At 48.0% G+C, this 539,705-nt stretch overlaps 48 protein-coding genes, 3 long non-coding RNA genes, 7 other non-coding genes and 5 pseudogenes across 118 annotated transcripts; 30 read left to right on the top strand and 33 right to left on the bottom strand.

The window, feature by feature from the left end:
* Nucleotides 1-8,866: 8,866 nt before the first annotated feature.
* Nucleotides 8,867-15,081, bottom strand: LOC109690377 (patr class I histocompatibility antigen, A-126 alpha chain-like). Of its 4 annotated transcripts, none has more exons than XM_074082600.1 (8): nucleotides 14,954-15,081; nucleotides 14,401-14,772; nucleotides 13,872-14,147; nucleotides 13,043-13,306; nucleotides 12,803-12,916; nucleotides 12,360-12,392; nucleotides 12,173-12,243; nucleotides 8,867-12,012 (listed from the first exon to the last, which is right to left on the bottom strand). In XM_074082600.1, exons 1-8 carry the CDS (start codon nucleotides 15,015-15,017, stop codon nucleotides 11,980-11,982), a joined length of 1,227 nt encoding a protein of 408 aa, XP_073938701.1. In that variant the 5' UTR covers nucleotides 15,018-15,081; the 3' UTR covers nucleotides 8,867-11,979. The 4 variants fall into 4 exon arrangements, with proteins under 4 accessions (XP_073938701.1, XP_073938702.1, XP_020025265.2 ...); XM_074082601.1 differs by having other exon boundaries at nucleotides 13,872-14,111; XM_020169676.2 differs by having other exon boundaries at nucleotides 8,868-12,012; nucleotides 14,401-14,670.
* LOC109690375 (HLA class I histocompatibility antigen, alpha chain G-like) lies at nucleotides 14,954-23,154 on the bottom strand. Of its 2 annotated transcripts, none has more exons than XM_020169673.2 (7): nucleotides 22,997-23,154; nucleotides 22,406-22,675; nucleotides 21,878-22,153; nucleotides 21,126-21,401; nucleotides 20,912-21,022; nucleotides 15,326-15,444; nucleotides 14,954-15,082 (listed from the first exon to the last, which is right to left on the bottom strand). In XM_020169673.2, exons 1-7 carry the CDS (start codon nucleotides 23,058-23,060, stop codon nucleotides 15,020-15,022), a joined length of 1,179 nt encoding a protein of 392 aa, XP_020025262.2. In that variant the 5' UTR covers nucleotides 23,061-23,154; the 3' UTR covers nucleotides 14,954-15,019. The 2 variants fall into 2 exon arrangements, with proteins under 2 accessions (XP_020025262.2, XP_020025264.1); XM_020169675.2 differs by lacking the exons at nucleotides 14,954-15,082; nucleotides 15,326-15,444 and adding exons at nucleotides 17,162-19,897; nucleotides 20,063-20,104 and having other exon boundaries at nucleotides 22,997-23,151.
* Nucleotides 20,963-22,099, top strand: LOC141425658 (uncharacterized). The gene is made up of 2 exons (XR_012450693.1): nucleotides 20,963-21,040; nucleotides 21,811-22,099. It is a non-coding gene; the product is annotated as an uncharacterized lncRNA (long non-coding RNA).
* A 5,940-nt stretch (nucleotides 23,155-29,094) lies between the features above and the next one.
* On the bottom strand, nucleotides 29,095-35,399 carry LOC109690378 (class I histocompatibility antigen, Gogo-B*0101 alpha chain-like; annotated as a pseudogene).
* A 6,986-nt stretch (nucleotides 35,400-42,385) lies between these two features.
* Nucleotides 42,386-44,420, bottom strand: LOC109690389 (patr class I histocompatibility antigen, A-2 alpha chain-like; annotated as a pseudogene).
* A 4,019-nt stretch (nucleotides 44,421-48,439) lies between these two features.
* On the top strand, nucleotides 48,440-49,637 carry Mccd1 (mitochondrial coiled-coil domain 1). The gene is given in 2 exon segments (XM_020169678.2): nucleotides 48,440-48,654; nucleotides 49,187-49,637. Coding segments are annotated over 2 exon segments (351 nt in total). The 5' UTR covers nucleotides 48,440-48,483; the 3' UTR covers nucleotides 49,367-49,637.
* Nucleotides 49,637-60,694, bottom strand: Ddx39b (DExD-box helicase 39B). The gene is made up of 10 exons (XM_020169677.2): nucleotides 60,362-60,694; nucleotides 59,632-59,759; nucleotides 59,263-59,355; nucleotides 56,019-56,202; nucleotides 54,351-54,469; nucleotides 51,882-52,013; nucleotides 50,743-50,852; nucleotides 50,505-50,649; nucleotides 50,188-50,335; nucleotides 49,637-49,860 (listed from the first exon to the last, which is right to left on the bottom strand). The coding sequence occupies exons 1-10, from the start codon at nucleotides 60,570-60,572 to the stop codon at nucleotides 49,844-49,846; spliced, it is 1,287 nt and encodes a 428-aa protein (XP_020025266.1). The 5' UTR covers nucleotides 60,573-60,694; the 3' UTR covers nucleotides 49,637-49,843.
* LOC141410562 (small nucleolar RNA SNORD83) lies at nucleotides 55,890-55,966 on the bottom strand. Its single transcript, XR_012435408.1, has one exon. It is a non-coding gene; the product is annotated as a small nucleolar RNA SNORD83 (small nucleolar RNA).
* A 435-nt stretch (nucleotides 60,695-61,129) lies between the features above and the next one.
* Nucleotides 61,130-61,207, bottom strand: LOC141410561 (small nucleolar RNA SNORD83). Its single transcript, XR_012435406.1, has one exon. It is a non-coding gene; the product is annotated as a small nucleolar RNA SNORD83 (small nucleolar RNA).
* A 2,571-nt stretch (nucleotides 61,208-63,778) lies between these two features.
* On the bottom strand, nucleotides 63,779-66,127 carry Atp6v1g2 (ATPase H+ transporting V1 subunit G2). The gene is made up of 3 exons (XM_020169692.2): nucleotides 65,910-66,127; nucleotides 65,540-65,640; nucleotides 63,779-65,051 (listed from the first exon to the last, which is right to left on the bottom strand). Exons 1-3 carry the CDS (start codon nucleotides 65,989-65,991, stop codon nucleotides 64,878-64,880), a joined length of 357 nt encoding a protein of 118 aa, XP_020025281.1. The 5' UTR covers nucleotides 65,992-66,127; the 3' UTR covers nucleotides 63,779-64,877.
* On the top strand, nucleotides 66,091-80,370 carry Nfkbil1 (NFKB inhibitor like 1). Of its 3 annotated transcripts, none has more exons than XM_074082559.1 (4): nucleotides 66,091-66,210; nucleotides 67,716-67,992; nucleotides 76,319-76,540; nucleotides 76,678-80,370. In XM_074082559.1, exons 2-4 carry the CDS (start codon nucleotides 67,728-67,730, stop codon nucleotides 77,265-77,267), a joined length of 1,077 nt encoding a protein of 358 aa, XP_073938660.1. In that variant the 5' UTR covers nucleotides 66,091-66,210; nucleotides 67,716-67,727; the 3' UTR covers nucleotides 77,268-80,370. The 3 variants fall into 3 exon arrangements, with proteins under 3 accessions (XP_073938660.1, XP_020025269.1, XP_020025268.1); XM_020169680.2 differs by lacking the exon at nucleotides 66,091-66,210 and adding an exon at nucleotides 66,252-66,410; XM_020169679.2 differs by lacking the exon at nucleotides 66,091-66,210 and adding an exon at nucleotides 67,161-67,320.
* A 9,403-nt stretch (nucleotides 80,371-89,773) lies between these two features.
* Lta (lymphotoxin alpha) lies at nucleotides 89,774-91,598 on the top strand. Its single transcript, XM_020169699.2, has 3 exons — nucleotides 89,774-90,134; nucleotides 90,221-90,326; nucleotides 90,572-91,598. The coding sequence occupies exons 1-3, from the start codon at nucleotides 90,039-90,041 to the stop codon at nucleotides 90,982-90,984; spliced, it is 615 nt and encodes a 204-aa protein (XP_020025288.1). The 5' UTR covers nucleotides 89,774-90,038; the 3' UTR covers nucleotides 90,985-91,598.
* A 1,192-nt stretch (nucleotides 91,599-92,790) lies between these two features.
* Tnf (tumor necrosis factor) lies at nucleotides 92,791-95,397 on the top strand. 2 transcript variants are annotated; one of them, XM_020169695.2, is made up of 4 exons: nucleotides 92,791-93,119; nucleotides 93,687-93,738; nucleotides 93,902-93,949; nucleotides 94,226-95,397. In XM_020169695.2, exons 1-4 carry the CDS (start codon nucleotides 92,934-92,936, stop codon nucleotides 94,642-94,644), a joined length of 705 nt encoding a protein of 234 aa, XP_020025284.1. In that variant the 5' UTR covers nucleotides 92,791-92,933; the 3' UTR covers nucleotides 94,645-95,397. The 2 variants fall into 2 exon arrangements, with proteins under 2 accessions (XP_020025284.1, XP_020025285.1); XM_020169696.2 differs by having other exon boundaries at nucleotides 93,684-93,738.
* A 2,580-nt stretch (nucleotides 95,398-97,977) lies between these two features.
* Nucleotides 97,978-101,870, bottom strand: Ltb (lymphotoxin beta). 2 transcript variants are annotated; one of them, XM_020169681.2, is made up of 3 exons: nucleotides 99,750-100,055; nucleotides 99,033-99,330; nucleotides 97,978-98,598 (listed from the first exon to the last, which is right to left on the bottom strand). In XM_020169681.2, exons 1-3 carry the CDS (start codon nucleotides 99,909-99,911, stop codon nucleotides 98,144-98,146), a joined length of 915 nt encoding a protein of 304 aa, XP_020025270.2. In that variant the 5' UTR covers nucleotides 99,912-100,055; the 3' UTR covers nucleotides 97,978-98,143. The 2 variants fall into 2 exon arrangements, with proteins under 2 accessions (XP_020025270.2, XP_020025271.1); XM_020169682.2 differs by lacking the exon at nucleotides 97,978-98,598 and having other exon boundaries at nucleotides 99,033-99,103; nucleotides 99,746-101,870.
* A 965-nt stretch (nucleotides 101,871-102,835) lies between these two features.
* On the top strand, nucleotides 102,836-105,445 carry Lst1 (leukocyte specific transcript 1). Of its 3 annotated transcripts, none has more exons than XM_020169690.2 (4): nucleotides 102,836-102,996; nucleotides 104,363-104,464; nucleotides 104,754-104,776; nucleotides 105,218-105,445. In XM_020169690.2, exons 1-4 carry the CDS (start codon nucleotides 102,972-102,974, stop codon nucleotides 105,362-105,364), a joined length of 297 nt encoding a protein of 98 aa, XP_020025279.1. In that variant the 5' UTR covers nucleotides 102,836-102,971; the 3' UTR covers nucleotides 105,365-105,445. The 3 variants fall into 3 exon arrangements, with proteins under 3 accessions (XP_020025279.1, XP_020025278.1, XP_020025280.1); XM_020169689.2 differs by lacking the exon at nucleotides 102,836-102,996 and adding an exon at nucleotides 103,878-103,988; XM_020169691.2 differs by lacking the exon at nucleotides 102,836-102,996 and adding an exon at nucleotides 104,019-104,178.
* Nucleotides 105,446-105,887: 442 nt separating this feature from the next.
* On the bottom strand, nucleotides 105,888-109,184 carry Ncr3 (natural cytotoxicity triggering receptor 3). Of its 2 annotated transcripts, XM_074082557.1 has the most exons (5): nucleotides 108,858-109,184; nucleotides 106,545-106,696; nucleotides 106,352-106,469; nucleotides 106,143-106,250; nucleotides 105,888-106,007 (listed from the first exon to the last, which is right to left on the bottom strand). In XM_074082557.1, the coding sequence occupies exons 1-5, from the start codon at nucleotides 108,898-108,900 to the stop codon at nucleotides 105,961-105,963; spliced, it is 468 nt and encodes a 155-aa protein (XP_073938658.1). In that variant the 5' UTR covers nucleotides 108,901-109,184; the 3' UTR covers nucleotides 105,888-105,960. The 2 variants fall into 2 exon arrangements, with proteins under 2 accessions (XP_073938658.1, XP_020025276.1); XM_020169687.2 differs by having other exon boundaries at nucleotides 106,352-106,696; nucleotides 108,858-109,180.
* Nucleotides 109,185-113,136: 3,952 nt separating this feature from the next.
* Nucleotides 113,137-113,240, bottom strand: LOC141410665 (small nucleolar RNA U13). The gene has a single exon (XR_012435489.1). It is a non-coding gene; the product is annotated as a small nucleolar RNA U13 (small nucleolar RNA).
* Nucleotides 113,241-118,366: 5,126 nt separating this feature from the next.
* Nucleotides 118,367-118,594, top strand: LOC109690394 (large ribosomal subunit protein eL38 pseudogene; annotated as a pseudogene).
* A 7,080-nt stretch (nucleotides 118,595-125,674) lies between these two features.
* On the top strand, nucleotides 125,675-127,510 carry Aif1 (allograft inflammatory factor 1). The gene is made up of 6 exons (XM_020169698.2): nucleotides 125,675-125,832; nucleotides 126,001-126,062; nucleotides 126,140-126,206; nucleotides 126,574-126,615; nucleotides 126,832-126,994; nucleotides 127,295-127,510. Exons 1-6 carry the CDS (start codon nucleotides 125,808-125,810, stop codon nucleotides 127,377-127,379), a joined length of 444 nt encoding a protein of 147 aa, XP_020025287.1. The 5' UTR covers nucleotides 125,675-125,807; the 3' UTR covers nucleotides 127,380-127,510.
* A 6,222-nt stretch (nucleotides 127,511-133,732) lies between these two features.
* Nucleotides 133,733-148,935, top strand: Prrc2a (proline rich coiled-coil 2A). Of its 2 annotated transcripts, none has more exons than XM_074082547.1 (31): nucleotides 133,733-133,923; nucleotides 135,674-135,848; nucleotides 136,364-136,541; nucleotides 136,841-136,940; nucleotides 137,029-137,101; nucleotides 137,357-137,500; nucleotides 137,622-137,773; nucleotides 137,948-138,027; nucleotides 138,158-138,300; nucleotides 138,601-138,691; nucleotides 138,800-139,016; nucleotides 139,442-139,913; nucleotides 140,394-140,584; nucleotides 140,789-141,086; nucleotides 141,443-141,653; nucleotides 141,843-143,702; nucleotides 144,008-144,276; nucleotides 144,483-144,613; nucleotides 144,861-144,990; nucleotides 145,087-145,172; nucleotides 145,363-145,596; nucleotides 145,739-145,879; nucleotides 145,979-146,041; nucleotides 146,157-146,324; nucleotides 147,001-147,083; nucleotides 147,252-147,462; nucleotides 147,595-147,642; nucleotides 147,762-147,974; nucleotides 148,388-148,482; nucleotides 148,589-148,679; nucleotides 148,766-148,935. In XM_074082547.1, the coding sequence occupies exons 2-31, from the start codon at nucleotides 135,737-135,739 to the stop codon at nucleotides 148,904-148,906; spliced, it is 6,426 nt and encodes a 2,141-aa protein (XP_073938648.1). In that variant the 5' UTR covers nucleotides 133,733-133,923; nucleotides 135,674-135,736; the 3' UTR covers nucleotides 148,907-148,935. The 2 variants fall into 2 exon arrangements, with proteins under 2 accessions (XP_073938648.1, XP_073938647.1); XM_074082546.1 differs by having other exon boundaries at nucleotides 147,544-147,642.
* On the top strand, nucleotides 136,039-136,169 carry LOC141410605 (small nucleolar RNA SNORA38). Its single transcript, XR_012435441.1, has one exon. It is a non-coding gene; the product is annotated as a small nucleolar RNA SNORA38 (small nucleolar RNA).
* Nucleotides 148,936-149,860: 925 nt separating the features above from the next.
* Bag6 (BAG cochaperone 6) lies at nucleotides 149,861-161,868 on the bottom strand. Of its 10 annotated transcripts, none has more exons than XM_020184914.2 (26): nucleotides 161,622-161,868; nucleotides 160,872-160,992; nucleotides 159,548-159,665; nucleotides 159,243-159,439; nucleotides 158,947-159,000; nucleotides 158,717-158,791; nucleotides 157,746-157,984; nucleotides 157,158-157,287; nucleotides 156,550-156,747; nucleotides 156,086-156,338; nucleotides 155,689-155,766; nucleotides 155,471-155,578; nucleotides 155,237-155,349; nucleotides 155,059-155,146; nucleotides 154,569-154,852; nucleotides 153,229-153,520; nucleotides 152,806-152,975; nucleotides 152,569-152,622; nucleotides 152,326-152,428; nucleotides 152,114-152,238; nucleotides 151,811-151,957; nucleotides 151,403-151,462; nucleotides 151,148-151,291; nucleotides 150,962-151,069; nucleotides 150,324-150,470; nucleotides 149,861-150,039 (listed from the first exon to the last, which is right to left on the bottom strand). In XM_020184914.2, exons 2-26 carry the CDS (start codon nucleotides 160,977-160,979, stop codon nucleotides 149,944-149,946), a joined length of 3,489 nt encoding a protein of 1,162 aa, XP_020040503.1. In that variant the 5' UTR covers nucleotides 160,980-160,992; nucleotides 161,622-161,868; the 3' UTR covers nucleotides 149,861-149,943. The 10 variants fall into 10 exon arrangements, with proteins under 10 accessions (XP_020040503.1, XP_020040505.1, XP_020040504.1 ...); XM_020184916.2 differs by having other exon boundaries at nucleotides 155,059-155,143; XM_020184915.2 differs by lacking the exon at nucleotides 161,622-161,868 and adding an exon at nucleotides 161,458-161,607.
* A 3,131-nt stretch (nucleotides 161,869-164,999) lies between these two features.
* On the top strand, nucleotides 165,000-167,028 carry Apom (apolipoprotein M). The gene is made up of 6 exons (XM_020184926.2): nucleotides 165,000-165,135; nucleotides 165,510-165,664; nucleotides 165,930-166,003; nucleotides 166,092-166,190; nucleotides 166,378-166,476; nucleotides 166,887-167,028. The coding sequence occupies exons 1-6, from the start codon at nucleotides 165,022-165,024 to the stop codon at nucleotides 166,910-166,912; spliced, it is 567 nt and encodes a 188-aa protein (XP_020040515.1). The 5' UTR covers nucleotides 165,000-165,021; the 3' UTR covers nucleotides 166,913-167,028.
* C8H6orf47 (chromosome 8 C6orf47 homolog) lies at nucleotides 165,010-169,588 on the bottom strand. The gene has a single exon (XM_020184924.2). It carries the CDS (start codon nucleotides 168,768-168,770, stop codon nucleotides 167,889-167,891), a length of 882 nt encoding a protein of 293 aa, XP_020040513.1. The 5' UTR covers nucleotides 168,771-169,588; the 3' UTR covers nucleotides 165,010-167,888.
* A 1,038-nt stretch (nucleotides 169,589-170,626) lies between these two features.
* Gpank1 (G-patch domain and ankyrin repeats 1) lies at nucleotides 170,627-174,242 on the bottom strand. Of its 6 annotated transcripts, none has more exons than XM_074082554.1 (4): nucleotides 174,047-174,189; nucleotides 173,250-173,392; nucleotides 172,148-172,787; nucleotides 170,627-171,210 (listed from the first exon to the last, which is right to left on the bottom strand). In XM_074082554.1, exons 2-4 carry the CDS (start codon nucleotides 173,260-173,262, stop codon nucleotides 170,766-170,768), a joined length of 1,098 nt encoding a protein of 365 aa, XP_073938655.1. In that variant the 5' UTR covers nucleotides 173,263-173,392; nucleotides 174,047-174,189; the 3' UTR covers nucleotides 170,627-170,765. The 6 variants fall into 6 exon arrangements, 5 of the variants coding, with proteins under 5 accessions (XP_073938655.1, XP_073938653.1, XP_073938654.1 ...); XM_074082552.1 differs by having other exon boundaries at nucleotides 173,742-174,188; XM_074082553.1 differs by having other exon boundaries at nucleotides 173,984-174,188.
* Nucleotides 174,243-174,430: 188 nt separating this feature from the next.
* Nucleotides 174,431-178,636, top strand: Csnk2b (casein kinase 2 beta). 2 transcript variants are annotated; one of them, XM_020176601.2, is made up of 7 exons: nucleotides 174,431-174,586; nucleotides 175,159-175,241; nucleotides 175,932-176,034; nucleotides 176,609-176,724; nucleotides 177,168-177,243; nucleotides 177,386-177,575; nucleotides 178,405-178,636. In XM_020176601.2, exons 2-7 carry the CDS (start codon nucleotides 175,170-175,172, stop codon nucleotides 178,493-178,495), a joined length of 648 nt encoding a protein of 215 aa, XP_020032190.1. In that variant the 5' UTR covers nucleotides 174,431-174,586; nucleotides 175,159-175,169; the 3' UTR covers nucleotides 178,496-178,636. The 2 variants fall into 2 exon arrangements, with proteins under 2 accessions (XP_020032190.1, XP_073938657.1); XM_074082556.1 differs by lacking the exon at nucleotides 174,431-174,586 and adding an exon at nucleotides 174,783-175,001.
* Nucleotides 178,637-178,791: 155 nt separating this feature from the next.
* Nucleotides 178,792-181,187, top strand: Ly6g5b (lymphocyte antigen 6 family member G5B). Its single transcript, XM_020176602.2, has 3 exons — nucleotides 178,792-179,534; nucleotides 179,662-179,793; nucleotides 180,184-181,187. The coding sequence occupies exons 1-3, from the start codon at nucleotides 179,477-179,479 to the stop codon at nucleotides 180,576-180,578; spliced, it is 585 nt and encodes a 194-aa protein (XP_020032191.1). The 5' UTR covers nucleotides 178,792-179,476; the 3' UTR covers nucleotides 180,579-181,187.
* Nucleotides 181,188-183,574: 2,387 nt separating this feature from the next.
* Ly6g5c (lymphocyte antigen 6 family member G5C) lies at nucleotides 183,575-188,476 on the bottom strand. Its single transcript, XM_020176603.2, has 3 exons — nucleotides 188,201-188,476; nucleotides 186,502-186,669; nucleotides 183,575-183,834 (listed from the first exon to the last, which is right to left on the bottom strand). The coding sequence occupies exons 1-3, from the start codon at nucleotides 188,319-188,321 to the stop codon at nucleotides 183,680-183,682; spliced, it is 444 nt and encodes a 147-aa protein (XP_020032192.1). The 5' UTR covers nucleotides 188,322-188,476; the 3' UTR covers nucleotides 183,575-183,679.
* Nucleotides 188,477-190,232: 1,756 nt separating this feature from the next.
* Nucleotides 190,233-196,919, top strand: LOC109694575 (uncharacterized). Of its 2 annotated transcripts, none has more exons than XR_012450691.1 (5): nucleotides 190,233-190,767; nucleotides 193,464-194,062; nucleotides 194,622-195,467; nucleotides 196,271-196,407; nucleotides 196,535-196,919. It is a non-coding gene; the product is annotated as an uncharacterized lncRNA (long non-coding RNA). The 2 variants fall into 2 exon arrangements; XR_012450690.1 differs by lacking the exon at nucleotides 190,233-190,767 and adding an exon at nucleotides 192,854-192,980.
* Nucleotides 192,631-206,915, bottom strand: Abhd16a (abhydrolase domain containing 16A, phospholipase). Of its 2 annotated transcripts, XM_020176599.2 has the most exons (20): nucleotides 206,709-206,915; nucleotides 205,663-205,719; nucleotides 204,906-204,972; nucleotides 204,575-204,661; nucleotides 201,977-202,062; nucleotides 200,292-200,365; nucleotides 199,978-200,100; nucleotides 197,355-197,469; nucleotides 197,156-197,257; nucleotides 196,050-196,113; nucleotides 195,578-195,627; nucleotides 195,130-195,253; nucleotides 194,641-194,745; nucleotides 194,352-194,415; nucleotides 193,877-193,933; nucleotides 193,670-193,732; nucleotides 193,454-193,530; nucleotides 193,275-193,373; nucleotides 193,149-193,195; nucleotides 192,631-192,958 (listed from the first exon to the last, which is right to left on the bottom strand). In XM_020176599.2, the coding sequence occupies exons 1-20, from the start codon at nucleotides 206,838-206,840 to the stop codon at nucleotides 192,875-192,877; spliced, it is 1,677 nt and encodes a 558-aa protein (XP_020032188.2). In that variant the 5' UTR covers nucleotides 206,841-206,915; the 3' UTR covers nucleotides 192,631-192,874. The 2 variants fall into 2 exon arrangements, with proteins under 2 accessions (XP_020032188.2, XP_020032189.2); XM_020176600.2 differs by lacking the exon at nucleotides 194,641-194,745.
* Nucleotides 206,916-210,071: 3,156 nt separating this feature from the next.
* Nucleotides 210,072-214,493, top strand: Ly6g6f (lymphocyte antigen 6 family member G6F). Its single transcript, XM_074082544.1, has 6 exons — nucleotides 210,072-210,158; nucleotides 210,779-211,108; nucleotides 211,195-211,458; nucleotides 212,555-212,710; nucleotides 212,847-212,913; nucleotides 213,077-214,493. The coding sequence occupies exons 1-6, from the start codon at nucleotides 210,101-210,103 to the stop codon at nucleotides 213,099-213,101; spliced, it is 900 nt and encodes a 299-aa protein (XP_073938645.1). The 5' UTR covers nucleotides 210,072-210,100; the 3' UTR covers nucleotides 213,102-214,493.
* On the bottom strand, nucleotides 214,379-216,088 carry LOC141425654 (lymphocyte antigen 6G6e-like). The gene is made up of 3 exons (XM_074082545.1): nucleotides 215,906-216,088; nucleotides 215,266-215,391; nucleotides 214,379-215,164 (listed from the first exon to the last, which is right to left on the bottom strand). Exons 1-3 carry the CDS (start codon nucleotides 216,051-216,053, stop codon nucleotides 214,959-214,961), a joined length of 480 nt encoding a protein of 159 aa, XP_073938646.1. The 5' UTR covers nucleotides 216,054-216,088; the 3' UTR covers nucleotides 214,379-214,958.
* Nucleotides 216,089-217,551: 1,463 nt separating this feature from the next.
* On the top strand, nucleotides 217,552-220,730 carry Ly6g6d (lymphocyte antigen 6 family member G6D). The gene is made up of 3 exons (XM_020176595.2): nucleotides 217,552-217,637; nucleotides 217,738-217,884; nucleotides 219,420-220,730. Exons 1-3 carry the CDS (start codon nucleotides 217,583-217,585, stop codon nucleotides 219,641-219,643), a joined length of 426 nt encoding a protein of 141 aa, XP_020032184.1. The 5' UTR covers nucleotides 217,552-217,582; the 3' UTR covers nucleotides 219,644-220,730.
* Nucleotides 220,485-223,242, bottom strand: Ly6g6c (lymphocyte antigen 6 family member G6C). The gene is made up of 3 exons (XM_020176596.2): nucleotides 223,098-223,242; nucleotides 221,609-221,719; nucleotides 220,485-221,155 (listed from the first exon to the last, which is right to left on the bottom strand). The coding sequence occupies exons 1-3, from the start codon at nucleotides 223,147-223,149 to the stop codon at nucleotides 220,941-220,943; spliced, it is 378 nt and encodes a 125-aa protein (XP_020032185.2). The 5' UTR covers nucleotides 223,150-223,242; the 3' UTR covers nucleotides 220,485-220,940.
* A 1,739-nt stretch (nucleotides 223,243-224,981) lies between these two features.
* Msh5 (mutS homolog 5) lies at nucleotides 224,982-258,274 on the top strand. 7 transcript variants are annotated; one of them, XM_074082543.1, is made up of 25 exons: nucleotides 224,982-225,063; nucleotides 225,254-225,601; nucleotides 225,751-225,841; nucleotides 226,175-226,215; nucleotides 226,335-226,436; nucleotides 244,160-244,281; nucleotides 244,464-244,573; nucleotides 244,820-244,855; nucleotides 245,372-245,454; nucleotides 246,122-246,167; nucleotides 251,544-251,682; nucleotides 251,803-251,865; nucleotides 253,820-253,948; nucleotides 254,231-254,303; nucleotides 254,424-254,533; nucleotides 254,771-254,851; nucleotides 255,076-255,163; nucleotides 255,382-255,571; nucleotides 255,679-255,805; nucleotides 256,212-256,361; nucleotides 256,690-256,764; nucleotides 256,966-257,109; nucleotides 257,309-257,446; nucleotides 257,611-257,684; nucleotides 257,913-258,274. In XM_074082543.1, the coding sequence occupies exons 1-25, from the start codon at nucleotides 225,003-225,005 to the stop codon at nucleotides 258,022-258,024; spliced, it is 2,733 nt and encodes a 910-aa protein (XP_073938644.1). In that variant the 5' UTR covers nucleotides 224,982-225,002; the 3' UTR covers nucleotides 258,025-258,274. The 7 variants fall into 7 exon arrangements, with proteins under 7 accessions (XP_073938644.1, XP_020032174.2, XP_020032181.2 ...); XM_074082541.1 differs by lacking the exons at nucleotides 224,982-225,063; nucleotides 225,254-225,601; nucleotides 225,751-225,841; nucleotides 226,175-226,215; nucleotides 226,335-226,436 and adding exons at nucleotides 240,759-241,656; nucleotides 242,031-242,205; nucleotides 242,410-242,533; nucleotides 242,950-243,030; nucleotides 243,181-243,243 and having other exon boundaries at nucleotides 257,357-257,446; nucleotides 257,913-258,267; XM_074082540.1 differs by lacking the exons at nucleotides 224,982-225,063; nucleotides 225,254-225,601; nucleotides 225,751-225,841; nucleotides 226,175-226,215; nucleotides 226,335-226,436 and adding exons at nucleotides 240,761-241,656; nucleotides 242,028-242,205; nucleotides 242,410-242,533; nucleotides 242,950-243,030; nucleotides 243,181-243,243 and having other exon boundaries at nucleotides 257,913-258,265.
* Ddah2 (DDAH family member 2, ADMA-independent) lies at nucleotides 228,753-232,084 on the bottom strand. Its single transcript, XM_020176581.2, has 7 exons — nucleotides 231,847-232,084; nucleotides 230,642-231,004; nucleotides 230,422-230,521; nucleotides 230,218-230,291; nucleotides 229,943-230,062; nucleotides 229,249-229,398; nucleotides 228,753-229,075 (listed from the first exon to the last, which is right to left on the bottom strand). The coding sequence occupies exons 2-7, from the start codon at nucleotides 230,936-230,938 to the stop codon at nucleotides 228,959-228,961; spliced, it is 858 nt and encodes a 285-aa protein (XP_020032170.1). The 5' UTR covers nucleotides 230,939-231,004; nucleotides 231,847-232,084; the 3' UTR covers nucleotides 228,753-228,958.
* On the bottom strand, nucleotides 232,389-238,407 carry Clic1 (chloride intracellular channel 1). Its single transcript, XM_020176593.2, has 6 exons — nucleotides 238,133-238,407; nucleotides 236,018-236,127; nucleotides 235,693-235,818; nucleotides 235,424-235,530; nucleotides 234,404-234,585; nucleotides 232,389-232,781 (listed from the first exon to the last, which is right to left on the bottom strand). The coding sequence occupies exons 1-6, from the start codon at nucleotides 238,169-238,171 to the stop codon at nucleotides 232,620-232,622; spliced, it is 726 nt and encodes a 241-aa protein (XP_020032182.1). The 5' UTR covers nucleotides 238,172-238,407; the 3' UTR covers nucleotides 232,389-232,619.
* A 747-nt stretch (nucleotides 258,275-259,021) lies between the features above and the next one.
* Nucleotides 259,022-260,961, top strand: Sapcd1 (suppressor APC domain containing 1). Its single transcript, XM_074082538.1, has 5 exons — nucleotides 259,022-259,184; nucleotides 259,420-259,560; nucleotides 260,066-260,161; nucleotides 260,307-260,348; nucleotides 260,432-260,961. Exons 1-5 carry the CDS (start codon nucleotides 259,071-259,073, stop codon nucleotides 260,555-260,557), a joined length of 519 nt encoding a protein of 172 aa, XP_073938639.1. The 5' UTR covers nucleotides 259,022-259,070; the 3' UTR covers nucleotides 260,558-260,961.
* Nucleotides 260,962-261,084: 123 nt separating this feature from the next.
* Vwa7 (von Willebrand factor A domain containing 7) lies at nucleotides 261,085-270,807 on the bottom strand. Of its 2 annotated transcripts, XM_020168499.2 has the most exons (17): nucleotides 270,478-270,807; nucleotides 269,926-270,174; nucleotides 269,334-269,615; nucleotides 268,526-268,622; nucleotides 267,694-267,804; nucleotides 267,050-267,245; nucleotides 266,767-266,936; nucleotides 265,215-265,327; nucleotides 264,682-264,798; nucleotides 264,068-264,253; nucleotides 263,303-263,435; nucleotides 263,034-263,186; nucleotides 262,835-262,927; nucleotides 262,285-262,586; nucleotides 262,066-262,205; nucleotides 261,706-261,880; nucleotides 261,085-261,596 (listed from the first exon to the last, which is right to left on the bottom strand). In XM_020168499.2, the coding sequence occupies exons 2-17, from the start codon at nucleotides 270,157-270,159 to the stop codon at nucleotides 261,417-261,419; spliced, it is 2,682 nt and encodes an 893-aa protein (XP_020024088.2). In that variant the 5' UTR covers nucleotides 270,160-270,174; nucleotides 270,478-270,807; the 3' UTR covers nucleotides 261,085-261,416. The 2 variants fall into 2 exon arrangements, 1 of the variants encoding a protein (XP_020024088.2); XR_002212713.2 differs by lacking the exon at nucleotides 261,085-261,596 and having other exon boundaries at nucleotides 261,742-261,880; nucleotides 262,066-262,200; nucleotides 269,926-270,807.
* A 127-nt stretch (nucleotides 270,808-270,934) lies between these two features.
* Nucleotides 270,935-286,734, bottom strand: Vars1 (valyl-tRNA synthetase 1). 2 transcript variants are annotated; one of them, XM_020168507.2, is made up of 30 exons: nucleotides 286,451-286,734; nucleotides 285,765-286,184; nucleotides 284,466-284,600; nucleotides 284,237-284,375; nucleotides 283,909-284,033; nucleotides 283,748-283,835; nucleotides 283,441-283,541; nucleotides 283,191-283,318; nucleotides 277,859-278,023; nucleotides 277,553-277,634; nucleotides 277,020-277,139; nucleotides 276,819-276,927; nucleotides 276,632-276,726; nucleotides 276,288-276,378; nucleotides 275,922-276,046; nucleotides 275,732-275,835; nucleotides 275,484-275,642; nucleotides 275,287-275,377; nucleotides 275,041-275,146; nucleotides 274,880-274,950; nucleotides 274,672-274,797; nucleotides 274,217-274,321; nucleotides 274,067-274,135; nucleotides 273,901-273,979; nucleotides 273,458-273,585; nucleotides 273,007-273,162; nucleotides 272,626-272,832; nucleotides 272,443-272,554; nucleotides 271,984-272,309; nucleotides 270,935-271,081 (listed from the first exon to the last, which is right to left on the bottom strand). In XM_020168507.2, exons 2-30 carry the CDS (start codon nucleotides 286,149-286,151, stop codon nucleotides 271,013-271,015), a joined length of 3,798 nt encoding a protein of 1,265 aa, XP_020024096.1. In that variant the 5' UTR covers nucleotides 286,152-286,184; nucleotides 286,451-286,734; the 3' UTR covers nucleotides 270,935-271,012. The 2 variants fall into 2 exon arrangements, with proteins under 2 accessions (XP_020024096.1, XP_020024098.1); XM_020168509.2 differs by having other exon boundaries at nucleotides 283,748-283,832; nucleotides 286,451-286,733.
* An 845-nt stretch (nucleotides 286,735-287,579) lies between these two features.
* Lsm2 (LSM2 homolog, U6 small nuclear RNA and mRNA degradation associated) lies at nucleotides 287,580-294,890 on the bottom strand. The gene is made up of 5 exons (XM_020168510.2): nucleotides 294,615-294,890; nucleotides 293,901-293,968; nucleotides 288,337-288,367; nucleotides 288,179-288,238; nucleotides 287,580-288,084 (listed from the first exon to the last, which is right to left on the bottom strand). The coding sequence occupies exons 1-5, from the start codon at nucleotides 294,873-294,875 to the stop codon at nucleotides 287,959-287,961; spliced, it is 546 nt and encodes a 181-aa protein (XP_020024099.2). The 5' UTR covers nucleotides 294,876-294,890; the 3' UTR covers nucleotides 287,580-287,958.
* A 1,766-nt stretch (nucleotides 294,891-296,656) lies between these two features.
* Hspa1l (heat shock protein family A (Hsp70) member 1 like) lies at nucleotides 296,657-319,448 on the bottom strand. 6 transcript variants are annotated; one of them, XM_074082535.1, is made up of 2 exons: nucleotides 318,690-319,448; nucleotides 296,657-298,911 (listed from the first exon to the last, which is right to left on the bottom strand). In XM_074082535.1, exon 2 carries the CDS (start codon nucleotides 298,896-298,898, stop codon nucleotides 296,973-296,975), a length of 1,926 nt encoding a protein of 641 aa, XP_073938636.1. In that variant the 5' UTR covers nucleotides 298,899-298,911; nucleotides 318,690-319,448; the 3' UTR covers nucleotides 296,657-296,972. The 6 variants fall into 6 exon arrangements, with proteins under 6 accessions (XP_073938636.1, XP_073938634.1, XP_073938637.1 ...); XM_074082533.1 differs by lacking the exon at nucleotides 318,690-319,448 and adding an exon at nucleotides 301,223-301,516; XM_074082536.1 differs by lacking the exon at nucleotides 318,690-319,448 and adding an exon at nucleotides 301,360-301,516.
* LOC109689571 (heat shock 70 kDa protein 1) lies at nucleotides 301,616-304,413 on the top strand. The gene has a single exon (XM_020168480.2). The coding sequence runs from the start codon at nucleotides 301,794-301,796 to the stop codon at nucleotides 303,717-303,719; it is 1,926 nt and encodes a 641-aa protein (XP_020024069.1). The 5' UTR covers nucleotides 301,616-301,793; the 3' UTR covers nucleotides 303,720-304,413.
* Nucleotides 319,449-319,533: 85 nt separating the features above from the next.
* LOC109689572 (heat shock 70 kDa protein 1) lies at nucleotides 319,534-321,949 on the top strand. The gene has a single exon (XM_020168481.2). It carries the CDS (start codon nucleotides 319,710-319,712, stop codon nucleotides 321,633-321,635), a length of 1,926 nt encoding a protein of 641 aa, XP_020024070.2. The 5' UTR covers nucleotides 319,534-319,709; the 3' UTR covers nucleotides 321,636-321,949.
* A 4,714-nt stretch (nucleotides 321,950-326,663) lies between these two features.
* Nucleotides 326,664-328,511, top strand: LOC109689588 (uncharacterized). 4 transcript variants are annotated; one of them, XR_002212716.2, is made up of 5 exons: nucleotides 326,664-326,823; nucleotides 327,002-327,043; nucleotides 327,265-327,301; nucleotides 327,866-327,988; nucleotides 328,262-328,511. It is a non-coding gene; the product is annotated as an uncharacterized lncRNA (long non-coding RNA). The 4 variants fall into 4 exon arrangements; XR_012450688.1 differs by having other exon boundaries at nucleotides 327,866-328,018; XR_002212715.2 differs by having other exon boundaries at nucleotides 327,866-328,053.
* On the top strand, nucleotides 327,116-327,180 carry LOC141410574 (small nucleolar RNA SNORD48). The gene has a single exon (XR_012435420.1). It is a non-coding gene; the product is annotated as a small nucleolar RNA SNORD48 (small nucleolar RNA).
* Nucleotides 327,654-327,720, top strand: LOC141410573 (small nucleolar RNA SNORD52). The gene has a single exon (XR_012435419.1). It is a non-coding gene; the product is annotated as a small nucleolar RNA SNORD52 (small nucleolar RNA).
* Nucleotides 328,079-328,161, top strand: LOC141410675 (small nucleolar RNA ZL8). Its single transcript, XR_012435495.1, has one exon. It is a non-coding gene; the product is annotated as a small nucleolar RNA ZL8 (small nucleolar RNA).
* A 15,745-nt stretch (nucleotides 328,512-344,256) lies between the features above and the next one.
* Nucleotides 344,257-348,506, bottom strand: Neu1 (neuraminidase 1). The gene is made up of 6 exons (XM_020168511.2): nucleotides 348,258-348,506; nucleotides 347,731-347,923; nucleotides 346,549-346,811; nucleotides 345,481-345,663; nucleotides 345,104-345,326; nucleotides 344,257-345,008 (listed from the first exon to the last, which is right to left on the bottom strand). Exons 1-6 carry the CDS (start codon nucleotides 348,402-348,404, stop codon nucleotides 344,779-344,781), a joined length of 1,239 nt encoding a protein of 412 aa, XP_020024100.1. The 5' UTR covers nucleotides 348,405-348,506; the 3' UTR covers nucleotides 344,257-344,778.
* A 304-nt stretch (nucleotides 348,507-348,810) lies between these two features.
* On the bottom strand, nucleotides 348,811-361,981 carry Slc44a4 (solute carrier family 44 member 4). The gene is made up of 21 exons (XM_020168512.2): nucleotides 361,873-361,981; nucleotides 359,984-360,032; nucleotides 359,229-359,302; nucleotides 359,031-359,109; nucleotides 358,155-358,254; nucleotides 357,948-358,073; nucleotides 357,717-357,777; nucleotides 355,558-355,648; nucleotides 355,394-355,477; nucleotides 354,880-355,115; nucleotides 354,669-354,768; nucleotides 353,907-353,999; nucleotides 353,574-353,676; nucleotides 351,155-351,408; nucleotides 350,980-351,074; nucleotides 350,779-350,882; nucleotides 350,629-350,702; nucleotides 350,336-350,406; nucleotides 350,142-350,236; nucleotides 349,981-350,065; nucleotides 348,811-349,049 (listed from the first exon to the last, which is right to left on the bottom strand). Exons 1-21 carry the CDS (start codon nucleotides 361,904-361,906, stop codon nucleotides 348,928-348,930), a joined length of 2,130 nt encoding a protein of 709 aa, XP_020024101.2. The 5' UTR covers nucleotides 361,907-361,981; the 3' UTR covers nucleotides 348,811-348,927.
* Nucleotides 361,982-362,365: 384 nt separating this feature from the next.
* Nucleotides 362,366-378,137, bottom strand: Ehmt2 (euchromatic histone lysine methyltransferase 2). Of its 4 annotated transcripts, XM_020168488.2 has the most exons (28): nucleotides 378,055-378,137; nucleotides 377,342-377,408; nucleotides 377,038-377,244; nucleotides 376,687-376,940; nucleotides 374,245-374,329; nucleotides 374,127-374,167; nucleotides 373,834-373,989; nucleotides 372,041-372,178; nucleotides 371,842-371,956; nucleotides 371,585-371,686; nucleotides 371,226-371,374; nucleotides 370,989-371,132; nucleotides 370,671-370,906; nucleotides 370,409-370,591; nucleotides 370,213-370,295; nucleotides 369,676-369,782; nucleotides 369,455-369,577; nucleotides 369,262-369,363; nucleotides 367,728-367,832; nucleotides 367,457-367,611; nucleotides 367,201-367,368; nucleotides 366,411-366,555; nucleotides 365,958-366,035; nucleotides 365,444-365,559; nucleotides 365,273-365,359; nucleotides 363,906-363,984; nucleotides 363,467-363,642; nucleotides 362,366-362,861 (listed from the first exon to the last, which is right to left on the bottom strand). In XM_020168488.2, exons 1-28 carry the CDS (start codon nucleotides 378,094-378,096, stop codon nucleotides 362,681-362,683), a joined length of 3,624 nt encoding a protein of 1,207 aa, XP_020024077.2. In that variant the 5' UTR covers nucleotides 378,097-378,137; the 3' UTR covers nucleotides 362,366-362,680. The 4 variants fall into 4 exon arrangements, with proteins under 4 accessions (XP_020024077.2, XP_020024078.2, XP_020024073.2 ...); XM_020168489.2 differs by lacking the exon at nucleotides 371,585-371,686; XM_020168484.2 differs by lacking the exon at nucleotides 378,055-378,137 and having other exon boundaries at nucleotides 377,342-377,999.
* Nucleotides 378,138-378,239: 102 nt separating this feature from the next.
* Zbtb12 (zinc finger and BTB domain containing 12) lies at nucleotides 378,240-382,542 on the bottom strand. Its single transcript, XM_020168516.2, has 2 exons — nucleotides 382,146-382,542; nucleotides 378,240-381,637 (listed from the first exon to the last, which is right to left on the bottom strand). Exon 2 carries the CDS (start codon nucleotides 381,615-381,617, stop codon nucleotides 380,238-380,240), a length of 1,380 nt encoding a protein of 459 aa, XP_020024105.2. The 5' UTR covers nucleotides 381,618-381,637; nucleotides 382,146-382,542; the 3' UTR covers nucleotides 378,240-380,237.
* Nucleotides 382,543-396,531: 13,989 nt separating this feature from the next.
* Nucleotides 396,532-414,973, top strand: C2 (complement C2). 2 transcript variants are annotated; one of them, XM_020168515.2, is made up of 19 exons: nucleotides 396,532-396,660; nucleotides 401,983-402,060; nucleotides 402,219-402,440; nucleotides 402,927-403,112; nucleotides 404,885-405,058; nucleotides 405,144-405,242; nucleotides 405,429-405,562; nucleotides 407,189-407,327; nucleotides 407,921-408,061; nucleotides 409,966-410,055; nucleotides 412,689-412,829; nucleotides 412,948-413,042; nucleotides 413,138-413,249; nucleotides 413,373-413,538; nucleotides 413,616-413,692; nucleotides 413,807-413,898; nucleotides 414,092-414,218; nucleotides 414,339-414,388; nucleotides 414,520-414,973. In XM_020168515.2, exons 2-19 carry the CDS (start codon nucleotides 402,015-402,017, stop codon nucleotides 414,694-414,696), a joined length of 2,268 nt encoding a protein of 755 aa, XP_020024104.1. In that variant the 5' UTR covers nucleotides 396,532-396,660; nucleotides 401,983-402,014; the 3' UTR covers nucleotides 414,697-414,973. The 2 variants fall into 2 exon arrangements, with proteins under 2 accessions (XP_020024104.1, XP_073938611.1); XM_074082510.1 differs by lacking the exons at nucleotides 396,532-396,660; nucleotides 414,092-414,218 and having other exon boundaries at nucleotides 401,843-402,060; nucleotides 414,520-414,681.
* Nucleotides 408,949-409,042, bottom strand: LOC141410546 (U6 spliceosomal RNA; annotated as a pseudogene).
* A 248-nt stretch (nucleotides 414,974-415,221) lies between the features above and the next one.
* On the top strand, nucleotides 415,222-421,999 carry Cfb (complement factor B). Its single transcript, XM_020168492.2, has 18 exons — nucleotides 415,222-415,527; nucleotides 415,615-415,848; nucleotides 416,203-416,388; nucleotides 416,526-416,699; nucleotides 417,004-417,105; nucleotides 417,201-417,337; nucleotides 417,633-417,771; nucleotides 418,105-418,236; nucleotides 418,489-418,590; nucleotides 418,663-418,800; nucleotides 419,301-419,398; nucleotides 419,525-419,642; nucleotides 419,854-420,007; nucleotides 420,112-420,188; nucleotides 420,378-420,478; nucleotides 420,578-420,710; nucleotides 420,794-420,843; nucleotides 421,149-421,999. Exons 1-18 carry the CDS (start codon nucleotides 415,464-415,466, stop codon nucleotides 421,302-421,304), a joined length of 2,295 nt encoding a protein of 764 aa, XP_020024081.1. The 5' UTR covers nucleotides 415,222-415,463; the 3' UTR covers nucleotides 421,305-421,999.
* On the bottom strand, nucleotides 421,496-427,791 carry Nelfe (negative elongation factor complex member E). Its single transcript, XM_020168498.2, has 11 exons — nucleotides 427,639-427,791; nucleotides 427,111-427,193; nucleotides 425,445-425,514; nucleotides 425,204-425,349; nucleotides 424,432-424,506; nucleotides 424,288-424,325; nucleotides 423,742-424,103; nucleotides 423,487-423,631; nucleotides 423,291-423,345; nucleotides 422,952-423,054; nucleotides 421,496-421,667 (listed from the first exon to the last, which is right to left on the bottom strand). The coding sequence occupies exons 2-11, from the start codon at nucleotides 427,183-427,185 to the stop codon at nucleotides 421,570-421,572; spliced, it is 1,167 nt and encodes a 388-aa protein (XP_020024087.2). The 5' UTR covers nucleotides 427,186-427,193; nucleotides 427,639-427,791; the 3' UTR covers nucleotides 421,496-421,569.
* Nucleotides 427,792-427,802: 11 nt separating this feature from the next.
* Nucleotides 427,803-439,445, top strand: Skic2 (SKI2 subunit of superkiller complex). Its single transcript, XM_020168490.2, has 28 exons — nucleotides 427,803-427,957; nucleotides 428,036-428,139; nucleotides 428,759-428,868; nucleotides 428,960-429,077; nucleotides 429,168-429,282; nucleotides 429,399-429,473; nucleotides 429,761-429,814; nucleotides 429,903-430,093; nucleotides 430,249-430,377; nucleotides 430,754-430,899; nucleotides 431,254-431,400; nucleotides 431,522-431,606; nucleotides 431,762-431,868; nucleotides 432,155-432,301; nucleotides 432,373-432,469; nucleotides 432,655-432,867; nucleotides 432,946-433,056; nucleotides 435,852-436,082; nucleotides 436,467-436,604; nucleotides 436,754-436,891; nucleotides 437,031-437,135; nucleotides 437,486-437,633; nucleotides 437,727-437,853; nucleotides 438,050-438,260; nucleotides 438,398-438,508; nucleotides 438,589-438,807; nucleotides 438,971-439,111; nucleotides 439,198-439,445. The coding sequence occupies exons 1-28, from the start codon at nucleotides 427,936-427,938 to the stop codon at nucleotides 439,396-439,398; spliced, it is 3,741 nt and encodes a 1,246-aa protein (XP_020024079.1). The 5' UTR covers nucleotides 427,803-427,935; the 3' UTR covers nucleotides 439,399-439,445.
* Nucleotides 439,446-439,490: 45 nt separating this feature from the next.
* Dxo (decapping exoribonuclease) lies at nucleotides 439,491-441,963 on the bottom strand. Of its 3 annotated transcripts, none has more exons than XM_074082514.1 (7): nucleotides 441,656-441,963; nucleotides 441,291-441,338; nucleotides 440,568-440,803; nucleotides 440,262-440,481; nucleotides 440,026-440,161; nucleotides 439,785-439,879; nucleotides 439,491-439,700 (listed from the first exon to the last, which is right to left on the bottom strand). In XM_074082514.1, the coding sequence occupies exons 3-7, from the start codon at nucleotides 440,599-440,601 to the stop codon at nucleotides 439,550-439,552; spliced, it is 636 nt and encodes a 211-aa protein (XP_073938615.1). In that variant the 5' UTR covers nucleotides 440,602-440,803; nucleotides 441,291-441,338; nucleotides 441,656-441,963; the 3' UTR covers nucleotides 439,491-439,549. The 3 variants fall into 3 exon arrangements, with proteins under 3 accessions (XP_073938615.1, XP_020024083.1, XP_020024084.1); XM_020168494.2 differs by having other exon boundaries at nucleotides 440,977-441,338; nucleotides 441,656-441,961; XM_020168495.2 differs by lacking the exon at nucleotides 439,785-439,879 and having other exon boundaries at nucleotides 440,977-441,338; nucleotides 441,656-441,962.
* Nucleotides 441,964-442,027: 64 nt separating this feature from the next.
* Whr1 (winged helix repair factor 1) lies at nucleotides 442,028-451,945 on the top strand. 2 transcript variants are annotated; one of them, XM_074082530.1, is made up of 7 exons: nucleotides 442,028-442,246; nucleotides 442,359-442,495; nucleotides 449,464-449,565; nucleotides 449,828-449,967; nucleotides 451,011-451,108; nucleotides 451,205-451,352; nucleotides 451,568-451,945. In XM_074082530.1, exons 1-7 carry the CDS (start codon nucleotides 442,147-442,149, stop codon nucleotides 451,611-451,613), a joined length of 771 nt encoding a protein of 256 aa, XP_073938631.1. In that variant the 5' UTR covers nucleotides 442,028-442,146; the 3' UTR covers nucleotides 451,614-451,945. The 2 variants fall into 2 exon arrangements, with proteins under 2 accessions (XP_073938631.1, XP_020024106.2); XM_020168517.2 differs by having other exon boundaries at nucleotides 442,086-442,246; nucleotides 449,464-449,559.
* LOC109689566 (large ribosomal subunit protein eL42-like) lies at nucleotides 446,214-449,041 on the bottom strand (annotated as a pseudogene).
* A 579-nt stretch (nucleotides 451,946-452,524) lies between the features above and the next one.
* On the top strand, nucleotides 452,525-465,830 carry LOC109689567 (complement C4-A). 2 transcript variants are annotated; one of them, XM_020168475.2, is made up of 41 exons: nucleotides 452,525-452,676; nucleotides 452,806-453,004; nucleotides 453,181-453,382; nucleotides 453,593-453,663; nucleotides 453,745-453,833; nucleotides 454,048-454,130; nucleotides 454,289-454,385; nucleotides 454,518-454,623; nucleotides 454,705-454,837; nucleotides 455,634-455,749; nucleotides 455,854-456,030; nucleotides 456,176-456,361; nucleotides 456,489-456,674; nucleotides 456,832-456,990; nucleotides 457,284-457,410; nucleotides 457,571-457,645; nucleotides 457,894-458,091; nucleotides 458,181-458,292; nucleotides 458,383-458,453; nucleotides 458,732-458,871; nucleotides 458,981-459,190; nucleotides 459,424-459,475; nucleotides 459,580-459,669; nucleotides 459,781-459,990; nucleotides 460,157-460,232; nucleotides 460,366-460,522; nucleotides 460,617-460,733; nucleotides 460,821-460,992; nucleotides 461,216-461,448; nucleotides 461,525-461,692; nucleotides 462,038-462,097; nucleotides 462,652-462,745; nucleotides 462,833-463,019; nucleotides 463,156-463,246; nucleotides 463,385-463,459; nucleotides 464,203-464,305; nucleotides 464,474-464,563; nucleotides 464,643-464,741; nucleotides 464,901-464,984; nucleotides 465,256-465,388; nucleotides 465,564-465,830. In XM_020168475.2, the coding sequence occupies exons 1-41, from the start codon at nucleotides 452,612-452,614 to the stop codon at nucleotides 465,703-465,705; spliced, it is 5,235 nt and encodes a 1,744-aa protein (XP_020024064.2). In that variant the 5' UTR covers nucleotides 452,525-452,611; the 3' UTR covers nucleotides 465,706-465,830. The 2 variants fall into 2 exon arrangements, with proteins under 2 accessions (XP_020024064.2, XP_020024063.2); XM_020168474.2 differs by having other exon boundaries at nucleotides 452,530-452,688.
* A 145-nt stretch (nucleotides 465,831-465,975) lies between these two features.
* Nucleotides 465,976-471,527, top strand: Cyp21a2 (cytochrome P450 family 21 subfamily A member 2). Of its 2 annotated transcripts, XM_020168477.2 has the most exons (10): nucleotides 465,976-469,303; nucleotides 469,400-469,489; nucleotides 469,612-469,766; nucleotides 469,877-469,972; nucleotides 470,070-470,171; nucleotides 470,257-470,343; nucleotides 470,503-470,703; nucleotides 470,818-470,996; nucleotides 471,077-471,180; nucleotides 471,271-471,527. In XM_020168477.2, exons 1-10 carry the CDS (start codon nucleotides 469,102-469,104, stop codon nucleotides 471,525-471,527), a joined length of 1,473 nt encoding a protein of 490 aa, XP_020024066.1. In that variant the 5' UTR covers nucleotides 465,976-469,101. The 2 variants fall into 2 exon arrangements, with proteins under 2 accessions (XP_020024066.1, XP_073938614.1); XM_074082513.1 differs by having other exon boundaries at nucleotides 470,257-470,703.
* A 33-nt stretch (nucleotides 471,528-471,560) lies between these two features.
* Nucleotides 471,561-536,436, bottom strand: Tnxb (tenascin XB). Of its 7 annotated transcripts, XM_074082503.1 has the most exons (47): nucleotides 536,212-536,436; nucleotides 534,722-534,916; nucleotides 525,409-525,819; nucleotides 523,242-525,080; nucleotides 522,668-522,783; nucleotides 517,414-517,570; nucleotides 516,972-517,235; nucleotides 515,528-516,256; nucleotides 513,934-514,299; nucleotides 512,672-512,965; nucleotides 510,636-510,926; nucleotides 509,984-510,283; nucleotides 507,876-508,226; nucleotides 507,138-507,461; nucleotides 503,429-503,725; nucleotides 501,537-501,860; nucleotides 500,057-500,344; nucleotides 499,619-499,912; nucleotides 498,828-499,094; nucleotides 498,387-498,710; nucleotides 497,665-497,988; nucleotides 495,133-495,429; nucleotides 494,396-494,719; nucleotides 489,252-489,575; nucleotides 488,516-488,839; nucleotides 486,677-487,000; nucleotides 485,970-486,293; nucleotides 483,456-483,779; nucleotides 482,730-483,053; nucleotides 480,347-480,670; nucleotides 479,643-479,966; nucleotides 478,772-479,059; nucleotides 478,162-478,440; nucleotides 476,744-477,031; nucleotides 475,373-475,681; nucleotides 474,731-475,066; nucleotides 474,369-474,491; nucleotides 474,106-474,249; nucleotides 473,799-473,918; nucleotides 473,553-473,696; nucleotides 473,332-473,462; nucleotides 473,085-473,217; nucleotides 472,850-473,001; nucleotides 472,664-472,760; nucleotides 472,414-472,575; nucleotides 472,173-472,336; nucleotides 471,561-471,852 (listed from the first exon to the last, which is right to left on the bottom strand). In XM_074082503.1, exons 3-47 carry the CDS (start codon nucleotides 525,809-525,811, stop codon nucleotides 471,751-471,753), a joined length of 13,737 nt encoding a protein of 4,578 aa, XP_073938604.1. In that variant the 5' UTR covers nucleotides 525,812-525,819; nucleotides 534,722-534,916; nucleotides 536,212-536,436; the 3' UTR covers nucleotides 471,561-471,750. The 7 variants fall into 7 exon arrangements, with proteins under 7 accessions (XP_073938604.1, XP_073938606.1, XP_073938608.1 ...); XM_074082505.1 differs by lacking the exon at nucleotides 478,772-479,059; XM_074082507.1 differs by lacking the exon at nucleotides 480,347-480,670.
* Between the last annotated feature and the right edge of the window lie 3,269 nt (nucleotides 536,437-539,705).

The following is a 539,705-nucleotide window of genomic DNA, read 5'->3' as shown; positions in this document are numbered from 1 at the left end:
CCTTTACTTTCTGTAAATCCAAGAGTGTCCTAAAAATACAAAGTCTTTTTAAGCATCATGCTCAGAAAAGGAGTAGTTTATTGTAGAAAAAAATGCCTGCTCTTCTTTGATTGAACTGGGAAATTGTCAGCAAGAAAGTAGAGAGGTTGGAGGGAGAAGAGCTGGAGAAAAGGCAGGACTCCTGCCAGGAGCTCTCTTCTCCTCCCCTCTTCCCTCCTCCCCTCTTCCCTCCTCCCCTCTTCCCTCCTCCCCTCTTCCCTCCTCCCCTCTTCCCTCCTCCCCTCTTCCCTCCTCCCCTCTTCCCTCCTCCCCTCTTCCCTCCTCCCCTCTTCCCTCCTCCCCTCTTCCCTTCTCCCCTCCCCTCTGACTCCTGCATAGTAGTCCACGTCTGCTCAGAAAGCATTCTCATCCCCAAGGTAAGGCACTTTCTCTGGATCAGTCATCCCTGCCCCACTCATTCCACAGCCCCATCCTCTGCACAGCTGTTCAGTCAGGATCTGAGGGCAGCACACAGGTGCTCCCGTGTGGCCACAGCACTGAATACAGAAAACCAGAGCTCCCTTTTCCTGTCCTTAGCTGGGACAGCCCCTGGGTCTCCCTGGGCTCCCAGCAACTGTGCAGGATTCTGCACAAAACAGGAACCCCCATCCTATCATAGGTTCCATATTCCCTATTATTACCTAAAAGAAGATAAATAACTTTCTTCTGCCTAGGGGGCCATATGGGCTGGTCTTAGGGCCCGGGAAGAACCCACTAACAAGCTGGGGAACCTGGATGGGAACTTAGACAAGAGTGTCCCTGACACCTGTTCCTGCTGCTGCTCTAGAGGTACAAGAACCCCATCCCAGGAATCAACCTGGATTCTACAACCCTGGGATGGAGCACATGTGAGAAGAGCCCTTGGAGTGTAGACTTAGGAAAATAAGGAGCCTCCTGATAAAGCGAAAACAGGGAGAAAATCAGGACATCATAGGAATGGAGGGAAAGGAGTGTGACTGGAAAGGGACATGGCCAGGTCAGCATAGGGAACACCTGTGTGGGAGGGATCGGTTCTGCTTGGGGAGGAGCTCAGGGACTTCCAGGTGGGGAAGGACTCTGAAGGAGACCTTCAGCTGAAAGAGGTCTCTGGTTTTACCAGGGTGGTAATTACACAGGTGCTAGCTCTGTCATTCAGCAGGAGGTTATAGTCATTTTAGACAGTTTTCTGTACTCACAGGTACAGTGTGATTCACACATATGGAAGAAATGGGAAGAAGCAGATGAGAGAGGGGAAATGACTGATTGGATCCCCTCTTCCAGAGCCAGGGCCTCTAGTGCTGAGGTGGCAGGCAGAATCAAAGAGGGGAGGGGAGAGCGAGGCCTGCACCCCAGGGTGAAGTGCCCAGCCCTGGTCCTTGGTTCTGGAGTTCCCAGGGTCCCACTCATTGTGCTACAAGGTCATGGTCCTTTCCAAGCTCAGCCTGAGGAAGCTTGCACCAAAGCCTTGGGTACCTGACTATCTTAGGTCAGAGGGAGCTGCTGCAACCTCGTGGGGCTTGGATTGGGAGTTGGTTTCACTGCTGACAGCCATGGAGACTTCAGAGTAGACCTGGCAGGAGCTGAAGACAATACTGACCTACAACAAGATATGTGATAAGTGCAAATCCAGGTGTCTGTCCAATATCTCCCTTCTAATCAAGGATGGCTCCTCACCTCCCCAGTTTTCCAATACCTGGGTGTGCAACCTCCATCTCTCCTCGATGCTAAGGGTGGACCCTTCACCAGGACATCAGATCATCAGAGAGCCTGGTGGACCAGACCCCAGTGGCCCTGAGAGTCCAGGACACAGGTGCCCTGCCTCTTCTCTTCACTTTTGGGAGCAAAGCAAACTAGGTCTGCTTTCTGCTTTCCCAGGTCTGACCCTTTAGCCACCTCCATTTCTCAAAATCCATGGTCTTGTGGTGGCATGTTGTAACTCCAGTGTGAGACAAAGGCAAGGAGACAAACACAGTAACAATTCCACAATCCCACAAAGTCCCTCCAATTATATGGAGAATAAACTGGTATAGACAAAAGCTGGATCTCATAACACACTCTCAAGGCAATGAATGAATGGAAAGATGTCATGTATTAGTAACTTACTCAACAGCAAAATCCAAGTGCCTGCAAAGTACCGGCTAAAATAGCTATTCTCCAATAGCTATTCTCAATTATTTCTCCAGTAATTGAAATGTGTCATTTTTTTCCTTCTCTCAGCCCCAACCCCTGACTCTCTTCTTAAGTTAGGGCCCCACTTCACTCTTGCTTGGAGGATTTTACCTTCTGCATAAGGGACAACACTGCCTTTCCAAAACATCCTTCAAGTGGGCACCACATGACACATAGGTCGACCAGTCAGATAGCTCCATGCTGGACTCTTGCCAGGAAGTGGTGACACAGAGAGCCTGGGTGGTTCACATGCATTTGAAGTGGTGGCATGAGTACCAGCCATTATGCTCTGTTCCAGATGCAGCAGTGACAGCAGTCAGCAGTTCCAGCCACAGGGTCCAGTGTCCAGCATCAGGGCGTTAGTAGTATAGGCAGTGACATCTGTGCCCACAGCAGGGATGGTGGATCCTATGTGAGACCCAACCAAGGGTGGCACTATGGTTTCTCTTCCTGGCTTTGAAGCCTCAGCCTTGGGTTTCTAGCCTCCAGCAAACTAAAATTATTCCCCTCTAGTATCATATATAGTATTCTAGGTGCAAGTGACGAACATTGTTTGCTCTGAGAAGTGAGAAATGGGTCTAGGGTGAGGTTTCAGAGAGCAGCGTGCAGAGACATTCTCCATGCTGAGCTGTGAACCACTTCCTGCATCGTCCACCAGCTATACCCGTGGGGGAGAAAATAACACCGTCTCCCAGTATCACATCTCAAAATTTTTTTTTTCATTTTTCTTTTATTATTCATATGTGCATACAAGGCTTGGTTCATTTCTCCTCCCTGCCCCCATCCCCTCCCTTACCACCCACTCCACCCCCTCCTGCTCCCCCCCTCAATACCCAGCAGAAACTATTTTCCCTTATCTCTAATTTTGTTGTAGAGAGAGTATAAGCAATAATAGGAAGAAACAAGGGGTTTTGCTGGTTGAGATAAGGATAGCTATACAGGGCATTGACTCACATTGATTTCCTGTGCGTGGGTGTTACCTTCTAGGTTAATTCTTTTTGATCTAACCTTTTCTCTAGTTCCTGGTCCCCTTTTCCTATTGGCCTCAGTTGCTTTAAGGTTTCTGCTTTAGTTTCTCTGCATTAAGGGCAACAAATGCTAGCTAGTTTTTTAGGTGTCTTCCCTATCCTCACCCCTCCCTTGTGTGCTCTCGCTTTTATCATGTGCTCATAGTCCAATCCCCTTGTTGTGTTTGCCCTTGATCTAATGTCCACATATGAGGGAGAACATACGATTTTTGGTCTTTTGAGCCAGGCTAACCTCACTCAGAATGATGTTCTCCAATTCCATCCATTTACCAGCGAATGATAACATTTCATTCTTCTTCATGGCTGCATAAAATTCCATTGTGTATAGATACCACATTTTCTTAATCCATTCGTCAGTGCTGGGACATCTTGGCTGTTTCCATAACTTGGCTATTGTGAATAGTGCCGCAATAAACATGGATGTGCAGGTGCCTCTGGAGTAACAGTCTTTTGGGTATATCCCCAAGAGTGGTATTGCTGGATCAAATGGTAGATCGATGTCCAGCTTTTTAAGTAGCCTCCAAATTTTTTTCCAGAGTGGTTGTACTAGTCTACATTCCCACCAACAGTGTAAAAGGGTTCCTTTTTCCCCGCATCCTTGCCAACACCTGTTGTTGGTGGTGTTGCTGATGATGGCTATTCTAACAGGGGTGAGGTGGAATCTTAGTGTGGTTTTAATTTGCATTTCCTTTATTGCTAGAGATGGTGAGCATTTTTTCATGTGTTTTCTGGCCATTTGAATTTCTTCTTTTGAGAAAGTTCTGTTTAGTTCACATGCCCATTTCTTTATTGGTTCATTAGTTTTGGGAGAATTTAGTTTTTTAAGTTCCCTGTATATTCTGGTTATCAGTCCTTTGTCTGATGTATAATTGGCAAATATTTTCTCCCACTCTGTGGGTGTTCTCTTCAGTTTAGAGACCATTTCTTTTGATGAACAGAAGCTTTTTAGTTTTATGAGGTCCCATTTATCTATGCTATCTCTTAGTTGCTGTGCTGCTGGGGTTTCATTGAGAAAGTTCTTACCTATACCTACTAACTCCAGAGTATTTCCTACTCTTTCTTGTATCAACTTAAGAGTTTGGGGTCTGATATTAAGATCCTTGATCCATTTTGAGTTAATCTTGGTATAGGGTGATATACATGGATCTAGTTTCAGTTTTTTGCAGACTGCTAACCAGTTTTCCCAGCAGTTTTTGTTGAAGAGGCTGCTATTTCTCCATCGTATATTTTTAGCTCCTTTGTCAAAGATAAGTTGCTCATAGTTGTGTGGCTTCATATCTGGATCCTCTATTCTGTTCCACTGGTCTTCATGTCTGTTTTTGTGCCAGTACCATGCTGTTTTTATTGTTATTGCTTTGTAATATAGTTTGAAGTCAGGTATTGTGATACCTCCTGCATTGTTCTTTTGACTAAGTATTGCCTTGGCTATTCGTGGCCTCTTGTGTTTCCATATAAATTTCACAGTTGATTTTTCAATCTCTTTAATGAATGTCATTGGAATTTTGATGGGAATTGCATTAAACATGTAGATTACTTTGGGGAGTATCGACATTTTTACTATGTTGATTCTACCAATCCATGAGCATGGGAGATCTCTCCACTTTCCATAGTCTTCCTCAATCTCTTTCTTCAGAAGTGTATAGTTTTCCTTGTAGAGGTCTTTCACATCTTTTGTTAGGTTTACACCTAGGTATTTGATTTTGTTTGAGGCTATTGTAAATGGAATTGTTTTCATACATTCTTTTTCCGTTTGCTCATTGTTAGTGTATAGAAATGCTAATGATTTTTCTATGTTGATTTTATATCCTGCTACTTTGCTATAGCTATTGATGATGTCTAGAAGCTTCTGAGTAGAGTTTTTTGGGTCTTTAAGGTATAGGATCATGTCGTCTGCAAATAGGGATATTTTGACAGTTTCTTTACCTATTTGTATTCCTTTTATTCCTTCTTCTTGCCTAATTGCTCTGGCTAGGAATTCCAGTACTATGTTGAATAGGAGTGGAGATAGTGGGCATCCTTGTCTGGTTCCTGATTTTAGAGGGAATGGTTTTAATTTTTCTCCATTAAGTATAATGCTGGCTGTAGGTTTGTCATATATAGCTTTTATAATGTTGAGGAACTTTCCTTCTATTCCTAGTTTTCTTAGAGCTTTTATCATGAAATGATGTTGGATCTTATCAAAGGCTTTTTCTGCATCTATTGAGATGATCAAGTGGTTTTTGTCTTTGCTTCTGTTAATGTGGTTTATTACGTTTATTGATTTTCGTATGTTGAACCACCCCTGCATCCCTGGGATGAAGCCTACCTGGTCGTGGTGGATAATCTTTTTGATGTGTTGCTGAATTCGATTTGCCATTATTTTGTTGAGGATTTTTGCATCAATGTTCATTAAGGAGATTGGCGTATAGTTCTCCTTTTTGGAGGTGTCTTTGCCTGGTTTTGGGATAAGTGTAATACTGGCTTCATAAAATGTGTTTGGCAGTTTTCCTTCCCTTTCTATTTCATGGAACAGTTTAAGGCGGGTTGGTATCAGTTCTTCTTTAAAGGTCTGATAGAATTCAGCAGAGAATCCATCAGGTCCTGGACTTTTCTTTTTGGGGAGACTCTTGATTGCTGCTTCAATTTCATTTTGTGTTATAGGTCTATTCAGGTGATTAATTTCCTCTTGGTTCAGTTTTGGATGATCATATGTATCTAGAAATCTGTCCATTTCTTTTAGATTTTCAAATTTATTTGAATATAGGTTCTCAAAGTAGTCTCTGATGATTTCCTGGACTTCCATGGTGTTTGTTATCTCCCCTTTTGCATTCCTGATTCTACTAATTTGGGTTTTTTCTCTCCTCATTTTAGTCAGGTTTGCCAGGGGTCTATCGATCTTGTTTATTTTTTCAAAGAACCAACTTTTTGTTTCATTAATTCTTTGTATGGTTTTTTTGGTTTCTATTTCGTTGATTTCAGCTCTTATTTTTATTATTTCTCTCCTTCTATTTGTTTTGGGATTTGCTTGTTCTTGTTTTTCTAGGAGTTTGAGATGTATCATTAGGTCATTGATTTGGGATCTTTCAGTCTTTTTAATATATGCACTCATGGCTATAAACTTTCCTCTCAAGACTGCCTTAGCTGTGTCCCATAGGTTCCGGTAGGTTGTGTTTTCATTTTCATTGACTTCTAGGAACTTTTTAATTTCCTCTTTTATTGCATCGATGATCCATTCTTCATTAAGTAATGAGTTATTTAGTTTCCAGCTCTTTGCATGTTTTTTGTCTTTACTTTTGTTGTTGAGTTCTACTTTTACTGCATTGTGGTCAGATAGTATGCATGGTATTATTTCTATTTTCTTATATTTGCTGAGGCTTGCTTTGTGCCCTAGGATATGATCTATTTTGGAGAAGGTTCCATGGGCTGCTGAGAAGAATGTATATTGTGTAGAGGTTGGATGAAATGTTCTGTAGACATCTACTAGGTCCACTTGATCTATTGCATATTTTAGATCTTGGATTTCTTTATTGAGTTTTTGTTTGGATGACCTATCTATTGATGATAATGGAGTGTTAAAGTCTCCCACAACCACTGTGTTGGCGTTTATATATGCTTTTAGGTCTTTCAGGGTATGTTTGATGAAATTGGGTGCGTTGACATTGGGTGCATACAGATTGATGATTATTATTTCCTTTTGGTCTATTTCCCCTTTTATTAGTATGGAATGTCCTTCTTTATCTCGTTTGATCAATGTAGGTTTGAAGTCTACTTTGTCAGAGATAAGTATTGCTACTCCTGCTTGTTTTCGGGGGCCATTGGCTTGGTAAATCTTCTTCCAGCCTTTCATCCTAAGCATATGCTTATTTCTGTCGGTGAGATGAGTCTCCTGTAAGCAACAAATTGTTGGATCTTCTTTTTTAATCCATTTTGTCAAACGGTGTCTTTTGATGGGTGAATTAAGTCCATTAACATTAAGTGTTAGTACTGATAGGTATGTGGTGATTCCTGCCATTTAGTTATCTTAGTTGTTTGAAGGTTTGATTGTGTGTATCTAACTTGATGTTACTCTCTTCTGTCTTGCTTTTTCTTATCCTGTGGTTTGGTGCTGCCTGCCTTTTCATGGTTAAGTTGGGTGTCACTTTCTGTGTGCAGGATCCCTTGCAGAATCTTTTGTAATGGTGGCTTTGTGGTCACATATTGTTTTAGTTTCTGCTTATCATGGAAGACTTTTATTGCTTCATCTATTTTGAATGATAGCTTTGCTGGGTAGAGTATCCTGGGGTTGAAGTTATTTTCATTCAGTGCCCGGAAGATCTCACCCCACGCTCTTCTTGCTTTTAATGTTTCTGTTGAGAAGTCTGCTGTGATTTTGATGGGTTTACCTTTGTATGTTACTTGTTTTTTCTCTCTTGCAGCCTTCAATATTCTTTCCTTAGTTTCTGAACTTGTTGTTTTAATGATGATATGTCGTGGAGTAGTTCTATTTTGATCTGGTCTGTTTGGTGTCCTGGAGGCCTCTTGCATTTGTATGGGAATATCTTTCTCTAGATTTGGGAAATTTTTCGTTATTATTTTGTTGAATATATTACGCATTCCCTTCGCTTGCACCTCTTCTCCTTCTTCGATGCCCATGATTCTCAAGTTTGGTCTTTTGATGGAGTCGGTGAGTTCTTGCATTTTCTTTTCACAGGTCTTGAGTTGTTTAATTAATAGTTCTTCGGTTTTTCCTTTAATTACCATTTCATCTTCAAGTTCTGAGATTCTGTCTTCTGTTTGTTCTATTCTGCTGGATTGGCCTTCCGTTTTGTTTTGCAGTTCTGTTTCGTTCTTTTTTCTGAGGTTTTCCATATCCTGGCTGTTTTCTTCTTTATTGTTGTCTATTTTTGTCCTGAGTTCATTTATCCATTTATTCATTGTGTTCTCTCTTTCACTTTGGTGTTTATACAGTGCTTCTATGGTTTCCTTTATTTCTTCTTTTGCTTTTTCAGATTCTCTATTTTTATTGTCTTGGAATTTCTTGAGTGTCTCCTGTACATTTTGGTTGACCCTATCCAGTATCATCTCTATAAAATTCTCATTGAGTACTTGTAGTATGTCTTCTTTTAAATTATTCTTGTAGGCTTCATTGGGTCCTTTGGCATAGTTTATCTTCATTTTGTTGGAGTCTGGCTCTGAGTTTCTGTTCTCTTCATTCCCCTCTGGTTCCTGTACTAATTTTTTGCTGTGGGGAAACTGGTTTCCTTGTTTTTTCTGTCTTCCCGTCATTGTCCTTGGTGTTGTTACTGTCCCTGTACTGTGTGTAATTAAGTATTTTCTAGCTTGTAATAATAACAATGGTAATATTGAGAATGGAAGAGTGAGCTGAGATGGAAAGCAAGAAGTTAAAGAAAAGGGGAAAACAAATATACAGACAAGAGGGAGAAAGCAGAACAAGGTATCAGACAAGAGAGTTTCAAAGGTATAAACAGGGAGTGTTAGTGTACTAATCGACAGTAAGCTGAACAGACAATAGAGAGACAGAGAGAGGATTGAAAATCAAAGATAAAAAAAATAAAAAATAAGTATATGAAAGTAATATCTATTTATAAAAATGAATTAAAATAAAATGGAAAATAGAAAATTAAAAAAAAAAACCAAAAAAACTTCCAAATTTATATGCAATGCAATTTCAGTCTTAATAATTTGGATGTCCGTCTCAATCTCCAGTCCTGGAGTTGGTGCCTCAGATGTTGTTCTGTAGTTGTCTCATCAAAGGGGATGCATAAAATAGAACAAAACTACACTCACACACACACAGAAGAAAAAAAAAAAAAAAAGCCCCACCAAGTGTCCCCAGTTCAAATGCAATACAGTTTCAGTAAGTTTTTCGGCTTGCAGGTGTAATTCGGTTGTTCTCTCATCAAAGGTAGGGAGAAAAAGAAAAAAAAGCATCTGGAGACAGTTCTGAGAGTGGTATCTGCAACTGTGGTTTGCCTGCCTGCTGCTCTCAGCCTGTAGCTGGCGGCGTTATTTATGCAGATCTCTGGGGTGAACTTAGCACTCACCTGGTCCCACAGGCTTTGTTTGCTCAGAGGTCTCCTGTGCGGCGGCCTCTGCTACAGCCTTTCCCCTTTCCAAGCACTGGGAAAGGTGACACTGCCCCGCGTTGTCAGGCCTGCGTGTTTATTTACAGTTCACGTGGGAAGTGGGTCTTCCCTCCTCTCACAAGCATCCCCGCTCCTGGTTGCTGGGCGCGCCCCGCTCCCGCCAGAGCCTCTCCGGCCCGCCCGGCTTGTTTATTTACAGTCCCGGGAAGGATTCCCTTCCCCCAGTCTTCAGCGCTCAGAGCGCCCCACCCTCTTTCCAGCGTGTCTTAACTGTTCTTATTGCTTAGTACTCAGTTTCTCTTTTTTTCCCGGGTGGAGGTCAGTCTGTCCAGGGGGCTATGCTGCTCTGGCCCAGGCTTGTCTGTGGGGCTACCGCGGTACCGCGAAGCTTACCTGGTCCGCGTCTTCCCAAGCCGTGTGGGCGCCGGCCACTGGCGGCCCCAGGGGCCTCCTCAGTTCTCCGTTTAACGTGAAGTGGAGATTCTCTGCGCCGGCTGTACACTGCAGGTAACCATGTGCACATCAGGAGGAAAACGGGCTATGAACTTATTGCTGAAGCAGACACATCCATTTGTATGGTCCACATCTCAAAATTGACAGTGCATGTCCTGCCTTTTCTTTCTAAAGAAAACCATCTTTTAAATATGGCTTTAAGGGCTGAGCTGTGTCTCAAGTAGTAGAGCACCTGCCTAGCAAGTATGAGGCCAAGTTCAAACCCCAGTACCACCAAAAATATGTAATATGTGAGGAGTAGCGGGAGGAGAGAGGGTTTAAGACACATCCCAAGTCTGGAAAGGCTCTGATTACTGACATCAGTAGTTCCCAGTCTGGCTGAACAGAGGATGGCTGGTAGGCTGCACACAATGTGAGTGTCTTTCCACAGTGTGCCCATCTCAAAGCACTGGCCCAAGATCAGGAGTCTCACTGAACAAGAGTTTAAGGTGAGGCTGACCAACATCACCTTGTCATAAATATAGATTCTCATGCTCAACTCCAGACTGTGTGTTACGGTGACATCCAGGGGGAAGTCTGGGACTCCCTGGTCTAAGCGCCATCTAACCTGCACTGGGCATGTGGTCTAATCAGATCACTCACACTGGAGCTCCTGGCTCAGTTCATGCTCAGCTGTGCTTCTGTAGTCACCACTCCCTCAGTGCCCTCAGCATTTCTCAAGGATGTAAATATTCTAATTATGTCACCTCCCAAGTCTATTTCTCCAGCCCAGTCATTCCTCCTAAATATTTCCATGCTCCTCTACTCCCACTGTCACCTGGCCACCTCACCTGCATTTCTAGTGGACAGCTCAGCTCAACATCTCCTACCCTGAGTGCTGCCATGTGCCCTCCTCACATGTGCTCCTGCCAGGGTCTCTCCCCTCCATCCTTCACTTGTGCAGTCTGCAATCCTGGCTATATTACTTGACTCCTCTTTCTCACATCCCAGATTTAGTCCATTAGAAAGTTCTGTAAAGTCATCTCCAGAGTGGATCCAGGAACTTGTCACTGTCACCATTTCCACTGCTCACAACCAGATGAGGGCACCAGCATCTCCAGCAGGAACAGAGCACTGGTTTCCTCAGTTTCCCACTGTCTGGCTCTCACCTCATCTTGAGATTCTCTTCTCAGCATAGCAGCCAGAGTTCCTTCTACAACACAGATCCTAATACCCCAATCTGTTTTACAGATCTGTTGTACCGTGGCCCTCTTCTGCTCAACTGTATTCTAAATTCCTGTCACAGTCACAGAAGAGGTCCAACCCTTGGATGCCCCAGCTCTCACCGTGTGGCTGCACTCTTGTCCTCATCTCAGTAACTACTTCCTTGGTCTTCCTGAACACAGGACCCGCTCCTATCCCAGTGCATTTGCACTGCAGTATCTTCTGCCTGGAAAGAACTAACTAGGTCCAAACATTGTCACTGTCAGAGATGATCCTTCATGTTCATCAAATCTTTCCTCAAAAGTCACCATCTCAACAAGGCCCATGCTGAGCACCATAGTAAAATAGCCATGGTCCCTGTCCCCACACAGCCACACTCTGGACCACCTTCCCTGTAACACTTGCCATCTCCTAACATGAATACTGTCCTTATTTACTCTGCTTAAAGTGTATGCCCTCTGCCATTTTCCACTGCAACACATGGCCCCAGAGGTTGGCAGTTTTTTCCTTCTTCCCCAACCACTTTCCCAGATTCTAAAATTAGTATGTCACATATCTGGCATATAACAAATGTCGGTTGAATGAGTGATCATTGCAGAGACTCCTCCTTCAGGAGACACTATCTTTATTAATGGAGCCTTGGCTCAAAGGTTGCTATGTGACAGCTGCAGCACAAGGTCCTCTCACTCTAAGGTGAGGGTCACCTGGGCTTTTCTCCCAAGTGCAGCCCCCCTCCCTCCTTCCCACAGAACATGGTCAATTTCTCTCTCCAGAGAACAACAATCCTTGACTTATGGACCCTATTTTCTGAATAAATACGAATCAAATTAGACTCTGCCTCATAAATACTTAGGTTGACACGGAACCAGCTCTAGGATTGCTAGAGCTACTGGCAGGGAGACAGGCAGGTGAGCAGAGCAGAAAAAGAATTCCCCAGCACTATCACATGCTATTAATAGCATTATTCCTGTAAGATGATCTTTGCATAAAAAGAGTCCAGGGATTCTTGAAGTTATAAAGTGGGGACATACACAAATCCTGTATCACTCAGTTCCATACAGGGCAGCTGTCTCACACTACAGAAGAAAACAACAAAGAACAAATTCACATTAGTCACTTTAAATTGTGATACTCTCAGCAACCTACCACACACTCAAAATACCCCAAATTAAAAAGTCTCCATAACCTGACTCAGTTCCCCCAACACACACACACTTCAGATGCCCCGGACTTTACCTTCTTAAGCTGGGAGAGACAACTCAGAGCTCTGGGCACCATCCCTGGCTGGAGTACAAATACACAGGAGCCTGTCAGAGATCATAGCAAATGTGGATGAAGGAAGGATTGTGGAGTGGGTGAACTCCCCCATTAGTTCTCATCTACACTACCCCAAGGGTCTCAGGGATCCGCCTCCAATACTCACTGGCAGCTGGCATGTAGCTCCGTATTTTTCTATCTGTGGGAAGAAAATGTCTTGTGAGAAGCCAGAGAGGAAGCATGACCATGAAGGTCTAGAGGAATCCCCTATTCCTGGACCCCAGGGGCGTTTCCCTGACTTCAGTCCTGGGCAAGGAACAAGAGGTATGAAGAAAGATGTGCAAGAAAATGGCCTAGTGCCTTTCTGAAGGTCTGTCCTCAGCAGGGACCTTCACCTCTGACCTGCCACTGCTGGGAATCAAGTTTGCATCAAAATTATCAAGGTAATAAACTTGTCTTTTATCTTATGAAGAGCTCAATGAAGCATAGAGTGTCAGTACACAGCCCCTGCTAGGTAAACACCTGTGTACAAATGATGTCTCAACCAAGCAGGAAATTTGCAAACTCCTATCCATTTGACAAGAAAAATCAGACTAATCCCTTCCTTACCTGAGCAATTTGTCCACATCACCACAGACACCACAGCTCCAGCAACCACAGCTCCAAGGAGAACCAAGCCAGCAATAATTCCCATGATGGGGATGGTGGACTGAGGAGATGATTCTGGGAAGGAAAGTAAAGGAAAATGAGTGACATTGGCCTATAGTTCTCAACCTGCCCCTGCTCAGGGTTCCAGACCAGCTACTATTTTCCCTGACAAGAGGCTCTGTGCCCACGTTCCCTCCTTACCCCATCTCAGGGTGAGGGGCTCACGCAGCCCCTCATGCTGCACGTGGCACGTGTATCTCTGCTCCTCCCCCGAAGGCACCACCACAGCTGCCCACTTCTGGAAGGTTCCATCCCCTGCAGGCCTGGTCTCCACAAGCTCCATGTCCTCTTCATCTCTCTGCCAAGTCAGAATGATCTCCGCAGGGTAGAAGCCCAGGGTCCAGCACCTCAGGGTGACCTTCTGGTCAGAGATGGGGTGGTGGGTGATATGTGTCTTCGGTGGGTCTGATGGGAAGATTCAGGAAATTCAGACATTTTGCATTACCTCCCATGAGCCAATGACAAGGCATTCAAGTGACGCATCCTAAGACCAGACAGAACACTGGGGTAGGAGGAAGGTGAGACAGCCCTAGGTAGAAGGCTCCAGGCTTCTGAGAGGAAACAGGACTCTGGTCCTGATCAGGGACCAGAATTTTCAGAAAAGTTAGAGTCAAACACATTAGGTGTGAGGCTGACAACAAGGCATGAGAAGCAAGGTCCCAGTTATCAAAGTTGCTGCCAAGAGTCAAAGGGAACTGCTGTGGAGGATAGTTTTCCCCTCTCTCCCCAGACAGACAGGAGCCATCTTGTCCCTGAGAGAATAGTAGCCCTCTGGACAAGTGACTCTCTTTTGGCTGAGCTCCATATCTGAAAACTCAGGTGGACTTCTCCCTCTCCTACCCTCTGGTGGGGAGTATCCTGGCACAGGTACTATTATTCACTCCTCTTTGTGGGTCACCAGCTGGGAGCACAACCCCAGCCCAGAGGAGATCCAGAGAGATCCGAGAGTCTCCACTCCTGGCCCTCGTACCTGTGCGCTGCAATGTCTCCTTCCCATTCTCCCGGTGCCTGAGGAGCCATTCCACGCACGTTCCCTCCAGATAGGCCCTCTCTTGCTGGGCTTCCCCTGCCGCTTCCCACCTGCGCTTGGTGATGTGAGCCGCGGTGTCCGCCGCGGTCCAGGAGCGCAGGTCCTCGTTCAGGGAGATGTAATCACGGCCATCGTAGGCGTGCTGCCAGTACCCACGGAGGAAGCGCCGGTCCGGCCCCACTTCGCAGCCAAACATTCTTTGCAGAGTGTGGGAACCTAGTCCCGCCCACCCGGTAAGCCCCGCCCGATAGGCTCCGCCCATCTTTGGTCCCCGCCCCTCCAAGTCGACTTATGGTGATTGGTCAGAGCCCTTTTCCCCCTAAACTGAAAATGAAACCCCAGCAAATCCGCGGGTCTTGGGGGCCAGGTTAGTGTCCTGGTAATGTTCCAACCCAGAGACTCACAGACCCAGCTATACGTGGGTTATATAAGGACTTGTAACTTGCGACTTGGATCTCGGGTCACCTACCGGTCTCACTGTGATTGTAGTAGTCACGCAGGTTGTTCAAGCCCACTCGGTAAATCTGTATGGCGTGCTTGGCTATCCGCGTCTCCCGCTCCCAGTACTCCGGCCCCACCTGCTCCATCCACGGCGCCCGCGGCTCCATCCTCGGGCTCGCGGCGTCGCTGTCGAAGCGCACGAACTGCGTGTCGTCCACGTAGCCCACGGCGATGAAGCGGGGCTCCCCGCGGCCGGGCCGGGACACCGCAGTGTGGAAATATCTCATGGAATGGGAGCCTGGGTGCGGGGATAGGCTGAGACTCCACGACCCTCCTCCTTCAGTGGCACCCCGGGTCCCAGATTGATGAGGCCACAGGGGAGGAGGGGACACGGGGGTTCCTGAGACGGAAAAGGGGCGACTAGACGCCGAAAGGCCCGACTCAGGTGAGGAGAGGGGTCAGGCAAGCGGGGCCACGGTGGGGGGGACTGCGCCAGCAGTGGCAGAGATGCTGCTTCCCTGATCTGATGGTCCCCTCGCTTCTCCCCGCTGAGGCCTTTTCGCTTCGGACCCCGCACTCACCTGCCCATGTCTTGGTCAGGGCCAAGAACCCTGAGAGCAGCAGGAGGAGGTCTCGGGGCACCATAATCAGATTTGAAGAGAAGGGGTCACTGTGGTCTGGGCTGTGACGCTAATTAGCTTCTCTAAGAACTGAAAACGCAATGGGAGTGAGAACTGGCCACGTTGTGTCCAGGAATAAAGACCTAACACAGGTTGGGAGAGGAAAAAGTGAAACTCCGGCAGGCTTCTATACACCCTAGACACTGCTCTTGAAACAGAATGAAAGCCACGCCCAGGGACCTTTGTCCCGACCCCTCTCTGGCTGCTCTAAGTGGAGCGCTTCACTCTTCGTCCTGTTTCCCACTCACAGAACTGGGCTCCCTGACCTCTTACCTCTCCAGCTGGACTCTTTAGAAGACAACTTGCCAGAGTGAAACGTGATGCCAGAGAGTGAGCATGGAATGGAGCGGGCGGGGACAGAGATTTTCTCTTTAAGCCTGGAGAGATTGTGCCTGAAAGGACCACATAGTGATTCCCATAGAAACCAGTTTCCTTTTTTGTCTATTAACTACATTAAGTAACACAATCTTGGTAACCCCTAAATAATACGGAATTTAAACTGTGCAAATGATTCTAATGCTTTCCTGCAGATGTGTTTATAAATAGCATTGCAATCAGAATCACAAGTTTTGCTGTCCCAGACAGTATATCAGTAACTCGTTTTATTGTATTTTCAAATTATCTTCACCCCATAGCCCTGGGTTTGTTTGTTGAGCTGAAGTCATATCTTCAATACATGAAGCACAATTTTACTCTATATTTCAATAAGGAGCTGCAGAAACTTAATTACTTCAAAATGGCAAGTGTTCAATGCAGCAAAATGTCCCTCACCAGTGCTCATGCATTGCATGTCTTTATGAATCATTCATATCTAAGTGGTGTGCATAGTTTATCAGGAAACTCATTATTTTCTTTAAACTTATTGATAAAGGATGCAATTCATTTTCAAACACCATCGCTTAAAGTGTCAGTGTCAGTGCCCTGGGGAAGGATATTTAATGGGGAAGATACACCTTGTCAAAGGTAAGTCAACAGCACTGAAAGAGCAGTGATCCTCCCTTGCAGCAGAGGAAAGGGTTTACACTGATATTTTAGTGAGGACAGTCCATGAAAGTAAGCCCTGGTCATGACTTCCGCAGAAGGGCTCCAATATTGTCTTCATTCATTTGTGTGGGTTTTTTTTTTTTAATTTACATGAAAGGACAATATTTATTTAAACAGATAAACTGTATACAAAAATCACTTGTGTTTATGTAGATCAGAATTAACACTTAGAAAATGCAACTAAGAAAGAGATAGTATAAGCAGTAGGGTAATAGTTCATGATTTCTGTAATGAAGCCACCACAAGATACACAAGTTTGAGTAGCAATGTTTTATTGGTAGATTTTTAGAAGGGGAATATCCTATGTCCATAAATTCTAACTCCAAACCTGTTTAATAATATAATCTCTATTAGACATAGAAATAAAATTTTTATGGAACTTGTAAAAATGTGTCTCCAAATTAAAAACTCATCAATGTCATAAAGAAACTCTTGAAATCAAAACATACGGTTTATTGGGCTTATTTACCTAATAGAGAGACATATTACAAACCTATGGGGATCAGACCAAAGTTCTCAAACTGGTGAAAAAAGGAGACCAGTACACAACATAGGGAGGCCAGAAGTAACTCCACATAGATGTGGAACTTGCTGGCTGATGCAGTTAATGCTTTAGGAAAGGTAAGAAAGGACTGTTTTCAGTAAAGAGTGAATTGGTAACAAGCTCTCCACCAAGGAAAAAAAATTATTTGGACATCTTCTATACATGGTATATGTGCAAAACAAATCTATTACAATCTATAAAACTGTAGAAAATTATGTTCATGATTATGATTTAAAGGAAGATTTCTTCAGCCAAAAAAATTACAGAAGAAATAAATTTAATACATGTATCTTCCACCAGGGAAGGGTACGGGATGAAAAGGATTCCCAACAAGAGAAGGGGATCTCCCTTAGGAGGGTGCTGGTGGCTCATGCCTGTAATCCAAACTCTTGGAAAGGCTGAGATCAGGAGGATCTCGTTTGAGAAGAAACCCCATCTCCAACAATAACAAACAAAGAAACAAAAAAAAAAAAAATGAGGGAGAGACAGAGAAGGGAATCCTTGACTCCACTCCTGTTACCTTCTTTTTTCAGTTTTTTATATATTTATTGAGGTATAACTTACAATCAACAGATAAGTATACATACCATATATGTATAGGTCATCTGAATAAAGTTTTGCATATATACTTGTATAATACCACCCATAGAACATAAAGCACATTTAAGCATCCCAGAAAGCTCTCTTCAGTCAATACTTTTCCTCAAAGCTAATATTTTTTTTCTGAAATCTATCATAAACCACTCATGCCTGTTTTGGAACCTCATTTAAATTGAGAAATGTATGCTCTTTCATGTTTATCTTATTTCAGTTGAACTTAAATCTATGAGAGTCATTCATGTTCTTGTGTATAACTCCGATTCATTCTTTTTTATTTCTGTGTGATAGTCTACTGTTTGAACATACCATAATTTATTCATATCATTGTTTTTATTTGGGTTAGTCTTGGCTTCTGGCTTTTTCTAAATGTTTTTATTAGTATATAATAGTTGTATGGGGGTTTCATTGTGACCTTTCCACATATGCATATAGTGTACTCCAGTTTAGTATGCTCCCTTCATTATTCTTCTCTTTCTCCTCCCCCTATTTTTTTTTTTTTTTTGCAGTAATGGTGTTTGAACTCAGGACTTCATGCTTGCTAGACAGGTGCTGTACCACTTGAGCCACTTCTCCAGCCTCCTGCCCCTTCTTAAAGTGACTTTGACAGGTTTCAACATATGTAGAGAATAAGTGTGTTCATACATGTTCACACATGTGTAGAAAATAAATCACCATATTCACCTTCCTTTACCCTTTTCATTTGCCCTCCCCCTCCCACTAGTACTTGCACTTGCCACTTGCTTCCTCCTAACATTAGCACTTGCTAATGTACTTAGAACATGTCCTCTGGCTCCACCCATTAGACCACAGGCTCCTCAGCTTTGTCTATTTCTATTCCACTTATGTTTCCCAGGTTCAGAAATAGTGTCACACATCTGTCACACAACAAATATCTGCAGACCCCTCCCTCTTCTACAGACACTGTCTTTATTAATGGAGCTTCAGGTCAAAGGCAGCTTTATGGCTGCTGCAGCACAAGGTCCTCCCTCTCACACTGCAGTCAGGGCCACCGGGACTTTTCTCACAATGGCTGCCCTCCCTCATCAGCCCTCTTGTACTCCACAGCATACACTTTCATTGGCCTTTTTTGGAAAAAAACATCCTAGGTAGGTGATCCTATTACCTACCAAGTGTGAATATAAATTGACTCTTCTTTACAAATTGTGAGTTTAGACAAGAACCAGCACTAGGGTTATTAGAGCTAAGAGCAGGAAAAGAAGGTAGGTGAGAAAAGAATGAAAACAGAATAGCATCAATCTAAAGAGAGAAACAACAGGACCCCTGCTCTTTGCTGATTTCAGAATCTAGTTCATTAAAAAAAGGTTGAGGGAAGCTGGGTGCCTATGGCTCATGCCTATAATCCTAACTAGTTGGGAGTCAGAGATCAGAAGGATCATAGGTCGAGGCTGGCCCAGACAAATAGTTTGTGAGACCCTAACTCAAAAATACCCAACACAAAAAAGGGCTCATGGAGTGCCTCAAGTGGTAGAGTAACTGCTTACCCAGCATGAGACAATGAGTTCAAAACACTATACTGCCCAAAAAAGTAATAAATGGTGGGGGGCAGGGAATGGAAAGAATAGGAAATAGTCCTAGAAGAGGCAAGAACTGGGCAGGTTTGAAATTTTTTTTTTTTTTTGGCAGTACTGGGGTTTGAACTCAGGGCCTGGTGCTTGTTAGGGCAAATGCCTACCATTTGAGCCATGCACTCATTCCCTTTTCCTTTAGTTATTTTTTCATATAGGGTCTCATGCTTTTTGCCATAACTTGCCTCAGACCTCAATTCTCCCGATCTCAAAATTTGTCTCTTGATAGCACAGAGTATCCAGTGTATAGGGGCCACCGAAGACAGCTGCTGCTGTCAGAGACAGGAACACTCAGAGGAAAAAAAGACCAGAACTTATTCACAAGAACAACAGGCATAATTCTCTATAGAACAAAGAAACAAAAATGAGACATACAAGATGGGAGCTGAGACCTGGTTAATCCAGCCACACATAACTAACCCATAACCCTGGAGACAGGATCAAGCCCAGGCAATGTCTGAGTTCCTGTGGTCACAGGCCCTGGTAGATAAGGCTCTACCAACAAGATCAGCAAAGATTATGCAGATAAGGAGTGACCACATCAAAGCCACACAGGACTAAGTACTGTCTGGCCACAGCCTTATCCACATCCAGCTCCTCAGCCTTCTCCTGTCCCTATCTGCAACACCCTGGGCACAACACACACATGGATTCTTGAAGGTTCTCAGTACTTGTACCTATTTTATCTCAAGTTTTGGAATCTTAAGATCCTTTAATCAACTCATCAATCTCAACACATGGCAAGAACTTGAGGAAAATAAGTTCATACCCAGATTCTTATTTCAGTAGGGAGTAAAAAGATGCAGCTCAGTGCAACACGAAGTTAGCACAGGGATGGAGACATCCCAGCTTCCTCTCTGCTGGAACAGGAAAGTCAGGCAGGGAAGGGAATACAGGTCCTGTGGGGAGGGACATGGGTCCAGGTGGGCAGCAGCGGGCTGGTCTCCCACCTCTTCACATTTTGCCAAGCAACTGGCAAACACCTTTGCAGAAAGAGAATACAGGGCTTCTGAAGTCACAAAGTTGGAGTGAGAGCTAATCTGGTGTCACTCACAAGGCAGCCACGTCACACTACAGAAGAAAACAATCAAGAACAAGTTCAAGACAGTCACTAGAAGTGGCAATATCCTGAACACCCACTGTGTGCTCCAAAGGTCCAAGACTGGGACAGTCCCGGTGACCCAGCTGTGTCCCTTCTGCCCATTCCCTCCCTCTTCAGGCCCCCCAGGGTCTCACCTCGACAAGCCATGTGATATTGGTCATATTTATTGTGCCCACCTGGACAGAACAAAAACAAACACCTAGTCAGACACCACAGAACCTGTGGCTAAAGGAGGAATATGGGGTGGGTGAGCTCTCCCCTGGGCTCCTGTCCACCTAACCCCATACTCGTTTGTAGCCTAAGTATAGCTCCTTCCTTTTCCAACAGTGAGCAGAAAGTGACCTGTGAGAAGCCAGTGAGGAAGCAGGGTCATGAGGTCTTAGAGGAACCCCCTAGTCCTGGACCCCAAGGTAGTTTCTGGAACTGACAGTAGACCCAGGAAAAAATCAAGAGGGATGAGAAGCCAGGTGCCAGTGGGTCATGCCTATAAGCCTTGCTACTTGGGAGGCAGAGATCAGGAGGATCAGGGTTCAAAGCCAGACTAGGCAAATAGTTCCTGAGACACTATACCGAAAAGACCCAACACACAAAAGGGCTGGCACAGTGGTTCAAGTGGTGGAGTACCTGCTTAGCAAGTGTGAGGCTCCAGGTTCAAAACCCAGTACCATCAAAAAATAATAATAATTTTTAAAAAGAGGGATGAGAAAAGTACAGTGCAAGGAATTGATCCTTCCTGGAGGCTGGCCTTCTACTGTTGACGTGTGTTGCTGGGAACGAGGTCAACACCACTATAATCATCAGAGTAAACACTTTCCTCTTTTTCACACATGATTTTCAAGAGTGTAGATGTTAGTGCACAAGGTCCCAGACTGGGTGAGTAGGTAACAACAGTGCTTCACAGTAACAGCTAGAATTAGGAAAACTACTTGTAACTTGAAACCCACAAGTGGGACAAGAAAACTCAGAGTCTGATTCTTCCCTACCTGTTCTCTTTTTTCTCCACTTCTGAAAAATCACGACAGTTCCAATGACCACAGCTACAAGTAGGCCAACAACAATTACCATGATGGTGCTGGAGAACTGGGAAGACCTCTCTGAGAAAGAAAGAAAAGGTAAGGGGCCCTGACCCTGCTGAGGGTTCCAGACCAGCTCCTGCTTTCCCTGACAGAGGCTCTGTGCCCAGGTCCCCCTCCTTACCCCATCTCAGGGTGAGGGGCTCAGGCAGCCCTTCATGCTGCACATGGCACGTGTATCTCTGCTCCTGCCCAGAAGACACCACCACAGCTGCCCACTTCTGGAAGGTTCCATCCCCTGCAGGCCTGGTCTCCACAAGCTCCATGTCCTGGGTCTGGTCCTCCCCATCCTGCTGCCAGGTCAGGGTGATCTCCGCAGGGTAGAAACCCAGGGCCCAGCACCTCAGGGTGACCATATAGTCAGACATAGGATGGTGGGTTATGTGCATCTTTGGAGGGTCTGAGGGAGAGAATCGGGAAGTTCAAACATTTTGCATTACCTGCCATGGGCTCCCGAAGAAACCGCCCATGTGACCAACCTGAGAATGAACAAGACAATTGAGGTGGAGGAAGGAGCACAAAACCCAGCCAACTATCTGGATTCAGGCTTCTGAGATCATCGTATTCCTTGGAAAGTTCTAGAATTAGGTCGAAACAGCCCAGGATAAAAGGTTCCAGGTCTCTGAGAGGTACTTTGGGTTCTGACCTGGGTGAAGGAGGAGTCAGACCTCCAAAGGTGCGGGGCTCAGAACAACGCCGGCTGCTGTGCAATCTGTTAAAGCGTTATTTCAGTTCTGCCTCTCCATTCCCAGAAAGGCTAGGTCCCTTAATCGTTCTGAGAGCCCTTAGCTGGTACTCTCCATCCTCAGGACCCAAAGTAAGGAAACGTGGAGCGACACGTTCCGGTGGCAATCCCATTATCTTCGTGGCTCCTACCTGTGCGCAGCAGCGCCTCCCTCCCCTTCTCCAGGTATCTGCGGAGCCACTCCAAGCACTCCTCCTCCAGGTAGGCCCTGTAGTGCTCCGCATCTCCCGACGCTTCCCACTTGCGCCTCGTCATCTGAGCGGCCGTGTTCATCGCGGTCCAGGAGCGCAGGTCCTCGTTCAGCGAGATGTGATCGTCGCCGTCGTAGGCGAACTGCTCGTACCCGCGGAGAAGGCGCCCATCAGGCCCAAGGTCACAGCCAGAGGTCCACTGTAAGGAATGGGCGTCTGGCCCCACCCCCGCGATCAGACACGCCCCTTAAGCACGCCCCGCGCCCGAATCCGCCCGCTTAGCCCCGCCCCCCCGAGATTGACGGGCGGTGGCAGCTCAGGGTTCGTTTCCGCCTAAACTGAAAACAAAACCCGCGCTAACATCCGCCGGTTCTAACAGAGTGGAGAGGTGGGGGGTGGTGGGAGCTGGGGGAGAAGCTTAGATCCGGAGACTCGGGTCACCCCGGGCTCCAGAACAGGTTCACTCACCGTCCTCACTGTGGTTGTAGTAGCTGAGGGTGGCGCGCAGGTTGGAGCGCAGTTTCTGCGCGTGGGCCTCAGCGATCCGCGTCTGCTGCTCCCAGTACTCCGGCCCCGCCTGCTCGGCCCACGGCGCCCGCGGCTCCACCCGCGGGTTCGCGGCGTCGCTGTCGAAGCGCACGAACTGCGTGTCGTCCACGTAGCCGACCGACGTGTAGAAAGCCTCCCTGCTGCCGGGCCGGGACACCGCGGTGTGGAAATACCGCAGGGAGTGGAAACCTGGGGGACGGAAGGGACTGGAGCCCGATGCGATCCCCCTCCTGGGGCAGGACCCCGGGTCTCAGGTTGATGGGACCGGGAAGGGACGAGGGGGCCGGGGTCTCGTGACACCGGAAAGGCGCGGCGGGACAGGGAGGGCCGCGGCGAGTGGAGCAGGGGAAAGGTGAGAGTTTGGTCGAGGGAAGGGGCAGAACAGGGCGAGACCGGTGAGTTTAGGTCCCAAGTTGGGGAAAAGGCTTCCCCGGGTCCTGCACCCTCCTGGGCAAAGCAGTCCCCTCTCTCCTCCTCCGCAGAGGCTTTTTCCTCCCGACCCCGCCTCACCCGCCCAGGTCTTGGTCAGAGTCAGAGCACCCGAAAGCAGCAGGAACAGGGTTCGAAGTCCCATGATCCAGACCCCGAGGGACTGGCTATAATGTGAATTCTGTGCATGCAGTGTTCATCATCACCGGAACCGCGGCGACGCTGATTGGCTTAAACCTAACACGCAATGAGAATGGGAAATAGGGTTGTGTCATGGGTGTCCAGGCGGAAGGACCTGAATCAGGTTGGTAGAAGTGAAACTGTGATATGGAGAATTCCCAAAGCTCCGTTTCCCCCACTTCTGAGAGCCACCCCAGGATGTGGGGCTTTGCCCTGACCGCACTCCTCTTGCACAGAACGTTCTTTAGTCACATAGTCTCCCAGCGTCCTGCTGTGTGAGGAAACAGCCACAGGAGAACCCCAGGCTGGCAAAGCACCTCTTTTTTCACTTCCCTTCTGGATTCCCTCTCCCAGAACTGGACTCCCCGCCTCCCACTCCTTAGAGGGAATGTGATCAGAGAGTGAGCTCAATCTGGAGTGGAGGTGAGGGGACAGGACGTTTAAACGTGGAAAAGTCCCTGAAAGCACCAGATACAGATTCCCATGGAGACCTGCTTCCTTTCTTATTTATAAATAATTATAGTGGGTAGCACAGTCTGGAGAACCCCTGTATGGGAGTCTAAGCTGCAAAAAAAAAAACTGGTTAGCCGCTTCTTTCACTGTGTCTGCACAGAGTTGCAATTGGACGGACAAAAGCTTGGTGGGGGTGGCTCACACCTATAATCCTAGCTTCTCAGGAGACAGAGATCAGGAGGATCGAGGGTTCAAAGCCAGCCCAGGCAAATAGTTCAAGAGATCCTATCTTGATCTAAAAAAAAAAAAAAAATTACAAAAAAGGGCTGGAGGAGTGTCTCAAGGAATAGGCCCCGAGTTCAAACCCCAGTACAAAAAAAAAAATTAGACCCACAAAGCCCTGAAGGTTTTACCTTCCCAGATAGTATGTCTATGACTCTAGGTGGTTGCACTTTCATTCCATAGACCTTAGTTTGTCTGTGTGAGCCCAGGAGATCGCCTCAAAACAGTAAAATGCGGTTGTTCCCCTTACTCTTTGGAAATAGGTTCCAAGACCCCCACTACTGGGTACAGCCTTTTCCTGTATTTTTACATATGTACCAATGATAATGCTCTTAACTTATAAATTAGGCCCAGTAAAAGATTAACAACAATAACAAATAATAAAAATAGAGTGATTATGACCATAGACTCTAATAAAGTTTACGTGAATATGCTCTCTCTCACTCAGTATCTTATCATGCACTCACCCATCTTGTGATAATGTTAGATGCTACCAGACCTACTGTATGAGCGAGATGAGTTGTGTAGGCATTGTGTTACAGTCCGTCTGATCCCAGAGTTAGCTGTTAAGTGATTGAGTAGTATGTGGCCTATGCAGTTTAGATACACTAAACAAAGGCATGATATACATCCCAGGTGGGACAGACAAAAGATTCATTCTACTACTCAAAAAGATGCAAAGTGTGAATTTATGGTATATTTATTTCTGGAACTTTAGACATATTTTCAGACCTTAGGAAACTGGAAAGTAAAACCACAGATAAGTGGGGACTGATGTACAGACAACCACACAAAAGCATGATTTGGTTAGTATATTTCAACCAGAAGCAAGCACAAACCTCAGTCCTCTCAGAATTGCAAGTATGTAACACAGGCCAAGTGCCCTTCACTGGAGCTAATGGATTACCTGTGTCTATGAGTTAACATCTACGGGATGTGCATGCACATTTTATTGGGACACTCAGTATTGTTTTTTTTTAACCTGATTAACATAAATAAGGAAGCAATTGGTTTTTAGGCAGCCCCATAGAATGTGATAAATGCCACATGCAAAGAATATCCTATTGAGCCCTGTAGATACATCTATTCAAAATCTATAAAACAAATATGTTAAATTTGAAAATTCCACTACTTTAAGATTCTTTACCTCTGCCTCTTTTCCTCACCTCCTGCATCTCCACCCTTTCTGTCTGTCTTTCCTCTCTCAGCTATCATCTCACTTTTGTCCCTACCATTCCCACTCCTGAACTGTGGCACTAGCACAGTCCACCTGCCACCCATGATTAATTAACCTCACTATGGTCAGCCATCCTGCTAAAGTGAGTCAGGTTGTATCATTTCTATCTAAAATGTGCCAACAGCTCCATCTCACTCTCAGAAGACCTCTAGAACATAAGGCCCATGAGTACAGGGTCTCAGGGCTGTTGATCAATGTTGTGTCACCAGCTAATAAAGTCACACCTGTTAATACATTAATTTTTGTTGGATGAATGAATGAAATATGACTATTAAAATCACACCAAAATCATAAATGAAAAGCATAAAAAAGTTAGGAAAATCCAGGTGGCAGTGGCTTATCCTAGCTACTTGGGAGGCTGACATCAGAAGGATTATGGTTCAAGGCCAGCCCAGGCAAATGGTTCAAGAGACCCCATCTCCAAAATATCCAGAACTCAAATAGACTGGAGGTGTGCAAGCACAAAGTCCTGAGTTCAAACCCCAGTACCACCAAAAAAAGAAAAACAAAATAAATGAAATCCAGACATAGTGTGGACAGGTTCTCCATTTGGGATTTCAAGAAGCTATGTTCTCACCACAGCTTGGTATCCTCCAAACTCACACAAAGCTTACAAGCAGAATTCCATTTCCTGCAGGTTTAGAGCTGAGGTCTCCTGTCCTTGCTGGCTGTCAGGGTAAATAGGGAGGATTACTGCCATCTCAAAGCAGCCTCAGCATTCTTTGCACATGGCACCTCCATTTTGAAAGCCCACAGTGGAGTAAATCTCCCACACTGTATCCCTCTCACACCTGGGTTTCTTTACTCAGGAAGAACCTGGTCCTTTTAAGGACCCCCTTGATTAGGACAGCTCAACACAGGATAATCTCCTCTGTTAAGGTCAACTGATTTGGGTCCTTTAATTACATCTGCCAAAATTCTTCCCAGTAACATTTACCTTAGCATTTGTGATTGACTAGGGTAGTGGGATAAACAGGGGACAGTTAATGGGGAGGACTGCCCAGAGTCAGCCCAGCACAGCAGGGTTCTTCCTTTTGTGTGTACCTAGGTCACTATTGGAAATTGAAGCTCAAATGAATAGATTGTTGAGGATAGTAATAAAATACATCCTATTCAGTCATGAAAACTTTTTAAATCTTAAAACCAAATAGTTATTAATTTAGAGCAAATTTAAAAAGGAAGCTGTATTAGTTATCTACTGCTAGGGCTGCATCCTCTAACTGGCACTGGGGGAGGGGGAGTCTCATGAAACTTGGCTCCCTCATATGGTGGTTTGAAGAGGCCTCAGGACCTTTCTGGCTCAGGACCATGAGGCCTCCATTCCTAGCTATGTGGACTTATCCCCAGGTTGACACAGCAGTTGGATTCCTAAGAGTCAGTGATGAGAAAGAGGCAAGAAGGAAGCTACAGCTTGCTTATGTCCAACACCCAGATCACACTGAATCAGCCTCGCAGCATCAGGGAGAAAAAAGTGAGTCAGCAGGTCCAGGCCACTCTGCACAGGAAGAAATTAAACTGCACCTCAGCAAGGGAGGAGCAGCAAAGAGTTTGCATACACATTACAACCAAATCAAAGCTGGGCGCTGGTGGCTCAGGCCTGTAATCCTAGCTACTCAGGAGGCAGAGATCAGGAGGATCTCTGTTTGAAGCCAGCCTGGGCAAATAGTTCATGAGATCCTATCTCAGCAGCACCCATCACAAAAAAAAAGCGGGGGAGAGGGGCTGGTAGACTAGCTCAAGGTGTAGGTCCTGAATCAAACCCCAGTACCACCAAAAAAAAAAAAAAACATGAAAATCAAATATCGTTTCAGGATCCTGTAAATCATATCGGCCAGTACAGATCTGTGAACTCTGTGAGGCAGTCTGTGGTATAATAAAGGTGTCTGGTCATAGCCTTGCTGCCTGACGGAGAGCTCTTAAATCCCTTGGAATGTCCTGGTAATGAGACTGTTCTTAGAATGACTATGAGCGGAATTCATGCTTCAGGGCTCCTCCATAGCTTCAATGTGTCTGGTTGCCAGAAAGACCAAGCTGTGATTGAGGACATCTTTAACCTTCAGGGAAATGCAAATCAAAACTACATTGAGATTCCATCCTACACTAGTCAGAATGGCTATCATCAAAAAACAACAAATGTTGGTGAGGATGGGGGGCGGGGACTTTTGTACACTGTTGATGGGAATATAATTTAGTGCAGCTCTGGTGAAAGTCAGTATGGAGGGTCATCAAAAACTTTAAAATAGAACTATCAAATGATCCAGCTATACCACCCTTGTATACCTCTTACTGTAGAGGTTCCTGCAAAAGCATATTTATTGCAGCATTACTCACAAGACAGACCATTTGCCAAGCAGCAATGACTCTTATAACAAGGCCCTACCTGACCAATCCTGAAACAATGAACTACCAGACTGCCTGCAACTACCTCTGACCTCTGGAACACACCTGTGACTTCTTCCTCTATACTAAATTCTTCCTTCTATTTAAACCTAAAGCAAATGTCTGTTTTAGGAAGATGGGTTGAAATGCTTCCTTTCTTCTTCCCATGGCTATGCATGCTGTGTAATAAGCTTTCTTCACCACCCTTTGCCATTACATGTCTTATTTGGCATGTTGGAACAAGTGGTGGACCTGACCTATGAAACCCAGGAGTTTGGGCCTGAGGCCTAAAACCTCCTGTAACATCTTGACACTAGAGATTCCTATGTATAGAGGCTGCACTGGGCCTTGTGGGGACAGTGACTAAGCAGGTCCTGTTGCTGCCAGAGATGAGGACGCTGAGAGAATGAGATCAAAACTCACGTGAGGAGCCAGGCGCCAATGGTTCACACCTGTAATCCTAGCTACTCAGGAGGCAGAGATCAGGAGGATCATGGTTCAAAGCCAGCCCAGGCAAATAGTTCAAAAGACCCTATCTCAAAAAATACCCATCACAATAAAGGGCTGGTGGAGTGGCTCAAGTAGTAGAGTTGCATGCCTAGCAATTGTGAGACCCTGAGTTCAAGCTCTACTACTGCAAAAAAAAATGGACTGGAAATGTGGCACACCTGCTATGCAAGTGTGAAGCCCTGAGTTCAAACCCCAGTACTGCCACAAACAAAACTCACATGAAAGAACATTAACAGGCATAATCTATGAAAACAAAAAATTATATGAATAATAATAAAAAAAAAGAAAAATAAAAAAAAATTAACACAGAAAAGGCCAGAGACTGAGGGCCAGGACACAGGCCTGAGCATATGCTGACCCAGTCATAAGATGCCCTTGCTGCCCCTGGGCCTGGAGAGAGGATAAGAGCCAGGCTATGACTGAGTCCCTGTGATCACAGGTTCTGGTGGAACAATGTTCTTCTAAGGGACAAGGATAAAGGAAGGTGACCCAGCCAATGAGTGAACCCACAAAAGACTGAACACTTCAAAGCCCCATCCATATTCAACTCCTCACACCCTTTTGTCCCTGATTGTACCAGACTCAGTATATCAAACACATTGTGATGGTTAATCTTGATTGTCAACTTGACTGGATGAGAGATGCCTACAAGTTAATAAAGCACACCTCTGGGTGTGTCTGTGAGGGCATTTCCAGAGAGGATTGACACTTAGGAGAGCAACAGAGGGGAAAAGGCTTCCCCTGAATGTGGGTGGCACCATCCAATAAGGAGTGGTCCTTGGGTGGAATAAAAGTTGAAAAGAAGGCTTGCTGCAAGTGACTAATGCCTGAAATCCTAGCTACTCCAGAGGAGAGATCAGGAGGATTGTGGTTGGAATCCAGCCTGGGAAATAGTTTAAGAGACCCTATCTGGAAAATACCCAACACAAAACAGGGCTCAAGTGGTAGAATAGCTCTCTAGCAAGTGTGAGGTTCAAATCACAATTCAAACAACTTCTGATAAGTATGGAAAACATTACAATTTCAAAAATTTTAGGATTAAGAATTATTTTAGCTACAATAACAATGCATCTCTACCTTTTAAAAATGTTTGCTAAATTAAAGAGAACAATCTACATGTTCTACAAAAGACATGGGCTACATTTTAGTAAAAATATTTAATAGCAAGCTCCACTTTTCCTGAGCAAGTACATCTATGTATTGCTGTTGTCATTGCCCTTGGACATCATACTCAACTTCTTCAGCCTTTCAACACAAGCTCCCATCAGTGACTCTCCAGGGAGCTTCTGGGTTTTTAGCCTTGGACTAGGGCTGCACCATTGGTCCCTCTTGTTCTGAGGCTTCCAGCTCCTTGGCCTGGGCAGCTATTGGGTTCTGTGGTTCTCCAGGAAGCAGACAACCATTGTTGGGCTATCCAGACTCCAATCATATAATCCAATCTAATAAATCTCCTTTTATAATTAGATATATGTCCTATAATATTCTCTATATATGTACTGATTTGTATATTTCATATATATTTATATATTATATGTAATGATATATATAACAATATATATTTAAGTATATTATATTGTTTCTATTCCTCTAGAGAACCCTGACTGATACACACACTGATTCTGGGACGTTCTCAGGTTTTGTTTCCTCTCTCAAGTTTTATGAATCTTCTTCTCCTCAAATGAATGTATCAATCACACCTTATGCCAGAATTTGAAAAACAAATTGATATCCAGATCCTTATTTTCAACAGGGATCCTTATTTTCAGCAGAAGTTTCATGCAACCTAAAGTTAAGTCAGGGATAGAGACATTCCAACCTGGCTTCTGTTGGAGCAGCAGGTTGATCAGGAAAGAGAACCCAGGTTGGTGTGTGGAGTGGTCTTGGTGTTCAGGGCTGAGCTGGGTTCCTCATTTCCTCACTTCATGCTGTTAGGATCACAGACAGATATAGTCAGATGCGAACTGCAGGAAGGGAAGTTAGGTGGCTCGTGCCTATACTCCTAGCTACTTAGGAAGCTGTCATCGGGAGGATTATGGTTTGAGGCCAACCTGGGCAAATAGTTTGCAAGACCCCATCTCCAAAATAACCACAGCAAACAAAAGAAAGGACCGTAGATGTAACTCAAGCAATAGAGTTACATTCACTCTTGCCTGCTTTGCAAGAGTGAAGCCATGAGTTCAAACCCCAGTCCCACCAAAAAAAAAAAAAAAGAAAGAGAAGTCAGGGTAAAGTAGAGGGAGACACAAATCTTGTATTGCTCAATTCCATACAAGGCAGCATGTCTCATGCTGTAGAAGAAAATAATCATGAACAAATTCAGATCAGTCAATGTTAAATGTAATGCTCTGAACAACCCACTCATTACACTCTCAAAAAGTCCAAATTCAGAGGAACAGTTCCTGCAAATCAGTCTTATCCCCTCTGCTCCATCCTCTCTCCCACTTCAGGCCCTCCAAGCTCTCACCTGTTTTAAGCTGTGAGAGATACATCAGAGCTCTGGGCAACATCCCTGCCTGGGAAAGAACAAAACAGAATGTAGTCAGATCCACAGGAAATGTGGCAAAAGGAGGACTTATGAGGTGTCCAAATCCCCCATGCACTCCTGTCTACACTACCCCTGGGTCCTCAGGGATCACACCCCTGCCTTACTTACAGGCAGCCTGCACATGGCTCTCTCCTTTTCCACCTGCGGGAAGAAAACAACCTGTAAGAGAATGCTGAACCAAGAGGGCCTAAAGGGGCCCACAGATCCTATCTGGGAAGTTACCAGAACTGTGACTGCAGACCCAGGAAAAGATCAGGAAACATGAGAGGATATATGCAGGAAGAGGACCAGCTGCTCTCCTGGAGATCAGTCCTCAGCAGGGACTTTCCCCTCTGAAATCTGGCCTATGGGAATCAGGTTTCATCACCACAATTATCAGGTTGATGATTTTTGACATTTTCACATGTGCTTTACATTTGAGTAAGGTCTGCAAACAGGGCCCCAGACTGGTAAGCACCTGGGTAGGATGGTATTTCCCAGTCTGTGCTGGTCATCATTCTTAAAGTCTAATCCTGACAGCTATAAATTCAAATGCTAAAATCCTGAAAGATCAAAATCTCTAATGGCTAAAATCCCAAAAGGCACAATCCTGAAAGATGTTAATGTCATGAAAACTGAAACCCCAGCAACTGCAGTTACCATGGAGGTGCTACATAAGAAGAGCAGAAAGCTGAATTCTGAGGAAAGCACTGGCCATGCAATACAGCAACAATGAAAACCAGACATTTGCCTACATTGACATTCCTTCCAGCTAATGAAATTCCAGGAGTTTTTCATGAAATAAAGCTTCATTGGTCTGAAGAAGCCAATGAAGTTAAGAAAACAATTATATGCATGGTAGGATAAGAAGGCACTTAGGCAATGGTGTTACCGTTCAACCATTATTATTTCTGCCCAGTTTACTCAAAAAACATAGAAGTATAGCATAGCAGATGGGAAATTTAATAGGAAATACTCATGCCAGTGTATATTAAGTGGTATATATGTTTTGATTTTTTTTGTGGGACTGGGGTTTGAGCTCAGGGCTTTGTTCTGGCAAAGCAGGCACTCCACCACTTGAGCCATGTCTCCAGTCCATTTTGCTCTGTTTATTTTGGAGATGGGGTCTCATGAACTATTTGCCTGGGCTGACCTCAAACTATGATCCTCCTGATCTCAGCCTCCCAAGTAGCTCGGAATACAGGCATGAGCCACCAGCACCCGACCAAGCCATAGAATTTTAAAAACAGAAGCACCATGAATATGAACATATTCTCCAGGGAGAGCCATGCCCCAAAAGAAAAAAAACTGCCATTCACAATGATCCAAAACTTCAGAATATAATTAATGATCATGAAAGTCCACAAACTTTTTTTTCATTCATTTTATTAGGATATGAAGTAATGGGTTTCATTACAACACTTTCATATACATGTATAATATACTTTGGTCATATCTACTCCCTTTATTGCCCTCTTTACTCCTCCCTCCTCCTTTTTCCTTTCCTCATCAGTAAGTCTACCAGCTTTTATGGAGTACCTCTGTGGAATGCCCACTTTTTAATATGTCAAGCTTTTCTTTTTCTTTTCTTTTTTTTTTTTTTTTTGATGGTACTAGAGTTTGAACTCAAGGCCTCATACATACTAGGTAGATGCTCTTACTACTTGAGCCACTCCGCCAGCCCTCAAGTTTTCCTTCTTAGTTTTTTCCCCACTATCTAAAACTATCAGTATTTTTTTAATTTTGTTGTTTTATGTTTCATCTTCACATCATTCCTAATAATGGATGCACAAATTGTGTAAAGACTTTCAGAGAGCTCTAATTCATTTTATGAATTTGACTCCATGGAAGTGCATTATCAGTAGGCTGACTGTGTGTGAGCATTGTGCATGTGGGTAAAAACACCAATGCTTCCTCAATAAATGAAGAGATGTCCTTTTTCTACACCTGTACCTGTGAGAAGTAAAATTTCCTGAGATCTTAGCTCTTTAAGTGACTGCATATTTGGTGGTGACCCATTATGAATATTGATCCATCTTGTCAAAAGATTTAGATTGTCTGTCACAGTATTTCAGATGACTACAGGTATGAAGCTCAGTGCACACAATTACCAACCATTGTGATATGCTTTTATACATTTTTCTTATTGACAAATTTCTTTCTGAATATAGCTTATGTGCTCATAATTGTTATACCCATGTGGCTGATATTAGTACATCTACATATATATGTGTGTAAAATATATATACTATTGCTTATTTTATGGTATAAAGTGGCCTCTGAAATGTCTTTTTTTGTATTTGTTAAATAAAATCCCCTTTTGAAATGTAAATAAAAGCCTTTTTCTTCCTTCCTTCCTCTTTCTCTTTCTTTCTTTCTTCCCATGACCCCAGCAAATAAAGGTCTTTTAATGATCTTCTGTTTTTTCTTTTTTTGTTTGTTTTTTCTTAATGATCTTTTTAAATTATTTTTCCAGAATTATATTTTTTATATTTTGATCTTTTGAGATTTAAATATCCATATTATCATGTTTGCAACTGTGTCTTTTGAGACATTGGGCTAAACTGTTTCCTAGTAAGGAGGCCAGGAAAACTTCTACCTGGGCTTGGAATCACCTAGTGGGAAAGAAAACTAAGACCACACCGCTTTCCCATCTGAGCTCTTCTTCCACATTACAACAGCAGCAAGGACAGCAAAAAGGAGAACCAGGACAGCAACAATTACCATGATGGAGATGAAGGTCTGGGAAGACCTCTTTGAGAAAGGAAGAAAACATGAGGGGTCCTGATCCCCCAGCAGTCAGCCCTGACCCAAAACAGCTCCTGCTTTCCCTGACAAGAGGCTCTGTGCCCACGCCCCCTCCTTACCCCATCTCAGGGTAAGGGGCTCACGCAGCCCTTCATGCTGCACATGGCACGTGTATCTCTGCTCCTGCCCAGAAGGCACCACCACAGCTGCCCACTTCTGGAAGGTTCCATCCCCTGCAGTCCTGGTCTCCACAGGCTCCATGTCCTGGGTCTGGTCCTCCCCATCTTGCTGCCAGGTCAGGGTGATCTCGGCAGGGTAGAAGCCCAGAGCCCAAAACCTCAAAGTGACCTTCTGGTCAGAGATGGGGTGGAGGGTGACATGTGACTTCGGGGGATCTGAGGAAAGATTCAGGAAATTCGGACATTTTGCATTACTTTCCATGGGCCACTGAAGCAGCACTCATGTGACCATTCTGGGAGTGGACAGTACATTTGGGGTGGAGGAGAAAGCACAAAATCACCAGCCTGCAATCAAGGATCTGGTAAATTCTACAATCAGGGTAAGACATCCCAGGTTGGAAGCTACAGATTTCTGAGAAAGTCTGCAGTTTCTGACCTGGGTGCAGGCTGAGAGATGCAGGACGTCTGGACCTCCAAAGACACTGGTCGCGTTAGAGAAGAGCACATAGCCTCAAAGACACCCTGTGATGCCCGCGGCTGCTGCCATCAAAAAAGGAAACTGATCAATCATTTTAAGGATTGTCTTTCCCTCCCGCCCTGGAATGACTGATTCCTTAACAGTTCTTGAGAGAAGGAAAGGCCCTCAGAGTCACTCCGATACAGTATCTGGTCCCTCCCCGGACCCATGGGAGAGCGATATCTTAGATTCAGTGGCATTTTCCTCCCTTCCTCGTGGAAAGCTTGTGGGAGACCTACAGGAGATCTGGGAGTTGCCCGGCAGTCTCTCGTACCTGCACGTTGCAGAGTCTGCTTCCCATCCTCAAGGTGTTTGCGGAGCGTCTCCACAAGTGCTCTCAAGGAAGGCCCTGTTGCTGTCGGCCAAACCTTCCACCTCCCACCTGCGCTGGGTGATGCGAGCGGCCGTGACCATTGCGGTCCAGGAGCGCAGGTCCTCGTTCATGGCGATGTAATCACGGCCGTCGTAGGCGTCGTGCCAGTACCCACGGAGGAGTAGCCAATCTGGTCCCACATCGCAGCCACACACTCTTTGCAAGACGTCAGCGCCTGGACCCGCCTTGTGGTCAGCCCCGCCCACAGGAACCCCGCCCCCCGCACACACACACGCACACACACGCACACGCACACACCCCGCTTCGGACTGTAGGTGATTGGTCAGATCCTTTTCCACCGAAATTGAAAATGAAACCGGCACCCCCCACCCCCACCCCCTGCCTATCCCCTAGCTCTTCCCAGGTCTAGGAGATGAGCGGGCGCTGGGGTGTAGCTCAGTCTTAAAACGCTTGCCTAGCGTGCTTAAACCCCGAGTTCAGCCCCAGCATCACAAGGAGATAAGCAAGTCTCACAGCATCAGACTGAGTCTCTGACCTGGAGATTCGGGCGAGTGGATCACAATCCTGGGAATAAGGACAGGTTGTAATCTGCGACTTGCGTTCGGGGCAACTCACCATCCTTGCTCTGGTTGTAGTAGCCCAGCAGGATGTTTAGACCGTCTCGGTGAACCTGTTCAAGATCTCTGGCATACTGTCTCCCGGTCCCAGTACTTCGGCCCCTCCTGCTCCACCCACGGCGTCTGGGGCGCATCCTCCGACTTCCGGCGTCGATGTCAAACCGCAAGAACTGCGTGTTGTCCACCAAACCGACTTCAACGAAGCGGGGTTCCCGCCGCCCGGCTGGGACATGGCGGTGACGATGCAGCGCAGGGAGTGGAAGCCAGGGGGCGGGGAACGGGTGAGACACCGCGACCCGCCTCCCTGCGCAGGAACCCGGGGCTCAAGTCTGTGATGGGACTTGGAGGGTAAAATAGGGGGCGCGAGAGCTCGGTGACCGAAAGGGGCGGCAGGCAGCGCCCAGGTGAGCGGACCCGGGTGGGATCTAGGCTGAAGAGAGCAGAGACGCGCCTTCCCGGAGTCCAGCGCCGAGACTGAGCGGACCCTTGACCTCTTCTCCACAGAAACCATTTTCCTCCCGACCCCCCACTCACCCGCCCAGGTCTCGGTCAGGGCCAGGGCTCCCGAGATCAGCAGGAGAAAGGGTTCGGGAAGCCATGATCCTATCCTTCCAGATTTAGGAAGAATCAGCCCCGGCCGCGAGGATGCTGATTGGCCTCTCTAGAAACCGGACAGGCAATGGGAGTGAGAACTGGGGCTGCGCCATGAGTGCCCAGGCAGAAGGACCTGACACAGAGGGTTGGGCAAGGGAGAAGTGAAACTCTGGGAAGATGGGGAATTCCCATTGCTTGGCTTTCCTGACCCAGACGAATCCCTCTAGCTTAAGACCCTAAAAAGCCACTGCTAGGACTTGGGCCTTTTTCCAGATCCATCTCATGACAAGCGCTTTTTGTCACATCTCTTCGCTGAGTCCTGGTGTAGGGGGCTGAGTCCGCGTTTCGCAAACGTTTTCCTTTCAAGATCTCGGTATGCTCTTATGAATGAAGGAGAACCAAAAAGTAATTTTGCCTATGTAAGTTATAGCTATCAATATTTATCATGGTAGAAATTAGGCCAGATGCCTATAATCCTAGCTACTTGAGAGACTTGAGATCCCGACAATCTCAGGTTCGCAACTCAAGGCCAGCCCGCGCAAATACTTCTCAAGATCTATCTCCAAAATAACCACAGTCAAACGGGTTGGAGGTGTGGCTCAAACGGTAGACCACCTGCTTTGAGAGTGTGAGGCCCTGAGTTCAAACTCTGGTCTACCACTCTCCCACACAAAAAAAAAAAGAAGAAGAAAATAATCATAGTAGAAATTAACATTATTTTAAAATAATTCATTTTAGATTATTAATACCCTATTGGGTATTAAGAGAAACAATGTTTTATGAAAAATAACTATTTTCCAAAATAAACAGATTTTTTACACTACATTTTTGCAAGTCTTTTTCTTGTCTGTTTTATTAGAACACTGAATTTTCATATCTACTTCTACATTTAACCTGTTATTTTGGTTTTATTATTTAGTTTATTATATTTAAGTACATGAAAAACAAAAAAAAGCCTCACACGAATATGTAAATGTTAGTTTTAAGGTTTTCAGATAGTTGTCAATATTCTTCCTTGATACTACACCAAAACAAGTGTAACCTTCTTAAAGGTTTTTTGTGATGTACAACCTGAAACATTATCATTGACAAGTTCATATTCTGTTGCATTAAAATCTGTCTTGCACACCAAAAGAATCTTTTACTAATGCATTTTTTAAAAGGCATGCATTATTTGACCAAGTTATATAGATATTTCAGTATTTACATACTTCATGACTATTTTTAAATTACATTTTTTAGTATTACCACAGATTGTACCAGAAAAAAGTTGCTAAACATTGGGAAGATGTCAAGCTTATAGTAATGGATACAAAGATCTACAAAATTCTAATTTTCTCTTGAGAATTTACATTTTTATCACTGATAAAAATGCTATTGGTGGATTGTCTTGAAGGGACAGGCTCATATTCACTTTTGAAACGGTGTCAACATGTACAGGAAATCAATGTGAGTCAACTCCCTGTATAGCTATCCTTATCTCAACTAGCAAAAACCCTTGGTCCTTCCTATTATTGCTTATACTTTCTCTTCAACAAAATTAGAGATAAGGGTAGCGAAGGGGAAGGGGAGGTAAGGGGGGGCGGTTAAGGGAGGAGGTAGGGGGAAGGGGGAGAAATGACCCAAACATTGTATGCACATATGAATAAAATAAAATTAAAAAAAAAAGCAAGCAGAATTTGAAAAAAAAAAACAATACTGTGAAATATGTAGTACTTCCATATTACATTTGGAATATGATGTGGAATCAGTATGGGTTTTTTTTTTTTAATTTCACTGACCAGAAATCTAAACTCTTATTTTGATGATAGTGAAAACTCAATAAATACAATTAGGTAGTAAACTGGTGAAAAAAAGCTTGAAAAAAAAAAGAAAAAGAAAAGGTGTCAAATACACAAGCCTAAGTAATTATAATTTCTCTGTCACTCATTCTTTCAAGTAAAAGTAGTATTCCATAAAAAAGAGATTACTACATACAAACCTCCTAAATTGGGTGCAGAAGTGCTTTGTGTGTATTTCCCATTCAATCATATATAATATTTTAAAATGTGAACCTGGAATAGAATTTAATAAAGTTCATAATTTTTAGTATTTCAACCTGGACATCTTTATGTGAAAATAATTTTTTCCTTCCTCTGCAATTAAGCAGTAAATACTGGACCAGGCATGGGACTCAGGACTGTAATCCCAGCTATTCAGGAGACACCAATCAGGGGGATCATGGTTCAAAGCCAGCATAGGCAAAAAGTTTAGTGAGACCCCCCCATCTCACCAAAAATCTGGGCATGGTGGAGTGTGCCTTTGATCCCAATTACATAGGAGGCATAAGTAGAAAGGTCATGGTTCAGGCCTGCCAGGGCAAAAACACAAAATCCTACGTAAAAAATGACTAAAGAAAAAGGCCTAGTGGTGTGGCTCAAGTGACAGTATGCCTGCCTAGCAAATGTAAAGAACTGTGTTCAAACCCCAACATCATACACACACACAATTAAAAAAAAGCAGTTCTTTTATTCCATGAGGTTGCTATAACAAAAGTATCATAGACTGGGTGGCTTAAAACAGCAGAAATATATTTCTCACAGTTCTGAAGCTGGGAATCAAGGTACTAGACAACTCCTTGTCTCAAGAGGGCTGGCTTCCTCACAGGCAGCTGTCTTCTTATGTGTCTTACATGGGTAAAGGGGCAGGGCAGCTTTTATATAATGGAATTAGTAGCCCTATAAGAGCTTTTCTAGGAGCTCTGATCTTATAACCTAATCACCTCCCAAATGCCCCACTCTTTTTTTTTGCGGTACTGGGATTTGAATTCAGAGCCTACACCTCAAGCCACTCCATCAACCTTATTTTTATGATGAGTTTTTTCGAGATAGGGTCTTGTGAACCATTTGCCCAGGCTGGCTTCCAACCAAGATCCTCCTGATCTCTGCCTCCTGAGTAGTTAGGATTACAAGAATGAGCCACTGGCACCCCACTAATATAATTCTTGTTTTTTGGTTTTTTTTTTTTTTTTTGGCAGTACTTGGGTTTGAACTCAGGGCCACGCACTTGCTAGGCAGGCACTCTACCACTTGAGCCACTCCATCAGTCCAATGCCCCACTTTAAAAAGCTATCTCATTGTGAATTAGGTTTTAACATGTGAATTTGGGGGGTACATAGATTTTCAGTCTATGGCAGCAATGCTGTCCAAGGGAACATGGAGGGCTGGAGGAGTGACTCAAGTAGTAGAGCACCTGTCTAGGAAGTACAAGGCCCTAAGTTCAACCCCCAGTACTGAGAGAGAGAGAGAATAAAAGTGTACATATTAAGGAGGTGTGGCTCAAGCAGTAGAGTGGCTGCTTTGCAAGTGTGAAACCCTGAGTTCAAACCCCAGTTCCATCAAAAAGAATTTTTTTTTCCAGTACTGGGGTTTGAATTCAGGGCCAACACCTTGAGCCACTCCACCAACCCATTTTTGTGATTTTTTTTTTTTTTTTGAGATAGGGTCTCTCAAACTGTTTGCCCTGGCTAGCCTCAAACCACAATCCTCCTGATCTCTGCCTCTGAGTAGCTAAGATTACAGGCATGAGACATTTGTACCCAGCAAAAAAGGTTTTTTTTTTAAAACAAAAAAGTGTACATATTATTAAAACATGATTTATCATTTCACAGTGCTAAGTTTTCAACACTGCCCATCACCAGAGCTAATCTTCATCTACATCTCATGAGGACTCTTGACATTATCATTGTTTTCTTTAATCTGGTGCACTTAAGGAGGAACATAAGAGAAAATATTAGCCCAAGAAAAAGTACTTACTGAGACTAGCATATATAAAATATTCTGTAGGTCCCGTACACATATCTTTAAAATTATAAGAAAATAGTCCACCTTAGAACTCTTTAGCTCTTGCCTATCTCCCACCTCCACCTCCACCTCCAGCTTTCAAATCTATTTCAATTTCTCTTCATCCTTGGACCCCCTAATCTCATCATCTCTACCTAGAAGAAAACATAACTGCAGTTTTTACAATTGAGGAATTCAGAAGGATTTTCTAAGCATGATTCAAAGCTGAACAAAACACACAAAGCAAAGTAAAACATCTCTGTCGACCACAAATACAAATGATCATAATCAAACTCAAAGACACAAAAATTTTGAGCTGGGTGCTAGTGGCACTTGGGAGGCTTATTTTGGGGAGGATCACAGTTTGAGGCCAGCCTGGGCAAATAGTTTGTGAGACTCCCATCTCCAAAATAACCTGAACAAAAATGGACTGGAGGTGTGGCAAGCAGAAAGCCCTGAGTTCAAATATCAGGCCCAACAAAAAAATGACATACAAATTTTTATGGAAACAGGGGTAGTACACATCACTGTCCTTCAGTCAAAGCCCACCCAGAACATGGTTGAACAACTTGGCTTCACTACTCACTACAGCAAGAAAGAAGACAAACCTTGGCCATCTTAGTATAAAGGTGTTAGAAAGAATGTACGTCAGGATTGGGGTTTTGACTGGATGATATGGGGGGGAGCTAAGGAAGTAGGGGCTCACTCTAGATCAGGCATTGTTAAGAAGCTGGAACAATTCTGTGATCAAGTGTCTCAATAAATCTAATCCATAATGAGTACAGACCAGAACAAGGAGAAAGCTGCAATTGGTGAAGAAGTAGTCACCATCTATATTCAGCAGAACATGTGATTTGCACAGTACTTTATTTTTGCATGTGCTTAGACAAAGTTATGTACTAGTCTAGTAACCATTGTAGACAAACGCTGGACAGCTGGGCCTCATAACACACTCTAAAGGGCCCGTTCCTCCCTTATCTCATTCTCATTCCTGGCTGCCATGAGGTAAGCAGCTTTGTCCACCAGTGTTCTCCCCCACCCCACCCCATGATGCTCCACATCACCACAGGCCTAAAAGCAATAAAGTCAACCAACCATGAATTAAAACCTCAGAAACCATGAACCAAAATAAACCCTTTCCTATTGATTTTCACATGTCTCTCTTGTCACAGCAATGGAAAGGTAACACATCATGGTAGAGCCCCTCTCTGTTCTAGAGACACTACTGTCATTAATGGAGCTCAGATCAAGTGCTGCTCAGTGGTAGCTGCAACACAGGTCCTCTCACACTGAGGTCAGGGCAGCCTGGGCTTTTCTCACTGTGCTTCCCCCACTACTCCCTCCTTCTCCCCTTCCTCCCACACAGCCTCTACAGCACACAAGTACCTTTTCCTCTCCAAAAAAGGTGATTCTTAGCCAGGCACCAGGGCTCACACCTGTAATCCTAGCTACTTAGGAGGCAGAGATCAGGAATATTTCAGTTTGAAGCCAGCCCAGACAAAATTCACCAGACCATATCTCAAAAAAACCTACCACAAAAAAGGGCTAGGGGAGTGGCTTAAGGTGTAGGCCCTGAGTTCAAACCCCAGTACCACAAAAAAATTAATTAAAAAAATTTTAAAAGATGATTCTTGACTTAATGGATCCTATTTTCCACATAAATAAAATTTAGGCACTCCCCTATAAATCCTTAAGTTGACATTGGAGCCAGCGCTAGGATTACTAGAGCTAAAAGAAGGAGGAGACAGGAGAGTGGAATTGAAAACAGTTCCAACAGGAATTGATCTAAGATGAGATACTAGATATCTCTCCTCTCTGCTAATCCTAGAATGAGGAATAAGATTATTTATTTATTACTTATTTATTTTTATGCTGGTACAGGGGTTTGAATTCAGAGCCTTACACTTGCTAAGCAGACATTCTACCACTTGAACCAATCCAGCAGCCCAGAAATTAGATTTTTAAATACTGGAGAAAGAAGGACAGAATAATCCAGGCAACAGCCCTGGGAAAAGGGCAGAGCTCACAAGTCTGAAAATTTATCTCTCTTGTTTGTTTTTATGGTACTGGGGCTTGAACCCCAAGCCTCACTCATGCTAGGCAGTCACTCTACCACATGAGCCACTCCACCAGCCCTGAAACCCATCTCTTGATTTTACAGAGACTCCTGTGTGTTGGGCCCACTTGGGCCTTATAAGGGCAATGCCCAAAAACACCTCCTACTGATATCACAGTCAGGTGACAAACAAAGGAGAGTGAGACCAGAACTCACTCACAAGAAAAAGAATAGGCATAATCCTCTATAGCAACCAAGAAACAAGAAATAAACACAAAAGATGGAGGAGGAGGGCTACACTCTCCCAAGCCTAGGCAGACCTGGTCACAGGAAACCCTGCTGTCCATGGTCCTGGAATCACAACAAGACTCTGGTAAGGTCTGAGTCCCTGTGATCACAGGTCCTGGTGGGACAAGGTTCTACTGCAGATCAGGAACTAAGGAACAGGGAAGAGGCCCAGCTGAAGAGTGACCATATCAAAGCTCAGATGGACTGAGCAAATGGACACAGCCCTGTCTACACTCTGCTTCTCTCGTTCTTCTCCTGTCTCCATCTGCAGGACTCACCACAGCAAAAGATTCTGGAAGGTCCTCAGAACTCCCATTTATTTTCTTCCTCAAATTTTAGAAATCTTCTCCTTAACTGATCAACTCCTGTGTTAAGAATATGGGGGCCAAGTGCTGTTGGCTCATGCCTGTAACCCTAGGTACCCGGGAGGCAGAGATCAGGAGGATCGAGGTTTGAGGTCAGCCTGAGAGGAAAAAGCAACACCCTATCTCAAAAATACTCCTTCACATGGACTGCCAGAGTGGCTCAAGTGGTAGAGCACTTGACTAGCAAGTGTGAGGCCCTGAGTTTTAACAAGGGCCACCGAAAAACAAACAACTACAAAGAGCAAGTATGAGGCACTGAATTCAAACTCCAGTACTACAAAAAAAAAAAGTGGAAAACAAATTTACATTCAGATTTTTATTTTCAGGGGTGAAGTAAGAAATTACAACTCCAAATACCATGAATTTGAGATAGCAATGGAGTCATCCATGGTAGGCAAGTTTGGGCTTGGTCTCTCCACTTCATCATTATGCCAATAGGACTATCTTTAGGAAGAGAATTCAAGGGTTCATGAAGTCACAAAGGAGAGGCTTGAACAAATCTTGTGTCACTCAGTCCCACACAAAGCAGCTGCCTCATGTTGCAGAACAAGAGTCATGTACAAATTCAGGGCAGTTGCTGTGACAACTTTCTGTCAACCCATCACTCACAATTTCCAGTGGTGTGGGGGGAGGGACATAACTCAGTGGTAAAATGCTTGCCTAGCATGAACAAGACCCTGGGTTTGAACTCTAGCATCATGAAAAATGAGTGGAAGGAAAGAAGGAAATGGAGAAAGAAAAAACGGACAGAAAATGTCCAAATTTAGGTAATCCCCTGGATCTGTGACTGCAGATCCTCAAAGGAACAGGAGTTGTAACCCCTCACCCCTTCCTTGCCTGAACTTATCTTCATCACAATGGCAATCCCAGCTACAGTGACCACAGCTTCAAGGAAACTCAAGCTAATAATGACTCCCAGGACAAGACCGACTAACTTAAGAAGGAGGTTCTGAGAAGGGAAGAGAGGGGAGGGGTCCTGATAGGCTGCAGCAGTGACCTTGCTGAGGGTCTCCAGAATGGCTCCTGCTTTCCCTGACAAGAAGGTTTATGCCACATCCCCTCCTGAGCCCCTCACGCTGCCAATAGCAGGTGGGTCTCTCCTCCTCCCCAGAAGGCACCACCACAGCTGCCCACTTCTGGAAGGTTCCATCTCCTGCAGGGCTGGTCTCCACAAGCTCCATGACCGGGTTCAGATCCTCCCCATTCCATTGCCAGATCAGGGTGATTTCCAAAGTGTGATTTCCCAGCATCTCAGAGTGATGTCCTCTTCAGGTCTGGGGTGATGGGTCACATGTGCCTTTAAGGGATCTGAGGGGAAGTGTTGGAAAATAGAGGTACTTTTCATTCTATGCTGGAGGGACACTCCTGCAGCACTCATGTGACCATACTGAGAATGGATAGGACAATGCGGATGGAGGGCAAAACCCAGACACCAGCCCAGACACAGGCATCTGGGATAATCTCTTCCTTGGAAAATTCTGGAATCGGGGCGAGCCAGTGTAGGGGAGGAGGAAAGAAAGAAAAGGAACTTCTGGTAATCAGTGTGTGGAGGCTGCGAGACTCAGAACTGCAGTCAGACCTGTAAAGAGGGGCTACGGTTCATAATCTGCTGCCTGGGTCAAGGGAATTGCTGACAGACATTCCAGGGATCTTCTCTTTCCGTCCTGAGACAGACTCTTACTGTCAGTAGAGAAGAGTGAGCCCTCCCGTGTGAGTCGCTCTCTGGTATGGGATCTGAAATCTCAGTAACCTCTTAGGCTATTGATGCCAGAGAGCAGCAGTAGTCCAGGCAGGATCCCATCACGCCCAGCCTTGGGAGCCGCCAGGCCCAGCCTGTGCGCTGCAGTGTGACTCCTTCCTGTTCTCCAAGTTATCTGTGAAGTCCGTCCACGCACCAGCCTTTCAGGTAGGCCCAGCTGTGCTCCGCCTCCTGGGATGCGTCCCACTTGTGCTTAGCAATCTGAGTAGAGGAGCTCGCAGCGTAGGTCCTGGTTCAGGAAGATGTAGGCTCTGGTCCGATCCACAGCGTCCCTAGACACGTATGAGACTCTGAAGATCTCGGAGGTCAGCCCCGCCCAGCCGGCCCCGCCCTGTCCACAGGTTCCCTCGGTCATTCTGTGCATTGATCTTGGCGATCTGCGTCTCCCGCTCCCAGTACTCCGGCCCCTCCCGCTCCATCCATGGCGCCCGCGGCTCCATCCTCGGGTCCGCGGCATCGCCGTCCACGTAGCCGACGGAGATCAAGCTGGAGGATCTCCTCCCGCAGCCAAGAGAAGACCCGGCGGAGTGGAAATACCTCAAGTCTTGGGAGCCTGGGCGTAGCGGGGAGGGCGGCTGAGACCCGACAAGACCCTCCTCCTGCGCGGGCCGGGGGTCCCAGGTTGATTGGGCCAGGAGGGGAGGGGGGACACGGAGGCTCATGAGACCCAAAAATGACACAGGGGACGTGAGCGAGGGTAGGAGGCAGGGCTTAGTTGACCCTATGGGGCAGGGGAGCGGTCTGGGCTAATGGCGCTAATGTTCAGCGAAGCACAAGAAAGCACGATTTTTTCTGTATATTTCAACCAGAAGTAAGCACCAACCTCAGTCCTTTCCGAATTGGAAGTCTGCAGCACAGGCCAAGTGCCCTTCACTGGAGCTAATGGATTACCTGTGTCTATGAGTTAACATCTACGGGATGTGCATGCACATTGTATTGGGACACTCAGTATTGTTTTTTTTTTTAACCTGATTAACATAAATAAGGAAGCAATTGTTTTTCAGCCAACCCCACAGAATGTAGTAAATACCAAATGCAATACCAGAATATCCTATTAAGCCTTGTAGATGTATCTATTAAAAATCTGCAAAACAGGCAGTGGGGGAAGGGCGGGAGGCAGGTGGAGGGTTGGTGGTGTAAGATTGTAATCCCACACTCAGGAAGCTGAGGCAGGAGAATTACCAGTTCCAGGCCAGGCTGAAATACACAGTGAGACCCTGCCTCAAAAAAACCAAGAGCTAGAACTGGTGGAGTGGTTCAAGTGGTAGACCACTTGCCTAGCAAACATGAAGCCCTGAATTCAAACCCCAGTACTACCAAAAAAAAAAGTTTGGGACAGAGAAAAGAGATACACCACTGAGTCTTTCTTGCAAACGCCTTTAATAATAAAATTCTCCTCAATAAGTCACAAAGTTGAGAACATAAAGCAAACCAGATCAGTTTCAAGACTTCAATGCCATAATTCCTTTAAAATAACTTAGTATTTTTCCTAAGAAGTTTCAAATTTACTTTCTTAAGTATGCCAAAAATGCCACATAAAAAAATCCTGGAACCAAAAAGCAATATAACAAGGATGCAACACACAAGGTAATAAACAAAATTAAATAATTTTCCTATATACCAGCAATAAATGAGTGGAATTTGAAATTAAAAATACAATACCATTTACATGAGCATCTCCTACTTACATGCAAATCTAACAAACTATGTACAAGATTTATATTAGCAAAACTCTCATGAAAAACATGTAGAGATAGTCCATGTTTATGAATAAAATGCAATATTGTCAGTAAGTCATTTCTTCCCAAATGACCAATCCCAAACAAAATCAGCCAGTTATTTTGTGGATATCCACAAACTGATTCTAAAGCTCATATGGAGAGGCAGGAGACTCAGCCAGGATGATACAGAAGGAAGACAAAGTCAGAGGACTGCCTTTGCCTGACTTCAGTAATCAAGACAATGTAGCAATTAGTATCACCATTATGAGGAACAGTATGGAATTTCTTCAAAAAAATTTAAAATAGCAATCTCACTATTGGATATATGTCCAAAGGTCAAGAAATCATATGTCAAAGACCTATCTACACCATCATGTTCATTGCATTATTCATCATAGCCAAGACATAGAATTAACATGAGTCCCTTAACAGATAGATGAAGAAAATGTGGCATATATACAGTGGAATACTATTCCACTAGTCTTAAAAAAGAAGGAAATCCTGATATTTGTGACATGGATGAATCTGAAGGACAGAATGTTAAGTGAAATAAGGCAGGCACAGAAAGACTAACATAATCTCACATGTCAGGAGTATAAAAGTCAAACTCTATCAAGAGAGAATAAGGGCTGGTGGAGTGGCTCAAGTGGTAGAGCACCTGCCTAGCAAGCATGTGGCCCTGAGTTCAAACCCCAGTGCCAGCAGGGGAAAATTAAAAAAACAGATGCATTATGATCGGCCAGGTGTTGGTGGCTCATACCTGTAATCCTAGCTACTCAGGAGGCAGAGATCAGGAGGATCTCGGTTGGAAGCCACCCTGGGCAAATAGTTGGCAAGACCCTATCTCAAAAAAAAAACCCATCAAAAAATAGGGCTGATGGAGTGGCTCAAGGTGTAGGTCCTGCGTTCAAGCCCCAGAACCAAAAAAAGAGAATTAATTGACAGTTACCAGAGGCTGAGGCAGAAGGATGGAGAGATGTTAGTCAAAGGACACAAAATTTCAATTTGACAGGAAGAATAAGTTCAAAGGATCTATTGTACTTCATGGTGACTAAACTTGCTATGTTTGAAATTTGCCAAAAGTAGATTTTTAGTTGTTCTTACCACAAAATAAATATGCATATATGATAACACATATGCCAAGCAGTTTGAGTTAGCCATTCTACATGTAACATTTATCAAAATGGGCCATGTTAGGGCTGAGACTGTAGCTCAATGATAGAGTGCTTGCCTAGCACGTGCAAACACCTGTGTTCCATCCCCAGCACTGAAAAAAAGGTTGTACTTCATAAACATATACATTTTCATCAGCCAAAATAGATCAACAACAACAAAAAAAAACCAAAACTCTCAGGACACAAAACTAGGTGTCCTTCATTTTCATGATTACAAGATTAACAGCTCATCCAATAGGTTCCAACTGACCCCAACTCCAGGACTTCCTCTTGTTCTCACAGATGAACAATGCCAAAATTCACTTTATGGCTTAGAACTATCTACTATAAATTATTGGGGGTTAGGGGTTTTATCTGGGGCCTTACACATGCTAGGCCCTCTACCACTTGAGCCACACATCTAGCCCTTGGACTGGCTTGACTTCACTTTGAAGTTGACAACCTAAAGCATAAACTCAGTTAACTACTTTTAAAGATTGCTATTAATGTATCATTTAGATTGTCTTGCAGAAATCTCATGTTTTGTTTTTCCCTGAACAGCTGAACTTTTTAAAAAATGTTGTTAGCTTCAATGTCTCTTGTAGATTAACTTTATACCAAATAGTTTCACGTATCTGTAACAGTAGTTTGGATCTCTTTCTATCCCAATAATAGACTTTAAGGCATGTGTGCAATACACTGCAATTCAAATGTTATATGTAACCTTACCACTAAGAGACACAAGAGAAACCTCTTCTCCCCTAAAATTTTTACAGGGGTTCTTTTTTCTTCACAGGAAGTGGGAATGTTAGCTAATAAACAGGTGAGGCCTTTGGCCTCATCTAAAGGCACTTCATTCCCAAGTTTGAGAAGCATGGAGCTCTGGGACCATCCCTCTAAGCTCTTGGATCCTTTTATGGCAAAGGCCATTTTCCTTGTCAATAGAAAATGAGGTCCCAAAGATGAGCTGGTTAGCAGCTGCCCACTCTTCAGCAATCCTGCCTTCTGAGGCATGTTTTTCTAAGGACCTTCCTTTTTCCCAGGTGATCAAACTTGAGGCCATTCATCCATCCCTTCTGAGTCACCACAGGGATGTGACAGAACCTCTAGCCACAACAGGGCACTATTTCATAACACAGTGCAGGAAACCCAGCATTTGCACACAAGACTCATGCACACTGTGTGAACAGGGCTTTTGTACAGGTGTAGAGGGAGGGCTCAGTGGTTGAACAAAGCCTGATACCGTATGAGTGTCATACTGTCAGGAACCACAAATATAGGGGATACGACGGTGCCCAGGCCTATGAAGAGGAAACCCATTCACAGGCAATGCAAAACAGGACAAGAGAAAAAAAAAAGGTCATTCTGAGCCAGCAGAGGAAGGGGAAATAGAGGGGTACTCAGTACTTGAGCCAGGTCAGGATGAGATTTCAAGTTAGGTGGACCCGGACGTGACCCTTTCAGGCCCAACCCATCAGCTGCAGGGCTTTTTGGCTGAGACCAGGCCCCAACCGACATTTGCCCTGAGTGCTGAGTGAAACCATTTACACTAGTTTCCTTGTCTACAAACCAGCAATGTTAATTCCTGTGTCGAGGGAAAAGACACTGCTAATAGAAACAAACACAAGATGTGCTAAGTTACCTACCAGCATTCTAAATAAAGTTCTAAAACTGGCAGAAACATGTTTCAAACCAGTAACAGGAGTTCCTGGACTCTTTGTTTGGCTAGGCTGGAAGGAAGGTGGGGGCAGAACAGGGCAGGGGTAGGAACTGAAGTGAAGCCAAGGCCTGGAGGGAACCAGTTTCTGGTGGCTGTTGAGCAGCTCAGACAGCTCCCTACTTCACCTGCCATGGTGCTGCCTTTGCCCTGGCTTGATCAGTACTGCTGCCTTCACCTCCTTCTGCCCTCCTGTCCCCCAGCCCTCCAAGTATTCTGGAGGTGCTGCTCCCAGAATCCCAGGGCAAGCATGGAAAAAGAGACTATTTCTGTAAGCAGTGGGAAGATGGGCACACCTCCCAAGGTAAGTGGTACTCAAATGGGAGGGGGAGAAATCTGTACTAGAGCAGGACTTAAGGAATCACCTCAACCCAGGCTGTACCCTACACACTCTGTAGTTCCTTGCCTAGGTCCAACTCTCAATTCCCCAGCCCCTTCCTACCCCTGCCACACTCCAGTCCAGACTTCAAGACTCCCTCCCCCCATACCCTCCCTTTACCCAACTGCGTAGTCCACAAAGTCCTTGAACAGGAATTTCCCCCTAATTTAACAGTTAATTATTTCTTAGGGAGGAGGGACAACCAGCCCTCTCTTCCTCATTATCCCATAAACTTGCACAGGAGTTCCTGGGTCTTATCTGTCCGCCCTCACAGCGCCAACTCCCACCGCCCAAGATAGGCTACACTTTGGCTTCACAAGATGACCTTAAACTGAAGTCCAAAAAGGGAAAGGGAACATAATTCCTGACTTCCTGCCAAGCTCTGCAACACAGCTTTCAAGAGCTTCAGTCTTCTACCCTGGTTGATGTTGTGGCCCCAACCCCTCTTCCCATCCAGGGACCACCCCACCGCACAGCTGAGCTGGCCCAAGCTGAGGAGTTGCTGGAGCAACAGCTGGAGCTGTACCAGGCTCTGCTAGAAGGGCAGGAGGGGGCATGAGAAGCACAGGCCCTGATGCTCAAGATTCAGAAGCTGAAGGAGCAGATGAGACACCAAGAGAGCCCGGGAGATGCCTAAGCCCACCAGTGCCCTGTTCACCCTCAAACTGCCCCCACTTTCCCCAACCCTTCCAGAAACTGCCCAGCCTATGCCAGGCCATCAAGAAAATGGAAATTGAAAGCCAGAAATAGGAAGGTAGTTGGGATGCTATGGTCTCTGCATGTTTAGTCCCACTCCCCCATTTTGACCATGCCAACAGCAAGGTTCATAATCCTCACACAAATTTATGCTGGATCAAGCACTAAATAACCTCAGCATAAACACAATAAAAGACAGAGCACTTACAGATACTACAGACACATCTGTTTCATTTTTAGTTTTGTTAAAAAAAAATTCTGATAAATCAGGAACAGGTTTAGGAGTGATGGTGATGCAAAAGGAGAAAGCCTCGGGCCTAGGGGTTGTCAGGGACAGGTGGCAGTAGTGTCTTCATTCCCACACTTGTTGTCCTCTCCTGAAGAGACAGACTGTCACGTTCCAGAATGGGTGAGTCCTCTACCGTGTCTGTTCAACTAAGAGAGAACACTGACAGTTAGAATAAGGCATTAAAAGTGGACACAGGAACACAAAAGTGCACACATGCAGATGCTTGTGTACTGTGGGGATTCAAGGGATAGACTTGGGAGAAAGACAAATCATATGATGAGAAGAATCTATATACAGGTCAAAAAATATCCTAACACAGAATCAAAGACTAGGAATTGGGGGTAGGGGACAGAAAGCTAAGAAACCATTATACCTTAGATGCCCACTACCTACACAGGGGATTTAAGACAAACACACCATGGAATAAGAAGTATCTCAAGAAGTGGGGAGTCAAGCTCAGAAAGTCAACTCACTGTAGGAGGAGATGTCTATCTCATCAGGCAGCTCACTAATATTGACTTCAAAGCGGTCCTGAACATCATTGAGAATCTTGGCATCATTCTCATCTGACACAAACGTGATAGCCAAGCCTTTGGTGCCAAACCGGCCTGCTCTGGCCACCTGAAGACAACAAAAGGTAAGAATGAATCCCCAAAAGGAAAGAATGAATCCCCAAAAGGAAAGAATGAATCCCCAAAAGGAAGACACCTGGAGAAGAGGAAGATGTAAGGTACACAAAGATGTAAGAAAAAGGAGGTGGGATAGTGGGGTATCCCGGGTGAGGGCCTACCCGATGCAAATAGGTGTCAGAATCCTCAGGCATGTCATAATTGAAGGCAATGTTCACCCGCTCAATGTCCATGCCTCGACCAAACAGGTTGGTAGCCACAAGAATTCGTCGTTGAAAATCTTTGAACTGCTGATATCGAGAAAGCCTTTGTGAGAAAGGAAATTAGAAAAATGTTGAGATTCCCTTCTCTCCAATGGTCCCTTTTCCTCTCAAGGACACAAACCCCCTTCCAACTCACCTCTCTTCTTGGGGCATTCCACGGTGGATGGCAATGGCTGGGAAATTCTGCTCCACTAGGAGCTGGGCCAGGGCGATGCACCGTTGTACAGACTTCACAAAGATCACCACCTGTGTGTGGGGTGGTGTATAGGGGATGTGGGCCCAAGGTGTGTAAGAGCAAAGTAATGTATGAGAGAGTTTTCAGGAATTTCACTCTTCTAAAGGAATTCCTGAACTGGGGGCATGGCCCAAATGGTAGAGCACATGCATAGGGTTAGATTTCAGCAACCCCCAAAAAATAAAAAATAAAGCAATTCCTCTTATCCCTCATCACATATCTCCTTTTCTAATTTAAAAAAAATTTCTTTTTTGGCAGCATTGGGGTTTGAACTTAGGGCCTCAAATATGCTAGGCAGGCACTCTTACCGCTTGAGTCACTCTACCAGCCCCCTTTTGTGATGTTTTTCAATATAGGATCTTGTGAACTATTTGCCTGGCACTGGCTTTGAACCTTGATCCTCCTCATCTCTGCCTCCTGGGTAGCTTTCTTTCCTGCTCCCAAATACAACTTAGCCTTTCCCCCTTGGCTATAATTTCTGCTGAGGAGGCTGGCCTCTGAGGCAGTGTGAAGAATGATAATTCATGTTAATAGGAATATTAGGCAGAAAGGATAGGCTACCTCATGGAAACATGCTGAAAATTCCAACTAAGAACTAGAAAGACCATGATTAATATTCTTGCTCACAAAAAAAAAACACTAAACCTAATTCCAGGAAGTAGTTTTTAGTGCAAACCAGGTAAACTAAGATTAGTCTCAATAAAGAATACAAAAAAAGTACAGATTTAAGAACCCTAAATGCCAAAAATAAGCGTTTTTATAAACTTACTGAAACTCTTCAAGGATTTTACTTTTTGAGATTTATCTTACTTGAGGTCTTTATTATCTAACCATGCCAGTCATGGAACAGAAAAGCAGCTCCTACTTTGCTCACACTTAGCTCTCCAAAACATTTATATCTATATTCTCATTTTAAGAGAATTTCACCAGTCTTCCTATCATATATGCAGCTGCCTCGATAAAAGGCTAATACACAGGTTTTTACTATAGCTGGAAAGGTATCCAATGCCCATACCCTTAGTGGACCTTGAACAACTGACCTGGTTGAACTCAAGGACATCTAGAAGGTCAAAAAGCTTCCGGTTCTTCTCGTTGTCCTTCAGTTTCACGTAGTACTGCTGCAACCCATGCAGCGTCAACTTCGTCTCATCATCCACGAAGATCTCCATTGGCTGAGGGGGGAGGAAGGGAGTAGGGAACGGGAGGAGGGCAGAGTGGGGGGGTTAAACCTGGGGGGGGTGGAGGAAGTTGATCTCCAATACACCCCCATGGGGGGATAGGGAGAGGAATATTGAAAACCCCACCCTCCACACCAAAAATACCCATTTTGCTGTGGTCTCTTTCATACTAGATTTAATTTCCTTCCTATCAGTTGAGTTTTAAGACTGGCCCACAACTGAAAACTGTCAGGGGGAAAAACTTCGAAAAGTAACAGAGCAGTGAAACCACACAATGGCAAAATGCCATTGCCTCAAATGGAGGTGGGTAGAGGGAACAATGGGAGATAGTGCTCAAAGGGAGAACATGATCTGAACACCTGGGAAATGATGGAAAACAACGACTCAAGGTCAAAATAACTCCATCACAGCGGCTGTAAGAACATGGGGCAAGAGACAAGGATTTTTCCCTTTCAGTTTTAACTAGGAGAATCTTATGCACATTAGCCAAGTGGACACTTCCAAGATGAGAATGCTGTAATGGACATATCAAAATGCCATGTGACGTGTGCAGACCTGTAATCCCAGCACTCGGGAGGCTGAGGCAGGAGGATGGACAGTTTGAGGTCAGCCTGGCTATATAGTAAGACCCTTTCCTTTTTTTTTTTTTTTTGTCTTTTCTTTTTTGGTGCTGGGATCGAACCCAGGGCCTCACGCATGCTAGGCAAGCGCTGTACCACCGAGCTACATCCCAGCCCAGACCCTTTCTAAAAAAAAAAAAACATGCAAAAAATTACTCAATATGAATAAAACTTGCTCTTGGACCACTAAAGAATAGTTTTAGATGAGACTGGTCTCTGAACCAAGAGACAAACCATCTACAGAGTTTCAGGAAAGTCAATAAATGGACTTAAAACAAAGAGCAGATGGGCATTCATCTTTAAATTAAAAAAAAAAAAAAAAACACACATACACCCCCTTAAAGGGGAGAATAGTAGTATACAAAAAAAGACAGAAGTGGACATAAGGCAACTCCAAAGTCAGATTTTCCTAACACTCTCCATACTGTCTCCAGACAGTTAATAATCAACCAGGGAACATGATGTGTTTAACATGGGAGGAAGGGAAAAAAGCCCAAAAACCAGAAGCATAATCCCATAAGGCAGGCTAGCAGGGCAGGCTTTCCAAAGAGAAGTTCCATGGCTTCCTCCAAATCTAATTCAGAGATGGAGGTGTGGCTCAAGAGGTAGAGCATCTGCCTGGCAAGCACAAAGCCCTGAGTTCAAACCCCAGTACTATAAAAATAAAAACCAAATCTAATTCTAACCCAAGCACAGCTCAAGAGAAAATTATCCGAAGGAAAGGAGCATTGCAGGGAGGACAGGAACACACTCCACTGCTCAACGGGCTCTTCCAGCCCCAACCCTAACACCACTTGGTTACATACAAGTGGGAGCCCCCCTACCCCCCTGCTTTTACCTTTCCCACCCCTCTCTTGAGTATTAAAAAATAATCTCTTTAGAAAAAAAAAAAAAAAAAAAAGTCCACCACCCCATTTAGGATACCCCTCCCCCAACACATATGGGGGAAAATGGGGCACAGCACATGTTAGGTTCAGGAAAAAAACCGGGAACGGAAAAAGAGGCTGGTTTGGTCCTCAGCTTCCTGGTCAGGTTTCCCCGCGGCCTCCGCTGCCGCCATCCACTGCTTGGTGCCGTCTGCATTCCCTCGTCGTGCCATGGTGCTTCTCTGCTGCCGGCTCACATCAACCGAGGTTCCGATGGGTGCAAGGAAGTTCGGGTGGGAAGGAGTAGGGGATCGGGGATTGAGGTGCCAAAGGCCCCCACCCCTGGAGGTGGGGAGGGGGCAGATTGTGTGTTTGCTCTTCTTTTGGACGTGCCCTGCCATCTGACTGTCCCTCTCTTGCTCTCCTGCCACTGGGAGGTATGAGTTTTGGTGAACAGAAGACTCCAGCTGTATGTTTGATGCCACCTTGAGGGTGCGTGGCTGTATGGGATATGTAGAAGACGATGGATGGGTGGTAGGGCAGAAAATCCTGCCCTCCCCCAAAAGGGAGAAGAGGTTCAAAAAATGCTGGATTTTAGAAAAAAAATGAACACTACCCGCTCTCACGTTAACCCGACCAAGTCTTCCGGAGTTTCCCTGGCACCCGCGCAGACCCTAACACTAGCTGTCTCTGACTCTGTGTTTCTTCAAGGAGTCATCACTCCCAAATGGGCACAAGCCCCCTTCTTGGCGCTTGAAGGATAAGGGAGTCTGGAGGAAGAGGGCGAGGAAGGGAAGGAGGCATCAGGCGGGGAGTGGAGGGAGAGAAGGTAGAAGGGTATTTACATCTTGCATGAACTTGCGGCAGACTGGCCGGATCTCTTTGCTCAATGTAGCACTGAACATCATGACCTGCTTCTCATGGGGGGTCATGCGAAAAATTTCCTGGACATCCCGACGCATGTCTACAAAACGAAGAAAGAAAATACAGAAGAAAATGAACACCTATGATTTTAGCAAAGATCAGAAGAGGTGATGATTACTAGAAGTGAATATACAAGGAATTATTTCATGGAATGACCTTGGCTCTCTATTTTCTCCAACAGCTATAAAAATCAAACTGTAATAACACAACGGAAAGAGCAATGAATCTGAAAAAAGAAACATATGGGATAAGGTTTCAGTTATGTTTTAATTGGGCAAGAAATATGATGAAATCCTAAAGTCCAAGTCTACAAAATAAAGATAAAACTCTATCACAGAAGCTCCTAAGGACAATGTCTTTTAAAAATACTTTATAGGCCCTTCTCCCAACTTCTTTCCTCCAATCCCCCACCCTCCAGCAGTCTACAAATACTGAACTCTTAGTACATTCTAGAGATCAGTCCATTCCATGCCTCCTCTGAATCACACTTCCCTAAAAAGTTAGGCAAACATGACCTCTACCTAGAGCCCATCATATAACTCACCATCTTGAATAGCCTAACATCATTTTGAATGACTTCTCTCTGGAGCTGTATGTACTCCCACTCTCCCATTCACTAAAATTCAGTTCTTACAGAAAAATTTCTTTTTCTTTTTTGGTGGTACTGAGGCTTGAACTCAGGGCCTTGCAGGTGCTCCACTTCAGCTACTCCACCACCTGCTTTGTGTTATTTTTTATTTATTTATTTATTTTTCCAGTACTGGGGCTTGAACTCGGGGACTACAACTTTGAGCCACTCCATCAGCCCTTTCTGTGTTAGGGATTTAGGTTAAGGGTCTTGCAAACTTATTTGCCAGGGCTGGCTTCAAACCACGATCCTCCTGATCTCTACCTCCCTCCTCAGTAGCTAGGATTACAGACATGAGCCACCGGCACCTGGTGGGTATTTTCAATAGTCTTCCAAATTATGTGACCCGCCTGGCTTCAAACTTCAAGCCTCCTGATCTCTGCCTCCCAAGGAGCTAGGATTGTAGGTATGAGCCACAGGCAGCAGGCAAAAAAATTTTCTTTTACTAACCACACTTAGCACACTAGAATATCACATAAACTCCCACAATCACCAAATTAATTCTAGAACTTAAGTTTACAAACTTATTCAGCTATAAATTCTGATCATACGTGCTGTACTGACATGCCAGAGAATAGACTGTCTCCTCCTTCAGTTAACAACTCTACCGTGACAGACAATGTAAGAAACCTATAAAGAAAAAGGTAGTGGTGGGAATGACATACCTAAGATTATTAAAAGTCCCCTACTCTCAAAGGTAAAGAACATCTATCATAGAAAAGAAGAACTTTACAGAACTGGTTATGTAGCTTAGGGGTAGAGCATGTGTTCAGCATAGTCAAGGCTCTGGGTTCAATACCCAGCACCAGAAAAAAAAATGCATACAGTCCAGAGCCATCAGTCATGGGTGATAGATTAAGAGTCGTCTTTGCACTGAAGTGCTCCTTTTTCAAATAAACATCATTTGGCTCTAAAGGACAACTCCCCAGACCATTACTCCAGTCCTAGCACGGCCACTCACCGAGTTGTTCAAGCATCTTATCACATTCATCCAAGATAAAGTGTTTAATGTGTTTGAGGTTGAGGCTCTTGTTTCGAGCCAGGGCTAGGATGCGGCCAGGAGTCCCCACGACGATATGCGGGCAATTCTTCTTTAGCACCTCTTCATCTTTCTTGATAGACAGACCACCAAAAAACACAGCAACCTGCCAAATCATGGAAGAGAGTTTCACAAGGAAGATTCCAAACTCCCCAGAGCTCCCATTCTTTCAGTTTGATCTAAGCCAACTGTTAGGAGGTGGCAGAGTGGTTCAAGTGGTAGACCAAGCGTGGCCCTGAGTTCAAACCCCAGTATTGTTAGGAACACTCAGAACTAAAAGGAACTTTAGAGATCACCTCATCTAAAACTCTTATGTGCCTCCCCCTCAAAAAACACTGAAGAAATAAAACTGACTTGTTTAACATTACATGTCTAATGAAGGCAGTCACGACATGCATTTGGTTCTGCTGCCTCAATCTAACAACGCTTCTTCTCATGAAACTTCATTAAAAGAATAACAACAAGAAATCACTAGAGTGTACTGGAGGTTCCACCAAAAAAAAAAAAAAAAAAAATCAGAGGAGCATCAAGCACCACAAAAAAGCACATGAACACCAAGCTTTCTTAACTGAACCATCACACAAATCCTACACAAATTAGATTCAGGCTAACCATCAAGCAAATGGTTGTTAGGATTTGGGCCTTAATACAGTATCAAATAACATCACCAACTACCTTCTGTTTTAACAGGAAAAGAACAAGCAAGGAATCAGATTATCATGACCCTAATTTTTGGCCCATCTTTTCTGTTCCTATGGTAAATCTAAAAATCACAAGTGACAGGTAAGCCAAGTTTGTAGTGAAACAGGAAACACAATCACCTATGAATACTACTCCCCAAAATGTTTAACTTTCATCAGTTAAGCTTTCAAATATAAATTTCAGTTTACAAGAATTATTAGGGACAGCTGGACGTTATGACACAAGCCTGTAATTCCAGCTACTCAAGAGGCAGAGGCAGGATGATCTCAAGTTGGAGGCCAGCCCGGCCAAGTTAGCAAGACCCTATCTCAAAAACAAAAATGGGCTGGGGCATGTCTCAAACGGTACAGGGCTTGCCTAGCATAGGTGAAGACCTGAGTTCAACTTCTAGTACTATCAAGAACAACAAAAAAACCTCCAGATGGGATTCTGGGGGGAGGAGATTCCTAGAGTGGAGGAACAACCATGAGGGAGTAACCAGAATGGGACACTCTGTAGAAGTGGCCCAGTCTCTTCAACAAGTCATTTTAATGATTTTGAGCAGAAGGAAAGTGAAACAATTTCTATTTGATTTTTTTTGGACAAGTGGTCTGGCTATGTTGCCCAGGTTGACCTTCAACTCCTAGGGCCAAGCAATTCTGCCTTATCCTCCCAAGCAGCTGGGATTACAGGCACATGCCACTATGCCCGGTTTCATATTTGATCTTGACATCAACAACATTCTCTTTTGAGTGGCACAAGGGTGAAGTTGAACCTACAGAGAAGGAATGCAACTATGTTTCCACAGTTACAACAACGTATATGGTTTCCTCATTTTCAACTTTTAACCTCATCCAAGTAAGAGAGATTGATGAAAGTACAGAAAGTAAACCCACTGACAATTTAGCAGTGGAAGTATACAAGCACACATAGGTATATACATATACATGGTTGCAGATCAGATTTAAAGAATTAAATCCAGTTTCAAACTACCAGAAGAAAAAAATAGTATACACATATTAAATAATGCTACATAAAAAAATGTCCAAAGGGCCTATGTGACAAATTCAGAAACCAGTACCTAACAGGAAGGACCATTTTTCTTTTTTAGGAAACGTGATTACCTTCTGTAAAATAGGATCATAGATGGGAATAAACCTTTTCATTTTAAGACCTTTTGTATTAAACATTTTTTGTTGGACGGCACTGGGGTTTGAACTCAGGGCCTCAGGCTTCCTAGGCAGGTGTTCTTAGTGCTTGAGCCACTCCAGCAGACCTTTTTTTTGTGAAAGTTTTTCTTGAGATACGGTCTCCAGAACTATTTGCCCAGGGCTGGCTTTGAACCAAGATTTGCCTGATCACTGCCTCCTGAGCAGCTAGGATTACAGGTGTGAGCCACCTGCAACTTAAGCATTTTTTTTTTATCATACATACTTTGGTTTTTAAGAAACTACTCTCAGTTTACTGATGACTCAAAACATTCCTATTTCCATTAAAAACACAAAGTAATAAATGGCATCCTGGCCTGTAACCCCAGCACTCCAGAGGGGAAGGCAGGAGGATGGGGAGTTTAAGGCCTGGGCTACACAAGGAAAACATGTCTCAAGGGGGTAGGGGGGAGCCGGCCACTGGTGGCTCCCAGTTCAAGCCCCAGTACAGCCAAAAACAAAAAAACAAAACAACAAAAACAAAAGGTGTGTGTGGGAAGAGTAATAAATAGAAAGAAAATCTGAGCAAAAATACTGTTCTTGGGCTGGAGGTGTGGCTCAAGTGGTACAGTGCTTGCCTAGCAAATACAAGGTCCTGAGTTCAAACCCCAGAACCACCAATAAATAAATAAATAGGCACTGCTCTTCACCCCACCCTAACCAGGAAGGAAGCTACAAATACCAGTGTCTCCTAACCTCCAATCACATAGGCATCATGTTAGAATGCATTTTAATACTCAGTAGGTCTGGGATAGAATGCATATTATCTGTATTTCCATCAAGTTCCCAAATGATGCTGAAGCTACCATGAATATCAAGGTTTTATAATAGAAAACACCTCAAGCCAGACATCTCTCAATCTCTTAAAATGCACACACTACACTATAGCTGTTTTAGAGATTCCAACTTTTCTCTTGCCACACACCCCAAATTTCTCAAACTATCAGGCAAAGCACAGTAAAATGATTCAAAGTCAGTGAAGAAAAAAAAATAACAAAAGAGCAGTGTGTGGTCAGCGTCATCCAGAGCCCGATCATGAGTTCCCATGTTACAAGGTTTATTTACACTGGATTAAACTATAATGCAAATTGAAATGAACCCTACATTTTAGTAAAATCTCTGTTCACTCTAAATTCACAGAAACTTTCAGTAATATGTACACGAGGTTCTCCTATACGGGTTTAACATCTGAGAGAAACAGAAGATTGTTGATCTACAAGTTTCTGATGCTCTTAACACCCTGATCCTCCCTCTCAAGTTTCTTTACCTTGGCTTACCTTGACATTGGGCATGTATTTAGAGAAGCGCTCATATTCCTTGCTGATCTGAAAAGCCAGCTCCCGAGTGTGACACATCACCAGCACAGATACCTTAAAAAGGAAACACATAGAGATAAACATACAGTACATATATACCCCTTTTTTATTCCCACTGGGAAAGTGTCACAAAAGCACACCTGGCAGATCATAAATGATTTCATCCTGAGATTTACATCATTAAGCTTACGCTTACTACCCAACATCCCCCTGGTTATCAAGGATGACAGAGTTCAGAAGCTCTCAAAGCATTGGGTAGCTGGGCCAGGAACACATTTCCACTTCATTCCTAACCAAAAATACATCTCCCCGCAGCCTCCCCAAATATACCTGCCCAGTAACTGGCTCCAACTGTTGCAGTGTGGCCAATACAAACACTGCTGTCTTTCCCATGCCTGACTTGGCCTGGCACAGGACATCCATTCCCAGAATGGCCTGAGGGATGCACTCATGCTGGACTAGAAAATGAAAGGAAAGAGAAAAGACAAATTAGACTTCAGCCTCAGGTAACTCGATGACCCTTTTTACCATGCCAAACCCATTTCTTCCCAAACAATTTTCAAAATGTTTACCTGATCCCTGCCAACTTTTAAATCTTTCCTGTCTTTGACCCCTCAATCACACTTTTCTCCAAATCAGACTTCGTTCCTTCTAGCTCTTGCCTCCTTCAGGCCTCCCAACTAGTGCTAACAACCCTCTGGCATCTACCAAGAGCTCACCTTCAATGCTCCTTTCCTAAACTGTAACAATTCGTGACATTTGAATACTGGCCACATGCCATTTCTCCTACTTAAGTTAGGCAAAATGACAAAATTAAAGACAAATGAACAAGCAAGCCAGGCACAAAAACAAATAGCAGTCCTCTAAGTTGTCTTGGGATCGCTAGCACTTTTGTGCTACCATGAGAGACAAGACTACACGAGCCTCTTCTATTGTATCTTGGTTCTTATTTCCTGCTCTACCCTAAATAAAAATCTTTACCACCTGAGGAACCAGACATATCTTTTTCTTGTATCCTTAAATTGCCTAATTAGTACTCTATGCCCAGCAGAAAATTTACCTTCAGATGGATGCTCAAAGCCACAGTCAACAATGGCCCGGAGCAACTCTGGCTTGAGCAGGAAGTCACGAAAGCCAGAGCTGTGGATGGAGACGTAAGAACCTTTGACATCTTTCTTGGCAGGGGCCTCAGCCCCATCTCCCCCAGCAGCAGTCTCCACTTCATCATCTTCATAGTCCAAGAGCTCATTGTCCACATCATTCTCTGCCATAATTAGGCCGGCAGGGGGATAAGGGAAGAGATCTCTGGATAAGTTCTCCCAGAATAGGAAAAAAGGGGGAGAGGGAAGCTTGAGGAACAGCAAAGGAAAGATACTAGTTTCTGATAGAAGAGCTGGGGGAGGGGGAAGAAACAAGACAAAAAAAACCTTAATCAGACTTGAGAGCAGACCTTCACCAACTCTATTCCATCCCCACATTCTTCTTACTTTCCCTAAACTATAAGCACCCTTTACCTAGGGGGAAAAAAAAGTAACAAAGATACAAAACATAAAATGAACAGCAAATAGGGAAAAACGAGAAAAGTGGTCTTGAGGGACATAGTTTCTAAGGAGATTCAGGATCACACTAGCAGAAACCAGTTAAGAGTAACAGAAAACCAAGTTATAAATTCCTAATCTGTAATAACAATAGTGGAAAAAGAATAGATCATGAAAGGGTGAATACGACTGACTTGGAAAGGGGAAATCAGAAGGATGAGAAAAATCCTTTAAAATCTCAAAGACGACTGCTTTCTCTATAATCTCGAGGTATGGATTCCTAACAAGGCAGCCATCAGTCAAGGGTGATAGATTAAGGTCAGCACGGCGCAAAGCGCTCATTTCTCACAATGAAAACATCATGTGGCTGCCATTCACCTCCCACTTCTCAGTACCCTTCCACTGCTTAAGAAAACACCTGTGTGGCAGGCCTGACGGCTCAAGCCTGTCTGTAATCCAGCACTTGGAAGAAATAAAGGAAAGATAAACAGATGCAAGGAGAAAAGAAAACTCCTATGTAATTAGTGTAGGAAAAAAACAAAAGCAAAACGTTAAGGCTAGCTCAGTGATAGAACGCTTGCCTAGGAGGCGCAAGGCACTGGGTTCAGTTCCCAGCACTGCAAAAAATTGGTAAACTTTAGTAGTCATAAAAAATAATTGAGAGAAGTAGCCCCGCTACAGCTTAACAGAATATTTACCAAGTGGTCTTACATCACTCTTCCACTCCTCCAGATGACTTTCCAAAAAGCATACATGACAGCACTTGTAAATATTTAGAAAGCGCTTCAAATAACCGTGGGCAAGCAGGGATGAGAAAAGTGCAACTGGGCCCAAACGTGGGCTTCTCCTAATCCCACCACCGGTGGAGAAAAGCCCCGCCCTCCACAAATGCCCAGGACCAGGGGACAGCTGGCGCCGCCTCTCGTCGTCGCTAAGGCCTCGTATAAGCGAGGGACCCATTGAAAGAGTCGGGAGCAAAGGGAACACAATGGCGCCGGAGCCACCATCTTGGATTGGGCCCCCCTTGCCTCCTCGCCTCCCCCCAAAAGCTCTTTGCTCTGGAAAGGGATGAAAGCAATGGAAATAACTACCCAACTAGGCCCTAGCAACCAGACCGTCGCTTATGGAAGAGGTATTAAGAATCCACGTAACAGGATGACCAGGGAGAAGCGCAGATGGAGGCGGATAGTAACGAAGGCCAAAACTTACCTTAGCAGGGCGAGCGCGTATGGCGGCAGAAACACAGACGAAAGAAGGAACCTTCCTTCACTTCCGGTTTCAAGCTTCCCTCTACCCCGGCCTCCCGCCTTCTCGGCTGCCAGAGCGCAGGCGCAAGGTGCCAGAAGAAGGACCTTCACCAGGTCTATGGTCGCGCGCGCTCCGGAGTTGCCTTTGGCGAATGCCTGTCAGAAATTTTTTTTAAAGCCACTCTAACTCCTCCGCTGCTGCCAGAAACAAAAAAAGGAAACTAACCTCTCCTCCTACTGCTATTTTTCTTCGCTTCTCCTTTCTTTTCCCCCCCCATTTCCCGTGATCCTGTACGTTTTCTCCACACAGGTCTTCTCTCTGGGCACCTCTCTGTGAGCGCACGAGAAACGAGCGCGGCGGGAGGAAGCTGCGAGTTCCCACGGGGTCCTTGGTCCAGTGGTCAAGGTGACCTGCGGCCTGCTGGGCTTGTCTAAATGTGGTCTTGCTACAGCTGAAGACTCAGGAACTTGGCGTGAGATGTGCCCAGAAGTCCTGCTCCTACCCCTTCCCAGCCATGGGGAGGGTGAGCGGCAATTGTTCAAAATGAGGTTGGCAAGTGTGAGTCAGGAAAGTGTTCTGAGGTGGAGGGGAAGAAAGGGGTCTAGATTCCGACCCAACTGTTAAAAATAAATGGTAAGCCTCGAGAGTTACACAACTTTCCATAAATATTGTTAATTAGCCCCACCCCAACAGCTCCATTGTTCGGCCTAGATTCTCCCCTACCCCATGAGACTTTTGGCATCCCTCTCTTTGGAATGCTAGATTAGTCAGATGTAATGTCCTGCTGCTTAATAAAAATTCCAAGTGTTCGGTGCTTTCTCTGTTAGCACACTTAACCATTTTACACTAAGAAGTAGGTACCGTTATTCCTATTTTGTAAATAAATAAGTGAACTTGGAGAAGTAAAGCTGCATGTCCAAAGCAGTACAGATAAGGTGACAAGCAGAATCCAAACACCTGTAATTCTCTTACTATATTCTGCCTCCCCACTTCAAGAATCTGGTTACTAACACACTACAGAGCCAGGCGCAGGTGGCTCACACCTGTAATTCTAGCTAATCAGGAGGCAGTTATCAGGAGGATTGCAGTTTGAAGCCATCACCAGGCAAATAATTAGGGAGAACCTATTTCAAAACAAAAAAAAGCTGATGGAGTGGTTCAAGGTGTAGGCCCTGAATTCAAACCCCAGTACCACAAAATTAATAATAATAATAATAAATACACTGCAGGTTACCTCTTTGGTTCAAATCCTTGGTAAAGCACGCTTGTCTTCTGATCCAAGGATGAAGTCATAGAAGAGCAGTTTCCCCAACCCTGGTATCAATTTATTCTATGGCATTTATCAACTGCCTACTATGTGCTTTCCTAGGATCTAAGGATGCAACAGTGAACAGCCCTGTCTCTACAGAGTTTACATAACAGATGAAGCACATAACCATAATGTGAAGTTTCAAGTGTTACGAAACAAAACAAGGTCAGAAGCAAAGAGTGCTTGTTCCTACACACCAGCTTTTCTCTTAAAATTGAGTAATCACATTTCTCACTTGAGAGAAAGAGTACTATTTGCTTTTGTTTGTCCAACAAGTTTCAAAGACCATTCTTGTGAAGTGTTTGGAGATTATGTAAACATGAAACAAGAGAGTGACAAAAGTGAAAATTGATGGGGCAAAAGAAGGCTGTGACTCACCAACTGATTTATCCATAGTTATTTTATTGACACTTTTTTTATTGTTACAAAGGGAAAACAAGGTATTGATATAGAAAGGAAGGCCATGCATATGGGGGACACAGCATCACTTCTGATCTCAAGAAACAGTAAGCATCTGATAGGTCTTTGGGGACATAAAAAAAGGAAGGAAATTCAATTAAGAGAAAGGTTAGCTCAAGAGACACAAAAAGATGTTGTATCTACCTGGAACCATAGTAGAGGGGCTTAGTGAGGCCATCATTTCATCTTTTCAGGGATCATAAGGTCTCTGGGGTAAAGAGATGAGAAGAACAATTTCTTCAGAGAATTACTAGGGTCACAAAATGAATGAATGGAGGGCTGGCAGAGTGGCTCAAGTGGTAGAGTCCCTGCCTAGCAAGCATGAGGCCCTGAGTCCAAACCCCAGCACCACCAAAAAAAAAAAAAATTTTTTTTTTTTTAAACAAAATGAATGAGTGGAATTAGCCACAGACAAAAGTTAGGAAGCAGGAATATTTAGGTTTGGGCAGGTGAGCAGAGAGTGGTTATTATATCATGGGGTTGCCATTTATTGAATCACAACAACTACCTGCCATTCTTTACAGAATGACTCCTGACCTTTCTCACCAAGGAGGCTTTATTATTATTTCAGTTTCATCAGAGGAGGACACTGAGGTTTCAATGCAGCTTGTCCCACTTACACAGCCAGCAGAGGGCAGAGTTGGGAGAGGAACCCAAATCTGTCAAGACTCTGAAGTCAGGATGTTTTCCGAATCCCTATTTCCCCATGCTACAAGTTTCACAGAAGGGTTAGGTGAGAATGATTTGGGCATTTAGAAGGTCCCAGTGAGGGTTTGAGCAGAATATAAGTCACAGGAGATTATTAGACTTTGCCTCCTAGAATTTCCAGAGAATGGAAAGGAGAGGATGATTATGGTGGGAAGTGATTTTTGGTGGGGTCTTTTGGGGGTTTTGGTGCTAAAGATTGAACCCAGGGCCTTATGCATGCTAGGCAAGGGAAGTGATCTTGATTTAGGAGATTTCTTTGAGGAAAGGAACTGGCAGGAGAAGTCAAACCCTGTAGTGGGTCCTAGACGACAATCCTAAGCAGTGATCTGGTAGTTGGGATGGACCTGGGGCCTGACGTCGCAGACCATGCCAAGCAGCTGGGCCAGAACACGCTCCCGGTTTCTCTGCTGGGAGCTCTGCATACCCTGTACCTGGCGCCTTGTAGCCTGTTCCACTTCAGCCGACAGGTTCCCCTGGGAGCCCATGGCCTGAGGGGTGGAGAAAAGGGTGGAGGAGAGAAAGAAAAAAGCAGAAGTAGAGAAAGAAAGGCACAGGCATGTGGAGAGAAAGACCAAGAAGAAATGCCTTTTCAAAACTATCTCCATCCCACAGAAATAACCAGTTGCCAAAGAGATCAACACAATCTCCTATTCTCTAAGACCTGAAATGCAACCTCATCCTAAAACAGATTATAAAATCCCTACCATCTCACTGCCTACAAAACCCTTCCCTCCACCCTAAATGTTATCATATGCCACATAGGTGATTGATTCTTCCCACAAGTTGTATATGTCCTTCAAAACTCCCAGACTCTCTTACATATCATGTCAAAACTTTACCAATATTGTGGTCCTTGCCAGGGTCCCCTCAGCCTCCTGCTACCTTAGTTTCTTGTTGAGTCACCTGCACACACCTCACTAGATGTACTCACCAAGTTGCACCTGATGGATCCCATCTCAACTCCCCCTCTACTCACCGCCTGCTGCTTGCTCTGGAATTCCTGCTCCCTCTCTCTGCGGTATTGCTCTACCTCCATCTGTGCTTCCTCTTTAGCTTGCTTCAGTCGCCGAGCCTTCCCTAGAGACAGAAAAAGGGACAGTGGATGGGGATGAATCCCCTACAAAGTGTGATAGTAGGGGTCAGTCCCTTCCGGAAAGTTATGCAGCCTTCTCTCAGTCAGCCAAGAGCTAGAGTCTAACATCCACCCATTTCTTCCCTCCTAATCAGCCTCCAGCCCCCAGCTCTCTCTACCAGCCTTGGATTTTCTTACAGACTCAAATGTTTGCTAACCCACAGACCCTTAATTTTCTTTTTACACTCCCTAAAAGAGAAAAGAGGAGACTCACTCTTTCTGGCATCTGCCACCTTCTCAGCAGCCCGCTTCTCGGCTTGCAAGAGCTGCTGGATACCCTGGGACTGGCTGGCCATTTCAGTGGCTAGGGATAATGTTGTTTTGGAGGCGACCAAGGTACCAGATGGCTCCCATCCCCCCGCCCCCAGCGCCTACTTCTCCTCCAGCTCGTTTGCTGCAGTCTTCTACTATCCCTGGGTCTTAGTGCTCCCCTTTTCACTCAGCCTCCTTGCACCAGTGTCTCCCCCAATCTGATCCTCCACTGATGACTGGTCTTCCTCTCCATTCTCACTCAGGTAATACCCAAAAGGACCGCCTGGGAGCAGCAGAGACCTGGCCCTAAGCTGCCGGCCAATTTGGGGGCAGATGCAGACCCTTCCCAGTCACCAAGGTCTAGGGATAGGGTAGCAGAGGGGAGGAGTATTTGGGTGGGAGGAAGAGAGCTTGATTGGTGGTCTCAGAGGAGGCATAAAGGCGATGAGAATGGGGTGAGAAGGTAAGGCTGTATCGTGTGACACGCGCTGGAAAAAGAGGATGCTGGGCTTCTTATTTCCCCCAACTCTTTCCTCTTTTCCATCTCCCATCTCTTTCTACATGTTTCCCAAGTCCAAATTTCTTCATACATGTCACTTGCCCTATCCTGTGGTTTTTTTTCTTCATATCTTTTTCTTTTGGGGGGGAGGGCCGTTTGAACTCAGGGCTTCGCGCTTGCTAGGCCAAGTGCTCTACCACTTGAGCCACATCTGCAACCCTCTTAAATGCCATTTCGTGTCTCTATCTCTCTCTCTCTTTCTCTCTCTCTCTCTCAACATTTTTATTAGCATATATTAGTCGTACAGGGGTAATTCATTGTATATGGTTACAATGTGTCTATAACCTATTCTTTGCTTCATTGTGGTTTTGGTTTTTCATTTTCACTGTGATTTTTATTGTCTTTACCTTCCGTTTTCTCTCTTTATCTTTTCATCTTTCGATTAGTCACGGTACCATCCCCTCTCTACTACTACCTAAGACGGCTCGGATAAACCTCCAAATAGCCCGTCTTTCTCCCTGCCCTGGCCTCTCCTTTTCCTCGCCTCTCATCCAGTCTTCTGGTTTCAAGAGGACCCTTTACCATAAGTTCCTTAGTTCCCCCCGGAAGTCTGACGAAGAAACTACCCGGTCGGGGCGGAACTACATCCTGTAATGCGCCTCACAGTTCATTTCCGCCCAAAACTTGCGTCTATGTTTGCGCCATTTCCGCCAACCTGGAGTGTCTCCGCCCTTCCCGCCTCCCTTCTCCGAGCGTCTTAAACACAGGCCTTGGGCCTACAGCTCTGGGGGTACTTGGGAGGCGGGGGGCAGGTCTGATGAGTAACCCCTCCCCCCAGGTCTCAGAGGGAGAAGCCTCTACATCTGTCTGCCGGGTACATTAATTTCAATTTCTAGATTATTTGAAATTGTGACTTTTTTAAAATTCAAATTTGGCTGATAAAAATTTCCCCCATCAGACCCAATTCGGTTTTTTTTTTTCAAAAGTCTGTTATTAAAATTTACCCACGCTCTCGAGCCTTAAGTAATTATGTATCCTTTAATCCAAATTTACGTAAAAAAATTAAGTCTGTGATCTCAACCCCACTTCATTTTTCTTTCGAACCTATGATCTGATAAGGGATGAGGGTTAAGATAAGCCTCATCTTTTTCTAGAGATGTGGGGAAAAAACAAAAAGTAAAGGGAGAAACAAGAGGGAATGTCTGAAATGGAGAGGGCGGACCAGCCAAGACTGGTCGTGACTGCTGCCTTTTTTTCCTTCTTCCTCAGCCCAAGAATTCCATGGCCTCCACTTCCCGCCGCCAACGCCGAGAACGTCGCTTCCGTCGTTACTTGTCTGCAGGACGACTGGTCAGGGCCCAGGCCCTTCTCCAGCGACACCCAGGCCTTGATGTGGATGCTGGGCAGCCCCCACCACTCCACCGGGCCTGTGCCCGCCACGATGCCCCTGCCTTGTGCCTGCTGCTTCGTCTTGGGGCTGACCCTGCCCACCAGGACCGCCATGGGGACACAGCGCTGCACGCTGCTGCCCGCCAGGGCCCTGATGGTGAGTTGCCAGTGGGGAACAAGGTCATGAACAGTTGATCAGATCTCAAGTGAAAACCAATTATTAGTTGAGAAGTTAGCTAGTTATTTGATCTGTGGGACCTATCAAGTTGGCATGTGACCATCATTTGTGCCTTTACATTACTGAGATACCATTGTCTGAAGAGCCCAACATTCTCAGGACAGCAACTAGGGACTTGTTTGTTGAGACAGGGTCTTGCTATGTAGCCTAGGCCTGCCTCAATCTGTCAATCCTCCTGAGTACTGGGATTACATGTGTGTGCCACCACACCTGCCTCACAACTAACCTTTAAATTTCACATCTTTCTAGATTAGTAGCTACTTCGATTCTTGTCTTGTTTGCCTATAACACAAAAAGTAGCAGAGAACGTAGTCTCTGCAGTTGAATTGCCTGGGTTCAAATTCTAACTCCCCATGTAACAGCTGTGTATTAAGTTATTAAATGTCCTTAAGGCTTAGTTTGCTGGTGTGCAAATTAAAATAATAACACCCCTATTATGTGCCATACACTTCTTACCAAGTAACTCATTTAATCCTCACAACAACCCTTATGAGGTATCAACATTGTTCCCCATTTCCCAGATGAGCAAGCTGGACCCAGAGAAGTTAACTCATTTGATAGAGTTACAGCTATTCACTAGTAAACAAATTATAACCCAGGCAGCCTAACTAGCTAGAGTGCCCATACTCTTAACAACTACATTGTCCTATGTTATACATTATAGAATTATACAGTGTTGTATATGTATTCATAGTACCCATGCTGTGACTTAAATTTTCATAATCAATTGACATAGTGTACAATTAGAATATCTAGCATGAGATAAACATTTGGTAGATGCTGGGGATTGTTGTTATGACCCTTACACACAATCCTGAAACTTAAAAACAATTCTGGGATCCAGTTTTCAACAGTTTGCCACCAAAACTCATTTGGTATCAAAAACCTAACCTGAACTAAGGTGAGGCTATCTACAATTTGCTTAAAAAAAAAAACGTTTCTTGCTAAAAAAAAAAAAAAAAAGTGTGTATTTGGTTACTAGGGCCAACCATTCCCTCCTGAGCTACTTAATCTACACTGTATACTTTTAGATCAGTGTTATCAAATCTTCAAAATGTCTTGAGTTCTGGGGGAGAAAAATGGAACTTGTTGATATTGCAGTGGCAGTAGCAATACAGCTCTTCTTACCAAAATCAAAGATGAAGCCCCCTTTTCCACCTAGAACTTTCTTGCTAGAGTAAGAACATTAGAGGAAAACCTGTAGTTGGGTTGATTAGCTGTTTTTCCAGTTGCCACTACACCCCAAAATCTCCCCTATATGGTCAAAAATCCCATTTTCTTTAATTCTACTTATCATAAGTGAGATGGGTTAACATATTTTGGTTGGGTTTTTTTTTTGTTTTATTTATTTATTTATTTATAAATTTTTTGCGGAACTGGGGCTTGAACTCAGGGTCTTCACCTTGAGCCACTCCACCATCCTTTTTTTGTGAAAGGTTTTTCGAGGTATGGCCTCTCAAACTATTTGCCCAGGCTGGCTTCAAACCTCAATCCTCCTGATCTCTGCCTCCTGAGTAGCTGAGACTACAGTCATGAGCCACCGGTGCCCAGCATTGGTTTTTGTTGTTGTTGTTGTTGTTGTTTTGACTTAAAAACAAAGAGTCTTCCAAGTGCAGGTGTCTCTCTGGCTGATATAAGAAGCAGGACCTGGAAAGTAACAAAGTAGAGAACCTGAGGCAGAACTGCCTCTAGATCCCAGCTCGGCCACTGAGAAGTCAGATGACCTAACCTCTGTGAGCCTAATTTGTCTCCAAAATAGAGGTTGTGGCAAGTAAATTGAACCAAACATTTGCAACAGTTTTGTTACTCACTAAATGATAAGTGTATTATTTTTATTTTGCTCAATTAAGGCTTTCTAAATAGTAAAAATACCCCCAGTAGTGTGGTAGGCACTTCATTCATTGTGTTGAACTCTATCAGAAGCTTGTGGGATTGATTTTTATCCCATTTATAGATGAGGAAAGTGGAGCCCAGAAGGCTCAGGAACGTGTCTGACATCTCACAGCTGGGAGGTCATAGCCTTCCAAAGGGCCACCCTTGCTCCATGCTTTTGCTTCCAAACCCTAGTGTTCTCTCAGGCTTTATTTCCTCCTGGTCCCCTGCCAAGTCTGCCACCAGGTGGCCTTCTAACTCTTGGGTCATGAGGCCCAGCTCCTTCAGCTGCCAGCTGCTTTAAAGACCACCCTGCCTTACTAAAAGGAAAATATCTTCTTTGAATAGATCAAATGATCCATAACCCTGCCAGGAGCTTTCTCCCCTAGTTCCCATGTTAGGTCTGAGGAATGTAGCAGTACATGCTGGAGGGACTGGGCTGGGTTATCACACCCAAAAAGGTGCCAATGAAGTGCCCCCACCTTTTGGGCTTTTGGTGACTTCTTTTTAGTCCCCATCACCTCATGGGGAAGTAGTCTTAGCTGAATAAACACACAATAAGCGTTCTATACATATAGCAAGAATTAGTAGCATTGAGAAACAAGGTTATTTTCTCCCAGTCTTTGCAAAAAGAATAAAACCCCACACAGGCCTGGTTGGTTGGTTGGTTGGTTTGTGGCTTGTTTGAGACAGGGTCTCACTATATAGCCCAGGCTGGCCTGAAACTCTTGATCCTCCTGCCTCAGCCTCCCAAGTGCTGAGATTATGGTATGAATCACCATGCTCAACTCATTCACTGCACGTCTGCTCTGTGCCAACACAATAGCAGACACCTATTACCACTTTAATCTGCACAGCAAAAGGTGGCCTCGTTTTAAAATGACTGGGCATCCGGTTTATGTTCCACTTGCCTTTCCAGCCTCACCTCCTGCTGCACACCCACAGACCTGCTAGCTTGGTGGGTCTATCTTCAATGACACTAAGCACATGTTTCACAAGCGTGTTTGTCTCTTTTTTTTTTCCTCTTTTTTGGCAGTACTGGGGTTTGAACGCAGGGCTTCATGGTTGCAAAGCAGGCTCTCTACCTTTTGAGCCGTACCTCCAATCCTTTTTGCTCTGGTCGTTTTTGGAGATGGGGTCTCTGGAACTACCTGAGCTGGCCTTGAATCTTGATTTTCCCAGTCTCAGCCTCCCAAGTAGCTAGAATTACAGGTGTGCGCCACCGGTGCCCAGAGCATGCTTGTGTCTTGCTTGTTGCCTTCTCTTCTGCCTGATTTCCCCTCCCAGCCCACCTCCTCCTTAAAGCCTTCTTTGACTACCCAACCCACGTTGCCCATGCTGATGTTGAACTCCTGGGTTCAAGCAATCCTCCAAATTCAGCTTCCAAAGTAGCTGGATCTACAGGTGTGTACCACTGGGCCTAGCTATAATGTTGGCATTTGTAGAGGGGGAGGGGGGAGGTGGCACAAACAAGGTATACACATGTAAATAAATGTAAAAATGATAAGGTAAAAGGAGAAAAGAAAAAAAAATTGGCATTTTTAAAAAATGTGTTCATGCTGGGTGTGGTGGTGCATGCCCTAATCCCAACTATAAGGGAGGTATAAATTGAAGGATGCAAAAATGAGATACCCTATCCAAAAAAAATAACTAAAGCAAAAGGGCTGGGGGCATGGCTTGAAGCAGTAGTGCACATGCCTAGCAAGCACAAGGCCCTGAGTTCAAACCCCCATACTGCAAAAAAAAAAAAAGTGTGTTCATGTCTGAGTATGGTGGTACACATCTATAATCCCAGCACTTGGGAGACTGAGGCAGGAGAATTAGAACTAAGGCCAGCCTAGGAACAACAAGACCTATCTCAAAAACAAAAACAGCTGGGCACCAGTGGCTCACACTGATAATCGTAACTATTTGAGAGGCTGAGATCTGGAGGATTGCAGTTCAAGCCAAGCCCAGGCAAATAGTTCCAGAGATCCCCATCTCCAAGATAACCAGAGAAAAATGGATTGTAGGTATGGCTCAAGTGCCTGCTTTGCAAGCATGAAGCCCTGTTCCACCAAAAAGAAGAAAAAAGATGTATTCAGGTTAGGATTGTAGGTTAGTGGTAAAGAACTTGCCCAGATGCAAAAGGCCCTGTGTTCAATCCTCAATACCACAAAAAAGAAAAAAGTCACTTTTTGTTGTTAGTGGTGGGTTGTTGTTTGTTTTGAAGTTTTGGGGGTTTTTTTCATTGTTGGGGCTCAAACCCTGGGCCTTGGTACATGCTTGGCAAGCTGTACCACTGAGCTATGTCCCTAGCCCCCAAAAGTGTGTCCATATCTTTAAGGTAGGAATCATGTTGGGCAAGGAAAGAACAGTGCTTCTATTACTAAGACAAAGTAAATTTTTCTTCCAAATTTTTTTTTCTTACAGATTTTCCCAGTATGAAAATACAACGTATTAATTAACGGACATTGAAAAAAGTTGATTTATACTGCTAAATTGATGATAAAGATGATATTTCAATCCTGGCACTGGTGGCTCACACCTGTAATCCTAGCTACTCAGGAGGCCAAGATCAGGAGGATCTCTCTCAAAAAAACTCATCACAAAGAGAGGGCGGGTGGAGTGGCTCAAGGTGTAGGCCCTGAGTTCAAACTTTAGCATGGCAAAAAAAAAAAAAAAAGATAGTATTTCAAATATAAGAGGGAATGAAATATTTACTAAATGATACTGGGACATGTGACTCACCTAGAGAAAAATAGCCCCACCCCATACCTGACTCAAAAGTAAATTTCAAATCTGGGTACAGTGGCAGATGTCTGTTGTCTCAGCTATTCAGGAGGCTGAGGCAGGTTGATTGCTTGTGCCCAGTTGTTTAGGGCCATCCTGGGCAACACAGTAAGACCTATGTTGTTTTTAGGAAAAGCTGGGAATGGTGCACACCCGTAATCCCAGCACTCTGGAGGTAGAGGAATGTTTGGTTTACAAGTTCAAGGCCAGATTGGATTATATAACAAGATCCTGTTTTTTTGGGTTTTTTGGGTTTTTTTTGTAAAGTAAAAACTTTTTCATCCCTAAAATTTAGAAGGCATTATCAAAGAAAACTAGCCTTATCTATGATGGTTTTATTTCTTTAAAATAGAATTATGTAAAAATGGTAATATGTCAGCATACCCTATGGTAGGAAGAGGGGTATTTATGCTATACTTGAAATTTTTAAAAATTTTTTTAATCTCTAAAAATAAAAATATATTAAAATAGTATAAGAAAACACAGTAGAATATTTTATAATATTAAGAGTGGGGAAAGCCTTCCTAAGAATGAACTAAAATTAAAAGTGAAGAGGAAAATATACCTGGTATCATGGCTCATACCTCTAATCCTAGCTACTCCATAGAGATGAGGAGGCCTACCCAGGCAATAAAGTTTGTGAGACCCCCCATCTCAACTAATAAAAGCTGGGCACAGTGACATGTGCCTGCCATCCCAGCTAGGAGGGTATCATAAATAGGAGGCTCGTAGTCCAGGCCTGCCCAGGCATAAACTCGAGACCCTTGCTCAAAAATAACTAAAGCAAAAAGGGTTGGGGATGTGGCTTAAGTGATAGAGCACCTGCCTAGCAAATACAAGTTCAAACCCCAGTACTGCAAAAAAGAAAATATTGATGAGAGATTTAATGATATAAAAATTTTAAAGGACTCTCATAATTATCTACCTATATATCTATATATCTGTATAATATCCAAGAAAAAAGTAGATGAATATGAACAAATTATAAAAGACAACTTCATGAATAAAATCAATTTTTTTAATCTATCACGTTAGCAATATTAGGGGAGTTGATGGTTCACACTTATTTTAAAGGAAGACAGGTACACATACATTCTTGGCATAACAATTTGGCAGAGTTTCTCACTCTTTTTTCTCCTTGCACATGTCCTTTGACTCAGAAATTCCATTTCTGAAAATCTACCCCACGCAAATACTGTAACAAGTCCACAAAGATATATGTGTGAGGCTGAATGTTTTCGGAAACAAAATCTGTCAATTAGAAGTGGGGAGACTTGTTTGTTTTGTGCACACAGTGGAACACTAACTACACAGTCATCAAAAAGGATGAAACAGACCATATATTCCTGTGGAAAAATACAAATGAGATAATAAATGAAAAAAGTAAGTGGCCAAACAATGTGGTTATGTATCTCTGAGTAAATTTATTGTATGTGTGTGTTTATTTATACCAAAACAGGTCTAGTAGGGCCCAGAGCAAACTGTTAGTAGTTATCAATTATTCTTTCTTTTAAAAAGGAAAGAAAGGCTCAGCACCAGTGGTCACATCTATAATCCTAGCTACTTGGGAAGCAGAGATCAGGAGGATCACGGTTCAGTGCCACCCTATGCAAAAAGTTTGTGAGACCATAGCTCAACAGAAGAAGCTGGGCATGGTGGCAAATACCTGTCATCCTAGCTACTGTGTGGTCCAAGCCAGCTCCAGGCAAAAAGTGAGATCCTAACTCCAAAATAACCAGAGCAAGAAGGGAAGGAGGCATGGCTCAAGCAATAGAGCACCTGCCTAGTAAGCCCAAGAGGCCTTGAGTTCAAACCTCAGTACTACCCATCCCCCCAAAAAATAAGGAAAGTTAAAACTTAGTTATATCCCTTTCACATTAAAATATCAATTATAGCTTCACTACCCAGAACTTTTACTTCTTTCCTTCTAGTGTTTTTTTGTTGTTATTGTTTTTGTTTTTACAGTACTGGGGATCAAACCCAAGGCCTTGTGCATGCTAAGCAAACAAAGCACTGTACCCACTGAGCTACATCCCAAGCTCAGGTTGGGATGTTGCCCAGGCAGCCCTTGAACTCTTGGGCTCAACTTTCACTTCAGCTTCCCAAGTAACTGGTGCATGCCCAACTTGGTCTCTTTTTTTTCAAACACTTATGATCAGATCTTATAAACAGTTTTGTAGCCAGCTTTTTTCACACATACAAACATCATTTGTAAGTACTGTTTATTATTCTGTGCCATGTTTTATTTACCATATTCTTCTAGTTGGAGGTCTTACTCCTTAAAACCTATGAATTAAAAACCTGTGCAAGCCTGAGCACGCCCCCTACCCCAACACACACACACCTGCAATGAGTCCTGGTGGAAATAAGCAATGGGACAAGTTAGACGGGTCACAGCAGCAGTACTAAGGATAAAGTGCCCCCTTCCCTTACCCTGATATGGTTTGGGTGTGGGGTGGGGAGTAGGCTAGCCAAGACTGGGCTATTCTGTCTTTGTGCCTTCCTAGCAGTGATAGATCAACTCTTACCGTGTGCCATCCTTCTGCCAGGTAAATAGTACTTTCATCATCGAATAAAGATTTAAGGACTGCCAGCTCATTTCCTCCTATCGTAGGAAAGAAAATAGGTTCACAGGAAGGGAGGCTGCCTCACTTACCTTCCTTGCCCCCTGAGAGAAAGAAGTGGTGGTTAGTGACCACTACTTCAACTTGGCCAGGAGTAGGATGTCTAGAGTGTCGGTGAAGCAAGCAGCATGGCACTCAGCTCCCCCAGGAGCATATGCAATGAGAACAGGGTTTAGCAAAAGGGGTACCGGGAGAATGCCAGTCCTCTCCTGCTCCTGCCAGCTCCCAGGAGAGACCCTCTATCTCAGCCCCTTCCCTTGTCCTAGGTCAGCAGTCATTCAGAAAGAGCTCAATCTGCTGCTGGCCACATTTGTAGGTTTGGTTTTTGTTTTGTTTTGTTTTTTTGGCAGTGCTGGGGTTTGAACTCAGGGCCTCATACTTGCTAGGCAGGCACTCTACCACTTGAGCCGCTCTACCAGCCCTGCTGGTCACATTTGTATGGCTCAAACATGTTGCTGACCTTCCCTTTGCCTACTCCCATCATCCCTTGGGTAAGCTGGCTGGGAAGTTCCACTGGAAACATTTATTTTACTCAATTTATTGAAAAGTGACATTAATTTTTTTTTTTTTTGGCAGCACTGGGACTTGACTTCAGGGCCTCACTAGTGCTCTTATCACTTGAGCCACTCTGCCAGCCCTTTTTTTGATGGGTTGTTCAAGATAGGGTCTCACTGACTATTTTCCCGGGGCTGGCTTCGAACCATGATCATCCTGATCTCTGCCTCCTGAATAGGTAGGATTACAGATGTGATTCCCCAGCACCCACTAAATATAGTGGTACAGGTACAGTGTTCCTGTACTTTACCAGTCTGACACACAGTTTTGGGTGAGAAACATAATAAGGAATATATAGTGACAATATTTTCAAGCCCAAAATTGAAAATACAAAGGATTTTGACAGCAAGGTGAGTAGGGGCAAGACTAGAAAATATTATTTGACATAGTAGAACTTCTGCTCATTGCTCTCCCACCCACAGCTTACACAGACTTCTTCTTGCCACTACTGAGTCGCTGTCCCTCTGCAATGGGAATAAAGAATAAGGATGGGGAGACCCCTGGGCAGATTCTGGGCTGGGGACCCCCCTGGGATTCCGCTGAAGAGGAGGAAGAAGATGAGGCTTCCAAGGAGCGTGAATGGAGGCAGAAGCTGCAGGGGGAGCTGGAGGATGAGTGGCAGGAGGTCATTGGGAGATTTGAAGGTGAGGAATCCTTTACTATCCACAGGTGCCCTTCCTCCCGATAGCTGTTTTTCCTGGGCCCACACTGGGCTCTTCAGCCCCATCCTCTGTACTTCTCACAGCCTCTCTCCACCTACCTCATCCCACCTCCCAAACAGATGATGATTCCCGTGAGACCCAAGAACCAGAATCATTCTCAGCCTGGTCAGATCGCCTGGCTCGGGAGCATGCCCAGAAGCGCCAGCAGCAGCAGAGGGAAGCAGAGGGATCCTGCCGACCCCTGCGGGCTGAGGGCTCCAGTCACAGTTGGCGACAGCAGGAGGAGGAGCAGCGGCTCTTCCGAGAGCGAGCCCGGGCCAAGGAGGAAGAACTGCGTGAGAGCCAAGCCAGGAGGGCCCAGGAGGCTCGAGGGGACCGAGGGCCAGAGCCAGCCAGGGCTGGGCCCAGGGCAGAGCACCCCAGAGGGGCAGAAAGAGGCAGCCTCTGGCGCTTTGGTGATGTGCCCTGGCCCTGCCCTGGGGGAGGGGACCCAGAGGCCATGGCTGCAGCCCTAGTGGCCAGGGGCCCCCCCTTGGAGGAACAGGGGGCTCTGAGGAGGTACTTGAGGGTCCAGCAGGTCCGCTGGCACCCTGACCGTTTCCTGCAGCGATTCCGAAGCCAGATTGAGACCTGGGAGCTGGGTCGTGTGATGGGAGCTGTGACAGCCCTTTCTCAGGCCCTGAATCGCCATGCAGAGGCCCTCAAGTGACCTTAGGGAAAGAGCAAGAAACTGTGGGGATATAGCCTTGGGGCAGGCAGGAAGAAGGGCAAGGTCAGGGCTGGGGATCAACAAGGAAGGAGGCAGATGCTGCTGGAGAGGATATGGGGTGGGAGTGAAACTTGTAAGAAGTGGGGGTGGGGCACATGGGCCTCTCCTACTGCTCTTGACTCTGCCATTTCCTAATAAGACCTGGTTCCACATCTCACTTCCAGTGTCTCCTCTGCCTTTTTCCATTGCTATGGTTTTCATCACCCATGACATCTCCTTTCCCGCCCGCTTGCCGAAACCCACAGCTACTACAAACCTGCAACACACACACTCCAATGTGTGCCCTCGGCTGGAGACCAGAAGCTCCCTGCCTGCCCACCCTGAAAGTCAGCCCTCAGAAGACCCAGTTTGCCCTCCGGTCTCCCTCTGTTGCCTCTGCTGGTGTTCTGTCCACCCTACATTCTGCAGCTGGAGAAATAGATTTGAATGGAGGCAAAAAGGGAACAAAACCAGTTTCCCTCCCCCCAGGCTCCCCAAGCAGAACCACTTCCTCCTCCCCACTTAACACCCCCTCGTCCAACACAGGAGGGCTTTCCCTTTGCTGAGTCACTGAATGAGCCAAGTTGGGGGCAACTGAGGCTGGAGGACCATGATGAGGGAGGATGGAGGATAGAAGTAAAACGGATGGAGGAAGAGACTTGTGGGGGAGGGAATTTCAGTTGCTAAAATTAGAAGCAAATGAAGGAGGCGGAAAGAGCCCAATTATGTAACCTGGGTTGTCTGTTCTTGGGTAACCAGAGATCCACACCCGCAGGCATCCAAGCTATGGACTCCTGACTAGCTCTCCTAGCTTCTCAGTCCCATCTCCTCCAGGGCCTCAATTCTTGCCTCTTTTCATCCAACTTCCCTATCACTGGGAAGCCCAAGTTTGGCCTTTCACATAAACATCTCCTTTTGATGAGAATTGATAGTTGAGGGCCTGAAGGATGGAAGGCGATGGCCTGGGGCTCCCATGGAGGAGAGAGGGGGTTCCATCCTTCCCATTGTTCATACTCGGCTCCCACTCCAGCACCTTGGAAATGGATAAGAAGTTATAAGCCGTACCCTACTGCCATCACTCAGTACACAACTGAGATTTCAGGAAAAGAAAGAACAGGACTGGAAGGAAAGAGTAGAGTAGAGGCATGCACTGGTTTTGCACATGTGTACATTAGAATCTTGCCAACCAAGATAGAAGTTAGGAAGAAGCCGGAGGCCTCCATGGACCAGGCAGATGTTCAGGGGCCAGAGTTGGGGAGGGCTGGTGAGAAAGATCTTGTGAGAGGAAACTGCTGTGATTCAGAAAAGAGACTTAGAACTGTGAGCAACCCAGGCGTCCGGTTCCTCTCACAGGCCGGAGATTTCGGAAGTGGCATGCAAAGAGCCTAGGTTTGGAGTTGGGGGGAGTTAGGACCCCTGAGCTTGGGGCTGAAAGGTAAGCAACAGAAAACTGGTGTCCACATTTGCCCCTCCCAGATTTCTGTGTAGTTTTAAAGCACATCATTTCCCCTTCTGCAAGAGTTACATAAACCCAAAGATAAGCTGTGATACCTGGGCCCCCAGACCTCCCTCTTTTCGAAGTCTCTCCCTGATGTCTGGCCCCCAGCCCTGGTGGGGGTTCCCCTGAGATGAGGGCTGTTCACTTTCTCTGACCACACTGTTTCCGCTTCTGTGTGTCTTGTTTCCTAGGCTGATAAAAATACTGAGCCCTAGAGGCCCTGGCTTCCTCTGACCCTATGGTGCCAGGCAGCAGGCATCCTGTCCACCACAGTGGGGGCAGGGATGGGTCCTAGGGATCCCCAAGAGGTGACTCAGTGCCTATCATGAAGCACTGGAGAGATGGAAGTGTGCACATCTTTGCTCCCTCAAGCTGGAACTAGGAGTTGGGGCTCAGTGGAAGATACTTGGGCTTCAGTTTGAGAACCAGGATTGGGAAGAAAACTAGTGAGATTGAAAAGGGTCAGTCTGGGGGTTGAAATGGGGAAAGGTTTGGGTTAAATTAGGAAAAGGATCTTGGAAGGGTTCTATTTAGTGCAGGCAGATAAACTGAGCATCATGTAGCCCTGCATCAAGTTTGCAGTCCAGTAGGGGGACAAACCCATACCTAATTAACTGAAAGACACATTGGATACATACTAGTCATTTGAGTGTGCTCTGTAGGGGCAAGGATTTCAGCAGTGGAGCTGAATGGAAAGGCTTGATAGGTAAAAGAGCAGAGGCTGGAAAATCAGAAAACATGATATGTGCAGGACAAGCTGAGTGTCCTGAAGGAGAGAAGCACAGATGTGGGGAGCATGTGATGAAGAAAGGGCCACAGAATGCCAAGGTCAAGGACTTGGGCTTTATCCCACGGCAGTGACCCTGAGGACAGCTATGAAGATGGAGAACAGGAGAGGGCTGCGGGAGCCCAGATAAGAAGTGATAAGAGAATCATTGTCTGAATACCCACAATGTGTTAAGCAGCCCTTTCCTGACCACCAGTAATCCTGTTGTTAGGGGCTCAGGACACAATACCCCAAAGTGTGGCACTTACGTCTGCTGAGTACTTTGAACTGAAGGAACTAGAAGGGCCTCAGAAGCAAGTCCCTCTCTGCCCTTCTCTTGTCCTCCTGTCTCTCACCCTTCTTATTTCCTCCAAAGTGAGTCCTAAGATTGAGAACTCGTCTTCCCCTAGGCAGGTCATAGAAACTAGAAGCCATCTTCACAAAGCCAGCCATAAGACCTAGAAATATTCCATTCTGTGTAAGAACTGGCTATAAAGAAATTATCTGACCTCACTTGTCTGATACTAAGTCTCAGACCCTTATTCCAGAGGGAAGGTCCTGCCCCATACCGGGGAGGAAGGACTGTCACACAGGCCAAAAAGAAACTGAACAGGTAGATCTGAGTTTCCCACTCAGTTTCTCTGTTCATTAGGTCACACCCTTTCTGTCCGATCATATTTCTACATGGCTGTTCATTCTTCATCAAATCTAAGCCTAAAGTTGGACAATATTCCTTGGGTCTTTGGGTCTTCATTTCTGAAGGCTCTAGTGTTATATAAACTTGGATTAAATAAATTTATTATGCTTTTCTCTTGTTAACCTGTCTTTTGTTATAAGAGAGTGGGCTATGACCCTTACAAGGGGCAAGAAAAGGGATCACACCTTTCTGCCCCTACACTGCCAACACCTCCAAAAGGGAGGTGTGGATCTCTGTTACACAGATGAGAAACTGAGGCCCATAAGCATACTGTAACCTGCTTAAGGCCACACACTAAAAAGTAATGGAATGAATATTAAACTCATCTGACTCCTAAACTCATGCACTTTCTACTTAAGCCCCAGTAGCTCCAATAGCATTAAAGCATGGAACAGATTTTATAAACTTTGAGAAGACATTATACAAGTGATTAGTGGTAGGAGTAAGGAAGGAGAAATCTTAGATGACTCCAAGGTTGAGCCCAGAAGGTTGGAAAGATAATAGTGTAAAGAAAAGAGCATGGCTGAAGGAAAGGTAAGGAGTTTGAGTCAAACATTTGACCAACACGTTTTGGTTTTTTTTTTTTTTTTTTTTTGGTACTGGGGTTTGAACTCAGGGCCTATACCTTGAGTCACTCCACCAGCCCTTTTTTGTGAAGTTTCTTCGAGGTAGGGTCTCGTAAACTATTTGCCAAGGCTGCTGGATCGAGATCCTTCTGATCTCTGCCTCCTGAATTAATTTTTATTAAGCACTTGTTAGGAGCAGAGAATTGCTAGACAATGGGTGTAAATGAAGAAGACACTGTCATAGAACTTGCAGTCTGGTGAGACAAACAATATACAAGTAACAACTACACATTATAATGGAGGTGTTCTTGCCTAGAGTAATGAAGTGCTCCAAATAAGGCCTGCTGAGTTTGAGATATTAACATCATACTCAGATGGAAACTTCCAGCAAACAGGTATAGAGCTCAAAGAATTTGGGTTAGCAGGATAGATTTGAGTATCATTTCCTTCCCAATAGAGGTTGAGCATTTGAGTGGACACACTCTTCAGGACAGAGAGACAGAGAGAAGTGGCCAGATGAGCTCTGAGGGTGATCAAATGAAGAGGAACCCAAGGAGGAGGGGTGGGGAGCAGGCAGAAAAGTAGGGCAAGGGAGGGACGTGCAAGCAGAGCCTGGGCAACCATGGCAGGTCTCAAAGAAGTCTGGTAAGTGAGGGTTGAAAAGATCCTTTGGGTTCAGGAACTAGATGATTACAAATTTTGAGAGAACATTTTCCATTTAATAGAGGGGGAGAAATCACTTTATACAGGTTAAGGAATGTGTAGGAGGTGAGACAAAGGAGGCAGTGAGTACAAACTTATAGAATGGTGAAGAAAGAAGACAACTAAGAATCATGTCTTGGTTCTACCCACGAATTTGACAGATGAGGAAAATTTTACCAGTTCCTAAAAGAGTGGTTAGTCAACAGGTCTAGTATCTTAAGACATCACACAGAAAGGGAAGGTGAGAGATAGAACAGACATTCGAGGGAGAAAGAATCCAGGGAGGTGTTTTTTATTGTTTATTTTTGAGAAATAAAATTGAATGTATTTGTAAAATGAAGGGAAAAAGCATGAAGAGAAAGACACTGAAAATACAAGAAAGGTAGAGGAGAATATAGTAAAGAGAGAGGAAGTGGAATAAGAAATATAGATTAAAGGATCCACCTCGGAAAGGAGAAAGTGTGCTTCTCTGAGCCAAGAAGAAAGGAAAGAGGGCTGGAGGTGTGGTTTAAACAGTAGAGCATCTGCCTAGCAAGTGCTGAAGCTCTGAGTTCAAACCCCAATACCACTAAAAATAAAAAAGGGTGGGGGAAGAGAAAGCATAAATAACAAAGTAAAGGGGGAAAAAGGCTATTCACCTTGGATGGGCTTAAGCTCAGTAAAACAGATGACAGCAACACCAATGGAGAGGGAAGAGGTCAGGTGAAAGGCATAGGGGCATGGAGATCAAGAATATCGCCTACAGGAGAACATCAGGGTCCATAAAGAATGATGAAATTTTTTAAAGGCACACTGAGGACCCTCTGAGTTTACAAGGCCACTATTAGTATAAGACCTCTTATGGTGACCTGATTCTCTGGCAGTGTTTGGCAGTAAGGAGAAAGCCCCAAGACTATGATCTTTGGGTTTGCTCACATCAAGTTTTTCAAAGTCCCCCTGGTTGAACATCAGGGAGGCAAGAAATGCTAAACCTGGCTGGCAGAGTGGCTCAAATATCAGAGCACCTGCCAAACCCCAATACTGCCAAAAAAGGAAAACAAATCTAAACTGGTAGTGAGAATGTAGCTGAATTTGTTGACTATCATATATGTTAAACAAAACCAACAAGAAAGAAGAGAGGTGAGGGTCATGGCTCAAGCAGTATTATGCCTGCCTAGCAAGTTGGAGGCAAACCCAAGTACTGCCAAAAAAGAAAAAAAAAAGAAGTTGGAGGTCTGGGTTAAAATGAATAACTAATTCAATTGGAGGGGAGTAGGAGATAAGAAAAGAGGGTGATTGTTATGAGGGGGAAAATTCAAAACTCTGAGGTAGGAGGTCCAACCTTTCTCGGAGGTGGCTAAAGTGGAGCAGAGAAAAGGCTGTAAAACTGTTGAAGTGAGAAAAAAGAACTGAGAGTCTAGAAGGTAAGATTCATCAGATCTGTGTGGTTTTGAAGTCACTAAAGATGGTGATAGAGGATGAGAGATGGAGAAAAACTGGGCTAGATGTACAAGTTGTTAAGATCACAGTACAGATGTTGATGAAGAAGATTGTGTTGTGAAGACAGGAAGAGTGTGGCAAATGCAAAGGCATGGACTTCGAGAGAGGAGGAGGAAGGTAGATGTTAGCCACGGAGGCGGAGAAGGAGTAGTGACCTCTCTCGTCTGCCCCTTCTCCTGGTTCCCCAAAGAAAGCAGATGCATCATTAGGGGAAAACCAAGTTCATGGTACTCAAGGGGAGGTGCTCTCAAAAATGAAATAGAGGGGCCAGGCATGGTAGCACAGGCCTGTAACTCCAGTTATAGCAGGCAGCAGAGGGGAGGATTGCTATTCAAAACCAGCCTGGGAAAAAAAAAGTTAGTGAGACCTTATCTCGAAAAAAAGGTGGGTGCTCACTTCAGTAGCATTTATGTACAAAAGAAAGAAAGAAAGAGAGGGAGGGAGGGAAGAAGAGAGAAAGAAAGAAAGAAACAATCTGGGTGTGATGATCCACACCTGAAATCCCAGCCATATGGGAGATGAATGTAGGAGGATCATTCATGGTTCAAGACTGGTGCCCTGAACAGAAGCACAAGACCCTATCTGAAAAATAAGTAAAACAAGGCTTGGACACCATAGCTCACACCTGTAATCCTAGCTACTTGGGAGGCAAGGATCAAGAGGATTGTAACTCAAGGCCAGCCTGAGTAAAAAGTTATTGAGACTCCTCCCTCCCCAATCTTAACAAAAAAACTAGCCATGGAGGTACATGTCTAACTTCAGCTATTCGAGAAGCATAGGTAAGAGGATTGAGGTCTGAGGTCAGCCCAGGCAAAAAGGCTAGACCTTATCTGAAGAAATAACTCTAGTGTAAAGAACTGATGGTATGGCTCAACTTGTAAAGCACGTGCCTGGCAAGAACAAGACCCTGAGTTCAAACCTCAGTCCAGTCAAAAAAAAAAAAACAACGAAATAGAGGATTTTAATAGATGAGTTCAGTAGAACGTTGTAGAAGGATCCTTGTGGGATAGAGAATTGAATCCAAGGTCAAATCCCATCGAGCTTTTAGGCAAGGAAGGCAACCCAGACAGTTTTTCTCCTAGGAGCAAAAGATGGTGGCTTCTGGAACTCCTCATGGAAGATGCATTGTATTTAATGTTACGAAAACATGCAGGCTTTGACCAGATCTTAGGGGGATGTGTGAGTTGCTGTATCTCTTTCAGTTCCTTGGATGGCAACTCCCAACTTTCTCTTTCCAGCTCTGACCTTGCCCTGAAATCCAAACTCACATTTCAAGCTGCCAAGTGACAATCTCACTTGCAATGGTTTCCAACCAATTTAGACTTAACACGCCCAAAATAAAGCTTTTGGTTCTTCCCTTTCCCCAGAATTCTGCCTCTCTCCCAGTCTCATCTCTTCCTACCCATCCAATCTATCCTCTAGTCCTGTCGATCCCACCCCTGGCATAGATCCCAAGCTTGCCCACTTCTGTCCAACTCCATGGCTGCCACCACCTTCTCTTCAGCATTGCTTCCGCTCTTGTCTCTTAGAAGCAAATCTAAACCCAGGAGCTTCAGTGTTGTTACAAACATAAATCCAGAAGACAGGCATAGTGGGGCACACCTGTAATCTCAACACCTGGAATACTGAGACCCATGGATCATGAGTTTGAGGTCAGCCTGAGCTACATAATAAATTATCTCAAAAAAACAAAAACTGCCATAAATCCAATCACCTTTCTCTCTCTCTCTCTCTCTCTCTGTCTATACACACACACACACACACACACACACACACACACACACACACACACACACACACACCTTACACCCTCCAAAAGCTCCTCAGAGTTGAATAAAACTGAGATGCTTTACCCCTCCTCCCATGGCCTTTCGTGACCTGGCCCCTGCCCTCCTCTCTGACCTTGTCTCCCAGTCTCTCTTTCTCTGCTGCAGCCACACTGACCTTATTTCTGTTCTTCACCACTCCAGCTTGTTCCCTCCTCCCCTGCCTTTGCTGTAGCTTTTCCCTTTGCCTAGAACACTTTGCTCCCAAACTTTCATCTTGTCTTTCTGTCATTCGGGTCTCAGTTTCAATGCCATTCACTCACTCAGGGAGGATCTCATACCATATCTAAGCACAGTTCCTTGCTGCTTTGCCTACCATCCTGTGTCATTTTCTCAAAGCACTACTTACCAATTTCTTCTTCAGTTTTTTTTCTTTTCAGTATTGGAGTTTGAACTCAGGGCCTATACCTTGAGTCACTCCATCAGCCCTTTTATTGTGATTTTTTTTTTTCGATATAGATTTTCTCAAACTATTTTGCCCAGGCTGGTTTCAAACCTCGAGCCTCTTGATCTCTGCCTCCTGAGAAGCTAGGATTACAGGCATAAGCCACCATTACCTGGCTCAGTTTTTATTTTTACTTTTGGGCAGTGTTGGGGATGGAACCCAGGTTCTCCCGCCTGCTAAGTAAGTGCCCTATCTCTGAGCTACATCCCCAGCCCTTCTTTCAGTTTCTTTTCCATCTGGCCTTACTGGAACATAAGCTCTAAGGATGCCAGTTCCTTGTCTCACCTGTTTGCCACTATATCCCCACTGCCTAGAACAATGCACAGCACATAGTAGGCACTCCACACATACTTAGTAAGTGGAAGGATAGATGAATACTGACATAAAGCAGAACAAAGTTCAACTGTAGGTTTGTGGCTTGGATAGGAACTTCTACTTATTGTAGTCAGATTTAAGTTTAGGGTTAGAAATGGGCATAAGTAGGTTTCAAGATTAGCCTTAGACACAGGGTTGAGTCAGTTTAGAGGATAAATTTTACTTAAGGGTTTATTGATTGGAATGTGTTTACATTTGAGGTTAAGATTAACATTGGGGTTGAGTTTGAGTTGTGATTTGAGTTGAGGTTAAATTTGGATTGTGAGGCTAATGTCATTTTAGGAGGCCCCAGAGATATCGCTGGTCTCTTCACAGAGACCACTGTAGAAACTGTATTTCCCTGATTTTGGGCACAAGACTCCAGTCATCAGTCCTCCCACCCAGGGAAAGCCCCTAACCAACTACTGGCCTCCCCAAGAAAGAAACCAAATTTCACACAACCTCCGAAACTGAGATTGATACCAAGATTAGCCCATTTCAAGGAGCGTCCTTCAGCACACACAAACTCCTGTGACACTGAGCCTCAGCCGGCTTTCGCCCTTCCTCTCTACCTCATGTTTCTCCACACTCCTTCTTGCCTTCCTCTTTCTGTCCGTTGATATCCCACTCTCCTACCTGCTTCTCTCTCTCTCTCTCTCTCTCTTTCTCCCTCATAATACTGTTTTGTACTTAGCTTAGCAGGAGCCTTTTAGTCTATCCACTTGTACCATTAGAGAATCAGAAAGAAACAGCAGGAAGGAAAAAAAGACTCCCAGGGAAAGAGGAAACCAGAAAAGAGGAAAGGAACAGGGGTCAAGAAGGAAAACAACAATGACACAAGCGGTAACAAGATTAAAAGAATGGGGCTAGGGATGTAGCTCATGGGTAGAGCGCTTCCTAGCATGGGCAGGGCAACACACACACACACACCAAAAGATAATAATAATAATAATAATTTAAAGAACAACAAGGAGAGGAGATACAGACCAAGGAATTTGAAAGAAGCATTTTTGGCTTTTCCTCCTCTATTACATGTGGGCAGCCACCAAGACCTGTAGGTTTTCCCTAGAATCACTGTCCTTTCTGTTCTCCTGTAACTGCCTTTATACAAACACAAACCCTATGTCCTTGCTGGAGCATTGTAAAACCCTCCTCACTGGTCTACATCTGTGGTCTCCCCTCTAGCTTTCACCACCAATCTCCATACCCCAATCCATTCTTCATGTAACTTCTAGACTCTGTTTTCTAACATACCAATCTAAGTGGGCCCTGCTCTTGTTTAAAATTTTTACTGAATTTCATCATATTAGGAATGAAATCCAAACTTCTTTTCTTGGCTTTAAATGCTTCAGGATAGATGCTCAGCTTACCTCCCAAGTCTGCTCCTTCCATTTGTACCCAGCTGTACATCTCAACATGACATGCTCTCTTTCACCTCCAGCCTGTGCACATATTCTTCCCTCCATTGGGAATGCCCCTCCCCATCTTCCTTGCTTCCATAACGAATGCCAGGCCATGTTTGATGGCTCTACTGTGGTCTTCCTTGAGTCCACAGTCAGGCAACATATGATACTCTACTGTCCTTAAGCTCCCAGAGGCCAGGGAATCATCTTTTGTATCTGTCTCCCCAGTGCCTTGTACTCAATAAAAGCTTATGGGACTGGCAGAGTGGCTCCAACAGTAAGAATGCCTGCCTAGCAAGCATAAAGCCCTGAGTTCAAACCCCAGTCCCACCAAAAAAAAAGTTTATGGAGTGAAGAAAAAACTGAAGAACATTGGGGCTGACAAAATAGTAACTCAAAATATGGAGCCATCAATAAAAATAAAATAAAATAAGAGGAAAAAAATATGGAGCCTTGGCATACTGAGTACTTTGAAATTAGGGACAGTTTTCCCTGGGTCTTTGGGCCTTTGTCTCTAGTGTCATATAAATAAGTTTGCTGAGCTGGGCATGGTGGTACACATCTATAAACCCAGCACTCAGGAGGATCAAGAGATCAAGACCAGCTGGGCACTGGTGGCTCAGGCTTGTAATCCTAACTACTTGGGAGGCTGAGATCAAGAGGATTGTAGTTCAAGGCCAGCCTGGGAAAATAGTTCATGAGACCTCCTCATCTCCAAAATAACCAGAGCAAAATAGACTGGAGGCTTGGCTCAAGGGGTAGAGCACCCGCTTTGTAAGCACAAAGTCCTGAGTTCAAACTACAAATAAATCAAATGCTCATGAATGGAAGAATGCATTGTAGTGTATTTATATAATAGAAGAGTATAACACAATAAAACCTCACAAATATAAAGTTGACTGAGAAAAGCCAATCAAGGGTTGGTGGAGTGGCTCAAGTGGTAGAGCGTCTGCCTAGGAGTTCAAGCCCCAGTACTGCCAAAAAAGAGAGAGAAGACAAACACAAACAAGGACATTCCATGTGATTTCATTTCTATGAAACCAAAAAGCAGGAAGAACTAACACGTTGGTGATAGAGACCAGAGAGTGATTCATGACCTTTGGAGGGTATTGACTAGTCAGGGCCATGAGAGAACCTGCTGGGGACCTGAAAATGTATGACGCTGGATGGGCTACATGGCCATATACAGATGGAAACGCTCAGCTGCACACTTCAGAGGTGTGCACCTCAGTATACCTAAGTTGCACATCAATGAAGGAAAACACTAAGCAGGGGGTAGCTTAGTGTAGAGCAGATACTTAGCATTCATGAGGCCCTGGGGCTGGATGGAGATAGATGATAGATAGACAGACAGACAGACAGATAGATAGAAAACAATTCTAAATGATTTTTTTTTCTTTGTATTGCTGGGGATCAAATCCAGAGCTCAGCACTTGCTAGGAAAGTGCTCTACCACTGAGTTAGCTGCTCAGTCCCTCAAGGCAGTGTAATTGGCTCCACAAATACAGCCTCAAGACAAGTCCCTTTGCTGTCCCCACCTCACCCTAGGTCGCCATCCTTTAAGCCCCTCCTGTGTGGAACTTTTTTTTTTTTTTTTTTGAAACAGGGTCTTGTATAACCCAGGCTGGCCTGGAACTCACAATCCCAAGCACTGGGATTACAGACATGTGCAACCACACCAGGCTCCTATGTGGAATTCTGAAGCTCCCACTCTACAGAGTAGAAGCCTGGACTGTGTGCTTAGTTGGAGTATCAGAAAACTGAGCTCTAAGTGGACAGCATCCTTCAGGAGTGGAATGAGACCTCATTATATATGTGTGTATATATATATACATATATATATATATATATGTATATATATATATATATATATATGTGTATATATATATATATATATATATATATATATATACACCATCATCTCTGCTTAAGGGAACCAAAAACATAATCATCTCCGAAGGCTGAACACTCAAGAATGAAAGGGGGCTCCGTTCATATTTTCAACAAGCAGGCATGTATGTACCAGACAAGGGGGGTCTACACTGCAACTTCTTAACTTGAAACCTGGAGACCTAGAAAGTACATACACTGGGACAAGTGTAACCTATCTCATTTGGGACAAGGACAAAGTGGGGGGGTGCAAGAGAAGGAAATGGGTAGAGAGAGGCCTGTAATCAGCCAAGGGTGCAGAGGTGTTATAAATTATCACTCTTCAGGGAACCAGGCCTCCAGCCACAGCCCAGGTGCTCCCCCTCCTCCTCCCCGAATTGCCTGCCCCTTCTCTGGAACTCCTAGGCCTGACCCTGCTCCCTGGATGTCCCAGCCCCACAGTTCCCCTGACTCCACTCCCTTTCCCAGAACTCAGTTGCCTGAACCCCCAGCCTGCGGTTCTTTCCTAGGCCTCAGCCTTTCCTGCCTTCGACTGAAACAGCAGCATCTTCTAAGCCCTGGGGGCTTCCCCGCGCCCCAGCCCCGACCTAGAACCCGCCCGCTGCCTGCCACGCTGACACTGCCGCTTCCTCTATAAAGGGACCCAAGCGTCCGGGCCCAGGGGCCCCACACAGCAGGTAAGACTCTCCTGCCCCATCTCCTTGGGCTGCCCAGGCGCCAGGCTCCTGCCTTGTGTTGTTTTGCCCCTCCACCTGAGCCCCAGCCCCTCCTGCTCCTCCTGCCTGGACCTCCCTGGCCTGGGCCTTGGTGGGTTTGGTTTTGATTTGTTCCTAGTCTGTAACTCTCCATCTGTCAGTGTTTTTCTCTCTGCCCCTTGTCATGCATTCTCTGATTCTGTCGTGATCCTTCTCTGTTCCTTTCCGGTCTCTCTCTTTGTCTCCCTCTGCTCACCTTAGGGTTTCCCTGCCAGTGTCTTGTCCCCTTCTCTGTCTGTCGCCCTGTCGCTCAGGGTGGTTGTCTTTGCTGGGGGTAGGAGGTCTGTCTTCCGCTGTGCGCCCCGCCCCACTCACTGCCACACACTCTCTCTCTCCCTGCAGATTCTCCCCATGACACCACCTGGACGTCTCTACCTCCGGAGGGTGCTTGGCGCCCCCCTCCTCTTCCTCCTGGGGCTGCTGCTGGCCCTGCTGCTGGGGGCTCAGGTGAGACAGCAGGAAAATGGGGGCTGCTGGGGTGGCCCAGCCTGACCTAGAGCTCTAGAGCCTTCTCAACTCTGTTCTTCCCTTAGGGACTCCCTCGTGTTGGCCTCTCACCCTCAGCTGCCCGGACTGCCCATGAGCACCCTCAGAAGCATTTCTCCCATGGCACCCTCAAGCCTGCTGCTCACCTTGTTGGTAAATTTCCACCTGACCTCCCACTCATGTAGTCCCCTGTCATCCTCCTACCTTCCCCATCCAAGTATCCAAGTTATCTCCCCCCTATTTTCCCCCTAACTTCTCTTACCCTAAAGATGGAGAAAAACCTTCTCCACATCTTCCTCAACCATCCCCTAGGAACTCAGTGGTCCAATGCCTGCTTCCTCAGGGATGCAGAGCTCTGACCTAGCCCCTTGACCCCCATCCTCTATGGCTTTTCTTAGGAGACCCCAGCATGCAGAACTCACTGCGCTGGAGAGCAAATACGGATCGTGCCTTCCTCCGACATGGCTTCTCTTTGAACAACAACTCCCTCCTGGTTCCCACCAATGGCCTCTACTTTGTTTACTCCCAGGTGGTGTTCTCTGGGGAAAGCTGTTCCCCCAATGTCATCCCCACCCCTCTCTACCTAGCTCATGAGGTTCAGCTCTTCTCCTCCCAGTACCCCTTCCATGTGCCTCTTCTCAGTGCTCAGAAATCTGTGTGCCCAGGGCCACAGGGACCTTGGGTGCGCTCAGTGTACCAGGGGGCTGTGTTCTTGCTCACGAAGGGAGATCAGCTATCCACCCACACAGACGGCATCTCCCATCTACATTTCAGCCCCAGTAGTGTCTTCTTCGGAGCTTTTGCTCTGTAGAACTTGGAAAAATCCAGAAAAGAAAAATTATATTTCAAGCCCTTCTCTCCCATTTTGCCTCCATCCTGAGCATTTCAAGAGTCACAGCACCTCTCCTTTGCCCATTCCAACAGTCTCAAGTCTTCCCCACTCAAGTCACCTGGACCTTTCAAAGAAGGAATTCCAGCCACTCCAAGAGACACATCCCCAACCACCTAGGGTGCTCAGCTGAAGACTTCAAGCCTGCCTGGAAATTCCCAGAGCAGAGCTGTTTGTCTGTCCTGCTGGTCTAGGACAGATGAATGTGGACATGGAGAAGAAGGAGGAGACATAGGGGAGCTAGGGCAGATGACTGGAGGCAGGGAAGGGGGACTATTTATGAAGGAAAAATTAAGTTATTTATTTATGGGGGATGGAGAGGGGAACAATAGAAAGGCACCAGGAGAGAGAGAACTCAGAGATGAAGAGTAAGAAGACATCCTCACAGGGCTCAGAGAGAGAGAGAGAGAGAGAGAGAGAGAAGTAGGTCTTGAGGGACCAAAAAGGGATCTAGAAGGAAGCGAAAGGCTTGAAAAGCCAGCCATGACACCCGCAATGAGCCACCTGCACCCTCGATGAAGCCCAATAAATCTCTTTTCTATGAACTACTGTCTGCTGATGTCTGTTTGTCTGGGGTGGGGAGATAATTTCCCAGGTATCTCTAAGGAATGGAGGGAGGGACAGAGACCTCAGAGAGGTCAGGGGCTGTGGGCAGAACAAGATAAAGGTGCCCATGGAACTCGAGAGACACATGGCTGACTTGTGGGGGCCAGGCAGCCTGAGTGTTGCAGGAAGTTGCAGAGGTAAAGGAAAATGGGGGAGCTATGGCCACATGTGGAGGCTTTGAGGAATAAAGGTTCCAGGAGGTCTCTGGGGAAAAGTGGCCACACCAAAGGATAGGGGAATGTCAGGACCGTGAAGGTGGAATATGAGAATCCTGGGACCCTTAGGAATGGGAGAGCCTCCAGAATTAAGGGGTATGGAATACAGTGGACATTTGAGGAGACATGGCCACACACCAGGGTTCTGAGAGGTGGGGGTTGGGGGAGCTTCATGAAAAAGTCAGATGCTTCAAAGTCCATTGGAAGCCAAGACTGAAAGCAACAGTGTGAGTCTGAAGTCAGAATGAAAGGAGAAGGCCTGCCCTGTGGGGTCTGTGAATTCCCAGGGCTGATTTCATTCCCTCTGGGGCTGTCCCAGACTTGTCCCTGCTACGCCTACCCAGCCCTTCCAGAGGTCTCATGCACACCCAAGTCTCAAGCTGCCCTGCTCCCAGCTCCTTCCTCCCCCAGGGACCCAGACATGGCTTTCCTCCTCACTGAATTTTCTTCCCTTCAAGTACTCAGCTTTCTGAGGCCCATCTCATGTCAAGATCATGTGAGTCCTGACTGGATATCAGAGGGAAACAGACCACAGACATGGTCCCCCAAGGAAATAGAGACAATTAGCCCTGGAGAGCAGAGAGGAATGGAGGTCCAGGTCCCAGGGTCCTACACACACACTGGTAACTGGTTCAAGAAGCTTGCCTCAGAATCCTGGTGGGGAGGATGAGGAATATCCTTGATGCCTGGGTGTCCCCAACTTTCCAAACCCTCGCCCCCGCAATGGAGAAGAAACCGAGACAGAAGGTGTAGGACCCACTACCGCTTCCTCCAGATGAGCTCATGGGTTTCTCCACCAAGGAAGTTTTCCGCTGGTTGAATGAGAGCCTTTCCCCGCCCTCCTCTTGCCCCATGGGCTATAAAGGCAGCTGTCTGCACACCCAGCCAGCAGAAGCTTCCTCGGCGAGGACAGCAGGGCATCAGCCAAGAGGGAAAGAAGCAACTCCAGACCCCCTGAAATAACTTCTAGACAAGAAGCCAGGCAGGCTGATTCTGTCCCTCTCACACACACTGCCCTAGGGCTCCACATCTCCCTTTGGAAAGGACACCATGAGCACTGAAAGCATGATCCAGGACGTGGAACTGGCAGAGGAGGCACTCCCCAAGAAGGCGGGGGGCCCCCAGGGCTCCAGACGGTGCTTGTGCCTCAGCCTCTTCTCCTTCCTGCTTGTGGCAGGAGCCACCACGCTTTTCTGCCTGCTTCACTTCGGGGTGATCGGCCCCCAGAGGGAAGAGGTGAGTACCTTGCCAGCCTTCACGCTCACCCAGACAGAGATGGGGAAGAAGGAGAGTGAGATAAATGGAGTGAAGGAAAAAAGTGTCCTGATAAGGAGGAATAAGTAGAGAAAGATGGGGAAACAGAAAGAGATGTGGAGAGGATGGGGAAAAGAAAGACATAGAGATAGGATGTCTAATCCATGGGCATGCTTACTAAACATTTGTTTGGTGAATGAATGAATGAATGAACAAGCAGATATACATTATAAAGAGAGATGTGGAGAGAGATGTGGCAGAGGAATGGGGGAAGAAACAGGTGATAAAATGGTGAGACAGAAAGAGATAAGGGAGATATGAGACTTGAGAGAGTTGAGGGAAGAGAGATAAGGAGAGGTGAACCTAGGGTGTCTGACCCATGGAAGGCACTTAATGAAAGACTTATTGAGTTGCTGGATGAGTGCATGAATAAATGAATGAATGGAGAGAAAACCAGACACAGAGCAGTCAACACAAACTATAAAAGCATGGTTATCTATCTTTTGGGGGTGATTCCTCAGATGCTGACCTTCTCTTTCTCCCCAGCAGTTCGGGAATAGCCTTCCTTTCAACAGCCACCTGGCCCAGACCCTCACACTCAGTAAGTATCTCCAAAGCTTCTCTCCTAACACTGGGGCAGGGGGAGGTTAGTCCTGGGATGGAAGCAGTGGGGGAAATTTAGAACTTTGGCTTTGGGGGGAGGAGGAATGGATATTTTAGGAAGTTTAAGGGACTCAACTTTTTCTTTGTTCTTTCCTCCTCAGGATCATCATCGCAAAATGCAAGTGACAAGCCTGTAGCCCATGTTGTAGGTAAGAGCTGTGAGCAAGTGTCTTGGAGATGAAGCAACAGAAGGGATAGGGTTTAGTAGCATAGACAGACCTTGGAGGCAGTGTGTGAAAGACCCAAGGGGAGGCAGAGGAATAGTAAGGCCTCAAGGAGAATACTCAAGACCTCATCACTAAATGGGATGTGAGAAGACAGAAGGAACAGGAACCGGAAGTGGGGATGAGCAGAACTAGAGGGCCAGGATGTGGAGAGTGAACTGACAGGGCCACACTGACTCACCTCTCCCTCCTTCCCTCCAGCAAACCACCAAGTGGAGGAGCAGCTGCAGTGGCTGAGCCGGCGTGCCAATGCTCTCCTTGCAAATGGCATGGAGCTGATAGACAACCAGCTGGTTGTGCCAGCAGACGGACTGTACCTCATCTACTCCCAGGTCCTTTTCAAAGGCCAAGGCTGTCCCTCCTATGTACTTCTCACCCATACAGTGAGCCGCTTCGCCGTCTCCTATCGGGAAAACGTTAACCTCCTCTCTGCCATCAAGAGCCCCTGCCAGAAGGAGACCCCAGAGGGGGCTGAGCTCAAGCCCTGGTATGAGCCCATCTACCTGGGGGGGGTCTTCCAGCTGGAGAAGGGTGACCGACTCAGTGCGGAAGTCAATCTGCCCAGCTATCTAGACTTTGCTGAGTCTGGGCAGGTCTACTTTGGGGTCATTGCTCTGTGAGATGGATGGTCATCCATTCCCCTCAGAAACCCTCATCCTCTTCTGTCTTAGAAAGGGAATTTGGGGTTCAGAGTCAGAGCCCAAGATTAGAACTTTCTACAGCAACAGCACTCAGAAATTTAGGATGCAGGGATGTGTGACCTGGACAATGGTGCACTCACTAGCCTCCATCAAGAATTCAAACTGAGGCTTCCAGAACTCACTGGGGCCTCACATTTCAATCCCTGAATTCAACCTGGATCATCTGGAGTGTAGGGATCAGGCAATCTTGATTCAGAATACCCCTGGTAGAAGACCTCACCTAAAACTTGACATGAGTGTACTTCAGAACTTCCTCTCCTCAGATGTTTCCAGATTCTTCCCTGAGATGTGGAGTCCAGCCCACCTCACAGGGCCACCCTCCTCTATTTATGGTTGCACTTGTGATTATTTATTATTTATTTATTATTTATTTATTTACTGATGAATGTATTTATTTGGGAGGTCAGGGTGTCCTGGGGGACCCAATGTAGGAGCTGCCTTGGGTCAGGCATGTTTTCTGTGAAAATGGAACTGAATTATAGGCTGTTCCCACCTGGCCTCCTGGCCTCTGTGCCTCCTTTTGCTTCTGTTAAAACAAAATATTTATCTAATCCAGTTGTTTTAATAATGCTGATTTGGTGACCAGAGTGTGGTTGCTGCATGGCTGAATCTCTGCTCCCCAGGGGAGCTGTGTCTGTAATCGCCCTACTGATCAGTGGCGAGAAATAAAGATTGCTTAGAAAATAAACATACTTTTTTTTTTTAATTAATTGTGCAGCTACTCTGGGTGGTGGTGGATGGGTTGGAGATGGGGGAAGGCCACTCACTGACGTCCTCCCTCCAGGGGACTTAAAATTCCTGCACCCAGGTCTCAGTCCTTACACTCCTAGGGCCCAGGAGACCCTACAGAACAAAGCCCACCCAATATCCTTCCTCCCCCAAGAGACAGGAGCCTGAACCTAATTACCTCTCCCTCAAGGCATGGGAATTTCCCACTCTGGGAATTCCAAATCCCTGCTGGGAAAGTACTGCAGTTCGTTCAGGCTGTTGTGGCCTGACAGAGCTGGGAGGAGCCACATTCTCAGGTACCTGAATCACTGCCAAGGGACTTCCAGAGACTCAGGTGTCTGGGCTAGAAAATACTCAATTTCAGTCACTCCCCAACTTCAGCTGTGTCCTAACTATGCAACCTGAACCAGTCAACCTCAAACCAGTGAATCAGACATAAGAACACATAATGCATAGTGGGCACTTGACAAGGCCCCACCTCTATTGGCATCCAGCTCAGTACTTGACATGGTAGGCACTCAATGATTTCAGCCGTACTTCATTTAGCTGGCAACCAACTACCTATCCCTTTCCATTCTCTCAGTGGGTAAAATTGAAGACTGGAGAAAATAAAAAACAAGGAATAGGGGTGTGGCTTAGTGGGAGAGGGCAATAATTAACATGTGCAAGGCCCTGGGTTCAATGGACCCAGCATTGAAAAAAACCAAAAAACAAGAAGTAAGACAAACAACAAAGTAAGACAACTTTGGTCTCTTACTGATGTTTTCAGCAAATGATGAAGGGAGGAGTATGAGGTGGGTGATATACAAAGAGAAAAGCACCCCATTAAAAAAAAAGTTACTCAGGCTGGGGATGTACTCAGTGGTAGAGAGCATGTAGAACACGTGCAAAGGCCTGGGTTTGATTCCCAGCTCCACAAAACAAAAAATTATATTCAAGGCCCTGGGTTAGATCCCCAGCATATTATATATATATATAATATGTATATACATATATATACATATTCATGTATATGTATTATATATTTTTTTCAATGGATTCAATAGCACTGTTAAAAGCATACTAAGACTTAATTCAAACCATGATGACAGGTGCATGGACCATTGCACCTATCATAGGGTCTTGCAGTGGGGGAGACTGGGCTCAACTCTAAATACAGCATGGACAAGTGGGAATTGATAGCCAAGGAGCAGCGTGGGATTGAGTGGATGGAAAATTACTAAAAGGAAAATGAAATCGGGGTAGGGGGATTCTGGCTAAACAGGTCTGAAAATATACTTGCTCCGACAGGCCAGGGCAATCAGACATCCCCCCCAGGGGATGGTGGAGGATGAGGAATATGACCTGATACTCCTGAAAGTGATCAGATGTCAAGAGAGTAGGAGGTGAGAGGAAGGCGGGATCTTGCTAAGCTGACCTTAACAGGGCTTTTCACTAAAACTATTTAATAAGGAAGTATACAAATAGGCCTAGGAGAAGATTTGGAAGCCTGATGAAAATTTGGCCAAGCAAAGACTCTTTATCACCCTCCCACCCTACAGGAAGGCTCTTCTAGATGCGGAGTCAAAGACAAATATGGAACCGGAAGTGGAGCCCCAGAGAGTGGGCTCAGAAGTTGGACTTCTTCAGCTTGGGTTGTAGGGAGTGGAAAACCAAACATGTGGTATGCTGTGAGGATGGGTGACCTAGATAGGCCTGGTGCTGAAAGTCGGTCATGGCGTGGGGGGACTGCTGTTACTCATCCTATGGGTCTCCACATTTGCCCACTTTGGGGAAGAAAACATAGTGTGAACAAAAGGAGAGGACTTTCCATCCCACCCTAGAAAGGACTCCATGGCATCAGTTTCCTCCGCCCTCTCCTCCCTGGCCTCTCTCTGGTGTCATTGGGCAACACAGGGCCCCTGGTCTGATTCCATCTCCCCAACACCTTCCCCTCTTTTCTCTGCCAGCCTCCCCTCTTCAGACCCCATGAGCCTGGACAGTACTCCTTGGAGAAAAGTTGACTGTTGGTCAGGCAGCCAGCAGGGAAGAGCTGCTGAGCTCTGCAGTACTTCCTAACTCAGCCATACCAGGGTTTTCCTCTGCCACTGTGCCTTTCTGAGCAGTGCTTGCCTTCTATAGTGACCCCTCTCACGGTGGGGCGGGATCCAGGAGAAACAGCATAGTGGAGAGTACATGACCCTGAGAATCAGGATGTTTGGCTGTTTCAGGGTTTGAGAAGGTTCCTACTCCCCTTTTACTGGACTCATGCTGGAGCCTGGCAGTTAGAGGCAGGGGTGGGTGGGACAAGCAGATCACCATCCCTGGGAGCAAAGGCCATATGCAGTGCTATGTATGAATGGTTTTGTGTAACAAGAAAAATAAATGGTAGTTAACCCACCCCAGTGCACTGCCCGGAATTAAGACAGGTTAACAGGGCTGGGGGCATAGCTCAAAGTGGTAGAGTGTCTGCCGCTATGGCATACAGGAGACCCTGGGTTCAATCCCAGGATATTAGCATCTCAGTATCCTCACGGGCAGCCCTAAAGTTTTACATTCTTTATTTTCATCAGGCTCAAAATCAGTTTCCAAACAGTCTTCTACATTTTTCCCACTGCCACGGGATCCCAAGCGTCTGGATCCCCAATATCTGCACCTATTCACACATTCGCACCATACAGTCGTTTTTTTCCAGGGACGCAGGCAGCCTTCACCCCACCATCACCGCCCCAAAGAAGGTCTTTCCTCTCCTGTAGTCCACCATATCGGGATGACTGATGTTGACATACACCCTCTCGCTGCTCCGGAGCTGCACCAGGCCGCCGAACCCCACGCTGGTGTACCATAGGGGCGCGTACTCGGGCCTCCCGGCACCGTCCAGCACTGGGGTCACGGTCTCGGCGCCCTCGAGCAGCAGTTCCGGAGTGCCCGGCCCGTAGGCGCCTCCAGTCCGGTACAGAGAGCTGCGCAGCGTGACCGAGCGGCCCAGGGGGCCTCGGCCATCAGGGGGCGCCCGGCCCCGGTAGCCGACGTTACAGTAGAGATAATAGAGGCCATCCTGCGGCAGCGCCAGCCCCTCCGCGCCGGAGAACTGCGTCCCGCTCCTCAGAAACGCCTCTTCTTTCTTCGCCTCCCAGCTTAGCCCCTGCCCCTTCATCCAAGCGCCTGCGGAGAAATGGGCCAGTGGACTTTTGGAGAATCCGACCCTGAGAAGAGCCATCTGGCCCTGGACTTAAGCGAGAGTGGGCAGGAGTCGGAGGGGCGCGACTTTTAGCGCCCTGCGCGAACCTACAGGGGAGGAGCCCGAGGGATGATGCTACGCACAGAATGAGTGACTTAGGGGACACTTGCCTACCCAACAGGGAGACCCCGGCCGGCTTTTATCTGCCTGGGGATCCAAGAAGATAGAATGGGGACGCGCGGGGGGAGGGTAGAGGGGTACGCGAGCCCAAAGGTGGGCTCTTCAAGGGGCGAAAGGAGGTGATGAGAGGCTGGGAAACCCAGCCCTGGAATAGCAGAGCGGAGGGACTCACTGTGGGCTTGCAAAACTGTCATTCTTGGACTATTTGAACGCTGATTCAGGCCTAGGAGAGCCTTACCTATGAGGTGGGCAGCAGGGAGCTTGGGGCTGAGATGTGTTTCTGTCTCCTTTTCTGACAGTTCCTGAAATCTTGGAACTGGAGAAGAGTCCACGATCGGGGGCAGGGTGGCTACCCATGCATGCTCCCCCTGAGAGGACCGGGCGCCAGGACTCCGGGATAGGGAGCTCGGATTCCTGGAGGTAGAGGGTATCTGGGAACGCAGATGGGAGCTGGGAGTTGCTGACAGGCTGGAGGGCAGGAAAGGAGATGGTCTACTCTCATCCAGTCCTTGCTGCCGGGCAGCAATCTCCATTACCTGGTTGGGTGGGGTCAGAGTGCTGGAGTGTTCAGATTCAGCTGATGCCAACTCTGCCCCTCCCATCATGGACCCAAGCCCCAGGCCTGAGGTTTCCAGCACTACCCCCAGCACACACCTCTCTGGAAGGGAAAGCAAGTAAGGCATATGTTCTTGGGCAGAGCGAGGCAGTGGCCTGAGTGTGTCTTAGAAAGAGGAGAGGAGACAGACAACCAGAAAGGTGCTTGGAGATATCAGGACACAACAGCATCACAGGAACATGGAAAAAGAGTCAGCAAAGAGACAGACAAGACATTTCCTACAAGAACAGCCACCAACTGAACCAGGTGCCTACAAGACACCAAAAGATCCCAAGCATAGCCAGAGGTCAGTGAACATGAACAAGATGCAGCCCTCTAGGGCCTGTTGCAGCCACTCACCGGTCCTCCCTGCTCCTGGTGCACCAAGGCCAGCACAGCCAGGACAGTGATAGGCACTGCCAGCAGCAGGGTCACCAGCGAAGTGGCTCCTGCCACAGCCAGCAGGAGGCAGCTCCTCCCCTGGGGCCTCCCACCCCGACCCTGCAGCCCCGATGCCCCCATCCAGACTCTGAACCAGGGCCAGGTCAGGGGGCTTTCATACCTCAGGGGTGGGGCCACCCTCTCCCTATAGACCCACACACCTGGCTGGGACTTTCCGCACACCCCTGCTCCCCTCACCCAGCTTCCTGTTTACCCAGAGCTGGGGTGGGGCAGCTGGATGCCTGGGTTCTCTGAACTGGGGAAGAAGTTAAGAGAGTCAGGCTTTCAAGGTAGAGGAGATTTAGAGATTCTCCTGCTCAGCAGGGAGGGAGGCCCAGGCAGGGAAGGTAGCTTGCAGAAAGCCAAGCAGCCAGGTTGTAATAACAACACAGAACCCAAGGTCTCCAATGTGGTGTGAGTTCTGCACCCCGGACTGGGAGCTGGAGAGAGGGCTGCAAACCCCTTCCAGATATCAAGGGCTGGAGTAGGAGGACAAGAACTGGTGTCTTGAGGGATGGGTGTCTGTGTCCCTGAAAAGAACCTATCCCCACACTGGGCTGACCTCTTCCCATTCCTTTGCTCACCCCAGCACCCTGGTATCAGGTGAGAAAGGCAGAGTTAAGCCAGTGCGCATCAGTTCATAAAGGGGGCCTCAGAATCACCACTGATTGCTGACTCACTGAGGAGGAATGGAAACAGAGCATTATCTCCCTTGCTACAAAGAGTAAAGACAGAGCAATGAGGCACATCCCCTCCTCAGAAAGCTTCAGTCCAAGCCAGGTATGGTAGTACACACTGAGAATCTTGAGTTCAAGGTTAGCCCAGGCAAAGTTAAGGAGAACATACCTTAAAGACAAAATACAGGCCGGGCGTCGATGTCTCACGCATGTAATCCTAGCTACTCAAGAGGCAGAGATCAGGAGGACTGCAATTCAAAGCCAGCCCCGGAAAATAGTTCTGAGACCCTATCTTGAAAAACCCTTCACAAAAAAATAGAGCTGGTGGAGTGGCTCAAGATGGAGGCCCTGAGTTCAAGCCCCAATACCTCAAAAAAAAAAAAAAGAAGATAAAATACAAAAACAAAAAGGCTGAGGGGATGGTTCCAGAGGTAGAGCACTTGCTTGCCTAGCTTGCATATGGCCTCAGGATTCAATCCCCAGTACTGAAAAAAAAAGCTTCAGTCTAGATGGGAACCATCCATTCACAGAAGCTTACTAAATGTTTGTGAGTAAATGAAAGAAAGGAAAAATGAATGAGTAAGCCAAACAAAAGAGCAAGGACCAAATGAAAGGAAGAAATAGAGAACTTCAGGGGAAAAAGGCCAATTCCAAGAAAAAGCTGGAAGTGGTCCCAGGTTACCTTCCCTTCTTGCTGTTGGTTTTTTTTTTCCTTTTTTTTTTTTTTTTGTGGGGTTGGGGTTTGAACTCAGGGCCTCATGCTTGCTATGAAGGCATTCTTACCACTTGAGCCACTCTACCAGCCTTCTCACCTCCCTTTCTTGATGACATCTGTGTGTGTTTGGATAACAATAATAATAATAGAGAAAAAAGACAAATAGTACCGAGTATGTGCCAGTCACTGATCTACATACTTTATCCATAATAATTCCTTTAATCCTGACAAAAACCCTACAATAAAACCAAGGCACAGAGAGATTAAGAAACTAGTGGACCAGTTGGGGGAGTAGCTCAGTGGTACAGTGCTTGTCCAGCAAGTATGAGGCCCAGGTTCAATCCAAAAAAAGCCTCAAGTACTAACTTCAGATTTGTACATTTCACTATATGCAAATTTTGCCTTCTTCAGGCAAAAAAAAGAAATGGGGAAATAAATTCTGAACTCAATGATCAGCAGATTAAAGGGTTCAGAGGGGGCACAAACTATGTTTGCAACTCTGACAGATAGGAAAAGGAAGATAAGTATGTGATTAGAGAAGATACAAAAAATGTTATTTATAGAAACTAAGTGTTAGGGATATGTTTACTACACAAAAAAAATATTTTGGCAGTACTGGGGTTTGAACTCAGGGCCTTGTGCTTGGTAGTCAAGTACTCTACCACTTGAGCCATGCCTCCAGCCCTTATTGTGCAATTCTTTCATTTTTCCTTTGTTTGAACTTTTTAATAATAAAATGTAAAAAAACAAAACAAAACAAAACACTGAACATTGTCTTACTGTATTGCAGGAGGAATACTGAGGATGGGGTGAGAGGAGGAAGTAGCAGAAAGTTCCTGAATTTGGAAAACAAAACTCAAATGCAGGCGGGTGGTGGTGCACGCTTGTAATCTCAGTATTCAGGAGGTAGAGGCAGAAGGATCTTGAGTTCAAGGCCAGTCTGATTATATAGTGAGAACCTGTCTCAAAACAAAACACAGATGCATATAGACACAGATACCAGGTCTCCTCACCCCTTGCCTCCACCTGAGTTCCTAATTTTCACTCTCATAAAAGACTGAATTGCAGTCCTCCAGCACTCCTCTTCCTCTCCATCACATTGCCACTAGTCTCTGTCTAGAGGGCCTTGAGCCATTGCCCTTAGTTCTGTGCTCAATACCAAAATGGGGCTTCCTGCAGGAAGTCCTCCTAAATTATCCATACCTACTTTGTCACCACCAACTTTTTATCCATTTTCTGTCCTACATTTGTCAATAGTGTTCATATAGATCTAGTCTGGCAGCCAACCTCTCGCTCTCCTGCTTGTTAATTGGCCAGCTACAAGTACCCAACTGGATATAGCTGCAGGACACTAGGAGAGGTCACCCCAAACCCACCAGAGTTCTGTCCGAGGTAGGAGCTAGAGTATGTGTGTCCACTCACATACACTAAGATCATGAGCTGTCAGCAGATGCAAGGTGAGGGGTAATTGGGAACAAGATAATCAGGGAAGGCACCTGGAGGAGGTGAGCATTCACTGACTGCAGCAGAATAGATAGGATGGCTGGAGCTGGGGGTGGGGGGTGACTACCCTAGTTACATGCAGGAGCCTCAAAGAAAAGATGTTGTCACCCTGGACGTCAGAGCTGCACTTCCTCTCCTAGATGCTGGGGAGGCCTCCAAAGAGAGGAGAGAAGTTAAAGCCAGAAAAGGGCAGGAATGTCTGCGGCAACCATTCTTATTTCCACCCAGGCGGCTCTGACTGGTTGAATGTGTCCCCACTACAGGCCACAAGGTATGGATAAGCTGGGTGTGGGCAGGGATTTGGTGGGCAAAACCATGAGGGGGGCACACCCCAGAGTGAGGTGAGGCTAAAATGAAGGGAGGCAGAATATGGATTAGAGATTCCGTGAGCTCTAGAGGAATCCTCTGTCCTCTGAGACTTGTCCTCCTAGCCTCAAGACTCTCCAAAGAAGTTAAAAATAATCCACTTCTGTACCTACAGCCCTCTTGACCATCCTCAGGCTTTCTGCTCCACCTGGGCTACTGCTTGCCCACCTCCCAGCATTCCTCTTAAACCTAGAAGGATCCTGGTTTCAGGGTATATTCAGTGCATCTGGCTTTGTGGTGAAGTTAGCAACCCCCTTGTTTGCCCTCAAACAGGAACCAGTGGTTGAGGAGCAGGAAGAGCCTGAGGGGAAGTTATAGGCCTCAGACACTCCTCCTTGCCCCACTTCTCCACAGCAAACAAATAGGGTCTCCCTCACTGAGTGCCAACAACTGGGGGCACGGGACTCCCTCCTCTCTACTTTTCTATCAGTCCCCACACTCACCTTAACCATGACTCTCTCCCTCTATCAGCCTCTCTCCATCACCTACAACTATCCAGTGCTGGAGAGGCCCCTCCTGCAGACAGAAGGGGGAGGGAAGGAAGGCGACTCTGGAACTGGATAGATCTGATCTTGAACTCCAGTTGTTGCACTTCTAGGCTGGTCCTTATTCAAGTCTGGGCTTGAGTCTCAGGCTAGGAAAGGATTACTGTCATAACTTACGCTGTTATGAGGGTTAGCAGTGACAAGTCTAAGGTGTCCAGTGCAGGCATAGATGAGGCTCCTCCGCTAAGGGGAGGCTTGTAATAGAGGACCCCATGCTTCACAGATGAGGAACTTGAGGCACATGATTAGCCCAGGCCATTAAGCCTAGCAGAACAGCTACTAGGCTTCTTGACCTCCAGAGCCAGTTCTCATTCCCAGACCATGTCAGATTGCAACAGTCAATGGCAGTTGAGTAAGTAAGGGGCACCTCGCTTCTGTATAGGGAAGGTTGTGAGTTCTCAGAGAATAATGGGTAGAATGTGGTGTGTGCAGTTCATAAGCAGGTGATCAGGACCTCTTAGAATCAGTGAGTACAGATGGGAAGGAGCTTCCCAGAAGCCCCAGAAAGGACAGAGACTATATGGAGAAGCCACTGAGGGGAGGTAGGTCTCAGATAGGAGGCCGAGTAACTGATGAGGAAATATGCATCTTTGGTGGGAAGTGAGAAATTGAGGTCTGAAATGAAGAATCTCCCTGACAGTCTGCCTCTGAAACTGTTACCAACCAGGAGGGGGGGAAGCTGAAGAGAGTAATGGACCCTCTAATACTTATCTCTCTTCCCTACAGACATGGACCATCAACCACTCTTTTGGGGCTTGGGGCTGGGAGGGCTTCTGCTTCTCCTTGTGATCATTGTGTCCATCTGCTTGTGTCGGCTCCATCGGAGAGGTAAGCCCTACCCTCACATCTATCAGTCACCAGCCACTTGCCTGCCCACACACCCACACTCTTTCTACTGCTGGGACAAAAGTCCCATCAAACCTGACAGGCTCTGTGTGGAGGATGGTGGGAGCAGGGGGGGAGAGGTGAGAGAAATGTGTCCAGAAGGCCTGGGCTTTGGCCATGGTTTCCACCAGGGGAGTCAAAAATTGAGGAAATGCCCATTGAGAGTTGGGGAGCCAGTGAGGAGGGTGGGAGACCAGGAGAGGACTATACTGAACTGCTTCTTTTCTTCCAGTGAAGAGGCTGGAGAAGAGCCAGGTGAGTCTGGGGGCAAGGGGAGGGGAGGAGGATGGAGAGAGCCCATAACAGAGAGCACAAATAGGGATGGAAGACAGCAGGGGCTGGGAGCCAAGAGAAAAGAGAAGAGAAAGTAGGAGCATGAGGGAGTCAGAGAGATGGGGAAAATAAGAGAGAGGCAGAGAGAACTAAGAGAATAAGAAAAGAAATAGTGCAGAGAAAATAAAACTGAAAGGAGAAAGGGAGAGGAAGGAAGAAATGAGACAGACAAACAAATGCAAGAGAAAATAAGAAAGAAAACTGAGAGACAGAGAAAACTGAGAGAAAGAGAGAGAAGCTTCAGAGAGAAAAAGGGAGCCTGAATGACAGTGATGAAGAAAGGCGGAGCTGGAGGCAGAGCTCAGGGAAGGATGGAAGGGTGGCACTCCAGAACCCTCCCATCATGGCCTTCTGCCTGACCAGGCCCAGCTCCCAGAGCAGGAGCCCCACTATGCATCTCTTCAGAGATTGCCAGTGTCCAGCAGTGACCACGTCGATGGAGAAGGGGAAGGCATAAAGGAGGACCCCAGCACCGACTATGCCTGCATTGCCAAGAACAGATCCACCTGAGCACCCCAAATAACTCCCTCACCCCAGGAAGGTCGGCAAGGCCATCCTGTGGTTCTTCCAGTAAAGGTCTCATGACTTCTATGTCTCAGACTTCTCAGTCCATCTCAAGGTCACATTAGAAATGAGCACTGTCAAAACTTAAGTGGCTTGCCCTTCTACCCACTCCGGGGCCAAATACTTACTTATTGGGTAAAGAAGGGTATTTAAGGGCCTACACTCCCTTCATAACATAATCTGTAGGCCTGGCCAGAGGGGCAATTGATAAATGGGAATAATCAGCTCTGATAATCTCCATTTCTCAGAAGCCCCAGCCTCAGCCTCTGGACCTGGGAGAGGTGGGTATGCTGAGCTCCAGGGTGATGGCAGGAGGGACTCTAGGGACAATTGCCACAGAGTCTCTCCTTAGACCTTTCCAGGACAGATCTGGCGGAAGGGAAGGCTAAGAACCAGGAGAACCAGAGAGAGGCATATTAGGGCATTTGGAGAATGTTGAAGAAAACACATGAGACTCATAAGAAGGAGGTAGTGGTAGAGCATGGAAGGATTTATTGGGGTCCCTTAAAGAGAGTCAGGATCATTGGGGTCTAGAATCTCTTCTAGGAGGCTCTCCAAGGAGTACATTGTATTCCAGTATGACAGTAGCCTGGTGGGAGAGATGACAGGAGCCTCTCAGTACCGCAGTCCTGAAGCTATTGTCTTCTTGGTGTCTGTCCTTCCCTCCTTCAGCTCTCTTACTGCCCCTCCCATCTCTTCCATTGCCCCTGACTCTACTACTCACATTTGCCTTGGTAATAGAGGGTGCTACCCATGGCCACAGAGAGGAAGCTGAGGGCATAGAGTCCAGCTCGAAGGAAGAGCACCATGATGGTCTTTGTCTGAAGAGGTCCTGGAGAGGAAGGGGCTGGTAAATCAGGGCAACGGGAATTCCTGAATTACAGAGACAATCAGGGCCTTCAGTCAAGGAAGCACCACCTCCCAGTGCCTCACCTTTCTTCACAAGCAGCCGAGTCCCATTCCCTGTCCCGACACCCAGCCCCAGCACCTCCACTCTGCACACATAGACGCCGGCGTCATGGCATTGGGTGTCCCAGATGTGCAGGTCAGCCTGGTGGTCATAGAGGAATCGGGAAGAGGAAGTGGGGGCCAGGCGGCCCCTGAATTCTGGGGTCATATTGCTCACCTCCTTCCCTAAGGCCACTTTATCTCGGTACCATGTGACAGAGCCAATGGCTAGTGTCCCTTGGCTAGCATTGAAGGAGCAGGGCAGGAGAGTAGTGGTGCCCTCTTGGGTATGAATCTCAGGGAGCTGGCACACCCAGAGAGCACAGGATCCTGTGGGCAGAGAAAAGACCCAGAGAAATGTCACTCCAGTTACTCCAAAGGCAAAAGAGCTTAGAGTAGAAGTTCAGCTGCCCCTCCCCATAGAAGACACAGGATAACCACTTTGGGTATATCTTTTTTTATTTTTTTATTTTTGGCGGGACTTGGGTTTGAACTCAGGGCTTTGTGCTTGCAAAGCAGGAGCTCTACCGCTTGAGCTACACCTCCAGCCATTTTGCTCTGGTTATTTTGGAGATGGGGTTTTGTGAACTATTTCCCCAGGCTGGCCTCGAACCTGGATCTTCCCTATCTCAGCTTCCCACGTAGCTAAGATTACAGGTGTGAGTCACTGGCTCCCGGCCTCATTAAACCTTTTCCTCTTTACAAATTTAGTTCCTAAATATTGCATATTAAGTTACTTTTCAAATTATTTCCCATCATCCTCTCCCATCATTCTCCAGCTACCTTCACTAATAACTTGTCTTGCTGAAATTTATCCTACCACAGTGTAACTGAAGCTTATTAATGAACGTGCCCGCCTATTTAACCAATATGGGCATTATGTTATTCCAGGTATTATTTTAGTATTCATGACATTCTGTAGTAAACTACCCTTGCTCCTTTGTTTTTTGTTAGAGTATTACCTAATTAAATTTCCAGGCAAAGACACAGCTGTAGACTGGAAGTGAGGGTCAAATGGTACAACATCTGCCTAGCAAGTGCGAAGCCCTGAGTTGAAACCCCAGTACCAGCCAAAAAAAAGACACAGCTGTAGTTGGTTGAGATCCTTATTTATTGCCTATATCAATGGATTAAAATACAATTACTAAAATCTCTGCTTAAATTATCTAATTAGAGAAAAATTTACCAGTCATTCAGTCATTTTCTTTCTTTCTTTTTTTATTTTTTTTTCTTGGTACTGGGGTTTCAACTCAGGGCTTCGTGCTTGCAAAGATACAAAGCAGGCACTCTACTCCTTGAGTCATACCTCCAGTCCATCTTGCTCTGGTTATTTTGGAGATTGGATCTCAAGAACTGTTTACCTGGACTGTGATCCAAACTGCAGTCCACTCAGTCTCAGTCTCCGAAGTAGCGAGGATTACAGGCACGAACCACCATGCCCAGCTTACCAATCATTTTAATTCAGTGACTCTCAATTTTGAATGTACATGGAAATTATCTGAAGGACTTAAGTTTTTAGTTTTTTGTTTGTTTGTTTGTTTTTGAGCTAGCATCTGCTCAGGCTAGCCTTGAACCCCTGGGCTCAAGTGATCCTCTTGCCTCAGCCTCCTGAGTAGCTGGGACTACAGGTATCTGCCATGGAGTATTTGCTAAAAAGAGGCCTGGGCTGGGTGCCCATGGCTCATACCTGTAATCCTAGCTCCTCACGAGGCAGAGATCAGGAGGATTGAGGTTCAAAGCCAGCTTAGATAAATAGTTCAAGAGACCCTATCTCAAAAAACCCATCACAAAAAAAGGGCTGGTGGAGTGGCTCAAGGGGTAGGCCCTGAGTTCAAACCTTAGTACCAAAAAAAAAAAAAAAAAAAAAAAGTTCTGGGCAGTACCCTAGAGGTCTGGAGAGAGTCTTGGGACTTTACTCCAGGTTCCTAGGTGTGACTGAAACTGGGCCTGGAATCTACTTTGAGAAGCTTTGTGATTAGTTAATGAATATGCCTGATACTTACAGTCTCTCAATTAATTAAAATCAATTTCACTAAAAAATTTATCTTAGGCTTAATTAGGCTTCCAAACTTCTAATGATGTATCTAGACCCTAGCTAATAAGCCTAGTTTAATAGATTTTGATATACCAAATTAAAACCCTAAAAAAAATTACCTAAATTACTGGCCCTTTCCTTTTAGCTTGTCTTTCCTTATAGCCCTTTTTACTGGTCCTTTCAAGTTTATTTTACTAGGAAGCTGACTGAGAAGAAAAGGGCTCTGGGATGAAAGCTCAGAATGACCCTTGCAGGGAGGAGTGTGTGACCTAGAGGGACTATGAACCAGGAGAATCCATGGGCACTGGCTTTATGGCAGGAAAGCTGAGCACTTTCCTCAATGTACCTCTCAAGCCACAGTGTTCAGGCCCCACCAACCCTGCTCCCCTGCAGCATCTAAATCCAGCCTCCCGCTTCCCCCTCCTCCCAGTCCCACACCCCTTAGGGTCCTGTCACCTGCATAGACCATGATAAAGATGAGCGACAGCGTCCAGGCCATGTCGGAGGGTGTCCCAGTTGGTGAGGGGGACCTCAGCAGTGAGGTCTGGGTGGAGGAGGACTGACCAACTACTTGTGGCCTGGCCTTTGGTCCCCAGATGGGGATGGAGAGATTCCTAGGACAATCAGGGCTCACACATCGCTTGCCAAGGACCTCTACTGCCTGGGACTTAGGGCAGCAAATGCATGCCTCCCTGAGGACAGAGGATGCTGCAGATGGAAATGCTTGGGTCTCTCTGAGGGGACAGTTGTGGGCAAGGAGCCTGCATGCAAGGGGCAGGGAGGGGCTTCGGTGGCTGGTTACACAAGGAAGGGCGAGTGGGCGGGTGAGACCAGGATGTGGTTCCCCCACTTCCCCCACCTTCTGAAGTTCAAGAAGACCAGCTTTTTACCCAGAATAAGCCTCCAGGAGACCTCTTGGGCCCAGAAGCTAGCCTCCATCCCCTCCTCCTTGCTCAGTCATGCCTAGGCCCAAGGCTTTCTCTTTGTCTCTAGGCTGGCCCTTCCCCAGGGCTGCTCTAGGATTTCTTTACAAATTGAAGGGATTAGGAGAAGCAAACTGATTGGTTTTGGTGGTGTGTGTAGTTGGGTGGTAGGGTGGTTGCTGGGGACTTTGGAAGCTGCATTGCATTGGATGGCCCTGATAATGTTGACTGGGGTGGTTTGACAGGATTAAATGCTACTGATGGAGGAGCATGGACTCATGTATATTCAAATCTCTATTAAAGGTACCTTCTACAAGGGCTTACCACTGGGAAATTCACTCTTACTATTTTATTCACCACTTAACTGCATTTATTGGTAATCTACAGTACTGCTCATGACTTAAGATATATTTTACAGACACAAATGAAAGATATATCACATTGCACAAAGCTCCAAGGTTATACAAGGATTAGTACAAGTATATGCCACACACCTGGGAGATAACACAGGAAAGAGAAAAGAATCATTAGTGTAATATGCCAGATAGAACATGGACTCACCCCTTACCACCCACTTTCTTTCTGGCTCTTTTTAAATTAATACATTTTTTTTTCTTTGTGTTTGTTTCTAGCTTTGTTTCGTTGTTGTTGTTTGATTGTTCTTTGTTTTTGTTTTGGCTATACTGGGATTTGAACTCAGGGCCTCATTTTTGCTAGATGAGCACTCTGCCACTTAAGCCATACCCCCAGCCTCCAGCTCTGTTTTGAAATAATGTTTGTCAACTGTTCACTTCCCACCCATTGCCGCACTGACTGGCAAATTTCTTTTGGAGAAGTAGTAATCTCAAGGTTAAGATTATTGGCTTGGCCCAGGAACTGGTGGCTCACACCTGTAATCCTAGCTCAGGAGGATTGAAGTTCGAAGCCAGCCCAGGCAAATAGTTCAAAAGACCTTATCTTGAAAAACCCTATCACAAAAAATTGGGCTGGTGGAGTGCTTCAAGATGAAGGCCGTGAGTTCAAGCCCCAATATTGAAAGAAAACAAAAAGATTGTTGGCTTGGAGACAGGCTGGATTCAAATGCCAGCTCGTTCACAAACTAGTTACATGATCTTGAACATATTAAGTCCTCTCAGCCACCTAATCTGGGAAGGACCCACTCAGTCACTGTCCAGCAGAGCATCTAACTGAAGGGTGTGGGACTGAGGTACCATGACAAGGCAAGGGCTGCCCCCTGGTGGTCACAGAGCATGGGAGGCGCCCTTGGCTCTTCACTGGGCCTCAATTCCAGCTTCTGTCCTGTCCCTTACTTTACCTTCACAACCATCCCCAATCTAAAAAGTCAGTGTGGAGAAAATTGTCTCTTTTATTTCAACTGTGAGAAGCCTCCCTACTGTGGGTAACGAGAGGAGGTTAACCCTAGTAGGGATCTAAAATAGGCCACTGGCCTGAGGATAAAACTCTATATTTTAACAGTGCACACGCAGTCATATGATAGTACTCCATGACCAGAACAAGGTGACTTAGAAGTCAAGTCAGCCTAAGTGGAGTTCTGGTCCCACTACTTACACATCTATAAAATGGGAGTCACATCTGAAAACTTCCAGGCCTCACTACAACAGGTGCTCAGGGTATGCTGATTCTCTACTCCTCCCAAACCTGGGCTAAGGTGACCAGGGTAATTGCTAGGTCTTGACAACCTTGCTCAAGGTTATCCTGCTCTCCCTGCCTTTTTTCTCCACCCAAGGCCTGCAAACCTGTCATTGCTAAAAACGCTGTGGATTCTGATGACAGTATTTGGATTTTTTTTTTTTTACTCCATCTAAAATAAATGCTGGTATATGTATGGATTCAAGGACCCCTTTCATTATCTCTGAGGCCCTCTAGGGTACTTTAACCTGCAGGATGGGAATTGTTGGGCTAATCAGTTCAATGGCACAAGAGTGAAAGTTTTTCAAAAGAACACTTCCTAGATGACAAATAAGAAAGTTCTGAAGTAGGCATGTACTGGACTTGGACTTTTTTTTTTTTACTGGTGATACTAGGGTTTGAACTCAGGGCCTCATGCTTGCTCTACCACTTGAGCCATTCCACCAGCCCTTGGTCTAACTCTTTTAACAGCCAGCTATGGAGTGGCTGGAGTGTGGTTGGGATGAGATGTGGGTGATTTCTCTGCTGGCCAAGTTCTTATCAATATTCATCAGCTAATGAATGACTTCTAGGTAATGATACTTTCACCATGTGACAAGAACTTCTCCTCTGATGTTCACAGCATCTGACCCCACTACCTCCAGTCATGCCTTCTTGCCATTAGCATCCATCCTTACTCACATTCATTAAGAGATACACCTAAGTGGCTTAAGCAGTAGAGCGCCTGCTTTGGAAGTGTGAAGCCCTAAGTTCAAACCCAGTCCCACCAGAAAAAGAGAGAGAAAGACAGACGGACAGATGCACTTAAAGCTGGGCATATTGACTCATGCTTGTAATATCAGCTACACGGGAGGCTGGGATCGGAAGGATTGAGGTTCTAAGCAAAAAAGATCATGAGATTCTATCTCAGCCAATAATAAGCTGGGTGTGGTGGCATGCACCTGTCATCCCAGCTATGTGGGAAGAACAAATAGAAGCATGGTGATTGAGTGGCCTGACATAAAATGTGAGACTATTCAAAATACAACTAAGGCAAAAAGAGCTGGAGATGTGGCTCAAGCAGTAGAGTGCTTGCCTAGCAAACACTAAGTCCTGAGTTCAAACTCCAGTACCACTAAAAAAGAAAAAAAAAGGTGCATCTGACTCACCAGATTCCTTCATTTCAACCTCTGCCACCCCCTGGTGGCCTTGATGTCTACATTAATGCCATTTATAAGCAATGAGCTACAAGTATATGCAGGAAAATGCACAGGTCTTAAGTGTACAGTTTGATGACCTTCAGCAAATATACGACACTGCAATTCTCATCAACCCAGAAAATCCCCCATGCCCCTTTCTCTTTCCAGAAACAACTATTGCTTTATACCTCTGTAGATTAGTTTGATCTGTTCTTGAACTTAGATCAATGGGATGCTGTAGTATATCCTCTTATATGTGGCTTCCTTCATTCTGTGCTGTCTGAGATTTACCCATGTTGCCTCATGCATCTGTAGTTAGCTCCTGTTTATTGCTGATTGATACTCCATTATAAAAATCTGCTATATACATGTGTTAATCCACTCACCTGATGATGCACAATGGGGTTGTTTCTATTTTTATTATTATGAAATAAATCTACTAAGAACATTGCTTTACACGTCTTGCAGATGCCTTTCTGTTTCTTTTTCTTTTCTTTTTTTCTTTTTATATCATGGACCACAGTATGAAACACAAACAGAAAAGTCCTCATGCATGCTAGGTAAGTACTCTGCCACTGAGCTACACCCTCAACCCGAACAGATTTTCTGTCTCTTTTTTTTTTTTTTTTTTTTTTGTGGCACTGGAGTTTGAACTCAGGGCTTCATGTTTGCTAGGTAGGTGCTCTTACCACTTGAGCCACTCCACTAGCAAAAATGCCTTTCTAATACCCTAACCTCGAAGCTACTTCACTTTGTCCACGTCCGCCACCAACCTGACTCTACATAACCAACATCTTGGATCTTGTCACCATGAAGCCTTCCGGCCTGAGCCCCCTCACTCCTGCACTCTGGAGGACTTCTGGGTTGTTTCTCACACTTTCATTCTACAAATTTGGAACAAATGTCATGGGTTTATCTAGGCAGTCCTGTCACGGCCACAGTTTCTTTCTTTCTTTTTTTTCCTCCTTTTTTCTTCCTGTTTTTTAATAGACAACTAATGTACGGACACAGTAACAAGGTTTGAGGGCAGTATATCTCACACAATGACATGAAAACCCAGTCTCCACACTTATGAACCACAAAAGGGTCTATAGCCACAGGGTTGTTTTTTGGTTTTGTTGTTGTTGTTGTTGTTGTTTAATGTTTTTGGCTCTTTCAGTTTATTGCATGAAGTTATACTAGCCCAGGTTAAAAGTGAACCCCAAATGGTTACATCGTACAAGGTGTGAGGTTTTTGAACTTGTGACAAGGACAAAGGGAAATTCAACTCATTGCAAGGAAATTGTCACTTAAGCTTCAGTGTGCCACAAGCACTTAAAACCCATGAACCTTTGGTTGACCCCCTCCACTCACTAACAGGAGCTGGCATCTGCTCTTGTGCTGGTCACCATGTAGCTGAATTACTTCTCTGTGTTCTGGAAGCCATTGCTGGCAAATTTCTTCTCAAATGTCTTCACTAGTTTTTTTTTATCGTAATCATCATCACTGGCAGGGTCTTCCTGCCAGTTCTCTGTTCTGTTTTTTTTTTTTTTTTTTTTGTGGTAATACCAGCGTTTGAACTCAGGGCCTCACACTTACTAGACCACTTGAGCTCTACCACTTGAGCTACACCCTCAGCCTGGCACCCTCAGTGCCATTAAAAAGCAGGTCATCACCCTTACTTTCATCAGCACAGGGGCCAAAAGACTGGAGGTTCTGGGGAGCAGACACATGGTAAGATTCTTTTTCCTCCATGGAAATGCAACTGCAGGAGAAGTCGGATGGATGGAGCTGGGGACCTGCTGAATCCTCAGAGGTGGCTCAGTTGACTGGTGTCTCAGCCACAGTTTTAATTACTGTTTGTTTTCTGATGAGTTCCCAAACTATAGCTCCACCTCAAAGGTATTTCTTGAGGCTGAGTTCAGAATATCTAACTGCCCTCTAGATGTCCCTTCCTGAATATTCTGCAGGCATTTCAAAATCATCAGTGTTACCAGGTGCTGGTGGCTCACACCTGTAATCCTAGCTACTTGGAAGGCTAAGATCAGGATGATTGCAGGTTGAGGCCAGCCTGGGCAAATAGTTCCGGATTTCTAAAATAACCAGAGCAAAATGAACTGTAGGTATGGATCAAGTGGTAGAGCTCCTGCTTTGCAAGCATAAAGCCCTGAGTTCAAACTCAGTCCCACCAAAAAAAAAAAAAAAAATCAGTGTCCACCCAAACCCAGTCAGCCTCCTAGACCCTGTCTTTGTGAATGGAAACACAATCCACCCCATCACTTAAGACAAAACCTGGGATGTATCCTACTCTGCCTTCTCCCTCAATTCTTCCATTCAAACAATCTCCAAGTCCTGTCCATTCTGCCTCTGAAATATTGCGGGCTTCTTTCCCCACCTCTTTGCTCGCAATGCTAGTTAAGTCCATTGTCGCTTTGGAGGAAACCAGCACACTCATTTCTCAGATGCATAGTGTGTTTTCTGTTCAGTATCCATCCCACCACCCCTCCCCTGCTGAGCACCAAAGCTTATTAATCTCTTTGGTGATGCAATGCCTCCCTGCCTCCCTCCGTCCCTCCCTCCCTTCCTTTCTTCCTTCCTTCTTGGATCTCACAATGTTTTCCAGGTTGGCTTTGAACTCCTGAGTTCAAATGATTGGGAACTGCAGTTTGAACTCCACCAGTCCTTTCTTATGTTTTGTTTTGTTTTTCCTTTTTGAGATAGGGTCTCTCAACTATTTGCCAAGGCTGGCTTTGATCATAATCCTCCTGATCTATGCCTCCTGAGTAACTAAGATTACAGGCATGAGTCACAGCACCCGGCCCAGCTTAGCAATGCTTTTAATGAATGCCTACCTATCTTCATCTCTTCTTATCACTCTTTCCCTTGTCTCTCATCTTTTTTTTTATATGTGTGTGTGTGGTAGCACCTCACTTGATACCTCCTTTCACATTTCCCACATCTCTTGTCTCATCACCTTTAACACTTGTTTCTTCTTCATCCCTCTCTCTGTACTCCACTCCACATCTCTCTAGCTCTGCCTTTTCTCCTTCTCTCTCTCTCTCTCTCTCTCTCTGTCAGCTTAGTTCATTCAATCAACAAATACTTAGTGAGCACCTTTGAAGCACCAGGTACTGCCCCATCTTTCTCCACATCTTCTGCCTCACATCTTTCTCCACATTTTTCCTTGCCATTCTCCCCATCAGCATATTTTTTTCCCCATCCCATGTCTCTCACTCTTCTTCTCTCCCTTTACTCACTGAAGGCCAGTGGTGAGGCATTCAATTCTTTCTTCTGGGGCCCTCTGCCCTCCACTGAGCCTTCCCCAATGCCAGCTGGCTGCTGACAACCTCCCTCCACCATGTTCCTTTAGACTCTCTGTACCAGGATGCTTTTTAAAAAATTTAAACAGTATTGGAGACATACATCTCTCAGAAACTGATAAATTAGTGGGCAAATAATTACTAAAGACATAGGAGAGTGAAATCAGACAATTAACAAGCTTGATCTCATGGAAATATGTAGAAACTTAGAGTCTTAGAATCTAACCATCTTGGTCATACCACCCTAAATGCACCTGATCTCATCTGATCTCGGAAGCTAGGCAGGGTCGGACCTGGTTAGTACTTGGATGGGAGAATCTTAGAAACTAAGAAAACTTAGAAAATACACACTATTTTCAGGTACACATAGACGTTTAGAAAAAAAGAAATCAGAATCATACAAGTCACAATTGCTGACCCAAATCTATGACAGTATAAGAGTGATAACAAGGAGAATGATGGAGGGTGTGAATTCAACTATGATATATTGTAAGAACTTTTGTAAAGGTCACAATTTACCACAATAATATAATAATTAAAAAAGAGCAATAACAAGGGCTGGCAGAGTGGCTCAAGTGGTAGAGCACCTGCCTATCAAGCATGAAGCCTGAGTTCAAACCCCAGTATTGACAAAACAAAAAACAGAGCAATAGCAAAGAATATTTATTATATATTAGGAAAATTTTAAATATTATAATGGAATTTAAAATATTTGAAACTGAATGACAGGAAAAATACTGCCTATCAAAATTAGAATGTGGTTAAAATAATTCATAGAAGAACACAATGTGAATATTAGGAAAGAAAGTTTGAAAATCCATGAGTTGAACAAAAATGCCAAGAAATTAGAAAAAGAGCAGAGTAAGTCCCCCAAATCAAGGAAGGAAATAATAAAAATAATTTCAGAAATTCATAAATGGTGGGGGGGAGAGGGAGGGAGGAGGTGGCACAAACAATGTATACACATGTGAGTAAAAGTAAAAAAAAAAAAGAAATTCATAAATTAGAAAACAAGAAACAAGAAAGCAAATATATATATATTTTACAGAGACTAATATGAACAAACCTCTAACCAAATTGGTTAACTAGAAAAAGGAAAGTAAAAGTACACACACAAAACATGAGTGAATATAAGGGAATATAAACCTGGGCCTGGCCTTCCAAGCCTATAATCCCAGCACTTAGGAAGCTGAAGCAGAAAGATTAGGAGTTCCAAGCCAGTCTGGACTATATAGTGAGACCTTGTCTCTCTCTTTCTCTCTCTCTCTCTCTTTCTCTCTCTCTCTCTCTCACACACACACACACACAAGTACACACAAGGTAGAATTTCAGATATAGAAGATATTTAGATTATAAATTTTGATAAGATGAATAATTTCCTAGAGGCTGGGCACTGGTGGCTCAGTCCTGTAATCCTAGCTATTCAGGAGGCAGAGATCAGGAGGATCACAATTTGAAGACAGCCCGGGCAAATAGTTCATGAGACCCTATCTCAAAAAAACCCATCACAAAAAAGGGCTGGTGGAGTGACTCAAGGTGTAGGCCCTGAGTTCAAACCACAGTACTGGGAAAAAAAATCCTAGAAAAATAATATGACACAGTAGGAAAATTAGCTGGGAATGTGGCTCAAGTGGTAGAGCACCTGCTGAGTATGCGTGAGACTCTGGGCACAAACCCCAGTACCACCACCACCAAAAAAAAAAAAAAAAAGCATGATACACTATAAACACCAATTATTAAAAACCTCACCACAAAAAAAAGTCACTAGGCCCTGATTGTCATGAAACCTTCCTTGAAAACAGAGATAATTCCAATTATGTAGAAATCAGAAAATAGAGAAACTTCTTTAACATGTTTCTTGTAGCCTTGATACAAAAGCAAATATCATTTGGGAAAGCAAAATGATAAAGCAATTTCACTTACGAACGTAGATTCCAAAAAAGAAAAAATATTACCAAAACTAAACCAGAACTGACTGAATAATGCAAAACAACAAGTTTCTGGGGATTCTTTTGTTGTTTTTGACAGTACTGGAATTTGAACTCAGGGCCTCACACTTGCTACCCAGGTGCTCAACCACTGAAGCCACTCCTCCAGTTCTGCTTTGGGTTAGGTATTTTGCCAAGATAGGATCTCTTGAACCATTTGCCTGGGGCTGGCTTCAAACTGTGATCCTCCTGATCTCTGCCTCTCAAGTAGCAAGGATTATAGCTGTGAGCTAGCCCTTTTTTGTAGTGGGTACTTTTTTTTTTTCTTGTGGTACTAGGGCTTGAACTCAGGGCCTTCACCTTGAGCCACTCCATCAGCCCTATTTTTGTGAATGGTTTTTCAAGATAGGGTCTCTTGAAACTATTTTCCCGGGCTGGCTTTGAACCAAAATTCTCCTGATCTCTGCCTCCTGAGTAGCTAGGATTACAGGCATGAGCCACCAGTCACAACATACATTTGTGATTTAAAAAATTAGGAATGTGGTGGGTAGGGATGTAGCTCAGTGGTAGAATGCCTGCCTAGCAAACATGAGGCCTAGAATTCTATCCCCCGTTTCCCCTCCCCCTCAAAAAGAACACGTATCATATGTCTCTCTTCTAAGAAATTAAGTGCTCACTTTTGAAATGGCTTTGTATTTTTCTGCTGTATCTTTCCTCCATTCCTGTTCATCCCTTCCTGTTATCTCATCTTTCTGTAATGTCACCTTCCTTCATTGCAGAAATGTTAAGTTTTGGTTTTCAGATATGATGGAATTTTAGGCTACAATTTCCTTCTGCTTTGGCAGTATATTTCTGGTGTATCATCACCTATTGGTAAACTGTGTTGCTCTTTTTCACCTTTTTGTTCCTAATTAAAATTGTACAGATGCTCTTCAGTTCTCACTGCTTGCTGTGCCCCGCCCCCCGCCATCTGTGCGCTGTGTTGCCATGCCTTGGAAAATTGAAGAAATCAAGGATTTTCTGCTCACAGCCAGGTGAAAGGACGACAAATCTGTCAAGATCAAGAAAAACCAGGGTAAGGTGAAGTTTAAAGTTCCCTGCATAGATACCTTTATACCTTGGTCCTCACAGACAAGAAGAAGGCAGAGCAACTGAAGCAGTCCCTGCCCCTAAGTTTGGCAGTGAATTAACAAAAATGAACCAGACAGATCTGTATTAAAATCTTGACGAGAAAAAAAATTGTACAGAAACAATCATTTGATCATTTGTATTTCTCTATTTAAATAAGGTAGAACTTACTAAATTATTAGCAGGAAGATCTTGTGGAGAGTTAGGGAGCTTCCCAGGTTTAAAGTTCAAGGGTTCTTCCTCTTCTGCTATAATAATAGATTGTTTCTTTAAAGTCTGTCACCTCTGTATAGCAACTAGTTCCTTTGTCTCTGAACCTCTCCAGGTTTCTTGCTCCACAGGAAGTCCCACAGGTTACTGTCACCCAAGTATACAAAGAAGATGCATTTAACATTAGAAAGAGAATTTCCTGGCACTTTCCAAAATCCTCCTCCTCTAGGTACCTCTAGACATTTTAATCATTCTCTCTCCACCTTTTCCCAGTGCTTGCCTCTGGTTTGTCAGCCTTGCTCGTAGCTTTTCTTCTAGAAATGAATAGGTATTGCCATTTGTGTGCAGTCACAAGAAACCTTCTTCCCTCCTGGCCCTTCTTTGGGGCACTGTTGGGGATTGTCTGTTCAGCTTGGAATTTGATCACAAATACACATAATTTGGAGCCATCTGAGCTTTCCTGAAAATATAGAGTGTGTGTGTGTGTGTGTGTGTGTGTGTGTGTGTATGTGTGTGTTTCCATTCTCTCCATTGCTCTAAATGGTTTCTAGGAGACAAGGGAGAGATGAGAAATAAGCTGCTCTCACTTTCCACTCAAAGCCCCACAAGGAGCTTTTTCCACTCAAAGCCCCACAAGGAGCTTTTTTAGATAAGAAAAGGCTTCTTGTAGGCAGTGTTGGTGACTTGATTGAGGCTCTACAGGGCTGTGCCCTGCAGGCTCTGAACCTTGACTTATTTTCCAGCAATAGGGACAGCTGTCCAACCATGTAATCATGACCCAGAGGCTGCTGCAGACAGCAGGATTCCCCTTTGTTCATTTATAAGAAATGGTACGTCTGCAGCCACTTTTTCTCAAAGTCCTGCACTTCCTCCATGCCTTACATGTGCTGTACAAATCAGGGTCCCTACAGGAGATGACATCCACAAATTCAGAAAGTTTATTTACAGAAGTGTAGGGAAACTGCAGGGGCTATTACTACCCAGGCCAAAGTGACAAGGACAAAAGAAGGTTACAGCAGAGGTTCTTACTTATTTTGTGCCACACAACTCTTTGTCTTCTAGTAAAGCATAAAATATGAAATATATAACAAAATAAATCCATTGTAGAGGTTCATCTCCTGGGGCAAAGAGCAGAGAAAGAGAGGGAAAAACGGGGCAAACAGAAGACAGTCAGGGCAGAAACGCATGCACATGCATGCACATACATAGACTTGAGCTGGGTACTGCTTTCTCTTTCTGTAGGCACACTTTATGGGGCCAGACACTAATCAGCAGCAGTCCCCCTGGAGTAAAATCATAACAAGGCCCTTGGCAACACATAACACTTCCAAAAAGGGCTCTATCTAATCTCTATCTAATGCAGTTCTTGCAGGTCCATTCCTTTTCTTTTTTTTTTTAGGATTTGAACTCAGGGCCTACACCCTGAGCCACTCCACTAGCCCTTTTTTGTTACAGGTGGCTTTGAACCTGAATCCTCCTGATCTCTGCCTCCCAGGTAGCTAGGATTATAGGTGTAAGCCACTGGCAACGGCTACAGGTCCATTTCTTAAACCTGCTCAACATCTCTCCACTGTTGCTTGGTGGGACACTGACAAACCCTGGTCTTAGTAACTCACTCCTTTTTCCTGCTTCCTAGCCTGAAAAGCCCCAGCACCCACTGGCCTGTTCTCAAGCTATGTCAGCACCCTCAGATGTGGCCCAGTAAGCCTTGCAAGGTCGGAAGTCACTCTGTTTCTTCAGGGCAGTGGCTCTCAAAGTTGAGTGCATATCAGAAGCATTTGAGGCACTAACCAAAAATCTATTGTTAGGCCCCACCCTAAAGTTTCTGATTCAGTAGGTCTGGTCTGGGATCCACCCATGTGCATTTCTAAAAAGTTCCACGTGGTGCTGTTGGCAGGGCCACTCTGCTGCTTTGAAGAGATTCTGCATATCTCTGTTCAGAACTAGACTGCAGCACAACTGTCAGAGAGTAATATGTTTTCCTCATTTCCAAGTTCAAAGTGGATTCCTTGCTGCAGCCACCCCACAATGCATTCTTACAGGTCTTTGCCAAGAGGCCTAGAATGAGCTGCTGTGTTATCCTTTGAAAAAAGTTTTAACAGAGTCTTGCTATGTAGCCCAGGCTGGTCTCAAACTCTCAATCCTTCTGCTCCAGAGTTCTGGTATTACAGGCATGCACCACCATTCCTAACTAAATACCCTTTAATCTTCACTTTTATCCCAAATCAGAGGAGCCATCACTTTCTCTAGCCCAGAAAGTTTTTCTATCCCATCATGGAATTCTGCCACGTCATCCTTAATGGAAAGACCAGTCTGGGTGGCAACCCACTCCAAATAAAAGGCAGTCTTCACAATGACCTTTAAGGTCCCGCCCAACCTGACTTCATCTGTACTTGACTCCTGCTGCACAGGCCTCCCTGCTGCTCCTTGAATACTCCAGTTATCCAGATTGGTCTCACCTCAGGACCTTTGCATTTGCTGCTTCCTCAGCTTGAAGTATTCTTCCTTTATTGTGGTATTATGATTTTATAGATCTCCAGCTCCTGCCCACAGCTCCTAAAAACCCTTGTAATTTCCTAAGTGATAAAGATACTCAAAACCCTAAATTCAATCCCTCTTACAGAAAAAAAAAAAAAACCCTAAGTGATAAAGGTAAAAGAGCATCATTTGTCATTCACATTAAGACCCTTTATTTATTTAATTTTTTTTTTGATCTGGCCAAGAGATTCTTTATTGCCGGGTGGGAGAGGGAGAGAGCAGAGAGAGCCAAGAGAGAAGCAGGAGGGGCAAGGGCTTAAATACACCTCAATGGGACTCAGTATGATCTGATTGGTTAGGATCTTATGGTTCATGCTGATTGGAGGTTGGGGCAGAAGGAGGGTTCAAGCTAGACTTGAGGCAGGACCGTGACCCTGGAAGGTAGGACCGTGACCCTGGAAAACAGAAGCTTAAGGGTGCAGTAAGAACTGAAACCTATCAGCGCCATTATTGCCAACATTCCTCCCTTTTTTGTTTGTTAAGGAAGGGGGGGCGTTGTGTTCGCTCTGGCTTCTTCGAGCTGGCAAGGGGTGGTGTAGGGGAAGGGAGGGTCAGTTGGCAAACAGTGTTGGGGTGGTGAGCTTCATGATGGCGTACACCCAGGCTCTAAAAATGAAGATTTCCTCTTCCCTGAAGTTGATGAAGGTCCCTTGTAGCCACAGGTCCTAAAGAGTCTCGAGCCAATCCTCCGACCTCTGCATGGTGGGTATCAGCCAACTATCCTCATATTTTGGAGAGGTTGGTGTCCCTGGAGGTACAACAAGAAGATGTCCGGTGTTGGATGCGAGTGAGGGCGATTGGGAGGATGAGTCCTGGCCAGTCACGTCCTCAGGGTGGTCGTGGGGAGAGTTGGAATCGGGGTCCCACCAAGATTAGTGGGGAGCCCCGCCCCGAGTCATGGCACCAAATGTAAGGATACATAGGCTCCAAAACTGACCACGTGGAGAGGAGTGATCTGGCCAAGAGATTCTTTATTGCCAGGTGGGAGAGGGAGAGAGCAGAGAGCCAAACATTAAGACCTTTTAAACCACATGTGAATTTGTGTTAATAAGATGACTTCTGGAAAGGCCTTGTTACCAGGGGAATCAATCATGTGATTAAAGAGTGAGAACTTTCAGCTCCACCCACTGATGATTTAATGAATCATTCTTGCATGATGAAGGCTCCATAAACACCAGAAAGGATAGGGATCAGAGGGTTACCAGGATGGCAAACACATAGAGATGCTAGGAGGGTGGTACCCAGGGAGGTATGGAAGCTCCACTCCCATCGCCTCAATTCCTCGTCCTGTGCACTTTTCCATATGGCTGCTCCTGAGTTGTATCCTTTATAATAAATCTGTAAACATAAGTGAAGTGTTTCCCTGAGTTCTGTGAGCTATTCTAGCAAATTATTGAACCAGCCTTCCCTGATTTATAGCTGGTTGACCAGAAATACAAGAGGCTGGGACTCACAACTGGTATCTTAACTGGGAGTGAGTCCTTTAACTTGTGAGATCAATAGATGGTGTCAAAATTAAGTTATATTGTAGGACACTCAGTCAGCATCCACCAAGAACTGGAAAACTGGTTGGTGAGGGAGAAGCCCTCACATGAACTATTGTGAGTATAAAAAAACAAAACAAATCAGTGTGAGATGGGCACCAGTGGCTCACATCCTAGCTACTCAAGAGGCAGAGATCAGGAGGATCATGGTTCAAAGCCAACCTGGGCAAATAGTCTGCAAGATCCTATCTCGAAAAAAAAAAAAATCACAAAAAAAGGGTGGAATGACTCAAGGTCAGCCCCAGTACCACAAAAAAAAGAAAGAAAGAAAAGAAAAACACTGTGGCCAGGCACCAGTGGCTCATGCCTGTAATCCTAGCTACTCAGGAGGCAGAAATCAGGAGGATCAAAGTTTGAAGCTGGCCAGGGCAAATAGTTCTTGAGACCCTATCTCGAAAAAAATCCTTCACAAAAAAGGGCTGGTGGAGTGGCTCAAGGTATAGGCCCTGAGTTCAAACCCCAGTACTGAAAAAAAAAAAAAAAGAAGAAGAAGAAGAAAGAAAAAGAAAACTGTCTTTCCTGGGTTTTTTTTTTTTTTTTTTTTGGTTTGTTTTTTGGCAGCACTGGGATTTGAACTCAGGGCCCCACACTTGGAGGGCCGGTGCTCTTACTGTTTGAGCCACTCTACCAGCCCTTTTTTGTGACAGGTTTTTTCAAGGTAGCATCTTGAGAACTATTTGCTTGGGGCAGGCCTCAAACTATGATCCTCCTGATCTCTGCCTCCTGAGTAGCTAGGATTATAGGTGTGAGCCACTGGTGACTGGCTGTTTTTTCTTTTTATCCATATATCCACATGGCTTGTTCCCCCATCTCCTTGGAATCTGCCTCCCCAACCACCCTGTTCAAACATGCAGTACAAGGCTGGAAGAGAGGCTCAAGGTATAAGAGGGCCTGCCTCAAAAGTGTGAGGCCCTGAGTTCAAACCTCAATGTTGCCAAAAAAAAAAAGTTTCAAACCTGCAGTACACAAGCAGCACTCACATTTCTCCCTTCCCTACTTTTCCTCCATTGCCTTTTTTTTTTTTTTTTTTCTTTCAGTACTGGGGTTTGAATTCAGGGCTTTGTGCTTGCTAGGCAGGCTTTCTACCACCTGTCATGTCTCCAGCCCTTTTTGCTCTGGTTATTTTTGAGTTAGAGTCTCGTTTTTTGCCCAGGGCAGCCTGGACCATGATCTTGTTTTATGAGTCCAGCCATTGCTGAGATGACAGGCTCACACCACTATGCCCAGCTATTGGTTGAGATAAAGTCTTGTGTGAACTTTTTGCCTGAGCTGGCCTTGAACTGTGATCCTCCTGATCTCAGTCTCCTAAGTAGCTAGCATTACAGGAATGAGCCACCACATCCAGCTTGTACTTTTTATTTTTATTGTCTGCCTCCCTCAATTAGATTGACCATGAGGATAAAAGTTTTCATTTGATTCATCAGGCTTAGAAGCATACCTGGCAAATATAGCAAGCATTAAATAAACATTTGTTGAATGACTGTATGACTAGAAAAATGAATGATCCCCACCAGGCATAAGAGCCCTGGGAGGGCAGGGTTGCAGTTCTCTCTGCAGGGTGAGAGGGCCATGGCTCTAAAGGAAAGTCAAGAAGCCAGAGTCTAAAAAATATAGCATTTGATGTCTTCAATGCAAAGGAACTACTGCAGAAACTTTAAAGCAACAGAGGCCAATAGGAGAAGGGGACTAGGAACTAGAGAAAAGGATACTTTGAGAAGAATCAATTTAGAAAGTAACACATATGTACATGGAAGGAAAACTAGGAATCTCCCTATATAGCTATCCTTACCCCAACTAGCAAAAACTCCTGGTGCCCCTTATTTATGTTTATACTCTCTCTTTAACAAAATTAGAAGGGAGGAGAAATGACCCAAACATTGTATGCACATATGAATAAAAGAAAAAAACAAAACAAAAACAAAAACAAAATTAGAGATAAAGGCAAAATAGTATCTGCTTGGAAGCGAGGGGGTGGGGGCAAAAGGGAGGGGGTAGGGGGAAAGAAAGGGGGTGGAGGGAAGGGGGAAGTAATGACCCAATCATTGTATGCACATATGAATAAAGGAAAAATAAAAAAAAGAAAGAAGCCAGAGTCTACCTGTGCACCCAGCTGGATCAGGGAAAGGGCAGTGAAAATTGAAAACTCCCCTGGGAAGGGGAAAGACCAGGGGGAGGGCAAAAGGAAAGGGGTCTCCATCAGTGCTGGATTGGGACTCTGGACAAGGACCTCTTGGTGAGGGGGTGCACTGTCCTCATCAATGCTGGAAGCAAATAGCCAGATGAAGTGGCATAAGGGATAAAGGTTATGCATACGGAGGGCATTTACCAAAGGCAACTCACGAACTCTGCTGAACCCACAGTGCACAACACACACACACTCTCTCTCTCTCTCTCTCTCCCCCCCCCCCAACCCCCCATCTCGGTACCACTTTCAGTTCAGTTCCTCCAAAGAATCTACTTAAATTCTCAAATTCCTGAGCTCTGTAGCTTTTACTAAGACTTCAAAGGAGATAAGATGAGAGGGGTGACATTTGCACATCTTAAAGCAACATGCCAAATCCTTTGTTAGACATGTCCACATCTCCAACTGCCCTTCTGGAGCTGCCTGGTAAGAGTGAAGTTTTTCTCCATTTCCAGGCCCATTTCTCATTCAGAGGAAATGTGCACAGCCAGGCATTTGTTGACTCAGCTACTTGGGAGGCTGAGGCAGGAAGATCACTTGAGGCAGAAGTATCCCAATATAGTGAGACCCCAGCTCAGAAAAAAAAGAAAAATATTTATTTTCTAATCTCCATTTTATACCCAATCACTCTTCTTCCTGGGATGCTAGTGTCAGCAGAAGCTGATGAGGAAGTGAGGCCTGGGAGGTAGTAGAGGAGGGAATGAGGGGAAAGGGGAAGTGTGGGAGGGAGGGCCTCAGAGGAGACTGGCAGAGAGAAGAGGCAGAAGACAGAGACCCATCAGCCTGATCTGTCTCCCTACCTACGGCTACCAACATCTGCTGAACTATGAGCCAAACCAGAGACTTACAGGGTAAGAGAGGTGGAATAACAGCAACAAAACTGGAAGCAAGGACAGGCAGGCCTGGGCCAGGGAATCAGGGGAGCGGTTAGAGAGCCTTGAGGTAGAGCTGGGGTGACCCTGGGTTGGCCATGAGAGGAGGAGAGGAAGGGAGGTGATTAGCCTTGGTGCCCCCCACAGGAGGAAAAGCTTTTGGACTGCTGAAGGCACAACAGGAAGAGAGACTGGATGAGATCAACAAGGTAAAAGGAAGACCGGAGTGGGCAGAGCCTGGAGGATGGCCCTGGATGGACCTTTGCTCTTACCTTCCCCCCAACAGCAATTCCTGGATGATCCCAAGTACAGCACTGACGAGGATCTGCTCTCCAAACTGGAAGACTTCAAGAGTGAGGGGAAAACTGTGAGGCAGAGAGTGGGCTTAGGGTCAGGACTAGGATTTTCACAAGAACACAACAGGGACAACAAAAACCCAAAGTTCACTTTTGTATTGGGAAGAGGGGAACTTGCTTTTATTGTCCCCCTCCCATATTGCAGTTCCTTTCCTAGCTTACCCCCCTTAGTGTCCCCTAGTTCCCTCTACCTCAACAGGGCCCCTCAATCCCCCAACTCTACTTCCTCTGCCTGCCCCTCCTCCTCCTCCTTCCACATCATGCTTCTCCCCTTACCTAGCATTGGTCAGCCACCTCTCCCTCAGTATCCTGCCCATGACCCTACAGCCAACACTTGTCCTGTCTGTTCTCTCCCCTCACTCAGAGAAATACATGGAGTTTGATCTGAACGGAAATGGAGATATCGGTGAGAAAAGGGTGAATGGGGGAGTGTGTGGACCTAGGCAGATGGAGGTCTCTTTTCTATTTGCTCTATCCCTTGTGGATGGGAGGGGGCCCACCTATCAGAGGTGGATGTCAAATGGGAATGTGGAGGTTTAAGGAGAGAGAGAGAGAGAGAGAGAGAGAGAGAGAGAGAGAGAGACTACCCACTCTTCTTCCCACCCTGATCCTCTACCTTTAGATATCATGTCCTTGAAGCGAATGCTGGAGAAACTTGGAGTCCCCAAGACCCATCTAGAGCTAAAGAAGTTAATTAGAGAGGTGTCTGGTGGCTCTGGAGAGACGTTCAACTACCCTGACTTTCTCAGAATGATGTTGGGCAAGAGATCCGCCATCCTAAAAATGTGAGTGTCCAGTTCCAACCTCATCTATACTTACCTGTTTTCTTCTCCATCCCCAGTCCTAACCTTGTCCCCAAGGCTCAACTTCTATACATCACTCAGTACCAATTCTTTCATGTTTAGAGGTGCTTTTCTAAGGCCCTGTCACCATTCATGGCTCTGGTTCCCACAGTCCCCAGCACTGCTACCCTTTCCCTATTCTTCCTCCTCCCACCCTCACAACCCTAACCCCTACTTGACTGTCATAGCAGCCTAAGATTTACCCTTGAGAGAAGTGTTCCCTGATGCCTATGTCTATTCCAGGATCCTGATGTATGAAGAGAAAGCCAGAGAACAGGAAAAGCCAACTGGTCTCCCAGCCAAGAAAGCTATCTCTGAGTTGCCCTAATTGGTGTGGGGGTGTGTCTTTGCACCGTGTGAATTGAAGGGATTTCTAATGATCCCAACATGAAAAAAGAAGACAAATTGTGAGCCAAAGTTAACCTAAATTAAATGAATTGTCCTCCCTCTCCAGATAAAGTCATCTTGGTTTTTATTTGGGAGATTTTTTTTCCTCCTGGATTTGGGAGGAAGGGGGTGTCTTTGAGGAAAGAACAGCAAGGATTTGCTCAAGTAAGCAATCCATTGTCAATTTTGTAGTGTATCTACTACAGCAGGTGGCTCTGTGCACCAAGGAAGATTCCAGATGTACAAGACAAGCCTCAGCCTGAAGGAAATAAGGTTAAGTTTTTTTTTAGTTTTATTTATTTATTTTTAGGTCACTACTGGAACCAAGTACTTTATTTTAAAAAAGTGCCAATACAGTGTTTAAGCCCCACTAGATAAATATTTTAATTTATGTACCAAAAGTACTTGAAATGTGTGTTCTCCTTCTAGTAATGATTCTTTTTTTTTTCATTTTTCTTTTATTATTCATATGTGCATACAAGGCTTGGTTCATTTCTCCCCCCTGCCCCCAAGTTTTTTTTTTTAATCTGTACATTTAGTACAGGCCATGGACACTTCCACAAAAAGTGAGGATTATCTTGAGACAACATTATTTACCACTGTAAACACTATGACCTTGACAAACTGACAAATCATTCAGCCTTTCTGAGACTTTTTTTTTCTTTCTTTCTTTTTTTTGCAGCACTGGGGTTTGAACTCAGGGCCTTATGCTTGCTAGACAAGCACTCTTCCACCAGGCTTTTTCGTGATGGGTTTTTTTCAAGATAGGGTTTCAAGAACTATTTTCCTGGGGCTGGCTTCAAACTGTGGTTGAATGAATGGAGAAACCAGGGAGGCATTCTGGGTGGTGATTATATATATATATATATATATATAATAGATAGATAGATAGATACAGAAACTGTATAAAATTTCAGATGAGGAAGAAATCATGCTCAACAATCTGAATCTACTGATCTAAATTCTTGAATAAGTTAATAAGGTATATAGATATAATGAAATTAATAGCTAATCTTTATAGAGGACCAGCTATGAACTGGACACTAGTCTAAATGCTTTCCATGTATTAATTCATAAAATCCTTACAACAATCCTGATGACACCAAGAAGGGTAGAAAGGACCTGGGCTTAAATAATTCATTCAGTCAGGATAAATTGGGTTATATTCACACAATAGACTATCATTATCCAGCAACAAGAATTAGTAAACTGTAACTACACACAACAGATATACATCTCATAAATATAATGTTGAGCAAAAGAGGACACAAAAGGATCCTTACTTTTATGATTCATTTGTATAAAGTATAAGGAGTTGGGATACTAGTTAGACTTGGGGGGCAGTGAATAACAGAAGCCCAAAGCAGCTTCTGGGGTGCTAGTTAAGGTTCTGTTTTTGGTCACATGTTCTGCTCAGTTTGTGAAAAATTATCAAACTGTATGTTTTGTGTATGTGTGTGCTGTAATTCACAGTGACTTTTTTTGCAGTACTGGAGATTGAACCCAGGGCCTCATGCATGCTAGGCAAACACTTAGCCACTGAGCTACATCCCAGCCCCTAAAAGTTTTTTAAATCCTTTATTGGGCATCAACTATGTGCCAGTACGTATTCTAGGTGATTGAGATGTAAGAGTGAACAAAATGGTGATTACTAACTTCACAAAGTTTTCATTCTACTTTGGAAGCTGGTAGAGGATGAGAACTGTCAATGAACAATAAACAGAATTTAAAATTTGTTATGGGCACTGGGGATTTAGCTAAGGAATAGAACACTTGCTAAGCATGTATGAGAGCCTAGGTTTGATCTGTAGCAGAGAGAGAGAGAGGGAGAGAGAATAAATATAAATAATAGGACTGGGTATAGTGGTTCATGCCTGTAATCCCAGCACTGGAAAGACTGAGGCAGGGGGATCTTGAGTTCAAGGCCAACCTGGGCTACACAGCCTGTGTCCAAAATAAACAAAAATAGTAAGAGGAAATAGCTGGGCACTAGTGGCTTTCACCTATAATTCTAGCTACTCAGGAGGCAGAGATCAGGAGGAATACAGTTTAAAGCCAGCCTGGGTAAGTAGTTCATGAGACCCTATCTTGAAAAAGCCCATCACAAAAAAAAGGGCTGGTGGAGTGGCTCTTAGGCCCTTAGTTCAAACTCCAGTACCGCCAAAAAAGAAGAAGAAGAAATAAATAAAATGTGTATGAGAAGTTGTATGAAAACAGGAGAAAGTACAGCAGGTTAAAGGAGTACCTAGATTTGGGATAAAGGAGATTAAAATTTGAGATGGGACCAGGTGTGGTGGAACACGCCTGTAATCTTAGCACTTGGATGGCTGAGGCAAGCGGCAGCAAGTTTCAGGCAAGCCTGGGCAAGATAGCAAGACTTTCTCGAAAAAATGAAAGGGAAGGAAAGAAGGGAGGGAGGGAAGAAAGGAGGGAGGGAAGAAGGGAGGGAGGGAGGAAGGAAGGTTAGAATGGGTAATAAGGATAGGCCTCACTACTTAGGTGATGAACATTGAGCAAAAACTTCAAGGAAGGAGAAAGGGTGAGTCATTGGGTTTCTGGGGGAAGGGTCAAATGAACAGAGCAAAAGGTAGCAGAAAAGCTCCAGAGACATATTTGGTAGTACCTGGTTGCACGTAGAGAAAGCCATAAAATCAGAGACAGTAGAGGCCCAGCCCATCTAGGATCTTGTAGGCTACAGTAAGGATTCTGGCTTTTATTCTGAAAGAAACAGGGCTCTGTTGCAGGACTTTGAACAGGCTTTCTTCGAGAGAAGCTCATTCTGGTGGCTGTGTTGACTGGCCAAGTGGGGGCAGACTCCAGGAGGCCAGTTAGGAGGCTGTTATCTAACCCTGGTGAGAAATGATGATGCCTCAGATCAAGGTGGAGGTGACAGAAGTAAAGTGATTGGACCCTGGATATTTTCTCAAGATAGAATTTCCTGTCTGATGGAAAGTGAGGAGTGAAGTTTGGGAGCATGGTTTAAGGGTAGAGTGCCTGCCTAGCAAGCACTAGGCCCTGAATTCAAATGACCTCAGTCTTGCCCCCACCATCCCCCCCAAAAAAGAAAGGGGAGAATACTCAATTAATGTTCTGAGATTTTGATTTAATTGTATTTATTTATATATTTATTTTTCCCCCCTTATTTTATTTTATTTTTTTGGTGTGCTGGGATTTGAAATCAGAGCCTCACACTTGGCTGAGCAGGCACTCTACTAATTTATCATTTATTTATTTGGTACTGGCGTTTGAATGTAGGGCCTCAAACTTGCTAGGCAGGCACTCCACCACTTGAGCCATGCCCTCAGTCCCAGACTATTTATTTGTTTGGTTGGTTCTGGCTTTTTTTTGCTGGGGTTTGAACTCAGAACCTCTTGCTTCCTAGGCAGGCACTCTACCACTTGAACCATGCCCTCAGTCCCAGATTTTTTGTTTTGGCTTTTTTTTTGACGGTACTGAGGTTTGAACTGAGGGCTTCATGCTTGCTAGGCAGGTGCTCTACCACTTGAGACACTCCACCTACTATTTTATGTTGGGTGTTTTCGAGATAGGGTCTCATGAACTATTTGCCTGGGGCTGGCTTTGAGCGTGATACTACTGATCTTTGCTTCCTGAGTAGAATTACAGCCATGAGTCACAGGTACCCAGCTAGGTTTTGGCTTTTTTGAGACAGGGTCTTATTATGTAGCTCAGGCTCCCCTCGAATTTGCAATCCTCCTGCCTCTAGTCAGAGTGCTGGGATTACAGCTATGCACCACCAGGCCTGGATTTAAATGGGATTTTTTAAATTGCCATCGGATGACATGGAAGTTGTATATAAAAAGGTCTTGAAGTCCTGGAGATGAAATGTTCAGTTTTATTTGGCTACACTGAATTTGAAATGACCTATTAGATATCTAAAAGTAGGCGTCAAATACATTGCTTAAATACAAGTAGAGTTTGAGAGAGAGGTCTGTGATGAAGATGCACATTTGGGAGCCATCATTGCATAATTTTATTTTTTAAACCATGAGAGTGGATGTTCTTGCCAGGCCCATTTTTGGTAGAGGGTGGGGTAAAGGCTTCACTGGAGTGGGTTTAAGAGAGGTTACAGACTCATGCCTATAATTCCAACTACTCAAGAGAAGTTTCCAGGCCAGCCTGGGCACTTGCCCAGTGAGACCTTATCTCAACTGAGTTGGGTGTGGTGGCATGGCACCTGTCATTCCAGCTACACAGGAAACATAAATTAAAGGATCATGGTCCAGGGTAGCCCCAGCAAAAATGCAAAACCCTATCTCAAAATAACTAAAGCAAAAAAGGCTGGAGGCATGGCTCAAGTGATAGAGTGCCTGCCTAGCAAGTGTGAGGCTTTGAGTTCAATCCCCCAGAACCACCAAAAAGAACAAAAAAGCAAATACAAGGGAGGGAGACAGAGAGAGGAATTGGAGAAGTGGTAATGGATAGTGCCTCCAAGGAAGGAAGGAGGGAAGGAAGCAGGGAGGGAGGAAGGAAGGAAGGTTGATTACTGCAAAGGGGAGCAAAATGATGTAATAGCTGGCCTGGAAAAAGACAACAAAACCCCAATACTGCCAAAAAAAAAAAAAGTTCATGGAAAAGAGGACAGAGAATTTTGAAAGTTTGAAAACTGAAGTCATCTTAGGCTGGGGGTGTGGCTCAAGTGGTAACTTGCTTAGCATGTCAAAGGCCTTGGGTTCAACCCCCAGTATGAGAAATAAATAAATAAATAAAATGATGTATGAAAACTGAAGTCATCTTAAATTTTAATGAGCCTTAGGTTAAAATTGTATTTATTTGGTGCTGGGGATTGAACTCAGAGCCTTGTGTATATGCTAAACCATGCTTACCACTAACAAGTGCTTACCACTAATCAAGATTAAAATTCTTTTAAAATTTAGTGAATACTTTATTAGTTTCTGTAATTAAAACCACACAGATAAGACCTATATTTAATACGGTGTGTTATTCCTGTACAAATGGGAAAAAATAAGTTTAACGTTTCTAGACTGATTTGGCTATTAATTTTTACAAAACGCCAACGCGGTAAACTGGAATACTTGACAGCATAGCTAAAGCTTCAAAAAATTCAAGTTAAAGATATGTATATTTATATAAAACCAATAATAGCAATATGTTATGCACCAATACTAGTAACAGCTTTTCCAGGTTCTGCAGTCACCTGAACCTAATTAGAGACATTCACCAAGGCTAAAATTCTTAACTGTGTCCTGCTAACTTTTCTGTCTTCGTTGACCCTATTGGAGGACAGTCCCAATAGGATAATTTAGCTATGCCAGCTAGGCAAACCCATGCCACCACTTATTTGCTCACTGCACCTGAGATGTGCACCCTCTCCTCAAAATTGGCTAAGTTCTAGCTAGTTCTTCGTATCTCTTAATACGAGTTTTTCTAGAAGCACTTCTAAACCTCCCTAGGCTGAATGACTGGTAGTAGGGATGATGAGATCTACAGTCAAGTACTAACAGACAAAAGAGGGGAAATAGTGGGTTTAATTTTTCGAAGAGAATACAAATTGCCAATAATACAAAATAAGAATCTCTTCATGAAAATTATTGGTATAAAGTTAAATGTCTTAGCTATTAGTTGCCGATATTTTGATGAGTTGGTCGTTTCTAGCCTTTGTTCAAATTATTTGCATATATTATGCAAATAAATAGAACTACCCAAAGAATGACTACACTGAGAGAGTCGATGATACACTCCTCTGGACCCTTGGATTGGCCTATCCAGCCTATTTGCATGACGTGATTTAATAAATGGAAGGCCCCGCCTCTCTGATGCCTTCACCTCTCGCGAAAGGACGCGTGACTTGGGGCTCTTCTCTGGTCTACGTAAACTCCGCCTTCCGCTAGCTAATTCCTTCCGTTCCCCCACGTCTCCGTCTCATCTGCTCAAAGCACCAACGGTTTTGCCTCGTTTCCTTGCACTTTCAGCGTCCCTACGTCTCTCCGCTCCCATCTTGCCAAGGACGCACGACGCACGCTCCTCCCTTTTCTCCCACCATTTGTCGTGTAAATTCTGCGCCCCAACCGCCTGGCCGGCCGGCGCCGCATTCCCGCCCCCTGTACACGTCTCAACGGCCGACGTCGGGGGCCCACTTTCTCAGCCAACCGGAGTCCTAGCGTCTGTAAGTCCCTCCTCTTTATGCAAATAACGTCTGAAAGCTCAGCACCCTGTCTTTTTATTTGTGTTTTGCACAGCCTGGAAGTAAAGAGGGATAGGATAGAAAGGGCCCCGCCCTTTATGCAAATAAGGAGGCGTGTCCAGCAGCGGAGGGAGGTGGGGGGGGTGCTCCCGGGGGCGGCGGTTGCCCGGATGGGCCGTTAGTCGGAGCCCAGCGCGGAGTGAGCGAGGGAGACGGGAGGAGCCGAACCCGGCGCCATCCGCCGCCATCCGCCCCCGCCCCACCGCCATCCGCCCCGGGGAACCCCTAAGCTCCGGTCCCGGACCCCCGCGCACCCGGCCAGGTGAGTCTGAGCAAGCTGAGCGTTGACGCCCTTTTCCGGCGCGGGAGCGGCGACGGCGGCGACAGCGGCGGCGGTGGCGGGCCGGGGGGAGGAGAAGCTGCCATTAGCCGCCGCCATTTTGTCCTCCTGCTGCCGGCCCTGCCTGCCCCTCCCCCTCTGATACCTCTACCCGGGGACCCGCTCTTCTTTGGGTCTGCAACCTGCTCCTTCCCACCCATAGTGCTGCGCTCAGGGAGCGACCCGGCTCATGGGCCGGTAACTCCCCACTCCTCGCTCTGCTTTTGGCCCCTCACCCCATCTATTGGCCCCCTCGTCGTCCTGGGGTGGGCCGCGCCTGACTGACCTCTTCTTGAAGGGTCTTGTATATTATTAATCCCTTCCCATCACCCCACGTTATGGTACCCCTTTCTTGGGTCTTCTCTGCATCGAATCACTCCTCTTCTCGAACCCTGCTTTTATCCCACATTTTTGCCTTCTGTTTCCCAGTCCTCTGTTTTTTCCCATTTTTCCTATTCGCCCTTTTCCTTCTTTTCCCGCTACCCTTTTTTTTCCTGGGTCTCTTGACACTGCTACTTTACTTTCTTAGCATCTTTTGCCGTTACCGCTTCCATGTATTATTTTCCACCTGCTTTCATGTTAATTTTCTTTTATTTAGCCTTAGTTTATTCACTGTAGGGTTTTTCTGTTCCTTTTTCCGTCGTATATTTATTTTCCGATTGGCTTTCTTAAGTACCTACACAGCAACTCCCATCTCTCGCCTGTCATAAAGTTCTCTCTCTCCCCAATTTTGGCTTTCATCCTGGACCTGTCTGCTTTCTTCCATCTCCTGTTTCCTTTCACTGTTTCTACCCACCAGTGAATGCCTGATCACTCTAGAAGGGATTGAGAATGGAGAGTTTAGTTTGCTTGGGGGACAGGAGCCATCAAGGAAAGAAAAGACTGATGGACATTTTTAGTGAGTATAAGAAAATGAAGTTGGTCTGGATTGTGTATGGTCCCGGTTACAGGGGATCTCAAGGTGGCTCCATAATATTTTGTTTTTCTCAGTTGTACCTAAGGGAAGCTAAAAACCACTAGTATTTTTTTCTGGTGATAAGCTCCCAGTCCGGCAGAGCAAATGTATAAAAGCCTTAAACTCCTAGCATATCTTGCTTCAAACCTTCCCAGATGGGACTTAAGGCTCTTGGGAATGGAGCCTGGACACCAGGCCCTGGGGCATGATTAGGGAGCTAGTGTCTAATAAGTTGGACGTCTGAAGTGTTCTTGTGCAGTGGAGTTGTATGCCACTTTCTGCTTTTCTTTGGTGCTTGAATTTGCTTGTCCCGTTTTATTGTAGGTCTTCAAAATGATTTTGATGGAGAGAAAAGAGATGATTACATCGGGGGATAATGAAGAGGCTGTTACCATTTTTAGAATGGCACAAAGGGCAGGGGCGTTTACACTAGGAGGGTTCTAGATTTTTATTTGGTTTTCCTTGGGCAGTGAGAGCTGAGACTTTTTTTTTTTTTTTTTTTTGGTGGGACTGGGGTTTGAACTCAGGCCTTCACGTTTGCAGAGGTACTATACTGCTTGAGCCACACCTCTAGTCTTGTAGTTGCTTTGAAGGAACTGGGGAGTTTACAAAGGCTAGAGGGAAAAGACTAAAAGGCTGCAAATCTCATTCCCTAATGAGAATGAAATGGAGTTTCTGGGCTTTTGTTATCTTCTTCAAAGGGGGCAGAGACTAAGATACCAATTGTCTGGCCCACAGGCTCCGGCACGTTTTGGGGGAGGTGCCTGCAGGACCCAACATACTCAATGAGCTTCCAGCGCAATGTCCGATCGCTCGGGGCCGACTGCCAAGGGGAAGGATGGAAAGAAGTATTCCTCGCTCAACCTGTTTGATACGTATAAGGGCAAGTCCTTAGAGATCCAGAAACCCGCTGGTGAGGGTCCTACAAGATGATGTTTCTAATGGTCCGAGGCTAGGCATGTCTGGGACATAGGCTTTAGAACTCTTTGAAGGAGGAATAAGCCACTATAGTAAAGATAGCAAAAGACCAGAGGAACACTGGAGACCTCCAGTTTTACCTTGAGTCTTGAAGGGGGAGTTGGCCTCTAGGTGAACACTAGTTACCCTCCTACAAAGGCGTGTCTTTGGTTCCCTGTCTTTGGACACGTAAGAATTGGAGGCAAAGAAATGTGGATTTGGAGAAATCTGGGGCCAGCTTGCTCCCCGCAGGCTCACGATCAACCATACCACATAGATGCAATGATAACGTCTCAGCCTTCCCAGTAGGGATTTCAGAAGGAAATTATCAAGGAAAGGGCTGGCTACTAAGAGAAATATAAGAGTAAGTGGGTAATAGGATACTGAGAATGTCTAAATGGGACCTGGGGTAGGAGATTGTCAGGTCTCCCATGTGAGGCATTTTTGACTCTCTCTCCACCTTTTCTTCAGTTGCCCCTCGTCATGGCCTGCAGAGTCTCGGAAAAGTTGCTATTGCCCGGCGTATGCCACCCCCAGCCAACCTTCCAAGCCTGAAAGCCGAGAACAAAGGCAATGACCCCAATGTCTCACTAGTGCCGAAAGACGGAACAGGATGGGCAAGCAAACAGGAGCAGTCCGACCCCAAGAGGTAGATAGAGACTTGGGAGACTTATAGTGATAAGGATATTAACTTCAAACTTGAGGGTGAATTGAGCCCAGCCTATACCAGGTTTTCTGTTAGATGATTTCTGATCCCTTTAGGTTTCTGTCAGATGGCGAGAAAGCATGAAAAGACACAATATCTTATACAGGGCAACAAAATTATTTTGTCCTGTATTTGTAGATGGTAGTGATGGCCTTAGGTTTAGTCTCTCCTTGGCACCAGCTGGAGAACGAGGGTAGGCATATCAGGCTTTGAATAAGCTTCCCATTCTACCATCCACTCAGTTCCGATGCCTCAACCACTCAGCCGCCGGAATCGCAGCCACTGCCGGCTTCACAGACGCCTGCCTCCAACCAGCCGAAACGACCCCCAACAGCCCCCGAGGTACCTGCAGAACTGGAGGGGTTGGGGGGTGGGGAATGACATAGCTTTTCCACCTGCACCACTATATATTATCTCTCTATTACCCCAGAACACTCCTTCGGTTCCAAGCGGGGTAAAGTCCTGGGCACAAGCCAGTGTCACCCATGGAGCCCATGGAGATGGTGAGTGCAGGGCTGGTTGGGAAACTGTGTCTAGGCACTTTACCATCAGTAAAGTGTCTTTGAACTTTTGGCTAAATCTTGACCCCCATAATTCATTTTCGTTGGCACATGACCAAGTTTAAGTTGTAGTCTTAGGAGGTGGAGGGGTCCCAGAACTGCCCTTGAAGGCAAGAACTTGATGATTTGGTACCTTTTGTTTTTATGGTGCATCCTCAGTAAATGTACCAAGGGTCTCCTGTACCCTTGTTTGAACAGGTGGAAGGGCATCAAGCCTACTATCGCGATTCTCTCGAGAGGAATTTCCGACCCTGCAGGCAGCTGGCGACCAGGACAAAGCTGCCAAGGAAAGGGAGTCTGCCGAACAGTCGTCTGGGCCCGGACCAAGCCTCCGCCCCCAAAGTGAGTGGCTGTGTTGGCCTAACCACTTTCCTCCCCATCATTTTCACTTGTGTTCACTTGCCCCCCAGATATCATTAATTCTCTCTCCCTCCCTCCCCCAACTTTTTTTTCCAAAATATAGATTCTACAACTTGGAGGGATGGAGGTGGGCGTGGCCCTGATGAACTGGAGGGCCCGGACTCCAAACTTCATCATGGTCATGATCCCCGGGGGGGTCTACAGCCGTCAGGCCCACCCCAGTTCCCTCCCTATCGCGGAATGATGCCGCCCTTTGTGAGTTCGGATATCTTATTTTGGAGTGGTAGCCCTGGAAGCTAAAGTGTTAAATCTTTGAAGGGCACAATGAAAAAGTAGGCACTGAATAAACGGGTGGGAGGATGATAGCAGATTTAAAGAGTTGACAGGCTATTTGACCCTCTAAGCAGCTACTTTTGGGCCCTTTTACAGATGTATCCCCCATATCTCCCGTTCCCTCCGCCCTATGGACCCCAGGGGCCTTACCGATACCCCACTCCTGATGGGCCCAGGTGAGCCATCCAGGTCTGGGTTTGTGGTTGGAGGCAGGGTAAACCTATGGGGGAGGAGATGGTTTTCCAGCCAGGAGTCCTAGTCTTGCGTATGATTACACAACATGTCATCTTCACTTCCCATACTCAGCCGTTTCCCGCGTGTGACGGCCCCCCGGGGCTCAGGGCCACCGATGCGCCTTGTGGAGCCTGTGGGTCGGCCTTCTATTCTCAAAGAGGATAATCTCAAAGAGTTTGACCAGTTGGACCAGGAGAATGATGATGGTTGGGCAGGTGAGTGAATGTTAAGGTTCAAACATTTGGATCTGATTAGGAAAAGTAATGGGGTCATGTGAGAGAAAAGCAGACATTAAAGGGTATGGGAGATACATAGAGGAAAACCAAATCCTGGCAACGGACTGAGAGAAGTGAGAATGACAAGGCTTATAGTTGGTGGACCTAGATTTTAGGGGGAGGGGGTCGGCTTGGCATTGATAGTGTATGCCATGTACTTCCAGACCGCTTACTGTGTTGTGGGAAAACATCTGACATCAGAGAGAAGAATGCTTAGGTACTCTTCATTTTTCCCCTCAGGGGCTCATGAGGAGGTCGACTACACCGAAAAGCTCAAGTTCAGCGATGAGGAAGACGGGCGAGACTCTGATGAGGAGGGAGCTGAGGGCCAGTGAGTTAAAGCCAGCAGAGATGGGGGAGAGGGCTCAGTTTTTTTCATGATATAGTTAGAGGAGCTGGGTCACAGCTGAATTTAATTCCACTGTTGTTCTGCTCACAGCAAGGATTCCCATTCAGCTGATGGTGAGGAACGACCTCCTGAAGCAGATGGCAAAAAGGGCACCTCTCCTGGCAGCGAACCACCCCCTCCCAAGACAGCCTGGGCAGAGACCTCTCGGCCTTCAGAGACAGAGCAGGGGCCTCCTGCCCCAAAGCCTCCCCCACCCCCGCCTCACAGGGGTCCTACTGGGAACTGGGGCCCCCCTGGGGACTACCCAGTGAGTATTTTCAATGAGAGGTTGAGAGGGTCAGTTGTGGGAAGTGTCAGCTGAGAAACTGAAGCAATAGTACAGAAGCTGGGGACAGGGGAGTTGCTGAGAATGGGCTCTGTGAAGTGCAGGGCTGTTGGGCATCTCTGAAAAGCTTGGAAACATCTTTGCTATTAGGGGAGTCAGGGAGACAAATTGAGATGCTAGGAATGTTTTAAGTCTCTAAAGGACACAAGGAAGAAAGGAATAAAAAAGTGAGGATGAAATTTGTCTCAATTTAGAGAGGCCATCGGTCCTGAGGCCTGGTCTTAACATCTGTAGCTAGAGGCAGATGGAAGGTGCAATCTGTAACTAGAGGCAGTTGATTGAGCTGTGAAGATGGTAGAAAGCATAAGGACTGACACTCGTTGCCTGCCGGCTCTGCCCTCTGATAGGATCGTGGGGGTCCTCCCTGTAAGCCCCCAGCACCTGAAGATGAGGATGAGGCATGGCGGCAGCGACGGAAGCAGTCTTCGTCTGAGATCTCCCTGGCGGTGGAGCGGGCTCGGCGACGGCGAGAAGAGGAGGAGCGGCGCATGCAGGAGGAGCGCCGGGCAGCTTGTGCTGAGAAGCTCAAAAGGCTTGATGAAAAGTTTGGGGCACCTGACAAGCGACTCAAAGCAGAGCCTGCAGCCCCACCTGCTGCCTCTCCTGCAGCCCCACAATCTGCAGTCCCCAAAGAACTCCCCACACTTCCTGCTCCACCGCCAGCACCAGCCCCAACACCAGAAAAAGAACCTGAAGAGCCAGCACAGGCCACTCCTGTCCAGTCCACCCCCAGTCCAGGTGTGGCTCCTGCTCCCACTCTGGTGAGTGGTGGTGGCACTACCAGTAGCACCAGCAGTGGCAGCTTTGAAGCCAGTCCAGGTATGGAACAAGGGAATAGATACTGCTAGGTGTTAGATCTCTTGCTTGGCTTGAGGGTCCAGGGTGGTTGAGGTGGCCTGTCAGTGGAAAGGAAATAGTCCATCATTTGTTTTTTGGTGTTCTGTTTTGTTTGTTTATTTTGATGATAATGGGGTTTGAACTCATGGCCTAGTGCTTGCTAAGCAGCAATCCACACCCTCAGCCCCATAGTCCATTATTTGTATGGGTATCTGAAAGAGGGATCTAAAACCATTTTCTATAGACCTGGAGTGGAGCAGGATGGAAGAAAGCATTGTTTTGGGGGTTTCTCTGGAAGTTAATACTAGCACTGTTGACTCTTGAGGCCATAGAGTGGTTTTATAGGTCTTTAACAGGAAGGCCTTAAATACAGTGGGTATTCAGTCAACACTTCAGTGAGAGAATTCCTGGGGTGTTCTTGATGGACTGTCTTGATGGACTAGGTCACTGTTTTCAATGCAGTGGAACCCCAACTGCCTTCAAAAGAGGGTCCAGAACCACAAGAAGAGGTTCCTCCACCTTCCACACCCCCAATCCCAAAGGTGGAATCCAAGGGTGATGGGGTCGGTCCTGCCCGGCAGCCTCTGAGCCAGGGCTTGGGCTACCCTAAATATCAGAAGTCATTGCCTCCTCGTTTCCAGCGGCAGCAGCAGGTGAGATCCAAGTTTAACCTCTTCAGGGCTGCTTTTCCCTCTGACTTCACTATTTATCCTATCTATAAGTTATTTTCTGGGGGTGTTTGCCTACTTCTCTGTTGTGTCACTACTGTTTTCATCTAGCCCGGTTTTTTTTCTTTTTGTCACATTTGTGCTGGTTCCTTGTGTAAGGACTTTGATAATTTGTCTTTTGTTCTTTAGGAGCAGCTCTTGAAGCAGCAACAACAGCAGCAGTGGCAACAGCATCAGCAGGGCTCTGCCCCTCCTGCCCCAGTGCCCCCCTCACCACCACAGCCTGTGACCCTGGGAGCTGTGCCAGCTCCACAGGCTCCTCCACCACCCCCCAAGGCCCTGTATCCAGGTGCTCTGGGCCGGCCCCCGCCCATGCCCCCAATGAACTTTGATCCCCGCTGGATGATGATTCCTCCTTATGTGGACCCTCGGCTCCTCCAGGGCCGGCCCCCTTTGGACTTCTACCCTCCTGGTGTGCATCCCTCTGGTAAGGGACCATGTGAAGGTAGAGCACCTCAAATCCTAGGAGGTGGATGTCGGTGTCTCAGCGTGACTGGTATGACAGATTAGAAGTGAACAGAGTGGAGTGTGTGCTTAGTACAGCTGAGAGTCTAATGAAAATGGGCTTGAGGAGAAAATAAACCAACAGCCAGTGTTAGTCCTTCACTGGCCAGGGTTTATTTGGGTGGATTGATTGATAGGAAAGCTGAGGGCTGTTTTACAAGAGCAGCAAGGCCCAGACTTGGAGTGAGAGGTGGACGTGCTGTGACAGACGCTAGATTGGGGAGATGCTTTTAGGGCTGAAGGACCTGTGACACAAGGATTGTTTCTCTCATTTTTTAGGCCTAGTTCCCCGGGAGCGCTCAGACAGCGGGGGCTCAAGCTCAGAGCCATTTGAGCGTCATGCACCCCCCATGTTGCGGGAACGAGGCACCCCACCAGTGGATCCAAAGTTGGCTTGGGTAGGAGATGTCTTTACCACCACACCCACTGACCCTCGCCCACTAACCTCACCACTGCGCCAGGCTGCAGATGAGGAGGACAAGGGGATGAGGTGAGTCTTTGTAATGAGAAATGGATGAGCTACTATTAGTAAAAGAGCCTAGGCCTAGGAGAAGAGTACTGTGAATTATTGGTAAAGTAGTAGGGATGGACCAAAAGGAGTGTCTAGAATTACATGTTCCCCTCTCAGTTCCCATTTTCCTCATCCTGAGATACTTCCATTTTTTTCTGTCTCCTTCAGGAGTGAGACACCTCCAGTACCCCCACCACCACCCTATCTGGCCAGTTATCCAGGCTTTCCCGAGAATGGAGCCCCTGGTCCCCCAATTCCTCGCTTCCCTCTGGAGGAACCACCTCCCCCAGGGGGCCGTGCACTCCCCTGGCCCCCAGGCAATGATGAGGCTGCCAAGATACAAGCTCCACCACCCAAGAAGGAATCTCCCAAGGAGGAGACTCCGCAGCTAACAGGTCCAGAAGCAGGCCGAAAGCCTGCCCGTGGAGTTGGAGGTGGAGGCCAAGGCCCCCCGCCACCACGCAGAGAAAGCCGCACTGAGACCCGGTGGGGTCCTCGTCCAGGTAGCAGTCGTCGTGGAATCCCTCCAGAGGAGCCAGGGGCCCCTCCTCGCAGGGCTGGGCCTATAAAGAAACCACCGCCACCTGCAAAAGTAGAAGAGCTGCCTCCTAAGCCCTTGGAACAGGGGGATGAAACCCCAAAGGTCGCAAAGCCAGACCCACTTAAAACAGCGAAGGGCAAGATGGGTCCCAAGGAGGTCGCACCTGGTGGGAATCTTTCCCCTGCCCCCAGGCTTCGGAGGGACTATTCCTATGAAAGAGTGGGCCCTACCTCTTGCCGAGGTCGGGGCCGAGGCGAGTATTTTGCCAGAGGGAGGGGTTTTCGGGGAACCTACGGGGGCCGGGGTCGTGGAGCCCGGAGCCGGGAGTTCCGCAGTTACCGAGAGTTCCGGGGAGATGATGGACGAGGAGGTGGGGCAGGGGGACCAAGCCACACTCCTGCTTCCAGAGGCCGTACTGCCAGTGAGACACGAAGTGAGGGTTCAGAGTATGAAGAAATTCCGAAGCGGCGCCGGCAGCGTGGCTCAGAAACCGGCAGTGAGACCCATGAGAGTGATCTGGCCCCTTCAGACAAGGAGGCACCCCCACACAAGGAAGGAGTGCTCACCCAGGTCCCTCTTGCTCCCCCACCACCAGGGGCGCCGCCTTCACCAGCTCCAGCCCGCTTCTCCACTGCCCGGGGTGGCCGTGTCTTCACTCCAAGAGGGGTGCCATCACGCAGGGGCCGAGGGGGAGGGCGACCCCCTCCTTCTGTTTGCCCAGGCTGGAGCCCTCCAGCTAAGTCCCTGGTTCCAAAGAAACCTACAACCTGTTCTTTGCCCCCAAGTAAGGAGCCTCTGAAAGAGAAGCTAATCCCAGGGCCTCTGTCTCCAATGGCCCGGGGAGGCAGTGGAGGAGGTAACATAGGCATAGGTGTGGAAGATGGAGAGCGACCGCGACGGAGGCGGCATGGGAGGGCTCAGCAACAGGACAAACCCCCTCGTTTCCGGAGGCTGAAACAGGAGCGGGAAAATGCTGCTAGAGGGGCTGAGGGCAAGCCCTCTTCCCTAGCTCTTCCAGCCCCCATTCCTGGACCTGAAGAATCCCTGACAGCAGTCACAGTACCCCCTCCACCTCGGAGGGCAGCTGCCAAGTCTCCTGATCTGTCAAACCAGAACTCAGACCAAGCTAATGAGGAATGGGAGACTGCATCAGAGAGCAGCGACTTTGCTAGTGAGCGAAGGGGTGACAAGGAGGCTCCCCCACCAGCACTAATGACCCCTAAAGCTGTGGGAACTGGGGGTAGTACAGGGGGAGCTGGACTGGGCATTTCAGCCATGTCACGTGGAGATCTGAGCCAGAGAGCCAAGGATTTAAGTAAGCGGAGCTTCTCCAGTCAGCGGCCGGGCATGGATCGACAGAACCGGCGCCCAGGCCCTGGGGGCAAGGCTGGTGGTGGTGGCAGCAGTGGAGGTGGTAGCGGGGGTCCTGGGGGAAGGACTGGCCCAGGACGGGACAAAAGGAGCTGGCCATCTCCCAAGAACCGAAGGTGAGTAGGAATACAGGTAAAAATCAGGGGGCGGGGTGGGGGGGGGTGAAAGGCTGGGAAGTCAGTGACCTTAGGGCACATGGGCTTGTTGGAAAGGTTTTGGGATTCCCTCCCTCACTTTCCAGGCAGCTGGAAAGTAGTTGGTAAACATACCATACCCATGCATGTATTCCTTGTTCCTTGCTTTTCACTCTACAAATCTGTGCAAGTAGGAATCCTTAGAAGGAGTCAAAAACATGGATTTTAACAGGGAAGAGGGAGTAACAGTTCAGCGAACCCTGGAGCTGATGCTCTGCTTTCTTTAGCCGTCCTCCAGAGGAGCGTCCCCAGGGACTTCCCCTGCCTCCCCCGCCCCCCAGCAGTTCTGCTGTCTTCCGCCTGGACCAAGTTATCCACAGCAACCCTGCTGGCATCCAACAGGCTCTGGCCCAGCTTAGCAGCCGCCAAGGAAGTGTAACTGCACCAGGGGGGCACCCAAGGCCCAAGCCTGGGACTCCCCAAGCCCCACAGGGCTCCTCCCCCCGACCCCCAAACCGATATGACCCCCAGAGGGCCAACAACAGCATCAGTTCTGGTAAGCTGGAGGTGAGGGTGGGGCTAGGGTGGGAATGCCTTTATCCCCAAAGAAGGTCAAGTGGTGTAATGGGGGAGAGTCTGGGTGTCCTACTGGTGGTTTCTGCAGAGAGCAGGACTGGAAAGATTGGGAGGTGGAGTAGGAAGAAAAAGAACTAGGGTTGGTGAAAGTGAGGTAGATGGTGACAGTTTTCCCCTTTTCCCCAGACCCCCACTTCGAGGAGCCAGGGCCGATGGTGAGGGGGGTGGGCGGGACTCCCCGGGACTCTGCCGGGGTTAATCCCTTCCCCCCCAAACGGCGGGAGCGGCCTCCCCGAAAACCGGAGCTGCTGCAGGAGGTGAGGGATGGGGCTAGAGATTGGGCTTCATTGTGTCTTACTTTTGAAGGTTTTCCTTAGCTATGTTTTCTCCACTCTTTATTTTTCCCATCATTGTGTTCTCACCCATAGTTCTCACTAGTAATTACTGCTTGTCTCCCATATGTCTGTCTGACTTGTTGCAGCCACACCTCATTCTGTCCCGGCTTCTGTATTCCCAGTTGCCATATAATTTATGTTTTGCCCTTCTGGGTTTTCTCATCTTTAGGAATCTCTGCCACCTTCTCCTAGCTCTGGATTCTTGGGCTCTAAGCCTGAGGTCCCAGACCCTCAGGGAGAATCCAGAGATTCAGGCCCAGAAGCCCTAACCCCCCACATCTGGAATCGTTTACATACTGGTGAGTAAAGCTAAGTGGAGGGAAGAACTGGTGGAGGGTTAGAGTAAAATGGCTTTTAAAAATTTCTCATTGCCTCCATTCTGGTCAATGTTCTAGCCACTAACCGAAAGAGTTACCGGCCTGGTTCCATGGAGCCCTGGATGGAGCCTCTCAGTCCATTTGAGGATGTGGCTGGCACAGAGGTGAGTGAGGATGAGAGGGAGCAGCTAAATTGGAATTCTGTTGAACACTGGCCATATTTTCCCACTTGTTTTGGGTCAAGTCTGGGGCTGTTTTCACACGGTCGTCTCCTTTTGTCAGTATGTGTGCATCAGTCAGGTATTGGGATGCTTTCTACCCCAACTTAACTAGCTCCTTCTCCACTCCTCTCAGATGAGTCAGTCTGACAGTGGGGTGGACCTGAGTGGGGATTCTCAGGTGTCATCAGGTCCCTGCAGCCAGCGAAGTTCCCCTGATGGAGGACTCAAGGGGGCAGCAGAGGGACCCCCCAAGCGGCCTGGAGGCCCCTCACCCCTGAATGCTGTTCCTGGTGAGGGTCTACCTGGCTCTGAACCCTCTGAACCTCCTAGGAGACGGCCACCTGCCCCCCATGAAGGGGACAGAAAGGTAAAAGACCAAGAAAAGATGAGGGGAATGTTTTTATGAATCTTATTTTGGCCCTCCCTTTGTTTTCCCCTTCCTTCTGTGTTTTGGGGATACCCTGATTTGGCATCCTCCCAACTCCACTTTACTGTGTTCTTCAACCCAGGAGCTGCCCCGGGAGCAGCCTCTGCCCCCTGGCCCCATAGGCACAGAACGATCGCAGCGGACAGACCGAGGCACAGAGCCAGGCCCTCTCCGACCATCCCATCGTCCTGGCCCCCCAGTCCAATTTGGCACTAGTGACAAGGTCTGCATGGGTATCTTCAATTGGGTGGTGAGAAGGGAAGGCCTATTAGGTGGAACATACCTGAATCATGGGACAATCTCTCCCATATCACTGTCACAGGACTCGCGTCTAGTAGGAGACAGTTTAAAAGCAGAGAAGGAACTAACGGCATCAGTCACTGAGGTGTGTGGAGAGTGAGTTTGGTGGGAAGGTCGAGAATTTCTGGTGAAGATTGGTGGGAGTGACCTGGGCATCCAGGATGTCAGACGTTTGTCTTGACAAATCATCTTATGCCCAGGCCATTCCCATATCCCGAGACTGGGAGTTGCTCCCCAGTACCTCTGCCTCAGCTGAGCCACAATCCAAGAGCCTGGGTTCTGGGCACTGTGGCCCAGAGCCCAGCTCCTCCAGTCAGCGCTTGTACCCTGAGGTTTTTTATGGCAGCCCTGGGCCTCCCGGTTCACAGGTAAGCCTCTCTTCATCCCTTGAATGAATGAGTAATCATTCTTTAGTTTATTGTCTCTTGTAACGAATCCTAAGTTGTACAGATGTGAGATACTCTATTTTTTCTCATTCCATCTTTGTTCTTTGTACTGCAGTGAGTAGAATAAGTGAGTTACGTTTTTTTGTAGCAGTGTGTGTTAGACTTTTCACCACTATGACAAAATTCCCAGGGAAGCAACTTAAGAGAAGGAGTGTTTATTTTTCATGGTTTCAGTTCACCATAGTGGGAAGAACATGCTAGAACAAAGCAAATTCCCTTATGATGGCCAGGAGGCAGAGAGAATAATGCCTTTGCTAGCAGGCTTTCTTCCTTTTCCCCTTTTATTCCATGTGGGCTCCAACCTTATGGGATGGTGCCATTTGTGTTCAGGAAGTCAGTCTCTCCCCTCTTCCCGCAGCTAATACTCTCTGGAAATATCTTCATAGGCACACCCTGAGGTGTGCTTTCCTTGTTTAGATACTTCTCAATCCAGTCAAGTTAACAAGATCAACCATCCTTAGCATTGGTACTAGGGATTGGTGCTAGGGCTTCTGCATGCTAAGCATGTAATTTACCACTGAGTTTATATCTCTAGCCCCAAGGTGAGCTTTTCTTGATTAGAGGACACTAGAGCTATTTCAAACCTGCTTTTCTTCAGGTCTCTGGAGGAGCCATTGACTCTCAGTTACATCCAAACAATGGAGGCTTCCGCCCTGGGACACCCTCACTGCACCCTTACAGGTAAAACTAGATGCCTGTGGACTCAGGAGAAAGTGGAGATAGGTTTCAGGGGAAAAGAATGGGGAAGACAGTTTTAAGGTATCAAAGGCTAGTGGATTTAGGCATTGCTCATACTAGAGGAGTAACATTTGACTTCCTAACACCTCTCCTTTCCCAATTTCTTCTCAGGTCACAACCCTTATATCTACCCCCTGGCCCAGCACCTCCCTCAGCCCTGCTTTCTGGGGTAGCTCTCAAGGGCCAGTTTCTGGATTTCTCAGCACTGCAAGCCACAGAGCTGGGGAAGATGCCAGCTGGAGGAGTTCTCTACCCTCCACCTTCCTTCCTCTATTCTCCAGCTTTCTGCCCCAGCCCTTTGCCAGACCCACCCTTGCTTCAGGTAACTGGAAATGGGCAGCTGCTAGAGATGAGAAAGAATGCTTTGGGTCAAGTTGACTGTTCTCTCCTCAATCCCTAATAGGTTCGCCAGGATCTGCCATCCCCTTCTGATTTTTATTCTACTCCTCTGCAGCCTGGTGGACAAAGTGGCTTCCTTCCTTCAGGGGCCCCTGCCCAGCAGGTACCTTGTATTTTCTTATTTTTCCTTCATTTTCTGGGTTCTGTCTCTGGCTTTTATTTTCCCTACCCCCTTTTATTCCTCCCTGCCTCAGTGTGCACTCTTGGATTTTCTTGTTACAGATGCTTCTACCCATGGTAGAGTCACAACTGCCTGTGGTGAACTTTGGTTCCCTGCCACCAGCGCCACCTCCTGCCCCACCCCCCCTTTCTCTGTTACCTGTGGGCCCTGCTCTGCAGCCCCCCAGCCTGGCTGTGCGGCCCCCACCTGCTCCTGCTGCTCGGGTGTTGCCTTCACCTGCCAGGCCCTTCCCTCCTAACTTGGGACGAGCAGAGGTAAAGTACAGAGCTGAGGTGCTAGGGAACTCTTTTAAAAGTTAGGGTCAGGCCGGGTGCTGGTGGCTCACATCTGTAAACCTAGCTAGATAATCAGGAGGCAGAGATCAGGAGGATGATGGTTCAAAGCCAACCCAGGCAAATAGTTTCATGAGACCCTGTCTTGAAAACCCATCACAAAAAAAGGCTGGCAGAGCGGCTTAGGTATAAGCCCTAAATTCAAAACCCAGCACCAAAAAAAAAAAAAGAGGGCCAGGATTCTGTATCTCCAGGTGAATGGGTTGAGGGAGGGCGAGAGCCAAGGCCAGCTTAGGCTAGGTAGGGAGATCCTGTGGGGGTGTGGGGGAGGGGCAGTGGTGGGGGATGAATGGGTTGAGAGAGGAGGTTTGTGAATTTTTGTTGTTGTTACTCAGCTACACCCAGTGGAACTAAAGCCGTTCCAGGATTATCGAAAGTTAAGCGGCAACCTTGGGGGACCTGGGTCATCACGTACTCCCCCAGTTGGAAGGTAAACCGAAATTGGTATAGAGACACCCCAACCATGAGGGCTTTCTTACTTTGAGTCCAGGGGGTAGATCCTAGGCTTGCCTTAAGCAACCTCCTTCCTCCATTAGGCCCTTCTCTGGTCTCAATTCCCGTCTCAAGGCCCCACCTTCCACGTACAGCGGAGTATTCCGCACTCAGCGTATTGATCTCTACCAGCAGGTAAAGAAGAAATCTGTGTGGCCTTCAGTCTAAATTCAAGAGTTCTGACCTACCACTGACTTTTCCACATGTACCTTGTCCTTTAGGCCTCCCCACCAGATGCCCTGCGATGGATGCCGAAGCCTTGGGACCGGACAGGGCCACCTTCTCGAGAAGGGCCTTCCCGAAGGGCAGAAGAGCCTGGGTCCCGAGGGGACAAGGAGCCTGGATTGCCCCCACCCCGCTGAGGGAGTTCCCTTTGCCCCTCCCCCCCCCCCCCCCCCCCCGGGGCTTGTATATAGATTATAAATATATAAGGGGGAAAGGGGTGGGTGGGGAGGGGTTGTGGGGCTGAGACTTCACTTCCCCTCCTCCCCCTTCCCCTGGTCCCCTGTCCCTGGGGCCGTTTGTTAAAAAAGAATAATAAAAGGATTGAAAAAAAATTCCAAAGTGATTTTGGGGAATGGGTTGGTTAGCTATTGTATTTTACAGCATGGAGTTAAGGGATACAGCTATAGTGGTGTTTAAGTAAGAACAAGCTGCTTATTCCAGTGAGCTATTTTAACAGACTGCATCAAAACTTAACCATTTTACTGGATCTTTTAAAGTTTTGTAGGTTGGGGAATTTGAGTTGGGGCAGTCTGGTGCTTCTGCCAGTCAATGAGGTCAGCTGGGGTTCAGTGGAGGTTGCAAAGCTTATGACCCAGTGGTCTTAGAATGTTCTGCAACATTGTTCTAGCACTAAACTAGTTAAAAGCAGCAGAATCAACTGGATTCTCAGAGGGAGTAACAAATTTACAGCCATCACTGCTTCCATTAACAAACTAAGGAAGTCACTACAGCTGTCCTCCCGTCTGAGCACAATTGAGTTGGCTCTTTGACCTGTTTAGACCAGCTCTAGTGTGGTCAAACTTGAATTTCATAGGTGCCATTGTATGCTCCTTACGCTAAACCATGTGTTCTGCAGTTGCTGAAATTAAATGGTGTTTTCCATCCTAGCATGCACTTAAAATACAACTTATTTACACGCCAAATGCTTTTATAGAAAAAGGCATCAAATTAGGTTTGCACGTTGTACTGCCCGAGCATGATGGTGTAACATGCTCACTATGAGCTGTCTGGTACAGCTGGGCAGTAGGGAGTAACTTGAAAAAGACAAGTTCAAAGAAGACTAAAGGACTAAAGAAAATTTGGAGACAAGAGCCAGGAAAATCCGACTTTATTTCTTAAATACTGTGAAGAAGGGGCAAATGGTTCCCCTGGTGAAGGGCCACAGAGTAAAGAGCTAGGGATCCTCAGCAAAGGCCCGGTGGGCATTAGGGAAGCGCTGGGGGCTGTAGTTGGGGTCTTCCTGCAGTCGTTTTTGTATATCAGACCGGAGCTATAGAGAGTGCAAAGCAGGTTGGAGAAGGACTAGCCAAATCCCATGATTCCAACAAGCACAGGACCATCCCTCAGGAGCTGAAACTTCCCCCACCAGCCACACTTGTCAATAACCCAATTTGGCATCACTGAGCCTTCCCAGATGCCACAAAGGGGAAAACTTAAAAACACCTAGCCAGCCCCACACTACCAGTTCCATCTCTGAAAGGATTCAGGGAAAAAGGACCCTAGCCCAAACCCTCCCAACTAGACCATCCCTATTCTGCTTCAAGGTGGGGGCACCTGCTGCCTGTAGCTCTCCTGAACCTCTGGTGCCTCCAGGTCCCGGCTCAGGCTCTCAGGGCTTGTCAGGGGCCGAGCTCCGGCTGCCTTAGCTGCCCGGCTCACGGCCTCTGAGAGAAGCAGCTGGGGGCCCTCACCCTGCATCGTCTGGGAGACAGAATTGGAAAGAAAAGGTTCAACGTCAGATCCAATGCCACTGCCCAGCACTTCTCCATAAGTCAACCACTGAGTGTTCTATGCTAATGGAAAGAAGGGGAACAGTCCATATGTGGTTTCAACAGCAGAAATGCCTTTCTAATTGGCTCTGGCCAAAAACACAATGTGCTGAACTTGCTCTTCAGAACAAGAGAACACAAATGGGTCAAACCATCTGGGATTCAGAGTTAGCTAATCTACACTAGGACCCACCTTAAAAAATGGGCCCTAGTCACCTGGGGATAAGGCAGGTGAGACACTAAGGTAGGACTGCTAGCAAACAGACTAAAAGTCCAGTGTAGTTAGACACTAACCATGAGCAAGTGTGAGACCTGGAAAGGTTTTCTCATTAAAAATTCCTGAAGTGCCTTCCAACTCTTAAGTTTGATTTTAAATATGACAGGGGAACATGGATAAAGTCCTCAGGAAAGGGACAGACCAACCTTGCGTCTCTTGGCAGGCATACCACTGAGGTAGGCATCACTCAGGGGTGGCTGGGGTTTCACCTTCCGCTGACTCTGGATGTCCTGCTGGATAATGGGAACCCATTCCTGGCAAGGAAAAGTTCAGAAAGTAATTCCCACAACTTGTAGCTGCCTTAACCCAGTGGATCACCTCTTGTCACTTACTGGGGGGACTGCAGCTGCCCAAGGTTCCGTCTCTGTTGAAGCTCCATCCTGGTCTTCTCTGGAGCCCCCCTCAGGAGCAGGGGGTGGGCCTCGAGACATAGCCTCTTCTGCTGTTGTTCCAGGGGCTGGAGAAGCATTCTCCCGCTGGGAGTCAGACAGTAGGAAGATCCAGACTTCAGAATTCTTAGCCTCCAGCCCTTCTCCCCTCAGCCCTCCACCTCTACATTATCTAGTCCCTCAACCTCTCTCTGGTACCTGAGGCTCAGGGGAAGTTCTTTCTGCTCCCTGAACTTCCATTGGCTCCTCAGGAAGTGGCTGTGAAATTGGACAGAAAAAGAGAACAAGTAAAAAGAGCCTCTCAGTTGTGTGCCAGTACTCACATCTACAATCCTAGCTACTCAGAAGGCAAAGATAAGGAGGACTGCTGTTCAAAGCCAGCCCTGGCCAATCATTTGTGAGACCCCTTCTCAAAAATACCCAACACGAAAAGGGCTGGCAGAGTGGCTCAAGTGGTAAGAGTGCCTGCTTAGGAAGGGTGAAGTCCTGAGTTTGAATCCCAGTGCCACCAAAAAAAAAAAAAAAAAACCCAAAACAAAAAAAAAAATCTCAGATCTCTCCAGTTCTCTCAAGTCCCCTAACCCCACAGTTTATCAGGTCCCTTACCTGAGGGGGATCACCAACCCTTCGCACGTATCTGAGGATGGCATCAGGGCCCACGGGCATGTGCTCCAAGACCACCTGAAGCCTCAGTCCCATCATAGTGGTCAGCCAGCTCACCAAGGATGGATTCACACCACGAGACATACGACGCTGAGGGTCAGAAAGCAAACTTGGAATACAAAATCCTCAACCAACCTTTGCAACTTATCAAATCTGGGATAACAAGTAGTAGTTTGGAGAAGAAAAATGGAAACTGCAGGACACAGAAGGAAACAAGGTTGGAGACCTGGGTTAAGTGATGCTTACAATTCGGCCATTGATGACAGCAGCAAGCTCCATCTGCTGTCCCCCCAAGCAGTGTAGATTCAGGGCCAAGCATTCAAACAGGCCCTGGTTACACAACTCCAGCAACCGGGCTCCAAATCCACTGTCTGTGGGCCAGATATAAGGAGGAAACACTGATATCCATCAGCCCCACCCATATGTCCCCACTCACCCTAGCCTGACTGACCCCTGACCTGTGCAGTGTAGCACATGAGCAGCAATGCTATTAAACTGCTCTTGAAGAAATTCTAGGTTTGTTCGGATGATGTCCACACCTGGCTGAACCTGCACCAAAGACTGAGAGACAAGAAACACAAAGATTCCCAAATTAGAAATGAAATCAGGGACTGGGAGTAAAGAGGAAGAGGCAGTAGGGAACATCAACTGCCCTGCCCCAGACTCATGACAGGAGAGGAAAATAAAGAAAGGTTACTCACAAAACTCTCCCGCACATATTCTTCTAGCCCGGTGATCAATGTGTGGGTTGCCATCTATGGGGGAATATCACAGGTTTAGTCCCAAGTCTCAGTCCTCAAGAGACTTCCCCTTCTACCCCCAGAAAGTCTAGTGCTTCGGATGGGGCAGTTCTAGCTTTAGCTGACCGAGAAGCAGTCAGAAATGAGGAACTGAAGGTGGGAAGGACAAGAATTCTGGAACCTCAGGCCTTCATTTACCCGAATGTTACCAGGTGTGGGCTCTTGACCACCCAGGTAGTGCTGGTGGAAGAAGGATCGCAGCTGGGGCTGAAGCCGCTGTAGTGGCTGGAAATGCCCATGGAGAAGCATCACCACATCTACCATGGAGAAATTCTGGCACAGAAGAGAGAGCAGGGCCCCAAAGAATCCTAAGGGCAGAAATTAGCAACTGCATTATCTCCTGGCCTGCCTGCCTTTCACCGGTCTATCAGTCTCATCTTATCTTACAATAAAGAAAGGCCACCTTGGACAGGAGGTGTGGCTCAAGCAGTAAAGTGCTTGTTTTGCAAGCGTGAAGCCCCAGTTCAAACCCCAGCCTTATCAAAAAAAAAAAGCCATCTACCTTCCCCCTTCCCCTGGCTGCACCTTCCTGAAAAAAGCCAAAGCATCCCTTTTGCTTACCGAGGGCCCCATCAGCCCCAGGCTCAAAGATGTTGCTGGATCCACTGAGGCGCTGGATAAAGGCAGCAATACTTTCACTGCTGCCAGCCCGAGCCCCCAAGGAGCCCAGGAGGGAGCTCAGTACACCCTGCACCACTGAGGTAAAAAACTCCGGTGGCAGACTCTCAGGACCCAGGCCTCCAGGACTCCCTGCACCACTTGAAGGGGATCCTGGTGGGGGTATGGTCTGCTGCTCTGGGGCAGGAGGTGGAGGTGGAGGAGGTGGAGGGGGTGGAGGGGCTGTCTGTGCTGCCTGGCAAACAAAGAAGGCATAAAGAACAGAAAGTGAGTCGAGTGCCGGCGGCTCATGCCTGTAATCTTAGCTATTCGGGAAGCAGCGATCAGAAGGACTGCAGTTCAAAGCCAGCCCCGGCAAACAGCGAGACCCTATCTTGAAAACACCCAACATAAGCTGGACACCAGTTGCTCATGCCTATAATCATAGTTACCCAAGAGGCAGAGATCAGAAGGATCACAGTTTGAAGCCAAACCTGGGCAAATAATTCATGAGACCTTATCTTAAAAAACCCATCACAAAAAAGGGCTGGTACAGTAGCTCAAAGTGTAGGATCTGAGCTCAAGTCCCAGTAACTCAAAAAAAAAAAAAACCCAACAGGGCTGGCTGAATGGCTCAAGTGGTAGAGCATTCGCCTAGCAAGCGTGAGGCCCAGAGTTCAAACCCCAGTACAGCCATAAAATAAAGAACAGAAGATGAGAACAGGAATAAGGACATAAAATGGCATCAAGAGGGCATAAACAACAGGGGCCTGGAAAGAATGGGAGTGAGTTATATTCTGGTCTTTATGCTACAAAACAGAACACTAGCCAGATGCAGTGGCGAATGCCTGTAACATCAATTTGGAAAGCTGAGATGAGAAGACTGTGAGTTTGAGGCCAGCTTGGACTGAGTATCACTTGGATAGTGATATTCTATCTCAAAACAAACAAACAAAACCAAAATACTCATGAATAGGTATTCAACAAGAGTTGAGTCAGGGCCGGAGGTATGGCTCAAATAGTAGAGTCCCTTGCCTAGCAAGCACAAAGCCCTGAGTTCAAACCTCAGTACCACCAAAAAAAAAAAAGCCTAGTGGCACTAACTACTACACTACACTGACTTTCTCATCTTGCTTTTCTCATCTCTAAAACTGAGAGTTCAGAATCAGTGAACTCCCAGGTCCTTTCCCCTGATAAGTCACTAGGAGTTGTAATCCAGTTGCTAGTGAGCAACAAAGTACCATGGCCTTGCTGGGCTGGGGAACAGAAGGGTGAGGTGAAGTGAGAACAACTCAGCTGCTCACCTGCAAAAAATCAGTCATGCCCTGGAGAAAGGCAGGGACACCAGGCATTGCCACGGTGATTGTAGGAGAAGCCATGGCAGGCCCTCCAGCCCCTGGCCCTGCAGACCCCAGCAGGTTCCCCAGGAGCTGAGAGAACTGAAGGTCAGCTGTGGAGGGCTGAGGGGGTGGAGGCTGAGCAGGCCCTCCAGGAGCAGGGCCAGCTGTGGTAGCTGTATTGGTGGTGCCAGCACTGGCTGAAGCTGTGGCAGGGGCTGGAGATGGAGCCATTCCTGGGGTCCCCTGAGCTGTCAGAAATCAAAAGAGAAAAGGTGAATGTGAAGAAAAACTGAACACTATAGCAGTCCCATTCTAGTCTGTCCAGCAGAAAAGCAAGACTCAAGAAACTACACAAAGAACTAGGAAGTACCAGTAAGCAGGCTAGGAACAGAACTCCAAACTTGAGAGTCATGAAAATCTCTTAAGTTTGAGGTGGGGAAGAATGAGGACTCACCTACAAGGACAGGCTGCATAAGAAGCTGCCCCACAAGGCCACTGACCATCTGGGCCAAAGAGGCATTCGTACCAAGCCCAGCACCCTGCTGGGGAAGACAAGGGAAAGATTTTAGTCCTGCCCTTTCCATGTACCACCCAGAATTGTTTCCCACTGGAACTCCCTGACCCTTGCTCACCAGAGCCCCAGAGACTGGGGGCCCCCCAGGATGGGAAGGTCTAGCCTGTGGAGGGGTGGGCCGGGCGATCACCACCCGAGTTGGAGCTGTTGGGAAGCCTGGCACCTGCTGTCCTGTGGGTGGCAGAGAAAACAGACCGAAGAGGGCTGAGGGCTGGGCCCTTGCATACCAGATGACAATACCCACCACCATGGACTATGCCCCACCTCCCAGGCCTCCCATCCAGGTCATTACCTGCGGCCGCGGAGGCAACAGCTGCCACCATGGCCTGATGAGTGATCTGGTGGGCGACGGCGTGCATGAACTCAGGGGGCAGGGAGGGCAGCTGGATGAGGGTGGAGCCTGGGGGGCGGGTCTGATGTAACCTTGAACCTGGACCCCTTCAACCCACCCACTCAGCCCTACCCATTCTCTACCCAGAGCTTGTCCTGCTCTGATGCCCTCACTCTTACCCAGGGTCTGGCCATGACCAGGAGGTCCTAGGGGGCCAGTGGGAGCACTCGGGACACCACCAGGCTGTGTGCCAGAATCTGAGCAGGGAGACAGAGAGAGTGCCCTGAGACCAGCAGGGTCAAGGCCTAACCGTATCCTCCTGAGATCAGCCATCCTTCAGGCCCCCATTCCTCCAATCAAAAAGCCCGCCTTTCCCTCCATCTAGACAGGGAGCAGGTACTCTTTACATAAACAAACCTCCAAGGAAAAAGCAACCCCCTCCTGTCCCTCCCCACACAGGCCAACTACCAGCACTGGCCTACTACCCCTGAACTACCCTCACTCCCTCATACCTCAGAAGCAATCCCACCCCCTTAGTCTGCTACTCTTCTGTAACAGCCACTAACCCTAACTCACCTTGAATGTTCATATGCATCATAACCACAGGTTCCACACTCTGGTGAGAAATCCGGATGACCCTTGGGTGGCTGGTGGATGGGGGGGGAGCTGGCCCTGGTGGGGGAACCCCATCAGTGGAGGACTCAACGGTGGTAGAAGGTGGAGCCAGAGATGAGGCCTGGCCAGAACCTGGGGGAGGTGCCTCTGTATTGGGAGCTGGTGGGGGTCGAGTCCCATTGCCCGTCATGGTCACAGTGGTCCCCACATTGATCTGAAAGAGAGAGATGGGCAGGCAGAAGTAAAAAAAAAAAAAACACAAGCACCTAACCCAGAGCACCCTATGATCTATCTCTGAAGATTTCCCTCATTCTTCATCACATGTTTCAAGTCTCTTCCCTCTTTAACCCCTTCAAGCCTAGCAGACATTTGGTCATCCCACCATTTCCCCACTATTCTGTCTTGGGTAGGCTCCCTCAACCCACCTGGATGGGAATGGCTGCCTGCTGGAGCACCATTGGGGTGGTGTAGTGCGACATGGGCCGGACCACATGCAGGTGCCGTGGGGGTGCACAGGCCAGATTGCAGCGCAGGTCAGATAGTGCCACAAAGGTGTTGCCCAGCAGCCGCAGGCTCTCCCCCACCAAGTTGATCAACCTCTGGTCCTCCTCACGGCCCTCATGCTGTGCCCCCAGGTCAAACACAGAAAAGCATGAAATATTAAGCTGGAATCCACCTCACTAATAACAATAATGCCCTCTGAAACCATGTTATGCCCTGTAAGGTTTCAGTTATACCCTTGGAAGCCTCTGCATGGACCAAAGTTTTGCAAGTAAGTTCTATTTAACATACATAAAAAATTTCCTACATAAACAAACTCTGTAAGGAATAGATTAATCATCATGTACTAACTTCACTTACTTTGTACAAGAACAGTAGGTATGATAAAGATTATCACCTTCCCCGTTAAGACAGTAAAGATCTAGAGAGATTTTGTTACAATATTGCTTTGCGGGGAGGTGGTTTATCTGCATCTCAGCCTGATCTGTTTTGGGAGTACTAGGGGGGAGAAAAGGGCCATCAAAGAACTCACATTGTTGTTGTAGTCTGTGGTGGCTGCAGCACCCAGAACCTCATAGTAGCGCTGCAGGAAGGGCTGGAGGCGGCTCTCCAGCCGCTGCAGCTCCTGGAGCACCTCAACATACTCCGCAGGAGAAGGATGGCTGTGGACAACGCCAAGAGGTAGTGAGTCAAGGCTTTTCTCAGAGTCCCACCCACAGTCCACAGGACCTACATTTGCTCTCCCTAGATCCCTGGCCCAATCCCTTTCCGGACTAGCAGAGCTTCTGTTCTTTACTTCCACCCATGGGAAGATGGGGGGGGGGGGGCGGGGAAGAACTGCTCCCACTTTTATCACAACTATCCTGTACTGACAATGGCAAGAAACAGGAGAGAACTTTGATCAGGCTCAGGAGGCACCATTTGGATCTCCTTGCCCGGGGAGAGCAATACTTTTGCTCAGCTCCCTGTTCGAACCTATTGTGGGGCCCTACCTTGCCCCACAATACTAATCATACAAGGAATACCCCTGAGCAATGCTTCCCCTCCCATCATACCTTTCCTGGTCCTCATATTGCACTCAGAACTCCCCAAACCCCCAAAAATTCCCTCCACTTCTCACTTGGGTGCATTTGTCTCTGGGGCAGGTGTTGGGCCCACTGGAGCTGGGCCAGAAGGGGTGAGCTCCGGACTCTGGGCTGGGGCACGCTCCTCCATTTCTTCTGCCTCCATGGACTCCCGAGGAGGGGTTTCACTTTCGACTGGTTCTGATGCTTGTGAACTCAAAGCTACTGTCTCCGGGGCCATAGTTGGTGTCTGCGAAGGCAACTGACTAGCCTGTACTTGGGGCCCCCCTCGACCCTGAAAGTGGGGTAAGAGTCAAGACACCAAAGGCAAGATAAGACTGTTGCCGTGCATTATTCAGGCCAAAGGAGTCAGAGAGGAGATGATACTCTGAACTAAGCTCTGTGAAGGCAGGGCTTTGTATTTGTAACAGTACATGACTAGCGCAGATTAGATGCATAATAAACATCTATACTACTTGTAAATGAATTAGTAGCAAAGAATAAGGATTGTGACTTCCTAACCTTCACAAGGAGAGGGAAAGGCCACAGGATGCAAACACAACACAAACTAATAAAACTAGGACACCCCAAATATTGAACGTGACAGTTAAAAAATTAAAAATTGTGGGATATGTTGAATGTGGCAGTGTACATCTGTGATCCCAACACTTGGGAGGCTGAGACAGGAGAATTACAAGTTCTTGGCCAGCCTGGGCTACATAGTGAGATACTGGCTCAAATAAACAAACAAACAAACAACAACAACAAAAAAATCTGTGGTTGATTCTTTAATCAAAGAAATTCTATGAAATTATCTGACAAGTCTGAAACAAACTCCCCAAATGCCAGGCATCAAGAAGACTGGCAGGGACAAGATAGCCTCACAAAGATACTTTTTCTGCCTAAAAGAATGATTACAAAGAAGAGACCAGATTAGGAAAATAAAATGTAGCCAATCATGCCCCCACCCCCAGGCCATGAGAAAAGGGGGATGAGGGAGAAACCCTAGCCAGACTTGCCCACTTACCTCCATCCGGGATAGTAAGGTCTGTATATCCCTGATCATGTGCTGAGCCATCACCAGTCGTACCCGGGGCTCACTCTATAATAAGAGAGGAATGATCAGGGCAAGTTTGAGATGAAGTCATGAACTCCACCACCTACTAAAACAGGTCCCAGGTATCTCCTCAGTCAGGTTCTCCTGACAGCCTCCTTCTCCCAGATCCCCTTCCCTGACCCTCCCAGGCCCCTCAATACCTGAATCGGGGCCTGTTCCATGTTGATGTGAACATCCACAGCAGAGCCGTCACTCTGGGGAAAGGGTAAGGGAAGTTGCTCTGGGAGAAGCCAAATACTAAGGCCTCCACACTTCCAACTCATTCTCTGGAGTCTCACCCCTTTTCCTCAAAAGACTAAGGCCAGTATAGGACCAGAGGGCCCCCAAATCCAACGTAAACACTGAGACAAGACACCTATCTCATGAGGTCCCTGTTGCTACCACAGCCAAAACTACTTTTTCCCCCAAGACCCTTCCATGTGAAACCCAGGCTTACAGGAAGATTGAAGGTTCCAACCATGACATAGCTGTTGGCGTTCCGGTCATGAACAGAAGTCCCAGGCCCCCGAGTACCAGGCAGGGGTCCCCCACCATGGGTGGCTGAGGCAGGCCCTGTTCCAGAAGATGCTCCAGAAGGGAGCTGAGTCTGAGGAGGAGCCCGTTCCACCAGATGGATAACCTTTCCCCCAACATCTGCAGAAAAAGGCACACGTCAGAGTACTGTATGAGCAGAAAGTCTATGGCCTCAGCTCATTGCTCTGGACAGCAGCCTCAACTCTGAAATGCCTCCCCAACCCTTACTGTATTCCTGGAGCTTCTTGTCGTCTTGCAGAACTCGCCCCTGATAGATGAGCCGCTGTTTCTCAGAAGGGATGCTGACAGAGGAAGCGATATGCTCCTTAAACTCCTTTACATTCATCTACGAGGAGGAAGAGTTACACACAGGAATCGATCACAGAATGGAGGGACAACTAACTTGTGGAGGTAAGGCACAGAACCATTATAGAATCACTACCACTGTCCTGACGGTAAGATAGTATTGTGCAAAGCTGTGAACTGAATTAAGTCCTGCCAAAACACCGACAATAAATTTAATGAAACTCAAGGGAAAAGCCTAGGAAAAAAAATAACATGGATGAGAAACAAAAAAGCCAACTAACATTGCTTCTCTCCTCATTTGCATGGATCCCAAAGGCATGTGTGTCTAGAGATACCAATGACCCCCAATCCAAACACAAAATGATACCTGTTTATCCCGTATAATCGCAAAGATAAAAACAATGACAAGGAGGATGCAGCAGGGAACCAGATTAAGGAAAGAAGACCAACCAAGGGCTGGCAGAGTGGCTCAAAGTGGTAGACCACCTGGCTAGCAAGCATGAGCCCTGAGTTCAAACCCCAGTGCCAAAAAAAAGATTAACCAAGAAGGGAGCAAAGGGCTAGAGATAGAGAGTATAATACTTGTCTAACTTGGATGAAAGGGGGGAGGGGGGAGCAGGGAGCAAAAGAGAAAAACATCTTTCCTAACTAAATTAATTACTCTTGGAAAGTATCAGAGTATTTACATATATCTCATCATAAAAGTCTGTATGACTTTACACGTTTTGATTTTGCCTCTAAGGATTATAGGAGTAAAACCACAGACAACTGTGACCATTTGTGTTAAGTTCAAGAGATTCAAATTATGCCATAGATATTGGTAATTCTATTCAAGAGTCTATGCAGGCTCTACCTGAATTATGGCTTCTAGTTTGTAGTCTTTGTAAACACAGTATAGACCTGTGATCAACTTGTTTATAAGAAACACTTGTTTGAGTTCTCAGTTTTATGTTTTCCCTCCCAAAGGTGGAGCCATGTCCCTTTGGCAGGATTCCCCCCACAATGATGGCACACAGATTTGTCCTTCCTTTCTATTTCTCTCTACATTGAGTTCTATTAAGGTGAAAACAGAACAAAATCTGTCTCACTGAACATTAGCCCTAAACACATCAGATGTTCTATCTAGAATATGAGAAATAAATCAGTGAAAGGAAAAACTGAAGACAAGAGAATCAGGCTCTTCCCTCAGTGTAAGGGAGGAACAGGAAAAGCTAATGGGCTTCTTTCGGAAGTACTGGGGTCTCACCTGGGCCCCCACAATAAAGGTCCGGGTCTGAGAGTCCAGGGTCTTCACCAGCACTTCCAGGCTGTCAGGCTCCTCCATAACGGTACTGGTACTATCACTGGGCTCCATTGCCGACAGCTCTCTAAGGAAGACGGAGGGAGGGAGGTCCGCTATCGCCCGTAGCAGATTTTATATGCCCGGAAGCCTCTCTGAATCTCCGCCCCAACACCTAAAAAGTTCCTCCTGCACGAGCACACACACATCCGCCCGCATCCCGCTCCAGATTCCGGGGCACCGGGAGAGTAACACAAAGGGCAGGAGATCCACGGCATAGGGAGCTGAAGGACGGGAGGTGGGAGGGGCTCTACAATGCCAATCACAATAAGGGAGGGCCAGTTGGGCTAGGAATCAGGAAAGGAAGCACGAGACCACGGACCAGTGTCATCACCGGTCGCGATAGGTCAAGGGCCCGAGAGGTCGGCAAATCCTGGGACAACGCGAGAGCCGGGGTCGCGCTAGACTCGGCGAAGAAAGTAGCTTCGCGCACGCGCGCCACGCCCATCAAACCCGCCTAAATCACTACAGACCCAAGACCGCAGACACTCACGGGGGGCTGGACCGGGTAGCTAACTGCCCCCCCACTTCCGCCTTCCGTCGATGTTCCAGCAGAACAGCTTAACCAACACGCGGCCACACACACACAAACACACCCCACCGCCTTGCGGCTCCGCCCCCGACTTCCCCACGGCACCGTCACTTCCGGTCTCTAACCTGCCACCGAAGGCCACTTCCGTTTCCCCGTTGGTATTTGGGGTTCTCGAGGCAGTACTTCCGGCTTCCCCCAGGTCCTTAAGATTTACTTTTGTGGGGCACGATGAGAAAGTTCGTGGCCCCAAACAAGGAGTTCCTGGGGGCAAGACGGACCGGGGTCGGCCTAGATGGGAGGGAGCCGAGCACCCGGAGGAGCCGCCGCCGCTGCCGTCGCCCGGGGGACCGTACTGCGCCTGCGTGTATCTTAGTACGCATGCGTACACTTTAAGCACCGCCTCACCAGCACCCCCACCGCCCCCGTGTGCACTTCGCGTGTGCGCGCACTTGAGCGACAAGAGGGTGAGACGGCCACGTAAATGCCTGAAAAAAATTACCATTTGGGATTCTGCCTAGAGAGATGCTGTACATCGTCATATGGACCTTGCAATTTGGAGACTGGGAATTATGATGCCTCATTAACCTATGTTAAACTTTTGGCAGGCGGAGAATTTCGGGCGGCACAGTCCTAGCCACCTAAAACAATTTATTCTCTTACTCGGGCCCTCTCTGCGCTCTTCGTTCCGCGCGTCCGGAAGTCACCTTTTCCCGTAGGCGGTTGGGGGTGGCTCGCGGGCTGTTTTGCTTATTGTGCAGTCGTTGAACCTGAACTCCGTTCAGCCCCAGAGGAGGGGGGAGTTTTACAGTCTGTGGGCGTCACGTTGGTCGTTGGCGAAGCGCAGCCCAGGAGACATGCCGTATATTAGAAAAACTAAACATGCCACTGCCTTCCAGGACTTTGTCAGGAAAAGGGATGTGTGGGAATTGGGAGCAAATGAAGTTGGACTGGATTGAAACACAAGTCCCTGACATTGAGGAGTTGAAGGGCCTGCCAAGGTGATTCTGCAGGCCACGGGTATTACAGCTCCTCTGCCCTCTTCCCCTCCTTTCCCAGCGTTGTTTTTTTTTTTTTTTTTTTTTAAGGTACTGGCATTTTTGACTCCGCCTCCTGCTTCCTAGGCGGGCACTGTGCTACTTAGGCCATACCCAACAGCCCCCGCAGCCTTTCTACAATTCATCGTTTATATCCAGGTGCCAGTATTATTTCAAAGAATTCCAGTAAGCACCTGATAGGTGAGCATTTAGTTTGTGTCAACTAGTATACTAAGAGTTTTACATGTTGTCATATTTTAAAAAGCCTTTCAACATCTGAGATGGGAATTAACATTCACTTTGTGCGTGAGTTACCCCTAGGTGAACCTAAATCACAGAACTGAGAAATCCAGGCCTACTAGACTCCAGATTGAGCTCTTCTACTTTACTGCTCCAATAAGAAGTTGCTGTGGTGCGTTTTTGGGTTTTTTGTTTTGTTTTTTTGTGGTGCTGGGGTTTGAAATCGGCTTGCACCTTTAGCCACTCCACCAGCCTTTTTTTATGATGGGTTTTTTGAGATAGGGTCTCACGAGCTGTCTCACTGGGGTTGACTTCTAATAGCGAGTCTCCTGATCTCCGCCTCCTGAGTAGCTAGGATTACAGGTGCGAGCCACTGGCGCCTGGCAGTTGTAGTTGTTAAAAGAATTTTCAAGGACTGGGACTGGCAGAGGTGGCTCAAGGGCTAGAACGCCTGCCTAGCAAGTGTGAAGTCCTCCGTTCAAACCCCAGTACCACCAAAAAAAAAAGACTGAATATATAGCTCAGTGGCAGAGTGCATGTTTAGCATGCACAATCACCCGCGCCGCAAAAAAAAAAAAAAAAAGCCGAACATTACCTCAAAATAGAATAGTATAATTAACTCTCATATTCCTAGCATACAGACTTTTTTGGTTCTGTTGGGGTTATTTTGGGGGGAAGGTGGTGTTTGTTTTTGTTTTTTGAAACAGGGTCTCACTATACAGCCTAGGCTTACCTGGAACTCACTGTGTAGCCTAGGCTGACCTCAAACTCAAGATCCTCCTGCCTCCCAAGTGCTGGGACTACAGATATGAGCCATCATGCCTGGGCTTTGTTTTAACTCACATGCCTCTAGCAAGTCTCACATCTTAAGACAAATCATTTTGTAGCAGCCCATGAGTTATAAATAAGTTCTACTTCTCACTGCATTAACTGCTTCACCCACTTGGCACTGTCCAATGTCTGCCTCTTAACAAGTCTTACCACCATCATTTAAAAATTTATTACTCACCAGGAACTATAATAAGTGCTTTGCAAACTACTATTAATTATAATGAATATTTACTTTAGATTTACCATATGCAGGTCTTTGCTAAAGGCTTTACATGCATTATCTCATTTATACTCAGATTGATGATGTGCCCATTTTAAAAATGAAACAAGACACAGATTAATACAGTTGTCCTAGGGACTGAGGATGTGAATCAGTTGCAAAGTGTTTCCCTTGCATGCACAAGGCCCTGGGTTTGATTCCCATCACCGCAAAAGAAAAAATACCAGGTCTATTAAGTAGCAGAGCTTGAACTCACTCTGCCTGATACCAATATTAATCCTCTTTAATCACTAGATTTTTGGGGGGGGGGCGGTACTGGTGTTTGAACTCAGGGCCTCACACTTCCTAGGCAGGCTCTTACCACTTGTGCAACTACATCAGCCGTTTTTGTGATGGTATTTTTGAGATAGGGTCTCATGAACTATTTGCCCAGGGCTGGCTTCAAACTGCTATCCTCCTGATTTCTGTCTCCCAAGTAGCTAGGATTACAGGTGTGAGCCACTGGCACCTGGCTAATCACTAGATTGTATAGACTCTTTCTTGTAGTAATAAACATTGAGTGGATGAACTCACTTATGTGTCAGTTTTTTCCAGGGTGTGCATCTACTGGTCCCTCAATCATAAACTTCAGAGAGAAATCCACAGTGCTCCAGCAACTGGCTCATACCTGTTCTAAAGCACTTATCTGTTTGTATTGCATGATTTGTTTACACAGTCAATTTTCCCTATATTGACTTCTTCAAGGCCAGAGACTGTCTTGCTCATTTTTATGTTCCCAAGGATTAGCCAGTTCCTGGCAAACAGGTGGGAATTGAAACAGTTTGCTAACTGAATGAATGAAAGACCTAATCAAATCACCTCTCTTCAATGCTGCACAACACAGCAGAGCTCCAGCTCAGATATGGGTTGAAAGACCAAAGCCATGTACCTGTAGGGCTCAGCTCTCATAACTCTAGAGACCCTGGTCATACCAGGGTATATTGTTTAGTGGTTGCATTCAGAAGGGGGAGGAAGGCCCCAACCAGGTAAGTAATCCAGGCTTGGGTTGGAAAACACGGTTGAAGTTACTTATTAGCAGGTAAAAGGGTCAAGGGTCGAAGCACGAGGGCTGGAAGCATAGTCAACTGTGCAGCAGTGGAGAACACAGCAGTTAAGGCACCAGTTGCCCCACACAGAGCACCAGCTCCCTCCTGCCTGAAGATGTTCCACCAAATTTGGGCAGCTCTGCTCTACTTTTATGGCATTCTCCTTAACTCCATCTATCAGTGCCCTGAACATAGTCAACTGACAACTCTGGGAGTGGATGACAAAGAGGTAAGGACTGAGGAATGGGGGAAGCTTACAGTGGAAGCTGAAGGTCTTAAGTGGGTAGCCAGGATGATCAAAAACAATTTGGGGAAAGGAAAGGGGAAGAGGGTGAGTATTTTGATGAGAAAGCAATAAAAAAAAAAATCAGTGCTATGACAATGTGGAGACATAGCAGGATTTTGGGGGTAGAGTTACCCATAATGATTGGGAAAGGGCAAACAAAGTCACTTAACACATTGTCATGAATTCAGCTCTCAGTTGGTAAAAAGGCAGCCAACACCTATACCCCAAGTCTTGCTCTGCTGGACTGATGAAAGGTTGGATGGATCCTGTGGTAGACCCACTGATCCACACTCTTGTTCCTCTCATTGTTTCTCCAGTTCCCAGAGCCCCACCTAGGTCAGTGGTACTTTATCGCAGGAGCAGCTCCCACCAAAGAGGAGTTGATGACTTTTGACTCTGTGGACAACATTGTCTTCAATATGACTGCTGGCTCTGCCCCAGTGCAGCTCCAGCTTCGTGCTACCATCCGCATGTGAGTAGTGAAGCAGAGACACTCTCTGCCCAAAGTATGAGCACCCACTCATCAGGAGCTGGGCTCTTGCCCAGTATATCCTCTGTTCCTGGCCCACTGAATTCAACAGCTCTACCAGTTGCCCTCTGGAAAAAGAATGGGTCTCACCCTTACCTTAGTAGCATGAAACCCAACAGGAGTCCAGCTTTGGGAAGGAGTGAGAGGCTAGTGCTGTATGGCTGGGGTAACACTCAGTCTTTCATCTTTGCCTCTACCACCTCTGCAGGAAAGATGGGCGCTGTATCCCCCGGCAATGGATCTACTACTTGACTGAAGGGAGTACGGATCTCAGAACTGAAGGTTGGTTCCCACCAGCCCTCAACCTTCCTAGTCCCTGAGTTTGGTTTTGTGTCACTATCCTCACACTTTCCCCTAATCATCCTGACAGGCCGCCCTGACATGAAGACTGAGCTCTTTTCCAACTCATGCTCAGGTGGAATCATGCTGAAAGAGACAGGCCAGGGTTACCAGCGCTTTCTCCTTTACAGTGAGTGAGGATACAAAAAAAGGAAGTGTAAGAGGGAAACAGGAGGGCAGGAGGACCCCTTAAGTGGGTCTCTATAACATCCTCCCAGAATGGGATACGTGCTTCTATGAAGTTCTCCCTATTGGGGGCAGGGGCAGTGCTGAGAAACAGTGGCTTTGACTGGCCTGGCTGCACCTTGCCCTTCCAGATCGCTCGCCACATCCTCCTGAGAAGTGTGTGGAGGAATTCCAGTCCCTGACCTTCTGTTTGGATTTCAAAGCCTTCTTACTAACTCCCAGGAATCAAGGTGAGGGGTTAAAGTCTTCCATAAGAGGCCTGGGACTCACCATGTCTTCTGCAGGTACTAGATGAAAGAAGCTCATGCAGTGTAACCAGAGGGCATAGCCAAAGGCAGACATCATCAGAGTGGCTATGTTGACATTTCCACTTTTCATAGGCTAGGATGACACCAAAGGGATGTGGCTAAGAGCTGTGGTGTCACCTGAGGGAAACTGGAAGGAGCCTGGGCTACTCAAAAGATAGGTTTGCAAGTGTGCAGTAGATAAAGGGGGCAGAGGGTAAGCAATGGAGGGGAAAAGGCATCCAAGACCCCTTCTTTGACACCGGGAAATGAGGAACACATTCTCTTCCATCCTATTCCACCAACCCTGTTTCTCTTCCTTTCCATCCTCTATTTTTCCCCTCCTACCATCACAGAGAACTGCGAGCTATCCAGTAACTGACCTGTAACTTCACCTGTGCCCCCAGACCAATATGATAGGACCTGAGTTGCTGGAGGGAGGAGAAGCTGGAGTTTTTCAACTCCTTTCAAGGATAATAAAGATGATTTTTCAGTCTTCGTCTTGTTACAGGTTTTTTTCTCCAGGTATCGATGTCACTCTCCCCATTTCAACACTCCCCTTGAACCTTCTACTACCTAACACCCCAGATGGACAGCATCAGGAAAGACATGAGTAGCAGTAACCTCTCACATTGTAGTGGTATATTTAGGATTTAGTGTGACACATTTATTGCTGAGTGAGCAAACCCTAGCTTCTGAGTGGGGACAGTAAGCCCCAGTGCCCCCCCGGCCACCTGTCTGAACTGCCAGTCTTTCTAAGCTGGCCCTCCAGCCTATACTACCTGCATGATCTCCACTCCCACTGGTTTCCCTAAGTACCAGATCCTTGCTGCAGGCCCTCTCTCACATATGAATCCTTAATCTGCTCATCTAGCAGCCCCACTCTTCCTTAGATGGCTCAGGTTCCAAGATCCAAGGGACACCTTTGGTCTCCCAGTTACCCACTTAATGCAGAGATATCTGCCCTGCCTCTGGTCTCTTCCACCCTTGGAGTTTGGAAAGGTAGAAAAGACCCTTTAGTCTTTTTTCTCCACCATTACACTTCTTTTTTTTTTTTTAATTTTCCTTTTAAAAAGTGTAGGTAAAAAAAAAAAACTGAAGATGGAAATAAAAAATCATAGGTGAGAGAAATGTAAAAACAATAGCTGGTGAATCCAAGCTGGGACAGTTATGCCTCACTGTCCATAGACACCCTAAAAAGCTCTGAGTATGGACGGGGGCCCTACCCTCAAACTCTGGGGTTTCTTCCTATCCCTGAGGTCCCTGTGCTTACAATCTGGGTCTCCTCACTGTCCTCAAGGCCACACTATCCTCAAGGCCATGCTATCTTCACCCTTTGCCCCCACTCCATCCTATGGTCACAGCCCCTTTCCTGGGCCTCCCCTCTGCTCCTCAGCCTCCTTCCCCAAATCCTTGCCTCCCTCAGTGGCCTCCTCATCCCCACTGGGCTCCCTAAGGCTGACAGCCAGTACCAGGGCCTGCAGGAGGCCAAAGAGGCAGGCAAAGTGCAGGGGGTGGGCGGTAAGTAAGCTCAGCACAGCATGGAGCCCATGTAGAGCAGCCAGGAAGGACAGCAGCCCATGTAGCCAGAGGCCCAGTGGTCCTCGAAGGCCCAATGCATCCAAGGCTGCTCGAAGCGGCCGAGAACACAGTGCCAACAGGGCTGAGGCCAGCAGCTCCAGCAGGTGCAGGGTCAGGTTGGTGGAGATCTGCAGACACTCCTCTGGGCCTCCCAGGTACAGTGGGGCAGCCCCAGGATCCCCCCGCAACCAGCCCAGCAGCTTCTGCCGCCGGCCAGGTTTTTCCACTGGCACTTCTTGCTCAGAGGCGTCCAGTGCCCCTTCAGAGGACACCACCGGTCTCCTGGTGCTACCTGAATCCACAGGATCCCATCCCAGTTTTGGAATGGCGGCTCCCCCACTCTCCAGTCTACCAGACTCTTGGCTGCTAGAGACAGTCTTGTTCCACTTGAGGGAATCCAGTCTTTTGTTCCTCAGTTGCTCAACTGGGGACTCACTGCTTGGTTCTGGAGCAGCCCTGGAGCTCCTCAGTGTCCCTGAGTCCTTTGTCTTGGGAGGCCCCATATCATCCATGGTTTCTGGGGCACTGTCCCAGTCACTCCCTGAATTCTCAGGGGAGTTGTCCACCCATCTGGGATCTGGAGCAGGCGGGTCAGGCTTCGCTGGTTTCCGGCGGCCCCAAAGGCGAGGTAACCAGCCACCTAGCCTTTGCAGGAACATAGCTGTGGCGTATGAGCCCCAAATCTGGGGCTACTTCCTGGCACTGCTTAGGCTCTCAGGCTCACCTCAGAAGCCAGAATCTGGGTTCAGTACAGGTATCTGCTTAGTGATGTCCTCCTACTCTGAGTTCAAACGGAGCTCCCCACTTCGCTGAAGGCTCATGCAGCCTCAAGTGGCCTGTCTCCTTTTCAGTTTGGGGGTAAAGAAGAGAGGCACAGCCAAACCATATTCATCCCCCACCCCCTCACTCCCCACATAAGATTTTCAAGCGTCTCAGGGTCTGATGAGGCCTGAGTCACCACCAGTGTCCTGTTTCCGGATTTCCTTCCCAGCAGGCAGTACCCCAAGTTTCACTCACCAAGGCCACACCCCAAGGTGCCCCAGAAACGGGGGAGGCGGTGCTCCATCAAAGAAGGAAGGTGGCCTGGGGTCCTTCAGTCCTCCGAGTCTGAGGAGCCTTAAACGGCTGCCCCAAGAGAATTCAAGGAATGGGAAGTCTGCGTTGGGAGATGGGATGGAGTGTCCAGCAAACTCCAGCTAGTAGCGTCCGACCCTTGACTTAGGAGGCTCTAATTCCTACAAAGTGGCCAGTCAGTCCCGCGAGGGCGCAGCCCGCGCGGCCTCTGCCAGTTCAGGACCGAGATGTCCTCAGAGATCCCAGTCTCGAGGGTCTCGAGGGTAGTGAGAGTCTACCTAGGGACCCTGGCGTCCCGGCAGTGTGCGCAGTGGCCGCTCCTGGGCCCAGTTTAGGGGCCGCAGCCTCGCGGAGCCCGGAAGCAGCTGCACTGGGACGGGAGGGACCGACAGGGGCGGAGCCCACAGCTCGCGGGGCGGACCCTACGGATCCACCTCCCCCGTACTCCCGCGCTCTCCCCGCGCACTGCACAGCAGGCGGCAGAGCCAGATCAGCGAGGACCAGCATCTAAACGTAATCCCACATCTTTGTTTTCAACGCCCAGAGGACTTTCCAGGCCCCCTGTCCTTGGGTTCTTCCGCACATCCTCTATCACCCCTCCGTTTCTCGCCCACGACTTCTTAAAAGGCTGATCCAGAGAGAAACCATAAGGGGAGCCTTGCGACCTGAGCAGCCCTTCTTTCCAAGTAGGAATGTGTGAATTCTTCACAGGCCTAGCACCTTGTCTGAGCAGTGTAAGGGAGTGGGGGTGCCAGGCAGCAAAGTTGTGGGGAAATAAAAATGTACACACATAGGATATGCCTCCCGCCCCCAGAAGCTTTCAGCTAGTGAAATGGAAGAACTTTGGAGTGGTGTTGCTCAGAGGTAGAGTGGTTGTTTGCCCAGCATATCAAAGTGCCACCCCTTGCACCACCAAAAACAACAAAAAAAACTGTCTTAAAAATTTATATTTGGGAAGCCATAGTTCTGGTCCCAGCTCAGACAAAATAGAGGGTGGATAACTTTAGGCCTCCTATCTACTTCTCTGGCTGCTTATAGCCTCTGTCTGGGGGAGTGGTGGCGGGGAGGTGTGTCCTCCTTCACTTCCCCTCACCATGCATTGTATTTGATCATATAACTGCCTCCTCCTCCACCTGTGAACTCCTTGAGGGTTGGGAATGTCTTTTATTCTTAGCACATAGTACATGAACTTGTGTTTGTGACATCAGTGACTGAACTGGCTGGAGTGATCAGGAGACCCTTCTTGAGGGTGGTATGACTTTCATGAAGTTCAGGGGTTTCAACGAACAAGCGTGGCATCACCTTCAGGGGCTAGGACCTGGCAAGGAAGTGACCCTATCATGCCACCTAAAGAGGTTATCTCTTGGCTCAAGTGAGACTTGCATGTGGCTCTCGGATGTTATGCTTTCCCACGGTTTCCAGAAAAATGAAAGAACCACAATAAAAGGAGATTGATTTATTCCTCTACTCAGTCCCTCTTCCCCCAAAAACAGAGCCCAACGACCAAAACCTGAGGGTTTGCAGTTCCCAGAAATTAAAAGTCAAAGTGTCCAAGTCAGAGGTTCCAGATCAGACATCAGTCAGAATTCAAAGTTCATGTACATCCTTAGATTTCGCTCCCAGGCCCTGTCCTTCTCCTCTTGCCTTCTGTTCTCCCTCCGGCATAGTGTAGCCCCCCGAGGGGCTCTCTCTTTCCCAGACACAGCCCGAGTATCCCTAGCTGGGAAGTGTGTGACTCGAGGCTGGGGTGCTGATCTGTAGCCTAACCCTTCTTGGTCCCTCTTGAGGACAGTGGGGATAGGGTTGGCACGGCCTTCACCCCGGGGTCCCAGTCCCTTTCCTGGCTCCCAGCCCCCCCTCAGCAGCAGCTGGAAGCCAGGGCTAGAGGTAGGCACCCCAAGAGGAAGATTGGGGGGCCTGGGACCCCTGGACAATGACAGCAGGTGAGCAGTAGATGTGTGGTGGTTGGAGTCTTCAAAGTAGGCACTACAAGTCTCACAGTACTGGGGAGAGGGCAAAGGGGACCTGCAGAGAAAGAAGAAAAAGGGTTAAGGTTAAGGGTTGGGGAAGAGTTAAGGCCTCAGAGGGGGCTGGCAGGGTTGGGCAGAACACCTTCCTTCCTACTTAGCATCACCTTTTTGTCTTGCCTGAGGTGCTAGGGATCTAACCCAGGGCCTCATGAATGCTAGGCAAGTGCTCTACCATTGAGTTACACGTCCTGCCCCTTCCCACTTAGCCATAGGGGACTCAAAAGGAAATAGTTAGAAGAGTAGGTAGCCAGGCCTTACAAGCTCTTATTGTAGCTAATATTTATAAAATACATACTGTGTGGCAAGCACTGTTCCACCACTTTGCATGTTAACCCACTGCATCCTAACAACCCATGAGAAAGATGCTCTTACTTCACTCATTCATTTTTTGGCAATACTGGTGTTTAAATTTAGGGCCTTGTGATTGCCAAGCATGCTCTACCACTTAAGCCAAACCCCCAGCCTCTTTTGCTTTAGTTATTTCTTGAATACAGTTTACGTTTTAGGACTGTGATCCTCCTTTTTAAGCTTCCCACAAGGCTGGGATGACAGACGCACATCACCACACCCATCTTTTATTGGTTGAGATGGGATCTTGATAAGTTTTTGCCTGGGCTGGTCTTGTAATGCAATCCTTCCAATCTCCACCTCATGAGTAGCTAGCCTGGAATACAGACATGAGCCACGGTGCCCAGAAGAAAGGGTGTCTTACTAACCCCGTTTCTCACATGAGATAACTGAGACACAGACATTAGGTTAAAAGTAAGTGCAATCAGGACTTAAATCCAGGGAGCTCATGTCCATAGCCACTCTACTATACTGCTAAATCAACAGTATAGGAGACCACTTCAGCTGTTCTAGGGCCTCAGATGTGGGGTGGCAGGAAGGGCAGTACACAAAAAGACGGGTATTGGATAAGGCTACCCCCTCACCGGTTCTCTGGGCTCCTTGTCTCTCCATGGCTCTCCCTAACCATGCGGGCCACTTCAGGGAAGCCTGCTTCTTCAGCCAGCTGAGCAGCATCCTTGCCACCTAGCTCACAGACCCCCACCCAGGCAGCCCCTCGGCCCAGGAGATAGTGCACAGCAGCCCTCTGGCCTGCTCTGGCAGCGCACATCAAAGGAGTCCACCAGAAGGCATCCCGGGCATTGATATTCCCTCCAGCTCCCCCTGCCTCTCGTGGCTCCAACAGCCTTCGAAGTTCTGCCAGGTCCCCCTCCTGAGCTGCTTTCAGTATCCACTGGGTCATCTTGTCCTCAGCCCCAAGGAATCTCCCTTGTCCTGGTCTTCCTGATACTTCTGCTGCCACGCCTTCTGGTGTAGCCTGCCTCAGCATTCTTCTTTTTTTCCTCTTTCTCTCTTGGACAGACTCAGGTGAAGATCTCTGGGGCTCAGAGGCACTGCTTTCATCTGCAATCAGGGCCTCATAGAAAGCCCGGGCTGCGGCCCCATCCAAAGTGGGCTCTGGCTCCTCAGACTGTAACTGCTGCTGCCCGTCCTTCCAGAGGTCACTGGGGTCAGTGGCTGGGGTGAACGCGATAAGAGATGGCTTGGACATGGCTTTGGGGAGAACTGAGAAAAGGAAAACTTAACTAGGCAAAGAAATAATGAGACAAACAGCCCAATCCCTCCAGAGACCTTCTGGGATGAGGAAAAGCAGCCTTAGAATAAAAAATGCTGCTCTACCCCCGAAGCTGATTCCACAACGTAGACCCCCTGCAGGGCCCAAGGCCCATGCGGCACATATAAAGCACAGACTCCTCTAGATTAGCAAATCCTGCCCCTTAGTAAGTTTAAAAAAAAAACCAAAAACCAAAAAACAAAAAAAACCTCCATGGGGGTTGGGTGTGTGTGTGTGACTCAGTGGTAAAACATTCATGAGGCCCTGGGTTCTATCCCCTGCACCGTAAAAAACAAGCAAAAAAAAAAAAAAACCTTCACGAGTTATTCAGAGGTCCACCTCCATCTCCCCTCCCCCAACAATAAATAGTGCCACTATCTCTTGAAACCACTTTCCCATCCTGGAACACATACCATTAAGAAACATCAGCCCGGCCTTTTAAATCTTCCTCGATCGTATTTCGAGGTATCTTCTTCCCAAACAAAAACAGACATGACATTATCCAGGAAAACTGCGGTATTACTTTGTGGCTTCCGTACGGCAAAATGGCGCTTTGCTAAAGGGTAGGACAATTAGTCACAAGGCACGAAGACGCATGCGTGGCAAGACAACAACAAAAACACCCACAAGGTTCAGTTTCCCGCCTGGGAGTCTTTACAAGTATACGCGCAAAGCATCTCGTCCCCAGGTAGCGCGAGGACCCATGGGCATCTGTCGGTTGGGGTCCTCCTTTTACATAACGCCCCACAATGCCTTTCGCCGCCCTCGATGTGGCCCCCGGCTCCAAGCTCAATTTCTGGAGCTGGGAAGCCACTCTCCGGGTTGAGAGTCCCTGGAACAGGTAGAGGGAAACCTGTGGAATGCCGAGAAGCTGTGAAATGAAGTAACGTCACGGTGCCTCTCACCATCACTCTGACCAGGGTTCAGAACGCTCCATTCAAGCACTAAGCAGAAATGGAGAAGTGCAAAGGGACGAACAGCAGAATGGCTGGCGCCACCTCAGGTTAGCGCACCGGGCTGTCCCAGTTCTCACGTCGCTCAGTTCAGTTCAGCTCAGCTCAGCTCAGCTCAGCTCAGCCCAGCCCAGCCCAGTTCAGCTCAGCTCAAGCACACCCGACCCAAGACACAACACCGAGTCCAGCCGCACCTCCCGCCTCATGCCAGGGACCGGGAGAAGCATGGGCTCCGTCGTGGGCCTCCAGTGGCCGACCTGATTCGGAAGAAGTGCCTGACAGGAGAATAACGGTCCAGTAGGTTGGCCCGGGAGAGGCAGAGGGAACCACAGTGGAACCTCGTGGGGAGAGCGGCGGGGAGGGATCCTGCCGCTTGCTCCTGTCCCCGCCCCATCCAAGTCCCTCCATCCAGCGAACGTAATGCTGTTTCCCTGACCCCGAACGCCGTACTTGACTTCCGCTTCCGGTGGCTCCTGGTTGCGCCCCGCCCCCAGGCGGCTTCCTCAAAGGCCTCGCGACACCAGGGTCGTGCGCGAGTCCTACTGGGATTGGTAGTTCGCTTTCCTTCATTTTACCAGCTTCTCTCACAACTGGGGACTCCATCTCCCGGCGTCCACCGAGGCACCCGACCCTTGGCGTTTGCGCGTTACCCTTTTCTCCACCCTCCCCACTTTCCACCCCCCAACCCTACTTCGCTTACCGCGGTTGGGTCCGCGGCCTGCACTGTAGCGGTCGCCGCCGTTCCTTGGAAGCAGCAACTCCCCTCCCCCACCCCAGTCCCGGTCCCCGTCCAGCCGGTGAGTCCGAGGTCGTCGCCGTGCCGAGTCTCCTGTCCCTGGGCGGGGCACATGGGGTCTGTGAGCCTTGATGTGGGGGCAAGGAAGGAAGTGACCCAGTTAGGCAGCGAAGGAGGGTGGGTGATCTGAGGGGCGGAGGCAGGATGGGGGAACTCCCGTGAGAGGGACTTGACGGCCCCCCAACCCTGTGAGAAAAGGAGGGGTCCGGCTCTTAATTGGGAAGGATAAACTTCGGGACCCTTGGGAAAGGCGCCGGGAACATGCGGACGCCCGCGGTGGCTGGGAGCCCAAGCCGAGGGCCCTGGCCTTGAGCGCCAGGAATGTGAGTGGGGCGGTGGGTGTTCAGTGTCTGTTCGCTTCTCACAAGTTGTGGAACCTCGAAGAATTCCTCACCTCACAGAAAAGGGGCCCAGGGGTAAGTGAGAAAATCTGGAAGAGGTGCTCCAGAGTCTGGGATCCTTTAAGATAGGGTGGCCCCTGATTCTTCCGTGGTTAGAGGTAACGTGTGGGAGGAGAGAGGATGCCAGAGGCAGGAGGAGAGCTCGGACTTTACTTACACCCTTATTTTTCAGTTGACGTGAAGATGAGTAGCTCAGAGGAGGTGTCCTGGATTTCCTGGTTCTGTGGACTCCGTGGCAATGAGTTCTTCTGTGAAGTGAGTTTTCTTTAACCTCCCTACTGGCCAGCTCCACGTGGTCAGACATCCCCACAGATGCTCTGCACTCACCTTTCCTGCCTCTCGTCCTTCCTGCCAAAGAAGAATCTTATCAGTAATCTCACATTATCTGTGGCAAAGTGGCAAGACCAAGTCCCTAGTCCCAACTCTGCCACCCTGCTGCATTATAACATAGGACTGGGCCAACTGTACTTTTTTTATTGGTAGTACATTATATCTGGTGGCTGTTAGGAGAATTGAAAAGCTTCACGTTATAGTACTTCGTAATGTATAAAAATTGTGTGTTAACGTAAGGGAGTCTAACTGCCTTCGGAAACCACGCCTCCATTGTCCTCAGAGAGCCAGCTGTCCCTAAAAAGAGAACAAAATGGGTTCTTAGAGATAAAAGGCAGTATTAGAGACAGTGATCTTGAATAGAACGTCTCTATGAGATGGTTATATTTGCTTATCTTCAGAAGAGAAAAGCCAAAGGTTTGTTTGTGTGTGTGTGTGTGTGTTTTATGGGAGAGAGTACTTAAACTAGGAAGAGTCTCAAGTACTTCTGTAAGTTGGGAGTGGGAACCAAGGGGAACAGATGCAGTTTTTGAGGACCAGTCATCAGAGCATCTTGGCTAGATCAAGGCCAGGGATTCTGATATAGGCTCCCTCTTGACTTCCCTGTCCTCATAGGTGGATGAAGACTACATCCAGGACAAATTTAATCTTACTGGACTCAATGAGCAGGTGCCTCACTATCGACAAGCTCTAGACATGATCTTGGACCTGGAACCTGGTGAGGCACCCTCCAGGGTTGGGATGTGTATGTTGGTGTATGTGTGCACTTTTCTTTTCTCTTCCAATTCGTACCCACTTTATCCTTGAATTTTTTAAATTTCCTTTTGGTTCTCCAACTCCCCAGACTCAAAATACCCTGCCTTATTTTGATCCGCTACCTAACTCTTGTCTAATCATGTCACCAGCAGTGCTTATTCCCATGCTCTCTGAATCTTTTATTCAGTTCTGTTTCCTCAAGGATTTCATTTACTGCCTCTTTCTCCTGTCTTGCATCTTCCAACCTAACATGCTACATTCTGCACTGACATCTTTGCAATTATGTGTTGAGGAGGGAGTTGGGAGCAAGAGAAGAAAAGCACGGGCTGAGGAGGTGTGGAGAGAAGGCAAAACTGCCTTAGATTGCTGGTGGGGACAGAGGTCCAGGTTTCTGGGTTAAATGCCCAGGTGATGAATGGGGTGAGGTTCAAAGGTGGGTGCTGGACAAACTGAATAGGCTACTGCCCCGGGGATAGGTGTATAATCTAGGAAAGCTAAAAAAACAAATAGTTGAATTTGGCTGGCCCACATTTCAGATGAAGAGTTGGAAGACAACCCCAACCAGAGCGACCTGATTGAGCAGGCAGCCGAGATGCTTTATGGATTGATCCACGCCCGCTATATCCTCACCAACCGTGGCATCGCCCAGATGGTGAGCCCTTTCTGCTCCCACTTGACTCCTCTGAGGCATTAAGGGAAACAGAGGTTTGCACAGCAAGAAGTCAAGTTTCATTTCTATCAAGGAGTCTAGCTGAAAAAGAGGAAGAATCCCAGAGCCTGGACCTGGGAATTGACTCCTCATTGGGTGCCTGCTGAGAGGGTTGTTTTCTGGGAGGGAGACAAAACCTTGGATAGGGAGTTGTTATAGAATGCCTGTTCTTTAGGGAACAAATAGCAAATGATACTGATGTTCTGCAGCCTGCCTAACTAGAAGAAAGGCAGTAAATGAGTCTAAGGACCTGTTGGGGCCGGAGAAGGGGCCTCTGGTCAGAGGTGTCAAATATCAAGGACCAAGTGATTTGGGTTGGGCTGAGGAAGAGGTTGTCCCTCCTCTTCATACTTAACCAACAGTCCCCTCCATTTTATACATCTCAGTTGGAAAAGTACCAGCAGGGAGACTTTGGCTACTGTCCCCGTGTGTACTGTGAGAACCAGCCAATGCTTCCCATTGGTGAGTGTTGAAGAAGGGAGAGGAGGGCACCACATGGCAGTACTTTGAGAAGTTGGGGCTCAGCAGGTCAGTGTCTGAGTCCTGTGGGGAGGTTGGGCAGAATTGGGGGGTACCTGGCCTGCAGAGTCTGGCTGTCTCCCAGGCCTTTCGGACATCCCAGGTGAGGCCATGGTGAAGCTCTACTGCCCCAAGTGCATGGATGTGTACACACCCAAGTCATCGAGGCACCATCACACGGATGGCGCCTACTTCGGCACCGGTTTCCCTCACATGCTCTTCATGGTGCATCCCGAGTACCGGCCCAAGCGACCTGCCAACCAGTTTGTGCCCAGGTGGGAAGCAGGGACAGAATCATCAAGGGTCAGAGGAAAAGCCCAAAGATCCCCTGGAGAGAAGAGAGAACAATCCTGCTTGTCCCAAAGGCAGGACTTCTTCCTGCTAAGTGATTGGGGAAGTTACTTGTTTGCTTATCTCTCACTTTCCTTATCTATGTATTAGAAATGCTGATATTGCCTGACTGTGCCTTTAAATATGTGAATTGTTTAGGATGTGTGGTACTTGTAGTGACCTTTAAACAGTAACTGTTATTTCCACCATCCTGGGTGCTCACCTTTTGCCATGAGATCCTCAGATTGTGGTCAAGCATGGTTTATTGTTTTTATTATGAGTTAGGGAAGAAAGGTTCTATTTTATATTGAAACAAGTAGTGTTTATATATGTCCTGGGATCTCAGTATATATTTATACACACACACACGTGTGTGCTTGTGCTCTTAAAACTGAGGATTGAACCCAGGGCCTCATGCATATTAAGGCACATGCTCTGCATCTGAATTATACTCCCAGGCCCCTTTTTTTTTTTTTTTTTTTTTTTGGTCCTGGTGAGACAAGGACTCTTGCCCAGGCTGTCCTTGAACAACTGAACTCAAGAAATCTTCCTGCTTCAGCCTCCCCAAGATGTGGGGCTTCAGCACCTAGCCTGGAATTTGAGTTTTGTTGGAGATAAATTTCCAAATACTCAGAGCAAAGAAGTTTGGGAACCACTACCCTTAAGCATTGAGCAGGCCCATGGAGGAGGTGGGGTGGGGAGGTGGGAATGCAGGCCATTGCAGGGTCAGGATGGGGCTCAACCTGCTGCTTCTCTGACCTCTACCCGGCCCAGGCTCTATGGTTTCAAGATCCATCCGATGGCTTACCAACTGCAGCTCCAAGCCGCCAGCAACTTCAAGAGCCCAGTCAAGACGATTCGCTGATTCCCCACTCCACCAGTTCCTCATCTTTGACACCTCCGTTCCTTTGCTGCAACCTTTTCAGGAACCTTCTATGGTTTTTAGTTTAAATTAAAGGAGTCATTATTGTGGTGGGAATATGAAATAAAGTGGAAGAAAAGGCCATGAGCTAGTCTGCTGGTACTTGTGGTTGGGGAAGGGAAGGTGGTGGTGTGCTGGACCCCAGGAGCCCTCATGGCCAAGCCCACCCTCCCCAGGTGGAAAACCAGCACAAATTGGTGTCCTGTGGACTTGGGTGATGTTTTTAGTATAGAGTAGAGCACAATTCCTAGGTTGGTTGTGGAGAAGTACAAGGTAAAAAGAAAAGATCAGGCTTCAGAGACTAGGGAAATAGCCTGTTCTCTTTAGGCATCATAGTTATCCGTTTATACCATAAAAGGTTTAGTCAGCAATACTGTGTATGTAGTCTTAAAATAAGTAGAACTGGAGAAGAGGGAGGAGGTCCAGGATTGCTGCTTAGTTGTGTCCATGTGCCCCTTGCTGGGGGAGCTGAGACATGCTCATATCAGAAGGATAGGGACACTTGTACCTGGTCAGCCTGTCCCAGCACAGCAGGAACTGACCTGTTGTGTGGGAGGACAGTAAAAGGTGCCAGAGACAAACATTAACCCATGAACCCTTGAGGGGAGGGAGTAGATGTTTGGGACCCACATAGCATATAAAACTGGGAAAAGATCCAGACATTACCTTGTCTAGGCCACTGATCCCACACTCAGGAACCAGACCTTGTGGGTGAGGACATGCCAATCCTCCTGCTAAGTTCATAACCTCCTCCCCCGGCCAGAATCATGCCCTAGGCAGGAATATAGCACCTCACCTACAGAAGCTTCTGTTCAGACTGCCTGTCAAAAACCACTCTGCAGCTAAGGATCAAGGAGTGTGATCCCAGGAAGGTGGGGTTTCAAAGCATCTCACAGGAACTACCCCTGTCCCCTGAATTCCATAATGAAAGCCTGTATGCTTGTAGGTGTGCTGGTCATGGTGGGCTTCGCAGTGGGAAAGGGTAAGTGAGGCCCAGGGGCAGGAAGGAAGGGGGTGGAACTGGGGCCCTGGATGCTCAGGCTCTCTGCAGAGCAGGGGACTTCAGATTGAACCACTGCCCCCATCATTCCTTTCTTCTGCATCCCCAGTTCCTCCTGTTTCTGAAGTCCGGACCTGTCACTTCTGCCTCTTAGAAGACCCTTCTGTGGGATGCATTTCGGGCTTGGAGAAATGCACTATAAGCAGTTCATCCCCATGCATGGTGATTACCATCTATTATGGTGAGTAAAGTCCCAGGGAGGGGGCTGGAGACATGGCTCAAACTGTAGAGCACCTGCCTAGCAATTACGAAGCCCTGAGTTCAAACTCTACTACCACCAAAAAAAAAAAAAAAGTCCCATGGAGGGGCTGCTGGAAGGACAGCTATTGCTTGGTCTCCACACATGAGTGCTTCTTGGAGCCTAGGGTATACAAGGAATAGGGAAGGATCTTGGAAGGAGGGATTGGGAATTCTAGAGGCTAGGTCAGTGAATTTTTCTGACCTCTTCTGAAGATGCTTAGGATGGAAGTCAGGTCTGAGTGAGGAGTCTGGAGAGTCAGTGGCAGACAAGCCAGGTTTGGGGTAATACGGGGAGTCTACCATCAGGTTATAGTTGTCCCCTCTCCTCCAGACGTTAAAGTTCGTTTCAACATCCGAGGCTGTGGACAGCACAACTCCTACCGCTGCCAAGAAAAACGCAACACCTACTTCTCAGAGTACTGGTATCAGGCCCAGTGCTGCCAATATGATTACTGTAACTCCTGGACCAGTGCCCAGCGTCACAGCTTTCTGACTGAGCCACCCGAGAGGCCTCTTCCCCTGTCCAATTCCCAGGCCCATTGGTTCTATCAGGCACTGAACCTCTCATTGCCCCTACCTAGCTTCCATGCTGGGAAGGAGACTGAAGGCCTAGACCCCCTGGTCACCCTGCCCCTGGATCTGGGCTTGTCCATTGCTAACCTGCGCCACATATATTTGTTCCTGAACAGTTCTGGACTTCTGGTTCTTCCCCGGGGTGAACCCTGATACCTTCCCCTTCCCAAATTCTGCTCTGTTCCAGCATCTCTCCCTGTGAATACCTCTATCCTGAACTATCCTATGAGAACACTCATATTCTCTGGTCCCTATGATTTTTTGGCCTCTCTCCTTTGTACTTCCAGCATCTGTATGGCTTTGGTTTAATTTCCTACCCTGAACCCTAGTGCTGCTCTGTCTTCCTCCTAGAAAAGAATCTCAAGTATGGTTTCTGTTCAAACTGATCTGAGGAAGGCTCAGAGGTTCCCATCATCAGAGTGTTCACCATCTCCCCCTCTCTCAATTTGGTTATCTGCCACTCAAATCTGGTATTGCATCCACTGTCTAAAGCCTGTCTGTAAGACTCAATGCCAGGCTGCACTTGTAACAGGAAGAATGAGGGGTAGACTTCAGTACAGATTTCCTGATGTGGCAACCTGGTCTCTTTGCCACACTATCTTCACCAGCCCCTCTTCTATTCTGTTCTGCTACCTCTGGCCTCTCATCACAGACCCATTTTACTTAACACGCACATCAGTAGGTGCCCGGTGAGAGTACAGGGAGGGTCTCCTCTGCTCCATGTCCCCTGTTCCCTCCATAATAAACTGGGACTGGGCTGAATCTTGTGTCACATTATTTTTTGGGTCAGGCTCAGATGTGGGTAGGTGTAGAGGTTAAAGAGTTACTAAGTGTGGGATTCAAACAGGATTCCAGAGTCCTGCCCACTCTACTTAGCCTTTGTGGCTTCCTCTCAGCCTTCCCCAAAGGGCCATGTCCTTTCTTACTTACTGCTCAGCTAAAGATCAAAGCTCGAAGAATGTAACTCCACCCTTAAACATACCCTGGAAGATCTAGAACACTGAATCTAGGTGGTAACAGGGTTTATCACCTGAAAGGAGTAAGTTCTTTAATTTGTTTTTTGACAGCCCTGGGGTTTGAACTCAGGGTCTAAGCCACTCTTTAAATCAGGAAGAAAAAGGAGTCCATACCTTCCAGTCACCTGATGCTGAAGGACCTGGGCTCCTGTGACTCCTTAGTTCTTTTCAAGGATCCTGGCACCTGGGACTCTCTGTGAGGTTGGGGGATTTATAGAGTATACTGTCTGCAATAGTTGAATTTTTATTTTAATATTTTGTTTTTGAAAAATTGCATAGAGTAAGCAATAAGGATAGTTGCAAGTCAACTTGTTCTATGTATTCAATAAGCAGCGGGCACATGCTGCTCAGTCAGGCCCTATGTTAAAGCTCCAGGACTTCTAGGTAAGAACAGCCAGGTGTCTTCCCAGGCTTACAGCCCATTGCTGAGGTTATGAACTCTTTTTTGAATTCAGGGCCTTCACCTTGAACCACTCCGCCAGCCCTTTTTATGATGGATATTTTCTAAATAGGGTCTTTTGAACTATTTGCCGAGGATGGTTTCGAACCGAGATCCTCCTGATCTCTGCCTCCTGAATAGCTAGGATTACAGGCACGAGCCGCCAGCACCCAGCTATGAAACCTTTATCTTAAAAGCAGTACAGCTTTGTGGCTGGGAAGTCCAATTCCAGTTCCTCTGTTGCTTGGGTTAGTCTCTTGCAGCCTCAGTTTGGTCACCAGGCAAGAAGGTATAGTGCCTCATATGATTGAGGGACTGCATGTAAATATGCATACACACAAAAGTCTATATGCTTTAGGGACAAATGCACACACAATTTGGAGCCTGTTTTTTAAGCCTTTTTGGCAAAGCATAAAGGAGCATGTACATATAAGGGATTTTTGTCACCTACACACCTGTATAACCAGCCCTCTGGTCAGCATGAAGAATTTCGCCAGCACCCAAGGCTGCCTTCCTGCCCCTTCCCAGACACTCCTAAATTGGAGGATGCTTGATGGAAATGGCATTACACTGCAGACTTACCTGTATTTCCTACAGATTGACATCTACTTCAACGGTTTGTGTTAGGACAAAGAAAGCAAGGTTTAGGTTATTAGGCAGTTGGAGGTACAAAGAGGGGAACAAACCCGTTTGCTGGGCCTGTCTTTCCTATGATCTCTGACTTCAGTACAAAAAAACTGGATGTGGATGTACATGTCTATAACCCCAGCACTTGGGAAGCTAGGCAGGAAGATCTTGAGTTTGAGGCCAGTCTGGGCTACATAATGAGACCCTGTCTCAAAAAAAATGGAATGGAAGTGTGGGGAGAGACAAACCTGCTCTAGCAGGTGAAACTAGAAGAAAGCCTTAAGCCGAGGAACCGACGGCCCAAAATTGCCATTTAATGTGTGTGCATGTGTGTATGTTGGGATTTTTGTTTTTTTGAAGCATACGTATTTTGATTTTTTAAGTATATGTAACCTAGACTGGCCTCAAAGTGTCAGTTCTCCTGTCTCAAATGCTGGGATTACAGGCATGGGCCACTATGCACCCAGCTTTAGACTTAAGACTTAACCAAGAATAAGAAAAGCAGGAGGGGGCTGGTAGAGTGACTCAAGTGGTAGAGTACCTGCCTAGCAAGCATGAAACCCTGAATTCAAACCCCCTATCACCACAAGGAAAAGGGAGGGAGGGAGGGAGATAAACTTGAAAATCAACTTCTTGTCAGGGATTTTGAAGAGAGACACTTAAGTCCACTTCCTACCAATACAGCCCTCTGGATCTACCCATCCCCACACAGTTCTGGTCTGACAGCTCTTCTGAGGATGCCCACTAACAGCCTTCACTATAGGAGAGCTTCCAGTTTCTCTTCACCTTTTAGCCTAAAGCTGAATCAGAGATACTGAAGTGGGGCAGGAACAGAGCTAGAAACCCCTTTCTTGGCCCCATTATGGGCCAGACATGTAGACCCAGCTCCTGCAGCCTCCACATCCACCAGAAGAAAGACAAACACTTTGCACATCAATTTATTTTTGGAAGAATACCTGGGACAAGAGAGGGAACCTGGGAGGGAGAGTGGGAGTAGGGGGCGATGGAGGCATCAGCCAAGAGGAAGAGTCCAGGCTAGGGTCCAGTGACTTGAAGGAGGCAGGGAGGGCTGGTATAAGAGACTGGAAGTTGTCTTTCTTGAACCAAGATAGACATCCAAAGGATGTTGGAAACTGGTTGAGTTTTATTCCAAGGGTCTCTATATAGTCTTTCTAGTGCACTCTGTTTTGAGGGTTATTGCAGAAATTCCGGAAGCAGCATTGAGAGAATATCCAGAAGCCAAACACGGGAGAAGGGCGGGTATATGAACAGTCACTCATCTGCTCCTTGCTGCGGCAGTCACTCACCATGATGTCAGAACCGCTGCCTGGGGAGGAGTCAGGCACCAGTGATGAGGAAGTCCCCACACAGAACTCCACATCCTTTCATCTGTTGCTCCACATAGACTTACTACCTCCATACCCTGCCCTTGGCCAAAAGAAAATCTTAGGAGTGAACAGAAGCAGGGAGTGCTCAGTAAGCCACCAACCATGGAACTCTGAAGTTTTCCATGGAAGGTTAAAGGAAAGGAGCCATTTGAAAATGTAACAGTTGAAGAGGGGCACTGAGTTGGAATTTTTGGAGTGAAGTGGGGAGAACCAGTATCATGAGCCCTTGTAAGGAAAAGCTTGGGAAATGTACTGAAGGCTAGATTGCAGATGGGAGGTGGTTCTCATTTATCTTATAGATAATACTCATATCCTTTTTAGAGGATAAGAAGATGTCTCCACTATTTTATATATTAGAAGAGAAAAAATTCTTTGGGCCCATGTCATAAGTCATATACAGGATGTTCACTGCTGTCCTGCTTGAGAGAGTAAAATATTAGAAACAACTAAATGCCCATCAATAGTAGGATAGATAAATCCAATCCGCACTGATAAGCCTGATGCCATGAGTACCATGTAGCAAGTCAATAGAACAAGAAAGCTGTTTACAAACTGATATGGTAACATTAAGTTCCCATAACTTTCAAGTTTAAAAAGCAAGTGCACAACAGTGTTTACTGTGGTATGCAACCAGCTGTGTGAAAAAGATCAAGTGAGACGAGAAAACAGCAAATTTAAGTAGGGTGAAATGTGCATAGAAGATTGCAGAAAGGTTAAAGTAAATAGAGGGGGGCTCGGTAGAACACTTGCCTAGCATGTGCCAGGCCCTTAATAAAAAAGGAAGAAGAGTGGTTATGTTGTTTATGCGTGCATGGGAGACAGAAGGACTGGCCAGGCATGAAAAGAAGTTTTCTTTGATACTTAAACCATGTCTATACATCAGCTTTAAAAAGTATAATGAGAAAACAAAAAAAGAAGAAAGAGAGAAAAGGGGGGGATAAAAACAACAAAAGGAGGGAAAAAAGGAAACCAAACATAAATTTTTTAAAAAGTAATGTATTGGGTATGGTGGTGTATGCCTGTATACCTGTAATCCCAACACTTGGGAGGATGAGGCAGAAGGATTGCAAGTTTGAAGTCAGCCTATTATACATAGTGAGTTCCAGGTCAGCAGGGCTACAAAATAAAACCCCAAGGATTGGGGGAGGAGGAGGTGTAGCTCAGTGGTAGAGCACTTGCCCAGCATGCCCTGGGTTCCATCCCCAGCACTGGACAAAAGAAAGAAGGGGGTTAGGGACTGCAGGCATTGCTCAAATGGTAGAGCACCTGCCTAGCAAGTGCAGAACCCTGGTTCAAACCTCAATACCACCAAAAAAATAATAACAACAACAAAGGCAGTTTCATGCAGTGGGTGTTAAGAGCATCTCTAGCCAAGTGGGGGAGCACGCCTGTAATCTCAGCACTTTGGAGGCTGAGGCAGGGTGATTGCCAAGTTTGAGGCCAGTCTGGACAACACAGCAAGTCCCCATAGGGGAGCAGGATTATAGAAAGTAATAGAGAGGGAGTTAATCTGATTAAAGCACGATATATACATGTCTGAAATACCAAGGTAAATCCTCTTGAACAATCAATATACACTTTAAAAAATGAAGGACAGAAAGGTAAAACAGTTCCTGTCCAGGGGTGAATGCCAGAGGGAGGGTAAACCGAGAAGGTATTTTGCATTTGTATATGAAAATAGAACAATGAGATGATCTAAGAAAGGGGAGGAGGGGAATAAGGGAGAATGATGAAGGGGATGAATCTAAGATATATTGTAAGCACGTATGTAAATGTCACAGTGTATTCCCCCTGTACTATTATTACATGAAAATGTAAAATAAAATAAATTTTAAAAACAGCATCATTTCTGGAGCCACCACCAATTCTGGTGAGACTCAGGCAAGATTTTGCATCTTTCTGCACTCATTTCTTCTGTAAAATAGGTGATAGTAATGCCTGACTTGGAGGATAAATCAGCTCTGATATGCTTAACAGTGCCTGGCACATAGCATGTGTTGTGTTTTTGTTAATAAAGGTAGGGGATTGGATAGAAGAACAGACATGAGGAGGAAGAAGGGAATTTAGTTAACCTTCAGCAAGTTGAAGATGAGGCAGAGGTGTCCAGTGGGCAACTGGACATAAGAGCAGTTCAGCATAATATTCAGACCCAGGAGGAAGCTGGCTGCTATTAAAAGCCAAAGAAGCAGATAAAGTACTCTGGGGAGAGTATGCAGCGGGAAGACAGATAAGGACCAAACCTTATTGAACAGGAACCATTAAAGGTCAGGGAGAACAAGGCAAGATTGAGTGAAGAGCAGTGAAGTGTCAGAAGAGTGACACTAAAAGCAACCATGCTGACCGCTCTGGGGCAGATAGCTTGATCTCTAGTGCCTCTGGAGATCCTTAAAGTTCCCTTCAAGGATGAGTGCCAAAAGGGAGTAGGAGCCAGTGAGCTGTGGGTTGAGGAGGGAAGTGGGGTGGAAGTGGAGACAGAGAGTTATTCTGAATGCAAACTATAGAGCAATGGCTTAGGGCTGTAGGAACAAGATGTGGGGTGCAGCTTAGGAGGCTGAAAGAAGCTGTTTGGGAGAGGAGTAGACAAGTGGAAGAAGGCAGCAGCTTACTGTTCTTTATGTGCAGAGTGATGCAGCTGCTGCCAGCTGGAGTGAGACAGATGTCAGATCCCAGAAGGCACCCCAACTCCTTGGTCTCCAAAACACATCGATAGCAGTGCAGGTATTTGGGGAATTGAGGTGGTTTTGGGGGGCCTGCATTGGCAGGTACATGCTTACCTAGAACACAGAAAAGCAATGACCCCAAGTCCCACCTTCCTAATTCTAATCCCAGTGTTCCCTCCCCACTTCAGAAAACTGTAAAATCACTGGGGTTTTTTTGTTGTTGTTTTGTTTTTCAGTAGTGGGGTTTTTAATTCAGGGCCCTGAGCACTCTAGGCAGGCACTCTTACCATTTACACTACTCTGCCACCCCTTTTTTATGGTGGGTTTTTCCAGATAGGGTCTCATGAACTGTTTGCCCAGGCTGGCTTTGAACCTCAATCCTCCTGACCTCTGCCTCCTGAGTAGCTGTGATCACAGGTGTGAGCCACTGGCACCTAGCAAAAATCACTAATTCTTTAAAGTCATTTGGTTTAATGGATCAGAAGTTTTAACCCTCATTAAAAATCTCCATTCTCTGCTCTTATACCTCTAGAGATGAAGAACTCATTAATTCATTCACTCAGCATGCATTTGAAGGGCTAACCTGTGCCCAGTATGCCTTTGCATGCCTCTAAATTCACAAGTGAGGCTGGGGCAGCCCATTCAAGTTAGTCCTTCCTCTGTGACTTGGTTCTGTAGTCCTCAGTCCCCCCAGTCCCAGACTCTCTTTAGAACATCTTTGTTGTTTTGAGATAGGGTTTCACTGTGTAGCCCCCCTGACATCTAACTCTCCATCCTCCTGCCTCTGCCTCCTGAATGCTGAAATTACAAGCATGATCCACCACTGGACAAACTTCTAAATATATAATGTTCAGAGGCTCAAGTGGTAGAGCACCCACCTAGCAAACATGAGGCCTTGAGTCCTGAGTTCAAACCACCGTACCACAAAAAAGTGTACACACACATGCACATATATAGGTACATATATACATATATATGTAATACTCAGAAGTGGAAACAAGTACATCACAGGACAAGAAAAATGTTTCATTTATGCAGTAGACTTGAAGCAGCCCATGCCACATGCTTTGTCTTGGTGGTCACTTCACTGGACAGACCCCCTATTAAACTTTGTCTACCAAAAATCCCCATCCTCTGGCTCCCTCCCAAACTCCATGCATGTACATCACCTTCTTCCTCTGATCCTTGGCCCCAATAGTATGTAATGAGTATCCAGCAGGTAGAGCACTAGTTGTGAGACAGAGGCAAATGCTAAATAGACACTGCTGCAAATGGTGCTTTGCAATCAAGTGGGAAGGCTATCAAGATGAATTAAGCTTTCTTCTACCCCATGGATTCTGGTTCTATCATCTGTCCTGTCCACCAACTCTATTCTATGCTGTGCTCAGCTTTAGAGAGGATCCCTTCACTATCTCCATTCAGGTCACAACTGTTGAGTGTGACATCCATGGGGCAATCACTAGAACTCTCCCAACATCAGTCCATTTGCAATCCCCAGAAATTTTCCCATCACATCCACCCATGTCATCATTCCTGCTGTCTGGGTTGACCCAAGCAGGGTGGGCAGAAGTATCCAGACACTTGGTGTCTGAGTTATTCCATCCAGCAGGCCAGGAGATATTTCCTATCTCTTGGAACCACTTACCAAACACCAGGTTGATCATGACCAGCACTAATAAGAGGGCTGCGTACAGGAACCGATGGGTGCTGTAGAGACCCAGGGGCCCCAGACTTTGGTTCTCTGCAGGGCCTGCCATGAAATGCATGATGGCCCTCCAGCCTCCAGCCTGGGGTTTATATTGATGGAATGGAGGCTGGCCAAGAATAGCTAGAAGTTCAGAGTGTCCTCACCCACAGCCACTCAGCCCTCACATCCTGGCTTGGGGCAGGCACCCAGGAACAGAGGAGTGAGACAGGAAACTTTCTTTTATATTCACTCAAAGAGATTTATCTTATCACTACATCAGGTGTTGGGGATATAAGTATACAAAGCCCCTGCCCTCACAGGCACAGTGAGAGAGACAAAACAACAAGCAATGGAGGGGGAGAGAGAAGGGCCCCCTGGAGCACCTGGGCAGTGGAAACCAGTGACGAGGGATTTCAGCAGCGAAATAACGCAATAGTTCTTGTGAAATATTGCCACGGTTTTCACATTGGAGAATAAAAGGGTTAAAAGGCCAGGAAATAGGATGCTATTCCTGAATTCAGTCACAAGATGGCGGCCTAGGTTTGCGGAAGAGAGGTAGGACTACCCAGGAGTATGAATGAACCTACCCACAGTACACTTGAAAGGTAGACTGGACAGGCTCGGTGTCGGAATATGGAGTGAAGGAAGGGGAGGGCGGGTTTACACAGGTGGTGATTGCTGGTATCATTTTCCAAGAAGGAAAAGATGGGGCATTCTTAGATATCCGAAAGCAAAGACACGTGGATTCTTCAGCCTGGTGCCTTCTTGGGGTTCGGAGCCCAGCGCCTTCTCCGGGTTCGGAGCCCAGCGCCTTCTCCCACACTATGCCTTTTTTTCTCCTGCTCCGCCCAAGTTCAGCTTCAGGTCAATGGGCGTGATCTCCGGTGCCCACAGGTTCTGCGCTGCGCGTTCGCTCTCCATGCCTGACTGCTCCTTAGCTCCGGAGAGGATGCGGGGGAGGCCTGGCCCGAGCAGCACCTTTTTTTGCCTGGCGTCGGGCAGGCGGGGGCCAGCGAACGTACAGCGCGTGGTGCAACTTCCCCAGGAGGTGGCGCTGTAGCACCACCATCCCTTCTGGCTGATTCTGGAGACCACAGTTCCAAAACGCCCCGCCCACTTCCTTTGAGCGGATCTCCGACCTGGCCTGCTGCGTCCCCATCTCTCCAGGTCAGTTGCAGACTGTGAGAGCTTTTACTTTTAGGGACGTTGGACTACGGGAGGGTTCTCTCCCGGACTACCCAAGAATCATGCGATTTCGAGGTGTTGAGGCACAAGAAGGGAAGACACAAACGGGAAACCATTCTCAGAAAGATGGGCGAGAAGAAAGAAAACGAGAGGAAAATATATGCGCCCCCATCCCAAGCCTTGGGATGAATGAACTTTAAAAACTATTAAAATCAGGAAAACTGGGGGAGTGCCTGACACCTACGTAAATGTCTGTTGAATGAATGAGCGCTCAATGATAGACAGAACAAAGAACGGGGGCCCCTGTTGAAGGGAAGAGGCAAGCCCGAGGCAGAACAGCATCTCACAGCGCCCTCCAAACCTCTCTCGCGAATATAACCGCAACTGAAAGGCCAAGGACTAGTGACTAAGCGAGGCTGAGGTTGGGCTCACAGGAGTCACCCTGAAGGTTCGGGAGGGCTTGCTGTGAGGTTACGACGTCCGTGAGCCCTGAGACAAGCTGGAGAGAAGACCCCGCTAGGATTTTGGGAGAGGGCGGACCGAGACCCGGTGGAGCCTTTTTCGGAGGGGGTGTAGTTTCAGTCATTAATTCCCGCCCATGTTTCTTTTCGTTTCTCCCCTGTTCTCACAGCCAGTGTGCAGAAAGAGCCCTAAGAGTTCGTTTCCATAGTGACAGGTTCCGCGGGGATTTCCTAGGGTAAAGAAGTACAGAGTTGCAATCGTCGCCATGGTGACAGCAGCAGATGACAGCACTCAGGCTGAGTGCCCTCGCTGGAGACAAGGGACACCTGGGGTAAACAGCTGCATAACGAAACTAAGAAGGCGGGGCCTGAGGACTGAGCACCAGGGTTAGGGAAATAGGGTGAGGTAAACGAGGGGCGGGACCATAACCATGGGGCCCTATGAGAGCCAAGTTCTGCTGGGCGAGTGCCGTTAGAGAAAAACCGAAGTCTTTATCCTGAATGGAAATGAATGTCTGGGTTCCTGAAGGAACCTGGGTGGCTTATTGGATGGATGGGTGGATGGATGAATGGGAATGGGACCTAGCTATCCCCAACGCTAGACCCCACTCTCAGTGCACTTGTGACATCTGTAAAGAAAACACATGCCCCTCCTAGGGGCAGGGAGCAAAACAACCCAAACATGCAGCCCAGACCTCACACTGGAAGAAGGGCTGGGTAGGTCCTGGACCAGTGAGAATAGGGTAGGACACGGTGTTGTCCTGCCCAGGCACCCACTTCTTCCTAGGTTTAACTTCCTTTCTCCTTCCATCTTCTCCCCTAGCTCCGCACTCACCTGATGCCCAGAACAGCAGGGTCCAGAGCCCCAGCAGCTGTGGGGTAGGCATATAAACTGGTAGGACTGAAGGAACCCTACTATATAGGGTGAGGAGTGGACAAACAGCTGGTCCCAACCCCCAGTTGGGGTGGTTTCCAAAAATAAACATAGCTGTGCTCAGTCTTACTAGGTGAGGAGTAACTCTGAGTAAGGTGGTCTAATCCACATGTTGGGTTTCCCCTGTCCTCACGAATTCAGGGCCTCTCTTGATATTTACTGTTCTCTATCCTATGTGCAGGAAGATGGGAGGAGGAAAGTGGGTAGTAAGGGAAGTCTGCAGAGGCCCCACTGGCTATGGCTAAGAAGGGGGAGTTCTTATCTCCAGGGTATGGGAGATGGAACTGAGTACCCCCAATTTTTTTTGTGGGACTGGATTTTGAACTCAGGGTTTTGTGCTTGCAAAGCATGCACTCTACTGCTTGAGCCACACCTTTAGTCCATTTTGCTCTGGTTATTTTAGAGATGGGATCTTGTGAACTTTTTGCCCTAGCTAGCCTTAAACTGTGATCTTCCTAATCACAGCCTCCCCAGTAGCTAGAATTATAGGCATGAGCCACTGGCACCCAGCTGAGTGCCCCCATTTGAATTTAAGGAGGTTCCCTTAGCTGAAGAGACTTGGTCTTCAGGAGATAAACTGTTGGAATGGGAGGATGAGGTTCATATCCATGCAGTTGGTCTCACAGCTTCATGCTCTATACTTTTCACCCTGTCTGCCCCTTGGGATGGGACAGAGGAAATGGCCACCAGTATCAGCTCTCCACCTACTATTTGTTAAAGATGGGGTCTCCTGGAGCTGTGGTCACCTCTATTCTTCAAACCCTAAATTTCTGGCATCACATCACCTACTAAGTCTCAGATTTCCTCTTCCCTCAAGGAGCTGAGTTGATGAGGGCAGACACAGTCTCTGCCCCAGGATTACAGAGAAGGGTCAAGACCTGGGGTTGGAGAAGACATAGAAATTAGCCAGGGATTGTACCTAGGACATCAGAACATTGTTCAAAACAATGGATTCCCCCCCCACCCCAGAAAAAATAAAATGGGCCCTGTGCGGAACAGCAGGGGGTATTTCACTTGAAAAAGAGAAGTTTCGAAAGGAAGAAGGTGGCCAGGGACTCATTCTGTTCCACAAGGTCCAAGGCATAGAAATAGAAGTTATGGGGAACCACAATTTCCTTAGGTTCAGCCTAAGAATGTTCTAATAGAGCTGTTCAAAAAGTAAAGTATGGTTCTGGCAGGCCCTCTATTTGCTGAATTGCAAATAGGGCATAAGGAGACTTGAAGTGGTGAGGAGAGCTTCAGGGTTTGCTGCATGAGACTCAGAGAGCAGGCCATTGTTATCCTGTGGGGATAAGAGCTGAGCAAGGAAAATTGGGGGTACTGAGAGTGACACCTGGCAAGTTGAACCTAGAAATCATAGAGGAGCTGAGTAGATGAAACTGGATACTAGAGGGTTGGTGGAGTGGCTCAAGTGGTAGAGCATCTGCTTAGCAAGTGTGAGGTCCTGAGTTCAAACCACAGTACTGTCCCCCTAAAAAAGAAATTGTTTACTAGAAGGCACTTTTTAAACAAGCTATGAGCAAGAGTGGGCTCCTGAGGTAGCTGTATGTGGAAAGGAAGAAGGGAAGATCAGGGGAGATGCACAGCAGTGATATCACTAGGCATGGCATGCCAGAAGAGGGTGGGGCTTGGGGACCCACTGCATGAATACAGCTCAGATTGGGAACTGAAGCACAGAGATGAGGAGGGTTAAGATGACTGTCTGGAGTTGGGGTTCTCCAGAACACAGCCCCTTTTGGACCTCTGCTCTCCCCACAACCAGTTCCTAGCTTCCTAGACACTTGAAGAGTTACACAATTAGCCAGATAGTAGAAAAAATACCTTTTTTTAATTAATTATTAGGAATAATCCATTCATTTAATGCAGGTTGTGATGGGGAAGGTTAGGTGCTGCCACATGGATGAGGGGAAACATGCAAGAGGAACAGTAGGGGGGTGGACCCCCACTTTCCACAAACTATAAACAGCACCATGAACACAGAGTCACAAATAAAGGGGTCCTCCCTTATGTCTCCTCCCATCCTATCTTCCAGAATGAGTCCCAATGTGGTCCCTAGAGGTGCCAGGGCATCTGGAAGTTCTGGGCTGGAAGTGGGGTGCAGTGTGTGGCCTCGAAGTTGTGCAGATGCTTCCGAGCCTAAGGAGAGGAAATGGAGCAGGTGGGCACTGGGCACTGTAGTGAGTGGGAACCACTGGATACCTTTTCCACCCTCCACTTTCTGAACCAGTCACCCACTCTAGGAAAGCTTCCAGATTTCCTATCTCAAGCCCTATATAAGATCTCCTCCATTCGGACCCTCTCCCCTGCTTCCCACTCTTGAGCTCACCAGAAACAACGCCAGCTGCTGCCGTCCATCTGCACTCATGTCCTCTCCTGCAGAAAGGAGGCACTCAAACACCACCACGTCTGGGTATCCATCCCATTCCTGGTTCTTCCCATCCCCCCTCCTTACCCACACTCCAGGGGAAATCAGACCCATGTTCTGCTTGGTAGGATCGGAGGACAGACAGACACCAGTCCTCCTCTACTTCCCATCGGCTGTAAATTGAGGCTGGACAGGGAGAGTAATGAGGGCCTGTGAGCACTGGCTTGCCAGGCTTCTACCCACAAGCCTCACCAGATGCCTCTCACCTTCCTCTAGCTGGGAGGAGGCCTCCAGCCACTGCCTCACTACTCGAAGACCCTCTTCTGCCATCACACGAGGATATCTACAGAGGAGCACAGGGACAGGAGGTCAGGACTAAATTTGTTTCACTCCTCAACCCTGAGCCTCTCCCTCCTTGTGCTGGTGTATTTATGTGAGCCTACCCCTTCTACCTCCATCCCAATCCCCAACCCAGCTCTCACCGAAACTGCAAGAGCTTCAGCAGGAGGTCATTGCCTCGGTTAGACATGATGTCCTCAGGAATCCTGGGGGCAAGAAGAATTACCATGGAGAGGCTGGAGAATGGGGAGGAGGGGTCTGGAAACCTGGCTTTCTGGAGGGCAGAGGTGGGAGAGGTAATTTCCTAGCCTTTGTGGATGCAAGAAGGGCAGAGGCTCCCAGGCACTCACGTGGTGGTGATGATCTCATCCTTGGTTCTCCGGATCAGCAGCACAGGACCCTGGTACCTTCAGGACAGCAGCAAGGAGAGAAGAGCTCCACTAGAGACAGATGACAACTGCCTGCTCTCCCCTCTGCCCTGGTGGCATTTTTACCCCTTCTACAGGGGGATCCCTGAGCTAGCTCTTCACCCACAGGTGAGTCAAACTAAGAATGGGCATTGCTCATTCTGACCATGGGGGAGACTCCTGCCGTGCCAGGCCTTTACCCTTTGGTTGCCAGATCATCAGGAGGTCCAGGGCCTCAGAGGGCCTGGGAAGGATTTTAGGCCAGCTGGGGTGGTGGCAGAGTCACTAGGGGGATGTGAGGCAGTGGGCATTTACCAACTTTAATGTTTAGTATGAATTTCTCTGTACAATACCCACCAGAGCTGGGTGGGTAGGGTGGGTGGCAGGGGTGAGACACTAGACACTGGCTTGCCCTCACCTGCACAGCTGCTCTGAGTTGTTTAGGTTGAGATGCTGCCTCACAGTCCTGGTCACCAGACCCCCTAGAGTTGGATAAAGGTGAAGGGATGTCACAGACAAAGCCCTTGCCCAACATAAAGAGCCCCACTGCATGGAGAGAGAAAACAGGTAGTGGGCAAAGGAGCCCTCCTGTTTCTCAACAGTAGGGTAAGCTATAACCCTCAGAAATGGGAACCATCCCCAGTTAGAACAGCTCCCAACTCCAGCCCACCCCTTCCATGGAAGACAGGCTTGGGAGCTGCACTCACTCCAGCTGTCCGGCATAACCTTCAAGGCCAAGGGCACCAGGTCATCAAAGGAAGCATCCAGGATCACAGCACTAATGTCTGGGTAGGACATGGCTGCCCATGTGGCTGGTACCAGGACAAGGAAAAGAGAGGGGCTCATGCCTACGACATCCCTGACCCTATTCTCCCTATTATGTTTCTCCTTAACCATCCAGAGAGAATAGAGAACCTGGAAGTGCATGGAAAACAACAGACAAAAACATTCTATCTCCCTGATTTCCCCACCCCAGGACACTGGTCTACTTTTAATGATTGGGCACAAGGGTGGAAGGAGAGGTGAAGTATATGGAAATGGGTATGTTCTTCCGGGCCCACTTAGATTCCACTTCCTCACTCTTCTTCCCGGAGCCTTCTCTCCACCTGCCTCTTGAGCCAGCAGTACAGGTCCCCACCTCTCCTGGGCAGAGACATGAATCTGTCTACAGTGGGAAGTGGGAGGGAGACTGGTACCAGTGAATCCGCCAATGGACCAGGCGTAGATGATGATGTCCTGGGGCTGGAAGCCCAGGCGGTGGATGGCGAACTGGACCACCACATCCATAGCATTGGCCTCATTTTGTGGGAATGGCACTCCCTGCAGGAGGACGGGCAAAGGCAGGAGAGAGTAACACCAAAGGTTAGTTCACCTAGTACCTGTACCCTCGTACTGTGGTCTCTTCCTGCAGCTACTGTGCAACACATAAAGGTGTGGAAGAAAAGAGTGGTAGGAGGGGCTGTTGTCTCCAGAAAACAAATGTGTACAACAAGATCCACTGCTTCTCTCTGCCAGCCCTCAGCACCCAGGTCACGTAAGTAGGAGGCCCCACAGAAACAGGCATCCCATTTCCTCTTGCCAGAGGCTGACTAGAGAGAGACAGACAAAACTGTGAAAAAGGAAGGATTCCAGAGAGAGTCTTACCGTGCTTCCAGCAAAACCTGGATGATTCCATCCCAGGACTGAATATCCAGCTGTAACATGGGAAGAGGGACTGAAACCTTGTGGCCCACGCCACACCCCTCTCTATCTCTAGGGGAAGGAAAGCAGAAGGACCCTCCAACTCAGAGGGAAAAAAACTGCAGATCTTCCCAGAATAGAGAGACAATGCCAAAGGTTCTGCAGCAGCAGGAAGGAGATGTGTAACTATAGGGGGTGGGGGATGGAACAGGATGAGTTAGGGACACAGCCCATGGAAGGAATGTATAGCAAATGGGAAATGGACTAGCAAAGCAAATGGGAAGTGGACTTTCCCCCTAAGGTGAGAGACTCAGACCTTGCCTAAAGAAAATGGAAGTCAGCCTGGGGAGGTCATAGCAGTGTGAGATGTACAGGGAACCTCAGGACACATTCCGGTCCAAGGAGGAGAAATAAGAGGGCTGAGCCCCAGACCTACCTTCCAGGGGCGTAGAGACACAGCCCACCTCATAGAATCCTGCGTTCCCCTCACAGCAGATCACCTAGAAAAGAAGAAGGAAGGGCTGGGAAGGCTCCAAGTTGGGACTGAAAATGCCCATGTGGGCAGTTACGGAGGACAGCCTGAGAAGAGCTTTATAGGGAAGAAGAAAGGGCAGTTCCTAATCTCTCCAAGGGGATTACAAATTTCTCATTTCACAGGTCACAAGATAAGAGGCAAAGTGATTACAAATGCTCAGCAAACTGGGCCCTGAGAGGAAGACGACTCTAGCTGAACTGCTCAATCACCTAGCACTGTGTCCATTTTTCCTTGCAAGCTCACCAGATCGATCTCTCAGGTTGGGCTTACAGATGTTTGGGGGGTCTGGGGATGGAACTCCATCCTTTTGCATGTTGAGCACATGTTCTATCACCTGAGCCATTCCACTAGCCCTTGATTTTTTTTTTTTTTTCTTGTCTTCACAGTTTTGGATCTGTGACTGTTTCTGTTGTATGGTATGCTCATTGCTCTCCTTCTCCCTCACTTGGCTCCAGTCTTGTGGTCAGATAAATTAGTTCCATGGTGTCCTAAGCTGAAGCACAGAGATGGTTGGACCTGCAGGCTCCCAAAGCAGATAGCAGAGATGGCACTAGAACCAAGCCTCCTTGACTCCTCCTGGCTCAGTGCTCTTTCTAGGGTCACTTCATAGATGCAGGAAACTGAAGCCAGACTGCCTAGATCCAAATACCAGCACTACTACTAACTGATCTGAGAATGTTACTCTGTACCTTCTTTACTTCTGTAAAATGGACTAATATAAATAGTACCTTTCTCACAAGATTGTTGTGAGGATTAAATATATGTCTTGAAAGTAGCAGATGTTGTCTAAGTGGTGACATTTTTTGATCTTGAATGTCAATTCCTCTTTCTTCATCTGTTTCTCTCTCATGGGGTTTTCCTACATAAGAGGTCCTTAGAGGAGAGCTGAGGGATGGGTCTGTCCCCTACTGTGGCTCCATAGGAAAGGTGCTGCAGGACTGGGGTCCCCAGAACCTCCATGCCCTACCCCCACACACTCCACCTTTGGGCTCCCTAGTTCCTCTCACCAGCTTCTGTCCCTGGGGCTCAGCTGTCCCCCGCCGGTCCACAAACATGGTGTCAATCTCATTACCATCACACGCCAGCAGCTTTGCCCGGCGGCCATTACACTGAGCAAGGGAGACAAAACGGCCAGGTTGGGAGGGGCAAGAAGCCACATCTCTGGGGGAAACAGGGCCAGCAGAGGATGGGGGAAGGGGAGCCTACCTCTTCTACCAGCCGGGCCTGGCCCTGCAGCAGCACAGGCATGAGGGCCTTCTGGAGCAGGTACACGGAGCCTGGGTACAGCATTCGGCGTCCCAGGGTGTGTGCCACTAGGTAGCTGTGGGAAACATGGGTTACGAACCCCCAGTTCCAAAGGGGCTCATGGACAGTCTCAACTCTAGCACTCACAGACTCTTGGGTCTGCTTTACCCTTAACCTTCACAGCTTTGCTTTCTTCTTTCAGAACTTGATGAAATAATACATGTACTAGGCTGGCATTTTTCAAACTTTTTTTTCACTGCTAGGCTGGTGTTGTTCAAACTTCTTTTTACTGCAAACTTTGTAAGATACCCATTTCAGGGATGGGAATGTACCCGCTTGCCTAGTATATACAAGGTCCTGGGTTCAAGCCCCAGCACTGCAAAAATCCCCAAAATCAAACAAACATTTTATATTGTAGTCCAGTACACCCATATGTATACAGATGCTCCTCGACTTATGAAGGGTTTATGTCTTGATAAAACCATCATAAGGTGAAAATATTTGCCAGGTGCCAGGTGGCTCACTCCTATAATCCTAACTACTCAGGAGGCAGAGATCAGGAGGATCCTCAAAGCCAGCCCTGGGCAAATAGTTCACAAGATCCTATCTTGAAAAAACCCAGCACAAAAAAAAGACCGGTAGAGTAGCTCAAGCAGTAAGAACATCTGCCTAGCAAGCGTGAGTCCCTGAGTTTGAACCCCAGAGCTGCCTGCCCCCCCAAAATAATGTAAGTTGAAAACATTAGAAGTTAAAAATGCATTTAATACACCTAACCTATCACACACCATAACTTACTTGCAGAGTATGCTGTAGAATATTGTGTGCTGGTGACCCTGTGGCTGACTGGGAGCTGCTGCTACCTGCTGCTGCCCAGCAGCACAAAAGAATATTGTGCTGCACATCACTATCCCAGGGAAAGATCAAAGTCCAGCTTTTTTTTTTTTTGTGGTATGGGGGCTTGGATTCAAGGCCTTGTTCTACCATTTGAGTCATAACCCAGTCCCAAAATCTAAAATTTAAAGTACAGTTTCTACCATATACCTATTTCTTTTATACCATTTATCAAAAAATCAAAAGTTAGGCTGGGCATGATGGCTCAAACTTGTAATCGTAGCTACTTGAGAGGTAGAGATCAAGAGGATCATAGTTTGAGATCAGCCTGGGCAAAAAGTTCTCAAGACCTCCATCTCAACTCATAAAAAACTGGGTGTGGTGGTTTGCATCATCACAGCTACACAGGAAACAAAAATAGGAGGATCACAGTCCCACTAGGTCATAAAAGCAAGACCCTATCTCAAAATTAACCAAAGCAAAAAGAGCTAGAGGCATGACTCAAGTAATAGAGCACCTGCCTAGCAAGTACAAGGCCCTGAGTTCAAAGCCCAGAATCACCCCCCAAAAAAAATGTCAGGTTAAACTATGATAAATTGAGAACTGTCTGTATGTATTTCTGAAAGCTCTATGAGATAATCCTTTCTATGTCTAAGGAGTAAAAGCAAAGTTATTATGAAATGTGATTCTGTTAATGTATACAACTTATTAAAAGTCCCCAAATACAGCTAGGATGTGCAAAGCTGAGTTTGTTCCCTAACACTGCAAAAACTAAAATAAAAGTTCCTAAATAATAGAACAAATAAATAACATTCCCCAAATAACCAATACTTTAAAAAATGATGGTTGTAATTCACTAAAGTGATTTTATGATTCACTAATGGGATAAGGTACATAGTCTGAAAGACACCAAACTAGACCACAAATTCTTGTTGAGGCAGGACCTGGCTGTTTTATTCACTATGCTATGTTCAATACCTGCCACATAGGAGGTATCCAGAACATCATGTACAGTAGGGACTTAATAATTATTGAATGAATGAATTAATCTAGACGGATAAGATGTGGTAGGATGAATAACCACTTCTAGTTAATCCTGAAGTAGGCTTTGTCTATAGAGCAACATTGCACCACCCTGTCCAGCACACCATCAACAACCAACCACTGAGTATATTGTTTGGTATTCTAGAACCAGCAATAAAAATTTCCAAGCACCTGCTCCACTGTAGATATGAGTGGTCACTATCATGACTACCATAAGATTTAGTTGGCTTTACCATGTGCTTTCAGGCATCCAGGCAAGGTGGAAGCTCTTCAGAAATGTCACCTTACTTAATTTCCTCAACAATCCTATAAGACAGGCTATTCACAGATGTAGAAACAGAGGCACAGTGCACTCAAGGACCAAGGTGGAAGAACCAAGGAGTAGAGGGGCCAGGATGGCTACAACATGGTGTGTTAAGAGTCTGTTCCAGATACAGAGATGTTTTTCCTTTTCAGCCCAACCGCACTGCTCCCTCTCAGCCTGGCTGAGACCTTCTGTGTGAGACAGAACTGTGTTAATATATCAGTTCTTCGTTTGGACCTTTCTGAGCCTCTTTTCTTCACACATAAATGTTTCTTCACCACAAATGATACAAAGCTCACAACAGTAGGCCCAGTAACAGTATTTGACAATGGAGTACCAAATCCCAGGTGCATTGCCCCATGTCCTTTACCCCCTAGCTGGTTTCTCCACCCTGCTGTTTCGCACCTGGTGATCTGACAAGGCAGTTTCTTAGCTTGATTGAGGAGGGTGTCTGCTGTTCCCCTGTGTATTGGCTCTGGGCGAAGCAGAGCCACACCCCGGCGGGAAGGGCCTCCTCGGGACTCCTTCCTAAGGAAGGGAAAGAGGCAGGGGAGGAAGGGGTCAGGAGCAGTAGGCTAGTAGGAGTCTAAGAATGAGAAGGTGGCACAGGAAGGCAGGTACTGGGATATCAGAGGGGATGGAGGTCGGAGGACAGGGTGGTATAAGGATTATCTGAGATAGTTCCAGGGAAGGGATGGAGCAAAAACACTGAGCCTCACCGGCTGCTGGGTTCCTCCCAGTGGAAGTCAACTGGCCAGCTCCTGAAGTCAAAGTTGTAGTTGGCCAGCTGCTTCTGTGGTAAGCAGGGAAAAAAGGGAGGAAGAGGAATTAAGAACAGGGCAGGGAAGGGGGGAAAGAACTAAGGAGAAGCCCACTTATACATCATAGAGAGACCAGGCAGAGGTCAGCACCCTCCTGGGTCTCAGACAGAATAACACGACCAGAACAATCAGGCAAGGCACATGCCTCATGGGTATCAGGACTGCCCTATCTGCCCTATTCCAGACAAGAACCCTAACTCTGCTTTTCCAAAAATCTAAGGCTTACCCACCTCCAGGAGGGGTGGCTGATGGTTCTGAGTAAGGAGGTAAGACCCATTGACTGGTCACTATCTTTTCCCCATCAGGGTCCTGTGCAGGGTGCTATCTTAGAGACTCAGAAACCTCCCAGCAGATCAAACTGATGGTCTAATGGTTGAGTGAAAGTGAAGAAGTCATGCCCACAGTGGCTCCTATGCACCTGGGATATAGTTGTCCCAGTCTTATGGCCACCTTCCTCCCCTCAACTCCTGCTGCCAGGGGCCAGCATTGCCACACAGACCATCTGTTCCTCTGGTCACCCCAAGTTGATCCACATGCTTTCTGTGGATAGTGGGAACTGTGTCTTCACACTCTGCTGTGTTTCTCCCCCATCCCCAAAGTTCCCAGGTCTCTATTTTGAGGAATTTTGTAGTTTTTTTAAATTTCCTGCCAGAGAAATTTTCTGACATTTTCAAAAATAACTTGACTAAGAGAGAGCAACAGAAAAATTGTACAAAATATAAATGACAGAACAAAATGAAGAAAAGCAATTTTAGCCATAATTTTCTCAGACTTGCTCTTGAATCCAGACTCAATCACTTCCTTGCTCCGTGACTGCAGGGGTCACTTAGCTTCTTTGTGCTTCTGCTTCCTCAGATGTACAAATGAGGGTAATTATGCTATCTCACGCAGTTATTGTGAGGACTATAAAGAGCATATACAATATGCAAAATGCTTCACACAGTGGTGCAGTACAGAGCATCATTACACAGCTCCATAAATAGTGGTGTGGAGTAACCATTAATGCAGTGATTGTGCTCATAGCTGTTTGATCCCAGATACCCTTGCAACAGGAAGGAGCTTTATGGGGCCCCATCGCCCCTTCTCAGAGATAATCACACTCTAGTACCAGCAGGCCTGGCACAACTTAAAGGACATTGTGCCCTGGCTTTTCTCCCTGCTGGCGCCATGCTACACTCCTGGGCACAGGAGTAGACATACCTGTCCATCTTGTTCCATCTCCAAACAAAGCCTGCATGGAGTTCAATGGACACCACAAAAATAAACCTTTGTAAACCTGAGCTACTGTGATAGAGAGAAAACGCTCTCCTAAGAAAGACTGTGGATGATTCTATGCTTAGACAATTTGTGAGGATGGAAGGTGGAGTGGGAGAGGACTGTTTTAGAAGAATCAGAAGTAGCAGAAAGGACAGTTCACTTATGGAGGGGAAAAGAGACACAGCAAAGTGCAGGCAAAAACCCACAGTGGTAGGTATTAAAGTACACTTCCTTCTCCTGGCAGAAGCCCATGCCTGGTGCTCTGGGGGCAGTGGAGGAAGCTGCTAGAAGGAAGAATGTCTAGAACTTTTCATACAACCTCTCACCTTGTTTTCTGTGGACTGGTTTCGATGTGTGGCTTCCAAGATAGTGATGAACTGCCGGTACTGGGGGTTGGTCCAGCGGCCAATGCCTGGTCAAGAGAGGACAGGAAACAGTATTAGGAAAACTGGGAAGCTGGATGCCTAGGTTTTAGGAAACAAATTGGAGATGGGCAAGAAGGTTCTGGAAGAAGTGAGAGAAACAGGAACTGAGGGCCTGTGATGTGGGGAATAGACCTTCCTTCCTCCACATCCAGCAACTGACTACAGAATTCTTCTCCCTTTAGTTTCTTCAGTTTGTTTCTTTATAGACTAGCAAGCTTCCACAATGCAGAATATTCATTCTCCTCTATCTTAAAACATTGTTATACAACCTTACTATTCCCCCTTGGTAACACTCAGTTTCTTTTTTTCCTGCCAGGCTTCCTCATGCTTGTTTTCTATGTATTCTAAACCCTGTCATATGGCTTCAGTCTTTTACTCTTGCCCATAGTTACTTCCTCATTGAATCCTTCCTTCACCTTCATTCTCTTCAACTGCTCCATTCAGCATCCTTCCTGTCTCTCGAGATTCCTTCTTCCCTTGCTTTCTGGGCCTGTCTTTGCATCCTTCCAATTTCTGAACTGCTCCTCTCCTGGCCCTTTTTCCTTCCCTTTCTAAAAGACAGCAAATCTCAGTGCTGATTCTTTTCTTTCACTCACCCCCTGGGATCACACAAACTCTCCTTTCACTGCTAAAGAGGCTTAAATCCTAACTTCGCTTCTCATTGACCTGGCAGGTATCCTGTATCAGGCACTGTCCTCCCCATGGGGACAGGCAGGAAATAAGATACACACTTCCTTAGAGAGCTGGCATTGTGATAGAGGCTGAGGTTAAACTGGGAAAAGACAATAAACAAGAAAACACCAGACAGGGTAAGTGCTACAAGCAAAACTAGGACGAACTAGAACTCTGTATGGTCAAGGATAGTGCCCAAAACAATACAATAATAAGAAAATGAAGCAAGCTACGGAATTATTTGTATGGAGTGATGCCATTTATGTCAAAAATGTAAAATGCATAAAATAACACAAGTATTTTTTTAACATTTGAAAATTGTGAAATTAGTATGCATTTTATAATCAATGACAGTTTAGGTAAGTATATAACTTCATTGAAAAATGAGTTAATCTCCAGATACCAATTGCTCATGCCTGTAATCCTAGCTACTCAGGAGGCAAAGAACAAGATCATGGTTCAAAGCCAGACTGGGCAAATAATTTGTGAGATCCTATACCCAGCACAAAAAGAAGTGCTGGCAGAGTGGCCTGAGTGGTAGATCACCTGCCTAGCAAGTGTGAGGCCCTGAGTTCAAACCCCAGTATCACCACCATCAAAAAGCAAAATGAAACAAAACAAAAAAACAACGGACCAGAAAAATCACATCAAAGGACAATGGTTACTTCTGAGGAGAAGAAGAATGTGGGACTGGGAAGATTCCAATGGTAACTCCAACTTGACCACAGTGCTTTAGTATTGTATTGACAAAAAGCATCTGAAGCAAATATCACAAAACAGAACCCTCTAGTTCTTTTTGGTATTTTGTTCTCCAGACTTTTATGTATTTTTTAATAAATAAAATTAAAAATCAAGTCAAATTGAGTAGTGATAGCTATTTTGAGAAGGGTGGTCAGGGAAGTCCTCTCTGAGGAGGTAGCCCAGTCCAGCAGAGATCACAAGGGGCAAAACACCTCAGGCAGGAGGTACTCACCCAGCCAGACATACCGCAGCCCACCACCCCTCTCCAAGCACCACCTTCACCTGGTTGTCACCATACAATACCTACAGTACACGCAACTTGTTTTGTCCCTTTATTTTCTTAATTGAAAGACACAACACATATACATAAAACATACATTCAGCTTAAAAAATGCAAAGTAAACGTTCATGTGATTGTTATCCAGACCAAGAAAGAGAACAAAGCCATCTCCTGCCAGGGGTCTTTCCATTCTGTACTCTCCTACCCCAGCTAATCACTCATCTGGCTTTCAAGATAACCATGCCCTTGTTCTCTTTATGTTCTTACCTCATACATATGCATCCCTTCTGAAATTTACGTAAGTGAAGACATATTGTATACATCATTTGTGGTCAGTTTCTTCCACTTAGTATTACATTTGTGAGATTCATCTGCATTAAGTATAATTGTATTTATACTTTGCATTGCTGTGTAGTGTTCTGCTGTATGGCTACACCATATAATGAATTTATCCCTTTCTACAGTTCATGGCCTTTGGGGTTGTTTCCAGTTTAGGATTACTGCAAACAATGTTGTATGCTGTATTCTTGTACACATATACTATTTATATATGCGCAGGAATTTCTCTAGTGTATATATACATGTATATGCATGGAATTGTTGTGCAACACATTCATTGTTCATAGAAAATAGCAAACTTTTCTGTTAACTGTTTTTTCATATTTACATCCCTTAAGGAAAAGATCATGCCTTAGATCATTCTCAGTTATTCTCCCTCAGGGCCTAGCACCAAACTGGATTTGTAGAAACTTCATAATATTGACACAGCAATGAATAGATCCAAACTAGGCTTCCTTTCCACCTACCTCGGAGGCAGGCCACACCTGCCAGTAGTAGCAGCAATGTTCCAGCATAGTGAGAAAATGGCACCACCTTGGACAAACTCAAGTAACCTGGCAGGGGAGAGGGACAATATGAGAAACTCTCCACAGTGCCTCTCAGCTCTTCTTCCCAATTTGGCCCCAACCTGTAACCCAAACCCTCTCTTTTGGACAGCCCCACCCTTAGAGGAAGAAGACGCTTGGTGAAAGAGGGAAGTCAAGCCATTCTCACAGGTCCCTTTCCTCTTTAGGGTGATGGCTTGTTTGTCAACAATACACCCATTTCCTTCCCCATCACCTTTGAAAACACACTGACCTTTCCTGTACAAGTAGAAGAAGGCGAAGGGAGAGGAGTAGTAAGAGATGGACCAGAAGACTGAAGCCTGTAGCAGAAAGACAGGGACAAGCAATCAATACACACACATGCATGCATGCACACTGGTCTGCCACTTCAAGGCCTGTGCTCTGAGCAAGGTAGATAACCTGAGAAATACCATATCAAGTACCAACTATGTGCATGCCACCATGCACACAGTAGGTACTCAAAAATTTGCTTAACATTAGTGCATCAGAGTGTAATGGAGTCTGGAAAAACTAGATGCATGTTCTATTTTATTCCTCAAATCATCTCTGGACATAATTTCATCATATTGAAAGGTCAGTCTCTCTGTCTACCGGCCTGGTCCCCAAGAGATGAGCAAACGTCACCATAGGAACCCTGCCAGAGACAATAGCTGTCTCTCCTGCCAAAGAGGTTAGCTGCCAAGGAGGACAGGTCACTGAGGACTGCAGGACTTAATACCTGCAGATGGTTCCAGGAGTAAACATGTTTTCCTCAGGGCTCAGGCTGCCCCAGAGAAAGTCATGCTACAAACCAAAGACGTGTGTGTGTCTGTGTGTGTGTGTGTGTGTGTGTGTGTGTGTGTGTGTGTGTGATGGAAAAGTCTGCTGCAGAGCTCAGAGCATCACTCGCCCTCAGGGGTGTTGCCTTCCCCTAGGCTGAAAGGAGTAAGTTCAAGAAGCAGCTGGGTCTGAAAAGATGTAGTGAATTACAGATGCTGGGGCAGACTTACCAGTGCCAGGATGCTGTCAGCATGTTTCTCCAGGGCACGGGGCTGATAGTACGTATCCTGAAAAACAGATGGCCCATTAAGGACCTCCCAGTTGACTGGTCCTTCCTCTTTTCTGAAGCCCCAATAAGCGTCCTCTGGTTCTAGCTTCCTTGGCTATCTCTCTTGGGACATCCCTACCTTCTACAGAAATCTCTCTTCTCTACCCTAACCCTGAGCATGACTTCCCATCCAGGACCATGAGAACCAACACAGGGAGCTGGACTTGAAAAAAAAAAAAAAAAAAAAGTGAAAGCAGCATTGGGAGATTTTTGCTCCTTTTCCACAACCCAGTTGTAGTCGAGTGCACAGGGAGGGACGGGTTAGGGAAAAAAGGAAAGACTTCATGACAATTCTAAAAGGAAAAGAAGAGCAACAGAAATAAGAGTAGTGTTATTTTGTACGTGGCTAGGGGTGGGCCGTTTGTAGAGGTTATTAAGCATAATTTGAGACTCCCAATAAAAAGGAAGAGATTGTTTAGGGGCACAGTCTACCACCACCCACTTTTGTGAATGCATTGACCCTGGGGGTCTTCAGGCTAGGTTTGGGAGGTGAGAGGAAGACCAACGGACACATGAGATTCAAGATAGGTTAAAGGGAAAAGATAAACAGAGCCGGGGGAGAACCAAGAGGTACTGAGGAAGAAGAAATTGGGAGTATGACAGCAAAATCCACCGGTACCCCAATCCGTGCAGGGTCTCTTCCAGGATTTAAGACTCAATTGGGACCGGGATGAACCATAACAGACGGGGGGGGGGGTACGCGAAGAGAAAAATGCAAGTACTGGTAGTCGGAATGAGAAAGAGGTGATCAAACAGAGGTAAAGAGAGGAGGCGGCCAGTCTACGGGCATGACTGGAACCCAGGAAACACAAACAGCGCAGACTTTTCGGACAACCGACTTGACAAGCAGGCTCCCCTTATTTCCAATAATGGGCACTTCTGGGGAGCAAAGGCCGCAAAAGGTTTGGACCGTACCATGTTCTTAACTAGGGGGGGAACTCGACTCACCCAGGAGCTGGAACTGGGGTTAGTGACTGAAGTTGGAGTTTCGGGGACGCTGGACGGGGCCCTTTCTGAGTCCCTCTCCCGGTAGATTTTGTAGAGCCGGGGGCCTAGGACACAGCTCAGCAGCTTCGCCATGGCACCGGCTTGGGCCGCTGCTCTCCCAGCAGCAAGTCCCCCTGCCGGCCCCGCCCTCCCCTGCCTCTGTGGTGTTGCGTGACCGTGACGTCATCACGTAAGGCTCCGCCTCGTGCCCTGTAGAGACATTTTCAGCGCCACTTAGGAAGTTTCGCGCAGTTGGACCTACGGGTACAGCAATGGTCAGAAATTAGTCTGAGACGTTTGGAACGCAGAGTTAAAAGATTATTAGGCACAATTAAGTCATTTTTCCTCTATTTCTTAATATCAGCACACTCTCGATCGATAATAAAAATGCAAAGATTATGAGCATTTGACAAGAGCTGCAAAAGATAAAAGTGTCTAGAAATGTATCTAATACAAGAATGCAAAATTTTTGTAAAGAAGACTTATAAAAAGTTGGAAGAAGTAAAACAAGGCTTGAATAAATGGAGAGCTACACCATGGTCACAGATAGGAAAACAGTACATTATTATTGCCATGTGTGAAATACTGGTAAAAAGAAAATGAATTATCACTCTTAAGTATGGAAAAACCTCAAAACAAACCATATTGAATGGGAGAGGGGGACCCACGTAAGAATACATAGAACGTGAAATCATTGTATAAAATATAAAACTTAAAGCAAGTGGAGGAGGAAGCAAATTTAGAATGGTGGTTACCATTCATAAAGGACATTTGACTGAGATACTAATATTCTATTTCTTAACACATGCAGGTTTTTTTTTTTTTAAATACCTTACACCTACATAATATATAAACTCTAAGTTTAGTGTGGTGGCACAAGCTTATCATCCCAGCATTTGGCAGACAGAGGCTGGAGGATCCAGAGTTTAAGTCCTACTGTGGCTACACAGTGAGGCCCTGTCTTCAAAAACAAAAACAAAAAATCCTTTTGGCTCTTTTTTTTCTTTTTTTTTTTTGAAAACGGTCTGGTTATGTAGCTGTAGCTCAGGCTGGCCTTCAACTCTGGATCCTCCTGCCTCCACCTCCCAAGTGTTGGGATGAAGGTGTGCACCACCTCACCTAGTTAAACTGTAGCTTTTTGTTAAAGTAAACATATATACAAAAAGTGGGCCCATGAAATCTACACCCGAATCAAGAACAAATCACTATAGCATCCAGAAAACCCTCTGTGTTCCTGTTTGGCTTTTGTTTTGTTTTGTTTTTTTGAGATAGGATCTTACTGTATAGCCAGGCTGGCCTCAGACTCACAGTCCTAATCCTTCTGCCCCAGTCTCCCGAGTGTTAGGATTATAGCAGTCTTTTGGTGAGACTGAGGTTTAAACTCAGGGTTTTGTACTTGCAAAGCATGCACTTTAGTGCTTGAGTCACACCTCCAGTCTTATTTGCTCTGGTTATTTTGGGGATGGGGTCTTGAGAACTATTTCCCCAAAATGGCCTTGAACCTTGATCTCCCAATCTCAGCCTCCCAAGTAGTTAGGATTACAGGCATGAGCCACTAGCACTCAACTTGTGTGGGTGTGGGTGTGATTTTTTTTTTTTTTTTTGGTTATTTGAACTCATGCTTGCTAGTGTGTCTAACCTCTTTTACTCCGATTATGTTTGTGAAAATTCAGTCTTTTGGTAGGGCATTGTAGTTTGTTCGTTCTCTTTGCTGTCCGGTGTTCCATTGTCATGGTTTATTTATCCATTATGTAGTTGTACATCATATATAGTGTGTGTGGAATAGTTCACTGAAAATAGTTTAATGTCTGGGAATGTAGCTTTGTGGCACAGTGCTTGTCTAATGCGTGCAAGGTCACAAATAAGTCAACAATATTTTTTAAAAAGTAATTTAAGAGGTAGAGATGTAGCTGGGTGCTGGTGGCTCATGCCTGTAATCCTAGCTACTCAGGAGGTAGAGATAAGGAGAATGGAGGTGTGAAGCCAGCCCAGGCAAATAGTTCTCAAGACCCTATCTCACAAAAACCCATCACAAAAAGAAGGGTTGGTGTAGGCCCTGAGTTCAAGCCCCAATACCCGCCCCCCCCCAAAAAAAATAGAGGTAGGGATGTAGCTCAGTAGTAGAGTACTTGTTTAGCATTTAAAAAAAATAAGCAACACATTAAAAAATATTAGGACTAAAAGTAGGTCCGGGCACTGGTGGCTCACACCTGTAATCCTAGCTACTCAGGAGGCAGAGATCAGGAGGATAATGGTTTTAAGCCAGCCCAGACAAATAGTTCACAAGACCCTATCTCAAAAATATCTAACACAAAAAGAGCTGGTGGAGTGGCTCAAGGTGTAGGCCCTCAGTTCAAGCCCCAGTACTGCAAAAAAAGAAAAGAAAAAGAACTGAAGGCAAGCATAGTGGTACACCATCTGTAATCCCAGGAAGGAGGATTGTGAGGTTGAGGCCAGCCTGGCTACATGGTAAGACCCTGTCTCAAGCTGGGCGCTGGTGTCTCACACCTGTAATCCTAGCTACTCAGGAGGCAGAGATCAGAAGGAACATGGTTCCAAGCCACCCATGGCTAATAGTTCACGAGACCCTATCTTGAAAAAAACCATCACAAAAAAAGGGCTGGTGGAGTGGCCCTGAGTTCAAAAACTAAAAGGAAAAAAAAAAAAAAACAAAAAACCATTAGAACTGTACAAAGATCTGGCTTAAGAGTCCTGCCTGATGCAAAGTGCTGAATCCATGAATAATCTAGTTCCCTGCTATCCTTCTCTTTGAATAACAGCTTACTACATTCCTCAAGGGTTTGGGAGCAGTCTGTGGTATGCCAGACGGCCACACAGAAAGTCATTAAATCATTTAAGGATTTGAAGACCTGAATATACAGTTTTGTGCTGTATTCCATGGAGAGCAATATGCTCTCCTTGGTTCATAGCTGATGATACTTACAAGTGAAAGAGAGACCACAGAATGTACTTCTACTCTCTTTCTTTCTTTTTCCTTTTTTTGGTGATACTGGGGCTTGAACTCAGGGCCTCACACTTGGTGGGCAAGTGTTTTACCACTTGAGCCACTCCACCAGCCCCATAATGAACTTCTAGACTGATTGACTAAAGGTGAACAGCTGGAACCCCTTCTAACACAGGAATGACCTGGACCAGGTCCTTCCCCTAACTCCAGGACTGAAAGGTGGCTGTCACTTTTTACCCTGAACATGCAGGTTTTATCTTCTCTGCATTCTCATTCCCTGCAGAGGCCCATGTGGTTCCTGCCCAGGGAGTGTGGGCTTTTATCTATGTCCTGTTTCCTCCCTGGGAACATCAGGTCTTGGAACAAGAGAACTTGGCAGGCTTTCCTCATGGCAGTCTCATTCCTCCTTCTTCTGTTCCTATGTGGGCCCTCCCAGGCTGTTACAGGTAAGGGGCAGACAGGTAGGGGATTCTTTAAAGGTTGGGGAGGTACTGCTGCTCTTTCCCCTTAGAGGCCTGGAGGAGACATCTGACTCAAAAAGAAAAACTTACCTCATTTGACCTCTCCCTGACTCAAATATGAGGGAGATCCAGAGGCAATGAGGGTCAAGGTTATGTACAGTTTCCATTTATTTATTTATTTTGTTTGTTTGTTTAAGCCAGGTTCTCACTATGTAGCCCAGGCTGTCTTGAACTCCTGAGCTTATGTGATCCTCCTACCTCAGTCTCTGGAGTGCTGGGACTATAGGTGTACATCATCATCCTGGCTTACAGTTTCCCTTAGAAAATAAAAATGGAAGAGTAAATGTTTAAAGAGATACGGTTATTTGCCAACCATTCCATCCTCTTCTCTCTTGCCCTCAGATTCTCTCACTGGCTAGAGGAAAGGGAAGGAAAGCCTTTACTCTCTCTCCACTTCTCTTTGTAACTATCACTTGAGAAATAGGCTCACCAGCCAAGCTAGTGCTGGGGGACCCTAGAGGGGAAGGAAGTCAGGGTTTGGAGGTCAAGTGGGATCTTGTTGATGTGATGAAGATCTCTGGCCTCATACAACCATCTCTCCACAGACACTATCCAGGCCATCTATGTGGCCTTGGGGGAGGCAGTGGAGCTTCCATGTCCCTCACCACCCACCCAACATGAGGAGGAACTCCTGTCTTGGTTCCACAGTCCGGCAGCAGGCTCCTCCACCATCCTGGTGGCCCAAGTCCAAGTGGCCAAGTCAATTCCAGACCTTGAGAAACCTGGAAAGGATTCCAGGCTCAAACTCCTGGGAAACTATTCTTTATGGCTAAAGGGGTCCAAGGAAGAAGATGCTGGCCGGTATTGGTGCACTGTGGTAGATCAGTATCACAAGTACCAGAACTGGAGGGTATATGATGTCTCTGTGCTCAAAGGTGAGTGGGGGTATGAAGACCAGGGACCACTGGGAACTAGGGAAGCCCACACAAAGAACTGAAGAGTCTCTCTCCCCACCCCCCAGGATCCCAGTTCTCTGCGAAGGCTACAGATGGAGCCTCCTGCTCTGTTCTCCTGTGCTCTATGGTCCCTGCCAGACGTCTGGACACTGTGAACTGGTTGGAGGGGAAGGGTCCTGTGAGAGGACATGTTCAGTACTTTTGGGGTGATGGGGCTGCCCTGCTCTTGGTGTGCCCTATGGAGGGGCTTCTTGGGCACAGGGGCCGTAGACCAAGAATCATCCGCTGCCTCATTCCTCAGAAAAAAGAAGTCAGCTTTAGCCTGGCAGGTAAACTGAGGGAGGAGATAGAAAAAGTTGTTCCCTCTGTCACATCCCTCATAGTTAGGAGAGGCGGTAAGACAGGAGGTGAAGCAGGGCAGGTTAGGGGTAACCTCTTGTGGAACAGATCATTGCCTGTAGGAGAAGGCCTTTTCTCTCTCACTGATCAAATCCATAACAGGAAGAAAAGGGGTTGGTTAAACCAGCTTTCTGATGGATAGGCCAGCAGCCAAGACATATATTTTGATGGACTATTCTATTGTTTAGAAATAGGCTGTTCAATGATTTTTGTGGCCCTCCCATAGCAGAGAAGAAGAAAATAGGGACTATTACTGGAGGGAGTTGTTTTTTAAAGAAAAGATATATGAACTAGTGTTATAATGACTCAGTGATACTAAAGGCAGAAAGAAAAAAATATATAACTGTTCTACAATGGGAAGGCCATTGTAAAGCCAGGTATAGTGGTTCATGCCTGTCATCCCAGGACTCTGGATGGTGCTTGCAAGGCCAGTCTGGCTACCTAATGAGACCCTATCTCAAAAAACAAACAAACAAAAAGTGCCTGGTAGGTGGTGAGATTCAACGAGGATTAGAGAGTGAATGAATGAAAGAAGAACAAGTGGAGGGTACTTTTTTTTTTTCTTAAAAAGATGAATTACACTTGGCACCAGTGGCTCACTCCTATAATCCTAGCTACTTAGGAGGCAGAGATCAGGAGGATCACAGTACAAAGCTGGCCCCAGGCAAATAGTTCGTGAAACCTTATTTCAAAAATACCCCTCACAAAAAGGGCTGGTAGAGTGGCTCAACATAAAGGCCCTGAGCTCAAGCCTCAGTACTGCAAAAAAAAAAAAAAAGATGAATTACTATGATTATGTCTTGGACAAGTGGGCAGGACAGTACTGATATTCCCAATTTTGGCTCATGGGGCCAGGGTAGAAGCCGGGAAAGGAAAAAAGTGGAGTGATGGATATTGGGGGCAGGGAAGCTCATGAAGTCTGGTGGGAAGAACCCACCAGACTAGCAGGGGAAGCTTTTCTTTAGAGTACAAGGAGAAGGTCCCTCACTGATCCTCCCTCTGCCTCTTGTCTTACCCTTACTATAGCCTCCATGGATGCTTCTCCCACCCTCTGTGCCCCTTCCATGAGTTGGGATGTGCCCTGGATTCTGATGCTGTTGCTCGCAGTGGGCCAGGGATTCACCATCCTGACCCTTGGCATTGTGCTCTGGAGGCGGAGGGTCCAGGGGGCTCAGAACAGAGGTGAGTCCTCTTTCATAGAGAGAAGAGGTCACTTGAGTGACCTCCCATCTCATCTCTTCTTTATGGGAGGTGTGGAAAGGAACATAGCTCTGAGTTATCTAGTGACTTCTCTATACCTATGGCTGCTTCTGCCTAGAGGCTTCAATTTCTCACTTCAAACCTGAAATCCAGGTCTATGAGAACATCCACTTGGCCCGTCTCAGGTGAGGAACAATAGGGGGGTTGGGGGGAGGAGGCTTAAATCCCATAGGGTCTGTAGATGGGAAAGAAAGCATTGAGGTTGGATTGGGGATGGGGCCCTGGTTCCTGAGAAGGTGGAGAATAGAGCTATCCTTAATCTGACTCCTTGGTTTACAAACCCCACAGCCCACCAGTCCACAAGACCAAGTGATCTTGGTGACATCTGCTGCTGAAAGTGTGAACTGCTATCTCCCTGGCCATCTGGCACCTGAAGGATTCCCTGAAAACCTTGGCAAGGGGTAGAAATGCTGAAAGTGTGACTTTACAATTCAATTGGCCTCCAGCAGCCACAACCTGTGTGGGGTGTGGGAGTGGGGGCTGCTGAAGGAAGGGATTAGCATTATTCTGTTATGTACCCTAGAAAAGATGTGGTCTCCTGTCTTGAAGCAGTCAATGGAGGGATGGCCCTGAGCATAAAGTACTATGGAGTTGAGGGGAACCTGCGGTAGCTGTTGGGGGTTGGAGGGGTAAGGGTGGGTAGGCTGGAGACAGAAAAATCCACAGATTTGAGCAATGGTGGGAGTATCAGTCATAAGGGAACCTAAAGATAAAGAGTGGAACTGAGAAAGAAGGGAAGGGATTGGAGTTAGAATGAGAGAAAAGATATGGACAGAGAGCTAGAGAAAAATCGAAGAACAAAGTGGGAGAATTGAGGGACAGAGAAAATGGAAAGAAATTCAACATGGTTCCAAATTAAGCCAAACCTCTTCTCCCCCTAAGTGTCACCCTCATAAAGAACAGAAGTTGAGAAGGAACAAGCACTTTAATCAACCCCTAGACTTCCTCAGATGAAAGGGGAGGGAATCCATTCAGAATGGGGGTGTCTGTGCTTATCCCCCCCACACACACCCCTCCTTATCCTAGGCACACATGCTTCCCTGTGGCTCTCCATTGGTGTGAGCAGCTTATCTCCTGCCTCTGACTCCCTGGGAGCAATGTCTCCCTTGGCCCAGGGGTCACACCCTATCTTCCTGGGCAGAGGGAGTGTCACAGGGGCTGGCGGTTGAATTCCCTACCGGGGTGGTTAATGCTGTACTGTGTCAACTGTGGACAAGTCTGGGCTGGTGTAGTCAGGAGGGCATTGATGCTGCCAATATGTCCAGCCCCTAGTCTCAGGCAGAAATGAGCTGGACTCCAGGCCACACCCTCACAAGCAATTCCATCAGTGTCCTTTTGAGTCTTGGCTCAAGCTTGGGCCTCACTGGAGAAGCACTTTCTCAGAAGTCTTGTTTACAGCCTTCACACTGCAGCAGCTTAAACTCAGATATTGGCAGGAAGGAAGATGAAAATGACACAGATGAAAAATGAGGAACATGTGGTTCCGGTTCCAACACTCCAGCCCAACCCAACAAGCAGCTATAGTTCATTCTTAGAGTGCACACCTGCGCATGCCTGCATGACGCACACAAACACACAACACCTTGCACATAGTACATTATCAGGCTGCCAGATAGCCCTTTTATTAAATGCATTTTTTTTCCAGTACTGAGGATTGAACTCAGGGACTTGCACTTACTAGGCACGTGCTCTCCCACTTGAGCCATAACACCAGTCTTAAATATACTCTTTATAGTTTCTTAAGACCCCTCCTTCCTGAGTTCCTCACCTATCAAGTTACATCTTTCCCAACAAGACTTCCTCGCTATACCTGGTGCCCTTCATCCCCTTGCCTAGGACCCACAGAGCTCCTTCAAAATAGCTGCCTTGCAGGGTCCTTGGGGCTAAGCGAGGGCATCAGCACCAGGCATCTAGAAGAGATGAAAGACACAGAGGAGGTGTTCCTTAAGAGATTGGACTCTGGATGGGTGCCTGCTGGAGCTAGAATAATGCCTATAGGAATCAGCATTAGAAGGGGTCTGCTGGGCAGGAGTCTGAGGTCTCTGTATAAAGTCAGGTTCTTGGATATATCTCCAAAGTGTCTGTGCAGGTGTTCCAGGGTCCTGGTGATGATGGAGGAGTCCTGGGTTGAGGGCTCCAGATCCACATGAGGCTAGTGAAGGAGGTGGCCTCACCAGGCAAAGCTGGCCACAAGGAGGAGCAGGGCAGTGAGGAGGAGGCTGGGGAGCTGCTGCAGCAAGGTGGCCTCATTGCACAGGTCCTGCTCGCAGCAGTGGTGCCTCAGAGTGTAGGAGCGTAACCAGTAAGCGGTATGGCCCGGCAGAATGCACTGGGCCCTTGGGAGGCATCCTTTCCGCTCGATGATCTCATTCTGGTCTGTGGGACAAAGGACGAATGCTGAGGCAGAGACAGCAGGAAAGGCAGGAAGGAGGGTATAGGGAGCAACCTGGAGAAGAGCCTTTGGACCAGAGTCTTACCTGAGGTGCCAGTAGTGATGCCACAAACTTCATCATCCTGACACTCAGTGGAGATAGGATAGCAGGGTTTGGCGAAGCTACAGGTGTAACAGTGGAGCCGATTGTGGGCAGTTGAACTGGTGAGACCTGTTGAGTCAGCAGAGATCAGGGTAGGGAGGAGAAGGTAAAAAAGCAGAGCCCAGATCTGGCAGAGGGACACCCAGAGGTTGCACACAAAGGAGGGAGAAAGGAACCGTGAAATAGAGGTAGACAGAAGTAGAAAAGTAGATGAAGAAAGTAGGGAAAACCATGCAGGAAAAGAAACAGAGGCAAAGGCAAGAGGGATACAGGGACTTAGAGACACCCAGACATAAATAGAAGCCAAGAGAATTGGAGACAAACCTAAAGAGTGACACAAAAAGCCAGAGCATTGAGGAGGTGGGTGGGGGCAGTGAAAAAGTTAGGTAGATAGCACCGGAGAAAGATAAGAAAATAGGAACTGACATGATCAGACGAAGGAGCCCAGCATAGAAGCAAGAGGTGAGATAAAGAGGCAGGTGAAAGATGCAGCAAGGAATAATTTTGAAAAGAAACTTCTCTTCCACCTTACTAGACTGGGCTGAGGCCAGTCTCCCCAAAGTTGCCCCAGCTCTCTTCTTACCTTTGCCAGCTTGTTCTTCCTTCCAGCCCTCAGGTTCCTCTGCCAGTCCCTGACCCAGCCCATTGCTCCCTGAAGATTCCCCAGCCCACCCCTTAGTCAGTGCCCCACAGAGGAACAGGACACAGAGGAAAATGCTGGAGATGTCCATGGTAGGACAGAGGCTCAGGAGTGAGGGAGAATGTGATCTGCACCCTGAGATAGAGCATCTAAGCATGACAGGGAGGGACCAGTAAACAAACACACCTAGAGAGAGAATCTGGGGGTGGAACAGTAACAGAATTCATCAGCCTGATGCAGCAGGGCCCCAGCCCTTGGTTCTTGCGCCCAAGTCTCTCACCCCCTCCTTGCCCTTGCCTGGAGGGTCTTCTCTGTTCTCTCAGTGTTTGTCTGTAACTCAGCTCCGTCTGCCGCTCCTAAGTGTGTCTGTCGCCTTCCCTCCTGCTCCCCACCCTCCCTCTGGTCTCAAGCTGTTCTTAGTTCTCTCTCTCCTCTTTGTTTTCTCTGACTGTTCCTTCAGCATGTGTATGCCTCTCAAGGTCACACTCCCAAACAGCCCTGGCCTAGATGGATAGAGTGATGTTTGAGTGTAGAATCAACAATATGCACCCACCCACACACCCCAACCATAAAGCCTAGCTGTGAAGAGGTGCCCCACCCAGCTCGCATACCTTTGATCCCCCCCAAGCCTCAACATTCCTACCCCCTAATTATCCCTCCCTATTTTATTACCTTGGAGGAAAGAATTAATCATGAGTGGAACTGGAGAGCTAGATGCGTTCCACCACTGGGGAGGAATCAGAAAGACTAGAAAGGAAGACTTGGGTAGGATTTAGGAAGAGAGAAGTAGGGCCAGGACTGGGGTTATAGCTCAGTCATGGAGCACTTGCCTAGCATGCATGAAGCCCTGGGTTCCATCCCCAACACCAACAAAAGAAGCACCTTACCAAGAGGAGTAAGACTGGGGGTACAAGGAGGGGGAAATGCAGGTATCCACTGAGCAGCAATTTCCAAAAACTTTGATGTCAGGATCTCTTTATTTTCACCCTTAAAAATTACTGAAGACCCCAAAGAACTTTTCTTCACGTGGATTATATCAATATTTACTGTATTAAAAGTTAAAAACAAGACATTTTAAGTAGGTATTAACTGATTCACTTAAGTAAAAACAATAAAAATATTACATGTTAATGAAACAGTTTCATGAAAAATAATTATGAGTTCCCAGTTGCACAGGGAGAAAGTGCCATTGCTTTACATTTTTTGCAAATCTATTTAATTGCAGACTTAATAGACAATGGCTGGGTTTTTATACCCATTTCTACATTCCATCTGTAGGGATGTTGTTTTGGTTGAAGTGTATGAAGAAAATCCGACCCTCACACTGATATGGAATTGGAAAAGGAAGACCTTAAGGAACCCTTAAAAGAGTCTTAGGGACCCCTGGGAGTTCTCGGGTCTGAGTTTTAGAATTGCTGCTGAGGATGGGAGTTTGGGGCTTCAGAGGATGCTGAGAGCCCCTCCCTGTTCCTATTGGGCCCAGTGCCTGCTGGGGGAGACTCTTTCCTCTCTCTTTATAGCCCTATAAAGTTTGAGGCAAGGGGGATATAAGGCTGGCAGAGCAGGGCTTAGGAGGGGGGTGGGCGGGAGGGAGAGGCAGTACACACACAAGCAGACCTGATGAGCCCCTATTTTGTTGGGATCCTGTTCAGCGCCCTGCTGGGGGCTGCATTGGGTAAGGAAGAGGCCAATATGCCTCTCACACAGGCCTGTCTTTCCCCTTTGCCAGCGACTAGCCTGAAGGCCTGGGTCCAGCACCTCTTTTCTCCTGCCAGGAAACCGCATGCGGTGCTATGACTGTGGTGGAGGCCCCAGCAACTCCTGCAAAGAGACAGTGACCACCTGCAGCGAGGGTGAACATTGTGGCTTCCTGGAGCGCAAACCCCAACCAGGCCTGGGACAAGTCAAGCTTTCTGGGAACCGTAAGTCCTCAGTTTCTCCCTCTTCCCTCAGTCCTTCACTGCCTCCATAACCCACTTTAATCCTTCTGGCTTCCAGAACCTTCCAGGCTCAGTCTGGCTCTGGGCAGATGGTACTGCTGTTGGAGTCAGAGTAATCTGTACCCTTTCTGATTCTTGGCACTGAACCCCTGAGCAGACTGCAATCCTTGGGCTCCCACCTCCCTTCTCTTTCCTCTCCAGAAAGAACCTCATAGGCCCTTACAAAGGAAAAAGCTCTGCCTCTTAAGGCCAGAGTCAAAATATTAAACCAAACTTCAACTTTCAGGCACTGGCTAAGGACCAGAGAAGTATGTGTGTATATGAATGTATGTTTTCATTTTTATTGTGAAGTTATTTAGGGTTGACAGAAATGTTGCAAAGTAGTACGGAGAGTTCCTATATGTCCTCCATCCAGCTTCCCCTAATGCTAACATCTCACATAGTGCAATTATCAAAATCAGAAAATAGGGGGGCAGGTGTGGAGGCATATACCTGTACTCTCAGCTATTCAGGAAGCTGAGGATATGGGTAGGAGGATTGTGGTCTGAGTGTGAGACCAGCCCCGGGCAAAAAGCACCAGACACTATCTGAAAAATAACTAAAGCAAAAAGGGTCTGGGATCTTGGCTCAAATAATAGAGCACTTGCCTAGCAGGCATGAGGCCCTGAGTTCAAACTCCAGTACCATAAAAAAAAAAAAAAAAAAAAAAAAGAAAGAAAGAAAGAAAAGAAGAGGTAAAAAACAAAATAGGGCTTGGGGAGTTACTTAATTGGTAGAGCCACGAGACCTTGAGTTCAATTCTCAGCACTGCAAAAACAAGCAAACAAACAAAAGTTGGTACAACAGTGTTAATTAACCTAGACTTTATTCTGTTCACCTAGTTGTTCAACTCATATCCATTTTCTGGACTTGAGTGAGGATCCAAACCAGGATCCCATATAGCATTTTGTTTCCATGCCTTTTTTTTACTGGTGGTACTGGTGTTTGAACTCAGGGGCTCCTGCTTGCTAGGCAGGCACTCTACCACTTGAGCCACTCCTCCAGCCCACAGGTTCTCAGTTCTTGTCTTTCATGACCTTGACGCTTTTGGAGAGTCCTAGTAGATTATTTTATGTTTTTATTTTTATTTTTTGGCAGTACTGGGGTTTGAACTCAAGGCCTTGTACTTGTTAGACAGACGCTCTACAACTTGAGCCATGCTTCCACTCTAATATTTTTTTATTTTTATGATGGGTTATTTTATAGTCTGTCCTTGGCTTTGGATTTACCTGCTATTTTCACACAATGAGACTGAGGTCATGTGTTTTAGGCAAGAATGCCATTGAAATAATGTTGTGTTCTCAAGTGTATCAGAGCAGCTGTGCACAATGTCAATGTGCTATCACTTGGTTTCAGGGAGGTGTTTTTTGAGGAGGCAGAGAACCCGCCTGGACTCCATGAAAACACATCATCTCTGCCTTAGAAGGCAAGTCCTAAAGCTTGGACTCCAAACACCCCAGTCTTATTCTCTTTTTCAGCCTCAGTGACCTTGAGTCATCACCATCCCACCTGCGTGGCCATCCATCATTGCAATCAAGTGGAAACAGAGTCGGTGGGAGATGTGACTTACACAACCCACAAGAATTGCTGCCTCGGAGACCTGTGCAACAGTGCTGTGGCAAACACTGTGGCCCCTGCATGCATCTTGGCTGCAGCAGCCACCACCCTGGCCTGGCTCTTGCCAGAACTGTGGAGTGGGTAGTGGGAGGAAGGGTAGGGAAGGAAGGGAGGGAGTAAGGGAATGAGGGAGTTCTGAACATCTAAGGTGAGGAGACAAGTACTCCTCTGGGAGTCATTAAAATCTTTAGACTATTTTAGAGCTGACTGGAAAGTTTCATCTATCATTTGTTGATGGGAAGGCAGAAAGGGTAATATGGGGGCAGACAGCTTCTACTTTGTGGGTTCCCAGTTCATCAGTGGACTTAGTTACAAAGGTGCACTCCTTAACCAATGACACCCCCAAAGAGGGTGGAGAATCTGCCCCCAGTCACTCCTGGAAGCTGTTGCTAGGGAGAATCTTCCTTAACAATGAGGATCACTGGAGAGGATTAGGCCCTGACTTGAGTGGGGTTGACCAGGATTCCATAACCCTGTCTGGGTTTTTTCCCCTTTCCCCTATTTGCAAGTTGGCTCCTGATAAGGCTGTTTTGAGTCAAGAAAGGAAATGTAAGCTCTGTGATAAGAGGGTTGATTGGATACCCTATTAGACTTTCAGAGAACCAGGAAAGAGGGACCAGAGCCCCACCCCCATGCTCCTCTCCTACCCTTTCTGGGGAACCCTCAAACCAAACTGCACCTCCTTTTACACCTTTTACACCAGGGTGTGGTCTAAATTTAGGATAAGGGTTGTTTCTCCAAACACTGGGGCCTGTGTGCCACCCTCAGATACTGGGAGGATGGAGGCCTGAAAAACCTGTTCTACCATTTGCCCTAGCTCAACCTCCCAGAGGAAAATCCCTAAAGGATTCTTTGGCAAGGGGGAGAGTGTAATTTCTAAGGGGATGGAACACTAACACTTAGGTCTTCTGACAATAAATGCACAATTTATCAGATACAGACATTTATTACTCAAAATGCAAAGAGGTGAGTAGAGGTTTTACACAATCAGCCCCATGCAAGGGGGTCATCAGGTTCTTTCTGAGTGCTTTCTTTGGGGATGGGACAGACACCCCAGACCCAGACCCCAGTCCTTCCCTGAAGAGGGCACAGTAGAGTGCTGGAGACAAAGCGGGGAGCCCTTCAGTGACCAGTGGAGGATATAGAGTGGTTTAGAGGGAAATAGGAAGTGACTCACTCAGGAAAAACATAGTACAGGGTTCAGGGTGGAAGAGATGGATAGGGAGACCACTTTGGGTGCTGTCTCATTATAGAAATGGGAAGTGACTTGGGACATGCTCTTCAGAGGAAGGAGAGCCAGGGAGAGACCATTCTGGGAAGCAAGGGGTTCTGAGAGGCTCAGGCTTAAGCAGGTGGGAAGAGGCTCACTCAGGGAGTGAGCCTCAGTGCAGCATCCAGAGGCCAAGACCAGTCAAGGAAGTGAGGAAGACAAGAGCCAGAGTAGGAGTGGCCCGGGGGGCCAGGCTGTTGCAGTTGTCACTGCTGCAGCAGGTAGTGTTATAGTTCAGGCCTAGCTTGTGGTTGGTTTGGTTGTAGGCCTCCTGACAGGGCTCTTCTGGTGTGCCACAGCGCAGGTTGGAGAAAACCCACATCTTCCCTAAGGATAGGAGTGGGTAGGAAGTTAAGTGAGGATGGTCATTTGGCATGCCTGTGTCCACTCACCCCACACACCGTACTCCCACCCAGGCTTCCTTCCTTCCTAACTCTGCCTTGCCTTCTCTTCTTTATTTCTTCTTAGTCTCCTGTATTTCCATATCCTTACTCCCAATCCTGCTTCTAGTAACTGCTGACCATGAGGCCATGGGCCTGTTCTTGTCTGTTTTTGAATCTGTCTCCTCAGTATAATACTGGCATCTACATCATAGAGATATCATGAAACTCATTGAAATAGTGCATGTGCAGACAGGCCAGTGCCTGGCACACAGTCACCTTTGACCAAATGTTATCACTGCTATAAATTATCTGTTCTGTCTCAGTCTTAGCCCTAGATGGGCCTGTGTCCTAGAAACTATGTCCCGCCTGCTCCTCCCCCCAAAGATGGGGATATTACCAAGGTACACATTTGTCGTCAGGCATTTGTGTCCTGGGTCCAGGCGGCAGGACTGCCGATCCACACAGCCCAGCACAGGGACCTTGTAGCAGGAATGACAGCGGATGTCAGCTGGGGAGACACAAGTCAGGCTAAGGTGATGGAGATAAGATAAGTTGAGGGTGGGGTGAAGAGCCCATCAAGTAGGCACTCTGACCTGTTTGGTCCCTAGGAACAGAGCAGTGAGTGATGTGGTGAAAGTGGACAGTGGGCGGTAGGTGAGGGTGGAGTTGTTCTTTGTGTAAAGCCCACACCCTAAATATCTTCCTCCACCCCACTCCATTTGGGATGAGTCAAGAGGAGCATAGATACCAACAAAAACAAGGGACAAGAGATAGCTGGAATTTGAGAAAAGCATGGGGAAAAGATTGGGGAAAGGTTAGAGGAGAGGATGGAGACTTGAAATAGGAAGAAATACGAAAAATAAGAAGCATGAAGGTTACAGTGCTTTCAGAAATGACTTCAAATTGAGACTACAAGAAAGCCACCTGTGGCCAGGTTTAGCAATTTACTCTTCACCTTTCAGGGCTGCCAAGAGCATGGGAAGAGGAACCAGTCCTGAATGGACGCCTCTCTACTACTGCTGTTAGGCAGAAAGAATAATACCTGAGAGACAGATCATCAGACTCCATCTTAACGCCTTACCAAAAATGGAGAGGATGAGTGCATAAGGTGGTACCTGCAGGGTTCTTGCTTCAGCTAATTCAAGATTTGAGCATGCAAGGTTAGGTGAAGAAAGGGTCAGTCCAAGGGTGGAGGAGCCCAGTGGCTGATTCCTCTAGAAAATCCATCTCCTAGAAGTGAGTGGCTCTAGAATTTCCCTAGAAGGCTCAGGAAAAATTCCTGCTTCCTTTGGGAGGTTCTAAGAGGTCACTGGAACTATCCAGAAAGCTTTGCATCCCTGGTAGGGTGAGGATGTGCTACCCAGCAGGGGACAGTGGTACACTAGGAAGAGCTACGGCTGAGTACCTAAATATCCCTGATGAAGTAGGTGGAGAGAATGGGGACCAAAAGGAGTCTGGATCTGGATGCCTGGATCTCTGAGAGGACACTCTGCTGAGTGCAGGTTGAGAGAAGACAGGAGGTTAGCTGAATCCTGGAGAACTATGTACTGGAATGGGGCTGGTGGGAGAACTGGATATCAGAGTTTCCAGAAAGGGGGCACCTTTAAGTGAGAAATAAGAGACCTGGATCCCTGGCAGGTGAAAAAGTGGGTCATTCTTGGGAGTGAGGAGGAATGGGATATGGAAATCTGGGTCCTTAAGAAATGGGGCAAGGAGCTTATCACAGAGAGTCTTGGTCCTGGAGGCACCAGGAACTGAGCCAGGGGGTGGGGTGTGGGGTGTGGGTGCTTGAGATCCTGAGGAGTGGGTAGTGTGGGGCAGTGGATAAGGCAAAGGGTCAAGGTCCTAACTGATGAACCAAGTCCTTGGGGACCCCAGGTACTCACCTGAGACCCAGCAGAATAGAGCAGACAGGGTGAGAAGCAGAAGGCTTTTCATGGTGAAAGTCTTGAGAATGGTAGCAGCCCCAGCAGCTGATGGAGTAGATTTTCAGGGATCCAGCTCTGAGAGTTGGGTGGCTTTTGGGGAATATATAATCCCAAAGGCCCCTCCCTTCCCTCCCTCTGCTGGCACCTCCCTCCCCATTTACACACAGCTGACCAGAGGGAAAGACCAGAGGTGGGGAGAGGTTGTGCAGTCCTGGGTGGAGAGTGGGGTGGGAAGAGAGGGATAGGGGAAGGCAAGTGTCATTAGTGGCCACCTCCATTTTGGTTCTTGGTTTCAGGACCCTCAGTGCCCAGTCCTCTGAAGGAGCAAGAAAAAGGTGTCTGATTTAAATGGCCATAGTGGTAGCTTCTGTTGATTGCTAGGAAATAGAATGGGATGTGGCCCAAGTTGATTGCCAATGTTGGGTCCCTGAGGGGCATTGGTAGGGGCATGCAGTTAGAAACTGAGGATAGAAGAGGTCAAATTAATCTTGAGTCAGTTCCCACTTGGTCTTCCCAACTATGAGGAGAGGTTTGTGACATAAGGGGGGGTTTCTGTGATATCATAACAGCAGAGGGTGTGTATGGTGGGAGGGACTGGAATTGGGCATCCGGGACCACGCCCCAGCACAACTGTTAAGGAGGTGCTACCTTAGGTCTGCTGAGGGTTCCTGAGACTTCACTTGGGTGAGGCATCCCAGGAGGGGAGGTTCGGCGTGGGCATGGAGAGGCTAGGTAGAAGCTAAAATAAGAATGGGCTAGGCGCTGCTGGTGGCTCATACTTGTCATCCTAGCCACTTGGAAGACTGAGATTGGGAGGATTGGGGTTGGAGACTATCCAGGGGAAATAGTTCACAGGATCCTATCTCCAAAAATAACCAGAGCAAAATGGATTGGAGATGTGGTTCAAGTGGTAGAATGCCTTCCAGTCCCTCGGGGGGAGAAAAGGAAGGAAGGAAGGAAGGAAGGAAAGAAGGCAGGAAAAAGAATGGAAATAGTAATAAAAATAGCAATCACTTAAGTAGTATTCATGTCAGCCATTATTCTATGTGTATTTATTTAGTTCTCACAATGCCCTATGAAATAGGTACTTTAATCTCCATTTTACAGGTGAACCAACAGGCAGAGAGGTTTAGCGGCTTGTCAGCATAGCCCAATTAGTAGATGGCAAAATCAGGACTTGAATTCTGGCAGCTGAACTCCAGAATTTATGGTGCTCATGGCCACTGCTAAGCTGGAGGAATTAAGCAGACAAAAGTACTTGTATAAACGGCCCCAGCACAATTTTTTTTCAGTACTGGGATTTGAACTCAGGGCCTTCACTTGAGCCACTCCACCAGCACTTTGTGTGTGTGTGTGTGTGATGGTTTGTTTTTTGAGGTAGGGTCTCAGGAACTATTTGCCTGGGGTTGGCTTTGAACTGAGATCCTCCTGATCTCTGCCTCCTGAGTAGCTAAGATTACAGGCATGAGCCACCAAGTCCAGCTCCTAGTACAAATTTTTAAGTGAGCATCTTTGAAGCCTGGGCGTTTGCCTGTGAAGATTCTCAGGGGGATGGAGCTGCTGATGCAGCTGCTGATGCCTCTGCCTCCCGCCTTCTCCACTTCTTTCTTTTCTTTCTCTCTCTCTCTTTCTTTCTTTCTTTCCTTCCTTCCTTTTAATAGCACTGAGGCTTTGAACTCAGGGCCTCATGCTTGTTAGGCAGGCACTCTACCACTTGAGCCACTCCACCAGCCCCCTCCACCTCTCTTGTCATGGCCCCCCAGTACCACCCACTTCCTCCCCGCTGCCACCGCCACTGCCCTGGGCTTCCCTCCGGTCTCCCCCGCTGATTCACTCTCCACCTATCCCCACCACATCTCAGCCATGGTTCTGGTTCTGCAGCTGCTGCCTCTGCTGCTCTCGAAGGCCCATGGGGACCCAGGGGGTAAGCGATCCCAGACAAAGTTTTTGATGGGTGAAGAAAGGCTGAGGCAGGATAGGGGCTCCTGGAGAGTAGGATACGTGGAAGAAGGTCCAGAATGGCAGGAGGGCAGAGTAAAGAAATGAGGTGGTGATGGATCATCTCGCTTTGTCAACTATCCCTAACCACCGCCTGCCGCCTCCCCCCCCCCCAGCTTCTCTGGTCGGCAGCCCTGGGGACCGGGTGAATCTTTCCTGCATAGGGGTCTCACACCCCATCCGCTGGACTTGGGCGCCTAGCTTTCCCGCATGCAAGGGCCTGACCAAAGGACGCCGCCCGATTCTATGGGCCTCGTCGAGTGGCATCCCGACTGTGCCCCCCTTCCAGCGCTTCACCGGCCGCCTACGCTCCCTGGACCCTGGTATTCGGCGGCTGGAGCTGCTCTTGAGTGCTGGGGATTCGGGCACCTTTTTCTGCAAGGGTCGCTACGAGAATGAGAGCCGTACAGTGCTTCACGTGCTGGGAGACAAGGCCCAGTGTAGGGACCCAGGTTCTAAACACGGTAGGTAGAGGCATGTACAAACAGGGGAATGTAATTCGAACACACAACCCGGAAAGACAGCGGTGGGGGGGGGCTTGCTTAGGGGGAGAGCTAACTCTGTGGTCGTACCCTTGACCTTGGCATCCCTCCCCGCCGCGCCGTTCCCCCAGGGTCGAAGCATCCCCAGGTCCTTATCCCGCTGCTGGGCGCTGGGCTGGTGCTGGGACTGGGAGCGTTAGGCGCGGTCTGGTGGCTGCGCAGGTGAGTATGAGGGGCGGGGCTGGGTTTAAGGGGGCGTGACCAGAGGCGGGAGGGGCAGGACCTGAACTTTAGCCAAGAAAAGATCTGGAGAGGCTTGGTTGTGGCTTGGAGAATACAAGAGGTCAGCATTGGGAGCGAGGCAGTAGACTGGTGTGTAGAGCCCTGGCTAGGGGGATGAAGCTAGAAGTGCAGTAGGACTTTCTGAGGGGAGGAGCCTAAAGTTGTTTTGCGGATCCGAGTCTGCAAATTGCAGAGTTGCCGTTGGCGCCGCCTGCGGCAGAGAAGAACCAGCGCAACAAGATTGGTGACTCAAAGATTCATACTCCCTTACAGGCGCTCGCCCCCGCACCCGCTTCGACCACTCCCCACATTTGGTGAGACTAACTCCACCCCATTTTTCCTCTCCTACCCGCACATTCCCCCATCCCTCAATTCTCGAGTCTGAGCCCTTGCTGGAATCAGACAAGTTGGACGCCTTCTCTTCATCCTTCAGCTCTATCCCTCCCACATAGCTCCCTTCGTGAATGCCGAGTCCCAGAGGCACATAGAGGAGGAGGAGGAGCCCAAGATTCCAGGGAACCTGGACCAGGAGCCGGTAAGAGATTGGGAATTGTAAGAGGGCTGGCTAGACTCCCTGAGGAAAGTGTACCAAGAAAGCGGGAGCTGTGGTGCTTGCCTATGAGCCCAGAACTCAGTAGGTTAAGGCTGGAGGATCTAGAGTTAGAGGCCACCCCTGGATCCCAAGGCGTCAGACCAAGGAGATCATCCTGCCTTCTTCCCCTGCCTCCTTCAGAGCCTGCACTACGCGGACCTGGACCATGTGGCTCTCAGGAGGCCCTGGCGGCTGTCCGAAGTGGTCCCTGGTGATTCCTCCACCGTCTATGCAGTTGTAGTTTGAAGGGAAGTCCTAGCTCCAAAATTCCCAAACTGGGGTCTCCCAGCTCTCCATACCCCCCATCCCCTTCTTGGCCTCTCACCTAGAAGAGGAAGGCACTGTGGAATAGAAATGAGCACTGGTTTGGGAGTCTATAAAGACCTGGGTTCCAGGCTGTCTCTACCACCAATCTTTCTCCTTCAGTTACTCTCATCTTTCCTGTAACTTCCACGTCTCCTTCACCACTGATGTCCTCTCCAAGCCTGATCAAGCCCTGTCTCCCTATCCTAAGACATCAGTAACTCCCATATAGTTGCCCTCTTTCCCCCCTCCCTTTCCCTTCCTTTCAGAATCAAGTTCTTTGAACCAGTGACATACACCTGCCTCTTTCATTTTCTTCTCCTTCACTTTACTCTCACAGCTCATGGCTGGAATTGCTTATCTACTCCCCATAAGGTTGTCAGTGATGTCCTAGTAGAATTTTTTTTTTTTCAAGCATTCGTCTGGCTTGACCTTTAATTATTCCCTTGTTTTCTTTTTGTATTTTGAGTCAGGGTCTCCCTATATAGTTCACACTGGCCTCAAACTTGCCATGTAACCCAGGCTATCCTTGACTTCTCTATCCTTCTGCTTACTCAGTGCTGGGATTACAGGTGTGTACCACCATGCCTGGCTGACTACTCCTTTCATTGAACCATTTAATATTGTTGCTATTATCTTCCTTCTGAACTCCTCTTCCTTGTCTCTGTCCCCAAAGTGTCCCCCCCCATTCTAGGTTTGTCCCTTTCTCCCTCTTACTAGCCCTCCTTTGGAAAGCCCCTATGCACAACCAATCCTCAGCCCCTAAATGATCAGAGCTCTTTCCAGCCCAGATGTCAGATCTAGGACATCCTGTCTAGCTGGCCCCAGGCATTTTACATGTGACATGTCAAACCCTATTCATAGTCCTCGCCCAAGACACTCTCTGAATCCTCTGCATTCTCTCTTGACCAACTCAGTTGCCCAAGCCAGAAACTGGGAGTCATGCAGACCCCATTTATCTCTCACTCCCATACAATGAGTCTTGTCATTCTGTCTTAATGTCACTGTTAACTCTTCCATGTCCAGTACTGCCAACAGAATGTACTTTCCTCATTTCCTTCCTGGGTGACCCATAGCCCCACCTCATCCTCCTGCCCTTGAAGAGACCAGCAAGAGCCTCCCCAAGAACCTACTCTTGACAAGCACTTATTTCAGAACTACAATATTTTTTCTCCTTAGCCTTCAGCTCTGGGACCATAGGTGGTGTCTTTTGGTACAAGGTGCTACAACATTTTGTTCACTCTCCAGACTTATCTCTGTCATTCCACATGCTCACAATATGCCAGTCTTCGAGAAAGTCCTACAATATGTCTTTGCCTGGTGCATTTCTTTCTTCCTAGATTACCCTTTTCCTACTCACTACCTGCCTAATTTTTATTTATGCTCAAGATTTAGTTCAAATATAGACTTTTCTGGGAAGTTTTCATGACTCTGTTGCCCACCCCTGCATAAAACTTTTATGCTCTAGGGAGCCCACTTATTTTTTTCTCATAAAACCCCCTCCTGTAAATTCTTCCATCACAACCTGTTTTCAATTTGTAAGTAAGACATTTTTGTGTACTGTGAGTTTCCTGACATCAGGCAACTGACTCTTTTGCTATATTACTGCTAAGTTTCAGTAAATGAGTGAATGAAAATGAGATGTCCTTGGAAACATCATTTCTTCTCTGTCAAATAAAGGTAGACTTGTAATCTACCAGTCTCTGAGTCATCTGACATTTAGATGAATTCAGAATGATCTGACCGTAATTCCCATTACTGCCCTGGACATGTCACAATAGAAATTCTGTCTTGTCCCTCTTGTGTCCAACCTATGTCAGGGTTGGACGATGAGTCAGTAGGTGCCTAATGAAGGTTTTTTGAACAGTGCTTCTTTCCAGCACTGACCCCTTCCAACCTTAGGTTTCAGCCCCACCCATCCCTTTGCCCCAGTAAAACATCAGTCACAGTCCAATCTAAAAGGCCAATTCTATTTTATTGGTTTTGACAGTCTAGAGGACTCACCCAGTGGCCACTATCCTTTGTCCCCACTATGCCCTCCCTCTTCCTGGGGCCCTCTCCTCACTATTACCTACTCATCATCCTCTGTCTAACCCTCCTTTCCCTTCTACTCTCCTTGTGCTGCCTTACCCCTGGCTAGCCAAAACCCCAAGGCCAGGCCTTTAGCTGTGGGGGCGTGTGCTGAACACCAGGCAGAGGGAGCTGAGCCCAGCACCAGCCTTCTCCAGTTCTGAGCAGGACACAGGTACCAGGGTGACATCAGAGAGCTTCTGCAGTGCCTACAGGGAGGACACAGAGAGGGGAGTAAGACTTTGAGGCCAGAGCCACACACCCTTTCCAGCCAGCTCATAGTGGCCCCACGCTGGCTTCTAAAGACACTCCCACTCCTTCCTCACGTTGGGAAAGACTGAGACTTCTTTGTCTGGTTGGTGGAGCTCTTGCCCTTCCTCACCTCCTGGCTGTTGGGCAGGTCCCCACCTCCACGATGCAGGAGGAAAGGAGGCACACCAGGCATCCCAGGACGCAGAAAGAGACAGTCAGCAGCTGCGTCATCTGGGAGGGTCAGAGAGGCATATGGATGATCTGTCAGCACTGCCATTGCCTGAGGAAGAGGAAAGAGGAAGTGTTCAAGTTACGGAGTTCTCCATATTTGAGTTTGCCTGCCCTACCACTAAGGGTGCTATTAAGGACCTGGGACAGAGTTACATTTGTTGGATAATGACAGCAGGCACATAACGCTTACTGTGTCAGACAGTATCCTAAATGCTTTAGTTACTTTTGGTTGGAAGCGCTCTGCTTTTTCTAATTTCCACCTCGTACTCATAATGCAGTTCTTTTCATCCGCAACCCTCTTCTCCACTTCTCCCATGTGTCCCATCCATCTTATAAGTCACAATTTAGATGCCAACTTTGAGGAGTTTCATAAAACTCCAGAAGAATAAATGAATTGCTCCTGACCCCAAGACAGCTCCCCTGTCCCGCTCTCGTACCCTCTTATTTACTCTGTACCCTCTTGTTTCATACTAGATAGACAGCTTGGTGAGGACAAGGGTCTATTAGAGTCTCCCAGCGGGGCTTCCCCTGCCAGGAGCCACGCCTATTTTCGTTGGTCACGCCCTCTTCCTTCCCATCCCGCCCCTCCTCACCCTGACAGCTTTTTGGGCAGCTTCGCTGCTGCCAGCCACCACAGTACGGGGTCCCCCCATGCCGCAGAGGCCGCGCAGGTGGGAGGGGCCCGAGACCGGCACAGTGGAAACGGCGAAGTCCTAGGGAGAGCAAGGGGGAGGTATTAAGGGGCGCGGGAGGGGCAAGGGGATACCCTCAAACAGGCTGCTCTCAGCCTTTCTCCTCAGAGGGCCCCTAGGCCGCTCCTGCTAGCACCTGAGCCCCGCTCCCTCCCAAGGCTGTTCTGACTCCTCACCCGAAACGTGTCTGCCACGATCTCAGCTCCTCGATGATTGGTCCACTTGGAGAGACCTACGAAAAACTCCCGGCCTGACCCCAGGGAGGCCGTGGAGGTTTGAGAGCTGGAGTGAGTTTGGAAACAATGCCTGAGACCAACTGGTTTCCCAAACTCTTCTTCTCTGTGCCAAGACCCAGGGGTGCCGGCAACCCATAGTCTCACCGGTGAAGAGAACGTCAGTGCCATCCAGAGTCGCATTCTCATCCTCCATCTCCACAATTCGGAGCCCCAAATCCTGGAGGGCTTTGCGAACTCCATCAATCTTAGGGCAGTAGAAGACAGGGCAGGGCTGAGAGATTCCCACTACCAATTCTTCCTTCAAACTCCAAACATTCAGCTCTTTCCATCCTTCCTCCACCACACTCGCGCCCCTAGTGCTCACCTCAGGCCGACGAGCCGGGCTCCAGGGCCGCGTGATTAGGGCCGTGTCCCCTTGGATTACGGCCATGTCACCAAGCAGCGGTCCCAGCGGTAGTGATTCCTCTGGAGGCAGTTCTATCAGCTGCAGCCCCAGTCGCTGCCTCAGTTTACCCCCCAGAACCCCATGCTCCCTTTGAGCTTTAGCCAGATCCAGAGCCGGAAGACCAGCCCCGGCACCTTCCCCCGACGCCAGGCTCTCGGGGACACCCCGGATCAGGGCATGGGAGCAGCGACCCAGCCCCTCCCCCGGCGTCCCCATCCCATCCACACAGATGCCCCTTCCGGCCAAGCTGATTTCTCAGTTTTCTCTTTTTATTTCACCTGTCTGGGAGAAGAGACAGAAGACGGGGGTAGCAGAGAAAACAAACATGCAGAGAAGGACGTGGGGGAGGGAGGGGAGTTAAAAGCGCCTGGGTCTTCCTTCTGCCATCTCCAGGCGCTCCTCCTACTTCGCCCCACCCCTTCCAGATCTTCCTCTAGGGTAGACCCCGCTCCACACCGCACCACCGCGGATCTGCTTCTTTAAGAAGAACCCAAGGAACAAGACTAGGATTCCTAATCTCCAAAAACACCTGTTGCCCCGCTCTGGGGCTCAGTGAGGTCCCTGCCGGGCGCCCCTTTTGGCAGCCACTAGGATACGCTCACTCCCCAAAAATGCAGCGGCCCCGCCCCCTTAACCCTCTGCTGCTCGCTGCTGGAGGGACCCGAAGTCCGGCCAGGGACCCGCAGGGGTTATGGGACAGAAGGAGAAAGCTGGGGAGTCGTAGGGGCCTGAGGGATGGAAGTCACTGAATGCCCAAAAGAGAAAGGGAGGGAGGGGACAGGGAGGGAAGAATGAGAGCCTAAGGAGTTAAGCATCCTTTCTCCACCCTGGCTAGTCACGCTGCCCCTAGCGCGACCCAGTGTAAACCAGACTGAGTCCCGGAGGACTGGGAGAGGTCTAAAACGAAATCCAAGGGGCGTGGAAACGGGGGCGTGGTTCCGGGGCGCCAGCGCCACTCCTGGCTCCAGGACCGGGTATCCTTTGGTCCATCTTCCACCAAAGTCCACCTCGCCCAGCTCCGCACCCAAATGCCGGTTCCCCGCACGCTCTCCGGTGCAGGAACGGGTATAGCACCCCCAAATTACAGTCCCCATACGGGGGTCAAGCTCCCTCCCCAGACTCACCTCCAGTGGCACTCCCACTCCTGGTGCGCTGTGATCTCAGCTTGGACCCCACCCCCAAAGGACAGAGTTGGTGAAGGAGTCGTAGTTTCAAGCCAGAGAGACTGGGAGCTCGAGCTTTTGAGGGGGTCGCTGGGTAGGCGAGCTCACGTACTACGATGGGGCGGGGGCGAGACGGTCTGGCGGCTCCCGGGCATTGTCTAAGCGGGACGGGGCGGGGCCTCCCCAGACCACGCCTATTCCGCCCTGCTAGGCCATGCCCATTCCACCAGGACTGCGCCCCCTTCCCCCGAACTCGGCACCGCCTCGCCAGGAAAGCGCTGCCCGCGCCCACCCAGAGCTGGCTGGCCCTGACGGCGGGGCGGCGGGACTGCAAATGCGGCGTGGACTCAGGACAGCACCAGAGTGGACCGGCACTAAAAATGGCAACCCCCCACAAAAAGAACCCTTCTTAATTCCTGACTTCTGCCCTGAGCTCAAGATCACTGACTCATCTCTCATTCTGTGTCAACCACACTTCAAGTCCCCTTTGTGTAAAAACACTGTATTTTCATTCTGCATTTTATTACTGAAATACATTGTCCTACCCATCCCACCCCACAATAAAAATTTTACCCTTATCTTTTTTTCCCCAGACCCTGCCCCCAATCCCGCACAAGTGCCCCACGATTCTCTGCCCATTGGCCATTTTGGAGTGTGTCCATTGGAAGCAATGTGGAAACCACCCAGGGCCTCTGTGGAGAACATGGAGGGGGTTAGGAAACCCCAAGAGGGGCTTATTTGAGGGCCTTGGCCACTTGCTCATAGGCCAACTCAATTTCCTCATCATCTGGACAGGTGGAGGCGAATTCTTCTCGAGCATAGGCATTGTTCAAGTACCGATGCACTCCCCGAAAAGCCTCAGGGATGGTGAATCCCCTGTACTTCTTACATACCACCTGGGGTTGACAGGAGAAAGATCAGCATGTTAGTCTCAGGGAAGCCACCTTAGCTGCCATGCTTCCCCATGGCTGACATGATAAAATCAGCCTTCTTGTTCAGGCATGCAAGAACCTCTACCATCTGGTTTCTCTTACTATGGATTCTTCTGGTTTTTGAGACAGAGTCTCACTATACAGCCCAGGCTGGCCAAGAACTCATTATGTAGCCCAGACTGGCCCTGAACTTGAGATTCTCCTGCTTTAGCCTTCTGGGTGCTAGGATAACAAGTGTGCACCTCCACACCCTGTGTCTTTCCAGATTCTTATCTCCCATACAAAATCGTTTTCTCCAATTGGTTTTCTGAACTCCTCACTCTCGTAATGTCATCATCCTTCCTCTTCACTTAATGAAATCCCTGCCATTAATAACCAGCCCCAGCTGGGCAATAGTGGCTTATCCATGTCATCCTAACTACTTGGGGGACTGAGATTGGGAGGATCACTATTCCAGGCTAGCCTGGACTAGTTCAAGAGAACCCAGCTCTAAAATAACCAGAACAAAATGAAGCAGAGGTGTGGCCCAAGTGATAGAGCACCTGCTTTGCAAGACTGTGTTAAAACCAGTCTCACTAACCCCCCCTCCCCCAAAAACACAGTCCCTTTCCAGACCATCCATTTCCATGGTTCAATTTTTCTCCTCTTGATTATATATATATATATATATATTTTTTTTTTTTTTTTTTAAATAAGACATAGGCTGGTGGTATGGCTCAGTGCCATAGTGCATACCTAGGATGTTCAAGACCCTAGTACCATTCACAGCACCAAAACAAAAAAATAAAAACAAATAAAACAAAAAGAGGAAATTCATAGACCATAAAATTCTCCTCTTAATTTGCAGTGACTTTTGTCTCTACTTTTCATTTGACTTTTAATCATATATTATCATGGATTTTTTTGGGGGGGGGCAGTACTGGGGTTTGAACTCAGGGCCTCATGTTTGCTAGGCAGGCACTCTTATCACTTGAGCTATTCCACCAGTCCTACTCATGTATTATTAGTTAACTTAATTGTGAATGTTTATCTTCTGCTAGATTTCAGCCTTTGTAGCTAAGGACCAATCACAAAACATCTTTTGCCTTTCAGTGCCTAGTGTATAGATGTTCATTAATCCAGTTTACGGCAGACTGGCATTGGGCCTATGCTTCAAAAACTACACTATAGCTTTGTGAATATGACAAAAACATGGGAAGCAGCATTTTTCATCTTCGTCAATAGGAAGTGGAGACTAACTAAAGCTATAAAAAGAGCTACAGCTTTGACTCAGGAGAAGCCTGCTTTGTCTGATCTGGGGTTTGGGAAGGATACACAGACAGGAAGAGCCTTCTTGAAAGTCATACCGGAATGTGCTACTCGTCATCAGGCCCTGTGTTTGCAAGGTTTATATCATGAAATGGAATTCTCTCCTCAGGTAACAACTGCTGTGGATTGAGCTGGGGTTGTTGGGCTGGAGTGTGCCATTGGTAGCAATCTATGGAAACCACCCTAAGAAAGAAGCCACCTTTGAAGTGGCTGTCATGGAAGCCCACGGGGGAGGTCCATCCCAGCAGCTATCCTCTGCTCCAATACTGACCACCCACCTGCACTATGTGGAGCTTTGGCAACAGGTTGCAGTCAGCCAGAGTGAGCTCATTGCCATCCAGAAATTTCCTCTGAGAAATGCCCTCATCTTCAGCACTGGTTTCATCCACTTCTTCTGGGAGGGGAGATGTCAAGTAATTATCTAAGACCTTCAGGGCTTTCAGGAGCCCCTTCTCCAGATCTGTGCAAGAGAAGCAGCTAATTAGAACATCGAGAGAAGACAGAATCTGCTCAAGAAGACCAATGGAAAGCTGTTTGTGTGTGTTGGGGGGAGGGGGCATTAGCTTATGGCTAATGGCAAAATAATAGTAAACAGGGTTGGGGATGTAGCTCAGTGGTAGACTGATAACATGTGTGAGGACCTGGATTTAAACCCAAGCATCACAAAAAAAAAAAAAAAAAGAGTGCTTAGAATAATATTTGTTATCATTATTATTTATTTTTATTTTGAGGCAGTGCTGGGAATTAAACCTAGAGTCTTGCACATGCTAGGCAAGCTCTGTACCACTGAGTTACATCCCCATTCCCAGCCCTATTCTGAGCATTTTAGGCAGGCTCTTTACCATTTGAGTCATATCCTCAGCCCACCTATTCTAAGTAATTTAGAAACAAAACCTCACTTAATTCTCATATCAATCCAGGAAATAGGTATTATCCTTATATTATAAATCTGGAAATGGATTTTTAGAGGTTAAATGAATTGACAGTCACAAAGCTAGTTGGATTTGTACTCAGGTGGTCTGGATTGTTGTTCAGCAAAATTCTATTTTGCCAGAAAACAGATCAGCAACTATCTAATGTCTTCAGGAGTGCAGAAGAGGGTAGGGAGCAAATGAGAGCCTTAAAAGTCTCTGCCAATAAGAAGGCTGAGAAATATAAGGGTAAAGCAAAATTGGAAGCCTGGAAGAGTTTTGCCAAAATCTGCCCTATCTCTAAACTTCCAGGTGCCCCTAATGCCTCTCCACCTTGGGTCTTCTCTCTTCCTCCAGGACCCAGGCCCTCTGATCCATAAAACTTACTATCATTGAGTGCTGGGTTTGAATTCTTGATGTAGGCAGAAAATTTAGCAAATATGTCCAGTCCAGCTGTGTTGGACTCAGGGTTCAGAGCTGCCAGCTTCGGGTACCTGAAAGCCGGTGGGAGAAAAAAGGGATAAGATTCCTTCCTGGGAGAAGCCCCACCTAGCTCTCCTTCCCTCACCCCACCACCATCTCTGTTTTCTATTTCTTCAAACTGTGTTCTCCAAACTCTACCAGCTATCACTCTCCCTTTCCAAGTACCCATATACCTGGGAGGGCATAGCACTGCCTCCAGAAATTCCTCAATCTTGTTGGTGTCTGTGTGTACTTCAGTGCCATACAGTAGGAATGGGAGTTGCCCTCCAGGGCACAACTTCTGCACTGTCTCTGTTCGCCTGGGGAAGGGGCCAGGTATCAGGACAGAAAAAAAAGGTCAGGAAGAACTAGAAAGGAGGATAGAGGGATGGAGGAAGAGAAATGGGCTCCTGATTGGGGGGGGGAGTTTAATACGGAAGGACTCAGGTGGGTGAGTATGTGTATGTATGGATACATGCGTGTATAAGAGGGAAGTTTAGAGAACAGAAGTGGGCCCACCTCTTGGTGTCAACCGTGGTGACGTTGAAGGTGACTCCCTTGAGCCAGAGCACCATGAACAGTCTCTGAGAGAAGGGGCAATTCCCAATCTTGGCCCCATCACTTCCAGCCTGAAAAGCAATTCCCCACTCCAAGGTTAGGCTTGGTATACACCACTTGTCCCAGGCCATTCTCAACACTTCCTATTCTCAGCCCAGTTGTGTTCCACCTAGTTATGACACTCACACTGTCCCTGTCCCCACTAAAAGCTATCCCCAGAACTGGATTCTTCCCCCTTAGGCCTGGGTCAAACCTAGAGCAGAACAATGGGAAATTTTTTTGACAAAGGCAGGCTTCTGGTTTCCTAGAGATTAAGGAGAGGTGGGAGAAGGCTGAGGGAATGGGTCTTGGAGGACTTGGAGGATGTGAGTCCTAGAGAGATAGGATGCAAGTGAGACTTTGGTGGAACTAGAACTGCAGGATAAAGACCTGGACTCCTGGGTTCCTGAGTGGAGTAGTCTAAGACAGGAGAGGTGGGGCAGAGTTTGGAAGCCAGTATTCTGGTTCACTACACCTCCATTCAAGCTGTTTCTGGCAGCTGACTGGGGACCCAAGGGGTCCTGAGCCTCAATCTAGAGAGGGAGGGCCTTGCAGAAGGGGCTGCCCTGTAATTGGCAAGCAGTGACCTCATCTCCCAAGGGACACCTCCCCCTCGGCTGAGTGTGATTCATCTCCTACCGAGTCTCCGGCCTCAGCAGCTTCCTTCCTGGCAAGGAAGTGGGGGCAGGGACCTGCAAGGCTGAGGCCTGGGAAGCTAAGGCCACCCCTCTAGTCCCACAAACTCCTCGCTCCCATTATCAGGTCTCTTAGACAAATCCTGTGGCTCCTGATAATCCTCACACAGGACATGAGGCCAGGATCTCTGTAGTACAGCCTTATCCAGGAGTAAAAATAACCCTGGAGGCTAGAGTGAGGTGGGGACCACACCTAAGGAGGCGGACCCAGGCTCCAGTTGACTTTTCTAGGCCCAGAGAGAGGGAATGGCTGCCAGAGAAACCCTGAGCACAGAGCATAAAGGACAGAGAGAAACAGGAACAGACAAAGACAGTATGAACAAAAGGGGGAAAACAGAGAAAAAGGACACAGGAAAATGGAGGATGGGGAGAATTTGCAAACAGAGAGACACAGACCAGCCCAAGGAATGGAGGGAGGGGCAGAGATGAAGTCCAGAGACCAGGGAAAGAATGCAGTGCTGGAGGGGAGGGGATGGGTCAGACACAGGAAGGGCTGCTGCCTGTGGTTTCAATACCCAAGTGCCATGGAACCACCTCTACTCATTCACATACACGGAGGATAGACTTGGGGCAAGTCTCTTTTTTCCTCTTGTGTCTATAACCCCCCCATGTCTGCACTTACCCCAGCTCTCTTCTTCGCTCTAATCTCTCTTCCCAACTATCATCACAGTAGCTATAGCTAAGCTCTTATATCCTTCCAATATCCCTCTCTAGCCTACCACAGTAAAGGATCACCCCATCACCTCTTCACCCTGTTTCTTAAACCCTGCTCCCACTATTCTCTTTTCCTTCCACACCAACAATTCTTGCCAATTTACCTCCTTCCACTCCCAGACTTCCTGTAACACACCCTCTTCTTTGAATCCTCCCCCAAGACACACACACACACACATATACACACACTTTCTCTTTCCCCCCAATTTTTCTTTCATAGGGCCACATGTCCTAGCTGATGTTTTCCTTTGCCTTTCCTAAATCCTGCTGGGCTCCCCCTTCCCCTTTCTCTCCCTGTCCTTGCATCATTTCACGCCCCCACCCTATCCCAATCAGTCTTCTCACTCCTGGAAACTCCCTTTACTCCACATTTCTGTCCTGTAGACTACTGGAAACTTGCTCTGCTACAAACTTTTCAGGCTCCAGTCTAGAAAGAACTCTTATTACACACTCAAAAGTTAATTGTCTTCACCTCCTGCAAACCTCTCCCCCGGCAAGACTGCACGTGGGATTGGGGCTGGGGATCAAGGAGGGAAGGGATTGGGGAGTTATAGCCTGGAGCTGGGGAAAGGAGAGGGTTGCCTTTCAGAAATTCAGAGGGTGGCCAAGGAAAGAGGACGTTTTTTACCTTCACGAACAATTCGACCTGGGGTTGTTCTTCGGCCATGGTTGCGTCGGGGACCAGGAAGCCGCGGTCGCTGGGGGAACTGGGAGGGGCCCGGGACTAAGGAAGGCGGGTCTCACAGTCCGGGGATTCTCTTCTCCAGACCTAAGGCTGTCCCTTCAGCACAACACAAATCCAATAAGCCCGGTTCCCTCCAGATACTGCCTCTCCACTGGCCAGTGCACCTCACACCCAGCTCCTCCAGCTCTGTACCCTCCCAGGCTGGCTCTGGGAGCAGCTGACTCACCGGTCTGCCCCGCCCTGAACCTGGGGAGGGGACAGGACAGGGCGGGACTGGAGACCAAGGGAGTGGGTCCAGAGGGGAGGTCCTCAGGTCTCTCAGAGGCTCAGGAATGGGAATCCCAGGACTCTCCTTGTTTCTCTGATCTCTCCTAAACATAGTACTTTTTTTTTTTCTGCCTCAGTTTCCTTGCTTCATCATAAGGTTTGTCTGTCCTCTCACAGGAAATAACACTAACAGCTGGGGCATGCCCATTGAAGTTGGGATCTTAGAATGGAAATGTACTGCATGCCTTCCAGACTCCAGTCTAAATTCGGGATTGCTAAGACTCTGATCAGAAGGAAAATTTGGAAGTGGGAGCTGGAACTGGGGAAAGGGATCAGTGAAAGGTAGTGCAGGGGATGGAAGCCAGACCAGGAGGTCTGGTGGTAGGGAAACAGAAGAGATGTGGGGCTTCATGACAGGGGGAGGTCCTCTGGGCCCGCTTTCACTTCTGCCTCCCATCCTGGGCCCCTTCCTGTGTTCTTTGCCCTCTTCTCACCAGCAGGTTGCCTTGGAGATGGGGTGTCCAGTGGGGTTATCATGACACTAGGATAAAGCTGCAGGGATCCTGGGGTGGATGGTGGGTGGTAGCTGGTTCTATCATGGGGGATAAAACAAAGGTCAGGTAGAACATGCGAGTGGAGTCAGAGACACCTAAGTAAATAGAACAGAAGAAGAGTAGCTTTATCCCTCCCCAGTAACCTGCATTTTGGGGGTGTTAACAAACTTTATGACCTGCTGAAAAAATTCCAAAATATGTCCCATTTAGACATATTCCAACCTCCATACCCTGAATTTCTCTCCTGTCCAACCATCCTTTTTCTTTTCTACTCACTAACAAAAGATCTACACTTTTGGGAAAAACATGGTGGACTTCAAGGATATAGAAGCAAACCAGGGCTTGACACTTAAGGAAAGGGAGGAATTGGTGGAGGAGTGGGGTGGAGTGACACAAAAACGTTCTGCTAGAAACCAGCAGTTAGTGGTTTCCTCTTGTGCTTCCTCTTCTGTGGGTTTTCTCCTCCCTTTCTCCTCACCAGAAAGAGGTATTCTTTTCCTTGAATTGCAACAATTTATAAGGATGTAGAATGATTTCATGAGTGTGTGTGTGTGTGTGTGTGTGTGTGTGTGTGTGTGTGTGTGTACCCCCTCCATGGTGGCCCTGAAAATCTGCATGAGACCACTTTCTACTGATGGGAGTAGGGGTTGAAGCAGCCTTATTTCCCAGGGTCCTCTCCTATTCCCATAGTCAGTGTCCACCAGAGGATCTGTCCCCCCAAATCCCTCCTCTTCCTCTCAGAGATCCCCCTGGGAGAAGCTCAGGTAAATGGAGCCAGCTTTAGGCTCAAACAGGTTTGGCAGCCTCTCCCCCGCCTGTCTTTTCTCCTACAGCTTTACAGCTACAGCTGCCAAGATCATCAATATTGACTTTAGCTGGCTGGTGTTGCTACCCACAAGGTACCTTGCCCGAACACTCCAGGTGACAGGCAATGCTGCCCTCTCCTGGAACCACCCAGCAATACCTCATGGATTTGAGTCTTGGAGCCCCTGAGTCCTGAATCTGAGGTTTCCCTCCCATCTCATCTTCTTGCCCCTGCTTTTCTTCTGTCTCACTAATATCTTTCTTCTCCTTCTCCAGCCTTCTCTTTCTGCTCCCTTGTCTTGGTAAACCAGTCTCTAATCTCTTCACACCCCAGGTTGGAAGGTATGTTCCTCCCTGCCACTCCCCAGAGCTGTCACCAGCCTCCTCCATGTTTCCATAGCTCTATTACTCAACAATTTGCCAAAGGTAACCATTAACCCAGCCCTTAACTCTGCTACCCTACCTTTCCCCGCTGGTGGGTATTTTCCAATCAGTGGTCAGCACAGCCAGGACATCTCACACATTTTTTTCTAACCTCTTGGGCAGGATCTTCCCATCAGTATACCTAAAACAAAGCTGAGGAGAGATGTATTTAAGGGATTAAAAAAAAAAAAAGTATAGAGCTGTGACTCATGCCTGTAATCCTAGCTACTTATGAGGTGAGATCAGCAGGCTGAGATCTGGAGGATCACGGTTCAAGGCCAGCCTGGGCAACCACCACCACCCATTTCCAAAAAAATCAGATTAAAATGGACTGGAGATGTGGCTCAAACAGCAGAACGCATGCTTTGTAAGCACAAAGTCCTGAGTTCAAATTTCAGTCCCATCAAAAAGAAAAGTATATATTTCTTTCTTTCTCCCTTACAGTCTCCTCTCTTCTTCTCCTGTCCCTCCCCCAAAACACGCTAAAAATAACTTTCAAGAAGCAGGAACTTCATTATGTTCTCTGTTTAAGAGCCCATCAACTGTCCAAGAGTAGGCGCTAAATAAATAGATGCTGAATGAATGAATAACACACTCTGTTATTAGGAGCGTGTGTATGGGGTGAAGAGTAGGCTTAACCTGTCAGGGGTATAGATGCTCTCATTAAGTATACTTATTTCAGAATTTGGTGTCATTTGAGTACTTCCATCTCCTCCGAGGTGTGTGTGTGTGAAATAATAAATCAGGCCCCTTGCAGGGGTGGTAACAGCCTGCACCTAGGAAACAGGCAAAGTAGGGTTGAAATAGGAGCAGTGCTTGTTTCCAGTTATTTGTTTAAAACATTAATGTAGCTCTTACTTTGTTTGCTAGGCACTGTTCTAAGTTCTTTATAAATATTAACTCAGACGGTACAAATATTAACTGGGAGTTAGCACAGGTTGAATTAATGTGGCTTCTCTTCACGATTCAAGGGGTAAAAATGCCTCTGGCCCTTTAAAGGTCGGGCTCCATCCCAAACCTCTCCCCCAAGCCCCTCCCCAACGCCGCTAGACCCCCCTTTCCGGGGCTAGGACTCTGGCTCAGCTCAAGTTCATCTTGTGGGCTCCTCCTGGCATCAATCAAAGCCCTGAAACACTGAGAGTAGAGGCCTGGCTGCTAAGCAACAGCAGAGGGCGGGAAGTTTGAACGTTCAGGTAACGCCCCTAATGCGAATAGACCAATCAGCGCTCAGACTCTTCAGCGCCCAGACTCTTTCTCGTTCTACTGGATCTCTAGGTAGGCTCCAGGACTCTCCGACCAATAGTAGATAAGAGGGCGGGGCGTGTGCGTGCGCAGTCCCCAGCCCACGCCCTGGCGCGCGCCATCCGCGAGTTACAGGCGGCTGGCCAGAGGCGTAGTCTGGCGTCGGTTGCGACCCAGGTGACGGAAAAGGCGGGAAAACGCTGCGAGATGGCCACAGTGGTGGTGGGGTGGGGGGGCGAGAGCGTGAAGTTGTGGTCATGGGGCAGAAACAGATTAGATGTGTTACAACTCGTCCCACAGGGCCCTTAGACCTAACCCTTCCAAAGTACAAATCCATGTAACAAATGAGGGTGGGCCGTGTGGGGTTTCCCACAGTAGGTATTTTAGAGAAATACCTGCGAAGTTGTTCGCAGTGCCCCCATACCTGTCACCACAGCTCTTTACGTCCCTCCCAGCCTCTCGCATTAATTCCCGGTGGGTTTGCATTTCTGCGCACCACCGAGCCTCTTCAAAATGTCGCATCTGAACTACCTGAACTTTCCGCATAGCAGGGCCTCCAAGCCCATGGCCGCCTTTAAAGCGACCCAGGACAGAACGCCGCAGGGACCGGGACCCGGGGCGGCTCGGGACAGCTTCCCCTGCCAGGGCCCAGTGGTGGGCCCCGGAGAAATGGGAGAAAGCGAGGAGGAGGACAACGACAACGACAACGACGAGGAACCTGCTGAGGTCTCAATCGGGAGAGAGGGTGGGAAGTCGACAGGAATGTCGGGGTGTAAGAATAAAAAGGCGTTGGGAGGGCGGGCAAGCCACTTACCCATGCTGAGAAATGGGGTGCCCATGCCTGTCTCAGAGGTTTGATAACAAGGCCTGGCAAAATCCTACACTTCTGAAAGGTTCAAATATTGGTTTCCTTTCTTCCCTGTGGGACAGATCCATCTGTGTGTGCTGTGGAATTCAGGAAATCTGGGCATTGCCTACTATGACACTGGTGACTCCACTATCCACTTTATGCCAGATGCCCCAGACCAGGAGAGTCTCAAGCTTCTCCAGAGAGGTGGGGACAGAACCATGAATTCCTCTACTCTTTAGGTTTGGAAGTGTGTTTCAGTCACATGTGCTATCTGACTTCAACAACCTCTGTTGTTTTTAGAAACTCATTTCATTATTCAACAGGTACTACAATATGTTAAATGCTGCAGGTACAGTCCTAGGCAAGTAAGTCCTGACTGTCTTCCAGGGTTTATAGTCTAGTGACAGTCTCTAGGAAATCTTTCTCCCTCCTACCATTTTGACAGTCTTACTAACTTTTCTAAATCTCATTCCTGACTTTTACCTATGTTCCTTATAGGTTGAGCACTCCCTACTCTTACAGGGAGAAAATCAACTCTTGAGGGAGAAATGGTAGCAAGGAGAGTTCCCTCTTAGTCAAAGGATAAAGGTCTTTTAACTCATTTGGTCTATCTTTTCAAGTTCTGGATGAAATCAATCCCCGGTCTGTTGTTACAAGTGCCAAACAGGATGAGAATATGACTCGGTTTCTAGGGAAGCTTGGTAAGGACTGGCTAAGGGGAGAGGGAAATGAGAAAAGGTTAAACATGGAATGTTCCAGGAGGGTAGAACTGGGTGAGGGGGAGAGTGAAATGGGCAGAAAGACTTGAGATGTACAGAAAGAATTGATGATCCTTTCTTTGCCTCCCACAGCCTCTGGGGAGCACAGAGGGCCAAAGAGGCCTGAAATCATGTATTTGCCAAGTGTGGATTTTGGTATCTCCTTTTGTTTTTCGAATTCCCCATCCCAGTGTCCCCACCCTTTCTCCTAACTCCACTCTGTCACTAAAGATTTCCCCTCAGCCTTTTCTCATCTTAAACCCACCTCTCTATGCCCAGTAACCAGATTCCCTAAGATCTCTCCTGCCCCTTACCATTTTATAACTTATTGTGAAGACTTGTCTTAGGGATGAGGGCCTCACCTGAGAGGAAGGAGTAGTAAAACTTTTTGAACAGCTTTGATTATTGGAATTTTCCCCTTTAAGACAGTCATTTATCATTAAAAAAAAAAAAAAGTCACTGCATTAGTGACCCTGATGATCATAAGGCACTTCCAAAATTTTCCTAGGTTTGAAAAAGGACAGGGAATGTTCTATCTTAATTAGATGCGAGGGTATAATGTTACTAGTTCTATCGGTGCAGTCTTTTTAACCTAAACTCCCCAATTCCAGACAGGTATCTTTCTCTCCTGAGTCATTTATCTTTCTCAGGTTCTGTTTTTCACCAAAAATTTTTTTTTTTTTTTTTTTTTTTTTTTGTGGTACTGGGGCTTGAACTCAGGCCTTCACCTTGAGCCACTCCACCAGCCCTTTTTTGTGAAGGGTTTTTTGAGATAGGCAAGCTCTCACAAACTGTTTGTCCAGGCTGGCTTCAAACCTTGATCCTCCAGATCCTCCTGAGTAGCTAGATTACAGCTGTGAGCCATCGGTGCCCGGCTGCCAAATATCTTTATCTTACATAGAAAATTAAAAAAAGAATTAGACTAAAAGTCTGGAAATTTGATGCTTGCTTCAGCTTTCCATTAACTGCCTCGGTAAACTTGAGCAAGTCACATCATTTCTTTTGCGTCTCTTCTCTTACTCTTAAAATGGGATGAAAAAACTGGGCTGTAAGACCTTTCTCTCCCCAATAGGTCTAGAGATAAGCAAACAACGTCTTCTTTCTGGAAACTATGCCTTCATCCCAGAGTCCATGACTGCCACAGAGAAAATCCTCTTCCTTTCCTCCATTATTCCATTTGACTGCCTCCTTATGGTGAGCTGGGTCCTGGGAGTAAGGGCTATGATGTATGGCAGGTTAGACAAAGGCAAGCATGCCAGAACAGAGACTGAGTTCTGGAAGGCACTGGCCCAGCACTGGAAAATAAGTTTTCCTGGTGTTGTCCAGCCTCTGGGACATTAGGATTTATCCCAACTCCCCTGCTGATCACTTCCCAGGTTCGGGCACTTGGAGGACTGCTCAAGTTCTTGGGTCGTAGAAGAATTGGGGTTGAACTGGAAGACTATAACGTCAGTGTCCCCATCCTGGGCTTTAAGAAATTTGTTTTGTAGGTGATTCACCCTAACCTCAACTAAAGTAAAGTGGGATTAGGATGATTAAAAAATAAACCCAGAGTTTGGGAGTGGTGGGGCAGAGTCCAGTGGATGAATTGGGCTAGGACACAAAGAAGAACTTAAGGGGCTGTGGAGCTCTGGGGAGAAGATTGAGACAATATTCAGAAAAGGGGACCTAAGGGGTGGAGCTTTGGAATTAACTTAGACCATATCCCAGCCATCTTGTATTTTGTCCTCAGGACCCATCTGGTGAGCATAGACCAAGACACTTACAGGTGAGAAGGTAGAAGCAGGCTGCCATTCTGGGGAGAGAGAAGGATTAAGTTTAATGCTATAATAATCCTAATAAGGCTTCAGTTTCCCTTATCCTGGCTATTGAGGTCTCTCCCTGAAGGAAAGAAAGGGGAGGTGGGTGACAGGAAAGTGCTAGGAATCCCAGGGCCTGGTGCATGCTAGACAAACACTCTACCCTTTTTTTTGGGGGGGGGGAAGTATTGGGGTTTGAACTCAGGGTTTTGCACTTGCACTTACTAAGCAGGTGCTCTACTACTTGAACCACTCCAGCAGGCCCTCACCCTCCTTTTCTAAGGGGAGGCACAGAAAAATGAGAGATTATTGCATCATGATCATCTCAGTAGTTGGGGACTTGGTTGAAATGGTAGGCCTAGGTTCAACCTCTCAATGTATTGGGAGGAGGATGGTCCCAATCCCCATTCTGTTTTCTCAGTCCTCAATTCCCTTTCTCTTCAAAAATCCAGGTTACCCTAAATTCCACCATTTCTCCCTGACAGTGTTCTGCAGATATTTAAGAGTGAGTCTCACCCCTCAGTGTATAAAGTGGCCAGTGGACTGAAGGAGGGGCTCAGCCTCTTTGGTAGGTATGCCCTGTTCTTTACCCCATGCTACAAAAACCTGCTATAAAAAGCAGTTGGCTCCAAAGCTGTGATCCAGCCCTTTCTTCCTACTTCACTCCCATCACCAGCTGTCTCTTCCATACCAATCCAGCTTTCTTACTGTCTTTGTACCTGCTCTGAGTTAGAATTGCCCCAAACTCTAGCTGTACAATATTTTTTTTTGCACATCACCTGTAACTTTACCAGTTCTGTGTTCATTCCCTGGGTCCATATGAATGTTTCTTCTAGATAGGTACCTGTAAGTGATTTCATGGGGTCCTTATGTAGAGAGGAGTTATGTAATTGTGGTAACTGCCTATGTTTGATTCATATAGTATCTTTATCAGATGCCTCTAGCTTTAGGCTATATGAGGGACATGACCTCAAGTATCTGTACATCTTAGTGAGTTGTGTCTAATTTTTACATATGTGTGTTGGTCTCTTTGTGAGTTTTAGCTAGGCCTGTTTTGCATATTTTTCGGCTGAGTGTTTCTGTGAGTATTCAACCCTTTTCCGCATCTCCATGGTAATCCTGACCCAAATTTGTGGTCAAGTACCAGGTACTTGGTACTGCATTTGTGCCCTGTATCTGGACCCCCAGGCCAGCCTGCTTTGTAACCAGCTCACTCCCTGTCCACACTCCCACAGGAATCCTCAACAGATGCCGCTGTAAGTGGGGAGAAAAGCTGCTCAGGTGAGTGGGTCTCAGACGTGCTACACAGAAATGCAAGAGTTCCTTGTGTATACTATATATTGATGCCTACTGATAGCAGTCTACAGAACACCACACACCACCCCATCCGGTAGTTGCAGTAAAATAACCTCCCTTTGGAAGGCAGCTATGCTCACCACTATACCACCAACGCAAGCAAAATAACCTCCCTTTGCTGAGCACTGGTTAAATGTATGTAATCCTCACAATAACACTATGTGGTAGCTGGAATTATCTTCATTTTATGTTGTCAGTGCAGATACATACCTACAGATGATACATATATAAGGTCAGAAATACCACCATAGAATACTAATGTGAGATCTTTTTATTTTCCATATGCTATGTAAATGGCAACACCTTTAATTGTAAAAAAAAAAAAAAAATTCCAATATGGTGGCACATGCCTAATAATCCCAGAACTCAGGAGGCTAAGGCAAGAGGACCCAGAGTTTGGGACCAGCTTGGGCTACATAACAAACAGTCTCAAAACAGCAGCAAACAAAAAACTTTCATAGGTTGGGACTGTAGCTCAGTGGTAGAATGCTTGCCTAGCATGTGCAAGGCTCTGCCTGGCATCCATCACTGGCATAGAAAAAAAAAAAAAAGCAAAAGCAAAACACAACACACCTCACTTCTCTAATTTGAACTCCCAAATTCATGTCTCTAGTTCTAAACTCTATATGTGGAATCTAATTGTATTTCATTGTTGTCCATAGTTTCCACAGGTCCCTCAAACTCAGAACATCCAAACTAATGCCCCGCAGACCTGCTTCTCTTCTGCAGCCTTTTTTTGGTTAATGGCAATGCTGGCAGTATACTTTTCAAGCTATGAACCTTGGATTGATGCTTCTCCCTCACTCCCCATGTTTAATTATTTCTAATGTCTATTGATTCTATCCTGAGATCTCTCAGCCATTCGTTTCTCCTTTCTACTGCTTCAATTCTGGTCATCATCATTTCTAACCTGGAGCATTGGATTGGCTTCAAATTGGTCTCTCTGCCTCTAATCTTGTCTTTTTCTAATTAACACTTTATCCTAAAATACCAACCATTGCAACACAGAGATGTGAACATGTTACTTCACTGGGGGAGGGGCACGCAAGTGGACACAAAATAGCAGGATGCTTCCCATTCCCTTCAGGGTGAAGATTAGCTTCTTTAGTATATGATGTTACATTACGATGCTCAGGATATCGCCCATTCACCCAGTTTTAATCTCCAGGCTCACAGTCCCAAACTTCTCATAAATTCTTTTCTACTAGAACCACCCTGTATTCTAATCATTTAGGAACACTTGCCATTATGGAAACACATCATGCTAGTGTTTATTACTTTTCTCTCTGGAAAGTCTTTTGCCTGTTCTCCTTTAGTCAAAATATAATCTCCTCTTCAAGGTTCAAACCAACTATCTATCACCTTTTCAATGAAGCTTTCACAGCTACCTATAAGGAGATTGACGTGCACCTTCCTTGTGCTTATTTAGTATTTATGTTTTTCAGTTGCACTGTCGTATCAGGTTAGAATTAGTAACTCTGCTGGCCTCCATAGCTTTGAACTCTGTCTATTGCCTGACACATGACTTTGTAGGTAGAGAACTCAGTGAGCAAACACAGCACATAAATGCAAACATACTATATTCACATCTTAAAACTCAGAACAGAAACCTTTGCTAGCCTATAGGTGCACAAGCCTTTCCCCACCTTACCCCCTGCCATGGGTTAATTTAGGATAATCTGTGAAGTCATCTCTAGGTAATTGGTGGAGTAATTTAATTACTCACACATTCTTCTGTGCTTCAGGATTAGAGATTAGATGTCTAATCTCAACCAGGGATGAGAGAGAAGGAATTCACAGTGGAAAAAACTAGGTTAAAGATGGAGACAAGTACAGATTTTCCAGATGGGAGATACAAGGCATGGAATCATAACCTGAATGATGAACTCGGGACCCAGTTAGTTTAGAGCTGACAGGGTGCTGAGAATATGACTGAATGTCACTATGTTTTAAAGAGCAGTCGTGGCAGTCAGGAGAGCTGAGTTTGAGACATAGACACACTTCTCATTAGCAGTGTGACTTTGGACAAGTTGTTTATCCTAAGGGTCTCATTTCCTTAGCTATAAAATTAGGAAAATTGGCTTAAAATCTCCCAAGGTACTAGTAGAATACCAATCAAAGATATTAGGTGTTTCACAAGATAGTCTGCTTAGTGAGATTCATGTGCTGTCCAAAGTGGGGATAGATATTCTCAGATTGACCTACGCTGCTGTGGCAGAAAGCCCTCATGGCCAAGTAGAGGGTCCTAAAACCACCCTTGAATCCATTTTGGGGTATTGGGCTGGCTGAGTGACTCAAGTTATAGAGCACCTGCCTTTCAAGCACAACGCTCTGAGTTCAAACCCCAGTACTGCCAAAAACCTGTTAATTTGGGGTGTTGACTGTAGACTAAATGTGAGATAATTATCTCAGGCCCCAGTGTCTCCACACATTGGCTCGTTTTTGTTTTTGTTTTTGTGGAACTGGGATTTGAACTCGGGACCTACACCTTGAGCCATTTCACCAGCCCTTTTTGTGGAGGGTTTTTTGAGATTGGGTCTTGCAAACTATTTGCCCCAGCTGACTTCAAACAGTGATTGTCCAGATCTCTGCCTCATGAGTAGCTAGGATTACAGGCATGAGCCACTAGCGCCAGGCAACATTGGCTCTTAGATAAAATAGCTTGCTCCTTTAACTATTTATTTATTTATTTATTTATTTATTTTTGGCAGTACTGGGCTTTTAACTCAGGGTCTTGCAGTTTTGAGGTAGGCACTCTACCATTTGAGCCACATCCCCAGTGGCTTGCTCTATTGTGGAAAAAAACTCATGGACTTAAGTTCTTAGAGTCACATATTCTTTTTTTTTTTTTCATTTTTCTTTTATTATTCATATGTGCATACAAAGCTTGGTTCATTTCTCCCCCCTGCCCCCACCCCCTCCCTTACCACCCACTCCACCCCCTCCCGCTCCCCCCCCTCAATACCCAGCAGAAACTATTTTGCCCTTATCTCTAATTTTGTTGTAGAGAGAGTATAAGCAATAATAGGAAGGAACAAGGGGTTTTACTGGTTGAGATAAGGATAGCTATACAGGGCATTGACTCACATTGATTTCCTGTGCGTGGGTGTTACCTTCTAGGTTAATTCTTTTTGATCTAACCTTTTCTCTAGTTCCTGGTCCCCTTTTCCTATTGGCCTCAGTTGCTTTAAGGTATCTGCTTTAGTTTCTCTGCATTAAGGGCAACAAATGCTAGCTAGTTTTTTAGGTGTCTTACCTATCCTCACCCCTCCCTTGTGTGCTCTCGCTTTTATCATGTGCTCATAGTCCAATCCCCTTGTTGTGTTTGCCCTTGATCTAATGTCCACATATGAGGGAGAACATACGATTTTTGGTCTTTTGGGCCAGGCTAACCTCACTCAGAATGATGTTCTCCAATTCCATCCATTTACCAGCGAATGATAACATTTCGTTCTTCTTCATGGCTGCATAAAATTCCATTGTGTATAGATACCACATTTTCTTAATCCATTCGTCAGTGCTGGGACATCTTGGCTGTTTCCATAACTTGGCTATTGTGAATAGTGCCGCAATAAACATGGATGTGCAGGTGCCTCTGGAGTAACAGTCTTTTGGGTATATCCCCAAGAGTGGTATTGCTGGATCAAATGGTAGATCGATGTCCATCTTTTTAAGTAGCCTCCAAATTTTTTTCCAGAGTGGTTGTACTAGTCTACATTCCCACCAACAGTGTAAAAGGGTTCCTTTTTCCCCACATCCTCGCCAACACCTGTTGGTGGTGGTGTTGCTGATGATGGCTATTCTAACAGGGGTGAGGTGGAATCTTAGTGTGGTTTTAATTTGCATTTCCTTTATTGCTAGAGATGGTGAGCATTTTTTCATGTGTTTTCTGGCCATTTGAATTTCTTCTTTTGAGAAAGTTCTGTTTAGTTCACATGCCCATTTCTTTATTGGTTCATTAGTTTTGGGAGAATTTAGTTTTTTAAGTTCCCTGTATATTCTGGTTATCAGTCCTTTGTCTGATGTATAATTGGCAAATATTTTCTCCCACTCTGTGGGTGTTCTCTTCAGTTTAGAGACCATTTCTTTTGATGAACAGAAGCTTTTTAGTTTTATGAGGTCCCATTTATCTATGCTGTCTCTTAGTTGCTGTGCTGCTGGGGTTTCATTGAGAAAGTTCTTACCTATACCTACTAACTCCAGAGTATTTCCTACTCTTTCTTGTATCAACTTAAGAGTTTGGGGTCTGATATTAAGATCCTTGATCCATTTTGAGTTAATCTTGGTATAGGGTGATATACATGGATCTAGTTTCAGTTTTTTGCAGACTGCTAACCAGTTTTCCCAGCAGTTTTTGTTGAAGAGGCTGCTATTTCTCCATCGTATATTTTTAGCTCCTTTGTCAAAGATAAGTTGCTCATAGTTGTGTGGCTTCATATCTGGATCCTCTATTCTGTTCCACTGGTCTTCATGTCTGTTTTTGTGCCAGTACCATGCTGGAGTCACATATTCTTCATAGCTATAGGAAGAACACCCAGAATTAGACAAAAATAGATGAGACATTTATTTTGGTATACTAATTTATTTTACCTTTTTTTTTGGCGGGGCAGGGGCAGTTTGGGAATTTAAACTCAGCCTCACGCTTGCAAAGCAGGTGCTCTACCACTTGAGCTACTCTGTCAGCCAGTTTATTTTCACTTATTAGTAAATATTTACACATAAAAAGTCATAAATAATAAAATAATAACCTGTATATTCACTAGCCAGTTTAAGTAATTGAAACTCTTTAAAATGTCCCTCACCAGTCCTTTCTCCTTAAAGAGATGACTTTTGTTAGAATTTCATGCTCATCATTCCACATGGGATGATTTTATGTGTTACAGGAAGAAGTTGAAAAGACAAATGTCTGGGCTATTACCCAGAGATACTTTCACAGCTAAATACAGTTATGCAAACTCATACTGACTCACCCTCTACTATGCAGCCACAAAGAGAGCTACAGTGTTGGCACACAAATACTTTTAACAACTGCTCTCCTAAAATATTGACAAGCTCCATCACATATCCACATGGAATGACATATGGTCTTATCCATCAAAATCACTATATACAGACAACAATTTTTAGCAGATAACACACCGCATAAATGGGACATTGCCCTTGTCAGTACATTCCTATAGCATGTCATGGGTACTTTTACCACAATCCCCAAGGACTTTAAAACATATTTTGGCAAATTGAGATGAAGACAATTATGAGAACAGATGTAATTTTGAATCCTACCTGAACCCTTATTTCCAGGCTATGGTTCACACGTCCAACTCAGGACCTGGGGGAACTCAATTCCCGTCTGGATGTCATTCAGTTTTTTCTGCTGCCCCAGAATCTGGACATGGCTCAGATGCTGCATCGGCTTATGAGCAACATCAAGAATGTGCCTGTGAGCCCAGGGTGGGGGCAGGGATGTGGGAGAAGGAGGTTGAGAGCCAATATTGGATACTGGGCTTCTTGAGGGGCATCCCAGTGGTAGAGAGAAAAGTGTCTCCTTATCTGCCTTTAGCTGATTCTGAAACGCATGAAGTTGTCCCACACCAAAGTCAGTGACTGGCAGGTTCTGTACAAGGTAAGCTCTCCCTCCCTTTTGTTTTGAGACAGGGTCTTTCTATGTAGCCTAGGCTGGCCTCCAACTTGAGATTCTCTAGACCCTATTTACTGTGGTCACCCTGTCCAACTTTATCCTGCTACGTTAAAAAAAGAAAAAACAACTTTGTATTGTGGAAAATGTTAAAAATATTTAGAGAAAGAAATATTAACCCCCTTGTCCCCATTGTACAACTTCAACACTTTGACTCATGCCCATCTTGTTTCATCTATATTTCCTTCCATTTCCCCTTCTGGGATTATTTTGAAGTAAATCCCAGCCATTATGTCATTTCCTCCATAAATACTGACCCCAAAACTAAGTTCAAACTGGGGTTTGCACTCAGTGCTTTGCACTTGCAAAGCAGGCACTCTACCACTTCAGCCACATCTCCAGCCCATTTTGCTGTAGTTAATTTTGGAGATGGAATTTCACCAACTATTTGCTTGGGCTGGCCTTGAACTGCAATCCTCCCGATCTCAGCCTCCCAAATAGACAGGATAATAGGTGTGAGCCACTGGCACCCTGCTGAAAAAAAATTTTAAAAAGAATAACAGGGCTGGAGTGTAGCTCGGTAGTAAAGTGCTTGCCTAGCACATCTGAAAACCTGGGTTTGATCCCTAGCATCTCAAAAGAAAAACCATTATTTTACAAAAACTAATTCTTTAATATTGTCAAATATCTGATTTAATCATCTCTTAATTTTTTTTTTTTGGTGGTACTGGGGATAGAACCTAGGGTCTTGGTGCAGGACAAATAAGTATTCTAGCACTGAACTACATCCCCAGCCCTGTCATGATTGTCTTTCTTACACTTTGTTCAGTTAGGACTCAGAGTCAACATATAGCAATGGAGTTCAAGTCCCAGTACTGAAAAAAAAAAAAAAAAAAGAAATGGCAGGAAGATAGAGGCGAGCCTGGGCCACAGAGTAAGACACTGTCTCAAAAACAAATTTATTTTCTTCCACACCGAAATTTCTGGTTCTCAGAAACACCAGGAATGATAAAATTAGAGTATCATTCATTTGCTTGTTTTCCCACACTATATCCACAATAATCTTAAAAGGGTTAGGGATACAGCTCAGTGGCAGGGCTCTTGTCTAGCATGCATAAGGCCTGGGTTTAATCCCTAGCACTGCAAAAACAAAACAAAAACCCAAAACAGTCTTAGAATAACAATGCCAGCACTCTTATTAACTTTATGATTATGGAAATCTGTTTAAGATTTTTTTGGAAAAGAAAGATAGTTCTTTTTTTTTTTTTAATTTTATTATTCATATGTGCATACAAGGCTTGGGTCATTTCTCCCAAGATAGTTCTTTTTGTCCACCCTAGAGATTTACAGTTAGTTTGCTATGTTTTGGTCACCCAAAATAGTTCCTTTCTGTGTGGTTATATACTTACACTCATTCATTTCATTCTATTTGTAATTCATTTTTAAATTTCAACTTTATGGTCATTCTTGTTCTCTCTCTAGAAATGACCTACTTTCAGTCTATTGAAAGTGTATTTCTTGGGGTGGGGGCAGGGGGGAGAAATAAACCAAGCCTTGTATGCACATATGAATAATAAAAGAAAAAAAAAAAAAAGAAAGTGTATTTCTTTCCTAATAAACTTTACTATAATTTTCAAAAAAAAAAAGAGGGCTGGGCTGATAGAGTGGCTCAGTTAGTAAAGCACCTGCCTAGTAAGTGAGAGGCCCTGAGTTCATACCCATGTGGTATGCTACTCAGGTATCTAGCACTTCTTTTAGGCCCTCACTTCAGAAACAGCCCAGAAATACATGTATGTATATTAATCCATGTAGATACATATATGTTCTTGTATTTATCTCTGTATATTAAAGAACCCAGAAACTCATAATGATAACTCTGATCTCAATATATCTCCAATATATTGGGTTGGAGGTTGCCTTCCTTCGTACATTTCTCCTGTAGACTGTGTACAGTGCCCTAGGCTTGAGGGATGCCTGCCGCTCCCTACCCCAGTCCATCCAGCTTTTTCGGGACATTGCTCAAGAGTTCTCTGATGACCTGCACCACATTGCCAGCCTCATTGGGAAAGTGGTGAGTGGAAGGAAAGGTACAGGGCACCTGGAGAGGTAGGAAAAGATGGGGTTGAAGAATGGAGAGGGACTGTGGTCTGGGGAATATGGTGTGGAAGATGGAGAAGCACAGGAGATGGTGACGCTAAAGAATGGGACAATGAGAGGAGGTGACAGAAATTGAAGGGTTCAGAAGTGTCTAGAAGATTCAAGTTAGGGTAGGACTGCAAGGGCCAAGGAGAACTGAAGACAGGAGCGGGGGTGCTGGGTGATAAAAAACCAGCCTTCTCTTCTGTCTCCTCAGGTGGACTTTGAGGGCAGTCTTTCTGAAAATCGCTTCACAGTCCTCCCCAACATAGATCCTCAAATTGATGAGAGTGAGTGTTGAGTGTGGGGATGGGCCTGTGAGCCCAGCAATGGGGTACCATTCTCAGGGATCATCACAGCAACCAGAGCAGGAACCTTACTTTTGATATCCATGTTTTCCACCCTCTTAGAAAAACGAAGACTAATGGGTCTTCCCAGTTTCCTCACTGAAGTTGCTAGGAAGGAGCTGGAGAATCTGGACTCTCGTATTCCTTCATGCAGTGTCATCTACATCCCTCTGGTGAGGGCAGAATAGTGGGTACAGCCTCCAGGCCTCTTTTCAAGGAGATACTAGGCTTATGAAGGACATACTGGTAGATAAGAAAACTTGGGAAATCTGAAGAACATGAACACCTTTTGGTGACTTTAGCCCCTGGAGGAAGGCATGGGGGATATATACAGGGATCTCTGGGCTTCCTCAAGGAAGAGAAGGTGCCTAATAGATCACTCCCTGCTCTTTCTCTTTTACTCTTTCCAGATTGGCTTCCTTCTTTCTATTTCCCGCCTGCCTTTTATGACAGAAGCCAGTGACTTCGAGATTGAGGGACTGGACTTCATGGTAAGATTCTCAACCTCTAGAGGGCTGTTAAAGAAAATGAATCTGCAGCAGAAGAAAGGGTCTTACCCCATCATCACTACCCAGTATGACTGTCACAAATGTGAGACAGCTGTGAGACAGAGGAGAAAAGTCAGGGTAGGGTGCTGGAGGTAGAATGAGAAAGGTGGGAGGGGAGACAAGAACCAAGCAAAGCAAAGCCTACAGTTTTAAACCCTTGTACCCAGTTTCTTTCAGAAGAGAAGTTGCATTATCGTAGTGCTCGAACCAAGGAGCTGGATGCATTGCTGGGGGACCTGCACTGTGAGATTCGGGGTGAGATGAGCTAGAAACTGGAGGGAAGCTTGCAGCTTGGTGAGGCTCTGATAGGCTCCTTCTCCTCCTGCTGTTTATCTCACTGTGACTCTACATCTTCTCTATCACTGGGAGTCTCAGATCATACCTGCATGCCTGTTTCCAGGTCTCTCTATGAACCTCTGTCCTTCACTTTCCACTGGAGCTGACCCCCAGCTCCCTATCTCACCCACTCCCAGACCAAGAGACCCTGCTGATGCACCAGTTACAGTGCCAGGTGCTGGCACGGGCAGCTGTCTTGACCCCAGTATTGGACCTTGCCTCCCGCCTGGATGTTCTGCTGGCTCTTGCCAGTGCTGCCCGGGACTATGGCTACTCAAGGCCCCATTACTCCCCTCAACTCCATGGAGTACGAATCCAAAATGGCAGGTAAGAACAGAGGGGATGGAGATATAGACACAAGATGCCCCAAGGCCCTACTTTCTGGAGGGTTCATCCATCTGGATCCACAGGCCATGCAAAGTGTCTCTGTGCAGACATCCTCTCATGGAACTGTGTGCACGAACCTTCGTGCCCAACTCCACAGAATGCAGTGGGGACAAAGGGAGGATCAAAGTCATTACTGGACCCAACTCCTCAGGGAAAAGCATATACCTCAAACAGGTGAGGAAAAGCCCCAGAACCTGGGCCTCTGGGATCTTCTTTACCTGCCACCTGCCAACCAACCGAAGTTCTCTGCTCTTCCATTTTGTATGTTCTCATTCTCTGAGGGAGAACCATGTTCTCATAGACCTTTCCATGGCCCAAATTCCCTTGACCCACCTCTGAATAGATACATGCCATTCCCAAGTGTGTCTGCCCATACCCCGTTCCTCTTTACTGACTCTAAAGTCAGGAACCCTGGAGTCAGTGGTGGGGTGGGCGTATGGGGAAGAGACAGTATGTTCTATACCTTTGTTCTTCAGTTGCACTGTGTCCATCTCTCTTTTATCTGTTATTCATTCTTAAACCTCACTTTTACTTCAGCCCATACCACCAGATCCCAGATCCTGTCTCCTCCCTTATTCAGGTTGGCTTGATCACCTTCATGGCCCTGGTGGGCAGTTTCGTGCCAGCAGAAGAAGCTGAAATTGGGACAGTAGATGCCATCTTCACCCGAATTCATAGCTGCGAATCTGTCTCTCTTGGTCTCTCCACTTTCATGATTGACCTCAACCAGGTCAAAGGGAGCAAAGGGAGGTAGAATCAGGGGAGGGGAGAATGGGAAAGCACTCTACCCCTGAAAATGCTTGGAATAGGAAAGCACTCCCTCTGTTGCATGCCCTCTGAATTGGGGCAGTGAACACCCAGGTCAGAGACTGGAAGAATTGATACCACAAGCATTTTTGGCAATGAAAAGAGATGAACAAAACATGTGCCTCACCATTTAAGAACTTGCAATGCAGTAGGGTGGGCACATAAAAACTTTACTCTCGGACAGACTGGGGGCCATGCTATAATAGGCCTTAAATGCTAATGAAACTCTTTGTCCACCTCATGCCCAGCAGGTGGCGAAAGCAGTGAATAATGCCACTGAGCAGTCTCTGGTCCTTATTGATGAATTTGGAAAGGGAACCAACACGGTGAGGAGAAAAATTAATGAGGAACTAAGGAGGGAGAAATGGAGGAGGACAAAGGAGCATGAGGGTGAGGCTGGGCTCTGAGAAGGGACAGGGATGTGTAGGCAGAAAATAGAGAATATGAGGTAGGGGAAGCCCAGAGCAGGTGCAGAGGGGCAGGTGGGCACCCATGGCTCTACACCCTCACTCCTACCCTCTATGCAGGTGGATGGTCTTGCACTTCTGGCTGCTGTGCTCCGACACTGGCTGGCACTTGGACCCATGTGCCCTCACATCTTTGTAGCCACCAATTTCCTGAGCCTTGTTCAGCTACAGCTGCTGCCACAAGGGCCCCTGGTGCACTATTTGGTGAGGAAACCAATCTAGCTCATAGGGACCCTAGGTTGAGCATCCAGAGGTGAGGATTGGCTCCTCTATCAGAGCAGGGGCTCTCTAAGCACAGAAATCATGTCTCTTCCCTCTTCTTTGTTCCCATAGGGATTGACTAAAGGTTTCAGGGTAGGAAGCAGGGTGTTTGATGACACACTGCCCTCTTTTCTCTTTTAAGACCATGGAGACCTGTGAGGATGGAAACGACCTTGTCTTCTTCTATCAGGTTTGCGAAGGTGTTGCCAGTGCCAGCCATGCCTCCCACACAGCTGCTCAGGCTGGGCTCCCTGACAAACTCATTGCTCGTGGCAAAGAGGTGATAAGATCCCGTGTTCAACCTCCTCCATCTCAGGGCTCCCTTCCTTTGTCCCTGTTCCTCTTGGAGACTTGGGCTTCTGGGCTTACAGTATTTCTGACCCTGGTTTTCTCTTCTCTTTCCCTGACTCACCATACTCCCTACAACTTCCATATTATTCCTAGGTATCTGATTTGATCCGCAGTGGAAAACCTATCCAGCCAGTCAAGGAGTTGCTAAAAGAGAAACAAATGGAAAAGTGAGTGTGTGGCCCCATGTCTTCTCTTGACAGCATCTTCTCCTGCAGCTCTTCTTCCCTTTGCAGGGCCTCAGCCAGCCTCCCTCCAGCACTGTACCCTTCAAAGACCCACTACTTCTTTTTGGAATCCCTAAATCTTCAAGGTCATGAGTTTCCTGTGACAGACTCTCTCCTCTGCTCAGGGTCTGTTATCCATTTTCCCATAAATCTTGCCTTTCTCTTCTTCAGTTGCCAGACATTAGTGGATAAGTTTCTGAAACTGGATTTGGAAGATCCCAGCCTGGACTTGGACATTTTCATGAGTCAGGAAGTGCTGCCTGCTGCTACCACCATCCTCTGAGTCTGTCTTCTGCCCTTCCCAACTACCTGAGACTCCAAGGACTTCCATGCTCTTTTTGTTTCCTTATCTCCTTCAGACCAGACATCTTAGTTTGCCCAGAAATTTTGTTTCATATTAGGAATAAAGTTTATTTTGGATAAAGTTATTGTTTCCTGAGACTATCTAAAACAGAACAAGTAAATAGGAAAGAGCTGAAACACTAAGCAGTTCAGAGGAATCTGCTCCACCTCAGTAAAACTACAGTGACACTACTGAAGGGAGACCCTCAGATTCTATCCCAAGGGATTTGAGAACAAGTCACTTCAGAGAAGCCCTACAAAAATGGATTAGAGAGCCTGGTGTGGAGGCCATGCCTGGAGTCCTAGCACTCAGGAGGCTGAGGCGAGAGGATCTTGAGTTCAAAGCCAGCCTGGCCTACATAATGAGTTTGAGGCCAGCATGGGCTACATGAGATCCTATCCCAAAACACCAAAAAAATCCGCATCACCCCTCCAAAAAAAAAAAAAAAAACCTACTGAAAACAGATTAGAGGCTGGATGCCATGGCTCACATCTATAATCCCAGCTATTCTGGAGACAGAGATTGGGAGAATCACGTTTCAAGGTCAGCCTGGGCAAAAGTTAGCAAGACCCAATCTCAATCAATAGCTGGGTGTGGTGGTATGTACTGTAATCCAAGCTATGTGGGAGGCATAAACAGGAAGGTTGCAGTCCAGGCTGGTCTGGATAAAAACATGAGACCCTACCTGAAAAATAACTACAGCAAAAAAGGCTGGGGGTGTGGCTTAAATGGTAGAGCACCTGCTACCAAGTGTGAGACCTTGATTTCAAACCTCAGTACCATCAAAAAAAGAAAAAATGAGGCAGGGGGCTTAAAGGAAATGAACTTTCCCCTTAATTAGGAACATCCCAGCCTCAGACTTGCTGTGGGAACAGGCCAGAAGGGCTGAATGACAAGGCAGGGTGGGTATAAGGCAAGGGTGAAGTGGGAGGGATCAGTCCTGGCAGCACCAGTGGGAGTGGCTCCACTCTTCCCATCTCAGAGCCATGGGGAGCCGGGGTCCCAGTGGCCCACCCCTGGTGCAGGCTCCTTACACAGTTCTGCTGCTGCCACTGGGGACAAGCCGCCAAGACTCAGGGGCCCAGAGCTTCTTCCTTTGGGTGAGTATTAGCCCAACCGGAGGTCTCAGGGGAAGCCGCTTTCCCCACACTTGCCCTTTATATTTCCACTCAACTTTGAGAACCCGCAAGTCTTTCCCCCTTCTTCTTCAGGTCCTCAGTGGCCAGTGTAGGCACAAACTTAAGTGACCACACAGTGAACACTTTAAGAGAAAGGACAATGGCTGGGAGCCGTACTGGGGCCTGAGAGTCAGCCTCTGCTTTTTGTCTAACCCAGCTGCAGAGAATGCAGGCTCTGGAGAGAGAACAGGATGCCCTGTGGCAGGGGCTGGAGCTGCTGGACCATGGCCAGGCCTGGTTTGAAGACCATCTGAGGGAGGCACAGCGACAGCAGCTACATCTGGGGGCCCTTGGTGAGGTATGGGGCTGCCCCTCCATGTGGATGGGGTAGGAGGCGGGTTCAGGGAGTGTGGACATGGCCCAAGACCACTCTGGAAAGCAGAGAGTTAATGAGCAGGGATCATGAATCGGAGGCAGCAATGGAATGACAGGATGCCACCAAGTGTTAGGTTAGTGTTCTTTGTTCAGGCTGGGAGAGGCTGGTCTGCATTCCATTCAGAGGGACAGGATTTGGATGATTTGGATCATTCCATGGAGCGTGAGGGAATGGCCTGGGTTATTCCAATAGGGCAGGGATGGATAGGAAGGACCCATAAAGAACAGGGAAAGGGGGGGATTGTGCTATTTGAAGGGAACTGCAATGTTAAAAATATGGAGGTGGAGAGTATTGGATTTTTCTACATGCCTGGAAGGGTACTAGGATAAGGGGATCCAGATGAGGAGACAAATGGCGGTGGCTACAGAAGAGTGCCAGATGAACTTCAAGTTTTCATGGTGATGTCAGTCCCCAACTCCTCCTTTAGAATTTTCTGACAGATTTACACCCAGAGCCTGGTGGCCCCCAGTTAACCCAGATTCAAAAGGTGAACATCTGTCTGCAGAATCTGATTCAGAAGAAGGTGAGTTTATTGTTTTTAGTTTAGACTTGGGAAGTGAGACAAGAGAGGGGAGTTGTTGGGGTTAGCACTGGTTTACTAGAAAACAGCAAGTTCCCCCCAGTTCTCCCCACATCCATTAAACAAAACTCATTCTCGTGCCATTCAGGTCCAGAAGGAAAAGCCATGGAAACAGAACCTGTGCCAAAAGGTAAACTGCAGGGGGTGAGGAAGCCCTGGCCCCATGGGATGGGGGTGTACAGATGCCCAGTCTGTTTCTCTCCTCTTCTCCAGGAGTTGTCAAGGCAGCAGAAGGAAGTCAACCAGCCTAAGGAGGAGGTGGTTCAGCCAGGCTTCCCCCAGGGCTGGAGGCCCCACCCGAGTGTGAACCCTCCTCTCACGCCCCTCAGTCTGGTGTAGGAGGAGGCTGAGTCAGGTCCTTCCATCCTTATTCTGCATTTTAACTCAACAGCCTATGGCTTCAGACAATGGATCAATGAAATTCAGACATCTGGGTGTAAAGTGTATCCCCTGCTCCTGAAAACATCCATTTCATCTCGATGTTTCATGCCCTCGCTCTCCCCTACACCATGTACAAAAATGATTTTTCTTCAAAATCCCTCTGGGGAGAATACATGTTCATTGAAACCATCCTTTAGCTTTAAATGCAAAAATAAAGTAGAAGCAGCTCCAAATTTTAAAATAAAAAGAACTCTGTAAGGAACACTTCCTGGCTTAAGGGTGTGCCTCAAGTGGTAGAATGCCTGGCTAGCAAGCTTGAAGCCCTGAGTACAAATCCCAGTACCACAAAAAATGAATAAGTAAAAAGTAAATTTCCTGGTACTTTGCTACCCCCTGCCAATCCTAGTCTCTTCCCCATACATCTTCCCCTCTACCTGAGCCTGGAAGAGCATGACTTAGTGAAATAAAGAGAAACAGAAAGCAACTCTTCAAAAAAAAAAGTCTTTGGTTTAGTTCCCATAAGGGTTAGGGTTTTGTTTGTTTTTTGGTGGTACTGGGGTTTGAACTTAGGGCTTCCTGCTTACTAGGCAAGAGTTCGGCCACTTGAGCCATGCCTCTATTCTCCCATAAGGGTTAGAAGGAAATCCATTGTTCTACCAGTCTCTCTGTTTTTAAGAAAGAAGAGATAAGTTCATGAGAAAGAAAATCCTCTATTCCAGCTGGGAAAGGTAAGGCCCCTGAAGCCCATGTGACTTTCTCACCCATGGGACAATTTGAAAATAGTGCTGGAGACTTGTCCCCTAGAAGGGCTGTTCTGTTACCAGGAGGACAAGCTTAGCAGAAACAGCACCCCTCCAACTGTGCCCCACCAGAAGTTGCCCGCCATTCCTCCCCCAGCCCTGCCCTGAGTCACCAAAGTGGAGGGAGGAAAGGCTGGGGCAGGGGTAGGCGAAATGAAGACAGGACCAGACGAGTAAGCAGGGGCAGGGAGCTGATCCTGGTGGGAAGAGGGAGAAGGTCAGTGTGGGCTACAGCTGTGCCAAATGAAGCCTACACTGCCCTCCCCTTGCCCTCATCTCCTGAAGGGAAAGGTGGGAGTGCCTCACCTGCCTCTCCGGGGCCAGCACCAAGAGCCGGAGGAAGGCATGGGTTGGGGGCATTGGGCTGGCTCCTCGACCCACCGCAATCACAGTCACCATCACCACAGAGTCAGGGGCTGCTGAGTCTGGGATCTCCAGCCACAGGTGCCCCCAGGCCGATTCATTCAGTCCCAGGTGAACCCTAGAGAGTGGATGCCAACCAGTAGCAGAGAGCCAAGAGGTGGAGCCAGGTACTGGGACCCAAGCGGAGGACTCTGAGGGCCAAGGGGAAGGGGCCAGGGGTGGTGCCTGAGATGAAGCCAGGGTACCCACACCCCCCAGAACCGACTGGCTAGGCCAGAGCCAAGCAGGATTAAGAAACCTCACCTGGAGATGTTGGAGGTGAGGGAGAAGCTGGGGTTGACAGATGTCCTAAGATCGAGATCCTGAGGGCCCCAGAAGCTGGTGATGTGGAGGCTGAGTGGGGCCTTGCTACCGGGGGCCAAGAGACCTGGAGGGCCACTGAGCTATGAGGGAGGACTAGTTAGGAGTGGTGTCTTTCCAGATCTCTCCAGCTTTAGCCTGCACCTTCCCTTTGTGTCTCACCTCCAGAAGCACAGGGGCCACAGTACAAGGCTGGGGAGCAGCCCTGTGCAGGCTCTGTCCCTCTCCATCCTGGCCCATCAGCTCCAGGGAGAAGGGAAGGGATGTGGACAGCAGTGTGGGTGGCAGTGAGGCTGTGAAGACACCTCGCTGTGGGGATCCCACAGGCTCCAAGGGCACCCGGCCCAGCTCAGTGCCCCCTGGGACCATTCGAAGGACAATGTGGGAAAAATGTGGCTGGCTATCCCCAAAGTTACTTCTGGAGTTCAGCCCTGTCACTTCTACCAGCAGCTGAGTCTGGAGACCTGAGACAGTGGAGGGAAAGGGAGGAGGAGAGCAGTGGTCTGTGTGAGAGCCATTCAGAGACAGGGAAAGAAGAATGCTTGACCTTGTCTTGAATTAGGTGTATTACATGAAATCCATCAAGCTGTGTAACTATATGCTTAGTACTCTTTACTCAATAAAGAAGATACATGCATAGACATACATACACACATTTAGACATGCATACATATAATGAGCTGGGGGAGGGGTGGCCAGGGAATAGATGTACCTGCAACTGGCTGAGTCATGGGGTAGAGGCCAGGGTGGGGTCCATCCTCCATGGGAACCCCAAAGTGGAAGAGGAAGTCCAGGGAAGTCTGGGCTGAGGAGGGCAAAGGCAATCAGAGACCTTCTTGAGAGGACTGTCACTAATATCGCTCTCTGAGGTATGAGTCTCTCCTTCTCCTTCCCAGGAACATCTTCCTTACCTTGTACTCGCACCCGGGGACTGCCCTTAGCTGTGACCTGGATCTCCCAAGTCCCTGTCTGTGGGGGGTCAGTCATGGTCACCATCCAGAACTGCCCAAAGCGGCGAGTATGACCTAGAGGACCCATGCCTTCCTCCTGGCCCTGGGAGATCCCTGGAATGAGGACAAGAGATTGTCATGTGAGACAATTCCTGTCACTGTGCACATCCTCCCTTATTCTCCATTCACCAGTCTGCATTTGTCTCTGCCTGAGCCACATATGGAGGTACCTGCAGGGTTCTTGATCCAGAAGCTGCTGATCTCCCCATGCATCCGGACTGTGACCTTTTGGAGCAGCCTGTCTACACTGAACACAAGCGGCTTCCCAGGCACAAAAACAGGAGGGTCCAGGGGTAGAGTCACCTTGGAGGATGGGCAGGACCAAAAAAACAAGGGAGAAGGTAAGGCTTGGAATGAGGTGGGAGCACAGGACCAGGAATGAAGTTACTATGATCAATGACAAAAGTAGGGGTAAAGGATTCAGAATGGGACAATCTTTTTCTTTTCTTTGGTGGAACTGGGATTTGAACTCAGGGCTTCATGCTTACAAAGCAGGCACTCTACCACTTGAGCCATTCCTCCAGTTCATTTTGCTCTGGTTATTTTGGAGATGGAATCTCTCAAACTATTTACTGGGATTGTCAAACCACAATCCTCTTGATCTCATCCTCCCAAGTAGCTAGGATTACTGGTGTGAGCCACTGGTGCTTGTCAAGAATGGGAAAATCACTTCTTGTTTTCCCTTAAAAGATGACAGGATTTCCTGTCATATCTCTGAGGGCAGAACAGTGGAAGCTAAAGTGGAAGAAAAGTTTATTGATTTGAAAGGGTGACGGGGAAGGTGGGTAGTCTGGCTCTCAGAGGAAAAGGAACTTCCTTTTCCTTCTGTCCAAACGGTAACACAGCAACCTTTTCTTCTTTGAGAAGAGACATGCAGCGTCACATCACTTAGCTCTGAGTTGAGGGCACCAGCCCCCTGGCCTCCACTTACTCACCAGAGCAGCCATGCTCTCCCCAACAATGGCTGCCACGTCCCGAATGTGCTGGTCTTTAGTGAAGATCACCTCTCCTCCTGATGCCAGGGCCACTGCTTCATATGGTTCAAAACGTAGAGGAGATAACACCTCACGCCGAACTCGGCCCTGAACCCTTGATGGGTCTTCAGTCACCAAGAATGTCACCTGGAGCCAGAGGATAGTCCAGTGCTTCCAAGTGCTATCTGCTACTATAAATGAGGATCCTTTCTGCTCAGGCTTTCTTCAGAGTTAATGACTGGTGATAAGGTCTCTCTGTCCACCCTCTGACTGCTATGGTGGGGTCTCCCAGTGACCCAAGCCTCTTGCCTCAGTTAGTAGTTGACCATCCCCTTATAACTATTACAGTGTTTCATGGTGGCATTGTGGCAACTAGTTTTCTAGTTCTTCAAATGGTATATGGGGCAGATTCAGATACGAATTTAGCATCATTAAGCAAAGGGCCTCCCATTCTTGACTGTTGTTAAACGTACGGCTGATTTGAGCACTATAGTGTGGTGTGACCATTGTTATGACACTGCTGTCTTTCCCAGCCCCAGGTGGCTAATGCTGGGTCTCCCACCAGCTGTGCTCACCCTGCAGCGCCGCTCCTGAGTTAGGGATTCCACCTGGTTTGTGAGAAAGGCGTCCTTGGGGGAGGCATCAGTGAAGACAAAGATGTCTGAGAGTGGAGGTGTATGCAGCAGGGCTAGCTGGCAGGGAAGGAAAGGGACGGGGTTAAAAATGGTAGCAGCACCCTGGCGATGGTGGCTCACACCTGTTTTCCTAGCTACTCCAGAGGCAAAGATCAGAAGGATCACAGTTCAAAGCTGTGATAGGAGACCCTATCTTGAAAAAAACTTTCACACACACAAAAAATGGGACTGGTGGAGTGGCTCAATGCATAGGCCCTGGCTTCAAGCTCCAGTACCACAAAAAAAAAAAGGTAGCAGCAGGGGAGTGGGTAGAACCAAGGAGGGCAGAGTAGAAGGTGGTGTGAAATTAGTTGAACTAGGATCTAAAGGGATTGGGGTGGAGTGGAAGGTGGGCGGGTGTCCAATTCTATCTCCCCCTGGTGGCAGGGCCTGCCTGGAAAGGTCAGGGTAAGAGGGAAAGTGAAGGGTCAGACCTCCACAGCAGAAAGGCACATCTCAGGCTCATCTCCACCTCCCAAGGCATGGATCTCATTGAGCTGCTGCCAAAAACTGTCTGAATCACTGGTTGTAAAGACAGGTCCAAACCCTGGGCAGGAAGAAAGGAGATTTGTATGAGATGAGACGAGATGAGATGAGATGAGAAGAGATGATGAGATGAGATAAGGTGAGGTGAGGTGAGGTGAGGTGAGATGAGATGAGATGAGGTGAGTGCTCTTTATTCCTACCCCAGTCAGGAGGCTCCCTGTACTCCTGGGGTGGACAAGTATTTAAATAACAATATTCTCTGCCTAGCATGCATGAGACCCTGGTTCCTGTTCCCAACTATGAAAAACATGTTTCTTTTTATTTATATGACTCCTTACATACATCAGGCAGGGTTGATGGCCCTGGTGGTAAAGTGGGCCTCACTTCCTGTGGTCCTGAGTGATCCTTTATCAGATACATGTACCTATATAAAAAAAAACAACTGGAAGCCAACACACTTGTAATTCTAGCTACTCAGGAGGCAGACATCAGGAGGATCGTGTTTTGAAGCCAGCTCTGGCAGATGGTTAGTGAGACACTTTCTCAAAAAAACCAGCTGGTGGAGTGGTTCAATTGGTAGAGCACCTGCCTAGCAAGCATGAGGCCATGAGTTCAAACCCCAGTGCAGGGAGGAGGGAGAGGGAAAGCTAGAGAAAATAATAGTGCTCACCTTAAGAGGCTTATTAGGAGGACTAAATGAGTAGATTTGTAAATCTTAGAATAGTGCCTAGACACAGTGCTAAAAGTCTTATTTATTTATAAATACCTTCATAAAATATGTAATAAGACCCTATAAGATTTTTTTTCTTTTTTTGAGAGAAAGCCTCACTATGTAACGCAGGCTGGCCTTGAACTCTAGATCCATCTTCCTCAAACTCACATGTGCTAAAATAGCAGGCATGTACCATTATGCCCAATCACATAAGATTTATAAGACAAATCAGACACAAACCTTCCCTTTGGGAATTCTTAGTCCAGGGGGGCATTTTATTTGATCATTTCAATCTTGGGAGTTGGGAGGATAAGACCAGTACTGATCCATTTTATAAATTATAAAATTGATGCAAAGAAAGGTTTGCCTTGGCCAGCTCAAGGACACTGGTGGATCTAGGCCAGATAAGCTGACTTCAGTTCAGTGGGAAAGGAGTACAACTAGTTATCTCAGACACTTCCCAGAGCAACAGACCTACCAACACCACATCTTCATCCCAATCCCTGCCTATAGGAAATGGAGAGTTGAATATGGCTTGTTAGCATGGAAGTCTGAGAAAACAGACAGCATGTGCCAGAGCATGGCTCATGCATTAGACTTATGGAAACTATTTCTACTTTATACACAGTAGAGTGTTTGCACACAGGTACCCAGGTCACTCAAGACCACAGGAAGAATTGCCATTTTGTTAAGGAAGTGGAGTGATGAGGCCCACTTCCTCACCTCAGGCCTTTACCCCTTGTCCTGGACTTTCCTTCCCTCCACTGTCCTGGCCAGACCACAGCTACCTGGATCATGGAAAGGCACCAGAACATAGTGGACAGGTTCCATTGGGCTCCCCCGCCGCTGCTCCGCAATGTGGCGAGCCTGGATTTTGGCAGCATTTATCTCCTCTCCCATACTGCCTGTGGTGTCCAGGACGAAGCTCAGGCTCGAGGCTGGGGTGATGTCCAGCAGCCTGGGGAGCAGGCCAGAGACACAGTAAAGGGTCTGCACATTTGTTCTCAGCTCTTGGTTCTCAGTTCCCTTGGGAGCACCAACCAATCGGGGAGCCCATAAGAAGTCACTCACCTGGAAAAGCCCCTGTCTCCTAGTCGGCTTCTCAGGAGGCTAAAGGCCTGGATAGAGGCCAGAAGTGCCAGTTTTGCTGCCTGGAGGTGCAGCATGTGGTGTGGAGAGAAGCTTGGGGATGTGCTATCCTTGTTGATGCCACCTCGGGGTGGCTGGGAGCTGCTCCAGTCAAAATGGCCCCCATGGCTACATTTCCCTGGGTTGGGAAAATAAATCTAGAGGGTGGGGGTCAAAACCCCACTGCCTCTGAAGAAAATGGGGCCCTTTCTGAACTGGCATGACCCTCTCGCCCCTTAGCAAGGGATTGACAGGAAATGATGATACCTTGTGGAAGAAAATCTGGAGTAAATCTGGGGGTGGGGGAGTGGGTCAGTTTCCACAGCTCAGGGTGGATCCCTGGATCCCCCCAAAGCTTCCCACAGGCAATGGAGAAATCCTGTGAGCAGAACAAGAGCTGTTCCCCACCCAACAAGCATGGCCTCCTCAGTTGGCCTTCATCTACACACTGTCTTCCCAACATCCTCTCCCTCTAGGGAGTAGTAATACCATGGCAGGTGGGACAAGGGCCTATAGACTCTGAGATCGTGAGAAAGTGATCAAAGGAAGTAACTTTCTTACTTCTAGGGAGCTTTCCTGTCTGGTACCTGGAGGTTTGGGGGGATGAATTCCAAAGTAGCCAGAGGTAAGGAGCATGAAGTCCAGCAAATTTCCAGGGCAGCTTAACTCCGAACAATCGGAGCAAGTAGGATTGTCCACTGGGAAAAGAGGAGAAGGCTAGAACCAAAGCCTTGGCCACCCCTGGATTTTATCCTGTTACCAACTACTTCAGTCTTTCCTCCCACCTGGAACAAGGAAAGCTCACAGGCCACCTGGCCAGGGTCTCTGAACTAAAACCTGGGTTTTGGGGCTAGCAGTGGGACTGGGTGTTTGATAGTTGGGGCTGTTGTAGAAAACACAGGAACAGCCTGGCATGGTAGTTCATGCCTGTAATCCCTATAATTGGCAGGCAGAGGCAGGAAGATCTTGAGTTTAAGGCTAGACTGGGCTACATAGCCAGACACTGTCTTAAAAAACAGAAAAAAAAATAGAAAACCAGGGAAGTATGACAGTATTGAAGACTTTGCCCTCTGTGAGCTGCAGACAGGAAGTGAGATTGTAATGGACAGGAAGGAGCTTCCAGACTGTAGGCTAGCTGGGAAGATGAGGGGACTGTGAGAGAAAGCTATAGGAGCCAGTGGGGGTGGGGGAATGGCCACATGAAAGATCTGGAGACCTGGTCCTGTTTGTTCTCTCCTATGTGACCCTGGAGAGACCACTTAACTGCACTGGCCTTTCACTGGACTAGGGGACCACCCAGTGCTTGTAGAGATGAAACGATTATCATATACTATGTGACCTCAGGAAGTGACACGATGGCGGGTAGACTGAAGAGGTGGCTCCCTGGGCTCTCAACTTACCACAGAGTCGTGGTCATACCTTGTGCCAGGTTCCAGAGCTCTTGCCTTGGCCAAAGGAGGTGTGGGTGTGGCTGCTGCTTTCCCAGTTCCACCCAGTTGCTATGACTGTAGAAATCCTAGTCCCCAGAGAGAAAAGAAAAAGGACTGGGAATGTGACTCAGGTGGTAAAGTGCCTGTCTCTTGCTAAAGTACAGGGCCCTGAGTTCAAATCCCCGTACCACCAAAAAAAAAAAAGGAAAGGGAAATAAGACACTAGTCTTCAGCCCTAACATGCCACTCCTTTGAATTCCTACTCAGAAAATCATCTTCTACCCCACTGTTCCTGTCAGACACTCCAAATCTCCTCCACTGTTGTCTCTCCATTACCCAAAACAGAGCTTTGCCCATGTGGGAAACGACCCAGCATCCTTCCATTTTGGAGTCTAAGCCAAAGGCTCAGGTCAGTGAAAGCACTGACCTCCAAGGCCCTGCAGGTAGATGACTCAAACTCCCTACCTCTCCCACCTCAGTGCCTTTCTCTCCCTGTTCTCTTGTCTGCAGCCACAGTTGCCTCCTGGCTGCTCCCACAGGAAGAACTGTCAGTTTGGAGGTGGGGAATTAGAGAGAGTGTGTATGGGGTCGGGGGGGGGGGGGAGCATGGCAGGATTAAGAAGGCACCGTAAGATTAGACGAGGCCTGGGGGCTTGGCTCAAGTGGTAGAGTGCCTACCTAGTAAGTGTGAGGCCCTAAATTCAAACCCCAGTGCTGCCAACCACCCCCCCAAAAAAATAACAACATAAAAATGTCAGGAAAGACCCTTTTTACCATCAACCCCAGTCTCTTCTTACCTGCAAGGCATGAAATGCAGCACCAAGGCGCTGGCGGGCCAGAGTGTAGTCAAGTGCTCTAGCTGCCACCAAGGTCTCCCGCAGAGCCCCCACCAGGCGTGTGCGTCCCTGAACCAGTCTTTCAGCATCAAAGTGCAGGTCAGGGTCATTTCTGGAGGTTGGCAGGAAGTCCTGGGCTGCATTGGCACGAGATACCTCACCTAATGCTGCTCGGAACCGCCGGGAAGGAAACCCAGGTCCAAAGTAGGCAGCGAAGAGGTCGTCAGCAAGGAGGGTTCGGCCCTGGCAAGAATGGTGGGGGACAGGGGCTCCAGGGCCGCCCTTTGGCATTATTGGATCATTGCCCACATTACTTCAGCAACTGGCACCTGAGACTAGGTACAGATAGACTTGAGAGTACTGGGACCCCCAAGGGAAGGACAGGTCTGGATCTTTCTAAGGAGGGGGTACTCCTGATTTCAGGACTAGGACTACTAAGCATTGTTGCCTCAGGAAGGTGGGTTGGGGAGGTGAGTGGGTGGGGAGGTAGGTGCCCCTTTCTCAGGCATAGAAGTCCTGAGGCAGGGATGTGAGAGGAGTCAGGGATACTCACCAGGAAGTCCTCTAGACGAAGGGGTGGCCGGCCTGGGGGTGGCTGCTCCAGGAAGAGCTGCAGGGTTACGTTGAGTGCTGCCTCTTCTGTCAAGTCCTGGTGGGTGATGGACCCAGGGGCAGCCAGTAGGCTCCAGATGTTGGGAAAGAAGGCAGCTATAGGGGGCAGCAGTAGCTGCAGCAGAAGCAGTGCTGAGGAGCCCAGGTGGGGCAGGGGCACCTCCGCAGAGAGCATGGTTGAGATATGAACCTGGGGGACAGAAGGCTCTCAAGGGTGGAGAAAGCAGCCACGGATTTCAGGGCATGTCTGAGTCTGTTTGTCTCCAGGGCACCTGCATTGGCCACCTCCTTCTGCTTTGCCTCAGACATCTCTTACTCCAGCCTCATTCCCCCGCCCCGTCCCCCAGTCATCCAGACAGCCTGAAGGCCTTATCAGGCCAATAAGAACACAGGCCTGCCAGAAGAGGGGTACAAGTCTCTTCCCCCAGGCCCCCATTTTAGCCAAAGGCCACCCTCAGGCACAGGAAATGTCTCTCCTCGGCCTCTCCCCTACCTGGTTGCTGGGTTTCCTGGGCAGGGCTGGCCCAGGCGTGGCGTCACAGGGCACTTAGGTCAGAGTTATAATTACCCTGACCTCAGTGGAGAGGGAGGGAGGCCTCAGCAAGGGCAGGGGGGTGGACAGGATAGCAACCCCTGGACCTCTACTCACTCCTGCCCAGGTCCACAAGCAACAGCAGGTACAAGGGCGGTACCAGGGCAGGCCTCCAGGGCCGCAGTGCAGTGTGGAGGTGAGAAGAGCTGGGGAGGAGGGAGTAAGCAGCAGAACAGAGTGACTCAGGCCTGGCATGGTGCCAGGGACGGAACCAGACAGCCACATCCCTCTGACCACCAGCACCCAGTGCCTGGCTCCCAGCGTGTAGCCCTCCTGTTGCGCACAGCAGTAGCCTCTGAGGATTCAGGAACCAGCCCTTTGTACCACTCTGGCACCCATCACATGCACAGACAAGAGATGAGTTTGTGGCAAAATATTTTATTGCTGCCATCCCCATGGTGGACCACTGGGGTTGTGAGGGTTGGAGTTGGGTATGTCACAGCATCTTCTGGAATAGGGCAATAGCCTCATCCACCTTCCTGAGCTCTGCCTCTGTCTGTTGCAGCTGGAGGGCAAAGAATGAGAGGGGGCAGTGTGGTGAGGATCCAGACCCAAGGAAGAGACCCAAACACAATGATGGCAGAGGGGTCCAAGTCAGTAAGATGGGTGAGGACCACAGGGGAAGAGTTCAGGGGCTGTGTACATGGCTACCTCCTCTTTAGTCCCTTACTGCCCCACCCCCAGCACTCCCTTCTCTCTCTTCCACCTTGACCCTGCCTCTTAGGTCTTCCCTCTTCTCAAGTGGTCAGTGCCCCAAGGAAAAAGGCCTTGAGCACACCCTGACTAGCACCTCACCTGAGCTGAAGAGGACAGTTACCTGGCAAGACATGTAAGTTTTACTTATAAAATGAAAACAGTACCACTACCTACTTGCAGAGGGCACTGGGAGAATTGAGTAAACTAAGCTGCAGTTAGTCAGTGCTTCCTAGCTCTCAGCCTCATTACTGTTTCTCTCTGGTCCACATGTTTTACCACTGCTCCTCTCTGGACACAGCAGGTGTCCAGGGAGCTCCACACCAGAAGACAAGCCTGGCTTTCTGGGGTCAGCCCAGTGCGTTGTAGAAGCAGTAGGCACTAGACCTGGGGCCCCTGACCACACAAGGTCCCAAGCCCAGCCCCAGGCATGTGGGTTTCCATGTTCTGGGCAGCTCTGTGAGCTATACCAGGGGTCTGGCTAGGAGGTAGGATGCCTAGTTTTAGGTCTGCCTCTGATTCGAACCTGCTGCACAACCTTGGGCTAGGCCATTGCCTCAACTGTTCTCATGTGTACAGGGAAGGGACTGTATGGTTACTGCTCAAGGGGCCTGGGTTCAGTGTTCCCCCAATGGATTGTCCAGGGCTGGCCGCATCCAGGGTTTGAGGACAGAGGGAGGTAACAGTGTGGGAAATGCCCACCCAAACACACACCTTTGCTTCGTCTGCCTCCTGGACTTCTAGGGGCACCTTGACAGAGTAGCCTGAGGCAGTGCGGCGTTCCTGCAGCCGCTGAGCCTGCCGCTGCACCTCACCTCGTTTGGCCTGCAGCTTGCCAAGCTCCCGGGCTGGGTCTACTAGCCCCTGCAGCTGCAGGTGGATGGAGCAGCGGTCAGAGGCCAGGGCCACAGCACAGCCCTGTGGTGCAGAAGCCCCCAGGGCCAGGACAGCCACCACACCCGCACTAGCCAGCGTCTGCACGTAGCCGGATACTGCCGATGCCTGGGCACCTGTGGCCTCATCAGCTACTTCCAGAAAACCTGCCAGGAAGGGAGGAAGGTGAGGCCTAGCTCCAAGAAGACAGGACACTAAGCAGCCACAGCCAGACACTGGAGTCCTAGAGTGGGCTCAGGGGACACGGGTATGGGGTAGACAATGGGGCCTGATGCTCACAGTCAGGCCGGATCCGGGTCAGGTTATAGTCGGCACGCAGGGAGCGCACAGCTCGAGTGATGCTTAGTGCCAGTTCAAGGGCAGCTTCTGCCTCAGGGTCCTTCCAAGAGCACTGGGGGGCAGAGGAGGGGGTGAGGGAGGCCGAGGAGTGGGCCAGAGCCCCCTCCAGACTACACCCCATACCTCTGCAGGCTCTGGGTAGGGGGTAACACAGAGGCTAGCAGGAGCTTGTGGTGTCCGCCGGGGCAGCCTCTGGAACAGCTCCTCTGTCACAAAGGGCATGAAGGGTGAAAGCAGCCGTAGGCCGACGTCCAGGCAGGTATAGAGGGTCTGACGGGCACTCTCAGCTGCTATCTGGTCCACTCCATTCAGTACAGGTTTTAGGCACTCCTAGGGGATGGGGAGGTACAGGGTTCAGGGCAGAGAGGTCTAGTTCAAACCCTCAATGCACCTGTGAGGACTGGTAAGAGAACGGGTTGGCTCAGGTCTCACAGCCAACCTGTGGCAAAGCTGGGGCCAAGGCTCCATAATCCCCCTGCCCTGCCCTACTCAGCTGTTTCTTACCAAGTAAACATCACAGAGCTCATAGAGCCAGAAGCTGTACTGGGCAGTGGTGACAGCTGGGAAATCATAGGCCTGGAAACCTTCATTGCTGAGCCTAACAGCCTCGGTCAGCCGGCTGCGGATCCAGCGGTCCACCAGACTCTCATGGCCTCCAGGCTGGGGGAGGGGTGTATCAGTCAGCAGGCCATCATATGTGGGGAGTAGAGGATGGGGAGAAGAAACTAGACCCCACATCAGAAGCCTGATGGGACCCAAAGTAACTGAGCGTGGCTCAGTGTCTTGGGGAAAAGGGATAGAGTCCCCAACCACTTCAGGAGGACCCCTGGGCAGAAGCTGGGCTTCTGACCCTATGGCTACAATCTTGGCACAACATGGACTGTGCTTGATACCTGAGAGACAGGGATGCAGCCTATATGGATGCTGTCAGCCTCACCACCTACCAAGCCCTCACCTCAGAGGATGGTGAAGGCACAAAATCCTTCCCAAAGCCACGGAGGGCAAACTTGGTGGCATTCCAAAGCTTGTTGCAGAAGTGCCGGTAACCCAGTATCCGGTTCACATCCAGGTTGATGTCCCGACCTGGGAAAGGGCTGAGTGTGAGTCCTACCAGTCATCCCTCCCAGCTGGGCCCACCACAGGCCCAGGCTAGAAGAGAGGGTGAGTCTTAAGAAAGGAGGTGGTAAGCAGGGCCCCAGTGACAGAGATTAGGAGGATTGCAGTCAAAGCCAGCCCAGGCAAATAGTTCTCGAGATCCTATCTTGAAAAAACCCATCACAAAAGAAGGGCTGGTAGAGTGGCTCAGGGTGAAGGCCCTGAGTTCAAACATCAGCACTGCAAAAATAAAAAAAAAAAAAAAAGTGGTGGTAGTTGAGAGGGAGCTTGGAGGGGCCATACCCTGGGATGTGTAAGCACAGAGTCCAAACCGGAGGGCATCGGTACCACACTCAGGAATCCCTGCTGGGAAGTCAGCTTTCTACAGGAGGAGGCAGAGAGAGCAGCATCCCCAGTCAGCCCTGTCCACGTTCTGCTGGGATCCACTCCAAGGCTCTACCCTCCATACCTGCCCTTCTTTAGCCTTCTCCACCTCACTGAGATCCAGGTTGCTGTTCAGTAACTGGTCATGGAGGCCCTGAAGGTGGAAATGAGAGTGGTCAGGTGGCCATGGCCATAGCCCAACAGCTGTTCCCAGCTAGTTCAGTACCTGCCCTACCTGTAGGGAGACTCCATGGATGACATCCAGGGGGTCGATGACATTGCCTAGAGACTTGCTCATCTTCCGGCCATGAGCATCACGCACAATGGCATGCAGGTAGACCTGCGGGGCAGGTGGTAAAAAGGCCAGTGAAGCTGAGATCCCTATCCCCTCCTGGTCCCAGTGTCCCCCACCAGGGTTTTCCCATTCTGCACCTCAGGCCCACAGTGTCCTCACAAGCTTATGCAGTGCGTTTATGTGAATTAAAGGCACTTCCTCCTCTGGGAAGAGGAAGCCTGGGCCACCATGTAGGAATTGCTGAGCGAAGCCCAGGCTGGATTTCAGTCCCACCAACCCCAGGCCAGGCCCATCCACAGCTAGCCACAGGCCTGTCCATGTGAAGGCTGAGCTATGACATGGGAGAATCGGTAAGGAGAGTGGAGGCTGTGGGAGGGTCTTGGCCATCTTCACACCTCTCTGAAGGGTAGCCTGCCGGTGAGCTTCAGGCCAAGCATGACCATCCGGGCCACCCAGAAGAAGAGAATATCGTGTCCTGTCTCCAGCAGTGTCCCCGGGTAGAACACACTGAGGTCTTCTGACTGGGGGTAGACCAAAGTGTAAAGGAGAGCAGCTCCTCTTTCAAGATCCCCTCCCTAACTGAGCTTAGTCTCAGGAACACACCTGTTTGGGCCAGCCAAAGATGGAGAAGGGGAAGAGGCCAGAAGAGAACCAGGTGTCCAATACATCCTCATCTGAAGAAGGCCAAAAGTCAAGTCAGAGGAAATGCGAGTAAAGACTGGAGCTCTGGCTGGGTCCCCCAACCTGCAAGGCCCCTGCCTTGCCTTGCTGGAGGCTGATCTTGTCAGGGGACACTCCAAACTCTTTAGCTGCCTTCTCTCGGGCCTCTGCCTCACTGCGTCCACTCACCCAGTACCGCTCATCAGGGTCCTGGGACAGATGAAATGAGTATACACAGGGGTGCCTCTGCCTTGCCCTGATCCTGCCCCCCGCCACCACCAAGGACCCAACAAACCCTTAACCCTCCTCACCCCCTACATACCCCACATTTAGCTCTGGCCCATCCTCACCTCCCCAGGGGGTACTGCTGGGTCATTGACAGTGATAAAGTAGGCTGGAATGCGATGGCCCCACCACAGCTGCCGGGAAATGCACCAGTCCCTGGTGCATTGGAAGAGGGGGAACCAGGGAGGCCATGAGGTGCCCCTGCCTGTACCCCTCCATCCCTCACCTAGCCATCCTCCCCCTATTGAGAGACCTGGCATACCGGATATTGTCCATCCAGGAATGCCATGTCCGTTGATGGGCCTCAGGAAGTATGCGGAGGTCACCCCGGGTCACGGCAGCACTGGCAGCCTGGGCCATCTCCCCACAGCGCACATACCACTGTGGCTTCAGCAGAGGTTCCAGCACATCCTTGGAGCGGCTGTGGTTGCAGGTGGGATGGAAGGGCCAGGCCATGAGCAAACCAAGGAGCTGCCACCCCTTCCCATCTTCCCTGGCCCCTGCCCTCACTTGCAAAGTGGCACCACCATGGGGTTGTCTTTGATGGCACGGAACAGTCCCTGCTCCTTCAGTGCCTCCAGCACTGCCTTTCTGGCCTCAAACCTGGGCAGGCCCTAGGTGAAAGAGAGGCCCGTCAAGGCAGTGCCTAGGTACCCCCTCGGCGTCCCTAACCTGTGCCTCTACAGCCAGTTAGCCTCACCAGGAAAGGTGGGGGCACATTGACAAGGGCCCCGTGGGAGTCCATGATGCTGATGGCCTCCAGCCCATGCCGCTGCCCAACTTCATAGTCATTCTGGTCATGTGCAGGGGTGATCTTCACCGCACCTGGGGTACATGAGGAGTGCCAGGGTTCCAAGAGACTCTGGAGCGCTTCCCGCGCTTACATCGTGTTGACAGACGTGGTCTCCAATCACCCCGACACCCACTTCCCTAACACAGTTCCTAAGAACCAGCCCGAGTTCTGACTTCAGTTGAAAGTTACTTTTTCTTTGAGAGAAAAGGGACGGAGGTATGGCTTATGAACTCCAGTCTCTTACTCTCCTAACAGGACCAGTCCCCTGCTCACCTGTGCCAAACTCCATGTCCACAAAGTCATCAAAGACAATGGGGAGGCTCCGAGATAGGAATGGATGGATCACACTCTTCCCCTTCAGGTGCTTGGGATACAGAGAGATATCAAAAATGCACACAGGGCTGAGTCGAGACCCTTCTACTATTCAGGGCATCTAAACCCCTCTGAATCATCACTGATGGCTCCATCTTCAGGACTGGGAAAGGAGCCAGAAGATCAGTTACTAGCCCACTTTCCCTGGGTGACAGCCTGGAGCCTTAGTGTCTCCACCCTCCTCATAAGAACCCTTTTTAGACCAATATTTTTCCCCCAAAGGTGGGCAGTACTCCTAACCCCACCTGGTATCTGGGATCTTTAGGGTGCACAGCAACAGCCACATCTCCTAGCATGGTCTCAATCCGAGTTGTTGCCACTACCACCTCCTCATTGCTGTCTGGAAAGATAGAAGGCTTTGTGTTCTCAGCCCTGGCCCTTATATGCCTCCCCCACCCTACCTGGCCCACACCTGGTGCCTGTGACTCCCACCTGAGCCTTGCACTTTATAAGCAAAGGACACAAGAACCCCGAACTCCACTTTCTCCTTGTAGCCAGGTACAGTGAGCAGGGTGCGACCTGCCAGCTCCTTCTTATCCACCTGTAAGATAGGTATTTAGAGAAGTGGCCCAGGGGCTAGGGTTAGGGATGGATCAGAGATGGGAGGAAATAGGCTGAGGAGTGGGAGTACACCTCAATGTCAGAAATGGCGGAGTTCAAGGTGCAGGACCAGTTGACCAGACGGGTGCTGCGGTAGATTACTCCTTCTTCATGAAGCCGGACAAAAGCCTCAGTCACAGCCGCTGACAATTTCTGGAGTGGAACAAGTAGAAATCGGAGAACTGGCTCCTAGTACTTATGGGTCAGGCAGGCACACAAGGCAGTGGGATCCAGAAAGGTCCACTGGGCAGCACAAAGGGTACTTTACTTATGTGGGAGAAGGGGCTATGGGAGCACAAGGAAAGCAACAAGTCTGGTGATGCTGGGATGGCAGAGAAGCATCCAGGGAACTCAAGCTCCATGACGGGGAGGCCCTGATTACGGCTGCCTAGAGAAATGTGGAGCCCCCAAGCAGGAACAGGAATATGACAGGTCATGAGGTAGGTTGGATGGTAGCATTTGCAGCTAAGCCCTCAGTGGTGTCTTAGGAGTGGGCTCTCTTCTATGGGTACCATACCAGGGAAGCCTCCCACTCCCACCCCAGCCCTGAGACCATGCCTACGCACAGGGTCCATAGTGAAACAGGCTCTATCCCAGTCCAAGGAGCTGCCGAGCTTCTTTAGCTGGTGGTAAATCCGGTCACCTTTCCTGGAAGTGGTCAGACAAGCCAAGACTAGCACTCAGGCATGGGCTCGAGGGACACATGAGGTGGCTGATGGGACTATGTGGGGATCACTCAACCCCCTGGAAGTGACCTGCACCCTGGAGCCAACTGACTCTACCTCTGTGAGAAAGGTGTGGCTCTGCAATCAGGGGTCATAGGTAAGGGAAGAGGCAGGGCTGTAATGCCCACAGGGATGCTCTGTACTCACTCCTCCTTCCACTTCCAGACCTCCTGAAGAAAGGCCTCCCGGCCCAGCTGGTGCCGGCTCAGTCCCCTCTCCCGCCACAGTTTCTTTTCCACAACCACCTGGGTGGCGATGCCTGCATGGTCACAGCCTGGATTCCACAGGGTGGTCTCTCCACGCATGCGGTGCCTGTGGGAAGGCATGAGGGACAGAAGGTGAGCCAGGCTGATGGAGCCTGGCACTAAAGGAAGCAGAGGCTTCTAGGCAGGGCAGTCAATAGATGCTTAGGAGAGAAAGGAGGGTAGAGCTGGGACCCTCTAATTCTAAAGCCAGTCAGGGAGAAAAAACTCACAAGAACAATCTGGAAAAAGAACAAAGAGGGAGCTCTTGCCCAACTATATAACCAAACATATGAGAAAGTTATGAGTAATAAAATAAGTTATCACAAAGCAACAGAATAGAAGAACAGAATGGTTTCAGAAACCAACCCACGCAAAGTGAGCAGTTGTAAAAGGAAGCATTTCTTATCAGTAGGATAAGAATGAGTCAATAAGTTTGTTTGAAACAACCAGCTACAAAAATCTCTCTACTTTCCTCTATATTCATGAAAATAAGTTCTACATGCATTAAAGTACTCAACATAGAAAAACAAAACTTGAGCTGGGGATCTAGCTCAGTGGTTGAGTATTTGTCTAGCATGCAGAGTTCCTGGGTTTGATCCCCAGTACTGAAAAAAAAAAAAAAAAACCCGAAATCTGAGGGTGCCAGAGTGGTTCATGCCTATAATCCTAGCTACTTGGAAGGTTGAGACTGGGAGGATTATAGTTCAAGGCCAGACTGGGCAAACAGTTCATGAGACCCCATCTTGAAAATAACCAGAACAAAATGGACTGGAGGAGTGGCTCAAGCAATAGAGTGCCACAAAGCCCTGAATTCCAACTCCAGTCCCACTAAAAAAAACACACAAAAAAACCAAACAAACTTGAGAAAAACATTAGAAAATGACATAGTCTCCAAGAATTTTTTAAAAAGAAAGAAAAAATAACATTGATAAAACATATTTATAATTTACAGGTAGGAGTGACCTGTAATAAGACACAAGAGCTAGTCATAACATTAATAAATTGACTAGATGGAAAGCTATAATCTCTCATCAAAGTTAAAAAAAAAAAAAAAGAGAGCTAGACCATTCTGGAGAAAATGACTGAAATAAAGTAATGCTTTAGGAAGTGGAGAGATCTCCCATGCTCATGGATTGGTAGAATCAACATAGTAAAAATGTCGATACTCCCCAAAGTAATCTACATGTTTAATGCAATTCCCATCAAAATTCCAATGACATTCATTAAAGAGACTGAAAAATCTACTGTGAAATTTATATGGAAACACAAGAGGCCACGAATAGCCAAGGCAATACTCAGTCAAAAGAACAATGCAGGAGGTATCACAATACCTGACTTCAAACTATATTACAAAGCAATAACAATAAAAACAGCATGGTACTGGCACAAAAACAGACATGAAGACCAGTGGAACAGAATAGAGGACCCAGATATGAAGCCACACAACTATGAGCAACTTATCTTTGACAAAGGAGCTAAAAATATACGATGGAGAAATAGCAGCCTCTTCAACAAAAACTGCTGGGAAAACTGGTTAGCAGTCTGCAAAAAACTGAAACTAGATCCATGTATATCACCCTATACCAAGATTAACTCAAAATGGATCAAGGATCTTAATATCAGACCCCAAACTCTTAAGTTGATACAAGAAAGAGTAGGAAATACTCTGGAGTTAGTAGGTATAGGTAAGAACTTTCTCAATGAAACCCCAGCAGCACAGCAACTAAGAGATAGCATAGATAAATGGGACCTCATAAAACTAAAAAGCTTCTGTTCATCAAAAGAAATGGTCTCTAAACTGAAGAGAACACCCACAGAGTGGGAGAAAATATTTGCCAATTATACATCAGACAAAGGACTGATAACCAGAATATACAGGGAACTTAAAAAACTAAATTCTCCCAAAACTAATGAACCAATAAAGAAATGGGCATGTGAACTAAACAGAACTTTCTCAAAAGAAGAAATTCAAATGGCCAGAAAACACATGAAAAAATGCTCACCATCTCTAGCAATAAAGGAAATGCAAATTAAAACCACACTAAGATTCCACCTCACCCCTGTTAGAATAGCCATCATCAGCAACACCACCAACAACAGGTGTTGGCGAGGATGCGGGGAAAAAGGAACCCTCTTACACTGTTGGTGGGAATGTAGACTAGTACAACCACTCTGGAAAAAAATTTGGAGGCTACTTAAAAAGCTGGACATCGATCTACCATTTGATCCAGCAATACCACTCTTGGGGATATACCCAAAAGACTGTTACTCCAGAGGCACCTGCAAATCCATGTTTATTGCGGCACTATTCACAATAGCCAAGTTATGGAAACAGCCAAGATGCCCCAGCACTGACGAATGGATTAAGAAAATGTGGTATCTATACACAATGGAATTTTATGTAGCCATGAAGAAGAACGAAATGTTATCATTCGCTGGTAAATGGATGGAATTGGAGAACATCATTCTGAGTGAGGTTAGCCTGGCTCAAAAGACCAAAAATCGTATGTTCTCCCTCATATGTGGACATTAGATCAAGGGCAAACACAACAAGGGGATTGGACTATGAGCACATGATAAAAGCGAGAGCACACAAGGGAGGGGTGAGGATAGGTAAGACACCTAAAAAACTAGCTAGCATTTGTTGCCCTTAATGCAGAGAAACTAAAGCAGATACCTTAAAGCAACTGAGGCCAATAGGAAAAGGGGACCAGGAACTAGAGAAAAGGTTAGATCAAAAAGAATTAACCTAGAAGGTAACACCCACGCACAGGAAATCAATGTGAGTCAATGCCCTGTATAGCTATCCTTATCTCAACCAGCAAAACCCCTTGTTCCTTCCTATTATTGCTTATACTCTCTCTACAACAAAATTAGAGATAAGGGCAAAATAGTTTCTGCTGGGTATTGAGGGGGGGGAGCGGGAGGGGGTGGAGTGGGTGGTAAGGGAGGGAGTGGGGGCAGGGGGGAGAAATGAACCAAGCCTTGTATGCACATATGAATAATAAAAGAAAAATGAAAAAAAAAAAAAAAAAAGTAATGCTTTAGGAATTAACCAGCAGATGACCTGGAGAGATACAGTAACCTTTTAGAATTACTAGGCACATTAGAGGAGTGGAAATTGCTATAGAAACACACAGACACTGCACTTATACATTATTGTCAATGGCTCATCAAACTGTTATATTCATGACTTTATGAGTCAGTTTATTCCACTATATTCAGACTTTCTTGAAGGCATGGATTATAGCAACTCCATTCTTTTGCAGATTAAATAGATACCCAAGAAATGTCCTTTATGTCACAAAAACTCCAACAAGCACAGGGATGGGGATGAGGCCCACTGGTAGACTGCTTGCCTAGTATGTATGAGGCCCTGGATTCTTCCCCAAAACTGAAAAAAAAGCCACAAAAATAAAGATGGAATATAGATAGACAGACAGATAGATAGATAGATAGATACAGATATAGATAGATGTAAATTTGACCTTCCCACCTTCTGAGTAACTGGGATTACAGCTCTGCACCACCATGCTTGGCCCTCACATGTCATTTTTTTATTCCAAAAAGTTGATGTAAATCTATTTCATTAAGAGCCAGGTGGAGTGTCTGCCTAGTAAGCATGAGGTCCTGAGTTCAAACCCCAGTTTCGTCAAAAAAGGAAAAACAGAAGAAAAAAATTGACCTTTTTATAACAAGATACAGCTTTTGATGGTTTGATATAATCCCTTTCTATTAAAAAAAAAAAATTCACCTACAAGAAAATTACTCCCCCCTCCCCATCTGAGTAGCTAGCATGTCCTGGTATAGAGGCTTGGAAAGCTATAATTTTTTTTCAGTGACACATGGTCTCACTATGTAATTCAGGCTGGCTTGGAACTTGAGATCCTCCTGCTTCCATCTCCTGAGTTCTGGAATTACAGGCCACTACCCCCTGCAGAAAACTATAAATTTCTATGGATACATAAATATGTAAATAAATAGATAGGAAAGATCTGTAAAAATACACATGAAAGTGGTAACAACGTTTTTAGGAGGAAGTAGGTCTGGAGAGAGGTGGTCAAGAAGGCAACAGGAGACTTGAAATTTTACAATTTCTTTCAACAAGAGTATAGTCACAAAAAAAAAAAAAACAAAAAAAAAACCCTGTATATTCACAGCCAGGCGTGGTGGTGTATACCTATAATTCCAGCAGTAGGACAGCAGGAGGATCTCAAATTCCAGGCCAGCATGGACTATGAAGCGAGACTCTGTCTCAAAGAAAAAGTAAAACAAACAAAAAACTGTGTGTCATGGCACACCCTTGTTATCTCAGCTAATGGGGATGGGAGTAGGATGGGGGAGGAGGTAGTAGGAGGATTGTTGTGAGGCCAGTCTGGGCAAAAGCTCAAGAGTCTATCTGAAAACAAACTAAAACATAAAGACTGGAGGTGGCTGGGGGCCTGGCTCAAGCGTTAAGAGCATTTGCCTAGCATTCTCAAGGCCCTGGGTTCAATCTCCAGTACCACAAAAAAAAAAAAAAAAAAAAGAGAGAGAGAGAAAAAGAAAAGAAATATGTTCATTTATTTCTTGTCAAATTAAAAATGTTATTTTGGGGGTGGGCAGAAGGAAGGGGGAGGTGGCCCAAACAATGCAACAAATTAAAAAGAGAAAAAAAAATGTTATTCTGGCCAGGAGCCAGTGGCTCACACCTGTAATCCCAGCTACTCAGGAGGCAGAGATCAGGAGGATCAAGGTTTGAAGCCACCCAGGCTAATAGTTCTCAAGACCCTAATCTCAAAAATACTCAACACAAAACAGGGTTGGTGAAGTGGCTCAAGTGGTAGAGAGCCTACGTATTAAGCATGAGGCCCAGAGTTCAAATCCCAGTACCACCAAAAAAACAAGAAACAAATGTTATGAGGTAGAGCTCAGTGGTAGAATGCATGTTTAGTGTGCATGAAGCCTTGGCTTTAATCCCTAGTACAAGGGAGGAAAATCAGTAATACAACATTATTCTTAGTAGGTAGAGAAGGGAGAAGAGGGAGCCTGAGTAAGTGGGGTACAGGAAGGGATTACTTGACTGGAGAGGCTGCTAAATGATCAGATTGGAGTGACCTGGAGAGAGAAGTGTAGTGCCACTGGGGGGCAGAGCAAGGCCAACCAACACAGGAGAGGCCTAAAGGTCAGTCAAGGAAAAGAAGGGAGCCAGGGAGGGCAGATGGCACCAACTGGACGTGCAGACAGGACCTCACCATCGAGTCAGGGAGTCCTGGATGGCGTTGGTGAGCGCGTGGCCCAGGTGCAGGGAGCCTGTCACGTTGGGGGGTGGGATGCACATCATGAAGACTCCTCGGGGATTTGGCGCTGACACGTTAGGACGCTGATGGCGGAGAAGGATGGGCACATGCTAAGGCCTCATGTCACCTCATCCAGCCCCCTCCCAGCCAATGGATCCTTCAGCCCTCCCCTTCCCCAAGCTCATCCCAGTCAGGGCCTACTCACTCCATACTCTGGCTTGAAGAAGCCCTGCTGCTCCCACCATGGGTACCAGGCAGCCTCCACATACTGGGGACTGTAGGAGTCAGGCATGGTGCCACTGACATCTGGGAAGAGCAAGGGAGGCTTCAGCACTAAGGTTTGATGTAGCTGGGGAGGGACAGGCCCGCACAGAAGGACCAGGGCATAAGGTCAGGTATTAGGGTGCTCTGCAAACCCTCACCAAGCAAAGTAGAGGGAATCAGGACAGAGTAACAAGGGGTAAAAACTGGGAAGGAGCAGCTAAAGGGTGGGTCCCTTCCTCACTTTGTACCTTTCTTTTCCCCAGGTGGAGTTGGGAGGTCATAGGTAATGACCCCAGGATCCCGCTTCTCCTTCTTCTCTGGTTTTGGTTTCTTCTGCTTGGAAGAGAGAAGACATAGGCCTAGCCATCATTCACCTACCCTCCTCCCAGCTCCACTCTTAGCCTCTCACCTCCCCGGGCGGTGGTTGCTGCTGCTGGATCTTCTGCTTCTGCTGGAATTTCTCTAGCTTCTCGCGTTTCTTTGCCTCTTTCTTGAGCTGAGCTGCTGTCTTTGGGGCTGCAGGAAACTCAGGGCCTGGAGAGAGGCATAGAAATTCAAACAGCCTACTGGGGACCCTAATGAACAATGCTACTAAGTTTTGGAAGGGTTCTTTCAGCTGCCCAAGAGCTCTAGTAATCACCCCCCTTACCCACCCACTGGCCCCTACCCCAGTGCTATAGCCATTTGTAAGATAAAAGATCCCAGGGGAGCCCCTATCTTCCTCTACCCCCACTCACATGGCTGTTGAAAGAGAGACCTGGTCCCTGAGTACAGAACCACTTCTCCCAGCACAGCCCGGAACTCTGGTTGCCGGACACAAGTGATAAACCAGCGAGTCACATTACCCCAGATCCGGCGTGCAGAGGGGTCTAGGACCTGGGAAGGAAAAGAAATAACTACCTTAGTCACTCTACAGTGAAGTCTGACAGAAGTGCTCTTGTTCCTCCCCAGGCCCAAGTGACTCACATATCGGAAAGGTAGCAGCAAGGCTGTCACAGCAGCCAGGTCAGCCAGAGTAGGAGCATCTCCAGCCAGGAAGGTGTGTACCCGAAGCCACTCCTCTAAGGGGCTAAGGGCCTTGCCCAGGGCCCCCAGCGCAGCCTGGCAGAAAGGGGAATGGATGTGAGACAAGACTTGCCCACTTCAATGCCGCACCACCCACTCCAATATGATCCATTTGGCTTCACGTCTCTTCATAAATCCTATTACTACTAGTTCCTATTTCACTCAAATGGTCATAATGAACATACTTCTAAATGGGGTGTGGCTCAGTGGAAAAGTGTGTGCTTAGCATGAAAGAGGTCCCAGGTTCAATCCCCGACAAGTATATATGGTATATGTAAGTCAATTAATATATACGTATGTACATATTTCTCGCTTACATATATACACGTACATATATAGATACAGTTCTCATTTATCCAACGACTCCCTATTGAACACTTATTACTGTAGTGTCAGATGAAATATATTAAGCACAGAAGTTGGAGTAAGGATAATATGAGGCAACCTAGTAATCGCTAGACTTAGGGCAACCACATACATATTCTACTGAGGGAACAAATAAAATGGATTCTCTTATTTTTTTTTTTCTTAACTCCTATGAAGAAAAATAAGCAGGGTACCAGGAATTTCCAGAAAAGAGGGATTCTGTTTTAGTTGTGGTGATAAGGATAAGAGGGAGCAAGCCAGTGTCTACTCTGTTATATGTTCATTCATTCATTCATTGGAGAATTATTAAGCGTCCACCATATGCTCACTACTTTGCAGGAGGTGGAGTCTTAAATACACTAAGGCGTAGCCTTACTCTGAAAGGATTTACACTGACAATCTGGTGGGGTTATTGTTCCTCTCCCTTCCCTTTCTCCTTTCATTTCTCCTTTATCTCCTCCCAACAACTGTCATCTCTCCTTCACCCAGTCTTTTCTTACAATTCAAAGTTAAGTTTATCCTCGTTAATTTCAGATTCATCACCCTTTTACTCAAAAACTAAAATGCCTAGTACTCGACTAACGTCCTCTGTACACATCTTTTAATTTCATTAAATCAGTGAAGCAAGTGTTGCATCACTTTGCATTTTCATAGACATAGGGAGACCAAGACTCAATTTAAAAAACGTTCCTAAAGTTACCACAACCAAGTAGCAAACTGGGATTTGATAATTTTTTTTCCATACCTCACTTTAACTATTTTACTGTATCATGAATTCTAATCCTTGCTTCCTTCCTCTAACTACCCTCCCCCGCTTCTCTTTTCCCCTCTCACCTGGGGGTCCTGGGCTGGGCTTCGGAGTCCTAGGGCTGGTAGAGTTGCCCCACAGGCTGCTGGTATTAGCTCCGTGTCGGCATAGTTGACCCACTGTTGGACTAGGACAGCTGCCCTGCTACCCCCGGGGCCCCCCAGGCCTGCTGGCCACAGCAGCTGAGCCACAGCCGTGGCCCCCCACACCCAAAGGCCACCCGGGCCCTGCTCCAGGGCGGGAAGGCGAGGTGGGGGAAGGGGAGTCCGGCTGGTCGGGGGTGGCTGGAGACAGATGCGGGGATGAGCGCCTCCCCACCCAGGACCCTCCCCGGCCTCCCCATAGCGGGCGGCTATGAGGGCTCGGAGGCTGGGGAAAGCATCTGGATGAGGGGACACGTAGAGGATGGACATATTCAGGTGGGGGTCCGAACGAGGTCGAGAAACCTAAGGAGAGCGAGAGACAGGGGAAGGCTCAGGGACCTTGGGAGTCCTAGATTTAAGGAGAGAGGACCCTCACAAGGGCTTCTCTGCTGCAAGCGTCTGACCAGGCCTCGGGAGCTGAGGATTTGGCTCTAACATTAGTGGTGATGGTGGAAGCGCCTGGGAAGAAGGGTCGGGGACCCCACGGTCGCCGGGCCTCGGGAGGGTGGGAGGTTCGCGGGAACGGGTCGGCGTCCGGTGGGACGCTGGCTCAGGCCGCGTGTACGTACTGGCAGGAGGTGGTCTGACTGAGCTGGGAATCCACCTCGCAGCCGAGCGCCGGCCGCAGCTGAACAGGTGGGGAAACCCGAGCAGAGAAGTAGGCGGGTGGAGATGGTAGGCGGTCCTCTGGCGACCCCGGTTCTCGGCGACCGCCGCTGGGGCAGTCGGCACCCACGTGTTCCCCCTTTTGTGACAGCGAGTTTCCGGGCCCGCGGGTCCTGGCAGGGCAGCCGTGCCCCGCCTGTGTGTGTGCGCGCACTGCCCCGCCCGACCTGCTTCGGAGGCCGCCCGCCGCCCGCCGCGCTCACGAGGAACCGCGCGGAGAGCGGGAGCCGGCGCTGGCCGGGAGGACGTGCGCTGGGGCCGAGCAGTGCTCTCATCAGGCGCCGTCGCGGGCACCCCGCGGGGTCCTCGGGCAGGGCCGCTAGGCTGCGCCCAGCGGGCAGCGGGGGAATCAGCTGAGGAGCGAGCGGCTGGTGGGAAAGGCTCCTTACTGCTGAGACCCGTCAAGGGTATTGGGAATGCAGTTGCTGGCTAAAGGAATGATTTTAGTTAAGTCCCAGATGTAACTTTCTCCACCACACATCACTTGTATTTTATCTTCCACCTTGAGAAAAACTGCAATCATTTGGCTGGGTTGAGGAAGAAATGCGGCAGTATTAAAGGCATTTTCGGGCTGGCGAAGTGGCTCAACTGGTGGAACCTAGTAAGCGTTGAGGCCGAGTTCAAACCCCAGTACCACCACCACCAAAAAAAAGGCATTTTCATGGGGCGGTTATCTGACAAGAGCATTTGCCCAGCATGCACAAGACCCTGGGTTCTATTCCTAATATAGCAAATACAGTGCCAAGGGTATTTTTTTGTCACATTAATGTAAAGACGTGGAGATGGAAGCACTCCAATTGCAAGCAAGCAAAAAGACAGAAGGAGAACGTGTTGGTAGGGCACGTTCAGGAAACACAGGGTAGTACAGTTGAGGTATTGTAAGTTTTATGCCAAAGGCAGATAATGCAGGGAAGTTGGGCTGGATTCTTCTCTGGGGAGTTCATTCAGGGCTTAAATGAATTCAACACCCTTTTCCATCATCTCTCCCTGCCCCCCCCACACACACCAAAATACAGACCACAGAACCAGAACTCAATTTTGCATCATAAATTTTATTCCCGATGCGGGATAGATTCCTTCTGTCCCCCAAATGAATCATATGCTGCCCTAGAAAGAACTAGGAAAACTCTCATTGTCTCCAGGGAAAGAGAAAGGCAGATGCTGGGACTGCCAGGGCTTTGCAGTTAGTGGCCCAGCCTTCTTATCCTTCCCTTCTCAACAGGGGATAGCTGCTCCCCACTATTACACTATTAACCCCCTCATCCACTCAATCCCTTTATTTTTTAAAAAAACCCATCACTATTTAAAAAAAAACAAAAAAACACCTCAAGTATGGAGGGAAAGGTTCTCAACAAGGACATGAAGTTATGGGTCATCAATGGATAAGGGAGTGGAAAGAGATCAGGAGCCATCACTGTTTCTGCTGCAGGGCTTCCTTCCTTGCTGCATCCTGTAGCAACTGTGTGTCCACCTCATCTGCTGGCAACTGCACATAGCGGACCACTGAGCCCCGGATGAAGCAGTTCTTCACTGATAACTGGACACAGACAAATATGAAAACACTCTTTAAAATGTCCTTCAAGCACCAGGGACCTCCTGCTTTGGTGTTTTCTCCACCAACCCAAACTCACCATGTGAGGATATTTTTCAGGATCTGTGACACTGATGTCAGTTAGTTTGATGTTGAGATACTAAGAAAGGAAGATGAACACCATCATTAACCCTAACATCCAGATGCCAGTAACCTTACTTCCCCAAGGACAAATTGTGAACCCCTGCTATATCTCACCTGATCCACAGAATGGAGGGTTCCACAGATACTGTCAAGGGCAAAAAAAAAAACAAAACAAAAGGAAAGAACCAAATTAATTTATATTGAAAAAATTGAGGTTACTTCGGAGCTAGGATGAGAATATGGTTGTGTGAACTCAATGCCTTGAAGAAGCCAGAAAAAGGTGGAATGAAAAGGGAGCATTCCTAAGCCCTAGAGTAGGAAGACAGAGCGGGCAGAATGGTTTATTATTTTAGACCCCATATCTTCTTTCTCAAAACCAACCCATTTTTAATATCTACCATAAACAATTGCTACCTGTATTCTGCATAGTATTTCTAATTTTTATCTTTCCAAGGTAGCTAACACCATCCAGGGGGGCTCGAGAGGTTGTGTAACCTACCCAAGTTTAGAACAAATAAACAAAAACATCAGTCCAGGTCTGCCTGACTCCCGGAATCATCAGCTATTTTTAAACATTTATTGCTCTGGAACCAGAGTCCCATTATGTGGATAAAAGTAGCTAACACTATTCTTGATAATGCAATCACAAGCCAAGTTCTCTCCCCTTCCCAGTCCTGGAATGCCTTGAAATGTTAATGAGGAATGCTATCTAAACACCAGTGCTCCAAGCCAGGGTGTCTTCCAATTTCTTTTTTTTCCTTCCAACTTCTTTTATATTAATAGCAATTTTGAAGTCTTACAAGTTCAAATCTTGACTTTTACTTCTTTACATGTCCTGTGAATACCCACTGACTTGAACACTTCTGTAATTCCTTTTCTAGTTAGACTTCTACAAACCAAGGTCTTACTACTTTGCACCTCCAGCCCAGCCTCCCATGTGACCACACTGACCATAACCATGTTATCACTTGGTTCTCAAAGATTTCATGAGTTCATGTCAAAAGAGGAAACACAGGAATATACATTGAGTGTACATGTGATGTGCTAAAGATGGCCAAGTTTTTCCTAAGAAAACTGATTTTTACTTGTTTTTTTTTTTCATTTTTCTTTTATTATTCATATGTGCATACAAAGCTTGGTTCATTTCTCCCCCCTGCCCCCACCCCCTCCCTTACCACCCACTCTGCCCCCTCCCTCTCCCCCCCCTCAACCCAGCAGAAACTATTTTGCCCTTATTTCTAATTTTGTTGTAGAGAGAGTATAAGCAATAATAGGAAGGAACAAGGGTTTTTGCTGGTTGAGATAAGGATAGCTATACAGGGCATTGACTCACATTGATTTCCTGTGCGTGGGTGTTACCTTCTAGGTTAATTCTTTTTGATCTAACCTTTTCTCTAGTACCTGTTCCCCTTTTCCTATTGGCCTCAGTTGCTTTAAGGTATCTGCTTTAGTTTCTCTGCGTTAAGGGCAACAAATGCTAGCTAGTTTTTTAGGTGTCTTACCTATCCTCACCCCTCCCTTGTGTGCTCTCGCTTTTATCATGTGCTCATAGTCCAATCCCCTTGTTGTGTTTGCCCTTGATCTAATGTCCACATATGAGGGAGAACATACGATTTTTGGTTTTTTGAGCCAGGCTAACCTCACTCAGAATGATGTTCTCCAATTCCATCCATTTACCAGCGAATGATAACAATTCGTTCTTCTTCATGGCTGCATAAAATTCCATTGTGTATAGATACATTTTCTTAATCCATTTGCTCTTATTTTTTCTGATATTAAAAAGAAATTGCTGATGGACAAATGGGACTACATGAAATTAAACAGCTTCTGCACAACAAAAGAAATGTTCTCTAAATTGAAGAGACAACCCACAGAGTGGGAGAAAATATCTACTAGCTATACATCTGACAAAGGTCTGATAACCAGAATATACAGAGAGTTCAAAAAACTAAACTCCCCCAAAATCAATGAACCAATAAAGAAGTGGGCAACTGAACTAAACAGAACTTTTTTTAAGGAAGAAATCCAAATGGCCAAAAAACACATGAAAAAAATGCTCACCATCCCTGGCCATAAAGGAAATGTAAATCAAAACCACACTAAAATTCCACCTCACCCATTAGGCGCTTTACCACTCGAGCCGCACCTCCAGTCATCCTCACCCGCTAGCATGGCTAACATCAAGACCACCACCAACAACAAATGCTGGCAAGGATACAGGGGAAAAAGGAACCCTAATACACTACTAGTGGGAATATAAGGTAGTACAACCACTTTGGAAAACAATATGGAGGCTCCTTAAAAAGCTAAACATAGATCTGCCATATGACCCAGCAACACCACTCTTAGGGATATACCCGAAGGATGCAACTCAAGTTATTACAAAAGCATCTGCACACCCATGTTTATTGCAGCTATTTACAATAGCCAAGCTATGGAAACACCAAGATGCCCCACAATGGAGGAATGGATCAAGAAAATGTGGTATTTATACACAATGGAATTTTACTCAGCCACAAAGGAGGAGGAAATTTTGCCATTTGCAAGTAAATGGATGGAACTAGAGAACATCACCTTAAGCAAAGTTAGCCACGCTCGGAAGGCCAAAAATTGCATGTTCTCCCTCATATGTGGATTATAGACCCAAAACAAATGCAGTAGTATTATTGGACATGGGTCAACACTAAGAGGAGAACACAGATGGGGGAATTGGGAAAGGAAAGGAGACCTAAAACTTGAATGTGGTTGATGTGCTCCCTGTTGAGAAGTGAATAAAGTAATCTTAAATTGCCAGAGGCCACTATGGGAAGGTGACCAGGAAGTAGCAGAGAGGGCTGGAAGAAAAAACCAGTGTGGGTTGCAATATACAAGTGCATGCAGGCAACACTAGGAATCTCTCTGTATAGTAGCTATCTCTATCCCAAACTAGCAAAAACGCTGTTTCTTATTATTTCTTATGTTTTCTCTCCAACAAAATGAGAGAAGAGGGCAGAACGGGTTCTGCCTGGAAGGAGCAGGGGAGAGGTGGCACAATGTACACTCATGTAAGTAAATGTAAAAACTCTAAAATAAAAGGAGAAAAAAAAAATATATATATATAAATAATTAAGCTGGGTGTGGGTGGCTCAAGCCTGTAATCCTAGCTACTCAGGAGCAGAGATCAGGAGGATCCTGGTTCAAAGCCAACCTGGGCAAATACTTGCTGAGACCCTGTCTCAACAGAACACTTCACAAAAAGGGGCTGGTGGAGTGGCTCAAGTGGTAGAGCACCTACCTAGCAAGAATGAGGCCCTGAATTCAAACCCTAGTACTGTCAAAAAAAAAAAGCATAAAATGGGTATCATTTTATTCAATTCCTAAAGAGGAAAAAATATAGCACAGAAACCTCCTTTCTAGAAGGCAAAGTCCCTCTCCTCATCATTCCCTGCCATGTTAATGTCTCCTCTCCCCAAGAAATCATCTCATAGAAATGTGGAAGGCACTGCTGGGGAGAGAATACATTGATCCATCTAACAGACAATTAGCCAACAGGCATCAATATTGAAATGTACATTTCATATGAGGGTTTTTTCCCAAATAAACAATCAGGAATGTACAAAGGTGTACAAATGAGGATGTACAGGCAGCATCTTTGTAAAAAAACAGAACTGAAGCTGGGCCATAGTTGCTTACACCTGTAATCCTAGCCACTCAGTAGGCAGAGATCAGGAGGATCGAGGTTTGAAGCCAGCCCCAGCAAATAGTTTCAGAGACACTATCTTGAAAAAACCCATCACAAAAAAGGGCTCCTGGAGTGGCTTAAGGTGTATGCCTTGAGTTCAAACCCCACTACCAAGAAAAGAAAAAAAAAACACACACATAGAGAATTGAAAACAGTCTAGGTGATCAACAGCAAGGTCTGGGTTAAATTAGTTGCAGACATCCAATAAATATGCCATTCCGGGCTGGGTGGGTATAGCTCAGTGGCAAGCTTGCCTAGCATGTAAAAGGCCTAGGTTTAATCCCCAGGACCTAAAAAAAGGCTGGGCACCAGTGGCTTACACCTGTAAGCCTAGATTTTTGGGAGGCTGAGTTAAGGAGGATGGTGGTTCTGAGCCAGCAAAAAAGGTTTGACACCCCTGTGTCAGCAGAAAAAAGCTGGGTGTAGTGGTACAGACCTGTCATCCCAGCTACAATGGGAAGCCTAAAATAGGAGGACTTTAGTCCAGGTGAGCTGGACAAAAAGTGAGATCCTATCTCCAAAATAACCAGAATAGAAAGGGTTGGCGGTATGACTCAAGTGGTACAGTGCCTGCCTAGCAAGTGTGAACTCCTGAGTTTACTAAATCCTATACTGTTAAAAAAAAAAAATGTTGAAGGTCAACTTTATTAACATGAAAAATATCCACAACATAGTTAAGTGAAAAGCAAGTTTCATAATGGTACAGAGCATATGCTTTTTTTTATTCAGAGAAAAAAAAAATTAGTGCCAGCTGCTGTGGCTCACCTCTGTAACCTAGCTATTCAGGAGACAGAGATCAGGAGGATGGTGGTTCGAAGCCAGACGGGGCAATAGTTGGTGAAACCCTATCTCAAAAAAACTCTTTGCAAAAAGGGGCTAGTGGGGTGGCTTGAGGTGTAGGCCCTGAGTTCATGTGGCAGTACCATTAAAAAAAAAAAGAGACAGAATCAGATTTCTGTTTTGGCTGTGTCACTCATTAGTTTTATTCATTACAGCATGTCTCTTAGCCTACCCAGCTTCAGTTTCCTCATGTTTAAAACACCACTAATAATATATGTCACCTAGGCGTGTAGTCAAAACTAAATGAGTTAGTAAATGAATTCAGAGCAGTGCCTAGGGATAGGACATCTTCAAATGTTAGCTTATTTTCTTTTTGGATACCTGGCCTACATTAGGCATCGGATATGGTTGTGGGCTTAAATACTGACCTGGCCCTGAAGGAAGAACAAGTTATAAACAGAAAGCATACTTCTATGAAATCACAATTTGAGAAGCACTCACTGAGAACAAAATACTCTATGACAGAGGAATATGACCGAAGTACCAGGTAATCTCTCCAAGGATAAAGCATTTAATCCAAGTCCTGAATGAATAGGAGCCAATGATGTAAGGGGGTAAGTGATGCAGAATAAATACGTACAGAACGGACTGTTTTAAGTCTTCTGTTTATTGTTTACATTGTCTTTAGCAAAAGGGATCTTATGCTCCACACACTAATCTGCAACTGCTTTCTCTATTAATATCTAACTCCTATGTAACAGGTATAGAATATGAAAGTGCCCCAAATTTAATTAACCCATTACCTTTTTTTCTTTAACCCATTACCTTTTGATGAGATAACATGGACATTTGTTTCCCATTACTGGCTATTACAAATAAAGCTGAAGGCATCTTTGTACATCTATCTTTACTTCTGTAACTGATTCATAAATTTCTAGAAATTGGAACAAAGGTTATCAGAAAAAAACCATTGGTTTTGGAAAAACATTTATTGATACCTCCCCTCTGACTTCTCTCTAGCAGACACTGTATCCTGCTTTCTATTTTACAGCTAATCTTTAAGCTTAAGGCACAAGCCATTTATTTCTGTATTTCTGCCATCTTGCATAGATCTGTTTCTCAAATGGGTTCCAGTTCTCTGGGCACACTCACCGTCCACAGACTCGGTGGCACCTACCTCAGGTCATTCTTGAGTTCCACGACCACGTCCTTGCCCACAAGCGACTTGAAAAAGGAGTAGAAGAGCTGTTGGGCAAGAAGGGGAAAACCCGTCATATGGAAAGGGATATGGTAGCGAGGAGTGTCCCCGTCTGCATTTTCAATCACTGGTATTTGTATCCCCACCGCATCTCTGGTGTTCTCAAAATTTCACAGCAAAGAATACTGGTTGACAGGGATGAGAAGCTGAGGCCAAATGATTCTGCAAAGCTCATTGAGCTGCTCACTTAAAGGGAAAGACAGACAGAAACAGAGACGACAGGGAGACGGAGAGAGGAGGGAAAAGGGAGACAGATTCTGCTCTGAGCCCCTCAGCCCCCTTGCGCTCTCAACCTGTCACTTCTGGGTCCCTGCCCAGTCCTCCAGTGAACTGCAGACGGTATCCCACCCGAAGCCTGGCCTCGGACGGGGACTAGCTCCTCGAGAGCTAGTTTTTCCATCTCCTGCCGGCCCTGCCGACTTTCTCGCGGATGTTTTTTCCTCATGGAGGAAAAAAAAAATTTCATCCCAGTATCTCTTCAAAGAACTTGAGGCGCAGGGGCTGAGTATGGAGGGAAAGTCCAGGTCTCACTTCAGCCCAGAGGAACAAAAATACCAGACTCCCACCCAGTCCCCAACTGCCGAACCGCCCGCGACCCGCGCCGGCGCTCCCTTGTGACGTCACGGTACCCACCATGGTACTGGCGCCGCACGCTGCGGGTCCGACTGAGAAAGAAAGGGCCGATTGCAGCTGGCCAGAGGCCGGGCGGGAACTTGAGCGCGAGTCCGCGCGTGGGGAGGGGCGGGACCACGCAGGCGCAAATGGAGCACCGAGAAAACCTCCGAGTATTGATGGAGAGAGCGCGGCGGATTCGAAGCTCTGAGAGAGTGGATGGGATAGAGCCGAGGGAATGGTGAAGCCAGGAAAGGGGCGGGATTTCCTGTCTTCCGACATCCTCCTGGGGCGGTAGGCGCTCACCGCGCAGGCGTAGGTTGGGGCAGGCGCAGCGAGCGGGTGTTGGCGATGTTTGGTGCCTCTTCTCCAAGGTTTGTGTTTTTGTGACCGTGCTATGCACGGCGTGATTTGCTTGCACCCTACACACACTTCCTATTGAGAACTGTTACTGAGTTTGTTAAAATTATGATTTGTGCGCTCTTCAACAAGTAAAATTTAAAATGTTAAGTCCCGGGGGGGGAGAAATGACCCAAGCATTGTATGCACATAATAAAAAAAAAAATAAAAATAAAATGTTAAGTCCCTGAGGTCGGGGAAGTCTTTACACAAATCCTGACTTTTAGCAAAGATTCTTAGTAAATCCATTTTTCCCAACCTAATATCCCCTAGTTACTCCTCCCTCCCCCCCCCCCCCCCCCGGCCTTCTGGGTATTGAAGCCAGGACTTTATCGTAAGCAAATCTACCAATGAGCTGCACCCCCAGTCTCCATATTTCTTATTTTTGCCTAGAACTGTCTTGTAAAGAACTAAAACTAAACAGTCTGGCTCGGGTACAAATAATCCAGTCTAATATGGCCCCCCCAAACATAAAGCTACAAATATGAAGTTATATACACTTCCATTCTTGTTCCTCAGATTTTGAAAAATAGGTGGAATTGTAATAGACAAAAGTTACTTTTGCTGAAAGGCAATGACCCCTTGCTTGGGCCCACAAATTAACTGAAAGGATAAAAGCTAGGCATCCCAGCTCCATTCTGTAGCTGTGTCCTTAATATAAGAATATGTAAGACAAGTGTAATGGCTCATAACTGTAATCCTAGCTACTCAGGAGGCAGCGATCAGGAGGATTGCCATTCCAAGCCAGCTGGGGCAAATAGTTCACCCCAATCCCAAAAATACCCAACACAAAAAAGAGCTGGTGGAGTGGCTCAAGTGGTATGAACAAAAGGAAGCCATGTTAAATCTGGACCCCTCCTCCTTGAAGATGACTTACTGTCACCTAAAGAAAAACAGACATCCACCTTTAGCCATTTACTAGAAACTCCCCACCTGGTCTAGAAGAGTGACCCATCCTTAAGCCATTATCTCCAAAGGTCAGAGAGACATTGAGGATTATCCCTCCCAGTAACCTTCCTAGGACTTCACCTACCTCCTTTTATCTACCTCCATTCTGTAGGTGGCTGTGGGCTTCAGCTCTTGCTGGGGACCCCCTTCTCAGGACCACTTCTCCACAATAAACCCTGTGCTGGTGTTTGAGCCGTCTCCCTGCCTATCCATTCTGCATCTCTTTCAGTCCAATAGTAGAGTGCCTGCCTAGGAAATGTGAGGCCTTCCAGTACCACCAAAAAAAGAAAGAATAAACTTCCTATTTCTCATCTTGCTAAAAGTACTCATTTGTCAGGAGTTTGTTGTAGCAATACTTTTTGCATGTAAAGCATGTAATGACTCATTGTGTTGATACTGAATCTCCTGGACCCCAACTATGCCAACAGAACATCAAGCAGTGTTTGCCCCAGCCCCAGCTGAATCTAAATACCTAAACCAGCCTATAACATTGTAAACAGTACCCACAGTTAGCAACTACTTCATCTGGCATAAAGGTGCCTGAGGATTGAAAATTTTCTGTTTCAAACAATGAGCTCATGAAAAATCCAAATACTTTGCCCTTACCAGTTTAATCATTCCCAATGAGCTCACAATCAGAAAACACATGCTGTCTATGAACTTTCCTTTTCCTTTCTTTTCCAGGTACACTCACAGCCTAAAGATACTAGAAATAATTTCCTTTGGGAACAGATTTACTGAGTGACACAAATAACCATCCACACAGAAAGGAGAAAGTTGGGGTGGCTGGAAATAAATAACAGACATTCAAATTCATCAGATGGTTCAAAAGAGGTTCCTAGTTTTCCTAAAAGTCCATTTCAGGGTCACAGATGTTCAGAGTATGAAAAGATGGTGTATAAGATTCCTCCATGAGAATTCCAAAGGGATGGTAACTTAGGTTCAGGTTCAGTCAATTCAAGAATCATGTTTGAAGATGAGGGTATAAAATTCACCTAGGGGCACCCTAGCACTCTCCAGTTCCAGAAAAGATTAATCTACTTCTTCAATGGTAGGGCCTGTGGTAGCCCTTCCAGGTGTATACCCTGTTCCACAGGTAGGCCCAGGGCATCCTCCTTGGTAGAGTTTTGTGATGACGGGGTTACACACCTGCTCCAATTCCTTTCTCTTATGATCAAACTCATCTTTCTCGGCCAGTTGATTGGCCTCCAGCCAGGAAAGGACTTCAGTACATTTTTCCAGTATTTTCTTTTTATCAGAATCACTAATCTTACCCTTCAAACCTTCATCACTTACAGCACTCTTCATGTTAAAAGCATAGGATTCTAAAGCATTTTTTGCAGAAATTTTCTCCCTCTGGACCTCATCTTCAGCTTTGTATTTCTCTGCATCCAGAACCATGCACTCAATCTCCTCCTTGCTCAGGCGGCCCTTGTCATTGGTGATGGTGATCTTGTTGGCCTTTCCTGTGCTCTTGTCCATGGCTGTGACGTTGAGAATACCATTGGCATCAATGTCAAAGGTCACCTCAATCTGAGGAACTCCCCTGGGTGCAGGAGGTATTCCAGTCAGGTCAAAGCGCCCCAAGAGGTTGTTGTCTCTTGTCATGGCCCTCTCGCCCTCATACACCTGAATCAGCACCCCAGGCTGGTTGTCTGAGTATGTGGTGAAGATTTGAGTCTGCTTGGTGGGGATAGTAGAGTTGCGCTTGATTAGGGTAGTCATCACACCTCCAGCTGTCTCCAACCCTAAGGATAGGGGAGCTACATCCAACAAAAGCAGATCCTGTACCTTTTCAGAGTTATCACCCATCAAAATAGCTGCCTGTACTGCAGCTCCATAGGCTACTGCCTCATCTGGGTTGATACTCTTGTTGAGATCACGACCATTGAAATAGTCCTGAAGTAGTTTCTGTACCTTAGGGATGCGGGTAGAGCCCCCTACTAAAACAATGTCATGGATTTTAGCTTTATCCATCTTGGCATCCCGAAGAGATTTTTCCACAGGCTCCAGAGTGCCCCTAAACAAATCTGCACACAACTCTTCAAACCGGGCTCTGGTGATGGATGTGTAAAAGTCAATGCCTTCAAAAAGTGAATCAATTTCCAGGTTGGCCTGTGTGCTGGACGACAGGGTCCTCTTGGCCCTCTCGCAGGCTGTGCGCAGACGCCTCACGGCTCGCTTGTTCTGGCTGATGTCCTTCTTGTGCTTCCTCTTGAACTCCTCCACGAAGTGGCTCACCAGCCGGTTGTCGAAGTCCTCCCCGCCCAGGTGCGTGTCCCCGGCTGTGGCCTTCACCTCAAAAATTCCATCATCTATGGTCAGGATAGATACATCAAATGTGCCTCCACCCAGATCAAAGATGAGGACATGTCGTTCTCCCTGACCTCCTTTATCTAAGCCGTAGGCAATGGCAGCAGCTGTGGGTTCATTGATGATCCTCAGCACATTTAGTCCTGCAATCACACCTGCATCCTTGGTGGCCTGGCGTTGAGAGTCATTGAAATAGGCTGGTACAGTGATTACAGCATTGGTGACAGTGTGACCCAAAAAAGCTTCTGCAGTCTCCTTCATCTTTGTTAGTACCATTGAAGAAATTTCCTCAGGATAGAAAGCTTTCTTCTCCCCTTTATAAGACACCAGCACCTTGGGCTTGCCTCCTTCATTAATCACTTGAAAAGGCCAAAGTTTCATATCTGACTGTACAACAGGATCATTATATTTCCTGCCGATCAGACGTTTGGCATCAAAGACAGTGTTCTGAGGATTCATGGCTACCTGGTTCTTAGCTGCATCTCCAATGAGCCGTTCTGTGTCTGTGAAGGCCACATAGCTGGGGGTGGTTCGGTTGCCCTGGTCATTGGCAATGATCTCCACCTTGCCATGCTGGAACACCCCCACGCATGAATAGGTGGTGCCTAGGTCGATGCCAATGGCTGTTCCCTTAGTAGTAGCCATGGTTTTCCGAGGCCTGTGTAGAAATAATGACATATTATTTTGGCAGAGTGCTTTTAATTTTATCTATCTGTTTAAGGTAGCAAATGATTTTACTGGAAGCCACTTATCAATCATTGGCTTTTCTAAAACATACAAACATAAGAATAAACACTGAGTTGGTGGAGTGGCTCAAAGCCTTAAGAGCTGCCTAGCAAGCATGAGGCCGAGTTCAAACCCCAGTGCCACCAAAAAAAAAAAAAAAAGGGTTTAAAACAAACAAAACTCACTAACCCTTACAAAACAGGAAGAAGTTCTAGAAAGAGAACCTGTAAATGTTTTCCTTTGTACCTAATATCTGTACTTCCTCACACTTTTTTTTTTTCTTTTTTCATACTGGGGTTTGAACTCAGGGCCTCAACCTTGAGCTACTCTGCCAGCTCTTTTTTGTGATAGGTTTTTTTGAAATAGGGTCTCGAGTAACTATTTGCCTGGGCTGGCTTCAAACTGCAATCCTCCTGATGTCTGCCTCCAGAGTAGCTAGCATTACAGGTGTGAGCCCCCAGTGCCTGGCTACCCTGTTGTATTTCTTTAATGTCTACTGAATGTCACACGCCATTCAGTCTGAACTCTGCCCCACAATAAGTTTGAAATCTTGAAATCACTGATGACCTTAACTATAATCCTTTAATTTTTACTTTTTGACAGAGTCTTGCTGTTACCCAGACTGGGCTGTACTGGGGATCCTTTGGCCTCAGCCTCCCCCAAGTGGCTAGGATTACAGGCTACCATCACCCCTCCCCAACAGAACTCATTTTTTCAACATTAATTAAATTTTATTTTTGAGACAGGGTCTCTGAATTTGAATACTCTTAGTATCCCACATAAGTGGAATCTTACCATACTTGTCCTTTTGTGGCTTGGCCTATTTCACTTAGCAATAGTATCCTCAATTTTCATCCATGCTATGGCATGTTTTGGAACTTCCATTCCAAATGATGGTCATTACATGTATATACCACCTTTTGCTTACAAAGTAATCTCTCCATGAACACTTGGGTTGCTTCCACCTTAACACTACTCTTAATAAAGCAGCTATATTCAGGTGTATCAAGACCTTGCTTCCATAGCAGAGTGCTTATCAGACATGGTAGCCAGTGTTCTGAGTCACTCAAAGGAGGTAAAAGGAAAGTGGGTGTATATTGTCAATTTCTCACAAGGCAGATTCAACTATCCTGTTCCTATGTACTATATTTTACTGTGGGGTCATCCCTGTCTTCTGCTAAGATTAGATTGTGTTCTGGATCCCTAATGGACATTTAACTTTCACACGAATTCTGGTACCTTGCTTGCTCTCTGATTGATTCAGGCTGCTCTAAAGATGGCCCCTAGGAACCCAATCAAGATCTAACAAGATTCTCTCCCCCAACCCCCCACTGAAGCTTGAACCCAAGGTCTCTCCCCTTTGTTAGGAAAGCGCTGTAATTTGAGCCACACCCCTAGCCCTTTTTACTTTAGTTACACTGATCTCAGCTTCCACATAACTGGGCTTACAGAAGAGCCACCATGACTACCCACTCTTACAAAATTTCTAAGGAGTAGGGCACTACAAGCAAATTTCTCTACTTTTTATTTTTTTTAAATACACGATCGTGGTTTGGTCTTGAACTCACTGTGGAGCTCACGATGGTCTCCAACTTGCCATCTTCCTGCTTCCTACCTCAGCCTCCCCAGTACTAAATTACAGGTGTGGACCACCATCTGACATCTATCCTTCTTTTGAATATTATCCCTGTATTCTGGAGCCAATAACAACAGGAAAGGTCTTAGGGTCTTTTCCGCACCCACGCGCCCCCACCCTCAGCTCGTAGCCTGTACCCACAACTCTTTCTGGCAGCTCTGAATAATCCAGCCACACTATATTCCTCCAGGGATCCTCTTTCCTTGCCTCCACACTCAGAATTAAAACAACTAGGAAACTTGGAAGCACCTTTAAAAAAAAAAAAAAAAGACCTATGGGTCTCATATATAACAATCAAAGCTCTCCTAACTCACCTATTCTCTCGCCGCCGTCGCTCCAGTTTGGAAACTTTAAAATTACTAAACTCCAGCAACGACCAAACTGCTCAGCTGGCGTCCCCCCACCCCCCACCCGCCCGGCCCTGCAACTTTGAGCGGGCACTGCCCTACTTACCCTGATCCCTAAATTAGCCCATTAAGTCAGAGACAGCAAAGCCATTGTAACGCTACTGCAAGGGACCGCGTCATCAGACCCGCCCCCAAACCCCTCACCGAGTCAGCATACACCTCCCCCCGCCCCCGCTTCAACCCCCCAGTCCTCCACACACCTCCAAGATACCACGCCAGTAATTCCCACTATATCACGCACAAGGGTTCTAGAGCCACAAGCCTACGTTGACCCTTCCTAACACTTCAATTAAGGGGTAGTCAGCCATCATAGCAGGGAGACCCAGTCAACAACCACCTCCCACATCCGGTCCCCTTCAGCCGCTCACGTCCCCTCCAGCGAACCCCAGAAGCGTCTGGAGAGTTCTGGGGAGGGCGGCACCCTCGCCTCCCATTGGTCCCAAGGAGGCCAGGGCAGGACTGGAGGCGAAACCCCTGGAATATTCCAGTCGCAACAGCCTCTCCGAGCACGGTGATTGGCTGAACAGGAAGCAGGCGGGGCTCGACGACGACTTATAAAAACCCCGCTGGCTGCGCGGCTAGGAAGAGCGAGCCTGGGTAACTGCTGGGATCTTCTCGGGGATTTTTGTCGTGAACCAGAGCGCTTTAACAGAGCGGGGTCTGTCGGTGTTGCAATCTCAGCAAGGATCGAAGCTTTCCTTAGCGGATCCCGTCGGCAAACTCCAACCAGAACCTCAGCGCGGAGCCGAGGAGAGGCTGCAGGACACCGACATGGCCAAAACCACGGCGATTGGCATTGACCTGGGCACCACCTACTCCTGCGTGGGGGTGTTCCAGCACGGCAAAGTGGAGATCATCGCCAACGACCAGGGCAACCGCACCACCCCCAGCTACGTGGCCTTCACCGACACCGAGCGACTCATCGGAGATGCGGCCAAGAACCAGGTGGCGCTGAACCCGCAGAACACCGTGTTCGACGCGAAGCGGCTGATCGGTCGCAAGTTCGGCGACCCGGTGGTGCAGTCGGACATGAAGCACTGGCCCTTCCAGGTGATCAACGACGGAGACAAGCCCAAGGTGCAGGTGAGCTACAAGGGCGAGAGCAAGGCGTTCTACCCCGAGGAGATCTCGTCCATGGTGCTGACGAAGATGAAGGAGATCGCGGAGGCGTACCTGGGCTACCCGGTGAGCAACGCGGTGATCACCGTGCCCGCCTACTTCAACGACTCGCAGCGGCAGGCCACCAAGGATGCGGGCGTGATCGCCGGGCTCAACGTGCTGAGGATCATCAACGAGCCCACGGCGGCCGCCATCGCCTACGGCCTGGACCGGACCGGCAAGGGGGAGCGCAACGTGCTCATCTTCGACCTGGGTGGGGGCACGTTCGACGTGTCCATCCTGACGATCGACGACGGCATCTTCGAGGTGAAGGCCACGGCCGGGGACACGCACCTGGGCGGGGAGGACTTCGACAACCGGCTGGTGAGCCACTTCGTGGAGGAGTTCAAGAGGAAGCACAAGAAGGACATCAGCCAGAACAAGCGAGCCGTGAGGCGTCTGCGCACAGCCTGCGAGAGGGCCAAGAGGACCCTGTCGTCCAGCACGCAGGCCAGCCTGGAGATCGACTCCCTGTTTGAGGGCATCGACTTCTACACGTCCATCACCAGGGCGAGGTTCGAGGAGCTGTGCTCCGACCTGTTCCGCAGCACCCTGGAGCCGGTGGAGAAGGCCCTGCGCGACGCCAAGCTGGACAAGGCGCAGATCCACGACCTGGTCCTCGTGGGGGGCTCCACCCGCATCCCCAAGGTGCAGAAGCTGCTGCAGGACTTCTTCAATGGGCGCGACCTCAACAAGAGCATCAACCCCGACGAGGCGGTGGCCTACGGGGCGGCGGTGCAGGCCGCCATCCTGATGGGCGACAAGTCCGAGAACGTGCAGGACCTGCTGCTGCTGGATGTGGCGCCCCTGTCGCTGGGGCTGGAGACGGCGGGAGGCGTGATGACGGCCCTCATCAAGCGCAACTCCACCATCCCCACGAAGCAGACGCAGATCTTCACCACCTACTCCGACAACCAGCCCGGGGTGCTGATCCAGGTGTACGAGGGCGAGAGGGCCATGACGAAGGACAACAACCTGCTGGGGCGCTTCGAGCTGAGCGGCATCCCTCCGGCCCCCCGCGGCGTGCCCCAGATCGAGGTGACCTTTGACATCGACGCCAACGGCATCCTGAACGTCACGGCCACCGACAAGAGCACCGGCAAGGCCAACAAGATCACCATCACCAACGACAAGGGCCGCCTGAGCAAGGAGGAGATCGAGCGCATGGTGCAGGACGCGGAGAAGTACAAAGCCGAGGACGAGGTGCAGCGCGACAGGGTGGCGGCCAAGAACGCCCTGGAGTCTTACGCCTTCAACATGAAGAGCGCCGTGGAGGACGAGGGCCTCAAGGGCAAGATCAGCGAGGCCGACAAGAAGAAGGTGCTGGACAAGTGCCAGGAGGTCCTCTCCTGGCTGGATGCCAACACCCTGGCCGACAAGGATGAGTTTGAACACAAGAGGAAGGAGCTGGAGCAGGTGTGTAACCCTATCATCAGCGGACTGTACCAGGGTGCGGGTGGCCCTGGGGCTGGTGGCTTTGGAGCTCAGGCGCCCAAGGGGGGCTCTGGGTCTGGCCCCACCATCGAGGAGGTGGATTAGAGAGAGGCCCATCCTCCTTTACCTTGTTCATCTTTGAGACAGACTTCTGGACTCCAGGATCTTGTTGTTGCCCTACATGTTACCTAATATTAATCCTCTACTCCTTGAGTTCATTCTGAAGTTAAATTGTAACCTGATGGTAACGGCTACTTGTCTTTATTGTATTTTTGTTGTATAACGGAATGTTCTTCATATTTAATGTTTAACGCTACAAGAGTATCTTTTGTTTTGTTTTCCATTTTTCTTGCTCTCTAAAAAATGAACCTTGCCACCCTGTGAGCAATATTTTGCTTTTTACAACAGGACAAAGTCAGTAGAATTTTTTTTTATATATTTAAAGATGAAAAATGATGAAACATCACGAGAGGGGTTATGTTCAGGCTGCCAAGGGAATTTCTGCATTTGGCCCTCACTGAGGAGGTAAATTAGAGACACTCCTTCCACTGACCATGTTTGTATTGGAGATAGTTGAGACTCCAGATACCGCTCTTCCATATTTCTTTTCTCACTTATGTTTGCAAAGTTGAATCTAATATTTTTTGTTGACCCGCTGAACTTGCTGTTGATCCAGTTCATAAATATGGAGGTGAATTTATACTGCCATCTTTTGTCAATTGTCTATTTCAATTACTGCTACTCAACTCTGGTTAACTTATTTTTGGTTATTTAAAAATAAATTTCACATTTCGAATGATATCTGCTTCTTTCATTTTGAGATCAGAAAGGTCTGCATAGGTCTTTCTTACAGTGTTGGAAATTGTATTTTTTTCCTCAGGTAAGGAAAGGGATCTGGAGAGCTAGGCATTTGTGGTCCATTTAAGTTAATTAAATATCTTTGGGCCAAACAAAGCCCTGCTGGTCCTGGGGGGTATAGCTCAGTGGTAGAATGCTTGCTTTGCATACACAAGGCCCTAAAATCATTCCCAGAACTGGGAAAACAAACAAACAGGCCCTGCTGTTTGAATGGGTTGAGCATGTGGGTCCAAAAAAAAGTCACCTGGTATGGTGGCCTGGGGCTGGTGAGGATATGGACCCATGTAAGGATGAACTCAAAAGAGGTGTGTGGGGGGAGTGGTAAGGGGGATGTTCTTTCTAAAATGAGAAGTAAAAGTGAGCAGATGAGGGTACAGCTCTTGTTTCACCAAATTCACTACTCTGATCACTAGTTTTCATCTTTTATTTTTAATTTTTTTTTTTTTCAATTTAAGGCTGGGTTAGTTAAGCTTCACTAGCCAAATAGAAGTGATATGTAACTTTATTTGTGGTGTGCTCTGTCACTGAGCTGCAACCTCAGCCCCAGGGGCTCACGCCTGTAATCCTACTTGGGAGGCTGAAATTGGGAGGATCAAAGTTCAAAGCTAGCCCCAGTAAATACTTCAAGAGACCCCATCTTCAAAAAAATAACCAAAGCAAAATGGCCTGGACGTATGGTTCAGGTGGTAGATTGACTGCCTTGTAGTTGAGAACCCCAGTCCTTCAGAAAAATAATTAAAAAATAAAGTGGAAGTTTTAGTTCAATTATTTGTTCTTAAGTTATTTCTGAAATAATACCAAAATAGAAAGTATACATAGTGTTGTCACTTAAATTCTAAGTACCCTAGTCAGTATGTTAGGAAGGTGTCACCTGACAATATGGTGCCTCAATAGCAGAAGGACCTTATTGGAGTGCTGTAATGTAGCAGGCACTGTATGGGGGCCTCACGCATTATTCTTTCTTTTTTTGCAGTACTGGGGCTTGAACTCAGGGCCTTGACCAACTCTACCAGCCCCTTTTTTGTGATGGGTTTTTTCAAGATAGGGTCTTTCAAACTACTTGTCTGGGCTGACTTTGAACCATGATCCTCCTGATGTCTGCCTCCTGAGTAGCTAGGATTACAGGTGTGCACCACCAGCTCCCAGCTATCATGCATTATTTTCTTAATCCTCATCTTACCTCACTTTTAGAGGCATCACTGACTTGCACAGGTGAACACAAAGGGAAACATAAATTAGGGCTTAATTAAAGTCACTTAAAAGGAACACTGGTTCAGCAAAGATGTTGAACCTGGATTCCAACTCAGGCCTTCCTGGAGGTGTTTGCCTCACTGCCCCAAGTCCACTGGATTTAGTTTAAGCTTGCCTGGTTATAGATTATATTTTTACATTAGGTTTTGCAATCAGTTACCCATTTTACCTTTATTATATATAATCCTAAACAATTATACCAGATATACAATAGCAATGATGATAAAAATTTAGTATTTGTTAATTTAGACCAGAGAGGAAAAACTCTGAAGCCCTGAACTAGGAAGACCTAGACACAGATTTCCCTATAGTGCACTTTTTTCCATTTTGAGATACTGCATTCCATAGCTGCTAGCATCCTAGAATAAATTGCCCCGAAGTCTTGCTGGAATGCACCTGCCACAATCTCTGAGCTTAGGTAATAAACCTTTTTTATTTTATTTTTTTGTAGTACTGGGGCTTGAACTCAGTGCCTACACCTTGAGCCACTCTACCAGTCCCTTTTTTGAGAAGGGTGTTTTCAAGATAGAGTCTCCCAAACTTTTTGTCTGGGCTGGCTTCAAACTGCGATCCTCCTGATCTTTGCCTCCCGAGTAGCTAGAATTACAGGCGTGAGTTACCAGTGCCCCTTTAAAAGTCAGTTGTAGAGCTGGACACTATAGAACCTATACTCCCAGCTACTCTGAGAGGCCTGAGGTGGAAAGATCCCTTGAGTCCAGGAGATGGAAGCCACTCTGAGTGACACAGGGTAAACTCCATCTCAAACAAACAAAACCCAAACTAGCTGTATCCTAATTTGAAACTAGGGCTGGGGATATACAATGGTAGGGCATGTGCTTATATGTGTAAGGCCATGAGTAAGGCCTGCCCTACATCAAAAAGGATTATTTTTGGAACTAAATAGTAGTGATGGTTGCATAACACTGGAGGTATTAAATACCAGTAAATTGCACATTTCAAAATGGTTATTGTGTGTGTGTGTGTGTGTGAATGGGGTTTGAAATCAGGGATTTATGCTTCCAAAGCAGGCACTCTACTGCTTGAGCCACAACTCCAATCCATTTTACCCTCATTATTTTGAAGCTGGTTGTAGAGAACTGTTTTCTCAGACTGGCCTGGAACTTCAATCATCCCTATTTCAGCCTCCAAAGTAGCTAGCATTACAGGCATGAGCCACCAGCACCTGGCTAAAGTGGTTATTTTCATTATTATTCTTCATTTATTCACATGTGCATACATTGTTTGGGTGCACACCAAACACCCACCAGGTTCCTGTGGCTCACTCCTATATTCCTAGCTACTCAGGAGGCAGAGCTCAGGAGGATTGTGGTTCAAAGCTAACCCACGCAAATAGTTTGTAAAACCCTATCTCGAAAACACCCAACACGTAAAAGGGCTGGTGGAGTGGCTAAAGGTATAGATCCTGAGTTCAAACCCCAGTACCACCAAAAAAAAAAAAAAAAAGAGAGAGAGAAAGGAATAACCCAAAATGTGTGGTGACGCATGTAAACCCAGCACTTGGAGGCCAGCCTGGGCTACATAAATAGTCCCTGTCTCAGAAAAAAAAAAAACTGTCAGGTTTTTTTTGGTTTTTGTTGCAGTACTGGGGTTTGAACTCAGGACCTGAGTAAACACCTTCAGCCACTTAACCAGCCCATTTTTATGAAGGCTTTTTTTGAGATAGGGTCTCAGAAACTATTCTGGGCTGGGTTTGGACTGAAATTCTCCTGATCTCTGCCTCTTGAATAGCTAGGATTACAGACATGAGCCACAGGTGCACGGCTAGTTTCCTTTGAAGGTGAACTATCACTTTGCTTCAATAGAATCTACCTTCTGGCTGGGTGCCAGTGGCTGGTGGAGTAGCTCAAGGTATAGGCCCTGAGTTCAAAGCCCACTACCAGAAAAAAAAATAGGAAAAAAAAAAAACTATCAACATTACATAAAAGTACTTTGTGAACTGATGTATACTTCAAAGTCCATCAAACCATTCATTAACCTGTCATTTGGGAAAAAAAAATCCAGTATTATGAGCATAGAACATACTGTAGCTTTACATACTGGTGGAGCTTTCCTTGGAAGTTTAGAAATAGAAAAGAAATCTGATCCAAGCCTAGCTTTCCTGCCAGTCAATGCAGACACATTGGCTCATGGTAGCTGAACTGTAGAACTATGGACTCTGGGCACAAAGTAAATCAATCTTCATGGGGCTATGCATTTGCTACAGGACCTCCTCCTCCCCTTTGGAGCTGCAGTATGAATAGAGTGACTCTAAACCAATAGCCACTTCCCACACCTTTGGGAAGGGTGGGGAGGATGTTGGTGAAGGGCAGAGATCAGGAATGATCAAATCAGAGATCAGGACAGAGGTTTAAAACCAGCCTGGGCAACAAAAGCAAGACCCTATCACAAAAGTTCCCAACACAGAGAGGCTGGCTAGTGGAGCAGCTCAAATGGGAAGCACCTGCCTAGCAAGCATGAGGCCTTGAGTTCAATCTCCAGTGCCTGCAGACCAAAAAAAGAGAGAGAGAGAAAGCTCTTTTGGTCAGATTAGTTATGGTCATTAGATATTTAATTAATAAATCAATACAATTTTGGAATTCTTGGTTTTCTTAAAGAAAAAAAAAAGTCAATATAAGTCATTACTTGCCTGAGCACCATAACAGAGAGTACATTGAAGATCACTTTGTGAGCGTCAGGAGATCAGGAATTGGAAAATTAGCAAAGAGAAGGCAGTGCCATCAATGGAAGAAGAAACTTTGGGAGGAGAGTATATAAGGAAGTATAACTGTAGGTGTGGATTTTTTTTTTTGTACAGGGGGTTAAAATTAGGGGCTTGTGCTTGCTAGGCAGGTACTCTTCCACCTGAGGTACCCCAAAAATATTTTTTTTTTCTTTTTGGTGGGACTGGAGTTTGAACTCAGGGTTTCACATTTGCAAAGTGGGGCTCTACTTCTTGAACCACACATCCAGTCCAAGAATTTTTTTTTAAAAAGCAAATATTTTCCATGATTCCAATTATCTCTTGCCTTCCTAAGCCAGACCTCAGAAGGTGTAAAGCTATGGTAATAAGACACCTTTGCTTTTGAACCCAGGATATTGCTTTATCCGTAACATATGCTTACTGTTATTTCTAGTCTTTGGGGTTCTGTCACCCTCACAACAACAAAATAACTATTTTATACACGTGAGAGAAGTAGGAAGAAACAGGTTTTTGGGCTGAAATAGAAGATGGTGTAATTTCAGGGGAGGAGCCAATACTGGGACCTGTGAAAGTGTGAGCCTTACATAGAAATAAGAAATGTGACTGCCATCAGTCCTGAATCTACTCACCTCTACATCCCTCCAACAGAGTCTCCCCGAGGATACCCCTTTTCTTGCCTCCGGCCACCCAACTTTCCAATGTGTCCCTCTGATAAATAAGCTAGAGTTCCACAGCCAGGACACATTGAGAAACACCCTGGAACATCCACTTAAATAAGGAAAAACAGGACTGTAAAATAGACACGGTGTACATGTGTGTGTGGGGGGGGTACTTGTGGGAACTTGTGGAAGAAGGGAGGGTGAATGGAGATTAAGGTGAGGGTATATGGTGGATGAACTTCATATAGTTACATGAAACAGAACAAAGAAATCTCTTGCAAATTCTTTAAGTGGGGCGGGGAGGGAGGTAGAGGGCAAGAGATGGTGGGGACCAATGTACAATATAAGCCTATTTGGAATTGTCACAATGAATCCCCCGACCCCGTACAACAAATATATCCTAATAAAAGAAAGAAAGAAAAAAATTAGCTAGTGTTCAGTTGGTGGCCCATATCTATAGTCCCAGCACTTGGGAGGCTGAGGCAGGAGAATCCTGAGTTCAGGACCAGCCTGGGCTACTCAGCAAGCTGTCTTTAAAAAAAAAAAAAAAAAAGCTAGCTTGACAGAAACGCTAAATAGTGTGGGAAAATGCAAATACCAGCCAGGCCTCCTGATCCGCCTTGGGCTGAATGGCTACCCCACCCCTTGTTCCAGCCTGTTGCAGTCCATCAGGCCTGGGCACCTTTGCTCATAGTACTGGCTCTGCCAGGAACTTTATGTAGTTTTCTGGTCATTATTCTTAGGAACACTGCTCAACAAACAAACTACTCCACCCGAATCTCCCTACCCCCCACCCAACCCTGCCCTAGAACATCAAGCTTAGTCAGAACTCTATATTTAATATCCAGAATATTTAGTGAACTATGTGCTGGCCTTGCCATAATAACAGGGCTCCCTCTCCTTTCCCTTATTTCTGACTAAGCAATCAGTCTAGAGGGGCAGAGAGGAAGGTTTGGGAGAAGCTGGAAGGTGAAGAAGAAGCTTGTGGGGGGTGAGCACAGGGGGAGTGGCAGCCAGGAAGGGAGTCCCTGACTGGTCACAGACCTATGCCTATACTCTCAGACGCCTGACATTCTTTCTGTAATGTACCTCCCATTGTAGTCTATGACTGGAAAGGCAGAGTGATAGAAAAAGCTTTATTAACCTCAAGTCTATGTGTTAGAAGACTGAAGGCTCTTGCCTTTCAACTACCATCTTCTCCCTTGCCCTAACAGAATCTTTTACTTTTTATTTTATTTATTTATTTATTTTTGTGGTACTGGGGTTTGAACTCAGTGCCTACACCTTGAGCCACTCCACCAACTCTTTTTGTGTTTGTTATTTTCAAGATAGGGTTTTGCGAACTATTTGCCTGGGCTGAATTCGGACCAAGATCCTCCTCATCTCTGCCTCCTAAGTAGCTAAGATTACAGGCATGAGCCACTGGCACTTGGCAAAACTGTTGTCCCTTCCCCTTCCTTTTTTTTTTTAATTGGTGGTACTAGGGTTTGAACTCAGGGCCTCATGCTTGCTAGAGTCCTTGCTAGGCAGGGACTCTACCACTTGAACCACTTTGCCAGCCCCACTTTTTTATTTTCTTAAGGGAGAGTCTTTATATGATTTTTTTTTTTTTTAAGGAAGGGGATGTGGGAAGGAATGTGGGTCTCAGAGAGGTGGTTGCCTTTGTTGGCCAATGTTTTAAAAAAACAGCCTCTTCTAGAAAGAGATTGAGGAAGACTATAGAAAGTGGAGAGATCACTCATGCTCATGGATTGCTAGAATCAACATAGTAAAAATGTCTACATTCCCAAAAGTAATCTACATGTTTAATGCAATTCCCACAAAATTCCAATGACATTCATTAAAGAGATTGAAAAACCTACCGTTAAATTTATATGGAAACACAAGAGGCTACGAATAGCCAAGGCAATACTCAGTCAAAAGAACAATGCTGGAGGTATCACAATACCTGACTTCAAACTATATTACAAAGCAATAACAATAAAAACAGCATGGTACTGGCACAAAAACAGACATGAAGACGAATGGAACGGAACAGAGGACCCAGATATGAAGCCACACAACTATAACCAACTTGTCTTTGACAAAGGCGCTAAAAATATACGATGGAGAGAAGACAACCTCTTCAACAAAAACTGCTGGGAAAACTGGTTAGCAGTCTGCAAAAAACTGAAACTAGATCCATGTATATCACCCTATACCAAGATTAACTCAAAATGGATCAAGGATCTTAATATCAGACCATAAACTCTAAAGTTGATACAGCAAAGAGTAGGAAATACTCTGGAATTAATAGGTATAGGTAAGAACTTTCTCAACGGAACCCCAGCAGCACAGCAACTAAGAGATAGCATAGATAAATGGGACTTCATAAAACTAAAAAGCTTCTGCTCATCAAAAGAAATGGTCTCTAAACTGAAGAGAACACCCACAGAGTGGGAGAAAATATTTGCCAGCTACACATCAGACAAAGGACTGATAACCAGAATATATAGGGAACTTAAAAAAGTAAATTCTCCCAAAATTAATGAACCAATAAAGAAATGGGCAAGTGAACTAAACAGAAATTTCTCAAAAGAAGAAATTTAAATGGCCAAAAAAACACATGAAAAAATGCTCACCATCTCTAGCAATAAAGGAAATGCAAATTAAAACCACACTAAGATTCCACCTCACCCCTGTTAGAATAGTCATTATCAGCAACACCACCAACAGGTGTTGGCGAGGATGCGGGGGGGGGGGGGGGGGGGGGGGGAAGGAACCCTCTTACACTGCTGGTGGGAATGTAAACTAGTACAACCACTCTGGAAAAAAATTTGGAGGCTACTTAAAAATCTAAACATTTACCTACCATATCATCTAGCAATACCACTCTTGGGGATATACCCAAAACACTGTGACACAGGTTACTCCAGAGGCACCTGCACTCCCATGTTTATTGCAGCACTATTCACAATAGCCAAGTTATGGAAACAGCCAAGATGCCCCACTACTGATGAATGGATCAAGAAAATGTGGTATTTATACACAATGGAATTTTACGCAGCCATGAAGAAGAACGAAATGTTATCATTCGCAGGTAAATGGATGGAATTGGAGAACGTCATTCTGAGTGAGGTTAGCCTGGCCCAAAAGACCAAAAATCCTATGTTCTCCCTCATATGTGGACATTAGATCAAGGGCAAACACAACAAGGGGATTGGACTTTGATCACGTGATAAATCAAGAGCACTTAAGGGAGGTATGAGGATAGGTATGACATCTAAAAAACTAGATAGCATTTGTTGCTCTCAACGCAGAGAAACTAAAGCAGATACTTTAAAGCAACTGAGGCCAATAGGAGAAGGGGACCAGGAACTAGAGAAAAGGTTAGTTTGAGAAGAATTAACTTAGAAGATAACACATACGCACAGGAAATCAATGCATGTCAACTCCCTGTGTAGCTATCCTTATCTCAACTAGCAAAAACCCTTGGTCCCTCCTATTATTGCTCATACTCTCTCTTCAACAAAATTAGTGATAAGGGCAAAATAGTTTCTGCCAGGTAGCGAAGGGGTGGGGGGGAAATGGAGGGGGTGGGAGAAGGGGGGAGAAATGACTCAAACATTGTATGCACATATGAATAAAAATAAAATAAAATAAAATAAAAAATAGCCTCTTCTAGGGGCTCATGGAGTAGCTCAAGTGATAGTCTGCCTAGCAAGCCTAGCAAGTGTGAGGCTCTGAGTTCAAGCCCCAGTACTGCCAAAAAAAAAAAAAATTGCCAAGGGCTGGTGGCTCATACCTGTAATCCTAGCTACTTAGGAGGCAGAAAGCAAGAGGACTGCAGTTCGAAGCCAGCCTGGGTAAATAGTTTGTGAGACCCTATCTGGGAAAAGATCCAACACAAAAAAGGGCTGGTGGAGTGGCTCAGGGTATAGGCCCTGAATTCAAACTCTAACACTGCAAAAAAAAAAAAAACCCCTCTTCTGGAATGTGGACAGTGTACATCTTATCTCCTTTACATAGCTCAGGAAGAGTTGAGTGGATAAAATTTTCTGTGTTGATTAAAGTGACTTATGTCCTTTTTTGCTGTGCTGAATTAAACCCCAGGGCCTTGCACATGCTAGGCAAGCACTCCACACCGAGCTACATCCCCAGCCCTTGGTTTTTTGAGACAGGGTCACATTATGTAGTCCAGGCTGGCTAGAAGCCAACAATTCTCCTGACTCCCTCTCTCAAGTACTGAGATTACAGGCATGTGCCATCATGCCCAGCCTAGCCTGTGTCTGTTTTTTGTGGTGATATGGTTTCTGGCAAGCTTTCTTCCAGGTGTGGCCTTCTCCAGGAACTTGGGACTAGGGAGTGCTCAGGAAGGGAGTTTTATACATTCCTTGCTGTTTTTTTTTTGGTGACATTGCAGTTTGAACTCAGTGTTTGCTAGTCAGGTGCTCTTACCGCTTGAGTCACTCCATCAGCCCTATACATTCCTTGTTAATGTTAATGTCCAATTAATTTACAAGAAGTAGGCTTCGCTGGGCAGCTAATACTTAAGAGAGCAGGCAGAAGAAAACAGAAATTTCTGAGAATTGGGTCTCATAGGCACTTTCACTTCCTTTGTGTCCCTTTGCTTTCTCTTATTATTTATTTATTTTTTCAGTGCTGAGGGTTGAGCCCTCAGGACCTCTGCATACCTCATTTTAGCGAATAAAACAATCAAGTTAATGAACCAGTATGAGGAGTAAAAAATGGTTATGAGGAGACATGTAGGTCCAATCACCAGTTCTGTAATTAACCTATCTTCTGGGTGACTAGATCAAGCCACTGACCATCTTTCATCTTTTGTGCTCATTGTGGAAAATGAAAAGGTTTAGCTGAATGGCTCTGGCTTAAAAATCTTATAGAACAAGCTAGGCGCCTGTGGCTCACACCTGTAATTCTAGCTATTTGGGAGGCAGAGATCAGGAGGACCATGGTTCAAAGTCTGCCAGGGCAAAGAGTTGGAGAACTTATCTCGAAAATACCTTACACAAAAAAGATGGTGGAGTGGTTCAAGTGGCATAGCGTGTGCTCAGAAGCATGAGGCCCTAAATTCAAACCCCAGTAACACCAAAATAAATAAACAAATAAAAAAGAATGGGAAGCAGGGCTTGGTGGTACATACCTATAACGCCACCACTAGGGATGCTGACATTGGAGGATCATGAGTTTGAGGCCAGTTTGGGCTATATAGTGAAGACCTGCTATAGAGCACCTGCCTTGCAAGTGTGAAGCCCTGAGTTCAAACTCCAGTACCACCAAAAGAAAACAAAAAGAAAATTAAAAATAAACACCTACTTTAACAAAACAAAAAAAACTGTTAGACCGAAAGAGGCACAGAATGAGTAAGTGGGGAGACACCAGGACAGGGTTTATTGTGGAGAAGTGGTCCTGCGGAGGGGATCCTAAGCAAGAGAGGTGGAGCCCGCAGCAGCCTATAGAAAGTGGGTAGATAAAAGGAGGTGGGTGATGTCCTAGGAAAGTCACTGGGCAGAATAATCCTCAATGTCCCTCTGACCCTACTGAGATAATGGCTTGTGGGTGGGTCATGCCTTCTAGGCCAGGTGGGAAGTTTCTGGTACATGAATAAAGTTGATGTTTATTTTCCTTTAGGGTCAGGTGGAAAGTTTTCAATAAGTCACCTTCAAATGGGAGAAGGCCCATTTCTAACATGGCTTCCTTTTGTTCACCCCAACAAAAACAAAACAAAAAGAATGGGGAAATGAGCCTGGGAGTATAGAACACCCCAATAAAATAAGGGAGAAGGGAGCAAACTTCTGAGCACATATTTTGTAACAGGCACTTAAGTGTTGTCCTATTAATCCTGATGCCATTATCCTGTGAAATAGATAGAGTTAATTCTATTTTTTTCTTCTTCTTCTTTTTTTTTTTTTTTTTTTTTGTGAAACTGCAGTTTGAACTAGGACTTCATACTTGCAAAGCAGGTGCTCACTTGAGCCACACCTCCAACTCCATTTTGCTCTGATTATTTTGGAGGATGCAGTCTCCAAACTATTTGCTTGGGTTGGCCTCGAACCTCCATCCTCTTGATCTCAGCATCTCAAGTAGCTAGGATCATACCTGTTAATACCTGTGTCCAGCTGTTAATTCTATTTTAGAGATGAGCATATAGAAACTTATGTTGTTTAGTCAATTTACAAATACTTCATTTTTATTAGTGTATATTAATTGTACAATGTGGGGGGCGCTTCACTGTGGATTTTCTATACATGCATTTAATATACTTTGATTGATTGTTAAAAAGAAAACAAAGTAGAACACACATGCAAGCCCAGGTCTTCCTCTTCCCAGAGTTCTTTTTATGTCATTGGGAATCTCCAGGGTTCCCCTATCACTGAAGCCCTTCCAATTTGGTTGCTATGAATGCCTGTGTTAGGCCAGGCACCAGCGGCTCACACCTGTAAATCCTAGCTACTCAAGAAGCAGAGATCAGGAGGATCATGGTTCAAACCCAGCCCTGGCAAATAGTTCGAGAGACCCTATCTAGAAAAACCCTTCACAAAAATAGGGCTGGTGGAGTGGTTCAAGGTGAAGGCCCTGAGTTCAAGCCAAGCCCCAGAACTGAAAAAAACAACAACAAAAAAATGCATGTGTCAACCAGGCATTGGTGGCTCACATCTGTAATCCTAGCTACTTAGAAGGCAGAGATCAGAAGTAGAGGTTCAAGGCCAGTCCCTGCCAAATAGTTTGTGAGACCCTATCTTGAAAATACTCAACACAAAAAAAGGCTGGTGGAGTGGCTCACGTGGTAAAGCATCTGCCTAGCAAGTGTGAGGCCCTGAATTCAGACCCCCCCCCCAAAAAAATCAGTACTCTTTCGCTTTCTTCTGGACTAACTTAAATTATAACCTTTTTTTTGTGATACTGGAGTTTGAACTCAGGGCCTCACACATGCTAGGCATATAACATCTTTTAAACTAGTAAGATTGATGAGAAAACAGTACTGTTTCAGAATCCGAGAAAACAGAGAACAAAAGATTTCACAGCATCAGGCTGAGGAAGGCTGTCTGCCTACAGTTAACTGCTGCAGCAGCCAGTGTTCTTGGGACCCTTTGTCTCTAGTCCCTGACCCCCACCCCCCAACCAAAGTACCAAACAGCCTTTCCACTTTTGGAAACCTGAACTCTGTTCCTTCCAAATCTGGAACTAAATTAAAACCTAATTCCAAATTTAATCAAAGTTCTCTTGGGGATGGGTGTGTTTGAACTCAGGGCTTACAAGCTTGCAAAGTAGGTATTCTAGCACTTGAGCCACACCTCCAGGCCAGTTTGCTCTGGTTATTTTGGTTATGTGTGTGTGTATGTGGGGAGGCAATCTAGAAAGCCCAGGCTGGCCTTAACCCTTGATCCTCCTGATCTCAACCTCCCAAGAAGCTAAGATTACATGTGTGAGGCATCGGTACTCAGCTAAAACCAGGCCTTCTTTTCGTTTGTGGATTGTTTTTCTGTTTTGTTTGTTTGTTCGTTTGTTTTGAGACAGTGTCTCATTATGTAGTCCAGGCTGGCCTGGAACTCGCTATGTAGCCCAGGCTGGCTTTGAGCTTTCAGCTGTTTTTTTTTTCACCATTGAGGTTTGAACTTAAGGCTTCATACTTGCTAGGCAAGGGCTCTACTACTTGAACCACTCCACCAGCCCTTTATTGTGTTGGGTATTTTTGAGATGGGGTCTTGAGAACTATTTGCCCTGGTTGGCTTTGAACCTTGATCCTCCTGATCTCTGCCTCTTGAATAGCTAAGATTACGGTATGAGCCACTGGTGCCTGGCTGGGCACTGGACTATTTATTTTTGTGGTACTAGGTACTAGAGCTTGAACTCAGGGCCTTCACCTTGAGCTACTCCACCAGCCCTGTTTTTGTGAAGGGTTTTTCAAGATAGGGTCTCAAACTATTTGCCCAGAATGGCTTCAAACCACGATCCTCCTGATCGCTGCCTCCTGAGTAGTTACAATTACAGGTGTGAGCCATCTGTGCTTGGCTAACTATCTCTTGAGCCACTTCCCCAGCCCCTCTTGGGCTTCTTATAGTCAGTCACCTTAGACAGCAATTAAACCTGTCACTGGGTCTCTTCCTTGGGAAGTAGCCAGTGTAAAAGGAATAACAAAATTCAGAAGACCTAGTGGGTATAGCTCATTGGTAGAGCATTTGACTGCAGAAGACCTCTCCTTGCCAAAAAAAAATGGACAAGGAAGGACTAGAGCTAGTAGTAGAGCATGTGCTTAACATGCATATACCATGGGTTTGATTTCCAGCTCCAATTAAAAAAAATTATAGGCTTCCAGGTCAGTCCTCAGAGAGACTAGAAACAAAAGGTAGGTCAACTACGGCACCACAGACTCTGACCATGCTGTATAGCTGACTGATTCATGGACAACAGCATTTCCACTGGATTTTTTTTTTTTGTAGTACTGAGGTTTGAACCCAGGACCTCACACTTGCTAGGCAGGTGCTTTTTTTGGGTATTCGTGTTGGGTATTTTCAATATAGGGTTTTGTGAACTATTTACTCCAGCTGGCCTTGAACTTGGATCCTCCTGATCTCCACCTCCCCAGTAACATACATGAGCCACCTGTGCTTGGCTCCACTGGCTCTTTTTCTGCTATCCCAACAGAGCCATATTTACTGCCAGTCAGTGGAGACAGACATGCCTTTTGCTTCAGCCAATAGAAAAGTCTTCTCACTTGCAGATTTGGAGGGAAGGATTGAGTCCAGAACTGTCAATGGACGCAGTTAATGGTAAGGAGGCTTCTAGGGCTTCTAGAAGGAGGAATGAGTCTCTGTAAGTGCTGATATACAAGGCAACCAACATGGAAGTTTGGGGAATACCCAGAGTTGCAGAGAGTAATGGAAAATTCCTGACATTTGACCAGTTTGACTAGATTAGGGAGATGATTCATTACAGAACTATATCTGAATGTCAGAGAAGCTTTTCCCTATGTACTTACACACAAAGCCGTGTCTTTGCAACATAAGTTTAGATCAGCAAATTATAGAATAAACAAGTGAATACCCTTAGATTCCAGCAAGATGTTTTGATGCTAGACAAGTGTGTGTGTGTGTGTGTGTGTGTGTGAGAGAGAGAGAGAGAGAGAGAGAGAGAGAGAGAAGATGCCCATGGAGCAGTGTGCAAAAGTAGGATTCCTCCAAACATTGCCTCCTCTCACTTATATGATGTTCAAGATGAGTATAGCAATAAGTACTTTTCCCGCGAGTTAATTCAATCCTAATTGTTTAATGCCCACACATTTTCATTCCATGCACCTAACAGGGGATTTTGATTCCCTTACAAAGGATAAAAAAAGATAAATTACCAGATGTAATTGTACTCTGAACAGGAGAAAGGCGCTGGAAGCTAAGTGGAAAACCAGTACGCGGGTCCCAATTTCTCCCTCCTTACAGGACCACCCCAAGTTTGTCCTGTGGTGTGCGGTGCAGTTAAAAAGAGAACAGAGCACCCCACCCCTCCCGTGCAGGGTCACCACCCCATTCATTAATCTGAAAGTGGTAGTAGCCTAGGGGGCCGCAGGCAGGGGAAGAAGATCCGAACCGGGAAAGGTTACCGTGGCCTTACCTCCACCGTCTGAACCAGGAGTTGAGAGGTAGTAAGGAGTTGGGGGGTGAGGGGAGGGAGGGTCGCCGGGCCTCCAGGCTGGGAAAGGTGAGGTGAAGGGAGGAGCCCAAGAGGCATTAAAGCTTGCGAACTTTCTTTGGAAAGTTTTGTTTTTCTTATGCGAGGCTCCAGCCAGAGGCAAGGGGAGCGGCCGCGGGCGGGGCTGGGCGCCGCCCACCCTCCGTACCCACCACCCTGCTTGGAGCACGCTACTTCCTCAGGCTAAGGGGATCTTCTTAAGGACAACCGCTTGTTTACATGGTTTTTTTTCCACATCAAAGGCCAACGTCCTCCATTTTAAACCTAATGTGGGAAAAACGCCGCCGACAGCGAGCTGTTCTTAGGGAGGGCAGGCCGTCTGGCCTCTCTGTCACTCCCAGCAACGGCCCAATCAGAGTCTCCTTGGCATACCATTACCCCGCCTCCCTCCAGAAACACTCGGACTTTCTGTGTCCGGTAGTCACGTAGACCTAAATTCCACCTTATCCAAACTTGACACTAAGGGGCAATCAGCCAGCATCACCATGGAGATCCAGTCAACTACCACCTCCCACATCCGGTCCCCTTCAGCCGCTCACGTCCCCTCCAGCGAACCCCAGAAGCGTCTGGAGAGTTCTGGGGAGGGCGGCACCCTCGCCTCCCATTGGTCCCAAGGAGGCCGGGGCAGGACTGGAGGCGAAACCCCTGGAATATTCCAGTCGCAACAGCCTCTCCGAGCACGGTGATTGGCTGAACAGGAAGCAGGCGGGGCTCGACGACGACTTATAAAAACCCCACTGGCTGCGCGGCTGGGAAGAGCGAGCCTGGGTAACTGCTGGGATCTTCTCGGGGATTTTTGTCGTGAACCAGAGCGCTTTAACAGAGCGGGGTCTGTCGGTGTTGCAATCTCAGCAAGGATCGAAGCTTTCCTTAGCGGATCCCGTCGGCAAACTCCGACCAGAACCTCAGCGCGGAGCCGAGGAGAGGCTGCAGGACACCGACATGGCCAAAACCACGGCGATTGGCATTGACCTGGGCACCACCTACTCCTGCGTGGGGGTGTTCCAGCACGGCAAAGTGGAGATCATCGCCAACGACCAGGGCAACCGCACCACCCCCAGCTACGTGGCCTTCACCGACACCGAGCGACTCATCGGAGATGCGGCCAAGAACCAGGTGGCGCTGAACCCGCAGAACACCGTGTTCGACGCGAAGCGGCTGATCGGTCGCAAGTTCGGCGACCCGGTGGTGCAGTCGGACATGAAGCACTGGCCCTTCCAGGTGATCAACGACGGAGACAAGCCCAAGGTGCAGGTGAGCTACAAGGGCGAGAGCAAGGCGTTCTACCCCGAGGAGATCTCGTCCATGGTGCTGACGAAGATGAAGGAGATCGCGGAGGCGTACCTGGGCTACCCGGTGAGCAACGCGGTGATCACCGTGCCCGCCTACTTCAACGACTCGCAGCGGCAGGCCACCAAGGATGCGGGCGTGATCGCCGGGCTCAACGTGCTGAGGATCATCAACGAGCCCACGGCGGCCGCCATCGCCTACGGCCTGGACCGGACCGGCAAGGGGGAGCGCAACGTGCTCATCTTCGACCTGGGTGGGGGCACGTTCGACGTGTCCATCCTGACGATCGACGACGGCATCTTCGAGGTGAAGGCCACGGCCGGGGACACGCACCTGGGCGGGGAGGACTTCGACAACCGGCTGGTGAGCCACTTCGTGGAGGAGTTCAAGAGGAAGCACAAGAAGGACATCAGCCAGAACAAGCGAGCCGTGAGGCGTCTGCGCACAGCCTGCGAGAGGGCCAAGAGGACCCTGTCGTCCAGCACGCAGGCCAGCCTGGAGATCGACTCCCTGTTTGAGGGCATCGACTTCTACACGTCCATCACCAGGGCGAGGTTCGAGGAGCTGTGCTCCGACCTGTTCCGCAGCACCCTGGAGCCGGTGGAGAAGGCCCTGCGCGACGCCAAGCTGGACAAGGCGCAGATCCACGACCTGGTCCTCGTGGGGGGCTCCACCCGCATCCCCAAGGTGCAGAAGCTGCTGCAGGACTTCTTCAATGGGCGCGACCTCAACAAGAGCATCAACCCCGACGAGGCGGTGGCCTACGGGGCGGCGGTGCAGGCCGCCATCCTGATGGGCGACAAGTCCGAGAACGTGCAGGACCTGCTGCTGCTGGATGTGGCGCCCCTGTCGCTGGGGCTGGAGACGGCGGGAGGCGTGATGACGGCCCTCATCAAGCGCAACTCCACCATCCCCACGAAGCAGACGCAGATCTTCACCACCTACTCCGACAACCAGCCCGGGGTGCTGATCCAGGTGTACGAGGGCGAGAGGGCCATGACGAAGGACAACAACCTGCTGGGGCGCTTCGAGCTGAGCGGCATCCCTCCGGCCCCCCGCGGCGTGCCCCAGATCGAGGTGACCTTTGACATCGACGCCAACGGCATCCTGAACGTCACGGCCACCGACAAGAGCACCGGCAAGGCCAACAAGATCACCATCACCAACGACAAGGGCCGCCTGAGCAAGGAGGAGATCGAGCGCATGGTGCAGGACGCGGAGAAGTACAAAGCCGAGGACGAGGTGCAGCGCGACAGGGTGGCGGCCAAGAACGCCCTGGAGTCTTACGCCTTCAACATGAAGAGCGCCGTGGAGGACGAGGGCCTCAAGGGCAAGATCAGCGAGGCCGACAAGAAGAAGGTGCTGGACAAGTGCCAGGAGGTCCTCTCCTGGCTGGATGCCAACACCCTGGCCGACAAGGATGAGTTTGAACACAAGAGGAAGGAGCTGGAGCAGGTGTGTAACCCTATCATCAGCGGACTGTACCAGGGTGCGGGTGGCCCTGGGGCTGGTGGCTTTGGAGCTCAGGCGCCCAAGGGGGGCTCTGGGTCTGGCCCCACCATCGAGGAGGTGGATTAGAGAGAGGCCCATCCTCCTTTACCTTGTTCATCTTTGAGACAGACTTCTGGACTCCAGGATCTTGTTGTTGCCCTACATGTTACCTAATATTAATCCTCTACTCCTTGAGTTCATTTTGAAGTTAAATTGTAACCTGATGGTAACGGCTGATTTGTTTTAAGTTTTTGTTGTGTAACTGAGTTGTTTTCTATTAAGTTGATACTGCAAGAAATGAACACTGCCACCCTGTGTACGATTTTTTGCTTTGCAACACTACGAAGCCAGAACTTTTGTTTTTATAACTTACATATGCAAAATAAAATATTAAAAATGTATTCCATCTCTTTTTATTTGGTTAGCCTTACTGGAATCTTGGTATTTGTAAATTCCATAGATCTGTGGTGACTAGGAAGGGGCAGTCCCTCCAAGGAGAAGTGCATATTAGGAGTCATGATTCTTGGTTTTTTGTTAGAATTTAAAATGTGGGTTGTAAGTGTGTAGACAAAAATTGCATCTCAACCCATTTGTAAGGTTGAGATGTGTCTCAGAGAAGTTTGTTTTGTTTGCTGTATAAGTGTTTTGTGGGGAGGGGCAAAACAGCAAACATGAGATACAGATTTGCACTCTGGCTCTCTATATCCTAACTGGGTAACCAAACACAAATTATTTAACCTCTCGGCTTTGATTACTTCCTGTTAAACATCTGAATGGCTCTACTTTTTAAAGATTATCTTGAGCAGAAATGTGAAGTAGACATTTTCAGATCCAAGTCCCCGTGTGGAGTGAGATACTGAGAGTTTAGGGGCCTGGCAGCATGATGTGATGGGCTGTGCCAGGTTTTCTGTCACCTGGTAAATTTTCATCCCTCCATTCTCAGGCATTTTAAAGATTTTTCATAGTTGAGCGTATGGAGCTGGTCACTTCTGCTGAGTCTAGGAAAAGAAGTGATGGTTTGGGAGCCAGTTATTCCTCACTGTCTGGACCTCCTGGTGTTTTGTTTTACTTATTCCTGTCTGCTTCTAAGTTTAAGGTGTTTTTGTTTTTGAGACAGGGTCTTCACTATGTTCATATGTCTTTACTATGAACTGGAGATCCTCCTTCCTCAGCCTCCCAAATCCTGGGATTACAGGCATGGAACCAGCATGCCTGGCTTTACACTAGCAATGTAACATAATAGTAAATTTATTATGAGAAAAAAGGAAACCTGCACAGCATAATGCTGGGAAGATCAAGATAATGGGCCTTCCATCCAAGACCTTCTCTGTGGGTTCTTCATGCTGTAGTTGTTAGGTGTTCGTAACACTTCTAGTGAGAGAATTCTGATCACCTTCCTTCCCAAAATCAAGCCTCACAATACCTACCTATAGGGCTAGTAGTGTTAGAGCATCTGCCAAGCATGTGCAAGTATTGCTTAAAAAAAAAAAATTTTGAAAGTTACTAGGGAAAAAAACAAAAAAGGTAAGTGAGGTGCCTGTGACTCTGTAATCCTAGGCACAGATCAAGGTGGTGGGAGCAATAATCAGTATAAGCAGTGATTACCTACTTGTACACTTACACAGTTTGCAATTTGAGTCATTGCAACGTCATCCTAGGTGCAGCTTCAGCCCTAGAAGCTGAAAAATGTATCAAACAGGTGACTACCATGATTCTTAGATTTTTTTTTTTATTCTGTACCTAGATTTTTAATTCAGAGCTTCTTTGCTAGGCAGGCACTCTACCACTTGAGCCACACACTCTGCTGGGTTTTGCTTTAGTTATTTTTCAGGTAGAGTATTTGTTTTTGCTCAAGATCCTCCTACTTATGCTTCCTTATTTGTGCTTGCGGGGTTTGCTGATTGAGATGTCTTACTCCTGATTGCTGCCTCCTCCATAGTTGGGATTACAGGATGGGTCCTAGAAGAGATGTGATGGGGTTTTTTTGTTTTTTGATGAGACTGGGGTTTGAACCTTGGGTTTATGCTTGCAAAACAGGCACTCTGTGGCTTAAGCCACAATGCCTCCAGTCCGTTTTAGTCTGCTTATTTTATTTTGACATTGCTGGGCTTTGAACTCAGGGTCTCACACTTGCTAGGCAGGCCTGCTACCACTTGAATCACTCCATCAGTCCAGTTCTGGTTATTCTGGAGCTATTTGCCAGGACTGGCCTTGAATTGTGCTCCTCCTGATCTCAGCCTCCCCAGTAGTTAGGATTACCAGCATGAGCCACCAGCTCCTGCTGGAAGAGATCTTTTGATGGAAGCCTGAAACCTTCAGGGAAGGGAGGGATGATAAAATAATTGCAGGGGGATACAGTAAAAAGCAATATATTTCTTGCATGTACATGGCCTTTCAAATTTTAATTTTTTTTTTTTTTTTGCAGTACTGGGGTTTGAACTCAGGGCCTATGCCTTTGAGACACTCCCAGTCCTTTTTTGTGATGGATATTTTGCAGATAGGGTCTTGCAGAACTATTTCCCCAGGCTGGCTTCAAAGCACTATCCTCCTGATCTCTGCCTCCTGAGAAGCTAAGATTACAGACATGAGCCACCGGCACCCAGCTCAAATTTTTTACTTACATTGTTGGAGCCAACATGGCTATTTTTCTGGGATTTACTGTGTGTCTAGAATTCACCTTGAATTCCCTACTCTGGGGGGAAGCAACCTTCTGCAAGCCCAAAAGTGTCACAGACCTCCAGCTAGGCTCTGCAAGGTTTCCTGTGACTGTGACCACAGACTGTAAGGGGTGTTGGGGGAAACTCTGTAACCATCTTGTTTCTCTGTAACTGGCTTGTCTTTCTGACCACCTGTGAACCATCTACTGCAAAACCCCCCTGGTTACATAAACCACTTGGGGGGATATAACTCATCTCCTGACTCTGATCTGGATCAGGGCTTTGAGAATTTATCTCTGGAGTCTGCTAGCATAATAAAATTCCTGTTTCCTGCAAAGTGGTCTCGGTGACTATGTTTCCCTCGCCGTTTTCCACAACAATATATTTACGTATTAACTTCTTTTGAGACAGGGTTTAGCTATATGGCCCAGGCTGTCCTCAAACAGGCAATCTTACTGCCTCAGCCTCCCTGGTGCTGGGATTACAGGCCTGTCTGGACCAACTTTTGCTCTTATGCCCACTGTATGTGACTCAAAAAGGAAATTGATTTCATATGATTTGAAATCCCCAAATCATCTTGCTATATGTGGCTTTCTCACAAGATGAAGAAACAGATGCCAACACCCACCACCAAACATTATCTGCAGTTACAAATGAGGGTAAGGAAAGAGACCAGGATGGTGGAATTTGGACTGATGCACTGGTGGATTAAGGACCAAGAGCAAATGCCTAAGGAATAATCCTGAGGGAGGTAAAACTAAAGAAGGGAGAATAGGGCCTGGCTGTTGCCACCCCACCCCATTGAGTTTACTTCAAACTTCCTGTGACATGAAGCACTATTTAGAGGGTACTGAACACTTAACCAGCTTTGGTCCAATTTTCAGACCATGCACTGCTTATAAAAAGGATGTGAAGGGGGAATAGGGAGTAATTGTTTAAAGGCATAGCATTTCCTTTTTGGAAGAGGAAAAGGCTCTAGAACTTTTGCACAATGCCAATATACTTAACATTAGCAAACTATATAGATGGAAAAAAAGTTATCAAACTGTATTTTAAATATGTCAGTTTACTGTATGATCACTACCTCTTAAGCTGTTTAAAAAAAAAAAAACACGCTGAGGAAGGCTCAGGAGGCTTACACCTGTAATCCTAGCTACTCAGGGGACAGAAATCTGTTGGACTGCAAGTTTAAAGCCAGCCTGGGCAAACAAGACCCTATCTTGAAAAAACCCATCACAAACATGGTGGTGTAACTCAAGGTATAGGCCCTGAGTTCAAACCCCAGTACCACAGAAAACAAAAACAAAAAAAGACATACGAAATGGTATTCGTGAAAAGTTTTAAATTTGGCACATTAAATTTGATATCATTTTCATAAAATATGAAGGAATAACTAAAAATTGGAGCATAAATAATTACAATGAAAAAAAAATCACCAGTATCCCTAGCTTGTCCATTAACTGTGGTAAGCTACTTGAGTCAATACTTGAAGTGCTTCCCAAAAATTATCACTCATTTTCTGTCATACGAATATTTTTAGAAACAAAATTTTAAAATTATTGTGATGAAAGAACTGAAGGCAGGTGCTGGTGGGTCATGCCTGTAATCCTAGCTAGGTAGAGATCAGGAGGATATCGGTTAGAAGCCACCCCGGGCAAATAGTCATCAAGAACCTAGCTCAAAAAACCCCATCACCAAAAAGGGCTGGAGTGGCTCAAGGTGTAGGCCCTGAATTCAAGCCCCAGTACCGCAAAAAAAAATCAGAGATTTAGAAGAGCTCATTTAAAAAAATTCATTCAGAGTTGCTTTTGAAGAGCTGCAGTTTTATTTAAATTACTAGTGAATCAAAGAACAATTGTTTTTGTCTTTGGTTTTAGATATTAATGATAACCTTGTTGGAATTTTTTTCCAAAGAAAATATTCTTAGATTTCAGCAATTGTATGTTTTTCTTCGTTTTCATTATTCATCCTTGGCCGTGTTACGAGTGATCTTTAGAATATTAACTCTTACTCAAGATTTAAAAATAACAATAAGCTAATGTGTCTGCGCCCTCTGTGGAGCAGGGGCCAGGGTACTTATTTAGACTCGCTGGTTGGAGAGAGCGGAGTGAGTCCCTTGGGGATGAGCTGGACCTAAACTCCGGGGAGTTAAGTCGAAAGACCGCCCTAGAGTTACTAACCCGTGCAGATGCGACTGGAGCAAGCCAAACCTGCTTAAGCAAGAGCGTAGATCTCGCGCGCGGGGCCTTTCTCTCGCCTGATTAGCTAGGTCAAATTGGGTTCTTTGTTTATTAAAGTTCACAAAAAAACCCGACTATTTGCCCAGGGGACTATGAAACATACTTTCAAGGCCTTTCCTTCACTTTGTTTTATTCCCATTTAGATTGGGAAAATGTCTGTTATCAAATCAGGCATATAAGAAGACAGCCATGCCCGTCAGGCCCCGACCCGGCCCGGCTATAAATAGCTCCGGCCGGGGGAAGGTGTTTCTCTTTGTGTGGTGAGGTCCTTGGTGATGGTTATGGTCTGTCGGGTGTCTGCGAGGCGTTTGCTGCCGACATGGCTGCGGAGCAAGGAAAAGGCGCTAGGCCCGCCTTCATGCAGCGGCCCACGTGCAGGTACTGGCGGGCCCCGCGGCGGGAAGGGACTGTGTAGGGCTGAGCAGGATGAATTGCCATTATAGACTAGAGTTTCTGATGTCGGCCTGACGACACCTCTTGGAACTGACCCAGCCCGGGTACGGGGCAGTTGATTGGCGCTCTCCCGGCCTCTGCCGACTCATTGGTTTCTTCCTAGGTTCCTCATCCTCGCAAGCGAGGCTGCAGTACTACCGCAGTGGTAAGTGCACAGTGCACGTGATGGCAAGATTGGGAGTGGACAGCCGTTTCTTTTGGGCGGGGGAGAGAACGGGGTGATGATGACAATTGGTGACTCCGAGTGTCTCGCTGACGCCATCACCGCAGCGCGCTGAAGCCCCTTAGGTCAGAAGTAGCACCTGGGCTCAGGAAAGTAGGTGACCCGTAACCCTTTCTAATTCCGTGTCTCATTTATCCATTTAGCGGTTTGAGACGTCCACTGGTGTGTTCTTGAATGAAGGTTAGTATTAGGTGCGACAGCCCTCCACGTGCCTCGAGCAATTATCTTCCCAACCTGTCTAACATTGGACGTTATCACCTGTTTTTCCGCTTTTTAAAACCATGTCCTTTGTTTTGTTGGGATTCTCTGTTTATTGGTAAGCGACTTGACTTAAACTTCAACTGTAATTTTAATAGCACGTATGGGGGCACAACGAGCTATTTACAACAGTTCTACATTTATTTTCTGCTCTTGTCCTTTCAAACTTTCCCTGGACTTCTCATTTGTGGCATCCTTATATACTGGGTTTGTTGACTTTGACTAATAGGTCTCTTCCCAGAACGGTTTTCCTTGATCCAGGTCTCCCTAAATTGGGAATGATGATTTCACAGACTAGAGTCTCTGACGTTGGTCCTGATGTCAAGCACAAATTCTGACTCATTTAGGGAACTTGGTACCTGGATCTCTGGGAAGGGCCATAAAAACATTGCTTTTTGTTTGTGTATGCTTGGCAGGTCCTCATCTATCTAAGTAGGGGCTCTCCTTCCCCAGCCCCTGTTAATTGTTGTGTTTTCATCCTTCCAGAATGAGAGCTGTGGGAACACTCCAGGTGGTGCCCCTTCAGGGAAATTCTGTGCTAACCTGAGGACTGAAAGCTGAAGGGGTGGAATGTACTCCTTGGAAGACTGTTCGTGGCTTTATACCTAGGTAGTGATTCCTGTACTTTAAATCAAGCTGGTAAGAGAGTGAGCCGTTTCTCCTAGGTTGCCAGGGTGAGTCTTCATATTTGTGTGGTAATTGAGTGGTAATGATGACCTGGTTGGACTAGAGTCTCTGAGCTTTTCTCTGAGGATCTTTGAAACCACCTGATCCACTCCTCATGCTTCTCCACCTTGTGTGGCACCTACCCTGTCCACTCAACTTACTATTTGTACTGTTGCCAGCATGGTTCTGATACATGCTCCTTTTATTAAATTTCAGGATTTTGCTGACATCAAGAATGACCTGTCAGATCCTGGGAACTTTCTCTTTTCCTGTATTAACCTGTGTGAGCAGCTGTCTACTTAAGCAAAACACTGGCTAGAAATTTGAAATATGTACCAAGTACACAACATTAGCAGGGTGTGATGTCCTTCTATCTAAAAAAACAACCGTTTACTTGTATTTTGTTTTTTTATACATGGACCTTATTTTATCAAAAATACTCCAATAAATATTTTAAAGCAAATAATGGCATCGTACTTCCTGTTATTCATAAGGGTTTGAAGTTTTCAGTGATGGTAAAACTGTTAACACAGTCACCTAATTAACCTTTTGGTGAACCAGTGGAAATGTAAGGTACACACTCAGCATGTATTAATGTATGTTGACAGAGGAGGAACATCCTGTAAATTTTACTCAGCATCTGAAATTTAGGTTTCTTTGTTTTGTTTTTTGGAAGCAAGGCACTTCCACTGCATGAGTCACCCCATCATCCCTGTTTTATGTTAGGTATGTAGGGTCTGGAACTATACCCTGAGCTGGCTTCAAACTAACCTGATCTCTGCCTCCTCTGAGTGTTTAGGATTACAGACAGTGAGCCAACAATGTCCTTTGTGTGTGTGTGTGTGTGTGTGTGTGCTAGAGTTTGAACTCCTAGGCAGGTACTCTACCATTTCAGCCACATCTGTAGTGAGGTTTGTAGTCATGCTGTCTGTGCTGACATCTTATTTCCCCTATGTGAAGTTGGGTTATAGGATGTTTGGAGGTGTACAATTTTCAGAGTGAACAGTATATACATTTTAGTCTCTTTTACTCCCATTTCTTGCGTTGGGAATCGGGAATGTTTTCCATCCCCCTCCTCCGTTTTATTCTGCTATACTGAAATTCTTGTTGTAAAAAGTATATGCATTTAATGTTTTGATGCATTGTTTTGTAAAGATAGCTTACACTTCTGACATGTTCTCCCTACACCCACTTAATATTCCAGGTGACAATTTTGGGCCATTTTGTGTACGTTTCCTAGGTCTGGGGACAGCTCAAATAGTAAAGAGTGCCCCCTTACTAGGTATAATCCCCAGTCCCTCCAAAAAAAAAAAATATTCATGGTCTGATTTCAAAGCCAAATCTTAATATTTCATAGTGATACTTTACAGCCAGACAATAGGATGAGTCATACAGTATCCCTTTCCGCCTAGCACCCCCTAGTGGATGTCTTAAACATCCTTAAAATTTGCTCAAGTTCATGACATGGAAGTGTCAATGAGTCAATTCATTTCCGTCTACAGTGTACCGTTTCTCAACTAGATATTGCCAAAAACTGAGCAAATTTGTTGATTCAGTTTCCCCCTTTCTCAGAGAAAACCATCTCCTGAATTGTGGCTATATCATTCTCTGACTCTTCTTTATAGGTTTACTCTGAACATACCCCTAAAGAATATAGTTAATAAAAGTCAGTCCTTAACAAGGTCCATTTAACAAGGTCCTTGGGTCCAGAAGTGGTCTTTCTTCCTCTTTGATACCGTATTTTTGTTGTCATAATAGTCTTTGCGTCAGAATAACAATGATAGAGTTTTTTCATTTTTTTGATGGTAGTGGAGTTTGAACTCAGGACCTCACACTTGCTAGATAGGCAGTCTACCACTTACGCCACACTGTCAGCCCTTTTTTTTTTTTTTTTTTTTTTGATGGTACTGGCAGTTGAACTTGGCTTCACACTTGACAGGCATGTGCACAGGCATGTTCTCTACCATTTGAGCCACTCTGCCAATGGCATTTTGGTTTTTTTTGGATTGGGGTTTGAACTCAGGGCTTTATGCTTGCAAAGCTGGCACTCTACCACTAGAGCCACTCCTCTAGTCCTGTTGGTGATTCTTGAGATATGTTTCACTTTATGCCTGGCCTGTATTTGCTTACCTATGTAGCCATTGGTTGAGATAGGGTCTTAAGAGGTTTTTTTTTCAGTACTGGAGTTTGAACTTAGAGCCTCATGCTAGCTAGGTAGGTGCTCTGTCAATTGATCACTCCACCAACCCTTGTGTGGGCTGGGGAGTGTATTTTGAGATAGGGTCTAGCAAACTACTGGCTAGGCTGGCCTCAAGATTGTGATCCTCCTGAGTAGGATTACATGCATGAGCTACCAGCACCAAGCCTTTTTTTTTTTTTTTTTTTGGTAGTATTGGGATTTGAACTCAGGGCTTCACCTTGAGCCACTCCACCAGCCCTATTTTTGAGAAGGGTCTTTCAAGATAGGGTCTTCCAGAACTATTTTGCTTGGGCTGACTTTGAACCGTGATCCTCCTAATGTCTGCCTCCTGAGTGGCTAGGATTACAGACGTGAGCCACTGGTGCCTGGCAGCACCCAACTTCTTGTGAACTTTTTGCCCAGGCTGGCCTCAAACCTCAGTCTTCCCTCTTGAGTAGCTAGGATTACAGGCTTGAGTGACCAAGGCAATAGGTTTCTTTTTTAAAGCTTAGTATCAGATACCTTTTTCCATTTTCTATTACTGTGCTAAGGGTGTGTGTGTTGGAAGTTACACACCCACAATTACTTGGACTGTGTAAATAGAAGTTGGTGGAATTATTTTTCCTGTTAAACAAGCAGATCCAGGCTCTAGAAAGATGAGACCAGGTTATAATTGTTTTTGAAGTCAACAAAAGTGGATGGACTGTTACAAGCTAGGGTAAAAAGGATGAGCCAACTGCTGATGGCTCAATCCTGTAATCCTACATACGTGGGAGGCTGAGATAGGATTGAGATATGCCAGCAGAGGCAAATAGTTCCTGAGACCCCATGTTTAAAATAATCAGAGTAAAAAGTGGACTGGAGGTATCAATCAAGCAGTAGAGTGCCTGCTTTGCAAGGCTGAAACACTGAGTTCAAAACCCCAGTTTCACCAAAAAAAACCAAAGAAAAACCAGGGTGGGGGCTGGGGATATGGCTCAGTGACAGAGTGCTTGTCTGGCATACATGAGTCCCTGGATTTTGTCCGCAGCACCCACCCCTGGAAAAATGTAAGGGGGGTTAAGGGAAAGTCATTTTCTTCTGGGGGTGGAGAAAGAAGTGAGAAACATTTCTGAAGTCACAGTCCATTATTTTTTTTTCCAAAAATGGTTTGAGAAGGTAAGATCTCAACCTAAGATTCAAAGTATTGTCTGAGGAGCCCACAAGGTGACTGCCTCACAGGGAACTAGTAAGTGGAGCCCTCTTCACCCTCTACAGCCTGTGAACAGAACTCAGACTTTCTTAACAATTTTTTTTCTTTTTCTTTTCCGTCTTTTTCCTTTATTTTGGTGTTGAAATTTGAACCCAGGGCCTCATGCTTGCTAGGTAAGAGCTCTACCTCTTGAGTCACACTCTTAACCCCTTTGTTTGCATTGTTTTATGATAGGGTCTCCCTAACTTTTCCAGGGCCAGTCTCCCATACTCAGTCCTCCTGCTTCTGCCTCCTGAGTAGCTAGGATTATAGGTGTGCAGCATTACAAACCCAACTGCCAAAGAACTTATTTTTAAAAGCCCTTGGAAATTTGCTCACCATACCTCATGTAGGAATTCTCAGAGAAGGGAGTCATCAGTATAACCCCCTCCTAAGCCACAATGGGGTTCCTGTAGTTTGGAGACCCCATCAAAATAAGCAAAGGTTGATGCCACCACAAGGATGTGGAAAATATGAAACTGGAGCCATATGTCAGATTTTCCAGGAACGAAGGGCTCAGAGATTCAAGCAACATGAAGGCCAGCCCTGGTGACATGTATATCAGTCATGAGGAAGAACCTTCAGTGATAATAAAGTACATTGTAGACACACACCTAAAGCCAACAGGTGGAGTGGCTCAAGTGGTAGCACGCCTGACTAGCAAGTGTGAGGCCCTGAGTTCAAACCCCAGTGCCACCAAAAAAGAAAAAACACCTAAAGCCAAGTTCTAGGAACATTCCTGACTTGGTCTGCCAGTGTTTAGGATGGCAACGATCCCATGGCACTAGGAGGATGCAGAAATGTCCATTTGTCCTTTGCTTCTAGCAGTTCAGCCAGTTCCACCAGGTCACTTTCAAGAGCCCTCTTGTCCTGTGCACTATAGCTCATTTGTGAGGAGACATCTGTCTGGAACCTCAATAGCCTGCAGCTCAGCTTGGGGACAGCTTGGGATCTCTCAGCAGAGATGTCCGTGCGCTGGTAGGCAGGATGGGCAGATCCAGGATTTAGAAAGGGGCTTCATTCCCCTATGCTACATCCCCGATGCTAAAGGTAGCCTGTAATGAAAGACCCTGAATTTTCAGTGTCCTCCCTGCACCACAAGGGGTGTGGCAGCTTTGTCATCTGACTTGTACCCTCCATTCAGCTGCAGCCACAGGACAAAGCTGGGACCAATGGGGCTCTCCTGTCAATGTAAGGGAGTGACTTTTCTGTCTGCTGATAGGTCATGGCTTCATGCCCTGCTCTATGGGCACCACTAGGACTGTGGATGTAGTTTTTGCACCACCTGTGTTGAGTGAAAAAATAACCCTAGAGCTGAGAAGTAAACTTAAAAACTGTTCTGGAGCAGGGTGTGGTGGGGCACATCTGTAATCCTACCACTTGAGGTAGAGGCAGGAGAATGGAGAATGTGAGGGCAACCTGGGCTACTCAGCGAGACTCTGTCTCAAATAAAACAAAACAAAAACCCGTTTTGGACATTGCTTATGGGAACATAACTTCATACAGTCCCTTTGGAAAACAATTTGGCGGGCTGGTGGAGTGGCTCAAGCGGTAAAAGCACCTGCCTAGCAAGTGTGAGGCCCTGAGTTCAAACCCCAGTGCCACCAAAAAAAAGGAAAACAATTTGGCAATATTTATGAAAACCATTGTTTCTACTTCTAGTGATACGCCCCAAACTCACATGCATATTACAAGGATTAACGAACATAAAAAGTCTTTGGATTATTTGTAATGGGGGGACCCCAATTGTTCTCGAACAGGAAGAACAGGTAACTTGTGATTTACTGAGAAAATAAACTACCAAAGCAGTAACCCGTCGCATGCAGCACTGGCAGGACTAATAAGCCAGCATGAATAATCTCACGAACAAAATGTAAAAAAAAAGATCAAATCACCAATACATGGGTAGTATGTAATATATAAACACATTTACAGCCAGGTATGGTGGTACATTCCTGTAATAACAGATACTTGGGAGGCTGACACAGGAGATTCATGAGGGAGGGTGAGTGATGTAATCAGGGAAGTGTACATAGGGGCTTATGGAGTTTATTGTATACTTTTTTATAATTTTGTGTCTAAGTTCTTTTTTTTGTGGTACTGGGGCTTGAACTCAGGGCCTACACCCTGAGCCACTCCACCAGCCCTTTTTTGTGATGTGTTTTTACAAGACAGAGTCTTTCGAAGTATTTGCCCAGGCTGGCTTTGAACTGTGATCCTCCTGATCTCTGCCTCCTGAGTAGCTAGGTTTACAGGTGTGAGCCACTGGTGTCTGGCTTAAGATATTTTTTTGGTGGTACTGGACCTTATGTTTGCTAGGCAGCTACTCTACCACTTGAGCGCACCCCAACTCTTTTTTACTTTAGTTATTTTTTTGATCTCCTATCTTTTCACCCGGGCTGGCCTCAAACAACAATCCTCCTATGTATAGCCTCTTGTAGCTGGAATTAAAGGTTAAGATTACAGATGTGCATTACCATGCCCAGTTTATTTGTTGAGATGGAGGGATCTCACTAACCTTTTGCCCAAGCTGGCCTAGAACCTCAGTCCTACCAATTTTTACTTCCTGGTGCGATTTTTTTTTTTTTTTGGCAGTACTGGGGTTTGAACTCAGGGCCTTAAACTCTCTAGGCAGGCACTCCAACCCCCAATAAGTATATACATATTTTTGAGGTGCTGGAGTTTGAACTCATGGCCTACATCTTAAGATACTCTACCATCCCTTTTTCATGATTTTTTTTTTTTTTTTTTTGAGATAGGGTCTCTTGAACTATTTGCCCAGGCTGGCTTTGAACCTCAATCCTTCTGCTCTCTGCCTCCTGAGTTGCTAGGATTACAGATGTAAGCTGTTAGTACCTGACTGAATATTTTTTAATAATTTAAAAATATAGTTTGGGACCTGTGAGTCCCAAAGGGCTGAGCAAAACAAACTAAATCACTCCCTGGGAACACCTCTAGACTCAGAGCTCACACAAAGTGCTCCCTTGAAAGGCAACCAATGAAAATGAACTAGAATAAAAGACCCAGGGAAATCCAGGCCCATGGGAAGGAGCCAGCAAGTGCAATAACAGATGACTTTACAGCTGAGAACCTCACACAGCAGAGCACAACACACTACAGAGGTAAGGAAGGGCTGGGTGTGGCTCAGGTGGTAGAGCCCCTGCTTAGCAAGCTCCAGTACTGCAAAATAAATAAAACACAGTAAGGAGCCAGGAGCCAGTGGCTCACGCCTGTAATCCTAGCTACTCAGGAGGCAGAGATCAGGAGGATCGTGACTGAAAGCCAGCCTGGGCAAATAGTTCGCAAGACCCTATCTTGAAAAAAACCGTCACAAAAAAGCGCTCGTGGAGTGGCTCAAGGTGTAGGACCTGAGTTCAAACCCCAGTATTGCAAAAAAAAAAAAATAGAGTAAGGAGGGTGAAGATGTTCCAAGAGATAAAGGAAAGTACTTAATCCATCTTTACATGAACTGGGCATCAAAGAAAGAGTGGGTAGAGTTAAAAGGAAATGACTGGAAGTGTGGCTCAAAAGGTAGAACACATGTTTTGTAAATCATGAAGGTCTGATTCAAACTCCAGTCCCCCAAAACAAATAAATAAACAAAATTAAGAAAATAAATCAGGCACCTGGGATGTGGCTCATTGATAAAGAGTTTGCTTAGCATTCCTGTAGTCCTGCATTCAGTTCTCAGCACTAGGAGTAGGGGGAAGAAAAGTGGAAGGTCTAGAATAGAAATAAACAAATACACAAGAAGCATAACAAACAGGTTAAACAGAACAACCAAATGGTGAGTTAGTGAACCAAAGAAGAATCACCCACATTGAGACCAGAAAATCAGAGATGACATGGAAAGGAAGCTTTAAACATGGAGGATGGAGTGAGGTGCTCCACCCTGGCACTGCTTGTTTGGAGCGGCTCTCACCAGTTTGCTTTGTTACAGCTGCAGCACAACACGTGGGGGGCACCTGGCCTTCAGTAGATTAAATCCTTATTAGTTTGTTTATTATAGTACTGACTTTTCTGGAACACCCTACTTTCCATGGTGATTATTATTTTTTTTGTGGTGGTAGTGCTAGGGCTAAAACACAGGGCCTCAAACATGTTAGGCAAGCACTGTACTGCTAAGCTACACCTTCAGCCCCTTAATTGTCTTTTTTTTTCCTTTCATTTTTTGAGATAAGGTCTTGCTATATAGCCCAGGGTACCCTGGAACTTGTGATCCTCCTTCGTCAGCCTCCCAAGTGCTGGTATTACAGGCATGTACCACCACGCCCTGATTCAAAGTTGTCTTTTGGTTGTCATGTTACTTCCTAAAGAATAAGTAAACAAGGTGGGTGCTGGTAGCTCACACCTGTAATCCTAGCTACTCAGGAGGCAGAGATCAAGAAGATTGAAGTTTGAAGCCAGCCTGGGCAGATAGTTTGAGACTCTATCTTAAAGAAACCCCTCACAAAAAAGGGCGGATAGAGTGCCTCAAGGTGTGAGTTCAAATCCCCAGTACTACGAAAAAAAAAAAAAGAAAAGAAAAGAAAAAAATTATCCCAAGGGTTAAAGTACCTGCTGACTCTTAAAATATTTAATTTTATTGCCCCTAGTCAGGTGAACATCAGGTGGAAGTGGGTTATACTCTAGGCTTGTTATTGCCTGTCATCAAACCATTAAATTCTAAAAAAAAAAAATACAGTGAAGATAAAGATGCCAATAATTTTCAGTTATATGATGGCAGATAGCAAATTGGACAAGGATTTAGGGGTGTGGCTCAAGTGGCTCAAGTGGCAGAGCACTTGCCTAGCATGTGAAGGCCCTGGATTCAGGAGGGAGGGAGAGAGAGAGAGAGAGAGAGAAAGAGAGAGAGAGGGAGGAAGGAAGGAAGAGAGGGAGGGAGGAAGGAAGGAAGGGAGAGAGGGAGGAAGGGAGGAAGGGAGGGAGGGAGGAAGGAAGGAAGAAAGAAAGGAAGAAAGGAAGAAAGAAAGAAAGTAAGTAAGTTATAAGCTGGGAAAAGGAAGTTGTCTCCAAAGGGCCTCGCAACAAGGTAGGTACCACCCTGGGTCTGGGAGCCTTCCCATCTCCCAGTACCACATAGGGAATGGCTGTGTGGTTTAGCAACCATTATTAAAAATACTTTTAAATTTTCTTTGTGTATGTGCTGGGGATTGAATCCAGGGCCTTGAGCATGCTAGGCAAGAGGTCAACTATTGAGTTACATGCCTAGCTGTAGTCCCTGAGTTCAAGCCCCAGTACAAAAAAAAAAAAAAAAAAAAAAACCAACAACAAAAAAACCTCAATCTCAACCAGTAAATCAAGCATGGTGCCTGTACCCAGGAATCCCAGCTACAAGGAAGACCACAGGTAGGAGGATCTTGGTTTGAGGCTAGCCCCAGGGGAAAACACAAGGCCCTACCTGAATAATAACTAAAGCAAAAAGGGGTGGGGGCGTGGCTCAAATAGTAGAGCACCTGCCTAGCAAGTACAAGGCCCTGAATTCAAACCCCAGTACAGCTAAAAAAAGAAAAGAAAAAAATCGTTATCAAGTATACTGACCGCCCACCTAAATCCAAAAATTGTTAATATTTTTCCAGATTTTAAAATATGACAAAACCCTGTATTTTTATTTATTGTTGTGGTACAGGGCCTTATGCATGCTAGGCAAATACTAAACCACTGAGCTACATCCCAGCCTGACTATATATATTGATATTTGGCAGAACTGTGAAAGAAAATTACAAAGATCATGACATTTAATCCCTTCATTACTTGAGCATGCATCTACAAAATAAAAAAGATATTCACACTTTTTTTTTTTTTAATATGGCACTGGGGTTTGAACTCAGGGCCTACACCTTGAGAAACTCCACCAGCCCTTTTTTGGGAAGATTTTTTTGAGATAGGGTCTTGAGGAAACTAGTTGCCTGGGCTGGCTTCAGACCACAATCCTCCTGATCTCTATCTCCTGAGTAGCTAGGATTACAGGCATGTACCACTAGCGCCTGGCTGGATATTCATACTATTATCATACCTAAGAAAACTAATTCTAATTCTCTAATATTGTTTAATAATTAATTAATATTCAAATTTTTTCAAAAGTCACCAAAAATGTCTTTTATGGTTTTGTTGTTGTTGTTGTTTTTAATGAACCAATATCCAGTGCTGGGCATTGTGGTGGACACCCATGATGCCAGCACTCATAAGGCTGAAACAGGAGGAGCTTGAGTTTGAGGCCAACCTGGGTTATAGAGCAAGACTGTCTCAGAAAAACAAAACAAAAACAAAGCCAAAAAACCCAAAATCCAACTAAGGATCAAGCAGTATATTGTACTGTGACTTTTTTTTTTTTTTTTGGTGGTGTTGGGGTTTGAACTCAGGACTTCATGCTTCTAGGTTGTTACTCTACCACTTGAGCCACTCCACCAACCCTATTGTGACATCTTGTTATTCTTGATTCAACAATCCCCTTGTTTCTGTGACACTGACCTTTTATAGAGACCAGCCCAGTTGTCTTGTAGAATGTTTTACATGCTGGATTTGTATAACTGCCCTCTTGGTGCTTTTGTTGGGTTTTGTGCTGGGGACTGCACCCAGGGTGTGCCAAGTAAACACTCCACTACCGAGCTATACCCCCAAGCCCCGGCCCCTTCTCTGGGAGGCCCATACCCTTTTCCAGCACATGAGCCTCTGAGAGGACACAAACCATATCCAAACCATAGTAACTGGGGTAATCCTTTGGCACCATGTGAATGGATATCTTAGTACTCCATCAACTGTCCCCACAGCCCCATGCTGAGGATCAAACCCAACCTCCCTTGCCTGCTAGGCAAGCCTGTACCACTGAATTGCAACCTCAGACCAACCTCCATGTGTTTTCTTTTTTTGTTTTTTTTGTGGTACTGGGGTTTAAACTCAGGGTCTACACCTTGAACCACTTGACTAGTCCTTTTCTGTGATGGGTTTTTTGGAGATAGGGTCTCTTGCACTATTTGCCCTGGCTGGCTTTGAACTGTGATCCTCCTGATCGCTGCCTCCTGAGTAGCTAGGATTACAGGTGTGAACCACTGGCGCCTGGCTATAACATATAACATATATATATGTTTTTTTTTTGGCGGTACTGGAGTTTGAACTCAGGGCCTCATGTTTGCTAGGCAGGCACTCTTACCCCTTGAGCTACTCCACCATCTTTGTTGGTTAATTTCTGAAATTGGGTCTTGTTTTTCTGCTTCCTCTTTATAGCTAGAATGATAGGTGTGCACCACCACACCCAGCCATAAATTGAGATGGGGTGTTGCAAAGTTGCAAACTTTTTTCCTGCTCTGACCTCGAACTGACATCCTTCCAATCTTTGTCTTCCAAGTATCAGTGATTACCAGCTTGAGCCACCTCAAAAGTAGTTTTGAAATCACCAATCAACTTTGTGTACTGTTTCTGATTTCTTCAGCCCATTTCTACTTATAAAACCACCGTTTTTTGCCAGGTGCAGGTGGCTCATTTCTGTAATCCTAGCTACTCAGGAGGCAGAGAGCAGAAGGATCATAGTTCAAAGCCAGCATGGGCAAATAGTTCTGCAAGACCCTAACTAGAAAAAACCCTTCACAGAAAAGGGCTAGTGGAGTGGCTCAAGGTGTAGGCCGAGTTCAAGCCCCAATACCAAAAAAATAAAATAAAAACAAACCGCCCTTTTCTTCTTAGCTTATCAGAGCACTAATTCTACTTTACATAATAATGTGTTACCTGAATACAGAATTGCAAATAAAAACCGACTAGCTGTTGAAGATAAATCTGTTGCAAGTTTGTCTTTTGACACAACATGCTTTCCTTACAAGTTGGTTCAGTGAGGAACATAGCACAGTTAGCTTGGCTTAAGATCCTGAAACAGAAAGCTGACTGTGTATGTTCACTTCCCCCCTCCCCACCCTGACCAGTCATTCCCTCGGGACACCTCCTTCTTTGTTCTGCATTTGCCAAGCTATTAAGAAGTCGCCATTAATCTTTTCCTTCTATCTTTTTTTGTGGTAAAGTTTATCATACATTCAAATGTATGGGTGTTTGTTGGTTTAATTTTTTGCATTTATTTTATGGTGAATTTATCCCCATGTCATACATTTTTGTTTCTTCTGGGATAATCTTTTTCTTCTGTGCCACCTCCTCTTGTGGCTTGTGAACAATTTGTTTCTTTTTAGAGAGGATCAGCTCACCTGGATGTGTTCAATGAACCACAGACTCTACATCTAAATCCTTCAGTTCAAAATTACTCTGTATTTTAAAGTTGTACAGCAAAAATTCTCACACTTTTTGGGCCACTGACCCAGTGTTCAGCCCCACTCTTTGGCCTGGGTACATGTACCATTGTAACAGGAATGACACACATTGTTTCTTCAAAGTGGTATCTTTCAGATACTGAGTGACTGTTCAGATATACATAGCCTTGAGGGGCAGGATAGTTTCACAGGTATTCTTAAAGTGAAAGTGAACAGGACAATTTGCATCTCTTGATTCACATGATTTTATGGGGTTGCTGGGTCAAGAGAGTAGTGAACCATTGTTTCCACAGGTCACCTCGGGAAAAGCCAGTTGGCTTTTTGTTTTTGAGACAAGGTCTCCTAGTGTAGCCAAGGCTAGCCTCAAATTTGTGGTTCTCTTGCCTCTGGCTCCCAAGTGTCATGATTATAGGCATGCGCTACCGTGCTCTGTTTAATGATGCACAGTTTAGTGGGTGCCGGTGGCTCACACTTGTAATCCTGGCTACTCAGGAGGCAGAGATCAGGAGAATCAAGGTTCAAAGCCAGACTGGGCAAATCCTATCTTGAAAAAAACCCTTCACAAAAAAGGGCTGGTGGAGTGGCTCAAGGTATAGACCCTGTGTTCAAACCCCAGTACTGCAAAAAAAAAGTGCAGTTTTAAAAAGACTTAAAAAAAAAACAACAATATGTAATCACCATCGAGCTTAAGATCTGGTGCCACTTGCTTGCAGATTTAGGTCCACAGGAAATGTGATTTCTGGCCTCAATCCTACAGAAATGGGAACTTGGGCTAGGAATTTTCCAGACACTTATCTTTATTTTTTCTGCTCCATTTAGAACAAAGACTAAGACCAGTTCACCCACTGAGGAGTTGGCCTTTTGGTATGTTATTAGGTAGGTCCTGTGTTAGAGACTAGCACTGCAAAACAAAACAAAACAAAAACAGATGCCCAGCCTGTGTGTGGTAGTTTGCCATGTGCTTTTTAAATATTGCATGACGACATTGTTTATCTTGATTCCTGAGTTTTGTTTTCCCCTTGAATTCTGCACATGAGGCAAGTGTCTCTCCCAATCCTGCTTGTTGGGGCTGGAAGGGGCCCTCAAACTTCCAACTCCTGCTGGGCCTCTGGCTCTGTGTCCTGATTGCAAACCTGTGATCCACTGAAACCCTGTCCTAGGCCCCAAGTCTTGACTGATGTCCCAGGGCAAATGTCACTGGCTTCTCCAGAACTCACCTGCTTTTCTGGATTCCTCCCTCCCACTTGCTCTCCCTCCTTTATTTCTTTCCCAATGCTAGGGTTTAAACCCAAGGCTTTAGGCATGTCAGACTGAGCCACATCACCAGCCCTGGATACTTTCTAAAATTTATATTTTTTAAGTATTTTCTTTACTTTTCCTGACAGCAAAGCTTTGTACTAGAATTTTTTTTTTTTTTTTTTTTTTTTGGTGGTACTGGGGTTTGAACTCAGGATCTCACACTTGTTAGGCAGGCACTCTACCACTTGAGCCACTCTGCCACCCTTGAAATGTGTTTGTTTTTTTAAAAAAACAAATTATCCAGGACTGGGGTGTGGTTCAGTAGGATGGCACTTACTTAGCATCTCTGAGGCCACAGCTTCCATCCCAAGCACTGCAAAGAAAACAAAAAACAAAAAGACATTGGGACTGTGATTCTAGAGCTACTGAACTTGCAGGTCAGGGGGGTACCCAGGGTCCCTCTTTTTATAATGGGTTCTGTTGCTGGTCCCTGGGAGGAGAGGTCCATGGCTCTGAAGAAGGAAGGTGATCAATCAATTCTTCACAAGCTACCTGTCACCAGGCAATAGTTCCTAGGTCAGACATTCCTAGTATCATCATCTCCCCCCTTTCTTCTACCATTTTTTTCTTTTTTTAACATTTTTGTCCTTATTAGTGAGATGAACAAGTTTTACTTTGCTAAGAGAGCAGAGACAACATGTCAAATTCTAGGTCACACCATTCTTTTTTTTAGGCAGTATTGGGGTTTGAACACAGGGCCTCACACTTGCTAGGCAGTCGCCCTAACACTTGAGCTACACCCCTAGTCCTGCCTTAGTTATTTTTTGAATAGGATATGGAGTTTATGTTTGGGCATTTGTGGGCCACTATCCTCCTCTTTATGTTTCCCCCAATAGCTGGGATGACAGGCATGCACCACAGTGCCCAGCCATTGGTTGAGATGGAGTCTTGTGAACTTTTTGCCTGTGCTGATCTCCACCTCCCAAGTAGATAGAATTATTTTCTTTTTCCTTCCTTCTTCCCTCCCTCCTTCCCTCCCTCCTCTTCCTCCTCCTTTTTTTGTGGTGCTGGGGATTGAACTCAGAGCCTCAGTTTTGCTAGATCAGCACTTTACTACTTGAGCCATGTCCCCAGCCCCTCTTCCACTATTTCTGATAAATAAAATTATGAGCAAGACTTTGTCAGGAGTGTGACTTTTGGTGGTATCAGACATGCAGCAGACAGATGTTCCAATTGCTGTGGATACAGCCCCTCTCTTGTCCTTGCTTCACATCTCTTTAGTGATCTGTGTTAATTCCCTCCCCACTTTTTGTGGTACTGGAGATTGAACCCAGGGCCTCACGTGTGCTAAGCAGGTACTCACTGTGAGCCGCATTCCCAGCCCCCTTTTGATGTATTGCTCTCCCATCGTCTTCTCTCAGATGCCCTTCCCTGCTTCCTCCAGGCCCAGAGATCAGCTTCTCTATGTGTCCCATGAGTAACAATGCCATTTACAGACCAAGGCAAATTAATACATCACTTTACTCTGAAAACTAGTTTTTTTTTTTTGGTCATACTGGAGTTTGAACTCAGGGCTTCATGCTTATAAAGCAGGTGTTCTACCACTTGAGCCACAGCTGTATTCTGTTTTGGTTGGGTTATTTTGGAAATGGGGTTCTCTCTAATTATTTTGTGCAGGCTGGCCTCAAACTGTGATCTTTCCGATCTCAGCCTCCCAAATAGCTAAGATTATAGGTGTGAGCCACTGGTGCATGGCTAGAAAGCTTTTTTACTGAAGGATTTCAGCTAACAAATGAGGAAGAAACCAGAGAATTGAAAAACCACCATTTTGTAACCCTTCATGAAATAACTGAATCAGGCCCCACTTATCGGAAGTCGCAACTGTCAGAGGCAAGGTTGACAGTGGAAATTTACAATAGAGGGAGTCAGGCTGCAATCTGAACCCACTGCTCAGTCTCACTTTACTCACAGAGGGACATGCAGATAGTGAGTTCTGATGAGGCCCAGATCTTTCTCCTCCACTGTGGAATCTGAATCTAACCAAGTCTTGAGGTCTGATCAATGAAAATACAAAAGGTGTATAGAGCTGGGCACCATGACTCACGCCTGTAATCCTAGCTACTCAGGAGGCAGAGATCAGGAGGATTGAGGTTTTAAGCCAGCCTGAGCAAGTAGTTCTTGAGATCCTATCTCAAAAAAACCCATCACAAAAAAGGGCTGGTGGAGTGGCTCAAGGTGTAGGCCCGAGTCCAAACCCCAGCACTGGAACAAAAAAATTACTTAAGAGACATCAGTGTTCTAGGAATGGGGAGAGCGGGGTGTACAGAATGATGGAGGGGGTGAATTCAACTATGATATATTGTAAGAACTTTGGTAAAGGTCACACTGTACCCCCAGTACAAGAAGCATCTGCTTTAGAATGAAGGCGCTATTTTCTCATACATTTGTTGTAGAAACTGCTTGCTTCTCGCCAGGCTGGTCTGGGACAGGCCTTGCATCTGATTTTGCATACCGGCCTCCTATTTTATTTTTTTGGTAGTACTGAGGTGTGAACTCAGTACTTTGCACTGCTAGGCAGGTGATCCACCTCTTGAGCCATGCCTCTAGCCCTGCTCCGTATTTCATGGAGGGCAGATCCTACCCCACTTTAGAAACAGGAAACAGAAGGCTGGGATGTAGCTCGGTGGTTGAACCATTTGTACAGCATGAGCAGGGCCTGGGTCCAATCTCCAGCACAAGAAAATACAAACTCTTTTTGGCAGTGTTGGGTTTGAACTCAGGGCTTCACTCTTGTTAAGCAGGCACTCTTACCACTTGAGCCACTCCACTAGCCCTTTTTTGTGCTGGGTATTTTCAAGCTAGGGTCTCTCAAACTACTTGCCCCAGGTTGGCTTTGAACTGTGATATCTTCCTGATTTCTGCCTCCTGAGTAGCTAGGGTTACAAGCATGAGCCATGGACATGGTGAATAGTGTCTGTAATTCATTCCAGCACCGGAGAAACTGAGGCAGGAGAACCATGAGTTAGTTCTAGGCCAGCCTGGACTACAGAGCCAGACCCTGTCTCAAAGATATAAAAAAGGAAGGAAGAAAGGGAGGAAGGGGAGCTCCCTCTCCTATTCCTCATTACACCTGTGAGAATCAACCTGTTTTTCTGTGGTAAGAAAGACTGTCAAAGAGAAAATAGGAATATTTGCTGAATTCAAGTTTTTCTAATAAGCACACTAGCTTCCTCTCCAAAACTCATTCTCAGTCTCCCAAATGCCCATGACAAAAACAGGAAAATATGAAGATGTGCGTTGTCAGAATCACAGAGACTTTACAAATGCTCATTCTCCTTCATTAAAAATTTCAAGTTACAAATATTACGATTCATAAATAGCATATTTGTGAGGGTGGTGCACTTAGTTCCTTATACTCTGCTCTTCCTTCGAGAACTTTCACCAACCCTTCTCAAAGCTGGTATCTTCTTCCAATCCCTCCGAGGAAGCTCAAGTCTCCCAGTTTCCTGAGTTCACAATTTTCAATTCTATAGGCCCACTTAGCCCTGCCTGAGAAACGAGCAGCACTGCCCAGGGAGGGCAGAAAAGGTAGGGGCCATACTCAGTGTTGAGGAAAGGAAGTGCCCCCAAGTGAGTGCCCTTTCCTGTGTGTCAGAGGAGGCTGGGCTTTTTGTTCTAACGGAGTGATCTCCCTGTCAAAGAGAAGTTGATTTTGCAAAATGCTCGAGTCCAAGGAAAGGTGGAAGTGTCTTTTTGGCATTCCCAGCAGATCCTCTGTAGAGCTGTGGTCCTGAAGGCAGAGTCCAGGACCTTCTGCTGCTGGTGAGGACACAGCTCAGAGCTTTCCATAGACGCTGATTTTGGCCATGGAAATGCTCTCTGTGTAGTGGCTCAAGCCCTTCTCATACAGGACATATAGCTGGGGTGCCTGTTCCTCTCCGCTGCCCATGCTGTTCTCTAGGGCTGCCAGTGATGAGTAGCCACTGGGTCCTGGCCACAGCTGGACCTTTTCCTTCTGCCATGAGGTACCATTGCTGAAACTCCAGCGAAGGGTCAAGTTCACTCCTAGGGAGAGCAATCGTTAGGGCTGGCAGTCTCTGCTCTGCCCAGGTCGCCTATACACAGGATCACTTCCTGCCCACCCAACCCTCGGCACTCACTGAAATCTGGATGGGCTGGATTGGAGAAGAAGACAATGCCAGAGTTGGTGGCTACAGCTCCTGCAGCTACCACAGGGTCCACGAGCTCAGGGTCGAAGGTCACATCTCGGAGCCTCAGTGTGTCACAGGCATCATAGCTGCGCAGGACGATCCGGCAGTGGCAGTGGTAGTTGTTTTGGTTCCGGGCATTGATGATGACTGAACCATCTGGAAGCTCATAGGGCTAAGGGGAGAGAATGGGCCTCAGGAGGACTTAGGGAGGGGGCAGGGCAAATGCCCCTGTCCCAGAAGACAGCAAGACCTGGCCTGGGGGTGGGACAGTGCTCTGGAGGACAGGGCAGATAGGGTGGATGGGGAACTTCCCATGAACTTCTCACCTGGCATTCATCAGGGTTGAAATCATTTTCGTGCTTGGGCTGACCAAACGGGATGCCGCTGATCCCGGTCCCATAGTGCCAGGAGGCACCATGGTCATCACTGAGGAGACAGAAGACCCCATCCCGCTCCAACGTCCCATGGCCACACACAATGAGCCGGCCCTTCTGTGGCTCCCGCTGTTTCTGTGAGAAGAGAAGCTAGGTGTCACAGAGGGGCACGAGGTGGGGGCTGAAAGCAGGGACAGGGAGCTTATGATCTCTGAAATAAGAAAACACATCGGGTTCTCTTAAGTTCTTCCCTTTTTCATTAAGGGCTCCAGAAAAACCCCACAGACTCCCTTAATTAAGAAGCTCCTTTTTTTTAGTGGTACTGAGGTTTGAACTTAGGGCCTTGTGCTTGCTAGGCACATGCTCTACCACTTGAGCCACATCCCAACCCTTATTAGTTATTTTTGTTAGACAGGACCTGGTGATTGTGCTTGGGCCAACCTTGGACCTCCAACCTCCTACCTCTGCCTCCCGAGCAGCTGGAATTACAGACATATACCACCATGCCCCAGCTTGTTTTCTGAGATCCAGTCTTGCTAACATTTGCCTGGGCTGGCCTCAAACCATGATCCCCCTATCTCCACCTTTCACATAGCTGGGATTATACTCATGAGCCACCACACCAGGCCCAAGAAACTCTTTTAGAATAAGTTTCTCGGGGCATCCAGTGTACACTGCTGAATATAATATGCACAAGAGGACCCAACCTCAGGAACTTACAGCCAACCTGAGCTCATGCACTCAGCTGCACACTGCAGCACAGGCCACCCTGGTCTACTTTGCACAATGGTACTACAGAGACTAGGGCAGTTCTGTTGACAACCCCCAAGGAAGCTAGCGGCAAAGGTCCATTTTCACCTGGTAGGGTGTTCCCCGCAGAATGTCCCTTCCTTCCAAGGAATCTCATCCAAGACAGAAATTTTGACTTCACAAGATCTCCCCCTTGGGAGAGGTCCATTTTGGGGCATCACCTAGATATTCCCAAGGAAGCCCCTTCTACCCATCTCCCAGGACAGAGACCTGAATGCCAGAGCCTGGTCCAGGGGCAAACATCTCAGTGCCAATCTCCAGGGAGAGATTCCGAGGTGGGCTCCAGGAAATGCCATCATCCTTGCTCCATACCAACATGGTGGAAGCCACCTGGCAGCGGACCTTGTGAGCACAAAGGGTGTACAGAAGGAACACCACTCCTGTCTCCACATCACTGACCACCGCCCCCAGGTTCAGCCCATCGGAGGCCTCCCCATCATCTACAATGAATGCTGTGGAAGACCATGTGCTACCTGTTAAAAAAAAAAAATGCAGAATGAGTACTTGCTGGCGCCCCGTCTATCTTTTTGTTGTTGTTGCGGTGCTGGGGTTTGAACTCAGGGCTAGGCAGGGGCTCTACCAATTGAGCCACTCCACCAACCCTGTTTTTGTGTTGAGTTTTTCTGAGATAGGCTCTCACAAACTATTTTCCCGGGCTCGGTTCATACCAGCCAACTGATCTCTGCCTCCTGAGTAGTTACAATTACAGGTGTGAGCCACCTGTGCTTGGCTCCTACCATTTCTTAACTTTCTGCCTCTCCCTAACTAGGAGCCCTGCTCTTCCTTACCTATCTGACCTTATCACTGTTCTTCCTTGCTCACTCCAACCAGTTGCACCCAAGCGCCTTCTTATTTCCAAAATGTCCCCTCGATGGGGCCGTGTTTGCACAGCTTTGTTATCTCTGCCTGGTGCACTCTTCTCCATGATTCACGCTCATTCCAGTCTTTGCTTAAATGTCACTCATTTAAAACTGCAACCCAAATGCCAGCATCTCCATACCTCTTGCCCTGTTTGATTTTTCTCCATTGATCACCTTCCCACATACAAAAACCAAATTTAGTATTATGCTTATTGCTTGTCTCTTGTCAATACAATGTAAGTCTCATGAAGGCAGGTAGGAAGCTTTGGTCTGTTTTTTTGTTCATGGTTATATTCATAGAACCTACAACAGTGCATGATATATAGCAGGTGCTCAATAAACGTTTGTTGAATGACTGTTCAACTCCTTGGTGATCCCACGTTTTCCCTCTTTAGGTTTTCCCAACCCTTGAAGGTCTCAAGGCTTCAGCAATCCAAGATCCTCTATCCTTGGGACCCCTTCGGTTGATGAGGATCCACCACCTCCCCTTCCAACCTAACACTGGCTCTTTCCACCAGGGGAATCTTCATACCCTGGTCCGTGGACCTCCGCAGGGCGATGAACTTGGCCCCTGCATCAGATGAAGACATTTTTCTGGCCTCTGCGAAGGCGAGGAGAGTGCCCCGAGGAGTGACTGTGATGAGCGGGATGCGGAAGGTGTCCACTGAGCCGATCTGCTTCCCGCTCACCCACAGCAGCTGCTCCATGGTCACCAGTGGCTGCACCTGCGCCAGAGGAGGAAATGTCAACTCCGACAAGCCTGACTTGGGGTGTTAGGACGGATGGGGAGCGGCTGTCCGATGAGAGAGGGAGGGTAATGGAGATCCCAAGCAGGGGTGGGGGGGGGGTCCCTGAAGGAAATTTGGACCGAAGCTGGCCATTCGGAGCGGGGGAGGGGCTATAAGGGGAGAAAGAACCCTCAAACAGGGGAAGTGATCAAAAAGGGGGAAGGGGCTCGAATAAAGAAGTCAGGGACCCGGGGAGCGAGCGGGGTCTGGGAGCGGGGAAACAGTCCTGCTGGGGGGGACACAGAGCGGCGACCACCGCGCGGTAACTCACCAGGCTGAAGTCATTCTTCGCCCTAGCCTCCAATCCTTCCAGAGACAACAGCAGCTGGAAGATCGCGACAAGCACCGGAATACTACAGGCTTCCCAGAAGCTCAGTATCCGCGACCTCCAGGGTCTGCCCGGTCGCTTCCCCATCATCTCTCCCCACGACCCTGGTCAACACCAGGACAGAAGCTGCAGTCGGTCAGCTGATCCGGGCCCTTTAAATGTTCAGATGCCACCCGAAATCCGCCCCATGCTGTACCGCCCCTTCACCCTTCCGCGGTTCTAATTGGTCCTCAAGCATTCTGACCTCCGCCCTCGTGCCCGGTAGCATCGGGGAGATGGCTCTTCCAATTGGCCTTCTTTGGGTCGCGGAGCGCGTGACCGGAACGGGAAGCTTATTGGCTGGGGTGAAGGCGGTCTCATCCCATATGAGTCTTTTGATTGGCTATGGTACCTGGGCCGCGTCACAGGGGTTGGGCCTATTTTAAAGTGACCGGCGCGGGGGGGGGGGTGAAGGGTACGGTGTAGTGGAGGAAAAAAAAAGATAAAAAAACCAGACTTACTGAGAAAACAAAATATTAATCTTTAATAAAATCTGTTTACTACAAAATCGGGATCTGTAAGGCAAAGTGTGGTGGCCATCCGTATAGGCGTACAGGCGGAGTGCAGTTCGGGGTCACTTTTTCCTCTTCTTGTTCCCCGGGAGCGCTTCGTTCTTCTTGCCCAGAATCTTCAGAAGAGAGGTGGGCATGTAATAAGGCCGGTCCACGGAGCCGTCGTTGCGCTCCAGGTCTTCCACTGAGGGCAAGCAGATCGGTGAGAGCGAATCCTGGTGGGCGCCTCCCCCTCCCACCACTGTACCCGGGTCGGGAGACTTGCTGCCTGGTTTCCATCCAGGCTGCAGCACCTCCAGCAGTTGTTTGTTTTTGCTTTTTTGTTGTTGTTTTTTTGTTACCGGGCAGCTGTTGTAACCTAGTGGACAGATTATGGAATCTGTTTCCTCGTGTAAAATGGAATAAATAATAGTATATTTCATAGAGTGGTAACAAGGAGTAACAAAAAAAATGCATGGCAATTGCTTAGCACATGACCGGGGGTGTAGCTAAGCGGCAGAGCGTGAATGCTTTGCAAGCAAGGCTCTGGGTTCTGTCTCCAATACAAAACAACCAAAAAAACCCCCAAAAAACCAAAAACCAAAAACCAAAAAAACCCACCAAAACCAAACCAAACCCTGAAGAAATGAAGAAAATCCTCTCTCACTATAGCCCCCTACTGGGAGTGTCTTTTAGTGGCTAACTTCTACCCTGGATTTCCTAAGGCCAGATACCAGAGGCCGCTCCCTCAGAATGTTCCTCAGTGAGCCCGCCAGCCTGAGGGCTCACTCCCTCCGTTCTTCCACAAACCCCTGGCCTTAGGATGTCAGCAGAGGCTTCTTCTGGCTCCTTTAGCTCACAAAACACTTTCTCTCTCTGACTGGAGTTTGAACTCGGCTTCACACTTGCAAAACAGGCGCTCTACGTGAGCCACACTTCCAGTTCATTTTGGACTGGTTATTTTGGAGATGGGGTTTTAAGAACTATTTGCCAGGGGTGGCCTTGAACCTCCATCCTCCAGATCTCAGCTTTCCAAGTAGCTAGAATTGTAAGTGTGAGCTACAGTTAGAAAGCACTGTTTCTAAAAGCATGGTCTCAAAGAAAGCTTTGTGGAGGTGGTTGGGGGTGTCACTCACAGAAGCAGAGGAACAGTGTGTCCACACACATGCTGAAAACGCTGAAGAAGCCACTGGCAATGACATAGGCTCCCACGATGGAGGTCTGCAAGACACAAGGCTGTTAATACTGCTCAGTTCCTTTGGGAAGTTGGGGAGGGAGGCAGAGATGAGTTACTCACCATGATGGGTAGCCAGTAATAGTTGAGCTGGGGGTTCTTAAAGTCTTTTTCCAATCCCTGGATTCGACCAGAGAAAAAAAAGAAGGACAGGACACCTGTGGGAAAGTTCTGGAGGTCAGGACTGCTTCTCTGAGGTCACCCCTGTCCAACACCCCTCCCCCTTTGACCTTGTAACCCCTGGTCCTGGTCCTTACCAACACCTCCAACCACCAGCAGCTTGCCAAAGAACAGCAGCAAATCTGTGACTTTATCCAGGACAACTACCCTGTACCAGAATTGAAGGTAGGTTGGGGATGAGAGGCCAGGCAAGGTTGGGAGCAGAACTGCTACATAATTTTCAGGGATAAGTTGGAAATGACAACGATTCACATTTCAATATGGCACTTAGCAGAGCATTAAACCAAGCACGGGGCCTTCTGCCTGTGAAGCCAGACTTGGGTGGGGAGGTCTGAGGAGTGGGCCCTGTAGGGGTACAGGACAGCCTGACCTGATAACGTTCCTCATGAGCAGCATGAAGGCATTTTTGGCTGAGACACAGAAATTCTTCCCATAGATGGCGATCTGAGGGGAGCAGGAAGGTCAGAGTCACCTGCGGTTTGGACCGGGTTGGGTTGTAGGGCTCGCCCTCTGTGCTCACCATGATATATGCGTTGCGGTTCAGGAACTTGATGAACTTTTCCAGACACCAGAGGCAGCACTTGAAGCAACACATGATGCAGCGGGCCACAGAGTTTTGGGCTCCTGGGAACGAGGGAAGCCCATGCTTGGGTCACTGGCCTCTGATTGTCCCTTCCCAAGGATCCAAGGGAGAAGGCAGGGGAGCCTGCCTCAAGCTCACCTCTCAGCTTGTGGTCAATGTACTCCAGGATGATCCGGGCTATCTGCACAAGGGTCAGGATGAGGGATCCAAATGCCAGTGACCCTGTGTGGTAACTGCAGAGGGAGGTGGGTAATTTGAGGCAGCCCAGGATCCCATAATTCCTGTTGCTCACAATTCCTAGGGTACGGCTTACCGGAGTGTACGGATGAAGGCAGAGCTCAAAGGGAAGGTGGGGATGTCCCGGGGCTTGTGGAAGGCCCAGTAGAAGGAAGCAAAGGCCCCAGCCAGGACGCACTGGCCCAGGGCTAGTACCCAGTTAAGGGTCCAGAAGAGCCCTAGGACCCCATAGATTTGCAGGTTGAAGAGAGAACGCTGTACTAGGCCTGTGGACGAGTAGCCCTGGAAGACGCACATCAGCCCAGGGCACGAGGCATTCGCGGGCTGGGCCTGGGGTGGTGAGGAGGACAAAGTAAACTCAGGCTCAGCTTTTGCTCAGGCCTCTGGGCAAAGCCCTGACTTCCCCTTATTCCCAGTGACCTCCCTGAGCTGGGGAACCTGGTCCTTTCCAGGAGTTCCATCTCCACTGTCCTACCTCAGGCTTAGACTGTGCTCATTCTGGCTATTGTGTGAGGGTAATTAGCTTCCTTGGCTCCTGACTGGCATCAGAGCTCCCAGCCCACCCGGGGCCAAGTCCAAAGGTGTGTGAGCAGCATGACCTGCTTTCATTTCTCAGCAACTCCCTCCCAGAGCAACCTCTGCAACTTCAACCAAGATATTTGTTTTTCCTCGTGCAATTCAAAACAACAAAAACTCTGGAAGAAAAATTTAAGGGTGGAGGCAGGGAAATAAGAATAGCAGAAAACTGAAGGTTCTGGAATCTGAGTACAGGGATTCACTACTGTACTGATACTTACTCTGGGATAGTAATAAAAACTAAAGCAAATATGACCAAAAAATGTTTGAGTATTCTTTCTCTCTCTCTCTCTGTCTATCTCTCCCTTCCCAGTACTGGGGAATTCCTAGGGCCTGGAAATTGCAAGGTAAGAGCTCTACTATTTAAGCTACACTCCACTCCCCAGCTCAAATCTTTATTTTTGGCAGTACTGGGGTTTGAACTCAGGGCCTCACGCTTACTAGGAAGGCGCCCTACCAGTTGAGCCACTCTGCCAACTTTTTTTTATGTGGGGTATTTTTTTTTTTGGTTTGATTTTTATTTATTAACTTTTTTTTTTTTTTGAGATAGGATCTCACTATGTAGTCCAGGGTAGCCTAGAACTCTTGATCCTTCTGTCTCTGGTGGAGGCACAGGGGTTTGAACTCAGAGCTTCATGCTTGCTACGTAGACACTCTACCACGTAAGCCACTCTGCCAGGCATTTTTTGTGCTGGGTACTTTCAAGATAGGTTCTTGTGTACTCTTTGATGGGGCCGCCTTGAACCACAATCCTGATTTCTGCCTTTGGAGTAGCTAGGATTACAGGCGTGGCCCCCAGTTCAAATCTTGAACTGAAAATGAGTTCAATATACACTGAAATATACACTGAAAATGAGTGTATATTTGAAATTTTATAATAAAAAAAAAAAGAGCTGCAACTGGGCACTGGTAGCTCACACCTGTAATTCTAACTATTCTGGAGGCAGAGATCAGGAAGATGATGACTTGAGGCCAGCCCCAGGCAAACAGTTCCTTCAGACCCCGTCTGGAAAATATCCAACACACCCTGAGGGTTTGTGTCAATCTTCACTGCTGGAGGGCAAGCAAGTTACAAAGGAGAACCAGGTCATCCAGTCTTCTGAAAATCTAAATGAGGTCCCCCCACCCCTGCCCCTGCCTGCTTTTTTTTTTTTTAATAGACTGGGGCTTAATGCCTGCAGACACAGCTTATGGTCCCAGCTCAGCTGATGTGACAACATAACATGAAAGCTTTGAGGACAGTCATTCTCAGCCAGCAGTCTAGTCTAGTGCCACACTTGAGACCTCACAGGAGAGTTCTGGATAGCAGATCCTTGGGCAGGTCCCTCCAGGAGTCCCACCTGCTATCTGCCTAGGGCCATGTTCCAAGGGAAGTAGACTTAAAAAAACAAAGCAAAACCACCTGGGCAGTTATGAGCGCTTATCAGGGGCCAGGCACTGTACAAAGGACTTTAAGTACCAAAGTCACTTAACCTCCTCACTCAGAGGGACAGGAATTATGATTAGCTCTAATTACAGAGCAGTGGGCTGAAACTGAGAGGGTGAAGTAGTTAATGACCCTCTGGGCAGAGGAAAGTTCTGTTACTCAGTCTTCAGGCCTTGCGCCTTCAGGCCATGCCTTTTGTTCTGCCTCACTTTCCTTCCCACAGAATTCAGGGAGGTGGCAGACTATGTCCTCAACCATTTTTTTTTTTTTTTTTTGGTGGCACTGGGGTTTGAACTCAGGGCCTCATGCTTGCTAGGCAGGTCCTCTACCACTTGAACCATTCCACCAGCCTAGATTATGGCCCTTGGGACAACCCCTTGTCCTCTCTCAGCCTTGGCCTCCATCACTTCTGCCCTATGGGGGATCTGGCTAGTTGTCCCTCATGTCCCCTCAGCCCTACTAAGGCCTCTCCACGTCTACCCCACCTTCTTACCAGGGGATCGCATGATTCGTTCACTGGTGCTTTCTCACAGCCAGGTGTTGTCACATTGTACACCCAGTAGACGTATTGGGGTTGCCCAGATGTGGCCAGGTACCCAGAGGGGAGTCAAGGAAAGCATGGTCACATGATGTCTACACAGGCCACCCCTTATGAATGTCCCTGGGAGCTGACGAAGGTTGTTCACTGCATAATGGGGGCTTGAATTCAGCCTGTAGTCAACTCTGTCCAGGCACAGGGCTGCGTCTGCAGTGGGCAAGCACTGCTTCATCCTGTCTGGCCCTCGCCAGAGCTCCAGATGGGGCCAGCTGTGTGGACAAAGGATACAGAGCAGTTGTGGCCCAGTAGGCAATACAAATGACCAGAAGGACAAAGGTGACCAGCGGGTAGAACATGGTTGACATCATATGTCCCACAGCTCTGCAGGGAGACAAGAGCAGTCCATCAACATGGTCCAAGTTCCACCCATTCTCTCACAGGGTTGACCCTGGCAAGCACCCCTCCTCTGTCCTGACAGAGGACAGAGGGTCTGCCTATCCTCCCAGGCTGGGAGCAGTGGGGCAATGACGTCCTGGTCCATATCTGTATCCCCAGCACCTAATGTGCGGGCAGGTATCCAACAGGTGCTCACTGAATGAACTGAATGCACCTAGCTCAGGGGACCCTTAGAGGAGACTGGAGTCACAAAAGCCACCTGGGCAGGTTTAGGTGTGTCAGGGAGGAGAATCCTCAAAGTGTGGTCTTCTGACAAATTAGGCAGCTCCTGGTGAACTGCTGCTTCTGGACTCCTGCCCTTTCACTCAAGACCACTGTGGCTCCTACCAACACTTCCAGAGACCAGGTCGATGTTCTAAGCACTTGGCAGACACTGATCCATTTAATCCTCACCACAACCCTATAAAGTACGGACTGTTATTATGCTCATTTTATAGATGGGAAAACTGAGGCCCCAAGAGGCTATCAGCCAGCAGAGTTAACCACTACTCTATTCTATCCTCCCCTAGAGTGCCCTGCCATCTCCTTCCTTTCGGTCTGCACACCCTGCTTCCCTCAGCCTCATCCCCTTTGCCCCCCAAAATAGTCCCTGACTTGCTGGCCTCCTCCAGGAGGGTGATGGCGATTCGGATTCTCTGCCGCAGGAAGATAAGCAGGAGCAGCAGGATGCCTTCAATCACAGCCAACACAATCACTGCAGAGGACAATGGGCAGGGTTGCTGGGTCAGGGTCAGAGTCAGGGCCCAGCACAACCTAGGACAGCCCTTGGGCAGCTGGTGGCTGGAGGGTGGGCAGGGGCACTTACAGGCGGCCAGCCAGGTCTCCTGTACGCTCTGGTAGGCACTGAGATTGGTGGTGAAGCCCAGCTGGGAGATGGAGGCACCCTTGTCCCGCAGCATTTGGTACTGCTCCCAGCAGTGGTAGATGCCATACGCTAGCACAGCTAGCACCCCCAGGATCAGCACCAGCACCAGGGGCCCGGCCACCAGGCGCAGAAGCAGGATAAACAGCAGGCTCAGGACCAGAGCCACAGCCAGGGCACTGCAGGCAAAGTGACCAAGGCGAGGGTCACTCCCTGGACTCCTAAATCGTTTCCTTTTCAGAGGCCCCAAATACCTTTCGTCACCTCCCACAATGTTCCCAGATTAGACCTCTTTTCCTTTATAAATCCTGATAGGCTTGGAGTCCACTCGGAGCTCTGGCTCTTTCTCCTCCTCTACCCACAGTCTCAGCTTCAGACATGGGACTAGGAAAAAGCGATCAGGGAGGGGAGAGGGGAAGGACAGAAGACCAGGGAGTCAGGGAATCTGACAACTCACACAAGGATCCAATACCAGGACCGGGCAAAATCCTCAAAGATCTTAACAGTGATGTCGCGGGCATTGATGCTGTCAAGAAGGCCACTGTTGGGGAGGGACTGAGTCAGCTGGGGCTGTGGGTGGGAAGGGGTGTGGGACAGATGTGGGGGGAGGGCGATGCCTACCTGACCCCCTGAGAGATGGTGGTGTTATTGATCCATTGGAATTCGGGCAGTGTAAAGTCAGTGTCAGTTGATGGAAAGCAACGCCCCAGAGCTGGAGGGAAGAACAGGGGCTGTTGGGTGGAAGGACTTAGCCTTGGGAGTCTCTGCACCTCCTGCCTCCCACAACCCACAGTGTCCTCAGGGACAGAGGAGTGATGGGCTCTGCTCCTCTGGGTGCTGCTCTGGATTGCATAGCCAAGTGGGAGCTCCTGCCCTGTGGAGTTCAGGGCCACCCTCTCCCCTCTTTGTGATGCCCTGGTTCAGACCTCACCTCTGGCCTGGACTTCTATAATACTCGCACCTCACCATCCTTCCATTGCCCTCTGCCAGTGTGCCAGGGAGACCAGGGCATAGCATGACTTCCTATTCCAAGGCTCAAGGCCCCTCTGTTGCTCAGACATCTCCAGAGACCCTAGAGTCTGTCCCCACCCCCTATCCCTGCTTCAAGGTCCTGTGGTCCAAGTGAGGCCCTTGGTCCCATCACATCTCCACCTTTGCTATTGTGACCCTTTCTGTGAGCACCTTCCTCCTTCCAGAAGTCCCCTCCACTACTCCCTGCTCAGCTCCTGCTCCATGTCACTTCCTCCGGGAAGCCCTTCTCATTCCATCCCTGTCTTTTGCAGCCCCTGTGCATTATGTGTCTATCTAGAACCATTTCCAGCAGAGCCACCCCTGCAATAACTGTGCTAAGCAGGTTTTTTGTTACTTATATTTCAAGATGAGTAAACAGGTACAGAAAGGTTGAGTAATTGGCCCAGGATTAGTTAGCTATATAAAGTGCTGGAGTTTTAATCCAGGTCTATCTGATTTTGGACATTGAAAACCTGGGTATCCTTTTCTTTCTTTCTTTTTTTTTTTTTTTTTTTGATGGTACTGGGGTTTGAACTCAGGGTTTCACACTTGCTAGGCAGGTGCTCTACCACTTGAGCTACTCCATCGGCCTTTTTTTGTGTTGGCATTTTTGAGCTAAAGTCTCGAAAACTATTTGCCCAGGTTGGCTTCGAACCACAGTCCTCCTGGTCTCTGCCTCAGGAGTAGCTAGGATTGCAGGTGTGAGCCACTGGCACTCAGCGTGGGTATCTTTTCTCATGCTATAATTTAAAATGATGTTTTCTAATAAAACATTATGGACCCCCTCCCCCAAACAGCTGGGCATGGTGGTACACACCTGTGATCCTAGCATTTGGGAGACTGATTAATCAGGAAGATCATAAGTTCAAGGCCAGCCTGGGTTACAAAAGGAAAAATTTTATATTTGCTATTGAAAAGAGGAGCATAATGGGAGTAAGGTCAGTAGTGATACCACAACCAAACCACATTAATTTATAACATTTGGATGGAGACCCTTCTAGTTTTTCTTAGGTATATATGTGTGTGTATTCACCCATGTACATTTTCTTCTTTTTTTTTTGTGGTACCAAGGTTTGAACTCAGGGCCTACACCTTGAGCCACTCCACCAGACCTTTTTGTGTTATGTATTTTTGAGATAGGGTCTCCCAAACTATTTGCCCCGGCTGGCTTTGAACCACAATCCTCCTGATCTCTGCCTCCTGAGTAGCTAGGATTACAGTCGTGAGCCAGCAGCACTCGGCTCACCCATGTAGATTTTCATGGGATTCTTATACAGCTTTTATTTTTTTTTTTTGGTATTGGGGATCGAACCCAGGGCCTTGAGCATGCTAGGCAAGCGCACTAGCACTGAGCTACATCCCCAGTTCCACCCTTTATTTGATTAATTCATTTTTTTTGAGACAGGGCCTTGCCATGTAGCCCAGGCTGGCCTGGAACTTTTGATCCTCCTGTCTCAGTCTCCTGAATAGCTGGGATTACAGGGTTCTCCACCATGCCTAGCTCTCATGCGGTCTTTGTGAATATCTTTGATCTCTCCATCTAGCAGGGAGCAGTTTCTATCTTCCCTGTGTCTGTCCCAAGTGCCTGGTGCACAGTAGGTGCCCTCTAAGCACTGATGGTCTGATTGCAGGATCACACGGTAGAGAAGTGAAGACCTGGTGATCATTTCAGTTTTGCCACTTTGACAAGCAGTATGACTTTACTCTCTCATTTGAAAATAAAAACATTGGAAGAGATGACACCTGAGGAGGCAGTGCATGCTTCTCACCTGGAGAGGAGGGGAGGAGGAAACTGGGGCAGACTTCCTGGTGCAGGCTTTCCATCACTGTCTGGGGTGGGAAGGGGAGGACAGACAGATACACAGACATGGAGTATGATGAAGTGAGTCCCTTCACCACCACCCTTCCCAGAAGAGCCGATCAATGGTCATCTATCCAACTTCCCCCTTCACCCCTGGGGTCCTCCTGGGGGACAGTGATGATGTTGGGGTAGCACTTACCATATTCTGGGGCACCCCTGGCAGACAATAGCTTCTGTTTTGCTTATAGTAGACTTCTCCAACCGTCAGCGAGTGTTGAGAGCTCTCCACAGCCCACGGGGCCTCTGGGCAGGAGGACACACACACCTGGGAGCAAACAACATGAGAAGGGGTTGGTACCCAGGACCCTGGGGATATGTGGGACAGAGGCAAGTGTCAGGCTCTGACCTGTGGCGTGGGACACTGTAGGCTGCTCTGGATGGCTGTGATGATATTGGTGTTCAGGATGCAGCTGAAGATGTTGAAGTACAGGAGGTAAGGTTTATCTCTGCAGGAAGGGAAGAAGTGTGTACTTTAGTCAGGCATTGGGGAAGTGGGGGACTACTAGGGTTGCTGTCCTACAGTACAGTGGACTCTGCATGGCCTAGACAAGTCAGATCCAGCTCCTGGGCCCAGCTCAGGTATGGGAGACACCAGTGACTTCCCAGAGCAATTCACATCACAACAGTTAACAAGAGACCCAGAGCAATGATTGTGGAGTTTGATCCCCTCCTACTGGCTTTAGGACCTTAATCAAGTCAAGGGTCTCTCTATGTATAAAATGATAGTTCCTACTTCATGAGGCTTAAAAGTGTGTGTGTGTGTGTGTAAAGTATACTGCTTGCCTGGAACATAGTAAGTGTTACCTGAGAGTTATTTATATTTAATGGTTAATGTTATTAACCATTTCCTGTATATGGGGACTAAAAATAGCATCACTTCCGGAATCACAGAATCATCTTTGTGCCTTGGATAAGGAAATCAAAGCTCAGAGAGGTTGAGTAAGTTGCCCAGGGCCACACAACCAAAATTTAGCCCAGTTAGAGAGCTAAACAGTGATCTGTGATCTCTAATCCCACGCATTTAATGATTCTACACTACTTTCCAGTCCTGAGGGACTGTACTAACACAGCACCCTGGAGTGATTGGATTCCCGGAAGCTAAGAGTGGCAGGAACAACAGGGAAAGTGTGTGGAACACTCATGGCTCTGGTACCTGAGTTGAGGGGGTGCCTGCCCTGCCCTCACCTCCCTCCTGCCCCCCTTTTCCTGCATTTGTACTCACTTGTTCTCCCCTATCCCGCAGTAGGCCCCAGTGGAGTTCTTGGGGTAGAGGACTTGCCGAGGATCTCCATATACCCAGGCTGGAGACAGAGTCACACAGATGCATTGTGGGAGGGCAGGAACTTGGAGGGAGCAGCTATGGGGTAGTACCCACCAAGTGACTGCCCCTCATCCACAGTTCTGGACACCGGAAACTCACCTATGAGTCCCACCGCGATGTAACCCAAAATGAAGACCAGGAAGAGGACACAGCAAATGACATCTGTGCAGCCCCTGAGAGAGACATGGGAGTCTGGGGGTAGGGAAGATTGTGGGGAGGGGATGAGGGACAAGGTCTGCAGAGTTGGGGAATCCTGAAGAGTGGGTATCAGCAGGCTTTATTTATTTAAGAAACCCCTTTTTTCTGGGTGGGTACTTTTCTTTTGAAATACAACACCGAAAAGCACAACTTGGGCTGGGAATGGAGCTCAGTGGTAGAGGCTTGCTCAGTATTTGTGAGGCTCTGAGTTCAATCCCCAGCAGCACAAAAAACAAAATAAAACAAAAGCATAACTCAGAAGTACTTAGCTGGGTAAGTGTCCCCAATCACACCTGTGTAGCCAGTGCCTAATCAAGGCAGAATGTCCCCACTATCTGGAAGCCCCTGACATCTCTCCAGATAAAACAGTGCCCCAGGGGCTGCTCTCTCAGGGTAGGAATATTTCTTCTTTTACAAGTTTCTTACCAATACTTCAGCAAATACAAAGTAAAACTAGGATTGCACCCTCTTCTCCCAGGGCAGGGCCAAGAACTCACTTGTTTGTTTTTTTGAAACTACTTTTTTTATTAGCATACATTAATTGCACAGTGCATACAGTGTAATTTGAACAAATTCACCACCTCTACTGTTTTCTCTTAACCCCCTCTTGCCTCCCCACCTTTTTTTCAAGCTAGTGGGGTTCATTATCAACTCACCTGTTTTTGATGGGGCCTCGGAAGGAGGGGTCATATTTAGCTGGTTTCCCTGGAGGACATGGGAAGGAGTGTGGAGAATGAAACACTAAGGGTTTCTTCTCCCCAAATCCTGTCCCTGCCAGAACCCCTGGGCCCCAGCACCCTGCTCAGGACTAGGCTGGCAGAAGGAGGAAATTGGGGAGCAGGAACGGTGGGATCCAGGCCTGTTCTGGATCAACAGCTGCCTGCTTGCCGGGAACTCTACCCAGGTGGCAGGTCCAGCAGGGCAGTGGTGCTTTTATGGGTTTCCAGCTCATTCCTCAAGGCCATCTGACTGGGAAATGGCCTTGGTCCCTTGTCCCCACCCTGGCCCGTTTCTCCTGAGGTTCTCTTCAGCTGAGATGTGGGATTCTTTCTCAGTGGCACTCCATTCCCCATCCTTATTCCTCTCCCCTCTGAATCCTGCTCAAGACTACCAAGATTCAGAGGCCCCTCAGGTCACAGCCTTCATCAGAGAGGCCCAAGCCCTATCTCCCCATTCTGACCATGGACAGTGAAACAGGAACCAAAGGTGTCAGTCAACACCTTCAGAGCCTGGGGAAGGAGGGAGATAGGGGGCCTTGGAAGACCCCCAACTCCAAAGGGATATCAGTCTTTCGGGTACCACAGAGCTCTGGGCTGCCAGTCGGTGTGACACCTGAGCAAGCTGGCTGTCGAGACTGTGGCCATGTTCCTGTTCCTGGTCCTCCCTTAGTACATACAGGAGGAGGTGGGGCCAGGCAGCCAGGGTCCTTATGGGCACTCAGGAAGGAGGGTACTGGGCTGGGCTAGAGTCTGGGAAGGGGTGTGATCCATTCTCCCCAGGTGCCCTGGACTCTGTCCCACTGTGGCTCACAGGCCTGAGATCAACAATTGATCTAAAACTGCTCCAGGAAGTCTTCTGGGGAGAGATTTTGCCCTTTCTCCTGTCTCCCACTGGACATCAACTCCACCTCCAGGAGGCCCCTCCCTCAGGATTACCTCCCCTCCAGACTCCAAGGAACCTCACAGGCAGGTGACAGCCCTCACTGCTCACAGTGATCCTGGAGACAGGGCCCCTGTTCCCTCTCTTCAGACCCCTAACCCCTACTCCTCAGAATCCCTGGGACAAACTCCCAGACCTTTTTCTTCCAGATTCAGGAAACAGGCTCCTTGCTCCCTCTCCCCTCAGGCCTCAACCTTCACAGGAACCTCAGAAAGTTCTGTCCTTATTCCTCATAGTACCCCAAACAGGCTTTGACTCCTCACTCCTAACAGAGAGCCTAAGGCATGCCCTAGCCTTACAGGGACCCCAGCAGGCAGTTCCCAGCAGCTCTGGGTCCCAGCCCCCCCCCGCCTCAGAAACTTGACCAACCAGCACCTTGGCACCTTGCCTTTCAGAGACCCAGAGTCCAGGCTGGAACTCCTCCTCTGCTCAAGAGTCCCAGCCTCACCCCTTGCAGACCCTGCTGCACCTGATACTGGAGTTCTTGAGCCTTGAGTCTCAAGCCCCCTTGTCTCAGGACCCAAACCCTGCCACCTTTCATCCAGCCTTTATTTGCCAGGACCTTGCCCTCAGGGACCCAGAGTCCAGGCCTAAAATCCCCCCACCTCCCGCAAGAACACCAGTCACAACTCATGCACACCCAGACCTAGCTTTATCACACAAAGGCCCCCCAGCAGTGACTCCCAGAACCTGAGCCCCATTTTCCCAGGACTCCAATTCTGTCTCCTTCCATGGGGCTCCTGTTTCCCCAGCCCTCTCCTCAGGGACTAAGACACTCCTTAGTTCCTTTGCCTAGAGCCAGTCTCAGTCACCATGGCCTGCGGTGTCCAGCTTCCCTCCCTCCACACAGCCCCAGTCTCAGCCCCGTCTTACGTCTTAGTCTTACCGTAAGCCTTGTTCTCATCCTGCTTTCCCCCCATGGCTCAGTCTCCGGAGTGATTGGAGCCAGGGAGACCAGGCGTCCTCACCTGCAGCCTGCCCCGCCCTCCCACACGTCATAGCCCCACCCCCGCCTGTGGTCCTGACACACTCCAGTTCCTCCTGAGCTCCACAACTCCATGACCTGCAGCTCAGTTGCTTGAGCCCGGACCACTGGGAGTGCCATGGAACACAGTGGTAAGAACTTTGCAAAGAACCTCAACTGTGGCATACTCCAGCCCACACCCTCCTGACGAAAAATTAATGTTGAGCTCTGTCTTTACTGAAGCCCTTGACTAGACTCTGCTGCCGGTGCGGGCGTTCCCAGCCCTCCTTTTACTGGGCAGCTGCCCACAGCAACCACACCTCTCCAGCCTGCTTCCCACCTCACTCTGCCCCTTGGACCCACAATCCCTCTGGCTGTGTGCTTCCTCTTCGCCTTCTCATAATCACTCAGACAGTTTATTATCAAACCCAACATTTATTGAGAACAAAGAAAACCAGTTGGCATAGAGGCCCGATTTTAATTCATCGAATTTTAGTGAGGATGGGGACGGGGGTGGCCAGCCCTGAAGTCACGTTCCCAGGGAGGAACCAGCTCTGGATGAGGGGCTTTCAGACCTCCAGGGCCTGGCTGGGGTCTCTGGTCAAGGAATGTGTGAAGGGCAGTGGGCAGAGGTGGCAGTGCCCCCAGGCCTAAGCTGTGAGCAGCGAGTGGCAGAGGCCGTTGCTGAGCTGGTGGCCACCAGGCAGGGAAGGGATGATGTGGTCCATTTTCAGGTGTTGACAGGGGGCAGGGAGCCGAGCTCGGGCAGCAGTTCAGGGTGAGGGTCTAGGCGAGCCAGCCGGCTCTGCTCCAGGGCAATGGCCTCAGCTGAGTGCTTGCACTTCTCAGAACCACACTGGCAGGTGAAATATTTGCTTTTAATGTCCCAGAAGCGGTCACCATAGTCAAACCTGTCAGAAGAGCACAGGAACTTGTGGGACTGGGACTCAGCCACCCAGAGTCCACCCCAGAGACCCTGTGGACGTCCCTTTCCAGGAAGGACCTAGGCCCTGACCCTTATCTCAAGATGAACCCTAAGCTCTTGTAGATTCCAGGGACTTGAAGCTTTGTGGCACTGTCTCAGAAACTTATTAGAAATGCAGGCTCCCAGCCTAGTGGAATCAAAATCTCTTGAGGCTCAGGGTTGTTTTTTTTTTTTTCCCTTGGTGAGCCAGGGATTGTGCCCAGGACCTTGAGCATGCCAGGCAAGCACTCTTATCACTGAGCTACATCCCCAGCCCTTTTAAAAATGTTACTTTGAGGTAAGGTCTTGCTAAATTGCCCAGGCTGGCCTCAAACTTGTGGTCCTCCTGCTTCTGCCTCCCAAGTGCTAGGATCACAGGCATGCACTACCAAGCTTGGCTGGACTCAGTTTTAACAAGCCCTGCAAGAGGCACTTATGCACACTGAAGGCTGGGGAGCTCCCTCTGATCCCTGCCTGGAAATCAGGTGTCTCCAGCCTTCAGGCTCCAGGCTTACTGATCTCACAACCTTGGCAGAGCCCGGGACGCCTCACCCTAGCTCCTCCCCAGTCCGGATGTCCCGGGAACTGAAGAAGGCAATACGTGGAAACCGAAGGTCTTGGTGCAGCATGAAGACACGGACAGGGATGATGTTAGGATCACACAGGTGATTGATGAAGCGGCTGATGTTGCCATAGTAACGGGCATCGATGCAATACACTTCTCCATCCTAAGGGAAGGCAAAGGAGGGCTCGCTTCACATCTACTCTTTTTTTTTTAAAATTTGGTGGTACTGGGATTTGAACTCAGTAACTCACGCTTGATAGGTAGGTGCTCTACCAGCCTCACATCTACTCTTATCCTACCTGCCTGGCCAACCTCCTGGCACTGACCACACAGTCCCTCCACCCAGGATTCCACCTGCTGACTTCCTAGGGAGCTCCAGAAACTCATCCACTGGGAACAGAGGGGACACAGGGGTCACCTGCTCACCTTGTTGTCTAAGTCGAAGAGGTAAGAATCATCCTCTCTGACATCGGCTTCAGCATCGGAGATCAGCTCCCCAACATACCTGTTGGATAGGAATTTTGGTTCTGAAGGTGAGCAGGAGTTGTTGGGAGGCAGATCCTGGCCCCATCTCTCCTCACAACACCACTCCTCTTCTGCTGCCCATCACTGTCTATGAAAATGTCACCACTGTGGCTTTGGTGGGTGATCCAGGGCAGAGTGAGCCCAGAGAGCAAACCTCGCCTGGGAGGGGCAGTGTCAGGAGGAGGAATGAGGGATGCTGGCATGTGAGGGCACACAGGACACAATCCTGCTTGTTGGGGTGCCCACTGGACAGTTAGAATGACAGGCAGGACTGGAAGGTGTGGGGAAAGCCTGGAGGCTAGTGGGGCCAGCAGACCTGCAGAAACAGTAGCAGGAAGTAAAAGGGCAGGGTTTGCACGTGCGCAGAGACAGATGTCAAGCCTCTGTGGTTAGGTGATTAGTATCCAGGGGCAGCTGGTGGGGAAGTTAGCTTGGGTTTAGACAGTGGGAGGTTTGTGTACTAGGAACCATCCAGCAGGTGGTAGCAACAAAGAGGCAGGAGAAGGGCTGGGCTGCAGGAAGAGGGAGGATAAGGAACTCCAGGAGGAGCTAGGATGAGGGCACCCATGAGTGTACAGCAGGATGGGCAGGGTGAAGGTGAGGGCAGCATCACAGAGGCCAGGCAGTCTAACTGGGGTGGACAGATGCCAGGGGAATGAGAACTGAGTTGTGGTAGGGATGCAAGTAACTACAAAAAGTAGCATCACCAGAGAGGAAGGACAAGGGCAGGTGTTAGCAGGCACAAGCAGTAAGCAGATGATGGGGAAGCCGAGTCCCAGCAGGAAGGGTCTACTTGTGTGAGAAGCTGAAAGGACATGATGGAGAGAAACTGGATGGGCCTCTGAGAAAGACCTTGATAAGTTTGATGGCCAGGCACAGGGAGGCAGCGGGGAGGGGGAAGATTATGGATGTTGAGCAGAGAAAGAGTTGATGAAGGACAGGCCCATAAGGACTGAAGGGTAGCTACTATCATTTCCATTTTATAGACAAGAAAAATAAGGCTCAGAGAGGCTAAGTAACTTGGCCAGAGACACACAGCAGCAGCAGAGTTGGGGCTCAAGTGAAGGTCCGTCTATGTCTAAAACTCCACTTGGTCCAGTTAGGAAGATCACGGAGGCTGTGTGGGAAGGGAAGACAGGGCAGTGGTGATGGGTGGCTCAAGTTGTGGGAAGAGTGGAGGCAGCTTCTGTTCTCAGCTGAAGGGCAGAGGTCAGGAGGAGGCTTGGGAGTCACCCCACCAGTTGCCAAAATACCCCGAGCTGACTCACTCGCAGATGAAGGTCCCCTGTGGGATGGTCTGCAGGGCGCGGACCCCCCAGCCCATCTTGGCTGTTCGGTAGAGCTGCAGTCGCACCCTAGGGGTGAAGAGGGGGTATTACTGGGTGAAGTGTACTGGGGAAGGGAAGGCAGGGTGACGGGTTGCAGGGAGGGTGCCTTACTTGATGCCACTCTGCACCACGCGGTTTTTGCAGTTTCTCCAGCAGGAGCAGGCCTGGTTACACTCAAAGATTAAAGGGGGCTCGATCTTGTTAAATTCCTGCAGCAGCCGCCCATCCTGGGGTGCAGAGGGAGGACAATGGTGTCAATGTGAGGCCCACCTCAGCTGCCTAGGGCCCACCAAAACTCCACAGGAAAATTCACTGCTGAATCCAACCCAGAGCAGGTAGGAGAGGTGTGAGGGAGGCCGAGGCTCTGAGGTCAGAGACCAGGAAATGCATGGGCCTCAAACTGGATTTGCATACACCTGGGCAGAGGCCCAGCTCTGTCCTGGCAGCGTCCCAGGAATCTTCAGTCTTGCTCTGCCCTCTGTCACTTCCTTCAGAGGGCAGATGAGGAAGAAGGTCCCAGGGAGTTGGTGCTAGAGGTTAGCTCTTCCACAGGGGTGGCCAAGTCTAGAGGTTAGCTCTTCCACAGGGAGGGCCAAGTACCAGTGACCAGGCTAGGGGCACGCACCTTGTCATACCAGCAGCGGATGCTGAGTTGGCCACACAGGCAGTTGGAGCTGGAGCAGTCATCCACACACGTGCAGTGCTGGGGTGGAGGTGGAAGTGAAGGCCTATTGAATCTCTGTACCTGCCTTGGTCTCTCAGCCCCAGTGCTCCCTGCCATTCAACAACTGTCCTTTCTCCGGGGTCCATGTTTTAGGACAGTGGTTGGTGATGGTCCCAGGATGGGTGGGGGGATCCAGACGTGGCTGGTAAGGGTGTCCCCAGGGTCACCATGAGCTCATATGCATGATACTCTCATGTGACCTAGGAAAAGAGCCTCTTCCTGAGTGGAGACAACCCCCTCCAGGACTCCCAAGCCCCCACTCCATCAGCCAGGTGCCTTTGTTGGCTGCAACTTGCCCAACTGTATTCACTGGCTCTGGGTGTCTTTTTGTTGGGCTCAGGACCTGTCACTCACCTGCAGGTGGGTGATGTTTCGGTCAATGTTCATGGTGGATGTCTCACAGTTCTCTGAAATGTACTTGTAATCCTCGGGGCAGGGCTCCCCATCCACACCATTGACACAGGGAATGGGCACGTTCTCATAGCCCCGAGCCACATCCCTGCAAGAGAAGAGAGACAGGGCTAGGGACGGGGAAAGGGGCTCCCCTAGATAAAAGAGGGCTAGGGATGTTCCTTATGCACAGGGAAGGAGAGGTTCTGGGGTTCAACAGGGTGTAACGAGTAAGGATGCCAGATAAAATGCAGAATATCCAGTAAAATTTGAATTTCAGACTAATAAGGTGTAACATTTTATGTCCCAAATACTGCATGGACAGTCTTAAACTATGAATCTGTTCATCTGAAATTATCCTTTTTGGGTGCCAGGGTCTATGCTGCTTAGGGTGTCTTCAAACTCCTGGGTTCAATGAATCCTCCTACTGCAGCCTCCCTAGTAGCTGGGATTACAGGTGCCACTTGACTCTCATCTGAAATTCTAACCTCACTGGGTGTTTTTTTTTTTTTTTTTTAAAGATAGGGTCTTGCTATTTGTCTAAGCTTGCTTTAAACTTGTGATCTTCTTGCCTCACCCTCCCTGGTACTGAGATCACATGTCCTCTATTTTTATTTGCTATACTTCTCAACCCTATTGGGAGGGCACTAGGAGTTCTGGGCACTCAGTGGGGCATGGGGAGGGTCTTGGGGATATTCTGTGGGGAGTGGGGCCAGGGAGGGGCAGTGGCGCTCTGGGTGCGGGCCCAGCTCACCTGCAGATGATCTTCTCAGTGCGGATGGCCCGGTTTCCCACCCCCAGCCGCAGCTTGCGGTTGAGCTGGAGTGCAAACCACACATCAGAGCGCTCAGGAGTCAGGTCCCATGCCGTGTCTCCCTCCTTGTTCCGAAGCTCAGGGTTGGCTCCGCGTGACAGGAACAACCTGGGGAGGGGACAGGAAACTGTGCCTGGGGTCTGGGGCTGTGGTAGGTGGGGCAGGGGTGCCAGGGTCAGGGCAGGCGGGGGCTCACAGCACACAGTCATGGTAGCTCTCCCGGGCTGCAATGTGCAGGGGCGTGTCCCCGTGGTAGTTGACAGCATGGAGGTCGCAGCGGGCGTTCAGGAGGACCTCAGCAATGGCAGCACTGCCGGTGAAGGAAGCCCAGTGCAGGCAGATGTTTTCCTCCTGTGGAGATGAAGGGAGATGGGGCATGGGCTGCTGAACCCTTGAACCCAGCCTCCACTTAGCTCAGGGGCCTGGGCTGTGTCCACGTCCTCCCAACCCTGACCAGTCTCACTCACATTGTCAGTGAGGGTGACATCGGCGCCCCGTGTCAGCAGCATGCGGATCACATCGATGTGCTTGTGCTCTGCTGCCCAGATGATGGGCGTCCACCCCCCACTGTCCTGTGGGTGGGAGGGTGGAAGGGACTGAGGAGGGGCCTGAGCCTGCTCACCAAAATGCAAATAATCAACAGCACACATTATGGGGCCATCTACAAGCTCCGGACTTTGGGTAAGTAGGCCTCAGTTTCCTCATCTATAAAATGGGACTTACGGTTCTTAATAACCTAAGGATGCAGAGAGAAGTATTTTTTCTGGGTGGTACAAGGGTTTGAACTAAGGGCCTCATGCATGCTAAGCAGGTGCTCTGCCTCTTCAGCCATGTTTCTAGCTCCTTTTGCGTTCTCACATTTTTTGCCCAGGCCAGTCTGGACCATGATCTTTGTATTAACATTTCCTGCTTAGTTTTGATTACAGGCATGTAACAACACACTCAGTTTTTTTGGTGAGATGGGGGTCTCACTAACTTTTTGCCTGGGCAGGCCTTGAATCACTATCCTTCCAATCTCTGCCTCCCAAGAAGCTGGAAATACAGGTGTGAGACACCGTGTCTACCCTAAATTTTCTTTTTCTTGGCAGAACTAGTTTGAACTCAGGGTCTTGTGCTGGCTAGGCCATTGCTCTACTTGAGCCACACCACCAGCCCTTTTTATGCTTTATTTATTTTTCAGGTAGGGTCTCACTTTTGGCAGTACTGTGTTTTGAACCAAGTGCTCTACCACTTGAGCCACACTTCCAGCCAGGATCTCAGTTTTTGCCTGGGGCTGGTCTCAGACTGAGATCCTCCTACCTATGCCTCCCACACAGCTGTGATTTCAGGTATGCACCAACACCCATCTTGTTCGAGTGGGGTCTTGCTAGCTTTTTGCCTGGGCTGGCCTCAAACTGCAATCCTCCCAATCTCTGCCTCCTGAATAGCTGGTATTGCATGAACCAATGCACCCAGCCCTAATTTTTCTAAAACATCCATACTTGCTGGGTCTGACCACTCAAAAGTCCTAGAAGCAGTTACAACCCAGTAGCAATAAACAACTACTGGTACATAGATTGTACTCTCTACAAATATTTCCCATGGAAAGGCACTGGAGTTTCTTAAAAAAAATGGTAGCTTCTGCAGCTAGGGTAGGAAATATACTGAAGTCAGGATGCTCTCAAAGGCTGTGGGTCAGGTCAAAGGTCACAGGAGCCTATGTCAAGGGGCTCCTCCTCAACTAAAGGGAGACATCCCAAGACGGAGAATGACAACAGCAAACTAAAATATAGCTAACATGTGCAAACCCAAGAGTTCATAGAAAACCTCACTGCTCACATTCAGAGACTGAGACAGGAACTCATTATTCTGAAAACCAATAAAAAGAAAGGACAAGGAGAAACACAAATGAAGAGGAAGGAGATGGGGACAGATACAAGCAGCATGAGGCACAAAGCAAAAGGGCCAGAGATGAGGAAGGAGGAGCCCCAAATCCTTGGGCATGCAGCCCAGGCCACTCACCTGGGCATTGACGTCCACCTGTCCCGTGCTTAGCAGCAGGCTGACCATCTCTAAGTTGCCGATTTTGGCTGCATGGTGGAGGCAGGTGGAGCCATCCTCCTCCTGAGGGAGACACAGGCAGATAAGCCTCTGGTTGGCACCCCAAACCCAGGGAATGGGTGGTCATTCCCTGCTGCCCACCTGGCTAGCGCACCTTGCTATAGACACAGCCGCCACGCTGCACCATGTAGCGTGCCACCTCCAGGTGGTTGTTCACCACGGCCTCCATCAGTGGCGTCCGCTGTTGCTTGTCCACTGCATTGATGTTGGCTCCAGCCTGTGAGGAGGGGGCATGAGGGTGGCACGAGGGAGAGGCTGGGCAGGGGAGGGGTCAAAGGGCCTGGTTAGTGAGCGGAGGGCTGGGCCCGTGCTGACCTGCAGCAGCACATGGCAGATCTCCACGGAGCCCTTCTGGGCGGCCGCGTGCAGGGGTGTGCGCTTGCTCTGTTGGTCGCTCTGGAAGTTGGGGTCCAGGTTGTCCACTGCGGGGAGAGCCCGCCACACCGGAAGAGGGAGGGACAAGTGGTAAGCAAGCTAGGGGCGGATGGCGCCTCCTCCAGGAAGGCTTCTTAGGACCCCCTGCTGTGCATTCTCTGTGCTGGCCTCCACCAGGGCACTCAGCAGAGAATGAAGAGTGCAGAGTACTGGGCCCCTCAGCACCACTGTGTGCTGGAAAAAGTACTTGGCCTCTGGGCCTCCACACGGAAGGTTCAAGTGAGCTAACATGTACAAACACTCAAAACAGCACCCAGCATCTGTGTCACCACCGTCCCATCATCACAGGTATGTGCCATTCCCCACCATACTAAGTCCTCCATGAAAAGGATGGTGGCTTTTGTGGCTGTGCTCCTGGACTGAGCCCAGCACTGGGCATAAAGTTGGTGCTCGGTGAAGCTGCCAAGCGGCACTTACACAGCATCAGGATCACCTTCTGCAGCTCCCCCTGCTTCACTGACAGGTACAACTGCCGGGGGTGGAAACGGAGCTTCTTCCGCCTGCCGGGGGAGGAAGGGGTAGAAGGTAGGATGCTCAGATTTGAGCATCGGCTGCAACACCTGCTCCTCTGGACCCAGCCCTGGCCACGGACCTGACAGCAACATGTACTCACCTCTCAGACTCCTGGATGACCAGGGCCTTCTCCAGGGCCTCTCGGCCTGGCCCAGGTGGCAGCCCCACAGCTGAGAGGCAGCCTCCATTGGGTAGGGTCAGGGAAGGCCCAGAGCTGTCGATGGTGTCAGCTAGGGGATCACAGGGTGGGCGCCGGGGCTCTCCATGCCCTCGCATCCGGGCACTGTGGGAGGAGGTTTTGATGTCTGGGAGCAGGAGGGATAGGGTGGGGAACAGACAGTAGGAAAGGGGGAGAGTAATACCTGGGCTGTGAAGTATCTGCTCTCCCTGGGGCGTCCTGCGCCAAGGGTGGGGGTGCAGGGGTTGCTGTGCCAGTTGGGGGGGTTCCCCCATCACCCCTGGGGATGGTCACCTCCTGGGCCTCAGAAGCATCTTCTCCACAGTGGGGACAGAAGACCATCCCATTGAGCTGGGACACACAGGCCTTATGGAAGCGGTGGGCCACACGAAAGTCTGGGTGGCATTCCAGGAAGGTGCCCTGGGGCAGGGAGAGGATGTGGTCAGGCTCCAAGAGCCCTCCATTGTGGGCAGGCCACCTGTCTGCCCTGCCAGTCACTCACCGCCGTACAGAAGTAGCCACAACCTGGGCAGCAGTGGTGTTTGACCATGCGGGCGCGGTGGGTCTCACAGAGCACCATCAGTGCCACACGGCTAGAGGGCCTCATAGTTTCCCGTTTGAGGATGGCAGCATTGCAGCCTGATAGCTGGGGGCCGCAAGGATGGGCAAGAACAGAGGATGAGACTGAGGCCTGGGACTGGCCCTCCTTGGCACCTCTCCCGCCATCCTTCAGGCCCACCTCTCCGTCCACACTCTCGGTGGCCATGCATTTGTGCCCTGCTCTCTCGCTGATGCGGTCAATCTTGGGCGCCTCCATGCGGCAGCTGCAGAGGGGCAGCTCCTCAAACCCACGCTCTGTCTCCAGTGAAGATGTGTCATTGGACACCCCTTGGACAGAGGAAAAGAGGGAGCTGAGGAGGCCTTGCCCCTCACCCACTGGGAGGGTCCTCTCACTCCCACCCTATCTCTCCCTCCATGCTCCAGAACCCCAAAGCCTGGCATGGACACCCCATACTGGCAGGGCTTCCCTCCTCCCCATACCCTCCAGTCCTTGAGGGTGCCCCCTAGTGGCTCCCTGTCCCAGCAATTGGCAATTACCAGCGTGGTTGGGAGAGAGGGTCCCCTCGCTGGGCAGCTCCAGGGACCCCAGAGGGACCTCCATGTACTCACTGGGGCCTGAGGAGCCCACACCATTCACTCCTGACACAGAGACAGAGAGAGTGAGAGTGCGAGCTCACAGGCCTGGACGCGTTGGCACATGCGGTGAACATGCATAAGCGTGTGTACGAGCGTGCTCTCTGGGGCTGGGTTGGGGGGCTGGAAGAGGGGACCCAAGAGCAGAGGAGCCCCCTTACCTCGTGGCTCCTTAGTCCGTGGAGGCTCCCGCTTCCGCCGTTTCCGAGATGGCTTCACCCAGGGGCTGTCCTTCCGCCACTTCTTCTTGGCCTTGCGCCGGCCACTAGAGCCACTCTGTGGAAGAGGGAGAGTTAAGGGTTCTGGCCACCCAGCCCCACACCTTCCCATTACTCTGGAAAGGCCAGCCTCTGGTGTTACCCTATCTGACTGATTGCCTGACTCCTCATCTTCCTCTTCTTCTTCCTCTTCTTCCTCTTCCTCCTCTTCCTCCTCCTCTTCCTCTTCCTCCTCTTCCTCCTCTTCACTTAGCTGTTCAGCCAGAGCTTCAACTTCAGACTAGGGGAGAGGAAAATGGGGCTGGGGAAACAATGACCCCTGGGGCCACAGCGTTCTCCTGGGGAGAACTTGGCAGAGGTAGAGCAGAACATAGCTAAGCCCCATGACTCAGATAGTGTGACAGAAAGAAAACTTTGACCACCATGGCTACCCAGGGAAGATTCCCTGGAGAAGGTGAATGTGGGCAGGAAAGAAGGGAAAGGGCTGGATAAAGACAGGGGCATAGAATACTGTACAGTCTTGAAAAAAGGTGTTACAGTTACATACAACAATGTGTGTAGCTCTGGGCAAAGCAATAAGGAAAGAAAGCAAATTCCAGAAGATAAACACATGGTGTGATACTGCTTCTTTGAAGTCATAAACAGGTAAGATTACGAATGACTGCTAAAAATACTAGATGAAAAGTTAATGAGGCACTCTGTAATGAAGAGGTCAGGCTGACATCACCTGAACCCACTAGGTCAATGTTAACGTCACTGGCTTTCGAGAAATGTTTAAATGTAATGCAACAGGAAGCACACACCCACTTTCAAGTCTTCTTGCCAAAAAAACAAAACCAAACACCTCCCCCCCCACCGAAAACAAAGGGCATCTGAAGTTAATCACACTTCAATAATTTAACCAGAGGAATGTGTCAATCTCAACCCAACCAGCCAACTCCCAAGTGTGAGAGATTCTGTAGGACAACTGACTTGGTTTCTTCAACAAATAAACAGTGAGAAAAAGGTGTTTTTAGGTAAGGGAACCTGTATATTAAGTCTAAGACAAATGTCAGTCCAGTCAATGTATGGATCCCACTTGGATCTTTCCAAAATTATTTCTGAAATAAACGAGAAATGTGAAGACTAACAGAATGTTTGATGGCATTAAGGAATCACGGAAGCTGGGCATGGTGGCCTCCAGTCCCAGCTACTCAAGAGGCCAAGGCAGAAGGATCACTTGAACCTAGAGTTTGTGACCAGTCTAGCAACACAGTGAGACTCCATATTAAAAAAAATAAAGAAAAAAGTCATTGGTAAGTTTTTTTTTGCATGTGAAAATAGTAATGTCAGGCTGGAGGTGTGGCTCAAGTGGGAGAATGCCTGCTGTGCAAGTTTGCAAAGCCCTGAGTTCAAACCCCAGTTCTACTCTCCCCTCAAAAAAAAAAAAAGTGATAGTGTATTTACAGAAACAAAGAAACCTTATGTTGAGATATGCATATGGAAATATTTCTGTATGAAACATGATGCCTGGGATTTGCCTTGGAATACCTCAGCCAGTGTGTGTGTTTGGGGAGGTATGCGTGAATGGCTATGTACTGCTACTCACTACAGCTAGATGATAGGAGCTCACCATTCTCTTTTGCTTATACTTGAAAGTTTCCACAATAAAACATTCAACAAAAAGTACAATACCAAGACTACAAATTACAGTGCATAGGCAAACATATGAGATAAAAACAAACAAGAAACAAGACAAGGAGCAAAGAAAGCAACCATAAACTTGGTGGGCAGGGACAAGGGACGGAATGGGATGGAGCACACACTAGAAATAGTTGTAGATGGCATGGGACAGTGAATTGGAAGGGGTTCAGAAAATAAAAAGGGAAGAAATAAAAAGAGGGAGAACTGGAAAGACTGGAGAGTGAGCCCTGGACCTGAGGCACTCTGGCTCACCTTGCTGTCAGAGTCCACCCGCTCATCCACAGAGTAGGAGTCATAGTAGAGACTGAAGTCATCACCCACCACCGTCTCCCACTCCTCCAGGGACCTGGGGTTCCCCTTCTCCAGGGTTACTTCTCCTGAACCCCGAGCAGAACCCAAGTCCTCTGCCTAGAAAAAGATGAGAAAACTTGAGGCTGCTGGCACTTCCCATCAAGCCTTACTTCCTGAGGACTGGATGTAACCTCAAATCCTAAGGTTCCATGAAGTAGCCCCCCAGATGGAGAGGCCTTGCCTCTCAGGCTCACCAGACCACCTCCAGAGTTTAGCTTCCTCCTTTTGGCCACATCTGGAAGGAGAGAAAGGAGGACTATACTCTAATCCCCAGGACAAACCAAGTCACAGAGAGTAGGGAGTGGGACTGACCTGAAGTCATCTTCCCCAGGGAGTGCATGTCATCACTCATGCGGAAATGCTGCACTTCTGGGGGCCGCTTCTCAGGGACTGGGGGCTGAAGCAAGAGGAAACAAGTTTAGGGTTAGAGAGCACCTATGGTTCTGCCTGGATTATCCTGGAGCCCAGGTGAGAGTGACATGGTAAGCTAAACTTCAAAAATGCCACCTGAAGCATTTTTGCTTCAGTGGCTCAGCCCTGGTGGCTCACCCCTGTAATCCCAGCTCCTCAGGAGGCAGAGATCATGAGGATCATGGTTCAAAGCCAGCCCAGGCAAATAGTACATGAGACCCTATCTCAAAAAAAAACAATACAAAAATAAGGTTGGTGGAGTGGCTCAAGTGTCAGAGCGCCTGCCTAACAAAGCCTAGCAAGTGTGAGGCCCTGAGTTCAAGCCCCAGTACCATCAAAAAAAAAAAAAAAAAAAAAAAGCCACCTGAAGCTCCAGAAACAACAATAAGACATGCTATTTCCCAAAGGGAGGTGTATCCTACACCTCATACTCACTTATCTTCCCATTTTACAGATGAAAAAACAAGCTCAGCAAGGTTAAAGGTTCTTTGTACACCTATGTTCATAGCAGCATCATTCACAAAAGCTGAAACATAGAAGTCATCCGATGTCCACTGACAGATGAATGACAAGCAAAATGTAGGACAGACTGGTACAAACAGGTATACCTGTATGTAGATACCTCTGTATCCACAGGTTCCACATATGTGAAGTCTGTACGGAACACATACAGGCCCTTTTCTTGTCATTATTACCTAAACAATACAGCATAAAAACTGTATAGCACTCACATCGTATTAGGTATTACAGATAACCTACAGAGTATTTTTTTTCTCTTTTTTTTTGGCAGTACTGGGGTTTGAATTCAACTCTGAATGCTTGCTAAGAAGGTGTTCTATCACTTGAGCCACTCTATCAGCCCCTTTTTGTGTTGGATATTGTATTTTATTTTTTTGTGGTACTGAGGTTTGAACTCAGGGTCTACACCTCGAGCCACATAACCAGCCCTTTTTTGTGATGGGTTTTTTCAAGATAGCATCTTTTGAACTGTGTGCCTTGGGAAGACTTCAAACTGAGATCCTCCTGATCCCTGCCTCCTGAGTAGCTAGGATTACATGTGAGAGTCACCAGCACCCAGCATGATGGGTATTTTAGAGATAGGGTCTTGCAAACTACTTGCCCAGACTGGCAATCTCAACCTCCCAAGTATCTAGGATTAAAAACATGAGCCACCAACACCCAGCTGGAGAGGATTTAAAGTACAAAGGAAGGTATGTGTAGGTTACATGTAAATGCTACATCATTTTATATGGGGACTTGAGTAAACAAGGACTTTTGTATTACAAGAGATCCTGTAATCAACCCCTCCCTGGATACTAAGGAAGTATGTACAACTGAATACTACTTAGTCTTAAAAAGAAAATTCTGACGTATGCTACAACGTGGAGGAAACAAAAATATCATGCTAACTGAAATAAACCAGTTACAAAAAGAAAAATACTGTATAATTATACTTAGATGAGGTACTTAAGAGTAATCACATTCCTAGAAACAGAAAGAAGAACAGTGGATGCCAAGGGCTGAGTGGAGGAGGGGATGGAATTATTGTTTATTGGATATAGGACTTAAGTTTTACAAGATGAAGAGTTAAGAGAATTGATAATTGCACATTATGAATGTATTTAATACAACCTAGATGAGAAACTCTGTTTATATTCTACAATAAAAAATATTGGAAAAAGAGTCTTTACTCCCATTTCCTGTATGGGGAGCAGGAAATGTCCCCCCCACCCCATTTCTCCCCTTTTTTTATCCTGTTATGCTAAATTTCTTTTCCTAATAAGCTTTACTATAAAAAATAAATTGAAAAAGACCTTGACCGGGGCTACTGAAACCACACCCAGAACAAAGTGATACCAGACTTTTAAAACCTTGTCATAAAGCTTCTTGGGATTCTGAGGCCTTTTGTCATTTCCCTCCTCTGCCATTTCTGTGGCCTGGATCTCCTTCCTGGCAGAGATTCCCAGTAAAAACTTTACAAATGGAGTGGGAGTGGTTTCAAAGAACGGATGAAAAAACTCCCTTAGGACTTGTTTTGAGGTAGAAAAGAAGAATGGTAGAAAGTTCCTTTATAGTCATTATCATAAGAGTAATTAGGACATTAACTATATAATTAACTCTCCACCATCTGTCAGTCTCTTCCACTCTTACCATCCCTCCCCTAAGAGTATAAATACCAGGAAGATAGGAGTCTGTTTATTCACAAATTAAGCCTACCCCAATATCTGACACACAGTAGCCCCTCGGTAAATCTGAGAATGTGAATGTGGTAAGAAGGGGCCTGAGGCTAAATTGTAAGGGGGAGGTGAAGAAAGCCCATGAAAAGTTCACTCTCATCCTCACCTGTCCATTTCCAGGTTTGGACATGGTTTTCCGAGCTCGGTGAACCTTGGGTTGACTCTCAGGACTGGCGGTGGCTGGAGGGGGTTCAGGCCCTGCTGCTGCAGTTCCTTGGGCCCCCGGCATACTCAGCAGCCTCATAGCCAAACTCTGGACCGATGGGGGTGATTTTCCTGCTCCTGTCATTGACATTTTGGCACGGCTGGGACAGGCACCCCCCTTGCTGGGGGAAGAGGGGAATGACTTTGTGGCATGGCCTAGAAAAGAGACAGGCACGTAGAAAAAATCAAGATAAGAAGGAAGGCAGAGTCAGAAGACTCCCCCCCACCCCCCACCCACTGCCCAGCCTCTTACCTAGCAGAATTCGGCCCCCATCTCCCTCCAGATTCTCGGGTTCGTCTCCAATGAGCGGTGTGGCTCCTACAGGAGTGTCAGCTCCCTCATCGCCGACGGTGACAGTGACAGAGGCCGGAGATGAGGGGCCAGCAGGTTCCAGGGAGTCAGGGTTGGCCTTGGGCTGGGTCTCCTCGGTATGAGGGATGTCCCCTAAAGAGCCATGAACTGTAAGGGAAGAGAAAAAGTTCAGGGCTAAGGACCAGGGGGATCCTGTGTTAGGAGAGGCTGTAAGTCCAGCTGGGCCTGTTTCTGCCACACTTGCCTCTTTCCGTAGCTCCTCTGTGCTCCTTTTCCAGCAGTAGCGCCCCCATCTCAGCAGGGGCCTCCCCCTGAGTGGGGAGACAAGGAACAGGAGGGCTGGTCAGCCCAGCAGGCAGTTGGGGGGCCCAAGACGCCTGGGCCCTAGGAAGAGAGAGCAGGCTCCGGGGCCTACCTCTTCCTCTATGAGGACCCCCCCTTCCTCGGCCTCGACTGCCTGGAGGGGCCGCACGACCCCTCCCCCGGGCCCGCATCAACCCCCGCCCTCTCGGTAGACCCCGCATCTCTGGGGCCGAGAGGAGAGGAGGGGGAGGGGGCGGGGCCTCCGCGCCCCGGCCCCGCCCCCTCCTCCCGGCTGCACGCGCCGCTCCCCCTTTGTCCCCCAGGCCGCGGGGACCCCGGGCACCAACCCCTCCAGCACCCGCTGTCCCCCAGCCCGGTGGACGGCCCCTCGTGCCCCTCGCGCGTGCTCCTGGGGCTCCGGCGCCCGCCGCCCACTCAGGGGCAGCCGGCGGCTGCACGCGCGCCTCCGTGCCCACTCCCCCCACCTCCCACCCCCTGGTCCCCTCATCCGCCCCCGGTGCTGGCCCCCTGGATTGCTGCAAGTCCCGCTCGGGCCCCCCGGCCCCGTTGCACCCCCGGAGCATTGCACGGGTGCGCGCTTCCCCCGGGCGCGCGCGCGGGCATGCACCCGCCTCTCCCCCTCCCCTTCCGCACCTCGGCGGCCGCCGCCGCTGCAGCTCCCGCCGCCGCCGCCATCGCCGCTTGCGCGGGGGGCCGAGCCGGCGCGCGGCCGCCCCGGGTCACGTGGGCGAGAGAGGGAGGGCGAGCAGGGGCCTTAAAGGAGCCGCTGCGCGCATTCTGGCCATTTTCCCCCGAGAGCGGCCTCGAGACGGCAGCGGCTATCCTAAGCTGGGGGCTGCAGGGGAGAGTTCCTTCATGCCCAGCCTCAGCTCTGCAGGGAACCAAGGGTGAGGCATGCTTGGATCCAGGTGTGGCTTCTCTAGCCTCACCGGGTTTTGGTGACCAGTAGTGGAGCGTCTGAACCTCCTGTCTCGGCAGCTGCTGTATTTGTTTGACCCACTCGTGCTTCTCCCGCCTCTTGATTTTCTCTTTCTAGTTTCTGGGACATCCGACAGAAGGCTTGGCCTCAGTTTTGGCCTCGCCTTTCAAACGAGCAAGAAGGGGGCGACAGGGACGCGCGGAAGTCACCTCTTTTATCTTTTACTCTTAGCTAGTTCTAGCGTGCTGCTTCATGTCTCGTGGAGCAGCGTCCTTTTGAAAATCTGGGGCCAAATGTGCTCCTGCTTATGCCAGACGTATTACTCGGCCACATGCGCTAGAGATTCAGGTAAATGAAGCGGCTGGAGTGACTACTGTCTGGTGACACTTTGTAAGTAAGTAATCATTTTGCCAAACATTTCAGAAGCAGTCAGGCCCACTCAGTGGGTAGTAGCCCAGCTGACAATTTAAATATGAGTGATACACACCAAGATACACAATCCTGATACGGTCCTTTTAGGTACTACATCTTGGTCAAAGTTTAGAAATACCTGCATGATTTCGCATAGTTTTTGACACTAGCAGGTGGTTAGGTTATGGGGCCCCTGAGGCCACAGTCTTCTGGGAACTGTAGTTCTCTTTGACATGAACTTTCCAGAGCTTTCTGGGAATTGTAGTCTTTCTTGCACCCTAATGCAAATTTAGCGGTTTTTGGTTTTCCCAAAGATGTGAACTATGGTAAAGACAAAAATGTCAGAACACAGAAGCCTGCTTGCAGTTTCAGCGGGAACACTGGCCACTTGTAGCTCGTCCCTAGCTCTAATGCCAAACCCCGAAAGTAGAGGAACAGTTCATGTTTATCACCATAGCTGCCAATTACGTGTGTGGGTTTCTGGCTAGGTGTTGAGGCTGCAGAACTGGTGGAGATATTCGTGGCCAGAGAAGCTTACTTGTCACGTTCCTAATTCCGTTTGAGACTGGGTTCCTTTGGGCATGTGACCTCTGGGTATTGAGCACACAGCATTAGAAAGAGAGGCTGTCTAGAGTGGAAGTCATACATACGCAGTTGCCAGAGTATAGAAAAAAAAAAAAAACCAAAAAACGTTTTTTTATTTTGTGGAAAACAAAGCAGAAAAACTAAAACCCCAAAACTCCAGAAAAAAATCCTAAAAAATACGTTTTTTCTTAAAAAATACTGTATAAGTCTCTACTCCTCTCCCTTCCCCCCCCAACAGCCCTCCTGTGTCCTTTCTCCTAAGTGCCCTGCCCCCCACCCCCTCCACTATTCATCGTTCTTGCTATTGTACCCCCACTTCCCGATACCTACCCAGGATGCTCACCCGGTGTTCTCTTATCTGGCATCTTTGTTTTCCCTCAACTTTGGTGAGCCTGTACCCACAGTCCCACTTCCCCAGCATGCAAGAACTGTCTCCCCTTTCTTTTCTGGGATTCAATGATTGTTACCCCCTATCATGCCCTCTCCCAAGGATCTAGTCTAAACAGGAGCAAATAAACTGCCTCCTGTCAAATTCCCTCCCGATTTCCCACCCACACCACCCACCTCAAGAAATGTCAGAATCTTCCCCCTAGACAGCCTTAGCCAGGAAAACAAAAACAAAAACAAAAACGTTTTCCTCATTCTACAGGACCCTATCCCCTCCCTCCACATATCCATGCACCTCTACAAGAAATCTTTCTTTGGGACCCCATATTGCCTTGGTTTTGTCAAAGAACCCTGTCTCTGGCTCCATCCTTTTCTGCTCTGAAGAGGCAGGGTCTTCTCTCCAAGGAATTTTCCTCCCTCAGATGTGTGTGTGCCCCGACCCCTGATCCCCAATTCTACTGGGCCCATAAGCCTTCTTCCCACCCAACCCAGGGACCCCAGCCTCCTGGCCCTGCTAGCGGATGAGGACGTTGATCTCAGCCACACTGGCCTCTAGCACGTTCTCAGCTGTGGTCTTGCCGTGCTGCTCCTTGAGGTGCCGCCTGATGGCAGGCTTGTGGGCGAAGCGCACGTCGCAGTAGGAGCAGCGATAGGGCCGCGCTCCTGAGTGCAGATTGAGGTGGTCGTGCAGTGTGGACTTCTGCGTGAAGCACTTGCCGCAGATGCCGCACGAATGCGACTTGACGCCACGGTGCACGTTCATGTGGCGGTTGAGGTTGCTGCTGTGGTTGAACTGCTTGCCGCAGCGTGGGCACATGAAGATGAAATGCTGTGCACGCATGTGGAAGACCAGCTTCTCCACGCCCTGAAACACTTCCGGGCACTTGGTGCACTTGATGTTCTTTAAGGGGTTTCCACTTGAAAAGCCCCCGGGCAGGGGTCCCCGGCTGCCCCCTGCCCCAAGACTGCCCCCCGCCCCCCGGGCAGCCATGGCCACTGCTGCTGCTTCCACCAGGCCTGAGGTGGCCCCCACACTAGCCCGGCCTCCAGGGATCAACAGCAGGCCCTCCCCTTCTGCGTCCTCAGACAGGCTGTAGCAGGCCTTCACCACCCCTTGTGGTGGGGCTACAGTGCTGGGGGCCACGCTACTCTGGGCCAGCTCTCCAAGGTGGCCACTTACGGAGCCCCCAATACCCAGACCCCCTCCAAGGCCTCCAGGGGGTTTGAGCCGGTGTGCCACCTCTAGGGCAGATTCCACCTTCACGATGCAGATGTCAGACACATCTTCGTCCTCGTCCTCATCCTCCTCCTCAGCCTTCAGTTCCAGGTCCTCATCCAATGGGAACTCCAACTTCACCGGCCGCAGGAGCGGAGGGGGTAGAGGAGGTGGGGGCGGGGGCTTAGGAGCTGGCTTTGGGGTCCTGGCTGGAGGGAGGAGGGACTTGGTGGCACTGACACTGCTCACGAGGCTAGCCTCACTGACTCCATCCTCTTTGAGGCCTATTTTGGGTTCAATGAACTGGCTGAGGGCATTCCGGCATTTCTCCACCACGTGCTCCATTTGCAGGTAGGAGGCAGCTGTTAAGTAATTGACAATGTCCCTGACAGCGAATTCCAGAGCGCCTGTATAGCAGGAGAGGAGTAGGTCGGCCACAATGCGTGCACTGTGCATCAGCGAAACCTGCAGCTCAGAGCTGGGGTTCAGCAAGAATTGGTCCCGTAGGAACGGTGAACAAGCGGCCAGGATGACCTTGTGGCCGCGGAACTTGAGGCTGTCGGCCACAATGGTCACGTCGCAGAACCGCTCCTCTGCACGGAGCTGGTTCATGTTCCGCAGCGTAGCGGCCTCGTGGCCTGGTAGCTGGAAGCGCAGGACTTCCACCCCAGAGGCCATTGTGGCGGGAGTGGGCAACCCTAGTTGGGAAGGAAACCAGTCAGACACAAAGGTCTCTGGCACTCCAAAGCCAAGGCTCCAGGGCCCTCGCCCCCATTTCTGCCCGTCCCCCAAGCTTCGGCTCTCCCGGTCTTCACACCTCTTCCTCAGTTTCCCCAACCCCGGGGAGGCGCGGTTCCTACTCGGAGGGAGGCGTGGTTCCCGGGGGCGGGGCAGCGGCGTCCACACCCCCCCAGTCCGGCGGCCCGCGACGATGGGGAGAGCCCGCGCGCCCACGGGAGGACGGAGAATGGGCGGGGGAGGGGGAAACAGAGACCTGAGATTCTGTACTTTGAGCGGCCCCGGCTGCAGGATCTTCACACCCCCACCTCCCTTACCCCGGGCTTCATTCCGCTAGCCCTTCCTTTTTACGTTCTTTCTACCCCCCAACCCCGCCGCCGGCACGCATCGTGCCCGCCCCCCTCCCACGCTCAGAGCTCCGTGGCACGCCCCCCCAGTCCCACGACCCTGAGTGCACGCGCCTCTCACCTGGCCGGGTTCCGCGCGCTGTTTTTTTTCCCCCTAATTTCCCCACCCCCCCGGGGCCGGCAGCGCCCCCCACGCACGGGCAGGGCCTGGGCAGCGCGCCTGCGCGGGGGTGCACGGGGCGCGCGCGCGGGGCCGGCTCCGCGTGGGCGTAAGGGGGGAGGGGCGGGGGCAGCTCGTGCCGTGTGTTCCAGGCCCCGCGCTCGGCAGAGTCGCCGAGGATTCAGGGAGGAGGAAGAGGGGAGGGAATTAAAGGAGCAGGATCCCCTTTTCCGACCCCCCTTTCTTCCCCGGCACCCCCACTCGGTTAAAGGGCTGGATGGCCGTGGCTCCCCTTTGGCCAGGATTATTTGTCCGCCAGAGCGGAAATACGTTCCACACCCCCCTCTTTCTCGTTCCCCCTCCTCTGTGCCTCTGGGGCCCGCGGTCCGTCTGCGCGTGCGTGCCAAGTGCCGCGCAGAGGCCCGCTTGCTCGGGCCCGCCCCCCGCTCCCGGCGGCCCACAGCGCTCGCTCCGCGCCCCCGCGCGCTCCGCCTGCTCCGCGTGCCCCAGCGCGCGCCTGCGGGGGCTCTCCGCGGGTGGCGCTGCCACCTGCTTCTGAATGGTGTTGCTTCCGTGCAGCTGTGCAGAAGGGTCCCCAGTACAGCGGCAGCCCCTTTCAGGGCCTCAGACCAGCTTGGGGCTATCGGAGCTTTGCATCCCCGGTCCAGTTTCTGAAGCTAGTAACCCCAACAGATCTCCTGGCCTGAAAGATGATTTCACCCTCACAAAGCCAAGAAGATCCAATGCCCTCCGCTTTACCCTACTTCAGATCACAGTCACTTACAATCGCATTTGACCTTCCTTCCATTCTCGTAATTGATTCCAATTTCTTGTCAAGTGAAAACTCTACTTGGGCTGCCGATGACTTTCCCTATTTCATCTCTACTGGGTAATTAACCTAAGGACTAATTCTTCTAATTATGTGATTATTGGTATGATTCTACTATCTTTAATCTTTTTCCTGCACCTCTCCCTCCCATCTGTAGCCCACCACCCTAAACAAAACCTCCTCTCAAGTCTGCACCCCACCTTCCCTTTCTATGTAACTCTCAACCTAAGCTGCAGTCTCCACAGCTTCACCACCAGCATTTAGAAGCGCCTTGAAGGCTGGTTCTCATGCACCTCTCTTCCTTGCACCTATAATACCCACACTCACTCTCCCACTCTTCCAAGTCTGTGGGAAGATGCCAGTTTCCTGCCAACTACATTAAAAAAAAATGTCTTCCAGGATGACTGGCACATTTTTTGTACATCTTTATTCTGATGAGGCTAAAATGCTTGTTACACAATGTGTTCAATATCTGGTTTCCCAGATATTGATTATGGGAATTATGATGTGGGTTTTATTTTGCAAATAAAAGTCATGCAATAAATGACTGGCTGTTGAAGTCATTCCTTTTCAGCTATGCCAGCATCCACCCATAAAAAGTTTATTCCTGACTTTTACCCAAATTCAAGAGATGCTGTTTGGTGAGGGGGTGGGGCCGGTGTTTAGGTGGTGCATTGGCTCTGGCTCTTTGCTTTTCCCTTTTAAACTCTCTGAGTTTTATGCATCTAATCCAGTTCTTGCTATTCTAAAATGCCCCCTTTGCATAAATCTCCTCTGTAGTCAGACATGCAGATTCAAGGAAGAACATAGGCTTTTGTGTCCAATACACCTGGTCCAAAGTCATATTCCACTGCTTACTACATGAGGCAACTTACTTAATTTTCTGAATTACAGCATCTTTGTCTTGGAATTGAAGGGTTTGATTCCTCATAGAGCTAATGTAAAGTTTATGTAAGCCTAGCATACAGGAGGTGGCAGATCCGTGATAGCTCCTTTCCTCTTTGGTTACTTGGGAGGCAGATGATGACATTTGCAACAGAACGTTAACTTCTTTTCTTCTCTTTCCTATCTCTTCTTTTCTTCATTACCAAATTTCTCAAAAGAATAATTCACATTCCATTGAGAGCAGAAATATAAAAAGCTGTCAGGTTAACAATGAGACTTTGTAAAGTTTTACCTTCTGTCTTCTTGCTATTTCTGTCTGGGAATGTGGATGGGACGGTGCCTAATCTCAGCCTATAGCTTAAGACAAGTGGTCCTCTATGGCAGATGGAGTTGAGAACTGATGAAACATTCCAGGGCTCAGCCCACCCAGTTAATGCTTTACATAGAAACAAGCCAAAGTGTGCAGAGCTGTCATTTACACCTGTGCAGTCAGTGGGAAGATGATGAAGGGCCGCTTTTCTACATATGTGATGTTAGAGGTCTTGATCCTTTTTCTTCCTGTCCTTAGCTTGCAGTACCAAGCACCTTAGCCTAGTGCCAGGACCAGACAAATTCAGGATTCTCAGTGGGCTTTAGAAATAAAAGCTGGCTGGAGATGTGAGGAACATCTAAGAGACAGAAGGTCTGGGTTCTGGTCCAGATTTGAAGTCATCCAGGCCCTACACATTTCAGTATTCTCTTCAATAAGGAGAATTGGCTTTCTCAAGTCTCTCCCAGCCATTTTACTTTGAAAAGGGGTGTGTGCATTTTCGTGTATCTGTTTGGGAAAAGTGGTCAGCGGCTAGCTAGCTCATGTCTGAGGGCACCAGTCTTGGTTACTAATGAAAGAGAGTAGTGGCCTCCATAATCCAAAGCAGGAGAAAAGTTCAGACATTTCTCTGAAGCATTTAAAGTATTTTTGACTGTGGGTTTACTTTTACAATTGTGCTTAGTACAGGCTGAAATAACTGTAAGTCCCTGAGAGATCAATAAGAAAGGAAGAGAGAAGTCAGCCTGGATTTTTTATACATAGGCTGATAAAACTGTGTTGTAAGCCAGATGTGGTGGCCCACATCTGTAGTTCCAGCACTTAGGAGGCTGAAGCAGGAGGTTCTCAAGTTCAAGGCCAGCCTGGGCTCCAGGCCATCCTGGGTTACACAGTGAGACATCTCAAAAAACAAATAGCAACAACAACAGGCTGTATTATAACCCAAACTCCAATTTCTTTCTTTTTTTTTTTTTTTTTGGCAGTACTGGGGCTTGAACTCAGGGCCTATACCTTGAGCCACTCCACCAGCCCTTTTTTTGTGGTGATATTTTTTCCAGATAGGGGTCTCAAGAACTAATTTCTCATGCTGGCTTTGAACTATGATCCTTCTGATCTCTGCCTCCTGAGTAGCTAGGATTACAGGCATGAGCTACCAGTAGCTGGCCTTTTAAATAATTTTTAACAGTTTTTATTTTTCTATTTTCCTAATGCATATAAAGTATTTCAAACCTACTCACCCCCCACCACCTTCTACTTTTGTTTTCCCTCCTCCCACTGGTTCCCTTCAACAGTCATTTTTCTTTTTAGGTCTAGATTTTGCATATGAGAGAGAACATGCTGTATTTGCCTTTCTCAGTCTGGCTTATTTTGCTTAACATCATGATACTGTTTTCCTGCAAACAGTATAATTTCATTCTTTATGATTGAATAATACTCCATTGTGTATATATACCACATTTTCTTTCTTTCTTTTTTTCCCTTTATTGTTGTAATGGGTCGGGGTACATAGTGGCATATACACAGGTTCTTATAATATATCAAATATATCATACATGAATTCACCTCCTCAACCATTCTCCTTCAACCCCTGCTCTCTCAATTCCTGGAGTAGTTTCAACAGGTATCATTTTTGCATTTACTTACATGTGTACCCATTTTATTGCACAGTATCACCCTCCTCCCCCCTTTCTCCAACACCTTTCCCCTCCCACTGGTGCCAGCCCTCCCCCCATACCACATTTGCTTTATCCATTCAATGGTTGATGGGCACCTAGGCTGAAGCTTGGTTTCTTTTCAATGGTGCTAATTAATCTCTGTAATGACCACACCCTCCTTGTCCACAGCTTTCAATTCCTTTTCTGGCCAGAGTGTGTTTTTCAAATTCTTCTGCTCTGCTTTTTGCTCCCAGTTCTCCCTGTAAGCCTGGTTAAAAGCAGCCAGCAGTCACCATACCACAGCCTGAATGCTATACTGTTTTGAAATTTCCTCTGCCAGAAGAATCAGTCCATCATCTTCAAATTTAGCTTCCCACAGGTTTCAGGATATGGACAAAATGTAGGCAAATTCTTTGCCAGAATATAACAGAAATGGCCTCGAGTCCAATTCCTCGCAGAGTCCTTATTCCCATGGAAACCTCAAGAGCACAGTCTTTTCTGTCCTCATTTATATCACTGTTCTGGTTTGAGCTTTAACCAGAATCACCCATTAAGTATTGCTCGCAGCATTTTAGGACTTTAGTCTGCTTCTCCAACATTTCCAAATTCCTCCTGCAAACTGGTTCCAAAGGCTTAAGAACTGACTGGAGGTGTGACTCAAGCAGTAGAATGTCTGCTTTGAAAGAGCTGAAGCACTGAGTTCAAACCCTAGCCCTACCACCACTGCCACCACCACAACCACTACCACCACCTACAACAAAGGATTTAAGAAAGAACCATATGGCTAGGTTTAGTCACAGAAGGACTCTTCTTCTTCTTTATGGGGTACTGGGGCCTCTTGCTTGCATGCTAGGCAAGTGCTCTATTACTTGAGTTATACCATCAGCCCCTTTTATTTTATTTTATCTTATTTTATTTTTGTGATACTGGGGTTTGAGTTCAGGGCCTCATGCTTGCTAGACAGGCACTCTACCACTTGAGCCATGCTCTAGCCCTTTATTTTGTTTTGAGATCAGGGCTCACTAACTTTCCTCAGTCTTGCCTCAAATACAATCCTGCCTCTTCCTCCTGAGTAGCTGTAATTACAGGCATGTACCAACATGCCTGGCTGATCCTACTTCTCTGGTACCAGTTTTCTGTGTTACTTTTCCCCTCTCTGTGACCAAATACCTAACAAAAACAAACTTAAAGGAGGAAAGGACTTATTTGTGTTTATGGTTTTAGAGATTTCAGTCCATCATGGCAGGCAAGGCATGGCAGAACAAAGAAGTTCACGTCATGGCAACCAGGAAGCAGAGAGAGGGAGACACAAACTTCTTTTAATATGAGCAAAATAGTTTGAAGATTAAGTGCTTCTCAAACTTGCTGTGTATATGAATTACCTGCAGATTTGTTCAAATGCAGGATCTGAGTCAGTAGGTCTGGGTGGGAGCTGAGGTTCTGCATTTCCACAAGACCTGTGGACCACACTTTGAGTAGCAAGCATCACTACACTTCTAAGAGTGGAACAGCTGGGTGGTAAGGTCTGCACGTGCCACTTCCCTGGCTCCCTATTTTCTCTAGCAACTGTACAAATTTGCCATCCCACCAGCAGTGACACTGTTGCTGCTTGGGAAAAGGCTTCTTGGTGTTTAAATCTCCCCAGTCCTCCTGTCACTTGTGCTTTCTGCAGCCTGTGACACATTTGACCACACTTATTTGATCCACTGCTTTCTTCCGGAATCCATGACACCTGTATCTTTAGGTTCTCTTCCTTCTGTTATAGACCAGCTGGCTGAGGTCCTTCTACTCTACCCAGATAGAAATCTTGGATAGGTGAGAAACTCCTCTAGTTATTCTGGGCCATTAGCGGGTGTTTGTAGTCAGGCCTTTGACAACTAGGTCAGCTGTGTGCAGTTCTTCCCAGCCTCTGGATTTGGGCTGGAGGCACTTGATAGCTAGGATGGAGGCAATGGACTCAGTGCTCAGGCAGAGGCCAGAAGTAGTACAGCTTTTTTGTGCGCTGGGCAGGAAACTGGAGCAAGAGGGGGTGTCTCTGCCTGCTTGCCCCTGTCAGTTTCACTTTTATATTATTGCTGAGGGCTAATGTCAGTTTTGCTCTCCCTGCCACTGGCTGGCTGCTGCTTGGCAGGGCTGCTCCTGTCAGTTTCACCCAGGGAGACTTCAGCCACTCTGCCACGGTTACCAGGACTGCTCTGCTGCCACTTTTGCTGCTATAGCCCTAGTCACCTTGCCACTGTGTTCTTTTTTTTTTTTTTTATTGTTGTTGTTGTTATACTGGGGTTTGAACTCAGGGCCTCATGCTTGCTAAGCAGGTGTTCTACCACTTGAGTCACCCTGCCAGCCCTGTTTTGTGTTGGATACTTTCAAGATAGGGTCTTGACAACTATTTGTGGGGGCTGACTTTGAACCTCGGTCAGACTGATCTCTGACTCCTGAGTAGCTAGGATTATAGGTGTGAAACACCGGCCCAGCAATTCTCTTCTAACCAGCTCAGCTGCTCTATTAACCAAAAGTAAAGTCTTTATTGAGATCTAATATTGCAACACCAGGGGGCAGCACAAGAAGGTGTATCCCATCTGCTCATAAAGTGAGTTGAGCAGCCTGCTTATATAGCCACAGGGAATTGTGAAAAGGGTATCTGTATCAATCATGGCAGTTCCCTTATGCAAATGAAGGATTGTGTTTGCACCAATCACAGCACAGTCCCTATCACCAATCACAAGTCTTCTGCTAGGCCACCAGGGGAGCCTGAGTGGAAGTGGCTTCTTTCCTGGCAAAAGACTGGTGCAAGCTGTTTGCCAGGGCACAGTGCCCTCTGGAACTGAGGTTCTGCTTTGGGTATTGGCATGAGGGTAGTCCTGATGGTCCTTTGCTCAAGACAGCAGGTCTAGCAGCTGTCAAGTAGGGAGTTAAGTCTCCCCAGCCCCCAACATCTCAGCACATTTAAAGGGAAAATAAACTTTCCGAAGAGTGCTTAAAACAAAGGTTTATCAGTAATGGTGATTTAACAGTATTTAATAGTGCTCTAATGCTTAACCTTTGTTCTAGTGCCCCAGGGAGAGGTGGGTCCCTTCCTTCTCTTTTACTTCTAGAGCTCCAGTCTCTTCTGTAACCCTTCACTCATTTCCTTTGTCCACCTTCTGACTTTGGTGTCTTTGACATTCTTGGCCTTTATCTCATTCTCCCTGGGTGATACCAGAGGTTGGACTCTCATGGTTAATTTTGTGTCAACTTGGTTGCCTATGTGCCCAGTTGTTTGGCTAAACACAGGTCCAGATGTTTTTATGATGGTGTTTTATAGATGTGATTAGTATCTATATTCAGATAACTTTTCTTTATCTTTTCCTGTGATGGTAGAGATCGAATCCAGGGCCTTATGAGGCTAGACAAATGCTCTACCACTGAGCTATACCTTCAGACTTGAGTTTCCACCCTGCTATTCTGCTCTTTGGATTTTGGGCTTGCCAGTCACCCATAATTGCATGAGACAACTACTTAAAATCAATCTTTTTATCTATCTATCTATCTACCTACCTACCTATCTCTCTCTCTTATTGGCTTTACTTCTCTGGACAATCCTGCTAGGTGTAGACTCTCATGTTTCCTTATCCAAACAGACCTACCTCCTGTTTCCAGTCTGGAATCCATATCTCCTTAGGTGTTATTTATTTATTTTTTAAATTGTGGGAGTGAGGCTTTAACTCAGGGCTTCATACTTGAAAAGAAATTTTTCCTACCAATCCATTTTGTTCTGGTTAGTTTGGAGATGGGGGTCTCGTGAACTATTTGCGTGGGCTGGCTTTGAACCACAATCCTCCTGGTCTCAGCCTCCCAAGTAGCTAGGATTACAGGCATGAGCCACCAGCACCCAAGTTTCCTTCAGGTGTTCTGATACTTAAAACACAATATGCTCTGAACAGAATCTATTCTCTTTCTCCTCAAATTTGTTTCTCCTTCTTTAGTCACAGGTAGTGGTGCCACTATCAATCCTATTACCCAAACCAAAAACAGAATTCAATATAGACTCCTCTTCCCCTTCATCCCATTTATATACTTGACCATCAATCTGTTCCCATCAGTCTGATGAGTCCTTACTGTATACTAACCATGATCTATAGCTAAGGGTAAGACACATTTCTTACCCTCCAGAAGAATCTAATCAGTGAACAAGCAGTCACAGGACAACGTGCTAAGTGTGACATAGATACACCCTGGGTGTTATGAGCACCGGGGAGGTGGGGGGTGTTCAGAGTGGTCTCATGGTGGACACCTGTACGTGGGTCCTGGCTCTCCTCCTCTACTTCTGCACTTGCCTTTGATCCCTGGTGCCAGGACTTAAAAATATCTCCTCACTGGTTTTCCAGCCCCTCCGTCCTGATCCTAGCATTTCTGAAATGCTGATCAAATCAAATTGCTTCCTTATCTAAAATACCACACATTGAATTGCCTTAAAAGCTATAAACCTTGACTCCTTAGTAGGGCATACTCTCCTCCAAGGTCTAGTTCAGTGTGGTCTCCTCTTCCCTCCATCCCCAAACATCCTAACCTGCTTGCAGTTCCCGTAATGTACCTGGGGCTCCAGAGCCTCTGCCTCTTCTCACAGGTCAACTTGGCCTGGGTGGCTCTCCCTCCTTTTTGTCATCTGGCGGAACACTTGCCTTTTAAGGGTTATTCTCAAGATTCCTCTAAGAAGCCTTTTTGGAACTCTAGAAAGATCTAATAACCCCTTCTTTGTATCCCTGTGGACTTTATGTGCACTCCTATCTCTCCTTGGATCAGTCAGAATGGCGAAGTAATGCTGCAGTAACAAAAGTAATTGTAACCTTAACACAATTTTATTTTTCTAGACAGATGCTCTACAGCTTGAGCCATGCCTCCAAACAATTTTATTTCTCTAATGTTACCTGTTGGGTCAGTTGGAGTGGTATTGGATCACTCAGGGACCCAGGTTAAAGAAGTTTCCATTAAAAGAACAAAAGGACAGAGGAGAGAGAGAGAGAGAGAGAGAGAGAGAGAGAGAGAGAGAGAGAGAGAGAGAGAGGAGAGAGAGAGAGAGAGAAAGGAAGAAAAGGAAGCTCCATTAAAAGAGAGTATGAGGGCTGGGGTGTTGCTCAGTGGTAGAGCATTTGTGTAACATGCAGGAGGCCCTGGGTTCCACACTCAACATGGCAGGAGGTGGTTGGGCCTCTTGTATTACATTGGCAATTAAGCACGTTTGCCTGGAAGTAACATATGTGACTTCTGCTCACATTTCATTGTCTAAAGCAAGCCACTTGACTGTGCCTAACATCAAGAGGGCTGAGAAATTTGATCCCATCATGTGCCTGGAAATCAGAAAATAGGAAAGTTGGTAGAGACTATGTGACTTCCACACTTGGTGTAGTGATGACTGGCTTATTGGCTTTGCCCCTAGACACTGGGAGAAAGTAGGCAGTCACAGGGTCACTATCCTTGAACAGTTTGTTCTCCTGAAATGTGGAGAGACCAGTCAGTTGACCATAGATAGGTGCTCGTGGAAGAAGAGCCATGGGTTATGGGGAGAGGAGGATGGAAAAGGACTACCTTAATTGGGGTGCTCCTGAAAGCAGAGCCTGAAACAGGGTAGTTAATTTAGGTGGTTCCAGAAAGCAGAAGTGAGACTGTGAAGGAGGGAAAGCCAATTTGAAAGAGTGCTGGCATTGTGTATAATGGGATCTCCTGAGGAGAGAAGAAAATGGCTCCAGAAATTGTCTACCTCTAGAACAGAAGGAGGGGTGTGTACCCACCTAGTTCCTTTCTGTAACTGATTGCAGGCTGACCAGTGTGTTAGCCCACCTGCCTTGTTCCTTCGTGCTCACCGACTGGGTGCTGACAGTCCAAAGAACACCTAACCTGGGTTGGATAGTTTAGCACAAGTTCTTTTTTTTTTTTTTAGCTTAGAACAAGTTGAGTTTAAGCTTCCAGGAAACTGTCCACCTCAGCTTCAGCTGAAGTCAGAGATAGCTGAGGCAGTGCCTCTGAAGAGGCTGCCCCTGTGGGCCTCACACTTAACTGAATTACTGCTTTTATCTTCAAAAAAAAAAAGGAGGTGTGTGGCTCAAGCATGCTTTGCAAGTATGAAGCCCTGAGTTCAAATCCCAGTCCTACCAAAAAATGAAACAAAACAAACAAAACCCAAAAGGAATTACTGCTATCGGTGCTAATTTAGTACATTTAGAACAGCAACCAGTGAGGTAGGTTTTGTAGTAGATTATAGAAACATAGCAGCATGTTATATGGGGAAGGATAACAGATGGCCCTGATGGTGGCTTTCCCTTTATGTGGTCTTTTTTTGTGTGTGTGACTGGCGTTTGAAATCAGGGCTTCACATTTGCAGACCAGGCACTCTACTGCTTGAGCCACACCTCCAGTTCATTTTGCTCTGGTTATTTTGGAGATGGGGGGTCTCACAAACTATTTGCTTTGAACTGGGATTCTCCTGATCTCAACCTTCCAAGTAGCTAGGATTACAGATGTGAGCCTCCATTGCCTGGCTAATATGGTCATTTTTTAAAAGATTAGGTCCTTTGAACTCAGAAATGAGCTTTTTAAAATGCAGATATGATTAGGCTCTGAGGAACTGACTCATGCTAATAAAACTCATGAAAGACTAATGTGTAATTGGCTCATTTATCAACTTTAGTGGGAGATGTAACTTGCAAGATGACTCAGTACTTACATTTCCTGAGATTTATTCTTTATTTATTACTTTTGATAGGGTCTATTATGTGCCAGTCTTGATATCTTTTCTAGTCTTTTTACTTGTTTGTTTAATCTTAGTTACTTAACAGTCAGAAGAGGTTAAAATATCTTATTTTTAAAAGTGTTTTACAGGCTGGGGTCATGGCTCAAGTGGCAGAGCACCTTCCTAGCAAGCATGAAACTTTGAATTCTAACCCCAGGACAGTCAAAAAAAAATTTTTACTAATGAAGCTTTCAAACATACACAAAAATAGTGGGAATAGCCAGATGCAGTGGTGTACACCTATAGATCCAGCGATTCAGAGGCTGAGACAGGAGGATCCTTTGAGCACAGAAGTTCGAGGCCAACATAATGAGGCCCTGTCTCAAAAAAAAAAAAAAGGAGAGAGGATAGTATTCAGAACACCCTGTAGCCATTTTCAATAATTTTGAATAGTTCTCCAGCCTTGTGTCACCTGACCCCTCCACTCCCACTAGAGTATTATTATAAAACAAATTCCAGATATCATATCAGTTCATCTGCAAGTACTGATGTTATTGACTTAAAATCAAAAGAAGTTGAGCTGGTGGAGTGGCTCATGTGGTAGAGGGCTTGCCTAGCAAGCACAAGGCCCTGAGTTTAAAACACTAGTACTGCCAAAACAAAACAAAACAAACAAAAAGCCCCTCCCCAAACAGTTTGAAATCATATCACCCAATACCTTGATCAATTCTAAAAAAAATTAACCACAATCTATAATATCTGTAATGTAGTTTAAGTTCAAATTTTCCTGATCGTCTCAGAAATGTCTTTTTACAAATGGTTTGTTAGGATCACATGTTGCATTTGTCAATATGATTCTAATGTGGTTCGACCTATTACAATTCCACTTATTCATAGCAATTATTTGTAGATGATGCCAGATCTTTTGTTTTACCTTAAAAGTGAAAAATTTGGATGTGATGGCACATGCTTGAAATTTCCAGCTCTTAAGAGGCTGAGGCAGAGTGGTCATGAGACCCTGTATCAATTGAAAAAATAAATAAATAAAGGAGCTGGGTGCTGGTGGCTCATGCCTCTAATCCTGGTTTCTTGGGAGGCTGAGATCAGGAGGATCGTGGTTCAAAGCTAGGCTGGGCAAATAGTTCAGTGAGACCCTATTTCGAAAAAACTTATCACAAAAAAAGGCTGATGGAGAGTGGATCAAGTTGCAGACTCTGAGTTCAACCCCAGTACTGCAAAAAAAAAAAAATAGATTTGTTACATTTTATTTCAAAATGTGATGGTTGGGCCGGGAGCTGGTGGTTCACACCTATAATCTTAGCTACTCAGAAGCAGAGATAAGGAGGATCACGGTTCGAAGCTAGCCCAGGCAAATGGTTCCTCGAGACCCTATCTTGAAAAATCCTTCACAAAAAAGGGCTGGTGGAGTGGCTCAAGGCATAGGCCCTGAGTTCAAATCCCAGTACCGCAAAAAAAAATGTGATGGTTGTGGGCTGGGGGTGTGGCTCAAGTGGTAGAGCACCCTCCTAGCAAGTATGAGGCCCTGAGTTCAAACTCCAGTACCACCAAATGAAACAATAACAAAAAAAATGATGGCTGTATTACAGATGTGTTTTCAAATAGGAGTTCTTATAGAAACACATGGTTGTGCATATGTACAGGTGAAATGTAGCGTGATGGCTTGGATTTATTTAAACAGAAGCCACTTCGTGCTTTGACGACTGTTGAAGCCAGGAGATGAGTACTCGGACGTTCCTTATCCTATTCTCTCTGCTTTTGAATATGTTTGAAATTTTACAAAATAGAGCTTAATCTGCATGAAGACTGCATCAAGGTCTTGGTCATAGTCCAGCGGGATGGTTCTGTGGCATATGGAATATTTTGTCTTTGAAGGTCTTTATAGGATTTCTGCTGGAGACACAGATTGAGGATACAAAGAAGGTGCTGACTCCCCCAGAAACTTCCTTGGAGAGGCTTCCTGCCCCACTCCAGAGCTCTCTCTCTGAGTCCCTTATATCTCCCTCCATCTGTTTGAATAGGCAACATAAGCATCAGGGGGTATCATAAGCAGGGGTGGGGGTGTAGCTCAGGGGTACAGTGGGTGCTTAGTGTGCTTGAGGTCACAATACCAACAATAAGCAAATAAATAAATAAGTATAAGCAGTTCTTCTCAGAGACAACTTTCCTACCCAGTTTTTATTTTTTCCAGAAAAATTTGCATATATAAAGAGCATATATAGGGCTGGGTGCATATATAGGCAATTACTCTACCACTGAGCACTTGCCTAGCATCTGCCAGGCCCTGGGTTCCACCCCTAGCACCACAGAAACCAACAGCAAGAGCAACAACAAAAACCAACCAAACCAAACCAAAAGAGCATATATGGCTACCATTGTCTCTTTTTTTTATCCCCTCCCTTTTATTTTTTTGCACAAGTGGTGGCATCTCGTACGCACAGTCTGTTCAGTCAAAAAGTATACATTTCATTTATCTTGAGACACTCTGTACATACAGAGAAACCTTGAGCTTTCAGAGGCTGTATAGTATTCCAGTGTCCACAGGCTACAAGATACTGTCTTAGTGGACGCAGTTTCCTTCCAAACTTGGTACATCACTCTTGTACACCTATAAGGTAGCATGTCCTCTCCTCTTTTTTCTTTTTTTTTTTTTTTGCGGTACTGGGGTTTGAACTCAAGGCCTACACCTTGAGCCACTCCACTAGCCCTTTCTTGTGATAGAGTCTTGAACTGTTTGCCCGGCCTGGCTTCAAACTAGAGCCTCCTGATCTCTGCCACCTGAGTAGCTAGATTACAGGTGTGCTCCTTCCCTCCGTCCCTTTCTTTCTTCCTTTCCTCCCTCCTTCCTTCCTTTACTGTGTCTTGTCATGTAGCCCAGGCTGGCCTTGAGCTCATGACCTTCTGCCTTAGCCTCCCAAGTGCTGGAATTACATGTATGCCACCCTTCCTGGCTGATCCTCTCCTTTTGATGATCCTAATTTGATTCTCAGAGATAACCTTAGGGGGAGTGTGTTTTGCTGTTTGCTCTGTGTTTGACTGATGATGAAATAGGTGGGTGAGGTTACAAAACAGCTAATCAATGTGCCAAAGTGAACCTGAGATTCCAGGTTGTCTTAAGTCAAATGCCTGAACTCCTTCTAGCACACTGGAATTGGGACTGGAGAGGAAGCAGTGAAGTTCTGCTGGAGTATAAACTTTCATTAGTGTTTAAAAGAAAAGCAAAGCATGAATGAACATCCCTTGGCATCTGGAAAGTTCCACCCCACCTTGGCGGCATTGCAGGGACAGATCCAGGGCTGTCCTTTTCGCTGCTACCTGAACAGAGAAGGAGATGGAGCATCTTCCCCTCTCCCCAGAATATGGGAGAAACATTAGAAAGGTGTTTTAATGAAAGGGCAGAGGGAGGGTGTGGTTAACCAGGTTCCTTCTCTCTCACCAAGGCTAAGTCCTGAGCGAGCGGGTGAGGGGGGTGATGAGGCAGGATGCAGGGTGATTGCGACCTTAGGCCATCCCTACCTTTGGCCTTTTCCAGCTGGGTCACTATCCTATAACCTAAGGCAGCCCCCCCACCCCCATAGGTAATAAGAAGTATGCCTCTGACCCCTAGGAGAATAGAGACCCCAGAGGAATGGAATAGGAGGGTTGTGGTATGGACAGGTGGACACTGGCCTGGGTATCCCCTGGGGTTCCTTACAGATGTCAGGGAGAGGCCTTCGGTTTCCATAACACGTCTTAGTTCAGAGGCTGGACAGACCCTTTTCTGAGGTCCTAAAGGAAATGTAGGCAGCGGTTCCTCAAGGTCACATGTGGGCAATCAGTTCAAAGTAAGTGGGAGTGCCTGGTAGGATGGGGGAGGGTGTGTGTGCTAGTGATCAACAGTGGCCTGTGCTAGAAGAAGTAGGTGGAGTCTATGCAATGTAATTTTTAAATTACTATTAAAAAAGAAACGGAAGGAATAGAAACCAAAGTCACTTCTGTTGCTGATCTGAAAGTCTCTATCAGTCTCGACCTTATTCATGGAGCTCATTGTTTCAACAAAACCTCAGATCGTTCCTCTGGGAAGTAACTGGAAGGGAGTGAGTATCATGGACAGGACTTGTTGGAGTCTGGAATTTTTTAAATTAACTACTTAATTAATTTTGTATTGTTTTAAAAATTTTTAATTAATTAATTTTTTTATTGTTGTGCAGCGTGTGAGTACATTGTGGCATTTACAAAGTTCTTACACTATATCATACTTGAATTCATCCCCTCCACCATTCTCCTTTATCCCCTCCTTGTTATTTTGTTTTTATTTTAATTTTTGACAGCACTGGAATTTGAACTCGGGCCTCATACTTCCCAGACAGGCACTCTTACCAGTAGAATAAGGGATTTGAGAAGCCTGGAAAAGAAAGAATTACCAAAGAGCAAGGAGCCAAGAGGCAAGAGCCTAGGGAGGCAAGTCTTGAAAAGGCACAATGCAGGGGGCTGGGATGGGCTTGAGGGGCATGCAGGGAGCTCTGAAGTCACCACAGAGCTGTGACTATGACTACAGATTCGGGAACCATGAGCTCTGCTACTTAGTGCCTGCGTGAACCTGGGGCTGCTCACCTAACATTTCTGTGACTCCTTCCTCATCTGCAAAGCAAGAGTAATGACAGAACTTGTGCCACAGGCTTGTGTGAGGATAAAACGAGTGCCTACATAGAAAGGATTTAGAATTGTGGTTAGCACATAGTAGGACCTGTTAACATTAAGTCTTCTCTAATAGAAGTAGATGTAGACCCTGAGACCAGAATTGATGTGCAAATAGTGGGTTTGGAAAGTGATCTCAGGAGGCATGAGTGGGGGAGCAGGAAAGAGGGGCAGGAAAGACAGGCGGTCAACAAAGGGTGTGTTATCAAGTCAATTTACCATTGTGGATCAGTGGAGGTTAATCTGCTGAGGAGCCCTGGGTGGTACAAGACATGCACTTCAGAGTTGCCCCATGGTGGTAAGTGAGGGAGCTGGAGTATTTATGTACCCATTTTAGTCACTCACTGGTCTAGGGGTATTTCACTGGTTCTGTGCCATTTTCAGCATTCTATGCACGATTAGGGCAGGACACACACACACACACACACACACACACACACACACACACACACACTCTTGGGTGAAGAGGTAGAGATGCTCTTGTTGGAAGCTAATGAAACCAGCTAGGGTTTCACCAGGCCCAAGCTGAGGCAAGAACATACCTACTACTACAACCACAAAGAGGCTCGTTAAGCAGCCCTGAATCTCCAACTAAAATCACACAGTATGGCTGTGAACCAGGACAAGTTAACCATTCCCAAATTGGGGGTTGATCTAGAGAGGGGAATGAGTTCTACAGTTGTCATAGAAAGTTAGGGGTGGCAGATCCTAGGATGCTAGCAAAGTCCATGTCCTAGTGTCCAGACTGGGTAAACCATGGACCATGGCCACTAAAGTGGGTTTGCCCATGTTATCTGAGAAAATTTTAACTGCAAGGTGTTAAGCCCTCCAGGGGAGTAACAGGGCATCCTGAGAAAGTATATATCATTATTTCCATTTTTGAACTTGTGAATAGGGGTTAAGTTGCAGAATTTGTGGTGATGTCATCTCTTGACATTAGATGCAACACTAAGGCCCCACATACTCTGTCCAGCTTTTCTAAATGCCTCAGGGAAATCCGTTCCTTGGAAGCAGCTATTAGAAGTCTTGAATTGATAAAAAGAAATTTGGAAAAGATGATGAAGCTGGCATTATTTACCTCTTTCCTGCATTTGTATGCAAACATAGGTTGCATTTGCTAAGGTTTTGAACAATGCAGGAAAAAGACAAGCTGAGTTCCCCTTCACCCACTAGAGACCTGCTGGCAAGCAATTTGGGAGCATAGAAAGGAATAAAGACAGTGTCTTCAGCCCCAGAGTCACTCAGGTCACAGTCCTTCCATGTTGGACTGGAATGCCTAGAGAACTGGAACAGCAGACTAACTCTGATCACCCACTCTGTTCTTGTCACCTTCATTTGCCACTATACAATGTGACCCCCACAGTGGTCGGTGTTTCCCACAAAGTCGAATATTCTTGCATGTTGTATGTTTTTATTTCCCCAAATCCATCCTCTTCTGGTTTTGTGTCAGAGTGGTAGACAAATTAGAGGCCACAGCTGCCATATAAACGAGCTTTTACCAGTGGAATATGAGTGGCAGAGTTGGGTAGAATTTTCATGCCATTACTTGCATCTTGTTTCCTTTCTCATTCCACTTCTTTGGGACTGGAATGCAGACTTGATAGAGACCCTGTTTTAACCATGCAGACAAAGACAATTCTCAGTCGCGTGACAGATGGGACATGCGGTTATGAGCGGGGCTGATTCACAGCACTGCCCTGCCAGCCAGGGTCCCCTCACCTCAGTCTTGCTTATGCTGAGGCTCTTATTTGAGAAAGAACTAAACTTCCATCCTGTATACTGGAGCCTCTTTATTATCGCCTCCCCTCCCCTGCCCCACAGCCTTTAGCTCCCATGTTGATTCCTGGTGTGGAATGTTAGAGACAGACGTGGCTGCTATACTACAGGCTGGAATAGTGTAGCTTAACTGGTCTGAGCATAGCCGCCCTGAACAATTTTGACAGGGATTAGGGAACAGAGCTTCTTTAATTCTGTCGCTTTGTCGTCATTGACATGTGATCTTGTGGTCTGGGATGGCTGCCCCAACTTCCACTATTCTGTTGTCATTTCAGCTAGTGGGGAGGGACAAAGATTGAGGAGCATACACCTTTCAAGATCATATTCCATGGGCCCAGTGAAAAGTTGGGAGTTTCATTTCTTAAGAAAGAAGAGAAACCAGATTCTGCCACACTCTGTGCAGTTGATTTCACTCAACAAATATTGGGAGGAACTTATGAAAGAAAGGCTTTTTCTTTTAAAGGAAGCTTAAATGTGATGTGAGCTTGGTGGGTTAAAAAGGCAACCAAAATTTGGTGGCTTAAGTATCCAATCAGATTAGGCTCATGATGCCCTGGTAACAAATAATCTCCAGATATTATTTGCCATAGCAGCTTGAAAACATGGCATATATCTATTCTGGTGTGCATAGTCCCTTGCAATGTGACTTTGCCACTCTTCCCATCAAGAGGTAAAGTCTGTTCCCTCTGTGTTGTGACCAATAGAAGATGGCAGAAGTGATGTCATGTGACTTTCACTTTGGTTCTGTTAGAATATTGTCCTGAGAATGCCATGCTAGGAAGGGCTGGGACTAAAAGACCATGAGAACAGGTCCAAATTCCTACTCTTCCCACTGAACTCAGTCTACAGGTGACTGTGGCTGCATGACTGAGTCCAGGAAAGACCACAGAAGAATCCCTTTGCCAACCCGCAGAATCATTTTTAAGTAAATAATTTTAAAGCCCCTATATTTTGGTTGTTATTCCCCCCACACATCAAGAGCAACGCAGTAGATTAAAATAACACAGGGTTTATTTTTTGCTCATATTGGATATCTTCTGGGGTCAGCAGGGGATTCTGCTTTTTGTGTCACCCAGGGATCTAGGCTGATGGAGAAGCCACCATCTCAAATGTTTCCATACAGAAGGAAAGGAAGTTAGCCAGACATGGTGGTGCACATCTGTAATCCCAGAACTTGGGAGGCAGGGGGTAAGTGAATTTGTAGTCTGGGCTACATAGTAAGATCCTGTCTCAAAAACAAACAAAAATCACCCCAGTACCACCAAAATAAATTTTAAAATAAAAATAAATAAATAAAGGTAAGATTCAAAGACAAAAATCAGAACAATACAAAACAAAAAAAAAAAATTGAAGGAAAGAAGGCTTCATTGGCTCTTAGAACTTCTACCTGAGAGTGACAATGTCACTCAAATTCATATTTCATTAGCCAAAGCAAATGGATGGGAAAATTCAATCCCACCCTAAGACTGAAAGGAGACAGACCCACAATATTTGTGACCATTCTTTAACACCCACCACTCTTAGGATGATTTCTACTGTAACAATCTGAGAAGGTGGGTAGGGCTGGTCTGACGTCAACAAAGTATCAGGAACCCAGGCTCCTCTGTTTGTTCTGTCCCCTCTAGATGTTGCCCATACCTCAGGTGGAAGATGGATTGCCACCAGGTTTATATTCCAGTCCATGGAGCTAGAAGGGCATTCTCCTCTTTTATTTTAGGAACATAAATTGAAAGTCACACATATATCATTTCTACTCAAATCCTATTGGCCAGAAGCAAGTCACTTTGACTTCCAGCTGCAAGGAAGGCTGGGAAATGTCTTTAGCTGGTGACTGTGTGTCCTCATAAACATCTCTTACTATAGAAGGAGGGGTGGAAGAGGCACCAGCAGCTCTGCCATAGCAGCAGCTTTGGGACCCCCAGTACCAGTGGTGTCATAGTCTTCATGTGTTCTATTTTACCTAGCGTGAACACCACTTTGTGTATGTGTGTTTCTGAGAAGTTTCTAAATTGAGTTTTCTCCAACTTAAAACATAACTTCAGAGAGGTTCAGCTTCATTTTTTGATTTATCTTATTGATTTATACCCCACATCTTTTGAAAAAGTATTAAAGAGACTTCTGTGGGACAGAGAGGCTGACACACTGGCTTAAAGTTTCTTTGTTTCCTGAATGTTACACAAGTGCAGGTTATGGTTTACAGGCACATCTCAAACTCCAAGATACTTTTATTCCTTCAAGTAACTAACTCCAAATTTATTTATTTTGCAACTTGGGAATTTTATTCACTGGAATTTCTGTAAAAATGTTCTAAACATGTTTTCCTATCTCCACAAGAAAGGGTTGATTTTATTTTTATCCCTAGATTCTCTCTGGGAGAGGGGTTCAGGGAAGAAAACAATCATGACTCTTCCTATTTATCACGAAGTTCTAAGAAAATTTGTCTCAAGTTCTTAGAAGTTTAAATTCAAGAAGATCACCTTGTCCCAGGCTCTCAGGAAGTCAAATTCACTTGGCAAAACCCAAAAGAAAACTAAAACTTTACTTAAATAAAACGTTTTGCAATATCTTGGATGGCTGTGAGTTTGTGTGCTTTAGACTAATGCAAGTGCAAGCGTGCACCAGAGCCTGTATAGGTGTTTGAGTACGTGTGTGTGAGTGTGTGCATGCATGGATGTGTGTGCGTGTGTGTGTGACAGGCGGCGCTTGGGAGCTGTACAAAAAGCCTGTGGTGGTAATCTACTGACTCTGTGGATGCACTGGATTTAGGGAGGCAGGGCAAAGGTTTTGCCCCTCAGCTCAGTCCCCAATCCCTGCTTATAATTTTGTTTCTAGCAAGAGACCATCCCCCTTGCCACTCCCTAGTTTTCGTTCTCTGCCAGCAAATGAAGTAGCTGCTGAGCCAGCTCTGGTTTTCGGGAAGTCAGATGACCTTTTCTCTCTCCTAGCTCTAGGTTCTCCCTGCCCTGGGGTGGACACCATGGACCCTCTGTTGGCTTTCCTTTGCCTGCTGTCCCTGTGCCCAGGTAGGAGGCAGGGTAGGGGGACAGTGGGGCCCTGTGGGCACGGCCAGTGCTACTAGATAGAGTCCCACATATGAAAGGGGTAGTTTCTCATGGTTTCTTTTCTCAACTGTGCTTTCCTTCTTTTCCTTGTTGCTGTCCATGTGTCTCCATGCCCACAGGCCTGGTGGCCAATGCTGCTCCCTCCTGCCCTCAGAATGTGAATATCTCTGGTGGCACTTTCACTCTCAGCCATGGCTGGGCCCCTGGGAGCCTCCTCACCTACTCCTGCCCCCAGGGCAGTTATCCAGTCCCTGCATCGCGGCTGTGCAAGAGCAATGGACAGTGGCAGACCCCGAAATCCACCCTGAGATCCAGCTGGCTCGTTAAAGCGGTCTGCAAACGTGAGGCTCCCCTTGGACTTTGTTCAACGTGCCTCGCCGGGGAACAGCCCGGAACTTCTATTTGGGAGTTACTCAGGGTGGGGTTTACGTTGGCTAGGTGGCGTGGGAGAAGGGCCAAGCTACTCTTACAGAGTGCCTTTCAGAATACTCGGAAAGTGTCAGTTGCTCATAGTAAGGAATTGGGGACAGGCAGCAATAGGGGTAGAAAGTTGAGGGGTGGGTTTTTACACACAATCAGCTGCACAGTAATGACCATCCTGAGTAGATGCTGAATGGCCCCGGATCCAAGACACCCAAGGATCTGAGGGCTGGGGTGGCCACAGCCCTCAGGGGATTGAGGGAAGTAGCTATTTATCAATCAGTTCGATTGAACTCTGTGAAATTGCCAGTATTCAGCCAGTTGCCTCAAACACTAACTTACATGGTTCTGTCTACCAACCCAAATGTTGGCCATCCATCTCTGCCTCTCCCACTTCTCTCCTCCAGCTGTTCGCTGTCCAGCCCCTGTTACCTTTGAGAACGGTGTGTACACCCCTCGGCTGGGATCCCACCCTGTGGGTGGCAACCTGAGCTTTGAGTGTGAGGATGGCTTCACACTGCGGGGCTCGTCTGTGCGGCACTGTCGTCCCAACGGCATGTGGGATGGACAGACAGCCGTGTGTGACAATGGGGGTGAGTGCATTGACTGATGAGTTGCATGGAGGCTTCTAGGAGCCAAGCGTGGGGACAGGGTTCTGCTGTTCTTGGTGGCACAGTAAATACTCCTGGATTTAGGTAAATTGAGGTCTAGCGTTCACCCACCACTTGTTCACAGGAAGCCTGGTCCAGGCAGTTGGTGCTAAGCTTCAGATTTGACATGGAGGCTTCACAAGATCTGCCCGACTTTTCTAAATGCCTCGGTGCAGCACTGGTATTTGACTCCATGAACTATTGAAGGGAAGCCATGCTGGAAAGAGTTGAGTCTTGTGTCTATGTCCCTTGCCTCTGGAGCCAAGGATGGGTTCCAAGGCCAGCTCTGACTTTGACAGCCTTTGAGCAGGTTATTTAACCTCTCTATGCCTCAGTTTCCACATCTGTGAAATGGGAACAGTAAGAGTGCCATCTTCATGGGAGTGCCATGTGGGTTCAATGAGTCGATATGAGCAAGCATCTAAAACAGTCACCGGAACCTGGTAAACACTTTGTACACATTTGTCTTTGCTAAATAGCCCAGGTGAACAGTGAGGGGCTCTCTGTGACAGGCAGCAGTTGGGCTCCCAGGATTCCCCGGGCCACATGAGCCTGTGGGTTACATAACAGAGAATAGAGAGTCCCCACATGGCAGGACAAATACCTCACCTAGTCACCCAGCTGAGGCTCCCTACGTATACCTTCGAATCGCTTCCAAATAGCTGTTTATTCAAGCATAAATAGAATTTATTTTAAAATTGAAGTATAATCTACCTATAGTAAAGGATGCAAATTTTTTTTTTATGCCAGGGATTGAACCTGGGCCTCTCACATGCTAGGCAAGCACTCTACCACTAAGCTATACCCCCGAGCTATGCAAATCTTAAATATTTAATTTGATGAATTTTTACACTTGTATCTACCTGTATAATCACAACCCAGACATAGAACATGTCTCACGCTCTAGGAGGCTCCTCCCTGTCTCCTTCCACAAGGCATTCCTCTTCTGACTTCCATGTTCATAGACTAGCTTAGCTTATTCTTACACTTCATATAAATGGAATCATGCAGGATGTGATTTTGTGCCTCTGGTTTCTTTTATTCAACACTGCCCATGAGATTTATCTATATTGTTATATGAATCAGTGGTTTGTTCTTTTTTATTGCTGTGTAGTATTCCATCATATGAATGTGCTAAAAATTGTTTATTCATTCTTCTGTTGATAGGCATTTGAGTTACTTCCAGTTTGGGGCTATTATGAGTAAAAGTTCTATGAACATTCTCACTTGTGGCTTTGGTACACCTTGATCCTCTTGAGTCCATGATCCACAAGTGGAATAGTCGAGAGAGATGATAGCTTGGCTTATATTTAGCGCTAAGTCTCACAAACAGTTTCACCAATACATGCTCCAGCAATGTAACAGAGTTCCAATTGCTGCAGTCCTCTCCAACACCTGGACCCACCTGTGGTTTTAGTGTTCAGTGACGTCTCATTGTGGCTTATGAAACACAAGTGTTTTTTCTTTATGGAGGGGTGTGGCTCATGACAGACACATATGAAAACAAAGTCAGGATTGGGATGCTTCAGCCGGGGACTGATGCTGCGGGATTCTGAATGCTCCATCCTACTTTATTCTCTATCCTCACCCTGATCTCACTGTTCTGGGGTCTCCCAAGGAACCCTGGAGGCTCTGAGGGTCTGGAGAGGAGGAAGAGCCTGATGGGAAGGGCAGACAGAGCCCTGTTCATCGCTGTCTTTTTTGTTCACTTGTAGCTGACCACTGTCCCAACCCTGGCATTTCGGTGGGTGCTGTGCGGACTGGCTCCCGCTTTGGCCTTGGGGACAAGGTCACATATCGCTGCTCCTCGAATCTGGTGCTGACAGGGTCTGTGGAGCGGGAGTGTTTGAACAACGGGGTCTGGAGTGGGACAGAGCCCATCTGCCGTCGTGAGTAGCCACACCGTCCTCTTGAGGCTCCTGGCACTCACTGTAGCCCTGATCTTGGCTAACCCTAGTGGGGCTCTTCCCACAGAGCCCTACTCTTACGACTTCCCTGAGGATGTGGCCCCTGCCCTAGGAACCTCCTTGTCCCACCTGCTTGGAGCCACCAATCCCACCCAGCAGAGGAAGGGTAAGTGTCTGAGGTGGGGGAACCAGGGGCTGGGCCTGGGCAAGGCAGGGGAGGGAGCCAGCTTCCTGGAGGCCAGGAAGCCTACAGTGAGCTCAGTGACTGAAGGGGAGGCAGGGAGGCTGGACTCCATTGGCTAGAGTGTAGGGAGAAGGTGAATCTGAATCTCCTCCTTTAACGTTTCTGCAGAAAACCTGGGCCGTAAAATCCAAATCCAGCGCTCAGGTCACCTGAACCTCTACCTACTCCTGGATGCCTCTCAGAGTGTGTCAGAGGATGACTTTAAGATCTTCAAGAACAGTGCTTCTCTCATGGTGGACAGGGTCAGGAATCCGGAACCTGCATGCGGAGGGGCCTTCCTGGCTCCCTCGGTCTCCTTCCCTTGCTCAGAGTCCCCCTCACCATCTACCTCCTTCTAGAAGTCTCCCCAAATTATATTTATGCCATGCAGGAATTTGAATTCAGTTTATATAATCGTATTTTTGATTCCCCAGACATTTTGGAGCACCTACCATGTGTCAGGCACTGTGCTGGGGTGCTGGGGGATACCAGAAATTTATCATCTAGAATAGTGGTCTCCATAGTGGTGTAACAAGAAAATCCATGGGGATGTGGCAGAAAAATACTGGCATTCCTATTGGATAATTTAATTTTATTTAAGTCAATAACTTAACATTTAATAACTTCCTTTTAAAATGTCAAAATTTGGTGTAAGTTTAAATGTGTATGATATATTTGAGTAGGGAAACACATAATTTATAAATACATATATCTATATTGGGGTATGTGCCAGAAATGTTTTTACTCAAGATGTACAAACAGAAGAATTTGAGTCATTGGTTTCAGTTCCTGGCCAGTACTTTATTTTGGTAATTATGTATTTCACAATAATTCATGTTATATAGATGGTTTTTCCTCCCAGCAATATTAAAATAAAAAAATACTTTTAAGCTGAGTGTGGTGGCACAAGCCTGTAATCTCAGCAGCACTCAGAAGGTAGAGGCAGGAGGATCACAAATTTGAGGCCAGTCTGAGCTACATAGTGAGACCCTGTCTCAAAAAAAAAAAAAAAGGTAAAAGTAAAAACATTTTTTTGGGGTATGGGAAAGAACCCAGGACCTCCTGCATGCTAAGTGCATGTTCTACCACTGAGCTACACCTCTAGTCTCTCAGACACAGTGTTTTGTGTCTGTGTGTGGCAGTATTGGAGTTTGAATTTAGGGCTTGTTAGGGAGGTGCTTTACCACTTAAGCCATGCTTCCAGCTCTTTTCTGCTTTAGTTATTTTTCAGGTATGACCTGTGTTTTTGTCCACCGCCAACCTCATACTGTGATCTTCCTAATTACAGCCTTTCGCATAGCTGGGATCACAGGCACATGCCATTACTCCTGGCTTGTTGTTGAGATGAGGTCTTGCTAACTTTTTGCTGGCCTCTAACCGTGATCCTCCTGATTCTTGCCTCCTCCTAAACAGCTGGGACTACAGGGGTGAGCTGCTGCACCTGGCTTAGATACATTTCAAAGACTTTTTTGTATTCCAAAGAGTCTCTCTTAGGACTTAAAATTAAGTACCACATTGAGGCCACAAAATACACCAGTTAGAGAAATGACATCAGAGTCACACTGGCAGACTTACCTGCTCCTTCCGCCTCTTACTAGTGGTGGGATTTGGGGCAGGGTGATAAGCCTCAATTTCCTTATCTTTGAGATAGGGACTGTGGTGCCCCTTCACTGTGTTAATGTGAGGATGAAATGAGGAGAGAGTCTGTCAAAGAATACAGACGCTCATTAAATGTTACTTTCTTGGCTTCTTCCAAGGTGCAGCTTCTTAATGAGTGTTCTGTCCCTGTCAGGCTTGGTCCAGATTCTCTGTGGGCCCCTTCCTTGCTCTCCTACAATCTCCTCATTTGTTTCGGGGCCCTCACACCATCTCTCATCTGCCCTCCACAGATCTTCAGCTTTGACATCAATGTTAGCGTTGCCATTATCACGTTTGCCTCACAGCCCAAAATTATCATGTCTGTCCTGAATGACAAATCCCGGGATGTGACCGAAGTCAGCAGCAGTATGGAAAATGTGGACTATGCAGGTATGACTGCAAGTGAAGTCAAGTGAAGGTGATGTAGAGAAGAGGATGGATTCGGTAACTGCAGACAGATTCCAGAAAAATGAGAGAGAGAGGCATCTTGAGGCACTCAAGTAGCTTCCAAGGCCAGGGTCATGGCGGGGCTCCAGCAACCCCACCTCCTGGCTTCCACTGATGCCCTGCAGGTCCAGGTGCACCATGTGGGTCTTCAGCTCCTCGCAGAGCCCAAGCTGCACGTTCTGCTTTTCATGGCTCAGCGCTGTAGACGTCCCTGCCATTGTCCACCTGCACATGTGTAAATCTGCTTGGGTGGCATGTGGCAAATGGCTAAAACAACCCAAGTTCTTTGGAAATATCATCTTCGAATCTTGGGACATCAGAGAGGTCTTGGACAGGGTTATGAAATGAGCATTTCTAAGGCTGGATGACTTTTGAGTAGGCAATGGTGCCAAATCTCCACAGATGGCAAAGGTCTGAGTTTATCAAATCAGTCTGATAACTTCCATTTCTAGTGCTTGGGGGAGCAGAGTGATTCCTCACTTCCAGGTAGGAGGTAGGAAGTTTCTAAGAGAGCTCTTCCTTTCGGCATATTCCAGATCATAGAAACGGAACTGGGACCAACATCTATGAAGCCCTAAATAGTGTCTACATCATGATGAATAACCAAATGCAGCGTCTTGGTATAGAAAGCATGGGCTGGAAGGAAATCCGACATGCCATCATTCTTCTGACAGATGGTGGGTATCGCCATGTCTGCTGGGGTCTGGAATAGCGGAAGGAGTGTCAAGGTAGTGTTGGAAGGCCGGCACTCTGGGCCTCCCTTGGCCACTCTGGGCCTCAGTTTCTTTCCTTTTCTTTGTTCAGTCTTCATAGCAAATGTATTTCAAGAAAGGGAGTTAAGCAACAGTGCAGTTGAACTAACGTAAAATAAATTCTTATGCAAGTCCTGTTATTCTTTGGTGAGATGGTTTCCCTTATATCATATATTAATGTATGAGAATAGAGAAGCTCTCTTTCCTTTTCATTTATTTTATTTACTTTTTGTGGTACTGGGGTTTTGAATTCAGGGCCTGCACCTTGAGCCACTCCACTAGCCCTTTTTGTGAAGGGTTTTTTCAAGATAGGGTTTTGTGAGCTATTTTCCCGGGCTGGCTTTGAACCACAGTCCTCCTGATATCTGCCTCCTGAGTAACTAGGATTACAGGCATGATCCACTGGAGCCTGGCTCTCTTTGCTTTTGTTTTGCTTTGTTCGTTTTTTGAGACAGTCTTGCTATATAGCTCAGGCTAACCTCAAATTCACTATGTAGCCCAGGCTGGCCTCGAACTCACGGTCCTCTTGCCTCAGCCTCCTGAGTGACTGGGATTACAAGCATGAACCATCATACCCAGCTTTCTTCTTTTTTAAATATAATTAATTTAAATTATCACAGTCATTGTACATGTTTATGGGGCATGGTGTGCTTTTTCAATACATATATACAATTTGTGATCATATCTTATCAACTCAGACATTTATCATTTCTTTGTGCTGGGAGGACTCAAAATTCTCTCTACTAGCTATTTCAAAATAGTCAATTAATTGTTGTCAAGCATAGTTATCCTATAGTGCTATAGAGCACCGGAAAAATATGGAATGTCTCATGTGCCATTGTCACACAGGGGCCTTGCTAATCTCTGTATCCTTCCAGTTTTAGTATCTGTGCTGCCAAAGCAGCATGGGCCACAGTATCTTATTTATAAAGTAGAAATGGGTTGATAGTGATAACAGTGGCAATGAGGATAATCACAGCTGCTCTCCTTTCTGCACACAATTTTTATGTAAAGCAACCTGTGTGGTTTGTGTAAAAGCGCTCTGTGGTTAGGACATGTTGGTTTGTTACTCCCTGGGAGGTAGCTAGCACTGAGCAGAAACGGGAGGGGTCACCTGTAGTACCTCTGGCCTCTGCCTCTACCTCTTGATTTTATGTAGCTCCTCTAGGACTCAGTTTTCTCATGTATGAACCAAGCATGCCAACATTTCCAGGGTTTCATGAGAATTAAATGAGAAAAAGTATATGAAACTCCTGGCCTGGAATATAGAACATTTTAGTAAATGGCATATATTAAAATGTTTTTGTTAAGGGTCCTAGTTTAAATGCTTCCTCATACTTCCAGGGCCTTGGGATTTTTTTTTTTTTTTGGTTGAGATGGGGGCTTTCAAACTGTGATTCTCCCAATCTCTTCCTTCTGAGTAGCTAGGATTTAGGCGTGAGCCATTGTGCCCTGCTGCTTTGGGATTTTGTGTGTGTGTGTATGTGTGTGTGTGTGTGTGTGTGTGTGTGTGTGTGTGTGTGTGTGTGTGTGTTTGAACTCAGGGCTTCATGCTTGCAAAGCAAGCACTTTACTGCTTGAACCACACCCTCAGTCCATATTGCTCTGTTTATTTTGAAGATTGCGGGGGAGGGGGGTCTCGCAAACTATTTGCCATGGCTGGTCTGGAACCATGATCCTCCCAATCTCAGCCTCCCACATATCTAGGATTACAGGCATGAGCTACTGGCACCTGGCTAGTTTGGGGAATCTTGATACCAGCACCCAACTGGTTTGGGGAATCTTGATACCCATCCAGATGGGCAATTCTTTTGTCCTCTCTTTTCTAGGAAAGTCCAATATGGGTGGCTCTCCTAAGCCAGCGGTTGACAACATCAGAGAAATGCTAAACATCAACCAGAAAAGGAATGACTACCTAGGTGTGCCTCTGCCCCCATCTCTGCTGCCCCTGTCGGGTGGGGGCATAGTGTCCTCAGCCAGGGGTTCTTGCAAATCTTGGCTCTGGCCCCGAGCCGCACGGTTTTCTCTGTTGTTCTGTGTAGAGATGCTGAGTATGATATGATGAGTCTGGAGTCAAACTGCCCACGGTCTCTACCCTGGTTTCATCTTTGCCAGGCTGGGGTTGTAGGCAGTTTCTTTATCTGTGAGTGGGAAGTTGTACTAGGACCTGCCTCACAGAGAACCACTCAGCGCACATTAGCTTCTGCAGCCATCGTCATATTGTCCTCACCACCTTCTCACATTTCAGGAAATGTTCCGGGAAGAAGGGGCCTGTCTCTGCCATCCCCCTTTTAGCAATATAGCTAGTTAACTAAGCTTTGGCAGGTGCAGCCGCTAAAGGAAAAAATCCTCAGGTTCAGAGTAAACACAAACGACACTGACTTTTGACTTGAAAAGAATTTGTATTTGTGGTGATGGGGAGTGCAGGGGAATGGAAACTAGTGCAGGCTAAGAGGTACTTTACCACTGAGCTACACTCCACTCCAAAGAAAAGAATTTTGGAGAGAGACACTCAGGCAGGCAGAATAGTTGTTTCTTGTTTTTGTTTTTAATGGTACTGGGTTTGAACTCAGGGCTTTTGTGCTTGCTAGACAAGTTCTCTACCACTTCAGTCACACTCCTTGAAGGCTTGTTTTAAGCCTTCAAATTTCACCGTCTTGGTGGGTCCTCTTCTTTCCATTCCCACTGCTCCATCCCTGACCCTTAGGGGTAAGCTGATTCCTCTTTAAAACTTGCTAGCCCAAGGAAGACAACACTCAAACCCCATTCCCTTCCTCCTGAGCATCTGAGCCAGGTTCAAATCTCAAAAAGAGCAGGGATTGGAAGCATGACTCAAATAGTAAAGTGCTTGCCTAGCAGGCACAAGGCCGTGCGTTCAATCCCCAGAACCACCCATCTTCCCTCTACCCCCAAAAAAAGAAAGGCTGGGGCTATAGCTCAGTGGTATAACATTTGCTTAGCATGCTCGAGGTTCTGGGTTTGATCCCCAACACTGCAAAATACACAAACAAATAAGCAGGAAACGGAAGGAAAATACTCCAAGAAAACATGCAGGGAACATTGTTGTGTTGCTCCCACTAGGTGTGGCTGCCTTGCTTCCTGGCTGAAGTCTTCTCTCAGCCTCCCTGAGAATTCTGCTGCTTACATACAAGCACAGAGCCCTCTGAGAGCAAAATGAACCACAAAGGATGAGAGAAAACCAACCATCTCAGGGTGGTTTTCCCTAGCACCCATGCTCTGAGACCAGCATGAACTGTTGTGTGGTTGTGTGGGTCCAGGGCCACTCCTAGGAAGAGGTGACTTTGGTGCTTCTCCCTGAGCCTACTTTTTATAAAGGAAGAGCAGATCTGAAGCTTTGTCTCCAGCCTGTGGTTCATGAGTTCTATATATTCATTTGGTTATTTCAAAGCCCTTACTGAGAACCCTTATTCTCCCAGGCCAGGCACCATCCTCAGTGCTAGGATTCAGCTGTAAACAGGAAAGACAGAAATGCCTACTCCCAGGGGACAGAGGGGACAATGTATTTCCTAGGGTTGTTTTAACAAACTACCCCAAACTTGGGTGGCTTAAAACACAAATTTATTCTCCCAGTTCTGGAGGTCGAAAGTCTGAAATCAAGTGTAAGTAGGGCTGTGCTCCCTCTGGAGGCTCTAAGGGAAGAATCCTTCTCCCCTCTCCCCATCTTCCACCTCTGTGGCTCTAAGGCCTTTCCTTGATTTGTAGCAGCTTAACCTCAACTTCTACTTCTGTTCTTTGTTTCTTTTCTGTGTGATCTGTGTCACTACACAGTGTCCATCTATTTGTGTGTTTGTGTCAAATTCCTCTCTTATTTTTATTTATTTAAAAAATATAGTTTTTTTGCAGAGTTGGGGAATGAACCCAGGCTCTTACACATACTAAGCAGGCACTTTGCAAGCCCCCCTTCTTACAACCCAATGACAGCAGTCAGGTTAGGCTCACCTTAACCTAGTATGACCGCATCTTAACTTGATATCAGCAAAGACTGTTTCCAATTAAGGTCACATTCACAGACCCCAGGGAGTTAGGACCTGAACACATTCTTTTGGGTAACACAATTTTACCCACTATAGGCAACACATGATAAATAAGGAAACCATATAGCAAGCAGCTGGTGGGTGACATGCAACATGATAAAAGTAGAGCAGGAAGAAGATGGGAGGGCCTGGGACATTGCAGTTTTAACAGAGAGGGCCTCGCTGAGAAGGTGACATCTGAGCCAAGACTTTAAAAAGCTGTGACAATAAGCTTGTGGACGTCTGGAGGAGAATGAACCAGGCAGAGGTGCAGCTGGCACAGAGGACCTGAAGTAGGAGTGTGCCTGAAGATTAGGGGAACTTCAAAGAGGCTGTGTGGGAAGGGCAGAGGCAGAGAGTGGTAGGAAACAAAGTCAGACAGGTAGCAGGGATAAGGGAGGCAGGGGTCTAACTCATTCAAGTCTTTGTTGGCACAGTGAGTTCAAATGCCAGCCGTCAGTCTTATGGGGTAGCTGCCCAGCCACAGGGTTTCTGGTGATTTCTCTCCTCCCCATCAGACATCTATGCCATTGGGGTGGGAAAGCTGGATGTGGACTGGAGAGAATTGAATGAGCTGGGGTCCAAGAAGGATGGTGAGAGACATGCCTTCATCCTGCAGGACACACAGGCTCTGCAGCAGGTCTTTGAGCACATGTTGGGTGAGTGAGCTTCATCTTCCTGGCAGCGGGGAGGAGGGTGAGGAGCCAGCCTAGGTGGAGAACCTGGATGCCGTGCTTCTCATTCACCTCCTTCCCAATCTAATCCTCATACTCTCAGATGTCTCCACGCTCACTGACACCATCTGTGGAGTGGGGAACATGTCAGCCAATGCCTCCAACCAGGAGAGGACACCCTGGCATGTCATTATTAAGGTACCAGAAAGGAGGGGTGGAACTTGGATCCCAGAGGTGAAGGCAGACATGGGCCAGAGACATTGCAGTCCCTGATTGTCACCTATTTCCTGCAGTCCAAGAGTCAGGAGACCTGTCGGGGGGCTCTCATCTCTGACCAGTGGGTCCTGACAGCAGCTCACTGCTTCCACAAAGCTAAGGACCATTCCCTGTGGAGGGTCAACGTGGGTAAGGCAGGGGCTGTACCAGGCTCCTGACCCTGACACTGAGGCCACAGCTTCTACTTCCTGTCCGCAGCCTATAGCCTTTTCAGGAGTCCTGGTACAGCCTAATTCATCATATTGTTCCCAGGTGATCCAGACTCCCAGTGGGGCAAAGAATTCCTTATTGAGGAGGCAGTGATCCCCTCAGGGTTTAATGTCTGTGCAAAGAAGGACCAGGGAATCTTGGAATTCTACGGTGATGACATCGCCCTGCTGAAGCTGGCCCAAAAAGTGAAGATGTCCACCCATGCCAGGTGTCTGGGATGGGATGGCTCTCTGCAGGGGAGTGCTCTGGGAAGCAGACCTGTGTGACGCTCACCCTTCTTCTCAGGCCCATCTGCCTTCCCTGCACCATGGAGGCCAATATGGCTCTGCGGAAACCCCAAGGCAGCACTTGTCAGGACCATGGTGAGTGTTGGGTTTGGGAAGAGTTGGGACCAGGACTTGGGGCAGTCCTCAAGCCAGATAACTGGATTCTGGGTAAAGAGACCTGTACCGACATCCTTTTCTCCTTGATGGCAGAAAGAGAACTTCTGAACCAACAGAGCATTCCTGCTCATTTTGTGGCCTTGAATGGGAGCAAACTGAACATTAACCTCAAGACAGGGCCACAGGTGAGGGTCTCAGGTTAGGATTGCTGGGATTCCCCAGAGGTAGCTCCCAGAATGTTGACCAATCTTTCTCCTCTGGCTCTGGCTGCTTCCTCCATCTGACTCAAGTTACCCTTCCTCTGATGCCTAGCTGGTCTTCCAAGTGTTCTCTAGGCCACTCATTTCATTCTTCTCTCCCACTCCATGCCTACCGCAGTGGACAAGCTGTATCCAGGTTGTCTCTCAAGACAAAAAAACGTTCCCCAACTTAACAGATGTCAGAGAGGTGGTGACAGATCAGTTCCTGTGTAGTGGGACTCCAGGGGATGAGAATCCCTGCAAAGGTGAATGCCCCTCTGCCTGGATTCTCAGGTGGTAAGGCCACTGTGTCCCTGTGGCCAGGATGCCAGGGCACCAGTGTGCTGCCCCAGATGACAATGTCCCTTGTCTCTCTTTGTCTACAGGAGAATCTGGGGGAGCAGTTTTCCTTGAACGGAGATTCAGGTTTTTCCAGGTGAGAAGGGGGAAGGCATGGGGCACAGGATCTTCACCTTGCTGGGGCATGTGGGAGGCCTCTGAAGGAACCAGAGAGGTTGGAAGTGGGAGCTGATGGAGCCTCCTATCCTGTTGTCTCCTTTCCTCCAGGTGGGCCTGGTGAGCTGGGGTCTCTACAACCCTTGTTTTGGCGCCACCAACAAAAATTCCCGCAAAAAGGCTTCCCCTGGCGTCCCATCGCCCCGGGACTTCCACATTAATCTTTTCCGCCTGCAGCCCTGGCTGAGGCGGCACCTGGAGGGCGTTCTGAACTTTTTGCCCCTTTAACAATGGCCACGGACTCCTTTTGCTCTCCTGCCAGGATCTGCTCCCATCTCCTACCTCTGAATGTTCACCCTCAGACCCCATGACCCATCCTCACTCCTACCTGCGTAAATCCTGGGCTCCAGAGGCCAGAGGCAGTACACACAGCTGGGGAATCCCCAAGGCTGGTGCCCGCAGGATTGCCCATGCTCAAATCCCTACCCCCTTCCTGACTCATGCTCCTTTCACTTTTGCATGGAATTTCCCAGTTATGAAATTAATAAAAATCAAGATTTCCACATTTGTTTGCACTTCTGCCTGGGGGATGGGGAGGCCAGATGATTCCAGGAAGGTCAGAGACCCTGGTGGACAAACAGTGTCTGGACTCTGCCCCATAACACAGTCCACAGGAGAGTGAGCTGGGGGTCCCTGTGTGGGGGGTGGTTTGGGCTTGTTGGGGATGGTCTGGGGGGAGAGGGAATGTTGAAGGGGAGAGTCCAGAACCTTGTGCAGCAAAAGGTGGGGCTTGTGTAGTTTCCATTTCTTCAGTTGGCAGATCAGTGGGGCCCTCCTGCTTGAATGTTCCAGGAAAGTGATGTGTGCAGGGCAGGCAGGACAAGCCACCAGTGCCAGAATGGATTGCATAAAAGGCTGAGGCTGGAGGGGAAGGGAGTGCAGGTGGCCAGGGCCTGATCTGGAGTTTCAACCTGGACACTGAGCCAAGCAGACACACAGAGTGAAACTGAAGTCCTCCTGACCTGGCTCCAGCTTCTCTCCTGCCTTCTATCGCCATGGGGCGCAATCTCAGCTCCCAACTTTGCCTGGTATCCTTGGTCTTGGGCCTCTTGTCTGGAGGTAAGCAAGGGTCACCTCCTCCTTATGCTTCCCCTAGCATTCCTCCTTGGCCTTGTGGGGCCAGGCTTCACCAGCCTTTCTCTTTAGGCGTGAGCACGAGTCCATTGCCGGCGGACCAGCCCCAAAGCTCCTGTTCTCTAGAGGGGGTAGAGATCAAAGGTGGCTCCTTCCAACTTCTGCAGGGGGGCCAGGCCTTGGAGTATGTGTGTCCCTCTGGTTTCTACCCGTACCCTGTACAGACTCGCACCTGCAGATCCACAGGATCCTGGAGTACTCTGAAGACCGGAGACCAAAAGATCGTCAAGATGGCAGAGTGCAGAGGTTTGAGGCAGTGAGCATGAGCAGTGGGGGTGGGGTGGGGTGTGGGGGACAGATGGAGAAAACCAGGTAGAGAGACCTGTTCCAAGTAAGTTGAAGTTCAGACCAGCAGGCTAACCACTTTAGGTGCACCTCTTGGGGTGCAAATGGGAAGAAGGGAGGCAGGAGAGCTCACCTTTGCTATTTGACTGTGTTGGGCAGCCCTTGCAATGAAGAAAATGCTCAGAAATGGGGAGGGAGGAGCAGTGGGAGCAGCCAATCCCACAGGGCTGGGAAGATGCTACTTCTCAGGGACAAGGAAGGACACACTGAAGACTGCCCTTCACATCTGGTAACTTCTACTTGTCCTCCCCAAAGCAATTCGCTGCCCAAGACCACAGGACTTTGAAAATGGGGAGTACTGGCCCCGGTCTCCCTACTACAATGTGAGCAATGAGATCTCTTTCCACTGCTACCACGGTTACACTCTGCGGGGCTCTGCCAATCGTACCTGTCAAGCAAACGGCCGGTGGGATGGGCAAACGGCTATCTGCGATGATGGAGGTGCGAAGCATGCCTACCACCAACCACCTTACCCTTTCGTGATGGCTCCACTCTGAGGAATGGGAACTATAATCCTGTTTTCTGCCATCCCTTCTGGACCTCAGACTCACTTGCCTCCATGTCTTATATCTCTGCAGCGGGGTACTGCCCCAACCCAGGCATCCCCATTGGCACAAGGAAGGTGGGCAGCCAGTACCGCCTTGAAGACAGTGTCACCTACCACTGCAAACGGGGACTAACCCTGCGAGGGTCCCAACAGCGAAGATGCCAGGAAGGTGGCTCCTGGAGCGGGACAGAACCTTCCTGTCAAGGTGACTTTTTTTTTTTTGTTGTTGGTGGCACTGGGGTTTGAACTCAGGATGTCATGCTTGTAAAGCAGGTGCTCTACTGCTTGACCCACAGCTCCAGTCCTCTTGACCTGCTCCCCCAGGTCAGATCCTGCCTTTCCATCCAAATGTCCTTTCACTAGAACACTGTTGTCTTCCCGCCTCAACCCAGTTCCTTTCTCACTTCTTCTAATCCTCCCTTCCCACCCTGGAAACCCATCATCCCACCTCTCTGGTCACTGTGTCTTTAATATTCTAGACATTTAACCTGACTTCTGGTCTTTCCCAGACTCTTTCATGTATGACACTCCTGAAGAGGTGGCAGAAGCCTTCCTGTCCTCCCTGACAGAGACCATAGAAGGAGTTGATGCTGAGGATGGACACAGCCCAGGTTTGTGGGCAGACAGGGTGGGGAATTGGAGAGAATGGAGAAGAGGCAGGAGAACCATGCATGTTGGAACTGAAAACTCTCTTCCTGTCACCCAGGGGAACAACAAAAGCGGAAGATTGTCCTAGATCCTTCAGGCTCCATGAATATCTACCTGGTGTTGGATGGATCAGATAGCATTGGGGCCAGCAACTTCACAGGGGCCAAGAGGTGTCTCACCAACTTAATTGAAAAGGTGGAATCTCTTCCCTCTTGAACGTGGGGACCCTAAATGGACCTCACTGTTCTTCTAAGACTAGCTCCTTGGTGCTCCCAGTCCCTCTGAACCACAGGTTCTCAGAAAGCCCCATGCCCTGCTCTGTCCTGCCCCTTTTATATGATGCAGTACCTTGATGTTTAACATGGCCTCCTCCCTGAACTTCAGCCCATGAGCCTGTTACTATGGCTTTCCCTGTCCCAGCAAAGATACCAAAGATTTCCCACAGTATTCTTCTTTTAATATCATGATTCCACGGTCCTCTCACCCACAGGTGGCGAGTTATGGGGTGAAGCCAAAATATGCTCTAGTGACATATGCCACAGCACCCAAAATCTTGGTCAGAGTGTCTGATGCAAGGAGCAGTGATGCCGACTGGGTCACGGAAAAACTCAACCAAATTAGTTATGAAGGTCAGAGGTTACGGAAGGGAAAGCTGGGAGGTCCACTTTGGGGTTAGAGAGATCAGAAGGTTCAAGATTTTTGTGAGGAGTGGGTAGGGAAATCACATTGAGGTAGAAAAAGGGGACTTTATAGTTAAAAGGTTGGACAAATGAGTCATTGAGCAATGGGGTTTAGTGGGAACACGTTGGGGGCTGGGAGGGCCACTGTGTGGTCAAAGGGAAGTCAGTGGGTAACAATTAACTCACAAAGTTGAAGGATGTGGGATCTGTTGTGACAGGCCTCTGGGGCTCAAGAATGGCTTGGAAGACCAAGTGAGGTGATGGCCTCTTTCCTCTCCACAGACCACAAGTTGAAGACAGGGACTAACACCAAGAAGGCCCTCCAGGCAGTATACAGCATGATGAGCTGGGCAGGGGATGTCCCCCCTGAAGGCTGGAATCGCACCCGCCATGTCATAATCCTCATGACTGATGGTTAGAAGGAAACTCTCCTGCCCCAGCCTCCCTCAAGTCCACATGATAACACTAATCTGAGATGGGGCCCTGAATGATACTCATAGCTGGCTATATTGAACTTTTCTGTGACCCTTTACAAGGAAGGACCTTTCTCCCCAAGGGCCTCTGTGATCTGCAATCTCAGCCATGTGTGTCACTGCCTCCAACCAACTTATCTTCTTAAACCCTCTTCCTTGTCTCCCACCCTTATGGTCCCTGTCTCTTCTGTAGGCTTATACAACATGGGTGGGGACCCAGTCACTGTCATTGATGAGATCCGGGACTTGCTGGACATTGGCAGGGATCGCAAGAACCCAAGGGAGGATTATTTGGGTGAGTGACTTGCCTAGGACCCAGCACCATGATTTCTCAGCCTGGATCCTTAAACTTCCCTTTCTCCTTCAGATGTGTATGTGTTTGGGGTCGGGCCTCTGGTGGATCAAGTAAACATCAATGCTTTGGCTTCCAAGAAGGATAACGAACAACATGTGTTCAAAGTGAAGGACATGGAAAACTTGGAGGATGTTTTCTTCCAAATGATTGGTAGGAACATAGAAGAGTACAAGGAGACTGTCAGGAAATTAGGCTTTTCCCAAGATCCCCTAAAGTTGCGCAATTCCCCCTATCCTTGAAGCCTGGGAGGCCTTTCTCATGCCTCCTCATGTCTATCTCATGTCTACCTCAGTCTCTATTGTTTCCTAGCCACTGTCCACTTTCTGATATTGGAACCACACAGCTCTGGGCAACTTCAGAGATCTTTATATAGTACCTCATTTTAGAGATATTGGAGTTGAGGTCAAGAGGCCCAGGGATAGCAATAGGGTTGGTCCTGAAAACAGCCAGGTTTCTGGTCTCTCAGTCCTAACTTCTTTTCACCACACCACAATGGTTCCTTATCTCTATAAGGAAGCAAATGCCCCCTAGGCTTTTTCCTCCTGTGGGCTTCTGCTCCCCACTGACATGCAGGAATCCCTCCAAATATGGTTGTTACCATTTGGAAATAAAATGTTCCCAACTTTCAACACATTCTCCTTTTCTGCCAGATGAAACCAAGTCTCTGGGTCTGTGCGGCATGGTTTGGGAGCACAGGAAAGGTACCGATTACCACAAACAACCGTGGCAGGCCAAGATCTCAGTCACTGTAAGCAAAACTTGTGGGGAGTTGTAGGAGGTGAGGTCAGAGGGAAGTGGGAGGACAAAATGTTCACATTAAATTGGCTTGTGAATGAAGCTTGAGCCTCCTCCCTTCACTGTTCTGCTCCCCCAGCGCCCTCAGAAGGGACATGAGAACTGTATGGGAGCTGTGGTGTCTGAGTACTTTGTGCTGACAGCGGCACACTGCTTCACTGTGGAGGACCAGAAACACTCTATAAAGGTCAGCGTAGGTAAGGATGTACCCCACATGGATTCTGAGCTCTAGCCACAACCTCCTGGCAATGCCTCCCCTTCCTCACCGTCCCACACACTGCCTATCCTCAGTACAGCCCTTCCCTTGCACCCTTCACCAGTCAAGGAGAGTGAAGACCAGAAGTCAAGGATGTCACAGGGACAAAGGCAGCTCACAGAAATGTGTATCCTTTTTCTCCCCACCCTCAGGAGGAAAGAAGCGGGACCTGGAGATAGAAGAAGTCCTATTTCATCCCAACTACAACATCAATAGGAAAAAGGCAGAAGGAATTCCTGAGTTTTATGACTATGACGTGGCACTGGTCAAGCTCAAGAGCAAACTGAAGTATGATCAGACTCTTAGGTGAGAGCACCTAGGTCCCTGAGATGACTGGGTAAAGTGGGCTGGAGTACTGGGGCGTGGAAAGGGCTGTGTGCTGCTTCTGACTGTCCTCATCTGCCAAACAGGCCCATTTGCCTCCCCTGCACAGAGGGAACAACTCGAGCTTTACGACTTCCTCAGACAACCACTTGTCAGAAACACAGTAAGGCATATTCTGGATAGGACAATGACATGAGAGGGAGCTGCAGTAGGACAGATGATGCCTAACTCAGTGCCTACCTCATAGGAAGGGCTAGAGGGACAGCTGCTGAGTGACAGAGGCAATGAGGAGAGGATGTGTGTGTGTGTGGGGGGGGGCAGTTGGAGTGACCCAGTCTCTCCGCTTGTTCAGAGGAAGAGTTGCTCCCTGCAAAGGACATCAAAGCTCTGTTTGTGTCTGAGGAAGAGAAGAAGATGACACGGAAAGAGGTCTATATCAAGAATGGTGACAAGGTGAGGAATGGAGGAGTCTAAGGTTCTCGAAGTCCCCTGCCCTTTCTATGCCAGTTTTGTTCATCACCTTTCTCCCCCATGCTTCCCCCTCCCCTACAGAAAGCCAGCTGTGAGAGAGATGCTCAATATGCCCCAGGCTATGATAAAGTCAAGGACATCTCTGAAGTGGTTACCCCCAGGTTCCTCTGCACTGGAGGGGTGGATCCCTATGATGACCCCAATACTTGCAGAGGTAAGATAAGGGTTTTTTTTTTTGGCTATGCTACAAGTTCCTGAGGCCCAACAGTCTTTTCCCAAAACTTTTTTCTCCTGCAGGTGACTCTGGTGGCCCTCTGATCATTCACAAGAGGAGTCGCTTCATTCAAGTGAGTGTTCTCTTCCCTATTTGTGGGGAGACACCAAGTGGCCAGCATGGACCCCAAAGCAGGAAAGCTCAGTGTATGTGGCTGGTAATGGGAGGAAGGCAGAGCCTTCCTCACCTTAGTTATTCTATGAATTGGCCAGTTTAGGGCCATGTGTCTGGCCTATGTGTGCCAAGGAGGAGAGGGTGGAGCTGGGTTCCAAGTCTACTTCCTTTAGGTTAGTACAGATGCAAACAGGAATACCCATGCTTCTTGGCACTAGGAAGAAACTCCACTAAATGATCCATGGCACCCTCTCACTTCTGCAGGTTGGTGTGATCAGCTGGGGAGTAGTGGATGTCTGCAAAGACCAAAGACAACAACGGCAGGTACCTGCTCATGCCCGGGACTTTCACATCAACCTCTTCCAAGTGCTGCCCTGGCTCAAGGAGAAACTCAAAGATGAGGATTTGGGTTTCTTATAAAGGGTTTCCTGCTGAAAGGGGGCTTGAGATCAAATTAAAAAAGCTGCGACAGTAACTGTGTTCCAGATCCTTTTGGGGTAAAGGATGTGCACTGACCATGTTGTTAAAACTAAGATAAAATCTGATAGTTATTTTTAAAGGCTTAACTACAATCCCAAGTGCTGAAAAACCAGAGGCTGAAGGAAGATGTGTGAGCTTCTACCTCAGTGTTTTACTGAGACCAGCATTGGGGGCATAGGAGGCACAAGAAATCCAGCTTCATTTCCTAGAAGCCATCTACAAGGTTTTCCTTATAGACATCATCATTGTAGACAATCTGAGTCCTCTTGTCCCGGTGGCAACCCTTAGGGCTGTTCTGGACAGCTAGGGAGGAAGGAGAACTACAGTTAAGGTCTGAAGTAGATCATGGATCAAACCTGAGGCCCAGCCTCACTACCTCACTCCTGGCCCTGGCAGCCCAGTTTTCATGCTGCCCTCTGGTGGTCAGGATGGCCTGCCTCCACTTAGCCCCCTCAAGCCTGTGGTGGTTAACCCAAACACCACGGAGAGTGTAAACTGTTAATATAGCACATATGGATATTGTGATGAATGTTTTTGTTCTTTGAAAATCCCCTAATATTATCATAGCTGAAACGTGTGAATGTTAACCCACTGCTTTTGGTCAGCACACCAAAAATTAAAGATTAGAAACTCTCTGCAGCTTTGTTGATATATTGGTCAATTCTGGTGTTTTGCTCTGAAACCTTTTTGCTCACTCCTTTCCCAGGACAATCTACTTTCAGATAAAATGGATTATTCACACTGAGAAATGTTACTAGCCTCACCAGAACTCATCCGGGTGTAGCTTTGGACCTCAGCGTGCTTGCTCCAGCCTCACTGCTTCTTCCCCATTTTTTTTCTTCCATCCACAGGACATGGCCCTCTCTTTATCCCATTCAAGGATTCCACCGTTGAGGCTGGAGTGAATCCCTCCCTCCAACTCCCATTTTTTTGGTCTTTGTACCTTGTCACTGCTGACCATCCCTCCTTCTTGAAGCCTATGTCCTTTGCTTCAGTGGCCCAAGGCCTCTGGTGCCTGCTCCCATCCCTTGGACCCTTCTATCTCCTTTGCTGCAGTCTCAATTTTAACCTAATGTGTAATGTGTCAGTATTGATGGGAACATGTGGGGCATGAGGAGTTCCTATAATACTCCTTGAAAAATTCCCAAGGCAGTCCAGGGTCACCTTTTTTTCATTATCAGCCTCCTTGATGAGTCTACCACTTTGTAGACACCCTATGATGCAGATGAGTCTAATTCCTGAGTTCCAGATCCTTAATTTCAAATTCTTGCAAAGCCTGCTATACTTCAGCTCAGAATGAACAAGCTGCATGAGATGCTCATTTTCCTCACTAACCTGATTCTGGATCCAACTTTCTTCTCTGCTCCAGTCACTGCTTTAGGAGTTGTTTTCAATACTCTTATCTCCTTTTTCCCCTACCTCAGACAGAGAGCCTAGCAATTCTCTTCTCTATCCACAACCTCCATCAAATTCTGACCTGTCACCTCTAGGAAACCCAGGGATGTATAGGGGAATAAAAGAGGGTGGGCTGTGGGGAAGGGAATGAGAAGGGAAGCCCACTGTCTTTTATGGGTAAGCCATTCTTACCAAGGGAGCCCCAGACAGACTTGCCAGTAGCAGCATCCAACATGGGCTGTTTGCGGGCTATGTTCACTTTGAGCTGCACGGATTCCACCTGGGTCCCATTGAGCTGGAGCAGAAGAGAGGAGGGGACAAAGGATGGGGGTGGGGAATTACAAGTAAAACAAAGGAGTTACTCCAAGGGCTGTTATCCTAGGAGTAGATTGAATCAGGATCTGAGAATATGAGTTTTTCTGTGACTAAGAAGAGACTTTCTCTTTAGGAGGAACCAATTTCCTCAAGTATTTTAAAGAGAACACAAGGCTGGCAGGAGGGATGCGAAGAACAGGTCTAGGAAGTCCCAACCTCAGCAACAGCTTGATCTGCTGACTCCATCTTTTCATAGGTGACGAAGGCACAGCTGGGAAGAAAAAACAGGGTCAGCAGAGGGCCTATGGACTCTGCTGGGTTCAATAAGCTGCCAGAGATAGAGCAGCTTCCTCCCCTAGGCCTCACATCCTGGGCTTGCCCAGAACTTATCAAGCCCCACTGTCATCCTTACTTTCTAGGTGGGTCCATGGAGAGGTCAATGATGTTTCCAAAGGGAGAGAAGGCCCCACGGAGAAGGGTGGGCGTCATGTCTTCTCCATACACATAGAGAGTGTTCCCCTTTCGAGGGGCCCGGCGTTCAGGGAATGAGTCTGACCCTATGGGTCAGAAGTCAAAGTCATAAGACAGTCTATCTCACCCTCCACTTTAGCAGGATCCACCTAAATTCTAACTGAAGTCACCTTCCCCACCAGCCAAGCTCACTCACTGCGGAAAGGGCCTTCTCGGTCTCGGTCTCGGTCTCGATCTCTATCTCGGTCTCGATCCCTGTCCCTATCTCGATCCCGATCCCGATCCCGGTCCCGGTCCCGCTCCCGCTCCCGGTCTCTGTCCCGCTCCCGATCTCGGTCTCTGTCCCAGTCTCTGTCCCGGTCTCGGTCTCTGTCCCGGTTCCTTTCATGACTGCGGTCTCGGCTGTGGCTTCTGGGAGGGGAGGCTGAGGAGCGGGCACCACCACGTTCTTCATAGCCCCAGTCAAAGCTTCGAGGGGGCCCATCGCCAGTTCCTGGGCCCTCTGCTTCTTCTCCATCTGGCCCCAGTTCCCGAAGCCGATCGCTAGAGGATACAAAGCTGGGGAGAAGCAGACTGTAAGGATCAAAGAAGGCCTTCATTTCTTCCTCCCAGACCTTGTGGCGACTCCACAGTCCTTCTTCTACTGGAGTAGAAGCCAGCACCTTCTACTCCAGTCCCAAACCTCCCAAGTACTCAGGCAATTGACCAGATACCAAGTGAGACCCCGTTTTATCTCTCTAACCTCTCATACAGAGATTTCCTCTGGGGACGTCTGGATGACTGAAAAAGAGACCAAGAACAGTTAAGGTGATGTGTCCAAAATATGTGGGTCTCTCGTCTTTCTCAATTCCCAGCTCTGCAGGGATGGAGAATTGGTAACCATTACCTCCTGCAGGTCATCATCAGCAGATATGCTCCTCTGGAATGGCTGGAAAGTGGGGACAGACCCCTTCTCAGGGTCCTGCAAAAGTTGTAGAGACCTATGTCAGTGATCACTGTTGGTCCAGGAGGCTGCCCAGTCATGAGATGGAGGGGCCTATCTTCCCTCACTCTCTTCTCGGCTTCTTCTGATGTATTTTTCCTCTTTTAATCCTATTGCAATCCTATTCAATTATGTACTGTTTCTTAGGTAAATTACCTATTGCACATGTAAAGTACTTCATTTGCCTAAGCCTCTCATAAGCCTGATGACACATTCAGTCTATTTAACCTCTTGGAGCAACACATTGCAAGAGTTCTAACCCAAAGTGGATGAGAAAAACAAAATGTGTAAAATGGAGAAGGTAGGAGTCACTTAGATTTGTTGTTTTCTAAATAAGAAACCTAAATCTTTAGTCAGGCATGGTGGTGCATACCTGTAGTCCCAGCTACTCTTGAAGCTGAGGTAAGAGGATTACTGGGCTCACAAGTTGGAGACCAGCCTAGGCAACATAGTGAGACCCCGTATCAAAACAATAAAACATCCCAAAACTCAAAAAAACTAAAGTCAACCCCCCCACCAAAATAAACAAACCAAAAATAAAAACACAAAAAAGTTCAGAGTGGTACAGCAATTTGTCCATGTCTGAACATGCATTATTTTTTCCCCAAACCCACCTCCCAACTGAGGGATGCTCTCTGAAGTCGAGGGTCTTCTGAACAATACTGCTTGTGCTCACCTTTAACTTCCCCTCTAGGGTTCGAGAACGTTTGAAGCCCGAGTTTTTGGTTTCAGCCTTGATGGCACTGATGGCTCCTGACTTCACTAGCTGCTTTGCCTGTTCTGTTGCTGTGGCTGTGTCTACCACAGGCTGCTCTGACAGTGCTGGAGTGGTGAGGGAAAGAAATATTATGCTGACTATGGTAGAGGTCAGTTCCATGCTGCCTACTTCCAGGCCCTCTCCATTTCCCATTACTCACAGCGTTTGACACCACCTTGGCTGGCTGTGTTGTTGCTACTTTGTTTCTTCAAAGCTAGCAATGCCTTTTTCTGGGAATGAGGGTGAAAAGAGAGGAGTCAGTGATGACCAGTCCCTGACTAGGTCTTTTCCAAGGCCCCTGGGTGCATCACTCCAAGGATACCTTATTGGTATGAAATAATGCAAATGGTGTCCCGGGAGTGGCTCTGAGGCAGTCCTGCCTCTTGTATCTGGTCTCACACATCTATAATGTCAGCAATTTTTTTTAATTCCCCCTCCCTAGAATAATTTCAACAGGTCTCATTTTTCCTTTTTCATATATGACTACACAGTATTTCTACCATATTCACCCTCATATATCCTTTCCTTATATCCTCCCTGCCAGCAATTATTAATCTAATCAAACCAGAGTCTCACATTTTTGAAGTTGAAGGAAACAAACTAAATCATGTACCAAAGCCCCAGGATAAGCTGAAAGTAAGTATAAGCTTATATGCCCATCTTGGGAACATCATTCACCCATACCATGCATATTTAATGAGGCCCAGACATGACTTTGTAACAGGGAGATACACAAGTAAAACACATAGTTCCTACCCTCAAGAAGCTTGAAATGACTATACGGAGTTGCCAAGAATGATTATAAGAGGTGCAGATTACTCACAGCTAAATGCAAATAAGATTTTCCAATGCTTAACTGGCTATTAAACTGGGCCCTGGGTAGAATCTGCCCAACACAAATAGAAAGGAGAAGGATATTTTAGACAAAGAAAACGTTTACCTGTTTTATCTGCAGAGAAATGGTTTTGGGAATACATATTTTTAGGAGCAGTAAATAGCTCTGATTGATTAGACAGGGATGTTGAGCTAAGATTTTAGGGCTTTGTTCTATACATAATGTGAAACCTCTTAAGGGTTTTGAAAAAGAGAGTTTAGTGTTCTCGGATCATTTTTAACAGGAGTGAAGAAGTCTGTCCAAAGAAAGACAAAGAAACTTACTTGAGAGACCATTACAACAGCATAGGTCCCTGTTCTGAGGGATTCACAGAAACAAAAAAGTTGGAGAAACTACTTAGAAAGAAGCATCAAGAAGACTTGTCATGCTGGGTGAGGTGGTACACATCTGTAATCCCTGTCTGGGGAATCTGAGACAGGAAGATAGCTTGAGCCCAGGAGTTCAAGACCAGCAAGATGGTGTCTCAAGAAAAAAAAAAAAAAAACTTGATAGAATTTGATTATGCAAATAATACAGAAGTCAGAGATGAGATTTTGAGATCAATCATATAACAGAATTGAATGTAGTCAATCCTGTTTGAAAGATCAAGAAAAGGGACTAGATTAGATAGGAAGATGATGGCTTCAATTTGCGTATCTCAGGGTTTTAGCAAGGCACTGGATATAACTAGGAAATCCAAACTTGGGGATCTTCAATTCTTAGGTGATACGAAAAGTCACAGGAGGGGATGACAATTCCATGAAGGACTGCACAGAAAAGAGGTCTACATCAAGACTCGAGAACCACCACCTCTTGAAACTACACAGATGATACCTCTCCAGGTATGCACCCAAAGAAACCCTTGTCCCTTCACACTCATCCCAGGTGTTCTTAGAGTGAAGAATCTGTGAAAGGTTGCGCCATGCACCGCCCCCCCAACCAACTCCCTCACCTTTTTCTTGAGTTTGTTGAATTTCTTCTGCAGAGCCTCCTCCTCCTCGCTCAGTCCGGGGGGTATCACCAACATGGTGGCTCCTGGTTCAAGGGAAGAGCCCAAGACATGTTTCTCCACTGTCACCACCCAGAGTTTACACCCCGTCCACCCTGTGTCCCACCGCACCCCACCAGGCCTGCTCACTCCTTCCTACCTTTGGCCTTTTCCTACCCCTTGTTTAAACCAGGCTGCTGTCCAAGCTCCCGCTCGACGTAATCAACAAGCATTCCCTCCTGTCTCCAAGGTTCACAGATACCAGAGCCTTGGGGAATCACATGGCCCGGGAAGGGAAAACCATCCCCTCCGTCGCCAATACGATGGTACCCGACCCCTCTATTCCCACTGGGGTTAGTATGGCCAACTGTGGGGTCTGGACGGCAGAGAAGGCAGCTGAACCCACGCAGGGCTCTCTCAATAACGAAAGGGGTAAGAAGAAAGAAGGGACTCAGAAAAAAGGGGCGAAGAGTGAGGAAAGCAAGACCTTACCTGAGGGGGCGGCAACCGGGGCCCCACAGTGTCGGGAGGCGCCCGCGCCAGCGGCAGTGAGCTGGCTCAGAGCGATGCCGTAAGAGGGGCGGAGAACGCGGTAACTAAGGCTGCCACGGCGCGGGACTTCCGCCCGGCCTTCTACCCGTCCTTATCTGCCACTTTGCAGCACTCGCCCCCTCTCCCAGTGGGGGGTGTGCAGGAAGTCCGCTCCACTTCCGCCCACTTCGGGGCGGGGCTTACTCCACGGTTACTCACTGCACTTCCGGGCTGCTGGGCAGCTGCCGTGGCTTCAGGATGATGGAGACCGAGCGACTCGGTGAGGGGGAGGGGTGTGGAACGGAGTTGTAGACAGAGAATGACTCTTGACACCTGACCTATGACCTTTTCCCCGTAGTGTTGCCTCCCGCAGATCCCCTCAACCTGCCACTTCGAGCCGTGGAACTGGGATGTACAGGGCGTTGGGAGCTGGTGAACGTACCTGGGGCTCCAGAGAGCACCGTGAGTGACTTTTGATCCTCACCTTTGACCCTCATTGAGCCTAAAACGAACACCACTATCCTCACAGTAAGATCTAGTATGACCTCGCTCTCCTGTGCTGGACACTGTCATCTAGGCCTGGACGGATGCTGGCCAGATCCCAGCCTAGTTCAGCTGTAGTGGGTCAGAGCCCACAGGAGGACAGAACCAGGGAGTACAGGAAATACCTTAGCTACCAGAGCTGCTCTTTGAAATGTCCTTCCTCTCCAAGCACCAGGGTACTTGCTGGCTGAGATGCTAGCTTTTGAGCCTACAGCCTTTGTCAGCCTTATGTCTGAGATCCCTTTTTAAAACTAGTGATTCTCATCTTTAAGTGTGCTTCATGATTAGAGGAGGCTTTTAAAAAATGCAAATTCCCCAGTCTGCCCTCTTAGTGTGAAATTCAGAATCTGCACTATTAACTAATGCCCCAAGTGATTCAATTTTTGTTAGTTTTTAGACAACCAATGGAAAACAGTGCTTCAGCCTGATTGTCCCAATTTGTCTGTTTTTGAACAGTTACCATTTCTGTTCTCAACACAAAATTCTGTAATTTATCCTCTTTCTTAACTTAATGCCTCTCATCTTGCTCTTGTCCCAGCTTCCCCATGGCCTCCCTCCCTGTGCTCCAGATCTACAGCAAGAAGCAGAGAAGTTGTTTCTCTCATCTCCAGCCTGGCTTCCTCTTCATGGTGTGGAGCACTCAGCTCGGTGAGTACAGAGAGGTTCAGACTAAAGGGATGTGCCAGCTGAAGGAAGCTGGGATGGGGAGAAAGAAGACTCAAAAGTTACTTCTGTCCAGAAAATGGCAGAGAAAGACAGATCCCTGGTCTCTCCTGGCTGCCTTGGGGGCTCCAGTACCATCTGATCTTCAAGCCCAAAGACACCCAACCACAGGACAGATACTGGGCTACAAGGAGGTAAGAAATCAAGGGCTGAGAGAAGCAAAGTTGGGAGAAGGAGATCTGAGGCAAGCTCAACATCACTGGTGCTCTCATCTCTTGCTTCAGGTACTGCTGGAGAACACAAACTTGTCAGCCACAACCTCTTTGTCTCTTCGCCGGCCTCCAGGGCCAGTCTCCCAATCACTATGGGGGAATCCAACACAGTACCCTTTCTGGCCAGGTGACTTGTGGTGACAGGATAGAAGGACAGGGGGCCCTTAGTCTCCAGGGAAGAGTTCCCCATTTACCCTTGCTGCTCTCATTTCATGAATTCCTACTTGTTCATACTCTTTCTAGGTGGGATGGATGAGCCCACCATAACAGATCTGAGCACTCAAGAGGAGGCAGAGGAAGATATAGACTTTGAAAAAGGTGAGGTGGGCTCTGGATATGGCCCCTGAGGAGGAGCCATATCACTGGGCTACTCCTCATTCTTCCATGCTTTTGCAAATTAGGAAAAGGTACTCCCTGCCCCTCCAAAATGGAAAAAGGTGTCTTTTCCATAAAACTCTTTACTGCTCTCTGTTTAGAAAATGGTCACAGCAAATATGCCCATTCATAATGTCTATACTGTGGATGTCAGTCGTATATGTTGTATGTATAACATATACGATAGCATGCAGTGGCCCTAATTGCCTCTCTCTTTCTCTCCCCTCTAGATCTTCTCACTGTCCCACCTGGCTTCAAGAAAGGTGTGGACTTTGCCCCCAAGGGTGAGTTTGATACAATTTTATCGAAGTGTCCTTTGCCTTCAGACACAGATGGACATGACAAAGTGTCCCTATTTGCCTTGCTTTTCAGATCACCACGCTCCAGCTCCTGGGCTTCTCAGCCTCAGCCGTCTGCTGGAGCCTTTAGATTTGGGTGGGGGTGATGAGGATGAGAGTGAGACAGTGAAACAGCCAGGAGGTCCCCAAGGGGACACTGTTTCAGCCTCTCCCTGTAGTGGTCCTCTGGCTCGAGCAAGTAGCTTGGAGGACCTAGTGTTGAAGGTTGGTGGTTCCCAGTGGTGGAGGCCTGCAAGAAGGGCCTCTGCCACAGGGAGGGTGGGTGGCTGGGTTGATGTGAGGGGAGGAATAGAGTATTTTGGGGAGGAGTAGTAATAGAGAGCTCTCTGGCTATACCTTTATCACCCTGATTTTTCCAGGAAGCATCCACAGTTGTAACCCCCTTGGAGCCTCCCAAACCTCCACCTCAGGAGCAGTGGGCTGTTCCAGTGGATGTTACCTCCCCTGTTGGTGATTTCTACCGACTCATTCCCCAGCCAGCCTTCCAGGTACTGTGGCTCAGTCCTTACACACTCCTCTACCTCTTGGTGGTCCAAACTCTGTCCCTGGGGGTGGGGGGGAGAGGGAGGGGGCGGAGTGGGTGGTAAGGGAAGGGGTGGGGGCAGGGGGGTGAAATGACCCAAGCCTTGTATGCACATATGAATAATAAAAGAAAAAAAAAAAAAAAAAAAACTCTGTCCCTGCCTCCTAACTTACCCCTTGTCTCCTCTTTCTGCCAAAGGCCAGACACGCCAGGCCAGTCTTGGTCCTCAGTCCCAGCCCTGCCTCGTTACAGCCTTCTTCCCTTTGCCCTGTAGGTCCATGAGCAGAAGGCAGGAAGGCCCTCTCCCTTTTTCAGCCCCCATTGATCTCTCTCTCCCACAGTGGGCATTTGAGCCAGATGTGTTTCAGAAACAGGCCATCCTGCACTTGGAACAGCATGACTCTGTCTTTGTCGCAGCTCACACATCTGCGGGGAAGACAGTTGTGGCTGAATATGCCATTGCACTGGCCCAGAAACACATGACACGGTATAAGTGCCCTCCCCAGCCTCCTCCTGTACCAGCTAGCCCTGTTTTCTCTTGTATCCTTTCTGGACCTCATCTCTTCTCTCATCTCTCAGGAGTGAGACTGAGATGGGGTCTAGAGAGAAATTAAAAGATTTGGTGGGGAGAAAGGATAGAAAAGTAACCTGGATTAGTTTAGGAAGGGGTAGGAGGCAGTAGTTTTCTGGGATCATATTTTGAAGGAGTAGGTGAGGAACATTTGGGTAAAAAAAGGGAAGCACTTCTGGGGTTTGGATCTAGGAGGGCTCAGAGGTGGAGACAGGGTACTGGCCACCAGTCTGTATGGAGGGACTGGCTGACTTCATGTGCTCTTCCTAGAACCATATATACTTCACCTATCAAGGCTCTGAGCAACCAGAAGTTCCGGGACTTCCGAAACACATTTGGGGATGTGGGGCTGCTCACTGGAGATGTGCAGCTGCACCCAGAGGCCTCTTGCCTCATTATGACAACAGAGATCCTTCGGTGAGAGGGGCCCTCACAGGTGGGTTTGGGGTGGGCAGGTGAGGCTATTCTCAGTGTACCAGCTGAGACAGGGTAGAGACGAGAGCCACTGAGGAGTCAGCCCTTGACCTCTTCTCCCCAGCTCCATGCTATACAGTGGATCAGATGTCATCCGAGACCTGGAGTGGGTCATCTTTGATGAGGTTCACTATATCAATGATGCTGAGGTAAGGGGGTAGGTAGTCTCCCATGAGACTAGTTGAGCAGCTCCTGTTCTACACACCCTGAGGACCTTATTCCCTTCTTTGCTCCCAAATGGAACTCTGGGGCAGCATGGCATCCTCTCTGCTTCCCATGACCTGTCTCCTCTGTCTGTGCCCAGCGTGGGGTCGTGTGGGAGGAGGTGCTCATCATGCTCCCTGACCATGTCTCCATCATCCTTCTGAGTGCTACCGTCCCTAATGCCCTGGAGTTTGCTGACTGGATTGGGTGAGACATAAATCCTGAGGTGTTTGGGTGAAGGAGGCTGTAGTATTCCTGGGTTGGGGAAGGAGGATTAAGGCCACTACAGCAAGGAGAGGTCAGGCCAACATGCCCCACCTGGATGGCTATAGGGTGCCTTGGGTCCAGAACATTTTGTATGTTTTAGATGGTTTGATGGGGAATAGCCTTCTGTTGTGGGTCTCAGAAGAGATTGGGTGAAGTTAGAGGGGGTGGGGAAAGTGGTGGAGATGGGGACTCCTTCCCACACACCCACTCTGTCTCCTTCCTTTAGGCGGCTGAAGCGTCGTCAGATCTATGTGATCAGCACGGTTGCCCGACCTGTCCCTCTGGAGCACTATCTCTTTACAGGGAACAGTCCCAAGACTCAGGGAGAGCTCTTCCTGCTGCTGGACTCCCGAGGGGCCTTCCACACCAAGGGGTAAGCCCAGGATTGGGGGAGTTAGAGCTTGGCCCCAGCCTGGCCTGATGCCACCCCTCCCTGTGTCCCAGGTATTATGCAGCTGTAGAGGCCAAGAAAGAGAGAATGAGCAAACATGCCCAGACCTTTGGGGCCAAGCAGCCCACACACCAGGGGGGCCCTGCACAGGTGAGAGCTGGAAGGATTCTCTATGTGCCAACACCTGTTTCTTTACCAACTTTTCTTTCCTGATTCCCCCAGCGATTTGGGCTTGAAGTCTTAGCTCTGACTGATTGGCCACCACTTCACCTCCTTCACTTCAGCTCTCACTGGTTCAAGGACTCAATCTTTGCCCCTTTCCCCTTGCTCCCCAGGACCGCGGAGTGTACCTGTCCCTCCTGGCCTCATTGCGCACCCGGGCCCAGCTGCCTGTGGTGGTATTCACCTTCTCTCGGGGCCGCTGTGATGAACAGGCCTCAGGCCTCACCTCACTTGATCTCACCACAAGTTCAGAGAAGAGTGAGATCCACCTCTTCCTGCAGCGCTGCCTCACACGTCTCCGTGGCTCTGACCGCCAGCTGCCCCAGGTGTGTCCTTGAGACTAAGGGGGAATCAGCGGTTCTAAGATCTGTTTCTGATCAAGGGCCATCTCCTTGCTTATACAGGTCCTGCACATGTCTGAGCTTCTGCATCGTGGCCTGGGTGTGCACCATAGTGGTATCCTACCCATCCTCAAGGAGATTGTAGAGATGTTATTCAGCCGTGGCTTGGTCAAAGTGAGCATGGTTGGGGGGAGGAGTACTCTCAGGGCTCTGGGTTCTAACTTAGGGGCAGTCAGAATGTAGAGGGGCAGAGGTTTAGGCAGGAGAGTACAGTGGCTAAGAACCTGGCCTCTGAGCTGGGTGTGATTGTGCAAACCCAAAAATTAGTGAGCATATGAAAAGTCATTAATAATTAGAGAAATGCAAATTGAAATGCTAGTTTATCAAATAGCAATTTGGTAAAATTTAGGAAGCAGGCTAATGCCAAGTGTAGCCAGAGTTGTAGGATTCTCGGACCTTTTGTACAGGTGTAACCAGTTTGGCACTATTTCGAACCCTGGCACTATTTTTTTTTTACCTTGTCACTATTTAAGCGAATTAAATACAGCATTTTCTTTGACCCTAAAGTCCATTCTTGGGTATGTACTGCAAAGAAATTCTCATCTTTGTCCACAAAGGAACATGTATGCTGCTTATTCTCTACCGTCTTGTTTTTGGTGGCAAGGTGTTAGTAGTACTAGGGTGCCCTTCACTAGGAGAATGGGTAAGGAGATGCATGTCACAGAGTGTTCTGCAGCAGTCAGAAGCAATGATAGATACAACCACAGGAATATGGATGGATGCTGAAACACTATGTGAAGGAAAAGAAGTAAAAAAAATCTGCTATAACTACCTTTGTGTGAATTATTATACTTGCAGAAAACAAAACATATTCTATAACATAATCACACAAAGGATTTTTTTTAATTTTATTTATTTTTTAATTTTTATTTCATTATTATTCATATGTGCATACAATGCTTGGGTCATTTCTCCCCCCTGCCCCCACCCCCTCCCTTACCACCCACTCCACCCCCTCCCTCTCCCCTCCACCCCCTCAATACCCAGCAGAAACTATTTTGCCCTTATTTCTAATTTTGTTGTAGAGAGAGTATAAGCCATAATAGGAAGGAACAAGGGTTTTTGCTAGTTGAGATAAGGATAGCTATACAGGGAGTTGACTCACATTAATTTCCTGTGCGTGTGTGTTATTTTCTAGGTTAATTCTTTTTGATCTAACCTTTTCTCTAGTTCCTGGTTCCCTTCTATTGGCCTCAGTTGCTTTTAAGGTATCTGCTTTAGTTTCTCTGCATTGAGGGCAACAAATGCTAGCTAATTTTTTAGGTGTCTTACCTATCCTTATATCTCCCTGTGTGCTCTCGCTTTTATCTTGTGATAAAAGTTCAATCCCCTTGTTGTGTTTGCCCTTGATCTAATGTCCACATATGAGGGAGAACATACAATTTTTGGTCTTTTGGGCCAGGCTAACCTCACTCAGAATGGTGTTCTCCAATTCCATCCATTTACTAGCGAATGATAACATTTCCTTCTTCTTCATGGCTGCGTAAAATTCCATTGTGTATAGATACCACATTTTCTTGATCCATTCGTCAGTAGTGGGGCATCTTGGCTGTTTCCATAACTTGGCTATTGTGAATAGTGCCGCAATAAACATGGGAGTGCAGGTGCCTCTGGAGTAACCTCTGTCACAGTCTTTTGGGTATATCCCCAAGAGTGGTATTGCTGGATCAAATGGTAAATCAATGTTTAGCTTTTAAAGTAGACTCCAAATTTTTTTCCAGAGTGGTTGTACTAGTTTACATTCCCACCAACAGTGTAAGAGGGTTGCTTTTTCCCTGCATCCTCGCCAACACCTGTTGTTGGTGGTGTTGCTGATGATGGCTATTCTAACAGGGGTGAGGTGGAATCTTAGTGTGGTTGTAATTTGCATTTCCTTTATTGCTAGAGATGGTGAGCATTTTTTCATGTGTTTTTTGGCCATTTGAATTTCTTCTTTTGAGAAAGTTCTGTTCAGGTCACTTGCCCATTTCTTTATTGGTTCATTAATTTTGGGAGAATTTAGTTTTTTAAGTTCCCTATGTATTCTGGTTATCAGTCCTTTGTCTGATGTGTAGCTGGCAAATATTTTCTCCCACTCTGTGGGTGTTCTTTTCAGTTTAGAGACCATTTCTTTTGATGTACAGAAGCTTTTTAGTTTTATGAAGTCCCATTTATCTATGCTATCTCTTAGTTGCTGTGCTGCTGGGGTTCCATTGAGAAAGTTCTTACCTATACCTATTAACTCCAGAGTATTTCCTACTCTTTCCTGTATCAACTTTAGAGTTTGTGGTCTGATACTAAGATCCTTGATCCATTTTGAGTTAATCTTGGTATAGGGTGATATACATGGATCTAGTTTCAGTTTTTTGCAGACTGCTAACCAGTTTTCCCAGCAGTTTTTGTTGAAGAGGCTGCTTTTTCTTCATTGTATATTTTTAGCGCCTTTGCCAAAGACAAGTTGGTTATAGTTGTGTGGCTTCATATCTGGGTCCTCTATTCTTCTCCACTGGTCTTCATGTCTGTTTTTGTGCCAGTACCATGCTGTTTTTATTGTTATTGCTTTGTAATATAGTTTGAAGTCAGGTATCGTGATACCTCCAGCATTGTTCTTTTGACTGAGTATTGCCTTGGCTATTCGTGGCCTCTTGGACACAAAAGGATTTTTGTTATGCACATTGGAATCATTGCAGTGGGGTTAGAAGTGGGATATGGAGGCAAAAGGAAAGCAATAGGAAACTGCATTAAGCATGATGAGGAAAACGTTAGTCCTTACTTTGGGGATTTGCATGGATAGTTAAATGAGATCCTGCAAGTAGTGACCAGGGACTGAACTTGGGCCTACTTTGCTTTGGCCACAGTGAGGTGGGCTTGGCCAGGTCTGGGATGTATGCAGAGCCCCTTCACTGATCCTCTCTTCCCTTCTGTCCCAGGTCTTGTTTGCCACTGAGACTTTTGCCATGGGTGTAAACATGCCAGCACGTACAGTGGTGTTTGACTCCATGAGAAAACACGACGGCTCTACCTTCCGGGATCTGCTCCCTGGAGAATATGTGCAGATGGCAGGCCGGGCCGGCCGGAGGGGCCTGGACCCTACAGGCACTGTTATCCTGCTGTGCAAGGGCCGTGTGCCTGAGATGGCAGATCTGCACCGCATGATGATGGTGAGCAGAGCTGGCATGAGGCCAAGCCAGGCAGGACTCTACCTCTGGAGATTTGCTGGGTTCTCTCTCCCCCAGTCCTCTGCCCCTCACTCCTTCCCACCTGCTTTTCTGACTTTTTTTGTTTTTCCTGGGAGAAGGGGAGGTAGAAGTGAGCAAATCCAAGAAAGAGATTTATTGCTACTGTGAATAGAGAGCTAGATAGGGCCTTTGAGAGTCTGATTTAATTTTACTCCCTTATGTTACAGAGGAGATAAACAGGTGGTTTATCTGAGGCTGCATAGTTGCAGAGCTGGGACCAGATCTGAGTAGACTCAGTCCTCAGAGGACTGGCTAGGGCGCATAGGTTCCACCCTGGTCTCATTGACTTCTGTGACCTGGCTCCAGGGGAAGCCATCCCAGCTGCAGTCCCAGTTCCGCCTCACGTATAGTATGATCCTCAACTTGCTACGGGTGGATGCTCTTAGAGTGGAGGACATGATGAAGAGGAGCTTTTCTGAGTTTCCATCTCGCAAGGATAGCAAGGTGAGATGGTTGGGGTGACCAGTAGACCAGGCAGGAAGTCAGACAAAGTTAGGTTGGGAAGGGTGGGCATCTAGTGCTAGTGGGGTGAATGTGGAAGGTGTGGCAGGCTAGGTCTGGAGTCTCTTGTTTCACAACCTCCTTCTGCTCAGGCCCATGAGCAGGCTCTAGCTGAACTAACCAAGAAGCTGGGAGCCTTGGAGGAACCCGACATGACTGGACAACTGGTTGACCTGCCTGAATATTATAGCTGGGGGGAGGAACTGACAGAGACCCGGAACATGATCCAGGTTAGTGAGGGTGTGGGAATGTTGGGAGATGATGGGGGAAGGGAGGAAGACAGTGGATCACCCTGGGTGCTCTGAACTCAGTCCCAGTGTCCTGGTGATGTCTCCTTCTGTATCCCCTTGTGCACATCCTGCTCTTCAGCGACGCATCATGGAGTCTGTAAATGGGCTGAAATCTCTCTCAGTGGGAAGGGTGGTGATTGTGAAGAATCAGGAGCATCACAATGCATTGGGTGTGATCCTTCAGGTGAGAACCATGGGGATTTAGACCCCAGAGGGTGGGAGGGAGCAAGGGAGCAAGCCCTAACACCATCTGACCCCCTTGGCTGGGGCAGGTTGCAGCCACTACCATACTCTTATTTTCCTCTCCTTTCCTTCCATCACCACCACTTCATGCCATCTCCTTTTCTTGTTCCCTGAGTATTATAGCTGGGGGCAGGGAAAAGAGGAAACTGCTCTAATTGGGTGACTTGGTTACCCCTTCATACTGGTAGGCTCATAGGTGGCTCCCTGATCCTTGCCCAAGGATGGGCATCTGGTTTCTACCTTTGATTTTCATTCCTAACCTCCCTGTTCTGGCCTTTCGGCCTCCCCCAGGTCTCCTCAAACTCTACCAGCAGAGTCTTCACAACCCTGGTCTTGTGTGATAAGCTTGTGTCTGAGGACCCACAGGACAGGGGGCCAGCCACTCCAGATGTACCTCATCCAGATGACCTTGTGGGCTTCAAGCTATTCCTGCCTGAAGGTGAGAGTGAGGCAGGTGTCTGGTTTGTTGACAGTGGTGTAAGCAGGGTGCCTGGGTCCACTGTGAGATGTTACCTATTCTCCCTTTTCCCAGGGCCCTGTGACCACACTGTGGCCAAGCTCCAGCCAGGAGATGTGGCTGCCATCACCACAAAGGTGCTTCGGGTGAATGGGGAGAAGATCTTAGAGGACTTCAGCAAGAGACAGCAACCGAAATTCAGGTCAGACATGCTGGGGGATGGGGCTTCTTTTCCCAGGGAGGGGCATGTGGTACCAGATGCAGAGGCTGTGCAAGGGAGACTTTCTTAGCCTGAAGGGGACTGTAGAAGGATGGCAGGGGGATTTGCCTGGCCTGAGGCAGGCCCTTATGGCAAAGAAGCCTCTTGTCCCAGGTCTCAAAACCTGTTTCCTATTTAGGAAAGATCCTCCCCTTGCAGCTGTGACAACTGCTGTCCAGGAATTGCTACGTCTTGCTCAGGCCTACCCAGCAGGACCCCCCACCCTTGACCCTGTCAATGACCTGCAGCTCAAGGATGTGTCTGTGGTTGAAGGTGGGCTCCGGGCCCGAAAGCTGGAGGAGCTGATCCAGGGGGCTCAGTGTGTACATAGCCCCCGTTTTCCTACTCAGGTAGCTCCCAAGTAAAGAGGGGGGCTTTTCCTCTGTGTTCCCTAGTAGACTGGCTGCGCCTCCCTCAGCTCTTGTCCTTAGTGCATCCCTACTGAGGGTGAAAAGGCTCAGAGGCTCCTGTCTGTTGTTCTCTACAGTATCTAAAGCTGCGGGAGCGAATGCAGATACAGAAGGAGATGGAGCACCTGCACTTCCTACTGTCCGATCAGTCACTGCTGCTGCTCCCTGAGTACCACCAGCGAGTAGAGGTGGGAGGGACATGGTGGGGGGAGTAGTGTAGGAGGGGATGGCAGGCTCCCAACACCCACTATCACCCTTTTTCTTACAGGTGCTCCGAACCCTGGGTTATGTGGATGAGGCGGGCACTGTGAAGCTGGCAGGACGGGTAGCTTGTGCCATGAGTAGCCACGAGTTGCTCCTCACTGAGCTCATGTTTGACAATGCATTGAGCACTCTGCGACCTGAAGAGATTGCGGCTCTGCTCTCTGGTCTGGTCTGCCAGAGCCCTGGGGACCCTGGGGATCAGCTCCCAAATGCCCTTAAGGAGGTAGGGGATACCACCTTTCCTGGGCTGTGACATTTCCCCCACCTCTAGGTGCCCCCCTTCAGCAGGGTGAGTGTCTCTGAGAGTGGGCACATCTTTCTTGATCCAGACCTCCCTAGTCCTGGAGCAAGAAGGCAGGCCTTGACCTCTCCTTCCCTCTCTGCAGGGGGTAGAACGTGTCCGGGCTGTGGCTAAGCGGATTGGTGAAGTCCAGGCAGCCTGTGGTCTGAACCAGACAGTGGAGGAATTTGTAGAGGAGCTGAATTTTGGGCTGGTTGAGGTTGTGTATGAGTGGGCCCGGGGCATGGTGAGTACCTGAGGATTGGAGTTTTGTGGACAGCTGGGGTTACCCAGGCCTGGCACATTCCAATCCTTATTCTTCTCTCCCTACAGCCATTCTCTGAGTTAGCAGGGCTCTCTGGGACCCCTGAAGGCCTGGTGGTCCGCTGCATCCAGCGCCTCGCTGAGATGTGTCGCTCACTGCGAGGGGCAGCCCGCCTGGTAGGGGAGCCTGTGCTGGGCGCCAAGATGGAGACAGCAGCCACTCTGCTACGGCGGGACATCGTTTTTGCAGCCAGCCTTTATACCCAGTGAATGACCTTGGAGTAAAAGTGTAATAAAGCAGCAGACCACTGAGTATACTGGAGTGTTGGGCAGGGATTACTCAGCTCAGACATAGCAGGGAGAACCACTTAGAAATATGCTTTATTATCTTCACTGAGACAGGATCAGCCCCTCCGAAGCATCAGTCCTTGGGAGAAGGTGTCTTAGGGGGTGACAGGAGGTCCTGGGTCATGGCTTCCACATACCACATGGGCAGGAAGGCATAGGGTGCATCTCGATGTACAGACACAGTGACTGGGCTACCAGGCTCCCAAGAGAAGAGGTGGACAAGCCTGGGGGCAAAAGGAAGTGTGATGTAAGGGCTGGAGTCTGAGTTCCTGGGATCCAGAGAGGGTGCATAGAGCTGAATGCCTCACCTGGGGTCATCCTCAATAACTGTGCTCTGGGCAAAACTAAGGAAGGCAGCACAGAAGTTCATGCACACAGAGGGATTCCAGCCATCACGGTCATTCTGGAGTGGACAGAGGAGGCAGAAGACTGGTAGTGAGGGTGGGAATGGCTGAAGGGAAAAATAGACTACAGCCCTGGACTCTGAACCTGTGGTCTTGGGTGCAGGAGGCAGGGGGATACAGGTGGGAGCTGATACCATTGACTTACCCTGACATGTTCAAACATCTCCATGGTAGGAAAGGTCTTGAGGGAACAGATGAAACCCTCTGGGTTACGGAACCCGGCAACAACATTTGGGACCCCTGGGAGGAACGACTGAGCCCACCATTTCAGGAGCTTATGTCTAACAGGAAAGGCAAGAAGTCAGTGGGAACCCTTCTTCCCCAGGTCTCTTTCCCAGCTGTTAAGTCTAGGCTCTCACCCTGCCCACTCATATCCTGAACCTGTAGAAACTCCTCCATTGGGCAGGGCTGTGCATCTCCTTGGAGGTCTTGAGTTCCACATAGCAGGTAGGGGGCTGTGTGGATGGGGCCTGAGGGTCTGTACAGTCTACTTCTCCAGAGAAGAGCAGAGGGTGGTTTCCCAGGCGGCTGCGTAGCACAGAGCAGAAGGCCACATTGGTGTTGACCTCTCCAGAGGGGTCTGGGGAGCCTCCAGGTTTGTCTGCACAAGGAGAGAAGCAGCAGCAGGATTGGGGACTCAATCTCTGAGGAAGGGGAAAGGGGTCACAGAGCTGGTACAAGTCTCACCTGCACACATGTACTGCTCAAACTTGTAGCCCATGTATGTAAGCTCCCGGAGGAGGGGTGGCCGAGCAAGCCTCTGAGCCCGAGCAGCCGGCGTCTCCACCTCACTCAGGTACAGTGTTCCCTGGAACCGTGAGGCTGCCAGCTGCCAGCCCTCCTGCCGCTCATAAGGTGTGGTCAGCAATTTTGTCAGATGCCCCCGCCATGTCACTACGGCCCCTGCCAGCCAGCGTGGACCCCTGAGAGGAAGAGTTAGAGGCTGAAGGTCTGACACAAGCTTTAGCTCATCTGGCACCCTTTTAGAATAATCTTAAGCCCCCTGTAGGGGTTGATTATCATTCTAGCTGTGGGTCTCCTAACTTTAGAGGGCATGACAGGCCTCCAGATCTACTGTGTGCTACACTTAGCTCACCCCTCCAGCTGGCCTCGGTGTTCCAGAAGCCAGCGTAACAAGTGGTCCAGCCCCTCCCGGAGCTCCTCATCGCGGGGCTGGTATCGATCAGGATATCCATCCCTGAGGTCAAAGTCAGGGCCTAAACTGTTGGTAGGGGGTGGGCTGTAGTAGCGGAGGGCTCGGTCATCTCCATGGTACTGGCGTTGTGCATCCAGGGAGAAGCAGCCTAGTTCAGAAGGGCGCCGGTAGAAAGGAAAGGGTCCAGAGTAGAGGGCAGGCTCTGTGGGCAGTGAGGGTGCTGAGTGGAGGGATTTGTGTCGAGGCTCAGCTACCTCTATATTCTCAGCTTTTCTCTTGGTTTCTCTGGGTTCCATGAAGTCCTGAGGGAAAAAGTTTCGTTTTACAGAGTAGGTCAGGACTGAGCAAGCTTCCTGACTTCCAGGTTCTGGCCTTGAAATATGCATGCCCCAGCCCCTCACACACAGCCACAATCAAGTGCTTTGCAGCCCTTTTCCTTGCTCTATACCTCCAACTCCTAGGCCCTGCAAACGCAGTGTGGTCAGGAAGGGAGTCTGGGTTCAGATCAAGGATCTGGTAAGTCTGGTGGAATGGCTCAAGTGGTAGAGCGCCTAATTTGCAAGCGTGAGGCCCTGAATTCAAACCCCAGTACCGCCAAAAGAGAGAAGGATCAGGTTACCTCAAAGCTCTCCAACCTTGCCTTCCACCTGCGCAAGACTATGAGTAAGGGCAGTCACGTGAGAAGCCGAAGAAGGAAAAAAAAAAAAATTCCGAAGAAGGATGCAAAGGTGGTTTCTCTGCTTTTGATGACGGAATCATTCAGCGACTGTGGCTTGCAAATCCTCAGACGCGGGATGTGGTGAGGTTTACACCGGAAGTTTGGGCCAAACGTGGCCACCTGCAGCTGTGCACGGTCCACGCTTCCCGTCCCTGAACAGGAATGCTCTCAGAGGGAGCCAATCCGTGGCAGCCCAGACGTGAAGCCGCGGTCCGGCAAATGCCCGAAAGATGAGTAATGGACGCCTTTTTCGTCATTACGTCAGTCGGTCACCTGGTCTCATAAGCCACGCCCAGCGACGTCAACGTCACTACTGTGCGCCGGAAGACCCCATTTTCACTAGCCCTTAGCTCTACGTTTGCCCCTTCCCCGGTACCGTTAAATACCGGGATATGAGCCGGAAGAGGCATCGTCTGGCACCAGAGACCTTTGGACTGAAGAGGCGACGGGAGCGAGGGCCTGTGGAAGTGGATCCTCTGAGGGGCGAGTCGGGTAACCATGGCAACCCCGGGGTAACCGGGGATACTGAAAGAACAGCTCCTTGTAATTGTCTCTCCACCCCCCGCCCCGGTTCCGTGTCAGTGACACAATTCTCTCCACCCAGGCTCGGCGCGCGCGGCAGTCGCGGAGCTAGTGCAGCTGTTTCCGCGAGGCCTGTTCGAGGATACGCTGCCGCCCATCGCGCTGAGGAGCCAGGTCTACAGCCTCGTGCCTGACCGGACGGTGGCCGACCGGCAGCTGGTGAGTGGCGTCAGAGCCCCCACCGAAGTCCCCTTCCTTGCCTCATGGCACTCGCCAAGTCCCCGTCACTTAGACCCTCAGTTCGTCCGCCCGCTATTCAGCAGGTGATAGGCCAAGACAAGAGGAGGGAAGAGCGAGGCTTTGGCGGAAGCAGTCGCGGGGCATGGTTCAAGCAAACTGCTCTGGGAATGCAGGCGGACGTCAGATGGCCACTGGCCTTGTCCATCAGTGCTGTTCCCGCCTTGCACTGAAGGTGAAGAGCTATAAGAGAATGTTAAACAGGATAGGGAAGGGCGTATTGAAGGTAGTGCTGCAAGCGAGAATTGGAGAAGGCCTGAATTAGGAGAATGTGGGAGGAGAGGCGGTCAAGAGTGAGGCATGTGGAGAGTGAGGAAGAGGGCGGAGTCCAGTGTAACTCCCAGATTTCCCAGATCACAGAAGAGGCAAACATTGAATTGTTGGGGGCAGGTGAACAAGTTGAGTGGAAGGTACTTGTGAAGCATGAGAAGACTATGCAGTAGTAGACAATTGGATATGATGGTTGCAGATAATTCTGGGACAGTAATACAGAATTAAAAGTCATGGAGGTGTGAGTAGTGGTTCAGTTTGTGAATGTGAGTGAGATCGGTAGGAAGAATAGAGGAGTAATTTCTAACCTTACAAAGTTTAGAAGGTGTTATATATATACAAAGTATACATAAAATTTGTGGAGAAGTGTTTCACAAGACTCTCTTAGATCCAAGGTAAGGACTCTAGGTTTAGAGTAGAAGATCCTAGGGCCAAATCCACGGTGCTGGGAGACACCAGCATTCAAGGCAGTGTTGTTCAATGTAAAGTCTTTGTTCCACCTGTGTTAGAATTGCTTGGGCTACTTATTCAAATAATAGAGGTTCCTGGAGCTCACTCAAGGTTAATGTAAAAGAAGGGATGTGGAAATCTACATTTTGTTACCTACTGCCTTTGAAGTTGAGGTCCACTGGTTTAAAGGGAAAGCAAAGGAAGAGGAATCTGTGAAAAGGGCTGAGAAGGAACTGCCTGAGTTAAGAAGCCTGGAAGAGGCCTGTTGTGGGAGTAAAGAGTTTTTCAAGAAAGGTGGGAGTAGTTGGCAATGTTAGAACCTACAATTTGAGGCAGTGGTCTGTGAAGAGCTCAAGTAAAAAAAAAAATAAAAAAACCTGAAATCTGTCCTTTGCGTTTAGCTAGTAGAAGGTCAATGGCAAGATGTTAAAAAAAAAAAAAGAAAGAAAAGAAAAGGAGAATGGAGACTTGTACCAGTCTCATGATCTCATGATTAACAAGTCAGATACTGGTGTTGGCTTTTATTTTTAAAAGCTTTAAAAATTGCAAAAAAGAAAATTAAAACGTGCACAAGGAATTTAAAGAATGTTTATAAAAAAGAAAACACCCACTAAACTACCACCTAAGCCAAACTATAGAACACAGCCAACATTTTATATGTGTGTGTGTGTGTGTGTGTGTGTGTGTGTGTATGTATACACACACACACATTATCAAAATTCTTAAGAGGTGACCACTACCCCAACAATTGTTCCCTTGGTTTTCTTTATACTTCCTATATGTATATTCATAAATAAATAGCTTAACTTTACCTATTTTTTCACTTACAAGTGAAATCATACTATATGTCTTTCAGTCTGTTTATGCTGCTATAACAAAATACCTGAGATTGGGTAACTTATAAACAACAGAAATTATTTCTTTCAGTCTAGAGACTGGAACTCCAAGATCAAGGTACCAGCAGATTCAGTATCTGGTAAGGGCTGTTTCTTTCTGCTTCCATCTAGCAAGTTGCTGTATTCTTACATGACATAAAAAATAGAAGAGCAAGGCAGCTGTCTGAAGTCTCTTTTATAAGGGGACATTAATTCTGTTTATGAGAGAAGAGCCCTCATGGCCCACTCACTTCCCAAAAGCCCTACTTCTTAATACCATCACTTTGGAGTTTAAGTTCAAACATAAGGACTATTTTTGCTTGTTTATATTGGTGCTAGGGAGTGAACCCAGAGCTTAAGAAATGGTAGGCAAGTGCTCTACTACCGACTTAGATGGGTCTTGGCAGCACTTATTTGATTTTACAGGTTTATAGCTAGAGAACAGTTTACCTAAGGATGAACATCAGAGTCTCCTCCATATCTTATTTAGCTGAGACTTAGGACTTTAGACTTTTGAATAGGTACTGGAACAAGTTAAGGCTTTTTGGGATGGCATGAACATATGTATGTGAGAAGGGCATAAATTTTAGGGGAACAGAGGTAGAATGCTATGGTTTGCATGTATATGTCCCTCCAAAATTAATATTTTGGAACCTAACACCCAGTGTAATCATATTAAGAGGTGGGGCTCCTGGGGATGTGGTTATTAGGCCTCTGCCCTCATAAATGGGGTCAGTGCCCTTATAAAAGAGTCTTTAGAGAGCTTTCTGGTCCTTTCATCCTCTGCCATGTGGAGACACAATGTTCATTCCCCTTTAGAGGACACAGCAACCAGGTGCCATCTTGGAAGCAGAGACTGGGTCCTCACCAGACAATGAACCTGCTGCCACCTTGACCTTGAATTTTAGCTTCCAGAACTTTGAGAAATAAATTTCTGTTATTAATTGATTGTCCAGGTTCAGATATTTTCGTTACAGTGCAAGAACAGACTAAGACACTATTTGTATCTTGTTATAAAAGGGTGGGGGCATGGCTCAAGTGGTAGAATGCTTGCCTAGCATGTGTGAGTCCCTGAATTCAAACCCTAGTGCCGCCAACAACAGCAACAACAACAACAAAATCTTATTTCCTGTTTCATTGGCCAAATATTTTTGAGATTTTTCCAAGTTCTATGTAGCTGTTGGTTAGTTCATCTCATAGATTTTCATGTTATAAATCTATTCTAATTTGCCCACTTTGGTAAAAGAAATTATTTTTTTTAGGAATTTATAAATTTCATCTAAATTTTCAAATTTATTGCCACAGAGCTTGTAATCTCATGTTGTTTTCTGTAAAGTCTGAACTGATGACCGAGTTTTCATTTATCTTTTCTTTTTGTGGGGAGGAGGTTGAGACAGGGTCTCACTATGTAGCTCTAGCTGGCCTGGAACTCATGATCCTCCTGCCCTAGTCCCCAAGTGCTACAGGTATTCCAGCCTGCTTTTTTTTCTTTTTTGGCAGAATTGGAGATTGAACTCAGGAACTCATGCTTGTTAGGCAAGTACTCTACCATTTGACCTGTACCCCAGTGTTGTTTTTTATTCTTTATATTGATTACCTGTGCTTTTTCTAATCTTTCTCACCCTTTTCCTTTGTCATTTTCGCCAGTGGCTTACCGAATTTAGTTTTCTTTTTTTTTCTTTTATTATTTATATGTGCATACAAGGCTTGGGTCATTTCTCCCCCCTGCCCCCACCCCCTCCCTTACCACCCACTCCGCCCCCTCCCTCTCCTCCCCACCCCCTCAATACCCAGCAGAAACTATTTTGCCCTTATTTCTAATTTTGTTGTAGAGAGAGTATAAGCCATAATAGGAAGGAACAAGTGTTTTTGCTGGTTGAGATAAGGATAGCTATACAGGGAGTTGACTCACATTAATTTCTTGTGCATGTGTGTTACCTTCTTTCCTTCCCTTCCTCCCCCTCCCCCCCACCCCCGTTTCCTTTTTTTTTTTTTTTTTTTTTTTTCCCTCTGTGGTACTGGGGCTTGAACTCAGGACCTACACCTTGAGCCACTCCACCAGCTCTTTTTTGTGATGGGTTTTTTTTTTGAGATAGGGTCTCACGAACTATTTGCCCTGGTTGGCTTTGAACTGCAATCCTCCTGAGTAGCTAGGATTACTGACATGAGCTACCAGTGTTCAGCCTCCCTTCCTTATTTTGACAGTGTCTTGCTGTGTAGGCCATGGTGGCCTCAAACTTGTTATCTTCCTGCCTCTGCCTCCCAAGGGCTAGGATTACAGGCTTGGGCCAACAGTTTAGTAGTCTTTCAAAGAATCAGCCTTTTACCTGCTCATGGTGGCACATGCCTGTATCCAGCATTCTGGAGGCTGAGCAGGGAGAGCAAGAGTTCGAGGTCAAGGACTGGATATATAGCTCAGTGCTAGAGCGCTTATCTAGCATATATAATGCCTTGGGTTCAGTGCCCAGCATTATAAGAAAAAAATGAAAATCTGAGAGTTCCAGACCAGCCTGGGCTACATGGCAAGACTCTATCTTAATAAAACAAAACAAAACAAAATAAAATAAATTCTTTGGCCTTGTTTCTTTCTGTGCTTTCTGTATTATATTCTGTTTTCTCTCAATTTTTTAACTTTATTTTTCCCATTATTTTTCATCTTTATTACTATAGCATGTAAGAATGTAGTTTCTAAGTGTGTGTGTGTGTGTGTGAGAGAGAGAGAGAGAGCAAGAGAGAGAAAGAGAGAGAGAGCGCAAGAGAAAGAAGTAAGGTTTGGTATGTATTTTTATAATTAATCTGAAATATTTTCTAATCTCCTTTGTGATTTTTTTCTTTGACTTATTGGGTTGATTAGAAATGAATGTCATATTTTCTTTTACCTTATTACTGATTTCTGGCATAAGTGATATTGTGGCCAGAGAATGTACACATTGTGATTTCAGTCATTTGAAATTTATTGAGGCTTGCTTTGTATTTTAAGGTCAGTTTTGATAAGTGTTATATGTATACTTGAAAATAATATGTTATTATTCAGTTACTAATTCATGATAGCTAAGGTCATTATTGAAATGATTATTTTGTTCTTTTGTTCTGTGAATTTATGAGAATTGGATTAATATACGTCTATGGTATATTAATATACCATAAAAGTTAAGTAGGGTATATCTTTACATTAAAGTAGGGTATATCTCCCCTACTTTGTCATCTTCTTTTTTTTTGGGACCTAAATATACATTTGACCTTCTCTTTGTATTCTTTAAGTCTCTAGTAGCCTTTTATGTATTTTCAATATTTTTTACTCTCTTCCTTGTATTCCAAGTAGTTTTTAAAATCTCTCTTGCAGATTAATAGTTTTTTATTCATCTGTGCCTAATGCATTCAACATATCCTTATTCAACACATAAGATTTAAGGTCTTAATTTCATTTACTTATGTTTTTGATAGGACTGGAGTTTGAACTCAGGGCTTGAGCCACATCTCCAGTCCATTTTGCTCTAGTTATTTTGGAGATGAGGGTCTTACAAACTATTGGCCTGGGCTGGCCTCAAACCATGATTTTCCTGATCTCAGCTTCTCAAGTAGCTAGAATTATAGGCATGAGCCACTGGCACCTGACTTACTTTATTTTTCACTTCTAGATTTTCTACTTAGATGTTTTTCAAACCTGATTTATAAGGTCTTAATTTCATTTACTTTCTTTTTCACATCTCGATTTTCTACATAGACATTTTTTAAACCTGATATGTCCTTTTATGATTCCCTACTGATATTTTCCATCTTGGCTTTTTATTTCAGCACTAGGAACATAATTTTTTTAAGATAATCTTTTTGACATAAAATAAGTGTACATATTGCTAGAGCACTATGTGATACTTTGTTATATGTATATAATATATAATGAGCAAATTAGAGTAGTTAGTATTTCTATCTCATTTCTTTGTGTTGGGAACCTTCAAACTCCTGTCTTAGTTCTTTCTTTTTTTTTTTTTTTTTTGTAGTTCTGGGTATCAAGTCTAGGTTCTTGCACATGCTGAGCAAGCACTCGACCACTGAGCTGTATCTTTCTCTTAATTTCTTATAAAATATGTAATAAGTTGTTGTGAACTATAGTTCCTCTATCATTGCTGTAGAACAGTAGAATCCTTTCCTCTATGTAACTATTTTGGTACTCATTAAAAAAATAGCCTTAAAAATAATTCCACTATTGCATGTATCTTTTAGGGTCTGTTTCTTTTGAGCTTTGTTTCCTTGTGTACCCTTGTTATTTTTGTCCATGTGCTGAACAGAGTTGCTTAGATCAGCAAGTGCCCTCATTATGTTCGGTTCTCTCTGAGTTCTTATTTCCAATTAGATGTTGTTACTCTGGTAATTCCTATTGTCTTGTAAGCTCTTTAATACTTAAACAATTTTTAAATAATATTTTTTTGACCACATGATTTTATTTTCTTCCTAAAAAAACAAAAGATGGAGCTTAGAACTGGATCACTTGTCCCTTTCTCTTCTTATCTTTTCCCAGTTCAAAATGCTTGCATTTCTTAATAGCCAGCATTCTCTTAGATCTGCAGTTGGGCTCACACACTCAAGCCTCAGCACTGTTTTCTTTGTAGTTTTAGGTTTTTTCTGGAAAATTAGCTCGGTCTGCCCACCATAGTTACTCCACTTCCTATCATAATGCTGTTTTCCCTTGGCATGTAAAGAATCCTTGCCCTTCTTGTACTGTGTCACTTTGTGAGGTTGGTGCTTGCTGCACTTTTTACAGAAAGTCTGGCAAGTTTTAGTAACTGTGATTATGGGAGGGCTACTGACACCAAAAGCTTAAATAATATTTTATCAAGCATTGTTAGGCAGGTGCTGTACCTGTACTATAAGCCATGCCCTCAGCCCTTATCAAGCATTGTAGTTAATTTTCAACAGATGGTTTGGTTCTTGCTGTATTTCTGCAAACAGAAGTCCTGGTTTATTATTATTTTAAACATTTTATCTAATATTTCTCCTCATTTTCCCCCAACTCCAGACTACTAATTCCTTGAGGGGAGGGCCTGAGTCTTAATCAGCATTTAATCTGGCATGGGTCTATTTTTAGAAAAAAAATATTGATTATTTGATAGATAACTCATAAGGCAGGTAGATGGGAGATGGGTAAGTAGTTGGAAAAGGCTGCTTGATGTACCTAGTTATCTCCCCACACAGTAAAAATGCCCCAGTACTGGTAAACAAAATCCCTGCCCCAAGGTGCCCGGAATATAGCAGAGTGTCTTACCATGACTTTCTCTTCACTTCCATCTCTGGAGACAGAAGGAGCTTCAAGAGCAGGGAGAGATCAGAATCATCCAGCTGGGTTTTGACTTGGATGCCCATGGAATTATCTTCACCGAAGACTACAGGACCAGAGTATGTGTGTGTGTGTGTGTGTGGAGGGGGATGGGCAGTGATGGGCAGGGGAGGGCAGGGAAATTGGGAAATGGAAATAAAAATGTTTCATTACATCCCATGGAGAGGGCCCAGGGTCTTGACAAGAAGTAAAATGAGAGAGAGGGAGAAAAAGGGCAGGAGGAGGAAGGGCCTGGGTAAGAGGGAAATCAGGAAGACAAATGTTGTCCTGGGGGTGGAGGTGGGTGGTGGGTGAAGGTGGGACCATGAATCTCATCTCTGATTATAGGTCCTCAAGGCCTGTGATGGTCGACCATATGCTGGGGCAGTGCAGAAGTTTTTGGCCTCAGTGCTTCCAGCCTGTGGGGACCTTAGTTTCCAGCAGGACCAAATGACACAGACCTTTGGCTTCAGGGACCCAGAGATCACGTGAGACTTAGAGGATCAACAAAGTTGGGCATCTTGCATCTCCCTGCCTCCCTGCAGTCCCATCTAGGCTTGTCTTTTTCCTTCTAGTGAGCCTGCCAAATAAGGATAATTTTTCTGTTTAATAAAATGATCTAAGTTCATACCTCTCCCTGCAAGAGAGAAGTCCTGTCTTACATGGGACCTTGAAAAGAGTCCCAGATTAGAGCTCAAGAGAGCTGGGGGCTTATCAAATGGCATATGGAGGGGAGAGACAAGGAGTTGGGGATGGTGGGGAGAAATGACCTAAACAATGTGCACACATATGAATATATGAATAAATAAAGAAAAAAATGCATGTGGGGCCTGGCAGGAACTAGAAATGCCTGATGTTGATCATCTGGGACTAAGAGGATAGAGAATGGTAGGAGCTGCAATTCCTCCAAACATTCATATTCAAAAAAGCCCCCAAAGCCAGGTGTGGTGTTGCAGGCCTATTACCCCAGCCCTCAGGAGGCTGAGGCAGGAAGATCATGAGGCTGAGGCCAGAAAAAGAAAAAAAAAAAAACTGGGTAAGGGCTAAGAAAAGGCACAATTTCAGGGGGCCATATCAGGTTCTGGCCTCTTACTTTAAAACCCATGTATGTGTGAAGAAAGCATCTTAGAAATCAAGTACCAGTCTTTCTTGGGGAAGCAGATGCTGGTAGTAAGGTGTGACAGGAAGTGTGGTGAGATTGCATAGGACATGGTGGGTACAGAGAAAATCATTACTCCCCTCAAGTATGTTCCAGGACTTGTCAGGAAGGGCTTCCAAGAGGAGAAACTGCTTTAGTGAAAAACTAATAGTGACCGGAAAATAAAGAGTGTAAGGAAGATGTTCAGGCAGGGGAATGGAGCTAGCAGTAGCATGGAGGTGGTAAACAGCAGACAGCTGCCCCAGGTTGGGGTTTTCTTATCTGCTCCCTGTTGCATGATCACCCATGTTTCTGGAGACTTAGTGTCCCAACACGAACAGATGAGAGATCTGGGTCCAGGCTGCTTCTCACCTGACTTCCCACTGCCCTCAGGCACCTGGTAAATGCTGGAGTCCTCACTGTCCGTGATGCTGGAAGCTGGTGGCTAGCTGTGCCTGGAGCTGGGAGATTCATCAAGTGCTTTGTTAAAGGTCTGCAGCTTGAGCTCTCAGCTACTCAGGAGTATCCTTTGATGACTCTTTAGGCTTTATTCACCTTTTCCCTTTCCTGTGCCACCTCTCCTCCAGGGCGCCAGGCTGTCCTTGGCATGGTCCGGAAGGCCAAGTACCGGGAGCTACTCCTGTCAGAGCTCCTGGGCCGTCGGGCACCTGGCGCAGTGCGGCTTGGTCTTGCCTACCATGTTCATGACCTCATTGGAGCCCAGCTGGTGGACTGGTGAGTCTTGTCCCCTGGACTCTGACCTCTGACTTCTAATAGATGACATAACAGTAGCCCAGGGTTGGATTTCTTTCTTGCTTATGCTTGATTCACTAGCGAAGCCTCGTTTCTCTCTTATTCTTCTCCAGAACCCAGTAAGACCCCTTATCAAGTCCTGAGTTCTCTCATCTTGGGCCCAGGAGCTGACTCAGTCTTGTGTTTCTCCTACACAGTGTCTCTACCACTTCTGGAACTCTCCTCCGCCTGCCAGAGACATGAGGATTCTACTTGTTTCTGCTCACTGCCTTGGAGTGGGACTAGAGGGTCCTGGGAATGCTACCTAATGTGGTTGAGCCTGGGTCACCTTGGGAAGCCTGGGTACCAGGATGAGTGCTTGCTGGGCTATCGTGGGTAAAGAGGCCTGGCTAGGACTGCTGCTGCGAACCTGGGCTCTGACCCATGGTGGCATGTGGAGCCAGATTCTGTGCCAAGACCATAGCTGCTGCCTGTCATGGATGAAGGTGGGACTTCTGGGGAGGCTGGGAAGGAGGCAGAGCCCTCTGCCCTACATATTGGGTTGAAATTGCCAAATAAAGTGCTTCTGTCTGTGATATCTTCTGGATGTCCTTTGTTTAATGTGATGTGTGTGTTCAGGTGTCTCATTTTGGGCAGAGATGAAGCCAAATTTAGTCCTGATCTTTGCCTCATTGTTCAGAGAAGACAACGGCTAACTGATATTCAAGCTGCTTTCCCTGTAGGTAATGAGGATGCACCTGATCTTATGAACCACACGGTTTCTGTTAGGGCCAACAGAAAGCAAACAATTATATAGTTCAGTTTGGGTGGGGGTGAAAGTAAGAGGCAAGGGTTTTAGAAGCCCACCCTTGTCTTGTTAGGACCACATAAATGTCCCACATGTCTAGGCCATGTTGGGCCCCTGCAGGTTTATGCACAGCAAGTTCATGTTCACACATATTGTTCATGTTCACTCAATTGGAGGAGATACCCAGCACTGGGATGAGGGGGTTAACAGGGAGAGGACAAAATTCATTTCTGGGCCAAGATTTCTTCAGATTCCCTCAGAGACCCTGTTATCCAGGCTGCTCCCCCAACACTGGGCCTGGGGCCAGCTGCATTTCTTGACCATCACGTGGTTTCCCGGCTTAGCTGGGCTAAGGGGAGGAGCAAGGTCCAGAGTCAACGCTGCCCCAAGCCCTAGGTTGACCAGAAGGGAACAGATAGACAAACAGATCTAACCCCTCTTGGATTCATGAGCCATGAGGCTCCTCTGCGGGTTGATCTGGATGTCCAGCTTCTTCACCTTGTCGCTGCAGAAGCCAAGGTCCAGGGGAAGGTACTGGGTTCTTGGGTGGGGGCAGAGGTGGCAATGGGACCCTATTCAAGGGTGAGGAAGAGCCAGGGTGGACAGATCAGGCGGAGTCTGACTGTCAACCTTTGCCATTTTCCCTAGGTTGCTCCTGTTCTCTCCTTCTGTGGTTAATCTGGGAGTGCCCCTGTCAGTGGGGGTGCAACTCCATGATGTCCCCCCAGGACAGGTAGTGAAAGGATTTGTGTTCCTGAGAAACCCAAGTCATAATAATGATGCCTGTTCCCCAAAGAAGGACTTCACCCTCAGCTCAGAAAAAGACTTTCTACTCCTCAGCCTCCAGGTAACTGGTTCCCATACCCTTCTTCTTGTTTTTTAAGTGATTTTGTCTTCCTCACTGGCCTCCCTCCTCTTTTCCCACCTCAGAAGTGTCCTGGTGTTTCAGTCTTGGTCTCTGTCCTGGTCTCTGTCCATTTTCTTCTGCTCCGTTTCTGACCCACTCTCTCCTTCTTCTGGTAGGTCCCTATTGAAGACGCAAATAGCTGTGGCCTCTTCAAACTGCGCAGAGCCCCTGAGGTCCAGCTAGTAGCCCAGTCTCCATGGCTAAAGAATTCTCCATTAAAAGACACAGATAGTCAAGGTGTCAACCTGCTCTTCTCCTCTCGCCGGGGGCACCTCTTTCTGCAGACTGATCAGCCCATTTATAACCCTGGCCAGCGAGGTGAGCCTCAGCCCCAGGGCCTTTACTTTAATTCCCTCCCTGCCCTCTCAGGACATGACTGGTGCTCCTTATGTGAGGTAACCTGAAAGAAAGCTCCACACTGGAGGGTTGCTTAGCAAATACTAGCTTCACCTCACTCCCTGGAATTGGGCCCACCTCCCTTTGCACATAGACTCCTGGTTAATTAACCTCTCTCATCTCTACTCCCAGTTAAATACCGGGTCTTTTCACTGGATCAAAAGATGCGTCCAACCACTGACCCCCTCATAGTCTCAGTGGAGGTGAGTCTCTGACCTCTGGCCTTCCTGACCCTGATTACTGATGTGACCTCCCACCTGAGACCACTTGTAATGCCTTTGCAGAATTCTCATGGTCTCCTTGTGCGGAAGAAGGAGATATACGTTTCCTCATCCATCTTCCAGGATGACTTCCTGATTCCAGACATCTCAGAGTGAGCTCCCTCAACTAGAGGATGGTTCTTCATTTACACCACTCTTAATTCTCCTCTCCCTTGGGGTTCTCTGCCTCCAATAGACAGTTACATTCCAGATGCCCTGCCTCTGTCCCATTTGATTCTCTGGTTTACCTTTATAGTCTTCTTCCTGAGGATTCAGGCCACTGGCTTTCTGTGCACAGGGCTGAGTCCCTTCCTTATATGTCTTCAGGCCAGGGACCTGGAAGATCTCAGCCCGATTCTCAGATAGCCTGGAATCTAACAGCAGCACCCAGTTTGAAGTGAAGAAATATGGTAAGCACTGGAGACATGAAGGGCAGGCAGCTCCTTTTGTGAAGGAAACAAGGGGTGGAAGGAGAGGTGGTGGCACCAGGACAGCCCTGAGGGGAGGGGAGTCTTTGAAGGGTCCTTTCATGAGGGCCTGACCCACCTGTTCCTTCATTCTGGGTCAGTCCTTCCCAACTTTGAAGTGAAGATCATCCCTGGGAAGCCCTACATTCTGACAGCACCTGACTACCTTGGTGAAATTCAATTAGACATTCAGGCCAGGTAACACCCACTCCCCTGCCAGGTCCTGCTCCCCATGCATATGAACAGACTGTGGATCCCGGTTTGCTTCCCTCCCAGATTATTTCCCCAAGCCCTTGGCCCACCCTCTTCCCCATCTCTTTGTGGCACCAGGTACATCTATGGGAAGCCTGTGCGTGGGGTGGCATATGTGCGCTTTGCACTTTTGGATGAGGATGGTGAAAAGACTTTCCTTCGGGGACTGGAGACTCAGACCAAGGTAGGAAGGAGGTGGGGGAGATAGGGAGGAGGAGAGGCAGGGAGCTCCAGTCTCACCCCACTTATTTCTCCTCTGCCCCAGTTGGTGGATGGCCAGAGCCACATTTCCCTCTCAAAGGCTGAGGTTCTGGGTGCCCTGGAGAAGCCTAATATTAATATCATTGACCTTCTGGGGCTGCGTCTCTATGTTGCAGCAGCCATCATTGAGTCTCCAGGTGGGTGACTTTCCTTTATTATAACCCCAGCCCCTTACCTCTGACCTCTGAACTGGCTGTTAGTTAGCTTTCTATTACTGTAACAAATACTTGAGACAATCAAGTATTTTGGCTCAGGATTTTGGAGGTTCCAGTCCATGATTTGCTGGCCCTGTTGCTTTTGGGCCTGTGGCAAGACAGTACATCCTGGCAGGGAATGTGCGATGGAACAAAAAGTTCACCTCAAGCCAGGAAGCAAAAGAGAGGAAGAGGAAGGGACTGGGGTCCATTATCTTCTTTGAAGGCAATCCCAATAATCTAATGACTTCCTATTAGGCCCCACCTTGTAAAGGTTTCACCACTTCCTAAGACTGCCATGCTGGGGACTAAGCCAGGACCTTTGGGGGATGTTTAAGATCCAAATTATAGCCCCGGCCCTGTTCTTTAGTACAGTACCACCCCTGACTTCTGCCACCTCATCTCAGGCCCCAAAATGGAAAGACCCAGGAGATGCCATCTCTCTGTGATTCTGCCTCTTTGCCCATCTCAGTTAGCTAGTTAGTTAGTTAGTTAGTTTGTTTATTTACTTATTTTTGCTCATTCAGTCATTTATCCCCACTCTCTCATCCAGCAGATGTATGTTACACACATCTGGGTGCCAGGTCCAGTGCTGGACCTCAGCAAGTGTAGAATATGAGTCAGCCTGTACCTTAAGGAGCTCATTGTCTGTGGAGGAAAATGCTAAAGCCTCCCCTTCACCCTCCTGCTCCTCTCTTCCTGTTCTGTCCTCCAACTTTCTCTGCCCTTTGTCTTATAGGAGGAGAGATGGAGGAGGCAGAGCTCACATCCTGGCGTTTTGTGTCATCTGCTTTTTCCTTGGATCTTAGTAACACCAAGCAACATCTTATACCTGGGGCCCCCTTCCTGCTGCAGGTTTCTTCTGGAGGGGCAGGATTGGAGGGGAGTGGATGCTGGTCAGAAAGGCCCACCATCTCCTTGACCATTCTCTTTCACTGGCCCCTCCCATCCCCACCTAGGCGCTGGTCCGGGAAATGTCAGGCTCCCCAGCTTCTGACATTCCTGTCAAAGTTTCTGCCACTTTCTTTTCTGGACACGTTTCTAAAGTTGAAGACTTTCAACAAAACACAGATAGGATTGGCCAAGTCAGCATTCCCATCATTGTCCCACAGACCACCACAAAACTGCAACTCTTGGTAGGGCTCCTCTGACCTGTGGGGACAGTGGGGGAAGGGAAGAAGGATGAGCTGCCTCATGAGGGTCCATGGCCTAGCTTGGGAGGAGGGGTGGAGTGCATGGTTCCTTGCCATTGACCCTGCCCCAATGTGCCTCTCTCTTCAGGTGTCTGCAGGCTCTGTCCATCCAGCCACAGCCAGTTTCACGGTGCAAGCCCCACCCTCAGGAAGCGCTGGCTTTCTGTCTATTGAGCGTTTGGATACTCAGCCCCCTCGTGTTGGGGACACTCTTAACCTAAACCTGCGAACTGTGGGCATCAGCGGGGCTACCTTCTCTCATTACTACTACATGGTGGGCATAACTGGGGAGTATAGCAGGGCTGGGGTGCAGGAAAGCCCTCTGGACCAGCCGGGTGCAGGTCCAGGACTGGGGGTATACAATGAAGAGAACAACATTTTTGCTTCCTGTCTTGGTTCAGATCCTATCCCGGGGTGAGATCGTGTCCATGAATCGAGAGCCCAGGAGGACCCTGACCTCAGTCTCTGTGTTTGTGGACCATCACCTGGCACCCTCCTTCTACTTTGTGGCCTTCTGCTATCATAGAGGAATCCTAGTGGCCAATTCCCTGCGAATTGATGTCCAGGCTGGGGCCTGTGAGGGCAAGGTGACTGGTGTTGGAAGAGATATTGTGTGCGTTAGGGGGATTAAGAAAGGAGGAGGACAGGGTGACTGCCCGCAGGGCATAGATTTAGTCTGAGGTGCACTGAGGATGAAAAAAGATCTCCTTATTCTAACTACCTCTGACCTCCTGCCTCTGCCAGCTGGAGCTCAACCTGGATGGTGCCAAGGAGTATCGCAACGGGGAGAGTATAAAGCTTCACTTGCAAACTGATTCCCTGGCCCTGGTGGCATTGGGAGCTGTGGATACAGCTCTATATGCTGTGGGTGGCAGGTTCCACAAACCTCTCAACATGGGCAAGGTTTGTCAAACCCTTCTCCCAGTCCTCCCACCCTCATGCCTCCTTCCCCTTGCTGTTCTGAGCCCAAATGCCAAGTTCAGTCCCTAAATCTCCCCATGAACCCCTCCCAGTCTTCCCTCAGGGCTTGGGCTTCACTCACACCTTCTCTCAGCTGTGGTCTCTATTCCCCAACACTGCCCACCCCCCACCCCCACCCCCATCATACCTGTATGTCCCCTTCTCTCTCACCCATAGCTGAGTGATCTGCCCTTCAGCTACCTATGTCTTCCAGAATCCCTGCCTTTTTTTGTTAGGTCTTTGAAGTTATGAACAGGTATAACCTTGGCTGCGGTCCTGGTGGTGGAGACAGTGCCATTCAGGTGTTCCAGGACGTGGGTCTGGCCTTTTCTGATGGAACCCAGTTGACCCCAACAAGAGAGAGTGAGAACGGAAGCAGAAAAGTACTGAGTGGGGGAAGATAAGAGAGGAGGAAGAACCTGTGGGGCAAGGAATAGAGAGGAGGGAAGGCTAGGCAGAAGAAGAGAAAGGGAGGCTTGAGGCGCTCACTCTATGACTTATCTGTGGTCTTGCTTTCTACCAGGCCTGAGCTGTCCTAAGGAGAAGAAAACCCGGCAGAAGAGAAATGTGAACTTCCAAAAGGCAATTAGTGAGAAGTGTGAGTTGTAGGTGCTTATGAATCTACTTAAGCTTTCTGGGATCAGGATGGGAATCTGCCTCTCTACCCTTCTACACCTCAGTGAGCCAATATAGGTGTTTGGAGCTGGAGAGCCAAGTTCTGGGGTTGAAGGTGGGTTGGCGGGTGTTTCTCTCCATTGCCTTTTATTATGTTCTCTAAGCAGGTCCTGGTGGGTCTAGGTGGTGTGGTGTTTGCTCATGCTTACCTCCGCTCCCCTGGTCCTGTAGTGGGCCAGTACGCTTCCCCAGCTGCCAAGCGTTGCTGTCAGGATGGGCTGACGCGACTACCTATGGCACGCTCCTGTGAGCAACGGGCAGCTCGAGTGCCACAACTCGCTTGTCGGGAGCCCTTCCTGTCCTGTTGCCAGTTTGCTGAGAGCCTGCGCAAGAAGATCCGGGCTGGGGGCCGGGTGGGCCTTGCCCGAGGTGAGGGGCCAGGTGGGGTTGCAGAAGAGGCAATGGTACCTGGAAGGGCAGAATTGCCCCTCCTCACTCCTGTTCTCCATGGTCCCTAGTCCTGGAGGCCCTGCAGGAGGAGGACCTGATTGATGAAGATGACATTCTTGTGCGCAGTTTCTTCCCAGAAAACTGGCTCTGGAGAGTAGAGACTGTGGACCGCTCCCAAACGTGAGTGCCTGGGGGTCCTGGCCTTGTCTCTGGGCTGTGTCTGTGGCCAGCCTAGGGTGTGACAGGGCTTCTCCACCTGTCCTGCCACAGATTAACACTCTGGCTCCCCGACTCTCTAACCACATGGGAGATCCATGGTGTGAGCCTATCCAAGAGCAAAGGTGAGGTCACCCTGCCTGGGTCTCAGGCTGCCCATCTTCCATTTCCCCTGACCCAGGCTCCCTGCTTAGCCCTTTGCTCTCAGCATACAAAGAGGGTCCAGGGATCTGGGGAAGACCGTACCAGCATGCACATGGCCTGGGCCAGAGAGCAGGGCCAGGCTGAGGGCAGGGATGAGGAATCACTGAGTCACTCCCTGCCCCACCTCCTGTGGCACTGAGGCCTTTATGTCTCCCTACCCATCTCTGATCTCTGCCCTCCCCCATCCTCCACCCTTCAGGTCTGTGTGTGGCCACACCAGCCCGTCTCCGAGTGTTTCGTGAGTTCCACCTACACCTCCGCCTGCCTCTCTCTGTCCACCGCTTTGAGCAGCTTGAGCTGCGGCCTGTCCTCTACAACTACCTGGATAAAAACCTGACTGTGAGGCCCTGTGGGAGCCTGAGCACACAGGGTTAGGGAGCCAGGGACAGGTGGAGTAGGGAGCCTAACTGCACTGGGCCTGGGGCTTTCCCTGTTTTCCTGCCCCCAGGTGAGCGTCCATGTGTCCCCAGTGGAGGGGCTGTGCCTGGCTGGAGGTGGAGGGCTGGCCCAGCAGGTGCTGGTGCCTGCTGGCTCTGCCCGCCCTGTTGCCTTCTCTGTGGTGCCCACAGCAGCTGCTGCTGTGTCTCTGAAGGTGGTGGCTCGAGGGTCTTTTGAATTTGCTGTGGGGGATGCAGTATCTAAGGTTCTGCAAATTGAGGTGAGTGGAGCACCCCCAAATCCAGGTCCCCAGGCTCCCAGTTATATCCCCCATAGCACTCTTCTGGCTGGGCCAGGGGTCCAGTACCTAAACCCAACAGTTTGGGCACTTTACATCTCCTATAATTGTGTCCCAACTCTGTCCATAAAGTTTAAATTCAAAGTCCTGGGGGCACTGGCAGGGCAGGCTGTAGTCCTGTGTGATCTCTCACAGCCACATTTCCCCCGAAACAGAAGGAAGGAGCCAAACACATAGAGGAGATGGTCTATGAACTCAACCCCTTGGGTGAGTGACCCCCTACCCAAGTTCTCTGATCCCTAAGGGGGTTGCAAGGCTTGGAGGATGTAGATGGCAGGATAGACTGCCAGCTTCTTCTCCTATCTCCCCAGACAACCAAGGCCGCAGCTTAGAAATTCCTGGCAACTCAGATCCCAATATTATCCCTGATGGAGATTTCAACAGCTTTGTCAGGGTTACAGGTGGGGAATGTCATTCAGTCCTTCTCTGGTGGGCACCCTGGACTCATGTGAAGCCTGTGGACCCCTATTTTGATCCTCTCATCCTCAACTTTTCCTTTTTTTCCTCTGTAGCCTCAGATGCATTGGAAACTTTGGGCTCTGAGGGAGCCTTGTCCCCAGGAGGCCTGGCCTCCCTCCTGAGGCTTCCCCAGGGCTGTGCAGAACAAACCATGATCTACTTGGCTCCAACACTGGCTGCTTCCCGCTATCTGGACAAGACAGAGCAGTGGAGCAAACTGCCCCCTGAGACCAAGGACCGGGCTGTGGATCTGATCCAGAAAGGTTCTTGGTGCAGGGGCAGGCAGGAATGGGGTCTGAGAAGGGCAATTAATGGAAGAGGAGAAGCCCAGAAGTCTAGAGAGGGGAAGCAGGGGAATGGGGAATGTGGATTTGGGCACACAGAGCAGAAGAGTGGGTGTCAGCTTAGCAACTGCCTCTCTTCTCCAAGGCTACATGCGAATCCAGCAGTTTCGGAAGACAGATGGTTCCTATGGGGCTTGGTTACACCGAGACAGCAGCACCTGGTGAGGGGGAGTGCGGCTGTAGGTTTCAGAGGGGTCAGGGCAATGGGACGGTGAACAACCAGGAGCTGGGGGAGTAGGGCTGGGTCCCCAGAGGGACCACCCCTGTCCCCAGCCATTCCTTCTTCCCCTCTAGGCTCACAGCCTTTGTGCTGAAGGTTCTGAGTTTGGCCCAGGAGCAGGTGGGCGGGTCACCTGAAAAGCTGCAAGAGACAGCCCAGTGGCTGCTATCCCAGCAGCAGGCAGATGGCTCGTTCCAGGACCCCTGTCCAGTTATCCACAGGGGCATGCAGGTGCGGGTATACTGGAGGCTGGGCAAGGAGAGCCTGGCAGGACTATATCTGCCCCTCCTTGCTCCTGGCTGACATCCTCTTCTCTCCTCACTAGGGGGGGTTGGTGGGAAATGATGAGACCGTGGCACTTACAGCCTTTGTGGTCATTGCTCTTCATCACGGGCTGGCCGTCTTCCAGGATGAGAGTACAAAGCAGTTGAAGCAGAGAGTGGTAAGGAACCTGTATCCCCCAGCTGTTTTCTTTCTCCCAGGAACTTGGGCGTCCAGCCTTCACACCTTCTTCCCTGCTTTCTTTTAGGAAACCTCCATCTCAAAGGCAAACTCGTTCTTAGGAGAGAAGGCAAGTGCTGGGCTCCTAGGTACCCATGCAGCTGCCATCACGGCCTACGCCCTGACATTGACCAAGGCCTCCCAGGACCTGCGGAATGTTGCCCACAACAACCTCATGGCCATGGCCCAAGAGACTGGTGGTGAGGGACAAAGAGATCCGGGCAGTGGGCCTGGGGTTTAGGGGGCTTTGGGATCCCTGGATGTGCCCAGAGGGAGAGATAGAATGGAGATCCTGAGAAGGAATGAAAGCATAAGCAGGGAGGATTTGGAGGTAGAATCAGGAAAGCCTGACAGGGGTGCAAGGGACCAGGTGCCTAGGATCCTTTCCCCAGGTTCACCTGTGGGTTTTCCTTTTCCTTCCAGATAACCTATACTGGGGTTCTGTTATTGGGTCTCAAAACAATGTTGTGTCACCCACCTTGGCCCCACGTAGCCCAACAGATCCTGTGCCCCAGGCACCAGCCCTGTGGATTGAAACCACAGCCTATGGCCTGCTGCACTTGCTGCTTCGGGAGGGAAAGGCAGAGCTGGCTGACCAGGCTGCATCCTGGCTCACCCATCAGGGCAGCTTCCAAGGAGGATTCCGCAGCACCCAGGTAAGGGCTACCATGGGGCTTGGGGGCTTAAGGATGTGTGAGACCAATTGCCTGAGTTTTGGTCCAACTTTCTTAGGACACAGTGGTTACCCTGGATGCTCTGTCTGCATATTGGATTGCTTCCCACACCACTGAGGAGAGAGGACTCAATGTGACGCTCAGCTCCATTGGCCGCAGTGGGTTCAAGTCTCATGTACTGCAGCTGAACAACCACCAAATTAAGGGGCTGGAAGAGGAGCTTCAGGTGACCCACTCCCTCTCTGGGGTTGCCATTACACGGCCAGGCCAGAAGCCATTCCCACACTCTGGCCCTTTTCCTGAGGGTATCCTTGGAGAACTGACTTTCTGTGTGACCAAACTTCTGTGCTTTGCTTCTTTCACCTGTAAAATAATACATCTTCAGTCTACACCCGCTACCACCCTGAGTTTTAGCAGGCTGGAGAGAGATAATGCACTCAAAGGTGTAAACTTTTGGAAATATGAGGTGGGAGAGGACTTGGGGTTGTTTTGAAGGAGGAGGTAAAGTTGGAACAACAAACAGGTTTTCCTTTAACCTTCTGACATTTCTTTCCTTTTTCTGTTCCTGAAGTTTTCCCTGGGAAGCAAGATTAATGTGAATGTGGGAGGAAACACCAAAGGGACCTTGAAGGTGAGGCCAGCAGGAAAGTGGGGGGCTGGTGGGAGATAGAAGCCAGGCAAGGGGAGGACTGAGGCAGAGGAGGGAGGAGCTTCCATCTCACCCCTCTGATCTACTGTACCCATGTATGTGAGACTGACCTTCCCAAAACACCAGATTATCCTGGAAAAAAGTCAGACTCACCCACTACCCTGTGGCTCACACAGCTGGGTTTTGCCCACCTGCTCCAGCCATATTTTTCATCTACACACATCTCCTTACCTGTCCTCCCCCTGATTCTTGTCCCATGGGATAAGTTCATTTTCCTCCTTCAAGCCTCAACTACTCCAGAGCTTTCTGTTTTATGTGCCATCTAGAGGCCTGGCCTCTGAAGGTGGCCCTTTCTCTTTACCTCTGTGTCACATATAGCCCAGCACCTAAAGCCTACCTGGTGTTGCTCATGTGGTTGGATTGTTCAGAGAGGGGGATGAGAGGGACTGGAGTCTCAAATCCTTCAGCACAGGGAGATGCTCTCAGGTCCGTGACCCATATGTTCTATGTTCTGTCCTTACCCCTTGCCATGCCAGATCCTTCGTACCTACAATGTCCTGGACATGAAGAACACAACCTGCCAGGACCTTCAGATTGAGGTGACAGTCACAGGTCATGTGGAGTATACAAGTGAGTGCTGGGGTCCTGAGGCCTTGAGCCTGAGGGACTGATGTGGGCTGAGTGGCCTCCAGCCCCTCACCATGCTGCCCTGCACAGGGGAAACAAACGAAGACTACGAGGACTACGAGTATGACGCGTTTCTAGCTGGGGATGACCCAGGTGCCCACTCTCAGCCTGTGACACCCCTGCAGCTGTTTGAAGGACGGAGGAACCGTCGCAGAAGGGAGGCACCCAAGGTGGCAGAAGAGCAGGAATCCAGAGTGCAGTACACTGTGTGTATCTGGTGAGCACCAGGAGCAGCATGGGCTGTGCTAGGGCATCTGCCAGGTCAGGGGCAGCAAGGCAGGACCTAGGCTTGGGCTAGGCATCTGGAAGGTGGCACATGTGCCACCTGGACAGCAGGCTACATCTCTCCACAGGCGAAATGGCAAGGTGGGGCTGTCTGGCATGGCCATTGCAGACATCACTCTCCTCAGTGGATTCCATGCCTTGCGGGCTGACCTGGAGAAGGTATGGTCAGCTACCCAAAACAACCCCACTATCTCAGGAATCCTGCTCCGTCCTGGTAGCACTCTAGGTTCCAATCCCTGTCCTGTCATGTTCAAGGCCCAAGGCCACTGACCTGTGACTGTCTCCCCTTCCCCACAGCTGACCTCTCTCTCTGACCGTTATGTGAGTCACTTTGAGACCGATGGGCCCCACGTCCTACTGTACTTCGACTCGGTAAGTGGGGAGAAATGACACAGGCAGGGAACCGATAGTACTAGGATTATTAAATGTGTTACGCAGTTTCTTAGGAGACAATGGCTGGGACTCTTGGGAAATTATGACATAGCAGGGAGCCAGGACAAGAGAGTAACCCATGTGATCCACAACAGAGCAAGGGACACACCTCCTAAGATTATGACAGGCATTATATTGGTGATGAGGATGAGGCTTTCAGGAGGGCAGTTTGGGGACAGTAAGAGACCCTTGGAGAACTTTCAAATCCTGCTACAATCCTAATGCAAGGATGGGATTGAAAGTTCAGCTTGGGACTCATCAACTTGGAAGGGTTTGGTGGAAGCCAGAGAGTGAGGAGAGCACCACAGGGCTCAGAGTTGGGAAGAGCTAGGGCTAGGGCCTATGCTCCTGGAATAGAAAAGGAACGTCTAAGAAGTGACCAGGTGAAAACCAAGGCTGGTTCAGAAGCAATCCCTCAGCATAGGAGGTCTCTCAGAGGCTGAGTCCTTGATGTAAGACTCTGCAGAGGGTCTGGTTAGCAGAGACTGGGACAAGGTTGCCATCTTGGCAGTGAAGTCATTAAAGACCTTGTTTAGAGTTCTAATGACAGGAAGTTAACAAAATGTGAAGGATGCAGAGATAAGATCAGTGGCAACCAACCAAACAGGCCAAGGAAAGGCAGCCAGCGGATTATGGCCTGCGGAGTAGGTCTCTCCTGATCCCCCTTCCTCACTGGGTCACAGGTGCCTACCTCCCGGGAGTGCGTGGGCTTTGGAGCTGTGCAGGAGGTGGCCGTGGGACTGGTGCAGCCAGCCAGCGCAGCCCTGTATGACTACTACAGCCCCGGTGAGCACTCAGCAATGCCCTGACATTCAGGGGAGGTTGGGGTAGGTACCCTAGTTTGAGACATCAGGAACTAGTGCAGTGAAGGGTGGCAAGGAGTCCTGGGCTCCATAGGATGGAGAGGCAGAGGGGAGGAGCATTGTCCTAAGTCCTTTTTCTGCTTTTCTCTAGAGCACAAATGTTCTGTGTTTTATGGGGCACCAAGTAAGAGCAAACTCCTGTCTACCTTGTGCTCTGCTGACGTCTGCCAGTGTGCTGAGGGTGAGATGCCAGGCCTGGGATGGTGCTATGAGCCCAGATGTCAGGGCCTGCCAGGTCTCACCTGGGTCCTCTATCTCAGGGAAGTGCCCTTGGCAGCGTCGCGCCCTGGAGCGGGGGCTGCAGGATGAGGATGGTTATAGGATGAAGTTTGCCTGCTACTATCCCCGTGTGGAGTATGGTTAGTCTTCCCCCAGGATGGATCCTACCCTTCTCAAGGTCCAGCTACCTTGGCCTCTCCTGGTTGCCTGCTCCTCCCACAGGCCCACCTGTGGCCTCTTTGCTCTGACACTGACTCAGAGTAACCAGCCTTCCTTCCCTTCCCTGTGCCCCCTCCTAGGCTTCAAGGTCCAGGTTCTCCGAGAAGATGGCAGAGCTGCTTTCCGCCTCTTTGAAACTAGGATCACCCAAGTCCTGCACTTCAGTAGGAAGGGAACTTGAAAGGGATGGGCCACAGGGAGGCACAGAAGCCATGGTTTTGGGTGTAGGCTTTCAGAATCATGGAAACTCAGACAAATCTGAGCACAAATTCCCTCATTCCTTAGGAACCTGTGCTTGCCCATAACAGGGAGTGATAGAATCTACCATCGAGAGCAGGGTGGCTAAATGGCAAGATCTATATAGAGTCCCTGACCCTGTGCCTTTCTTGGCCTTCCCTCCCCCTCTGATGGCTCCTCTGCATATTTTTTCTTCAGCCAAGGATGCCAAGGCTGCTGCTGGTCAGACTCGCAACTTCCTGGTCCGGGCCTCTTGCCGCCTTCGCTTGGAACCTGAGAAAGAATATTTGATCATGGGTCTGGATGGGTCCACCTATGACCTTAAAGGAGAGTGAGTTATCTGGCCCCTTCCATCTCTTGCTTTTCTCACACCTGTGAACCTCCATTAGGGAGCAGATGCCTGGCAATTAGTCCTTGCCCTCAGAAGCCAGTGCCTCATGTGCCCATGAGGCTTTTTTTTTTGCCCATCTTCCTGACCCCTGCTATGGTATTTTTGTCCCCTGCAGTCCTCAGTACCTGCTGGACTCAAACAGCTGGATTGAGGAGATGCCCTCTGAACGCCTGTGCCGGAGCACCCGCCAGCGAGCAGCCTGTGCCCAGCTCAGTGATTTCCTCCAGGAGTACAGCACACAGGGGTGCCAGGTGTGAATGCTGCTCAGCTGCTGCCCCAGGCAGACCTGAGCTGGGAGAAGTGGCACATGGCAGTGCTGCTGCTCCTGGGCCCCTAAACACAACCATGTGGTTTGGGGCATAATAAAGTTCTTTGCAAAGTATCAGCAGGTGTCTCTCAGATTGGAGCAGGACCCCTCCACTGCCCATCCCAGGTTCTGGGGGCTCAGGTCACATTTGTATAATCTTAGACTTTCAGAGCCTGGGGGATCCTCCAACTGTGCAGCTCTGCCTGACCCCTTCCTGATCACTCCCTAGACTTAGTCCATCATGGGACTTGTTAGCTGGTGTCCCAGGACCAGTGTCACCCCTAGAACTTCCTTCAGTGTGCTCCCCAGGTGCTCCACTGCTGGATATCACTAATCACTGTGGCCTTGGGCAGAGTTTAGGCTCAGTGCACACCTCAGCTCCTTTGCCACAGCCATCCAGCTCCACATCCCCCACTCTGTCCTTGTTCACTTGGCAGTTCTGGAGTCTGTTGAGTTGAGCTGACTCCTGGTCTGTTGAAAGCCTGTTGACATTTGCTGTTGTTATCAATGGCATTAGGTAACTTTTCCGGAGTTGTGCAACCTTCAGGTCTAATGATGTCTTCATCTGGGCACTGATTTTAAACAAGCCAAAGGCTGACTGTGGTGTGGCTTTTAATACTATGGAAGAAACCCTTGAGGTCTTCAGGGGTGACAAATCCGTCCAAGGAAACTTAGTGTGATCAGTCTTGATGGAAACTGAGACAGTTCATCAATTTGCCATTCAGTTGTTCAACAAACACTGTCACTGCATGCCATGTCCTATGAAAGGTACCAGAGATATAGCTACTCCAGGGGCTCATTGTTGGGGGAGACAAATAAGGATGGGCAGTCCCCATCCACTGTGAAAAGTATGATGTCAACATATTTAACCAAGTGAAGGAGAGTGCCAGAGAGAGCCAGGAAAGGCTTCCTAGAAGAAGTGACATCTGAGCTATATTCTGAAGCTTGAGAAGGAGTCAGGCATTTGAGGGAGAAGGAGTCAGGCATTTGAGGGAGAAAAAGAAAATGTACAGAAGCCAGGGGCAGGATAGAGCACATTTTGGGGCACTGTGTTTCATTCATGTTGGGATTTGTATTTGGAGGTGGGGTTGAAAAGATGGGATGGTGAGGTAAGCAGGAAAAACTTAAGAAAGGATTTCTACGAGCACACCAGCTTTCCAGTTCATTGTTTCAAACTGAGCCCCATCTTCCATGCATCTTTGAGAAGTCTGACCTTAGTATTTCAGAGCTTCCTGAGGCTGGCCCTGCTCCTTGGAGCTCTCTCAAAAAGTCAGTCATCATGGTGGTGGCATACACCCATTTGCCAGAAATAGAGATTCAGCTGCAGTTGTGGCCAGATATGACCTGGGTCTGTGAGGTTGACCAGGAAGAGGATGACCACTGTTGCTGTCTGACTCCAGAAATCCTACCCATCTTTTCTCCTTCCCAGGAATGGGCATGGATCCAGGCTAAGCCTGGGCCTCTTCCATGAGAACCCCCAGCTATAGCTCATGTAGCTAGGGGATGACACAGCTGGGTTCTCACCTTAGGCTCTCCAGTGGCAAGCCTGTTCTCTGGGCAAAGCTTGGAGGGGAAAGGGGCCCCCTGGATACTGGGGTCTGTCTACAGAGCCAGGATGGAGAATTGGGGGTCAGGCTAAGCTCTCACACATCTGGGCAAACTTGGCCTCTCCCTAAGCCCTTCTAGGCCCCTCAACTATCTCCTTACCAACAAAAGGGGTCCTTATGTCTACATTCCAGAATACAGCCAGACCCTTGAGCCATCTGTGCCTATCCAACTCCTTCCTGGGGGCTTTGGGATTGATGGCATGCTCAGTAATGGCAGGAGTGCACACTCTTCCTGGGCTGGTCATATAACCTGTGGACCCTGAACCTGAGAGCAGCTCTGTTCTACCTGCTCCTGGAAGTTCAGGAAGCCTGACTACAGGGAAAGAGCATGAAGACATGGCCTGCCCCAGGACATTTTCTGTCTCCTTTCTCTGGCCTTGGAAGGCCAATGAGGTCTCCTTCCCTACTTTCCTGTTCTTGGGTTCTGTGAGCTACCCCTGTATTTGTATGTTAATTCTTATTTTTATTATTAGCCACTTATATTTGCAGCCAGAGATGCTCCTAGAGACTAAAGGTACAGCTCCTGCAACCTGATTGCTAGCAGAGTTCTGGCGCTGCCCCTTTCCAGCTGTGCACTTGGGCAAGCTACTCAGCCTCTTGCCTCAGCCTTTTTATTACAAAATGGGGACAGTAACAGCGTCTTGTACTCAGCATGGCTGTGAAGGGTTGAGTTTATCGAAGCACTTAGGACAGTGTCTTGTAGGTGTCAAATGCTCCAAAGTGGGGCAAGGGCCACTTCTTTGTCTCCTGGACACTTTTTTGTAGTTCTGGGGATCAAACCAGGGCCTTACACATGTTAGACAAGTACTCTATCATTGAGTGATGTCCTCCTAGTTTGTTTTATTTTGGCAGTACTGGAGTTTGAACTCAGGATCTCACACTTGCTAGGCAAGTGCTCTGCCACTTGGGCCAGTCACCAGGCCTGTTTTTGTGTTGGATTTTTTCGAGATAGGGTCTTGGGAACTATTTGCCTGGGCTGGCTTTGAACCATAACCTTTTGATCTCTGCCTCCTGAGTACCTAGGATTATAGGCGTGAGCCACCAGGGTCCAGCAAACCTTGGTTTTTTGAGACTAGGTTTTGCTATGTAGTCCAGACTGATCTCAAACTCATGATCCTGCTGCTCCTCCCAGATCCTGGGATTACAGGCGTGAACCGCTATATTCATCTCTGGACACTTTTGATAGTGAAAGGAACACTATTAACAGTGCACAGGGACTACATGTATATACTGAGATACCCAGGCAAACCAGGCCATATGGTCACAGCATCTGTAAGATAAACCAAAGAAAAACTCCGCACAAATCACTACTATCTTACTTTGTTCCTCAGGCAATCCCAGAGGGTCTATAAGGCAGGGATTGCCAGTTTTCCTTTGAGACAAGTTCATCCTGCTAAGCTGGTCCAAGGCTGGGTATAACAGGAGAGGTCCAGGGCGAAGTTGGCCACCTTAGTCCACATGGTTGATATGGAGCTGGAAAGCTCATTCTGGCTGATTCTGAAAAAAGGTCAGGGTTTTGTTTCCTTTCCTTTGTTCTTGATAGTTTGTCCTTTGAAAGGTAGACTCTCCAAGGCCAGCGAGACTGGTGGCACTCTGGAAATGTGCCACTGTGTGGGTGGGACAATGGGAAGGGACTTGAGGGTAGGGATCAGGGAGGCCCCAAAACAGCCTGAGCAGCAGAATGGATAGCTGAGGCTCAGGAGCTATAAGTGGCTGTGACAGAGCCTTGGTGTCTGGCCATGTTGTTCCTTGGGCTGCTGCTGCTGCTGACGCTGCTGGCTGGCACCCGCCTGCTGTGGAGCCGGTGGAGGCTCAGGAGCCTGCACCTCCCGCCTTTCGCCCCAGGCTTCCTGCACCACCTGCAGCCTAACCTCCCCATCTATCTGCTCGGGATCGCTCAGAAACTAGGGCCCATCTACAGGCTCCGTTTTGGGCTGCAAGGTGAAAGCTGGTTCCTTCCCTGGTCTACCAAGAGAGGTCAGAGGTTGGGGTGTGGGGGGGTCCTTCCTTGCTGATGCCTGCTCCACTCTCCCCCAGATGTGGTGGTGCTGAACTCCAAGAGGACTATTGAGGAGGCGATGGTCAGAAAATGGGCAGACTTTGCTGGCCGACCCCAGACACCATCCTGTAAGTGCTGGTAGGCTGGGACACCTCTTAAGGGTAGAAGGGAATGGGGAGGGCAGAAGAAAGTCAGGCTCTTGGCTTCCTTGGTCAGTTCCCATCTTGCATCCTCACTATCCCACCCACAGCCAAGCTGGTGTCTCAGCACAACCAGGACCTGTCACTAGGGGACTACTCCCTGCTGTGGAAGGCCCACAAAAAGCTTACCCGTTCGGCTTTGCTGTTGGGCATCCGAGACTCCACGGAGCCCCTGGTGGAGCAGCTGACTCAAGAGTTCTGTGAGGTGAAGCTGGGCTCGCAGCCTGGCTCTCCCTGGGGTCAGCCTCCCCTCAGCCACAGCACCCCTTCATTCTCCCTCTCCCCAGCCTGCATAGCTCCTGCTCTCTTCCACAGCGTATGAGAGCCCAGGCTGGCACCCCCATGGACATCCAGAAGGAATTCTCTTTCCTCACCTGCAGCATCATCTGTGGCCTCACCTTTGGAGACAAGGTCAAGGTTGCCCTCTTATTCCCTCAGGCCCACCCCTTAGTTCCTCCCTGGCCCTCTCCAGGATTACAACAGAAAGCATTGCCTGTTTTTCTGGCAGGACGACACCTTGGTACATGCTGTTCACAACTGTGTCCAGGACTTGATGAAGGCCTGGGGTGACTGGTCCATCCAAATTTTGGACATGATTCCCTTTCTCAGGGTGAGGAGGTGGAGCCGACATCTCTGGGTCCTGGGATGGAGGAACAGGCCTCCAACCAGCAGCTGATTCTTACTTCCTGCCCCAGTTTTTTCCCAGCCCAGGTGTCTGGAAGCTTAAGCGGCTCATAGGGAACAGGGACAACCTTGTAGAGCAGCAGCTGAAGCGGCACAAGGTGGGAACTACACAGACCAGGTTTTCCTGGGCTCCAGTCAGTGATGCTGCTGCCTCCCATCACTGCTGGAGAGTCTTTCCAGTAGTTTCCAGTTCTGGAACTGCGGCCCCACCTCCTTCCCCAAGCTGGGTATTCAGCCCAGTCCCCTGCCCTCTGCAGGAGAGCCTGGTGGCAGGCCAGTGGAAGGACATAACGGACTACATGCTCCAAGGAGTAGGGCAGCTGAGAGAGAACGAGGGCCCCGGACAGCTCCTTGAAGGGCATGTGCACATGTCTGTGGTGGACCTTTTCATTGGTGGCACTGAGACCACAGCGACCACCCTCTCCTGGGCCGTGGCCTTCTTGCTTCACCATCCTGAGGTGTGCCCTGGGAGTGGGCAGAAGGCCCTTTCTTAGCAGCTGGCAGCTGGGCAGCTGTGAGTGGGCCAGTGCAAAGCTTGGCCCCTGGACTCTAAGCTTGCCCCTGCCTTCCAGATTCAGCGGCGACTACAGGAAGAGCTAGACAGTGAACTGGGCCCTAGTGCTTCAGACTCCCAGGTCACATACAAGGACCACAGGCGTCTGCCTTTGCTCAATGCCACCATTGCTGAGGTGCTGCGCCTGCGGCCTGTGGTGCCCTTGGGCTTGCCTCACCGCACTACTAAGCCCAGCAGGTAACTCAAGGGTTAGGGATGAGGGTTAGGGTTAGGCCTGAGCAGGGTCCTGGCCAGCCTCTAACCCCACTTTCCCTCAGCATCTTTGGCTACGACATCCCTGAAAACACAGTCATCATCCCCAACCTCCAAGGTGCAAATCTTGATGAAATGGTCTGGGAGCGGCCTTACGAATTCTGGCCTGGTATGTTGGGGGACCAGGCATGGAATGTGGAGGAGGTCAGTCCTGTGGCTGCTACAAACCTCCCTACTCCATTTGCCCACCCACCCACAGACCGCTTCCTGGAGCCTGGCAAGAGCCCTAGAGGGCTGTCCTTTGGCTGTGGGGCACGCATGTGCCTGGGAGAGCCGCTGGCACGCCTGGAGATTTTCGTGGTGCTGGCCCGCCTGCTTCATACCTTCACGCTACTGCCGCTTGAGGGCGCCCTACCCTCTCTTCAGCCCCAGCCCTACTACGGTGTCAATCTCCTGATGCAGCCCTTCCAGGTGCGGCTTCAGCCCCGGGGTCTGGGGGTCCCAGGCCTGGCCTAGTGCCAGTGATGGGTAGGACTGGTGCCAGCCACATGCCTCAGTTTCTCTTTTATTGCACCGTACAAACCCTTCCCCTCCCCCCCCTGTAAACATGGTGCTGTGAGATCGCGGGCAGAGAAGGCTTCTTTGAGTGGCTGGATGGTAGAAGCACCCAGTTCTTCTCTGAGCGCAACCCCTCAGTGCTCAGCAGTCATACTGGGGTGCAAAAGAGGTGGGCAGCAGCTCAGCCTTCCCTGGCAGGGGACCGGTAGCTTCTTGGTCTCAGCTTCATTTCCGTGAAGGGCACTGAGAACTCGAAGCCCTTCCAGTGGTACCAGCTCACTCCCTGAGAAAGAGTTTGCCAAGTGAGAGTCGAAGCTGGGTGTCTCATCTGTTCCTACACTGCCCTGATCCCCAGAAATATGTCCGCCTCCCCGCTCCCCTCAGAACTCTGCAAAGGATTGAGGTTATTCCTGAGCTGGCCTTATCCACCCGATAATAAACACTTTTTTCAAGGTAACTCAGCAAGGTTGGCATTATTGTCCCATTTCACACATGAAGCCCTGAGGAACAAAGTGGCACAGTCACATCCTGTCACATGACAGGGCTCCGTCCCAGGCAACTGAGCCCCCACCTCCTAAACTCTACTGCCTCTCAGCCTCCCACCTGGTGGTCCACTGTGCTCCCGTAGAGCCCGTTGAGGTTGGCATAGTGGCAGTTCCTGTACCACCAGGCCCCTCGGTAGGAGACAGCGCAGGAGATGAGCAGGTTGTTGGGGTCTCGATCACGGGCGGAAAAGACACTGCCACTGTGGTAGCTCATAGAATCCCCTGGTAGGGTGTGGGAAAGAGTGGTGAGGGCCACTCCACACTCCGCATCCCATCCTCCTTGCGTGGTCCACCCTCACCTGCAGTGCCATGGTAGCCCTCCAGGTGGAGGCGGTAGTTTTCAGCAGCCGAGTCTACTCGGAAAGAGTCGTACTGGGCGAACACAGCCTCATCCCCAGCCCGCAAGTCCACGCGCATGGAGTAGTCCCCAGACTGTGTCAGGCTGTGCAGGGCTTCATTGCCTGGGGGAGGAGTGTACCTTATCAGGATCCTGATGTTCTCAAGGTCCCCTTCCCTTTCCTGGTTCCTCAATCCCTGTGAGACACTGACCCAGCCAGAACTCCCTGGAGATGTTCCCAAAACCATGGGCATACTCCTCCCAATCTCTCCAGAAGTCTGTCTGTCCATCCATGCGGCGCTGGAACACCTGGAAGCAGGTAGGGGCAGCATCAGCCTCTGACTAATGGGACAGCAGCCCGTGCCCTACACCAATGCCTGAGTTCCCTCCCAACCCACCAGCCAGCCGCCCCCATCAGTCTCCATGTCGCAAAACACATCCAGAGGCCGTTCCCGGTTGCCGTTCAGGAAGATGGTGGTGGTTCTTGAGGTGCTGGCCCCATTCTGCATTTCCTCCCCACAGTCCCGGGGGAAAGGGATCCGCAGCCCACCTGGGGAGAGGATTAGGGGTCATCCTTTTTCTAGACCTCAGGCCCCTGCTGCTCACCCAAACTCAGGTCCCAGTGCCCATTACCAGTGGTAAAGGAGGTGGACACAGGTGGCATTAGGCTCTCGCCCCACACGGCCTGGAGTCGGGCATTGTAGGTGGTAGAGGGGAAGAGGCCAAGAAGCCGGTGTGAGGTGACCCCTGCCGGAAGCAGGATCTCCTGTAGAAAGACAAGATACAGGGCAGGGGGAGGGGAGACCTATGGTGAGCCAGAGGCAGCACCTCCAAGTCCACCCGGGGAGGGAAGGAGCCCAGTGGAGCAGAAGTGGGGCACCTGGGTCTGTCCTCCAGCAGTGTCAAAGCTGAGCAGGTAGCCTGTGGGTGGGGCCTGGGGCTCAGTCCAAGTGAGCAGGGCTGTGCGGGCAGTCACATCCTTAGCCTCCAAGTCCCGGGGGGCCTTCAACCCTTAGAGGAGAAGGTTGTAAAAGACATGGGAATGAGGCCTATCCTGGCTGCCCTGCACCTCCTCACCCACTGCCACACCCCTGGAAGTACCCGTGGTGAAAGTGATGCTGGCTGGGGACGTGAAGTTGGGGCCCCTCAGGCCGCGCACAGTGGCAGTGTAGTTGGTGTGGAGGACGAGGTCACGCAGCGGGTAGTCCACTGCACTGCCTGGTGCTGAGTCCTGCAGAGGTGGAGCTGGGAGTGGGGGTAGGCATCAGCTCCTGGCCCCTCAGTGCCTGCCCCCTGCTTTCCCACCCTGAACAAGTCCTCTCCAAGGGAAGCCTCAGTCTTGCTCACCCCCAGGGGCCATGACACGGACGTTGTATTTGTCCACAGGGGTGTGGGGGGGCTTCCAGTGCAGCAGGGCAGATCCTTCAGTCAAGTTCAGAGCACGCAGCTGGGTGGGGCCATCAGGAACTGGAAAGGTGGGGGGCAGGGCTCAAAGGGGTCCCTGCTTGTCTCCCTACCCTTAACTTTCCAAAGGCCACAGCCATTCATCCACCACTGAAGCTCCAGTGCCCCCTTCCCCTCCATGTACACTCAGCTCCCATCCAAACCCTGGTTTTCTCCTCCCCACCACTGGCCCTGGCCCAGTCTCTCTCACCTGTAGTGAGGACACCTGTGAGAGGCTCACTCTCCTCAAAGCCACGGACAGAGACCACGGTCACCTCATAACGAGTGCCTGGGATCAGTCCCTGGAGGTTCTGGGAATGGGAATGACCATCCACCTGCACACTCTGTGGCTCTCCTGGAAAAACAGTGGATAGTAGTAGGTTTCCTAGGCAGGCTGAGAGTAGCTGGAAGGCAGAGGGCAGAGGGCAGGGAGCAGGAGAAATTATAGCAAATGACATGACAAAAAGGTGTCACCTCCATCTGCCAGTTGGTAAGAAACTTTGAAGCTGTCCACCCGGGATGGTGGTGGCACCCAGTTGACCTTGGCTGAAGTCTCCCTGATTTCGCTGAATTGGAGGTCACGGGGGCTTTCTAGAACTGGGGATGTGGGTAAGAAATGATAGTGAGGCAGAGGTCAGGAGTCTCCTGTTCTTTTTCTCTGGACCCCCCTGGCTCCTGAAGTGCTCACCACTTAGCTCCCCCAGGCCATGGAACTAGAAGTTACTCTGTAAATTCTGTCAAGCCTCCAACTCACCAACCCCTGCTGGCGGAGGCACTGTGTCCTACCCGAAAAGTCCTTGCTTTGGTACAGTTCATGTGCCCAGATGGGGGCTTACCTGGGCTGAGGGTACGAGCAGTGCCCTGGATGCTGTCAGCCTTGTGAGGGCCGCGCAACCCATATAGAGTAAGGCTGTACAAGGTCCCCGGACGCAGGTCCCGGAGCACAGCTGAGCGCCTCATCCCTGGTACCATCAGCTCCCTCTGTAGCAGAGGACGCAGATGTGGCTCCAAGGTGCTGGGTGATGGGACCCCAAAACGGAGCAGGAAGGAGTCAAAGGCCCCAAGAGGGGCCTCCCAGTTGAGCCTCAGAGAACTGGTGGTCACATCAGTCACTGAGAGTTGAGAAAGGCGGGGCCCTGGGTCCCCTGAGGTCTGACCAGCAGGAGCCGGCCCTGCAAGGGAGTAGGAGAGAAGGGTTTAGACTCAAATGCACACCAGCTCTGTGGCCTGGGGCAGGGCCATTTTGCCATCCTCCTCCTCCCTGCCCTATTCTCATGAGTAAATTGGAGCTAGTTGAGGGACTTGTGTCCACAGGTGGCACAGCAGCCATGTGGGAGCAGAGCCAGGGGCTGCACAGAGGCAGGGGGTCTATCCTCCTCCCGGATGCTTCTTTGTGCTGTTTCCCTGCGATCACCATTTCTGGGTGCCCTCTTTTACCCTTCCTAGTCCAGACTGGGACGGGCTAGGACTGGTGGTACCTGTGGTGCCCTCAGCAGAAATGGGCCCCTGGCGCTTCCCTTCATGCAGGCCATAGAGGAAGAACTTATAGGAGGTGCTGGGCTCCAGTCCTGAGATGAGGACCTTGTTCTGGTCACCATCCACGAGCAAGGCCTGGGGCTGCCCATCTGTGTCCAGATACTGGATCACAAAGGAGTCAAAGGGGCCCTGGGCCACAATCCACGAGAGGTGCAGGGAGTCTGGGGTTGCCTCAGTCACTGCCAACAGCCCCAGGCGGGGCACTTCAGTAGGCCTGGGGGTCACTATGGCTGGTGTGTCCTCTTCTGTGGCTGCATAGGAGAAGCCCAGGGAGAATATGAGTAAAGGTGCCACAGGGACCCTGCTCTGTCCCCTAAAACCGGGGGCTGTGAGGCTGGCCCAAGGCAGGGGGAGACTTTTCAGGTCCTGACATGGCAGCCCAGGAAAGAAGGGAGGTATCAGGACTTTCTAGAACTTTCCAGTTTTTCATTTTTATTTGGTGGTACTGGGGTTTAAACTCATGGCCTTGTGCTTGCTAGGCAAGTGCTCTACTACTTAAGTCTTTCTCCCAGCCTGAGAACCTTCCTATATTGACTCCTGTCACCCCTGGGGACTCTCTGAGCCCCAACACTGAGGCCTGTCTCCTGCTTGGAAAGTTGCAGTGACCCCATTACTCCTTCCTGGGCTTCTTGCCGTGTTCCAGGAGTGTCCCATAGAACCCCACCTCTAGATGTCCACACAGGCTGTACCAGAGCCTCACCCTGGGTTGCCTGTGCAGATGACCTAGCACTTGCTGGGCTTAGGGCACATGGTGCTCATTCTGAGAGCAGCTGATGGTGGCACTGACTAGTGAACATGCCTGGCAAATCACACCAGTGCATGCGTGTGCCCCTAGCCTGGCTGATCTGAGGTGGTCATCAGTGGCCTCCAGAAGAGAAGCTGATCCATAAATGCAGCCATTTCCATTGGTTTCTGTGTCCTCTGCCCATTGTGTTTCCCAGTGGTTTTCCATTTGAAAAAATGCCCCTGACTCATCCAAGGCAGGAGGTTTGCCCTATCTGGGCAAGGCTGCCCTGCTGGGAGGGCAAAGCTGCTCCAGCAGGGCAGTGGGGAGCAGTCACATAACAGGGCAGAGTGGGATGGGGAAAGCAGGAAGTACTGCCAGGGCCTTTCCTGCCTGCCTGTACTGCTCCAGCTTTTGACTTATTGTGATCAACAGCCTGAGTCAGTGACAAATTCTTCCCTCCCCAGGGCCTTAGTCAGGGTATCTTTTTCCCCACTTGTCCACTCCTGCCAGTCCCTTTGTCTTCAGCCTGAAGGCACAAGGAATTCCTTTTAGGCCTGCTTCCTAGTGCAAAGCAGAATAGCCTTACCTGTCACTCCCAGGGCAGAGACGGGGCCCAGGCGCTTTCCTCCAAAGAGCCCATAGAGCAGAAATTTGTATTTCCTGTCAGGCTCTAGGCCCTCTATGGTAACCTCGCGCTGGTCTGCAGTCATAGGCACTGCCTGGACCTGCCCATCGCTGTCCCTGTACTGGACCAGAAAGGAGTCAAAGAGGCCCTGGGCCACTGTCCATGAGAGTTGCAGGGAATCTGAGGTCACGCCAGTCACGGCCAGTTCCCCTAAGCGGGGTGAGGGCTGTGGTGTCTTCTCCAGGGGAGCTGTGGAAAGAGTCAGGGAGATTTTTAGTCAAGAGCTTCCTGATCCCAGCCCTGGCAACTCCCGGGAGGTGCAAGGCTGTGAGTCCCTGGGTGTGGTCTCAGGGGCAGCCGCTTGAGGTCACAGACACGCCTGCCACAGTCCTGCCCTACAAGAACAAGGTAGAGCAGCCCTCTCCCCTTCCCGCCCTGTGCTCTCCCTGCTATGGTCAAGGGCTCAACAAATACATAAAAGATTGCTTTGTGAGAGAGGGGTGGCTGAGGCACAGAGAGGACCTTAATTTTTTCTGGGCAGGGCTGTGGCCAGAGCTGAGAGACTCCCAGGGGGATCTGGGTTGTCAGATAACCATCAAGTGAGACAGCTGGGCTGGGAAGCTGACCAGCTCATGGGCTCCCATGACCACCCTCCAATTACCATCAGCCTAGGCCATTTCCCCATATACTTCCCCAATCTGGAACTAACACCACTGGGTCAGAACCGCTGGAGTGGGGCAAGGGGAGAAGCCAAGGGCAGAGATGGGAGAACAAAGTGTAATGCTGAGGCTGCTTGTCCACACAGGGGCGGTTTTTACAGATGGGGGTCAGAGAAATCCCCAAGTACTAAAGTGAGTGTTCAGGGAAAGAATTAAAGACTCTGAGGGCCCCAGGCCTTGACTGGCTGGCCTGGGTGACTCATGGTCCTGTAAGTGAAGTGAAGGTCAGTGACCCACTCCACCCCTTCCTTGGGGGGTTGAGTCACGGGCACAAGGACACCAGAGTTTTCCATAGTTTTTCTGCAGCCAAGCCCTCCCTTACTTTCCACCTCTTGCCTCAGGGTGGGAATGGAGGGAGGAGAATTGGCAAAACCAAGTGCCAGTGGGGATTATTCATCACCATCACGCAGGTGAGGAAGCCAAGGCTCAGAGAATGAAGTGGCTGATCCAGGGTCACAAAGCTGGCGAGAACTGGGATTGGGGATTTTAACTCAGGTCAATTTAGCAAAGCCTGGGCTCTTTTTCTTTCCTTAGCAGGCAGTGAATGAAAGGAATAGTTCGGATAAGAGTAGGGACTTCCTTTTAGTGTTCAGCCCAGGCCATGGAGCCAGCTCTCAGGCTTCAGATAATGGGAGCTCTGGAGGTAGAGCTGAAGCTCACCTGTGGTGCCATCCACAGAGATGGGGCCCAGCCGCTTCCTGCCTGTCAGGCCGTAGAGCAGGAACTTATATTTCCTATTTGGTTCCAGACTGGAGACGGTGACCTCACGCTGGTCTGCTGCCACTGGCACTATCTGGGGCTGCCCATCCCTGTCCTTGTACTGAACCATGAAGGAGTCAAATTCACCCTCAGGTACCGTCCATGAGAGACCCACGGAGTCCCGGGTCATGCCTGTCACTGTCAGCTCCCCCAGGCGTGGAGAGGGCTTTGTTTCTGGAACTGGAAAGGAGAGGGAGCTTCATGGAGAGTGATAACAAAGGGATTTGAGCAGAGACCTTGGAGCTGGAAGAGGCAACTGGGTCAGGAGCCAACAAGGAAAGAAAGAGTCCCTTAAGATGTACTGAGGCTACCTTTCTCCTACGGAGGAGGAGGGAGTGAGAGGGAAGAGGGACTCAATGTCTAGATGTCAGTGAACCTGATGAATCAGTGAGTCATGAGGCCCTGATGTCTGCAGTATTGGACCCATAAACATGACATTCCAACAATCCCTACAAGGAGGCGAAGACTGGCCAGGAACTCAAGGGCCCAGGGTGGCTAGACCCTCACTCACTGGTTTTTGCTTCAATGGAGACTGGACCATGGCGCTTCCCATTCTGGAGCCCAAAGAGCAGGAACTTATACTTTCGGGCTGGATCCAGCCCCAAAATGGTGACCTCGTGCAGGTTTCTGCTCACAGGCACTGCCTTGGACTGCCCCTGTGCATCCTTGTACTGGACCAGGAAGGAGTCAAAGAGGCCCTGGGCCATGGTCCACAACAGGTGCACAGTGTTGGAGGTCACCTCTGCCACAGCCAGCTCCCCCAGACGGGGTTCCACAGGGGGCTCTGTGGGCAGGAAGGCTGAAACAGAGTAGAGGAGGTTGAAGGGTGGCGGCAGGACCTGCTCAGGGAAGGAGGATTTCCCCAAGGCTGTGAAACTGCATTTCTCCACCTCCTCTGAAGCATTTCCTGAGCTTCAGGCATTGCCGTAGGCTGTTCACACCCAGAAAACAAACCCTCACATACATGGGACTCAGGTGCTATATGTTATCCCCCATGTTGCAGGTTCTAAGACCACAAGGATTAAGAAGTGCTTGCAAAATCACACAATCCAGTTGAAGGCAGATTCACATCCAGGCAACTCAAATCTGGAGCACACTGAGTCACTAAACTACACAGTAAGGAAGCTCAGAGTGCAAAAAATGAGCAATTGAATGACTTAGAGGTTCTGCGCTAGTGGACGGAGGTAAGCTAAGATGGAAAGGGCATAGACTTCATGCCCTTCTGATTGCATTAAACCTCCCTTAATTCAAGGATAAGTGGGACCATTACCAAAATTTAGGAAAACAGGACATGGGGGTCCTGTGGTAAGAGGCACTGAAAACCAGAGGGGAACAAGAGAGAAATAGAGGGAACCAAGAGGTAAGGGCTGGCTCTCACTCACCAGTAATTCCCATGGTGGACACAGGGCCCACTCGCTGTCCCTGGTGGATCCCATACAGGTGCATCTTGTACTTGCGTCCGGGTTCCAGGTTCCCCACAGTGGCCTCCCGCTCCTCACCTCCAACAGGCACCACCTGGGGCCGCCCATCCCTGTCCTTGTACTGGACAGTGAAGGAGTCAAAGTGGCCCTGGGGGACAGTCCAGGAGAGGCTCAAAGAGTCTGGGGAGGATCCTGTCACGGTCAGCTCGCCCAGGAGTGGCTCGTTGGAGGTCTCTGGGGCCTCTGTGCTGGGTTCTGTGGGGCTGGGAGTCTCTTCCTCTGCAGCTGAGAATGAAGACAGAGAGGGTGAGGCAGGGGCCCCAGCAGATGTCCTTAGGTCTTGGGAAGAAAGAGAAGCCATGACACTGCTGAGGTCACTTTAAAGAATCCCACCCTTGGGGCCAGGTGATTCTGCTTGGCTGCAGGCTGACAAACCTGCCCAAGCTCCAGAGTCACCTGGGGGTCCTGGACGGCCACCAGCATAGGAAAGATACTGTTGGTTCCTTCATGCGGGGAAGGGAAGGACACACAGGAGCCATAGCACTAACCACAAGCAACCTGTGGGTGTGGCCAATATAGTCACTGCTGTCTGTTCAGTCATCATCAAAGAGCAAGAAGGCCCCCATCTTAGCGGTACAATCTTGAGGCTCCCGTGGTAAACTTACCTGTCACCCCAATGGCAGATACAGGACCCACACGCTGGCCACTGTGGAAGCCATACAGGTTCATCTTGTACTTTTGATCTGGCTCCAGACCTGAGATGGTGACCTGGTCCTCGTGCCCTGGCACCCGCACCACCTTGGGCTGCCCGTCCCCATTCTTGTACTGGACCAGGAAGTGGTCAAACTGTCCCTCAGGGATTGTCCAGGAGAGGCTCAGGGAGTCAGGAGTGGCATCTGTCACTGTCAGCTCTCCCAGATGTGGCTTGAGAGGGGGTTCAAGGGTTGTGGTGGGCACTATTTTGGTGGTCATAGCTTCATCCTCTGGAGCTGAACAAACACACACACACACACACACACACACACACATATAGGGAGAGGTTAAGTCTCTCCTGTCCTCAGTTCAGCACATGGAAGGAACATTTATAAAAATAAAGCCCTCAAGAGCAGAATGATGCTGGCTACAGGGATCTAACACACCTGCTCTGCTCCTCTGATGTGGTCATTTCTAGCACCCTTTCTTTGCCCTGTTCCACTGCTCTACCTGCTCATACCCAAGTGACTTCTTTCACTACCTCTAGCACACTCCTCATCTGAGCAGAGTGTGGCCTTCGCCCCAGGGCATCCCTGCACTGGGTCTCCTTGTCATCTTGTTCACTTGGCTCAGGTCTTGGGTCCCAAATACAGAAGAACACCTCTCCCCTATAAAAGGAGCTGAATCCCTCCCCTCACCGCTGCCACTAGAATCAGAGTGATTCACAACATCTTCCCAGATTCCTCCTGGATGCCTCATTCCCATCCTCTCCAGCACCAGACCCTGGAGTGAGCAGCCATCGCCTCTAGTCCAGGTTACTACACCCCCTCAGGGATCCCTCCCTGCAGGTTTACTCTGCCCTCCCTCCCACCCAGCCGTGCTTCACACAGCAGTCCAAAATTTGCACATGCACCAATACGCAAGCAGTCATCACAGTTTTGGGTGAGCACTATCCTCATTCCCAGGTTGAGTCCAGGCTTTCAGAGCTGGTCCCACCTCTGCACCCTCATCTCAACAACATCTTGTGCCTCAGAGGACGTCAGCAGAATCCTCTCATTCCTTCACGTGCTGTACTGTTTCTAGCTGCCTGTTCTTTGCACCAACTGTGATGTTGACCTGACACACTCTTCTTTCTAAAGCTGTCACTAGACTAATACCTGCCAGTCTTCTCAGCCATCCCTTGGTATCTGTGGGCAGCCTGGATTAGGTGTCTCTGACTGGTCCTGTTCTGGCCTCCAGGCATATCTCCTTGTGCTTTACTTGCTGGTTTTCTGCCTGTCTTCTTCACTAGGAGCCCCATGACAAGATTAGCTTGTGTGTCCCTTCTAAAGCTTCACCCTGAGAGAGACCAGCAGACCTGACACCTGTGACCTCTCTGGTCTCCTAGGTGAAACTTACTTGCTCGAAGTGATCTGGCACAGCTCAGTCCTGTGTGGTTCAGTTGAGCACAGACCATTTCAAAGAATTTGAAATCAAACATTGCCATCTGTCAGCATGACAAAGCCATCTTGCATTCATGTCTCCACATAAACAAACTTGAACATTTTCACAAAAACGACCAAACATCTCCCACCAAGCTAGTCTGAGCTGATGGCCTGACTTCTTTACAAATTGTGGCTTTGGCCTCACCATAGACACTTCTCATAAGTGAAACTTAGTAAGATCCCTAGTGACAGTTGAACCCTAGTCCTGAGAGCATCCATTCAGAGTTAAACCCCAACTCCTAATACCTCTCACAGTCATTAACACAAGCCCAGAACCTACATTTTTCTCTACAATCACCCCACAATCCTACACTGCAAGGACCATAAATCCTTCTGACAATTACAGGTGCGATGCCCAACAGCTTTGGCTGGGACAACTGACACTCAACTTCATAGTGCCAAAATAGGGCATGGAACTGTTTGTGGAATGAACAAATGGACATAGTGGAATAAAGGTCTAAGATTACAAAATCTGGGTTTGCAGGTGCACAGCCTTGTACAGCCAGCACATTTCCTCTTCCCTCATGGGCCCCAGGCAATCCCGAGCCTCTGTGAGGATCAGGGAGGGGAGAAAAACACTGGACAACAAAGTTCAAGAGAGGATCCGTGCCATTTTTTGTGGGAGCTTTGCTACTCAAGAGCTGACCCAAGCACCAGCAGCACTGGCACCTGGTCTTGTTAGCAATGCAGAGCGTCAGGCTCCAGCCAGGTACCACTGGACCTGAATCTGAATTTTAGCAAGACCCACAGGCATGAGGAAGTGCACAGCAGCACCACCACTGACAGCACCACTGTTTCCCTGACTCTGGTAGGAAGGGAACAACTTCTAGGGCTGGTCTTCCTGCCTTGCCCCAACGTGACATTTACTCACCAGTCATTCCCATGGTGGACACGGGGCCCACGCGATGCCCCTGGTGGATCCCATACAGGTGCATCTTGTACTTGCGCCTGGGCTCCAGGTCCCCCACGATAGTCTCCCTCTCCTCGCCCCTGACATGCACCACCTGGGGCTGCCCATTACTGTCCTTGTACTGAACAGTGAAGGAGTCAAAGTGGCCTTGAGGAATGGTCCATGAGAGGCTCAGGGAGTCTGGAGAGGATCCTGTCACTGTGAGCTTGCCCAGGAGTGGCTCCTTGGGAGGCTCTGGGGCCTCTGTGCTGGGTTCTGTGGGGCTGGGAGTCTCTTCCTCTGTAGCTGAAAAGGGAGACAGAGAGGATGAGGCAAGGGCTCTATTCTTGGGTCTTGGGAGAGGAAGGTAGAAGCCATAGGCATGGGGTTCTTGAGATTATTTCAGAGAATCGTACCCTTGGGGCCAGATGGTCCTGCATGGGTGAAAGCTGCAAACCTACCCAAGCTCCCAGGTCAGCTGAAGAAAAGCCAGACAGCCACCAGCCCAGCAAAGGCCCCTAGATCCCTCCTCCACACCCACGGGGATACAAAAGTGAACCCCACGGGAAGGCACATAGAGGTCACAGCCTCAGTCACAAACAAGCCTGTGGGTACTACCCGGTTACCAATGCCAGTTCATTTGTCACCAAAGAGCAAGAGGGTGCCCCTTCCAGATATTCTTATATTTGGGATCCCACTGTAACTCACCTGTCATCCCAATGGCAGACACTGGGCCCACACGCTGGCCATTGTGGAAACCATACAGGTTCATCTTGTACTTATGATCTGCCTCCAGACTTGAGATGGTGACCTGGTCCTCGTGCCCTGGTACCCGAACCACCTTGGGCTGCCCATCCCCATTCTTGTACTGGACCAGGAAGTGGTCAAACTGTCCCTCAGGGATTGTCCAGGAGAGGCTCAGGGAGTCATGGGTGGCATCTGTCACTGTCAGCTCCCCTAGGCGGAGCTTGAGGGGAGCTTCAAGGGTTGTGGTGGGCACTACTTGGGTGGTCATAACTTCATCCTGTGGAGCTGGACAACAACAACGACAACAACACACACACACACACACACACACACACACACAGAGGAATAGGTGAGATGTCTTCCACTGAAAGTTCATCATATAAAAGAGCATTTACTAAAATAAAGCTTTGATGAGCAGAAGGATGCTGGCCACAGTGGCTCTAACACACATCCCTCTGCTCCTTCAATGTCACCATTTCTAGCACTTTAATCTGATCCCCTGCCCTCTTCACCTGTCTACAACATGTAACTTCTCTTCCTTCGTCCAGCACCCTCCCCTTCAGACCCACATGGCCACTGCTCTTGGGCCTTTATACACTAGGCCTTCTTCCCATTGTCTTGTTAATTTGGCTCAGGTTTTGGTTCCCCAAAAGGCAAGAACACCCCTCCCCATGACAGAAACTGAACCCATACTTCTCACAGCTGCCACTAGAACCCAGAGTGAGTCACATCCTCTTCCTAGTTTCCTCATGGCTGCTTCACTTCTATCCTTTCCAGCCCCCAGATAACAGGGTATGCCACCATCACAACTCTTCCAGGTTACTACTTCATTTCTGGCCTCCTTTCCTGCAGGCTCATTCCACCTTCTCTCCCATCCAACTGTGCTTCACGTAGCAGCCTGACCTTTGCACATGTACCTCCAATGCCAGCATTTATCGAGGTTCTGGGGAACCACTGTCCTTATTCCCAGGTGGAGTCCAGCTTCCACAGCTTTTTCCACCTCTTCACCCACCATCCTGTGCCTCAGAGGGCATCACACAAAATCCTCTCAGTTTCTCTGTGTGCTGTGCTGTTTCTAGCTTCCTGCTCTTTGCACCAGCTGGGATGCTGACCTAATACACTCTTCTTTATAAACCTGCCACCAAACTAATACCTGCCAGGCCTCTCAGTCATCCCTTAGTACCTGTGGGCAGCCTAGATTAGGTGTCCCTGGCTGGTCCTATTCTGGCCTCCAGGCTCACTTCCTGTGCTGTACTTGCTGGCTCTCTGCCTGTCCCCGTGACTGGCATGGTTAGCTTATATATGTGTCCCTTCCAAAGTTTTATCCTGGGCTGGAGGTTTGACTCAATTGGCAGACTGACTGCCTAGAAAGCATGAGACCCTGAGTTCAAACCCTAGTACCACCAAAAAAAAAAAAAAAACAAAACAAAAAAAACCAAAAACATTACAAAGCTTCACCCTGAGAGAGACAAAAGGATCTTTGACATGTCTGGTCCCATAGGCGAGCCTTGCTTGCTCAGAGCCAGCCTACAACAGCTCATTCTCCTATGGTATAGTTTAGCATAGACATTTTCACAGAACACAGACTTCAGATGAAGCTTTAATCACCATGATAGATGAAGAGAAAAACAAAGCAAGTTTTGAATCATATCTCCGTTTAGACAAATTTGAACAGCTTCTTTCTTCTTTTCTTTTGTAGTACTGGGGTTTGAATTTGGACTCTATACTTGCTAGTCAGGTGCTTGCTCTACTGCTTGAGCCATGCCTCTAGTCTAAACTTGAACATTTTGTTTTTTGGGTTTTTTTTTTTTTTGGTGCTGGGATCGAACCCAGGGCCTCACACATGCTAGGCAAGCGCTGTACCTCCAAGCTACATCCCAGCCCTAAACTTGAACATTTTAACAAAAATGACCAAGCATCTCCCACCCAGCTAATCTTGAGTGATGGCCACTTCTTTATAAATTGTGGTTTTCCTCACTATAGACAGTTCTCAGAGGTGAGACTTAGGAGGATCCCCAGTGAAAAAGCTGAGCCCTCTTCCTGAGAGCTTCCATCCAGAGTTGAACTTAATTCCTAACCCCTCCCTCATTTAGGTGCGCAACCTAAATGCTGTACACCTAGCACCTCAGGTCACTCCAGAGAGACCAAGTCTCTGTGAGGATCAGGGAGGGGAGAAAAACACTGGACAACAAAGTTCAAGAGAGGATCCAGTGCCATTTTTTGTGGGAGCTTTGCTACTCAAGAGCTGACCCAAGCACCAGCAGCACTGGCACCTGGTCTTGTTAGCAATGCAGAGCATCAGGCTCCAGCCAGGTACCATTGGACCTGAATCTGAATTTTAGCAAGACCCATAGGCATGAGGAAGTGCACAGCAGCACCACCACTGACAGCACCACTGTTTCCCTGACTCTGGTAGGAAGGGAACAACTTCTAGGGCTGGTCTTCCTGCCTTGCCCCAATGTGACATTTACTCACCAGTCATTCCCATGGTGGACACGGGGCCCACGCGATGCCCCTGGTGGATCCCATACAGGTGCATCTTGTACTTGCGCCTGGGCTCCAGGTCCCCCACGATAGTCTCCCTCTCCTCGCCCCTGACATGCACCACCTGGGGGCGCCCATTACTGTCCTTGTACTGAACAGTGAAGGAGTCAAAGTGGCCTTGAGGGATGGTCCATGAGAGGCTCAGGGAGTCTGGAGAGGATCCTGTCACTGTGAGCTTGCCCAGGAGTGGCTCCTTGGGAGGCTCTGGGGCCTCTGTGCTGGGTTCTGTGGGGCTGGGAGTCTCTTCCTCTGTAGCTGAAAAGGGAGACGGAGAGGGTAAGGCAAGGGCCCCAGTAGATATCCTTGGGTTTTGGGAGAAGTCATGGACATGAAGTCCTGAGGTCACTTCAGAGAATTCTACCCTTGGGGCCCAGAGGTCCTTCATGTCTGAACACTGACAAATTTACCCATGCTACCCAGGGAGCGGGCAGAATATGGACAGCCACCAGACAGCAAAAGCCCCTATATCCCCTCCCTGCCGACAGGGAGAAGGCACACTGGGGCCACAACCCAAGCCACTAGCAGGCCTGTGGGTGCTGACCAATTTTGCAGCCACCATTGTCTACTCACTCATCATCAAAAAGCAAGAGGGTTTTGATCACAGTGGGCCCACCCTGGGGCTCCCACTGTCTGCTCACCTGTTTTCCCCATGGCAGACACTGGGCCCACACGCTGGCCATTGTGGAAACCATACAGGTTCATCTTGTACTTTTGATCTGGCTCCAGACCTGAGATGGTGACCTGGTCCTCATGCCCTGGCACCCGCACCACCTTGGGCTGCCCGTCCCCATTCTTGTACTGGACCAGGAAGTGGTCAAACTGTCCCTCAGGGATTGTCCAGGAGAGGCTCAGGGAGTCAGAGGTGGCATCTGTCACTGTCAGCTTTCCCAGATGTGGCCTGAGGGGAGGCGCAGAGGTTGTGGTGGGTGACACTCCAGTGGTCATAGCTTCATCCTCTGGAGCTGGACAAACACACAGACAAACATACAGGAAGAGGTCAGATCTCTTTTGTCCTCAGTTCAGCACATGAAGGAACATTAACAAAATTGCATAAGCACCAGGATGCAAACAATCATTGTGGTTCTGGGGGACCACCAGCCTCATTCCCAGGTAGAGTACAGGGTTCCAGTGCTGCTCCCACATTTCCACTCTTATCTCAACACATCCTGTGCCTCAGAGGACATAACACAAATATCCTCTCAGTTTCTCTGTGTGCTATGCTGTTTCTACTCTCCTGCTCTTTGCACCAGCTGGGATGCTGACCTGACACATTCTTCTTTCTAAAGCTGTCATTAAACTAATGCCTGACAGACCTCTTAGATGTTGCATGTGCTCACGGACAACCTGGTTTAGATGGCCCTGCCTGGTCCTTTTCTGGCCTCCAGGTATTCCATACTCTTCTCGCCATACTATACTTGCTGGTTTTCTGCCTGTCCCCCTGACTGTGAGCCCGTGACAAGGTTAGCTTGTGTGTGCCCCATCCAAAGCTTCAACCTGAGAGAGACAAGAGTACCAGATACCTTTGACATTTGTACAGCTCAGTCCCATGTTGCACAGCTGAGCACAGAAATTTTCATAGAACTTGACATCAGACAATGCCATCTGTTACCATGATGAATGAAGACAGAGACAAAGCCAGCTTGGATTCAGTCTCCACAGAGGCAAACTTGAACATTTTCAGAAAAATGACCAAACATCTTCCACCAAGCTAATCTGAGTGATGACCTCTTATTTACAAATTACGGCTTTAGACTCACTATAGACACATCTCATAAGTGAGATTTAGTAAGATCCCCAGTGACAGAGTTGAGCCCTAGTCCTGAGAGCATCCACTCAGAGTTGAACCCTGACTCCTAACACCCCCCCACACACAGTCATTTAACACAAGCCCAGAACCTACATTTTCTCTACAATCACCCCACAATCCTACACTGCAAGGACCATAAATCCTTCTGACAATTACAGGTGTGATGCCCAACAGCTTTGGCTGGGACAACTGACACTCAACTTCATAGTGCCAAAATAGGGCATGGAACTGTTTGTGGAATGAACAAATGGACATAGTGGAATAAAGGTCTAAGATTACAAAATCTGGGTTTGCAGGTGCACAGCCTTGTACAGCCAGCACATTTCCTCTTCCCTCATGGGCCCCAGGCAATCCCGAGCCTCTGTGAAGATCAGGGAAGGGAGAAAAACACTGGACAACAAAGTTCAAGAGAGGATCCAGTGCCATTTTTTGTGGGAGCTTTGCTACTCAAGAGCTGACCCAAGCACCAGCAGCACTGGCACCTGGTCTTGTTAGCAATGCAGAGCGTCAGGCTCCAGCCAGGTACCACTGGACTTGAATCTGAATTTTAGCAAGACCCATAGGCATGAGGAAGTGCACAGCAGCACCACCACTGACAGCACCACTGTTTCCCTGACTCTGGTAGGAAGGGAACAACTTCCTGCCTTGCCCCAACGTGACATTTACTCACCAGTCATTCCCACGGTGGACACGGGGCCCACGCGATGCCCCTGGTGGATCCCATACAGGTGCATCTTGTACTTGTGCCTGGGCTCCAGGTCCCCCACGATAGTCTCCCTCTCCTCGCTCCTGACATGCACCACCTGGGGCTGCCCATTACTGTCCTTGTACTGAACAGTGAAGGAGTCAAAGTGGCCTTGAGGGATGGTCCATGAGAGGCTCAGGGAGTCTGGAGAGGATCCTGTCACTGTGAGCTTGCCCAGGAGTGGCTCCTTGGGAGGCTCTGGGGCCTCTGTGCTGGGTTCTGTAGGGTGAGGGGTTTCTTCCTCTGCAGCTGAGGAGAGACAAGAGTGTGAGGCAGTAGTCCCAGGAGATATCTTTGGGTCTTGGGAAGAAGGATGGAATAGCTATGGGCATGAGAACCCTGAAGCCAATTCAGAAAAGCACACCCTTGTGTCCCAGCAGTCCTGCATGGGTGAAAGCTGACAAAGAAGCCCAAGCATCCAGGTCATCTGTGGGAATGCTAGACAGCCACCAGCACAGCAAAGATTCCCGGAGATGGCCCCTCCCTACCCAGGGGGACACAGAACTAAACCCTAGAGGAAAGTATACAGGTGCAACAGCCTCAGCCATAAAGAAGCCTGTGGGTGCTTGCCAATCCCTGGCCACATTGCCTACTCAGCCATCACCAAAGAGAAAGTGGATGCCTCTTCCAGTTGGTCTCACCCTTGGGCCCATCTACTCACTTGTCACCCCAATGGCAGATACAGGACCCACACGCTGGCCGCTGTGGAAGCCATACAGGTTCATCTTGTACTTATGATCTGGCTCCAGACCTGAGATGGTGACCTGGTCCTCGTGCCCTGGCACCCGCACCACCTTGGGTTGCCCGTCCCCGTTCTTGTACTGGACCAAGAAGTGGTCAAACTGTCCTTCAGGGATTGTCCAGGAGAGGCTCACGGAGTCAGGGGTGGTGTCTGTCACTGTCAGATCCCCCAGATGTGGCTTGAGAGGAGTTTCAGGGACTGTGGTGGGCACTGCTTCAGTGGCCATAACTTCATCCTCTGGAGCTGGATAGACACACACACATACAGAGACAGGTAAGGGCTCTTCTATCCTGTTTAGTACATAAAGAGAATTTATTAGAATAAAGCCCTGAAGAGCAGCATGATGTCGACCACTGTGGCTCTAACACACCTCCTTTGCTCCTTTGATGTTGCCATTCCTGGCACCCTTACCTGACCACGTACCTTCTTCCTCTACATGCCAACAACCTGGTCACTTTATTCTTCCCCCAAGCACCTACATCTTCTGAGCAGCTCCACATGAACCGTGTGTCTGGAATCCCTGCATTTATCTTCTTCCCATCATCTTATTTATTTGATCAGGTCTTGCATCCAAGCAGGCTGAGAATACCCCTCCCCACACCAGAAACTCTACCACCTTCTCTCAGCTGTCATCAGACTCAAGAGTGTGTCCCAGCTTTTTCCTGGTTCCTGGCTTCCTACTCCCATCTCCTCCAGCCCCAAGAACCCAGGGTGAGCACCATATTTCATCTCTCACTCTGGTGACTACCCTCTCTGCCTCTCTCTCTGCAGGCTCACTCCACCCTCCATCTCACTCAGCCATACTTCACCCAGGAGCCCAAGCCTTGCACATGCACCTCCACTGCCAGTAATCATTGAATTTCTGGGTGACCACCATCCTCATTACCAGGTGGAGTTCAGGATTCCCGAGCTGCACTCACCTCTCCACCACATCTGAAGACATAATAACACAAAATCCTGCACCTCAGAAGACATAACACAAAATTGTCTCAGTTCCTCCACGTGCCATGGTGTTTCTACTCTCCTGCTCTTTGCACCAGCTGGGACACTGACCTGACACTCTTTTTTTCCTAAAGCTGTCATCAACCTAAATACCTGCTAGTCTTCAGGTCTCAGCTGTTCCTTAGGTTAACATGTGCAGGTCAGCTTTGGTGTCCCTGTATGGGCTTAGCCTGGCCCCCAGGCTTTGCTATCACAAGTTCATTCTGGTTGTTATGTGTGCTGGTTTATAGCATGATATGTGCCCCATTACTCAGTAATATGTCAGTCTTCCATGCTGAAGGTCTCTCCATTGGACCTCTCTGTCTGGATCATGGCACCCAAATCTTTGTTGATATATTGGAATCATAATTCTGATAATACCTCAAGCACGAGGTTTTTGGGGTGTACAGTCAACACGATCCACTCTGAGTTCACTCCCTCTTTTCTCATAGACCCCAGTCTACTCTATAGAGACAGAGCCTCAGTGAGGGATCAGAAGTCGGGCAAAGAGCTGGGCAACAATTTCCAATATAGGGTACCAAATCTTTGTTAAGAAGAGCTATCCTCCTCAAAGCCTGACCCATGTTCCAGCATCATCAGCACTGGGATTGCCATAGTTTCAATCTTAAGCTTTCCTCAAAAGCTCATGCATTAAATTATTGGTCCCCCAAGGGTAATGATACTGGGAAGTGGTGGAACCTTTAAGAGGTGGGGCTTTGTGGGTGCTCCTTAGGTCATTGGGGTTGTGCCTTTGAAATGGATAGTGAGACTCAGCAGCCCCTTCCTCATTCTCTTTTTTGCTTCCTGACCATGAGATGAGTGGTTTTATTTCACCATGTTCTCCTACCATGTTGTGCTGCCTCACAACAGGCCTAAAAGCAACAGGGTCAACAGACTGAGCTTTGAAACCTTCAAAACTGTGAGCCAAAATAAGTCTTTTCTCTTTATCAGTTGATTATTTCAGGTATTTGTTACAGTAGGGAAAAGTTGACTAACAGAAGGATCTTGTTAGGAATGTAGCATATCAGGTTCCAGCCAAATGTTACTGGATCTGACTCAACTTTTTAGGAAGACCCACAGGAATGTGAAAATGCACAGCGGTTTGCTACTGACAACACCACTGTTTCCTTGAAGCTGGCAGAAAGGGAACAACTTCTAGAGCCAGTCTTCCTGCCCAGCCGCAGCTGACATTCACTCACCAGTTGTTCCCACTATGGACATGGGACCCAGGTGCTAAACCCAGTGGAGCCCATATAGGTGTATCTTGTACTTGTCCCCCATGGTGGCCTCCCTCTCCTCACCCACGACAGGCAACACCTGAGGCCACGCATCACTGTCCCTGTATTGGATAGTGAAAGAGTGAAGATGGCCCTGGGGGGATAGTCCAGGTATGCTCAGGGAGTCTGGGGAGGATCCTGTCACTATCAGCTCCCTCAGGAATGGCTCTTTGGGGGCAAGGGGCTGCAGGATATCTATGCTTGCTTCTGTGGGGTCTAGGGAGTCTCATCCACTCTGTGGGGATGGGGGTTCCTTCTACAACATCATATGGGCTGAGGAGTCCAGGGAAGGCAAGTGTTAAGGGTGACTTTCTTTGCTGGTGTTGTCAATAGAGACAATAAAATATATCCAGCATATATATGTCATAATCGGAAGGCTCAGAGACTTATGTTGCCTTTGATATTGGCCATTCAGTCACTAATGGAATGAGAGGGCTTATCCAGCCCCTGCCCGTTCTGTCTGCTGGCAGGAGTGCACTGCTACACATCTTCAGAAGGCAACTGGGCCATTATGTGTTAGGAGCCAAAACAGTGCTCATTTCCTTTGACCCAATAATCCCATTTCTGGGCATCTATCCTAAAAAAATTATTAAAAGCAGGAAAAAGTTCTATCATGGAAGAATTCACAGTGAGATTATTCATGACAGTAAAATGTGTTAGGCACCCAAATGACCTGTAAAAGGTTAGTTTTGTTGCAGCACTTTCACCAGAAAGCATCAAATAACCATTAAAATGATTAATACAGATTGTGTAGCCACAAAGTAAATGACTATTGTGTAACTTGCATACAGAAAAGTAAGAGCAAGATTAATATTGGACTATAACTTTATACACTGAGTACAAAATGCAGGAATGGAATGTGTATTTGTACATTGTTTTTTATTGTTGTTGTTTTGTGGTACTGAGAATTGAACATAGGGCTTCTTGATACTTGGCAAGTGTTCTACCACTTGAGTTACACCCCAGTCCTTTTTTGATTTTGAGGCAGGGTTTCACTACCTTTTCCTGGGCTGTCCTCAAACTCAGGATCCTCCTGCCTTCACCTCCCAAGTAGGCAGGATTATAGGCATATGCCACCATGCTTGGCCTATTGTTTTTTGGTACTGGGGATGGAACGCTGGGCCTTATGAAGGGTAGACAAGCTTTCACTCTGCTACTAATGGTGGTTATTGGGTCAAAAGATGGATTATGAGGGTTTTTTTTTCTACTTTTCAAAAATTTCACAATGCTGCTATATTCTTTTCAGTATAAAAATGTGAACTTAAAAAGAAATTCTGTACTATCAACAGAGGGGGGAGTGGAGCGCTATGAAGATGGAACAAAAGGATAAAGGACTTGGGTCCCTCCTGCTGCTCTCTCTACTTGGTGTATGCTGTGATTTGCCACGATAGGAGGTAAGAAAATACAAAACTGAACAGTGAGTGAGAGTTAACAGCTTATCTCAGGGTGTAAGTTTTCTCGTGGTTCTCCTATTCTCCCTGTTACCCATAACACAGATGGTCTGCTGAACACACTAGGAACAAGACCTGTCTCTGGGAATCAGGGAGTCTGAGTGAGAGTGCTTCCTTTGTCTGGATGACCACCAGGACACAGGAGATATCTCACAAGCTGCCTACTCTGTGGCATAGAGGCAGTGACCTGCTCTCCAAACAGTGACTGTCAGAGGGTCCTTCCACTTCTGTAGGGCTCTTGAGAACTGCTCTGAAGCATGCATAATACTGGCTGAGAATGACTCAGAAAAGGCAGCACAATCACACCTGGGGAATTCAATGAATTCAATGAACCTTGTGATTTGTAGTCTAATTTCTTATTGATTAGCAAATTTAACTTTCTAATAATTAGAAATGAAATAAATTCCGGAGTGACAGGGAAGCTGGGCTTGATGGCCCAAGCCTGTCTTCCCAGCTACCTGGGAGGCACAGGCAGAAGGATCACCATCTGGGCCAGCTCCAAGCAAAAAAGGTATTTTCCTACCTGAAAAATAGCTAAAGAAAAGAAAAAGGTTTAGGGGTATAACTCAAGTGGTAGAGCGTCTGCCTAGCAAGCCTGGGGCCCTGAGTTCAACACCCCAAAAAAGAGTGACAGGGAAGAAGACAGATGGGATGTAAGAAGAAGACATATTTTCTATTTTTCAGTGATTATGAAAGAAATGCTTGCCATTTAGGAAAATTTGGACAATGCAGAATAGAAAAAAAACTAATGTGCTGGAACACTCTACTCCTATTCTGTCTCATAAACCATACCCCTGTGGGATGTGCTTCCTGGAGTCCTTGCCATGCCAGCTATCTTCAAATGGTTGTGATTAGCAGCCTTACAAAAATGTTTGGGTTCTGTTTTCTTTTTTCAATAGAACATTATAAACTTTTTGTTTTAGGTAAACACATTTTCAATGAGAGCATAATAGCTCATTTCAGATACTGCCTAAATTCTTCGGTCATGGCAACTTTGTTTGATATTAGGTTGTTCCTTTTGCGTGTCAGTATATATGTGTTTATAATGAAGAATCTTGTGGTTAAGATGAAAAGAAAGGAAAATGTTGGTAAGTCTGGCTTGGTCTGTACCTGACATATTTCACCCTTGGAGGTGGCCAGTGGCTGCCCAGCAGAGAGAAGCCACACCAGAATGAGTGATGAAGCTTCACGTGGGAAAAGGACAAACTAGCAGGCATGGGCTGTGGTCAAGGGTCAGGAAGGAAGGAAGGGGAGCCAAGGCCCAGACCCATGAGGGTTGGTGAAGGAAAAGAACAGTCAACCAAGTACCCATGAGGGAAAGACAGATACCCCTGAAGCCCCAGAACTCACTCACCAGTCATTCCCACGATGGACACAGGGCCCATGCGCTGCCCCTCATGGATCCCATACAGGTGCATCTTGTACTTGTGCCTGGGCTCCAGTTTCCCTACAGTGAGCTCTCTCTCCTCACCATGTACACGCACCACCTGGGGCTGCCCATCCCTGTCCTTGAATTGGACAGTGAAGAAGTCAAAGTGGCCCTGGGGGACAGTCCAGGAGAGGCTCAGGGAGTCTGGGGAGGATCCTGTCACTGTCAGCTCGCCCAGGAGTGGCTCGTTGGAGGTCTCCGGGGCCTCTGTGCTGGGATCTGTGGGACTGGGAGTCTCTTCCTCTGCAGCTGAGAATGAAGACAGAGAGGGTGAGGCAGGGGCCCCAGCAGATGTCCTTAGGTCTTGGGGAGAGGGATAGAGAAGCCATGGCCATGGGGGTCCTGAGGTCAATTCTGAGAAGCCGACCCTTGGGGCCCTGTGGTCCTGCTTGGCTGACAGCTGGCAAAAGTGCCCAAGCCCCCAGGTCAGCTGGGAGGAACACAGATAGCTAGCAGCACAGCAAAGGCCCTGATGGTTCCTCCCTGCCCAGAGGGACAGAGGTCAACACCAGAGCAAGGCATATAAAGGCCACAGCCAGAAGCAGGCCTGTAGGTACTGACCAAACTCCGGTCAGTCACCATTGCCTGCTCACTCGCCACCAAAGAGCAAGAGGATCCCCTTCTCACTGGGTCCCACCCTGGGGCTCCCACTGCCCACTCACCTGTCATCCCAATGGCAGACTCAGGGCCCACACGCTGACCACTGTGGAAGCCGTACAGGTTCATCTTGTACTTGTGGTCTGCCTCCAGGCCTGAGATGGTGACCTGGTCCTCATGCCCTGGCACCCGCACCACCTTGGGCTGCCCGTCCCCGTTCTTGTACTGGACCAGGAAGTGGTCAAATTGTCCTTCGGGGATTGTCCAGGAGAGGCTCAGGGAGTCAGGGGTGGTGTCTGTCACAGTCAGCTTCCCTAGCCGTGGCTTCAGACGAGGGGCATCAGTGGGTTGCTCTTCGTGGGCTGGGAAGAGGATGTAAACAGAATTGTTTCTATTGCTGGAAAAAACTGTTGAAGGCCCAGCTTCTAGGCTCTATTTCTGTTTTTATGTAGCAAAGTCCTGTGGCATCCTTACCATTTTCAAACATGCCAGGAAGCCTCCTACCTCAGGACTATTTCTTCTGCCTGAATGTTCTTTCCTCAGATGTCTGCATGGCTCATGCCTACTTTCCTTTTAAGTCTTTGCTCAAGTATCACCTTCTTTGGGTGGGGGAGGGGGTTTCTTTGATCTCCCTATTTAAAATTTCAGTTCTTTCAATTGCAACATACTTTCCTTTTTTGGACCTGATTCCAGCAATGAATTGCAAAATAACCATTAGTGGCTCACACCTATTATCCTAGCTTTGTGGGAGGCAGAGATCTGGAGGATGGTGATTCACTTTGGCAAGCTCAGAGAAAAATTTAGCAAGAACCCATCTCAAAAACAAGCTGGGTGGGCACTGTGGCTCAGCCTGTAATCCTAGCTACTTGGGAGGCAGAGATCAGAAGGGTCATGGTTACAGGCCAGCCCTGGAAAAAAATTTTTGAGACTCTATCTTAACTAATGGCTAGGCATGATGGCATGTGCCTATTATCTCAGCTACTGGGGGAATCACAAATAGGTGGTTCCTGATCCAGGCTGGCCTTGGCATAAAGCAAGACCCTATCTCAAAAATAACCACCTCAAAAGGCTTGCAAGTTGCTGAAGTGCAAGGCCCTGAGTTTGACCCTCCCTCAGGTACCGGTTATAAAAATCAAGCAAAAAAACAGAGAAACAAAGAAAAAAAACGAACAGAAAACAAGCCAGGATTGTGGTCCAGTTACACGGGGGCCAAGGACAACAGTCCAGGCCAGCCTGAGGCAAAACACAACACCTTATCTAAAAAAAAAAAACAAAAAAAACAAAAAAAACATATATATATATATATATATATATATATATATATATATATATATATATATATATAATAATAACCTAAAGCAAAAAGGGCTGGAGGTGTGGCTTAAGCAGCACAGCCCTTGCCTAGAGAGTGCAAGACAGCCCTGAGTTCAAGCTCCAGTATTGCCAAACAAACAAAAACTGCAGTGGAGGGACAGGTGTGTAATCCCAGCCCTCGCAAGGCTGAGACAGAAAGATTTTGAGTTTGAAGCCAGCCTGGCTACATAATGGAGATCCTGTCTCAAAAGAACAACAAAATAAAATAAATACAACAGTGGTGCATTCATACAATGGAATAATACTGTCAATAAAAAAATAATGTGGGGAAGGGGGATAAAAGAGAATGATGGAGGGGTGAATCCAACTATGCTATATTGTAAGAATTTCTGTAAATGTCACAATGTACCCCCAGTACAACAATAATATGGTAATATCACACATGGATAAATGTCAAAAACATCATGCTCCGTGAAAGAAGCCAGACACAGAAGAACAGGAGTTACATAATTCTATTTATATGAAATGTCCAGGAAAGGCAAATCTAGAGACAGAGTAGATGAGTGGTGTTGTAGGGCTGGGGATGGGAATGGATCTGGGCCTCAGGCTTCTTTTGAAAGTGATGGAAAAGTTCTAAAATTGGATTGTGGTGATAGTTGCACACAAGGTAAATATACTAAAATGGGTAAGTTGTACACTTAAGACAGGTGAATTTTACATCACATAAAATTATACAAAAATAAAGACATTAAAAAGAGTTCTTCAATGAGCACAGAGCCTTGTACATGCTAGGCAAGCACTACCACTGGCTACAACACCAGCCCATAAAAATAGCCTTTTTAAAAAGAGAAGGGAGAACAGGACAGGGCCGGGCTAGCAGATCAGGTAGAAGTTGATACTCCATTGAAGCAGGGTGATGAGTACATGGAAATCATTATGTTGTTCTTTCTCCTTGAAATTGTCTTTAATAAATATGTTGGAAGGAATTAGTAAATATTGCACAGAATTTGTCTCAATCACACACACACACAAAAATTCTCTATAGACTTCCTGGGGGAAGTAGAGAGCCACAAACCAGGCAGTAAAATATTGCCTTAGAGGCCTCAATCCCCAGCGGCCATGCCCAGGAAGGTATGGCCCCATAACAACTGTCCTGAGGTGTTGGAGGACAGTGGGTGGGTTAGACTCTTGGGGGCTTTGGGGTCCTGGGTCTCTAGTAGAGGAAATGATGGAGGCTCCACTTCCCGGGACCCAATCAAGAGGGCCCTTTAGCCCTCACTCACCGGTCATTCCCATGGTGGACACGGGGCCCACGCGATGCCCCTGGTGGATCCCATACAGGTGCATCTTGTACTTGCGGCCTGGTTCCAGGTCCCTTACAGTGGCCTCCCTCTCCTCGCTTCGGACATGCACCACCTGGGGCTGCCCATCACTGTCCTTGTACTGGACAGTGAAGGAGTCAAAGTGACCCTGGGGGACAGTCCAGGAGAGGCTCAGGGAGTCTGGGGAGGATCCTGTCACTGTCAGTTCCCCTAGGAGTGGCTCCTCTGGGCGCTCTGAAGCCTCTGTGCTGGGTTCTGTGGGGCTAGGGGTTTCTTCCTCTGTAACTGAGAAGGGGACAGAGAGGGTTAGTCAAGGGCTCCAGCAGATGTCCTCGTGTCTTGTGGATGGAGAAGCTATGGGCACAGGGGTTCCGAGGTGAGAGACATGCCCCTGGGGCCTGATGGTTCTGCATGGCTGATAACTGACAAAAGTGCCTAAACCCCCAGGTCAGCTTGGGGAAACTCAGACAGCCAGCAGCACAGCAAGGGCCTTGACGGCTCCTTCCTGCCGAGAGACACAGAGGTCAACCCCAAAGTGTAAGGTATACAGGGGCCACAGTCACAGCCATAAGCAAGCCTGTGGGTACTGACCAATATTCAGCCACCATTGCCTGCCTGTCCCAAAGATCAAGAGGGTCCCCTTTCCACTAGGTCCCACCCTGGGTCTCCTACTGTCCACTCACCTGTCATTCCAATGGCAGACACAGGACCCATGCGCTGGCCACTGTGGAAGCCGTACAGGTTCATCTTGTACTTATGACCTGGCTCCAGACCTGAGATAGTGACCTGGTCCTCGTGCCCTGGTACCCGAACCACCTTGGGCTGCCCGTCCCCATTCTTGTGCTGGATCAGGAAGTGGTCAAACTGTCCCTCAGGGATTGTCCAGGAGAGGCTCAGGGAGTCAGGGGTGGCATCTGTCACTGTCAGCTTCCCCAGGCGTGGTCTAGGGGGAGGCTCTGGGGTTGTGGTAGGTGGTTCTGAGGGCTCATCCTCCTCGTCCAAAGGTACTGAACATGGAGAGAGAGAAAAGTTTGAGACAGGGGCTGTGACTATGGGTCCTTTGCTCCCCTCTGGAACTTCCCACATATGTGGAGAAAAGCAGTGTCAGAATTCCTTTCACTTACCTGTCAGGGCCTCAATTTGGGCAGGACCCACACGCTGCCCATCTTTAAAACCATACAGGGTCACCAGGTATCTGTGGTCAGATTCCAGGCCAGTGAGGGTGATGTCACTCTGGTCGCCTTCTATGCTGACCACTTTGGGTTGCCCCTCTCTATCTGTGTACTGGACCTCGAAGGAGTCAAATTCTCCTTCAGTCACCATCCAGGAGAGGCGAAGGCTATGCGGTGTGGTCTCCTCTACCGTCAGCTCTCCCAGGTGTGGCAGAGCCCCTGGAGGGATTGGGCTTTAGTTATATCCATGGCAGCTGGTTCAAAGAGGCAGGTAGAGATGAGTGACTGGTCTGTCACTCAATGAATATTCTCCAGAGAGGGGAGAGAGGGAGGCAAGAGATCAGTAGTAAGAGGGTCAGCTTTTATACACGTGGGTGAATTTCAAAAACATTACGGGAAGTGCAAGGATCCAAACAGAAGACACAATATATTGTTTGAGTCTGTTAAATAAAATGCAAAAAAAAGGGCAAAGCTACAATGACAGAAAGCAGGTAAGTCACTGTCAGGGGTTGGGGCTGGGGAACTGGTTACAAAAGGGCACAAAGAAACTTATCAGGTAGATGGGAATATTTTATAACTCCCTTGTGGCAATGGTTCATACCATTTGTAAATTATGCCTCAGGAAGCTGGTCCCTTCCCCCAAAAGAAGGGAAACCAGAAGCTCAGAGACCTCATGTATTAGTCAGACAGGGAGAGCCAGAAGGGAAGGAGGCACAGGGTGTTCTGACCACCACCACACTCACCAGTCATGACAATGGCAGAGAGGGGACCCACACGCTTTCTATTGTGCAACCCATAGAGCAGCAGCTTATATCTGCGGGCAGCAACTAGGCCAGAGATGCTGACTTCCCTGAGGCTTCCTTCCACAGGCACCACCTGGGGCTGTCCATCAATGTCCTTGTACTGGACTGCGAAGGAGTCAAACTGGCCCTCAGGGACTGTCCACGAGAGGCTCACAGAATCTTGGGTCACGCTGGTCACCTGCAGCTCCTCCCCAAGTCGGGGTTTTGGTGGATGGTCCACAGGACCCAGGTTCTCTGAGATAGCAACGGGGGCAAGAAATGGCTGATCTGTTTCTGGAAGGTTTATGATCTCAAAGGGCAGGATAGACCAGTAAGTGACCACCTGCTTCCCTGGGCCTCAGAGGAGCAGAGCAGTTACCTGTAGGGAATAATTCCTACCTGTGGTGCCATCTGCAGTAAGGGGGCCAATGCGTTTCTTGCCCAGGAGGCCATAAAGAAGGAATCTGTATCTGCGGCCAGAGTCCAGGGGGGCGATGGTGGCTGAGCGCTCATTGCCCTCCACAGGCACCACCTGGGGCCCATTCTTGTCCTTGAACTGGACTACGAAAGAGTCAAAGTGGCCCTCGGGGACTGTCCAGGAGAGGCGCAGGGAATCTGTGGTAGGGTCTGTCACCCACAGTTCTCCGAGGCGGGGTGGGGCCCCTGGACTGGCATCAGTTGGGGCAGCTGACAGAGAGGAAAGGTTCTTGTGTTTATTTTTTCCAAAATGATTTTTTGACTGCCTCCCGCTAGGGCTGGAAAAGCCCAGAACTGTCCAAATAGTCAGTGCTTTGCTAAATATTTCCATTACACTCCATCTTTGTCACCATCTCCAACTGGCCTGTGACTCTCTCTACATTCAACATTGGGATCAACGTTGGGAGGGGGCTTCTGCCATGAGTCATTGCTGAGAAGAAATTCCCCAGCTTCCCTCTTCAGTGTATCCCTCTTGCCGACCAGACTCTTCTCATCTCTTAAGAGACTCTTTCCCCAGCAGGGCACAGCTTATTTTGGACTTTGTCTCTGTCTAGAGACAGAGCCCCCACTTTGTGATCTAACTAGCCTGAGGAAATCTGAGGGGCACAGGCTCCCTGATGAGGGCATACAGCAGGCAGAAGAGGCAGAATGTTCTGATGTGTGTGTGGTAGAATTTTCTCATTTTGCTTCCATTCCCTTTTTCATGCTATACCAGCTGCACTTGGGAGAACTGACTCCCACAGGGCCTGGTGGAGGAGTATGGCTATGGCTGCCCACACCATGTATGTTATGGAGGCTGGGGGTAAAGAGGGGGAGCTCAGACAAGGAAGGGATCTGATGTATGCCAAAGAAGCCATCCCAGGCCTGGGAAAGAGCTGGCCTGCTGCCTTTCTGGACAGCAAAGCCACTGACGGCATTATTATTGCGAGAGGTTTCTGGCAACAGGGAGCCCCCAGGGGCAAGGGGGGGCCTGGACTGAACCACAAGAAAGGACACAGCTGAGCCAGGCTCCTCTATCTCCCAGGAAGGGGACCTCTACCAGAGGGAGATGTGAAGCTAAGTAAGAAAGAGATAGAATGGAGTCAGAGCAGAGGGCAAAATTCTGAGGTGGCAATGAGGCCACAAGACTCAGGAGGTGGGAGGGGTTCCTGGCCACCTTCATTCCTCTCCCAGCAGCCCCAGTCTCCCATGGTCCATCTTCCAGGAAGGGGCTTCCTCATTCAAGAGAAGTACAAATGATAAGAGAGGAATAGACCCAAGAACTGGCCCCATTGCCCTGATCCTTGTCTGCTTCAGACAATGTGGCTTTTCAAATCAAACAGAAAAGGTGGTGGACAGAAGGGAGCTCTAACAATGGGGGGAAGGCTGGGGCTCAGGCTCAATTGCAAGAGGCCCCTCTCACCTGTCTTTGCCTCCACAGAGACTGGGCTACGTCGTTTTCCATCCTGAATCCCAAAGAGTAGGAACTTGTACTTGCGGGCGGGCTCCAGGCCAGGGATAGTGACCTCGTGCTGGTCTGCTGCCACTGGTACCACCTGAGGCTGCCCGTCCCTATCCTTGTACTGAACCATGAAGGAGTCAAATTCACCCTCACGGACTATCCACGAGAGGCCCACAGAGTCTGGGGTCACATTTGTCACTGTCAGATCTCCCAGGTGTGGCTCCAATGGGGGTGGCTCCAGTGGGGCCTTGGAAGCTTCAGTGGCTGGGGCTGGTGGGAGGGGATCTAAGATCAGAAGACAAAGAACATGCCTGAGATCTGTGAGGGGAGAACTCCTGGGCTCTCTGCTTGCCCCAAGGGGGCTGGGAACGGAAAGTTGTGTGTTTTCAATGACCTCTAATGAAATATAGCATTTCCTCCAGTGATCAATACAGGAATCCAACCACTGTAGTATTAGCATTACTTGTGACTGTCACCAATAGAAAGCAGAGATATTTGCACATCACTTTGGGGTTAATTCAGAAACTTTAAAATACTACTTAATACTCATCACTATTTCTAAATGTGGTAGCTTATTAAACCAAGGCTTGTTATCTAATGAGCTAATAACAAGTCCAGTATTACCAAATTTGAGTTTTTAAGAAGTACTTGACAACTGTACATTTGTCTCTTAGCATCCACAGGGGATTGCTTCCAGGATCCTCCCTGGATACTAAAATCCAAGGATGCTCAAGTACCTTATGTAAAATGCTGAAGTATTTGCATCTATATTACCTATCCACACTCTCTGGAACACTTCAAATCATGTCTAGATTATTCATAATACTTAAAGCCACGTAAATGCTGTTTAAATAGTTGAAAACTGTATTGTTTATAAGTAAAAAGTCTGTATATATTAGGTAAGACATATTTTTAAATATTTTCTATCTACAGCTGGTTGTGAAATCTGTATGACTGGTATCCTTTGTATCCTTATATATTTTATTTTCTATATTTTAAAACATTGCTCTGGGCTGGGCGCCGGTGGCTCACTCCTGTAATCCTGGCTACTTGGGAGGCAGAGATCAGGAGAATCATGGCTCAAAGCCAGCCTGGGCAAATAGTTCCCAAGACCCTATCTCAAAAAACCCACACAAAACAGGTTTGGTGGAGTGGCTCAAGTGGTAGAGTGTCTTGACACCTTGAGTTCAAACCCCAGTATTGTAAAAAACAAAACAAAAAAACCTCAAAAAACAAAACAAACAAGCCATTGCCCTGAGAGGGGATAGGGATTTCTTCAGATGTCTTGGTGTAAAAACCATGGTAAATGAATGCCCAGGATGCCACAAAGAGTGGGAGGGAGCCAGGAGCCAAGGGTGAGGGCCATCTCATGGAGGGACAAAAACTGGCATGGCCCAGAAGGGAATGTGACTCAGGCCAGGCAGCAGGGACCTCTGAGAATAGACGCAAGGATGTATGTTTCTCAGTGCCAATGAAAAAGGGCAGAAGGAGGAGGTGGCAGTTGTGTCCAAGTCACAGAAAGACTATAAAGAGAAGGGGAAGAAATGGATAGATGGGGGGAGGGGCGACTGGATTTAGGACAAATGGAAGGTTGACTTTCCATGTGAGTGAGGGGGTAGAGATAGGGAAGTCACTGGAGAGTGGGAACATTCCAGCCCTGGGCAGAAGCCAAGGAGTTGGAAACAGACTAAGATGTTTGTGAGTCTGGGAAGGGACCTGCAGGGTCACTGAGGAGGTCCTGAGGGGTCTAGCTCCTCCGTGAAGGCTGGTGGTGCCCAGGCAGGGCTGGAAGAAGGGTCTTCGGAAGGCAATCTGGGTAACCAGAGATGGAGGCTGCCTTGCCACTCACTTACCAGTCATGGCTACCACAGAGAGGGGGCCCACATGCTTCCCGCCATGTAACCCGTAGAAGTTCATCTTGTATTTTCTTGCAGGCTCCAGGTTGGAAACAGTGACTTCAAGCTGATCTGCAGCCACAGGCACCTCCTGGGGCTGTCCATCCCTGTCCATGTACTGAACCATGAAGGAGTCAAATTCGCCCTCAGGGACCGTCCATGAGAGGCTCACGGAACTGGGAGTCACACCCCTCACTGTCAGCTCCCCCAGGCGTGGCTCCAGTGGGGGCTCGGTGGCTGGAGGGCTCTCTTCTTCTGATTGCAGGGACAGATATGGTATGAGATTGTTAGAAAAGGGCCTCTTTTCCCTTGGTAGTAATTATCTGCTGATTTATACACCCATGGAGTGGTTTTGATGTAAAATTACATTGATCAGTCAATATCTATTTGGCCATTCTTCACCAAGTCCCTGACAGGTGTGAGGCTGTGCTTGCTGGGGGAACCAGAAAGTGGCTGAAATTCCATCTATATGTTAGTGATTCTAGATTTATACCCCGACAGATCTCTCTGTGACTTCCAGATTCATGTTTTCTCAACATCTTCCTTAGATTCCTAACTGGTATCTCAAACTCAAGTCCAAAACTGAGTTCCTGAGCTTCCTGGCAGCACCTCCACCTCAGTAAAATTATAGCCTCATTCTTCAGCTACTCAGGTCGAAATCCTTGGAGTCATCCCTGGATCCCTTCTTACATCCCACATGGCCCTATGGGTCAGTCCTGTTGTCACAGTCACATCCTTGGAATCTGGCCTCTCATCCCCACCCCACCACTGTTGTCTCCAAGCTCCACGAACTCTTACTTGGTCATCAGTCTCCCTGTAACCTTTCTTCAGCCCTCATCACCTTTGATGTGCTGGATCTGAAGCCAGAGGGGTCCTATTACCACATTACTCAGAACCTCTCCCCAAAGTGGCTCCCTTCTCACCCAAAGCAAAAGCCAAGTCCTCTGCTACCTGCCCTCCTCCCACTCCACTCCAAACCATGCTGCATTCCCACTGTCTCAGATACTCAGTGTCCCTTTCCATTGCAGGGTCTGTATTTGCTCCTCCCTCTGCCTGGGACACTCTTCCCCCAAAGACCTATATGGCTTTCTTCTCACCTTCTTCAGGTCTTTCCTCAGACACTGTGTTCCGAACTAGTCCCTCACCATCTCACCTACTGGTCTTTGCTTTCCTCCACAGCTCATGTCCCCATTACATAACTTTTTGCCTGCCTATGAAGAATGTGAGCTCCACAGACAGGAGCTTTGCATCATTCACTGCTGTGTCCCAGTGTCTGGCACACAGTGGATTCTCAGAATGTTTGTTAAATACACAAGTGGAAGCTAGGTGTGGTGGGTCATGCCCATTATTCCACCATTCAGGATGCTGAGGCAGAAGGCTTTCAACTTTTAGGCCAGCTTGAGCTACAAATGGAGATCCTTTCTCAAAAAACAAAAACAAGGGCTCGGGCGTGGCTCAAGTGGTAAAGTACCTGCTTAGCAAGTGAAAGGCCCTGAATTCAAACCCCAATACCACTCCTTGCAAAAAAAAAAAAAAAAAAAAAAAAAAGAGAGCATTGTGAGACAGAAAATAAGGTCTGGGGCTGAGGGCATGACTCAAATGGTAGAGGTCCCTCCTAGCAAGCTCAAACCTCAGTACTGCCAAAACAAAACAAAACAAAACATGAGCGGTTTGCAGGTCTGGCCAGGAAGGCTGAGCAAGGACCTTCTGGGCCATGCTCCCCCCAGAGAGAGGGATGTGACCAAACTGGAAGGTGGTCCTAGGGGCACAATTGCAGAGGGAGTGGCTGGAGCTCCCAAGATCTTGTTTTTCTGACTTCTGTGGAAGAGTGAGACTAGACTCCAGACAGGTAAAACCTGCCTAAAATGAGCTGGTGACCAGGCCTCAGACATACCAAAATGAGTCTGGGTGGGAAGGGCAGGGACCACAGTGACCACCTGTACTAAACATCTACTATGTACAATTACCAGGCCTGGCATTTCCTTTTATTTCATTTGCCTCCTAACTTTATTAGTTCCTACCTACCCATTTCCTGCTCCCTTTTGGCCTTTCTGTACTTCTTTCCAGGAAGGAGAGAAACTGCTCTCATCAGCAAGCCTGATTGTTGGTCGTTTGGTTTAAGTGGAAAAGGTGAGATTGTAACTATTCATGAGCATGACAGTCCCCATACTGCATTGGGATAGTCCCTTTCCAGTTTAACAGCATTGCTAATTAGCTGCATGTGTTCCTTCTCCTGACAACAGAACAGCAAGTGCTGTGGGCAGTTATCCACTCAGCAGGCTTCAGTACTCCAGCACCTTGCTACCTTGACAATGAACATTTAGGCTTGTTCCTTCCTTAAAGGGCTACTTCCATTTTACCTAGGACACATAAAATACATGTTGCAAAGTATCTAGCACCACAGCACAGTGATCTCTCTACAGGAGGGTCTGAGCAAAAGTCAGGTGAGCTGAGAACACGCGAGGCACATTCCAACACCACTATGCATCCTATGAAAGGTGGGTGGCATGTGCTTCATCTTAAAGATGAGGAAGCTGAGATTCCAAGAGCAGGTAACGTTTTCATGATCACAGCTTAAGAATAGGGGAAGCCAGGAACAGAACTCAGTTTGGCAGATTCTAAAACCCAATTTTTCCCCATTGTGCCACTTCAGTGTCTGACAGAGCCCATCCTTAGCTGGGGACCAGAGACAGGGCTACACAGAGCCCGGTGTAGCTGCCTGGAACAGAAGGACAGACCTTGGTAGACTGTTCTAAACCTGGCATGAGCCTCTACTCTACTACCTCAGGCCACAATGAGGAGAATTAAAAGTAGCATTCCCTTTACCTTCTTCTCAGTGCTGACTGAAGCAAAGAAAAGAAGCTGGAAGTGGAAGGCTCTAGAAACTAAGTCAACCAAATCAGTATGAAGTTGAGCTTTGTGGAAGTACAGAAACCACATTTTAGAAACTGGTCTGTTTCTCTACCTTTCTGTTTTTTAATCTTTTCCCTTATAGTAAAAGTTGCTTTTGAAAAAGACATGCCTTTGTTTCAGTGAACAAAGGGAAAAAGAACTATCTCTTACAGTGACCAAGATGAGCAGGTCAGCAGGAAGGCCCCTAAGGTACTGCTGCCCATTCAACCTCTTAGACTAAGGCTCTGGAGAGGAGGTGCCCAGGCAGGGTCCACTTGGTGGCCAAGGTGGTGGCCCTTTAACTGGCCCAAAGGAGGGAGCAGAAGGGATATTCTTTTTTACCCTGAAGTCACTTTCTGGATGACTGTTAAATCAAGCTTTGAACTGCACCGCTAAAGAGGCCAATGTTTGGTGTGCGTTCTGGCCAACTAAGCAGCTAAACAAACAAAATGGGACAAAGCAGACCCAGAGTAACGGTAACTATAATAGGCCATTCTTAATGCTTTATGTTGTTAACTCACTTAATCCTCAAATCATTTCTGTGAGGTAGGTGTTACCCTCATTTTATAGACAAGGACACAAAGGCATACAGAATTTAAAACTGGCACAAGGTCAAGAGGTTTGTTACAGCCCCAGCCCCCAGTGACCTGTTCTTTCTAAGTATTTTTGAGCAGGCGAAGGCCCATGGCTGCACTGCACAAGAGGGCAACTGGAAACAGGGAAGGTGGGAGTCAGCAGTGAGAGGGAATTGAACCAGACCCCAGGCCACACTCACCAGTCATTCCCACGGTGGACACGGGACCCACTCGCTGCCCCTCATGGATCCCATACAGGTGCATCTTGTACTTGTGCCGAGGCTCCAGGTTCCCCACAGTGACCTCCCTCTCCTCACCCCTGACACGGACCACCTGGGGCCGCCCATCCTTGTCCTTGTACTGGACAGTGAAGGAGTCAAAGTGGCCCTGGGGGACAGTCCAGGAGAGGCTCAGGGAGTCTGGGGAGGATCCTGTCACTATCAGCTCGCCCAGGAGTGGCTTGTTGGAGGTCTCCGGGGCCTCTGTGCTGGGTTCTGTGAGGCTGGGAGTCTCCTCTTCTGCAGCTGAGTAAAGAAGACAGAGAGATGAGGCAGGGGTCCCAGCAGATGTACTTGGATCTTGAGGAGAGGGATGGAGAAGCCATGGCCATGGGGGTTCTGAGGTCAGTTTGGAGAAGCCCACCTTTGGGGGCCAGTTGTCCTGCTTGGCTGACAGCTGACAAACCTCCCCAAGCCCTTAAATCAGCTGGGGGAAACCCAGACAGCCAACAGCATAGCAAAGGCCCCAGTGGTTCTTTCATGCCAAGGGGGACGTATTAAGTGAACACCAGGGGAAAGCATACAGGGAACACAGCCCCAGCCACAAGCTTGTAGGTGCTGGGCAATCCCTGGCCACCACTGCTTGCTCACTCATCACAAAAGAGCAAAAGGGTCCACCTTCCAGTGAGTCCCTCCCTGGGATTCCAACTGTCCACTCACCTGTCACCCCAATGGCAGACACAGGGCCCATGCGCTGGCCATTGTGGAAACCATACAGGTTCATCTTGTACTTGTGTTCTGGCTCCAGGCCCGAAATGGTGACTTCATCCTCATACCCTGGCACCCTCACCACCTTGGGCTGTCCGTCCCCATTCCTGTACTGGATCAGGAAGTGGTCAAACTGTCCCTCAGGGACAGTCCAGGTGAGGCTTAGAGAGTTGGGGGTGGCATCTGTCACTGTCAGTTCCCCCAGGCGTGGCTCCTTGGGGGGTTCCGTGCTGAGTTCTGTGAGACTAGGGGTCTCTACCACCTCTGTGGGACTGGGTGTCTCTTCCAGAATGTCTGGTGGAGCTGGGAGAAGAGATTGAGACATGCAGGTGTTAAGGGTGACTTCCTTTGCTGGTGTCATCAATGGGAACAATAAGATACATCCAGCAGATACACTTCTCAGGCAGAAGTCTCAAGGACTCATGTGGCCTTTGTTATTGACCATTCACAGTCACTTGTAGATAGAGAGGACTAAGCAGCCCCCACCCATCCTATCTGCTGGAAGGAGTGCACTGTAGTTCTGTGGGGTTTCCTCTCATGGCTGAGGAAGGCGAGATCGGAAAAGAGGATATCTCTAAAGATTCTTCCATACTGTCATTGACAGCACTAACCTCAGAAAAGCCAGGGTTGGGAAGGTTTCTTCCCACCTTGTGCCCCTTCCAGGGTGCTCTGGTGGCTCCACCCTTTTACTAGGTCAAAATCATGGCATCAGTACCTGCTGAGGCCTCTTGGGCAGTTTGCCTCTCCTTCTCCTGGAACTCTAAGGGATGAGTTGCTAAGGCAGGGCTCCAGTCGAGAGTGGAGAAAAATTCAGATGGGTGGAAGCTCAGGAGGGCCCACAGGCTGGTTCTCAAATCACACTCTCATGGGCCCCTAAATGTCTCCTGCAGTTAGGTCTCTACAGGGCTCCATGGGTGTGAGGGGACTGTTGCCCAAAGGAAGCCAGCCCTTCTGTGACCCCCTCCTTGGCCTGTGGGACTGTTGGGGACAAGAGATTGAGGATGGAGCAGGCAAGAATGAGAACCCAGTAAGGATGGGAAGGAGAGGGAGATGAGGATCAAAACAGGTTACCAGGGAATCAAGAGCAGGGAGAGAGGGTGACCACTCTTCAGCAGCAGTCCTGTTGTGCCATGGGCTACTCCAGGTGCTAAATGTACATGAACTTTTTTTTTCTTTTGAGAAGCGGGGGTCTCCTTATGTAGCCCAAGCTGGTCTCAAACATAATCCTCCTGCCTCAGCCTCCTGAGTGCTAGGATTATAGGTTTGTGCCATTATGCCAGCTTGAACTCAGTTTTCTAATAGCTCTGTGTAGTGGTCACCATTACTACCCTCATTTGACAGAAGGGACACTGGTGCACAGAGAGGTGAAGTGACTTGCACAAGGTCCCATGGACTGTAGGCTGCAAAGCGGGCACTAAGAGCCAGGCAGTTGCCTCCAGAGTCCATGCTCCCCACCACTATGGCACACTGCCTCTTGGCAAGGCTTCTCCAGCTGAAGACATGGCACCAACAGGGAATGGCTGGGGACATGGAGGAACAGGCTGGTGATACAGCTCTTTGTGTGGCTCCAAGCTGGCTAGTAGTCAGGGCCAGGAGGAGTCTTCTCCACTCGAGAATAGGCTAGGGCAACATGGTACCCTGTCCCCTGGATTTGTCACCTCTGAACAGAGCAGCAATGTGGTTAGGATGCAAGGAGTGACAGAAGCCCAGAATGATCAGGGCCCGACCAGGCAGGATGGAGGCCAGTATAAACTGTGGGGTGAGGACAGTTACTGAAGGGAAAGACTTCTGTGGGAAGGGCACCTGGGGTAGAAGAGTGAGTCGGATTCTTAGAATGGAGAAGAATGGGACCTGCTCTCAGATGTGAGGAGGCAGGGCCAAGAAGGAAATTAGCAGCTGGATGCTGGGCATGGGATGTAAAGGACAGGAGAGCAGTGGGGGAGGGAACAGGCAGAAGCTTTGGCAGAAGTGGAGCTGAGAAAGAGAAGGTGGAGGCTGAGTGAGTCCTTCTCAGAGGATTAGGGCCAGCAGGGGAGGAAGGCCTGTGGGCTCTGACTCACCCGTCTTGGCCACCACAGACACGGGCCCCACACGCTGCTTGCCACGAAGCCCAAAGAGGTTCATCTTATACTTCCGGTTGGACTCCAGGCCAGGGACAGTGACTTCATTCTCATCCCCGCTGATGGGCACTGCCTGAGGCTGCCCCTGCGCATCCTTGTACTGGACCGTGAAGGAGTCGAAGGGGCCCTGGGTCACAGTCCAGGACAGGTGCAGGGAATCCGGGGTTATATCAGTCACCATCAGCTCCCCAAGGATTGACTGGTCAGAGGTCTCGGGGTGAGGGGGCTCATTTTCTTTCTCTGGGAAACAAGGGGATTCAGTCAGGTGTCGAAATGGCAGCCTGGGATGGAGGCTTGGGGTTTGGACCTGGGTCGGGCGGGGGGAGGTCACTACTCTATTAGTGTGAGTGCTAACTCCTGTGAAGTCTGGCACAGCCAAAGTATGACACACCTTCTGGGCCTTGGGGAAATGCTGAATAGGATGGAAAGGGCCCAGCAGTGTGGGGGAGGCTGGCTGCCCCTCAGTCTGGGAGTGGAGCCAGGATGCTGGAATCAGCCATCTTGCTGGAAGGCCCCAGCTGGTTCCTGGCTGAGGGTAAGGGTACAGAGGGCAGGAACAGGTCACGTGGGGGATTAGGTGTCAGTCACTCACCAGTAGTGCCATCGGCTGTGAGGGGGCCATATCGCTTCTTGTTGGCAATCCCAAACAGAGTGAATCTGTACTTGTGGTTAGGGTCCAGCGGGGAGACAATGACTGAGCGCTCAGGCCCTTCCACAGGTACTACCTGTGGCCGTCCATTCCTGTCCCTGAATTGGACCATGAAGGAGTCGAACTGGCCCTCAGGGACAGTCCAAGAGAGGTGCAGAGAGTCTGGGGTAGGGTCTGTCACCCACAGCTTTCCCAGGCGGGGTGGGGTTCCTGGGCTGGGGTCACTCTGCGGCACTAGGGAAAGGAGGTAGAGAGATGGGAGGTCATCTTCCATATAGGAATGCTATATAAGGTTGTGCAGGCTGCTCACTGCACAAAGGTGCATGACTGAGGGAGGACAGAGGGACTGAAATCCAGCCTGTGCTCTGCTTGCCAAGCTATGTGCCCTGCCGAGGAGCCTGGCTCACCTACAAGAAGGAGTTCCTTTTTCTAACTGGTACAAAAACACTGTAGTGTGGTATAAACTCTATTCACAACCAAGGGGGAGGGGGCTCAGAAAGAGGGGGAGTTCAGCCAGGCCTTTCCACATCTCCATAACCCAGAACTTGCCCTGGTGCAACTTCCACTGCTTCAAAGTCTAACTTCTACCTCGATTCTCCACCAAGAGAGGAGTACAGATTTTGGGGTGTGTCAGTGTAGGAGAGCCTTCCACTGCTGTGCCCAGGGTCATCTTCCTCAGCACACTCACCCACCTGTCACTCCCCACCCTATGTCCCTCACTCCCAAACATGCTCCTGTCCCCAGCCCCACCATCTCCCTCCATCTTCCCTCTTTGCTCTCTGTGTCTAGCCCCGATTCCAGAAAGCAACGTCTGCTGGTGAAATGGCTCAAGTAGTAGAACACCTGCCTAGCAAACATGAGGCCCTGAGATTAATCCCAGTACTAGCAAAACAAAACAAAACAACAGAAGGCAACGTCTGCATGAGTTGTAGTCATGTCCTCACTGCCATGATCCCCCCTCCCCCAACACAGCTCCAACTTCCACTAGGCAGCTCTCATGGGCCAGCAGTGACCTGGCCATTGCTAAATCCTGTGGACACTGCTAGTCTTTGAATCACTCTTCTGGACTCAGATGATACCACTGGCCACACCCTCCTCCATAGTGTCCAGGACACCACCTTTCTCCCAGGTGCTAGTCACCTCAGGCTGCCCTGTGGGCTCTTCTTCCTCTGCTCCTGCTTCTGTTAGCTGTCCCCAGGCATCTAGGGGCCCCATCTCTTCTCCCCTCACACCCTCAGCCTGTCCACCAGCACAGACAACCCCCACACTCTTTTCCAGGCCATCTCTCTGCTCTCCACATCCATTGGGGTGGCAGCATAACTCTGAGGCACCACCACTTCTGCGGGGCAATTTCTCTGTACCTCAATTCTCCTCACCCATGAAGTAGGCATCCTTCACAGGGTTGCTTAAAGGAGTAAGTGGGATCTTACTCCCTTAGAACATCTGGAACTCGTGTGACTCAATGCATGCTTAAAAGGTGTTTAACTAAGTGTCCCACACTTTGTGGCTCTCCACTGCTGCTCCCACCTAGGGGGCAGGACTGCTACAGGAACCAGGGCCTGGGCTTCCTCACTTTCCATCCCTCACCCAGCCCCATAGCACCATCTCAACCATACCACTGTCTTGCCAGTGCTATCTGTAAGATAAATATCTAATCATGTCACTCTCCCACTTAAAACCCCTCAGGGCTTTCAAATGAGGTCCAAGCCCCTCAGCTCGCATGTGCAGCCAAAGACCAGTCCTTTAGCTCCCCACACACCCCACTCTCTAGCTGGATGAAACAGTGACATGGATTCTCCCAGGGCTACCCCCTTTGCCTATACTGCCCTCCTCATCATCTCTGCCTGCCCACACTGTTTCCCTTCAGGATTCAGTGCAGCACCATGGTCCAGTCAGCCTTCCTGGACCTTAAAGCACTGATCCAACCTCCTTTAGGATTGTGCATAGGGCAGAGATGGGAGGTGCCCGCTGTTACTCACGGATCTTGGCTTCAGCCACCAAGGGGCCATGCCTCTTCTTGCCAGTGAGTCCATACAGGACAAACTTGTACTTGCGGCCTGTTTCCAAGGATGTGATGGGAGTCGAGCGCTGGGGCCCCTCCACAGGTATCACTTGGGGCCCATCCTTATCCTTGTACTGGATCAGGAAGGAGTCAAACTCCCCCTCAGGAACCGTCCAGTGCAGGAGCAGAGAGTCAGAGGTCATGCCCATCACTGTCAGCTCACCTAGGCGTGGAGGGCCTGGGAACTTCCTAGGCTTCTCCTCATCCTTGTCTGGGATTTAAGTGCAAAAGCAAAGCATAGTGAAGTCAACCATTCCCTTGTTCCCTATCCCCTTCCCTCTTCTGAACACCTCCATATCCGTATCCTCAGTCCTCTCTGACCAACCTTCCTAGGAAACTGCATTTCCCCCTTAGCCTCTGTTCCCTCTCTTTTGACAATTTCTCCACTCCTCAAAAGGTCTTAGTTGCTCTCTACACCAGAATTTTGGGAAGAGTTTCAGGTTCCCTATGGTACTGCCCAAGAATTTCTAACCTCCCTGCTGCTGCTTCAGAAAAATCTGAAGACTCCTCCACCCACCTGAGCAGCTCTCTTTCTCCCCTTTCTCTCAGTGGTCAGCTTATGCTAGAATTGGGGTAGTCGTCTCTCTGGTCCCATAGAGAGGACCAAGGGGAATGTGAGAGTGAAGTATCCTAGGCCATGTCCTTCCACTGATCCTGCAAATGTCACCCATCTCTGAAGTACTGGTGACAGTGGAGCCTCTCAATCAAAGGAGCCTCCATCTTTAGCAAAAACTGACTGAGGATCATAGGGTCTGTCTCTGGAAGACAGACTCCCATGAAGGAGGTATTAGGGGCTGAGGGCCAGTATCCTCAGGGCTAAAGGCCTCCCCAAGCCCACCGTGAGAAATCTATGGGGCAGGATAGGAAGTGGGAGCTCCAGCCTGGAAGTGGAGGAGAGACACAAGGCAAGGAAAGCAACAGGTGGTAAGCCAAGGTCTACAGTAACTCTCCTTGGATCCCTGTCCCATCCTCTGACTTTCTCCTCCTCACTACCCACCCACCTCATTGTTCTAAGGTTCCTTCCATCTGAACTGACAAATCTTCTTCTTTGTTTTTTCCTATCTTCCAGCCCCAAACATCAGCCCTGCCTATTAAACCCAACCACATCTCTGAAATCCAATGATCCCAGCTCCCTCCTCCAATCTTAGGGCATTGGTTAAAGAAGAGTCCAGGATGTACCCATAATGCCTTGGTAGGTGATAGGAACAGAGGGATTGCCCCCAGGGGGAACCCCATGAAGTAACAGAGTGTAGGAAGCTCCAGGAGGAGGTGGGGGCACCAGAGCCTGGCGGACATCTCCTGGCAGCAGTTCTTCATGTGCCCCTGGCCACTCAGGCACCTGCAGGTGCAGCTGGAAGTGGGCAAAGGTGTCGGGCTGTGCAGTCCAGGCCACACGGAGACGCCCTGCCTCGTCTCTGCCCAGCACCCTCAACTCTCCCAGTTCCTGAGGGCGCTGAAGCACAATAGGGGCCTCTGCCCCTTGGGTCGTTGAGGGGCCTGAGGGAGGAGGCTCATCAGTGGCCTCCAGGCCAGAGGGTGAGGACCCTGGGAAGAGGGAAGGCAAAGAGAGAAAAACAGGAGAGTGAAGTATGAGAGCCAGAAAGAAATCTCCAGCTCCCAGGTCTGCCCATCAGCCTCTGAGGCTCCCCTTTTCTGTTCTTGGTTCCACCACCTCCTGGTCTGTCTATCCTCCCAACTTCCCCAACCCCCCCCCAACCCGTTCCTGAGCAGATGGGCCTGTGCTTAAAGCAGGCAATAAGATAAATAAACCCTGTCATCCCTTCCTCTCAAGGCTTCCATGACCTACAACCCCTAGAGACTTCCATGTCCCTCCCCATCAGTATCCCCAACTGGGTGGTGGTCCGCCTTCCATTAGTGTTGCAGTGAGAAGCCTGGAAGAAAGGAGAGGACAGTGGTGTTAGGGAGGGAGAGTGCAAGAGGACAGTGGGCAGTAGAAGAGAGGAAAGAAAGGGTGTGAGGGGTGTACATCCAGGTCAGGTAGCTTCTCCGCCCTATGGAAGAAGAGGTTTACCCCAGCCCACAGACTCAGAGCACCCTTTCCCCAGGCCTGGACACGGTTCCTGTGGGAGAGACCAGTTAGGAAGTGAGCCAGGTCTGAAAAAACAGCTCAAGAAGCAGTGGTTTTGTTGCTGGTGAAGCGGCTCAAGTGGTAGAGCACCTGCCTAGGAATCATGAGTTCCTGAGTTCAAAAAAAAAGAAGCAGTGGTTTTACCCCTCACTACACATGCTACCACCCCTAAGCAGTTTCATTGTGTCCCTTCAGGGTCAAGGCCAAATCGTGGGAAATAACCACAGCCCAGCCTTTAGCCACCCTCACCACAGTGAGTCAGAGTAGGATTTGCTGGTCTCAACCCCACCCCTCAAACTGCAGGGTGAATCTTTGCAGGACCCAACCCCACCGACTCCAGTGCTCTTTCCATTGCCTGGAACAGCAATGCTGGCCAAGGAGTTCAGGCAGGAACCGCGTGTAAACCAGAGAATCCCAAAGGCCAGGTTTCCCCAACTTTGGGTATTCACAGGATGATGCCGGGGCTCCGGAGAGGGGTGTCTTCCAGGGACCCTTGAGGGTGTTCTATGCTATGCGGTATCCTCAGCCTGAGGCAGGCAGGGCCTGAAGGTAGAAGGGTGTGGTGGGGGTGGCAGTCTGCGCAGCAGTGAGGCAGTGGGAGGAAACTCATGGCTGCAGCCTCCAAAGGCAGGTGACGCTCGCTCGACAGGGGATGGGTGGTCGCGCCGCCCCAACCCACGCTACCTGTGGTGGTGATGAAGGCGTAGGACTTGGAGGCCTGCCCCGCCCGCACCCCGTGGACCTCCACGTGGTAGGTGGTGCCGGGCCTGAGGTCAGGTAGGCTGACGGTGCGCGTGGTGCCGGGCACAGTCAGCTCCCCGCCGGGCCCCTCGGCGGGTGGCTGGGGACGCCAGCGCAGCACCACGCGCTCGAACTGGCCGCGGAGCCCATCGAGAGACACGAGTAGCGCGCCATCGGAAGAACTGCCCAGGACCTCAGGCTTGGGATGACGGGGCACAGCCACCACGTTGACGCCTTCGGGCGAAGGGCCATAGTTGCCCTGGCTGGAGTCCCGCTTCTTGTTGCCCGGGGAGGGGCTGGCGGTGGGGTAGGGGCGACGGGGCGGAGTTGCCGGGGAGCCTGCGGTCCGATGCCGCTTCAGGAATTCGTGGATTTGGCGCGCCACGGACGTGTAGGTCTGGTTGGCCCGCAGTGGGTAGCTGCGAGCTCGCAGGTGGCGCTCCAGGTCCTGCACCGTGCCGTGGAAGCGGCCCAGTTCGGCAGTCAGGTTGCCCCACGGCCGCCGAGGGGGCAGAGGTGGGCCGGGCCGGGGGTGCGACTCCTCCTCGCCCTCCTCTGCTGGCCTCGAGGGCCGAGGGGGCCGCGGAGGCGGAGCATCCGGGGCAGGCCGGGGACGGGGCTGGGGGGGTGGGGCTGGGGGGCGCACCTCCGGATAATTGTAGTGGCCTGGTGCTGCCGGGGGCGAAAAAGGGGAGGGGAGAGCAGGTCAGTGGCAGCTCCCCCCGCCCTGCACTCCTTGCCACCGCGGCTCCTCCCGCACCCCTCCCACCAGAGGCTTCTGTGCCCCAGCCCCACCTGGAAAGAGAGCCAGAGCAATTCATCAGACCATCCCCTCCCCCCTCCAAGCCCATCACTGTTGGTGCCCTAGAAAGAAGAGAGAAGCCAGCAGGCCGGCATCTGATGGAGAGAAGGAGCGTGGGTAAAAGGGATGTGAGCTATAGCGAAGTGGGCGTCCCCCTGTCACAGGAAAAGAGAAAGATCCGGGCATCTGTTAAGAAACCTTGAGGGTTAGTGGAAAATTACTGCTGTGAGACCCAACTCCTCTCAAACCCAATTCTAATGTTAACAGAACTGTTGATCTCTGTACCTAAGTTAGGTTAAAAACAGCCCTCTCATCTGGGTGGATCCACAGCAGCTCCTATTTACTGCTTCTAGTGCTGGGGCAATTCCTTCCATAGTCTATCCTGTAGCCTTCCTGTAGGTCCAAGTACCTGAAGGCTATGTCTCTGTCTCCTCAGAGCCCTCAGAACAGAGCAAGGCTCCAGCAGGTGCTTTGAGATAGCCACACACCAGGCCAAATGTGTTCAGAGGAGCCTATGAGCCTTAGAACTGGACACTTGAGGAGAGGACCCCCAACCAGGGCCCTTCTAAGGAAGGACAGCCATACCTGTATTGGCCCTGATGGAAGCCGGGTAACTGACTGCCCGGCCTCTCTCTGCTGTGACAGTCACCACATATTCCACGCCTGGCATCAGGTCAGTCAGCAGCGTCCCGTCTGCCTCTGGGGGAACTTCCAACCGCACCCTCTGGTTGCCAGCACTGACGTAGGACACCACAAATCGGTCAACCTCAGCCTGTGGGCGGAGCCAGCTGAGCTCCAGGGTGGTGGGTGTCACAGCTACCACGCGGAGGTCCTGCGGACCATCGATCACTAGCCAGGTTAGAGAGGAGGCTCAGGTTGGCATCTAGTTCTTCGGCCATCAGCTTTCCCTCCAACAGACTAGCCCCTGTGCAGCCCTCCCCTCTGCTTCTCAGAGACAGAGTCTCAACTACCCCTCTCAAACCCAGGTCTCTACCCAGGGACCCTCCCCCACAGCCCCAGCTCTCACTGGTGGTGATGGTCTTAGAAGCGGGAGGACCCCAGCTGGTCCCTCGAAGGGCACGGACAGTGACCTGGTAATCCTGACCCGGGGCCAATCCTCTTTGATCATAGGCTGAGGCAGAGCTGGGCACTCGAGCTGTGAACGGGGGGCTTACTCCCTCTGTCTATGAGAGAGTACCAGGTGAATCAGGGGCTGGCAGGCACTCTCATGCCTGCTGCTCAATCCCCTCTATCTCTTCTTTAACAATTCCAAACAGTGTCAACATGGAACTGTGTGAAAATTGGTCCTATACTAGTTGGGGAGCATGAGAAGAAACAGCAAAGACACCTAGAGCTTACTCCATGCTGGCCACTGATCTAGGCGCTTTACATACCTGAACTCACTTAATTCTCACAACTCTATGAGATAGGTTCTATTAGTCCCATTTTACAGATAAGGAAACAGACACAGAAGGATAACTATCTGTTTTTTTTTTTTTTTTTTTGGCAGTACAGAACCTACACCTTGAGCCACTCTACCAGTCCTTTATTGTGAAGGTGTTTTTTTGAGATAGGGTCTCCCAGAACTATTTACCCAGTCTGGCTTTGAAACTTGATCCTCATGATCCGCATGATCTCTGCCTCCTGAGTAGCTAGGATTACAGGCGTGAGCCATCAGTGCCCAGCCAGAAGGATAACTATCTTGCCAAGGTCACCACACCAAGAACATGCCAGGATTTAAGCCCAGCCAGTGTGACCCGTTTCTTTTCTCATGGGCACTCCTGGTTCATCTGCCAAAATTCCACCTGACACAGCCCAGGACTCTCTGGGCTCCCCCTGGCAACTCTGACTACTAGGACACAAGGAGACTTGTTCTTTTTAGAACAAATAAGGTAGATCAGGGATGCCCTGCAAGTTTCACTTCCCCCTTACAGTAGCTGCCTGCCCCTGGCTGCGTGATTTGGATCATGACGTTTTCCTTTAGGTACTTTTCATGTCTCTTCAGTAGGCTTGTAGGCCCCTTAAAACAAGACCTAATTGTTCAAAGTTCCATGAATATGTTTCCTGGTTGCTGATTTTGTAGCTGTCAACATGCTGGGTACTAGAGACCAAAAATATAAGACATAGTCCCTGTTGCCATTAGGTAGCTCATAACCTAGTAGCTAAGTATAGATCCCCCAACACGAATCTCTCTGCAAAGGAAGGGACTGTGAGAAAAAAACAAAAGACCCTCTCCATGTGTACATTTAAGGGAGCATGATTGTATCTGCTGGGCCCCTGCTCTGGACAGGGTCTCCTACAATGCCAGCTGCTGGAGAGGTGGGAGGGCTGGACATCTGTGAGCACTCTTATAGCCTTGCATTTAGATAGGTTGTCCAGCTAGGAAAACTGCTAAGGACTCTCTGTTCTGTTCAGCTATGTTGGCTGTGATGGGGACACCTCCATTCAGCCAACTAGGATTGGAAATTTCAGAAGGTACTCTCCTAAACCAAGAGAACTGTGGGGAAATCAACATAGTAAATACGAAAGTATAAAACCAGATGAGAAAGCCACGTGGAGATTTCTGGGCTGAGGGTGAAATAAAGCTGTGCCGGTGTTCTCTGAGTTGAAAAGTTTTCCTGGGCACACAGGACCCTGTCCCTTTTGTATTCACCCTGCTGTGAGAAACCTATGTAGGAAGCCTTGGGGTGACCTCTATTCAGTACCTGTGAAGGAAGACCTTCCCAGAATGTACCTGTCCATTAACTCCATCCCCATTCTCTCTCTCTCTTCCTCCATTTCTTCATCACACACACACACACACACACACACACACACACACACACACACACACACACACACCTTGGGGAGTAGGGCTTTTTTTTGGTGGTACTGGAGTTTAAACTTAGGGCCTCATGCTTCGTAGACGCACTCTACCACTTGAGCCATTCTGCCAGCCCAAAATTAATGGAGTATTTTTTTTTTTTTTTGGTGGTACTAGGGTTCAAACTCAGGGCCTCACTCTAGCTAGGCAGGCGCTCTATCACTTGAGCCACTCCACCAGCCCACACATACATCTTAAGTACTCCCTGATGATATCTGATTCTTTCATTAGACAAGACCATTCTTAAGACACATTTTGGTTCTTCCTGAGATCTATTTGGGAACAGTCCCCTAAAATCCCCACAGTCAGCCTAACCCACATCTTCTAGTACCATCTTGTTAGTTTGCGGACAGCTCTTTAGGTAGATGCTAGCAGCTGGCTCTGTTCCTTGGGTAAGACTTGGCTCCCTCACCAATTGTTCTGGGGTTTGAACTCAGGACCTTGCTTCTTGCTTTTTTTTTTTTTTTTTTGGCAGTACTGGGGTTTGAACTCAGGGTCTACACCTTGAGACCAGCCCTTTTTTTGTGATGGGTTTCTTCAAGATAGGGTCTTGCAAACTATTTGCCAGGGTCTGGCTTCAAACTGCAATCCTCCTGATCTCTGCCTCCTGAGTAGCTAGGAGGCTTTACACTTGCTAGGCAGGCACTCTACCATCTGAGCCATGCCTCCAGCAGAGAATTGATTTTAACACTCTAAAAAACAAATTTGGCAGTACTGTATGTTTGAACCGAGGGCCTCAAACTTGCAAGAGCTCTACGACTTGAGCCATGTCCCCAACCCCCATTGGTCAGTTTTTAACTTTATTCTCAGTATCAATCTTGTGGCCCCAGTTGGAGGACTCCACCTTCGCTGCTCCCTGGAGCTTTCCTCACCCTTATCTCCCTTTTCAGATTAGGACCTAGACCCAAGAGAAAACTTTTCTGACAGTGCAAAGTCTTGAGTCCCAATGATTTCCAGGCTGCAGAATACACCCAGACAAGTAATACCTGAACCTCTTTCTGATTCAGGGGCTCACCTCCCTCAAGTCTCCACACACTTTCTTATATCTCATAGAAGAGAGGCTACAGTCCTGAGGCTTCAGGTCATCAGAATCAACTGGAGGGCTTGAAACAGCTCCACCAGCAGACCTGTTGATTCAGGAGATCTGGGGGTGGAATCTGCCAAGTTGTGTTTTTGACAAGCTCCTAGATGAAGCTTATATTGAGGTCTACTTGGGCAGAGTAACAATGTTACATATGCAAGAAGAGGAGGAGCTTTCCTTTTCTGTGTTCTGAAAATAATTCTAATAACTAGGTGTGTCCTTGGCCAGGAAGAACAGTTTGAGCTTTGAGAGAGAAGTGCTTCTGGAAAGAGGGAAGGAAGGAAGTAGACACAGGCTTCCAGGAAGACGGCAGGGGTCAGAAGACAATGAGCAACTGAATATACTCCATGCCAACAGAAAGACAGAGAGCACTGGCTGACACCAAAGGCTCAAGTCCAGGGGCCAGCCAAAGAATAAACAAAGCAGGATCTGAGGGCCCAAACATGGGCTAGTGGGCATCCAACAGTGGTATCTGGGAACCAGTTAGCAAGAGCTTCCTTCACACCCAGGCTCACAGAGGACTCAGAATGTGTCAGAGTTCCATATCTGGAGCTGAGGTGATGAGCTGAGAGCAGTGCCAAGCCTGGCACAGGCCAGTGTAGAACCACCCAGCTCAGAGTGAGGGGTGAAACTCAGGGCTTCAGCTGGAAAGCTGTACCCCTTGACAACACCCAAGAATGGATCTGTATTTATTCAGCGCAAGAGACAACGCTGCCCTGAAAGTTCCTCTTATCGCAAGTGTTTATTTTAATTTTTCTTAGGAAAATTCCTTTTGAAAGTCCCACCCTCTCCAGATTAAAGTTATATAAATAATATACACACAGAAGAGAGTAGGAGAAACACTTTAAAATGTTAGCAGTGCTTATTTTAGTGTAAAGTAGCCAAGAATTATTTACTTTTCTTTTCTCTAGTTGCCAAATTCTTGTCTCATGGTTAAATTATTTTTACAACAAAAAAAATTTTAACAGAAGAAGAAAAAACAAGCTATAAAACAACCCAAGCTATCTGGCTTGTGGCACAAAATAGTCTTTGCTTTGACCAGAGAGTGAGGCGCAATGGAACTTGGTAGGGGTTTGATGGGATGCAAAGTGGAGCAAGAATGATAGTCAACACCCCTGAGTTATCCTTTCAGTCCTAGTGCTTTCTGAGCTTTTATGCCCAGGAAGTCATTTGTTTGTTCAGAATCTTGGCTGGACTGATAGAAACAAGGATGACATGGCCCACCTCCCATGGTGTTTGTAGAATGATGCAGGAAAACGTGAACTGAACTGTAAGAAGGTCAGATGAGAGCTGAGGAGCAACCATAACCTAAAATCCCAATCCAATCTGCAGAAAGGGAGGTCTCTAATGAGAGGTCATAGGCTTTGTCCCCAAGTGTGCTTCCCAAGTGTTTTAAGAGCAAGTTGGAGAGAGGCAGCGAAAGAATGCTTTGCAATATGCTGATGACATGGAGGTGGGAGAACAAGTTCACATACTCAAAATTATTGCAACAGCCTAGACAGCTTGGCCAAAACCAAAACGATGACATTGGTCAGAGCCAAATGCAAAAGCCTATGTTTAGACTAAAATGTGTGTATAGTTGAATATTGCCCTCCTTCCTTCCTTCCTTCCTTCTTTTTTCCTTGCTTATCTACATTTTCTAAATTTTCTGCACTGGGTCTACATGAATTTTTATAATAAAAGATACTTAAGGAAACTAATATAATCAAAATTCTGACAGTTTGTGTGACTACCAGTTATTGTATAACAACTCTGAGAAAAGTGCCAGTGAATTCAGAGTTAGCCAGTGGGCTCCTCTCTGCTCCTCATTTGGGGGGAGGGGAGAACACATGGCAAAAAGCAGGAGACACAGGAAAGTGAAGAATTCAGAGAATGACAAGTTAGGGGAAAGGGTTGAAGAAACCAGGGAGTTGATGTCTCCAAATACTTGAAAGCCTGTAGTAAAGGATATAAAGAAAGCATAAAGTATACCAACTGCTAGGGAGTGCCCATCTAGGGCCAATGGATGGATGATAGAATGAGGGCAGTTTTGCATTCAGCAACAACAAAAAGAACTGACTAACAGTAGTGCCCAACAGTGGACTGAACAGCTTCAGGAAGTACTAAGCTCACTATCACCAGAGGTGTCCCCACTGCACAGGACCAATGCTTGCTGGAGATGCTGTAGAGGCCTCATGTCCAGTGTGGGGCAGGATAAGAAGGCTTTTACAGCAGCTTCAGCAACCAGTCACCTAGACTCAACCACTGATTAGAAGAACTTCCTGCATGAGGTGCCAGTCCCCCCTCCCCTGAATGCTGCCCATTCTGGGGGCTCCTAGAGCTTGGCATTCCTCTTACCGTGGGGATGAACTGAATTTCATAGGCATCCACTGGGCCAGGAGCACGGGTCCACTCTGTCCGAACTGTTGTTTCCTCCAAGAGGTGCATCCTCATGCCTTCAATGGCTGGCACCTCTGCCAACCAGGAAAATGAGGGAGGGAAAGCTGGTTAGTCCAAGGCAGCCACCTTCACCCCCATCATCACAACTCACCTTTATTCAGGGCCATACTATAGGCCCATCTGGGCTTCCTCTGCTCTCTGCAGGTGGGGAAAAGCAGGCAGAGGCCTGAGCAGGGCCTGGGTCTCCCTCTCCTTCCCCATCTCCAGGAATACAGAATCTCCCTGAATGCAACCAAAGCCACCCTCCCCCAACCTGCTCCTCTGTTATCTGAATGCCCGTCCTGCCTGCCGGCATGCCTCCCCCACAGTTCTGCTCTTCTGACTGACCCCTTCTCCTCCCACCCGCTATGTGATCTCCCTCCACTCTTCCTCTACATTTCTGAGTCCTTAGGCCTCAGGCTCAAGTGTTCCAGTTCCTCCTGTTCTTAGAACCTCTTTCTTTGCCCCAATATATGGAAGGCTGCCCTCTCACCTTCCCCACAGTCCTCCCCAGCATATCCGTCCTGGCAGATGCAACTGCCTTGGCGACACTCTCCCCGGCCACGACAGTCCCCAGGGCATGTCTGGATGGCACAGTCAGGGCCTCGGAAACCCTCAACGCACACACACTGGCCTGCGCGGCACAGTTCACGGGGCCCACAGCCCCCAGGGCAGGCGCTGGCAGGAGGTTCTTCTTGCCCACAGTCCTCACCGCCATAGCCCGCGTGGCACACGCACACTCCCTGCACACAGCGCCCACGACCCCGGCAGTCAGCGGGGCAGGTACGGGTGGCACAGGTGGGGCCAGTGTAGCCCGGGTCGCACACGCAGCGTCCATCTTCACAGCGGCCGCGCCCGTGGCAGTTGGAGGGACAGGTGCGGATGCTGCAGTCTTCGCCCGCATACCCCTCCCAGCAGGTGCACACACCATCCTGACACACGCCGTGCTGGCTGCAGTCGTGTGGACACCGTATCACGCTGCAGTCCTCGCCCGAGTAGCCTTCGTCACACACGCAGCGCCCGTCCACACACTGGCCGCGGCCTCGGCAGGCCCCGGGGCAGCTGTGCGCGCTGCAGTCCTCACCCAAATAGCCTGAGTCGCACACGCACACGCCATCCTCACAGCGGCCGTGTCCGCGACAGTCCCCAGGGCACCGACGGCTCCCACAGTCCTCACCAGTGAACCCTGAATTGCACACGCAGCGGCCATCTACACAGCGCCCACGTCCACGACAGTCGCCAGGGCAGGCCCGCGTGCCACAGTCCCGGCCCGTGTACCCTGGCCAACACACGCAGCGGCCACTCTCGCAGCGACCCCGGCCACGACAGTCCCCTGGACAGCTGCGCACACCACAGTCCTCACCGCTGTAGCCCGCGTTGCACACACACACGCCGTTCTCACAGCGTCCGCGGCCTCTACAGTCGCGCGGGCAGGCGCGGGCGCTGCAGTCAGGCCCGGTGTACCCCGGCCAGCACACGCAGCGGCCGTCCTCGCAGCGCCCCCTTTGGTTGCAGTCGCCAGGGCAGCTGTGCACGCCGCAATCGTCCCCGCTGTAGCCCGCGTCGCAGATGCATTCTCCATCCTCGCAGCGTCCGCGGCCACGGCAGTCGCGCGGGCACGTCCGCGTGCTGCAGTCCTCGCCCGCGTACCCTGGCCAGCACACGCAGCGGCCGTCCACGCAGCGGCCGCCCTCGCCACAGTCCCAGGGACAGCTTCGCACGCCGCAGTCTTCGCCAGCGTAGCCCGGGTCACAGACGCAGCGTCCGTTCTCACAACGCCCCCTCTGGCTGCAGCCCCGGGGACAGCTCCTCATCCCACAGTCCTCACCAGAGTAGCCTGGGTTACACACGCAGCGTCCGTTCTCACAACGCCCCCTCTGGCTGCAACCACGAGGGCAGCTCCTCACCCCACAGTCCTCACCAGTGTAGCCGGGATCGCACACACAGCGACCATCCTCGCAGCGTCCTCTCTGGCTGCAGCTCCGAGGGCAGGAGCGCTGGCTGCAGTCGGGGCCTGAGAAGCCCGCGCGACACACGCACAAGCCCTGCACACAACGCCCGCGGCCTTGGCAATCTCCGGGGCAAGAGGGCCAGCCACAGCTGGGGCCACTGTAGCCCGGGAAGCACACGCAGCGACCTCGGACACAGCGACCCTGATCATTGCAGTCGTCGGGACAAGACCCAGAGATTGAAGGTGGTGAGGAGGGAGGCATCCCAGTCTCTGTGGGGTCGGAGCAGGTGGGTCCACTCCAGCCCGGCTCGCAGGAACAGGCACAGCGGTTCAGGTCAAACACTCCATGGAGACTGCAGAGGCTACGCACATCTGTCTGACCTGGAGCAGAAGGGAGAGGCTAGCCTCAGTCTCTGCAGTGGGGGACTGAGCCCACATAGTGCTCTTCTATAGATAGGGCCCTCACGCAGGGCCAGCCTCTTGTCATAGGGCCCACTGAGCTCCCAGATGCTTAATAAATGTAGCCTCTCAGGACCTTAGCAAATGTTTGTGTTGACATCTAGCCTAATTCTACTCTTTAACTTATACCCTGGGCTGCACCTACCACCCCTAACTTCTAGGAAGTGGTACCTTTTCTAATTCATACCAAGATCTTTGATGCCCACCCCATCCTCTCCGCTTTCCTCTTCTTCTGTGGCCACCTGCTTACCTGTGCCAGCCTGGGCAGCTGCAGGACAACATCCTCCTGTGCAGTGCTCCTTGAGTCCTTTCACCAGCTCTTCCAGGATCTCCAGCCGGACCCTCAGGGCCTGTACCTCTGAAGCAGGGACTGGTGGCTCGGATCCGGGAGGACAGCCACAGCCAGCAGAAGGGGGCAGGTTTATGCGATGGGTGAATACCACTTGCTTTTCCCCTCCTTCTACTGTATGCTCATAAAGCTGAGAAGAGGGGCTTCCGCCTCCTGCCTCCACTGTGCGGCCCCCTGGCTGGGGAGGGGGACGTGGGGCTGGGAGTGTCACATTGGACCGAGGAGAGAAGGGGCCTGCTCTAGCTGTGCCCAGTAGCATCAGGAGGGCCAGACTGGAGGTTAGGGAACATTGGGCTGGCATCATTCAGGAGGCTGTGGGGAAAGAGGTCAAGTGTGAGAGTTGACTCAGAAAGAAGACAAAATTGATCTCCTTCTTCCCCAAGACACACCAACAGTCCCACCACTTACAACTAACCTACTCAACTCGTATGCATGTGAAAATTCCTATTCAGCCCAAACCGGAAGGATAAAGGATATCCTCTCTGGGCAGATCTGGTCTCTATCTCTTTCTGTTGTCATTTGTCTCCCCTTTTTAATTGTCCCCTCCCCCAAACACTGGTCTTTTGTAGTGTTTGCAAAACACTACAAGCTTACAGTAGCCTATGGGTCTTTGCACTGTATGTTCCCTTTGTCTAAAATGCTCTTCACTCAGCTCTTAAAGGCTGGTCCCCTATGCACATATGAATAGTAAAAAAATTAAAATTAAAAAAGTTAAAAAAAAAAAGCTGGTCCCCTCAAGTTCAATCTTTTTTTTTTTTCTGTTGGTACAGGTTTTTTTTTTTCTTTCTTTTATCATTTTTACATTTACTTACATGTGTATACATTGTTTGAGGCACCTCTCCCCTCCTTCTGCCTCCCTCAGGTTCAGATCTTAACTCACAGGTCACTGACCCTGAGAGGTTTTCTTTATGCTGGGTTGGAGCAATCTCCCATGACGCTCTATACAGTGGCCTGCTCATGTTCCTCATGGCATTTACTGCTGCATGAATATCTGTTTGTGTGTTTACTTGGGTTTTTTTTTTTAATTTATCTTTCTCTTACTTCTAGAATGGAGGTTCAGTGTGTACAGGTACCTGCTATATCTTGGCACTGTTTTATTTCTGTATTTGGCACATAAATGTGTTGGATAAACATGCCATCCAACAAGTATGTGTTGAATGAGATTAGGGAAAGAGTATCTAGAGTCAGTCTTTCCCCAAATATCTGGATCGCAGATCCTACAGTCTTCTAGGAATCCATAAGGTATAGATTTTCTTCCTCTTTTTCTTAAGCCCTTACTCTCAACTAGAGAGCTTCCCACAAGCTTTTATGAGCTCAAATATCTCCCATTAAAAACCACAACTCTTCCTCAGGACTATCAAATACCAAACCATATTATAAAGCTGCAAGGATAGACAGATGGAACAGAATATAACCATGCATATGTTGTCACTCAATTAAAGACAGAGATGCCACTACAATTAAAAGGAGAAAAGCTATAATCCTAGCTACTCAGGAAGCAGAGATTGGGAGAATTATGGTTCAGGGCCAGCCCAGGCAAAAAAGCAAGACCCTATCTCTAAAATACCTAACTAAGAAATAAGTGTTGGCAGCGTGGCTCAAGTGGTAGACTGTGTAGCTAGTAAGCATGAGGCTCTGTGTTCAAACCCCAGTACTACAAAAAAAAAAAAAAAAAAAAGCAAGCAAGAAAGAAAGAGGAGAAAGAAAAATTCACACAGGAAAAAATTGGTCTCTATCTTATATTCAGATACTGAAGTTAATGTGAGATGGACCATGGACCTAAAAATTAAAGGAAAAGCCTTTCATCTTATGAAGTGCCTTTCATAAGAGCACCTTATAGAAGAAAGAAGTAGAAACAAACCTTTATGATTTTGGAATAAGCAGACAAGTAGAACACATACAAACCTACCATAAAAGAATTAATATGTTGGACCTCCTTAGAATTGATAACTTCTCTTCCCCCCACCTTTTTCTTTTGTGGTGCTAGGAACAGAACCTGGGGACTCACACATGCTCAGAAAGTGCTCTACCACTGAGCTACACTTCTAGTTCAAGAATTGATAACTTCTGGTCATCAAATGACATCAGTAACAACATAAGAAAGCAAAGGCAAGTCACAGCCTGGTAGAAAATATGTGAGATACACACACACACACACACACACACACACACACACACACACACAATTAAAATCAAAATAAAGAACCCCTACAAAAAAAACAACAAAGAAAAATTTTTAAAAATTTTAAAAATTGGCAAAAGAGCTGGGCATGGTGGCCCACGCCTATAATCCTAGCTACTTGGGAGGCAGAGAAGACAACCCTGGCACAAAGTTAGTAAAACCCCATCTCAATCAATGACTGAATGTGGTGGTGCATGCCTGTCATCCCAGCTATGCAGAGAAGGACCCAGCTATGCAGGGAAGGACAAATAGGAGGATCTTGGACCAGGCTAGCCAGGGTATAAGGCAAGACCATATCTTAAAAATAACTAATATTAAGTGGACTGAAATGTAGCTCAAGTGATAGTGTCTGCCTAGCAAATGGGAGGACCTGAGTTCAACCCCCAATACTGCCAAAACAGCAACAACAAAAAATGGCAAAAGGCTTAAACAGATACTCAGAAAAGAATATATGCAAAGGGTCAATAAATGTAACAAAGTATAGAACACCACTAGTCATCAGGGAAATGCAAATTAAAACCACAATGAGATGCCGCTCAATATCCATCAGAATGGCTACAATTAAATGGATCCTGTTGTTAGATATTGGCAACACTATGAAGCAACTGGAACTCTCATCTGTTGCAAACAGAAGCATAAATTAGTGCAACCACTTTGGAAAACTGTTTGGTAGTTACATACCAAGGCACATAACCTACAACTGAGCAATTCCACTTCTTGGTAAATATCTAACAGAAATGATTGCATCTATCTTCCAAAAGACATGTATAAGAATAATCATGAAATTTTTTGAGACAGGGTCTCACTATGTAGCCCAGGCTGGCCTGGTTGTTCATAAGATGTATTCATATTAGCCCCAAATAGGAACAACTCAAGTGTATATTAATAGTAGATTGGATACACCAGGCATGGTGGCACATACCTATAATCTTAGCACTAAAGAGGTGTGGCCGGAGAATCAAGAGTTCAAGGCCAGCTAGGTTTCAACAGCAAGAGACCCTATCTCAAAAACAACAACAACACAAATTGTAGACTAGATAAATAGTGGCAGAGTCATACAATGGAATATTATACAGCAAGAAAAAATATCCTATTGCTACATGTAATGACATGGATGGACACAATGCTGAGCAAAAGAAATCAGAAATAAAAAAGAACACTCTAAAATTATGCCATAAGAGGTTCAAAAACAGGCAGAGTTAATCTGTGGTTTTAGGAGTCAGGGTAGGATTACTTTTATGTTAGAAACAAACCTTTATGACTTTGGAATAAGCAAACAGTATAAACTGGGAGGAGTCCCAGAGGAGATTTCTGGAAATTTTTTGTATCTTTATCTAGATGGTGGTTAAACAGATGTACATATTAGGAAAGTCATTCACCGGTACACTTAAGATTTGTGTATTTCACTGCCTAAAAGTTAAATCATAAAATTAAAAAAAAAATCTTCCCTGATATTGCAACCTCTCCAACTATCACATATTTTTCACCTCTAATTCGTGGTCATGATTGTCAAAGGATTTATCTGTACTTGCCTCATGCATGCCTCAGTCAACTCCCATCTGGCTTCCCCACCCTTGTCAACAGCCCAAACAACTGGGGGTGTGGCTCAAGTGTGGTAGAGCGCTTGTCTAGCAAGCCCAAGTCCCTGCGTCCAATCCCCAGTTCTGTCCAACACAAAAATAAAACAAAAAGCCCAAACAACTCTCCCTAAGGTCTCTCACACAAAATTGAGGGGACATTTGTCTTCATTTTACTTGACTCTCCCAAAATCACTGGGTAAGTTGACTATATCTTGTACTTCAAAACATTCTATGTCTGTGCTGTCCAATATGGTAGCCAAGAGGGATACATGGGTCTTGAGCACTTGAGATATGGTTAGAGTGACTGAAAAACTGAGTTGTATTCAGTACTTGTTTAAAGCTCCCAAGATGATTACAATGTGCAGCAAAGCTAAGACCTCATACTGCTCTAGTCACCCACCTAGGTATCATTATCCAGACTCATGATTTTAGTTTCCAAAAACCCACCAATTTGTAAAAAACAGCCTACTCATTCTCTTCTTACCTCCGCCTGCCTCCTTGCCATTTCCTCTGAAAGTGGACTGAAGATTGTCCTTCCTACACTTCTTCTTCTCCCAGAGTTCCCTGTTGCAGCTCACAGCTCCATCATTCAAACAGCTTTAGAAGCCAGAGACCTAACATCACATTCAGTGCCACCATAATTCATCTCTTTGTTTCCTTCTCCCCCTTCACCATCATCACAGTCCAAACTACCATCTACCTCTTGCCTCACGACTGCCATCATCTCCTAGCTGGTTCCTCTGCTTCCACACTTGCTCTCCATGGTCTTGTAAAGGCAACTAGGATGTCCCTCATCTCCTTAAAATTCTTCAGGGACTCCTTTCCAATTTCTCTTAGAACACTGACCAACAGCCTTCATCATCTGGCGCCTGCTGACTTTGCCAACCTCATCTCCTATAATATTTTCCTCTCTCTCCACTCCCACCCCACTGGCCTTCTGTAAGTCCATCACACTCTGTGCTTCTTCTTAACCCTAGACTTTTGTATATACTGTTCCCACGCTGTAGAACATACTTTTCTTTGCTCTTGGCTTCCCCATGGTTCAAATCTCAGCCCCACATCACTTCCAAGGAAAGCCTACCCGACCAGGTAGGATGGTAAGGTCCCTTATCATGTAATATCACACATCATATAAATCTCACTTGTAGCATTTATGACAATTAGTGATCATTTATAAACTGATTGAATGGTGGAACTATATTAGTCCCTTAGACTATACCTTCTCAACCTGCTCACTAGACTATAAAGTCTATGGGAGGCAAGTGTATACCTGTTTTTCCTTTTTTTCTTTTTCTTGGCTGCTATATCTTTGTATTTAGCACATGATAAGTGCCTAATAAATATTTATTGACAGTAGCAATGAAAGAAATGTCCACTTTAAGCCCAAGACTAGCATGAAGGCTGGAGTTAAGAACAGGACCAAGGTCAGAGTTAGGACCACGGACAGTGTCTGGGACTGGAAGTTGGTTAGAAACAGTAGCCAGGGTGGAAGAGTCAGAAACCAGGCTGGGATGGATCCTCAGAGCACCAGATGGTGCAAACATTTTAGAAAACTATTTGGCAGAATGTACTCAATTTAGTTAAATTGAACATATGCAGACCTGATGACCTGCAATCCCACTCCTAGGAACATAACCAATATAGCAATACTGCTCCTAACAGCCCCAAACTGGGAACTACCCAAATATCTCACATCGGTAAAATGGATTAAATAAATTATGGTTTACTCACACAATACAATAAAATAAATCAGCCTGGCTCACACCTATAATCCTAGCTTCTCAGGAGGCAGAGATCAGTAGGATCGCCATTTGAAGCCAGCCCTGGGCAAATAGTTAGGACTACCAGAGTGGCTCAGGCAGTAAGAGTGCCTGCCTACCAAGCACAAGGCCCTGGGTTGAAGCCCCAGTAGCACAAAATAAAATTAATTAATTAATTAATACTAAAATAAATAAACAATAAAATAAATGAGAGTGAACTACAGTTAGATGTAATAATTTGGGTGGATCTTAATGAAGTTGAACAAAAGAAGTCAGACATAAAAGAAAACATGCTGGATGATTCTATTTAAATGAAGTTTGAAGAGCGAGGACAGTAATCTATAGTGTTCTAAGTATGGGGTGCTAAGAATATCTTGTTTTGAGCTGGGTGTGATGATTCACATGTGTAATCCCAGCACTTGGGAGGTAGAGGCAGGAGGATTGTGAGTTCAAGGTCAGCCTGAGCTAGCAAGAGCCTGTCTAAAAAAACAAGGGCTGGGAATGTAGCTCAGTGGTAGGGTGATTGTCTAGTATGTCCAAGGTCCTGGGTTTGATCCCCAGCACTGAAAAAAAAAAAGATAAAGAAAAATAATATCTTCTTTTATTTATTTATGGTGCTAGGGACTGAATCAGAGTCTTGCACATGCTAGGCAAATGTCCTACCAAGTTATATCCCCAGATACTTTGTGCTACCGGGGTTTGAACTCAGGGCTCGTGCTTGAGCCAGTCCCCATCTCCAGCACTTAAAAAATAAACAAACAAGCAACTTTATCCTATGGTGGTGCTGGGGAGCAAACGCTTGTTTCTTATCCTGAGTGACTGCTACCAATTGTGTTTGTAGAATTTACCAAAGCAAGGGCTAGGAGGCAAGAGAGAAGACAGGTGTAAGATTGGAGAGAGTGCTCTGGTGAATAAGGGAGTGTGGAGGGGTGGGGCAGCTTTCAGTTCAGGTAAGAATCACAGAGGGATGTTGGCAGATGCCCAGCTCTTCCAGACCAGAGAGGCTGGAGATAGCAGAAGGGCAGGGTGAGTGGTGGAAATGCTGACTGGTGTGGAGGTGTTGTCACTGGTGAGGTGGGTGGGCTATGACACTCCTCCCACAACATACACATTTCCCAGCTTTCTCTGGGTCAGAGAAAAAGGAGTTTTCAGGGCTACCAGTCACTTCCCCATCAGCCATTAAAAGAAGAGGAGAACTGGGCAATAGGCTATTTCCCCATGAAGAGGCATCCCCCCCACCCCAATGCAGAAAGCCAGGCAGATAGGCCTGAATGCTCCTCCAGGTGCCCCTGCCTTTCCCTCACCTGAGGGTAAAGCTTCCGATAAGAGGTGGGCTCTGGCCTACCTTACCTGTTGTCACTGAGTCTAAGGCCCTTCAAATCACTCCCACATCAACTAGGGGGTGCAAATATGTGACACATACAACTATACTCACTTGTGCTCATCCATAAATATAAACAGGAACACACACATGCATAAGTACACTTTACGGGTGTACATGTACACACAGACAGACAGACAGATACACACACACACACACACACACACACACACACCCTCCTCATAGTTCTTCCATACCTAGTCATTGAGTGATGTCTAAGAAAGCTGATTTTGAGGGCTGGGGATGTAGCTCAGTGGTTAAGTGTTTGTCTAGCATATATAAAGTCCTGCATTTGATCCCTAGGACCACAAAAAAAAAAAAGAAAAGAAAAGAAAAGAAAGAAAACTGATTTTGTTGGCTCAGGGGGCAGTTGGGTGAGTCACAGAACTAAGCTGAGTGTAGGGAGCCAAAGAGGAGACCCTTCTCAATGGGGAACAGCCATCCCTGCAGACTGCCCCACATGCCTCTGGAAGTTGTCCAGTCTTTTCCTAGCAACTGGATCCTGACTCTTTCCTCATGTGGTGGTGGGCAGGGGTCTCTGCAGTAGGAAGTAGTACAGAGAACCCATTGGCTGTTCTAGAAGAGAGGTGTGGCCTGCATAGGACTGAGAACCTACTTCTCAGTCCCCTCCCCTGCCCTGTCACCACCACTCTTCCAGGTTCCCCCTCCCAACTCTTGGGAAATTTTAGCCCTTCTCTTAGCACTGGGCAAGCAGAGAATTTGGGTGTCTCTCATGTTTCCCTCTATACCTCTCTTAAGTGTGTTTGTGGCCTCACCCTCTTGACACCCTTCCCATAGCTAGAGAACTGGCAGGGGTTGGGGCATCTTCCCAAACTGTGACTCAGCATCCCTGGTATTCAGTATTGTAGCCAATTATGACACTTTGCTCATCGGGGACTGTAGGTCCCATGGGGTGGGGAGGGGGTGAGGCTCCATGAGGGATGTTCCAGACATGGGGGGCCCTGGCCCTACCCCAATGCCTCCCTCTGCCCCTCCTGCCACACCTCCAGCTGAATCTGGTAATGAAGGGTGAAGACAGACAGATTCTAGGGCTGAGAGAAAACATAGAGCACTGGATTTGAACAAGTAGAAAGAGGGTGCCACTGAGGGAGAGTTGGGGGATCCAGATGCCCCTTATTCTGGGGAGGGAACTGATGGGCCATGGAGATAGAAAAACTAAGAAAAAGGATTTCCGGACCCCCAGTGGGAAGGTCAGGGGGACAGCAGAGAGAACAAGGCGGGTTCTGGTCCTGCAGCAAGTGGCCAGGATTTGAGAGGAAGTAAGCTTGATAAATTGAGGTGCTAGATCCACAGGGATTGGAGCCAGGGTCAGGAAAAGAGGGGAAGGCTGGAGGTCCGGGAAGCAGGGTGGGGCAGAAGGCAGCTGCGGTGTTTCCGAGTTGCTTCCCAGTAGTTCCCCTCAGTTCCAATTCCAGTTGTTTCTAAGCCATTAAATTCTTTCCAGGCAAGATAAGAGGCCCACCCGCCCCACCCGCCCCTCCCGCCCCTCCCGGGGTGTGTCACGTGTATTGGGGTTGAGTGGGAAGGTTCAGAGGGACAGATGCAGGGGGAGCCTGGAAGGGGGACGCAGTGAAGACCAAGCTCTGTGCCCTCCAGGGTCGTCACTCAGTCACCGCAGCCCCACTGAACTGTGAGTCATGGGTGCAGCGCTCTTGGCCAAGAACAAGTTTTGGGATCATCTGTAGGCTCTGTGCCCTTCCCAGATCTGAAAGTCCTCTCTCTGCCCCATTTAAGCATTTCTTAAAGGCTTGAGACTCCCCAGACCTCCCTCCTAAGCCCTGTAACTCCTGTGCTGTCACCTGAGGAGTTCCCATCTGGATCCCCAAAGCAGCTAACTGGTTTCTCCCAGAGCCTGGGCTCAACTGCTCCAGCCCCAGCACTCTGATTCTACCTGCACTTTTCTCCTGAGGCCCATTTGGCTGTCAGCTCAGCCTAGCTTTGTCCTTCCTGCACCCCAAGCACCTCCCAATAACCGCTCCACCCTTGTGCCACTACCTGACTCCTGGGAGTCCCTTGATTTGTTCCCAGCCTCTCTCAGGTGCCTGCATCATGTCCAAATCCTGGCACACACCTCCAACAACTATACTGCCCTATCCTCCTAGATACACCTCCACAATGAATTTGGTCCCAATGTGGGCTTCTATTTCCTCTGTCTGGAGCAGAAAGTCCCTGTGCTGGGAGGCACTCCTTGGAGCTCTCCTACCATACCTTTGCCCCAAGTGTGCAGAACAGGAGAAAAATCCCTTGCTCTCACTCCTCCATCTGGGTATCCCAGAGCTCTGTTACTTACCTGGGTAATGGAGTGGTTGCTGTGCCTCTGCACCTGCTCCGTCCCAACCTGAGAAGGGGATGTTTCAGGGCAGGGCAGGGTAGGCTCTCTTTGGCAGCCCTGGACTCCCTGGAGGACCACTTGCTTGTTGCTTACAGCAGAGGCTCTCTGAGCCACTACCAGAACTGTCGGCAGTGACAGAGAGAAGGAGGGAGCCTGCAGTGAGCAGGGGGGGAGGAGAAAGGGAGGACCAGCATGAGGTCAGGGAGGGGAGCGGAGATAGGGCAGGTCCTCTCATTCCTCCTAGACCCTCCCACATGCTACCTCTCCTTTCCTCCCGCCATCACTCTGGTCCCCTTCCCTCAGAGTCCCCCCATATCCTCACCTCACCCCCTCTATCTGTCATCTTACCACACAAGTCCTTTCCCCCATCCCATTTTTAACCCTCCCCACACTAGTTTTTGCCCAAATTTGACATTCCCCATTCTTCCCGCTATTTCTTTTCCCCATCATTTTCCCCCCTTGTGGTCCCTTCTCTTTGATCCATTTTCTCCTCTGCCAACACCATTCCTCAAGTCCAGCCCCTCTCCCCCTCTCATCCCCAAGCTCCCCTTCTACCTTTTCTCAGCCTTAGTTCCAGCTTAGGTGTCTCCAGCTTAGATATCTGCTCTCACCTCATTGTTGCTCAGCACCAACTCCTTTATCCCCCCACCCCACCCCCAATTTGCCCCAGTGGTGCGGTGCAGTGTGGTGCAGGGAACAGAGGTAGGGTGGGAGGCAGGGCAACCTCCCCAAGTCTAAACCACTCCTACATGAGACCATCTTGGGGCTCCACGTTGCCCCCCACCTGCCCTTCCCACTGGTCCCACCTGCACTCACCCTCCTCCCCTCCTATCCTCACTTGCAATGTCTTGAGCTGCCTTTCTCTGTTCTGCCCAGTTCCCCTCCTGTTCTCAACTTGGGATTGCTGCCCCCTTTTCATTCTCCCACTTCAGCAAATTCCTACAGAAATAGCGGGTGAGACTTGTGCACTGGCTGGTCAAGGGCTTGGCTGAACACCAAGACATATGACTTGGGAAGGAAGCAGGGGTTGAGGGGAGTCAGGGAAGGAAAGCCTGAAGGTTGGGAGGAAGGTATAAGGATAATTAAAGAGCTAGAGGCAGGAGGCAAATACAGGGGTAGGACACACAAATGGAGAGGCAAATGTTGCAAAAAGCAGAAGGGGGCTAATGCCTTGGGGAGCAGGGTAGGGAAACAGGGATAGGAGAAAAAGGCTACCTTGGCCTCGGGCAAAGATAGAAAGACTGACAGCCAGAGACCGGCAGATACACCCTACAGAAGTCTGCTAGGCATTTCTCTGACCTCATTTAGCGAAGTTCTTCCCTGACAAAAAGCTGAAAAGAGAACTTGTGCCACAGAGGAAAAATATCCCCGCAGAAGAAGAACCCACCCCATGCTCCACATTGAAGACTTCTCTCTACCCCAGTGCAAACCTCGTCATTGAGGTGTACCTTGGCCAAGTCAGTGATGGTGAAGGGACTTCTGATGCCACGAATGGGTTGAGGCACAGGTGTCTGCACCCCAGGTCAGATCTCCTCAGCCACAGGTGTGCCTGGTTCAGAGAGTGCTGGCACAAAATGTGGCTGTGGCCACTGCCCAGATAGCCATGTGGCTGAAGGAGAAGCACACATGAGCTATCGCATGGGTGTCCCCGTGTGTCCGTGTGTCTGGGTGTGTGTGTGTGTGTGTGTGTGTGTGTGTGTGGCTGTTTTTTTTCCTGGCTTTGATGGAGAAAATGAAGTCAGCATCTTGGATAGAGCTGGGCTCTGCTTCCTTCCTCTGCCTTGGCCTAAAGCCCACAGAACCAGGAGTAGGTAACAGCTTTCCTCAGATCTCCCAGCAGGCAGTTAGGGGTGGGAGGGAAGTAGATGAAAGGGTGAGAGGGGGGTCTCGAAACAGTGTGACATGGGAGACTAGATTGAGCAGTATGGATTGTCTCTGGTACCCTCAGATTTCAGATGTTTCATGGTCATATCCACTTCTTCCCTTAGGTAGGCCATGTATCTTGTTTTACTATTTAGGAAGTAGGGTCACCATACTTACATTTGGCCCAGCAAGTGGCCTGGAAACTCTGGAGAGAAGCCAGAGCCAGGATGGCCCAGGGGAAAGGATGCTGGGGTCTCATACAGGAATGTGAGGTTCCAGATGTCTATGAGCTTATATGCCATTTGGGGAAGCCACCAGAAGGTTGAAAGTTTCAGGTTCTGAAATAATCATTGTCTAAAATTGATTCACCTCTTGGATTTCAGGCTCTCAAAAGGGCTCATGTCTTATACGTTTGTGAAAAGTAGGTACCCAACGAATGCTTGTCAACACTAAATTGTGAATAGACTAGGAGAAAAAGTTGGGAAAAAAGAGCTTGGCAGTGAACCGCAGGTGTAAAGGCAGGAAGACCCAGGGGTCAGCGCTGAGATAGGCTTCACTAAGGTGCCTTTGGATGGTGGGGGTAAAGGTCACAGTATTGTCTAGTGCTGTAGGTGTGCTCTGGCTGTTCTCAGGATCCTTAGGCCAGGTATCTTCAGCTCCAAACCTACATCCTTGAATGATCCTCCAAGTTCCTGTTCTGACCTCAGGAGGTTATGGGATAAAAGATATAGAAATGAAGGGGAAATAGAAGAGAAAAAGACGAAAAGGAAGGGCAATCGAGGGCAAGGACCTGAAGGAGAGAGAGAGGAATGAGGAAAAGAGGCCAGAGGCTATGATCCAAGGAAGCAGTCCCAGAGAGAGGAAAGATAGGAAACATTTGTACTGGGCTTCCGTTTACAAAGTTCCCTACACAGCTCAAGCATTTTATTAATCCCTCTTTGTGACTAACAAAACGGAGGCTCGTGGATATTGCATGGCTTGTCCTAGGGGCTTTGCCATCAGTGGTGGAGGTGGGTCTCACCAGGTTTCTGATTTCAAAAGTCTGTATCTTCTCCCCTCCCCTTCCCCCAACAGCTTTGGGAAAGGAAAAGATTTAAGACAGGACAGAAACAAATGAAGTGTTGTTTTTTTTTTTTTTTTTTTGCAGTACTGGGGTCTGAATTCAGGGCCTCACACTTGCTAGACAGGCGCTCTACCACTTTAGCCACTCTGCCAGCCCTTTTTTGTATTGACTTTTTTCAAGATAGGGTGTCTCAAAACTATTTGCCCAGGCTGGCTTCGAACCATGATCCTGATCTCTGCTTCCTGATTACAGGCGCAAGCCACCAGCACCCAGCTATGAAGTAGCTTCTTGAAGGACTTGCAAAAGAAAGAATCTGGATTTTTTGGGCTGGCCGAGTGGCTGAAGTGGTAGAGTGCCTGCCTAGAAACATGAGGCTCTGCATTCAAACCACAGCACCACCCAAAGAAAAAAAATCTGGATTCTTGAAACTTCTATGTCCAGTTATTGTATAGATACAGTGAGAAAAAAACTACGTAAGATGGGATTCAACATCCATTATGGAGAGCTAGGAGGTGTGTGGTGAAGGTGAGAATGTGAAAGAAAAGACAGAATCTTTAAGAAAGATGAGAACTGAGAGGCCAGGGCTGAACAGGGGACAAGAGAGCCACTGAAAGAAGGGTCTGGACCCTTAAAACTCCCTTTGCCAGGAGACATGGGTGTGGGGAGAAGGGAGGAGGGAGGACATTTCTATCTCGTGACAAAAGAAAGTCACACAATTGTTTTGTTCTCTGCTGTGGGGCGGGTGGGCGCCTGTATTTACCAGAGGGACTGAGGTCGCTGTGGCAACCACACATCTGGGCCCCGGAATCCAGATGTGCTGTATCTAGAAGCCATAGCAGAACAATGACGCAAACATTAGGCTCCCCAGTCCTGGCCCCCATAGCTGGGAAGAGGACTGGAGTGGGGAAGTTCAGTGGGAAGGGGGAAGGAAAGAGAAGACTGGGGGGGGAGCAGAGAGGAAGTAATGGGAAGGGACAAGGAATGTGGACAAAGAAGTACAGAAGGAAATAGAGAGGGGGGAGGCATGACAAAGGGAGGAGGCACACCCAGGGTCAACAGCAGGAGCCTGAGAAGCCCAGGGAAAAATAAAAGAAAGTAGAGGGAGTAAAAAGTAAAAATAAAATGAAAGAAAAAAAATGCATCAGGAATAAAGGGTCAAAAGGGATGGTGAAAACTCCTGGTGGAGGACAGACAGGAAGGCAAGAAGTCTATATGAAGGGAGGGACATTAAGTTCAGGGATGACAGAGAACAAAAGGTGGGGATCCTGAGGAAGGAAGAGGTGGTGGCCCAAGGAAAGCAGAACAGAGGGACAGAGGGTTCACAAGAGGAGGAGTGAGATGTAGGTGTGGCAACAGCCTGGCATACTGAGCTGGCCTTGGGTAGGGTACAGGCAGAGGAATGGAAATGGGCCTGAAGGGCGTGAAGGGCCTGAAGGGCAGCAGCCCAGGGCCTGCCTTCACCTCCCCATTCCAACCCTGCCACCCCACATGCCCAATCTCAATGGCTTCCTCAGTCCTCCCTAAAACTCCACTCCCTCAGCTAAGACCAGTCTGAAGTCTGGCTCATACTAAAGTGCCCACTGTCCCTGGTCACTTAGAAAAAAGTACATGTCCCACTCAAGTCCCCAGTGTGAGATGCCAGCTCTTTGATCACTTTCCCAAACTGGGATCAGGAAGGAGAAAACAATAGGGTAGGAAAACAGTGATGGAACTAGATGGCATAAAAGGGGAAAAGAGGAAGACAATGTAAATGAGGAACAGAGCAGAGGCTGAGGAAAGTAGTGTCTACTACAGACCAACCACTGTAAACATCACCTTTCATCCTTACACCACCGAAAACTTCGTAGGAGTATCGCATCTTACAGATGAGGACACAGAGGCCCAGAGTGTTTAAGGACATCAGCTAACAAAGGCTCAACAGGTGATCTGCTTCCAAAATCCTGGTTCTCATGGCACTTACCGCTGGTATAGGGCTGGATAAGGTTCAGGGAGACCTGAGACAGGAAGTGGCTGAGG

Source organism: Castor canadensis, chromosome 8 (genome assembly GCF_047511655.1).
Source record: "Castor canadensis chromosome 8, mCasCan1.hap1v2, whole genome shotgun sequence".
NCBI classification, from domain to species: Eukaryota; Metazoa; Chordata; class Mammalia; order Rodentia; family Castoridae; genus Castor; species Castor canadensis.
This window is presented reverse-complemented; position numbering and strand designations above follow the sequence as displayed.

Coding starts and splice junctions, on each gene's coding strand:
- LOC109690377 (XM_074082600.1), bottom strand. CDS start 15,017: ATGGTGCCCCGAGACCTCCTCCTGCTGCTCTCAGGGTTCTTGGCCCTG. Junction 12,917..13,042: donor GCCCCTCACCCTGAGATGGG/GTAAGGAGGGAA, acceptor TTTCCTTCCCAG/AATCATCTCCTCAGTCCACC. Junction 12,393..12,802: donor GATGTGGACAAATTGCTCAG/GTAAGGAAGGGA, acceptor TTCTTCCCACAG/ATAGAAAAATACGGAGCTAC.
- LOC109690375 (XM_020169673.2), bottom strand. CDS start 23,060: ATGGGACTTCGAACCCTGTTCCTGCTGCTTTCGGGTGCTCTGACTCTG. Junction 21,023..21,125: donor GCCCCTCACCCTGAGATGGG/GTAAGGAGGGGG, acceptor TTTCTTTCTCAG/AGAGGTCTTCCCAGTTCTCC. Junction 15,083..15,325: donor TAAAGAGTCCAGCTGGAGAG/GTAAGAGGTCAG, acceptor TTGCGTTTTCAG/TTCTTAGAGAAGCTAATTAG.
- Ddx39b (XM_020169677.2), bottom strand. CDS start 60,572: ATGGCAGAGAATGATGTGGACAATGAGCTCTTGGACTATGAAGATGAT. Junction 56,203..59,262: donor AATACATGCCCAATGTCAAG/GTAAGCCAAGGT, acceptor ATGATTTGGCAG/GTTGCTGTGTTTTTTGGTGG. Junction 52,014..54,350: donor GCCGCAAGTTCATGCAAGAT/GTAAATACCCTT, acceptor CTCCCCCCTCAG/CCAATGGAGATCTTCGTGGA.
- Atp6v1g2 (XM_020169692.2), bottom strand. CDS start 65,991: ATGGCCAGCCAGTCCCAGGGTATCCAGCAGCTCTTGCAAGCCGAGAAG. Junction 65,641..65,909: donor GGTGGCAGATGCCAGAAAGA/GTGAGTCTCCTC, acceptor TTCTGTCTCTAG/GGAAGGCTCGGCGACTGAAG. Junction 65,052..65,539: donor TCCAGAGCAAGCAGCAGGCG/GTGAGTAGAGGG, acceptor TCCACCCCTCAG/GCCATGGGCTCCCAGGGGAA.
- Nfkbil1 (XM_020169679.2), top strand. CDS start 67,264: ATGAGTAACCCCTCCCCCCAGGTCTCAGAGGGAGAAGCCTCTACATCT. Junction 67,321..67,715: donor CCTCTACATCTGTCTGCCGG/GTACATTAATTT, acceptor CTTCTTCCTCAG/CCCAAGAATTCCATGGCCTC. Junction 67,993..76,318: donor TGCCCGCCAGGGCCCTGATG/GTGAGTTGCCAG, acceptor TCCCACCCACAG/CTTACACAGACTTCTTCTTG.
- Lta (XM_020169699.2), top strand. CDS start 90,039: ATGACACCACCTGGACGTCTCTACCTCCGGAGGGTGCTTGGCGCCCCC. Junction 90,135..90,220: donor CCCTGCTGCTGGGGGCTCAG/GTGAGACAGCAG, acceptor TTCTTCCCTTAG/GGACTCCCTCGTGTTGGCCT. Junction 90,327..90,571: donor GCCTGCTGCTCACCTTGTTG/GTAAATTTCCAC, acceptor GGCTTTTCTTAG/GAGACCCCAGCATGCAGAAC.
- Tnf (XM_020169696.2), top strand. CDS start 92,934: ATGAGCACTGAAAGCATGATCCAGGACGTGGAACTGGCAGAGGAGGCA. Junction 93,739..93,901: donor GGCCCAGACCCTCACACTCA/GTAAGTATCTCC, acceptor TTTCCTCCTCAG/GATCATCATCGCAAAATGCA. Junction 93,950..94,225: donor GCCTGTAGCCCATGTTGTAG/GTAAGAGCTGTG, acceptor CCTTCCCTCCAG/CAAACCACCAAGTGGAGGAG.
- Ltb (XM_020169681.2), bottom strand. CDS start 99,911: ATGGGGGCATCGGGGCTGCAGGGTCGGGGTGGGAGGCCCCAGGGGAGG. Junction 99,331..99,749: donor ACCAGGAGCAGGGAGGACCG/GTGAGTGGCTGC, acceptor CCACCCAACCAG/GTAATGGAGATTGCTGCCCG. Junction 98,599..99,032: donor CCCTGCTGCCCACCTCATAG/GTAAGGCTCTCC, acceptor ATTTCTCCGCAG/GCGCTTGGATGAAGGGGCAG.
- Lst1 (XM_020169689.2), top strand. CDS start 103,958: ATGTCAGATTGCAACAGTCAATGGCAGTTGA. Junction 103,989..104,362: donor CAACAGTCAATGGCAGTTGA/GTAAGTAAGGGG, acceptor TCTTCCCTACAG/ACATGGACCATCAACCACTC. Junction 104,465..104,753: donor GTGTCGGCTCCATCGGAGAG/GTAAGCCCTACC, acceptor CTTTTCTTCCAG/TGAAGAGGCTGGAGAAGAGC.
- Ncr3 (XM_020169687.2), bottom strand. CDS start 108,900: ATGGCCTGGACGCTGTCGCTCATCTTTATCATGGTCTATGCAG. Junction 106,697..108,857: donor CTTTATCATGGTCTATGCAG/GTGACAGGACCC, acceptor CTCTGCCCACAG/GATCCTGTGCTCTCTGGGTG. Junction 106,251..106,351: donor TCGGCTGCTTGTGAAGAAAG/GTGAGGCACTGG, acceptor CTTCCTCTCCAG/GACCTCTTCAGACAAAGACC.
- Aif1 (XM_020169698.2), top strand. CDS start 125,808: ATGAGCCAAACCAGAGACTTACAGG. Junction 126,207..126,573: donor CAAACTGGAAGACTTCAAGA/GTGAGGGGAAAA, acceptor CCCCTCACTCAG/AGAAATACATGGAGTTTGAT. Junction 126,995..127,294: donor AGATCCGCCATCCTAAAAAT/GTGAGTGTCCAG, acceptor TGTCTATTCCAG/GATCCTGATGTATGAAGAGA.
- Prrc2a (XM_074082546.1), top strand. CDS start 135,737: ATGTCCGATCGCTCGGGGCCGACTGCCAAGGGGAAGGATGGAAAGAAG. Junction 138,301..138,600: donor GAATGATGATGGTTGGGCAG/GTGAGTGAATGT, acceptor TTTTCCCCTCAG/GGGCTCATGAGGAGGTCGAC. Junction 145,597..145,738: donor CCCATGAAGGGGACAGAAAG/GTAAAAGACCAA, acceptor TCTTCAACCCAG/GAGCTGCCCCGGGAGCAGCC.
- Bag6 (XM_020184914.2), bottom strand. CDS start 160,979: ATGGAGCCCAGTGATAGTACCAGTACCGTTATGGAGGAGCCTGACAGC. Junction 158,792..158,946: donor TGGAACAGGCCCCGATTCAG/GTATTGAGGGGC, acceptor CTCTTATTATAG/AGTGAGCCCCGGGTACGACT. Junction 156,748..157,157: donor CCACAGACTACAACAACAAT/GTGAGTTCTTTG, acceptor CTGGGGGCACAG/CATGAGGGCCGTGAGGAGGA.
- Apom (XM_020184926.2), top strand. CDS start 165,022: ATGTTCCACCAAATTTGGGCAGCTCTGCTCTACTTTTATGGCATTCTC. Junction 165,136..165,509: donor TGGGAGTGGATGACAAAGAG/GTAAGGACTGAG, acceptor TTGTTTCTCCAG/TTCCCAGAGCCCCACCTAGG. Junction 165,665..165,929: donor CTTCGTGCTACCATCCGCAT/GTGAGTAGTGAA, acceptor CCACCTCTGCAG/GAAAGATGGGCGCTGTATCC.
- C8H6orf47 (XM_020184924.2), bottom strand. CDS start 168,770: ATGTTCCTGCAAAGGCTAGGTGGCTGGTTACCTCGCCTTTGGGGCCGC.
- Gpank1 (XM_074082551.1), bottom strand. CDS start 174,197: ATGGAGGGACTTGGATGGGGCGGGGACAGGAGCAAGCGGCAGGATCCC. Junction 172,788..174,046: donor AGGCACTTCTTCCGAATCAG/GTCGGCCACTGG, acceptor TCCTTTTCTCAG/TTCTCCCCAAAGCCATGTCC. Junction 171,211..172,147: donor ACAAGGAGCCCAGAGAACCG/GTGAGGGGGTAG, acceptor CTTTCTCTGCAG/GTCCCCTTTGCCCTCTCCCC.
- Csnk2b (XM_020176601.2), top strand. CDS start 175,170: ATGAGTAGCTCAGAGGAGGTGTCCTGGATTTCCTGGTTCTGTGGACTC. Junction 175,242..175,931: donor GCAATGAGTTCTTCTGTGAA/GTGAGTTTTCTT, acceptor CTGTCCTCATAG/GTGGATGAAGACTACATCCA. Junction 177,576..178,404: donor GCCAACCAGTTTGTGCCCAG/GTGGGAAGCAGG, acceptor TACCCGGCCCAG/GCTCTATGGTTTCAAGATCC.
- Ly6g5b (XM_020176602.2), top strand. CDS start 179,477: ATGAAAGCCTGTATGCTTGTAGGTGTGCTGGTCATGGTGGGCTTCGCA. Junction 179,535..179,661: donor GGGCTTCGCAGTGGGAAAGG/GTAAGTGAGGCC, acceptor CTGCATCCCCAG/TTCCTCCTGTTTCTGAAGTC. Junction 179,794..180,183: donor GGTGATTACCATCTATTATG/GTGAGTAAAGTC, acceptor CCTCTCCTCCAG/ACGTTAAAGTTCGTTTCAAC.
- Ly6g5c (XM_020176603.2), bottom strand. CDS start 188,321: ATGCATTTCATGGCAGGCCCTGCAGAGAACCAAAGTCTGGGGCCCCTG. Junction 186,670..188,200: donor CATGATCAACCTGGTGTTTG/GTAAGTGGTTCC, acceptor TCTGTGTTCTAG/GTAAGCATGTACCTGCCAAT. Junction 183,835..186,501: donor CACTCTGCACATAAAGAACA/GTAAGCTGCTGC, acceptor ACTCCTCCCCAG/GCAGCGGTTCTGACATCATG.
- Abhd16a (XM_020176599.2), bottom strand. CDS start 206,840: ATGGCGAAGCTGCTGAGCTGTGTCCTAGGCCCCCGGCTCTACAAAATC. Junction 197,258..197,354: donor AGGCCCGGCTGGTAGAAGAG/GTAGGCTCCCCT, acceptor TCCCTTGCTCAG/TGTAATGGCCGCCGGGCAAA. Junction 194,746..195,129: donor GTCCATTGGCGGATTCACTG/GTACCAGTCTCC, acceptor TCCTGGTACCAG/CCACATGGGCAGCCATGTCC.
- Ly6g6f (XM_074082544.1), top strand. CDS start 210,101: ATGGCAGTCTCATTCCTCCTTCTTCTGTTCCTATGTGGGCCCTCCCAG. Junction 212,711..212,846: donor CCAGGGGGCTCAGAACAGAG/GTGAGTCCTCTT, acceptor GCTTCTGCCTAG/AGGCTTCAATTTCTCACTTC. Junction 212,914..213,076: donor ATCCACTTGGCCCGTCTCAG/GTGAGGAACAAT, acceptor CAAACCCCACAG/CCCACCAGTCCACAAGACCA.
- LOC141425654 (XM_074082545.1), bottom strand. CDS start 216,053: ATGGACATCTCCAGCATTTTCCTCTGTGTCCTGTTCCTCTGTGGGGCA. Junction 215,392..215,905: donor GGAAGAACAAGCTGGCAAAG/GTAAGAAGAGAG, acceptor CTGACTCAACAG/GTCTCACCAGTTCAACTGCC. Junction 215,165..215,265: donor CATCACTACTGGCACCTCAG/GTAAGACTCTGG, acceptor TTTGTCCCACAG/ACCAGAATGAGATCATCGAG.
- Ly6g6d (XM_020176595.2), top strand. CDS start 217,583: ATGAGCCCCTATTTTGTTGGGATCCTGTTCAGCGCCCTGCTGGGGGCT. Junction 217,638..217,737: donor CCTGCTGGGGGCTGCATTGG/GTAAGGAAGAGG, acceptor TTCTCCTGCCAG/GAAACCGCATGCGGTGCTAT. Junction 217,885..219,419: donor AGTCAAGCTTTCTGGGAACC/GTAAGTCCTCAG, acceptor TCTCTTTTTCAG/CCTCAGTGACCTTGAGTCAT.
- Ly6g6c (XM_020176596.2), bottom strand. CDS start 223,149: ATGAAAAGCCTTCTGCTTCTCACCCTGTCTGCTCTATTCTGCTGGGTC. Junction 221,720..223,097: donor TCTATTCTGCTGGGTCTCAG/GTGAGTACCTGG, acceptor GTGTCTCCCCAG/CTGACATCCGCTGTCATTCC. Junction 221,156..221,608: donor GACGACAAATGTGTACCTTG/GTAATATCCCCA, acceptor TCCTATCCTTAG/GGAAGATGTGGGTTTTCTCC.
- Msh5 (XM_074082543.1), top strand. CDS start 225,003: ATGGTTCTGGTTCTGCAGCTGCTGCCTCTGCTGCTCTCGAAGGCCCAT. Junction 225,602..225,750: donor GGACCCAGGTTCTAAACACG/GTAGGTAGAGGC, acceptor CCGTTCCCCCAG/GGTCGAAGCATCCCCAGGTC. Junction 244,574..244,819: donor GGCTTTAAGAAATTTGTTTT/GTAGGTGATTCA, acceptor TTTTGTCCTCAG/GACCCATCTGGTGAGCATAG.
- Ddah2 (XM_020176581.2), bottom strand. CDS start 230,938: ATGGGGACGCCGGGGGAGGGGCTGGGTCGCTGCTCCCATGCCCTGATC. Junction 230,292..230,421: donor CACTGACGTTCTCTTCACCG/GTGAGACTATGG, acceptor CCCTGGGGTCAG/GCCGGGAGTTTTTCGTAGGT. Junction 230,063..230,217: donor TCGTGGCAGACACGTTTCGG/GTGAGGAGTCAG, acceptor TGCTCTCCCTAG/GACTTCGCCGTTTCCACTGT.
- Clic1 (XM_020176593.2), bottom strand. CDS start 238,171: ATGGCCGAAGAACAACCCCAGGTCGAATTGTTCGTGAAG. Junction 236,128..238,132: donor AGGTCGAATTGTTCGTGAAG/GTAAAAAACGTC, acceptor ATTGCTTTTCAG/GCTGGAAGTGATGGGGCCAA. Junction 235,819..236,017: donor ACCACGGTTGACACCAAGAG/GTGGGCCCACTT, acceptor CCCCTTCCCCAG/GCGAACAGAGACAGTGCAGA.
- Sapcd1 (XM_074082538.1), top strand. CDS start 259,071: ATGGGGAGCCGGGGTCCCAGTGGCCCACCCCTGGTGCAGGCTCCTTAC. Junction 259,185..259,419: donor CCCAGAGCTTCTTCCTTTGG/GTGAGTATTAGC, acceptor TGTCTAACCCAG/CTGCAGAGAATGCAGGCTCT. Junction 259,561..260,065: donor ATCTGGGGGCCCTTGGTGAG/GTATGGGGCTGC, acceptor CTCCTCCTTTAG/AATTTTCTGACAGATTTACA.
- Vwa7 (XM_020168499.2), bottom strand. CDS start 270,159: ATGCTCTCTGCGGAGGTGCCCCTGCCCCACCTGGGCTCCTCAGCACTG. Junction 266,937..267,049: donor GGAGACAGGGGCTTTTCCAG/GTGAGTGACTTC, acceptor CCTGCTCCCCAG/GCTGCTGGACATCACCCCAG. Junction 265,328..266,766: donor GGTGCCTTTCCATGATCCAG/GTAGCTGTGGTC, acceptor CTTCCTGCCCAG/GGTTTGGACCTGTCTTTACA.
- Vars1 (XM_020168507.2), bottom strand. CDS start 286,151: ATGTCCATCCTCTACGTGTCCCCTCATCCAGATGCTTTCCCCAGCCTC. Junction 283,836..283,908: donor AGCAACCACCGCCCGGGGAG/GTGAGAGGCTAA, acceptor CTCTCTTCCAAG/CAGAAGAAACCAAAACCAGA. Junction 272,833..273,006: donor AGCTCTGTGATGTTTACTTG/GTAAGAAACAGC, acceptor CCCATCCCCTAG/GAGTGCCTAAAACCTGTACT.
- Lsm2 (XM_020168510.2), bottom strand. CDS start 294,875: ATGTCGGAAGACAGGAAATCCCGCCCCTTTCCTGGCTTCACCATTCCC. Junction 288,239..288,336: donor CCCTCCATTCTGTGGATCAG/GTGAGATATAGC, acceptor TTCCTTTCTTAG/TATCTCAACATCAAACTAAC. Junction 288,085..288,178: donor CTGAAAAATATCCTCACATG/GTGAGTTTGGGT, acceptor GTCTGTGTCCAG/TTATCAGTGAAGAACTGCTT.
- Hspa1l (XM_074082535.1), bottom strand. CDS start 298,898: ATGGCTACTACTAAGGGAACAGCCATTGGCATCGACCTAGGCACCACC.
- LOC109689571 (XM_020168480.2), top strand. CDS start 301,794: ATGGCCAAAACCACGGCGATTGGCATTGACCTGGGCACCACCTACTCC.
- LOC109689572 (XM_020168481.2), top strand. CDS start 319,710: ATGGCCAAAACCACGGCGATTGGCATTGACCTGGGCACCACCTACTCC.
- Neu1 (XM_020168511.2), bottom strand. CDS start 348,404: ATGATGGGGAAGCGACCGGGCAGACCCTGGAGGTCGCGGATACTGAGC. Junction 347,924..348,257: donor CGAAGAATGACTTCAGCCTG/GTGAGTTACCGC, acceptor CCTCTGGCGCAG/GTGCAGCCACTGGTGACCAT. Junction 345,009..345,103: donor TCCAGCCCATCCAGATTTCA/GTGAGTGCCGAG, acceptor TGCTCTCCCTAG/GAGTGAACTTGACCCTTCGC.
- Slc44a4 (XM_020168512.2), bottom strand. CDS start 361,906: ATGGGGGGAAAGCAGGATGAGAACAAGGCTTACG. Junction 355,478..355,557: donor ACCATCTCTCAGGGGGTCAG/GTAGGCATCGCC, acceptor CCTCCCCAACAG/TGGCCTTCTTGACAGCATCA. Junction 351,075..351,154: donor GCCTTCATCCGTACACTCCG/GTAAGCCGTACC, acceptor CTCCCTCTGCAG/TTACCACACAGGGTCACTGG.
- Ehmt2 (XM_020168484.2), bottom strand. CDS start 377,984: ATGCTCCGGGGGTGCAACGGGGCCGGGGGGCCCGAGCGGGACTTGCAG. Junction 370,907..370,988: donor GTGGCTACTTCTGTACGGCG/GTGAGTGACTGG, acceptor TCCCTGCCCCAG/GGCACCTTCCTGGAATGCCA. Junction 366,556..367,200: donor ACTGAGAAGATCATCTGCAG/GTGAGCTGGGCC, acceptor CTTCTCTTGCAG/GGATGTGGCTCGGGGCTATG.
- Zbtb12 (XM_020168516.2), bottom strand. CDS start 381,617: ATGGCCTCTGGGGTGGAAGTCCTGCGCTTCCAGCTACCAGGCCACGAG.
- C2 (XM_020168515.2), top strand. CDS start 402,015: ATGGACCCTCTGTTGGCTTTCCTTTGCCTGCTGTCCCTGTGCCCAG. Junction 402,441..402,926: donor CGTTAAAGCGGTCTGCAAAC/GTGAGGCTCCCC, acceptor TCTCTCCTCCAG/CTGTTCGCTGTCCAGCCCCT. Junction 413,693..413,806: donor CAGCACTTGTCAGGACCATG/GTGAGTGTTGGG, acceptor CCTTGATGGCAG/AAAGAGAACTTCTGAACCAA.
- Cfb (XM_020168492.2), top strand. CDS start 415,464: ATGGGGCGCAATCTCAGCTCCCAACTTTGCCTGGTATCCTTGGTCTTG. Junction 415,528..415,614: donor CTTGGGCCTCTTGTCTGGAG/GTAAGCAAGGGT, acceptor CTTTCTCTTTAG/GCGTGAGCACGAGTCCATTG. Junction 417,338..417,632: donor TCACCAACTTAATTGAAAAG/GTGGAATCTCTT, acceptor TCTCACCCACAG/GTGGCGAGTTATGGGGTGAA.
- Nelfe (XM_020168498.2), bottom strand. CDS start 427,185: ATGTTGGTGATACCCCCCGGACTGAGCGAGGAGGAGGAGGCTCTGCAG. Junction 424,326..424,431: donor CTGATGATGACCTGCAGGAG/GTAATGGTTACC, acceptor TCTCTTTTTCAG/TCATCCAGACGTCCCCAGAG. Junction 421,668..422,951: donor GTCTGTCTGGGGCTCCCTTG/GTAAGAATGGCT, acceptor CTTCCTCCCTAG/CTGTCCAGAACAGCCCTAAG.
- Skic2 (XM_020168490.2), top strand. CDS start 427,936: ATGATGGAGACCGAGCGACTCG. Junction 429,283..429,398: donor ACAGTACCCTTTCTGGCCAG/GTGACTTGTGGT, acceptor TACTCTTTCTAG/GTGGGATGGATGAGCCCACC. Junction 438,261..438,397: donor GCCCCCGTTTTCCTACTCAG/GTAGCTCCCAAG, acceptor TGTTCTCTACAG/TATCTAAAGCTGCGGGAGCG.
- Dxo (XM_020168494.2), bottom strand. CDS start 441,332: ATGGAACCCAGAGAAACCAAGAGAAAAGCTGAGAATATAGAGGTAGCT. Junction 440,162..440,261: donor CAATGGAGGAGTTTCTACAG/GTTCAGGATATG, acceptor CTTTCCTGTTAG/ACATAAGCTCCTGAAATGGT. Junction 439,701..439,784: donor GTTATTGAGGATGACCCCAG/GTGAGGCATTCA, acceptor TTTTGCCCCCAG/GCTTGTCCACCTCTTCTCTT.
- Whr1 (XM_074082530.1), top strand. CDS start 442,147: ATGAGCCGGAAGAGGCATCGTCTGGCACCAGAGACCTTTGGACTGAAG. Junction 442,496..449,463: donor CGGTGGCCGACCGGCAGCTG/GTGAGTGGCGTC, acceptor CTCTGGAGACAG/AAGGAGCTTCAAGAGCAGGG. Junction 451,109..451,204: donor CATCAAGTGCTTTGTTAAAG/GTCTGCAGCTTG, acceptor CCTCTCCTCCAG/GGCGCCAGGCTGTCCTTGGC.
- LOC109689567 (XM_020168474.2), top strand. CDS start 452,612: ATGAGGCTCCTCTGCGGGTTGATCTGGATGTCCAGCTTCTTCACCTTG. Junction 457,411..457,570: donor GTTGACCCCAACAAGAGAGA/GTGAGAACGGAA, acceptor GCTTTCTACCAG/GCCTGAGCTGTCCTAAGGAG. Junction 463,460..464,202: donor TCCTACTGTACTTCGACTCG/GTAAGTGGGGAG, acceptor ACTGGGTCACAG/GTGCCTACCTCCCGGGAGTG.
- Cyp21a2 (XM_074082513.1), top strand. CDS start 469,102: ATGTTGTTCCTTGGGCTGCTGCTGCTGCTGACGCTGCTGGCTGGCACC. Junction 469,767..469,876: donor TGACTCAAGAGTTCTGTGAG/GTGAAGCTGGGC, acceptor TCTCTTCCACAG/CGTATGAGAGCCCAGGCTGG. Junction 470,172..470,256: donor ACATGATTCCCTTTCTCAGG/GTGAGGAGGTGG, acceptor TTCCTGCCCCAG/TTTTTTCCCAGCCCAGGTGT.
- Tnxb (XM_074082503.1), bottom strand. CDS start 525,811: ATGATGCCAGCCCAATGTTCCCTAACCTCCAGTCTGGCCCTCCTGATG. Junction 487,001..488,515: donor GTCCACCGTGGGAATGACTG/GTGAGTAAATGT, acceptor GTGTTTGTCCAG/CTCCAGAGGATGAAGCTATG. Junction 477,032..478,161: donor CTCTGTGGATGGCACCACAG/GTGAGCTTCAGC, acceptor CTCTTTCCACAG/CTCCCCTGGAGAAGACACCA.